The sequence below is a fragment of the Notamacropus eugenii genome, chromosome 1 (genome assembly GCF_028372415.1).
Source record: "Notamacropus eugenii isolate mMacEug1 chromosome 1, mMacEug1.pri_v2, whole genome shotgun sequence".
In the NCBI taxonomy this organism is placed as follows: Eukaryota; Metazoa; Chordata; class Mammalia; order Diprotodontia; family Macropodidae; genus Notamacropus; species Notamacropus eugenii.
Genome location: NC_092872.1, coordinates 706,635,865 through 707,114,023, shown reverse-complemented (window position 1 = coordinate 707,114,023; position 478,159 = coordinate 706,635,865). Strand labels below are relative to the sequence as shown.

At 39.3% G+C, this 478,159-nt stretch overlaps 4 protein-coding genes and 1 long non-coding RNA gene across 19 annotated transcripts; 2 read left to right on the top strand and 3 right to left on the bottom strand.

The window, feature by feature from the left end:
• Positions 1-14,943: 14,943 nt before the first annotated feature.
• LOC140519987 (uncharacterized) lies at positions 14,944-49,018 on the bottom strand. The gene is made up of 3 exons (XM_072633572.1): positions 48,948-49,018; positions 15,686-16,906; positions 14,944-15,455 (listed from the first exon to the last, which is right to left on the bottom strand). Exons 1-2 carry the CDS (start codon positions 49,016-49,018, stop codon positions 15,802-15,804), a joined length of 1,176 nt encoding a protein of 391 aa, XP_072489673.1. The 3' UTR covers positions 14,944-15,455; positions 15,686-15,801.
• ANKRD11 (ankyrin repeat domain containing 11) lies at positions 16,109-392,830 on the top strand. 13 transcript variants are annotated; one of them, XM_072636467.1, is made up of 15 exons: positions 79,482-83,276; positions 83,558-83,607; positions 86,621-86,769; positions 111,767-111,847; positions 264,478-264,622; positions 303,547-303,685; positions 353,884-354,054; positions 354,595-354,798; positions 356,161-356,303; positions 356,646-356,793; positions 357,311-363,996; positions 385,700-385,798; positions 385,902-386,045; positions 387,043-387,135; positions 387,989-392,830. In XM_072636467.1, the coding sequence occupies exons 5-15, from the start codon at positions 264,536-264,538 to the stop codon at positions 388,172-388,174; spliced, it is 8,100 nt and encodes a 2,699-aa protein (XP_072492568.1). In that variant the 5' UTR covers positions 79,482-83,276; positions 83,558-83,607; positions 86,621-86,769; positions 111,767-111,847; positions 264,478-264,535; the 3' UTR covers positions 388,175-392,830. The 13 variants fall into 13 exon arrangements, with proteins under 13 accessions (XP_072492609.1, XP_072492625.1, XP_072492601.1 ...); XM_072636524.1 differs by lacking the exons at positions 79,482-83,276; positions 83,558-83,607; positions 86,621-86,769 and adding exons at positions 16,116-16,230; positions 353,202-353,298; XM_072636500.1 differs by lacking the exons at positions 79,482-83,276; positions 83,558-83,607; positions 86,621-86,769 and adding exons at positions 16,116-16,230; positions 224,604-224,807.
• LOC140521499 (uncharacterized) lies at positions 392,556-410,811 on the bottom strand. Of its 2 annotated transcripts, none has more exons than XR_011972956.1 (3): positions 410,724-410,811; positions 409,851-409,951; positions 392,556-392,707 (listed from the first exon to the last, which is right to left on the bottom strand). It is a non-coding gene; the product is annotated as an uncharacterized lncRNA (long non-coding RNA). The 2 variants fall into 2 exon arrangements; XR_011972954.1 differs by lacking the exon at positions 410,724-410,811 and adding an exon at positions 410,118-410,583.
• On the top strand, positions 410,771-423,808 carry SLC22A31 (solute carrier family 22 member 31). The gene is made up of 9 exons (XM_072636552.1): positions 410,771-411,148; positions 412,244-412,347; positions 412,593-412,747; positions 413,988-414,156; positions 416,746-416,888; positions 419,780-419,888; positions 420,862-421,076; positions 422,065-422,176; positions 422,766-423,808. Exons 1-9 carry the CDS (start codon positions 410,771-410,773, stop codon positions 423,157-423,159), a joined length of 1,779 nt encoding a protein of 592 aa, XP_072492653.1. The 3' UTR covers positions 423,160-423,808.
• Positions 423,368-454,482, bottom strand: CDH15 (cadherin 15). Of its 2 annotated transcripts, none has more exons than XM_072636542.1 (14): positions 454,165-454,482; positions 435,209-435,361; positions 434,044-434,199; positions 433,490-433,634; positions 432,465-432,625; positions 431,084-431,212; positions 430,280-430,465; positions 429,335-429,588; positions 428,917-429,059; positions 428,118-428,354; positions 427,221-427,460; positions 426,786-426,922; positions 425,716-425,883; positions 423,368-425,402 (listed from the first exon to the last, which is right to left on the bottom strand). In XM_072636542.1, the coding sequence occupies exons 1-14, from the start codon at positions 454,471-454,473 to the stop codon at positions 425,322-425,324; spliced, it is 2,499 nt and encodes an 832-aa protein (XP_072492643.1). In that variant the 5' UTR covers positions 454,474-454,482; the 3' UTR covers positions 423,368-425,321. The 2 variants fall into 2 exon arrangements, with proteins under 2 accessions (XP_072492643.1, XP_072492635.1); XM_072636534.1 differs by having other exon boundaries at positions 423,368-424,886.
• Between the last annotated feature and the right edge of the window lie 23,677 nt (positions 454,483-478,159).

Below are 478,159 nucleotides of genomic sequence, written 5' to 3'. Positions count from 1 at the left end.
TCTGGATGTGGATAGTATTTTCACTAGAGTTTATTGAATGGAGGGTGGTGTGTGTGAGGCAAGTTAGGAAGCTTTATTGATCAGCTGAGTGTGGTTTGGCATGGGGAGATACTTGAGGCATGGGGACCAAGGAGAAAACTCTTAAAATAATCCAGGTATGAGGTGAGGAGAGTCTAGACCAGGGTGGTAGCAGTGTTGGAGGTGTGAAGGGATCATATATGGAAAATGTCACTTAAGTAAAATCATAGAAGAGGGTTTGGGGAAGGGGGGAAATAAAATCGAATTTTGCTTATGTTGAGATTAAGATGTCTATCAGATGTACAGTTCTACATACCTCTTAGGCAGTTGAAGGTATATGAGTGGAGATATATGAGTGGAGGTAAGGAGGAAATTGGAGTGGTAAGATTGGGTTCTGTCTTCTCATCCCTTCAGCAACCCTCCATGACTTCGGAGAAGTGATGAGAAAACATGCCACCTACCTCTTGATAAAGATATGATGGACCCAGTGCAAAACGAGGCAGATATTTTTTGGATATGGCAAATAGGAGAATTTGTTTTCTTTGACTATACATATTTGTTACAAGGTTGGTTTTGCTTTTGCTTTTTTTCTAAATTGGGCAGGAAAAGTTATAAGGATAGGAAACCAATATTTGTTAATAAAATAAAACTATTTTTAACTTAAAGAATGGGTTCTATTTCTGTACTCAATCAAATAGATTTTTCTTCTGTTAAGAGGCAATGCCAAAGTGGAAATCCACTTAGTATTTTCAGAAAACTCAGTCTCATTTTGAGCCCTGTGTTTCCAGTATCAGATTCCACCCTCTAATGGGATCTACCCAGCTTATGTTTAGAGGAATCCATTTGCCAAAACTAAAATGGATGAAAGAAGAAGAATCTCCAAATCATTGAATTTTTTAATTGGAAGAGAACCCAGTGGCTATCTAGACCAAATTATACCCTAACAGAACTTTTGCTATAAAATGCTGGATAAATGTTCATTCAGCCTTTGCATAAAGACCTGCAATGAGAAGAAACTCACTACATCTCTAGAGAGCTTGTTTGGATTTTGGGCAGCTAAAATTGTTAGGAAGTTCTTCCTAACACAAAGCATAAATGTTCTCTCTTTGCAACCTTGATCAAAAACAGAGGAAAAAGAACTATAAATTAAAAAATTCTTAGAGAAGCACTTTTGTTACATCAGTAGAAATATGGTGGTGAAGTGGATGGAGGGTCTGGCCTGGAGTCAGGAAGACCTGAGTTCTAATCTAGCATCAGACACTTACTAGTTGTATGACCCTGGGCAAGTCTCTTAACTCTTAACTTGCCTCAGCTCCTCACCTTTTCCTCATGTATAAAAAATGAACTGGAGAAGAAAATGGCAAACCTCTCCAGTGTCTTTGCCAAGAAAACCCTAAATGGGGTCATAAAGAATTGAACATGATGGAAAGGACTCACCAAGTGTTCACATCAAATGGGAAATAATGACTGAACAAATTTTGGTATATGAATCAATGGAATATTAAGAATATTAAGAAATGGTAAAGTAAATGGAATCAAAGAAACCTGAGAAGACATATGAATGGATGCAGAGTGACCTATTCAGTCAAGTCAACAAGCATTTATTAAACACCACGTGTCTTGTAATGTGCTACATGCTGAGAATATAAAGAAAGGCAAAAAAAGAGTCCCTGCCCTCAAGGAAATTTACAAACTAACTGGGAAGGACATCAATTTTTATACTGACTACAACTTTGAAAGACTTAAGATTCAAAGCAATGACTAATCCAGTTGCAACTCCAAAAACCAACAGGTCTGAGGGAACAATCAACTTTTCAAGGGAGAAGTTCCTAGGCTGCAGTAGAAATAGCATTCCACAAGTGGAATCCTTAGCTGATAGAACAGATAGGATTATAAGCCACTTTCAGTTAGGGGGTGCTGACAGACAGAACTCCCCTCCTATCCAGAGAATGAAAGTTGCTTTGTTTCATGCATATAAACTTAAGGATTTGCACTAATGACATGGTATCTGGTAACCTCTGGATATGTAAAACTACCCAACTCAGGAGAAACCAGTGTTATTTCACACAATGCAGGCTGTACCAACCACTAGCCACCATTGTAAGCATAATCTCTATGGGAGGAAAGATGAGAAGAGATCTTGATATTCAATTAAGTTTGAATCTACTCCAAGACTAGAAAGAGAATTACCCAATCATATCCTTGTTTTGTGTTCAATATCTAGATCCTTCTAAGCTAAATAGACCCATTCTTTTTTAACGCCTTGCTTTTGTCGGTTCACTCATTTGTGCCATTTGGATAACCTAGATTTGGGGTGGCCTCCTGAGTTGCTTAGCACAGCATCTCAAACTCAACACATAAAAGGAAACTCATCTTTTCCTGCAAATCCTCCCTTCTTCTGAATTTCACTGTTAACTATCTAGGGCACCACTATCTCCTCAGTCACCCAGGCTTACCACTTCAGTATCATCCTTGACTTCTTACTGTCATTCATTCTTACATATCCAATCCATTGCCAAATCTTGTCATTTCTGCTTCCTCTCCTGTCACGCTGCCTAGTTCTGATACATCCCTGCCCTCTACTCACATACCCTAGCTCAGGCCCTCACCATCCCTCCCTTGGATTATTGCAATACTCTTCTAACTGGTCTCCCACTTCAGTTCTCTCCCTCCTCCAATTTGCCCACTATTCAAGGTGGAGGTGAGTTTTCTAAATTACAGGTCACCTTCCAATTCCAAAAAACTCATGATGGAAAAGGTTATTCACATCTAAAGAAAGAACTATGGAACTCGAATGCAGATTGAAGCATACTGTTTTCTCCCTCTTTTTTTTTCTTTCTCATAGTTTTTCCCTTCTGTTCTGATTCTTCGTTCACACCATGACTAATGTGGAAATATGTTTAACGTGACTGTACATGTATAACCTATGTTAGATTACATGCCATCTTGGGAAGGGGAAGAGAAGGAGAAAAAATCTGGAACTCAAAATCTTGTGAAAGTGAATGCTGAAAACTCTCTTTATATGTAATTGGAAAAAATAAAATACTATTAAATGGGAGAGAAAAATATAGGTCACTTTCCTACTTAACTCCACTCCAGTGGAGTTTCCTACTTAACTCCAGTGGCTCCCTATTACCTTAAGGATCAAAAATGAATTCTTCTGTTGTTTAAAGCCCTTCAAAACTTGGCCTTCTGACTTTTCCAGGCTTTTTACACTTTATTCCTCTCCATCACTCTCTAGTCCTACTACACTGGCTTACTCGGTGCTCCCATTTCTGTATCTCCTTGTATTGGCTGTTCCCCATGCCTGAAAAGATGATGAAGAGGGCATCATTTGTACTTCCCAGCTGTCTTGACATCTTTCCAGACTCAACTCAAATCTTTCCTTCTGTTGGAGGCCTTTCCCAGCTGCTGTTGCCTTCCTTCTGAGATGACCTTCTATCCTCTCTGTATCTGTCCCTTATGAACCTAATTACTTACTCATTTGTCTTCCCCATTAGAATATGAACTTCTTTATATCACCAGCAATTAACACAGTACTCAGAACATAGTAAGCTCTTACTACTTACTTCTCAACTGACTGACTGAGAGTAAGTACACCTAAGTTCTAGTCAGAGTTTTTGATATCAATAATCTGTGTGACCTTGGACCACTCCTTTCAATGGACATCAATTTCTCCTATACTATGAAAGGACAGCTCTAAGGTTTCTTTCAGCTTTGAAATTCTATGTTGATGATGCTCATTCAATGACCAAAAAAGGGTTCTGGTATGTCACCATAAGATATTCTTTCTAGAAGAGGGCTTTTAATGTACTCAGTGAGACTACAGATTTAGCCTGGAATGTACCTTAGAGGTCAGCAAGCTGAACTTCACATTTTACAGATGAAGAAATTGAGTCCTAGAGAGGTTAAGACTTTTATCTGGGTCTAGGATCATACAACTAGTAAGTGCCTGAGGTGGAATTCTAACTCATTTCTTAGTGCCTCCAAGACCAGTATTTTACCCATTTTGCCCCTTTGAAAATTTGTCTGTAGTTTTTTATTGTTGTTTCTAACAACTCCTTATTCCTGACAGTGGAAAGTTATCCTTGATTGCAATAGGTCAGGATTTTCTAATAACAAAAGGTCCCTTTTTTTTTTTTTTGGAAGTTATCATGCATTTTGTGTGGTCCTCAACTACAGGGTATAGGTAGGTGGTGCAATGAATAGAGCACCAGTGCAGGAGTTAGGAGGACCTGAGTTCAAATCTCACCTCAGACACTTGACACTCACTAGCTGTGTGACCTTGGGCAAGTCACTTAGCCCCAGTTGCCTCATCCTGGGTCATCTCCAGTCATCCTGATGAATATCGGGTCACTGGAGTCAGATGGCTCTGGAGGAGAAATGAAGCTCAGCCCTCCCTCACTCAAAACAAAGTCAAGTGCAAGTCATGTCATTATTTTTCTGATGGCATGGTCTTCTTTGGCAATGAAGGATGAACACACACATAAACTCTTTTAATATATCTTAGAATTAAGGAATTTTAGATTTAAAAGTAACCTTTGAATATATCTCTTATGCACCTAATTAGGTTCATAATCAGAAATACAGTCCAAACCTCTCATTCGTACAAATTAGGAAATGGTGGAAGTGACTTGTTTCAGAGTCACACAGGATCACACAGGAAGAGAGAGATGCATAATCCAGCCCTCTGTTCCCAAGGACACAATTTTGGTTCTTAATCAGGTGGGCTCTCTAATATCCTTTGCTTAGGTAAGTTCTGTTAGGGGTAACATATACTTTTACCAAGATTACAAGCAATTAACTAAACAAAAATATATTATCATCGTTGTGGGTTAAATGTTCAATTTTAATTACAATTCTTACTTGCTCACAGATATAATTTTTAAAATTTCCATCCTGATTCTTATCAAGCCCTGGTCCCTGGAGCACATATTCATTTTCTTCACTAATCTAGTCAGTGTGGTATATTTAGCAGATGAGAAAGCTAGAACTGGAGTCAGGGAGACCTAAATCCAAATCCAGCTTCAAATACTCAAATGAATGAATGAAAAATATATTTATGAAGTGTTTTCTATGCACAAAGCACTGTGAATAAAAATAGAACAGTAGAATCTTCCCTGCTTTCAAGGAGCTCACATTCAAATGGGAAAAAGAACACATGTGGAAACATTCCGTTGTGAATCAGATGGAAAGGTGCCATGGTCCTTACGGAGCAGCAACAAAGAAGATGGAAATTCTGCCTCTTTAATGACATTTCCGCTGATAAATCAACTTCTGATGTTGACTCATTTAACAATACCACGAACTTGGATGGCAAGAACTTTCTTTTCTGCATCTTCAGGAGCTGTGGCTGTACAACATTACCTGCAATAGTAGTTGCTAGGTCCACATCTACACAGGCAGGGTTCCCTTCCCAAAATCAATTGAGGGCACTGGTCTGGAGGCATTATTATTCCCAAAGCTCCTGGAGTCAGCATTCTGGGTTGTCTTAATATATGTCCAAGCTGTGTGACCCTGGGTGTAAGTCCCTTCCACCCTGTTTGCCTCAGTTTCCTCATCTGTAAAATGCTCTGGAAAAGGAAACAGCCAATTCTGGTATCTTTGCCAAGAAAGACCCCAAATGGTGTCATTAAAGAGTCAGACATGACTGAAAAATGACTAAATGACAACAAAAATGTTGATAATAAGAGCACCTACTTTCAAAGTATTGTTCTTAAAATTTGTTATTCTTAATAATTGAGAGGCACATGCTTGGTCTAGGGAATACAGATACAGCCTTCCAATTAGGAAGAACTATGTTCATGTATCCTTTGCACTTAGCTCGGTGCCTGGAATATACTAGGTGCTTAATAAATGTTTATTGATTTTACTTGACTTAGAAAGTTGTCCAAATTGGCACAGACCCTCCATGCCCTTAGACTGACTCTCTATCCCAGTTTGTAGGAATCTTGAAGAAGGTAAAAATATGTTAAAGTCCAATTTGGGTTTCACATTCCAAAACACTACTCACTATTCAGGTCCTAACTTGACCACTGTCCTCCCTATGATCACATCAATACCTGGAAATGGGAGAAGAGGTCAGTAGTCTAATCTCTCCAGGGATTAGGAAGGCCACAATCTAAACATGACCAGAGAAGTACTCTTTATTTGATTTGATGCAATCCATTTCCCTAAGAAAGGTCTAGAAGGGCCCATTTTCTTTGACCTAACTTCAGGGGTGGGGAGCCTGTGGTTTTTATTAAGGGGATTTGTTCTGTGAAGGTTGGATTCAGTCAAAGGGCTCCACTGGAGAACTTAGAGGACCACGTATGACCTCAACACCATAGGTTCCCCATCCCTGACTTAACCTACATTCAGCCAGTGAAAGTTAGAAAGAGCTTTTAGACCTGAGAAATATTTTCTTAATTTTCCCAGAAAAATTAAAAGGTAGGGTTTAAAAAATCCTTCCACGTTAAAAATCCTAATGCTCATCATACGATGAAAAAAATCAAGAGATACTTCTTGCACAATGGATGTAGTGCTATCTGTGGCCAGAATACTTACTGTTCTTTGTGTCATGAAAGTTTATGAAATTTATAAAAGGTTCGGTCTCTATCCATCAAGGAAAGACTCAATGCCAAAATAAAAGGGTATAATTTAGCACCTATTTCCCAGGATTGTTGAGAGGGTAAAATGAGGCTGAATTTGTAAGTGCTTTCCAAATCTTTTTTTTTTGTATCTTTTTATTATTATTAAATTATTTTATTTGTTTTCAGTGTTTGACAATCACTTCCATATCAGACTTTTTTCCCATCCCTCCCCCTCATCCCTCATTTTCCCCTCCCTCCCTACTCCCTCCCTGAGACAGCATGTAAATCTTATGTATATACGTTCTACATGCACATTCCTATTAAATACATGTTGCATAGAAGAATTAAAATGAATGAGAGAAACCATAAAACAAAACAAAATATAATACCAAAGAAAATTGTCTGCTTCTACCTGTGATCCAATTCCATAGTTCTTTCTCTGAATGTGGAAGGCGTTTTGCCTCAAGAGTCCATTGGAAATTTTTTAAGTTCTTGCATTGCAATGAAGTGCTTTCCAAATCTTAAAATGTTATATAAATGTTAGGCTATCACTATCATCATCAATTCTTATTAATGACATTAATAATGATAATTTTGAAATCAATAACTAAATTGTCAGGCTTATTAAGTACTGCTAATGAACAAAAATGAATGGATAAAAAGCATTTATTAAGCACTTATTGTATATAAAGCCTTTTTTAAAAAACTAGGACAGACCCTGTTTTCAAAGAACTCACACTCTAATTGGTGGAGACAAAGAAAGTTCAGCTGCAGAACAGAAGGAAAGGTCCAGAAGGTCCTAAGGATACAGTGGAAATTCTTATATACTGTATTTAATTATAGATTTTCCATTTACAAAAATTAAAATTCAGTGATTACTTCAGATATTCTGAATTTCTCATGTATGCAAAAAAGACAAGGAATTTTATATCAGTTAAGATTTACATGAAAATATCCTTTTATAAATTTTAAATAAATATACCATAATTCAAAGAGGTACAATAAAATACTATTTAAACATACATATAATTTATTTTGGTCTAGCCTCGTAATCTCATTGATAAAGAAATTCCCTCCACTCACTCAGCAAACAGATCCTTGTCTTGTCTATCATAGAAGAATTTTAAAAATGTAAATCAATGGCCTTGGTTTTATGCCCTGAAAAAAATAATGATTTCAATTTTCAAACACTGATGTTTTGAAATTAATACCTTTCAAGATACTTTCATGTTCACTAGGTTGGTTGAACTCATAGCAACTCCGTGGGTGTAGGGGTTCAAGCAGAGCTTAGCACTGTACTGTACGTCAGGAAAGACATGAATTCAAACTCTGCCTGTTTTTCACCTCTCTGGGACTCAGTTTACACCTAGTGAAAGAGGAATTTGGAGTACAGGATCTTTAAGGTCCCTTTCCCCTCTAAATCTGGGAGCCTAGAGGCAGCTAGGTAGTGAAGTAGATTGCCCATCCGTCAATAAGTACACATAGACCATTGTATCTGAGTTCAGAAACATATAAACTGTATGACCCTGGGCAAATCACCTTTCTTAGCCATAGCTTCTTCGTATGTAAAATAGGAATAATAACAGCACCTATCTCCCCAGGTTATTATTGTGAGGATCTAATAAGTTAACATATGTAAAGGCTTTGTAAACCTTAAAGCATAATATGAACATTAGGAATTATTATTAAAATTATTGTTTTCATCACTTTATGGGACATTGAGACATTTCAAAATAAATCAGTAATTTATTGTATTTTGTAAATGTAAAATTAATTTTAAAAATTCTATTTTTTAGGGCATGGATGGAATCATTGAGAAGGGAGGATAGATTGAAAGAGATAAAATGGAATGTAATTGTATATCATAAAAGCAAATGAAAGGGAGGAATGACTTCTAATATGACGTAGTTTATCCAAGAGAGTTTTTAATAGAGGATAACTGTTGAAGGAGAGAAGGGAAAAGATAAGAGAGAAAAAAAAGAGACAGATTGAGAGTGAAAACGGCGCTGGATGGAGGGTCTAAGTAGAATTGATTAATAACAACAATTTTGCAAGTGAGCCTGTGATATTGACGTAGGGACCTTCTTGGTGAGGAAACGCCTACTCTGAATATGTCCTACAGTATCTTCTAATTCATTCAGTTTTAAAAAGGTGATCCAGGTGGGGCAGTTTTATGGTCTGTACTAATTATTACTTGAGTTTTTACTCCAAATAAAAGGATTGATTTTAATGTAGGCATAATTTGGCTTGGGCCTTTGTTCACTTGGGCAATTTCTTTCCTCCCTCTTCCCTTCCTCCCATTAAGACGACTGAAATAAATGGGCATACTTTTGTTTTCAGTTATCAAGTTTTTCCTACAGGGAATTCAGGCAATGCATTTTCCTCAAAAGGCCCTTTGTGGAATGCCTAGTCTGCCCTGCTTTGAAAAGGTCTGAGTCTGTTGACCTTCAGGGTATGATGTAAGAGTGAGCTTTTAAACCAGTGTTGGAGGGCTGGGTGATACTTTGGGACTGTTTTATAAAATATATAAAATTTTGTTGTTTGCAGTAATCATGGTAGCTACTGATGCAGGCATGATTTAGATTGATGTTTTAATTCTGTACCTATAATCTGAGACAATCCTGCATAGGGTGCAATTTTAACAATCAGATAAACAATTTAAAAAATCAACCCAGAAGACCATGCTGAAAGTTAAACCTCTGATTTTTATTGGTAACATAGAAAACTGATGTGATTATAGAAAAAAATTGCTTCAGTAGAGATTTTGCTAGTGAAAGCCTGGCTTAGTACAATTATGCTTACTAATTACAGATGAGATGCTAATTATATCAAAGATAATTTTAATGATTTATACTGCAAATGGAAACAAACTATCAATCTCACCAACTAATAGGCATTTATCTATAGTAACATAATATAACTATGGATTTAACATGAAATCCATCCCTATATTTTCTGAAAGTAGATTCTCCAAGTTGTAAAATGATGTCAGGTGGTAGTTATGCTGAGTGGTGAAGTAGAGTCACATGGACTTTCATTCCAATCTGGTCTCAGACTATTATTAGGTATGTGACCCTGGGCAAGTCATTTAACCCTGAGTTTTCTCATCTGTAAAATAAGGTGGAGAAGGAAATAACAAATCATTCTAGTATCGTTGCCAAGAAAACCTCAAATGGGGTCACGACTGAAATGACTAAACAACAAACAACAATTTTCCCTATTTCCCTTGCTCCTCTGATGGTGAAGTTCGCAGCCTCTTTATGATATTGTAGAAAAGTGGTTTTCAAGAGTTTCCATGGCTATGAAATGAGGGTTAACCTCTTTGAGAGCTTAGCTAGGATAGTCCTTAGACCAGAACCCTCTAGTCCATTGCTGGGTCCATGTCAGAAGCTTTTCCAGTTTAATGGGACATGTCAAAGCTCCAGCTCTGTGGAGAGCTTCAGGGTCACCTTCATACAACAATGGAGTAGGTAGGGCTTTAGTGGAAGAATTCACATACACAAATAAACAGCTGCTTATCTTGACTGTGACTTCAGTGGCAACGTGACACTTTGGAACTTCCGGACTCTGATCAGCTGTGTGCATGTTATCAATGAATTTTTTGGAACGGCTAGGAGAACTGTAACCTTGGAGAATATGTGGTTCAATGAGATGGAAGGAACGTGGGTGAAATCCGTAGGAACTTGAGTTTGAAGCCTGCTTCTGACACGGGACAGCTTCTGGGTGGGAGTGGGGGAGACCTTCCCTGTAAGCTGGGAGTAATATTTATACTACTGTCCTACCTCTCTTCCAGGATAGTCATGAGGAAAGTACTCTGGAGACCAACAACTCATAATTTTACTTGTGGCCATTTAATGGCTAATGAACTTTCCTTTTCTGAACAGTTGTTAGAGAGTATAACTGATAATCAGTAGAAACTGATAATAGACTTTATCTGTTTATCTCCAGGTATGACATTAAAAGAGCACATGAAAAACACTTATTTTTGAAATGTTGACAGAATTCAGTATTAAAAGCTCTGAATTAACACTCCTGGAAACTCCCCAGCTCTGGCACCAGCCATGGTGCTGCTGTCCTGACAACAGACTCCATCAGTTTAACCCAATTGGGTTCCCAAGGGATCACTTCTAGGGATGAGAAAAGAGCACACAGTCTCCTCAGCCAATTCATCTTTGGCTTGGTTGCAAATGGGGAATAGGTTTACTTTCAATTAATTGCTTCTGCTCACCTAGGAAAGTTTCCGGTAAACCCAAGCAAATCTTATTTACTTGGAGATAAAGCAGCTATTTCAGGGTTATTATGTTTTGCATCTTGATTTGAAATCTTGACATAAATTAGAGATGCTTATTTTTCATTACTAGTTTTTGTTTAGTTATTTTGCCGGGGAGGGGGAGGAAAGCAATCAGGACTAAGTGACTTGCCCAGGGTCACACTGCTAGAAAGTATTTGAGGCCAGAATTGAACTCAGATTGTCCTGACCCAGGTGCTGCTTCAAGTTCACTACTTTTTAAAGGGTCAATGTCAGATTCTCATAGACAATAGATGGTGAAGAAAAATCTTTTGAAGCTTTTTAAAAAAAGTCTTTTTAGATGAATCGTCAATGTGTGATTTTTTTATGAATTGTTAAAGCAAAGATTAAATACAGAAATGTTCAGTCTCTCTCTAGACTAAAGTAAAAAAAAAAAATTCTACAGTTCAAGTATGAAAAAACTTTCTTATTTCTGAAGGGCACTACCAAATGTCAGCCAAACCCAAAATGTAATGATGACATAGATTGACAACATTTGCAAAGGGTTCCAAATGATATTGAAATCAACCCTACTACTGTTTTTCAGCACTTAGTAGTTTAATAATTGCTAGGTGATTGATCTCTCCTGGCTTTTCCACCCCCATGTAACATGAAGGAGATTGAGAACAAGATCTAGTCTTGTGAGTTTCTAATTTGTTGTACAGCCATAGAGAGCAGACTCGGGTGTTGAACGATGCTAGTTGATTGATTGGTTTCACAGATGGCTTGGAAGGGGGTATAAACTTAAAAATAAAAATGCTCTTACTGTAATATATAGTCCATATTTCATTCAGAGTAGCATTGTAAACAAGTTCAACAAACTTCCCGGTCCATTAAATAAAAAAAAAAAAGTTTTATTGCTGTCTTGTTTTTTTATACCAGGGACATTTCCTCATATTCTTTCCCCACCCCCATCCTTCCCAGTCACAAAGGAAAACATGCAAAAACAAAGCTGTCACTACCCTTGAAATTGTTTAGTGGTTGCTGTTAGACACCCTCCTTCCCCTCTCCCCCAGTCAAAAACAATGCAAGCAAAATGAATCCAATTAGCATTTCTTTCCACTCACTAATCTAAAATTGTTACTTGTTTGGGGCAAGTAGGCAAAAGTATTTATCCTCCTTTTTTTTTTTTAGAGACTACAGAAGGTGGCAGTCACTTTTTCTTGTGGGAGGAGCCTTGAACAGAAGGCAGGCAGGATCCAGGAAGGAGCTGGAACGATATTGTTTTTGGATCCCATGGGTCTAGGACAGTCCCTGGCTGGTGGAATTGAACAGAACAAAGGAGGTGGGGCCTCTTCCCCACTTACCTTCTCTTTCTCTCCTTGGATAAACAGATACACAATCTTCTTGAGTGAACACAAATTTTGACAGGGATTTATGAAGTTGCTTATCGGATTTAGGATTATTTAGTATTTCGTGCTATTTTAATCTAACCGGTAACAAATGTTTTTGAAGTCCATAATTCTTTACTACCCTGTTTTATTATTGTCTATATTCCTTTTAGGGGTACAGATCACTTCATTCTATAGGATACATGTCTGTGTGTTTCTCCATTAATTTTTCTTTTTTTTTTTCCTCCATTAATCTTTCTTAGAGGATTTACCCCATGAAGTGGAGGATTTCCTTAGGTCCATAGACATTCACTAGGGAGGCAGTGAGTTGCTAACAGCTGGATTTTGAGTGAGGGGGCTTTGTGTGACTTTGGGCAAATTGCTTACCCTGAGTTTTAGCTTCCTCATATCCAAAATGAACACGTTGGGCTGCATGACACTGGACCCTGGCTCTAGGATGCCTAAGTACACCTCCCCCTACTCTAAATATGATTCTCTGAATAAAATAAATAAAAACCACATTCTTTGCCTGGCCCCCAGCATGAAGGTTTGTTCTTCTTTTCAAAGCCTTTTGTTTATATTAGATAAGCGAGAAGTTACCTCTTTATTCCAAGACAGCTCAAAAAGGGAGTTTCTCTAGGAGACTTTAGCCTGGTCCTCCCCACTCCTATTTTACTTTCTACTTTCTTGCCAAGTATTTTGCTCGTGTACATTTGCTTTGGATCTTCCACCTTGGAAAGTGAGCTCCTGGAGGGCAGGGACCCTAGTTCTGCCTTATTTTGTAACCTCAGTGCTTAGTACTGGAACATAATAAGTGCTAGTTGACTACTTCAGCTGACATTATAGAATTTGAAATGTATTGCCTGAATAGATAATAAATAACATTTATATAACATTTTTGCAAAACACTTTATGAATATCATTCCTTTTGATTCTCACAACTGTGGGAGGTAGATACTATTATTTTCCCCTATTTTATGGATGAGAAAACTGAGGCTGATAGAGGTTAAGAGACTTGTCCACATAGCTAGTTAAGTATCTGAGGCTAAATTTGAACTCAGGTGTTTCAGAAACCTTGTCTGGGCTCTACTACATCACATAGTGGTTGCCAACATTATTCATATATATATACATATACATAATAAGATGCTTTTGCACACTGAAAGTTTATGAAGAGGTGGCCTGATATGATCTTTCACTGTATGTATTAATGTCAAGGATTAACCTGACACGTGTTGTGTCACCTGTCACAGCAATTTGTGAACGTTATTAATGTGGAAAACCTGAAGCCAAGGTTAGTTATAATAGTCTATTCACTGATATTCACACAAGAAAGGAGATAGTAAATAGAAATACTTTGCTAAAATAGTTTTCTCATCTGCAAAGTGGGGGACGGGTTTAGATTAGATGACCTACAGTCTCTTTTAATACTAAAATCCCATAATCATATTACCTCTGAAGAGGGCTGGCAGACAAGCTGTCCAACCTAGGACACATGATGTTTCTTCTAAATCCTTCTGGTGTGGAAGAGTGGGGGAGAGGAAGGAGGTGGGCAGGAGAAGAACGAACGTCCAGAGTTGGAGGTAGTAGTGTGCCCAGCCCGGAGCTTGGTTTCTTGAGTAAAGGGCATATTGGGGGGCAGAAGAAAGGCTCCCCATGGTCTTCTTCTGTCACCCCAATTACTGCCGTTGCCTCCTCCTCACCCGATGTTCAAAGCTAGTATAATGGAAAGGGCAGGAGCAGTCAGGAGGCCCGTCTGCAGAGAGGTCCAGTTCCAACTCTACCAGTTGGGTGACTTCAAAAGTTTCCCATGGCTTCTAAGGTAAAATACAAACCCTTCAATTTAGTATTTACAGCTCTTCATCCTCTGGCCCCAGCCTACCTGACCAGGTTTATTCCATCTCACTCCCCTGCGGGCACTCCAGGGAAACTGGTCTACTGGTGCTTCTCACCCTCTATTTCCGAGTCTGGGCCCCAGGTCCAGAACGCGTTCGTTCCTTCCTCCCCTGGTTCTCTTGGGATCCCTAGCTCCTTTCAGCCAAGCCCGGGCCATGTCCTGCGGGAAGCTTTCCACGGTCACTGGAGCAGTCACAGCTGTCTTCCTTGTGCGAGGTTCAAAGAACCATACCCAATCTCCTTGCTCCTAGCACTCGCCCAGGTACCAACGCTACATACTGCAACACCTCCCCTCCCCCCCGCCCCGCTCCCACCCCCTTGGTCAGTTTCTTTGCTTCCTTTTTCACTCAGTTTCCCTCCCAAGTACCTATAAATAAAGCAGTCACTTAACGTTTGCAGACTTGGATCGATCCCGCGCCAGTCACTTATGCACAACTGAACCTCAAGTTTTTATTACGATAATATTTGTACTCCCTACCTCATAGGATTGTGGAGAAAACGTTTTCCCGCAGATCTTAAAGTGTTAAAATTTGTTTACATCAATAAACATTTATGTGCACAAGGGGCTCTAGTGGGAGCTGGAGCATGATAAGAAACGTAGTTGGCAGCTCCTTCCTTTTAAGGGGCTTTGCAGTCAGCAAGCATTTATTAAACGCTTACTGTATGTTGAGGACTGCGTTAAGTAGTACAGTGATTTAAAAAAATACTATAAATGAGGATATGAGAATAGGGAAAACATCTAACTTATGAAACCTCCCCAGGGCTTTTTAAAGCAGAGGGTCTTAGGCTTTTGCCTTGGGTAGTCTGGGGAAAGGTTTTAAAACAAAATACACAGAACTGCAAAGGAGACGCAACGTAATGCGTTTAATGGGAGCCGCAGCCCAAACATTAAGACAAGCCCAGAAGCCAGAGCAGGCCAGGCAGAACACTTCGGCAGGAGTGGGGGTGGGGCGGCGGGCGGGCCGCGTCAGGGGCGGCTCCCTCAGCCCCATGTTTACGCGGCGGGATCCAAGGACGCTCCTCCCGCCTGGAAGGGCCTGCCTGGGCTGGGCCGAGTCCGACCGGCCCCGCGCTCTCCAGTTCCCCCGAGGCCGGCCTGGGATAACGCAAGGACAAGGCCCGCCGTGACCCTGTCAGGGTTGGGCGCTGGGCGCTCGGCCCTCGGAGCAGGAGAAAGGCGGGGGTAGAGAGAGGTGGGGGCCTCGCAACTCAGGTCAGACCGTTTAGGGCCAAGGAGACGAGAATCCCAGGGAGTTCCGCTCGAGAGCTCCTCCACTCCACACTGAAGTTCTGCGAGGCTCTCCTGATCATTTCCGGCATTTAGAAAGGACCAATCACCAACGAGAAAGCCTAAAGAACCACCCAATGACCAATCCGGGCCGGCAGCCAATCCACCGACCTCCTCCTCTCGCGCCCACCCTACGTAGATACACACCGTAGAAAACGGTCGTGACCAATCGTGCCTTTTCGTCCCGCCTCCTGTCTGTCCTCTGGGGGAGTCGGGGGGGGGGCATGCCCATTCCATACTCCCGCCCCTTTGCCCCCTATTAGCGCACTTCCTTCCCGACGGCGTGACGTACTCAATCTCTTGTGCTCCGTCCGGCGGGCCAATAGCGTCGGTGGACACGGCGGACCAATGGGAGCGCGCGTCTCATGTGGGTCTGCGGCCGCCGCAGCCGCCGCTGGGTCCTGGAAGTCAGAGGCCGCCTCGGAACTGTGCGCTATGGATCGGGAGCCCCAGGCTAGGAGGCGCCGCCGCGGAGTCTGCGGCCAGACGGCCCCCTAGGAGAGCGGTCCAGCCCTCGTCCCGCCCGCGTCCGCCGCCCCCTCGCCGTGGGCCGTCGTTCGAGGGGCGGGCGCGCCTCCCGCCCCGGCTCTCCCGGCCTCCGGCGCTTGGCTCTTGCCGTCGTCGACTCCAGGAGAGGCCGAGGCCGAGGCCGCCGGCGGCGGCTCGTCTTCCTCGCGGCCGAGCGGGGCCTTCGCGTGCGGCCCTCGCGGGCAGGCGCGGCCCCCACGGCAGACGCGGCCGGGGCTTCATGGGAAGCGGCCGCCGGGCCCGGGCCTGGCGTCGCTGACCCCGCTCGCGCCCAGCGCAGCCCCGGCCGGAGCGAGCGGCCCTTTCGAGGTAGGAAGGGGAGGCCTGGCCCGGGCAAGGCCCAGCGGGCGGTGCAGGAGCCCTTTCCCCGGGGCCCGCGGGTGGGGGCGGGGAACCTAAGTTCAGGCCCGGGGAGGCGGCGGCGGCGGCGGCGGCGGGAGCGAGCAGGCGGGGCGTGGGAGAGGCCGCCGCGGAGCGGGCCCGGGCCCGCGGGATGGGACGGGACGGGACGAGACGAGGCGAGGACCAGGAGGAGGAAGAGGAGGGGGGTGTGGTGAAGGCCGGGCAGCGGCAGCAGCCCCGGAATCCCCGGACCCGGGCGCCGCGCTGGGGAAGCTGCCGAGCTTCTGCGGGGATCCCGGGCCCGCGGGCAGCGCTGCGGGAGCCCAGGAGCTGTGCCCAGAGGAGGCGGCCGGGGCTCCCTAGGGGGTGGGGCCGGAGCGGCGACCCCGAGCAGGGTGGGCTCCGGAGCGGGGGAGGGGAAGCGGGGGGAGGGGGCCCCCGGAAGGAGAGCGGGGGCGTCTGGGGGCAGCGCCGGAGGCGGGGGAGGAATGCGGGGCAGCCAGCGTCGGCCTGGTGTGTGTGAGTGTGTGAGTGTGTGAGAGTGAGAGGGAGGGAGGAGAAAGGGGGAAGGGGGACCCGGAGCAGCGAAGCCGCCGCGGCTGCTCTGGCCGAGCTGGCTTCAAGGAACAATGTGAGACGTTGCCTGAAATGTTAATTTCCGTTCCTCATTTCATCATCCCCCGGCTGGGCGGTTACTGTGTGTGTTTGTGAGTGTTTGTTGTGTGTGTGTCTAGATGTTGTTGAGTGGTCGGTGTGGCCATAAGTCAGTCTGCGAGGAATTGGGTTCTTTTCTTCTTATTGTTTTCTTTTCTTTTTTCCTTTTTTTTTCTGAGAAGCCTAAATTCTTCTCGGTGCTTGAATTTCTTGTGACTGTTATAGTTGCCCCGTCTGTGTTATGTCTTTTACAAAACATATAGTCTTAAAGTGCTAACTTTTATTGAACTTGGAGAATATGATCTGTGATTTTGAGAAAGAATAGTTGGATTAAGAGGACTTGGTGAACTGAAAATCCTGTTGAGTTAAGTCATACTATGAGGTCTTGGTACAGGCCGTGAGTTTACCTATTTTGAAATAGTTTACTTTTTTCTCAAACGAGTGTTGAAAACAGTGATTGAATCGTGTGCTAAACATCTCTTGCCCTTTTCAGTGTATAGAAATGTGCGTAATGGTTGAACTGCAATATTTAGAACCTTCCTTCCTTCCTTCCTTGGTCATCACCTAGGTGAAAGGCTCCATAGGCATAGTTAGATAGGGGGCTGGCCTTGGAGGCAGGAAGACCTAGGTTTATGTCTTTCCTCAGACATAATAGCTGTGTGGTAATGGGCAAGTCATTTAACAGCTCTGGGCCTCAGTAGCTCTCTAGGACTAAGTTACGGAGAATTTCCAGTTGATCATAGATCTGGAGCTGGAACTCTCCTTTGAAGTCCTTGTTTTCAACTTTATTGTACAGATGAGGAAACCGAGGCCCTGGGAGGCTGTGACTTGCTCAAGGTCACAAAGGTAATAAGTGTCAAAATCAGGACATAAAGACAGACAAGTCAGTTCCTGATCTCAGGGAGTTTACATTCTGTTGGTGGTTTGGGCTACACATATGAAAATAAAACATGAAATCCTTACTAGGAGGAGGAAGACAATGAGCAACTTGGGATGGGATGGAATCAAGATAGGTTTTTTCTAGGAGGTGGTCCTTGAGCTGATTTGTGTAAGCTCAGCATCTTATAAGACCAGGCAGAGCTGAGGAGGGAGTAAATTCTAGTCATGTGCAAAGGCACGGAGGAGAAAGAGACCAGTTTGACTGAGCTATAGAGTGTATGAATGTAGTAATATAGAGTAAGGTTGAAAAGGTAGGTTGGAGTCAGGTTTGAAAGCTTTTATATGCCAAATAAAGGAATTTGTAGTTCATCTTAGAAACAATAGGGAGCTACTGAAACTTTTAAAGTAGGATGGACAATGGTCAAGACCATTTCTTTAAGAATATTAATTTGGCAACTGTATAGACATTAGGTTGGAGAGGAGAGACTGGAGACAAGAAGACCAATTGGGATCCAGATAGTAGTAGATGCAGAACTGGAATTTGAAGAGATTCTTGGATTTCAAAACTAATGCTCTTTTCATTATACCAATTTACTTCCCTTATCTGAATGGATAGAGGGAGTTTCCACACACTGTTTCCCGTAGGAATGCTATTCAGCCTGAAGTTCATTTCCTGTCTCCCCCCCCCAATGCTATCTGTGTCTGTAGTGACTTTTGGAAGAGATGCCATTACATAATCTTGGTTTGGGCAAATTCATTTAGTTTGTTACCCAACATAATTTGGATAATTCTTGGTTGGAACCCTGAAACCCTATGTTTGCCTGGTACCTGCATTCTTACTCTTCTTGATCCATTAGATCAGTTTATTGAAGTGGTAGCAGTCTCAGAAGACTTATAGATGTTTTATGAGAGGTGCAGAAGCTCTCTTAGGTTGCTTTCCCAACTTAAAGATGGAAAGTATTTTGCTCACCTTTGATTCTTAAATTTGAATTGGCAGCCATGTGGTGAGGCCTCTTGGCCTCCCTTCCCCCATTCAGCTGTTCTGTTTCTGTATTTTCACGGTTTAGAACAGGAGCTTATTCGACTGTCCATTTTGAAGATAGGGAGGGAAGGGAACAAAGATCAAGTTGCTCTGTTTTTCTTGCTGACTTTGTGTATGTCTAGTGAATATTTAGTGAAAAGCTACTGAGATACATTCTGCAATTTGATCCAGACCTGAAACTTTTCTAAGTTTTAAGTGACATGTCTTCAATTCCTGGTTTGATGTTCTGATCGTGTGGCAGCCTTTTAACTTGGAGTATAACTGTCAGATGTTTTTCTATAGCCTTTCTGTAGACTAGCCATGTTAATCAGACTGCTCCAGCAGTGCCTTTCATCTTACTAAGCCAGATGGGCTGCTTATGACTAGTGGTTGTCATTTTAACTATAATTACCATGTTGACACAGTGACAAATAGAACTTTCTACAAATTTAGTTAGAAAAAGAAACTGATATTTGTATTTGAGAATAATATTTATAAAGCTTTGTATGCCTTGGATTTTAAAGCAGCCTTGACACATTAAGGTTATGGTTCATCAGTTAGAAGAGGATACTTATAGTAATTTTACATGTGGGCAATGAGCCCGTCATCAATTAAATAACATAATTAGAGTGTATCAGAAAAGCTAGTTCAAAGAAGTATCTTCATCAGTTGCCAAAATACAAATGTTTTGATCTGTCCATTACTGCTGATCATTCAAAACTGCCATTTGAGGGCGCGCTTTTTAAATAATAAAGTGTGTTCCAGTTAATAGTTGAGGAGCACGATATGATTGTTTATCTGCCAATTTATCACCATTATTCTCCCAGCTCCCAAATGAGTATTGGTGACCCATTCATACAACTTGAACAAAAAAAATCTGTTGTTGAACTTAAAACAACATTAAAAAAACAATTATTTAAGAAATACTTTTTTTGTTTTATGTATGCACACATTCATGTTCTAATAAAAGACTTGCTGTCTATTTAGAGATTTAAATTGAAGTCTTGTGTACCTTATTCAGTCTCATCTTGAAACTTAGTTGGAAATGTGTTGCTTATAGTAGAGAGGATCCCTCCACAAGAAAATAATGAATATTGGTGACCCTTAGGCAGTACAGCATAATGAAAGATTCTTCAGCAGCAAAGTGGCATGGGTAGGCCTATGTTGGAGGATGAGCATTTGGAAGAGGATGACTGGAGAGGAGAAAGAATACATACAGGGGAACAATTAGGAGACTACTGTGGAAAGTGCTGAGGCTCAGCAGTAAGTTAGTGGCCTTTTGAGTGAAGAGAAGGGATGAGTTGGGAGACAGGTGCTATGCAAGTAGAATCTGCAGTGTTTGTCATCTAAGCAGGGAAGTGGCTGAGGGAAAAGGAAGAGGTGCTGCTGGTAAATAGAAAACTGTAAACTTGGGTGATAGTAGGTATTGTGGCATCACCCACCCAAGGGGAGTTTGGGGGAGGGATAGATTTAAGAGGGGAAGATCCCTGTCTTCTTTGGAGGCAGAGAACTACATTCATGTCATGTCTCTGATGCTTGGTCCCTGGGTTAGTAAGCATTTATTAAGTGTCAGGCAATGAGCCAAGTGCTGAGGATACAACAAAGGCAAAAGACACAGTTGCTTAAAAAACTGCATAGTTACTCAGCTTCCCTGACCCCCAATTTCTTCAGTTCTAAAGTGTAGGTGTTGGCCTGTGGTCTCTAGATTTTGATATTATGATTGTTTATGTATATTTGAGAGTCATCTGCACATAAATAGGGCATTTGAACCCATAATGAGATCACCAAGAGAGGGTGTGGAGAGAGAAGAAAGTACTAAGTCTCTATTTTGTACCCTGGACTGTGCTAGGCATAGGGCATACATATACAGAGAATGAAATACAGCAATCTCTACTCCCATTGAGTTTGCATTCAAATGGGGAAGACAGCAAATACATTAAAATACATATATAACTATAAATAAAGATGAATAAACACAAATACATTCAAGGTAGTTTGGTATGGAGGGCACTGGCAGTGTGTGTGTGGGGGGGGTGGGTAATCAGGAAGTGCTTAATGCAGAAATGCTTGAACTATGTCTTAAAAGGAAGAAGAGGACTCAGGCTGAGGTGAGGAGGAGGGTGTGTGTGCATTGAAGGCCTGGGGGCTGGGTAATGCAGAAGCTGGGGCCTAGAGATGGTGGAAACAAAGCCAGCCAGTTGGGCTGGATCCCAGAGTGTAGAAGGGGGATGATGTCCACTCGGTGGAAGGAGAGTTTGGGGCCAGGCTGTGTAGGGCTTTAAAAGCTACAAAGAAAGAGTTTCTATTTCATTCTAAAGGCAGTAGAATGCTGATGGCCTTGATCAAGTAAGGGAGTCACACTGTTAGATCTGCTGTTAATGAAAATTACTTAAAGGAAATTACTTTGGCAGCTGTGTGGAGCATGGACTGGAGGGAGAGAGACTCTAGGCAGGGAGACCAATTTGGAGGCTCTTGCACTAATCCAAATGAGAGGTCATGAGGGTCTTGAACTAAGGTGGCAGCTGTGAGAAGGGTTCTAATGTGAGAGATATGGAGATAGGGCAGGAGTTGGCAATTCTTTGGATGTGTGGGATGAGGGGAGAGTAAGGAGTTGAGGAAAATGTTGATTGAGATTATGAATCTGAGATGCTGCAATGATAGTCATAAAGGCAGGGGTTTTTAACCTCTTTTTTGAGTCATGGACTCATTGGACCATCTGGTGAAACTGAACCCTTTCTCATAGTTGTCTTTTTAAATGATAAAATTCGTAAGATTAAACAGGATACCAATTTTATTGAAATACAATGTATAAAAATAATAAAAAATAAGTTTGCAGACTCCAGTTTAAGAACTCCTAGCGTTGAGAAAAGATTTGCCATGTTTTGGCTTTGTTTAGTTTAATATATCTCCAGGACAATCAATTTGAAATGTCTGATAGGAAATTGTTGATGTAGAACTGAAATTTAGGAGGAGAGAGTGAGGTTGGATATTTACATCTTGGAGTCATCAGCATAGAAATGAGACTTAAATCCACAGGACTGGATAAAGTTACCAAATGTATAAAAGAAGAGAAGACCTTGGACAGAATTTTGAACTGTGTGTAAGGAAGTAGAGAATGAGCCCAGAGAGAATGGTGTCAAAGAACCCAGAGAGGGGAGGTTGTTCAGTTGTATCAAATGTAGCACTCACCTTGGTCTTGAAGTATTAGAAAATAGAAGAGACTATTAGATTTGGCAATTAAAAGAAAGAGCTTTGGTGACTTTGGAGAGAATAGTTTCAGTTTAGTGAAGAGGTTAAAGTTAGGTTGTGAAGGGTTGAGGAATGAATGAGAAGAAAAGAAAATAAAGGCAATGAATATAGACATCTTTTTCAAGGAGTTTGATTGTAATAGTATGATAACTTGAGGGAATGGCAAGTTCTAGTGACGGGTTTTTAAGCAGCCCAAGACATAAGGTAAGGGACCAGAAATGGAGTCTGGACATGGTGAGAAGAAGGTGAGAAAGAGGACATAGCAGTGTCCTAAAAGCTAAGTGAGGAGAGGATCTTGAAGAAGAGGGGTGCTAGTCAACAGCATCTCTAGAGTTGCTGAGGTGAAGACAGGATGAAGAGTAAGTTAAGTCTGTGGATGAGCAATTAGAGATTGCTGATAACAATTGTAGTTCACTTGATCTCTTCATACAGTTTTAGTAGTGTTCTTTTCAGCAGATATTTAGGATACCTCAAACATTGTAAACTCTGCCTCACTTGATGAAGCATTTTCATGATGTTTCCAGATGTTTCCTTCTTGTGGAACACTGTTGCTCCTCTTTGTTTCACATACAGGAATTCTCCTTTTCATCCATGCACACTTGCCGGTTTCTGCCTTTATGCCATATTCCCTCTTTGTGCCCATGTTTGCTACATTACATCTCTTGTCTCCAGGTCCCCAATGCTAGTATGCTCTTCCTCCTCTCATGGAAGCCTCTGCTTTCTTTCACAGCTCAGCTGAAGTGCTGCCTACTACTAAAACACTGTCTGGACCTCCACAAGTCACCTTGTACATAGTTTCTATTTAACTTTTCTACATGCCTGCTATCTCACCAATAAAATATAAACTTCTTGAGGGGAGATAACTTTGTTGATTATTTGTATCCTTAGATCCTAGCACAGTGTTACTGGTACTTTAATAAACACTTTTTGAATGAATGAGTATATGAACAATTTAGGAAGAAGCAGTTGCCTTCGTTGACTGCCTTTTATTTAAAGGATAAAATACAGACTTCTTAATTTGATATTTAAGGCCATTCATAAATTGTCTCCCACCTACTTTTCCAAATCTTATTCCCTTCAGGAACTTCATAGGCTATAGACTTCCTTAATTCTAGGTGATGCTCACATAGATATCCCTCTCTTCATTCCCACAAACCTTTCCCTCTGCCCACCCCCTTCCCTGGAAAAACATTCCTTTTCCGTCTCTGCTTCTCAGAATTTTTTCCTTCCAGACTCAACTCAGGTCCCACTTTTTCCTTTAAGACTTTACTAATTTCCCAAGTTAATCCTCACTCTTTCCCCAAATTTTCTTGTATTGTTCTTATTTGTGTACCTGGTATATCACTTCAGTGTGACCCTGGGCAAGTCATTGAACTGGTTTACCTCAGTTTCCTCATCTGTAAATGATCTGGAAAAGGAAATGGCAAACCACTTCAGTATCTTTACTAAATAAAACCCCAAGTGGGACCTCAAAGAGTCAGATATGACTGAAACAACTGAACAATATAACATCGCTTCAGTAAAACACCAGAAGCCCCTGAAGGTAGCTGTGTTATTTGAGTTTTTGTAGCTCCAGTTTCCACTAAGGTGCCTTCAGTAGGCTCTTAATAAATGGTTTGTTGAATTTATTTGAAGTGAATTAAGCATTTCCATTTAGTTGTACTAAAAATATGTTCCATGAAATTTGAAAAGGGGTTACAGTTTTAAGAAGCAAATAAATGCCTTTTGTGAAATAGAGGCGTAGGTCCGCTGCTTTTGCCTTTTGTCCCTAATGGAGAAATGCTCAGATATTTTATAATGGTTTGGTTTTTTTCATGTTTTCCATGATAAATTTTGAAAAAAATTAATAGGTTTTATTTTTTTCAATGACAAGAAAAGACTTTTCAACATTCATTTTTTGAAAGATTTTGGGTTCCAAATTTTTCTCCCATTCTTTCCCCTCCCATGATGGCAGACAATTGATATAGGTTATATGTGCATATATATTGTATTACATATATGCACAATAATATAAAACATTCCCACATTAGTCATGTTGTGAAAGAAGAAACAGAACTAAAGAAAAAAAAACCCCACCAACCCTTCACCTTCCTCCCTTTCCCCCCAAGAAGTGAAAGTAGTATGCTTAGATGTGCATTCAGAATCCATCAGTTCTTTCTCTGGATAGCATTTTCCATCCTGAATGTTTTGGAATTGTCTTAGATCATTGTATTGCTGAGAAGTGCTAAGGCAATCATAGTTGGTCACGTGATAAGTTTTTAATAGAAGGGATTTCTCTGGTATTTTACCCTAATTGAAAGTTTGAAGTATGAAAGTTCATTGTTTTACTGTTGTATGATATATTTGGTGTGGTAACAAGTGTCCCAGACCTTAAGCACCTAAATTTTAAGAGGAAAAAACAGTCCAATATACTTTGTAGTCTCTTGAATGTTTTAATCAAAATTTAATCTTAATAATTTGTTAACTATGCAGCTCTTTGGTATACATTAGCAACGTAGGTTTAATTTTGACCATAGCAGTGACTAGTTTTTGGTTTTGGATCGTTTTTAACCTTTTAACAAGAGGGAGGAAGTTTTGTTTCTAAGGTCTTGAATATTTAAGGCTGCTCTTGGGGCAGCTAGATGATGCAGTGGATAGAGCACCAATGCAGGAGTCAGGAGGACCTGAATTCAAATCTCACTTCAGACACTTGACACTTACTAGCTGTGTGACCTTGGGCAAGTCACTTAACCCAAATTGCCTCATCCTGGGTTATCTCCAGTCATCCTGAAGAATATCTGGTCACTGGATTCAGATGACTCTGGAAAAGTGAGGTTGGTGACCTGCACTGCCCTCCCTCTGTCAAAACAAAGTCCAAGTACAAGTCATGTCATTGTTTCTCTGATGGCATGCTCTTCTTTGCCAACGAAGGATGAAGACATTTAAGGCTGCAAACAGGAAATTAAGAAATGAAGCAGTTTTTAAGGTTTTGTTTTCTAAGGAGTTGTCATTTTCATCAGAACTTGACTATCTCTCTGTGCCTGAAATGTGCTTCTCCCCCAATTCTTTCAGTCTCAGATTTCCTTCAAGACTCAAATGTCACCTCCTTTCCTTCAGAAGGTTTTTTTTTATCTCCTCCTGTCCCCCTAAAGTCCTGCATGCCCTTGAAAGGCTACTGTCTATTTATTCTGTGTATTGTATGTTCTTGGTGTTAGCTCTGTCACTAGAACTTGAGATCCCTGAAGGTGGTAGAGATTGTTTTTCCTTTTTTTGGGGGGGGGGGGGGTATCCTCAGGGCTTAGTCTAGTGTGGGGTGGGAAACCTTCAGTTTCTAGGCCATATGTGTTCCTTTTAGGACTTGAGGACCTAGAGGGCCGCACGTGGCCTTGAGACTGAAGGTTCCTCACCCCTGATCTAGTGCATGGTACTTTGTAAGTGCTACAGATGCTTGTTGAATGGCTTATATGGAAATATGTTATATATAATTTTGCGTGTATAATTTTTTTCCTGTATTAGTCATGTTGTGGAAGAAAGCACAGACAAAAAAATATCCCAGTAAGAAAAATAAAGTAATAAAATATGCTTCAATCTGCATTCAGATTTCATCGGTTCTTTCTCTGGACATGGATAGCCTTTTTCATCATAAGTCCTTTAGAATTGTCTTGGATTGTTATATTCCTGAGAAAAGCTAAGTCATTTCAGTTCACCATCATAGAATATTGCTGTTACTGTTTCACATGTATAATTGATATCACAATTCTTGCCTTCTCAAGGGATGGGGAGAGGCAGGAGGGAAGGAAAGAATACAGATTTAGAATTATAAAAAAGAATGCTAGAAATAAGTAACAAATTTATTTTTAAGAAAGAAAATATAAAAAAATAAAATGCTTCTTGATTGGCTGAAATTCTGTTTTCAGGGAAATATTAGGAACCTATATTGTATACTTTTTGTTTTATTCAGGCTAAAAAATATGTGTAGTCTTGAAAGGTTTAAATGTTGGGTCCCAAAAGAGGTTTCCTGTTATATTTTTCCTTCTTGACTTTTTTTTTTTGAAGACCAAGGTTGAATTCATTCTGAGGTTGGTAATGTAAAGCATATCTAAATTACTGTATCCTTACCATCTGGGTAAATATAAGACTTTAGTTTCCAGGATTGCCCATAGCATCTGTGTAGTGAATTATTTATTATTCTGAAAATTAGTAGACAGTCTTTTTTTTTCCACTTGTGAAGAAACCAGTATGTACCTGTTTGGCATTTTAAAAATAAAATCACCTTTTCTTAAGATAAAATGTTCTTGTTTGTAAGTTAGACTAATTCTTTTCCTGTTTGGCATTCATTATTAAGTAAAATTCAGAACTCTATCAGTGCTGTCTTATTTCTAGAAAATATAACCTTTATTGAATGGTTGAAAAGTTGAGATTTCGTTTTTAAAATGCTGTCAGAGTTTGAGTATAGCAGAAACTTCATTTACTGTGAAATGGAGCAATAAAGTGACCTCATTTTCCTCCTTACCTGATTTTTCTCTGGTAGCAAGCAGGCATCCCTGGATCCAGCCTGGATAACTTCCTAATAGTGGTGACTTCCAGACTTTGGACTCACAGTAATGATTGTCCTGGGTTATAGAAATATTTCTTAATGGGAAGAATAGTAGATCTGTTGGTTCATAAATTTGTTATTAAGGATTTGATTGGTTCTTTTCCCTAACGTTGTCATATCTAGAAAAGCTAAAAAAAGAAGTTTCATTTGAATCAGGATGACACTGTAAACTTGAGAACATCATGAATGTGCTATTTGATCATGTCTAAACTAGTGAGAGGGGGAGAAATGAAGGAAAACCTTTTTTATTACTCTTTTAGGAAATTAAATCTTGTTAGTAAGCAACATGCTTCTACATGTGGTTTTACATCCTGTGAAACAGGAAATAAAAAAAAACCCAACCCTCCAAGAAGTATTTTAGAAAGAATTATTTTATTTTTCTTAAAACTAACATGTCTGGCTAATGTACAGAAATTTTAAAATTGTGTCTCTTCCTCAGTTACCTTTCAGGAACATTTTTTTAAACCATAGACTAGGCTATCTGAAAAGTATGAAGGAGACTCTCAGGGTTTTGCTAATGTCCCACAACAAGCCTCTTGATCCTTATGTCTAGGAATCTTTAGTTCTTGAATTCTTTGTTGCTTTGCAAGGGTATGCTTCTTTGACCGTAATGCTATTTCCCTTATCTTGGTTTTGAGACTAGCTTTTTTGAAGATTAATACATTATACCAGAGTGATAACACTGAACATTTGTTTACAGAAACTTTTCTTGCAACACCTGACATATGAAATATTGAGATCTGGCATATAATTTGTAACTTGGGGGAAGAAAAGATAAGTCCTTTTAGTTATGGTTTAAATAATTCTCAGCAGATGTAAGTTTTATGGGATTCATATGAGAAGTTTCCATTTTTCTATGGTGAAGAGATTAGATCTGATTCTTCCAAAATTTGAGTTCTTGTCCTGTTTGACTTAGTAAAAGAAAAAGCTATTTTGAAGGAATAACTTTAATCCATGGAGAGATCTTCCCCTCTGCAATTTACATATTTATTTTAGTTTTCAGTATTCACTTCCACAAGATTTTGAGTCCCCAATTTTCTCTCCATCTCTCCCCTTCCCCCACCCCATGACAGCTTGCATTCAGATAACTCTGAATCTGTTCTCCCTTCTATCGCCGGGTGCCCCCTCTTACCCATCAGTTTTCCTGTAGCATAAGATAGATTTCTATACCCCATTGTCTGTGTATCTTATTTCCCAGTTGCATGTAAAAACAATTTTTAACATTCAGTTTTTAAAACTGGAGTTTTAAATTCTCTCCTTTCTTCCCTCTCCACCCACCGTCATTGAGAGGGCAAGCAATTCCATAAAAGTTATACAAGTGTAGCCATGTAAAACACTTCCATAATGGTCATGTTGTGAAAGACTAACTATATTTCCCTCCATCCTATCCCGCCCCCTTTCTTTCCCCCCCCCCCTTATTCTATTTAATGAGACCTTGTGAATAATGGTGGAAAATCCCTGAATCTAAATTTAACTTCATCTTTCTTAGTAAGTTCTTTAATCTCTATTGCTCTAGTTCTTCAAACTTTATTTCTTCCCCACTCCCATTTTTAGGGAAGAGGACAGGACAGGACAGGATAGGGATAGTATCTGTGACTTCATTGATAGAACCTTCTCTGCCAGTGCAGGTCAGCACTGTTTCTCTGAGTTTACAGCCTTAGAATGGTTGGGGGTATGTGGAGGGGAGAAGGAGGGGAATGGGACACTCGCTAAATTAAAATGACATGTCTGCAGTTACACAGCCAACATGTGTCAGAGGCAGGACTTTTGAGTGGAGGTGGTTCTGGTTCCCATGCCAGTTGTATGTCCATTTGATCACTGCCTCCCAGTAGCAGACTCACTAAACTGAATGGGGTGCTGGATTTGGAGGAGGCAACTTTATAGGGGAGAGGCCAGAATGATGATACAAGGCTTTCTGAGTGGGGGAAAGACAGGAGGCAGCATGGACAAGAATAGGCAAACTATCCCTACCACCTTGACCACCTTCTCATCCCCCATGAAAATAGCCTAGGACCCTGGGCCTTGAGTCCAAAAGCCTTGAGAATAGCTGAATTTCTAGCCCAGAGCCCTCAGACATCATCCTGGGAAGCATCTGGGGAGGGGCAGCCTGGCAGCTGCTCTGGGCTTCAAGACCCAGAGAGAAAGTTCTTGCCACCAGGAAAAGCCCTTGGCACTGTCAAATGGTTCAGCGTCAGAAACTGACATTTTTTTTTTTTTTGCTTCTAATCTATTTATTTTTAAAAGACATTTTTTAAACTTTTGAGTTTTAGCTTCTCTCTCTCCCTCTTACTTCTCCCCCACCCACTGAGGAGGCAAACATTATATCAATTATACATATAAAATTATGCAAAACACTTCCTTATTAGCCATATTGCAAAACATAACACAATAAAATTATACTTCAACTTGCACTTTTAGCATTTGTCTCTTTGGAGGTGGATAATATTTCATTTTTGCATCTTTTGGAATTGTCTTGAATCCCTGTATTGCTCAAGAGTAGCCAATCCTTTCATAGGGGGATCATCATTACAACATTGTTACTGTGCACAATGATTTTCCTGTTCTTCTCACTTCTCTTTGCATCTGTTCCTGTAGGTCTTGCTGTGTTTTTTCTGAAACCACCTTGCATTGTCATTTCCTCTAGCACAGTAGTACTCTTATCATATTTGTATGCTGCAGTTTGTTCAGCCATTTTCTAATTGATGAACTCCTACTCAATTTCTAATTCTTTTTCACTATAGAAAGAGCTGGTATAAATATTTTTGTACATATGTAGTTTTTTTTTTTGCTTTCTTTTATCTCTTTGGGCTACAGACCAGTAGTGGTGTTGGATTAAAGGGTAGGCACAGTTTTAGAGTCCTTTGAGCATGGTTCCAGATTGTTCTCCAGAATGGTTGGACATTGGACTACTCCACTAACAGTTCATTGGTGTATCTATTTTCCCTTATCCCCTCCAGCATTTGTGATTTCTGATAGGTGGGAGGTGGTACCTTTCTCTAATTAATAGTGATTTATGACATTTTATTCACATGACTATAGATAATTTTGATTTCTTCTTCTGAAAACTGCCTGTTCATATCCTTTGACTGTTTATTAGTTGGGGAACAGCTCTTATTTTATTAAATTTGGCTCTGTTCATTATGTACTTAAAACATGAGGCCTTTATCAGAGAAACTTGCTGTGAAATTTTTTATTTATTTTCTGTGGTACCTTTTTTAGCAAAATGTAGTTTTCCTGATTATATCATTCAGTTAGGTCTAGTTTTGCTTTTGCTTTGTCTGAGATCATGATTGCCACCCCTGCCCTCTTCACTTCTGCTGAAGCATAATAGTCCTTGAGCCCTTCATTTCAACTCTTATGTGTCTTTCTGTCCCAGGTGTCTCTTGTAAACAGTGTATTGTTGGATTTTCAATCCATTCTGCTGTTTCTGTTCTGTGAATTAGCTCATCCCATTCACATTCACATTTATAATTGCTCACGGTACATTTCCCTCCATCCCATTTTCCCCTGTTTATCCTTCTCTCTCCTGTTCCTCCTCTAAAGTCTGTTTTACTTCTGACTAGTGCCTTCCTTCTTTCTGCACTCCCTTATCATCTCTCCCTTGTGTCTTTTCCCTTTCCCTCCTATCTCCCCATTGAGCAAGATAGATTTCTATATGGAACCAACTGGGAGAGTGTGTGTGTGTGTGTGTGTGTGTGTGTGTATAAATTTATATATATGTGTGTGTGTGCTTGCACATATATGTATATATTTGTGTAAAATGTAAAATTTTTTTCCTTCCCTCTTTGAATCAATTCCGATGATGTTCTTCCTTGCTTGACTCTTTTATGTGAAAAAATTGCCCCCGTTCTGTGTCTTCCTTGCCCCTTCTCCCAGTGCATTTCTCTTTCTAATCGCAACAATTTTTTTTGGAGATTATTCCAACATAATCAACTCAGATCTATGATGTTTGTCTATGTAGACTTCTTTTAAGTGCCTTAATAATGATATACTTCTTAAGAGTTACATGTATCATCCCATTCTTCTCAAGCCAAATTTTCTGTTCAGCTCTGCTCTTTTCATTAGGAATACTTGGAAATCCTCTATTGACTGTTCTTTTCCCCCCCCTGAAAGATTATACTCAGTTTTGTTCAGTAGGGGATTTATGATTACAGTCCTAACTCCTCTGCCTTCTGGAATATCATTCTAGCGCCTCTGCTCCTTTAATGTGGAAGCTGCAAAATCTTATGTGATCCTGACTGTGGCTCCCTGATATTCCAATGGAATATTGCACTGCTTGCAGTATTTTCTTCTTGACCTGAGAGCTCTGGAATTTGGGTATAATATTCCTGGGAGTTTTCATGTTGGGGTCTCTTTGATGAGGTGATTGATAGATTTGATTTCTATTTTACTCTCTGGATCTAAGATAATTGGGGCAGTTTTCCTTGATTGATAATTTCTTGAAATATGATGTTGAGGCTTTCTTCAAACATGGCTTTCAGGTAGGCAGGTAATTGTTAAATTAACTCTCCTTGATCTATTTTCCACATCAGTTGTTTTTCCAATGAGATCTTTCATATTTTCTTCTATTTCTACTTACTTTTATCTTTTTTTTTATAGTTTGGTTTGTTTTATTAGAGTCATTAGCTTCTACTTGCCCAATTCTAATTTATAAGGAATTCTTTTTTTCAGTGAGCTTTTGTTCCTCTTTTTCTATTTGTCTACTTCTTTTTCAGGAATTATTTTCAGTGAATTTTTGTACTTTTCCATTTAACTTATTCTACTTTTTAAGGAGTTATTTTCTTCAGTGAATTTTTTTGTCCCTTTTACGTCTCTTTTACCATTAAGCCAGTTTTGTTTTTTAGCAGGGCATTTTGTTCAGTATTTTTTTGTGCCTATTTTACCAAGTTGTTAACTTTCTTTTCATAATTTTCTTGGATCACTCTCATTTTTCTGCTTACCAATCTTACCTCTTTAATAACTGGAATTCTTGTTATACATGAGTCCAATTGACATTTTTCTTTTCTGGCTTTGCTTATAGCAATTTTTACATTGCTATCTTCTGAGATTGTCTTAGTCTTTCCTGCTTCTGTATTACTAGCTTTTTATGGTCAAGTTCTTTTTTTGTTATTTGCTCATTTTTCCAGCCTATTTCTTGACTTTTAGTTTTGTTAAAGTTGAACTTTGCTCACCTCGGGTTGGAGAGGCTTTGTGCCAAACTTCAGATTTCCTTGTGCTGCTATATTCATAACTAGTTCTGGGGTTCTGCAAGTTTTCAGTGTTTCCAAAGTGGTGTGATCCTGGGAGGGACATGTAGTTACTGCTCTTATCTTCTCCTACATCATTCCCCTTGGTCCTGGAACTGTGACCTGGTCACCAGTGCTTCTGCAGCCACAAATGTCTGGCTAGTTGTCTGCAGGGGGATGTTGTGAGAGTTCTGCTGGGTCCCTACTCTGCCATTTTGGATCTGTGCCCCCACATCCTTCTTCAAGTGATCTGATTTTTCTCAGTGAAAATGATATGAAAGAAGAGGCATTAAAATTTGTTTTGCTTCTGTCCCTTAAGGATCATGGACCTTTCTATCTAACTTGCCACTGAAACCACCTTCCATATGGGTTGTCTACTCTGTTAGAATGTGGACTCTTTGAGACCAGGGATTGGCTGACTTCATTGTTTTATATTCCTGTGTTTAGCACAGTGCTTTACTCATAGCCAGTTCTTAACAATTCTTTATCATTTCTTCATCCACGGGCAAAGAAACCTTTTGTAATCATAGAATTTGGAGAATTGTTATCTAAGATGGTTTCTCTCCCTATTGTTCCTGTTTGTGTGTAGAAGCCATTATTGCCCAGGGGTAGATATGAACTTATCTTCAGCTCTGCTTTGGATGATTTGATTTGGTTTGATTAAGGACCAGGGGCATTAGCCTGGCTCTTTTTTTGCTGCTGTTTTTCAGCTGTGAAAAGGAAACTGTGACAATGGTTGGGGAATCCAAGAGAAAGTTGAAAATAATAGCTCTGGCCATTATTTACTAGAAAGGAACCATTTTCATTTAAGCCTGATAGTATCTGCCTACTAATTTTCTTGTCTTGGCATAGTTGTTAGACATCTATATAGCTAATTAAGGGACCACAGTTCTTCATGCTTGGTGTATTTTTTAAAAATAATTTTTAATCGATGTTTTCTTTTTTTTAAATCACCAAAGTGTATCCCATGTGTCCTTCTTCCCTTTCTCAAGAGCCATCTCATATGATAAATAGTGTTTTCTTTTAAGAGAGGGAAAAAAAATCAGCAGAATTGGATCTGCATTGAGTAAGTCTGAAAACATGCAGTGTGTACCTCAGTGAACCTCCTATTTCCCAAGGGGGTAAGTTGGGGCTGTCTTCTCATACTTTTCAGTCTTGCTTGATTTTAATAATTCGGTTACATTTACTTTTGATTTTTTGGTGTATCACTCTTTCCATGTACATTGTCATTATTGTATATAACTGTGTATGTTTTCTTGGCTCTACTTACTTAATTCTGCATCAGTTCATACATATATATCTATGGTTCTCTGTATTCATCATACCATCATTTCTTATACCATGGTAGTATTCCATCATATTCATGTACTGTAATTTGTTTAGTCATTTCCCCAGTTAATGGACTTTTAGCTATGTGGTTTCCAATTCTTAGTTATCACAAAAATGCTCTTATAAATATTTTGGAATATGAAGACTTTGTTCTTATATAAGTGATTTCTTTCATGTGTAAACCCCATTTAGATTCTCTGGTTCAAAGGCTATGGCCATTTTTCTTGTTTAATCATTTTAATTGTGTCTGACTCTCTTTGTGATCCCATTTGAGTTTTCTTGGCAAAGATACTAGAGTGGTTTGCTCATCTCCAGCTCATTTTACAGATGAGAAACTGAGGCATATATGGTTAAGTGACTTGCCCAAGGTTACACATTAGTGTCTGGGGCCGAATTTGAACTCAGGTCTTCCTGACTCCATGTTTGGTATTCTACTCTGCCAGCTAACTGCCCTAGACATTTTAGTTACTTTATTTTTGTAATTCCAAGTTGCTTTTCAAAATGGTTTTATGGTTTCATAAACTCCACCAATGGTGTGTTAGTATATCTAGCTTTCCACAGTCCCTCCAACATTGACTCTTGTCAATGTTTAGATCTTTGCTAATTTATAAAGGGGGAAGCGAAACCTCAGATTTATTTTGGTTTGTATTTCTCTGGTTATTAGTGATTCAGAGCACCCTTTCACATGATTGTGAATACTTTGTAGTTTTTTTGAGAATTATTTGTGCCACTTTGACTACTTATCTATTGAGGAATGACTTTGTGTGTATGTATATGTGGATATATATGTGTATATTATATAGTCTCTGTCTCATTTAATTAAGAATACATCTCTTTCCCATAGCCATGTGTGGCATATGATCTGTTTCTCTTCCAATTTTTTTTAATAGTATGAGAATCTTTGATATTATGGTTACATATCCAGTTAGAACATGTTGTGGAGTGTGGTGTAAAATGTTGGTGTAAGCCTAATTTCTGCTGGATTGTTTTCCAGTTTTCCCAGCAGTTTTTATTGAAAAGGGAGTATCCCCCTAAGTAATTTATGTTTTCTACTTTATCAAAACTCTGGGTTATTAAGTTTTATTTTTTCTTAGTCCATTCCTTCAATCTACCTCAGTATTTTTAAGCCAGTACCAGTTAGTTTTGATGGCTGCTGCTTTATAATATAGTTTGAGATTCTGGAAGTATTAGCCTCTCTTTTACTTACTTCTTTTCACTATTTCTCTTGATATTTTGTTTCCCTTGAATTTGGTTATTATTTTATTAAACTTTGTAATGTTTTGTAACATGTCTTTTTGGCAGTTTGATTAGTATAGCATTGACGATGTGAATTAATTTTGGTGGGATTGCAAATTTTGTTATATTGGCATGGCCTACTCATGAGCCCTGCATATTCCTCTTGCTATTTAAGATGATTGTTTAAATCTTTAAGGAGTGCTTTGTGATTGAATCTATACAAATCTTTTTTGTCATTTGGAAGGTTGATTTCCATATATTTTATGCATTTTGTAGTTCTACTTGGAATGGAATTTTCCCTTCTATTACTGCTTTTTGTCTTTTGTTACATAGAAATGTTGATTTTTGAAAATATATTTTTTATCCTGCAACTTTGCTAAAATTGTTAATTGTCTCAGTATCTTTGCTGATTCCCTGGCATTTTTCAAATAAATCATCATATCATTAGCCAACAGGGATTGTTTTATATCCTCTACTTGCCTTTATTTCTTTAATTCCTTTCTCTTTTTTTGTTACTATAGCTAACATTTCCAATACTGTATTAAGTAATAGAAGGGAGACTTGGTATATACATATATTTTAAAAAATAGTATTTTTTATTCAGTTACATGTAAAAACAATTTTTAACTTAGAGTTCCAATTTCTATCCTTCCTCCTTCCCCTTCTGTTAGATATGGTCATGTAAAACATTTCCATATTAGTTATTTTGTGCAAAAAAGCTTGAACAAAACAAATAGAAAGTTAAAAAATAGTATTCAGTCTGTATTCGGATGACATCAATTCTTTCTCTGGATGTTGATATCATTTTTTTTATGAGTTCTTTTGGATTGTCTTGGATTATTGTTTCTGAGAATAGCTAAGTCGTTTACAGTTGATCATTATACAGTATTGCTTTTAGTGTTTACAATGTTCTCCTGGTTCTGTTCACTTAACATTGTTTCAATTCATTGTAAGTCTTTCCAGGCTTTTCTGAAATCATCCTGCTTGCCATTTCATATAGCACAATAATATTCCATTACAATCTTGTACCACAGTGTTCAGCCATTCCCCAACTGATGGGTATCCCCTCTAATTCCAGTTGTTACCCATTACAAAAAATATTTTTGTATAAATAGGTCATTTTCCCCTCTCCCCATTTTAAAAATCTCTTTGGGATACAGGGCTAGCTAGTAGTGGTGTTGCTGGATCATAGGAGGAGCCAAGAATAGAAATTGGGCTCTGTGTTGCACTTGCTGTTGCCTCCCCAGTATCTATCATATCACATAGTAGACATCTGTTTATAGAAGAATAGGTATATGAGCTGTTGTTTGTTCACTTGGAGCCCAAAAACTCATAGGGGAGAGGATGTACAGAAGGAATTGTAATATGAGGTAGAATTGACAAGTGTGCTATAAATAGCATCAGAGTCATAAACTTAGAGCAGGAAGGGACCTTTTGAGCTAATATAATTTAACCCTACAAGAGAGATTAAGTGAATGGCCTAAGCTCACAGCTCTAGTAAATAATAAAGCTTTCTCTTAGTCCACTACACAATTGCTGCCCTGACTTTTGAGAATGAGAACTACTTGATAGAAAATGTTTAAAAATGTCTTGTTACTCTGTATGGTAGTACTTGTGTTATTAGTATTCAGTGATTGAGAATATGTAATGACAAAGCGTCAGTGGTCAATGTCCATATAATTTGTGGACCCCTGGTAGTAATTTGCATACTACCAAGGGTCCTAGTCCACAGGTTGATGAAATGCCAATTTGATACCCATGGCAGCTGCTATGAATATGCATGAGTATTTCTAGGGTAAATTCACAAAATATTATAAATTCTCTTCCTTAAAGGCAAAACCAAAATATTTATTTGAGACATCATTAGAATATTAGGAAGTGAGATTTAATAAGATATCACTAATCCAGGAAGTGCAGACATCTTAAGCCTTTTTTCTGTCAGGCTTCCCCACAAAAACAAGTTCCCCTCGACAAATTCCTCCCTCCGCCCACTCACAGCTTGTTTTTTTCCTCTCTTTCTCTTTGTTCTTCCTGCTCTCACTCTTTGCTCCTGCTCTCTCTCCTCTTTGGACAAGCTCCTCTCAGTCTGAGCTAGATGTGACCCAGCTCCATGTGATCACAGGCTCCATGTGTTAGACCTATTAATTGGTGGGGAAGATCTTCCTATTCTTTTAACATTATAGTTGGGAAGTGCTTCACTCCTATATCACACTGCCTGGAGAGGAGAGAGAAAATCAGTGTTAGTTTGGGAAACTACGAAGGGCTTCATGGCTGACGTGTCATTTGACCTGTACTTCAATGAATGGGGAACACTTTTGATAGGTAAGAGTGAGAAGAGAGGGCAGTCTACTTCTGTATAGAAGAAATGACATGAGCAAAAATGTGAATAATAGAGCATATGTTTGGTAACTTAGTGATTAGCTTAGGTTGGAACATAGAGGTATAATAGCTATCCTAAGCCTGGAAAAATAAGTTGAGGCTTCATAGTCTTGATTGGCAGCAGACTAATAAGTTTTTACTTTATTTGCTAGGCATTGAAATTTTTTTTGAGTAAATAAATGACAGCAGCAGAGTTATACTTTAGGAATGTTGGTGGTAACATCATGCATTGGGTGGATGGTATAGGGTCTGGCTGGAGCAGTGGTGTCAAACTCATGTAGAAATGTGTGGGGTGCATATATTGACCTAGGAAACCACTTATTAACATTGTCTGTGTTTTGTTGTATTTTTATTTACTTTGTTAAATACTTTAATTTGATGCCATACTCAGCACATTTGATTTACCTCTTTGGAGACAAATTAGGAGACTCATCTCCTAGGTAACAGGTAAACATCTGATTTAAGTGATGGCTTTGGAAATGAAAAGAAAAAGACAGATACGTGTTGAATGTGTTTTACAGCATGAGATAATTTTGGGAAGCTTTTGGGAGAAAAGGATAGTTTGGGCTCCTGGATTTCTAGTCTGAGCTCTGTCAATAGTGTACTGTGTGACCTTAGATAAATTACTTAAGTTCTTTTGTCCTCCATTTTCTATTCTGTAGAATGAGTGACCTTGTTGAGGTAGAACTGGTGAGGCTTGGTGACCTGGAATAGGGAAAGGACCCAGATGTGGCTGTGATTGTTGAAAGAAGAGCCAGAGATGACTTTTGTGACCTGATTATGGCACTTTTGCCACATATAATATTTTTCAAAGATCAGTTTAAGTGTTTGTTTTTCGTGAAAGGTTGTTTCAATTAAATGAATAAAGTGTGAACCTAATTAATTATAGTCTAGTCAAAAAACTTTACTCAGAAAAAATATTCATGTAGGGGAAGTAGATGTCAAGAGTAAAGAGGTATAGGTTGGGGTAAGTTAGAGAAGGGAATAGATGGTGGTCCTGGTAATAGATGAGAGCAAGTTGAGATTAGGGAGACGAATGAAAAAAATATTTATGTGGATAAAGCAAACAGATCTGAGACTGACTCCAGACACATTAAAAAAAAACCAAAACACTTGCTTGACTTAGGAACCTAAGTCATGGGCTTAGTTAGTGAACCATTTCTCACCTGTTGCTTCACCTTTTGGTAATAAAGGAGGCAGTTCTTCTTTTCACCTATCTGGCATGAGTCTTGTGAGTAAAGACAACAAAAATTAGTCTCTCCCTCCTCCCTTTAGAACTAGGAGCTTTAGAGTTGTTTTTCTTTGGGTATGGTTTTGGTGAGGAAAGAGTAGTAGTTGTTGCAGTTTCTTATTTAAAATAGTATTTTTCTACCACAGGATTGTTGATTCTTCATAACCGTGCTTTTCAAAAAAGAAACTATTAATTGCTTATCAACTGGTACAGGTCAAAGGACCAATAAAGAAGTGTGCTGGAATTATCAGTGAAACTGAGTTTGGAAGTCCTCCACCTCTTAATGCCTTTTCCATTTCTAACTTTGTGAAAATTGGCATTTGAGAATCACTTAATACCATTTCATGGCAATTGCAGAGCTTTGGAAAAGTTCTTACTAGAATATTGATTTCTTACTGGTTCCACATTATATACTATAAAATGTATAATATAAAATCAGAGTGCATAACACTTTTTTACCTCTTCTATCACTTTTGGGCCTTAGGACAGGGCTCAGAAAAGATTTATACCATCTAATAAATATTAAGAGTGTAGAGGTAGGACCCTTTTAAGGTGTGTTAACTCACACAAAGGAAGGCTTAAGGGAGTGAGTGAGGGAATAGACGAAGGAAATAGACATCCATGTTAGCTTGGATCTCCTCCACAACAGAACTATATTTGTGGTGCAAGTAAAAGCCATGGATTTTTATAAGGAGGAGATGTTCTTCCTATTTCTTTTGTCATAGGTGTAGGTCCGAGGAATTCTCCTTGCTGTAAATGCATTGGACAGGGAAGCAGTAATCCATCAATAAATATTTATTAAGCGCCTACTATATGGTAGACACTGTGCTAAGTGCTGGGGATACAAAAAAAGGCAAATGTGACAATACCATCCCTCAAGGAGTTTACAATCTAACGGAGGACCTGAGTATCTTCCAGAAGTTTCCCCAAAAGGACAGTAAGGAGTGTGTAAGGAAGAAGCAGCTTGAGTAGGAGAGACAAGATCCCCATCATCCACCTCCCCATCCCCGCCCCAACAGAAGAAGAGGGATTTTTGACTACCATTTCTTTTCATTGCATCACCATTAACACTAATTCAGATTTTGTTTTTTGTTGATAGCTAAATCATGAAAACTTTGGATAATTTGCAGAGTTTCTTTATGCATGTAAAAACAAGAATTATAGCAAAAGTTTTATTCTGGGCATTTCTATACTACTTTTAGAGTTGTAAAATTTTTTTTTTTGGATAGAATGCCCTTGTAAAAATTTAAAAAATACTTTCTTTTAGTGAGTTGTTGAGAGGTCTTGTTTATTTCTCTTTTTTTAAGTATTGCTTCTGACTCAGCTTGAAAATTATGGTAGGAATCATACTTGAAACCAGATGGGAAGTTATGGTAGAAATGCTTAGTCACCTAAAACTGTGATCTTAGATTGAGGGTTGAGGATGATCTTTGATTTTATCACAAGTGTGAGAAACACAGTTGTGGGGATCACAGGACTTCCCAGGCAGGGATAGGGAGTTAACCCTGGATGAGCTGCCATTACCCATTGCTTCCCTTTCCAGAGGGTCCTCTGGAAGACTCATATGATAAACCTCCTCTTATTGAAAGAATTGGGAGACAGAGTGGGCCGAGGAAGACATTTATTTTTATGCTTAGAAGTGGGTGCGGTGCTCCCTAGGAACACCCACACTGATACAGAAGCCGGGGTGAGGTAAGTGAGTTCTGTCCTTCCTGGTAGAGTTAGGGTTAGTTCAAATTCCTCAAATCCCTCACTTTATTTCCCTACATTTCCTCCTTATGCAGATCATGTAGAAGGGGTAGTAAGCTAGGGTTGAGCTGCTGTTTCTCCTGCCCCAACCCTTTTAGTTCCCCCCTGAGGCCAAAATATATTTGACCATCATCCTTGAAAAAACAGGTTGTACCTGCTTATCTTTTCACAAGCTCCCGTCAGCCAATGACTTTTACTATTTTTCAAGAACATTTGTGGAAGCAAAACAAACAAAAACAATATCCCTTCTCACACAAGTTGTAGTGATACTTAGTTTATCACCATAACTTGTGATAGAATCTTTCTTTAGCTTTCTGCTCTCTAGTTCTGTACTTCAGATTCTCTCAAGTGTACGACTTGGAGACAAGAAGAGCTGAGTTCAAATGCTGCCTCAGATGTTTACTAGTTTTATGACTTTGGGCAAGTCACTTAACCATTCTGTGCCTCAGTTTCCTTGACTGCAAAATAGGGATAATAGTAGCACCTATGTCCCAGGGTCATTGTGAGAATCACCTGAGATAATTCAGGGTGTTTTTGAGACAACTTGTAGTAAAGTGCTTTTGCAAACCTTAAACATGATGTGACTGTTTGCTGTTATTATTACTGTTATTATCAGCATCACAGTGACCACCACCACCATTATCATGTGCCAAACACTGTGCTTAGCACTTCAAAATTTTAAACTCATTTGATCATCACAATAACCCTGGGAGAGGTAGGTGCTGTTATTCTTATCCTCATTTTACAGATGCTACAAAAGTGAGGCAAATAGAGGTTAAGTGACTTTCTGAGGGTCGTGTAGCAAGTTAAGTTTCTGAGCATGACTTTGAATTCAGGTCTTGCTCACTTAAAGCCCAGTACTCCAGACTGGGGGTGGAACTGCTGCTTTTCCTCTTCCCCTCCCCCCTCAGCCTGACTTCTGACCTCTTTGTATAAGTGAAACTCTCCAAGGTTACCGGTGATCTCTTAGTTGTTACATCTAATGAATTTTTTTTTTCTTCCAGTTTTCATCCTTCTTGACAGCCTTTGTAGTCTTTAACACTGTGACTCACACCCAGATAACTCTTCTCTCCAGGGTTTTAGGACACTACTGCTGGGTCTCTCTATCTGTCTGAACATTACTTCTTGGCCTCCTTTGCTGGCTAGAGTCCAGCTCAGTTGTGTGTGGCCCTGGGCCCTGTCCTCTTTTCCCTCTATATTATTTTACTTGATGGGTTCATTAACTCCCATGGGTTCAATTATCATCTCTGCTGATGTTTCTTAAATTTATTTACCAAGCCATAACCTCTCTATGCACTTCCAGTCTCTTTTCCCTTAATGCTCTTGCCTTGGTCTTCTCTGATTCTGTGCTATCTATATAACTTGTTTGCATGTGATTGCTATCATGTTGTCTTTTCTATTAGACTATGTACTTCTTGAAAGCAGGAACCATCTTTTGTCTTTTTTTGTACTCTATGCTTAGTACAATTCTGGCACATAATAGGCACTTAATAAAATGTTTATTGACCGTCTCATTGAATGGGGAGTATGTGTCAGGCAGTATGACATAATGGGAGAAGGAAAAAAAAGCATTTTCACAGCACCTACTGTGTGCCAGGCATTTTACAGTTTTTATCTTAATAGATCCTTAAAACAACTTTTTGAGGTTTGTGCTGTTATTATCTCCATTATAATTGAGGAAACTCAGGCAAAAAGAGGTTAAGTGACATGTCTGGGGTCACAAAGCTAGTACATATCTGAAGATAGATGTGAGCTCTGGTCTTTCTGATTCCAGACCTACCTCTCTATCCACTGCACCAACCACTACAACTAACATTTATTTATATTTGCAAAGCACATTACAAATACTCCATTTTATGGATCAGTCTTGGCCATGGTTTGTGCTTTAGAAAGACATGATCAGACTTGGGCTTTAGGAAAATCAATTGGGCAACTACAGCAGAATATGTCAAGCAGTGGGGAAAGATTTGACACAGGGAGACCAATGAACAGACTCTTTCCACAGCCCAGGCATGAGGAGATGGTAAGTCCCCACCAGAGTGGTGGTGGCTTCACAGGAGAAAAGGGGGTAGATACAAGAAAGATATTGATGTTTGATGTTGCAAGGGTAGAAATGATAATACTTGGTAACTGAATGGTTAATGGAGCATGAGAGAGTTTGGTCTTGAAGATGACAATTAGGTTTCAAAACCTGGGGCACTGGGAGAATAGTGGCACCTTTGACAGTAATAGGAAAGTTAAGAAGAGAATTTTTTAGGAAAAGATCAATTGAGTTTTGGACATGTCAAATTTAAGATATCTAGGAAATGTACAGCAGGCAGTAGGAAATGAGATACTAGGGATGGAGAGGTTAATATTGGACAATAAATGTGATAGTATTCTGCAGAGTGATGAGAGCTGAATTCATTGAGGCTGGTGAGAGGTCATCAAGTGTAGTAGTATAGATAGAGAACAGAGCCCAAGGTTATGGAGTCAGTAATTAGCCTAGTATATCTGACTCCAGATACTGCACTGACATTGGTCAACCAAACCTTGAGTGTCTAAGTTATACTCTTGACTTAATCCCCTCAAAGTTTGTACCTGAAATTTCCCACTCACTGCTACCATAAGGAATGATTGTGTATTTCTTCTCACCTCACTGTCATATTTATAGAATTCATGAGTAGTGTTACAAGTATAGAAGATTTTTGTGAAGCAACTTGTGTACTTATCTCTGGAGAAGAGAAAATGGAGTGGGGCATAGTTATCAGTGAACACCAGGAAGAAGGTTTTGAGGGAAAAGCTTTTCCTCCATGGGTGGCAGGGGTGGAAATGTAACTCAGGAATGATAATGGCTTGCCTTTTTTGGGGAGTTATGCTTTTTTTTTTTATAGAAGTTCTATAACTTGAGTGTCATCTATTTTATTGTGCTTGCTTTAATTGCTAATGAAAACTTACCAATTCTTTATGTTAAAAAAAACCCCAGGATTTACAACTGGAGTCAGGACTGGATGGCAGCTTACCGAAGTGAGGTCTTCATTGCCATGAAGGGTCCTGGAAAAAATTTCCCTAGGAAAGGAGAAGGAAGGATGTGAGTTCGCAATAAGCCATGTGATCTTGACATATGCTTGCCAGAAAGACTTTTATGGAGAACTCACACAAGGCAAGTGTTCTCATGGTGGTCAGAAGAAGCGTTACAAGGACACTCTCAAGGTCTCAAGAAATTTGGAATCGATAGTGTGACATGAGCGACAATGGCACAGGACTGCCCAGCACGCTGTGCCCATATCAGAGAAGGTGCATGCTCTGTGAACAAAGCAGAATTGAAGTAGCTCAAAAGAAATGTGAGATGTGCAAATTTAGAGAGTACACCCCAAATGTTTACATGGATTTCTCTGTGCCTGACCTGTGGTAAAAGATTCAGAGCTCGTTTTGGTCTGCTCAGCCACAAGTTAGATACATTATAACCAGACTCTAGCATAGTGATGTCATTTTGGTCCTCCTCGAGAATGACAGACAAAAACCAGACCTTGAGGTTATATTGGGTCCTTCCTTTCTGCCCTTTTGGCCCCCAAAATTATTTGTTTTCTTTTGTTCTCCATACTTTTAGTTATTTCTGCTATTAAGATATTTTATATATTTATAGATATGTGTATGTATATATACACTCACACAGAGGAAGATTTGTAAAACAATACTCTCTCCAACTATACTAAACTCCTCTTCCTTTCTGAATATTAGAACACCCACTAGATTTAAAAGCCATATAGCAGTGAAATCTGGCTATATAATGAAAACTATTGAGTAATCTTAATTATCATAGTTGCAGCCATGAATGTAGCAACTAAAATAGCTGATAGGGATGAAAGAAACAGTTACATTAAAATTATCTTAAAGGTAATGGTGTGAGGCAGATCTGTTTAGCTTTTTATTAGATTAGTCTGAAGGGTCTTGTATGAAGCAGACATAAGACTAGCCTTTTCTATCTTTTATTTTATTGTTTTGTACTTTTATATTGTGTTGGGCCTGAGGCTTTTTAAGGGGATATGTACTTAGCAAATCAAATTAAATAGAAATAACTTAAAAGATCAATAGTCTAATCAAGCTTGTTTGGGACTTGTTCATGGCTGGTGGTGAAGTATAATTCAAGTCACTAGTAGGTCTGTGCATGTGAATTTAAGGTAAAAGGAAATGTTTGGCTTGATATACTGTATTACCGCATTAAAAATGTAGCCCAGCAATATATTTAATAAACTTACGATGTGGATTAGATTGTTGCCATTTCCATACCTTTTTCTGGAAATAAGCTTTTCTGTTGTTCAGAAAATAATTTGACGCTGGTGGTATGGTTTCTTAGAGAAATATAAATTAGTATTGAATAAACCTGTTGAATATGCATAGTATTTGGTACCAGAATCATGCTTCTGGACACTTTTTCAATCAGTAAACAAATATTTATAGACTGAATTTGGAAAAGAGATATAAATAGCGTAACTGAATTCTTGCCCTCAAGTGGTTGTTATTGTGATCTAGGGTGAGTTATAACAAGATAACTGTTAGTAAGAAAAGATAGGGTTAAGTGGCTCCTGTGTTCCTCCCTGGTTCATCTCTGACAAGGCCAGGCTTGAAGAAATTGTGTAGGATTGCATAATGGGGTTAGTGTTTTTGTATATGGGGATAAGTATGCTCTTTTGTAAGGGATGGAGGTGAATTTTTGAGGAAAATAAATAGACAAGTTTGAATAAAAAGGAGCAGAAGGAAATAACTGGATAGCAGCTTGAATTCTGGATTCTGGAGGCCCCCCCCCCAATTTATTATTTCAGTTGTCTTCATTTTTCAACAATCATTTCCATAACTTCCAAATTTACTCCCTCTCCCTCCTTCCCCAAGATGGCATGAAGTCTTACATGGATTCTATACATGCATTCCTGTTAAACACATTTTCACATAAGTCATATGAATTAAAAATTAGTCATGAGAATTAAAAAACGAATGGGAGAAACCATGAGAAAAACAAAACACAACAAAGGAGAAAAGAGTCTATTTCATTCTGCATTCCTATTCCATCGTTCTTTCTCTGGATGTGGATGGCAATTTGCATCATGAGTCCTTTGGAAATGCTTTAGGTCCTTGCATAACTGTGAAGGGCTAAGTCTATCAAAATCAGTCCTCACACTGGCTGTTATTGTGTATAATGTTCTCCTGGCTCTGCTCACTTGACTCAGCATCAGTTCATGTAAGTCTTTCCAGGTTTTCCCAAAGTCTACCTGCTCGTTGTTTCTTATAGCACAAATAGTATTGCATTACATTCATATACCACAAGTTGTTCAGCCATTCCCCAACTTATGGGCATCCCCTCAATTTCCAGTTCTTGGCCACCCCGAAAAAAGCTGCTACAGATATTTTTGTACACATGGGTCCTTTTCCCATTTTTATGATCTTTGGGATACAGCCCTAAAAGCAGTATTGCTGCGTCAAAGGGTATGCATGTTTTTATAGCCCTTTGGGCATAGTTCCAAATTACTCTCCAGAATGGTTGGATCAGCTCACCTAAATTAATTGCTCCATTCTCCATAAATCTGACAGATACACTATTCCTTGCTCCCTTAATTTGTTTATAGTTTCAGTCTTTATCCCTATAGCATGTATGCATTTGGACTTTATTCTTGCGTATGGTGTCAGGCATTGATCTATGCCCGGTTTCCACCACACTGTTATCCAGTTTTCCCAGCAATTTTTGTTGAACAATGAGTTCTTATCCCAGAAGCTGGGGTCCTTGGGTTTACCAAACAGTAGACTGCTGTAGTCATTGACTATTATGTCTTGTGTACCCAACTATTTCACTGATCTACTACCCCTCTATTTCTTAGCCAGTACCAAGTGGTTTTGATGATCACTGCTTTGTAATACGATTTAATATCTGGTATGGTTAGGCTACCTTCCCTAGCATTTCTTTTCATTAAATTCCTTGATATTCTGGACCTTTTGTTCTTCCAGATGAATTCTGATACTATTTTTTCTAGCTCTATAAAATAAATTTTTGGTGGTTTGATTAGTATAGCACTGAAAAGTAAATTAATTTAGGTAGAATTGTCATTTTTATTATATTACCTGGGCCTACCCACGAGCAACTGATGTTTTCCCACATTTTTAGATATGACTTAATGTTTTGTAATTGTATTCATATAGTCACTGGGTTTGTTTTGAGGCTTATTTTCTTGAACCAGTAAGGTGAGGATTTTGGATTTTTAAGCTTTAGGGGATGGGGAGTCATTGAAGGTGCTTTGCTCAATGAGGGACGTAATAGCAATACTATTTAAGAATGGCAGAAGGTAAACATCTCTTAAAGGAACAAGTAAATTGAAAGCAAGATACTTAAAAAGCTGAATAAAAACATTAAAAAAACTAATTTAATTCCTTGGTTCATGGACCTTTGGATTCTTTGCACATTTTCCTCCAGGTAAAACCTCAAAAATATTCATGAAAGAAAGCAATATACTAGGAAAAATTTTTCATGTGGGTTCAATTGCTAGAAACCACAGATTTTCTTCAGAAGATGAAAACTTGTTCCCCTCTCTGCCCATCCCATTTTGTGGCAAGTTTCACAGAGATGAGTCTAGTTCACACATTTTTCCTTCTCCTGAAGAAAACAAATACAGTACAATAGTTGTTTACAACATTTTCCCCTTCCCACCTTACAATTGAATGTTATCTTTAAAGTAATAGTTGTATTAGGCATTCTGGTTTTTTTCAAGCCACCAGCTCTTGAACTATTGAGAGAGAAAAGCCTGTTTGATTACACGAGTTTTTCATTGATGGTGAAAAAAGTCATTGTGCTTTACTTGAAAAGCTGGAGAGAAGTACTTACATCAGTTGAAGCTGAAATGCAAATTTAATACAAATATGAATTTTTATTAAAGTTTAAGATCTTAGTAATAAAAATTAGTTAGAAATTAAAAAATTAATTAGGCCATGTTTTAAGAAATTCATACATTTATTACATATTATTCTTTGTTTTTTTAATTCTTATTTCATAAAGTATTCTTTTTTTAAGTATAGAATTGCAAACATTTATTTTGATTCCAGTTTCATCTGATGCTTATTAATTCAAAAGAAAAATAACCACAATGCCCCCCACCCTGAATTTATCACTAACAAAATGTTTTAATAAGAAGCCCTATTCTAAATTTGTATTGGTTAGTCAGCAAAGTGACATGAATTCAGATGAGCAGCAGCACTCTTATGTCCTGAAACACAGCTGGAAAGTCTGCTTGCAAAAAGGAGAACTAGGCAGCATAGGAGAGTGGGAATGGTGTTGGATCTTGAATCGGGTTGTAAGAATATAGGTAGATACCTACTACCCATATGACTTTCAGAGACCTCTTGGAATCCTCAGCTTTATGAAGTATGTTTGAGGCATAAAATGACATTTTTGCTTGATACACATAAATCTGCTTTGCTTTAAGTAATTTCTCTCTCTGTGTGTGAGACCCTTGCCCATTATATGCCAAAGGTTGTGGTGCATTTTAAAACTCTTGAAGCCCTGAATTTGAGACATTGTATACTAGACCTGATATCATCAGGGCAAGGAGCTCCCACTGAGGAGACTTGCTACTGTTGCAGATTGGCAACTAACTTGTGTAATTTAGACTCAACCTAGTGTTGCTTGAGTACCTGGGCCAGCAAATGAAAAGCTTTGTATTGGGGAGTAAGGTTGAACCCCAAGGTCTTCCTGATGCTGAAACTGGCCCCTCTCTCCACACTCCCACATTCTGCACCTGCCCCCACCCTTCCCTGTCTGTGTTACATATAAGCATATATAAAAAGTTAGATTGTTGGGGGGGGGGGGCATTAATTCTTTAGAAAAATGCTTACCGTTATAATGCATTTGGGGCCAATTCAAAAGAAATCTCTAAAAATGTCTTTTTGAAGAGTTATGTGTTTACAAATCAAATTATATTAATTGCATGAAGCAAGGTTAATCTGTATTATCATTCAAGTTGCTATAGTAACAACTCCTTTACTCCAAGCTCTGTGATTCAGCCACTGTACCTATCTGACATACAGCAGAAACTGATAAGGCTGAGGACTGTGTAGGTTCACAACTACTTGCTCAACAGTTCATGTACCTTGAGGGCTGACTGTAATAAATTAAGGAATTAAGTTCAAAATGTTATGGAGTTTTCAGCAGAATCCTACAGAATTCTGTTTAGTTCAACATTTTAAATGAGTAGTAACTTTAATTAAAGTAATTCTTAGTAAATTTTAAGATCATATGAAGCAGGAAGGAAAAGTTTATAACTTGGGTAACAGAATTGAAACCTAAAAAGATCATAGGCACGAACACTGGTTGAATTTGATAACATTTTATTTTTCCTCATTAAATTTTAAGTTCGGAGTTTAGGGATCAAAAACTGCTTCATTAAGTAAAAGCTCAGGAGATGTGACTTTAAATCATTGAGTTTGAAAAACGGTGAAGGGCTTTTTGAAGCCTGTATACTTAATATAAATTTAGCCAAAAAAATTTGAGCCTCTGCCAGTAGAAAGATCAGTGCTCAGAGGAAGGTTGGTGCTCAGTTTCTTAAATTCTTCCCTGCTTGTGCTAGGTCTGCAGTAGTTCGTTCAGTTCTGTGAACCATTTCTTATAGGGCATATTGAGGGAGTCTGGAGGAGGGCAAGCAAACGGGTAGATGACATTGAGCCTGAAATAATGGAGATTAAGGGAAACCTGAAACAGCCTTCAAATAATTGAAGGGTTCATTTGGAAGTTGGATGAGACTTGTTTAGCTTGGCCTCAGGGTAGACCGATTACTGATGGGTAGAAGTCCCAGGGCGACAGCTTTTGGCTAAGTATAAGGAAAACATTCCTAATAAAGCTATCCAAAATGAATTGAACTGCTTCACAAAGTAGCAAACACTGTTCCTGGAGGTTTAAAGCTGAATGGCCACTTGTAATTGTGTAGATGGGATTCATGTGTTGGAGAGATGGAATAGATGAATCTGATTTCCTTTCATCTCTAAATATTTGAGGTTCTGGTACTTCTCATGGTAAAGACTCCCTATTGGGGACAAGTTAATATTAACTCTTTATTTTGCAAAGCAGTCTGGTTAATCTCAGTATCTAGTTTTCAGGCCTGAAAAAAATTATGAAGGGAAGAGAGACTCTGAAAGACTTACCTGTTGGTGTACACCTCACCTGCAGAGAGTCTGAAAGTAAGGGAGGAAAAAAGCCTGTAAGGTATAGACATGGTTACCCCGAATCAAGGAGAACTGTAAAAGTGTGTTCAGTGTGCCCATTTGAGAAGGCAGAGGAATGTGTGTTGTGTTTTAGAATGATTTATAAAATATTCCAGGAAGTTAACATAAAAATTCTTTTGGTCCTTAAGTAGATAAATTGTTACCTGTTTAGAATGACTAATTTTCTAAGGGTTTGGAATACTTTAGGTTTATATATAAATGTTGGATCTTTTGATTATATGAATGATTTTTTTCCCCTTTATGAAGCAAATTATCTATGTCTTTGAGAGAGAACTTTTTAGACAAATAAACCAGAAATGGTGATTATCCCCTGATATACAATATAAGTGTTCCTGACTAGTAATTGACAAACTAAAATAGGGAACATTGCTATCCGAAGGAAGTCTTAGTCTCTTGGTGTATTTCACAGCTGCTAAGTAATGGCAAGAGCATAGATAAAATTGGATTCTAAGTGTTCATTTGTTGTCTTGGTGGCTTCAGGGGAAAGTCTGACTTGAGTTATGCCGTTGGAAAATGTAGTGTGAAATGTGTACATTCCTTAGGAAAATTGTCATGGAAAGAGGTGAATTTCAGGAGAGATTTGAACAAGACAAAGGGAGAACTTAAAGAAGCTAGAGTAGTGGTGTCCCATATATGTTTGTAGTACTATTAAAAACATAAAAATAGATCAGAGGTGAAACAAGGATGCCCATTTTCACCATTTTTGTCCAAGATCGGTACTAGAAATGTGAGCTTTGATAGTGAGTAGGCAATGAAGAAACAAATCTATTACTCTTTGCAGATGATATGATAGTTTACTTAGAGAATCCTAGGGAATTAACTAAAAAACTACTTGAAACAACAACTTTAGCAGAGTCACAGGATATAAAATAATCTAACATAAATATCCACATTTCTGTATATTACCAATAGAACTCAGCAGCAAGAGATAGAGAAATTCCATTTGAAATAACTAGACAATTGAAAATTGAAAATATTTGAGAGTCTACTTGCCAAGACAAGCTCAGGAACTATATGAGCACAAATGTAAAACACTTTTTACGTAAATAAAGTTAGATCTAAACAATTGGGAAGATATCAGTTGCTCATGGATAGGCTGAGCCAGTGTAATAAAAATGGCAATTCTGCCTAAATCAATTTACTTATTCAGTGCCATACCAATCAAACTGCCAAAATTTTTTTGATAGAGTCTAGAAAAAAATAACAGTTCATTTGAAAGAACAAAAGATCAAGAATATCAAGGGAATTAATAAAAAAAAAATGCAAAGGAAGGTAGCCTAGCCATACCAGATCTAAAACTATTATGAAGTGGTAATCATTAAATTTGGTACTGGCTAAGAAATGGTTTGATCAGTGGAAGAGGTTGGGTAGTAAATGACTATAGTAATGTACTGTTTTGATAAACCCAAAGACTTCTGCTCCTGGGATAAGAACTAGCACTATCTGACAAAAACTTCCAGAAAAACTGGAAAATGGCAGAAACTAGGCATAGACCAACCTCTTAGATCTTATACCAAGATAAGGTCGTCAGAAGGGGTATGTCATTTAGACATAAAGGGTGATATTATAGACAGATTAAGAGAGCAAGGAATAATTTACCTGTTAGATCTGTGGAGAAGGGAAGAATTTATGACCAAGCAACAGATAGAGAACATTGTGAAATGCAAAATGGATAATTTTGATTACACTACATTAAAAAGTTTTTGCATAAACAAAACCAGTGTAACCAAGATAATAAGGACGGCAGAATGTTGGGAGGCAATCTTTATAACAGGTGTCTCAGATACGGGCCTTATTTCTCAAATATATAGAAAATTGAGTCAAATTTATAAAAAGACAAGTCATTCCCTATTTGATAAATGGTCAAAGAATATGAACAGGCAATTTTTAGATAGTCATATGAAAAAATGCTCTAAATCACTATTGATCAGAGAAATGCAAATTAAACAACTCTGAGGAAACACCTCAAATGTATCAGATTAGCTAATACGATAGAAAAGGAAAATGATAAATGTTAGAGCAGTTGTGGAAAAATTTGAACACTAATGCATTGTTGATGGAGGTGTGAACTAATTTCAGAAATTGTTTTGGAAGCAATATCATTTCATAAAGCAAGGAATCATTTGAATTTTGTCCCCATACTTTTTCCCATGGGCTATTTCTGACATTTTAATAGTAGCAGATAACATGAGGTCTTCTATTACACAGTTTTTGCAGCTAAATGAGAAGTTTCTCAAGATGCAAGTAAGTACTTTTCCTTTTAGTTTCCAACATCCACTTTTACAGGATTTTGACTTCTAGATTTTTCCCCTTCCTCCTCCTTCTCCCTTTTCAAGACAGCACACTGTCTGATATAGGCTATACATGTACAATCATGTTAAACATTTCCACATTAGTCATGTTGTGATAGAAGAATCAGAACAAAAAGGGAAAAACCGTAAGAAATAAAGTGCAAAGACCAACTGAAAAAAGAGAAAATGGTATGCGTCCATCTGTATTTGGATTCTGTAGTTCTTTTTTTGGTTGTGGACAGCAAAGCTTAGAGAGATGCAGGATTCCTGGCTCAGTAAGAAGGCAGATGAAATTTAGTTTTACGCTGATAATAACAATCTAAAGTACTTTTATGATTCCCTGAAAGCTATTTATGGACCATCAGAACTATTCAGTACTGATGGAGCCACATTGATTAGTGATAAGGATGTGATCCTAGAGAGATGGGCTACACACTTCCATAGTGTTCTGAACAGACCATCATCAATCAATACTGAGGCCATTGACCATTTACCTCAGGTTGAAGTCAGTCCCTCAGTAACTGGACTTCCAACTGAAGAAGAGGTTTTGAGGGCCATTAGGCTCCTTTCATGTGGCAAAGCACCTGATGCTGATTCTATTCCAGCTGAGATTTACAAGGTAGGGGGACCATTGCTCATATGAAAGCTGACTGAAATTTTCCAGGTTATATGGCAAGAGGAAGTTTTCCCCAAGGAGTTCAAGGATGCCTTCATTGTCCATTTCTGTAAAGGCTAAGGGAATAGATTGTCCTGTGGCAATCACAGGGTGAGGGAGCAGGGGGGGGGGGGGGGGGGGAGGGCGGAATCTCTCTCTTAGTCATTGCTGACAAAATTCTTGCTAGAGTCCTCCTTAATTGACTGATCCTTCACCTGCAAGATGGTCATATACCTGAGAATCAGTGTGGCTTCAGAAAGGGCCAAGGAACAGTCAGTATGGTGTTTGCTCCCTGACAACTCCAGGAGAAATGCCAGGAACAGAACAGAGGTCTGTACACAACGTTTGTAGATCTGACCAGGGCCTTTGACACTGTTTGTTGTGAGGGCTTATGGAAAATTATGTCAAAATTTGACTGCCCTTAGAAGTTCATCAGTATTGTACGTCAGTTTCATGATGGCATGTTTGCCTGGGTTCTGGATAGTGGACAATGCTTTTGTGCCTTTCCAGTCACCAGTGGAGTGAAACAAGCCTGTGTGCTTGCTCCTATGCATGATGTTTTCAAGCATGTTGTCAAATGCTTTTGATGAGGATGAACACAGCATCAAGGTCAACTCTCATGCTGATGGTAAGTTCTTCAATTTGAAAAGGCTACAAGCCAAGACCAAAGTAGAGGGAAATTGAATCGCTTCCATTTGAACTGTCTTAGGAAGATTCTGAGGATCACCTGGCAGGATAAGGTACCAGACACTGAAGTCCTTGTTCGAGCTGAACTGCCAAACATTCAAACAGTGCTTCAGAGAGCACAACTCCCATGGGCTGACAATGTTGTTTGAATGCAAAATGTGCTCTTGCCAAAAAGACTGTTTTATGGAGAACTCTCATGGGGCAGGCGATCACATGGTGGTCAGAAGAAGTGATGCAAGGACACTTTCAGGGTCTCTCTCAAGAACTTTGGATTTGACTGTGCAACATGGAAGACATTGGCACAGGAACTCTCAGCATGGCGAGCCCACATCAGAAAGGGTGCTCTGCTCTATGAGCAAAAGCAGAATTGAGACAGCATAAAGTAAACATAGGATGCGCAAATTTGGAGTACCTACCCCAAAAATTCATATGGACTATCTGTGCCTAACCTGTGGTAGAGCGTTCTGAGCTCATATTGGTCTGATCAGCCACAGTCGGACACAATGAAACTTCACTTTATCATGCTGATGTCATTTTGGTCCTCTTCGAAAACGGACAACTACTAATTCTGGTTGTGGACAGCATTTTCCAGCATGAGTCTTTTGGAATTGTCTTAGATCATTGCAATGCTGAGAAAAGCGAAGTCTATCAAATCCGGTCTTTACACAGTGTTGCTGCAAGTAAATATTTTTCCTTGATAGTAACAAATTTCTCAAAACATTGTTTTTCTTTATTTGAAGCTTTTAAAACTTGTTCAAAAAGTTGTCCCTTTGGTTTATGCAGTAAACTGTGTGCTTGGTATTAGGATGTCCTTTTAGTTTGACTGGTTTCATGGTCTCCGAAGCCACAACTTCATTACAAATTATGCAAAGAGGTTTTTCCATACCATCATCATTATTAGAAGAAAATCCATATTGCAAAGATGATTCAGCATATTTTTTCTTTCTGTCAGTTTATGTGTACTGCAATCTGGTGAAGACTGCTGCATTGTCATTGGTATTTTTACCTCTTCTGTCTAAATTTAGCCACTTATCCATAACTGAAAAATATTTTTGTCCTAAAATATAAATAGTGCTAATAATTTCTCAAATACTAGCTTTAGTTTATGAAATTGCATTTTTTTGTGCTTAATTAAAAAACATTTGATGTTCACATACATGTGCAGCAGGGATGGTGGAGAAGTATTATTATTAAAGGGCTTTTGTCTTTACTTGCTACAATTAAACACTTACATTTCTGTAAAAGATGGAGATAACAGAAATTTAAAAAATAACATTCTAACACAATACAGTCTAAAAGATATACTATGTTGATACTTACATGATAAAGAATGATGGTAGAAAAATATTAAAAGTATTTTTCATAATTATGTTTCTGTAACAATAGAAAATTTTGTACAGTAAAAGCACTGTAATTCATAACATACAGTAGTCTTGAATTTGAGCTGAGGTATTTCTGGTAGCGTTGTTGGTGTTGCATGGCTTGACTGCATTCGAAGTATGAAGTGTGTTCAGAACCAAGACTTCTGTGAAGTCATGTTATGCAACTTGGTCAAGTGCTTCCAGAAACACCTCAGATTCATTATGTGTTTGATTTTGAATTAATTTTTGGTTGTTGTGTGTTCAGAAACTTTTTACTGCTGCCCAATTTTTCACGACCCCCACATTCAGTTACAGGACATCATATGGGGTCACAACTCATAGCACTGGTCTAAGGAGTGGGCCTCTGACCAGTTTCTGCTTCCTGACTGCGGCTACCATAATTGGAGAGGCATGTGTGTCTAACCCAATAATGCCCCCTTCCTTTCCATTTTGACACAATTAGGTGGGGCTGTCTCTAGTTGTCTTGTGTATTTGGCCATTGGACCCAGATGGCTCCAGAGGAGAAAGTGAGGCTGGTGACTTGGCACAATCCTCCCTTACTTAATTCACATGCATGTCATGGCATCACTTTCATGATGTCATGGTTCTCTTCAAGAACGAAGGATAAACAACAGCACAACTAGGTAGAGGCTTAAGGAAGGTCATTTAATTGTGGAAAGTAGAGAAGGTAATTGCAAAATGCTTTTTAGCTTTGTCACTTCAATTCTCCATGCTTATTATGTTTCAATGGTTTTGTTTAGGAATTTCCAGTGATTACTTCTAGTTGTTCCATTATATTTTAACATTTGACTTAGTGTGTGCTGACATATGATGTTCTACTTGTTAGAACTTGCATGAGGAATTTTGGAGGAAAATTTCTGATGGTTTTTTATTTTTGCAAGGCAATTAGGGTTAAGTGACTGGCATAAGGTCACATAGCAAACAAGTGTCTGAGGTCACATTTGAACTTAGGTCCTCCTGACTATCTACTGGGCCACTATCTACTAGCTTCCCCTGACTGTTGGTTTTTAAATCCACCTGTATCATCCCTCCTAGTTTGGCTCATAAGTTTAGCTTTCTTTCCTTTTCAGATTGGCGTGGGAATAATTACATGGTTACAAAGCAGTTATTTTATTGTTCTATAAACAGCTGAGAACCAGAAAGATAACAATGTGGAGTTCTTTTAATTTAGTGTTCTGATTCCATTGGTTATGAGGAACTGGAGGCAGAGTTCTTTTAAGACTATATTAGGGTATGAAGTTATTGATGGGTAAGAATTAATTGTAGAAGTGTTAAAAACTAAGAGGATTTTTATTATGTTAATTTTCTTGTTTGTGACAGGGTTGTTAGAACACTTGTCTTGGGTTTATAAATTTATACTTTGGGTTTTTGGCAGCACTATACTTTGGGTTTTTGGCAGCACAGTTTAAAAATAAAGGCAGCCTTCACACAGAATTCATTGCTTTGCTAGCATATTTATTTTTTCTGTGATCAAGCTTTGGTCAGTGCATGTGCCATGTTATATTATACTCTCAGACTGCTCTTTCTGAGATATCTAGGGAATGATCCCTCAAAGACAAGCACAGAGTTTGTACTGGTTTTCTGATTGTCAGTTCTCTTGCTGACTTGCTGTCTGGGCAATGGGTTGTGGATATAATTTTCTTCTTATGAGATGAGGCATATACCTTCCTCATACTTTTGTGGTTGTACTAGCAAAACAGGTTTTCGACCTTTGGTGATAGGAGTCAGAGTATTGGGCTGCTTAGAATCCTGTAGGATTTTTGTGAATGTGCTTTCAGTGTAAGAATAAATAGCCTTAATGTTTTTAGTGTCTTCTGTCTAGCTTGGTTTTGATAAAAATCTTTTTCCTAGCGACAACATTTTATTGTAATAAAGAATAATTTTCATGTAAAACTGGTTTGCTTTATATTTTCTTCTTGGTTGCCATAGAAACTCAGTTCAATGTGGTAGTGACTGCTAATCAAGTGCTAGGTTACATTGCTTTTAGAATGGAGTTCTACGTTAATTACCCTGAAGCTTTCAGTAAAAGCAGCTTGGCACTTAGGGGTTGGGGTTGGGAGGAGGGGCATTAAGTTGTCTTGTGCTGCCGTCTGGTCCCGGGGACCTCTGGAGCTAACTAAATAACTGGAATAGGGTATGAAGTTTACAATTTCAGAATCTGAAATCTCCCAGAATTTCAGGTCTTTCTCTAGATTCTTGTGTATATATAGTGCCTTCTAAGGATCTGAATTCTAAGGTTGTGAAAGTTTCTGTAGTATTATGTAAAATATTTGAATTGTGGAATTGAGTGTTTCTAATTAAAATCGTGGTTTTGCTTCCTGGAACTGAATAGGACCACCTTACTCAACTCTAAAGTCTCCCATCAGCCTTCAAGGTTCTAAGCTTCAGATTATATGAATGGGTGGAAATGGATGGCAAGGTTAGAAGCAAAAAACCCCAGAGACCCAGGTGGCCAATTTGATAATTTTGGGCAGGATGACATCTTGACAATGTATTTTAATTGTGCTTTTATTTGGTTCTTTATGTCATTCATGCAAATGAATTTATAACTAAAGTAATTCTTTTTGGTCAGCTTGTTATTTAGTGAATTATAAATGAATAGTGAGTTTTGCTTAGTTATGAATTGCCTTGAAGTTGATGTTGGTGCCAAGTATGTTACCTTAAAATCAGCAATCTGCTAAATTTATAATAACCTTTGAGAACAGTTATTGTTCAAGTTTAGTTCTAGGTTTGTTAAATAAAGCCTTATCTCTTCCTCTCTAATAACGTTCATATTTTTATATGAAGTAAAGAACAGTTTGCCTTTCTAAGTATCTAATACAGGACTTACTATAGAATAATGATAAAACTGCACATTTATGTAGTGCTCTAAGCATTGCAGAGTACTTTGCAAATCTCTTTCTCTTGTAACAGTCCTAGGAGGTGTAGTAGGTATTGTCATTCCCATTTTTCAGATGAGGAAACTGAGCAGACAGGTTACATGTTTTACTCAGAGTCACATAGCTAGTAAGTGTCTGAGACTGGATTTGAGGTTGGGTGTTCCTGAATTAAAAGCTGGGACCTATGTCTAGTGCTGCATCCATTGTGCCACCTAGCTGTTCCTACTCGCTGTATTCTGGGAGCAGTGTTTTACTTAATTCTTTAAGCCAATGGACAGAACAAGGTGGTAGGAAGAGTCTATGTTCAAACTGTTTGACTAGATTGTAAAAAAAAGCTATTTTCTTTCTCTCAATCCTCTGAGAATTGTTGTGAGGAACAAGTGTGAAAATACTTTCTGCTTTTACGAACTGTAAAAATGAAAGGTGATATAGTTGATCTCTGTCCAGTCCTTCTTGCATTCTGCACATTCCAGAGCAACAGCTAGGGCTTATGCTGTCCTTGGAGTTGCAGAGAGTGAGGCATGGTAGTAAACTGTAGTTTTGGCCACCCTTGAGGTTTGTTGGCCAATGAAGACATCTTCTTGGCTATCTAGTCTTCGGGTTCTGTTGAAGGTGTTGGAACAGAGAGGGGAAGAATGCCAGTGGGTGGAAGAGTGTTTGGTGCTTTACTGTTGCTTGTGGAGAGAGCTAGGGGGAAGAAATTACAATGATGTAATCTATAGTGCCTGTACACCCAGGCCCAGCTCCTTTTCTGTCCATTGACACAGGAGGAATGCAGTCAGTTGCATAACTGGCTACATTCACTGCATTAATTTCTGTTAGACTGACCTGATTTTTCCAGCCTCTCTGCTTCCTCTCCAGGGCTGTTAACACATGCTGATTTTCAAGGAGTTTAAAGAAAATCCTAGAGATAATCATTAGATTCAGACATTACCTTTTTAAACGAACGCTGAATGCACCTAAGGCCAAATTATCCACAAGGCTTAGGCCTTCTGGCTCCAGAAGGAGGACCTTACATAGTTGGATATCCTACAAAGAAAACAGTACGAGGAACAAGAGACCAATGTTTAGTCTGTGAACTTGCCCCTTAGCCTTAGCTAACTTTGCTTTTTTCCTCTCAGTTACTACCATCTTTTGTTGGTGACAAGGATGGACAAGCAGGCAAGCTTTGAAGCTGTTTCAGGAGCATCATCAGTTTGCATGAGATAATATTGGAAGCCTTATGTGGTTGCTGCCTACTCTCTTTTGTACTAACTGCCTGGTTGCTGCCTTCTTTTCCTTTCCCAGGCAGATCAAAACTTTAGTCTGGTAGTGACTGAAGTCACAGAATGTGATTTGAGTGAGACCTTAGAAGATTTTATAGAAGATGATTTTTGGTAAATATGCTTTGTAAAGGTGACTAATAATTTAGAAATACTGATTTGCCTTTATTTTGCTACTTTTTGTCCTGCTAGTGTCTTCCTAAGACAACCTTCCATCTACTACATAACTTGTATATGCTTGTTTTATCTATATATTGTCTCTCTCACTGGAATGCATACTCTTTGAGGGTAGAGAATGTTTTTTACTGCCCTCTGTGCCTGGATCCTCTGTTTAAGGAGGTAGCCTAGGGCAAAACACATCATCATTTCTCACCTTATTGCTTACCTGCACTTCACTTTTATCCCCAGAAGCTCATCTTCTTGCTAATCAAATCAGTCTCTGAATCTCCTACCTCATCAGCATCTCCTGCCTCTCTCTAATTGGAGAGAAAGGCATTTGGAGAGCAGAGAGCTGCTCAGAGGCCCAGGGAAGATAACCTCTTCTTTCCCATCTAGCTGCAGCACATCATTATAGCAGAAACTCTTCTCTCTGTCCTTGATGGACTTGTTTTCCTCCAATAGACTTGTGAGTTACTTCAGGACAGGGATTGTTTTAGGCCTTTCTTTGTATTCCCAACTTCTAGCACTGTACCTAGTACATAGTAAATACTTAGTAAATGTTTAGTGACTGACTACCTTCTGAGAAGGAGTAGCTATGGATAAAAAAAAGGAGGGGTTATGTGTGTGTATGTAATTCATTGATATCTGTTCATTACCAAAATTTCTCTCAGCATTCCTCCTCTTCTTCCAGAGACTTATTCTATATAATGAATAATGTTTTAAAAAAGAAAAAAAAATTAGTGTTGATTAAAAGCATGTTTGAAAGCATGAACAATATATATAACACACACAAAGATCTACAGAGTGTGTGTAGGGTATCTTGTCACCTCTTTTTGGAGCCATGTTTGTACTTCATAATTTTGCAGAATTTTTGATTGTTTTGTGGTTCCTTCTTTTTGCATTGTTGTCATCGTCATGCATATTTCTTGTTATTTCACTCTTTATCAGAGTATACAAATTTTTGCATTACTCCTCTATTCATCATGTCTTTTATTTTTTTTAAAACAACATAGTAATTTTTCATTTATCACATTCCTGTACCACAGTTTGCTTAGTGTTTCCCAAGTCACTGGACATCTTATTTGTTTCCAATTTTTTGTTATCAAAAATGCTACTATAAAATACTTTGATGAATATGGAGATTTTCTTCCTGTGACCTTCTTGGTCCAAATTCTGTCCCTCTCTCCTTTCCCTCCTCCCTTCCTGAGAAGCAATCTGATAAGGTTATACATATGCCATAATGTAAAACATTTCCATATTAGTTATTTTGTATAAGAAGACTTGAGTAAAAGAAAGTGAAAAATAGGATGCTTCAGTCTGTATTCAGACAATGTCAGTTTTTTCTGGAAACTGTGTACTTAAATTAATCATTAGACCTTTAGATTGTCCTGGATCATGTATTGCTGAGAATAGCTAAGTCATTCACAATTCTTCATTGAACAGTATTGCTGTTACTATGTAAAACGTTCTCCTGGTTCTGTTCACTTCAGTTTGCATCAAATCATGCAAGTCTTTCTAAGTTTTTCTGAAATCATCCTAATTGTTGCTTCTTATAGCACAGTATGCAGTCATAATACCACAGTTTATTTAGGTATTCCCCAATTGATGGACATCTTCTCAATTTCCAATTTTTTTTTCATTTTCATTTTTTAACTTTTATTATTATTATTTTTAATGTTTTACAATCACTGCCATAAAATTAAGATTTTGTCCCCCCCACTACCCACCTCCCCCCCACGACCGCATACAATTCTGTATAGGTTCTACATATACTTCTATTGAGTACATTTTCACTATAGTCATGCTATGTAGTCGAACTAAAATAAATGGAAGAAATCATATAACAAATCAAAACATGATACACAAAAACACGCATACACACAAACATGATCTGCTATATTCTGCGAATGACTTCCACATTTCTTTCTCTGAGTGTGGAAGACATTTTGCCTTAGAAATCTACCATTGGGATTTTTTTTTTTTTAAATAAGTCCTTGCATTATTACGAAATTCCAAGTCTACCAGAAAAAACTCTCACACACTGTGGTCATTACTGTGCACAGAGTTCTCCTGGTTCTGCTCCTTTCACTCAGCATCAGATCATATAAGTCCTTCCAGGCCTCTGAAGTCTTCTTGTTCATCATTTCTTATGGCACAATAGTACTCCATTACATTCATATACCATAATTTATTCAGCCATTCCCCAATTGATGGGCATCCCCTTGACTTCCAGTTTTTGGCAACTACAAAGAGTGCTGCTATAAATATTTTTGTACATGTGGGACCCTTTCCCATTTTTATGATGTCTTGGGGATACAGTCCTAGTAGCGATATTGCTGGGTCAAAGGGTATGCACATTTTTGTAGCCCTTTGGTCATAGTTCCAAATTGCTCTCCAGAATGGTTGGATGAGCTCACAGCTCCACCAACAATGAATTAGTGTTCCAACTCTCCCACATCCTCTCCAGCATTTATCATTTTCTTGTTCTGTCATGTTTGCCAATCTTATAGGTGTGATGTGGTACCTCAGAGTTGTTTTGATTTGCATCTCTAATCAAAAGTGATTTAGAGCATTTTTTCATATGATTATAGATATCTTCATATCCTTTGACCATTTATCAATTGGGGATCAATTTCCAATTCTTAGTCACCACAGAAAGAGCTGCTATAAATATTTTTGTACAAATAGGTAAAAGGTATGAACTTTTAAGTCACTTTATTTGCATAATTCTAAATTATTTTCCAAAATGATTATACTGATTCATATCTTCAACCAAAAGGTACTGGGCTGCTTATCTTCCTGCAACTCTTCCAACCTTGAATACTATCTTCAGTGATTCCCCACCCTTCCTTGGCCATTTGCTGGGTGTAAGGAAAATCCTTAGTGTTGTTTTGATGTGTTTTTTCTCTCATTATTAGTGGTTTGGAGCTTCCTCTCATGTGGTTGTTAATAATTTGCAAGTCTTCTTTTGAAACTATTCATATCCTTTGACCACTTAATCTGTTATGGAATGGCTATTTGTATCTGCTTCCATCTCACAAATCTCCACCTCTACATCCACATCTATATATATCCATGTTTATTTGTTAGATTAAATGTGAAAGGTAAAAATGGTCATGACATTCAAGTAATGAGTGCATAGCAGACCTGCTTTTCAGAGTTTTCTTGTTTATCTACAGACCTTGAAAAAAAAGTCCCACTAACAGGTACTGTGGTATAGGTATAATATTTTGGAGAAGGCTTTTCCCTTTACTATGTTTTATATCAGGATATAGAAAAAACATGCAGGATCAATGGTTTACAAAAGAATCTTTTAAAAAAGTCCTCGATATGGGTGCTATAATGACTATTGTATGTTAACGATAGCTTCTGATAATTATGGACTTAAAATGACTGTAACATTTTCCCACATTTAATTAGTATCATTCAAGGAAACTTCTGATAGGAAGAGTAGTCTTATATGTGAAATTCTTTTTTTCCCTTAAAAATGCTTTACAAAATTGGGAGGGGGAAATTATTTCTGCTTTGTAAAAATATATAAAAACAATAGTTGTCCTGAACCTCTTTTTATCATGTGTTAAAGACTTGGGATGGCTTCAGAATTAAGGGCTTCCGGTTAGCCAGTTTTTAAGTTTATGATGTGGAAATCAGCTTCAAATAATTTCCACCCATCAGCTTCAGGAGTGTCTTAAAATATTTTTTCAATTAAAAAATTGACTGAATAAAAATAAGGACTAAATCTCAAAAATTGCAAAACACTCTTAATAGATTATTTGATTATAATTTACATATATTTATTTTATATTAATTAAATATTATTATATTAATATTCGTTCATATAAGGAATATGATGCTACAGACCCACTGTCAGTTAGACATGCTTTGGGGGGCTTTCTAATATTGGTGATGAATTTGTGATGCTCTTTTTGCGTTCTTGGGCCCCTAATTTGCAACTTTGTCCTTGAAATTTTTAAATCAGAGGTTGAAGTCCAAGACTACAAAACAGAATGACACAGTTTCTAGATTGAGTCTGATGAGTAGTTTATTTGACTTTTTTTTTGGACCTTGAACAATCTTCATGTTCAGAAAGATGAAAAGAAGAAATGCCAGGGTGGGATGGATGATTGGAGAGGCAGTGCATGTGCATGTGTGCATGTATGTAATTACTGTATTCAGTTTGAGAAAGAGTTCCACTTGTTGGGGATGGAAGAATATTTCTTTTCTCGCCTAGTAATGTCTAGAGTTTTATCTACACAGCAGCTTCCCTTAGCTTCCTGCTGACTCTCCCACCTGTTGAAACAGCTGTTTTTCAGTGTGAAGGAAGCTGTCACATGTTGGAGTGCTAAGAGTGGGTGCACAGAGGAGCATCCCAGGTTTTGAGAGGAAAGGGAGTGGTGCATTGTTTTCTGCTGCCTCCAAGACAGGAAGATTTTTTTGGATTTTTTTTTCTCCCCTCCTCCTTGTATGGGGATCAATTCTTTGGAAAATTGTCAAGACCCACCAAATGTGAAAGTGATGTTTTGTTTGTAGTACCTAGAACATCATTAATCAATTGTTGTGCAAAAATAGCCTATTGTAAAATCTACAGTAGGCCCCTCTTTTTTTCTCATATTAATCTCCTTTATTGTGCCTTTCATATTTGATGTTATGTGTAAAATAATGTATTTTAAAGGTTCTAAAACAACTTATAGCATTATAATGAGCTGTTGTTAGGTTTTCTTTAACTTTGTTCCTTAAGTACTGATAAAAATAAATTAAATACCGAGCACCTGCTTTTCGGAAAGCACTTTTTTTTTCTGCCCTGCAAACTTTCACCCTCCACCCTCATCCTCCAAATCAGGAAAGTTTGAGAAAATTAAGTAAATAAGTGGAAGCAAAACTCTCGTTGTTTTTTCTCTTTAATGACTTTTCCCAAAACTATTAAGTTCCTTATACATATGTATTGTTCGCTTATGGTCTAATTCTTTCCTTTCTTCTGTAGGACACATGCTAACCTTTCAAACGTAGGCATTAGCTTAAGTAAAGACATGAATAAATGGAAGAAGCTGAAAGGTGGACTATTTCTAATGCTGATCAGGGCTACCTGAAACTGTTAGTAGATGAGATCCATAGTCATTTCTTATTTTGAAAAAATTGCTGTTTTATGATGCTTTAATCATAATAGGTTTTTTTTTAACCAGTCAACATGGATGGATATGCATGAAGCACCTAGTCTAGAAAGTTAGTGCTGTTACACAAAGACTTATTGCATGTGCCTGGGTATGGGGGGTAGGTGGGGAAGCAGTTACTTCTCAAAAAGGAGGGATGGAGAGAAGTCATGCTCTTATTTCAGAGGGATGTTATACCAATAAGAAAGTAACTGTAAAATGATTTGAAATGATAGCAAATAGAGAAGTTAAAAAATGGCACAATCCCTGATTTTTTGTAATCTCAAATGAAAAGTATTTAATTTTAAAGAGTATTTCCTGAAATACTCTTACATATCCACAGGTGTTTCTTGTTAAAATTGGCCATTAATTTTTTTCCTCCATAAGAGGTTGTGTTTGAGTCTTTAGCTTAAAAAAAAAGCCAAAAGTCTACAAGGAAGTATTTTCATTCTTTAGGATATGTTAGTATATTGGTGGTGGTGGTGTTGTTGGGAGCAGTGAGCAACTTTTTACTTTTCATTAGTGAAAATTTTTTTTTGTGACTCATTACTATGTTTGGTATACATTATTGCAACTGTAGTCTCTGGACCTATTCTTCCAGATTCTCCCACAAATTGACTGGAGATCAAACCCAGAGAATGGCTGACTGATGCTTCCCCTGGTGCTGCTACTCATGAACTAGCATCTAATTTGCTACCATTATCATTTAACAAGCTGGCATATCCCCAATATCAACGAACATGAATTAGCTTTTACAAAAGGCTATTTACTGAGACTAGCAAAGAGCAAAGGTGGAACTCCGGTAACATCTCTCTGCCAAATCTGGTTTATATTCCCCCACAAATACTTAGATAATACCTGGTTTGATGGAAGACCTCCTCATCACCCTTTATTGAGTTCTCTTAACATTCCCCCAAGATATAGCCGTTTCCTGACCTCTGAGGATCCTTGCCCTTTGAAGAATTCCAAAGTTAACTCCCTTTGCTGTCTATGGTTTATTCTTTGCTCCTGGTAGAGATGCAGCCACTATATTCTGGAACGCTTTTTTTTTCCTTTAATATTATTTCATTTTTTCCCAATTAAATATAGTTTTCAGCATTCGTTTTTGTAGGATTTTGAGCTTCAAACTTTTCTTCTTTCCCTTCCCCTCCCCAAGACAGCTCTGATATAAATTATACATAAACAATCACATTAAACGTATTTCCACATTAATCATGTTGTGAAAGAAGAATCAGAACAAAAGGGAAAAACCACAGGAGAGGGAAATAAAAAGAGAAAATAGTATACTTTGATCTACATTCATACTCTGTAGTTCTTTCTTTGGATGTGGATAGTTTTTCCATCATGAGTCTTTTGGAATTGTCTTGCACCATTGTTTTGGTCCTCTTTGAGAAGGTCCTCTTTAAGGTCCTCTTTAAGAACGAAAACCAAGCAGCACCATTGCATTGCTGAGAAGTGCTAAGTCAATCCTAGTTCATTGTAGTACAGTGTTGCTGTTACTATGTATAATGCTCATCTATTCAGCTTGTTTTGCTCAGTGTCAGTTCCTGTAAGCCTTTCCAGGTTTTTCTGAGATATGCCTGTTCATCATATCTTTTTTTTTTAAATCTGCTTTTAAAACATAATTAATTTTTAGTTTTCAGCATTCACTTTTAGAAGATTTTGAATTCTAAAATTTTCTCCCTTTTCCTCCCCTCCCTAAGATGGCATGCAGTCTGATATAGGCTATACACGTACAGTCATATTAAGCATATTTCCACATCAGTCATATTGTGAAAGTAGATTAGAACAAAAGGGAAAAGCCATGAGAAAGAAAAAACAAAAAAGAGAAAATGGTATTCTTTGATTTGCATTCAGACTTCATAGATCTTTCTCTGAATGGTGATATCATTTTTCATCATTTGTCTTTTGAAGTTGTCTTACATCATTGTAGTGCTGAGAAGAGATAAGTCTGTCAGAGTTGGTCATCACACAGTTTTGTTGTTATTGTGTATAATGTTTTCCTGGTTCTGCTCACTTCACTTAGCTCGTGTAAGTCTTTCCAGTTTTTTCTGAGAAACACCTGCTCATCATTTCTTGTAGCACAATAGTATTCCATTACATTCATATACTACAGCTTGTTTAGTCATTCCCCAATTTCAATTCTTTGCTACCACAAAAAGAGCTGCTGTAAATATTTTTGTACATGTGGGTCCTTTTCCCTTTTTTATGATCTCTTTGGGATACAGATATTGTACTGGTGTTGGTGGATCAAAGAGTATGCACGGTTTTATAGCCCTTTGGTCATAGTTCCACACTGCTTTTCAGAATGATTGGATCAATTCACAACTCCATCCAAAATGCATTAGTTGTTCCATTTTTCCCACGTCTTCTCCAATATTTATTATTTTCCTTTTCTATCATATTAGTTGATCTGATCTGAGGTAGTACCACAGAGTGGTTTTAATTAGCATTTTTCTGATCAGTAGTGATTTAGTGCATTTTTTCATATGACTTGAGAGCTTTAATTTCTTCATCTGAAAACTGCCTGTTCATATTCCTTAACCATTTCTCAGTTGGAAAATGACTTGTATTCTTATAAATTTGACTCAGTTCTCCATATGTTCGATAAATGAGGCCTTTAGAAACATTGGCTGTAAAAAATTGTTTCTTAGCTTTCTGCTTTCCTTCCAATCTTGATTGCTTTAGTTTTGTTTATGCAAAAGCCTTTTAATTTAACGTAATCAAAGTTATCTATTTTGCATTTTGTAATCTCTATCTATCGATGGGTCATAAAATTCTTCCCTTCTCCATAGATCTGACAGGTAAATTATTCCTTGCTTTTTAAATTTGTTTATGGTATCACTCTGTATGTCTAAGTCATATACCCATTTTGACCTTGTTCTGTTCACCTTCTTGTTTATTTTGTGGTTAGATTCTGAGAGGGGAGGTTGAGGTCCTCCACTAGTATAGTTTCACTGTCTATTTCTTCCTGTAACTTTGTTAACTTCTCCTCTGAGAATTTTGATGCTATTCTGTTTGGGGCATATATGTTTAGTATTGATATTACTTCATTGTCTATGGTACCTTGTAGTAAGATGTAGTTTCCTTCCTGTCTTTTAATTAGGTCTATTTTTGCTTTTGCTTTCTCTGAGATTAGGATTGCTATCTGCTTTTTTTTTTTAACTTCAACTGTATCTCTATTCTGTATCTCTCTGCTTCCAGTATTTTTCTTGTAAACAACATGTTGTTGGATTTTGATTTTTAATGCACTCTGCTACCCATTTCCATTCATACCCACAGTTATGATTACTATGTATGCTTTTTTTCCCCTTTCACCCTGTCCGTCTTTCCCAGTATTTCCTTCTGTCCACCACCTCCCTTGATCTCTCCCTTCTATCAGCCCTGACCCCATTCTGGTCCCTTTTCTTTCCCCTCTTATTTCCTTATTAGGGGGTAAGATAAATTTCTCTACTCAACTGATTTACCCTGTTCTGCTTCCCCTTTCCTCTTCTCCCAGTACAGTCCTTTTTTTTGCCCCTTAATTTTTTCATATTATTACACTAAAGTCAACTTATACCTACACCGTGTATCTATCTGTTCATACTTCTTTTAATTGCCCTAATAGAGACATAATTCTCAAGAGTTATAAATGTTGCCTTCCTATGTAAGGATGTAAATAGCTTGATCTTACTGAATAACAGGCTTTTTCTTTTCCTGTTATCTTTTCGTGCTTCTCTAGTGTCTTGCATTTGAAGATTGAATTTTCTTAGCTCTGGTCATTTCATCAGGAATGTTTGAAGCTTCCCTCTTTAATTCAATGTTCATCTTTTCCCCTGAAAGATTATGCTCAATTTTGCTGGTTAGTTGATTCTTGGTTGTAATCCAAGGCTCCTTTGCCCTCTAGAATATCATATTCCAAGCCCTACAATCCTTTAATGTAGAAGCTACTAAGTCCTGTGTAATCCTGACTGTGGTTCTTGATGTTTGAATTGTTTCTTTCTGACTGCTTACAGCATTTTTTCCTTGGCCTGATAATTCTGGAATTTGGCCACAATATTCCTTGGAGTTTTCATTTTAAGATGTCTTTCAGGAGGTGATCAGTGGATTCTTTCAATGACTCTTTTATCTCCTGGTTCTAGGACATCAGAGCAGTTTTCCTTGATAATTTGTTGGAAGATGCTCTCTAGGCTCTTTTTTTTGATTGCGGCTTTTAGGTAGGCCAATAATTCTTAAATTATCTCTCCTGGATCTATTTTCAGTTGTGAGGTATATTAAATTTTCTATTTTTTCCCAGTTTTTTTGGTTTTGTTTGACTGATTCTTGATGTCTCCAAGCATTATTATCTTCCACTTGCCCAATTCTCATTTTTGTACTTTTGAAGAAGTTGCTTTCTTCAGTGAATTTTTTCCTAGTTTGACGAATTCTATTTTAAGGAGTTGTTTTCTTCAGTCAGTTTTGTTCTTCCTTTTCCAAGCTGTTGACTCCTTTTTTCCCTAATTCTCTTACTTAACTCCCTTGCATAACTCTCATTTCTTTCCCCAACTTTTCTTCTACTACTCTTGATTTTAAAATCCTTTTTAAGCTCTTCCAAGAGGACTTTTTGGACTTGAGATCAATTCATATTCACCTTTGAGACTTCACCTATAGGTATTTTGACATTTTTGTCCTCTCCTGATTTTGTGTTTTGATCTTCCCTGTGACCACAATAACTTTCTGTGATCAGGGCTCTTTTTTTGTTTCTTACTCATTTTTCAGTCTATTCCATGACTTATAGTTGAGTTCTGCTCCTGAGGCATAGAGGGGTACTGTCTCAAACCTTTTGCACTGGAAGGGTCAGTGGCCTGGTGACTGGCTTTCTTTGAGGGGGGTCTCTGGGGCTAGGATGGCCTGGGTGAGTTTGAGCCTGTTGTGCTGGGGTCTGGGGCTGGCAGTTTGCCTTCTGCACTGGGGTTAGAGACCTCATAGCTGGCCTACTGTGCCACTAGCCTGCTGAGCCAGGGCTGAGGGATTGCTGATCTGTGCTGTGGCTAATAGCCTCCTCCTGCCTTGCCTGGACACCATCTGCACTGGACTGAGCTCCCCTTTTTCATAAGTGAGACAGACCTATTCTGAAGTCCTTCTAAATTACCTCAAACTGGAAAATTTTTTATCTTTTTGTGAGTTCTGTTGCTATAGAATCATTTGGAGACTTGATTGAGAGGTGTTTCCTAAGGAAATATGGGGAGAGCTCAAACAACTTTCTATCTTCTCTCCACCATCTTGCTCTGCCTCCCCTGGAGCATTCTTTTTTTTTTTTTTCCCCTGGAGCATTCTTACCATCATTAGTGGTCAAGTCTTCTGAATTTTCTGACCAAAGGTTTTCCTCTGATCTAAGGGATGGGGAAGAGATAGGGACTCTCCTTCCACCTCTTCTATCCCCAGTTCCTAATTGAGAACTTTTGGCTGGAACTGCTCCAAGACCAGCATGGCATGCTGTTAGAATACCAGATTTCAAACTGGCTTGCCATTTAAGTCAAGTTTCACAGACAGTGACTAATTTTCTTCAGGCAGTCCTAATATACTTGCTTTGTGGAAGCATTTTCACTTCCCAATTGATTAAAAGATTTTTTTTTTTTTTGCTATTTGGTTTATGACTTTGACTTGATAAAATTGTCTGAGTCACATTTATTTTACACCTTTAATTAAGAGATGTCACCTGATGAAGTTATTAGGACTTAGAACACCTCGTTGCTTATATTGGTTGGAACAGGGTGCCCGATTCAAAGTCTTTAAACAAATGTGAAACCATTTAAGAATTCAGATTTGAACCAGTTGTTTTTTTAGGGATGGGGAGGAGGTTAGTAAAATGAATTATTTATTACTGTTGGTTTACTGCAAGGTGAAGCTTAAAATGACCAACCAAAATACCATGCTGATATAACTATGTTAAGATCATTTTATAGCCTATTTGGTCCTCTTCAAGAATGGACAGACAACAGTAGCAACGACAAATTGTGTAACTTTCAGACATACGTAGAGTTCAAAAGTTTATACTCTTTGTAGTTTTGTAAGGTATGAGTTAATAATTGATGTTAGAATGGCTTAATAAAAAAACTTATAACCTTAATTTTAAAATATTAAAATGGGGAGATTTCTTTTTGTAGCACTTGCATAGATTAGGGGAAAGTGGAATGAAGAATTTAGACAACCAAGATGAGACGGTATCTATCTGTCTATCTGTCTGTCTGTCTGTCTATCTGTCTACCTATTGTTAATTGCTTCTACCACTGGTCTTTTTTTCCCATGGATAAAAATAAATAGAAATAAAGTTGTTTTTGCAGTGAGAAAACATGGAGGAGTACATCAATGTGAATTTAAATTGTATAAAATGGAAAGAAAGTAGTGAGGGCTTTGATGTAATGTTTCTAGTGGAAAGAAGAAAAGTCATTACCATAGTAAGAAAAACTTTGCTCTTTTAAATACATAAAAAGATTGAAAAGTTGAAATTTGTTTTATTTTGACTATTACACCCCACAAACTTTGATGTAAAGAATCAAATATGTCTAGATGAAGATGGGATTAAAATGTTCAAAGGTAATCATGGTGAAATAATTATTTTATAAATTCAAATAATGTATTCTTTAGCACATATCACGTGTGATCTGTTTACATTGCCTATTATATTTCCCAGTCTATCTCCTTCTTTCAAAGAACCATACCTTATAAAAAATTAAAACTGTTAAAAAAAACCCAAACAAACCAAGGAACATAACATCCAAGTCCAACAAACAGTGTTTTTCAGCATCTTGCCCCTGCCCCATCTTCTGTAAAAGGAGGAGGGTGTTCATTTCCATATATTTTCTTGGGGATAAGTTTGTTCATTATGATTTAACAGCTTTTAGTTTCAGCTGTGGTTCTTCTTTACATTTACATTGTTGTCGTCATACATTTTCTTTTCTTGGTTTTGCTCGTATGCTTTGTTCCTTACAGCACAGTGAAACTCCATGAATTCTTGTGATACACTTGGATTAGCCGCTTCTCAGTGGATGGACATTTACTTTGTTTCCAATTCTTTGTTACTACAAAAAGTGCTGATGTAGATATTTTGGTTTCTGTGAGTCTTTTCTTTTGTACATTTGATCACTTTGGGGCATATGCTTAGCATTGAGATTGCTGGGTCAGAAATTAAGAACATTTTAGTCATTTATAGCTAAGCTTTTTTCTTTTCTTTAAAAATTGTTTATTTAAGATGCTTTAAAAAATTTTTTTTGAATCCACATCTGCATTCCGAATGCAGATTGAAGCATACTGTTTGCTCTTTTTTTGTTTTTGTTTTGTTTCTTTTTCTTATGGTTCATCCCATTGGTTCTAATTCTTTATAACATGACTAATATGAAAACGTTTAATATGAATGTATTATATCAGATTGCATGTCCTCTTGGGGAGGGAGGAGGGAAGAGAGACAGAAAATTTAAAACTCAAAAGCTTGTGGAACTGAATGTTGAAAACTGAAAATAAATAAATCATTAATTTAAAAAAAAAATTGAGTTCCAAATTCTCTCCCTCCCTCCTACCTCTTCCCTATCCATTGAGAAGGCAAGTGATATGAAATCAGTTGTACATATGAAATCATGCAAAACACATTTCCATATTAGCCATGTTAAAAAAAGGCAAAAAACAAAGTGAAAAAGTTACACTTCACTTTGTACGTAGAGCTTCTTACTTTTCTTTTTCTGGAAGTGGAATAGCATTTTTTATTACAGATTCTTTGAAATTTTCTTATGTCATTGTTTTGATTAGAATAGCTAAACCCCTCACAATTGATCACCTTAAAATGTTGCTGTTACTACAGAGAATGTTGTGGTTCTACTTACATCACTTTGCATCAGTTTGTATAAAATTTTGCAGGTTTTTCTGAAACTATCCCCTTTGTCATTTTTACAGCACAATCATATTCCATCACAATCATATATATACCACAACTCATTGAGCCATTTCTCGATGAATTTGGCCTCCCCTAAATTTCCAATTCTGCACTATCAGAAAAAGACCTACTATAATTTTTTTTTTTTTGTACAAATGGGTCTTTTCCTTTTTCCTTGATCTGTTTGAGATATGGACCTGGTAGTGGTGTTGCTGGGTCAAAGGGTTTGCCTGTTTCCCCATATCCTTTCCAGCCTTTGTCATTTTCCTTTTCTGTCAAGGTAGCCAATCTAATAGGTGTGGAATGGTACTTCAAGAGTTTTTATAATTTTCATTTCTGTCATCAGTAGTGATTTAGAGTATTTTTTTTAATGACTATAGGTAGCTTTGATTTCTTTGTCTGAAAACAGCCTATTCATAACATTTGACCATTTGTTAATTGGGGAATAGCTCTTATGAGTAACTTGAAGTAAAAGTTCTTTCCCAGTTTTCCTACTTTCCTTCTATTTTTTGCTGCATTGGTTTTGTTTGTACAAAATCTTTTAAATTTCATATAATCAAAATTACGTGTAAACTTTTAATTAGCTTCACATAGCTGATAATGCAATATAGAGAGAATATGTATTTTCCCTAATTTTCTCAGTAGATCATTTAGAAGAGTTAAAGAAGCCATGTTATCTAATAAAGCCATTTATCATTCATTCTAGAAGACCCTGTTAATGGTAATTTTTTGGATTTTGAAAAGGTGCATTTTCTCTACAGATAATATCTTTTAAAAATAGCACTATAGGCTGTCTACAATGTTTCATGATTGTGTTTAAAAAGTTAACTTGTAAGTCTATTGTTTAGAATTAGAATTACATTTTCCCACAGAAACAATGTGGTTACTTTCCTGAGGCTGACCACAGAAACCTATTTAATGAATAATATAATGAATAGTTAGTATTATAGAGCATAACCACTGTACATTATTTAAGAGGGAAACATTCCAAGTACTCTCCTCCTTCCCTTTCCATGCAGGCATACTGGAACCCTTTTTCAGGGTGAGTTTGATAAATTATCATGGGTTAGGACAGTAAAAACCTCATTCATTCAATATGTAGATTGTTTGTAAATAGTGGCTGGTCACACTGCAAAATGCTGAAGAATGAACTGTTCTGTTTAAATGAATTTTCTAGTTAATTAAAGAATAAAACTGTATTGATGACTTCATACTTCAATTCAGTAGTCAGCTATTAACCACTGAATAAAATACTGTTTTAGGGCCAGGAGACTGAAAGAAGAAAAGCAAGCATATAGCTTATTTTTTACCTGGGATATATAGTTTGCAACTGGACAAGTAAATACAAGTTCTATAACATACATTTAAAATGATTCTTGTCAGCATGGTTTGTTGTTTTTCTACAATTTGGTTCAGTAGCATGTCAAGTTCAGGGGAACTTAGATCTGCAAAAGCTTTACAGAGGATCAGAGGACAACCCAAGACAAACCTTTTGGAGGATTCTCATGGAGCTGTGCAGTTCGAGGGATTGCTTGTGGCAGCTCTCTTTTACCTTACCTTCCCCATTACTCTGGTCATAACAGACAGATTTGTTCACAACACTAGGATGAGCTAGGCTACTACCCCTCGACCTTCTAGACACTTTGGCATTGTCTGCAGTAACTGGTAGCACAGTGGACACAGCACTGGGCCTGGAATGAGAAAGACCAGAGCTCAGATCCAGCCTCAGACACTGACTAGCTGGACAGCCTGAAATGGGGACAATGAGAGCATGTACCAGGGTAGTTATTGTGATCAAACCTTGAAGTGCTGTGTGAAGGCTGACTGTCCTCACTGTTGTTATTGATGCATATTAAGTAACTTGCAGCTGAATCCTTTGAATTACCCTTATTTACAGTAAGAACCATCAGAGAGCAAGGACTGTTCTTTATCCCTTTGCCCTCTTAATTTCCTATGTTTTTGCAGTTTCTGTTGCAAACATAACCTAAATAAATGGGATTTGTTCATCGTTTCATTTATTCTGGGGCAGTAGGCTCTCAGGTCACTCCTGGTAGTTTCAGGAGCACTCATCCTGATTTACTTAGTTCCAACTTCTGAGTATTTCCCTTGGTCCAAAGAATGGTACCTAGAGAAATGACCCAAGCAAAGCAACTTGGCTCGCAGAGTTAATTGTTTTTCATTTTACCCCTCTCTTCCTTTCCCCAACTGTCTTTTTCTTTATCTTCTTTCACGTATAAATCCTGCCATCTTCTAGGAGAGGCCTTTCCTCCAAGAAATTTGAAGTCAGGAGTACTTACTTGAGTTCAGATCTAGTACTCTGTGTTACTTGATACTGGGCAAGTCACACCCTTTTTGTCTCAGTGTCCTTAGCTGTGGAATGGGGATAATAATGGCACTTAACATATTGAATTGTTATGAGGATCAAATGAGGTAAATATAAAGTGCTTAGCTCTTCCTAAAGCCCTTCCTTTCCACCTTAATTTTTAGTACTTTGTGTCCTTACTGAAATTACTTGGTTGTTACTTAGTGTATTTACTTTGTACATATTTCTCTCTATACTCTCAATCCAAGGCAGAGACTGTTATTTTTCTCTCTTTGTAATTCCAGGGTCTAGCACAATGCCTAACAGATAATAGACACAAAATAAATGTTTCAAATAAATTGAATTGGATTATTTAATCTTTTTGTTAAACATTGTATATGCTAGCATTAATCTTATTATCTTTTCCTCTTAGAAAATAAGACCTTATTTTTTACTTCAAATAACTAAATACTTCTGGTTGATTTTTTTTACTTCCAAGTGATTTTAGAAAATTTTTTTTTAGAATGTCATGTTACAGAATTATGTTTGCCTTTCTTGCAACAAAAGTCAGGGATGTGCTGGAGACAGGGTGAACCACAGCTGATGTTAATATTTTTAGGGTAGTATTTACTATCAGAGCTTGATTTATTGTTTTGTCAGTTTTCTAGATTTGAAAAAGTGTTCATAGGGCAGATTAAATGTTTATCTGCCTTTCCCTGTCTCTGGGCTTGGTAGCCATTTACCAGCATATCCTTGAATACAGTGAATCCTATTTCCTGGATTGAGAATCCTTCTCTGTCTAAGAATTGTCATACTGAATAGCAGTCTTTGTATATCTTTGTATAGTGATGTAGGTGTATAAAGTGTAGTCAATTGGATTGAATTTGAAACTGGAATATACCCAGTGTCTATCATCTAATCGTTTTCTTAAGATTTGTCTTTGTGCTGAAAGTGATAATGAAGGTCAATTAGGGTCCCAGTTAATCAAGGTTTCTGTGTATTTAGAGATGAGTGAGGTAACAGACCTAATCAATCCTATTGTTGCTCTACAAATTCATTCACAGCTTCAGCTTTTATAGCTCTTCATAAAATTTCAAGAAATCAAATAGAATTATTGGAAAAGGAATGTAGAATGTGGCAAAAAAAAATTAGGCTGAATATAAAATGAAATGAATGAGTAGAGGGCATTAGAAATAAGGGAAACTTTTTGAGCTGAATTTTGAGGGATGATTATCTCAGAATAACATATTTATGATATAAGATAAGAAATGTGCGTTATTGTTGGGAGTGGTGGGGGCAGCGATTGGAGCCTATATGAGTCATAATAGACCTCATTTAAGAACATAAAGTTCCTTTTCCCAAGTGTAAGTGAAAATTGTTCTTATGACCAAACAATTCAAGACTTGAATGAAACAGTGCCATGAAAATTCACATGCAAGTGAAAGTTGCGTTTATGAGATGATAAATATAACATATTTAGATATACTGGATTATCATCTACCTTTCTGATGGAGTTATAAAATTAAAATGAAAATATAAAATAAATCACTGCTTGTAGGAGATAACCTGGTGTGTATTTTTGAAGAAAAAAACCTATACTTTAAACCGTGTGCTTAAATAAAATGACTTAATTAAATTTTTTTGACTACTGATATAAAATATTTTTTTTGTCTTATTTATGTAGTCCAGTCTGTTTAATACTGTGATTCAAGTCTAAGAGTTTCTCTTATAGAGGAAATGTTAGAATATCCTTTTGAAGCTTAAATGTTATCTACTGTTTTCTTTCTCTTGTACTTCAGTGGATTGTAACATCTTACATTTAGAGGTGGAGAGGATGTTAGAGGTTTTTGAGTCCAGTCACCTCCTTCTACACATTAGGAAATGAAGGCCCAGAGGTTAAAATATTTTGCCACCAGGCACACAGCTATTAAATGACTGAGGAGTGACTATATATACATTGAACCCAGGGTACATCTTCTTGCATTGCATCATCTTCCTCTTTAATCCATCCATGTTTTCTTATCATATGTGATTTTTGCTCCTATCTTTCCAGACACCTTCCCATGAAAGTTTTTAGAGGCCTGTGCTTCTTTTAAAATTTTATATATGAAAGTTTTTGTGCTATCCATTTGGTTAACTTTATTCTCATCACATGAGTGGTCATAACCTAAGTGAGGCATGATGGGGAATTCCATAGAGTGAGAAGCTTGTCTAGGAGGGGAGTGACTTATAACCTCCCAAAGTGGAGGCCTCAGAAAAAAAACAACAGTGGGAGAAGAGTGTGGCATGACTAGAGGATATTCTAGGGTGAGAAGGCCCCAGGCACTGACAGAAATTTCAGGATGAGAAGGCATCTGAGTCATGGTGAAAGAGTCCTAAGAGTCAGAAGCACAGCCAGGAGGAAAATGGTGGTTCTGAGGTAGCAAACTTGGGTGAATAGAAATATTGAGGAATAATGCTGTGGAAATAAGGAAATTTGGCAATTCGATGGGCTTTGGCAGAAGATTGAGTTTTGTTTTTGTATGTGTTGTATTTGAGATGCCTACATAAAACATTTAGCTTCAGAGGTCCAGACAAGGTATTTGGAGAAGTATGACTGGAGTGTAGAAGAATGCTTGGAATGCTGAGAGGTGTGATTTTTGGGAGTTACCTGCAGAGTTGATGAGAGAGCCAAGAGAGATGGGTGTGGAAAGAAAAAAGAGGGCTCAGAATGGAGCCCTGGAGAGTTGGAAGGGCATAGATGATGTTCTAGGAAATGAAACTGAGGAGTGGTCAGACTATAGGAGGAGACCTAGGCAAATGGGTCAGGGAAGCTAAGCTGAGGAAGAAAAGGTCGTCCATTAATAGATGAAGAGTGATCAATAGTGTGAGTTGGAATAGAAGGGTCAGAAACTGGATTTTGATTTAGAAGTAAGAATTATTGGTAGCTTTGGAGAGAGGAGTTTTAATCTAGTGATGAAAACCAAATTTTAAGGAGTTGAGAACCGATCCTTATTGTTAAACAATTTATTCTTGGTAAAAAAATTTCAACTTACTTAAACATTCATGTGTGTCTCCTTGAACCACTTATTGTATTGATTCTTTTGAAATTCATCTGCTATAGGGCATCTGGAGAACATTTGTGTTAATGTGATAAAGATTTATTGGCATCGAGCAGCTTGGGATCACCGAAAGCACTGGATAGCTTCCCTAGTTCCATCTCATTCAGTCTTTTCTTATTCTGGACCACCTCACTGCCCATCTGCAGTGTCTGTCCTATATCTAGAAGTGTTGTGCATTCAGAAGCTTGTTTTACCACAGTGCCCTGCACATAGTACATATTCAATAGAGATTTGTTTGTTGAATTGTGTATAATCTGTAGAGTTTAGCCACAGTTTACAACTCTGTGGCAAGCCTTGTCTGTCCTAGTCAAAATGATTGCGGCTAAAAGCTTATTGATTTCCTTTATTATATCACAGGCAAGTCAGAAAGCATTTATGAAATTACTATTTCCCAGGCACTGTGGTGAGTGCTGTGGATATAAACAAAGGCAAAAAATTGTGCCTGTCCTCATGTAGCTCACTTTCTAATGAGGGGAAACTTCATGGCAACAGTTTTGTAAAAGTGTGTGTGTGTGTGTGTGTGTGTGTGTGTGTGTGTGTGTGTGTGTGTGTGTGTGTGTGTGTGTGTGTGTGTGTGTGTAGAATGAGAGGGAGGCTGCTATCATTGAGTGGGAATGACCAAGGCTTCTCTGAGAAGTTAGTGTTTTAGCTTAGTATTTAAGGAAGTGAAGCAGTGGAGATGAGAAAGAACACATGGAGACACAGTCTGACTGTATCATCCAATGAAATATGGCAGGAAGGCCAGAGTCCCTGGATGGTAGAGTGCTTAAGCCAGGTTGTGGCTTGAAGCCTTGAATCGGTGGGAGCAGAAGATATCACCAAGCAAAATTGTATAGAGGGAAAAGAGAATGACATCCACGACAGAGTTGTTTTTGGGGATAGGGTTTTGAGGTGTGAGCTAGATGAAGCAAAGGAGATTGGGCAAGAGTGGTTAGAGAGGTAGGGGAACTAGGAGAACACAGGAGAGTATCAAGGAAAAGAAGGTGTCAAGTTGCAGAGAGATCAGAGAATGGACCTGAAAAAAATTGTATTTGGCAATTAAGAGGTTATTGAAAACTTTGGAGAGCTGGCAGTTTCACTTAAATGAAAGTAGACTATAAACGGTTGAGAAGAGGAAGTGGAGGCACCCACTTTTGAAAGCTTTCTCTAGTTTAGCCAAGAAAGGAGGGAGAGCTATAGGACAATAGGTAACCCCCCACGTTTGGATCTATTGTGGCTTTAAGGAAGGAGTGTGTGTTTGCCGGCCCCACAGAAGCAGCAAGTAGACAGGAAAAGATTGGAGAGTAATGAGAATGTTGATGACAAGAGGGAGCATTCTACTAGAGAAGATGGGATGTAATGGAATCAAGATTGCATGTTGTATGGAAGTTTGTGTTGGCAAGGACTAAGGCCATCTTTCCCTATGATATAGGTAAAGGAAGAGAGAGAGTTGAGGGATGAAGAGGAAATTCTCTGAGAATGACTTCAATTTTTTCGGTGAAGTTTGAAAGAGTGTGGGAAGTAAGAGTCAATAGGAGTTTTGAGAATAGAAGAAAAGGAAAAGCCACTGTGTGTGGTGTGAGATAGTGAATCTATTAGGGAAGTGTAAAAGGGCCCCTTGCTTCAGTGAGGGCACAGCTGAGATTATGTAACCTAAATGTTCTGTCCTCTGTACTCTTCTCCAAAATCATTGGAGATGTCAATCATGATTATGACAGTCTGTACAAAATATTACGCCCATATTTCCCTTTGCTCCAGCTATCTTATGTGGATTGGGAGGCTGCTATATCCCCAAGCAGATATGTGAGACAAGCAGCTGGGATAACTCTCTGATTTATCTGTTCTCTTCACAAGCTAAATAGTCAGAAGGTGGAATGAACCACCAAGACGAGAATTGGGAGGTTCACTATTTATAGAGAGAGAATGATGAGACAAGACAGGCTCTCACCCATTCTGGGCACGGGTTATTTTCTTGGACTCTGTTAAGTTATATTATTGATTCTACATTTTCAGATGACCTTTTTTACTGCAGATGTGTTCTATGATATTTTATGACATATAACTAGGTAAATATAAAGAAGGAGCCAATATGGTCTATTTTAAGGGTGGGGAGCCAGTGGCACCGAGGCCATACGTGGCCTTCTAGGTCCCCTTGTGCAGCCTTTTGTTTGAGTCCAAGTTTTACAGAACAGATCCTGTTACTAAAGAGATTTGTTCTATGAAGTTTGGATTGATTCAGAGGTCTGCACTTGAGCACCTAGAGGATTGTATTATTAGCAAGCACCCTAGCACACCCAGGATGGCCTGCTAGCACAGGTTTTTTGATCTGCTTTATAAAGGAAAGACAACTTCAAAGGGGCTAACAATCCTTCTTTAATTTAACATATGTAAGTCATTCACAAGTTCAGGGGAAAGGTCAACACCCTGAGCTTGGAGAAAATACAAACAGAGAAAACACAAGCAGAGAAATTAGCACAAAGATCAACAGACAGGGCTTCAACTGTCCGAGCAAAATAATACAAACAACTACATACACCACTGGATGGGGGAACACCAACAGCATCTGAGTGGTGGTGGGGTGGGACTCTTAACAGATGGCTACTCAGAGTCCCATCCAGGGAATCAAAAAGTCCTTGTCATAAGCGAACCCCCAAAGCAAAATACCCACCTCAGAATATATACATGTATGTATATATGTATATGTATATAGGTATATATATATATGTATATATGTATATTTATATATGTATATGTATGTGTGTATATATGTATATGTAAGTGTGTGTGTATACACACACACACACACACATACATACACGTATATATACTTTCAGAGCCAGAAGCCATAACAACCCTCTTGACTGAGTGCCTGATTACCTTAGTAACAAAATGTATGAAGGCCTTCCACAAGCAAGCTCCTTCTTAGGCAAGGTCTTCCTCCAGTGGACTCTATTTGACTCAGGATGTATCACAGCTGGGCTGGAGTTTAAAGCTAGAAGACATTCGTGATTGAACATATGTGGTCACATAGGCCTATTGCTCTTCCTATTCCATCAACATTACAAGGGCCACATGTGGCCTTGAGGCTGAAGGTTCCCACTCCTGATCTAATTGGTCTGAACAGTATCTTCAGAAAACAATTTCAGGCTCGGCATGGTCCTAGGTAGTAGGCCAGCCTAAGTGATCATAGTTTCTGAAAACTTGGTCCTCCTTTTAAAATTTAAAAAAAAAAAGTTCATTCTGAACTTACTTTGCATTAAATAAAATGGGCTATTTAATATACATAATTGAAAAAGATGTCAGTTTCTTCCATTTCAGTTTTGATAATAAGAAATTTTACATGAAGCTGCAATTTGTTGAGTACAGCTTGTTTTTCTTTACATTTATTCCTTTTGCCTGAAGCATCTTTTCTTTTCCTGAATTTTTCTGGAAGTAACCTGAGTTCTTTATTAATAACTCCTACCTTTTCACAATCTGTTGCATCTTCTTTTATTTTTCTTTTCCCCCCTTTCTTCGGAATTATTTGACTTTTATCAGTTTTAGCCAGTTGTTTTTTTAAAAAAATAATTTATTTTGTAATTGATTTCACCTTTTAGAACAAAGACACTGTGGCAGTTAAGGAAAAAAGCACAGAAGATCAGGTTTTTTGTTTTAGTTATAAATTGAGTTGTGTGACATATCATGTGTGTGCTCTGTTTTATTGACAGTCTCATATTTTTATTTTGACCAAAAATTTTTCCTCCTCATTAAGAACCTCATCAAACTGCATGATTTCCTTGAGACTCAGCTTGACAGTACCCTCTGCCCCTCTGTGACTGGAAAGCCACCATTTAAGGAGGGTGTCTATTTCCCACCAGGCTACTCTCCTTTGAACTTTACTAGTTTGTCCCCTCTCTGGGTACCCAACCCTTTTCTCCTTCAGCTTCCTTTTCTGTGTTGTCTCTTCCCCCACCCCCAAATCAAACTTTAAACTCCTTGAGGTCAGGGGGAGAGAGAGAGAGTGAGAGAGAGAGAGAGAGAGAGAGAGATGTATTTGTATCCCTAGCACATAGTAGGTGCTTAATCAATGTTTATTGACTGACATACTGGTCACTTTGTTGTAAGCTTTGTTTTAGCACATGGGCACAACAAATTTGCCTTTTACTGAAGCTTAAAAAGATAAGGCAGTCACCTGAAATACTGTCTCTTGGGAATGGTTCTTCCAGAACTTTATGTATTTTTAAAAATACATTTTTATTGATTTTTTTTTTTTTTTACATCACTGACATTTCCTGTTTTTTTTTTCTCTTTACTGTTCCCCAGAGAGTGATTACTTACGAAAAAAAAGGAAGGAGGAAAACTTCATCCAAACAAAGTTAGTCTTGAGAAAAATCTGTTATTTTATGCGCTATTCTGTACGTGCAAAGGAAGGGGGAAGCAGAAAGCTAGCTGTCTTCTGATAACTCTTCTTTGAGATTGAGTGGTCATTTTAAATTTTACAACTTTGAGAAGCTTCAACAATTTTGCTTGGTGTTTTATTTCTAAATTTGTATTGCTATAGTCATTTTGTATGATTGTTTTCCTGACTCAGCTTACTTGACTTTGCATCAGTTAATAGCTTTTCCTGCTTCTCTGTATTTATCAAGTTCTTTGTTTTTTACAGCATAGTATATTCATTTACATTCCTGTACCACAATTTGTTTAGCCTTTCTCCAACTGATGGAAAGTTATTTGCTCTCTGGTTCTTTGCTGCCACTAAAGGAATTGCTATAAATAAACCCCTTCTCTACAATTGGTGCAGGTTGGAGTTCTTTTAGCCGGTAGGACTGCAGCGCTCTGGCAGCCCCTTTCTATTCTCCCTTCCCTAGGATAGTGATGGGGGCTGAAAAATCACAAATTGGAATTTGCTGCAAAAGATTATGGAACCTAGAAAGCAAAGTACAGCCAGATTGAACTGTAATTGGGATATGATGAACAAAATAAAGTCACAACATAAATAATGTTAATTTGTGGTTTTCTAAGTTAATATTTGGCCAATAGGGATCTATTTCTATTTGATTTTGATATCACTGCTCTACAGTTTGCCATGGGTACATGCTATGACATTCTTCCTTAGTGCTAGTGCTTTCCTTTCCCCCTTTTATTTCCAGTTTATCCTGTATATAACTTGTTTGTACATTGCTATTTGCATATTGTCTCTAATGTTAAACTGAGCTTGACAGCAGGGCTTTTTGCCTTTTTTTCTATTCTTTTTTTTTTTTGGTTGGTATCCCCAGCATTTAGCACAGTGCACAGTGCTTGGTAGATGTTTAATAAATATATATTGATTAACTTGGAGAGGATCATCAGAATGATAGCCTTTTATTCGTTCAATAAATATTTATTAAGCCCTGACTATGCTAAGTGATGAAGATATGAAAGAGTCCCCCACCTCACGGAGCTTTTAAATTAATGAGAGGAGGGAACAATATGCAAGCAAATCTATACAAACTATGTCTCTCTCTCTATTCTCCCTCTGCCTGTCTCTCTCCCTTTTCCTCCCTCTCCCTCCCCCCCCCCCCTCTCTCCCTCTCCCTCTCCCTCTCTCTCTCTCTCCCTCTCCCCATCTCCCTCCCCATCTCCCTCCCTCCCTCCTCGAAATAAGTAAGAGGTAAAACACTGGAATGAAGAGGGATGTAGGGATTTGTGACTTTCAGGTTGTTTCTTTCTGCTGTTACCTGTTGTGCAACTGATTACTGTATCTATTTTTAATAAATTATTCAGTCAGCATAATTAAGTGCCTTGAGTTGAGAGAAATCAACAATGGGAGTTGGGGCACACACAGCTTTTTTAAAAAATTTAAAAATTTTTAAAAAATTTTTAAGTAAGCAGGATTGAATAAGTGATTATTTACCAGGCAGCACTTCTCACAGATAAGTCTATAATTTTTCTTTCCTTGAAGGGAAATTATATCTTGTGATAATTAGTAATTAATGTTTTAGCTTAGTTAAAAGTTCTTTGTAGAATTTTTGAGGAAAAATGAATAAATATGAAAGTACAGATACTATGTAAGAAATTCATATCAACTTTTAATTTGGAAGTTATTTAATGTGAATTTGCAGTATTTACTTTGTACTGTAATTATCCCATTTCTCGCTTTTAAAGTTTCTGTCAGCAACACAATTTGATGACAAAGGAGTAAGTAATTTTTAACCTCAAAGAGAAAAATATCTAAAATGTGCTTAAAGGTGTTGTGTAATTTCCAAAGTACCTAAGAATATAGCATAGGGAAAACAACATTTGTGAAGAATAAAAGGAAATAGTCTTAAAATCATAGTAGGAAAATGGAAACCCTTTATTTCTTTATGTGTTATTGGCAATAAAAATAAACATTACTATCAACCTTGAAGTTCAAGGACCTCCCTCTCCTTTTAATGGCCATTCTCTTGATTTATAAGCAGAGAATTATGCCAGCACAAAAAGGAACATCGTACCTTCTCTTCCTCTTCATCAGGGATAGATCATCCTTCTCACTTGATTGTGAAGTATGGGCTTTAGCAGGTAACATTTATCCTTTGATCTAATGATGACAGGGGAACCAAATCCTCCATTTGTATCTACAGTATATGTTTGCAGTGAGTTTGATCAAACCTCTTAGTGTTTTATTACACCTTAAGCTGTTAAGTTTCAGGGTGCAATAGCACATTTTATCTAGGTTATTGACTTTTAAAATAGAAAACAAAACCTAAAGCATCAGCTAAAGCAGCTGTACGTTACTTAACAGTAGAGAAACTTAAAAATATAGACTTGTTCTTGAAGTAAAGTTTTTGATTGTCTTACAGAACACTCATCATCAAACTTAGGAAAGTAACATCCATGCCAGAGTTCTTAGGTGAGTAGAGCTTGGTGTTTTCACAGTTACCAGTCTTAAAATTCCCTCAGTTTATGTTTTCATTTAAAGGATAGAATGGAAACACTTTTGCTTTTAGTTACTTGCTGATACCAAATTGGGTACAATGAAAGGATCCTAAAAGGTAAGATTAGAGTACAAAGTGATTTCTAGAGAAATGAGCAAAGAGCAATTAGAATTCAAGTGAAATAGGGGCACATGCAGAGGGGAAAGAAAGGGTGATGAGGTGACACATATGATGGTGAGGAAGAAAGAACTGAGAAGAGTTGTAAAGGATCTGGCAGTATTATAACAAAAGGAGTCAGAAAGGTAAGTCAAACAAAAGTCAGTGGAGGAGTCCCATTTTTAATAAAGCGAGCCTCGAACATGTAAACAGAATTGTAGAATGCAGAAAGTAATAATAATCTTTCCATAATGACTTCATTTTAGTCTTTTCTCCAGATGTCCTAGTTCTCAACACAAGTTATAGTAGGTACACAAAAAAGTCAGAAAAGTGATGCATAGAACAATTGTGTGATAGTCCTCAGTTCTGGAGCAAGAAACGGACTATTAATGACCCTTGGAAATTCTGCTGACAAAGCAGAATCCCTCCTCGCATACACACAAGAGCTTTTCAAGCTCCCTGCCACTCCTAGGCAGTAGGATGCCTCTGAGTCCAAACTTCTTTACTCTAGGAAATCAAAGGGCACAGGGTTGGTTTTATAGGAAGTGGATTATGGTCAGTGCAGTTCTTAACCCCCCACTACCCCCCAAATTTCTTGGTTATTTGCTAGTGCTAGAGATCTGGCTGAAAAAGCAGCACATTCTCTCTCCTATATCATGCGTTCTGCATGCAGCAGAGAAAATGACTTACTCTTAATGTCTGTTATCCATCTCAGTGCTCTTGACAGCTCTCTGAGACTAGAAGTGGCAAAGAAAGGGTTGCTCTGCACTGGTAAAAGGAGTCCTCTGTATCTTTAAAATCACAGATTTATCACTAGCCTGTCTTTTTTTTTTTTTTTTTAAAGATTGATATCTTTTGTTTTTACGTCATACGCATTTCTAAATAGCCCCCCTACCTCCTGTCTCTCAGACATTCTTTTTACTTTGAGATGCTGTGACTGAAGAGGGATGGAGTACTCAAAGTTCTTAGGGAATAATAATGAAAAAAAATCCTAGAAATAAAAAGGTAAAAATGAATTGGGATTAGTTTGATGAATCTTTGTGTATTTGAAGGATTATTATATAGAAGATGGTTTCCAACCTTCCCCATCTAGGGCTGAATATAAAATGGGCATTAGAATGGATTTATAATCACATGTGAAAAGCATAAAGAAATCTGTAAATGATATTTTAAAATAGGAACATGAGATATAGAGCTGGAAGAGACTTTTGGCCCTCAATTCCAACTCCCTTTTTTATAGGAAATTTAACATAAATAACAATAAATAGAATAGGTAGAGTTGGGATTTTCATACCATATTGTGTCAAAGGATTTGAGTTTAATGATTTCTCCTAAATCAAGGGTTTTATTTAGTACATGACTTTAAGTAGCAGAAAAATGCATTTATGACCAGGACAACTTGAATTTAAAAAAAGTTTAAACTGATTAATCTTTTTAAATAGTTGCTTTTAAATAAAGTAGAATTATCCATTTGGACAGTTTTAAAAACTAATTTAAGTTAATTCATGTTTCATCATGGCATAATTGTGGTTCAGGGTTGATGAAGCTTGGGCACCGTATGCCAACCTGGAAAGGTACTGATTTAATGGTAGACCATATATCTGTCACAAGAGGACAAAACTTAAATTCTAGGAGAGGTTCTACATCAAGTCTGAGGAAACTTTTTCATCCCTCTTCAAATCTCCCCTGCCTTTTCCTTTCCCTACCTTCTCAGATAAACACTTTCCCTCTGCCTCAAACTTTATTGAAAAGATTGAAGCTATATACAGAGGGCCATCCCTGTCTCCTCATCTAACATCATTGAGCTCTCTGTTCCCATTCTCGAGGTAAAACTGCTTTCATGCACCAGTGATCCTGTTCCATTTTGTCCCCTGTAGCATATTGCCCTTCTATCACCCCTCAGTCTTTTACTGCCAGTAAGTGTCTATTGGCTAGTAAGTGGGAAGATACAGTTGGTCTTTGTAGCATGCTGCATGAGGAAAGTATTGACTAATGAATTTCTCAAAATGTTGCAGAGTGTTTGCATATGGTGACCATCCTTACTTTTTGAGACCATAGTAGTTTATTCACAAGGGTGTAAAAAAGTACAAGTAGTGCTGACAAGGTTAGCCAGACAGGCTTTGTCATCAGGAGGAAACCGGGTCTCAGTGAGAATCATGAAGACAGAAAAGAGTGGGAAAGGAAAAAATTTGAAATTGGTCTATAATTTTCTTTTTTTTTTTTTTTTAACTTTCTGGTTTAGGTATCAGCATCATATTTGTTTCATAAAAGGAGTTTGGTAGGATCTCTACTTTGCCTGTTATTCCAGATAGTTTATTTAATATTGCAATTAGTTGATCTTTAAATGTTTTCTAGAATTCACTTCTAAATCCATTTAGTCCTGGTGCTTTTGTCTTAGGAAATTTGTTAATGTCTTTTTCAGTTTTTTTTTTTTAAAATAGGTCTATTTAGATATCTTACTTCCTCTTTTGGTATTCTTGGCAATTTATATTTTTAATATTTTAAAGTATGTAAATTTTCTAGAAAGGAAAAGATTTGAGATGTCTTTGTTACTTATTGAATGAGTTTTCTGTATTCTGTAGAGCGTAGTGGAAGGGGTAGGTAGCAGTAGGGCGAGGCACAGGGTTGTGTGTCTTGGGGGATGGGAATAATGGAGCTGACCAGTGAGAGATGGAGAATGGGGACTGAGAATCACTGGGTAGGAGTTTATTAATGATTGAGGAATTACTTCTTATGTCTCTAATGATTTGGCCTCAGGGTGGACTCTCAAGGACTCCTTTAGGCAGTTAGAGTAAGAGGACCATTTGTAACTTTTTCTCTCCTTCCCTGCAGGTCAAGTCAGGAGAAAGGTGAAGGGAATGAGATATTATGGACTCTTTCAGTCCCCAGCAGGCAGGAAGAGGCCAATTGTGGAGAACTGCTTCAAGTCTTTCTGACCCCTGCAGGCAGAAAGGGATCCCCCGAAGGCCAGAAGAGGCCAGGCAAGGAGAGCAGAGCTGTGGAGTGACATGTCTGTCTCCTGCAAAGTCAGGAAGAGGCTAGGCTACTGGTCTATTAAATCTGACAATGGAAAAACTTTTTACCACCCTCCTAGGGGATAACTTTAGCAAGTTAATTTCTCCTTTTACAAAAAACTTTCATATAGCCTTTTAGTATGAATCACAATTTTGTACCTCTCTAAGCTAAGTTCTACTGCCTTCACAAAATCATTCTGTATTTACTTATGTGAACCTTTCCCTGGGCTCCTTTGCTGATCGTCCTTAATGCTAGCATCTTCCCTTTGTCAGTCTTCAATTTATCTTAGATGTAACTTGTACATAGTTGTTTCCCCCATGAGACTGAGCTCTTTGAGAGCAGGTGATGGTTTTTTCTTTTCTTTCTACACTCAGTACCTAGCATAGTGCCTGACATTTTAGCAGAAAGCTTGTTGACTTACTCATAATCCTGTATCATATAAGGGAGAAGAGAGACTTAGATGCTAAATTATTGTTATTGGGTACCATCTCATTTATAGCCTTATATTGGTTAAAACTTAGCTCTTTCCCGTATGTTAAATTTCTTGAATATTGACATTGCAATTAAATCCTTGCTGACAGTCAAGACTTCATAAAGAATGTGGTCTTCTATAGGTATTGTGGGTTTTATAAAATAGCCCCTCTTTTCACTTCTTCATTATGGGAATATTGCTACTTGTAGGGTTCAGAAGAGGAAATATACTTGAACTTTGCCCTGTCTCTTTGTCCTTTCTGTACCCCCTTTGTGCTGATTGTTTTTATTAGAGCGTTTTATCATTATAATGATAAACTCATTATGGAGTTCGTGAGCCAATGTTTATTCTATGTAACTATAACTTTTTGGAAACTTTAAATATATATTGCTTTTTTGGGAGTTAAGGGGGTGGTATATTTTTAATTTTTTTATTTCTAAATAATATTTGATTTTTCCCAATTACATATAAAAACAGTTTTTAATATTCATTTAAAAATTTTGAGTTCCAAATCTCTCCCCCCCAATGGTTATAAGCAGTTTGATAAAGGTTAAATATATGCAATAATGTAAAACATTTCCATATCAGTCAGGTTGTGAAAAGAAGAAACAGATTAAAAGGAAACACATATGCACACACACACGAAAGTGAACGGTAATATGCTTTGATCTGCATTCAGACTCCATCAGTTCTTTCTCTCAAAGTGTGTAGCAGTTTTCAACATGAGTCTTTTGGAAATGTCTTAAGTCATTGTATTGCTGAAAATAGCTAAGTCATTCATAGTTGATCATAACACAGTGCTACTTTTACTATGTACAATCTTCTCCTGGTTCTGCTGTCTTCACTCAGTATCAGTTCATATAAGTCTTTCCAGGTTTTTTTGCAGTTGGCCTACTCATCATTTCTTATTCATTCATTCAATTATTTTATTTGTTTTTAGTGTTCTACAATCACTTCCATATATCTTAGATTTTTTTCCCCTTCCTCCTCTTCATTCTCCCCTCCCTCCTCACTCCCTCCCTGAGATGGTGTACAATCTTATATAGGTTCTACGCATACATTCCTATTAAATACATATTACATAGAAGAATTAAAATGAATGGGAGAAACCATAAAACAAAACAAAACAAGACAAAGCATAATACAAAAGAAAATGGTCTGCTTCTATCTGTGATCCAATTCCATAGTTCTTTCTCTGGATGTAGGAGTTTTGCCTGAAGAATTCATTGGGAATTTTTTAAGTCCTTGCATTGCAATGAAGGACTAACTCTACCAGAAAAATTCCTCACTCACTGTAGTTGTTGCTGTATACAAAATTCTCCTGATTGTGCTCCTTTCACTCAGCATCAGTTCATCCAAGTCCTTACAGGCCTCTCTGAAGTCTTCCTGTTCATCATTTCTTACAGCACAGTAGTATTCCATTAGATTCATGTACCACAACTTGTTCAGCCATTCCCCAATTGATGGGCATCCCTTTGATTCCAGTTCTTTGCCAACTGGTATATATTTTAAAAAACATTTAAACCTTCATGAGAAAGATCTTACTTGACACTTCATTCAATTTAGGTTTGCTTTCTGGAATTCTCCTTTTCTAGTATTTAATTAAACTTTATTTCTAGAGTAGAATTTCTTTTTCATTTACGCAGAGTCATGTAAGGCTAAGATTGTAGATGACTTTTGAAAAGCTTTTTTACAAAATAAATGTTAATGTGGGGGAGAGGCAGCTTTTCACAGTAGCTGCTGTTGTCTATAGCTAGTATCACCATGGTAACACTATGACAGGTAGAATGTTGCCTGCTGCTCCTGATTAGTTATACTAGATTTAATTTGGAATCTCATTTGTTTAGTTTGAGTCTTTTTTTGGTAGATTTTAAAAATATCTTTTTAATATTTCTTTTTGGGTGCCAAGGCTTATTGTGTTCTTGCAGTCAAGGATCTTTTTATCTGCATAATAATATCCTCTGGTCCAGGGTTTCTTGTTTCTTTGTAAGCCTCATATGTAAGCCCATTTATCATACTCCAGTGGATTAGGCAAACAAGGTATCTGAGGTATCTAGGTATCTGAGGTCAGATTTGAACTCAGGTCTTCTTGACCTCAGACCCAGTGCTCTATCCACTGGGCTATCTAGCTGCCTCTTTCATTGCTTCTTACAGCTTAGTAATGTTCTATTATACTCATGTACTGTAATTTGTTTAGATATTCATTACTGAATGGAGATGACCCAGGATGCACTGGGAGACCTTGGTCATCTCCAGTCATCTTGATGAATATCTGGTCACTGGATTCAGATGTCTCTGGAGGAGAAGTGAGGCTGGTGACCTGCACAGCCCTCCCTCACTCAAAAGAAAGTCAAGTGCAAGTCATGTCATTATTTCTCTCTGATGGCATGGTCGTCTTTGGCAACGAAGGGCAAACACAAGGCTCACTGTCACTTTCTCTGGGATCAATTGAGCTGGTCTGTTTTATACTTTAGGTAATTTTTACTAGTTTTTAAAATTTCTTATCTTTGTACCCCATTTGTTGCTCTGGCAAGAGATCAAAGGACTTCTCTGGTAGAGATTCAAGGGCCACCAAAGATATTGCTTCTCATGTTTTCTGGTACGCAGCCTGATTTAATTTGGAGATAAGTGTGTTAGAGGAAGCTTAAACCATATAGTATTAGCCATCCTTTATAGAGATTCAACCAGAGAAGGAGACATTATGGACTTGGTCAGATTGTCCAGGGGTCAGAGGCAAACACCTGGTTTATTGCTTGGTGGTCTGTCTGCTGCTTTTGGCTTCGGCCTGCCATTCTCTTTTGGGTTCCCTAGTCCCCTCCTTTCCACTCTTTTGTAAACTTGTTAAAAAAAAAAAAAGAATATGTTAAAATGCTCTGTGCATGCTATAAAAGTATCTTGAGCATTTGAGAGGAAAAGAATAAAAAATTAATCTTCTTTTAGATTGTTTTCCTCTCCTCCTAGCAAATTAAAGAGAGGCTTTTTGGGTGGGGGATGGAGTGTGGAATGGTGCAAAATGCACTAGGTCTTGAATACCCACAAATGTCCTATAGGCTCCATTGAGGGAACAGCACATAGTAGTTGTGCATTTTTCCATATCTGTTTTTAACGCTTTTAAGAAAACACAGATAGTTTTGATGTAATGGATGTGCGCTGGTATATATGTCCCTTGTTCCCCCTGAAATTCAAGAAATTTGGAAATTTAGGCTATGTCTTATTTTATTAGGATACTTAAATTGTAGTGGCAGATTTTTTTTTTTTTTAACTCATTTCACCTGGAGTCCGGTTTATAACTGTTCTCAGAGCTGCTTTTTTAAAAATGAAACCTTTGAATACTGTTAACTTCTTTATTCAATATACAACAAGTAGGGGTTGATTAAAATTCACTTGGTGGACACAAGTATATTCCTTGATTTTGTGTTTTGAGTTGAATATAAATTCTCTTAAGATTCAAAATTCTGCTTGGCATTTTAAAGCTTTTCCTATTCCTCTACTTTTCATTTTTTATTAACTCAACAAATGTCAGTATTTCCATCCACATCAGTGCCAACATTTCTGCATGCAAAGAGCAGAAAGAGGATTGATTGTATATGACCCTGTGAATCGCTCTTTACAAGTTTTAGAGAAAAGTATATATGACATTTAGTGCAGTGGTGCTAACACTGACCTGCTTGTCTCATTCCTTTTGAATGCTTGCTCTCTGTATTTTTAAAATGTATCATTGATATGTTGCGCCCTCCTCCCCCATTGTTCTTCTTTGTTCACTCAACATTTCAGTCAGATAGATGAGGTTTGCATTTTAGAAATCTCTGTTGTGTTTCTCACATGTTTGGAATGTAGTCTTTACCTAATAATAATAGTAAAATCTCTGACTTCCTTCAAATACCCTCCATGTCTCAGCATTTTCTCTGGCTGTTCCCCATTCTCGGAATATTCCCCCTGCCCTGCATCTCTGTGTACTGGCTTCGTTTAAGTCCAGCTAAAGCCCCACATTCTGCAGGAGGCCTTTCCCTAATCTCTCTCAATTCCAGTGCCTTCCTCTTTTAATTATTTATCCTGTGTATTGCTTGTTTTCTCCATTAGATGTTAGCTCCTTGAGGGCAGGGACTATCTTTTGCCTTTTTATGTCTCCAAATGTTGGGGAGGGGGTAGAGGATGGAAATGTAGCCTACATAAAATCACCACCATTTCCTATCTAATCCTTTGTTATTAGTGCCCTTCTTTGTATTACTTTCAGTTGATCAGCCAGTCAGTCGGGAAGCATTTATTAAATTGCTTTTTATTAACTTGCTACTCAAAGAACTGTCTGGTACAATTGCTAAGCTTCTTTCAGTGACAGTTGAAAGACTGAGAACAGAACGAATATCTCAGTAGTGGAGAAAGTCCTTTTCAAAAAATTGAAAGATAATGAAGTCTAGAAGCTAGAGGCTTTTTATTAGCTTAACTTAGATTCTTGGCAAAATTCTGTAGCATATAAATAGAGAGTGAGTTAGTAAATGTCTAGAACATGAAGTGTTAGTCACAAAGAGCCAGCAAGGCTTTATCAAGAACAGGTCCAGCCAAACCAACCTTATTATTTTGTTAAATAGGTTTCTAAATGGGTAAATCAGGGGAATGTTGTAAATTCATGAAGCTGTGTAACAAATATTTGATATACATTGTGTAACTGTACTGTTAATGGAATGATGCAAAATGCAGCATCCAAAAGTGGCCAGAGACAGATATTTTCCTCTTTGTAATCTTTTGCTTTTCCCTCTTTACTTGTAAGTGCCCTGATTCTTTTATTGCTTCAGTCTGTGTTTGGAAACCATTTTCTTGTCATTGTGTCATGAAGTCTGAGTTCTTTTCACACTTCATGTGGATCTTGACATTTGAAACTCTGGCCTACGCGTGGTAGTAGGTGGACTGGTCATCAGTTGTCCGAGAAAGTTCAGTTTGCAGTCTGCTCTTGATCATCTGTACTATAATTGCAGGCTGTAAAATGAGAAGAGGCGAACATGATTTAAAAACCCCAGGCAACTGCCACAATTGGACGATCAGGTCACGTTACTTAATGGATTTTACTACAAATTTGTTGTGTTAGTTCAGCTTCTTCACTTTCATGGTAGGGTGGTCCATTTCATTTTCCTGATTGAAGTTCTATTAGTTCTTACAGTACCTGTTCCTAACCTTCTCTTCTCTTCATATTCTTTCTCTCACAGAGGATATTCCATCCTTACTTTGGATTTTCTTTTTTAGTAATCTTGAACCCTTTTCATTATAAACCCCAAGGCTTCTCTACACCATCTTCTATTTCCTTTTTTCTTTCGCTGCAGTAGTCTGTTGATGGGTCTGCTTGCCTCAAGTCTCACTCCCATCCATCCTCCATTCAGCCACTGAAGTGATTTTCCTAAAGCTCATGTCTAACCATGTTTCCTTCCTACTCAATAAATTACAGTGGTTTTTCCTCCAGGATCAAATACAAAATGCTGTTTGGTATTCAAAGTCCTTCACAGCTTAGCCCCCTCCTGTTTTTCCAGTCTTCTTAGACTTTTACTCCCTAACACATATACTTAGATCTAGTGACCCTGGCCTTCTGACTGTTTCATGGAACAGACACTTGATTTCTCAGCTCTATGCATTTTGTCTGGGCCATCCCTCATGCCTGGAATGCTCTCTCTCCTCAGCTTCCAGTAAGAGTCAACTAAAATCCTGTCTTTTACAGAAGCCTGAAGTCATTTATGGTATTTGTAATTTCATAGTGCAGTGGAGTCAGGAAAACTTGAGTTCAGTTTTGGGTCTCAGGCAATTTTTATGACCCAGGACTAGTCACTTAACCTTTGTCTACCATAGTTTCCTCAACTGTAAAGTGGGAATGATAACATCTAATGCACAGAGTGAATGAAATGAAATAGTATTCAAGGGGGGTCCCTTGAAGCTATAGAGAGCAAGTCTCTTGCAGATGGTGGTGCTTGAGCTACGTTTTGAAGAAATCCAGGAATTTCAGAAAGTTGAGGCGGGAATGTGATGATGCATTCCAAATATAGGAGATCCCCAATTCCCTCATTTTGATGGCTGAAATATAGGTATTTGTAACATCTGTTGATCTGGTCATTAAATGGTGAGTTTATCAATCAGTTTGGTGCACAGTATACATTGAGTTACATCTTTAGATTTTGCTGATGGCTTTGTCATTTTGTCTTGGTGTTCTAGCTTTCCCCATTTGATATAGTTACTTGAGATTACATGATTATGAACAAAAATATATCTTTAGAGATTATTTAGTCAAACTCTTCCATTTCCCGGATGAAGTAATTGAATTTTAGGGAGTGGTTAGGTGGTTTGGCAAGGATTATACAGGTCTTAAGAGCCCTAGTTAAGCTCCAAGGCCTCTGACTACATGGCTAGTGTTTGCTGCCTAGCACTACTCACTGTTACACTTTCTGAGAACTTATTTCTAAATTTTTACCTTCTAGCTGGTCTTTTGTTTATCAGTTTTTTAAAAAAAAGTATGTTGTGGCCACCAAGTCCCCATCATTGTTTCTTCTCAGATTTGTGAGGCAGGTTGCTGGAGTGGGTTTTTTGGAAGAGTGTTGGCAGCATTCCCTACAGTTCTTCTAGTTAATAAACATTTGTTGATCGAGGTGTGTTTCTTTTGGTGGATGCTAGTTTACTGGATTAGGTTTGTGAGTTCAAATACTGTTGATTTCGTGAACTAAAGTAATGCTACTTGTTTTATTTAAATTTTGCTGTGACTTAATGCTTATTTTGAACTATACAGTTTGTCAACTTTATTTAATGAGCTCATTTGCATCTGTAGTGTTTCCATCTGCCTAGCTTATCTGCTTTTGTCTTTCTCTGACTTCATCCAGGAGAATTTACTTGTCTTTTGCCTTTTTCAAAGTGATTGTAGTTATCTCATAGATCCTTTCGTTCTGATTTATCCCCCTCTTCATCCCTAATTACTTTACTAAGGAAATGGGTCCAGTGTTATGAAGTGATTTTTAAAAAGAATCCTTCATTCCTTAAAAAGAGTCCTTGCATTATTTGTAGTTCTTAGTCTTTTTCCCACTAGCCATTTGATCAGGGTCATCTAGTTGGATTATGTACAAAATGGATCCTGTTCATAGCTTTTAACCTTAGTGCTCCTACTCATGCTCTGTCTTCAGTGTGTAGGTTGAGGGGATTAAGCGTACAGGGAAGTTTTCTGCTGCTTATATTTTTGTGTTGTGTGTTATGTGCCACACACTTTTCCAAGTACTAGAAATACAAAAAGAAAGTTGAGGCAGTTCCTGCTCTCAGTGGGTTTTCATTCTGTTGGGGGAGAGAGTATATAAAGGTAATGTTTGTGTTTGTTTTACAGCAGCTGAAAATGACAGATTGTGATTCAGAAGGAGCTTGTGGATCAGTGACGGGTACCAGAGATCAGAGGGGAGCGGGCTCTGGGTTTCCAGCATTCAGCTGATGGTGGGCATTCTTGGCATAATGGAAATGGGGCAGCAAGGCAAGGAGGCTTAGGAGGGCAGGGAACAGAAAAGTCTGGTGTCCTCAGGTGCAGTAGGTGGCACGGCATTGATGGTCTGTTTTTACGTGGCTGGTGAATAAATGGTTTGGGAGGAGATACTCCTCTTGTAAGAAGTTTTCCTTTTGGCCTTGTCTCCATCCTGTCTATTTCTAAAATTCTGTATAATTTTCTAACAAAATAAAAGACCTTGAATCAAAGCTTACTTCCTTGGAAATAAGTGATCAAATGTAATGTTATAGATTAATATAAAAATGAAAGAGAGAAAATAGACATAATGGAATGAATCACTCACTTACCTTAAAGTGGATATTCTCTAAGATTTGTCCTTGGCCTTTTCTTCTGCTACACCTCTGCTGTTCTGGACCCTATTGATTTCTACTTCAGTCCTGGCCAACCTTCTTTGTCAAATAGTTTTGCCTGCTATGAGACTGAGTCCATCAGGAGCTATGGTTTCATTGCTTTGATTGCTGCTGAATCTCCCAAGAGTTTGTTGGCTTCTCGGTGTCAGAAATGCAAAGGGCAGTCTTTGTATTTAGTGACTTTGCTGAGGTTTTACAGGTTTTCTGTGTTATGTAGCTGACCTGCATATTCTGGATGAATTTTCTAGGGTTTGAAATACTTAGCAAAAGTATTTTCATCATATAGAAAAGGAACTTACACTTTCTCCATCTATAATGAATGACAAAATGCTGAGGCATTATATCATTTGAAAATATTTGACCCAAGCATTGAGAATTTATTGTCAGAAAGCTGCTTATAAAAATGTTTAGTAAAAACTATTTTTATAACTGTATGTTTTGGGTGCAACTAGTTCAAATAATTTTAGTTTGAATTTTGTGTACTGCTGTAAGGAGAATTAGGAAGGAACTAAAGTAAGAGAAGGCTCATTCACATCATAAGGGGGCAGCTAAGTCATTCAGTGGATAGAGCACCAGTGTAGGAGTCAGGAGGACCTGAGTTCAAATCTCATCTAAGACACTTGACATTCTCTAGCTGTGTGACCTTGGTCAAGTCACCTAACCCCAGTTGCCTCATCCTGGGTTATCTCCAGTCATCCTGATAAATACCTGGTCACTGGATTCAGATGGGTGAAGTGAGTCTGGTGACCTGCACAGCCCTCCCTCACTCAGAACAAAGAAAAAAAGTTAAGTGCAAGTCATGTCATCATTTCTCTGATGGCACGGTCATCTTCAGCAACGAAAGACAAACACATACCTGTCGCAAAGGTCAGAGTTTTGTCTTATCTCTCCTTAGGAAGCCCTATGAAAGTAGACATTTTTATATTTTTGTATCCCGAACACCTACAGCACAGTGCTAGGCATATAGTAGATACTCAATAAATGTTTGTTAATTGATTGAATCAATGAAAGCAGTGAAAATACCAGCTCCTTTTTTAAGAAAAATAATCATTTTATTTGTTTTCAGTGTTCCATAATCACTTCCATATATCTTAGATTCCTCCCCCCCTTCCTCTCCCTCCTTCCCCCTGTATCCCTACTCACTTTCCCCTCCCTCGCTGAGATGCCTTGCAATCTTATATAGGTTCTACACATAATTCCTATTAAATACAATTTCACCATAGTCATGTTGGATAGAAGAATTAAATTGAAAGAGAAAAAACATGAAACAGAACAAAACATGTAACACAAAAGAAAATGGTCTGCTTCATTCTGCGATCCAATTCCACAGTTCTTTCTCTGGATATATGAAAGGCGTTTTGCCTCAAAAGTTCATTGGGAATTTTTTTAGGTCCCTGCATTGCTATGAAGGACTAAGTCTACCAAGAAAATTCCTTGCACACTGTGGTTGTTGCTGTGTACAAAGTTCTCCTGGTTCTGCTCCTTTCATTCAGTATCAGTTCATAGAAGTCTTTCCAGGCCTTTCTGAAGCCCTCCTATTCATCATTTCTCATAGCACAATAGTATTCCATTACATTCATATACCACGACTTGTTCAGTCATTTCCCAGTTGATGGGCATCCCCTTGATTTCCAGTGCTTGGCCACCACAAAGAGAGCTGCTATAAGTATTTTTGTACATGTGGGACCCTTTCCCATTTTTATGATCTCTTTGGGATTCAGTCCTTGAAGTGGTATTGCTGGGTCAAAGGGAATGCACATTTTTGTAGCCCTTTGGGCATAATTCCAAATTGCTCTCCAGAATGGTTGAATTAGCTCACAGCTCCACCAAAATGAATTAGTGTTCCAGCTTTCCCACATCTTCTCCAGTATTTATCATCTTCCTGTTTTGTCATGTTAGCCAGTCTGATAGGTGTGCTATGGTACCTTAGAGTTTTGATTTGTATCTCTCTAATCAATAGGAAAACACCAACTCTTTCCGAACTAGGCAGTGGCATGGGGTGTAATGCCTGAGCACTAGTTAGAGACTACATTTTAGTCTGTTATGGAATGTTCCCAGGGATGTAGAATTCTGTTCTTGTAGGCTTCAGATTTACTTAGTCACTTAGATTCATGAAATCTTAGATTAAGGAACCGGCCAGATGAGTAGAGGTCCATTTTATACTTGAGGAAACTGAAGCACAGGAAAGTTACATCTTGTCCAGTCTAATATTTGCAATAAGTGGCAGAGGCTGATTCTTTTGATAGTTCATCAGGTATTCACACTGGTCCTCTTTTAGAAGCATTTTTAATGTTTAATTAATAATTTCATAAGACATCTTTAACATGTACAGATTTAAGCCAAACCTATAATTAACTAAATAAAGCTTTTTATAATAGTACAATCAGTTTGACATCTAATATGACTTCAATATTTTTATTAGCTTTTAGATTTTACATCACTCAGCTTTCACATCAATTCCTCCCTTTCGAACGTTGAAATGGAAATTTTTCCTTTCTGGCACTTTTCCTTCCTTTTGCATGCATTAATATATGCCACTACCTTGGGGGGTTGTGAGTGTGTGCAGGGACATGCTACTAGATTTTTTTTTTTTAAGGTTCTTGAACAGAAAATGAAGATGCTTCTTGGTCTTCTCTCATACATGGAAGTTTATGTATTTGGATTTTGAATATGATAATTGTAACAATTGATAGAACCATAGGGGTGTATGTGGGGGGGTGGGGGTGAAGAATCTGAAGCCCAGAGAAGTGCCAGAACAAGGCTGCACAGGACTTGAATCAAGCTAGTAAGCAGTGGTGCCCAAGGCATATCTAGGTCTTCTGAATGCAGCGAGGAAGGGAATACAGACTAGAAGTGGTATCTATTCTTGGGTGGGGGGACATTTGAGCTATTCAGTTTAACCCCTTAGGCAGCCTGTTGGTTCCCTCCTTTTGGGGGCTCACAGTACTGGTTACAAGGTTTAGTCCAGCTCAGAATTTCTGAGCTCACGCAATCATCTAAGCCTTAGCTTTCTCAGTAGCAGGGATAATGAGTGTATGCCACCAGTCCAGACAAATTCTTTTATTTGCAAGGGGGAGATTATGGAGTTGGGTGCTCCATCTTTGATGAAATTTCTTAAACTTATTTGAACTCTGAGGGAAAGACGCTATGCTACTTGGTCATCCATTGCTACAAGTCCCTGCTTGTTTGATTTATGTTCTTGGTTGGCAGCTCTGAGGAATCTTCCTTGGTGAGGAAAGAGGATAAAGGTATTATAGCACCTGCTATCTGCCAGGCACTATGGTAAGCACTTAAAAAAAATTAAATCTCCCATTTTGAGCCTAACAAGAAACATGTGAAATAGATGCTGTTATTACTTTTCCACTTTACAGTGGAGGAAAGACCAGAATATGGTTAATTGACTTGCCAAGGGCCATCCACCGAATAAGTGTCTGAGGCTGGATTTGAATGCACATCTCTGAGAACCCAGTGCTCTGTCCCTAAGCCACTAGCTGTTTCTAAACTTGGGATTAGAATGCCTAGAAATAAGGAAGATTTCACTCCCTGTCTCCAGCTTCTTGGCATCCAGGGATTCAACATCAATACCTTGGTTGTGTAGTTTAGGAAATAGTTATTTTTTCTTAGAAATTATGAATAGATGTCTAAGAATTTTGTGAAGCACTTTGTGTTAATGCTGCTTGTCTCATACAGCATAGTACCCCTAACACATCCCCTACCACTGTGAAGATCTCTCCTAGGTTATTTCTTTAGAAATGTTTGTGGATGGAGGACTGCCAAAAGATTGGGAAAGGATGAATGGGTGTGGATGATATTTGCTTTTTAATTACAGCTCTAGCTTTGTTTACTTTTAAAGATACTTAGATTACACAACTCTTCAGTAATAGGGTTGTCTTCAAAATTATTATTAGCTAGAAATGTCTTGTTGATGACAATTTAAGTCTTTCATGTGGCAGTATACTTCTCTTGTTTAAACAATGAAATTGAATACTTTAACACTTGGATCCAAAGTGAAGAATTCTTATCTATAAATAATTTTCATAGGTGAAATCTTGCATACAATAACTGCCTGTTATTACATAAGCCACGGCTTTTCCTGGAATGTCTCCCACCTGGCTTAGGTAATTCTTTTGTCTTTCCCTACCCACTCTGTGCCAAAAAATATTTGTTGAATTTAAATAACAGGTTTATGTGGCTTGAAAAAAGAATATTTGGCTTTTGTGGTAATTAAGTATTTTTCTTACCAAGTATCATTTGCACTTGGACATGGGGACCTTGGCTTAAACCTTTAAATTATTTTAAGTGCTTTTTTTTCCCCCTTGACATTCATTTTTAAGTAATAGAAATCTTTTAGCCCTGTGTTCTCCTTGTCCTTTAGTTCCTCTAAGGAGTGCTTATTGTTATTTCTTTTACAGGAATTTCATTTTATGGCTTAGCATGGTGTTTTTACTTTTGTTGTCAGATACTATAGGAATCGCCAGTAGAGATGGCCAAAATGTGGCTCTGTGAGTAGCTACAGCCCTTATTTCAGAAGCTCACCCATCTATACCTTGCGTTATTACCAAGTTGTTAAATTGGAGTATTGCAAGGTTAGGTATTGGATGCAGGTGGTCTTGAGTCTTCGTGTTGCATGAGTTGCTTTAAGTTTTGCAAGGTGAGTGTTTAAGAAATAGCACCCATTCCAAAATGTCATGTGTTAAAAAAAGTATGAAAGACTATGGGGGTTTCTGTGCGTAAAGTAGGATGCTTCATTGAGATGCTTTATGCACTTTCCAGATAAAGGATCCCTAGGTGAGCTATCAGAGAGAAAAGTGGATAATTGCAAAAGCAGCAGATTTTTAGTCACCAAGAGCAGTGGAAAAGGGTGCTGAAATAGAGAAGATGCTTAATTCCTCTAGAGAAAAGTTGAATTGAAATTGATGGGTAGTAGTAGGGTTGATTAGCTCTAGGAGTTTTAATCCTAAGGGAAAGTTCCTAGAGTAAAAGTCTAGAGACCTAAATTCTAAGAAGAATGACTGAAAGGCATTATTTAGTTCTCCAGTCAGGTATTTTACTAGATAGGCTAACGTAGAAATATGCAAGTGAAACAGGTCCTTCCCTTAAGTAGAATGTATGCAAGTAAATAGATTTTTCATTTATTACACATTCAGATTGCCACCTTAAGAAGGAGTCGTTTCAACTGTCTCTCTTTTATCTGGGATTAAGTCAAATATCTGGTCTACCCTCCCACAATCATTTTAATTTTATTTACACTTCCAAAATGTGTGGGTCCTCATGGACTTACAAGTATCTTATTATTTACCCTCTTTGTAGTGGTGGGAGCTTAAATGCATGATATTGACACAGTGCTTCAAATTTATTTTTCAGTGAGAAGTGTTGAGCATATTTGCTTCGTTTTTTAAGATTGAATAATTTCTCTTAGCAAGCATGTATTAAGCTCTTAATACAGTCTACACATTGTACTCAGCGCTGGAGACACACAAAAAAGGCAATGGAATGGATCGTATTTCATTTAGGGGGTATGATGTGCAAACAGCAATCCATATGCAAGACACATACAGAGTGTTAACTTTTAAGTGAATAGGAATGGAAATAAAACAGCAAAACTCTGTGTATGTGTGTGTGTGTATGTATATTTCTATGCACACATGTCAAAGTATGGAATTTAGAAATACTGTTTATAGTCCTAATACTTTACTAGTATCCATTCTTTCTCTTCTTCTCCCCCTTTATTCTGCCTTCTCTCTTAGGATTGATATTTGGTTGTAAAAGACATGAAATCAGTATTCTTTACTTTTCACCTAGGACACATTTCTATAAATGTGGTGCTATTTTTAAGATATCTTTGATTTGTTCCACCTGTGTATCAAGCATGGAAGTCCTTTTCCTTCAGGTAATGATAGAAAAAATTCTGTGATTGGGTGAAGTAGGCTTAATTTTTAATTTAGAGACAACTGTATTTGTTATTTGAGTTTTTAATATGCCCCTTTCTATGTATGGAGCCTTTCTAACATAGAGCAAGCAAGCAAAAGATATAAAATGAGAATTAGTTTGGTGAAATGCTTCCTGGAGATTGAGTTTTTAGCATACTTAGGACCAAAAGCCAAGGGAATTTGCTTCCAGACAATTAAAATGTATGAATCCCTGTAGAGCCCATTAGCTGGAAAGTGTCAGATTTCTGTTTTATACTGTAATCAACAAAAAAGGACTCTTTAGTCCTTCTCTCTGAAAACCAGTTCTCTAGCAAATTCACTTTTCTGAACTCTAGTGACTTTTCTTATGGCCAATAGGCTCAAATACAAAATCCTCTGGCATTCATAGTCCTTCCTAACCTGGGGTAGAGTAGGGGGCACCTTTCCAGTGCTACATTTTACTCCATCCCAGTACTCTTCCATCCAGTAATATTGGTCTCCTGGCTGTTCTCCTCCTCTCTATTTCCTGGCTTACTTTAAGTCCTGACTAAAAGTCCCCGTTCTCCAAATAGCCTTTCCTAACTCCTTTTAAGTGTAGTACCTTCCTCTTATTTCCAATTTATCCTATATATTGCTTGTTTGTACATATATTTTCTTGCTATCTCGCCTAAAATATTGTGAACTCCTTGGGTGCTGGGAGGGATTGTTTTTTGCCTCCTTGTACCTTCCCTGGAACGTAGAGAGAGGTTCTGTTGGATCCTAGAAGTGACAAAGAGACATTATAGCTTATTGATCAGCGATATGATATTGTTAGACCTGTGCTTTAGGGGGAATGTTTCAGCATCTGAGTAGGCAATGGATTGGAGTGGGGAGAGATCTGAGAGGATCTGAGATAGGGAGAACAGGCCAGAGGTGATCATGGCTTGAGCTAGGATTAGGTGACTGAGTGAGTTAGAAGGAAATGGATGTGAGAGATGTTGTGGAGGTAGTATCTATAACATTGCCAAGTGATTGGAAATAGGAGCTGAGGATGATTTTGAGGTTGTGAAGTAACTTGTGACTTGAAGGTTTGTGTTATCCTTGACAGAAACAGGGGAAGTCAAAAAGGGCAAGTTTCATGTGGAATAAAATGAGTTTTGTTTTGGACATTTTCAGATGGAGATGCATCTAGGATAATCTTGTTGGACATGTCCATTGGGACATTGGTGATGTTGGATGAGTTTAGAAGAGAGAGTAGGGCTGGGCATAGAGGTTGAGAAGTAATCTTTGTAGAGGCGATTGAATGTGCAAACTGTGATGAGGTTACTGAAAGAGACAAAGACCCCCAGGACCTAGTCTGTGGTCCTCTTAAAGGTCCTCTGTCTGAACTAAAGCCTAAAGAAATTTTTGTGGAGTTGATCAAGTGACAAGAAAAGAAATTATATATCCTTTGGGTATGTAGAAAGCAGGAATTATTCACATAGTTATGCACTAGTATGTCTGTCCTAGTTTTTTCACCCGTTTTTCATCTCTTCCCCCTCCCCAACTTACAGAGAAAATAAAAATTGTTTAAATAAAAATTGTTTAAAATTCATTTTATTAAAAAAATACTCTCCCTGCTATCTCCCCTTCCCCACATTGAGGAAATAAGAAAAAATAAGAAAAAACCCTCTGCTAAAACCATGTATTGTCAGGCAAAAATTTCCATATAGATCATGTCCAGAAAGAGAGGGCTCTTTATTCTGAGTCATCACCTCTCTATCAGGAGATGGGTAGCATGTTTCATCATTAGATCTATGGAACTGTGGTTGGTCATTGTATGGAAGGAACTCCCCATGTATTTCATAGTTGTTTGTCTTTGTATTATTGTTGTTGGATCCAGATCATACTTGCTAACCTTGGGTGTCCTACAGGGTTCTATCCTAGGTCTTCTTCTACCAACTCCTATGGATTCAATAATCATATCTATGCAGTAGATCTCAGATCTGCTTTCCAAATCTAACCTGACCTCTGACCTCTAGTCTCTCATCTTCAATTACCTATTAATTATTTAGAATTGGATGCCCCATAGATATTTTAAAATCAGCATGTCCCAACATAATCAATTATTTTTTTTATTATTATTTTTTAATGTTTAACAATCACTGCCATACAATTGAGATTTTATCCCCCCCACACCTACTCCCCACTACCCCCCTCCCTCCCCACTACTGCATACAATTCTGTATAGATTCTACATATACTTTCCTATTGAGTATATTTTCACTATAGTCATGCTATGTAGTCAGACTAAAATAAATGGAAGAAATCATATAACAAATCAAAACATGATACACAAAAACTTACACATACACAAACATGATCTGCTACATTTTGTGAATGACTTCCATATTTCTTTCTCTGAGTGTGGAAGGCATTTTTCCTTGAGAACCACCTTTGGGATTTTTTTTTTTTTATAAGAAGTTTTTGCGTTATTACAAAATTCCAAGTCTACCGGAAAAAACTCTCACACACTGTGGTCGTTGCTGTGCACAAAGTTCTCCTGGTTCTGCTCCTTTCACTCAGCATCAGGTCATATAAGTCCTTCCAGGCCTCTCTGAAGTCTTTTTTTTTTTTTTTTATATTTTTATTTTGTAATGTTTAACAATCACTGCCATACAATTGCGATTTTATCCCTCCCCACCTACTCCCCACTACCCCCCTCCCTCCCCACGACTGCATACAATTCTGTATAGTTTCTACATATACTTTCCTATTGAGTATATTTTCACTATAGTCATGCTATGTAGTCAGACTAAGATAAATGAAAGAAATCGTATAACAAATCAGAACATGATACACAAACACATACACATACACAAACATGATCTGCTACAATATGTGAGTGACTTCCATATTTCTCTCTCTGAGTGTGGCAGGCATTTTGCCTTGAGATCCTCCATTGGGATTTTTTTTTTTTTTTTTTTGGTAAGAAGTTCTTGTGTTATTACAAAAATCTAAGTCTACCAGAAAAAACTCTCACACACTGTGGTTGTTGCTGTGCATAAAGTTCTCCTGGTTCTGCTCCTTTCACTCAGCATCAGGTCATATAAGTCCTTCCAGGCCTCTCTGAAGTCTTCTTGTTCATCATTTCTTATGGCACAATAGTACTCCATTACATTCATATACCATAATTTATTCAGCCATTCCCCAATTGATGGACATCCCCTTGACTTCCAGTTTTTGGCAACTACATAGAGTGCTGCTATAAATATTTTTGTACTTGTGGGACCCTTTCCCATTTTTATGATCTCTTGGGGATATAGTCCCAGTAGCGATATTGCTGGGTCAAAGGGTATGCACATTTTTGTAGCCCTTTGGGCATAGTTCCAAATTGCTCTCCAGAATGGTTGGATGCGCTCACAGCTCCACCAACAATGAATTAGTGTTCCAACTCTCCCACATCCTCTCCAGCATTTATCATTTTTTTGTTCTGTCATGTTTGCCAATCTTATAGGTGTGATGTGGTACCTCAGAGTTGTTTTGATTTGCATCTCTCTAATCAATAGTGATTTAGAGCATTTTTTCATATGATTATAGATATCTTTAATTTCTTCCTCTGAAAATTGCTGTTCATATCCTTTGACCATTTATCAATTGGGGAATGACTTGTATGATTATACATATGAGTCAGTTCTCTATATATTCTAGAAATGAGGCCTTTATCCCCGAGCTTAGCTGTAAAAATTCTTTCCCAATTTACTACATCCCTCCGGATTTTGGTTGCATTGGGTTTGGTTGTGCAAAAACTTCTCAGTTTAATGTAATCAAAGTTATCCATTTTGCATTTCATAATGCTTTCTATCTCTCCTTTAGTAAAGAATTCTTCCCTTCTCCATAGATTTGATAAATACACTATTCCTTGCTTCTCCAGTTTATTCATGGTATCAGTCTTTATACCTAAATCATGTACCCATTTGGACTTTATTCTTGTGTGCGGTGTCAGGTATGGGTCTATGCCTAGTTTCCGCCACACTGTTATCCAGTTTTCCCAGCAATTTTTGTCAAACAATGAGTTCTTATCCCAGAATCTGGGTTCCTTGGGTTTATCAAACAGAAGGTTGCTATATTCCTTGCCTACTGCATCTTGAGTGCCAAGTCTATTCCACTTGTCTACCTCTCTGTTTCTTAGCCAATACCAAGTGGTTTTGATAATTGCTGCTTTATAGTACAGTTTGAGGTCTGGTAGCGCTAGGCCACCTTCCCAAGCATTTCTTTTCATTAGTCCCTTTGGTATTCTGGACCTTTTGTTTTTCCAAATGAATTTTGATATTATTTTATCCAGCTCTAGAAAATAATTGTCTGATAGTTTAATTGGTATGGCACTAAATAAGTATATTAATTTAGGTAGAATTGTCATTTTTATTATATTAGCATGGCCTACCCATGAGCAACTAATGTTTTTCCACTTACTTAAATCTGACTTTATTTGTGCAAAAAGTGTCTTGTAATTGTGTTCATATAATCCCTGGGTTTGCTTTGGCAGGTAGACTCCTAAGTATTTTATACTGTCTACCCTAGCTTTAAATGGGATTTCTCTTTCTATCTCTTGCTGTTGGACTTTGTTGCTAATATATAGGAACGCAGAAGATTTGTGTGGGTTTATTTTGTAACCTGCAACTTTGCCAAAGTTGTTTATTAATTCAAGTAATTTTTTACTTGAATCTCTGGGATTCTCTAGGTAAATCATCATATCATCTGCAAAGAGTGATAACTTAAGTTTCTTTTTTTTTATTTTTATTTATTTATTTTTTTTATTTTTTAATGTTTAACAATCACTGCCATACAATTGAGATTTTATCCCCCCCCACCCCCCACTACCCCCCTCCCTCCCCACTACTGCATACAATTCTGTATAGATTCTACATATACTTTCCTATTGAGTATATTTTCACTATAGTCATGCTATGTAGTCAGACTAAAATAAATGAAAGAAATCGTATAACAAATCAGAACATGATACACAAACACATACACATACACAAACATGATCTGCTACATTTTGTGAGTGACTTCCATATTTCTTTCTCTGAGTGAACTTAGTTTCTTCTTTGGCTATTCTTATTCCTTGAATATCTTTATCTTGTCTAATTGCTACAGCTAACATTTCTAGTACCATATTGAATAATAGTGGTGATAATGGACAACCTTGTTTCACCCCTGATCTTATTGGGAATGCATCTAGCTTATCCCCATTGCATATAATGCTTGCTGAAGGTTTTAGATAGATATTGCTTATTATTTTATGGAAAGTTCCCTTTATTCCTACGTTCTCCAGTGTTTTTAGTAGGAATGGGTGTTGTATTTTGTCAAAAGCTTTTTCTGCATCTATTGAGATAATCATGTGGTTTTTGTTAGCTTTGTTGTTGATGTGATCAGTAATGCTAATAGTTTTCCTAATATTGAACCAGCCCTGTAATCCTGGTATGAATCCTACCTGATCATAATGTATTAATCTCGTGATAAGATGCTGTATTCGTTTTGCTAAAATCTTATTTAAAATTTTTGCATCTATATTCATTAGGGAAATTGGTCTATAATTTTCTTTCTCTGTTTTGTCTCTTCCTGGTTTGGGTATCAAAACCATATTTGTATCATAGAAAGAATTTGGGAGGACTCCTTCTTCCCCAATTTTCAAAAATAGTCTATATAGTATTGGAATTAACTGTTCTTTAAATGTGTGATAGAATTCACTTGTGAATCCATCTGGCCCTGGAGATTTTTTCCTAGGGAGTTCATTGATGACTTGTTCAATTTCTTTTTCTGAAATGGGGTTGTTTAAGTATTCAACTTCCTCTTCTGTTAATCTGGGCAATTTGTATTTTTTAAAATATTCATCCATCTCGTTTAGATTATCGAGTTTGTGGGCATAAAGTTGGGCAAAGTAGTTTCTAATTATTGTTTTAATTTCCTCCTCATTGGAGGTGAGTTCACCCCTTTCATTTTTAATATTAGTAATTTGATTTTCTTCTTTTTTTTAATCAGATTGACCAAAGGTTTATCAATTTTATTAGTTTTTTCATAAAACCAACTATTGGTTTTATTTATTAATTCAATAGTTTTCTTAATTTCAATTTTATTAATCTCTCCTTTGGTTTTCAGTATTTCTAATTTGGTATTTACTTGGGGATTTTCAATTTGTTCTTTTTCTAGCTTTTTCAACTGCAAGCCTAAGTCATTGATCTCCTCTTTCTCTATTTTATTTATGTAAGCATTCAAAGATATAAAACTTCCCCTAATAACTGCTTTTGCAGTATCCCATAAGTTTTGGTATGTTGTCTCACTATTGTCATTCTCTTGAATGAAATTGTTGATTGTTTCTATGATTTCTTCTTTAACCCACACCTTCTTCAGAATTAAATTATTTAGTTTCATAATCAATTATTTTTGTCCCTAGGTTCTCTTCACTTTTGAACATTTCTGTTAATGTTGATGGTGTCACAATTTTCCCAGTCATTTAGCTCCCAACCTAGGTGTCATCCTCAATTCCTTACTCTCTTTGCAAACCACAGGTGTGGACTGGCACTGATGCCCACCACACCCCCAAGTTGTTTACCAGGGTCTGTCATCTTACATTTGTAACATCTCTTGAATATATTCCCTTCTTAAGATTCTGAGTGTCACCTGGCAGGATAAGGTTACAGACACTGAAGTCCTTGCTTGAGCTGAACTGCCAAGCATTCAAATTATGCTTCAGAGCGCAACTCTGATGAGCTGACCATGTTGTTCAAATGCAAAATGTACACTTGCCAAAAAGACTATTTTATGGAGAACTCACATGGAGCAGGCAGTCACATGGTGGTCAGAAGAAGTGACACAAGGTCACTCTCAAGGGCTCTCTCAAGAACTTTGGATCTGACAGTGCAACATGGGAGACACTGAGTGCACAGGACTGCTCAGTATGGCATGCCAATATCAGAAGGGGTGCTGTGCTCTATGAGCAAAGCAGAACTGAGACAGCACAAAGGAAATGTAGCATGCACAAATTTGGGGTATCTGCCCCAAATATTCACATGGACTACTATCTGTGGCCAGCCTGTGATGGAGCATTCTGAACCCATGTTTGTCTGATCAGCCACAGTCGGACACACTGAAATTTCACTTTATCACAGTGATGTCATTTTGGTCCCCCTTCAAAGACGAAGGACAACAGCCAACCAACTAACTACTCTGGTACAGGCCTATATCTTCTCACTCTTGGACAGTTGCAATAGTTTGGAGATTGGTCAGCCTGCCACAAGTCTTTCCAGTCCTTCCTCCATATAGTTGTCAAACTGATCTTCCTAAAACACAGGTCCAAATTTGTCAACCTCCCCCCGCCCCCCTAACCTCCCCATTCCAATGGCTCTTATTGGCCTTTAGAGTCCTTCATAGTCTAGCCTCCCTTCCTAATCTTATACCCTTTAGATTCTACCATGCAGTGACAGTCTTTCTTAGAGTTCCTAGAACAAGATACTCCATCTCTCACCTCCTGCCACTTTTACTGGCTGTCCTTCATGCCAGGAATGTTCCCCCTTCTCATTTCTGTCTACAGGCTTGCCTGGCTTACTTCAGGTTCCTGCTGAAATCCCACGCTTTACAGGAAACCTTTCCTGATCCCTCTTACTTCTATAACTTTGCTTCTCTTAATTATTTCCTATTTAAATAGTACATTGCTTGTTTGTTCATAGTTGTTTGCTAGTTCCTCCTCTATAAGATTGTAAATTCCTTGAAAGCTGGGGCTGTCTTCTGCCTTTTGTTGTATCTCTAGCACTTTGTATCATATATGTAGTAGGTGTTTAATAAATGTTTATTAACTTATTATTGACGTCTTTTGCTCACTTCACTCCTTCAGATCTTTCTCCAAAGGGCACCACATTGGCAAAACAATAAATTATCTTCTAATGGATACAGAAATGTGAAGGGTCTAAAAGAGTCAAGCTCTCCTTCAGACACAGCAGCAAAATAAATGGCACAAGATAAAAAAGTGACCAAGAAAACCCAAGAGAAATATTATCAAGTTTCTCCATTTAGTCTAGGACATCAGAATAACATTAGCAGAAGTTTTTTGGTGATTGGAAAGAAGGCTCAAAAAGGCAGCCTCATGGGCTTGTATGGAAAAACTTTATTCCACTCTTTCGTGTGTGTGTGTGTGTGTGTGTGTGTGTGTGAGAGAGAGAGAGAGAGAGAGATAGGGATTCATGGACTGATTGATTATATAGATCAGGTATTCATAACTTGCTATCATCCTGTTTTAAAAAATATTTTAATAATTATGTTTCAGTATAATTGTTTTTCATTATAATACTATGTGTTTTATTTTATGTACTCAGAAACGAGTCTGAGAAGTCCATAGAGGTTGGAGGTGGGTTTTAAACAAAGGTTAAAATCCCTGCTATAGGTAAACCTAAGGCCAGTTTTTAGGACTTCCTGACTACCTACTTCTTTGTCCTTCATCAGTTGCTTTTCTGTATTATTGCCAAGCAAAATTATTGAAACACCTCCTAAAGCACTATTGTAAGTCTCAGGGAATTGAGGTTTAGAGTATTCCTTGCATGTTATAGAAGGTGGACAAATGGTGTAATAGATGAAATTTAGATTTTTAAGAGCTGTTAGCATGGAAACATGTTTTCTTACAAGAATCAGAAGCTGAAATTAATTTTAAAACAAGTCACTTAACATTCAATACAGTTAAGCTACCTGATTGTTTCAGTGTCCCTAGATAGCATAGGAAGAGATAATCTTTTTCATATTTCTAATGTTGGAAATTATGTTCTTCTGTTTCATTCTCTTAGTAAATAATTATGAATAGGTTTAAGCTAGATGGAATGGATCTGATCTTTTTTTTTTTTATAGCGGGAACTTTATGGTTTTTGAACAATTTAAACAAATAACATTTTTTAAGTACTTATGTTCAGCTAAGTTTAGGGGATACAAAGAAAGGTAATAGTCCTTTCTTTATGTCTCCAGTGCTGGCACATAGTAGGCACTTAACAAATGATTGTCTATTGGTGAGGAGCCCTAAGGAGGTCAGCCCAGCTGAGTCACAGAAGGCATCATATAATAAACAGTGGAAGGCATAGGGAATCTGCTAGAACTTAGATTGAGTAGGGGCAGGGGAGGAAGGAACATGGTTGAACCTATTCTTTAAAAATTTCACCTTGTCAGCTGAGTGGAAAACAGGTTAGAGTGGGGAGAGACTTCAGGCAGGGAATCCTATTAGAAAAACTGTTAAAATAATCTGGGAGAGAGGGAATGAGGGGCTGAATGAATAATGATGCTGGCTGTGAGAATGTAGTGAAGGTACATAGACATTTTATGAATGCTAGTCAGAAAACGTTAAGCTCCTACTGTGTGCCAGACACTGGGGATTTCAAGGAAGGCCAACATTTATCCTCTCCCCAAAAAATCACCCCAAAACAAAAATAAAAACTAAACTCCTCAAAGCACATAGAGCCTTTGTTCTGAAAGAGCTCACAGTCTGATTTCGGAAGGAAGAAGACATGCAGACAAGTATGCACAAACTAGATAACTAGGACAATTTGGAGACAATTAACAGAAGTGATGCACCGACATTGAGGGTGATTGGGAAAGGCTTCCTTAAAATGACAGGAGCTCAGTAGAATGAATTGAGGAGAGAGAATTACAAGGGATAGGTTTTGAAAATTCCTGGAGTTGGGGGATGCAGTATCTTCTGTGAGGACCATTCAGGAGACTGATGTCCCTGGATTGCAGAGTGTGAGTTATGGGGGAGGGAGGAGGAAAGTTGGGAGGTAGAAGGCTAGTTTATGAAAGGCTTTGATCTTCCAACACAGTGGGTAATAGAGAGCCACTGGAGTTTATTGAATATTGATGTAGCAAGGTTAGACATATGTTTTAGGAAACTTAGAATCTTCCAGAGGTTTGACTGGAATAGTGAGAGATTTTAGTCAGGGAGAGAAACCTGCAAGCTATCACACCTGTTCCAGGCATGAAGTGTTGAGATCTATACCATTGGTGACACGGTCATAGAAGGAGGCATTTATGAGGGGTATTATAGCTGTAAAAGGACAACCTTTGGCAACAGATTGGATAAAGAGTTGGAGGGAAGAATGAGGAGTCAAGGATGAGACCCTGGGATAGATGATATTCTTGACAGCAATAGGAAAGCTACAAAGAGGCTTGAGGGAGGTGGGGAGAAGGGCAAGATTTGGATGTGGTGAGTGCAAGTGAGGATTTGAGTACCATAACAAGTGAGTGCTTTGATAGCATGTTAGATTTCCCCCCCTTTGATTTCAAGAGAAGATTATGATTATTCTAAGCAAAAGTATAATTAAACTTATATTACTTAGTCCATATAAGGTCAGTATAGGCCTCATTGAAGGGCTACTTTGATACTGACCCTCCCCTCTACAGGCCCGTGCGCCGCCCTCCCCCCCAGTCAACAACACTATTCTGTTGTAGAAGATGTGATGTGCTTGTTCCATAGGGTAGTGTGGGACAAAGCAGACTGCATCTTAATTTGTACCAGGCTGAGTGAAGGATCAGGAGGGGTGTGTTTGTAAGTAGAAGTGGATAACCTTGTTGGTAAAGCATGGTATTTTAAGAATGGGTACAGGATTTCCTAGCTTTGAAGTTGTAGCATATTTTACTTTGGATGTTTTGTTCAAATGGGAAGATTTTTCTTTTGAAAGATGGAATTAACAAGTTAATATTTACTTTTACTCTTTTTTTTGTTTGTTTCAGAATTACACACAGCTGCTTTGTGACTTGTGTTGGATTTAATATATACATCCTGATAAAAGACTGCTTTCAGCTATGGAATCGGTAAATATTTTAGTGGTTTACTTCTCATTTTTTCATTTGTTGCATTGTTTTGCGGAGATCTTATGCAAATACTGTATCATTTTACAAGTTCTTTTTTCTTAGGTCTTAATGTCCAATTTTAGTTAAATAAATGCCTTTTTATGTGACTGTACTAGAGATTAAGTAGTTTTTAGCCTGTATCCATGACAAATTATTGTAGCCTTTAGAACTTTTGTATTACTTAGGTGGTAATTAGCATTAGGGTGTCAATGAATAGCTTCTATAGGATCATACCGTATTCTTCTGAGTAAGTAAGTGAGTGGCTACAAGCCTGACGCCTGGTTGTGTTCTCTTCAGTTGTCTGAGTCCTGTTTCAAGAAACACTTAGGAGCAATCACTCTGTCCTTTCTCAGTGGGCACTGACAGTTCAGGATAATAGTAGCTTTTATACTTTTGAGAATTAGTATTATTATTTTTAGAAACCTTATAGGACTGACCATATTTTAATATTATTTTTTGTTAATTTTGTAGTAAAGTTGCTTCTGTTTCATATCTACTTGTTTTTGTCTTTGAATTCTCTAAGCTAAAGGTGGTACAGTTTTGTTGGGTCTGCCCTGATGCTTTGTCTTGACTGATGGAAAATTCTAGTGCATCACATTACATTCTTTTCAAACCAATGATTACTCAAACTGAGCTGACTTCTTCTTTTACTGGAAGCAAGAGTGGGAAAGATAATGTTAATAATTTATTTCAAGTTTAGATTTTCTTAACAAGGTATGTTTAGCAGAAGTGTAGGCAAAGCTAGTTATTTCATGTTACCATTCTTATTTCTTAATACATCTTTTTTTCACCTCTCAGGGATATAAATACCAGTAAAACCTGTTGCATCCTCAAAATTTGCCCTTTATCATAAAATAAATCATGCAGTGGGGCCAATTGAATTTTAAAATAAATTCTTTCCCTTTCTTGCCTTTGCTCAAGGGGATTTCCTTATTTTTTGACTTCAGTGTTAAGTGAAGTAAGCCACTTGGAAGCACGTTGTTGTCTTGCTATAATTGTTATCATTGCTTCCTCCAGCCACTTGCTTTCTACCTTGTACTTAGTGATTGTTGAAATCTGTGCTTCTGATTGCATGCATTCTTATATTTGTTTTCCCTTAGTTTAGGAAATGAGTATTAGTGCAAAAAGAAAGGTAGGTCAGCATGTCTGAGGAAGAGAGAGAGAGAGAGAGTGTGTGTGTGAGTATGAATCTGCTGCAGCTAGCAAGAGAGAACTAATGAGATATTGATGGATCTGTTCATTTTTAGAAACTTATTTGCAATACTGGGTCACATTCATTTAGGTGATTCAGGCGAACGAGGGTCCATTTGGGTTGTGAAAGTATCCATAGGTTCCATTTGTTGGCTGGTTGACTACTTCATTTTGGATGTTTAAGACATTTATTTCCCGTGAAAATTTATTATCTAATTAGAGACAAAACTACACAGGGTAAATGATAGTGAAAGGAATATCTGTCACGTGAGTTTGCAGGCAAATGAAGGCAGACATCTTGGGAATGGAAGAATCATTGGGTGGAATGACCTTGCTGGACAGAGGAGTTGGTTAGTGAGTGTTTGCTGGCTGATTTCTTGACTTGAGCTGAGTCTTTAAGGATGGATAGGTTAAATAGAAGAAACAGTAGGAAACTGAAATAAGAAAGTTCTTTTTAGGTATATTTAGATGGTCACTGGCTGGAGGGCTTTGTGTTGAGGAGTAGCATAAAGGAAATATTAACTTCTGATTTTTGAGATCCTTGATTTGGGATTTTATTTCACTAGGTAGTGGGAATCCATTTAAAGATTTTTTTTTTTTAAATAAAGGACATGGAGAGAGTTGATAGTATTAAAATTAAGTATAGCAACATGTGACTCAATATTTAACAGTTTGAGACCAAGATAAGAAATTTTTGTTTTTCCTTCATCAATATTATTTCAAATAATTAAAAACTAAGGATTTCCTTAACAAAAAGAAAGCAGTGTATCAGTAAGTCTTCCATTGTATTGCCTTGAACTCAAGTTATAAAGAGCTTTCCTGGAAAGGTTATAGTATATATTTTGTTAACAGATTTCTGTCTAGGAACCTTTGATACATTGAAAGTGTCAATTTTTCAATGTAAAATGTTAATCAATTTAGGATGTTTGGTGCCATCTTTCACTAAAATGAAAGTCATTCAGATGATAGTGGCTTCTTTTTAGTTATTTTTGACAGTATTTGAATTGAAATGAGTGCATCTCCTTTTAGGACTGCTGTTTTAAGACATTTTAAATTTGTTTTCCTAATAGAGTTGGGTGTATGGATTTTTTATATAAATCAGTTTCCTCCCCTGTGTTGTCTCTGAGGCCCAGGGTGGCAGCTCCTCCTAGCCTGTCCTCTTTCCCCTTTGTGCACTTGGTGAAAGCAGGGATTGTTTCACTTTTTTCTCATTGTATCCCAGGGACTTAGCACAGTTCTTGACTCTTGCTTGTTGATTTATTGGCCCAGCCACACTTCACTAGGTCTCTCTTGTGTTTAGTGACATTCATGATGTAGAGTGAGGGTATGTGATCCCAGAGCAGTGAGTGGAGTTAGGCAAGCCCATTGACATGGGGATTTAAACTAGGACATTGGGAGAGATCATCCGACTTACCAAGCCTTATGTTTCTGTTTGCTCTTGTCTCTCTACCTTCCTTCATTCATACTGTACCTTGAGAATCAGTGAAAAGAGGAAATATCATTGGGAATAAGCATTTCTTAAGCACCTATTATATTTGAAGCACTGTGCTAAGGCTTCACACATAATCACAATCCCTTGGAGGGAGAAATATTGTTTTTTTCTTAGATTAGTAGCTCAGTGCATTTTACCTACAAGTTTAAGAAAGAATGCCTTATGAGATGTTAATGTGGGCTCTCTCTGGTTTCTTTTGTTATGTCTTTTTCTATAACCATATATACAATAATATTTTGTTTTCTGAAAAAAATAGCATTGAACTATGGTACTATGAGAAATTTAGATGTAAGGAAAACTGTTTTGATGCTTTCAGGATCATTAGCTTCCACAATGAGCATTCTTTAAAAATAACATTTTCTTCAATCTGGCTATTGTGCTTAGGGGTGATTTTCACAAAGGGAGAGGAATAGCCTAGATTCTCTTTCAAGGTTCCTTACTAGCCTCAAGATTTGTTGATCTCATGTGAAATATATTGCATAGTTTTGACCTTTCTTTAGTTTTAGCTCCCTAGTTTAACCTGACAGCTGGTATAATTCTCACTCCTTTAGTATCTTCATTAAAGAAGCAGAGGGAGAGAGGTCAAGTCTTTTTCAGAGAAACAATGAGATTGAAATGACTTTTGAGGGTATTTTTGGGGGGGCACATAGTTTTATTGCGTTTGTAACGAACATGTAGGTGTGAAATTCAAAGAATGAATAACATGGGACTGCTAAACAACATTGCTTTTCAGAATTTACTTACTGAGAAATACATAATTGTAAAGTTTAAATTTATTGTGCAAAGGCAGTTTCAAAGCATTTGTACAGAAAGAAATGGGCTTTTGAAAGCTGCATGTCCCAATGAAGGCAGCATTATTTATACAAATTTCTTTTAGTATTTAAAATTAACATTTCCATTAAAAATAAGTAACTATTTTGACTAATATTTTCCTAATTTGTCTAGGAATAAGACATTGAATGTTGTAGAATATGAGAAGGGTTAAATTTGTAATTTCTTTTAGGATTATGAAATAAGTTGTAAGATTAATGGGCAGTAATCACACAGACTTTGGGAAGAAAAACATGCTCACAACCTGGATTGGCATTGCCTCACCTCAGCCCTTGGTCCTTCAGATCTTGGGCATGTTGAAATAGATCAGTAGGCAGGTATTCTGTTCGTTAATAGATGATGGATTTGGGGGAGCCTGATTTTCAAAAACTCCTTCATTTTATGTGATGTTGAACAAATAAACCAATCAAACCAGCATTTAATAAGAACTTCCTATGTGTTAGACTCTATGGCTACCAATAGAAAGAATAAGATAATCCTGTCTCTTAAGTAACTGCTTATATTCTATTGGGGGCGATGTGTACATATAAACTGTTTAATTTCTTTTTTACCTTATGTAAATAATTTTATTTGATTCTCAGAATATCTATTTGACTTTTCAAGCCCTGTCCAACCTAGTCTCCTTGGACATCATTCCCCCTTTCGGTTTCTCACACAAGTCTCCATCTCTGTTTCATTGCACTGCTACCTTTGTCTTGTAGAGTTCCTCTCTTTGTAATGTAGTTCAGTCAAGAACCATCTTGTAGGAAAGCCTTTCTCCACACTTCCCCTCCCAGTGCTTTTGCCCGCCCTTCTAAAGAATCTTAGACTATTCAGTTTGTATTTATGTGTCCTTGTTGTCACCTCCATTAGCACATAAGCCTCTTGGAAAGTAAGAAATGTTCCATTCTTCGTGTTTCAGTTCCCTGTTCATGACTTTGTCAAATAGCCGACATTTATTACATTATTGATTGATTGATTGATAGACTCTGGGTTAGGGTTGTTTAATACAAGGTAGTTGGGGAGATGAGGAAAGGCTTCATTCAGAAGGTGGTGCTTGAGCAGTGTGTTGAAGAAAGGAATTCTTGGAAGAGGGAGTACAATTCCAGTCATGGGATGTGGTAGTGGGGACAACCAGTATAAAAGGATGGGAGTAAAAGATGGATTTGATGGCTATGTGAGAAGACAAAGGAGGCCAAATGATACAGATAATGTGGAGATAGAAATAGCAAGATTTGGCACCTGCTTGGATAGGTAGGGGTGAGTGAGAAGTTAAGGCTAAGGAGCATTGTGGAAAATGTGGGAACTTTGGGAGAGGGACCCTGGACACCTATCTGGAGGTTTTCCAGTCCTGTGCCTCATCTGCCCCCCCCCCCCCCCCCCCCTTTGACATTTGCCCGAGTCATGATAAAACACTTGTTGGTACCACTGTCATATGCCATTTTCTTGTGATATTTTGATCATATTTGCTGGGTTCCTATAGTATTACTGACATAACAGCAAAATCTTGGTTACTTTGTTACTGTTGTACAAAGTTTTTCACTTTGACTAGTTAAATTATTTTCATTCACTTATTTAAATAGTATTTTATTTTTTCCATATGCGTAAAGACAATTTTTAACATTTACTTTCAAAAAGTTTGAGTTCTGAATTTCTTCCCCTGCCACTTGTGAAAACAGTAAGCAATTTGATATAGGTTATATATATGCAATCATGTAAAACATATTAGTCATATTATGAAAGAAGAAACATACCAAAAGGAAAAAAATAGAAAAAAAATAAAGTATTTTCATTCAGTTTAAAATAATCATTGTAAGGAATTAAAAATAGATGTCCATATTCCTTCATGGTGATTTTTTTCATTACAGAAGAAGAAACAAGCAGTTGAATATGAGGTATCATTTAATGAACTTCAAAACGATAGTTTTATAATAGTATATTATATTATATTATATTATAATTTAGGATACTAAGGTAAAACTGTGCTGTAAATTACCCTAAGTCCACAGGTAACCTAGCGTATGCATATTTTTAGGTGCTAATAGAGAAAAATTGCATGCATTTTTCTAAGTATGGAAATGAACCATTTTGTAATCTTTTCCCAAAAGTGTACTCCTTGCTTTTTAGAAACATAGCAACTATTGTAGAGCAGTAAGAGATATGATCCCTTCTTTCAAGTAGACTGAATTGGCAAGTAGAAAACATGTACAAAAGAATAGAAGAATTGGAAACCAGGTGAATTAAGAAAGGGAAAAGCTGAATTCCATCCACACACCAACTGAAAGCAGTGAGCTGAGCTAGCCAGGAGTAGTGTGACTGCTTTTTCCTTCTCCTGCGTTTTCCCAGCTGGGGTGGAGATGTGGTCTCACTTATTTTGGTGTCTTCTGTTACAAAGGAACTAGAAAAGTAAGGTATATTTCAGATAAGAAATTGTTATTTTGGCTATTTGGAGTAAAGTATTTATTTTTAAAAATATAGCTTTGTTTCTTACTAGTAATTGTGTTGCAGATGCCCATGTTCCCTTCAGACAGAGAGAGACAGAGGCAGAGAGAGAGAGAGAGAGAAGGAAAAAAATTTTTTTTCACACTTTCATAGAAACAGCACTTCTGGAAAAAGTAAATTTGTGGCTTTTTTGTGGACAGGATTTAAGAATCAAGAGGTTTTGAAAGTCATGTTTCAGTACTTTAAAATGTTTCTGATGTTGCTAGTTCCTAAGGTATTTGAGGGGAATCTCCAACCCTCTTAATCACTTAGGTAGATGGTCACTCTCAAAGGTTCTGTGTCTGTTAGTTGGCTTGTCCTTAGATGACAGACATTACAGGGCTTATAGTCATGGCCTTTCCAGCTGGGCAGGACCTGTCAGGACTTGTACTCCATTGGTGCAACCTTCTAAAATCCAGAGGCATTTATTTCCATGATGTAATCCAGAAATTAAAGTAGACTTTACTGGAGATGAAAACTATAACTACATAAAAACAGGAAAAAAATTCTTTTATTTTATTCTCTGTACTTTCATACACCCCAGAACAGCTAGATGGCACAGTAAGTGCTGGCCTGGAGTCAGGAAGACCTGAGTTCAAATGGTACCTGAGACACTAGCTGTGTGACCTTAGGCAAGTCACTTAATCGTGATGACCTCAGTTTCCTCATCCGTAAAATGAACTGGAGAAAGAAATGGTAAACCACTTCAGTATCTTTGCCAAGAGAACCCCAAAAGGGATTACAAAGTCAGACGCTACTAAAAACAACATGTTGATTTGTATAGTCTGAAAGAGTTAGGGCTGTACATTATAGTGACTGTTTTTCTCTTGGTCCCAATTTGCTACAATGTTCACATTGTAGCTGCTATCATCTAGGGTTGTTCCCACCCATGTGTTGTCTGACTCAGGATCCTTGTTTGTTGCCTGGAGCATTCTAATATGAGCTTCCAAATAATATTGGAAGCTGAGAGAAAGGAAGGCAGCAAGGATAGCTTGAAAAGATCCGGTTCCCCTTAGTACTTACACTTATTCACTACCCACACTTATTCACTACCCTCTGCCTCACTGACTTGGTGGCTGGAGACCTGAGCCACAAAGCTTCCAACTGGGTGGAGTGGCATGCCGTTTCCCAAGTGGCTGTAACTCTTGAGTATCTTTAGACTTCTCCTTCGTGGTGCCCCAACCCCTCAGTACACACACACACACACACACACACACACACACACCACTCCTCAGCTTCCCTTGGTGTGCTAGCTCTCTTTCCCTTCTTAGGTTGTAAATGATGGCCGGAACTGTCTTTCTTGTATTTGAATCATCTGTGCTTAGAAATGTGCCTGGCACATAGTAGGCCCTTAATAAAGGTTTATTGACTGTGGGTTTTGGATGACTTTCGAGGCTGAATTCTCTCATTAGACTATAAGCTTCTGCATAACCAACACTGTCTTTTGTCTTGGTATCCCCGGGGCTTAATCCATTGCATTGCTCCAAAATCAGTGTATAAGTAAGTGTTAGTTGACTGACAGGTATAGTAAGTGTGTCAGTATTCCACTCTAGTATTTTCTTGAATGACTTAAGTTCTATTGTTGTATTTTATCTTAATCCCTTCCATATCAGGTAACTGTCACGATAATACTTATTGTGATTAGTGATTTAGGGAATTTTATGTTTGTTCGTTCCAAACATGGTTTAGCTAGCATCCAGGGGTGAGGAACCCATGGCCACATGTGACTTCCTAGGTCTTTCCTTGGCTGCCGCCTTTTGACTGAGTTCAAGTTTGACAGAACAAGTTCTTCTATTAAAGGGATTTGTTTTATGAAATTTGGATTCAGTAAAAGGGCCTCACTTGAGGACCTAGAGGGCCACATGTGGCCTTGAGGCTGCAGGTTTCCTACTCCTGATTTAAACATTTAATGCTTCCTATTTTGTGAACTTTGAATCAGCACTGGAATAATACAGTGAAGTATTTAATTAAAGGGGCTTTCTAAAGTAATTCTCCGTTTTCATGAGTTGTTCCTAGAGAGGATACTTGAACTACATTAGAAAAGAATTGGGTTTCTCTGTGTCTGTCTAGCTCTTGGATCTAGCCAGATGGCTGGGTGTTTTTTGGATTTACGGTGGGCTGATAGTGGGAAGGTATTAGTGAGAATTAGTTAGGAAGTGTCAACATGTGCTGGTCTCCAAGAACAGAAAGGAAGTTTGATACATCCCTGGAAAGTGGGTAAGAACTAAGCGACCCCTTGTTACCTCATTATGTTAGGTGGGTGCTTCAGTAATTAGAATGACCACTTTTTACAGTGATATTAAGAAGAGCAAACTTGTAGTATTCACATTGCAAGTGCTAAGACCTGAGACAGCTTTGGAACATGTTTACTTTTACAGTGAGAGCTGCCAAGTTTCTGGTAGGCTTTGTGACCCAGTATTTGAAAATTTAGCTGGAAATACCCACACATTTTTTCCTTCTCTCATTTAAAAACAAAGAGAATGAGAATGACTGTTTTCTCTGGTATTTTGTAACTTTGGAGATTGTTTCTCATTTGTTAGAAGTTTCTTACCAGAATCTTTCTTTAAATATTGGAACCTAGGTAATCTTGGGGGAAGCAGGCAAACCTTGGGAAAAGTATATTAGTGTTCTAGCTCCTTCAACTGAGGAAGCCCAGTCATTGTCTCACTTTTTCACTAAAAATTTGTTCATTGATTTGCTAGCTCTTTGTTTTATTTCCTGAGCCTGTTCTTTTTATCCAAATCTCATCAATTCTGAGATGTGACTCAATCCATATAGAGATTCCCCCCTCAACTATTAAGGATCATAGTGGATTTTAATAGTAGAAAGTCTTTGTGAATTGCTGTGGTTGAGAAAAATTTACTCCTGATTTACCTTTTTGGAGATGGCCTTTTCTGAGCATAGCTTTTTAGCTTGGCTGGATTTGGTAGAGTTTGTGCTTTGTTGATACAATCCCTGGAAACACAGGGACTCAGCCCTTTCACATCATGCTTACCATTGAGTCAGGATTTGGGTAGAACAATGCTTAAAAATATAAAATTAGAATGGGAAATAAACTTTAGTAGGTACGTATGACCCTCTAAGGCTCTCAAATGTCCTCCCCTGCTCCTATGGAATTTGTTTTGAGAATGGGAGAAGATAAAGTGAAAGAGAAATAAAAAGAGTGAATTCTTTACTTTGCTTTTCTTTTATCTCTATCTCCTAAGACTTTTAACTAATTGTTCTTGACTTAAAAGGGCTTTTGTGTGAAATGGCCATGAAACATTGCTGGTATATGGACTTTACAGATCCCTGCATCATCTCCTCTTGGCCTTTTCCCCCAACTCCCAAAGGTTAATGCCTCCAACAGAAAGTAGTGATCCATATGAATAAAGTGTCCCCAAAACTTAGGATGTAACTTTAGTGTACCAGATTTTATACCAGGCTCAAGAAAGATAAAATAAAAATCAGGATGTAGTTTTTGTCTTAGAATTTAGGAGTTTTGCAGTGGTGGGGGCTGACAGACAGATGTGCAGTAGCATGCAAATTATAGTACAAAGTTGAATAAAAATATAAAAGACATAAATAAAAAGCCAGAGGAAAACCATTTTTGACTGGTGGGAAAGATCAGGAAAATAATTGTAAATTGTACTTATGTTTTAAAATTAAATGAGTTGCCTGCATTTTGGAGCCTCATTCATCTAACTTTAAAATATTCTTTCCTTGTGTGCCCTCTATTCCCTGAGTTTTTTTATAAAAGTATTATGTGAAAAATACATTCTTTTGTAGTCCTATTTAGAAGATACCATAAATCATTTAGTTCTAGTTTCTTCATCCATTTGTTCAGTTCTATGCGGCCCTCCCTTTGCTTTTTTTGTCAGACTTAGCCCAGAACTTGAAAGTGGGCTGTTGAAATTTCTTGTCAGTATTTTTTTTATTAATTTATTTTTATTATTTATTATTATCCATTTATTCTGGAAATTCAGTTAATATTTCGTTTATGCATTTAGGTGCTAAGATATCTGGAGCATGTAAGTTTAATACTGATAATTGGTTTTTATTTTTTATGATTCATTTCAGTATAATAGAATTTATAATAGAGCTGCATTGTTTATTCCTTTTTACTTTTTGAATATTTCTGCTTTGTCAGATAATATGTATACTACTTGTGAATTTTGGATTTATTTTTGATGTACATTTTTCAGTTTTCTTTTGTGTATGTCTTTGTTTTTTAAGCAAGCTTTATTTTTAAGCCAAAGTTTCATTTTAAGCAACAGTTTTCTTTTTTTTTTATTTTTTTTAACTTTCATTTATTTATTTATTTATTTATTTATTTATTTATTTATTTATTTATTTAACTTTTAACATTTATTTTCACAAAGTTTTGGGTTACAAATTTTCTCCCCTTTTATCCCCTCCCGCCCCCCCCACCCCAAACCCAAGCATTCTAATTGCCCCTGTGACCAATCTGCTCTCTCTTCTATCCTCCCTTTCTGCCCTTGTCTCCGTCTTCTCTTTTGTCCTGTAGGGCCAGATAGCTTTCTTTACCCCTTAACCTGTATTTCTTATTTCCTAGTGGTAAGAACATTACAGTTGATCCTAACACTTTGAGTTCCAACTTCTTTAGCTCCCTCCCTCTCCACCCCTTCCCTTTGGAGGACAAGCAATTCAATATAGGCCAAATCTGTGTAGTTTTGCAAATGATTTCCATAATAGTTGTGTTGTATAGGACTAACTATATTTCCCTCCATCCTATCCTGTCCCCCATTACTTCTATTCTCTTATGATCCTTTCCCTCCCCATAAGTGTCGACCTCGGATTGCATTCTCCTCCACATGCCCTCCCCTCTATCCTCCCCCCCCAGCCTGCTTGTGCCCTTGTCCCCCACTCTCCTGTATTGTGAGATAGATTTTCCTATCAAAATGAGTGTGCATTTTGTTCTTTCCTTTAGTGGAATGTGATGAGAGTAGACCTCATGTTTTTCTCTTGCCTCCCCTCTTTATCCCTCCACTAATAAGTCTTTTGCTTGCCTCTTTTATGAGAGATAATTTGCCCCATTCAGTTTCTCCCTTTCTCCTCCCAATATTTCTCTCTCACTGCTTGATTTCATTTTTTTTTTTTAAGATATGATCCCATCCTCTTCAATTCACTCTGTGCACTCAGTCTCTATGTATGTGTGCGTGTGTGTATGTGTGTGTGTGTGTGTACTCCCACCCAGTACCCAGATACTGAAATGTTTCAAGAGTTACAAATATTGTCTTTCCATGTAGGAATGTAAACAGTTCAACTTTAGTAAGTCCCTTATGACTTCTCTTTGCTGTTTACCTTTTCATGGTTCTCTTCATTCTTGTGTTTGAAAGTCAAATTTTCTTTTCAGCTCTGGTCTTTTCATCAAGAAAACCTGAAAATCCTCCATTTCATTGAAAGACCATTTTTTCTCCTGAAGTATTATACTCAGTTTTGCTGGGTAGGTGATTCTTGGTTTTAGTCCTAGTTCCTTTGACTTCTGGAATATCCTATTCCATTTCCTTTGATCCCTTAATGTAGAGGGTGCTAGATCTTGTGTTATCCTGATTGTATTTCCACAATACTTGAATTGTTTCATTCTAGCTGCTTGCAATATTTTCTCTTTCACCTGGGAATTCTGGAATTTGGCCACAATGTTCCTAGGAGTTTCTCTTTTTGGATCTCTTTCATGCGGTGTTCTGTGGATTCCTTGAATATTTATTTTGCCCTCTGGTTCTAGAATCTCAGGGCAGTTTTCCTTGATAATTTCATGAAAGATGATGTGTAGGCTCTTCTTTTGATCATGGTTTTCAGGTAGTCCCAAAATTTTTACATTGTCTCTCCTGAATCTGTTTTCCAGGTCAGTTGTTTTTCCAATAAGATATTTCACATTATCTTCCATTTTTCGAATCTTCCCGCTATGTTCTGTGATATCTGTCTTTCTCATAAAGTCATTAGCCTCCATCTGTGCCATTCTAGTTTTGAAAGAACTATTTTCTTCAGTGAGCTTTTGAATCTCCTTTTCCATTTGGCTAATTCTGCTTTTGAAAGCATTCTTCTCCTCATTGGCTTCTTGAACCTCTTTTGCCAATTGAGTTAGGCTAGTTTTCAAGGTGTTAATTTCTTCAACATTTTTTTGGTTCTCCTTTAGCAGGGAGCTGATCTGTTTTTCATGCTTCTCTTTCATCCCTCTCATTTCTCTTCCCAGTTTTTCCTCCACCTCTCTAACTTGATTTTCAAAATTCTTTTTGAGCTCTTCCATGGCCTGAGCCCATTGGGTGGGCTGGGACACAGAATCCTTGATTTCTGTGTCTTTGTCTGATGGTAAGCATTGTAACAGTTTTATTTTCTTATCCAATTTGTCACTCTTTTTTGTTTTGTTGGATTGTTTAATCTATTCACACTTAAAAGTTTTGGGAGTTATATATTTTCCTTCATTTGTCTCTAATGTTCATTTTTTTCCAAGTTATAATTTTCCCCCTCTAGTCCTGTAAAGACATTACTCCATGTCTTTATTTACTTTAGCTTATCTTCTCTTTAAGATGGCTTTACTCTCACTTCCACCCTCCCCCTGGAGTTTTGCTTATTAGTTCTTTTTTCTTTGCTGCTTTTATCTGGTTATTTAATTCCTCATTTCTTTTTTCCTTTCAGTCAAATAGGAGACCTCTTAAGTCTCCTCCCCTAAAACTTGGCCCTATCATTAGTTTTTAAAATTTCATTTTCTACACACCTTTCCAGAAATATCTCTTCACTATCCATCTTCCCTATCAACACTAGACCCTCATTCTCTGGTTCATGACCTTTCTATTTATCTATTTACCCTCTATTTTCTGTGTTCCTCAGCGAATCAAAAGTCTTGAGATAAACCGGTTCTGGGCTCTTCTAAACAATTTCTGCCACTACTTTGTAGACTTTGCCTCTGTTCTCCCCTCCTCTCTCAACCCCCCTTATTGTGCCTTGTTCCCAGACAAATATCAATTCTTACAGGTGGTAGAGAGATAGAGAGGACACTGCCTGGCATGGCAGTACACCCCTTTCCCCTCATAATTCAGCCCAACACTGACCTTTGCCCTTCTTTTAGATATACTCCTTCCTTATTTGTTTCAGAATCTTCTCTCTGGATCCATGTGCTCCTACTCCCCCAATAGACTGTTAACCTCCAGGAGGGAAGCCCTGCTTCCCAAGAGATGAATGGTCTCTCCAAGTACCAAATCCTTGCAGACAAAACTTTACACAAAGTTTCCCTTCTCTCTTCACAGAACATGCTTTTTTAACCACCCAGAGGACCATTTATTAGTGGCACCCCTTCTCACAATCAATACATCAATTCCTTCCCCTCCTTTTCAGTCCCTTCCTCACCCATTCCCTTGCAACCTTTCTTTTTCTGGAGAGACCACAGGAGTCACCCTTTCATTTCTGGACAAATCTCATGCTTTCTTCTCCTTCAGTCTCCTCTTCTTTGAATCCTCTCATTATAATAATTTATCATAATTTAGTTGCACTAAAACAAACAACCCCCACATTCATTCACCTGGGTGCCTTGAAGTTCCATCCAAGTGTAAATTCCCCTCTTCCGCATCATCTCTATCTCTGCTATCACCTGTATTTGCCTTCTTTCTAAATGTACACAAAGAGATGTGGATGAAGTTTTTTTTTTTCCTACTGGTTTCTCTTCTATCATTGTTGCTGTTGATGTCCTTGGCTGTTGCATTTGTTCAGTCCTCATACATTTCTGTGGTCTGCAATGTTCAAGAAGCAAATAATCTCTTCAGCTTAGTTTTTCTTTATAAGAATGTCTAAATGCCTCTGTTATTGGGAATATGACTTTGCAAACAGTTTATGTGGCATTTGAATTGTTTGAATGTGTGATAGATTTTGCATGTGAATCCATTTGTTCCTGGAATTTTTTCCTTTGGGACTACATGTATGGCTTATTCAATCTTGTCTCCTTGATATTGAGTTTTTAAAAAATGTTTTGTCAAGCTTAGTATTTTATATTTTTGGAAATAGTTACCTATTTCCTCTTAGTTATCAGTTTTATTAGCATGTTGTTGGGCAAAATAATTTTTTTTCTCATTTCCTCTCCCCTCCCCTACTTTCAATTGTAAGGCTTTTTCAATTGAAGTTTGGCTTTCCTCTCACCTTAAATCAAATTGACTGTTTATTAGTTTTTTTCTCCCCAAATCAGACTCCTTGTTTTAATTTTGTCAATTAAATGGACTTTTGCTTTTCGTTTTATTGAAAGCTTTAAGTTTCAGTATTTCTACTTCATTACTTAATTGAAGATTTTTTTGATTGGTTCAACTTTTGAAAAAATTGCATGCCCAATTCATTGATTTCTGTCTTTTTTTAAAAGCATTTATTAAGTATTCATTGTGTTTCAAATGATACATTAGCGATACAAAGAAAGGCTAAAACATAGTCCTTAAGAAGCTCACATTCCTTTTTTTCCTACTACAAATCATTTATCTTCCTTATTCCCTTACCAACTAAACAAAAAAGAGGATTGTATGGGTTGTTTATGGAGGACTAGCACCTCTGGTGTGAGGGCTTGCTGAGCCCTTGTTTGTTTGTTTATTTTTAGTTTTTAACATTCATTTCCACAAGATTTTGAGTTCCAAATTTTCGCCCCATCTCTCCACCCCCTCCCACTCCCCATGGCGTGCATTCTAGTTATCCCTTCCCCCGGTCTGCTGTCCCTTTTATCATTTTACCCCCTTCCCCCTTATCCTTCCCCTTTACTTTTTTGAAGGGCAAGATAGATTTCTATACCCCATGGTCTGTATATCTTATTGTATCTGTTGCATGTAAAAGCAATTTTTTTAACATTTGGGTTTTTTTTAAACATTTGTTTTTAAAACTTTTGAGTTCCAAATTCTCTCTCTTCTTCCCTCCTTACCCACCCCCTTTGAGAAAGCAAGCCATTCAATATAGGTTATATACACGTCTAGTTACACAATACAGTTCTGTAATAATCATGTGAAAGGCTAACTATATTTCCCATCATCCTATCCCGCCCCCCTCCCATTATTCTATTTTCTCCTTTGACCTTGTCCCTTTTCTAAAGTGTTTGCTTCTGACTACCCCCTCCCCTAATCCCCCACACTTCTATTACCTCCCTCTCCCTATCACCTTCCCTGCCACTTTCCTATAGGCTAAGATACTCAATTGAGTGTGTGTTATTTTCATTTTTAAGCCAACTAATAGTAAGGTACACTCATTTCTTCTCACCTTCTCCCTCTTCCCCTCCATTGTGAAACCTTTTTCTTGCCTGTTTTATAAAAGTGAGATACTTTACTCCATTCTCTTTCCCTTTTTCCTTTTCCTAATATAGTCCTCTCTCATCCCTTAGTATTATTTTTTAGATATCATTCCTTCATATTCAGCTCACTCTGTGTCTGTCTGTTTGTCTGTCTGTCTGTCTCTCTCTATCTGTCCTCCTGTAACTACCCTAATACTGAGAAAGGTCTCATGAGTTACATGTCATCTTTCCATGTAGGAATGTAAACAGTTCAACTTTAATAAGTCCCTTATGATTTCTCTTGTTTAACTTTTCATGCTTTTCATTCTTGTATTTGAAAGTCAAATTTTCTATTCAGTTTTGGTCTTTTCATCAAGAATACTTGAAAGTCTGTTTTTCCCCCTGAAGGATTATACTCAGTTTTGCTGGGTAGGTGATTCTTTGTTTTAATCCTAGTCTCTCTGACCTCTGGAATATCATATTCCAAGCCCTTCTATCCATTAATGCAGAAGCTACTAGATCTTGTATTATCCTGATTATATTTCTGTAATCCTCAAATTGTTTCTTTCTGACTGCTTGCAATATTTATCCTTGATCTGGGAACTCTTTAATTTGACTACAATATTCCTAGGAGTTTTCCTTTTAATATCTCTTTCCAGAGGTGATAGCTGGATTCTTTCAATTTCTACTTTACCCTCTGGTTCTAGAATATCGGGGTAGTTTTCCTTGATAATTTCTTTTTTTAAAAATAGTTTTATTTATTTATTTTTAGATTTTTGACATTCATTTCCACAAAATTTAGAGTTCCAATTTTTCTCCCCATCTCTCCCCTCCTCCCACCCCATAACAACTTGCATTCTGATTACCCCTTCCCTCAATGTGCCCTCCCTTCTATCACACCCTACCCTTCCCTTATCCCCATCTTCTCTCTTTTCCTGTAGGGCAAGATAATTTTCTATACCCCATTACCTGTATTTCTTATTTACCAGTTATATGCAATAACAATTCTCAACATTCGTTTCTAATACTTTGAATTCCAACTTCTCTCCCTCCCCACCCATCCCCACTGAGAAGGCAAGCTATTCAATACAGGCTATATATGTGTCATTTTGCAAAAGATTACCATAATAGTCATGTTGTATAAGACTAACTATATTGCCTTCCATACCACCCTGTCCCCCCTATTTTTTCTATTCTCTCACTTGACCTTGTCCCTTCCCAAGAGTATTTACTTCTAGTTACTCCTTTCTCCCATTTGCTCTCCCGTCTATCATACCCCTCACCCCACTTGTCCCCTTCTCTCCTGCTTTCCTGTAGTGTAAAATAGATTTTCATACCAAATTTAGTGAGCATGTTATTCCCTCCTTAAGCCATGTGTGAAGAGATTAAGCTTCTCTTTTCCCCTCTTTTCTCCTCCATTGAAAAAGATTTTTCTTATCTGTCTTATGAGTGATAGTCTGCCCCATTCCATTTCTCCCTTTTTCTTCTCTCACCCCTTAATTTAATTTTTTTATGGATATCATCTCTTCTGATTCAACTCAATCTGTACTCTGTGTGTGTCTGTGTCTGTGTCTGTGATCCCTCCACCTACTCAAATACTGAAAAAAGTCTCGAGTTACAAATATTATCTTTCCATGTAGGAATGTAAACAGTTCAGCTTTAGAAAGTCCTTTATGATTTCTCTTTCCTGTTCACTTTTTCATCTTCTCTTGATTCTTGTGTTTGAAAGTCAAAATTTTTATTCACTTCTGGTTTTTTCATCATGAATGCTTGAAAGTCCTCTATTTCATTGAATGACCCTTTTTTTCCCTTGAAGTATTATACTTAATTTTGCTGGGTAGGTAATTCTTGGTTTTAATCCCAGTTTCCTTGACGTCTGGAATATCCTATTCCAAGTAAAAGCTGCCAGATCCTGTGTTATCCCAATTGTATTTACACAGTACTCGAATTGTTTCTTTCTAGCTGCTTGCAGTATTTTCTCCTTGACCTGGTAACTCTGAAATTTGGCCACAATATTCCTAGGAGTTTCTCTCTTCAGGTCTCCTTTAGGAGGTGATTGGTGGATTCTTTCAATATTTATTTTACCCTCTGATTCTGGAATATCAGGGCAGTTTTCCTTGATAATTTCATGAAAGATAATATCTAGGCTCTTTTTTTTTATTATGGCTTTCAGGTAGTCCCATAATTTTAAAATTGTCTCTCCTGGATCTATTTTCCAGGTCAGTAGTTTTTCCAATGAGATATTTCACTTTGTCTTCTATTTTTTTGTTCTTTTGGTTCTGTCTTATAATTTCTTGATTTCTCATAAGGCCTCTTCTTTTTGTCTTCTGTACTATTTCACTTGGTGATCTCATCATCTTCCATGGATTTAATTATCATCTCTATGCTAATGATTTTGGAAATCTATATATCCAGCCCTGCTGACCTGTAGTCTTACATCTCCAACTGTCTATCAGAGATCTCTGACTGGATATTTGCTAGATATCTTAAGCTAAACGGATTCAAAACTGAACTTGTTAACACCCTATATCTCCAACCAAAACAAAAACTCTCCCCAAACCTTTTCCTTTTCCTAACTTCCCTGTTACTCTGAGGTTAACACTAACTTCTTAGTTTCTTAGACTTGAAACCTGAGTGTGTTATCCTTTGATTCTTCAGTATCTCTCCCTCCCCAGATCCAAGCTGGTCATTTTCACCTTTGTAACATCCCTGGAGTATGCCCTTCTCCTCTGACACTGCCACCAGTCTGGTATTGGCACTCATTACCTACCTCACATCTGGATTATACCTGCCCATTCCTTTGCCTACCACAACTCTCTCCCCATTCCAGCCCATCCTCCACTCAGATGTAAAAGAGATCTTTGGAAAGAGTAGGTCTGACCAGGTCACATCCCTATTCATTCAACTCCAGTAGCTACCTATCACCTTAGGATCAAATTGAACACCTGTTTTGGTGCTCAAAACCCTTCATAATCTCGACTTCAAACCCTCTGTTGTCCCTCTCCACTTTTAGTCTTCTTTCAGTAGACTCTCTTACCCTTAAGTACTCTACCTTCCAGTGACATTGGCCTCCTTGCTCTTGCTTAAACAAAACTCTGCTATCTTCCAATTCCAGGGATTTTCACTGTCTGTCCCCTATGCCTGGAATAATGCCCGCTTTCCTCATCTCTGCCCAGTGGTTTTCCTGGCTTCCTTCAAGACCCAGCTAAAATTCTACCTTCATCTCTCTAGTATCTTTGCCAGGCAAACCCCATATGAGATATTGAAGAGTTGAACACAACAACAACAAATCATTAAAACTATTTAATAATAGTTTAATAAAGAGAGGTCAGTAGATCTTTGGAACAGATGAGTTGTGACTCAGAAAAAACGTTCATTGAAGATTGACAACTTGTCTTTAACATTCATAATCTTAAAGTGTTTGGTTGCACTGAGATGCTAAATGAGTTGCTCATCTTCAGGACAACTATTTTGCGTCAGAAACAGACTCAAAATAAGTAAGTACCTATTTATATAGCATTCTCTTATTGGATAAGGGGCCAACCTTGGAGTCAGGAAGACCTTCGTTCTCATACTACCTTTCACAAATATCATTAATATGCTCGTGACCCTCAGGCAACTTCCCAAGATCATAAATCACATAGGACTCAAACTGTTTTGGTAGGAAGAGTTTCTGTTCCAATGAAAGGACATGTATATGCATATGTAATAAGAATAGTTCTGTTATCTTTCAGTTGTAAGAATAAACTCTTTGACTTAGCCTTCCTTAATTAGCCGAAAAAATGTCAAGTACTTATTGTGTGTATAGCTCTCTGATTATTACTTTTGGCAATATGTTGAAGAACTTGTTCTGTAAATCTTTAATATCATCTAAGGACATTATCATGTATGGATTAATTTTTGTTGTAAGTACTTTAAAGGTATGTTATATAATTCATTCCGTAGTCATTGTTCTTCTTGGCAACTCAGCCTTTTCCCATTTGATGAAGGGGTTTTCCCTGGCCTTCCTCCCTGACATATTGGAGTTTGCTTAAATTCAGTTTTCAAAAATATTTTTTTGAGCCTTATTATTCACTTTATACTTTACTCTGTTACAAATGAGCTAGGTAAATAGAAAATATTCATTGATGATCTGATATATTTTGGACCAAAAAACAAGGTATGGGGAATAAAAAGGAGAATAAGAATCTTATAAATATCTTAAAGTCTAGTTTATAAGACAAATCACAATTCAGTGAAAAATATTAGTGCATTCACATAATTAATACTACCTAATTGGCAGATTTGTAGATAATTATAGGTACCATCAAATCAGTTATTGTTGTTGAGTCATATCAGTGGTATTTAACTCTCTGTGACCTCATTTAAGATTTTCCTGCCAAAGATACTGGAGTGGTTTGCCATTTCCTTCTCCAGATTATTTTGTCGATGAGGAAACTGAAGCAAACAGGGTTAAGTGACTTGTCCAGGGTCACACAACTAGGAAGTGTCTGAGGCTGGATTTGAACTCAGTGAAGATGAGTCTTCCCGATATAAAGTCCAATGCTCTATCCACTGGGCAATCTAGCTGCCCCTATCAAATCATTGGAAAGAAATCTATTCAAGGTCTTGAGGTAATGTTTGAAGAGGAAATAAGATCTTAGATGTGAAAGAGTGTGTATCTTTAATGACCTTATTTGAGGTAACACATAACATTTAAGAAGAGCTGTTCTCCCCCTAAATCAAGGTCTGGGTTGGACTTAAATTTTTACCTGTGTATATATTGCATTATAGTGTTCTAGTTACATGACTTTTCTTAATTCTTCATATTTTCATATTGCCCCTGCTTGAGCAATATCCTTTGCCTGAAACAGTTTCCAATTCTATCAGTCTGGTTTTTCAAGGTTAGATAATTGTCTTATGAACTATATAAATACCTTTTAAAAAAAAAATTTGGAGCCCCAGGAAATCTTGAGACCAAACCATCTTAATTTTCCCAGCATGTAATTGGTATCATGTAAAGATTTTAAAGAATGATCAAGTAGAAACCATATCTGTCAACTGGGAGGTTTAATTTGATGTATCGTTTGCGTGTATGCACGCACATACGTGTGCCCTAGACTCACCAGCAGGGAGTAGACATGGGCCATTAGTTTTATTTATTAGTATATATTTGTATATGTTATGTACCATCAACTCACTTTTGGTACTTATATAACTTAGATTTTTGAGAATTTTGTATTTTGGGGCTTTAATTATTCTTTTCATAATGAGGGAATTATGTTGTTGTAGAACTAGCCTTGGCCTCTAAGGCTTCAAAACTTTTTTGAGTTTTAGTCCTTGAACTGCAACAACTGTGAAAAGTATCAATGCTTTTCCTGCCTTTGTTGTTCATTTGTTGTGGGGACCACACAAGAAACATCATTTTGAAAACTTTAACTGATTCTTGAAATGTAACATTACCACCAGAACCCTCGTCTCATATTCCTATTTTTGAATGGAAGAAACAGTTCGGTACAGTATTATATTTTGTCTTGTTCATTTTCTATAAATTTACATTACTTATAAATTTACATTTCTTATTATTTGAAGATTATCCTGAATTTTAATTGATTTATTAACTAAATGATTTATCAATAATATTTATTAATATGATTTATTCAAAAGTATTATAAAATTATACTTATACTTACATTTTATATTTTATCTTTTAATTTTCAAATTAATTTTATGCACATTATTGCCTAGGCTCATAACTCTTTTGTAATTGAACCAAGCTTTTGGCATTTGAATTCATCTTAGATAGACTCATGGGATAAGAAAATTGCAGAAGACAGAGGATGGGGTGACCTATTCCTGCTTTCTTTTGACTATTTTCTGATTTGTCTTTATATTTTGAAAACTTTTCATGAATAATAATGAAGATAATAATAGCATTTATGTAACATTTCATGGTTTGTAAAGTGCTTTCCAAATATAATCTTTTGTCCTCCTTACTCTTGGAGTTAGCTGCTATTATTATCCCCATTTTACAGATGGAGGGATCTGAGGCAGAAAAGGCTAAAGTGACTTGTCCTCGTTCACATAGTAATTGTCTGAGGTCACATTTGAATTTAGGTCTTTCTGACTCCATGTGCAGGATTCTATCTCTTATGCCATCTTGCCTGAAAGTTTTGAGTAGTTGATATGGCAACATCTATTAAAATATTAAAATTAACGTTTTCGTTCCATACTTAGCATATTGAATTCTTAAGGATATATTGACAGCTAGCTATATTTGTAGTAATAGAATTTGTCACCTGTTACTTTATGGAAGATAGCAGTCTTTTTAGGAATGGTAGATTTTGGGTTCTGTCTTCCTAAGTAGTTGCTAAATTTTTTCAACCTGCAATGGCATATTGATACAGTTTCTATGTTTTTTTGCTTAACCTACTTTAAGTGTGATTCTGCAAACAAAATAATTATAATTGGCATCTTTTATTCTTTTTACCAAAATTTATACCAGTATTTCCCTTCTTCCCATCCCTGAGAGTCATCCTATACAAGTATTTTTTTTTCCCCCTAAAGATAGAGAAGAAGGTGAAAAAATCAGCAGAGCTGATTCACACATAGAAAATGTTTGAAAACAGATTTTTCACCCATGGACATTTCACCCGTGTAAAAGTAGTAGGGTAGGGATATCCTTTCAGATATCCTCCCTGGGGCAATTAGTTTGCATTCTGAGTACATATAAACACATTACCACATAGGTTAGTAAATACACAGGTAGTTAAATACAAAGGTATTAGAGAGAAAGAGCAGTAGCAGCTGTGAGGGTATTGGGAAAGACTTCATGTAGAAGGTGGTGCTTCAGTTGCATCTTCATATCATATCTATTTAAAAATACATCTGTATTTGTGTACTTTAAAAATATATAATTTCCCAGTGGAAATTTGCTTTCTTACCTGCTCACCTTCACCTGCAGTTTAGAACTAAAGAGAAATGAAACCCATTACTGAGATGCAACATAAATTTCTTCACTGGCCATATCTAGAAAAATATTTGTCTCATTCTGTACTTGAATTTCTTCTCTCTTGTCTTAGTAGGTGGGTACCACTTTTCATCATTAGTCTTTCTTTCAGAGTTCCTTATCTTTACTATATTGTTGATACTGTAAATTGTTCTTTTAGTCCTTTTCAGTTCACCCTGCATCAGTTCATAGAATTCTTTCCAGGTTTCCATCTCCTTTATCATTTCTTCTAGCATAATATTATTTATCATATTTATATGCCATAATGTTCAGTCATTCCTTGAGTGATGGGCACCCTTCCAATTCCTATCCTTTGCAACTTCAAAAAAAAACCCCACCAACAAAATAATCCTCTCCCCAAAATTACAAATATTTTTGAGCATCTTTATTTTGCTTAAGTCTAATCCCTTCCTCAATCTACCTTCTTTCCAATTCACCCTTTCCCTTTCTTCCCTTTCCTTCCTATTTTCTTGTTGAATGAAATGTATTTTTGTGCCTAACTCTTTGTGGATGTGTTTATATGTATATTCCTTACTTTATCCAGTTCAGTTAAGATTGAGGTTGGTTGCTGCCTTTCCTCCTCCTTATTTGTGGCAGTATCCCCATGTATCTTCCCTAAAGTTTTTTCTTCTCCTTTAGTATATTCCTCTTCCCTTTTCTTTCCTTTCTTTTCTCAAGATTATCAACATATAACAGAAACACTCCCTGAAATTATCTATTTAGATTTCCCTCTATGACCACTAATGATGATTGGGGTTATTTCTGTGAATAATATAGATCACTCAGAGTGTTGACGTATTGTTGACTGTGTAGAGGATGTCAGTTCATGGAGGATCTTTTGAGTTCATTCTTGAATCTTAGCTGTTTCCAAGTCTGTATGTCTAGATAGTCTACTTTGGTAACTTTGGGTCACGTTCAGCACAGTAGCGTGTAACCTCTTATCAGCCAGTATTATTGTGTGGTGAGGTGATATGTAGGCATTCCCAAAAGATTTCCCTTTAAGTTTTTTTTTTTTTTAAAGCCTGTTTGTCAAGTACTCTAAGAACTCTTATCATTCTTCTTTTCTGGTGTGCTAGCTTTTCCCCATACGGTACATTTCGTCTTCCCCCTAAGGCTTTTGACAAGTACCATTCACGTCTGGAATGTACTCCCTTCTTATCCTTACCTTATAGCATCTCTAGAAACATAAATTCAAAACTTGCATTAAAACTCTTGGATAGGCAATCTCCTTTTCTTTTACCTCTCTTTTCCACTGGTGAATTTTATAGCCTTAATTTTCTATTTTATCCAAAGGAGCTATTGATAGGTGCTTAATAATCAAATTATTGCAGTCTTTTCAAGAGCTGTTCCTCAACTTGAAGTGTTTTGTTTCCTCAGTGAAATTAGTAAGCTTTACTTATAGGGACTTTTTAGAAGTTGTAGCTGGCAGTGCAGTAGTCACAAATTACTTTTAACTTGGCTTTTTGGTGAAATAATGTTCAACATCCATAAATTGTGATGAAAAATTAGGAGTTGCTGCTAGTTACCATTTAAATGGCGCGGGGGGTGGGGGGGGGAACAAAATACAGTGGAAAAAACAACTTTGCTTCTCCTATAACTCTTGAATTTCCCCAAGGGAGTGAAGTCTTGAGATAAAAGGGTGATCATATTCTTCAGTATAATCCATTTTCTGGGTTAGAGTTCTAATTTCTGTTATAATTAATAGCTAGTATCCTACATAGTTGGGGACACAGAATTCCAATTTAGGAATGAAGGAGGATTCTTTTGGCTATGTAAAGGAAAAAAGAACCTGAGGAAGAAGTTAATAAATATAAGGTAATTAAGACTAACACTTTAATTTGTACTGTTTGTTTGCTGAGTTTGTGTGATCCTTTTAGGTTCAGGGGCAAGCTTTTTTCTCCATTTCTCAGCCTGGATTTCTATACTATTCTATCCCTAAACTTTTCATCCCTTACTTTTAAGAGACTTTATGCTTTTGAAAAGTATTTTCATTTGAAATTTAGAAAATTCCTCTTCCATTCATTCCTGTACCAAATGCAGTCCCCTTAAAAATTTGATAGAAGAAGATAATCCAATTTTAAGAAAGTCAAATATAAAACTCTTAGAATTTATCACAACTACCAGGGACTTATTATTAGTTAGTCCATAAATGTTTTTAAGGGCCCTACTATATACCAGGCGCTGTGCTAATTTCTGGAGATAAAACAAAGACAGTCCCTGCTCTCAAAGGACTCACAGTCTTGCAGGGGGAGACAATATGACAACTGAAACAGCAACCTATATACAGAATAAATTTGAAATAATCACCAGAGGGAAGGCTCAGGAATTAAGGGAGATTAAGGGAGATCAACTTCCTGTGACATGGTTGGATTTTAACTGGAACTTGAAGGAAACAAGGGAAGCTTAAATGGGGAGATGCTTTATCCTTTATGAAGCTATTTGCCCAGCGTTCCTTCCGGCAATGCCCTCATATGGAAAATCATTATATTTTTTAAAATTGGACTTAGGAACATCTTTTCATGAATAGATAACATAACATGAGTTAAACCAGTTAATTCAGTTTGGTGTGCTGTATGGGGTTAATTAAATCTCCAGTCATCAGTATCTTTGCCCAATTTCCTGGCTCCCCAACCATGTCCCTCACTCTATTCCAGAACAGTTTGTGTCTCTTTTATTAGGAACATTGTATATAAGTGGTCTGCTTCAAATCCAATTAAAATGTCCATTCCAACTAATAAATAGGTTTTCAAATTCTTGAACTATTTATTTCTCATAACACTGAATCTTAGATTGTGGTTTATTTAGGAGTTTCAAAACTCCTTCTAAGGCCGTGATCATAAATTGACAAAAGAGAACTCAAGTCAGGCAGTACTTCCACAAATGGCTTGAGTACTGCATGTGAGACATGTTGGGAAAAGATTTTAAAAATTAGTTTTATTGTGTGAATTGCTAAAAATAAGTCACTTGATCTTATGAGACAGTAGTGAAAGAGGAGTGGCTAAAAGCACCTGAGTAATAGATGAACAGGGAGAAGAGAGAGTTCATAGGGAGACTCACCATGGTTTTCTGTAAAATGTGAGGCATGGTTCTCATCTGAGAGAGTTATGGAAGTGGAAGCTGTGGGAACCTTTAGCATGGATGAGAAGGTTTGGAAGAGCCACTGTGGAGAGTGGGAGAGTGAGTTGATAAGGGGTATAAGTAGGATTTTCTAGTGACAGTGAGGGCCCAGTTGAGAGCATGTAACGTAAATTAATCTTAGGCCCAATCAGAACAGCATGATCTTCCTTACCTTCATTCAGCATCTCATGTATAGGAGATGCATGGTGGGAATGATTCAAGGCTGAGGTTAGAGTCAGTGTAATAGGTAATGTGATAAGGGGGTTAGGGCTTCAAGAGAGGAGGGCAGTATGGAGTTCAGTTGTTTCACTAAGGAGCCAAGATGGGGAGAGATACAGTGACCAGTGCAGGAGAAACTTAGGGGATCAAAGGATTGAAGATCATGGTGCACATAAAGAGTAAGTTCATAAAAAGGAAGGCAGAGGGAGAGGTGAAAAGCCAGTAGATTACGGTGAGATAAGTGGATTTCAGAATTTTTTCACTTGGAGGGGGTATATTTGTGGTTGATGGGAAAAAACAGTGAATGGTATGACATACCATCTTTGTGTGTGGTTGAGGAGTAGGTTATGGGACACGAGTATGTCGAGGAACTGCATTTTTAGTGTTGGGGAGAGTGTGTGTGTGTGTGTGTGTGTGTGTGTGTGTGTGTATAAATACAGATATAGATGATCCTTCAAATGAGGGCAGAAATTGGGCCAGGTATAGAGCTCATTGGGGAGGGTAAACAGACAATAGTAATTAGGATTTTGATTGGCAGGTAGATAGCAATAGCACCAACCTCAAAAGAGGAAAGAGGAGAATCTGGAAGTGGCTTTGGGGAACAAGGAATTCCAGCCCAGGACAATGAGTGAAGGTACAGCCAGTACTGGACGGAATGACCAGGGAAGCTGTAGTCCAGAGAGCCAATCTTTGGTGAAAACTAGTAGATTGCTGGAGTGGGAGAAGACCAGAATTAAGCTGCATATGGAATAGGCATCCCAGACGGCACAGGTGAAGAGCTGGGTGGGATTAGCAGGAAAATTTGGGGTTGGTGAATTGCAGGGAATAAGAATGAATCACTGAAAAGACATTGAGATGAGAGATGAGTTGTTTTTTTGTTTGAGAAAATGAAAGTAGGCCAGTAAAGCTAGGTCATAGAATTGGTTAGAGGGAGTGAAGTATCACTAGACTAGGAGGAAGAACACCAGGCTATGAAGAGCTTTCCATGTCAGATGGAGCAGAGGGAAAGACAAAGGTGAAGAAATGAAAAGTCCCCATAAAGGGTTGAGCTGGTAGTGCAGGCATCATATTTAGTGCCTCTCATCCTCAGAGTAGCAAGCATTTAGAAAGGGCCTACTATGTTCTAGACACTATGCTAAATACTTAAGAAATATTATTTTACTTGATACAATAATTCTGTGATAGGTGCTAATATTACCCCGTCTCTATAATGGAGGAAATTGAGGAAAACAACAGCTAAGTAACTTTCCCAGGGTCACACAGGTACTAAGTGTTTAAAGCCAGATTTGCACTCTGATCTTCCTGACTTCAGGCCTAGTATTTTACTCACTAAGGTCTAGGCTAAGGACTCCCTAATAGGAGAGTCTGACTTCAGAGCAGAAATTGTAGGATGGAGGGAATAGGTTGGTTAATGCGGGGTGAAGTGAGTCAGGGCCTGTGAGAGAGAAGAGTAGAGGAAAACTCTTTGAGATGGTGAGTTTGGATGACTGGGAGGTTATTGGTGCCCTCTCTCTCAGTGAGGGAGCAGGAATTATGACTTGTTTTGAAAACCTTAAGTTTTTTTCAAGGTAAGTTTTAAACTTTTTAAAAATAATTTATTTTTAGTTTTTAACATTCACTTCTGTAAGATTGAGTTTAAAATTTTTTTCCCCTCCCCAAAATGGCATGCAGTCTGATATAGGATCTATTTATATATTCATGTTAAACATATTTTCACATTAGTCATGATATAAAGGAGAGTTAGAACTAATAGGAGGAACCAAGAGAAAGAAGAAACAAAACAAAATAACAGAAGAAAAAGAGAGCAAATAGTGTGCTTCCATCTGCATTCAGACCCCAAAGTTCCTTATCTGGATGTGGACAGCATTTTCCATCCTGAGTCTTTAGGAATTGCCTTAGGTCCTTGCATTGCTGAGAAGTGCTAAGTCTATCAGTCTCAGTAATGGTACAGTGTGACTGTAACTGCGTACGATGTAGAATATCTTGAATTTGGGGTGCTTATGGGATATCCACTGTCCAAAAGACATCTGATGATTGTGAGAATATATCTTAGGGGGAGGTATTAAGGCTGATTATTATAGCTCTGGGAATCATCTAGGTACAGGTTGAACTAGGTTGCATAACTAGATTGAACCCACAGCAGCTGGCATTTAGTCATATATAGCACTGTGTATCTTACTCCCCATGTCTTTTTGTTTTTTCTTTCCCCACTTGATCATGTCTCTTTGTGTCTTGGTCATGTTTCTCTTGTTAAGTCTCTGTGCCACTGTGTCTACCTTTCTATTTGAAGTCATATTGTCATCTTTGTCAGAAACTAGTTTGAAGAAAATTACCAATCCCATTTTTCATTAAGAAATTTAGGGCATGTCATGTTAAAAGTACTAGATGTAATGAGTGATTTCCATGTGTGTAGTCTAGTCTTCCTTTACGATATAAACATTCTGCTGACCATGGACAGTTGCCACCTTGGACCATATCTAGACATGGCAGGAACCAAAATTTCAACATGGTGGCTGGTCAGGCTGCCAGGGATGCCAGAATCTAGCTTTGCTGCTCCTATACATTCAAGCTTGATACCGTTTATTTGTGTGTATTGTAATTTTTGAGTTTTTAAGTGATTGACATTCACCTCTGTGTTCAAGGATTTCATGCTGCCTTCTCTAGTAGAAGGACATTTTAACAAAAATAGATTTGTATGATGTCAGTTTAGTTTATATGTCATCATTTAGACTAGACAGCCCGAGAGAGTTTGCCTTAGTTTGATAAGTGCTTTGCACATTTCCTTCTTTATATTCAGGTAAGCCAGTAGCTTTTGGGAAACAAAGAAAAGGGGAAGGTAAAGGAGGGATGTGCAAAGCTTGTCTGTGAAAAAGTATGAGTTTAAATCTGGCTTTCCCATTTACTAGCTGCCATTTAACTTTCCATAAAAATATCTGTGGCAAATATATGACAGGATCTTGTGAGAAAAGTGCTCTTTAATTGAGTTATGTTAATTTGCTACTGATCTTCTCTTTTTCTTACAATCCTTTTTCCATGTTACCCCAGTGATCTCAAGTGTAGGGCTCTTTCCTGGAACAGTCCTTCTCATGAGCTTTGAGCATTCTCTGTGATTGTCTTCACAATGTAAGTTTTACTCCCAGGCAGAATGGGCAGAATGGATCCTTGCAGCCCTTGTTCTTGTCTCCCCATATTCTACAGCACACTGGACCGCAGTATCCATAAGTCACCCTCTACCCCTTTTATGCCCTTCACTGTTGTTCTAGTTCTAGTAGGGTTCCGCCAGGTCACCCTTCTCTGCCCTCTTATTCTGTAGCCCAGAGACCCAGGGGCTTGGTGACATCCAAGCATCCCAGTGGGCAGGGGGGAGCTGACTCCTTTGGCTCAAAGTCAGTGTTTCCCCATTGTGCCACACTGTCTCCTCATCTCTGTCTCTCAGAGTAGCTCATCCTTGGTGTCCTGTCTTCAGCGAAACCTCTCCTGATCTCCCCCTTACCTGCTAGTCTTCTTTTCTTCCTCTAATTACTTCACGCATTTTCCTTGCCCAGCTCCAAAGCATTCTGCCAAAAGGCTCTACTAATGGGTGGTTTGTGTGGAAGTCTTTGCCATGAACCAAGATATTTTTCAATCATCTTTCTGCAACCTCCAGCTCTTACTGGATTTAAATGCCATTTCTGTCACTGACTACCTGTGTGCTCTTGGGGGTATCACTCTTTCTGGGCCACTATTTTCCTCATCTGTAAAGTGAGAGGGTTAAGATTAGCTGACCTTCCACCTTTAAACCCATGATCCTACAAGAGTTCCCATGCAGTATAATACAAGCTCCGCAAAGTCAGGGACTAATAATCTTCCTTGCCTTCCTTTACTTCCTGTAGCATAGCAGATGCTTGATAAGTATTTGTTAACTTGACTGATTTTCTTGTTTTAAAACAATTTGCTTATTTTTACTGTTAAGTATTTCCTGGTACCCTTCCCTCCCATTGGAGCTCCTTTTAAAGAACCATCAAAGCATAGTAGGGAATGTACAAAGCTGGTCAGAGTTTGGCCAGAAGGGTTAAATGAGTGACTTTCAAAATGACTTTATAGGTTATGCACACAACACACGCACATGCACGCACAATAAATAGATGCTTTCTTCCACTCCTTGATCAGGATCCTAATGCCACCACTCATGGAATCTCAGCATTAGAGCCAGAAGGGCCCTCAGATACCATTTAATCCAGCCCTTTCTTTTTCACTTGTTATTTATCCATTGCATCCTGGGCTGTCTCCAGTCATCCTGATGAATATCTGGTCACTGGATCCAGGTGGTTCAGGAGGAAAAAGTGAGGCTGGTGACCTTGCACAGCCTTCCCTCCCTCAAAACAAATGGCAAGTCATGTCATCATTTCTCTGATGTCATGATCCTCTTTGAAAATGCAGGATGAATGCAAAACAATTTATCTAGCCAGCTATTTATTTACTTGTTGAATAGTATTTTATTTCTATTTACATGTAAAGGCAAATTTTTAATATTCGTTTAAAAATTTTGAGTTCTAAATTTTCTCCTCTTCCTCACCTTATCCTCCATATCTTTCTCCCTCCCCTAAATGGTAAGCATGAAAACATATTTCCATATTAGTTATATTACAAAATAAAAAACAGACCAAAAGAAAATAAAAACACACATAAAAAAGTGAAAGTAGTACGTTTCCATTTGCGTTCAGACTCTGCTAGTTTTTTCTCTGGATGTGAATAGCAATTTTCCTCATGGTATCTTTGGAATTGTCTTGCATCCTTGGGTTGTTGGGAATAGCTAAATCATTCATAGTTGATTAAAATACAGTGTTGCTATTTTTGTGTACAATGTTCTCCTGGTTCTGCTTGCTTTTCATCAGTTCATTTAAGTCCAGGTTTTTCTGAAATCTGCCTGCTCATCGTTTCTTATAGAACAACAGTATTCTATTTCATTCATATACCACAACTTGTTAAGCCATTCCCCAGTTGATGGGCATCCCCTCAATTTCCAGTTCTTTGCTTCCACAAAAAGAACTGCTATAAATATTTTTCTACAAGTAGGTCCTTTTTCTCCTGCGGGCCCCTGCACCCTTTCATCCCCCTCCCTTTAAAAAAAAAAAAAATCTCTGGAGTACTGACCTAGTAGTGGTATATTTTTGGATTTAAAGGTATGCCCAGTTTGACTGCTCTCTGGTATGCTAATCCCCTCTTCTTAGAGGTCTGTTCATTTGAGCATTTATTAATTTCCTGTAGTTTGCCTTGTGTGAGGCAGCATAGTGTAGTAGTTGGACCAGCCAGACTTTGGATTGGGAAGACTTGCCTTCCAGACCCCCAGATTCTGTGGTGGTGTGCTCCTATGCAAGTCCCTGAATGTTTTAGTGTCCAAGACACCTCTCAAAGGATATAAACGGCAGACCAGCTTATAGGACATAGTATCATAGACCTAGACTTTGAAGGGAACTCAGAGCTCATTAACCTTTTCATTTTACAGATGAAACAACTTGCCCAAGGCCATATGGGCAGTGCATAGCAAAGTCAGGATTTGAACTGAGGTCTGAGTAGGGCAATTTATGTGTTCTTTTCTCTATGCCTTGCTTTTCCTTAGCAAGAGTTTCTTCCCTAATCCAATAAAATCACCAATCTTGTACTCATCTGTATCTTTAAGTGCTACATACCGTACTGGTGGAATGCAAAGACAGAAGAAAATAAGAAATCCTAATGTTTTCTCTAAAGGACTTGATCCTTTATCGGAGACGGGAATCCTATGAACACAAATACTAAATTTAAACAATAAAAGTAATTTGTATGGGGTATGTCTAGGTAGAGCAACTTTGGAGCTCAGACAAAGTCAGTTCCTTGACAAGCCTCATCTGTAATTGGCTGAGCTAGGGTTGCACCTAGGGTTTGTTCTTGGATATTAGACCTAGATCCCTTCCTAATGTGCCATACTTTTGTCTTCTCCCTGCTCTGGGGGGTGGGGTGGGGGTGGGGGAAATCGCGCCCCCCCCCCCCCCCCCCCCACACACACACACACATGCTCCTTCTTTCCTTAGACATTTATTGTTTAGAGAGGGATAAATCCATTCATGTGGAAATAGAAATGATCTCAGAGTCAGACAACCTGGGTTCTCTAGTCTGGCAAATAAATTAACCTCAGCTTTAGACAAATCTTACAGGGTTGTTGAGATTAAATTACATAATTTACAGGAGCCATTTTGCAGTGACATTTCCAAGTGGCATAAAGGAGAAATGATTTCCAGCATTATGTCAGTAATAGAGATTTTCTTTTTTTTTTAAATTTATTTAACTTTTAACATTCATTTTCACAAAATTTTGGGTTCCAAATTTTCTCCCCATTTGTCCCCTCCCCCCACCCCAAAACACTGAGCATTCTGATTGCCCCTGTCACCAATCTGCCCTCTCTTCTATCATCCCTCCCTTCCCCTGTCCCCATCTTCTCTTTAGTCCTGTAGGACCAAATAACTTTCTATACCCCTTTACCTGTATTTCTCATTTCCTAGTAGCAAGAACAGAACTTGACAGTTGTTCCTAAAACTTTGAGTTCCAACTTCTCTTCATCCCTCCCTCCCCTCCCATTCCCTTTGGGAAGGCAAGCAATTCAATATAGGCCATATCTGTGTAGTTTTGCAAATGACTTCCATAATAGTCGTGTTGTGTAAGACTAACTATATTTCCCTCCATCCTATCCTGCCCCCATTGCTTCTATTCCCTCTTTTGATCCTGTCCCTCCCCAAGTGTTGACTTCAGATTGCTCCCTCCTCCCATTGCCCTCCCTTCCATCATCCCCCCCACCCTACTTATCCCCTTCTCCCCCACTTTCCTGTATTGTAAGATAGGTTTTCATACCAAAATGAGTGTGCATTTTATTCCTTCCTTTAGTGGAATGTGATGAGAGTAAACTTCATGTTTTTCTCTCACCTCCCCTCTTTTTCCCCTCTACTAAAAAGTCTTTTGCTTGCCTCTTTTATAAGAGATAATTTGCCCCATTCCATTTCTCCCTTTCTCCTCCCAATATATTTCTCTCTCACCCCTTAATTTCATTTTTTAAAGATATGATCCCATCCTATTCCATTCACTCTGTGCTCTCTGTCTCTATGTGTGTGTGCGTGTGCATGTGTGTGTGTGTGTAATCCCACCCAGTACCCAGATACTGAAAAGTTTCAAGAGTTACAAATATTGTCTTTCCATGAAGGAATGTAAACAGTTCAACTTTAGTAAGTCCCTTATGACTTCTCTTTGCTGTTCACCTTTTCATGCTTCTCTTCATTCTTGTGTTTGAAAGTCAAATTTTCTTTTCAGCTCTGGTCTTTTCATCAAGAATGCTTGAAAGTCCTCCATTTCATTGAAAGACCATTTTCTCCCCTGAAGTATTATACTCAGTTTTGCTGGGTAGGTGAGTCTTGGTTTTAGTCCTAGTTCCTTTGACTTCTGGAACATCATATTCCACACCCTTTGATCCCTTAATGTAGAGGGTGCTAGGTCTTGTGTTATCCTGATTGTATTTCCACAGTACTTGAATTGTTTCTTTCTAGCTGCTTGCAATATTTTCTCCTTGACCTGGGAACTCTGGAATTTGGCCACAATGTTCCTAGGAGTTTCTCTTTTTGGATCTCTTTCAGGAGGTGATCTTGTGGATTCCTTGAATACTTATTTTGCCCTCTGGTTCTAGAATCTCAGGGCAGTTTTCCTTGATAATTTCATGACAGATGATGTCTAGGCTCTTTTCTTCATCATGGCTTTCAGGTAGACCCATAATTTTTAAATTGTCTCTCCTGAATCTTTTTTCCAGGTCAGTTGTTTTTCCAATGAGATATTTCACATTATCTTCCATTTTCTCATTCTTTTGGTTTTGTTTTGTGATTTCTTGGTTTCTCATAAAGTCATTAGCCTCCATCTGTTCCATTCTAATTTTGAAAGAACGATTTTCTTCATTGAACTTTTGGACCTCCTTTTCCATTTGGCTAATTCTGCTTTTGAAAGCATTCTTGTCCTCATTGGCTTTTTGAACCTCTTTTGCCAATTGAGTTAGCCTATTCTTCAAGGTGTTATTTTCTTCAGCATTTTTTGGGGTCTCCTTTAGCAAGGTGTTGACCTGCTTTTCATGCTTTTCTTGCACCTCTTTCATTTCTCTTTCCAGTTTTTCCTCCACCTCTCTAACTTGATTTTCAAAATCTTTTTTGAGCCCTTCCATGGCCTGAGCCCATTGAATATTTATTTTGGATGTTTGGGATACAGCAGCCTTGATTTCGATGTCTTTCCCTGATGGTAAGCCTTGTTGTTCCTCATCCAAAAGGATGGGATGAGACACCTGTTCACCAAGAAAGTAACCTTCTGTGGTCTTATTTTTTTTCCCTTTTCTGGGCATTTTCCCAGCCAGTTACTTGACTTCTGAGTGTCCTTTCCACACCTACCACGCCTCCAGATCCGCCCAGCTAGTGCTTGGGGTCTGAGATTCAAATGCTGCTTCCTAGCCTCAGGGCTATCAGTGGGAGTGGGGCTGCTATTCAGTGTGAGATTAAGTTCAAGTGCTCAGGTGGGGGCAGGGCCTCTAGGGGGGGCTCAGTTCCCTCAGGGGGTTTACGGGTAGACCCTTAACAATGGATCTGAGGTCCTGCCTGCTTTGGGAGTCCCAGTCTGCTGCTGCCTCTGCTGCTGCCTCCCGAGGAGGCCTGAGTTATGGGGACACCCTGCTCCCCTCTTGGCCAGCCAAAGAGTCTCTCTCACTGACCTTTAGCGCTTGTGGGTGGAGGGACCTGCGCTGCTGCTGGACATTCTGTCCCTGAAGCCTGCTCGAATCTAATAATAGAGATTTTCGTAGTCTCTACCTACAGATTTTGAGAATACTACTTAATATACAGATCTTAAAATTCAAAATCTCTTGTCTTTTGGAGGCTAACAGTATTTTTCTGCATATGGTTTATCATTCAAATGCAAACCCAATAAATTGTAAACTTTTGGAAATTGAGGGTTTTGGTGGGAAAGAAAAGTGCCAGCTAAAGTTTATGCCATTTTCATGTTGGGTCTCTCTTTCCTAAAATTGTTTCAGAACAATCTATGCCATTCTGCATAGCTATTCAGACACAGATGGTAGTTATAAATATGAATAATGATTCTCAGTCTTGGTTTTGTAGCACTGTAGGATGTCCTTAAGGTCTCCCCCCGAAATGGATTTCTATTCCCTTTCGTTTTTTTTATGGCAGTGCTTTGCACTATAAATAGGGATCCGTCTTGTTTTCTTATTTTGTTGTCCCCTCTCTAACTGAAGGAATCTTATTATCTCAGTGACTTAGCTTCAGTGACAAGTGAATGGCCCTTCAGTTTTAAGATTAGACTGTTGTTTCTAAGTAAAAATGGACACATCTGGATTGAGCCCCCAGTGAGGGGGGATATTGTGATGATTTTCTACAACGGTTACTTTGTACTTTATACCTGGAATGCTTTTGAGGAAGCAGTATATAAATAGCTAGACATCTCTCTGACTTGCTTTTTCTTGACTACCTTTGTTTATCCCTGCCACACAGGTGGTGGGAATGGATTGGGAGTTGTTTAGTGCAGCACTTATCTGAATGGAAACATCTGAGCATCCTCCCCCGTTCCCAAAGAGGGAGAGCCCTTTGTCAACCCTTTGTGATGCCATCTCATACTTCAGACAGTGCTTCTTGTAGTTAGGTAGCTTTTCTTTGCATCAAGTCCAAATCTGTCTGCAGCTTCAATCCCTGGGTTTCAGTGTTTGCCCTATTGAATGATGGAAAGCAGAGACTGCAAAGCACTTTGAAGACAGCTGTCATGTCACTTCTAAGTCTTCTCCTCCCCAAACTAACCATCCTCAGTTTCTTAAGCTGATCCTAACACATCTTTTAACGACCATAATGTAACCAAAATTCTAGTTAGTACAGGACAGACAAAAACGTAGATCTAAATATAGACGTAATAATCATATCCTGAACAGAATGGATCAAAGAACAAAAGATAGAAGCAACATGAGAAAAGAAATTCTTTTCTTTTGAAATACCTGTCTGTATTAAGAAAAAGAAGCTAGTTGATGTCTGAAGAATCCTTCCTATCCTTGTGACGTCATTTGTTCACATATCCTTCTCCTGTTAGAAGGTATTAGCCCCTTCTAACAGTAGCTCCTGTTAGCTACTTTGGAAGAAGAGATTAGTTCGTTGTAAGGCCATAATCATTGTTTGTTGATGGACAAAGGCTCTTTTTGTTCAAAAAGTCTTGGTGGCTCCTAGTTGCTGCCTCTAGGACAAATTTTTAAAAAAAAGCATTCAAAACCCTTTGCAGTCCAGCTCCATCCTACCTTTTGGGGCTTTGTTATACATAACTTCCCTCAAACATAGCTTGAACATTTTATTTGAAAAAAATTACTTGTGACAAAAACTGAATTTAATGTAGCAGTAGGTATATGAGGTAATACACACGCTATAGAAAAATGTTAATGAAAATCTTATTGGCTCCTCTTTCTTTTTGATCAAAATAAAGCAGTCTGCTTGTGTACTTTCCTGTGCTGAACATGGCATAGAAAGTGACTTTACTAGGTCAAAATCTGCAATTCTTTTTCAACTTGAAGACTTTTCTAAGAAGGTGGCAACTCTTCCTTACTCCTTGTTAAATGAAATGGAAGAATTGCTTTTATTACTTCTGTTTTCTAGGAGAAAGAGCCCATTGAACCAGTATTTAGGAGAATTGAATCGCATTTTGGTTCAAGTTGCAGTTGCCATTCTAGCAAATATCTTTATTCTTGATGTCTGAGGTGCCCATTTGTTTTTATTTAGAAACTGTTTCTTTTCTCCTGCATTCTACTTTCTAAATTAAGACTTTTCTAATATCTTCAAATACTACTTCTCTCACTCAGACTATTACTTAACAAATTTTTATTTATTCTCTTGATATTTTCATTTATTCCCTTCACATTTATTCAGTATGTATTTTGTGCATGTGGTCTTCACCTTGTATATTATAATGTAAACTTCTTGCAGGTACAGTTTATTTTATTCTATGTATTTGTACCTTCAGTGCATACATAGCACAATACATGCCATATTATGGACGTCTAATAAATATATATTGATTGATGCATTGAAGTCATTGTTTATGAGGAAACCAAGGGTCAGAGCCAAGGACAAAGAGTTAATAAATGAAGTGACAGAGCCTAGGACAAAGAGCCTAGATTCATGATGCTTGCTTACTTTAGTTCATTTTCCACAATGTTTTTCCTTCAAACATTGTAAGAATAAAAGATTTTTAACTTAAAATTGGTTTTTGTCTGAAGTTTACATGAAAATGAATACTATCCTTCTGCTTTGGAGCAATGTCTCTAACTAATATCTCTAGGGATGGATTTACTAAGTCAGGAGAATTTTAAACACTGGGCGTTTTACTTTCTTTTTATTATCTCACTTTTCATTGTCAAAAAGTTCATTTTTTATGGTAATACAAATTTTAAAAAAATCACTAAATATTGACCACAAACACTTTCTTGGTTGTTTTTCTTAGCATTTCACACAGTACATTCAAATTCACATATTTTTCTTTGAGATTAACATTGATGAAAAAGTTAACATTTAACTATCTAGTATTTGATAACTATCAATACAGCTGTTTAGACTAGGAAGAAGTAAGTATAGTGTTCAATAAGTGCAGTGAAATGAGCATAATGACAAGGTGTTAAAAAAAAAACAAAAACCAAACACAACAAAAAACTGAGTGCAGCTACCCTAAATCTGTCTGGTTCTACAAGTAATATAGTTTCTATGAGAATTGAAACTGCTCTCTATAAATTTGTTACTTATCTCTCAAAATTTTAGAAGTTTAATTTCCGTTTCCAAATTCTTTCCCCTCTCCACCTCTCCCCATTGATAAATCAGGAAAAGTAAACTCCTCAACAAATATGGTCATGTAGAAACAAATATCTGCATTAGCCATGTTTCTCTCACTATCTCTCTTTCCTTGCCCTCCCCTCTCTCCCCCATCCTCCTAGCAGGAAAAGGAAATAGAGGAAAAAATATGCTTCAGTCTGCACTCTCAGATTGATTAGTTGTAGTTCTTGAATTTCAGTATGAACCCTTTGAAATTTTACTTGGTTGTTGTGTAGATCAGTTGAATCTTTCAGTATTGATTATTTTTATAATATTGCCATTGTGTTGATCAATTAAGTCTTTCAAAATTGATTATCTTTATAATGTTGCTATTACTGCAGAGGTTATATTCCTGGTTCTTCTCGTTTCACTTTGCATCATTTCATACAAGTTTTGGCTTCTTCAACTATTCTCCAATCAATGAGCTTCACTTCAGTTTTCAATTCTTTGCTACCACCGAAAAGCTACTGTACATATTGGGTCACTTTCCTCTTTTAAATCTAGATCTATTTCTTGATGTCCTCTGTGCCCTTTTGGGCATAGTTCCAAATTGTTCTTCAGAATGGTTGGGTCATTTGACAGTTCTACCAATAGTGCATTCGGATGCTTGTTTTCTCACATCCCCTCTATTTGTAATTTTCTTTTTTTTTCTGATTTGTAAGTGTGAGGTGGTACTCAGAGTTGTTTTAATTTAATTTAATTTGCATTTTTCTAATTATTAGTGATTTAGAGCAATTTTTCATATGATTTTTGATAGCTTTGATCTCTTCCTCTAAAATTGTTTATTCATATCTTTTGGTCGTTTGTCAGTTGTGGAATGGCTTTTATTCTTGTAAATTTGATTATATTCCATATGTATTTGAAAAATGAGACTCTTATTAGAGAAACTTGCTACAAAGATCTCTTTTCTCCCCCCATCCCATTTCTTGCTTTCTTTCTAATTTAAAATGCATTGGTTTTATTTGTGTGAGAACTTTAATTTTACGTAATCAAAATTATCCATTTTGCTTCTGCTGAACCTTCTTTGTTCATGAACTTTTCCCCTGTTTTTAGATCTGACACTTTCTTCCATGCTCCTTTAATTTATTAATGTCACTCTTTATGGATAAATATGTACTCATTTGGAATTGATCTTGATATGTGATGTGAGAGAGAAGTTGGTATATACCTAATTTTTGCCAGATTACTTTCCATTTTTCCCAGTAAGTTTTGTCAAAGAGTGAGTTATTGTTCAAATAATTGGGATCCTTAGATTTACCAAATGTCAAGTTACCATGCTTATTTGCTTCTCTCTATTTTGTGCCTATTTTATTCCAGTGATTATCCTCTATGTTTCTTATCCAGTAACAATTTGTTTTGATGGTTTTAGCTTATGGTTTGAGATCTGGTACACAGACTCAGTTGTAATGTGTGTGGCACCCTCTCCTTCCATTGACTTGATATTCTTTGCTTTTGGTTGCTCCAGATGAATTTTGTTTTGTTTTGTTTTTCTAGCTTAATAATCTTTGAAAATTTGATTGATATGGCATTGAATAAGTAAATTAATTGAGGTAGTATTGTAATTTTTATTATATTGGCTCAGCTCTTTCACAGGCAGCTATTTCTCCAGTTATTTAGATGTCTTTATTTGTGCAAAGAGTGCTTTGTGATATTTTATTCATGTAATTCACCTTAATGGTACTGTTGTCTTGGTTCAGTTAGGTAACTCAGCATGCTAAGCCAGGTATTAAGAAGATCTGAATTCAAATATGACCTCAGGAACTTACTAGATGAATGACCCTGGGCAAGTCACTTAACTTCTGTTTGTCATTTTTTAGTTGTGGAAACCTAAATTTCAACTATAAGTGAGGATAATAATGGCTCCTACCTGAGAGGCCTATTCTGAGGATTAAATAAGACATTAATTTGTTGATCACTTAGCAGAGTGCCTGGTACTTACTTGGTATTGTATATAATTGTTTATTCCCTTCCCTTTTCTTACCCTCTTAGTGCCTCATGCCTGTACTATTGTAATAACCTACTGGTTAATCTTCTTCCCTCAAATTTCTCCTCACTCTAGCCCACCTTCTATTCAGTTGCTAGAGTAATCTTCTTAAAGCATAGGTCTGACCATGTCACACCTTTACATCACACCCTGGCAACTTTTTACCTTTTTAGTCCCTTTGCCCAAGTGGGAAGGGCAGGAAAATTGTAGTTTTTGATCTAGGGAAACTGACCTTTTTGATGTGTCTTACCTAATAAACACTCTTTCTTGACACCATGAATTTTGACTGGCTTGTCTCCCTGTAGCTAAGTTTGGTAGATGGCACAGTGAGTACTGGGCCTGGACTCAAGAGGACCTGAGTTCAGATGTGACCATAGACATTTAATAGTATGGCCTTCTGCAAGTAAAGTAACAACTTCTTTCTGCCTGTTTCCTCAATTGCAAAATGACAGTCGTTGGACTGTCTCTCAGGATCATTGTCTGGATAAAATTAAATAATATGATATGCCATGTATGTGCAAAGTGAGAGCTGTCCCAACTGCCCACATCAAAACTTCTGCAAGAAATCCTTTCTCTGTTCCCTACAATCTTGGTGCTTCTCTGAGGTTCTCTCCCAGTTCTCTCGTTCATTTCTGCCTTCTGTACCAAGTTGTCTTCCTGTTTTCTTGCCATTAGACTGTATGCTTCTTGATTTTATTTTCTGTTTCTTTGTATCCCTAGTGCTTAGCACAGGCCCTGGCCGGTAAAAAGTACTTCACTGCTTCTTCACTTGACTTGTCTTGATTCTATCCACAATAATGGAACTAGAGACTACGTTAGAAGGCACTTTAGATGTTATACAGAGATACCGATTTTTAAAAAAATTTATTTATTTATTTGTTTTCAGTGTTCCACAATTACTACCATACAACCTAGATTTTTTCTTTCCCTTTCCCCCTCCCTCCCCCTCCACTTCCCCTTTCCCCCTCCCTCCCCCTCCACTTCCCTTTTCCCCCTCCCTCCTCCTCCACTTCCCCTTTCCCCTCCACCATCCCCCCCATTTCCCCCTTCCCCTCCACCATCCCTCCATCTCTCCCCTCCCTCCCCGAAATGGCATACAATTTTATATAGGTTCTACACATACATTCCTATTAAATACATTTTGACCATAGTCATGTTGTATGGAAGAATCAAAATGAATGGGAGAAATCATATAACAAACCAAAATGTAATACAAAAGAAAATGATCTGCTATAATCTGTGATTGAATTCCATAGTTCTTTCTCTGTATGTGGAAAGCATTTTGCCTTAAAAGACCATTGGGAATTTCTTAAGTCCTTACATTGCAATGAAGTTCTAAGTCTACCAGAAAAAGTCTTTGCACACTGTGGTTGTTACTTGTGTACAAAGTTCTCCTGGTTGTGCTCCTTTCACTCAGCATCAGTTCATATATGTCTTTCCAGGCCTCTCTGAAGTCTTCCTGTTCATAATTTTTAATAGCACAATAGTATTCCATTACATTCATATACCATAATTTATTCAGCCATTCCCCAGTTGATGGGCATCCCCTTCATTTCCAGTTTTTTGGCTACCACAAAGAGTGATGCTGTAAATATTTTTATGCATGTGGGACTCTTTCCTATTCTTATGATCTCTTTGGGACTAAGTCCCAGAAGTGGTATTGCTGGGTCAAAGGGTATGCACATTTTTGTAGCCCTTTGGGCATAGTTCCAAATTGCTTTCCAGAATGGTTGAATCAGCTCATAGTGCCACCATCAACAACTCTCCCACATCTTCTCCAGCATTTATCATCTTCCTGTTCTGTCATGTTAGTCAGTCTGCTAGGTATGATGAGGTACCTCAGAGTTGTTTTGATTTGCATCTCTCTAATCATTAGTGATTTTTAGAGCATTTTTTATGTGATTATAGATAGCTTTAATTTCTTCCTCTGAAAACTGCCTGTTCATATCCTTTGACCATTTATCAATTGGGGAATGACTTGTATTCTTGTACATTCGACTGACTTCTCTATATATTTTAGAAATGAGGCCTTTATTACAGACACTAGTTGCAAAAATTCTTTCCTAGTTTTCTGCTTCCCTCCTAATCTTGGTTGTATTGGATTTGGTTGTGCACAAACTTTTCAGTTTAATATAATCAAAATTACCCATTTTGCACTTCATAATGCTTTCTATCTCTTCTTTAGTCAAAATGCAACACCCATTCCTATTGAAAACACTGGAGAACATAGGAATAAATGGAACTTTCCATAAAATAATAAGCAGTAACTATCTGAAACCTTCAGCAAGCATTATATGCAATAGGGATAAGCTAGATGCATTTCCAGTAAGATCAGAGGTGAAACAAGGATGTCCATTGTCACTACTGTTATTCAATAAGCTACTAGAAATGTTAGCTGTAACAATAAGAGGAGAAAAAGAAATTGAAGAAATTAGAAAAGGCAGAGAAGAAACTAAGTTATCACTCTTTGAAGATGATATGATGATATACTTCAGAGAATCCCAGAGAATCAAATAAAAAACTACTTGAAATAATAAACAACTTTGGAAAAGTGGCAGGTTACAAAATAAACCCACACAAATCTTCTGCATTTCTGTATGTTAACTAACAAAAGCCCAACAGCAAGAGATAGAAAGAGAAATCCCATTTAAAGCTAGGGTAGACACTATAAAATATTTGGTAATCTACCTGTCAAAACAAATCCAGGGACTTTATGAACACAATTACAAGACACTTTTCGCACAAATAAAGTCAGATCTAAGTAAGTGGAAAAACATCTGTTGCTCATGGGTAGGCTGAGCCAATATAATAAAAATGACAGTTCTACCTGAATTAATTTACTTATTTAGTGCCATACCAAACTATCTGATAATTATTTTCTAGAGCTGGAAAAAACAATATCAAAATTCATCTGGAAGAACAAAAGGTCCAGAATATCAAGGGAACTAAAGAAAAGAAATGCTAGGGAAGGTGGCCTAGCCCTACCAAATCTCAGATTGTATTATAAAGCAGCAGTTATCAAAACCACTTGGTACTAAGAAACAGAAGGGTAGACAAGTGGAATAGGCTAGGTACTCAAGACACAGTAGTCAATGAATATAGCAATCTACTGTTTGATAAACCCAAGGAACCCAGCTTCTGGGATAAGAACTCACCGTTTGACAAAAATACTGGGAAAACTGAATAAAAGTCTGGTGGAAACTAGGCATAGACCCATGCCTGACACTGTACACAAGAATAAAGTCCAAATGGGTACATGATCTAGGTATGAAGATTGATACTATGAACAAATTAGTGGAGCAAGGAATAGTGTATCAGATTTATGGAGAAGGGAAGAATTTTTGACTAAAAAAGAGATAGAAAAGCATTATTAAGAGATACTGATTTTTAAAAACAACTAAATTTACTCTTTATTGTGTTCATGATGGTTATGAAATTTGTCATGGGTGAGTTATGATTCGTCTTTGTTGGGCTTTTGTCCTTTATTCTCATTTCTCATCTTTTCACAGCCTTATCCATAACACTTATCAGTGGAAGTATTGAGGATGTTTTTTTCCCGTTTCCACTTAAACACGTCTCTTTCACTCATTGATTAATAGAAAGATAAGTATGGAATATATAAATCCTTGGTATATCCTTACAATATAATACATTTCATAATAAGATATTATAATTCACATCATGCGGTCTAGCCCACTTTTAAATACATTTATTAGAAAGCTAAGTTTTTGAGAAGACTTGAAGGGAAGATCTTAAATGTATCAACTTTTGTTTCATTTTTGGATATGTTAAGAATTATTATTTGCACTATTTCATTTCTAATGTACATTTCATTATTTTTAATTCCTTATGCTCCTCGAGGCAGTAACTGAAAGTCTTTTTCACCAGGAAGTTGGATTTTCCCAGACAACAACAAAGAAATAATTTCCTTTTAGGAGATCACATGGCTACAAGTGCCAGATTGGAGAAGCCGCTTGTAGCCTGTCCCTGGGAGCCTTTCTCTCACCTTCCCAGCTCTGCAACAGATCATCTGACAGCAGTGCCACCACCCACACATGTGCGTGTAGGTGCATGTATGTGTGCATATATGTGTGTGTAGGCATGTATGCACACGTGTGTGTGTGTGTGTGTGTGTGTGTGTGTGGTGCGCGCGTGTGTGTGCATGTGCCTGAGCTCAAAGGAGCTAGCTCATGGTCGAGGGTGGTAGAAAAGGTGGGGAGCAAAGTTGATTGCTGCTCACTTACTGAATGGACTTCTCAAAAGAGGAAGCTTTACTCTTGGGAGGGAATTATTTACAGAGCTTTGGACAGTTGGCCATGCTTTAGAAGATATTTGTGAGGAGAGAGAGAATATTGGCATCTTGAGTGTTGTTATGGAGTACATTTCTCTGGTTTGGGGATTGTATTTTTATCTAATTCAGTATATAGTAGTATGAGTTTTAGTTGGGTGTAAAGCTGAGAAAAAGTAGTTTTATTTAAAAATGTCCCTCTTGTAGAAGATTAGGAAGTTCTTTTCTTAAATTCTTTAGCAGGATATCTAGTGAACTGTAGTTAGAATGTCTTAAATTCTGATGTTTAGGATGTGTATATATGCTTAGTTTTTCATAGCTAAATGCCTCTTTTTAGGGATGAAGAATTTTTACTTTAACTTTGAACTCTTTATGAACCAAATGCTAGTTCCACTGAGTGATTTCACAAAATTTTGGTCATGATTTCAGAAGCATTGGATATTGGAAATTAGCTGAATTAGAAGTCAAGAAATCTGGGTTCTAGTTCCATTTCTGTCTCTCACTAGATTTACAAATTTCTAATAATTAATTTTTAGTCCCTAGATCTTCATTTCCTCATCTGTAAAGGGTTTTGAAATAGATGAGTCCCAGATTCTTATCTATTATTCAGTAAAATACAGGGAAAATTTTTTTGAGAAAATAAGGGATCCAGTTCTGAGTGAACTTAGACACTCAAACTTCAATATAATTTGGTGGACAGCACCTCGCTTCCCACCCCCAAAAATGTATATCCTACTCTAATTTCTCTCCCTTTTGGGAAGGCTAGCATTTTCTGTTTCTAAACTGTTTTTGCTGGAGATGGTGAAATTTTTTCTGTAGTGATAGAGGATTTGGGGAATGCTGACTTTTAAAAATTTCAGTCCCTTTTATATTATTAGGTGATTCAGATTTCACTATTTTTATGTCAGAATAACTTCAAATTCAAATGACTGCCTAGAAGAAGGAGAAAATAAATGCACACTCTCCTCTTTACGCCTGCTCAGGCTGCCTTCCCCCATGTGAACAAACGTGACAGGAGAACAGCCTCATGGTTTCTCAGCTTGGGCTGGTGCTCAAGGTTTGCATCAGTTTGTTGCCATGCTCTGTACGTTGAAGCTTACTCAGACCCTTCTTGAGGTCTGCTTCTAAACCCCATTCATTCACCAGGTGTTCTCAGAGCCTGACTTTCAACTGATGGAATTGCCTAGCAGTCCTAGAAGGACACCCTATTTGGAACCTACGGTTTAACACGCTGATTTTGGTGCCTCTGGTAGGTTTTCAGTCTTCAGTGTGGGGCACATAAATGGTTTTGCTTTCTGTTCTCTTTGGTCTCTGCTCTACTGCTCACTCTTAATTTCTCTTTTTTGCAGTTTCTCTGTTGTCTCCATTCGTGTCTCTTCTCTCCTTCCCAACTAGGGAGGGGTACATGTCATTGTTCCTAGTAACTACTGCATGCTTTTCTGTTTATTAAACCCACCCAATATATGTAAGGTGGGTTCTCTTGGGGTCCTCAGTGTGTTACTGGCTTACTCATCTATTAAACATCTTGTGTCTGCTTTGTGGTAAACTATGTATTTGACTTTAGTGAGTTTTATGAAAAAAAAATCTATGAACACTCCTTCCCATATCTGGTTCTCACTTTTCTCCATGTTTTCCTACCAAAAATTGTAGCTTAGCCGCTAGATAAAGGAGGTGTACAGCAATAACCACATGGCCAAGCAATAAGTGGAATTTCTCTTCTAACTTTGACTCTTGAAACCATCCATTCCACTGTATAGATGTGTCTTTGCTCTAGGACTCCTGGTGTAACAGCTTCACTGTTAGTTTCTGTTCTAAGTGTCCTTTTTGTTTTGTTTTTGCTAGGCAGTCATCTATGTGTCCTACAGATACCTCTTTGTGGCCTTTGGGAACTGGTGACCAGGAGCATATCCAAGTAAAACAAAGAATGACAAGAGAAGGGAACATTTTTGGCACCCTGATGAAGCTTGCATAGGTTCTATATTTGACAAAGGGCTTCCATTCCAGGAATGGTCTTCCCAACATGCATATTGTTCTTTCCTGCTGAGTCCTTTCTGTTTTCCCTACTTGCCATGATATGTTCTATTCAGGTGGGAAGGTCTACTAAGAACCCACAGTGTAGTTATCCCAGTCCTTGATCATACCTTCCTTTGCTACGCACTATGTGTGAGAGAAAAAGGTCATACCTAGGCCCAGAATAGGTCCTCATCTCTGTGTTCAGCAAGAATTTCTTAAATGCCTGCTATATCCCAAGCTTAGTGTGTGGTGAGGAATAGAACGATCAAAAGGTGAATGAAACAACATTCTCATACAGAATATAAAACACATTCACTTAATGGGGGTGAACAGGTAGCAAGTGGCACTTGAATTTAGCTTTGAAGTGAATTTGGCATTTTAGGAAGTAGAAGTGAGAGGAAGAGGGCTGTAGAAGGGTAGCCTGCTCAGAGACTGAAATTGAAGAAACAGAATGCCACAGCTGGGTTTGCTGAACAGAGTTGTGAAAGGGGGTGTCACATGGATTTAACCAGCAAAGAGTGGCTAGAACCAGGTTGAAAAGGTGTTTAAATGCCCAACAGTTTATATTTTATTCTACAGGTCTAGCAAGTCTCCCAGCCATCCTGCATCTCTACCACATCCTCCAGAGCTACCAGTGATTGTGCTTCAGTGCACATGTGAGGATGTCACTCCCCTGCTTCATAACCTCCAGTGTTTTCCTTGTTGCCTCTAGCTTCAAGTATGAATCTTTCTATGAGTATTGAAAGCCTTCCACACTCCAGCTTGAACCTTAGGGTTAGTGTGGGTAGAGCTTCATCACCCTCACATGCACTTTTATATCCAGCTCAGCTGGCCACCTTGCTGTTTTCTTACTCATGAGATTCAGTCCTCAGTCTTTCTTGCTTTTTTTAGGCCACTCCACCTCCTCCTAAAATCTCTCATTTGCTTCAGAGCTCAGTTGCTTTCTCATCTTTACTAATTCCCCTCATGCTGCCTCCCTGAAGTTACCATATATATTGATTTTGTCTGACAATGTGTGTGTCTTTTTTTTCTCTCCTGTTAAGAGTGTAAGCTCCTTGAAGATAGATATCTGCTGCTTTATCTTTCTTTGTATCTCCAGTACCTATGATAGTTCCTGGCACATCGTAGATGCTTAATAAATTCTGGCTGATCATTTCAGTAGTGTGTGGATAGGAACAGGATTGTAGGGCAGTAGAGGGTTGAAATTTTGCTAGGTGCAAGTAGAGATGGAAGAAGGGAGAAAGGAATTTTAGAGTGAAGGACAATCTATACAGAAATGGAGAACTCTTTTTTGTTTTTCAAAAACTGAAAAGTAAGGGAATCTTCTGTTGGTGAATGACTAAACAAACTGGTATATGAATGTAATGGAATATATTTGTGCTGTAAGAAAGAATTAAATCAACAATTTCAGAAGAAACTAAAGAGACCTTTCTGAATTGTTATATAGTGAAGAAAACAGCTAAAATGGCAGTTTATACAATCATATGTTCACCCTTTGTTTTTCAAAGCAGACCATGACATCAGAGAAATGGTGACATGACTTGCACTTGTCTTTGTTTTGAGTGAGGGAGGGCTGTGCAGGGAACCAGCCTCACTTTCTCCTCCAGAGCCATCTGAATCCAGTGACCAGATATTCATCAGGATGACAGGAGATGGCCCAGGATGTAGTGGGAGACCTTGGTCTTTTTAGGGGATGTCTTTTCAATGTACTCACTTGGGGAAGGTAAGGCCCATTGAGTGGATAGACCTCTTTAAGAAGTGGTCAGGGAATGGCTCTTTTAATGAGTGAAATAAAAAAAAATAAATCAAACTGGGAAGGAAACAGAAACAGTTACTAATGATAATCACTCTAAGCCAGCCATTAAGTGGAGTTTGGACAGGGACCTATTGTTGTCAAACGTATGGGGTTCAGAGTGCCCTGGGTTTAAGGTTTTGGGAATGACAGGGAAGGAGTCATAGCATTATAGGGAAGTAAACTATGAAAGACTTTATACTATGAGTCCAAAGGAATGAAGGTGAAACATGATACTGACTTCTGATGGTGAGGTAATGAACTTAAAATGCACACATTTATTTTCATATATGGCTAAAGAGGGCATCTGTTTTGTTGAGCTTTTTTGTGTTCGTCCTTTGTTTTTGAAGAAGACCATGCCACCAGAGAAATGATGACATGACTTGCACTTGACTTTGTTCTGAGTGAGGGAGCGCTGTGCAAAGTCACCAGCCTTACTTCTCTCAGGAGCCATCTGAATCCATCTGAATTGCTTTGTAGCCATATACAATATACATATACATACATATATGTATCTTGAAAGACATAACTCCCCCTCGCTCATAGAAGTACATTTAGTGAAGACAGATTAATTAAAATATTTGCTGTTTGAAAAATGGTTTTAAAAATTAAAAAAAAAAGGTGACAGGCCCTTGTGAAATTGAACAGGTTAGCTGACTTCCTAGAATTCATGTTACTTAAGATGTGGTTGACCTGTTAAGATAGAAGACTCAGGGTAGGACATTGTGCTGTGCTCTTTGGCATGAGGCGCAATGGAGAGAAATTACATAGACGATACTTTGAATCAGGAATCCTTAGCAAAATGAGTTGACCCAAATGAAAAGGCTGGATTTGGTATCCCCCTCATTGGAGGGCTTCCAAACAGACTCTGGTGAACACTTTAGTGTTGTAGTGGAATTTGCAGTGATGTCTGTGGTGATCATAAATCCATCTAATCTGAGTCTGAAAAATTATGACTGTGGGGATCTTTCACTTAGTTGTTCTATGAGTTTGTGAGAAATAATATAGTATGACATTTATTGATCAACAATTTTCTAATTTTATTTACTTGGAGCACCCTAGTATTCATTCATTATTAGTGAATTCAGTGTTCTACCTTAACAGATTTTCCAAATAACTGAGGTTTACCCTTTAAGCATCAAAGCTACTTATTTTAATAATGTAAATCTGTATGCTGCAGAACCAATTTTTTAAATTCCTCCAGTATAGAAGCTAAAGTGTTATTGTTTTTAAATGGCTGCATACAGAGGCCCACACACATATATACTATTGGGTGAAAATGTTTAAAATGTCCAGTTACATAAGTGCAATACTCGCTCAGCTTTGAAAACTGAAGAAGAGCGTTACTTTCCCATGTAACACCTTCCCCGGCTTCAGATAAAACCCTGGCTTGGAAGCATACCAGAGTAGGTTGTCACAGTGCCTTGCTTGGCCCTAGGTCCCAGGATTGGGGGGGAGGGGTATGGGCTACAAACCCTTTGAGCCAGTCTGGCATGTTACCAATAAGTTCTAGACATTGCCTCTGAAACCCACCTTTAGTTGATTATTACTGTCAGTATCATTTTGCCTGGTCTTCAGGTTGCCCTGCTTTCCAAACAGGTCATGTCAGACTTTTTTTTAAACCATAACCCTTTTTAATGGAAGCTGGAAAAATATTCTCCTATTGGAAGTACAATAAAAAGCTACGGCAGCCAGCCTGGTAAATCTGGTCCCTCTCTCACAGTTTATGGAGCTGTCAGGAAACTGCTCATGACTTTTGCAGGGCAGAGCTGCCTTCTTGTCTGTTACATATTCTAGAGCATACTCACTTTGTGGTAATGGGTTAATCTCTGTTTGAATCACGTTAGAATATAGAGTAGCCAGCCATAGATGGTTTCGTCTGAGTTGTCCATAGGGCTACTCTCATTTCAGCTCAGTCACAACCTTCTGTAAAGAGAGCATCCAGATTCTGAGCTGCTGACGTCTTCTCCTTTAAGATTGCCTCACATGTTCCATTCAGGTATTGTGTAAGCTCCAGTTATATAATGCATTACAGTTGAGTTTTGTAGATATATAAAACAGTGGTTGTGTTTTTCTTTTGTGCTAATGAATTCTTCCTACTCTCCTATTCTTTCCATCTTTTGGAAAACATACATTAAAATGCAGTTGCTGTAACATGTCAGGGTTTGCCTTGCCTATATCATCCCATTGTGTTTCTAGGTACCCTCATCTACTACCTACAGCTCCATAAGGATTGTCTTGTCTTTGCCAGGGCTACCTCAATATGTGGCCTTCCCCTAATACATATCAATACTCCCTTAAATATCTGAACTGTGAAGTTCTTCAACTTAACTCGTTTACCATGAGCCAGTCTTCCAGTCTACCTCTGTGACACAAAGGGATGGGCATCCCTTTGAATTTGCCCTTATCCACAAATATTTAATATTTTTCATAAATTCTGAAACTCCTTTATCTGAATGTAATATGTCATCATTCTCCCTTTTCCCTCTGCTTTGAAATTCCAGACTCTGGTCTTCACTTTCACTGTGACGTCTTAGTTCTTTTCCCAGGCCACCTTACATTGACTCCATTCTTCTCTTCTCCCCATCTTGACTTCTTGGTGAACCAGTTCTGCATTGTTCTCGTCTCTCCAGTCCCTTGACTCTTTATCCAGTTGTTTGCTCCTGTAGAAAATTTTGCCCTGCCAAGTCCCTGCCTTGAATTACTGTTCTTATCCTCATCTTAACTCCTATCCATATGCTGCTGAGTAAAGCTGGAGCCCCACACAATTGTACTGACCAAATTTAATATAAGTTTATGTTACATAATCTGGACTGGTCCCTCACTGCATCAGGGTAGTCCTATACCTCCATTATGGATTTGCTGTCTAACTGCGGCAGCTTTTCCAAGCCTTGTCTTCCCTCCTCAACCCTCCTAGAGCTCCCTCTCCTCCTACCCTTTCACCTGAGAATCTTTCCTCATAGTTCAGTGAAAAAATTGAGGCTGTTCACCTAATTCACCTGCTCACATGACTCAGTAGGTAGAGTGCTGGTGTTCTAGACTGAGGAAGAGCTGAGCAAGTCACTTATCCTCTGCCTCAGTTTACTTATCTGGTGACTAATGGTGATAACAATGGAGTTGTAAGGATCAAATGAGATGATATTTGTCAGGTGTTTGGCATGGTGCCTGGCACATAGTAGGCAGTTAATACTTGTTCCCTTCTTTCGTAGAGTGCCCCCTTCTTTCTCATGCCACATCACTCACATGCTTTCTGCCACTATCTCATCCTGTTTTACAGGGAAAGATGACCGTTCTTGGCAAGGCAAACTCTGGTACCATTCCATCCCCCATTCTCCAGCAGCTTTTTTCCTCTTAATTGGCTGCTTCCCTACACAGCTTATAAACATGCCCTGGTCATCTGAATCCTCAAAAAGCACTGAATTGATCCATCTTTGCCCGCTAGCTTTCATCCCTGGTCACTTTTCCCTTTGTGGCTAAATTTCATAAGACCATCTACAATAGGTACTTCTATTTCCTTTCTTACCTCTCTTCTTATCTGCAGTCTGACTTCTGACTTAATCATCTAACTGAAATGACTTTCTTCAAAATCACTAATAGTCTCTTAATTGCCTAATGACCTTCTTTTCTGTCCTCATATCTAACCTCCCTGAAGCTTTTGACACTACTGTTCACCCTCTTCTTCTCATTTATATAAGTCTTCTAAGTTTTTGTAGCACTGCTGTCCTGGTTTTACTCTTTCCAGAGCTGGATCTTCATACAGGCCATGACCACTAACCTATGGAATCTCCTAAGACACTCCTGTGTTCTCTTCTCCCACAATACCATTTTACTTAGTGATCCCCTTGCTGAAACAGTTTTGAGTCCTCATGTTTGTGCAGATGTCTCTCAAATCTTCCTACGGCTCAGGTCTGACCATGTCTTTACCTTTACCTCCAATTCAATAAAAACTTCAGGATCAGAACAAGTTCTGCTTGGCATTCAGAACCTTTTAGAACCTGTTATTTGTTTTGCCAATCGTCTTACTGCTGCCCTGCCCCAGGGGGCACTGATTTCCTCGCTGTTCCTTAAAACAGGCTACTCTAGCTCCTGACTCTTGAGGGTTTTCATTCCATGTCTACAGAGTTTCCCTCCTCATCTCTGCCTGTCATCATTTCATTGATGGCATGGTCTTCTTTGGCAACGAAGGACGAACACAACACAATCTTTTCTGTATTTTGTTGTTTGCATGTTATGTCCCCACTTGGACTGTGAGCTCCTGTGAGCAGGGACTCTTTTTGGCCTTTCTTGTATCCTTAGCCTTTAGCTCAGTGCCTTATAGAAAAGGACACAGGAAATGCTCATTTTCAGCAGTCAGAACCAGCCCAAGGTAACATCTAGCTCTTGAAGCCAAACTGTAGTAGTTGTGTTGTAGTGGAATTTTGAAGCTTAGTAACTTCAAGAAGTATTTTCTTTTTGCATGACCTTTAGTATTGTCTTCTTGGATGTGTTAATTTTTTTTCCCCTCATAGATGCTAAAAACCTACTGTTAGTTTAGGATTAAATCTTTTCAAATAGCATGTAACCAGCACAGGAGACTTTTCTTTCTTGAATGCATCCCCACCATGTTAAACAAAAATTGAAGAAATTTAACCAAGATAAAAGAAAAAAATACTAGTCTGTACATGAGCTGCAGTTGTGTGTGATTAAGTAGGTGGTTATGCCAGTCTGCCTGCCATATGTTTAGATATTACAAGAGCCACTGATACCAAAAACATATATTCTTTTGCCCCTATTTATTTAAATGCTTCTTAAGTCATAAGGATTCCCATGCTTACCCACATGTATGCATGAATATGTGCATAAAGTATCTTGTTAAAATAACCATATATAAATCTTTACCCATTTTCCTGGTCTGCTCAATGAATGATTCACCAGATTGTTCCACCTGTGTTAAAAAAGTATAATGGAGCTCTTATTTCCATGATACAAGGACCTGATTCATAGCTTCAAATTTTATTGATTTTATTCTAAATAATTTTTTCTTACAATCATTGACATTAATAATTTAGAATCATATTTAAAATAGGTGGATTCAAGTTAGTGTGAAGATTTTTAAAAGTAGGAAAATAATTATGATATTTTGATAATTTTTTTGTATGAATTTAGCATGTTCTTTCTAGAAAATAATTTTTATACAATAATGAGTGGGATAGACTTAGTGAAGATTCCTCAGATTGTAATTTTTCTCCCAGGGGTGAGGTAAGGCCTAAAGGCTCAAGGTTACAATATTTTTGGAATACAATAGTTCCATATAAGGATATAAAACTGTGTAGTGTATTAGGGTCTCAATGATTGGACAAAACACATAATTCCTCGATGTCTTCATTTCAAAAGGGATTGGTTAGATTTCGTGTCTAGAATGTAAGACCATATTCTCAGCTAATGAGGATAATGGTCAGTGGGGGGAGGAGGGACTTGCGTTAGGGTCTATATAAATCACTGTCCTTTTCTTTGTCTTCGGCTTTCCTACTCCTACAGGTAAGCCCCGCTTCTCGAGAATCGAATAAATCACTTTTCTGTCATCACTTTGAGAGGCCTCTGAGTAATTGATTTATGTAGGGACCTGAGCCATCCCACACAATAATCATTTTTAGGAAATGACCTTCCTTTCTAGAAACGTAGAATGTTTTAAGTTTTTGTTTTTCATGTTTTACATAGACAACAAAACTAGATCAGTTTTCATGAATTCGTCATGTATTATATGTAGATGTGAAAAAAATATTATGAGATAGTCTGGTTGAATAGTACCCAACCTAATTTGTCTGCAAAATATTTTGGTGCTTGAAAGACATTTATGGAACCCATGAATTCTGAGATTCCAGGAATTCTGGGAATATGGTACACTCCTGGAACAAAAGTGAAATCAAGGATATTTTGAAGTAGAGTAAAAAACAATTCTTTTTTTTTTCTACTTAAATAACAGTGAGAAATGCTACAAGGTGATGCATTAGATAGAGTGCAGGTCCTGGGGTCCAAGCACAGGGCTCGGAGGTAGAAAAACCTGATTTCAAATTTGGCCTCAGACACTGTCTACCTGTATAACCCTGGGCAAGGCAGGCAACCTCTGTTTGCCTTGATTCACTGGAGAAGAAAATGGCAAACCACTCCAATATTTTTGCCAGGAAAACCCCAAATGGGCTCATGAAGAGTCAGAAATGACTGAACATGATCTAATTTAATCCCTAGTAGACTGAGGTCTAGCGAAGTATTACCAAGGTCTTAGAATTGGCTGCTCTGGGAGATTAGAGCTCTGGCGTCTTAGTTCCTTTTCTGCCTATATTGGCTCTGACTGCTTTTCTAGATTTTTGTTAACATTCGGGAGGGATGTATCATTAATATAAATAATTAGTTTGATGAGTTAAAATGATTATATTTTATTAAAAGCATAACCGTATGTACTAAAGTACTTTTTTCCTTCTTCAAATGAGAGATTTTTTTACTCTGCCTAAATGAATTTAGGTATGAAAATACTCATTGGGAAGTACTTCAGGTAGTATTTTTACTGTTAGTTTCTTTATATTCCCTTTATTTATCTTATACTTAAAACATGTTCCTTTTTTCTCCCTCCACGTCCCTCCATTCAAATGTCAGGATTGTGTAGTAAGGATAGGCCTAGAACACAGTGTGGGTCTCTCCTACCACATATAAAGATATCCTAGAACATTTGACAGGAAGAAGGAAAGAAGTGATATATCAGAATAGCATGGGTTAAAAACAAACTATTAGTCCTTTATTGAATTCTTCCCTTGGGTGACCTCAGTACCTGAGAGGATCCAAGAAATAGGGAGGCAAAACTAAGCCAGTTAACTATTCAAGCCTGTATGTTACACATTTTGGTTCCTGTATGTTGGGGAGGCAAAGACAAAAATGAAAGCCACTGTTCTAAAAGAGGCCTCATTCTCTTGGGGTTGGGTGGGTGTGAAACAGTGTTGAACAGATAGATGAAGTATAATTTGAGAAGGAGTTCAGGAAAGGCTTCTTATAGAAGCTTACTCTTGATCTTATCATCAAAGGAAAAGCTACATAATCCATTGTGGAAGTGAAGAAGTAGAGGGTTTAATTCGAAGATCCAGGAGAGCCTGTCCAAAGACTTATGGAAGGGACATGGCAAGCTGCTGAGGTAAAAGCCCTACTCCCAGTATGCCAGTTTAGCTGAAATATAGACTGTGTAAAGGGAGTAGTAACGTAAAATTAACCTGGAAATAAAAGTTAAGTTGGAAGCAAACTTAGAAGGCCATCAGATTTCAGATAGAGGAGTTTGTGTTTTTACCCAGAGGTATTTGGAAGTTAGGGAACATTCTTGAGCAGGGTAGCAATATGGTCAGGCCTACCTGTTATTGTTTTAATAACAATATTTTGGCCAAAAGATAGGAGAGAAGGAAATTGGTTGGTTAGTTGTTGTCCTTCATTCTTGGGGAGGACCAAAATTACATCACTATGATAAAGTCAAGTTTCAGTGTGTCTGACTGGCTGTTCAGACTAATCCAAGCTCCGGATGCTCTACCACAGGCCAGCATAAATAGTCTGTGTGAACATTTGGGATGGATTCTCTAAATTTGCCCATCGTTTGTTTTCTTTGAACTGTTTCAATTCTGCTTTGCTCGTAGACCACAGCACCTTCTCAGAAGTGGGCACACCATGCTGAGTGGTCCTGTGCCAGTGTCTCCCATGTCACACAGTCAATTCCAAAGTTCTTGAGAGAGACCTTGAGAGAAGATAGTAATGGGAATAGGTAGTCTTAATTAGGAGGCTGTAGTTCAGATAAAGTGATGAGGATCTGAACTAGATTGGGAGCTGTGTGAGTTAGAGAAAGAGTTAGACATTAAAGAGGTTATAAAAGTGGAATCAGCAAGACCTGGCAACTAGTTAAATAAGGTAGGTGAGGGGAAAATAGAGGTTTGTGAGGCAGGTTTAGTCTGTTTTGGACATACTGGGTTGGAGATACCCAAGGGCCATGCCAGTGGAGATGCCCATCAGACAATTCTTGGTGAAGGACTGGATTTTTGTTTGTTAAAATGTAATGTGTTTCACTTTTCTTGATATTATTCAGTTTCTCGTATGTTCTATGATTTTCTGATTTTTTGTTAAAATATTCATGGTGTGTAGTCATGAGGATTCTAGGTAGTGTTCAAGCCTTTACCCTTTCTCTTGACTCTTGAATAAGTTTTCCAACATTTATTTTACTTGTCCTTACTTGTATGTAATTACCATTATCTTAAAGTTACAGAATATGTTGATTTAACTTGGAAAATCTCATGAAGTTATTAATGAAAATTTTCTACCTTTTCATCCTCTACAGCAAAATAGATGTTGACACAGGAGTGAAAATTGTTTTTTCAACTGCTTAAAAGCACAAGCACCTCAACCTGAAATGACCAAATGTTCCCTGAAATGATGTTTCTTGTTGCCTTGGACTGATGCTAAAACCAAGAGGCTGTCTTTCCATTTAGCTGTGACATGTTTTTTTCCCCCTTGTTTTGTATGTAGTGATCATGGCAAGAGTGTTAACATTCAGTTCTTGTAATAGTGTAGTAGTAATGTTATTAACTAAGGCTCTAATGTTTAGTGTAAGCAATTGGGATAATATTTTGAGAGAGCCCAATAAATCTATAATTCTTAGCATCCTTCCTCTTTTTTGGGGGGAGGGGTGTTCTGTAATAGTTACCACAGAATTTAAACAAAGATGAGGAGTGTCACAGAGGCCTCAGTTGTATGTTGTTTAATGTGTTCTTATTGCCAAATAAGTCATCACCAAATGAACAGTCTTTTAGTGATTCTTCAGAAAATAAATACTATTGAAAGAACTGAAGCCTTTCTAGCAAGATAGAAACTATTGAAGTTTGTGTTTTACTTTTGTCATGGTTTTCAAGGACCCAGGGTATCTTCACATAGCTGTGTGACATCAGAGTAGGTCTTTGTCAAAGTGTGCCCTTTAGTAAAAGGAAAACTCCCCCAGCCTTGGGCAGGAGTAAACTTGATGGAACTTCATAGTAAAGGCTCTCATGTTGCTTTTTCAGGGTCTGTAGAGTGCTTATTTTTAAGGATTATAAGTTTTGTACTTGATCTAGGTCTTATCTCTATGAAAACAGCCTTGAAAACAAGGAACAGATTTTTAAATGGCAGGAGTTACTCCCTTTTTGTCTCTTGAGGCAAAGAATACAAATGAGCTAAAAACATACTGCATTAAAGGAGCAGCATGAGGTGGTTTCCCCAGTTATGGCATGCATCGCTGAGCATTACAGGCATGGGAAACAAAGCTTTAGTTACACAATTTTATACTCTTATAATAAGAAATTCACTGAAAGTCTGCAGTTTTATGTATAGCATCTGCTACGTTTTTGGCAGTAGGCACATCAGCTAATTCAGCTACTATAAAATGGCTCCATGCCATGTATTTTTTTGGTATTTTGTAGGAGTCAAATGAAAGGCAACATGGAAAGTGCATAGCAGGTTGATCTTGAAGTGAGCAAGAACCAGGTTCAATTTGGGTTGACTTGCTGCTTTGGGTGGGAAGTATTAGTCGAAGGTGACCATTGCTGACATTCAGGTGATGGAGGATGAGGGCATGTACCTTTTTGGTGGTGTTACATCTGGAAAGTGGGGAAGAAGCATGAGGTATATGTATTACATGGAGGTATTGTCTTGATATGATAACTGATATTTTTAAATAAGGTAATTATCCACTATCCTTATGCCTTTAATTTTCTGTCTCATTTCCTACTTGTATTTTCTTCCTCCTTGCAGAAATTCACACTCTGGAATCATTTTAACTAGATGGAACTATAGGTAGCAAAGCACAGAAGAGATATTTGGTTGCTGTTCTAGTCTATAACCTGTTAAGACAGGAATTAGCAAAGGAAAGACCTGTAGAAAAATTGAAAAGAGAAAGTACTTGAGTTTCTTTCTGCCCCTTCTATATCTCTCAAAGAATGAATTTCTTATAAATTAATGGAATAAACAATTGCACTCAGTTATGCTGGTTCTACAAATCATGTAGTTATGAAGAGTATATTTGCTTGGTTTTATTGCTCTCAGAGTAGTCATTTGAGCTTGGTTAAGTTGTTGGTGAGAATTGCACAATGTTTTGAATCCACAGAGTTAAGGGATCCCGACAATAAAAGTCTCATGTTAAAATTTGTCACATGCCACTTATTTCATCTGTTGAGTTTCTGGTATTTGTTTCTAAAATCCAGTTGTGAATGGGATTTATTCTGACATCCTAAGTGCGAAGCAGATCAGTGAGTTACAGTGGCTTTTGGGAATTAGTGCACCTTGTGGTTGGTTATGTATTTATCCTCGACTTTATTTGCAAGCAAATCTTTTGATTTGCAAAAGATCTTTTGCTATGCTATGAAGCTGATTCCTTTTTTTTTCTGAATGTTTAAAGTATATCGTTGATTCTTACCTTCCCCTCTCCTGGGACAACATACAGCTTTGACCTCAGTGAAAGCTATCATCTCAGTTTGCAACTTTGACTGAGAGTGTGAATGCTGATGGAACATGGTGCTGAATATGTTTTATGGGGTCTAAAAATCAAGGCTGAGCTAGTGAGAGGGCCTGGCATTGGTGACTGAGGCAGAGAAACACTGATGGTGGCCTGCAATTTCTAGGCATACTGCCACAGACAGTATTGTTACATAAGGCATCATGTGGAAATCACCTTCTGTCATAGATTCTTCTCTATACAGTGAGTGACACTGAAAGAATTATGTTGTCCAGCCGCACCTCTCTATACCGAGTCATGCCAGCTCATCATGATTTTTTTCTTAGGTACACTTTGCGAGCTGAGGGCTCTGCATATTTTCCTGCTAGATTTGTCTGACTGGTATGATTTTGGTCAAACTCATTTAGCCTCTCCTAATCTCAGTTTCCTCATTTGTAAATGAGTGTCACAGTTCTCAAGGTCTAAATCCCTACTTGCAAGGAGTGTACATTCTAATGGGGAAGATTTTATATGTACATAACATACATAGTGTAATTGTGAAGTGTGTCTGTGTGCTCATGCATGCAAACCTGTGTGTCTGCATCTGTCTAGGTATACATATCTACCTGTCTATCAGTGAAATATAGAAGGAAGGGTACTAAGATTTGGGTCTGTTAGGAAATATTTTCTCTAGAAAGATAGTGCTTGAGCTGGTAAAGAGGAAGGAGTGTATATTAGAGCCAGGGCTGGCCAGCATGTTCAGATACATGAAGACCAGAAATTGGAGTGTAGAAGAACAAGTAGAAAGCCTTTTTGGCCTCATACTGTGGGGAAAGAGGGGAAAGAATGTGAATTTCTTCAGTGCCTGTTTTATGCCAGGCTCTGTACTTGGCAGTTTACAAATATTTCATTTGATCCTCACAGCAGGAATCAAGTGAGATAGATGCTGCTCATTTTGCACATGAGATAATTGAGGCTGAGGTAGTTTAGGTGACTTGCCCAGGGTCACACAGCTAGTAAGTATCTGAGGCTAGACTTGAACTTGGATCTTTCTGGACTCCCCCTCCCCTCACCTCTCTCCTCTGTCCAGTACCTGGGAGGGGGAATAATGGGTTGGGGACTACATCATGTAGGGCTTTAGAAGCTGAAATAGCGGAATTTGTATTTTATCTTAGAAACAGCAGATAGCTCCTGGAATTGGATGAGTAGGAGAGTCCTAGTGAGATGTGGACTTCAAGAAAGTGACTTTGGTTGTTGTGGGTAAGGTTGAAATGGAACAGGGAGAGAAACCTGAGGCAGGGAGATCCAACTAGAAGATAGTCATCCAAGCAAGAGGTGATGGGGAAATATACCAAGGTGGTGCTGTTTGAGCGAAGGGGTCACATGTGAGAGATGTGTGACAGCCAGTGATTGACTCTGTGGAATGGGAAATAGTGAGAATCTCAATGATGTCAAGGTCAGTAACCTAGTAAACAGAAAGAGTAGTGGTGCCTTTTTCAGAGATAGGACATTTTGAAGGAATTGAGCAAGATGTTCATTTTGGGGTATGTTACATTTGAGATGTGTGTGAAACATCCAATTGCAAATGTGTTGGTGATGAAGGTTGGAAACTCAGGGAGAGACTTGAGGGTGGAAATAAAAGATGACTACTCTGTGAGTCATCTCATAGAGATGATTGTTAAAACCTTTGAGATCTGATGAGGTTACCAAGAAATAGAGGGCAGAGAGAGGAGAAAAAGGACCTAGGTTGTAACTTTGTAGAACTCAGTTCTACACAGTTAGGGGACATAATATGAATGAAGAACAGAGAGACTGAGAAGGAACACTCAGTGGGAAGAGGTAACTTGGAAACTTGCTGAGTCTTAGGGAGCACCATCTTAGAATTTAATAATTTACAGATAATTCATGAGACTATAGATATATGAGGTCTAATTATCTAGGATTGACAGTATCATTTTAGCAGTTTGCTCATTATATGTCATTTAGAGGAGATGTACCTACCAAGTGTATGATCTATCTGGCTATCTCGCTCTCTGTCTAGAAAGCACATTGAAAAATCAGGAAGCTCAAGAAAATTTCTAGTGTTTAAGGAATTTATAACAGATTTTTAAAGTATATTTCCTAAAAATAAAATAATACTGGAAGATGACATAGAATTAGGAATAGAGTAGACTTACAGCATGATTCTTTAGCTCTTGTGCGTGCGTGCATGCGTGCGTGTGTGTGATTCTTGGGTGAAAAAATGTTGATTGCATAAAAGGACTGAAAGAAGACTTGATTAAATAGGACTGAATATTCTGCTACTCTTTTGCAACTTTATAAATGTAGTCATTTTTTTGAAGATTTAGATTTTAAATGTATCTGACTCTTCCTGATGTTGTTTTGTTAGGCTGCGATCTTATTTCTGTATTGTACAGTGGTATTTTCATATGAACTCTGGATATATAGCAACGTTCTTTTCTGCTTAGCAGAAGAAAAGGTTTGTGTTCTCTTTAAAATAATTAGAACAAGGTCCATTGTATTTCTTTCTGTCTCTGTAGTCTTTAGTCTCATCATCAAGTATGGTTTGTGAGAAAAGCCCAGCATTTCCTAAACCTCTCTCATAGTCTACTCTCTCTTCTCCAGACCTCAGTTTTTTAAAAAAGAGAGAGAAACCATGAGAAAAACAAAACATAACAGGAAAAAATAGTCACTTCATTCTGCGTTCCGACTCCATAGTTCTTTCTCTGAATGTGTATGGCATTTTGTATCATGAGTCCTTTTAGGTCCTTACATTGCTATGAAGGGCTATTAGAAACTGAAAACCCCTGAAAACTGGTAAAGCCACCAACTCTAAACCATAGTTCTTGTAGCTTGGGGGTGGGGTGTAGTGGGAGGTGGAAGACATCAGACCCAAAGCATAGTTCTTAAGGAAATGTACACGTCATTCCTACTTGTAGGAGACAGTTTGGGTTTGGAGTTTTGCTTTTAAAAAATCAAATTGTACAGCAGTACATGTGTTTAGGAATTTAGATCAGTTGATTAACAAAAGAGTTGGAAACCAGCAAATTGATGAATTTGTGAATAAATCACTCTTAAATCCATTGCTTACATATTGTCTTTAAAAATCTTGAAACACAAAATTTAAACATAGAAATCTTGGCGTAATCTGAGCTGCCTTTGCTACATGATGATTTGAACTGCTTTAAACCCAAGCTTTTGCTTCCTACTTTGAATTAGTGAAAATATTTAAATGCTCCATGGGTTTTTTTTTGGTCTTCATTTGTGTTATCATTAATTGGTTTTTTTCCCCTAACCTTTTTTGAATAGAGTAAGTATTGGCTACACTAAGAATGAGTTTGATTTGCTTTATCTCAACCAGTTCTGTAGGTTGAGGTCTCCTCTGATGTGATGGCTTATGATAACAAAGTATATCTGCTAACGTTTTTAGATGCATGTTTTATATATTAATCTGTTAGGTTTTTGGTGCTCTAGCTCTAGGATAATAGACGTTTTTATTCGTTCCTTATACTACTGTTAAGTACAGGAAAGGGAAGCAATAGGAAGAAAAGGTGGGCTTCTTTTATTCATCTGTTTATCATTTGATTAATTTATTAAGTTATTCATTTATTTTGCTTTTTAAAAAAATTAAATTCAAATAGGATAAACATTGAGAAAACTGAACATGCATCTGTGAATGTGCTCAAGTATACAGTGTTTGTCATGTCATTTTTTTGCCAGGTCTTAAAAAATTTTTTTTTGTAATGTTGTTTTCAAAGCTAACCTTCCCTTGCATTAAAATACTATTTTGGCAATCCTCTTTTCATTAATTTTTTTAATTTTGGTAACTCAATATCTGTTCTCACTTTCCCCTCATTCCTCTTATCACCCCCTTAGAAAATTGGGGGAGGGGCACAAGAAAAGAAAAACAAATATGCATCAATCAAAACAAATCTCTGCATTGTCCATGTTCAAAATTATGTCTTATACTACACCTTGATTTCATGACGTCGCTGTCAGAATATTTCAGTTACCATTTCTATGAATGATGGCTAGTTATCATTGCCTTGATCAACATTTCTAAGTCATTGTTAGCTATTTTTCTTTGCTATGTTGTTATTGTATAATTTTTTTCTGTTTTCTGTTCACTTTGTACATAATTTCATAAAAGGCTCTCTAGGTTTCTGTGACACCATCTTTTTTATTATTTCTTATGGCACAGTGATATTCCATTTCATGGATATATATTCAACTCTTGGTTTTCAGCAGATGATTTGTTTCCCTTTCTTTACTACCACAAAATATGTGAATCCTTCCCCTTTTCTTTGATATCTTTGTCTGGTATCTGCTGAGTCTAAGTATATATATGCAGTTTAGTAATTTTGAGAACATAATTCAAGATTTCTTTCTAGAATCATTGGACTAAGTCATAACAGTGCCTTGGGATGACTGCCTGTTCTATAGAGCTTCCATTTCCCCGTTTTTATGTTTGCCAGTTTGTTTGGTGTCATTTTGTACTTTAAAGTTTTCATTTGAAGTTTTATAATTACTGGAGATTTGGGACGGTCCTCCCCCACTCCCCCCCAATGTGTGTTGATAGCTTGAATTTATTCCTTTGATAACTGCCCATTCATATATCCTTTTTTACCCATTTATCTTTTGGAGAATGACTCTTTACGTTTGAATCAAGTTCTTACTGATATTGAATAGAAGAATTTTAGCAGTGAAAACTTATGCAAAGACTGTTTTTCCCAATTAACTCTTTCTCTTCTAATATAAATTATATTAGTTTGGTGTGAAATTTTTTTTATTTTATATCACCAAAATTATCTTTTATTTTCAGTGATCTTTTGTATCCCCCACTGAAGCATGAACCACTTTCCTTACCCATTGTTATGATAGATATTTCCTTCCTTGTTTCTCTGATTTGTTCTCCCCCCCAATTTATTAATTTATTTTCAGTTTTCAGCATTCTCTGCCATAAATTCCAAATTTTCTTCCACTTCCATGTCCCCCCTCAGTCCCCAAGACTGCATGCAATCTTATATGGGCTCTACACATAACATTCCTATTAAACGCAATCAGTCATGTTGCATAGAAGAATTAATGTGAATGGAAGAAACCATGAGAAAAACAAAACATAACAAAGGAAAAAATAGTCACTTCATTCTGTGTTCTGACTGTGAATGTGGATGGCATTTTGTATCATGAGTCCTTTGGAAATGTTTTAGGTCCTTACATTGCTATGAAGGGCTATTAGAAATACTGAAAACCAAAGGGGAGATTAATAAAATTGAAATTAAGAAAACTATTGAACTAACAAATAAAACTAAGAGCAGGTATTATGAGAAGAAAAAAAAACAAAGTTGATAAACTTTTGGGCAATTTGATTTCAGAAAAGAAGAAAACCAAATTACCATTATAAAAAATGAAAAGGGTGAATTCACCTCCAGTGAAGAGTAAATTAAAATAATAATTAGAAATTATTTTGCCCAACTGTAAGCCCATAAATTTGACAATCTTAGTGAAATGGATGAATATTTACCAAAATGTAAATTTCCCAGATTAACAGAATTGGAAGTAAAATATTTAAATAACTTCATCTCAGAAAAAGAAAGTGAATAAGCCATCAGTGAACTCCCTAGGAAAAAATTTTCAGGACCAGATGGATTTACAAGCAAATTCTGTCAAGTATTTAAAGAACAATTAATTCCAGTGCCATGTAGACTATTTGGGAAAATTGGTGAAGGAGACCTGTCAATTATTTTATGATCCAAATATGGTTCTGACACATAAATGAGGAAGAACCAAAACAGAGAAAGAAAATTATGGACCAATTTCCCTAATGAATTCTAGATGCAAAAATTTTAAATAAGATCTGAGCAAAAAGATGATTACAGCAACTTATCACAAGAATAATACACTTTGACCAGGTAGTATTTATACCAGGAATGCAGGGCTGGTTCAGTATTAGGAATCCTATCAGCATAATTGATCATATCAAAATTAACAAAATTAACAGAAACTATATGATTATTTCAATAGATGTAGAAAAAAGCTTTTGACAAAATACAACACTCATTGTGGAACCTTCCTTAAAATAATAAGTAGTACTTACCTAAAATCATCAAGAAGCATTGTATGTGATGGGGATAGGCAAAATTCATTTTCAGTAAGATCTAGGGTGAAACAAGGATATCCATTATCACCACTATCATTCAGTATGGTACTAGAAATGTTAGCTTTAGCAGCAAAAGAAGAAAAAGAAAGAAAAGGAATAAGAAGAGGCAAAGAAGAAACTAAGTTATCACTCTTTGCTGACGATATGATGATATGCTTAGAGAATCAAGTAAAAAACTACATGAAATAATAAACAACTTTAGCAGAGTTGCAGGATACAAAGTAAATCCACATAAATCATCTGCATTTCTTCTATACATTACTAACAAAGCCCAAAAGCAAGAGGTAGAGAAATCACATTTAATGTACTGTAGACTCTTAAAAATATTTGCAAGTCTACCTGCCAAAATAAACTCAAGGATCATATGAACATAATTACAAAACTCTTTTCTCACAATAAAGTCAGATTTAAATAATTGGAAAAACTTCTGATTTATTTATGACATGAATTTTTATATAATATCTTGGTGAAATATGTATTTGGATTTTAATGTTATTTGTCTATCTTCAACCGAGTTTTTGTGATATTATTCTCCATCACTTTTTTGTCCTTTTCCCAGTATTTGTCATCTTCGGGTTTATTAAATACTGTGGTAATTAACACTGTGGTAGATTATGCAGGTCTCATTCACTTCCTTGTTCTTTAACCAGCACCGTAGAGTTTCAGTGATTACTTCTTTGTGGTATAGTTTGAGCTAGAGTGCTGCTAGACTTCAGTTTTATCTTTTTCTTTTAAAAACTGACTTCCCTTGAGATGTGTCACGTTTTGTTTTTCGAGATGACTATGAAATAATTCTTTGGTAATTTGAATGGTACGATGCTAAATAAATAAACTTACATCATATTATTATTTTTGTTATATTGTCTTGGTATAACCAATTATTCGGGCCTATTCTTATTTCTGTAGTGCTTTGTATTCCAGTACTTTCTGTGTTTTCATGTTAGTGTGACATTCTGTAGCCATATTGAATGGACTTCCTTCCTCCTTTTGTCCCTTCTATTTTGTTGGTTGTAGAGAGAGGCTGATGGTTTGTGTAGATTTATTTTATATTCTGAACACTGTTGAAAAGTAAGACTATCTTAACATCTACAAAAGTGATACTTTTGTTGTTGTTGGCCTGTGCGTATTCCCCTGGTTTCTTTGTCTTTGTGCTATAGTTATACTTTCTGTTACTTTGTTAAATAATAGTAGTGGTAATGACTATCTTTATTTTGTCCTTATCTTATTAATTAAGTCTCAGGTGTATCCATGTCAAGTACAATCCTTGCTCTTTATTTTTGAAGATACTATTTGCCACATTAAGGAAAGATTCATTTATTTCTGTGCTTTGTAGTGATTTTTCTTTGCTTACATTTTAATACCACCTTTTAAAAATGCGTTTTTACTGACATCTCATTTTTTTCCCTAGCCATAGAAAAACAAAGTTTATTAAAACACCAATAGGTAGGCGTGATTCTAAAAACCTGCCTTATTGGCCAAATTCTCAAGAAATCTGATCATTTGTATCACTAACGCAAGTGGGACAGATTGAATATGAGCCATCTTACTTTTTAAAAACATTGCTAATGTTTCCTCCTGTATCCCCAATTTGTAGTTTTTTAAAAGCAGAAAGAGGTGCTATATCTTATCAAAAAGGTTTTTCTGCTTCTATTGATAAAATGTGATTTATTTCCTTTGTTATAAATATTGAAGAGACGTATCAACAAGAAGTTTGCAGCCTCTGTAGTGCTCTCAGTTACACTGGGGTCTGAGAAGGCAGATTGTGAAGATAGGAGAGTGGATATATTGAGGGGGTCATGTAGCTTTAATGGAGATGTGATATATTAATAGGTGTTTGGTTTTTGGAGGAAATAGGACTTGAGGGAGACTCCTTTTAAGGTGGAAAGTAGATTTCTGTGGCCAGTTCTTCAACCTTGCAGAATAAGTTGGTCCCAATATTGCAAATACAATTCTTAACCTGAATATTTCATAGTATGCTTCCACAGAGTGTGTCCTGATTTTTAATGGAAACTCTTGGTTTTGGCCTTTTGGGGTTACAAGCAGGAGAATGATAGTGAAGTCTTCAGGACACAGAAACCGAAGTGAACCAGCTGAGGGTGTTAACAGTGTTAAAGGGAAAAGCAGAGTGAGAATAGATGTATGCACAGTGTTGTATAAAATATGTGAACTTTTGAAGTTCTTAGTGAAACATTCTACTACACTTGTCATGGCTTTATAGTATCTTCATTTATGGTACATTCTATGTGGTCTTGGTTGTTAACAATGTTAACTGAGAGATTTGTGTTTGTGATTCTTTTCCTACTCCTAACAAATAGCACAATCTTATTCCTTTATTTGGAAAGCCCGACTTGTTATTAAAAAAAGTTTGGCCAGATAACAGTTCCATTAACCATATATAGGCCCACACTGCTACTTTAATAATATGGGAAGTGTGAGAGTGTGTGAGTGTGTGAGTGTGTGTGTGTGTGTGTGTGTGTGTGTGTATAAGAATAAACAAAAAGTCAAATTTTATAGTCCTTTCTTTTATATGCTTTACTGTTACTGTGATTATGGAGAGACAGGTAATGTGAGCGACTAATGTACTAAAATTCTTTAGTTATCAAGTATAGTATACTTCTATCTAGACTTTAATGCCTAGTATTTGTGGAAATCTGAATTGGTTAGGTCATTTAAGAGAGCTGCTACCTCTTGTGATTTGTGTTAGTTTCCAATTGTGTATTTTTCTTGTGAGATGACATCATTTCTTATTTTGCATTAGAGAATGAGGTTCTGTGGTGTTTTTTAGATCTCACTCCACTTATGCTTTTAATTACAGGAGAAAACGTGTATTCCAAAAATAGCTGGTTTCTTTTCCTGATGAGTAATTAACATCTACTGGTGTATTAAATGTTTATAGGGGTACTGGCAGGGAATGCAGCCTTCCTATGTCAGAATAATATTTTTTTTAGGGAGATGTTTGTGAAAGACTTCGGGAGGAAAGGGGTTCATTCCCCCAAAAGGATGATGAATAATTAAGCTAAAACATGGACATTGAAAACTTTAATTTGCTTCTTAAATTTCCTTTTATGCCTGGGGGAGAGTGCAGTTTAGGCCTTGTATGTTTGATTTGGTTCTTTGTGCTGTGTGCTATAATCTGCTCAGAGAGTGTTTGTGAAAAAGTACCTAGGCATAACAGCATTGTTAGAGGACATAGAAAGTGCTTCAGTTTCCCCAAAGTGCATTGTTTTGTTCATACTTAACACTGCTCTTTGTACTTATTTAAGTGGCTATCTGTTGACACTGCCTGCTAAAGTCCTTGACAGTTTTTTAAAAGCATTTTCCCCTTTTAGTGTAGATCCTTGATATCTAGCTCAAATTGAAACTGGGTTACTACAGGAGGATCCCTTCAGGCCACATAATTGACTTAGAAAACTACATGTTAAACCCTATCTGTGTTCTATTTTATTGTTATTTATTTCATTAAATATTTCCTAATTACATTTTAATCTAGTTGGAGAAACCTCTGAATGCTATTTGACACCTGGTGTAGACTTCACTGTTTTATCGTTTACACTCCATAGTAACTGATGTGGCCTTTGCTCCCCAACCTCAAAATATTTCATGTGTATATCTAATAGTTATCTTCTTCCTTTTTACATCTTCTCCCTTTCCTTCCCCTTGCATTTAATAGTTAATTTTCAGCAGCCCTTGATGGTCTACATCTATGAAATTTTCTAGTGATTCTTGCTCAAATTACCTACTCTCCCCCAAACACATACTGTTGTTGTTGTTGCATATTGATGGTTTTTTCTCTTATTTTCTCAATTGCATATAAAATTTTTTAACATTTACTTAAAAATTTTTTGAGTTTCAGATTCTTTCACTCTCTCCTTCCGTCCCTCCCTTCTCATCTTTTGCAACAAAAAACAATTTTATGTAGACTGTACATCATGCAAAACATTTCAATATTAGCCATGTTGCAAAAGAAAACAGGGGATCCTCCCCCCAAAAGAAAAGAAGTTAAAAAAAACCCTATGCTTCATTCTGTATTCATATTTCATCAATCCTTTCTTTGGAGGTCAATAGCATTTTTCATCATAAGTCCTTTGGAATTATCTTGGATTATTGTTTTGATCAGAGTATCCAAATCTTTAACAGGTGATCATCCTAACAATATTTCTGTTACTATGTAACTTGTTACTGTGTCCTCCTGGTTCTGCTCATTTCTCTTTGCTTCAGTTCATATAAGCCTTCCCAACTTTTTCTGAGAGCATCCTGCTTGTTATTTCCTGTAGCAATGATAGTACTCCATAGCAATCATATACCAGAGTTTGTTCAACTGTTCCCCAGTTGGTGGACATCTCCTCAATTTTCACTTCTTTTTTTTAAATTTAACTTTTAACATTCATTTTCACAAAATTTTGGGTTCCAAATTTTCTCCCCATTTGTCCCCTCCCCCCACCCCAAAACACTGAGCATTCTGATTGCCCCTGTCACCAATCTGCCCTCTCTTCTATCATCCCTCCCTTCCCCTGTCCCCATCTTCTCTTTAGTCCTGTAGGACCAAATAACTTTCTATACCCCTTTACCTGTATTTCTCATTTCCTAGTAGCAAGAACAGAACTTGACAGTTGTTCCTAAAACTTTGAGTTCCAACTTCTCTTCATCCCTCCCTCCCCTCCCATTCCCTTTGGGAAGGCAAGCAATTCAATATAGGCCATATCTGTGTAGTTTTGCAAATGACTTCCATAATAGTCGTGTTGTGTAAGACTAACTATATTTCCCTCCATCCTATCCTGCCCCCATTGCTTCTATTCCCTCTTTTGATCCTGTCCCTCCCCAAGTGTTGACTTCAGATTGCTCCCTCCTCCCATTGCCCTCCCTTCCATCATCCCCCCCACCCTACTTATCCCCTTCTCCCCCACTTTCCTGTATTGTAAGATAGGTTTTCATACCAAAATGAGTGTGCATTTTATTCCTTCCTTTAGTGGAATGTGATGAGAGTAAACTTCATGTTTTTCTCTCACCTCCCCTCTTTTTCCCCTCTACTAAAAAGTCTTTTGCTTGCCTCTTTTATAAGAGATAATTTGCCCCATTCCATTTCTCCCTTTCTCCTCCCAATATATTTCTCTCTCACCCCTTAATTTCATTTTTTAAAGATATGATCCCATCCTATTCCATTCACTCTGTGCTCTCTGTCTCTATGTGTGTGTGCGTGTGCATGTGTGTGTGTGTGTAATCCCACCCAGTACCCAGATACTGAAAAGTTTCAAGAGTTACAAATATTGTCTTTCCATGAAGGAATGTAAACAGTTCAACTTTAGTAAGTCCCTTATGACTTCTCTTTGCTGTTCACCTTTTCATGCTTCTCTTCATTCTTGTGTTTGAAAGTCAAATTTTCTTTTCAGCTCTGGTCTTTTCATCAAGAATGCTTGAAAGTCCTCCATTTCATTGAAAGACCATTTTCTCCCCTGAAGTATTATACTCAGTTTTGCTGGGTAGGTGAGTCTTGGTTTTAGTCCTAGTTCCTTTGACTTCTGGAACATCATATTCCACACCCTTTGATCCCTTAATGTAGAGGGTGCTAGGTCTTGTGTTATCCTGATTGTATTTCCACAGTACTTGAATTGTTTCTTTCTAGCTGCTTGCAATATTTTCTCCTTGACCTGGGAACTCTGGAATTTGGCCACAATGTTCCTAGGAGTTTCTCTTTTTGGATCTCTTTCAGGAGGTGATCTTGTGGATTCCTTGAATACTTATTTTGCCCTCTGGTTCTAGAATCTCAGGGCAGTTTTCCTTGATAATTTCATGACAGATGATGTCTAGGCTCTTTTCTTCATCATGGCTTTCAGGTAGACCCATAATTTTTAAATTGTCTCTCCTGAATCTTTTTTCCAGGTCAGTTGTTTTTCCAATGAGATATTTCACATTATCTTCCATTTTCTCATTCTTTTGGTTTTGTTTTGTGATTTCTTGGTTTCTCATAAAGTCATTAGCCTCCATCTGTTCCATTCTAATTTTGAAAGAACGATTTTCTTCATTGAACTTTTGGACCTCCTTTTCCATTTGGCTAATTCTGCTTTTGAAAGCATTCTTGTCCTCATTGGCTTTTTGAACCTCTTTTGCCAATTGAGTTAGCCTATTCTTCAAGGTGTTATTTTCTTCAGCATTTTTTGGGGTCTCCTTTAGCAAGGTGTTGACCTGCTTTTCATGCTTTTCTTGCACCTCTTTCATTTCTCTTTCCAGTTTTTCCTCCACCTCTCTAACTTGATTTTCAAAATCTTTTTTGAGCCCTTCCATGGCCTGAGCCCATTGAATATTTATTTTGGATGTTTGGGATACAGCAGCCTTGATTTCGATGTCTTTCCCTGATGGTAAGCCTTGTTGTTCCTCATCCAAAAGGATGGGATGAGACACCTGTTCACCAAGAAAGTAACCTTCTGTGGTCTTATTTTTTTTCCCTTTTCTGGGCATTTTCCCAGCCAGTTACTTGACTTCTGAGTGTCCTTTCCACACCTACCACGCCTCCAGATCCGCCCAGCTAGTGCTTGGGGTCTGAGATTCAAATGCTGCTTCCTAGCCTCAGGGCTATCAGTGGGAGTGGGGCTGCTATTCAGTGTGAGATTAAGTTCAAGTGCTCAGGTGGGGGCAGGGCCTCTAGGGGGGGCTCAGTTCCCTCAGGGGGTTTACGGGTAGACCCTTAACAATGGATCTGAGGTCCTGCCTGCTTTGGGAGTCCCAGTCTGCTGCTGCCTCTGCTGCTGCCTCCCGAGGAGGCCTGAGTTATGGGGACACCCTGCTCCCCTCTTGGCCAGCCAAAGAGTCTCTCTCACTGACCTTTAGCGCTTGTGGGTGGAGGGACCTGCGCTGCTGCTGGACATTCTGTCCCTGAAGCCTGCTCAGATCTGCTCCTCTCGGCTGTGCTTTGGGTCTGGTGTGCAACGGACCTTTCGTGTCAGTTTTTCAGGTCTCTCTGGAACAGAAATCTCCTCCACTCCGTTGTTCTGTGGCTTCTGCTGCTCTAGAATTTGTTGGGAGTCCTTCTTTACAGGTATTTTATGGGCTGTGGGTTTGGAGCTAGCATATGTGTATCTTTCTACTCTGCCATCTTGGTTCCTCCCAATTTTCACTTCTTTGCTACCACAGAAAGAACTGTTAGAAATATTTTTGTCCATGTAAATCCTTTTCCTTTTCCTTTAATCTCTGTGGGATACAGCTCTAGTAATGGTAGTATTTCTGGGTCAAAGATAGTTTGATAGTCCTTTGGGCCTGGTTTCATATGGGTCTCTGGAATGGTTGGGGTCAGTTCACAACTCCACCAACAGTTAATTAGTGTACCCATTTTTTCTCATCTCTCCAGCATTTGTTATTTTCCTTTTCTGTCATATAAGCCAATCTGATAGTTGGGAGATAAGGCAATCTCATAGTTGTGGAATCTATTTACCTATGTTTCTGCCTCTTCTCAGGCACAGAGGGCCTGCCGACAGATTAGGATTTGCTATGACTCTGGCTTCTCAACCTGCCGTAAGATTTGTGGCTGTGAGAATAAGATCCTAATGTGGGAATATGATTTGCTTCTTGATCTACTGGGCCTTTTACTGTCTTCAATCAGTTTAATTTTCATTCCATTTATTTCTTTTCTAGAAAGTTTTCCCAGCAGCATTCTTTAAGTTGCTGTAAGAGGCCAACTTAGCCACCCCTTCTTCTAATTTAGGTCAGTGAGCATCTTCAAAGGTTACTTCCCCAGCTTATCTCATGAAATTTTTTGAGATCTAGCTAGCTGACTTGTGAAAATAAAGTCTTCATATCGAAGAAAATGTTCTCTTCATATAGGCAAAGTGTTTCTCCTGTCATTTTTGTAAAAATGATTGCTATAGCAATCAGATCAAAGTACTGCCATCTTCCCTGTTCACTTTCAGAATAAATCTTGATATGTTCAAGTTGTAAGCTTTTTAATGAACAGTTCTTTTTCATGACATTCATAAATTACATCATTGACATCTTTTGGGACCTCGGATTCCACAAAGCTTTCAGATCGTTGTCTATATTGTTTAAAGGATCATTCCACATCTTTTTCCTGGGCTGCCAAATTTGGCTTTTCAGTGAATAATCTACAGCCACTCATAGTTTCCTACTTTTAATTTCAATCTTAATGGGCAGGATGTACATCATTCAGTTCTCTGGAGGTAGAGACATGGGAATGGTTGATAGTCCATTCATTAGGCAGGCACAAACTTCCTTGGGCTCTCCTATTTTTCTTTTGAGGTTATGGTAAGAGCTATTCTTTATTAGCTAAGGAAGAAACTGAGTAAAAGTAAATTGTGTTATAAGTGCTAAAGACACATATCCAACGTTTGTATGAAGGAACGTTAAAGTTGTAGTCTTCTGGTTTATCCACACTATTTTCTACCTTAATTTTCTTGCTTGATACTCCTTCCAATTTTGGAGATTTCATTCCCTTTATGACTTGACAGACTGCTAAAGTATTGCGCATCAAAAAAGTTAACTTGGTTATGTATGTTTCCAACTTAATTTGTTTGAAATCAGTCCACTTATAGACATAGACTTTGTCTACTCCTTAAAGTGTGTATCAGCTTTGTGGTCATTTTATCTTGTATGTAAAGTGGAGATGATAAAACCACCTACTTCACATAATACAATAATGTATGTAAGGGACTTTTTCAAACCTTACAGTGCTATGTAACTATTATTAATATCTAAAGTAGGCAGGATGACAAATTACTCAACATCTAGGGCAAGTTTTAAAAAATAGTTTAGAAGTATGCTGTTGGGAAAAGAATTTACTGGTACTTTAGACACAAGCATTAACTTATCTCTGTTCATTTAAAGACAGGAAGAGTCAGCAGATAGTAGCTTGTTTAGCTTATCTTAGAGTTACTCACTTCAAGCATATCATAAATTTGGACCAAAAAATAATTATTCAGGAATGTGAAGGGTACATGTAGAAGGGCACATGTAGAAGAATGCCATGAATATATAATCATTTTTATTTAAGGAAGGAAGTTGTGTTTTGAGGAATTCTTTAAATTTCTGTTGTTCAATCATCTCTGAGTCTTAGTGACTCCATATGCGGTTTTCTTGGCAAAGATATGGTAGTCACTTGCCATTTCCTTTTCCAGTTCATTTTACAGATGAAAAAACTGAGGCCAATGGGATTAAGTGACTTGCCCAGGGTCTTATAGTTAATTAATTGGCAGGAACTGTATTTAAATTCCAGTCTTCCCAACTCCAGGCCCAGTGTTCTATCTACTGTGCAACATAGCTGCCCCTGATTCTTTAAATTAAGGGTAGTCAATATGGGGAAAGAAATGAAAAGAAAAAAGTGAAAGAACTAAGAAAGGATATAACAGGAATTTCAAGTATAACTTGAAAGTGCATAACAAGAGGGTGTGTGTGTGTACAGTTGTATGTATTTAATCATTCAAAGTATTATTTGAGTGATTCATTTTATTGAGATGCTTTAGTTTGGATGAATGTGAGCAAATACTGTTACAGTTGTGGTGCTACTGGCAAATTGTGGCTTAAGCTTGCACCAGATTACATGAGTTATAACTTTCATTTAGACCACAGTTTCTTTAACTTTTTCCATTGGTGATCCCTTTACATTTCAGTGGGCATGCTTTGTGTTCAGAACCAAGGCTGCAGTGAAGTTGCTCAATGAAACATGGGCAAGCATTGCCAGAAACATGGGCAAGCATTGCCAGAAACACCTCAGATTCATCATGCGTTTGATTTTTAATTAATATTCTGACTGATGCATGTTCAGAAACTTTTTACTGTTGTCAAATTTGGTCATGACACAGTTTAAGAAGGACTGAGCTAGACTAGTTTTTGAAGGATTCTCTAGAAGCTTAACAATTCTCAAGACTGGACTCAAGGATTTGGGGCCTAGTCTAAACTGTTCAGATTGGTAGTTCAATGGGGGAACAGTCTACGTTGAGGTTGATTTCAGCCAGCCAGGTTGATTTCTTATCTCTGGTTTCTTTGGGTGAATTATTGTACAGGCTAGAGCCCTTCTCTCTACCAGTTTAAGACCCCCAAACCCATAGTAGAACTGATTAATACACAAACATATGTGCATATGTGTACATATACACTCATACAGGAGGGGGAAAGTAGGTTTTTCTTTTTTTAAATCACCATCTTATTATCTCAGTTGTTTTACAAGTTTGCATTAGTATATTTTTTCCCCTGTAGAATAGGAAGTTGATTTTAAGAAGGGGGGAAAAAAGACACCTGAGAAAACTGTACACTGCTTTCTACAGAAAACCAGTTATGTGAAATTTAATCTTTTTTTCCAAGTTGTATTAAAGGATGTTTTTGTTATTGACTTCCTTTAATAGAAAGCATAGTTGAGTTGTGTAAATTTGAAGCTAGAATGAGTACATTATGTATGCTAACCCTAAAATATATTTTCTGTCCTTACTTAAATTATTTTCTCTTGTTCTTGGTATTTGGACAAATGGCAGCACACCAGATTTGGTACTGGAGTCACAGGATCTCATTTTACATAGTTAGTGTCTGACCCTCACTATCATTTTAATATCAAGGAAATCATTAACTTACCTGGATTCTGGTGTCCTCATTTGTCAAATGAGGGCATTGATCTAAGATGTCTTCTGAGGTTCCTCTAGTTCCTCTTCAGTGATGCAATAACAAACCTGACAGTGAATTTACTTCTCTTTTATGTTTTCTCATTAGGAAAAAAATCATAAGAAGAGGTTTCAGGTTTTCAAAAAGTATAGCAACTAATATCTAATATTATTTTGAATTTACATTTTTATGGTATTTTGACCTCTGAGATCTCAGCTTAAGCCCTGAGATTCTCTTGTATGTCCATATTCATAGTTTTTTTGTCCAAAACAGCAAAGGTATTATTTGTAAGTTATTTTAAAAATGGAAATCATAGAATCTAAAGACTAATGAGCTTGTCTAACATTAAGGGGAAATAGAACTTTTTTTTTTTTTGATTAAAATTTTACTGAGAAGACTTTGGCTTTTATTTTATGATTACTTTTGTGACTGGACAGTATAGAACGCTTTTGTTGTTTTCATATGTTTTAATAATTATAATTTACAAAGGAGATTGCTAATTAGTCATGTACTGAAATAAAAATGTCATAAAGGATTCCATGTGTGATATTTTCCAGAGAAGGCATTATTTTAGAAATTTTCTGGAAATCCATTAGTTGGGGACTTTGGTATTGAACTTAGTTGGGCACTTTCTAGGAAAAGTTCAAATTTCAGTAAGTCTTTGGGAAGGAAAAAAGGGTTAGTTGAAGGGGGAAGGAAAATGCTTTTTGTTGTAGGCTTGTCAAGCATAGAGAGTAGGGTGTGAAAAAGCCCTGAATCAGAGGTAGAAGTGTTGGTTGCGCTAGAGGAGTGGTGTCAGTGTGACCAAGGAAGTACCCCTCCAAACATATATGTGATTATGTTCCATATTCATGGGATTGCTTTCCTCATTTTTTCTTCTTGTCAGTTGTAGTTTCCTTGCTCAGCTCTTGTCATTCGTTCTCTTAAATGAACAACACTCGACTTTCTAATTTGTAGCCCTCTTTCTTTAAAATTCAACTAGTAGAGCAAGTACCAATGAAATGTAGATCCAGCCAAATGCTCCCTCGCCATTCTGAGAGAAATGATTTAGAAAAGACTGGAGTTACTGTAGAAGATGGTTGGTATGGATAAGAATCTCCCTTTAGGGTCATTAATCTGTACACCTGGCCATCATACATAAACTTGCTGATGAATTCATGCTTTAGATGGTATCAGATGAAGAGACTTATTTTTGACCAGACATCAGTCTCTATCTTGACACCCAAGATGTGGAAACAAGTAGTACTGCAAAAACAAATGATGCAGAATGGCTTTAATAATGTTAATTTCACAATTGCTTGTTTTTCAAATATTTGTAAGGCATGCTGATTAGGTATATTTATGAAGTTAAACATAATTTGAACCCAAGTTACTGATTTGCTTATTGATAGTGCAATAGTCAACACTGTAACAGCAGTAACTTTTGCAAAATCCTTTTATTTAGCTTATCTCATATTTGTCCCAAGTATCCCTCTTTTTCCCCCTCCCAGAGAGCCATCCCTTATTACAAACAATATTTTTAGAGGGGAAAAAAAAGTCATCACAGCTGATGGATAATATTGAAAAAATATGAACATATGGGTAATATCTGTGGACTGTCCACTTCCACAAAGGGTGAAGAGAGAAGAGTGAAGGTTCAAGGGCTTCCTCTCACATCTCTTCATTTGAGTCCCACTCAGTCTACTCAGTCTTTCTAATTTTGTCCCATTCACTTTGGATTTTGGTGTGTCATTCTGTCCATTGTTGATTCCCTTTTTTAAAACTGTGCAGTGTGTGCAAAGGGTATGTCTCTATGTTGCCCTACCCCAGAGAGATGGTGTAATAGAATGAAAAGAGAGCATGATTATCTAGTTTTCCTGAGCCTAGTTTCCTTACTGGTTTACTTTGTGGAGTTGTTGTAAAGTGAGTGCTTTGTAAACTTTAAAAATGCTATAGAGATGTAGGCTAAAATTATAAATATTTCATGACACCAGATTGTCTCTGCCTTCTTCCCACTCCTCCCCAGCAAGAACATTGAATATGAAGTTAAAAGACCTGGCTTCAAAGTTTGCTACTGCCACTTTCTACCTGTGGGCTTTTGGGCAGGTGTTATTTAACTTTTCTGGACCTTAGTTTCATCATTTGTGAAATTTGAGGTCCCCTCCACCTCTCAATTTGCAGTCCTGTTTGTGTTGAACCTTTGACTTATGTCCAGTATATTTGGATTTATCCTCTTTGCTTAGTGCAGGGAAAGAAAAGGAACAAACATTTATATAGCACCACTGTGTGCACAGCATGGTGTAAGTGCTTTGTGATTGTTCTCTTATTTGGATTTTCATAACAACCCTGGGAGGTTGGTGCTGTTATTATCCCTATTTTACAGATGAGGAAATGGAGCCAGGTGGAGGTGAAGTAATATACCCAGTTAGTCAGGGTCAGAGCCTACTGGATTTGAACTCAGCTCTTTCTAACTGCAGACACAGTGCTCTGTCTACTGCACCACTAAGGCAAAGGTGAAGAGAGGGAACATAATCAACCTGGGAGACCAGCATTGTCAAGGATTGGAATAAATGAAATAGAATGGCTCTTTGAGGAAGGAATGTAGCTGATGACTCGATAGATGATTTGTAGAAGTTGTGGAGGGGTGACTTGTATGAAGTCTGCAAAAGGGAGCAAGAGGGCAGATCATTCATTCCACTTTAGTCTGCACTTTGAACTTCTGCCATGCTGGAGTTCTTCATCTATTCTAGTATGAAAATGCACACTTGGAAACACTTTCCAGTCGGTTGGCCTTTCTCTCTCAGACAGCTACTCCTCCCAGAATTTCTCTTTAAACAAGGAGCACAGGCTGAGGATGTCTCCCTTTCTTTTTCCTTCTTTATGATCTCTTTGGGATACAGTCCCTGCATTGCAGTGAAGTTCTAAGTCTGCCAGAAAAAATCCTCGCACACTGTGATTGTTGCTTGTGTACAAAGTTCTCCTGGTTGTGCTCCTTTAGCTCAGCATCAGATCATTTAAGTCTTTCCAGGCCTCTCTGAAGTCTTCTGTTCATCATTTCTTATAGCACAATAATATTCCATTACATTCATATACCATAATTTATTGAGCCATTCCCCAATTGATGGGCATCCCCTTGATTTCCAGTTTTTGGTGACCAGAAAGAGAGCTGCTATAAGTATTTTTGTACATGTGGGACTTTTTCCCATTTTTATGATCTCTTGGGGATACAGTCCCAGATGCCGTATTGCTGGGTCAAAGGGCATGCACATTTTTGTAGCCCTTTGGGCATAGTTCCACGTTGCTCTCCAGAATGGTTGGATCAGCTCACAGCTCCACCAACAATGAATTAGTGTTCCAACTCTTCCACATCTTCTTCAACATTTATCATCTTCCTGTTTTGTCATGTTAATCAATCTGATAGGTGTGATGTGGTACCTCAGAGTTGTTTTGATTTGCATCTCTCTGATCATTAGTGATTTTTAGAGCATTTTTTCATGTGATTATAGATAGCTTTAATTTCTTACTCTGAAAACTGTCTTCATATCCTTTGCCCATTTGTCAGTTGGAGAATGACTTGTATTCTTGTAAATTTGACTCAGTTCTCTGTATATTTTAGAGATGAGGCCTTTATTACAGACACTAGTTGTAAAAATTCTTTCCCAGTTTTCTGCTTCCCTCCTAATCTTGGTTGCATTGGGTTTGTTTGTGCAAAAACTTTTCAATTTAATGCAATCAGAATTATCATTTTTGTATTTTATAATGTTCTCTATGTCTTATTTGGTCATGAATTTCTCCATTCTCCATAAATCTGACAAATACACTATCCCTTACTCCACTAATTTGTCTATAGAATCAGCGTTCTGTCTCACTTTCGGATTACCTTCTTGGCTGTACTCTGAACTTTATGTCTACTAGACCTGCCCCCTTGTCTTCCCTTTTGTGTGTGTCTTTTCCCCCACTGGAATTCAAGCTCCTTGAGGGCAGGGGTTTTCTTTGTTTTTTGCATGTATTTTTATTTGCTGTACTTTTGCACAGTTTGGCACCTAATCTCACAATAAATGGCATTGGACTAGTTGATTGTTAGCTGAAAACTCTCTGACAGGGGTAGTTGTTTTCATTTTTTCTTTGTATTCCCTGGCAGTCTAGCATAGACCTGGCTATGGGAGGAGTTTAACAAAGGCTTCTTGACTGATTTACTTTATATTTGAAATTGAATAAATAGTACAGAACAACTGATTAAACATGGAGCGAGTAAGAATGAGAAGAGGCTGTTACTGATTACTTAAAAATATCTTTGTGTGGTGCCACCCCCATACTGAATTCTTTTAAGATTGCCTTAGGAATTCAGCTGTCATACAGTCTACTAAAATTGTGTTTTTTCAGTAGGGCTGTATAAACCCCTAAGTAAACCAGTTGTGCTGTTATTGTAACGTCTGTGAGATGTCATAGGGAAAAACCTTGCTCTGTATTTTAGAAACTGCCACAGAATCCTGTGTTGATTATGTTGTTGCCTAAACTTTTTCCTTTTTCAGAAAGGTGCCATATTAACTCTCCAAAGAAACTGGTTGTCTAAAAAGGTGCTTAATGGAATGTAGGTTGACTTTTGCGGAGTAACACAGTATTTTCACTCTAATTCATTCCCAACCATATTTCTGGATCCTTTGTCATTATTTTTATTCAGAAGAAAAGATAGTAGCTATTTTTCCCTTTTGGTTAAGAAGCTATTTATTTGGCCTTTTACTTGCATTGTTACAAGGAGGTAATACAGTAATGGTGGTATTATAAATGCATTTAACCAGGATATAATTGTACAATCTTAGCATCATATGACAATTTGCAAGAAAGATTGATTGAATTTAGGTATATGATAGCTACTGTTAGGTCTTAGGTATCAGTGGGGATATGCTTTTTGAAGGCGTTTGATGCCTGACTCACAGACCTACTACATTGGAGTTCCCAATTCAGCACCCATCTCTTCACTGCCTTAGTTTTATGTAGCGTGAATGTCATAATTTGATATCCCTCCTATCGGTAATTGTGCTCCCAACATCATCTTGAACTCTGAAATTACTCTCTGATCATAACCTTTTATGCTTCCCCCTCTCGCTTTGCCTCACTTCTAAGCTTATTCAACTCACTTTCACTTTTTGTTTCCCCCACCTCTTCTTGTTGTCCCAGTCCAAAACAATTTCTCTAGCCTGGTTTTCTTTCCTTCTTGGTCTTGGTCTAGAGTTGAGTAGTTTAAATCCTTCACTGTCTTTTGCCCTTGAATATCTTACATTTTGCCTTCCCTTCATTGCCATTGCATGGCTTCTCTCTCCTACATTACTCCTTCCTTTAGTCTCTTGCTATGGGGTTAATGAAGGTTGCTGAAGAAAATACACGATAGTGTCAAACTGTTTTCTTTTTGAGTTTCAGTTATCTTTTCAGGTTAGGCAAAATCAACAAGTATTTATGCCAGGCTTGATGTCTGCAAAGAAAACCAAAACCAAAACCAGTCCCTGCTCTCAAGGAGCTCACAGTCTAATTGGGGAAACAGCACGAAAACAATCTCTGCTGGGCTCTCATTATTGCAGGGAAATCTTTTGTTTCTTATCTCCTTAATTATATCATCCTCAATAGGGACTGTTCCAAATCCTCTTCTTTCTTTTCCAGGCCCCCTGTAGCTCCTTTTGTCTTAGCCCTCCAACAGAGGGTCATGCATCTCTCTTTACTGACAAAATAGAGGTCTTGTATTCTTAAAGTTTCCTCATCAATCTTCTCTACTGAAGAACCCCTTTCCATTACTCTCAATTACATATTGACCTCAATGTCAGAGAGGAAGAGGTAGACCTTTATTTGTGCCTGTCCTCTCCAGAATCCTTGGAAAACTTGCCCTTCCCATAATTTTTCCCCATCTCATTCTCAATCTCTATCTACAGTCCCCTTTCTTATTGCCTTACTGACACATCCAAGTCTCCCTCTTCTTTCTTTAAAAGAAAATAAATACAAACCATCGTTTGCTATTGTCATTCACTTTCCTTTTCTCCTCTCTTACCACTGCTAGCTTTGCTAGTTGAGGCTTTCTTCTTTACTTGCCTTGAATATTGTAATAGCACCCTAATTGGTCTTCCTGCCTCAAAGCTTATCTTTCTCCACTTCATCCTACACACAATTGCCAAATTTATCTCCATAAGATATGTTTGACCATATTATTCTCTTGTTAACAAATTTCTATTGCTTGTAGGATAAAATAAAAGTTCCTTTAGTCAGGTGCTGAAAGCCCTCCAAAATCTAGCTTCCTACCCATGTTTCCCAGCTTATTTCATTAACTCTTCTTTATGTTCTCTTTATTACAGCAGAAAAAAGCCTTTCCCTCAACTGAATATTCTATCCCCCTGGTCCCTGCTTTGAAATAAGCTACCTGTCACTCCTGCCCCCAACCCAGTCCCTCCCTGTCTTCCCCTCATTCCTTCTGAGAATCCTTAGCTTGTAGGAAGACTCAGCTTACTTGCCATTTCTGCTGCAGACTTCCCTTACCTCCTTCCATTTCTTGGATTTACTTCTCCTGCTACCCTTTTTGTTTTTAAATCTCTGTGGTAGGATGTAGAATGTCCTCAGCTTCAAGATAGAGACTCCTTATTTTGTCGTATTTGTACAAGGTCTTGGCCATTGCTCCATATTGCACACAGAATAAAGAGTTGTTTGTGGGCAGCATATTTTATGACCTTTGCATGACCTGTTTGAACCTTGTCACATGGAGGGTTAGGACTTTGGGAGAGAGAGGGAGGGAGATAATATGTGTTCATGGTATAAATGAAATGAATTACAAGTCAAATAAGCAAACACTTATTATGTGCCTACTATCTGCCAGGTGCCATGTGCTGGGTAAGGGAAAGGAAGCAAGTACAGGCATTTCCAGAAATGAGAATATATTCTACCTAAAATTTTTCTCAGGGATTTCTAGATCCCCAAAGTTGAAAATTTTGCCCTTTCCATACCATGCTACTTATTTTCAGGCTATTTACTTTCTTTTACCCCTTCCTCCCTTTCCCCCCGCTGGACTAGTGAAAATAAACTCAAGTAAATGTTTTTTTCTTGCCCACAGTCTAGTTTCATATGGATTATAAGCTTCTTAGGGTTAAGAACTGACTTGCTTTTATTTGTATTCCCAGGATTATAGTTACACTGTGCTTAACGCATAGTGAGCATCTCTGTATTGCTTTGTCTCCATATTAGGGATAAAAAACAGTTTTTATTAGTTGACACATTGTCCAATTTAGGAATAAATGTAGAGAAACTTTCAGGTGAGACTCAAAGCACGATAGAGCACAATGGAGTTGGAATTTGAAAAAATAGCAACATATCTGGTGAGAACTATCCGGCATTGTGAGTTTTGTGCATATTCAATAAATGTTAGTAGATGAATTTTAAATAAGAAACATTAATGCTGGTTCTGGCTTTCAATGTTGTTTACATTGCATTTGTAATTGTAATCTTTGGTTTTTGTCCAAAGGGAGCTTTGACCTTTTGTTCAGACCCTCATGAGCTTAGCCCCTGCCAGCTCACCTTGGAAAGCCCCAAGTATTAGGCAAGCTCTATACACTAATGTAAAATATGGGTTTTAAAGTGGACTATGAAATCCTTTGTACAAACACAGTATCTATCACTTCTCAAGGTCTAATGCTATATTTTTGCTAATAGTTTGGAGACTATTTAATCACTAAAATTTAAACTCATCAACTTTTATTCTTGACATTCATATTTTTTTCAGTCAAAAAAAAAATTGACATCCCTCACCTCGGCCCCCCACCAGCGTCCCTGGGCTACCGACTCCCCCAGCTTCCCTGCGTTAGGTCATAAAAGTCATTGTCCTTGGCCTGGTAACACCATTTCTACTTCTTTTTAAATCCTGAAGGAAAATTTTGCAGGCTATTTATTTCAGCAAGTGTATTCCATTATTTGTCTTAGTCTTGAAGCTACCTAACATTCTTTCTCGGTGTCATTGGTTGGTTATGTGACCAATCGTCCATGAACTTCTTCACTCTGACAACCTCCCCTTCCCCCCCAGTTTCTTTATCCATAAGATGATGATAAAGATATTTATAGCATACATGTTACTGGTACAAGTGAGATTGTGTGAAAATTTCTCCCCAGTATTCTTTTTTTTCTTAATAATATATTAAACTCCTCCAATGATTAATTTCAGTGATGAATTCCTCATAAAAAGTTTTTTAAGTTTTGAATTCCAAATTCTATCCCTCTCTCCTTCCCTGAGATGGTAAGCAATCTGATGTAGTTTATACATGTGCAATCATATGAAACCTATTTCCATATTAGTCATTTTGTGGAAGAAAACTTGAACCAAAAAAAAAGAAATGAAAGAAGGAAAGAAAGGGAAAATAGATGCCATTCTCTGAACGTGGATAGCATTTTTTGTTGTGAGTTCTTTGGAATTGTCTTGGATCATCATGTTGCTGAGAATAGCCACGTCATTCACAGCTGTTCATTGTACAATATTGCTGTTAGTTTGTAAGGTGTTCTTCTGGTTCTGCTGACTTTCCTCTCTATCAATTCATGTAAGTATTTCCAAGTTTTTCTGAAAATCATCCTTGTCATTTTTTATAGCACAACAGTATTTCATTACAATCATATACCACAACTTGTTCAACCATTTTTAAATTGATGGACATACCCTCAATTTTCAATTCGTGGCCATGACAAAAAGAGCTGCTATGCATTTTTTTTTCTCGAGTAGACAACTTTCCCCTTTTTTGAAAATTTTTGTCTCTTTCAGACATAGACCTAGTAGTAGTATTGCTGGATCAAAGAGTATGCACAGTTTTATAGCCCTTTGAGCATAGTTCAAATTGTTGTCCAGAAAGGTGGGATCAGTTGTGTGAAATGGTTTTTGCAAACTTCTGCCATCCTTGGAGTTTGAAAGACCTGGATCCCAAACCAGATTTCACACATATTGGCTATGTGACCCTGGTCAAGTCTGATAAGGTCTCAGTTCTTGGAATAGCTCTTAAGAGTAAATAGAAAGAAACAGCAGGGCAATAATATACTTTGAGTAGAAGGAGCTCATTATTGGGCTGAATTAGCACCAGTAGAATCATATTTGGTATTTGATATATAAGTGGCCACTGTTCTTAATGAAAAAAAAACCCCAACTTATTTTGTTATATTATTCTTTGAGTGACTGAAAAAAAGTTGGTTTATTCTTTTTTAGGATATATAATCCCAGTATCTTCTGACATTATGAGGCCAAATTTTCTAATAGTTTTTCCACTTAGAAAAGAATTCATAATGTTAAAATTGTGGGCACAGTGTATTAGATTTATTGGTTTGCTAAAATCATACTGAAGAGGTAGCTAGCTAAACATTTGACTTGAAAGTGAGTCCTGCTGGACTCTGAGACATACTTGTAGTTGTTGTTTGACTTTGGGCCAAGTCTCTTTCCCTCAGAGTACCTTAGGCAAGTTGGCGAGTTGAGTTGCCAGTGGAACAGAAACAAAAACTCTTTCTGGGCTGTGTTTCAGGTTGAATGCACTGCTGGAAGTTCCTGCAAACTCTCTTGTGTTTCTAATGTGTACCAGATCTAAACCCCTGCCTACAAGAGCATATATGCTAAATACATGACACACTGGCCCCTAGGCAACTGAAAATCTGTGTGATGCATAGGTCAGATTCCTTTTTAGTGTACCCTCATATGATGAAAAGATTTTTAAGTTGTAGATAATTTTATGTTGAATATTTCAAATTCCCCTACAGTAAGAAGTGGAGAGATAAAAGGAGATGAATTATGGATATAGATAAATATACCTAGGTTTAATTTTGGGTAGAGTATCTAAGTTGTTTCTCCCCCAGTTCAACCCCAGGAGTTGGGGTGAGCCTTGTACACACCTTGTTTTGACTGGGTTTGTGAGTGTGTGCGTGTGCGTGTGTGCATGTGAGAGTGTGTGTGCGTGCGCGTGCATGCGAGTGTGTGTGTGTGTGTGTGTGTGTGTGTAAGCATTCATCAAGTAGGCAGCCTGAAAGAGCACTCTAACCTCCCTAGTAAACCAGGATTCTAGTGTTAGTTTCCATTGACTTGTGAATATTACTATTTTAATCTCTGAAGGTATAGTTGGCATATTCTAGTTCTGATTACTTTTCAGTAAGAGGGATATATTTCAGGGAGTTTGTAAAAGGAAAGAAGAAGGGTGCTTACTGGAAAATCAGGGGAGGCAGTCTGGTTACAAGAGCAGTATTAGAAATGGAGTGGTTAAGAGCACTTAAGGATGGGTAGGTGCGAGTCAATGAGACCAGAGGTTGAGGGTTTGGAGAAGCAGAGTTTTTACAGTCTGAGGAGCCCTTGTGTTTCACGGTCTTAAAGCTTCCAGTCAGTGCTTTGTTATACCAAAAAGAGAATTTTTGAGTCATTATAGGTTTTTGAAGGAAGGCCTGCATAGTTTAGTGAGTTGAAATAGATGATTTTAGCTGAAATGTGTGAGCTTGATTCTAGTGGAGTAATGAGACAGGAGAAGGAGCTAGCAGCGGAGTTGGAGGGTTTAGAAAACAATTGCTTCCCTCAGTTTGCTTACCACCGAGTTCCACACACAGATGAAATCTAGGCCCAGGAAGCTCCTACAGCAGGGATGTGACTGAGTGATGTGAGAGGAGCCGGAATTGGGAACATACAAGATAGGGAGACTAAGGAGGCGTCCTAACTGTGAGGAAATCGTTAGTAGGCTTAACATGACATGAAGTGCCAGCAGCAAATGAAGCCACGATTCCATCTAAGTCAAAATTAAGCAGGTGGCACCGAGGTAAGGAGGAAAATATATGTGGGGAGTTGACGCAGTGTGCGAGTCACACAGAACTCGAGACTTTCGGCTTTTTCCTTATGTGACTAGTGTGATTGACTACGGTATTTGTCTTATTTAAACCATTACCTCCTATTTCCCATAAGCAGGTACTAATATTAATATGCACATGTTACATTACATGAATCACTAAAAAAACTCCACCAGAAACCCCTTGCCCTCTAGTGTAGAGAGGAAAAGGAAAATATTTCCCCAAGTTGTTTAAGTGTGTATCAGAAATTCTGTCCTGGGTCCATTGCTTTAATGTCACATATAAGAACTCCAAGTCATAACATTGTCATCCCTCTTTTCATGTTGAAATAGTGTTTTATATGAAAAGAAAAATTAAATACTGGAAAACAACAATATTGATTGTAGGTAACTGAGGTAGACTTGGTCTTGTTTTCTCTTAAGTGTTTTAGGAAATAGTGTATTCTTTCCTACTTTTCAATAATGTAAAACTTAAAATACCATTGCTTAAAACAACATATCTGCTATGGGTTTTTAAAAATTGTATTAATGGTTTTTGTATTTGGTGTTTTAGTTTGTAGTTTTTGCTGGGTAATTTGTAGAATGCTGCTCTGTTTCTTATTCTGAATCATTTAGTGATTATAATTTTGTCTAAAATTTCACATCTAATGTTACTGGACTCATATGTGCTAGGATTGCTTAAAAGTGGCTAAGTATTCCATCTCCAGGTTGTAATGTGTGAGGAGGGAGAGAGAGGAACAGCAGCATTAGCGGATGTAGAAGTAGCTGAAATGAGAAGCTTTTGTGCCATTAATAACAGTTCTGGCTGCCAGCCAAGCTCAGAGTGTGGGATTAGCCTGTACAATCAACACTGCAGGATCCAAACAAGGAGGCAGGAACAGCGAGGTCACACTGCTGCCATCTGCGGTGCTGCAGTGGTGGGAGGGAAGTGGGGAGGACCAGGAGAAATGGGCTGGCTGCGGTCACAGATCAGCCCCTTCGGAGATTTCCAGTGTGATAGCTGTATTTAAAGAGGAAAATGGCTTCCACAGGCTTGTGGGTGACTTAGCAAAAAGAACCAAGAAAGTAACATTATTAAAAATTATAATTTAAATGAGAGATACACATTTGCACAGCTCATTAGAATTCTGCTTTTGTCTGGGGGTGGAATTTTATGTTAAAATATACATTAAACAAGATAAGTGATTTTGCTTCTGCTTTTCTTTTTTGTGTTTGTAGAGGTCTTTTGAATAGCATGTTAATAAAAACATCTTGGAATTAATTCCAAGATAGAGGTGATCCTTGTTCAATAAGTAGTTTCATTGTTAATACAGTTGTTTAGAAGGAATTTATTGAATGTGAATATTTTTGATTCTGTATCTGCAAGTGAGGTTTTGGGTGAGATGACCATTTTATTCCCCAGTCTGAGCTGATTTCCAAATAATCAATTGGCTCTTTCTTATACAGTGAGTTGAGATAATGTAATTTTTTTTGGCTAGTGAAATTTTGCATGGAATTAATGTTGGATGGGAAAATAAATTACAATATCAGAAAGCCTATTAGTACTTCATACCTATAGTAGTTAAGTGTAATAATTTCTTATATTTTATTTAAACTTTGGTAGCATTATAATAAAGAAGTTTATGAAAGAAACAGCAAAATGTAGTGATTCTCTCCCTCTCTACACTCTCTCTCTCTCTCTCTCTCTCTCTCTCTCTCTCATATTGAATTAAGCTTTTTATTATGCTACCAGAAGGGTCACCTTCTAGAAATGAAAATAACAATCATGATTCTTGAGCATTCTTAAAAGTGAGGTATTGAAATATATTCAGAGGGAAACAGTGTCCCACTGGTCTCTGAGAAAGTTTTCCAGTATTTGCTAAAAATATCCTTGTCTGCAACAACTCAGGCATCTTTTTGTCCAACTGCTTTTGAATTCCTTAAAGTTTGATGGATGGCAGGAAACCTGTTTTCTCAAAAGTTAAAATTGCAATTATTTTTAAAGGGAACAAACGTGTCCACATTTGTGTTTTGTTTTTGTATTTTTAGATTTTCATTGTTTGGGCCCTCTTTTCCTTTTGACTTTCTTTGGCTGCACTTTGTTCCATTTAGATACATATCTTATTTGTACACGAACCTGGTGGGTCCAATTGAGACCTGTATAGAAAATCACTATTAGAGTACACCTTTAGTCCTACTTCTTCAGAAGTGACCAAATTGTGTTGAGAGTCTTGGTAGAAATGGAGCTTAACATAGTAGTCAGTGTTAATCATGGTGTTTGATGACATCCTGATAGCTCACTGTATGACATTTGGAGCTTTTGGAGATTATATCGGTAACCTGTCAGTTTCTCTTTCAAGAAAATTTGTTTTGGAAAAAAAAAGTATCTAAAACATTTTGCTGTAATGGAGGCAAAGCATGTGAAATTTCCTGTACTTCTTCTCACACCCCCACAGACTCTGACACCCCATTGCTGTGTAAACAGAGCTTCCGATGTCTATTGTTTTGTGATCCTATAAGAGGAAGAAAATGAGGTTGTTGACATTGCACAGCCCTTCCTCACTCAAATCAAAATGAACTTCAAGTTATGTTATCATCTTGATGTCATGGTCCTCTTTGAGAATGAAGGATAAACACAACAAAGAGAAAGGGACATTGGCTTATATGACTCACAAGATCACTTATCAAAGGTTCAGATTAGTGATACTAATAAATCACCTTTGTTCCCCAATACTGCCTTCCTTCCCCTCTCCATTCCAGATTATTATCCCTTATATCTTTTACAGAGAATAAAAAGAATTCAGCCAAACCAACCAACATGTCCGCTAACTCCAATAACATGTGCAGTGTTCTAGTATCTTTTTTGCAAAGATAGGAAGATGTGTTCCCTTCTCTTTTAGTGCAAGCTTGGTCACTGTGATTTTTCAGAATTTGGTTTCACTTTTTGCTATTCATGGTCTTGGTTCATTTTTTGCGTCAGTTAATAGGTCTTCTCATGTGTCTCTGTATTCATCATATTAATTTCTTACAACAAAGTAATATTCCATTATGTCCTTGTAACACAATTTGTTCAGTTGTTCCCCAGTGGAGGGACATATTCCTTGTTTCTATTTCTTTTGTGCTATAAAAAGCACTGTCTTAAACATTTTTGGTATACGTGGATCCTCCTTTTACCCCAATCATTGATTTCCTGGGGCTATATACCTAGCATTGGAATAAAAATATATGAATATTTTAATCATTTTATTAATGTAATTCCACTTTCCTTTCCAGAATGGGTAAAACATAGGTTATTATTTTTAAAATTAGTACTGTGATGAATAAAATAGAGCACGCTGAATTGAACATTTGATGAAAACACAACTGACAGAAAGGGAGGAGGATTGATTTTTCAGTACTAAGTAGTCTGCACATGTTTCCATCTACATGCAGGGTGGTAACCTGACTTATTTTGAGACAAAGGAATCTATACTTGAAACTGAAAGGGAGGTGTTGTGATTAATGAATGAGACAGCAGGAGATACAGGTAGAGTTTTGCTAGAGTTGTGGAGTGAGTAGCCACCCCTGATGTTTTTCTGACTTGGAAAATAATCTTGTTTTCCCCCCATAGAAAGTGTCCAGGAGTCTTACTCTCATTTCAGTTTTGTGATAAAAGTTTGAGTGTGTATAAAAAATCTTGCAAATGAAAGAGTTCTGCATGATGCTCTTTTTGAAGTATTTGGGAATCCTTTCCTTTACTACAGGCTTGACATTATAGTATTGGGGCAAGTCATTCATCCTTTCTCTGCTTCAGATCTCTCATGCTTAGAATGTCCTTTCTCCTCTCTGCATCTCAGAATATCTTATTTACTTGAAAAGTTAGCTTAAGTGCCACCTTCTACATTGATTCCTCAGCTTCTAGAGTGTGCCCCCTGTCCCTCAGTCTCTCTGTTGTTGTATTCCCAGATGCAGTAACAGTGTCTAGCACGTGAGAGGTCCTAATTGGAAGAATGTAACCAATATCTTCAGGAGTGACCTATGTGAGAAGTTAGGTTTTCCCTTAAAAATCCACTAGAAGACCTTGGTTTTATAATGGAAGTAGCTCATGCAGTTATTTCAGCAAAGGTTTTGTAAAAGAAGTCATCTAATTTCCCTGTCTATGAAATGATTTTACCCCAGGGGTTTTTTGGATTTTAATTGCACAAGAAGCTTTGTAATCACCAGTGAATTTTAAACCTAGATTTACCATATTTATAGTTAAATCTTCAAGTTCTTGGGGGTGGGTTATTTCATGACTTGTAGCAGGAGGAACACAGACTCTTTCTCCCCTCCCCCCATCTTTTTGGGGGAATAAATGCAATGAAATATGGAAGCCCTTATCTTCTTTAGCTTTTGCCAAAATACTTTCTCATCTCTTTTCTCCCCACATAAACATAACTGAAAAACTTATCTTTAATTTTTATTCCTTTCAGTACTCCCAGAGTAAAGAGTTGCTAGATTTGGCAGAGCAAATCATTTTCCAGTACTGTCAGTCTTACATATGGATATGCTTCAGTTCACTGAATTGTTCCCTTAAAAATTCTAATATTAAATGGAGCTGTGTCTGTATATGTCTTAACAGAGAAATATACCTGTGATTTCATTGATGTAGGGATCTTTGGATTATCCAAGAAATTTTCTTTCTTAAGAAGTCAAGTCTATTTCACAAGCATTTATTTAGTGCTTCCTTTGTGCTGGCCATTATGCTAAATGCAAGTACAAGCCTAATCCATCTGCACATTGAATTCTGAGGAAAGTGCTTGAGTAGAGTACGGCAGTCCTGACCTGTAGTTGGGTAAAGTCTCTTCCACGTTCCCCACTCACTCTGGTACCTAGGAAGTAACTTCAGGGAGCAGGAGGAGAGGCACATCGAAGGAGAAAAGAAACAAGGCTGAGAGACACCAGGATCTGACACTCTAATAGGGGAGGGGGAGTGGCTGGCCTGGGAGTCTTTGCGGGAGGAAGGGAAGGCTGCTGCAGGGGCCAGGATTCTTCCAGGATGTGGAGGTCCCAAGAAATAGTCATTTCAAACAGACTTCTTTATCTGTCCCAGGGGAGGGACAGAAATGCTTTCTGACCTTCTTGGCTTTCTTTCATTTTAACATAACATAAAGAATAAATTGTTTTTATCCTCACTTTTTGGGGTTGGCTGGGATATAGGAATCTTAACATTTACTATATTTAAGAATAATTATATGGATTTGAGTGAAGTACTGGGGAAATATAATTTAGGACACTGGGTAACCTTAATGGTCAAGGACCTAAAAAGAATCTATGTGGGTTCCTAAAACAGGTTTGTAGGCAAAGGAATATTGTTGAAAATGCAATTCAATACTGGTATAGATATTTTAGACTAAATATTATTCACTACTATGGAATACATCTTTTTGACTGACAAGAGTTGTGTTAGTGGATTTTGAATTGATAGAACCTGCTTATAAGGTAATATTAGATTTAAGATTTAAGTCAGTAGGATTTTATAGGATCTGGGAAAGGAGCAGCTTGGTTTATTGGATGTAATCATTATTTCAGATGCTGTGCTTTCTTTTCTTTTTAGTTTTTAATGTGCTCTGGGAAATGGTCACTCACTCATTCAGAAGGATAAGAATATATATTTAGTAAGCTGAAAAGACAGCTGATTTTATTCTCTACTAGTCAGTACAAGTTTTAGTTTGCACATCCACTATCTCTTCCTTCTTGATTTATTGTGAATTTTAATGGCTTTTATTTTTAACTTAAAGGTATAATGTTGGTAGTAGTATTTTGAAATACAATTCTAGAATTTAGTTATATTTAAAATTTTTCTAATATGCATGTAAAAAAAGGTTCTAAAATTCAGAAACATGTGAAAGTTTCTTTAAATAAGTTGTTGAGAGCACCCAGAGTCCTATGTGAGGGTACCAGCATCTGTTATTGTAGGAGGTTTATTATGGTGGTGCTGCTTTAAGAACAATACAAGGATCTTCAGAAGAGAATACCATTCAACTTTCCGCTTATGGTGTGCCTGTCATTAGGCCTTGGGGAAATATGAAATTGGGTCATGTTAGAGATTTAATACCATTTGTATGTTATGTTTCAGTCTAAATTCATTATGCTCTAGTTTATTAGCACACCCTTGGAAAAAGGGGAATTCCTTTGGTCTGAGAAAAATAGCCTTTGCATCTATATAAGCAGTCTAGCTTAATGGAAGGATACTATTCAAGGTGAAAAATAAAATAAAATAAAATTTGCAGCTGTCAGGGCAGAATAGATTTTTAAAAGGGAAATTAAAGCCTTGAGTTTCTATTGAAATGACTTGAAAGACTTCCTGGTTTCTTTTTCCCTACTCTCTGCACTGCCTATCTCTTCTTTCCAATCTTGAGAGATAAACAGAATGAAATCATTACACATACACAGACACACCCCCACCCCCAGCCCCACACCTACCCCAACCCCATTCACTATTATTGAGCATTGGGTCAGCTAGGTGGTGCTGTGGATGGAGCACCAGTGCAAGAGTCAGGAGGATCTGAGTCAAATCTCACCTCAGACACTTGACACTCACTAGCTGTGTGACCTGGGGCAAGTCACTTAACCCAGTTGCCTCATCCTGAGTCATCTCCAGTCATCCTGATGAATATCTGGTCACTGGATTCAGATGGCTCTGGAGGAGAAGTGAGGGTGGTGACCTGCACAGCCCTCCCTCACTCAAAACCAAGTCAAGTGCAAGTCATGTCATTATTTCTCTGATGGCATGGTTTTCTTCGGCAACAAAGGACGAACACACAAACTTTTAATCCCATAATAACTGAAAGTATTGTTGGTAGAAATATAGCTTATGTCACTCACTGCCCCTCCTTTTCTAACATGTAACTTCTCTAAGTAACTTGTGCTAGATGTACACTCACTTGATGTTCTGAGCAGGCCACGACAGGCCAGGCCGGTGCTGCAGCCTTAGGCTCCTGTGTTTTTATTGTCACACAGATGCCTTAGAGTGGGATGTCTTACCTCGTTGCCTAAAACAGGTAAAAATTTTATGCTGAATGCAGAGAAGGAAAATAAGGTGAAGAAGAGGGGCAAAAGAAACTGGTAGGAAAAATACAAAGGAAGGAAAAGGCTATTGAAGGTGATGAGAGGGGAACGATTCAAAGTGGGGGCCACATCTAATGGACTATAATTTATATAAATAGCCAACATACAAAGAATCCTGAGGGATCTAGACACAATTTACTTTCTAGCTGAATCCTACCTAGTACCTACCATAATAAAGACATAATGCTTGCTCTTTCATTTCATTATTATGATGTAAATGTAAAGTATTTCCAAATTGATTTATCTAAGATTGAGGTTCGTTGAAATCCCACTTATATGTTACCATTTTTAAAACAGTGGGGAAAGCTGATTAGTTTTGATAGAGAAGGGTAAACTTTGTTTTCTTAGAGAGAGCAGCAGTATTATAATTGTACTCATACTGAAATGTTAGAAAGAAAATGCTTGTTTCAAAGATGAGGATGCTTATTTGCATGGGAAACACTCTCATTTTCACACTAAGAGACTATTATAATATATTGTGTTTAAATCTTGAAATCCTTTGCTTTAGTGCACCAAAAATGGCTGGCTGTTGATCCTATTACAGGATATTGTTACATCCTTTGATTAACAAAATCAGGCTTAACTAGCCCTGGTTTTGTTGAAATTGCACTGTTATATAATGTAGATGCAATTCTTACCTACTCTTTTTCTGTTTACTTCCCCTCATGCTTCTCCCCCTCTTCATCTTTTTAAACAAATGCATGAAATATACTTCCCCCAGGATTACAATAAGGATAGTAGGTTTTCTGCAGTCTTTTATTGCAGAGGCTCTGGAGTGTAAAAATCCAATTAAGTCTCTTAAAAATAAGAATCTGGCTGCACAATTGTTGTTTGATTATCAAAGGATGTAAGGAAGTAGGGAGAGGGAAAGGATTTTGTACTACACTCCCTTGGTTTTCTGTAGTCTACCTTAAAGATTCAGCTCTCTATAGACAACAGATTCTATTTAGCTATTTTTTGCTAAAGACAAAACAAAACACTTCCTTGGATGTTTAGGTCAGTGTGATAAGTTAGCTTACCTCCTCTGAAATAAGTAAATAGGATCTGCATTCATAAGATCAGTTTTGGAATTGATTTGTTAATATCTTAAGTGTTAGTATTCCAGCATTGGTATTAATTGACCTTCACACAATGCAGGTAAGGGTTTATGAAAATCTGGGTAATAGAGGTAATAAAATGTATTTATGGAATTCTTGAAGACTGTTTTGAATACTCCCAAGTCAAGAGAGATGTAGTGAAGGTCTTTTGCCCTGTAACTTCCTATAATTGTTGTCAGCCATAAACCTGGCAAAGGAAAGTAAGTACAATTCTGCTGAAATCACGTCACTGTCTTACCATTACTTCACAGCCTCCAGTTTCTGGCTTCCTAAAGACTTTTATCTGAAGCTGGAGACTATTTTGGTGAAAATATTTTAAAATAATTTGTTTCCTTATTACTATCTAGAGTATCCCATCATTCTCCCAATCACTCAGGCTTACAATCTCAGTGTCATCCCATACTTCTTGTGGTCACTCAACCTACATATCCAATCTGTTGAGAAATCTTTTGTCTATCTTAACATCTTTCATGTATATTACCTTTTTTTCACACTGCTACACCTTAGTTGAGGCCCTTTTCCTTGGGGAGATTATTGCAATTGCCTTCTAACTGATTTTCTCTATTTCCATCTTCATTAAGTTGACAAGGTAATTTATTCAATTTTTTTTTGTTTTAAAAAGCTTATCCACCCACCTGCACTCATTTTGGGTTTCTCTGGGAAACTTAACTGTTGACCCCAGGAAACTTAGTGTTGAGAAATCTCATCACTTTGTAGGATCCGTTCAGCCTTGTATCCTGATTCCTCATCTCTGGCCACCTGCCCTTTGGAGAATGGAACCATAAACTCCTTTGTAGGAGAGGCAGCTCCTGAGATATCTCATTAGTCCTACCTGCCGGCTCAGTTTTGGACTTCTTGGGCTTCTCCACCATACCCTTGCCTTCTCCCTTTTCTCAGCTTTTTCTCTTCTTTTTCTCTATTAGATTGCAAGTCCCTTGAGGTCAGAGGTTCTCTTTTTCATATTTCTATCCCCAATGTTTATTGATTGAACTTCAGTGTCTCCCTGTTGTTGCTGTTTGTCCTTTGTTCTCAGAGAGAACCATGACACCAGGAACATGATGCCATGACTTGTAAGTGAATTGAATTTAATTGAGGGAGGGTTGTGCAAAGTCACCAGCCTCACTTCTCTGCTGGAGCCATCTGGGTCCAGTGGCAAGATACAGATCAGGACAACTGGAGATGGCATCTGTTTTCCTGTTACCTCTAGGACAAAATACATTATTTTCCATTTAAAATTTGGATTCCTTTGCCTCCTTCTAACCTTTCTAGGTTGCTTATACTTTACTGTCTTCTATATTCTCTACAGTGTAGCTTTAGTAGCCTTTTCACAATTCCTTCAAACACTCACACCCCTCTTCTGTGCCTACATTCATCTCCTCTTAGTTTCTCTGGCTTTCTTAAAGATTCAGCTTTGAATTTTGTGTACTGCTGTAAAGAGAATTAGGAAGGAACTAAAATAAGGGAAGGCTCGTTCACATGACTAATACCTGTCATAAGGGGGCAGCTAGGTGGTGCAGTGGATAGAGCACCAGTGCAGGAGTCAGGAGGACCTGAGTTCAGAGGACCTCACTTCAGACACTTGACACTCACTAGCTGCCTGACTTTGGGCAAGTCACTTAACCCCAATTGTCTCATCCTGGGTCATCTCCAGTTATCCTGAGGAATATATGGTCCCTGGATTCAGATGGCTCTGGAAGAGAAATGAGACTTAGCCCTTCCTCACTCAAAACCAAGTCAAGTGCAGGTCATGTCATCATTTCTCTGATGGCATGGTGTACTTCTGCAATGAAGGACGAACAAAACAGCTCAAATTCCAGCTTTTATGATGAGACCTTTCCAACTCTAGTCCCTTGGCTGTGCTCTCCTTTCCCTTCCCTGCAGTTTTCCCCTTTCTTAAAGTAAGAATTTTAGAACTGGAAGGGATCTTAAAAGTTGACCCTTACTATAAATTGAACTGAAAATTTCTTTATAAACATCATCTTTGAACACTTGCTTTCCAGCTAGCTGAATTCTTGTGTAGATGCTCCCCTTATATCACTGTAGCTCCATTAGTAAGTGATATGGAATAGATAGACTTATCTTCTTAAACTGAAAATTAAAAAAAAAGGGGGGGGAATGAATCAGCAAAGTCAGTAAATATATATCCTCTCCACCTCCTCCAACGTTATATATACAGTGTTCTACATCCATAGGTACCCCAGAATATCCATGAGAGTTGGGAGGTGGGGTGGGAAGGAAGGAACAGGAAGTTTCTTCTCATTCTGCTTCTTTGAGACCAAACTGGTTCTTTATAATTTTGAAACATTACATTTTGTTTTGTGATTGCTGTTCTTTCCATTTATGTTGATGTCATTTTGTATATTATTGTCTCTGCTTACTTAACTTTGCACCGGTTATTGCTTTTCATTGCTTCTTTGTATATATAACATTCTTCAACAGTATGGAGCTATTACCTAAAGCTGGTGGTATGGTATTGGATGTAAGTATTTATGTATGCTCTCCATTTTATATGCCCTTGTGGTTTTCTTGCATTTGGGGATTTGTGCCATCTGCACCGAAGCATTTTTAAAAGGTAATGTTGTTATTTCTGATATTTTTGTACTGTATCTTGTCCCTTGAGGTACCAGAATAGGAAGGCACCCTCCATTTGCAGTTATTTCTCATTTATGATGGTTTCTTGGAAGGCTAGAATGCAGCCAGATTTTGCCCTGTTTCTTGGGAGTGCTGACTCAAACCATGATATCAGTATTAGAATGGACCTTGAAGTTGCAGAGTATCAGATTGACCTTCCTCAAGCTTCCATGACTCCTAGGAGAATCTAACTGAGAAAGGTCAGCCACAGAGTAGGTAGGAAAGGTGTTTATATTTGAACAAAGAGCAATTAATTACGTGTTACAATTTTAACTTTAAGTTTCTATTAATGTGTATTATATGATATAGGACATCTGTTTTGTCACATATAGAAATCATATTTGTGTCTCACTATGTAATTTGCAAAGTACTCTTGCAATTTCATTTTCATGATGGTACCATAAAATGGGTGTTTCAAATTACTGTTCTCATTTGAGGAGAGAAGATATTGCTCTCGCTCTCGCTCTCGCTCTCGCTCTCTCTCGCTCTCTCTCTCTCTCTCTCTCTCTCTCTCGCTCTCTCTCTCTCTCTCTCTCTCACACACACACACACACACACACACACACACACACGCACACACTAAGGAGGACCTTGGATCATATTTTGGGACTGGAAGAGGCCTTTTATTGTTTCTCAATTGTTTTTCACTCTTTTCTGACTCTTCATGATCCCATTTGGGGTTTTCTTGGCAAAGATACTGGTGTGGTTTGCCATTTCCTTCTCCAGCTCATTTTATAGATGAGGAATTGAGGCAAACTCAGTGGAATGACTCACCCAGGATCACACAGCTAGGAAGTGCCTGAGGTTAAATTTTAACTCACAAAGATGAGTCTCCCTGACTCCAGGCCTGACATTCTATGCACTGTGGTGCCACCTTAGCTTCCCTGGAAGAAGTTTTAGAAGCTATCAAATCCAGCCCTCTCAGTTTATTGATGAGTTAGTTAAGATGAAGGCATTTAGTCATGATCATATGTGAATGCCAAAGCCCAGTATTCAAAGTCAGGACCTCTGACCTCATAGCTATTTTCTCCTGAATCAAGCTACCTTCCCACTGTGGAGGAAATGGAAGAGAGAAATTTAATGCAGTATTTTCCTACATAAGAGCATAAACCTCAAGCTGGAAGAAATTTCAGAAGCCATCTTGTCTGAAGCCCTCATTTTAAAAGTGATGAAAACGAACCCCAGGGTGGGTGTCAGTCATTAAATAAGCACTTATTAAATGCTTGCTCTGTGCCAGGCACTATGCTAAGCATGAGAATATAAAAAATGGTAAAAGATGGCCTTTGCTTTCCTGGAGCTTCTGGCATGATGAGGGAGATAACACGTAAACCGCTGTAAGTATACTTATAAATAAGTAAGGCTTATTTATACAAATACAATGTATACTGGATACAAATTGTAGAAAATTTCAGAGAGAAGGCACTGCAATTAAGTGCAACAAGGAAAGTCTTCTTTTAGAAGGTATGATTTTAGCTGGGACTTGGAAGAAAGCCAGGGAAGCCAGGAGTTGGAGATGGATATCCAGTGAAGATTCCTGGAGACAGGAGATTCAGTGACTTTTTCAAGGAATAGCAAAGAGGGCGGTGTTACTGCTTCAAAAGGGTTCTTTTGGGGGAGAAGGTATAAGATGTAAGATGACAAAATGTGGGGGGATGGTGGCAGGTTATGGAAGCCTTTTGACATCTAATTGGATTTTTTTTTTTTTAGTTTGGTCTTGGAGGTGATAGGGAGCCACTTGTTCATTAGACAGGGGTGGGAATGGTCAGATCTGGGATTATTTTGTCAATTGAGTGGATAGATTGGAGTTGGGAGAGTTTTGGCTGGCAGACCAACTAACAGACAGTTGCACTGAGCCACTCGGGAGGTGATGAGGAGTCTGCACCAGGGGAGTAGCAGTGACAAAGGAGAGAAGTTTTTTCAACAGGATTCAGCACTGCATTAGAGATGAGAGGGTGAAGCATCTAGGAGGGTCAGTCATGAGCCTAGGAAACTGGAGGGAGTGGTGGTGCCCTCAGCAGTCATGGAAAAGTTAGGAAGAGGGGAGGGTTTGTGGGGGGAAATGTGTTCAATTTGGAAGATTTTATTGAGTTTAATCTGTCTGTTGGAAGTTCAGTTTGAGATGTCCAGTTAGGAGTTAGAGATGTGAGACTGGAGGTCAACAGAGAGATTAGGACTGAGGTTATGTACATTTGAAACTCAGTAGTATAGAGATGATAATTCAGGGCTGGTGCTTGGAGGTGAAGAAATGGTATTATTCCTTATCACTGTTCTTAAGGCATAGAGGTATTAAACTTCAGAGACAGGATTTGAACCTAAGTTTTCTTATTGTAGAAGCTAATGCCCTTTCTTCTGGCTTAAGAAGGCCTCTGATGAGACTGGTATTAGTAACCTAGATAATGATAATGATGGCAGTTAAGAACAGAGGAATTATCAGATACACATGTCTACATGTATATATAAATGTATCAGCACGTGTATATTTAAGGTGTATAATGCATATGGGCAACTAGGTCATGCAATGGATAGAACATTGGGCCTGGAGTCAGGAAGACTTATCTTCCCAAGTTCAAATCTGGCTTCAGACACTCACTAGCTATATGGCCCTGGGCAAGTCACTTAACCCTGTTTGTTCCTTATCCCTAAATGACCTGGAGAAAGAAATGGCAAACCACTTCAGTATCTTTGCCAAGAAGACCCCAAATGGAGTCAGGAAGAGTTAGACACAACTGATATGACATCAACAATAACATTACTCACATGTATGTACACATGTATATGTATAGGATATGTATATGTTTATCTCACTTAATATTTTTAAAATAATCCTAATTATCCTGAGAAATACTTAGATAGTTGTTATGTGTCCTTTGTTCTCAAAGAGGACCAGTGATATCAAGAGGGTGATGTCTTGACTTGCAAGTGAATTGGATTTACGTGAAGCATTGCTGTGCAGTCATCACCCTCACTCTCTCCTCCAGAATCATCAGAGCCTAATGGCAAGACATAGGTCAGGACAACTGGCCATGGGCTCATGGCTCTGGATCCAGTGGGAGACCCTGGCCTTTTTAAGCTAAGGTTTTTCACAGGTCTCATTTTGTCTGAGGCAACACCTATTCAGTGCTTAGAGGCTAGGTAAGAATTGAGGCAAAAGATGGCCTAGTTTGAATTGCCAAAAGAATGATTCAGGCTGGGGAAGAATTTCTGAGTTTCTGGTCAGAACAGAAACACTTGCTATTTACATTCACTCTGAGCCATCAAAAACCTAAACATTGAGTAAGTGAGGCTTGTTATTCAGCAGTCAGTGAGAGCTAGAGTAATTTGGGTTTAAAGGCATAGTTAAGTTACTCCATTTGAATCCCAGTGGGCTTTATCAAAGCCTAGTTTACCAGAGCTATATTTGTAGAAGTCATGAATGAAAACTACATGACACAAATGGTGGAGTGCTTAGATGGTAGAAGTGCAACATTTTCCTCTAGTAATTACTCACCCCACCTGTCTAGTCACATGCCAAATCTTATTTCTCCTTCACCTTCTATCTTCTTTCTTTATTGGGCCCTAGTTCAGGTCTTTTAACTCCTTTCTGAATTGTTTATCCTTCTTTAAGTCTATCCTCTTTATATCCTATTATACAACTGTTGCTAAAATGATTTTGCATGAGTTCACTGTCATAGTAAATAGCCATGAATAGAATAGATTTTTTATTTTTGACCATTATGGCTGACCATTTGGGCATTATCTTTTTGTCTCTTCCTTCCAAACCCACCTTTTCCCCCAAATTCCCTTTTTCTGGGGAAGGACATTACCATTCTTCCAGTCACTTAGGTTTACAACTTGCTTTTCCCTTTAACCCACCACATTTTTCATGAATATCCTCTTCTCTACACACCATTAGGGAGGACAGCCACTAATTCAGACGCTACCTCTTCACTGTTATAACAGCTTCCTTATTGATCTTTCTCCTTCTCTACTTCCATCCCCGCTCCAGTGTTGCATTCCTGAAATGAAATCTGAATTTACACTCCCAAAGAATAAGTAAGATCATTTTGCTCTTTTGCTGAATATAAAGCTCAGTGACTCTCCTTTGGATTAACGACTTTCAATCAAGATGCATTAATTAAGAGCCTTCTTTGTAAAACTCTGCCTCTGTGTTGGCCACTGGGCATATAAAGAAAAAGAAATTAGTTCCTACTTTCAAGTGACTTCCATCCTGTTTTATCAATCCATATCACTTTACTTTGAGATGCACTCCTTATCTAGGTAGACTGGTCTACTTATTGGTTCTCAGTGCACCTGGCCTCTGTCATTTGTAAAAATCTGACTTTGGGAAAGTGATTTCAGTTGCCTCAGTTTTTTCCTCTGTAAACGAGAGACATGAAACAAATTTAGTTAGCCTGATGATTCCTTTCAGCTCACAATCTGTGATGTTGTGATTTTATATCTCTTTCCTCCAGCCCTTTGACTTTTGGTGCATAACTGGCATGAACTCCCTCTTCATTTCTGTGTTCTAAGAATCTCTTTCTTCCAAATTCAGCTTTAGTGCTGTATTTTATAGGAAGACTTTTTTGATGAGCTCTGAATGACTCTTCATTACTTCACAGTTGCTTTTATATACTTACCTGTATATGTAACACATCTAGTAAGGCCCTTAAGGCTTCCCTTAATGGACTTGTTTACTCTTATTGTGGCTTGTACTTTGTTTTCCAAAAGGACCATGACCTCAGGAAGATGATACCATGATTTACAAGTGAATTGGATTAAAGCGAGGCAGGGCTGTGCAAAGTCACCAGCCTCACTTTTTCCTGTGGAGCCATCTGGGTCCAGTGACCAGATGTAGATCAGGATGACTGGAGATGGTCCAGGATGCAGTGGGAGACCTGGGCCTAAAAAAGCTAAGGTCTTTCTTAGTTCTTTCTTTCACTGAGGCATTACCCATTCAGTAATTAGGGCTGTTTAAGAAGTGAGCCAAGGGATGGCCCCTTTAATCCAGAAAAAAAGAAATGGAATCTACTTGACTAACCCAGAGGAAAAATGGGGGGAGGGGGTTGAAGAATTATATAATTGGATAAAAGTGTAAGAGAGAAAGGAGCTAATAAGCAAAACCCCAAAGGGGAAAGAGATAACAAACAACAGAAGATCAGGAGTGAGGGGGAATAGGGCCACCTTAAAAATAAGATTTAGGTCAAGTAACTGAAAAAATATACTGCTGTGTTCGCAGCAGAAGTAGAGGAAAAATCATAACTTGAAAGGAAATCCATATTAGAGACAAGTGGAGGAATAATATAAACCCAGTTCATAACTTTAAATGTGAATATATTAAACAATCCAATAAAATGAAAAAGAGACAGCATGGGTAAGAAACAAACCCTACAGTATGTTGTTTACAAGAAATACGTTAAAAAAACACGCTTCCTCTACACACAAACACACACGTTTTATATAGATGAGAAAGTAGGCATAGAAGTCTTTTGGGTGGGGAGGTTTGGGAGGCAATTGGGGTTAAGTATCTTAAAACCTACTTAAATTCATTCTTCTGTGCTTAGCATACCCTCACCCAGTCTTCCCTAGTGATTATGGAATCCTGCTGGCCGCCCTTTGTAATGCCTCTTGCACTTTCCCTCATAATGTGGGGAAGGGAGCAGTCTTCTTCTCCACTCCCCACTCCCCTCTCCAGTGGTCTAAATGTTCTTTGCTCTCCTAGACTCTCCCTCTACAACTGACATTGAGGGTCCCCTCCTCTTTTAAGATTCAGTCCATATTTAACTTTCAATTGGAAATCTGGTAGTTGTTATCAAAGAACACTGAGGACATTTTCTGTCCTTCCTCAAGAGTTCAGTATCTGGCTCATAGGCTTTCTCTACTTTCCAACTGCTGAATCCATGGCCGGGGGACTTCATCAAACACGTGGATACTCCGTCAACCACCCTAATCTCTTCATTTATCAGATTGCTCATTTTCCAGAAGTTATGTCCTTGATCTTGCCACCAAGATCAAGTGTTCTACTTCCATATTCATGAAATTTGAAATTCAAATCTGAACTTAATCTTTTTATCCCTTCATCCTTTTCTTTGCCTAATCCTATTCTTTGGCTTCAGCTTGACCTCAGATCCCTCTACTGTTGTTTTTCCCAGGCTCTTACCTGTTCGGTGGCTCCAGTTTCCTGTTTCCTATATGAATCCCTTGGTAAACCATTTAAGACCTGCTCCATGCTTTACACTGAGTCCCCCCCATCCCTTATTCTATTGATGATTATAACTAGTGAAATAGCAGCCTTGGATTGCTCTCACCCACTGCTTTCTCTTCTCTCCAAGTGATGACTCAGTACCCTGCAGATTTACCTTATATTATCTCCACTAGACTCTCACTGCTGCAAGGCAATTCTTTTACAGCTTCCTCATTAACTGATTACTGTTGCACATAGCCCTGCTGCTTTTCTAGACCACCTCATCACTCAAACCCCAGGCACCTCCTTTTCCTCCCACCCTCTTTATTGAGAACTTTGCTTCATACTTAACTGAAACAATTAAAGCCTCTCCCTAAAAACCTCCTTCTCTCTTGCATCTCACATCATTTACATGTCTTTCTTCACTACTCTTGCTCTCCTGTCTTACGTAAAATGGTAGTTCTCTTTGCTAAGGATAATATCTCTGTATGCACAAGTGATCGCAGTTCTATCCTAACTTCTCCAGCATAATGCCCCCTCTGTCATCCCACCACCACTGACTATCCTCCTGTTTCTCTCTGTCTTTTGCCTGTTTCTCAGCTGCCTGCAAGTAACCCCTCTGTCTCCTCCATCACTGGAAAACTGTATCTTGATCTGTCTCTCCCCTCTGGCTGTTGGGTCGTATTTCTCATCCCTTTTGTTGCTAAATATCTGGAGTGAGTCTCCTGCCCTGGTTTGTCACTTTCATCATCTCCTCCCTAGACTGTTCTGAGACCTTACACATAATTTTCCTACTAGTTTTGACTTTATTCCTTACTTTATTCTTTGACTCCATTTGTTCCTTTTCTCTGGCCATCCATCAGATTTGGAATGCTTGCTCTCAGCTTTGTCTCTTTGTTCCCTTGATTTCTTTCAAATCTTTGCTCAACGAATCCTGCTTTCTGCCAGAGGTCTTTCCTGGTTCCTCTTAATGTCATTTTCTTTGCTCTTGAGATTGCCTCCCATTTACAATATTTATATCCTACATATACGTACTTTGCATATTGCAACTCCATTAGAATGAGAGCTCCTCTAAGGCCAGGGCTTTGTAACATTTTTATTGACTTGTTGAGAATGAGAGGAATCATTGCAGTTTTCACATTGTCATACTGTAAAAGCCTTTGGAGCCTTTATAGCTTGAGGGGAGAGGGCAGGGGCATCATCCTCTAGGTTGACTTTTCCCTTTCAGGGGAACTAAAAGAATAGAATATATCTGATATTTCAGGAGAGCCTTCTCAACATTTTCTGATCAGAGGTTATTAGGTAGAATATTTCAAATCTTGTGGATTATTAGAACTTCGTATTCGGTTCATTTTATGTACCTTTTAAAGGTAAATGAGATGTATTCATATATTCATTCAACACCTTTCATGTGCCATGCATTTTTTAAGGCCAGGGATACAAAGAAAAAACGAGGTTTGGTTTTTTGTTTTTTTTTTAAAATACGGTGCTTATTTACATTTGGGTATAAAATACTTGAACAATCCTTCCTTGCCCAATGAAGACATTTGTATACTATCTCACTCCCACAAAAGTGATTAGAACAGCAGGATTTTCCAGTGTAGTAAAAATTACAATAGTACAGTATCTGGCACATAGTAAGCACTTAATAAATACTTTATCTAGCTATCACTAGTATTAAATTCAGTGAAATTGCTGATGCTAGGGAGTTAGACTTCAGACAGTGTTACCAAATTAAATTTAACTTGCTGTGATATTGATTTGTGCACAATTGTGACTTTTGAGAACCTTTTTTAATATCCATAATACCAGTTCTTAGTATTCTTTTTTTCCTTTTGTGCAAAGGATGGAAAAGAAAGCAGGCCATTAAATACTAAGTGCAGTGTAGCTGCTTTGCAGTGAGAACTGTTGTTTAGCTTAATGCAAAATTTATTTTACCATATGTAAAATTCATTTGAGTAGATGAACACCCTGAAAGACGTGAATGGGAAAGGAGTATTTTCAACTACCAGTGCAATTTATTATTTAAAAGCAGGGAAATTACATTGCTGATAGGGTAGTGGAGAGAGGAGTAGTGATGTAATGGGGAATGGTGTTCTGTGCATTAGCTCCATGCCTGGCCAGGCTGGCTGCTCCTGTCAATTATTTATAGTCTTCTGGCCCACAGCCTGGTAGGGGTCACAGTGTGGAATTGGAACTGAATCTTCATTGTCCCCTGCCTCCTGCCCAGCTGGCGGTCTGTTCGCTATTTTAATACATTTTTGGAGTAGTGTGAAAGAATCCAAAGGTTGTGTCGTATTTTGGTTTATTGTTTTCAAAGAGATTGCTAATTTAGTTTTAAAAAAATATTCTAAGAAACCTTGTAGCCCGTGTTGTGTGTGTTTGTGTGTCTTCGATTTGAGAGAAATACCACCAGCATCTCTAACCACATAGTCTTGAAAGTGGTGCCTTTTCTTTCCTATTTCAATGCCCTTGAGTTCCATGACTGGTAGTACAGTGAAAACAGCATTGAATTTGAGATCTAGGAACCCAGATTTTATAATGCAAGTTATTGCTACATGCCACCTGAGTGACCTTGGTCAAGTCATTCAATCTTTCAGGGCCCTAAGTTTCCTTATCTGTGTCTTAACCTGCCTCCAAAATCCCTTTCACCTCTAAGTCTATTTTCATATGATCCCTAAGGTGGTCTCTGCTTTTTAGCAGGGTGATTTTCTAGTGGTCCTAAGTTAGCAGTTCTTTGCCAGCTTGTTGTTTATTTCTAATGCACTACTTATACTAAATATTGCATTTATTAGCTAATAGATATAGGGTATATATCAAAAGGCAAAATATTTTTTAGCTGTCCACTGAAATAATTTTTTAAATTATATGTTTTATATAGACTCTTTCAATCATAACACATTTTTGCAAGCTTCATTAGATACCATGTGTTGTAAGTTCCAAGTGGGGAAAAGTGATTTTAGTTATTTTCCCTTTACTACAGAATCCCCTTCTCACTCATTGAGACCTGCTCCACATAATTCTAGCAGGGCCTGTTATCCTTTACAACTCATCATTTTTGCTCTGAACTGTACCTCCCTTTCATCAAGCATTCTAAACTTGAGATCTGTGAACCTGTTTTGAAAACAAAAAAAACCTTTTCAATATAATTTGGTTTCTTTTTTACTCCTACTCATTTGATTTTATGCACTGAAACATTATTGGAGAAGAGATAAAATAGATTTTACCAGACTGCTAAAGGTATGGTGCCAAAAAAATTAAAATGAGCTCTAATTAGCTAAGAGTCTGATTGCATTTGCAGACAGAATTTGGGGAACATGGCCTCATGTCAGAAGTGCTTGAGGCAGTGATAGAATGAATTCCGAGGCTAGTTCCTACACTCCCTTTCTTGAACTTGTGATGGGCCCTCATTAGTGAGCATGGCATCTTTACAGATTTGCCAGAATGGCAGCTCCTTGAGAGCAGGCACTGTTTTGATGCTTTGTATTTGTCTCCCCCCTGAGCCTGTACTGTGCCTGACATGCAGTAGATTTTTGATAAATGCTTTTTGTTTGATTGATTGTCCTGGGAAATGAAATCCCTGAGCTTCCACTAACTTCTTCCTTCTGGGCTGCCATTTTTGTGAATTTGTCAAATGAGAAGAATTGACTTCATTGAAAACCCTTTCTCGCTCTGTAAACTATATATGGTTTTGTGGGTTGTAGAAACATATCTTCCTTTAGGAACTCCAAATTGGTTTTAAGAACGTGAAATTTCTAGGTCATTAGGGAACTCCCAGTTGAGGAAAAACCTTCTAAAAGAACAGGTGAGCACCTTCTGTGCAATTTAGTGTCTTAGAGGGTAAATTATTTCAGATCTGAGATTTGAACAACCTAAATCTTTCTGGCTCGGGCTGATTCTGTCCACTATGTGCTCTATAACACTGCCTGTCATATAGAAGGAACTAAAAAAACTGTCTTCCGATGTAGATATAACTATTCCTAAATGTGGTTGAAGGTATAAAATACTTAGAGGTTAAACAGAGCCTTTCTATAGTCAAATTAAGAGTGGATTTTAGGAGAAAACTTACTTTGCATCTGTTAGTAATCAGTATAGAAAAGATGTCCAGGAATGACCACAAGCTTGCTCCTTTTGAACAATGGCTTGGCGGATTGGTATCCTATAAATAGGAATTAATTTTAATAACAGCTGTTTGTTGAAATAATTTTTGAAATAATCTATTGTACTCAGAAATGCACAGCTGACTTTGCAAATATAACAGTGGTGAAAAAAATGCTTGGGCAGAGGTGACAGTGTTATAAACTTGAGTGTTGGAAAAGTTGCTGTTTGTAGAAGATAATGTGAAACTTTTTTTTTTTTTTTGGATTTTTGAATGGGGAAAGGCAAGGCAGTTGGGGTTAAGTGACTTGCCCAAGGTCACAAAGGCACTAAGTGTCAAGTATCTGAGGTCAGATTTGACCTCAGGTCCCCCTGACTCCAGGGCTGTTGCTCTATTCACTTCACCACCTAATTGCCCCATGTGAAACTTTTGAAATCAAAGTGTATGAATATAGAAATATTGACATTATTCTTCAGATTCATATTAAATATACTTCATGCTCTATCATTTGACAGAATTCATAGGGAAGAAGTTCCAGAAAAATATATCCGAGGAGTAGACAGCTTAGCGTATGTGTGACAGGCAGTGTTCTATAGTTAGCACACAGTGGACAGTCAGCCCCTGAGCCAGAAAGAGAAGCAAGATCAATTCTTTCCTTTAATGATTAGTTTATATATGTGACATAGAATGTGTGTATGATAATGGGGTAACAGGAACGAAGGCTAGAGGGATGGTTTTCTGCTAGATTGTGAAGGGATTTAAATGACAGGATGGCAGTATGCTTATCTTATAACAGGGGTTTCTTCTTAGTAGTTCAGGAACCCCTTGGAGATTGGTGACAGTGAATGATCCCAGGGATTCAAGCTTAAAAGTCTTGAATAATGCCTTAAGCAATAAATACTTCTCTAGTTATGTTACAGAGACATTTTTTCCTCTGAGATAATAAGCATATACATATGTTTAAAACAATACAGGTTTATTTCTGCAGTGATTCAACAAACTGTTGACTAATTCTAAGTGTACTTTGTTCTTGCAGCATTCTAAGGTGTACTATGTTTTTGCGGTTTCTCAACTTGGGATCAATTTGTTCCTTTATTACCAAAAGGATTCTACATTTGAGTATGGAAACAGATTCCCAGTGGGTCATTGGACTCATGTGAATATTTTTACTTGTATTCTGTACATTGCTTCAGAGGAACTCCTTGGTTTCCCTCTGTTATCCAGTAATTACAATTCAGCAGCAGCGTAGTCACATGATCAAGAAACTACTGTACCTTATATTTCTATTCTTATAGCACAAATGTCAGACTGTCTGAAAAACCACAGTCACTGGGCATGTTTGACAAATTTAAGCTACCACCGGCCTTCACAGACATTCTGAAGAAATAAACCTTCTATTGCTTCACATTGTGGTATTAAGACTTTTCTTATTTGAACGTTTTCACTTATATTGCTATTCTTCTAGTGGATATAGAACTGGTTGGCAACATTGGGCAGTCATTCACAGTTACTGTGAGAGTGCAGCTGATTGCTGGTGTGTGTGTTCATCCTTTGTTGCCGAAGAAGACCATGCCATCAGAGAAATAATGACATTACTTGCACTTGCCTTTGTTTTGAGTGAGTGAGGGCTGTGCAGGTCACCAGTCTCACTTCTCCTTCAGAGCCATCTAAATCCAGTGACCAGGTATTCATCAGGATGACTGGAGATGACCCAGGATGAGGCAGTTGGGGTTAAGTGACTTGCCCAAGGTCACACAGCTAGTGAGTGTTAAGTGTCTGAGGTGAGATTTGAATTCAAGTTCTCCTGACTCCTGCACTGGTGCTCTATCCACTGCAACTCCTAGGTGCCCAGATTGCTAGTGGTTGAAGAGAGCAAGAGAGATTTTTCCCTTTAAAGATTAATTTGTATATAAATATTGTTAAAAATGAAGGAAAAATGAATTTCTGTCTCTTTTCAGTAAAATCCTTCTACTATTTTTAAGCCACATATTTATATGAGTGAGCAGTTTCAGTTTCTTCCTGTTTTAAATCAAAACAAAAATAAACTCATTATTGAACCTGATTTAACACTGTTAGATGTTGAACCAAATATTGTAAACCTCTATTCAAATGAAAAAGCCCAGCATTGAAATTGTTAATTTATTATTATTGTTATTATTAAAACTCTTTCTTATTGTAACTTATTTTGTAAAAATGTGTTCAGTATAATTTGTAAAGTAAAAAAATTTAACATGAGGTCTTGCATATAGTAATAGTAAGCATATAGGATCTTTCTGCATTACTTATTTCAATTTTAAAGAAATTTCCCATAAATATTCACATTTTATAATTGAAATTTAGAGTTTTATATTTTGAATTTTCATAATTACAGATATATTTTATAATGATAATTATAATGCAAAATTTAATTTGGAGCTTTTGTGGGCAAAAATTTAGCATTATAGTTGCGAGTCTTAACTTCTGACTTCTAGTCTCACACATCAGTTTTTTTATGTCTCTAACTGGATGCTCAACTAACAGTTTTAAAATCAACGTGTCCAATACTGAATTCATTGGCTTTTTCCCTAAATCCTCCCACCTCCAAAACTTCCCTTTAATTTTGAGGGCAGCACGCCATCCTCACACTCCCCTTCCCCTGGGTTGGCAATTTAGGGTAGCATCCTCAATTTGATTAGCTCTCATTCCTCATATCCACTTTGCTGTCAAGTCCTTTTTATTTTGCCTCTGTAGCATTTCTTGAATTTGCCCCTTATTTCCTTAGCACTTCATCACTGATTCAGATCCTCATCACCTCATTTGTGGACAGATATAATAATGGTCTGCTTTTGAGTCTGCCTGCCTCGGTCTTCTCCCCACTCTAGTCAATACTCAATTTAGCCACCAAAGTAAATTTCCTGAAGCACAGTTTACTACTGCCAATAATCTCCATAGTCCCCTGTCACCTCCAAGATCAAATACATGCCCTTTGAACAACCTAACCCTCTGATACCTTTCCAGTCTTCCTATACTTTATTCCCTCCCGTGTACTCTTCAATCCAGGTATATTGGTCTCCTTGCTGTTCCTGGAATAAGACACTCCATCTCTCATCTTGCAGCATTTTCTTTGGATAACCCCCACTCCTGGAATACTCTGCCTGAAGGCATCACTCAAGCCCATCCTCCACAGGAAGCCTTTTCTCCCTTATCTGTTTCCTGTTCATCCTGTGTATCACTCATTTATACATATTGGTTGGTTGTCATCTCTCTTATTAATTAAATTGTGAACTCCCTCTTTCTCTTTTCTTTATATTCTGGCACTTAATATAGTTCCTGGCACATAGTAGGTGTTTAATGTTAATTGATTGATTAAGAAATAGATATTTAAAAATACTACTAGTAATTTTACAATTACTCAGAGATTCATAGCAGGTGTTTTTGTAGTTAAAAGGGATTCATAGGAGGTAAAAAGGTTGGGAAACACTTTCCTAGAGGGAATGAGGAGTCACTAAAGGTTTTCAGTAAGAGCATGGTATAAAGACATTTTTGCTTCAGAATGTATTTTGGCAGTTATGTATAGGTACATACCAAGGCCTAAAATGGGTGGTTTTGTGAGTGGAAAGCATTTACAGATGTTGAAGTGCTTTAATTGACAAGACCTGGCAGCTGAATGTTGACTGTGAATGTAGAATGCATGATGATTCCTGGGTTATGAACTGGGATGAGTGGAAGAATGGTGGTGCCCCTAGAACCTGGGAAATTAAGAGAAAGATGTTATTGTTTGTCTTGGACATGTTGAGTTTGAGATGCCTTGTGGACACTTAAAAAGAGGTTTAGTAGTCAGTTGGACATGTGGGACTGGATTTCAGGAGGGTGATGAGGCTTTAGTCCTTTTGTTTTTAAAGAAAGAAAAGTCTGAGCATGTTTGTAAGTACTAGGGAAGGAGCCAGTGAATAAAAAGCTGAATACTAGAGAGAGGAGAGAACAGCCTGCTGGAGAAAGCAAGTCTGTGGGATCAGGGGGGAGTTTGTAGAATTGGCAAGAAGCAATATCTTATTATTCAGCAGGACTCTAAGGAAGGAGAAGATTCAAGGATGACACTAAGTTATTTGAAGTGTGAGGCTGGGAAGGAAGACTTGTAAGGGAACCCTCATTTTTTTTTTTTTTTCAGTGAAGCATGAGGTAAGGTCCTCTGCTGAGGCTATTGGGTGGTGTAATGGATAACGTGCTAGGCCTGGGGTCAGGAAGACCTGGATGCAAATAGGGCTTCAGATCTAGAAGTAGGCCCCTTGGCAGGGCAGCTAGGTGGTGCAGTGGATAGAGCACCAGAGCAGGAGTCAGGAGGACCTGAGTTCAAATCTCGCCTCAGGCACTTGACAACTCACTAGCTGTGTGACCTTGGGCAAGTCACTTAACCCCAATTATCTCATCCTGGATCATCTCCAGTCATCCTGAGGAATATCAGGTCAGTGGATTCAGATGGCTCTGGAAGAGAAGTGAGGCTGGTGACCTGCACAGCCCTCCCTCACTCAAAACAAAATCAAGTGCAAGTCATGTCATCATTTCTCTGGTAGCATGGTCTCCTTGGGCAACGAAGGATGAACACTTAGCAACTTACTTCCCCTCTGTCTACCTTAGTGTAAGCATTAGTAAAGTGGGGATAATAATAGCACCTGTCTGCTAGGGTTGTTGTGAGAATCAAATGAGATAACAGTTATTAAACACTTAGCACAGTGCCTGGCACATGGTAGACACTGTATCAGTGCTGGTTATTATAGTTATAATAATTTAGAACTTGAACTCTGAGCTAATTATGTTACCATTCTGTATTGTATAGAGCTTTGCAGGCTGATTTTACATTCAAATAACATGCTGTGCATAGAATATTGAGCTTTTACCTCAGGTGAAAATTGTGTACCATAATGAGAAGATACATCAGTAATACCAATAAATGGATTTCTTTTTTTTTGTTTGAAAATGTCATGAAGTTTATTTGACAGTGTAGTGCCACCAGTTGTCCTCTTGCACTTGTGGTGCCTTTTCTTCCTCATCCCTATATGCTAATAAACATATATCTTGAACTTTGTTTATCTGCCTTGTTTTCTCTATAAGCTTCTGAAATTTTAACACTATAAAAGAAAGAAAATGCGATCATCTTCTTGTCATTCATTATTCATTGAAATAGAAGGGAAGAGACAGTTTTCATAAGGTATCACTCAGGTGGTTCTTTTTTAATTTCCCTTTTACCCTCTATTAATCTCCCATTGTCCTTCTCCTCCCCATCTCCCTTCCCATATTCACATGTATCCTCAAGCTTTTGTCTCTCTTAGGGTTTGTTTCCTTTGACAGTGTTCTTGAATCAATTAATTACTGGTTTTTTTTTTTTTATGTGGACTTAATACCTTATTTAGAAGGACTGAAAAGGGATTGAACATATAATAATGTATTTTCCTTTTCTGTTCATTGAGATTTATTATACCCTTCAAACAAAATAGCAGTGTAGTCATTCTAGTCTTTAACAGCAGTTATGAGATTTAAAAAGGGGGTTACAAATAGGGGTTTACAAAAGAATCAGATTAGCAATGTGTAAAGAATTAGGTCTTTTCTGATAGTTTCTTTTTCTTTCCCATGGAGACATTTTTTTTTCTCATTTGGGTTTCAGTAGTGTCTGACTCTCTGACCCCATTTTAGATTTTCTTGGCAAAGGTACCAGAGTGGCTTGACATTTCCTTCTCTAGCCTGTTTTACAGATGAAGAAACTGTGGCAAAAAAGGGTTAAGTGACTTGGCAAGGGTCACACAGCTAGTACATTTCTGATTCTGGATTTGAACTCAGCTACATTGATTCCAGGCTTGGTGCTCTATCCACTGCACCACCTAGCTGAAAACTGGGGCCAAAAACATTCCCAGTATGGCAGGGCTAGGGGAATTAAAGGGAAGGGTGCTGTCAAGGTGGTCACTAGGCTCTCATTTGTTCCAGTCTTCTGATTATGGTTAGAGGAGAGAGAGGTCAGTAAACTTAGTTCCATCAAGCTCTCCATCAGTCCTAGTGAATTAGTAAAAAATTGGCCATGTTGGCAGTCATCATTACTGCAGGGCAGCTTCCCAAGACAAACTGAATGTGGTGAGTTTTTTGGGCAAGGAGTCTGGTTTTCGTACAGCCAGATCCACTTAGTGTTTTCTCTCTCACAATCAGGTAACTATTAGATCGAATTTGGTCATTGGAAGAGACTCAAGTAGAAATAAAGAGGAAATGGAATTCAAGCATGGATTATAAAAGATTCCAGAAAAAGACTCCGAGGGTGTGTGCCCTGTGTCCAATTCAGAGATTCTTATGGATCTGAGGGAATGCACTTTTTACAAATACCATCTCATTTAATTCTCACAACAACCCTGTCAGGTAGGTGCTATTATTATTCCCATCTTCCTCTTGAGGATACTGAGGCAAACAGAAGTTATATGACTAGCCCAGGGTAGTACTGCTGGAAAGTATCTTTTTCTGGTTTTGAATTCATGTCTTCCTGATTCCAGGCCCAGGTGTCTTTTAATTTGCCATATGCTTCAGAGTTTTTGGACTGCAACAGTGATACTGACAGAGGAACCAGAATTCAGGCTTTTCCCCAGATTCTGTTCTGTTTTTCCTGTAATACTTCCCAGGAATCTGAAAGTCAGTGACCATTTTTTAGCTAGAAGCAAATACCTAATTGGTCTCTATTTATAACTGTTCTAAAATACAGATTTTCTTTCCTACACAGTAGATACTAAAAGTGAGTGTTCCTTCAAGAACTGACCACTCATTAACGACTCACCTAATCCCACCTTGAATCACCTAATTAGCATACCTAGTACATGTTTTACCATGGTTTACTATACAAAAGTTTACTATATAAACTTTTAACTATATCTCTCTAAGGTGACAGGTTCCTTAACTTTAGCCTGCTGAAAGGTACCAATATTAACCTTTGCCAGCTTGACTTAAAGAATGCTTGAGTCCATGAATTCTTTCCAGGCAACCCAGCCCTACACTCTGGTCCTTGTGGGGTCCCTGAACCCCTCAAAACCCCATCAATTCTATGTATGTGAAATGATTGGGGTGGCAGGAATGTCGGTAAGTGGCCTATTATTTTGATCAGTGTGATATTACATTTGTTTTAACTGCTTATTACCCTTCCCTTTTGGTGACCAAATCTTAATAATTATATGAAGTCAACAAGTTGGGTACTACTTGTTGGGTACTTGAATTTAGGATTCAGCCTTTTGCCTCCGTTCTTTCCATTCTGAGCTTCAGATGCTTTTTTGTGTTTATGATGATGACCTCATCAGATTTAGTAGTCTGCAATTGCCTTTTCTTCCATGAGCCCACCCTTTTATTGTCTAGTGCTATCATTCACTTGTTGTGGGGCCCTAACTTTTTAGCTTGATTAGTTAACAAGGACAAGTGTCTGACTCTAACTTATATTTGCACATTTAGGTCTAGATGTCTTTTCTGGTCTCTTGGCTACTTCTTGTCTCAGTACACATTTTCATCAGGTTATTTCATCCAGCTGCTTTCTGCTTCACTTTTTATACAGGTATGTAATTATGAAGATTGTTTGGGATGTGGAAGGAATAAGAGCAAGTTTGCATACATTGGATTCCAGTTGGTGTTTGGAACAGTGTGGTTGGAGAGGAGAGGTGGGCGGTCCTTGGCATGAATCCACATTTATTCTGCTATTATCCTTCATTTGCAGCTGCCAGCGATCTTCTGATGTCACCTCACATATGTTTAGAGCTGTTGCTATGGTGATTAGTCTCAGAATCTGCCTCCTTCCCAGTCCTTTTGAAAGGCAGACAGACTGCTTGCTGTAGTTAGTCTCAATTCATTGGCAGTTTGACTTGTAGATTTCTGAGAGCAGATTTTCCAATTTGAGGGTAAATGACTTAACCAGGATAGTTTACCTTGACCATTTAATGCTTTAAAATCCAGTAATATGTCTATGGAAAGATGTCATGCAAGTGCAAATTTGCCTTCCAGTCCTTCTCTCGCCACCTCTTCTGTCTTCTCTTTCTCAACCTCCATTTCTTTTTCTTTTCTTTGTTTTTCTTTTATGGAGGCAGTCAAAGTTAAGTGAGTTGGCTAGGGTCACACAGCTAGCAATTGTCTGAAGCTGGATTTGAGCCTCAGGTCCTTCTGATTCCAGGCCTGGAGCTCTATCCATTGCACCACTGCCTCTCCCACCCCCTATTTCAAACCACTTTACTATGTTCAGCAGCCTTTCACTTATGATTCTCAGTAACAAAAAAATACCTATTTGACTTTAGAGGTGGTGTGACTTTTTGTTTTTGGTCGTTGTTCAGCTCTGTCACATTCTTTGTGACCTTATGGACCACACTTTTCTCCTTCGCTCTTTCTTGAAGAATGTCCAGGTTCATGTTCATTGTTTCCATGACACTGTTCATCCCATCCTCCACTGTCCCCTTCTCCCTTTGCCTTCAATCTTTACCACCCTCAGGGGCTTTTCCAATGAATCTCATCTTCTTATTGTGTGGTTGAAGTATTTAAGTTTCAGCTTCAGTATTTGACTTCCCAGTGAATAACCTGAATTAATTTCTTTAAGTATCTATTGATTTGATCTCCTATCTCAAAAGTCTTTTCCAGCCCCACAATTCAAAAGTGTTGATTTTGCAGCACTCATCTTTCCTTATAGTTTAGTTCTCACAGCTGTACATTGCTACTGGAAAAACCACAGTATGGAGGTGTGTGGAGCTGTGTCAACAAGGTGATATCTCTGCTTTTCAGTATGATGTACACAGGTTTGCCATGGCTTTCCTTCCAAGGAGGAGGCATCTTTTACTTTCATGGCTGTAGTCACTGTCTTCAGTGATCTTTGAGCCTAGACATAAAATCTAACATTGTTTCCATTTCTTCTCCCTCTATTTTTGAGAAAATGATGGGACCAGTTGCTGAGATCTTAGGATTTTGGTTTTGGAATAAAAATTTTTTTTTTGGTCTAGCTTCAAACCAGCTTTTACACTACTCTTTAACTGTCATCAAGAGGCTGCTTAATTTCTTTTCACTTTCTGCCATCAGAGTGGTGTATCATTTTCCTTAAGATATCCCCCGTTCCTAAAATTCTGAACTTTTTTGAATTCCAATCACTGACTTATAAACCAGAAGAAATTTAATTATGTTCTGTTTGACATCCAGTCCTTTAGATCAATGACATCAAACTGGAAAAGAAACAGTGCCATTAAACTTTAAGGATTCATGTAGACTATATATTGACTCAGTTTTAAAATGTAATACTTTCTGTGTTTTATTGTATTTTTATATATTTCCTAATTATATTTTAATCTGATTCTGGCAGGGCTCAGGAGTGTTGTGGGCCATCTCCATATTTGAAACTTCTGCTCTAGATTACACTGTTCCTCTCTTCCCCCACTCTCATGAAGGGAAGGGCTGAACTCTGTATGAGCCAAAACCCAAGAGGAAAATTGGAAATCTCATGATTCAGATGCATTTTTATAGTTTTCTATTATAACTCCTTTCCTTCATGTCTAAATTCCTTGAGAAAACTATCTGCAGTTGGTGCCTTCAACTACTTTTCTCACTCTATTTTAAACCCTGTACAATCTGGCTTCTAATTTTGTTATTCAACTGAAATTCCTTTTTCCAAGTAATCATTGATTTCTTAGTGATCAAATCTAGTGGCCTTTTCTCAGTACTCATCCTTCTTCACCTCCCCGAAATATTCATTGTTTATCACCTTCATTGGACCTAGATCTTGCAGTCTGTGAAATCAAACTGGTACCGATTGTCTGTCTGTCTGTGTCTGTCTCAGACACACACACACCAACTACTTTGTGATTTTTGTTATAATTTGTAACTATGTATTGCAGATGATGCAATTTCTCTGCTGACCACTGGTTTCTCTGAGCAATTCAGCATCCTTGAAATTGAAATCTAAAGGACACAGCATCTGAAAGATTTTGAAAGCCCCTCCATTTCCTTCCATTCCCCACCAGACTACCCCTTTTGCTGAGGCATGGCAGTGGTTACTTCTGTATGGGATAAATCCACTTGCCTGTTGTACTCAAAGTCCCTCTATGCAGACTGTGGTTTCAGAAAGTACATTTCAGTTTCCTCACCTGAAATAGGCAGTTGATCCTTATAGAAAACAAGATTAACTTATGCCATGGAAAATGTAGCGTACTGTAGTATAGGCAGCTCAAACTAGAGATAGGTAACAAATACTCTACTGTTGTTGTACTTGGAACAAACCCTAGTTTAAGTATATTGGAATATATTAATTTCATCCATCTAAGTATATCAATTTAAATATATTTAGTCAAAGATTATTTTCAAGCAGAGGCTTGTTTTCAAATTAATGTACTTTGAATCACTACACTCCCACATTGTTTGAATTATTGTACTATGAATCATCACCCACCATCTTTTGCTTTCAGAAAGGGAAGCAAAAAGGTCACTGTAGTATGCTACTTTTCTTTACCAGTCTTGTTACTAAACTGTCTTTTGGATTCTTTCTTCCTTTCTCCTTTTTCTTATGTGGCCTAAATTCCAAAGATGTTTCCAAGTTTTGAAGTATATAAAATAAGATTTCATAATTGGGCTTTCACTCTAGACTAAACACTTTTGGTAGAAAATCTGAAGGGATGTTTAGTACACAAATTGTTTTATATCTTTTTAAAAAACTGAATATTACAGTGTTGTTAATGTATTTATAACCTCCTTCTCTCTTTGGTGATTGAGAGGCTACTGTTGGCCTCCGCAGTAATGGAGAAATAGGAAGAGAGAAAAATTCTGGGATATATGTGGGAGAGGCTAATGATTTACATTTTGTATGTGTTGAATTTAAGATGACCACAGATATTGTTGAGATACCAATAAGCAGTTGGAAGTCAGGAGACAGATCAGGGCTGGAAAAATGTAACTTGAGAAGCATCTGCATAGAGATGATAAATGTATCTGTGGGAACTGGTCATTGATAGCTTTGGAGAGAGCAGAGAGAGAGGGGGTTTGTGTGTGCGTGTGTGTATGTGTGTGTGTGAGTGAGAAATCCTAATCTCAGCTGTTTGCTTTTCCATTTTTATTGCACGTTTTCAATCCTTTATGACTTTTTAATATGGTACTTCTGTGAGTGAAAACTTGGGGTGCTGCTGAACCTTAGGCAAAGAAACATTCATTTATTCATTAAGTGTTTATTGAGGGCCTCTGCTGCTTCCACTGAAGTTTGAGACATATACTAAGGATATTTTGCTTGTTTTTGCTCCCAGACCACCTTGTTGTGATGATGTCCCTGACTCCTTAGTCAGGTCCTGTATTGGACAGGAATTGAGTAGTTTCATCATGTTTGTTTCTACTTGTTTTTTGTCAAATGTGTAGTTTCCTTAGTATAATGTCTCACTGTATTTGTAAATGATGGTTCCATCTAGAGATGTCAACAAGGAATCTTATAAAAGGAGTTATGCAAGAGGACGTATTGGTTTTTTGTTTTTGTTTTTTAAATTTTAACTAGAAGTTCAGAATAGGAGCAGATAGAACTGCAACTTTTGCCTGTAATCAAGCTTGCCAGATTATTTTTACTAAAACCAGTCCTGATTCTTCTTTGGCTTACTGTCCCATCCCACCCCCATCCCACCCTCACTCCACCATCCCCTGCAGTTTTCTTTTTTTCGGGAGTGGGGAATCATGGTTAACTTTTTAACAAAATGACAATATTTATTTTTCTGAGGGTATATATAGCTTAAAAAACCCAGGACATTCCTCCTCCACTTAAGTAAATGAACTGACAATACTAGGATAAACAACCACTCATTAAAGTTCCTTTCTATTTTTTTTTTAAATAAAAAACAAAGAAACTCCATGTTTTAGGGAGTTGGCAAAGAATATGCTTTGCTGTTTTTTGTAATGGAGAATTGATAATTACTTTTCAGTGGATTAATAAAGTTTGATTTTCATGATAGTGCTTAGGAAGTAGAGTGCTATTTGCCTTAGAATGAAGGGATGAATCATTTAGGATTTCATAGACTATTTAGTACTTTGGAAATTTATTCATGATGAGACTGTTTATTTTTTTTAAATTTATTTTTTAAAATAAGAAAGTTTTCTTTAAGCTGTATATTGTGCTCAGATAAGTGAAAAATTCATGCTTTCTGCAATTTAATTTTTTCTTGAAAATAAGTGTATTTAGTACCACATTGTTTATTTAATTGTTTTCCAATTATTTTGTACACATTATTTCTGTCCATTCATTTTAGTCAGTTGATGTATTTAGGTGCTTTCCAACAAGGGACTTTGCCCCTGGGTATTATGAAGAAATAAGTATGGAACATATCAAGTTTCTTTTGTCTACCCCATGGAGTTATTTATACTATAGATGCTCAATAAATGCTCCTCTCTTCCATACCTTTTGCTACAATTTTGCCACTTCGTTTTGTTCCTGTGGGTCCTTTGTTCTGTTGATGAGTTCTTCCAGGAATTTTCTATTTTGAGCGAAGGATCCAGACCAGCCACAACAGATTGGGAGAGGATATCAGGTCCTCTTTTTTGTGTTGGTTTTTTTACATTAGAATATAAGCCTCTCTGAAGGCAGGGATTGTCTTATTTGTGTGCATGTTTGTCTTGTCTGTATCTCTTCAACCCTTGGGACGGTGCCTGTCATGTAGGAAGCACTCAGTAAATGTTTTTGGTTTGTTATACAGACATGGTATTGATGGGAAAGAAATGTTGAACACTTGTAGATCTTAAATACTGATTATTTTGGTCATGATCTTACCGGCTAATAGAGTGATTTATTTGGTTCCATAGCATAATCTTTGAGAAGAGGGCCAGCTCTAGCACATAACTGCTGGGAGAATCCCAGATGATTTTCCTTCCCTGGAGCTCTTTCTTGTTCTTATTTGTGGAACATGAGCACACTAAGGGTAAGGGCAGGGACCTTTATGAACTTGAACATTCCCTCTCTATTAATTTCCCTTGATCCTTGGCTTTCCTTCGGTACAGATTGAGGGAAGTTTTCATGCTGAGTGACTGTTGTATCTTTCCAGCCCTTTGGCGTGGCAAACCTGGAGGGAAAGGTGACTGAAACTGAAATCCCATTGTCCAGACTGGTCTTCTGAGTCTAGTAATTGTTGTTCTAGTGAAAGGTGCTTGAAACTCCATCTTTAGTTAATCTGTGAAAGTGTTTCTTTTCATTTCTTTCCATTTTTAAGGGGAAGGGCTTGTATCTCTACAGTACGACTTTATCTGCAGACTTCTTTGTTGCTGTGGTTCTTTGTAACAGTAAGTCTAGTTTTCTCTTTCTGTTCCCACCAATTTGACCTCCCCCTTTAATTTGTGTTCTGGTACTAGTTACTTTGGTATACTTTGAAGCAGGCTGTTTTATTCATCGCCTCATGATAGACAGGAGGAAAAACTGAAATTAATTTGTGGAATTGAGTTTATAAAACTTGCTTTGGCTGTGTTGCCAGGATACTGAGCTGGGCTAGGCATGCTGTAACGTCTGTATTTGCACAACTAACATTTGGTAAACCAGTCTGCCATCAAATGTAAATAGGGCAAGTTGGGAAAACCTAATGGAGCACAATCATAGAAATGCAACCAGTGAAGCATGTTTTCTTAAATAAGTGTAAACTGTGCACATGAAATTATTTTGAAAATGTGAAAATTGACTGTTCAATTATATCAATCATTTCAGGCTGTAGCTAGGCCTTTTGAAATAATAATGATGGCCAGAGGCCTGGAATAGATTTGTTTGAATCAGATCTAGTGTCAGTTTGTGGTGAGATCTTTTAGTTTTTAAGAAGATTTGTGAGAATCTCCTTTGGAGATTTGTGACTATGGTGATAGATCTATTTTGGTTTTGAAAACTCAGTGTTTGTTATTCATTGTTGCCTGTTGTACCATAACGTGTATGGCTCTCAGGTGTCATTCTGTAGATCTTTTCTCCTTTTGACCTTTGTCAGTCATTAAGCAATTCTTAAATGCCTAGCATCTTTGGAGATGTTAGAAATATTACCTCATCTCTAAGTGTCAGAATGTTACTGTATCCAGAAAAAGCTTCGATAAAATTAAACACAAAGTTGAAGTACTGTAAACTGGGCCTTGGTATCTTTAAGAAGATTTAAATGTGGTCATTTGACCACCAAGAAGATTGTTGTTGTTCAGTCATGTCTGACTTCGTGAACATCACTATGCAAATCCTCCTTTTATCCATTTCAAAATTTGATTTATTCTGCTGGCATTTTGAACTGCTACAGTATCCTTACTGAATTCTATAGTGCTGCTACAGTGACTTTTCTACTACAGAAATTAGTACTGGGATACTGCAATGACCCTGATTTTCTGCTGGTTCTTAAAGATAAGATAGTATTTCTAAAGTGCTTAGCAAAGTCTCTGTCACATAACTGAGTCTTAATATAAATGCTTATTCCCTTTTTGGATAGTATTTTTATAGTAAAATCATATAAATGCATGAACTCCTTAAAGACAGACTTCTCTGATTTTGTTTTTTTTCTCAGCACCCCCAAGTACTAGCATATTAATGCTTTGCATTTGAAAGTATTTACTCAATATGTATTTGTTGTTGAATTGTTGAACAGAAAATTAAAAATGAATGTCTCTGTCTCCCTGCAATCAGTATCAATATCCTTTCTGAATGGAAAAGTATGATCATTCCTTTTAAAGGGATGGAAGAAGAGCCTTGAGGGCAATGATTTTTTAAATATCATGGTGACCAGATATTAGTTGTTCAGAGTTTAATGTCTTTAATCCAATTTTGAAAGAAGGGCTTTTTGTGGAGGTGGAGGAGGCCAAGTCTGGAAATGTGTTTTAGAATAGAGAAATAATATTTCTTTTTATTTCTAGGGAAATGGAAAAGAAGATTTTAAAAAAATATTTCCACAGTAAAAGTGATCAAATATTCATTAGATGATTGCTGATTCTTTTGATCCTATGAATTTGGTCATCATATATTAGCTCCTAAAATCTCTTTACATGGTGAGGACAAACAGAGTCACAGAACCATAGAACTTGAGTTTTCATTAGTCTAAAAAGCCTATAGTTTCAGAGGGAACGTCCAGATTAAAAAAGAATTTTAAAATCAAACAGATTATGTAAGTGGTTTTTGTTGTTATTGTTGTTTTTTTTAAAAGATACTACTAAGAATATCTTCTTGTTCCAGGTCAAAGATTAAGCACTGAAAACAGACTGGAAATTTTGATTGCATATATAAATAGAAGAATTATTTCTTTTAAGATAGCTTTTAAAAAATTTCTTAGTCCTAACTAGTTGATTTCCTTTTTTCACAATATAATGTAAGTGCACACGTGCCTGCATTTGTCTGTTTGAGATTTTGGGAGGAGGAGATGAGATAGTTTGTATTTATTTTGGAATATTTTAGTTGTTAGTAATAAGACTTGTTTTGTATCCACTTGGCAAATCTTGCACTTTAAGGGGAATTCTGTCATGTTTTACTTCGCTGATTTATCCAACTTTGAGGAAGCAAAATTGACATTTTGTGCTGGTAGGAGTTGGGGTGGGGAGTGGGAGGGGAGAATCTGCCTGTTTGGGAAACTGGGAGATGTACACTAATTTTGGAAGATTTTCAATTATTTTTTATCAAGTGAAGAAGATATTCTTAATGAGAGTAATATCACATACAAAAGGTAAAGAGGTAAAAATAAAAATTAGGAAGGGGTGTGTTTGTATGTGGGCATGCATGTGTATGTGACTGTTTAAATGGAAGTAGTCTCAAAAGGAAGGCACTCTTAAGTCAAAGGAGAATGGAAAAAAGACTTCTTGTATATGTTGAAGAAAGTCAGGGAAGATAGGAGTCTAGGAAGGAGAGATTTCCTGACACGTGGCATAGCTAGTAAAAATACCAAGAGATAGTTTGTTTGCCGTGAACATTGGATTTTGGACAATAATAAGAAATGAATTTGGTAAAATGAGCTCATTTCAGCGGAGTTCTTGGTGATCTTGAAAGACAAATGGAGGTTTGATTTTTCCTGTGATAACTGAAGGCAAGGACTGTCTTTTGCATCCCCAGTACTTAGCCTAGTGCCTGGCATCATAGTGGACACTTAATAAACATTGATTGATTGATTATATCAATACTATTTAGGATGTATTATAATGCTGAGAAATCTAAGGAAGCAAGATAAACTTAGAAGACTGCAGCACCAATATAGGTATGGAATTAATGAGAGCTTTGTCTAGGGTGTTATCATTCAAATGAATAATAAACTATGCCTATAGGTACAGAAGAATAATTGTTAACATTTGGTAGTGGATGGAAAAGGGGAAAAAACAAAGAGAAAGCAATGGAAAATTTATTGTAGTCTGGACTTATATTTGATACATTTACAGTTCCTTGTTGTCTGTAAATTATTAGAGGAAAAAAAGGAATACATGCGATCTTATTCTCTAATATCTATTAATATGCTAATAGAGAGAGATCATTCTTAAAACTGTATACATGACATGATATTTATTATTTTTCTTATTTGGACAAACCCTGTCACATAAGTGCCTTTCCTGTGGTTTTTATGTGCTTGCTTCTCTCTCTCTCTCTCTCTCTCTCTCTCGCTCTCTCTCTCGCTCTCCCCCTCTCGCTCTCCCTCTCCCTCCCTCCCTTCCTCTCTCTCTCTTTCTCCCCCCCCCCCCCCAACCCCTTTTACCCCCTTCCCTCCTTGGTGCATGCTCCCACCACTCCCTCACAAACACAAAACCATATTTTAAGGTTGGAAAGAACTTGAGAGCTCAACCACTACCTGGGCAAAGAATCTCCTCTATAATATTTCCAACTGGTCATTCAGCTTCCTTGGGGTAGGGTAGGTTTGGAGGTGTCTGTTAAATATTTTCCAAGGGATTAATGAACAAAATGCAAAGGAAGGTGACCTAGCTGTACCAGATGTAAAGCTTTTATAATGTGGCAATCATTATATTTGGTACTGACCAAGCAATAGTGGTGGATCAAGTAGAAGAGGTTAGGTACATAAGATGCAGTGGTGAATGCCTATTATAGTCATTTACTATAGATTACTATAATCTACTGTTTGATAAACCCAAAAGCTCCATTTTTTAGTATAAGTATTGACTATTTGGTGAAAACTGGAAGATAGTATGGCAGAAATTAGGCATAGACCAATATCGTATACCAAGATAAGGTTGAAATTAGGTACATGATTTTAACATAAGGGATGATACCATGTGCAGTTTAGAAGAGCAAGACATAGTTTACATGTCAGATCCATGGAGAAGGGAGCAAATTTATGATCAAGAAAGAGACAGAGAACATTATGAAATGCAAAATGGACCATTTTGATTACATTAAATTAAAAGATTTTTGCACAAAGAAAACCAACACAACCAAGACTTGAAGGAAAGCAGAAAGTTGGCGAACAATTTTTATACCCGGTGTGTCAGATAAAGGCCGAATTTCTCAAATATATAGAGAACTGAGTCAAATTTATAAGAATGCAAGTCGTTCCCCAATTGAGAAATGGTCAAAGAATACGGACAGGCAGTTTTCAGACAAAGTGATCAAAGCTATCTATCATCATATGAAAAAAATGCTCTTAGTGACTATTGATTAGAGAAATGAAAATTAAAACAACTCTGTGGTAGCACCTCACATCTATCAGCTTGGCTAATATGACAAAAAGAAAATGATAAATGTTGGAGAAGATGTGGGGAAATTGGGACACAATGATGTCGTTGTGAACTGATTTAACTGCTCTGGAGAGCAATTTGGAACTATGCTCAAAAGGCAATGAAACTGTGCATACCCTTTCATCTAGTAATACCACTTCTCGATCTGTATCCATCTCATAGAGATCATAAAAAAGAGAACACATCTTATATGTGCAAAAATATTTATAAGCAGTTCTTTTTGTGGTGGCAAAGAACTGGAAATTGAGGGCATGCCCATCAATTGGGAAATGGCTGAACAAGTTGTGGTATATGAATGCAAGGGAATACTGTTGTTCTGTAAGAACTGATGAGCAGGCCTACTTGAGAAAAACTTGGAAAGACTTCCATGAACTGATGCTGAGTGAAGTGAGCAGAACCAGGAGCAGAACATTGTAGACAGTAGCAGCAACATTGTGCAGTGATAGACTTAGTTCTTCTCAGCAGTGCACTGATCTAAGGCAATTACAAAAGACTTAAAATGGAAAATGCTATCCATATCCAGAGAAAGAAGTATGGAGTCTGAGTGCAGATCAAAGGAGACTGTTTTCACTCTTTTGGGGGAGGGGGTGTGGGTTTCTTTCTCTTAGTTTTTACCCTTAGTTCTGATTCTTCTTTCGTAATACTTTACTTTTCTCGTGCAGACTGTCATTGCCTCACATCTGTACTACTGAAATAGCTGCTAGTGGGTCTGTCTACATCAAGTCTGCCCCATTCCAGTCCATCTTCCATTCAGCCCCCAAAGTGATTTTCCTAAAGTGCAGGTTGAGTCATGTTAGCCTTCTATTCAACAAACTCCAGTAGTTCCCCATCACCTCTAGAATTAAACGTAGAATACTTCATTTGATGTTCAAAATACTTCATAACCTACCCTCTCCTACCTTTCCAGTCTTATTTACTCCCCAACATGTTTACTCCCCACTCTCCTTGGGTGCTGATTGAGGGTCTTCTCCCCCCCATATGCCTAGAATCTTCTCCATCCTCTGCTCTGACTGCTGACCTCTCAGGCTTCCTTTAAGTGCCAGCTAAAATCCCACCTTCTACACGAACCCCTCTTAATTCCAGTGCTTGCTGTCTGTTAATTATTTCTTATTTATCTTGTATTTATAGCTTGCTTTGTGTGTGTGTATATGTTTACATGCTATCTTCCCCATTAAATTGTAAGGTCTTTGAGGTTAGGGATTATTTTTTGCCTCTTTTTTTACCCCCAGGGAAGGATGAAAGTTATGAGTTAGAGATGATGTCTAGCTTGCTATCCTGGATCACCAGGAAAATGGTGTTTCATTCAGAATTTGGGGAAAGGAGCAAGAAGGAAAGCTTAGGCAGAAGATAACGAATTCAATTCTGGACATGCTGAGTTTAAGATGTCTTTATGACTGAAGTTTGAGATTTCTAATACAAAGAATCAAAACTTTTACTGTGTTGTTCTGTGCAACATTCTCATAGCATTGTCATGTTCTTATAGATCGTGTGGCTCTATGTAATTGACTCAGAACAATCATGTTAGACGGTTTCAGATATTACCTATTGTAAGGTATTCTTACAGAAGCTTCTCTCTCATCTCCCTTGACTTGATTGAACTTTTTACCCTTTGTTGCACCAGTTGAGATGGGGGTCCTATTTGTTTGAAGACAGAGATGTTTGGGAAAGAATAGGTTTACAACAAAGTGGCTGAGTTGGATCTCATTGGAAGCTCTATGGCCTGAATAAGTTGAAGAGGTTTTAAAAGGAGGTCATTTTGAAGAGAATTGGAGATTTTTTTTTTTTAATCTCACAGACCAGGGAAGAAACTTAGATTTCTTGCCTAATTAATTTATTCCCCTAATTTTTTAAGTAAGTAAAATAAAACCTGGTGAGAGGGAGTGGTTGGCCCAGGTTTTGTAGCAATGCTGTGTTCCTGACTAGTGCTGAAATCCCCAGTCTCCAGCAGTTGTTCTCTCCTCATTGCATGCACCTACTGATTTATTTTTTACAACACTTTCTTAACTTAGCTCTCTTTTCCCTGTTAGTGAAATGGACCTTGGACATTTGTCATATTATGTCTATCAGAAAGTTGTGTTTTGGGAGAAGTCGTTATCTTTGCTGACCTGGTCATTCACAATTCTGACTAGAGGTCAGAGTTTATTCCCTAACCTGTTTTTAATTTCTTTTCATAGTGAAACCTTGAAAGCCTTGTGTATCTAAAATGATCCTTATATTATTGGTGTTTGATGTACTTCATGCTTTTTGTTTGCTTCAAAGCGCAACAAACCTATCTTGTATTCTGGGTCTGTGATAAATACCTTCTTTTATTTTTATTTTTAATTTTATTTTTTGTTTTTCATTTTTGACACAGTTCATATCACATAAAACAATTCCAACTTTTGGTCAGGTGATGCTTCTTTTTAAAGCATGTGCAATATAGACCACAAAAGAATTTTTTTTTTAACATTAACCAACTGAGACAAATAATATTTATATACGCTAACCTCACAAGTCCTAGAACTAATTGTCTCCACAGTATTACTAAGAATTAGAGGACCCTAACTTATTGTTGTTGGTCCAAAGTCCTAAGCTTAATAGCTTAATTTTATACTTAACCTCAGATGTTCCCCTACCAACAGTCTATAATTTAATAGATCTGGTATTTAAGCTTAAAAACCTTTTGACTATAGGAAATTGCCACTAAGAGTAGGGACACTGCAAGGAACCAGTATCTCCCCAACTTCATGTCAATTCCAGGCAGGATTAGATTGTCACCTTGCATTCAGTCAGGCTTAAAGTCTGCCAGGTGTCAGTGGGGAAATTGAATCAGGAGAATCCTACCTCAACCCAGGCTGAACAGCCGCTCTCCCACCCTTCTCATGAGATCACCTTTTGCAATTCATACCAGCATCTCACAGGCTTAATGGCATCATGGATTGGAAGCTCAGCCTGCCTTTCTTGCTATCCATACCTGGAGTTAGACTCAGAACAGTCACTTAATAGTCCCATAGCATCTAAAAATGGCAAGTTCCAAGAACCAGGTTTCAGATATGACTATAATTTCACTTTGGCTAAGGAACATCTTTTGAGGCAAGTCTTAAGTGGCTTACATGCCTTTCTATACATGTTCTAGTTCCTGATTAAATAGCAATCATAAAATCAAATTTACCATTAAAATCTTAACTTTTCTGTGAATGCCAAATTTTACCTGAGGTTACCTGCCTCTAGGAAATTTAGACTAAAATTCTTTTCCCCGAACTAAAGATGTCTTTGACTTATTCTCAGTAATTAATTCAGTCAGTTGTTTTAATATTAATTGCTTTTACATCACTTTGTAACATGTCCAATTTTTCTCCCCATCACTCCCCTCCCCCCACTTCCTAATACCTTGCAATCTGATTACCCCTTGCCTCAATGTACCCTCCCTTCTATCACATCCCACCCTTCCCTTATCCCCATCTTCTCTCTTTTCTTGTAGGGCAAGATAAATTTCTATATCCCATTACCTGTGTTTCTTATTTCCAGGTTATATGCAATAAAAATTCTCAACATTCATTTCTAATACTTTGAATTCCAACTTCTCTCCCTCCCTCCCTCCTTCCCTAGCCCCACTGAGAAGGGAAGCAATTCAATACAGACTAAATATGTGTCATTTTGCAAAAGACTTCCATAATAATCAGTTGTGTAATACTAACTATATTTCCCTCTATCCTACTCTGTCCCCCCTTATTTTTTTTTATTTTTTATTCCCTCATTTGACCTTGTCCCTTACCAAAAGTGTTTATTTCTAGTTACTCCCTTTTGCCCTCCCTTTTGTTGTTTCCCTCACCCTACTTGTCGCCTCCTTCCCTGATTTCCTGTAGTGTAAGATAGATTTTCATACCAGATTTAGTGAGCATGTTATTCCCTCCTTCAGCCATATGTGGAGAGAGTAGCTTCACTTTTCCCCTCTTACCTCCTCCCTTTTCTCCTCCATTGAGCAACATTTTTCTTATCTGTTTTATGAGTTATAGCCTTCCTCATTCCATTTCTCCCTTTCTCCTTCCAGTATTTTCCTCCCTCACTCCTTAATTTATGTGTGTGTATGTGTGTGTATCATCTCTTCTGATTCAACACAACCTGTACTGTGTGTGTGTGTGTGTGTGTGTGTGTGTGTGTATGTATGTATGTGTATGTGTATGTACAATCCCTCCACCTACCCAAATACTGAGACAAGATTCAGGAGTTCTAAATATTTTCTTTCCATGTAGGAATGTAAACAGTTCAGCTTTAGAAAGTCTTTTATGATTTGTCTTTCCTGTTTACCTTTTCATGCTTTTCTTGATTCTTGTGTTTGACGGTCAGATTTTCTTTTCAATTCTGGACTTTTCATCATGAATGCTTGAAAGTCCTCTATATCATTGAATCACCATTTATTCCCTTGAAGTATTATTCTCAGTTTTGCTGGGTAGGTGATTCTTGGTTTAAATCTCAGTTCCTTTGACTTCTGGAATATCCTATTCCAAACACTTTGATCCCTTAATGTTGAAGCTGCCAGATCCTGTGTTATCTTGATTGTATTTCCACAATACTTTTTTTCTAGCTGCTTGCAGTATTTTCTCCTTGACCTGGGAGCTTTCAAATTTGGTCACAATATTCCTAGAAATTTCTCTCTTTGGGTCTCTTTCAAGGAGGTGATCAGTGGATTCTTTCGATATTTATTTTGCCCTCTTGTTCTAGAATATCAGGACAGTTTTCCTTGATAATTTCATGGAAGATAATGTCTTGGCTCTTTTCTTGATCATGGCTTTCAGGTAGTCTCATCATTTTCACATTATCTCTCCTAGATCTATTTTCCAGGTTGTTTTTCCAATGAGATGTTTCACATTATCTTCTATTTTTTCAAAGTTTTGGTTTTGTTTTTTAACTGCTTGGTTTATCTCATATAGTCATTCATTTCCCTGAACTCAATTCTCTCTTTCAAAAAACTATTTTGTTCAGTGAGCTTTTGAACCTTCTCCTTCCTTTGGCCAGTTCTGCTCTTTAAAACCTCCTTCTCCTCATTGGCTTTTTGAACCTCTTTTTACAATTGAGTTAGCCTCTTTTTAAAGGTGTTATTTTCCTCAGCATTTTTTTGGTTCTCCTTTAGCAAGCTGCTAATTTGCTTTTCAAGCTCTTCTGTTGCCTGAGCTCAGTTTAAGTTCACTTTGGAGGCCCTGGAGTCAGGGGCCTTGACTTCCTGTGACGGTATGCCTTATTCTTCCTCATCTGAAAGGATGGGAAGAGACACCTGTTCACCAAGAAAGTAACCTTCTGTGGTCTTATTTTTTTCCCCTTTTTTGGGCGTTTTCCCAGCCAGTAACTTGACTTCTGAGTTTCCTCTCCACAACCACCTCTTCTCCAGTTCCCCAAAGCCAGCACTAGGAGCTGAGATTCAGATGAGCTCCTCCAATACCCCAGGGGCTTTAGGCTGGGGCAAGGTTTCTAGTCAGTGTGAGATTAAGATCAGTTGCTCAGGTGGGGGCAGGGCTGCCACACAGGGCTCAGTTCCCTCAGGGGCTTTAAGATGAGGCCTTCAACAATGAATGCAGGCTGCTGCCTGCCTTGGGAGCCCCCTGTCCCCTGCTGCCTCTGCTGCTGCCACCTGAGGAGGCCTGAGGTATGGGGACACCCTGCTCCCTTCTTGGCCAGCCAGAAAACCCCTCTCACTAACCTTTAATGCCTGTGGGTTGAGGGATCTGCGCTGCCGCTGGCGAATCTGTCCCTGAAGCCTGCTCAGTCCTGCTCTTCCAGATGCTGTGCAGCCAAGGGGGGCTGGGCCCTTTTCCAAGTCCGGTGTGACAGACCTTTCCAATGGGTCTTTCAGGTTACTTTGGGCTAGAAATCTCCACTCCGTTGTTTTGTGGCTTGTGCTGCTCTAGAATTTGTTGAGAGTCCTTATTTATAGGTATTTTTTGGGCTGTGGGGAAAGAGCTAGTGTATATGTGTCTTTCTACTCCGCCATCTTGGCTCCGCCCCAATAAATACCTTCTGGGAACATTGGAGAATGAGGGGATGGTAGATGAGCCACTATTCTTACTCTGAACCATATTGCCCCTTAAAAACATACCCTACTTCAATATGAGTAACAGTTCTTGTTTTTTTGGCCTGATGGTTCAGTAGGATCATTCCACATATTTTCTTGTATTAGTTTAGTAGTTTGGACGTAGAGGTAGTTGACTTAACATTACAATGTATCATGGCTTATTTCAAAATAATAATGAATTGTACAATTTGTAGCTTGGTTACATGGTTTTTGGTAAATAGTAAAATGTCAAGAAAAAGAGCATGGAAGAAGGAAAAGAATGAAATTCTACCTTGGGCAGCCCAGCCAGGATTGCTAGAAAATAAAGGCACATAGCTGATAGAGTGCTGGGCCTAGGTTCATTTTCAGTCTCAGACACTTAGCTGATGAACTTCTCTTGGCCTCAGTTTCCTCATCTGTAAAATAGAGATTATAATAGCTCCTAATTCTAGCATTTTCAGGATCAAATGAAGATCAATTTTATAAAATATCATAATATACTATAGAAGTGTAGCTACTCTTACTATTTTGTTCTTTGGAAATTTGCATAGACAAGTGTGTTCTTAGTCATACTGCCCTCTGAACATATGAAAACTTGACATTTTTATTTCAGTTCTTGTTAAAACAGCCCTAGGTATGAATAGCAAAGAAAGCAACGGGAAGGGGACAACCTTGGGGTCATGTCTAGAGCTGATTACAAAGAAGACTTTATCATGGGCATTCTCCCCTCTGCCTCCCTTTTTCCTTTTCTGAGTTTCCTGGCCCTATTTGAAGTGTTCTTAGCTGCACTTTGATTGTAGTTCTGCAGACACCTCCTTTCCATGCAGGCTTGACAGAGAGAATACACATTGATCCACTTTGACTTTTTCAGTATCCACCTCAAGATGGATATTGAAAGTATATCAATCTAGTCTGTTTCGCATGCATGAAAACCAATACTCTTTAATGTCTGAGGTCTCAAAACAACTACTCTGTTTATTATATTCTTTCTGATAAAATCACCTTGAATGTCCAAGACAACTTTGAGAAGTATATATGAAGACTGTATCAGCCTCGTTATTAACAGTTTGTATGTATTGATTGCAAAGCCTTGCTCTTTAAAAAGACCAACATATGTTCTTATCTATCTTCTCTGAGACTATTTGTTGTTTATTTTTTGCAGTAAACTGCCATTTGCAGCTGCTAACTTCAACAGAAAAAAAATTAACCCTGAATGACTATAGTAATGTAAATATAGTAATAATAGTTAAAATTCAGTACTTCCTATTATACATCTGTTTTTTTATTTGTTCCTCACCACAACTCTATGAGGCTATTATTATCCTAATTTTAAAGAAGATGAAACTGAGTCTAGGAGTAACTTGTTCAGGGTCACATAGCTAGTGAGTGTCTAAGGTAGGATTTAAAGTCATGTCTTCTTGACTTATATACCACGCCACCTTGTTGCTCCAGAAAACAACACTATAATGATAATGATCAGTTCGATCTTGAAGAAGAGAATTGAAAATATACTTACCTTAAAGTGGATATTCTCTAAGATTTGTCCTTGGCCTTTTCTTCTGCTACACCTCTGCTGTTCTGGATCCTATTGATTTCTATTTCAGTCCTGGCCAACCTTCTTTGTCAAATAGTTTTGCCTGCTATGAGGCTGAGTCCATCAGGAGCTATAGTTTCATTGCTTTGATTGCTGCTGAATCTCCCAAGAGATTGTTGGCTTCTCGGTGTCAGAAATGCAAAGGACAGTCTTTGTATTTAGTGACTTTGCTGAGACTTTACAGGTTTTCTGTGTTATGTAGCTGACCTGCATATTCTGGATGAATTTTCTAGGGTTTGAAATATTAAGCACAAGTATTTCCATCATATAGAAAAGGAACTTACACTTTCTTCATCTATAATGAATGACAAAATGCTGAGGCATTATATCATTTGAAAATATTTGACTCAAGCATTGAGAATTTATTATCAGAAAGCTGCTATGAATGTTTTGGGTTGAACTAGTTCAAATAATTTTAGTTTGAATTTTGTGTACTGCTATAAGGAGAATTAGGAAGGAACTAAAATAAGAGAAGGCTCATTCACATCATAAGGGGGCAGCTAAGTCATGCAGTGGATAGAGCACCAGTGTAGGAGTCAGGAGGACCTGAGTTCAAATCTCATCTCAGACACTTGACATTCACTAGCTGTGTGACCTTGGTCAAGTCACCTAACCCCAGTTGCCTCATCCTGGGTCATCTCTAGTCATCCTGATAAATATCTGGTCACTGGATTCACATGGCTCTGGAGGAGAAGTGAGGCTAGTGACCTGCATAGCCCTCCCTCCCTCAAAACCAAGTCAAGTGCAAGTCATGTCATTATTTCTCTGATGGCATGGTCTTCAGCAACAAAGGACGAACATACACGCACACACATGCACACACCTGAAAATGTACTTCTTTTCAGATGTGGGGAACTATATGTGAGGAATACTGTTTACACTATAACACTTCTTTAATATGTCATTTTGCTGAACTGCCTTTTTTTCTCTCCCTTTAAAAAATTGTTTAAGTGATAGCTTTTTGAGGAGGATAATCATAATAAAAATATTTGAAAACATGGTACATCTGGACAGATCCGTGTCCTACATGGGCAAAATAGACAAAACACCACTAAACCCAGCACTTCCTTGGGAGGATGTGTTTGTGTGATATAATCTCTGAATACTTTGCATTAAGAATATACGGTAAACATGAATATGGCCTATATTTGGGAGGATTATTGGTGTTCTCATCTTTTGGTCAAATATTTAATGCCTTCTCCTAAGAAAAGTGGGATCCACCTTTACATCCTAGGAAAAACTGGCAGAATTCTTTGCTAGAAATTTGCCCACCATTGTAAAGCATTTGAGCTTATAATTATAGTAATAAGCCTCACCACTACTTCCTAGTTTGCCAGAAAAGCTAAAGTCCCATCCACCCCCCTTGACCTCATCTGTTAGCCATGCATATGCCTGTCTTTTCTCAGTTGATTCACCTGGCACTTTGTCACATTTATTGGGATTGTATTGAAGACTCAGAGCTTTCCACCCCCTCTTTCTGCAGCCCTTTCTCATCTCCAGTGTATCTGCTTCCCAAAGCTTCCCTAGACAGTTTTTAATGGACATTGAATTCTTTATTTTGTTCTCCTGATTTGATTTTTTGCCTTTCTTCAACCTCAACTTTTGCTGAATCAAAGAATGTAGCAGAAAAAAAAAGATGATAGAAAAACAAGAAATCAAGAAAAACTTCCAATTCTCATCGAAATATGCTGCAATTTTTTCATTTTAAGGGGGGAAAAGTTCCTTAGTAAAACATTATTTTCTTTCCTTGTTTTTATCTTTTTCTCCAGGGCTTCTGGCCTCACTGTTTTTCAGTCCAAATGTCTGTTTTCTTGCACTATGGTCATGGCACAGGAAGGAGGAGAAGTAAGGGACAAAGTCCCACCCTAGAGTGGAAATCTGCAGAAGTGTCTTCTTGTAGCTCCTGAAAACCCCAGAGATAAGAGAGACACAAAGAGCTTCTCCCTGACCTGTGTCTGTACCTGTAGTGTATGGGAAGCCATACAACATGAACTTTATCTTTAAGATAATTTAAGTCATTAAGAGGTGAAAAAAACTATAAGAGTATTTACTTCAAAACTATCTGGTTATGCGTCTGTCGACCTATTTATATCAGCCTTTGTTTCTCTTTCTCATCTCTCTGTCTCCCATTTCCATTTTGTGTAGTTTGTTTTCCATTCTTTTTTCTTCTAGTTCTCTCTCCCAGGCCATCCTCCAACCTATACTTTTGCCTTTTGCCTGCTACACTGGGTCCTGTAATCTTTGCCCTGTCTCCAGTAGTCACTTGACCAGGGTCCCCTGAGGCTTGGGCTAGGCTGTAGGTGAAGGTGCTGAATTTGGAAGTTTTGAAGTCCTTTGTGCAAATTTTGATTTATCCCCTCATCTCCGTATCCCCCTTGGTCCACACTTATCCTCTTAGCTTTAGTGAAATGGATGAAAAATGCTTCGTTTATCTTAAATACTGTCAAGTATTGTTAGTGTTAGTGCTGGGCACTGGTGATCCAGTACAAAGAGAGAAAGAATCCCTACTCTCCAGGACCTTATATTTGGTTGGGGATACGGCATGGGTGTATATTCAGAAATATCTCTAGAGTAAATGTTGAATGATGTAATGAATTATGGTTCTGCATTCAAAGGTTCTGCAATTGATTTTTGCTTCTGCCTCTTAGCCCTTATATGACCTTTGTTAAGTGATTCATTATTTCTGGGCCCTGATGAGATTGTTGATAACTTCATTGTGAATTCAGAGACCCTCATAGTCACCAGATATGTGTTTTAGCCAAATATTTTTGTGCAGCAACAGTTTCTGATGTGGAGGATTTGGTTGCAACTTAATTAGTGTTACGTACTAATAAACAGTAGCTCTTCTCACCCTTTATCTATTGGTCTTTCCATTCTGCCATTTTGGGGATGATTTCCACATTTTGTCCCCTCTTTTCTGATAGACTCTAGGGTCTGTGTATTTTGAGGGTTAAAATCATGGTACTTTGACCCCTGACATATACGAATAATTCAAACAATATTAAGCACCTGCCATTGTGCTCAGGATACTTTTTCTCTTAATCTCATGTGAGGTTTAGTGCAAACATGGCTCACAAAATTACATTTCTGAAGTGTTGACCTACATGCAAGTGTTCAGTGGGGACGCTGAACTTGGGATCTCAAGTAAGTAAGAATTTGATGGAGAACAGTGTCATTTCTCAGTATGGCTTATTTCTGTTGTGAATACTTTGCTACTTTGTTCAGAAACTTATCACTTGATGAATTATTATTAGTCTTTTTGATGAATTGTGACCTAAAGATAATTTGCAATTGTTTGGTTAGTCACCAGTACAGTTGTCTAACATCTCTCCGAGTTCTCGGTGAAAGAAAATTGCCATGGAAAGGATTCCCAGCTGTTGTGAAAGCTCTTCTGTCACTTTTAGCAGAAAGGACCATTAGTTTTTCCTTAACTCTAGAAGGTCATTGTTGAAGTGTGCTAGCCAGCCCTTGACTGAAGGATGATGAAATCAAGGGCAGAATGAAACAGACAATTCTGACAGAGCACATGTATGAGTGTGATTTTTGTTGTTGCTGCTGTCGTCGTCATTTCAGTCGTGTCCAGTTCTTTGTGACCCCATTTGAGGTTTTCTTGACTTTTGGTTTTGTTGATTTGCTGTTTCCTTCTTCAGCTCATTTTATAGATGAGGCAAATGGGATTAAGTGACTTGCTGCAGCAAGTAAGTGTCTGAAGCCAGATTTGAACTTGAGAGACTTCTTCCTGAGTTTAGGCCTGGCACTCTCTCCATCATGCTATTTTGCTGACTATGCTTATTTATCACTGGAAAAGGAATGCTTTTTAAAAAACAGTTATTTGTTCAGATGTCACTCTACCCCAATTTCATCCTTTATCTCACCAGACGTCCCTTAGAAACAAGTGTTGTGATTGCCTTGTCTGTTACCAAAGAGCAAATGAGAACATTCTACCTGCTGTGAAATACTTCTTGATGAGTTAAATCCCATTAGATGTTGACATCTAACTATTCCAAGTTTCCTGCAACATTTAAGAACCAAAGATTTCTACACAACAAAAACAGCTCCTGTTCAGCTGTCTCCTATTGATGGGCCAACTGTTAGAGAATGAGTAAGTCCTTCAAGTCAGCAGGGTAATCATTAGTGTTATTATTTATTATTACTGAAACGGTCACTTGCTATCCTGGGAGTTCATCTTTCATACAACAGACACCCTTACAGAGGAGAGACTCAACCCTTTAGTTGTTCTACGTGGATATAAATTTGCAGAGTCAAAGTACGTCCAGTTAAGATCTCCTATCTTTCATAACCTTTGACCTAGCAATATCACTTCTAGGACTGTATCCCAAAGAGATCATAAAAATGGGAAAGGGACCTACATGTGCAAAAATATTCATAGCAGCTCTCTTTGTCGTGCCCAAAAAGTGGAAATTGAGGGGATGCCCATCAGTTGGGGAATGGCTGAACAAGTTGTGGTATACAAATGTAATGGAATACTATTGTGCTATGAGAAACAATGAACAGGAAGACTTCAGAGAGACCTGGAAGGACTTCCTGGTCTCCATTTCCTTTTCATTATTTCCCATGTCCGAACTTTTTAGGTAAGCCATTCCCTATGTAGAAATTGTGGCATGTTCTAGTATTTCTAGGGTGATGGAGGGGAGGAACGATGAGATTGTCCAAATTGATTTGAAGAGGTTGGGAAAAAAATAATTCAGACATTTATTAAGTGCCTACTATGTGTAAGGCTCTGTTGTAAGACAGGAGATACAAAAAGAGGCAAAAAACAGCTCCTGCCCTCAAGGAGCTTATAGTCTAATGGGAGGGGGCAGCACACAGAAACATACACATGTACGTACACTGCAACCTATATCAGGCCACATAGAAAATAATTAGCAGAGGAAAAGTACTGGAATTGAGGGATTGGGAAAGGCCTCCTGAAGGAGGTAGAATTTTAGTTGGAATTTAAAGGACCCTCAGGAGGTCTGTACACAGAGAAGGAAGGGGTGAGGGGAGCAATCAAACTTCTGGGGATAGACAATGATTTGTGTTTTAGATAGATTTAGATAGATTGTGTATTTTAAGTAGATGTCTACTGGACATCCAGTTCTGTGTGTTTGTGTGTGCACGCGCAAGCATGTGCGTTCGCCATCTCCCATTATATGTATATCAACATCTTGAGGACAATGACCAGGCACAACCCCCACCCCCATGTTCCTCAATGCACAGTGTTTAAATCATATTAGACACTTAATGAATGCTACTTCATTCGTATGCATATTATTTACTACTTGCTTGGAACAAAACGGTGGTGGGCCTAATGATCCAGATTGTAAATCCATGTATTGATGGAGACAACCTTTTATATGGGGCCAAAAAGAAGTATTTTCTGGCATCTTAATTTCTTGTGCAGGTCGTGTGGCAGATGGCACCACAAGAGGAAATCACTCCATCTCAGTGGTATCCATGGCCAAGTATCATGCACTTATCATTTCCCCCTTCCCTCCATTTTCACTGTAACAGCTGATCTTGTGCTTTCTTCAGAGAATTCTACAATTCCAAAGGGTCAAATATGATACAACCTGCTTATTATGTGTCTGATAACTATATAAATTAGTGGTTCTTATTGTAAGATCTGGGAATTTAGTGGGGTTTTTTTTTTTAATGGATTGGCAACTTATAATTGTTTTCCTTTTCTAATGTTATGTATTTTTAATGTATTAGGAAATTAAAAAATACTTTTCAGAGAAAAGTATTTATAGGCTTTACCACGTACATGTGTTAATGGAAGATAAAAATTAAGTATTCTTGATAGAGAGTATGTACAATATGAGGCTTATAGGACTTGTAGAGCTTTGAAGCCCATGAACACTTTATATCACAGATATTGCTTTCAAATCAGAGGATGGGTAAAAGATCACAGTAATCATAGCAAACATTTTGCCCCTCCAAAAAGACTCAAAGTGTCAAAATCAAAAATTATGCATTATTAAGGAAAATGTTTTTGTAGTGATGAAGTTTGGACATTTTCTGTTAATAGTCAGAGGAATTCAGAAAATAAAAATCTATGTGGTGTTGCGATTTGCCTGAGGTGATTATTAGTAAACGAAAAAAAGAATTTATTTTCATGATAATGCTTGAGCTGGTTTATAATAATAATAATAGCTATTGATATTGTCATTTCTGACCTCAGTTTGTCAAGTGCTTTATTTTCACTTGATTTACCTTTTTAGTTGAGGAAACTGAGGTTCAGAGATGCTGAGTGATTTTTTTTAATCGTCAGTGTCAGAAGTGGATTTTCATCCTACTCCAACACCAGCAATCTAGTAACATCATGGTACCAAGATAAAGATAAAGGTTTGCTGGTTTATAATTTCTAAATATTTCCTTAAATATTCAATGAAAATATATGGCTACCAATAATTGTCAGTGATGTTCTTTTAAGAGACAGATAATCTTTTCATTTTCATCTGTTTCCTAAGGAACTATTATAAACTGTAGAAGGTCCAAGAATGTCAATTAACATGTGTTACAATTTTACTTTAAAATTTAAAAAAATAATCTTTCTATTTTCCTTGCCTTATGAGATATGCAGTCACTTAATACAAATTGATTCTTTGAAGTATTCTTAAAATCCAGTCCTTGTAGTGTTGTTATTTCTTTGTTTCACTTTCATAAAATCCCTTTCCTTTTATTTCTGAGAAATAGTGAAATTCATTCAGTCTTAATCATACATTTTAACTTTCAGGACTTGGAATGCCTTAGTCATGGTCAAATAGTGGTACTTCTTCAAGCTATACACAACTAAAATATTGTTCCCACCCATTTCTGACATGTCAGTTGCTCACTACCGTGGTGGGGGTTGAAAAACGCTTTTTTGTGGGGCATTGGAAGAGGGGTTGCTTCACCAGCACATTCCCTAATAAACCAGATTTGTTATGGACTTTGGAAGGCGGCTGACAAAAAATCCTTTGTATAGAATATATTTTTCAGTAAATGAGGTAGGAGGTAAATTTGCTCAGGACACAAGGACAGTGATGTTTTTATTGTGACCAGGAGGATTTATATTAGTATCCATGTTGGCTGTGTGAATATATGTGTTTGGGGGTGTGTTGGGTGTCCTGCCCACTTTGTATCTTCTTTTGTTGTTATTGATAAGGCTTGCCAGTTTACATTGAGAAGGAAAAAGATTACCTGTTATTGAGAAGATTATCCTAGTGAACTGAGATATATCTAGAGTGAGACCTGAAGGGAAAATCTGACTTCATAATGGACCATTCATTGAGTTTTTTCTGATGTACTGATGAGATTTGCATTGTGACTGAAAATTGTAGTTCTGGGTCAAGTGATTGTGAACTGTATAGCTTCATGTAGTACATAGAGCCATGAAGCATAGATTGGGCAGTCAAGAGAAGGCCAGTAGTGGTTGTGTTCTATTATTTTCTGTGTTTCCATTTCTCCACCTGTAAGATGGAAAAAATACTTTGTCTCTACCCACAGGAGTGTGAGGAGGATAAAACATGTTACCTATGAAAACAACGGGAAAAGAAAACCATGTTAAAAAATGGGAGATAGTATAGTATTATATTGCAATGCTCTGTATATCATACTGAAAACACTGACAACGATTAGTGTCTGACATATGCAGCCTTATCACAGTTGTACCCTTTAGGCGATGGCGGCAGCTGCGTTGGTGGTGGTAGTGGTAGTAGTAGTAGTAGATGATTATCTAATCATAAGAATGCAAAGTTTTACAATCTTTTGTTTTAGCATTCAGAATATTATACATCAATAGACATTTATTAAATATCTACTATGTGCCAAGCACTACGCTAAACCCTGTGTAGATAAGAATGGCAAAGGCAGACCTTCCCCTCAAGGGATTGTTTTATTCTTCGTATTTGTACCCCCAGTACATGTAGTAAGTGCTTAATAAAATACTTATTGATTGTATGATTAATGTCTGTTTGGGAAGTAAGTACTCCATGATCAATATAATTTCCTTCTTCTTTGCTATCAGTTTAGGACTTGCCCTAGAGCAGAATCACTACTGTGGAATGAATGGTTTAACACATCCTAATTTTCTACTCTGTAAGCCCCTTGAAAATGAGGATTCTTTCATTCTTTGTAGTTGTACTCACAGCACCTGGCACATAGTAGGTCCTTAATAAATCTTTGTCAATTGATTCTGCAAGAATTGAATATACTCTTTTTTGCGAGTCATTCATTCAGAATGAATACTTTGTCTTGTTTTTTTCATTGTTGAATAAGAACGGTGGATATTTGGAAGGAGACTGATGTGTGAAAAGGGGAAGGTCAAAAGACTTCTCATCTTGCCACCCCCAACCCCTGCTGTTTTCACCCTGAATGACAGTCCTATAAACAAGCCAGAATATGTTGAACCTTCAGTGCTAGATTTTGTGTGTGTGTGTGTGTGTGTGTGTGTGTGTGTGTGTATGTGTTTAAATTTTATCCTCGAAGCCATAAAGAATCTTAAATTGAGGGTGAGTGATAAGGATTAAGTCAGGGTGAACAATATAAATGTTTTCCTTTTTAATCCTTTGCATTTTATATATTTAAAAACATCATTATTAGAATGTGCCCTGGATTTCCTCCCTCTGTCCAAGGTGACTGAATTTTAACTGACGAAATTTTTTTGTGGTTATTCCTAATCTTGGAGAGAGCTATTTCAGTTAGATTGTGGTTGTTAATTTAGAAGACTAGGACATTTAGCTATAATAGGGAAAAATGACTTAGAAGGATAGCTTAACTTGTATGTCTTTGTCAATCCATGGCTTAGCATAGTGCCTGGCACATTATAGGTGCTTGATAAATATTTATTGAATGAATCAAAGTTTTTAATTATGGACAGCTCTGCTTCTCATATGGAAGATATACAATCCATTACTGACACTTATATCTGAGACCTTAACCTAGGACCTAGGAGACCAGTAACTGGTTTAGCCTTTAAGAACACAGGGTCGCTATTCTAACTTCCTGGTAAACTTTCCAGGGGATAATCTTTAGAATACTACTCTTAATCTTAGGTCATTTATAGTCTTCCCCTGTTATGGCATGAGTAGAAGGGATAGTAATGATAATAATAAATAACAAAAAAGGTGGAAGGTCAGTAGACATTCTTAAATCAAGGCACAAATATGGCAAAATCCTAAAAAATACTCATGAAATACTTTGGGGAAGATAACCCTTCACCACATAGTTCTAATGTGTGATTACGTACATGTCATTGGATTGGTGGGACACAGCTGAAAGTGGCTATTGTCTGGGTGTAGCTATGAAATAACTAAGACTTGAGAATCATCGAAAGGCTCTTCATTTACTCATCCAAGAATATATTGAGAAATGACTGATACTTTTGTTGTTGTTGTTTTTTGGTGTGGAAATTGAAGGGTTTTTGATGACAGTTCAGTATGAGGTCATAGCTATAGAAAATGTCAAAAGGACTATCCTTAAGAAGCTCGGACTAGTGAAAATTTAGATTATGCAAAGAATGGATGAAAAAAATGTAACGGTGCAGTGAGATGCAAAAATTTGCCTCTTCTGATGGCTGTTTATGACCTTCGCTAGACATGCCCTAGTTAGCCATAATTCTTTAGACCAGAATGATGCATTATTTTTTGAGGGACTAACAAGTGACTCCCACAAATGATGTGCATATCCTAAAAGGCTAAAGCAATGAATTTTCCTGACTCCCAGACCATTAGTATAGACTGAACAGTATCATCAGATCATCACACTGATTCATAAAAACTCAAGAACAATAAATGTTGGCATCTCAACTACTCCTAATCTCTAAGCTACAAAGAACAAAGTTTCCAAGACATGGGGACCTGGCTGTGACAATCCGCATCAGTTATAAAAGCCTTGATGTGACTCGCACATGTTATAGTCTGTAGAATACGGAGTGTGAAGGTGCACCATTTGTGGCATTGTTTTTTACCCCATCAAAAAGGGAAGAAAGTAATAATAAAAACAATGATAGCGGCAGCAGCAACAGTAATAGCAGTGCTTGGATGGGGTGGGATACCAGCTTGAGCAGAGTTTTGGGTTTGGCAGTGCTCATTTCTTTGCACAAATAGGTTCTTTGGTTTGTGAAAGTTCCAATGTGCAGGATTTGAATGGGTAGAACTTCCTTGATCCCATCTTAGGTGTTGTCCCCCACCCTTCCACCCCCTTATTTTAGATTTGCTTTTACTTAGTTGTCCTGTCATTCTTTTATTGGGGTGAGGTGGGAGGAGAGTAGATATAGTGATTATAACTGTTTATGAAGAGATGAGGAATAATCTTGCTGAAAGTGAATATAGATATTCTATATATAACATCAAATGACCATTTGTGCAGGTAGGTTAGAGGTTTTAGTTGGTAAATATTACTGGAACTGTATTTTTAAAAATCTCTTACCTAAATTTCCCCTATCAGGTAGGAATTTTTTGAGTTAAATTTAATATTATAATTATTATTATTGGAGATTCCACCTTTCACTGAGCATTGTTAATGGACTGAAACTGAACTTCCTTCCATATAAAGGTATTGCAACCATCCTTAGAGTTTCTTGCTCTGGGCAGCGTGCCATCATGTGAGAAGCTGGGGCCAACTGAGGTTCTGGTTGTCTTTGATGAATGTTGACATCTCACTAGCACTTAGAACTAACTATGTGTCAGGTTTAGTCTCTGAAATGCTCACTATGTATAATGCCAAGAATTTATAATCATGATAGACATTTATGAACTTTAAAATATTATCTTGGTTTTATTATGACACCCTGTCCAGTTTGAGAGAGACAGACAAGACAGATAATCTTTTTGCACTTATGGTAGAGTTGGAGGGAGAGGGGGATTGTAGCAATGATTAATTTGTTTACATGAATTTTCTCAGATGCAGTTGGTGTGATGTTTCAGAGGGGTTTTTTTTGCGTATTTATATCTGTATCTTAACGGTTTTTTAAAAAAAATAGGTCTTTTAGAAGGTCATTTTACATACATACATATATGCATACACACATGCACAGAATTTGTTACCGACAAGATCCGCCTTCCTTTCCTCTCTCCATAAAGTGAAGAAGAAACTATAACCTAGAAAGATAGCATTGTGTTCACGGAAGCCAGAGAAAACAGGAAGAGGAGACCATCAGAAACTTGAGAATGCTTGTGGATTTTATTGAGTGTTAGTGAGGTGATACCTTGGAAGTGATCCTAGATGCTAGCATAATGAATTTGGGGAGTTCACCTGTTATGTTCAGACCATCTCTTTTCACTAGAACCAAGAATAGGGATTTCACTCTAATTTAAACAGCAAATTACCTCATATTTACAGAAATGAATTCAACTTGAATCTCCACATCTTATGGTAACAAGTTCTAAGTCACCAAGAATAGCTCCTGTCAGGTCTTTTGAAAGACACAAGATAGCCTGTTTAATATTAATTGGGCCATTCTGCATTTCTTTCTATAACATTTTAGATAAGGATTTGATTAAAATATTGAATTAATTTACAACTCAGTTTATGCTATACTTAATGGGGCTACTCTTACGGTCTCTTACGGTCTTTTATTCAAATTCTATATGAATATTTCTCATCGATTGTAAGTTGTAACTGTGAGTTGTAAGTTGTCTATCCATGGTTAGACATTGTGTGATATTATTAGAATTCCTCTTTTCCAAATGAACCATAGCCAGAAGATGCCTGGGGTACCCTAGGATAATCAGTGGACTAATTCTAACCTTCTCAAAGACATCCTAATTTAAGAAGGTGTTGGCAAATATTTAGAATGGGGAAAAGTGATTACAAAGAATTGTGGTGGCTTGAAGAGCAAGTCATAACGGACTAACTTCATTTCCTAGGACTAATCTCATTTCCTCATTGGGCTAACCTCATTACTAAACTAGTAAACAAGAGGAATATTGTGGAGATAGTTTACTTAGATTTTAGCATGACTATTCATAAAGAATTAAACACTCTTAGTACAGAGAAGTTGGAAAGATCCGATTGGACAGTCAGACAGTCAGGGAACATTTACAAAGCCGGGCAATGATTTGGGACTTCTCTGCCATGCCCCTGGAAGCTTGTTGTTGGGAAAACAGCATCCTGCAGGATTTCCTAAGTTGTAGAGCTCCATGTCCTGACTATTCTCTCTTCCTCTAATTGGAGAGTAGAGGCATGGGCTCCAAAACCTTCATCTAAGGAAGGAACTTAGTTAAAACTTTTCATTTCTCATTTGTGACTTCTCCATTATGTCCCTGCCTATTAGGCCCCCCCATCCCCACCCCTTTTTCTAAACTTTCTGTGTGTTGTCTTCTTCCGTTAGACTATAAAGGATTGTCTTCCTTCATATTTATATCCCTAGTGATTAACACATTGCACAGCAGTTAATAAATGTTTGTTGACTATCGACTGAGCTTTGGTAGTACAAAAAGACAGTCCCTGCCCTCAGGGAGCTTACAATCTAATATGATTTTAAAATTATATAGAATATAATATAATCAGGTGGACTCAGTAGTAAGACAATTCAAAGAGTAGTTAACGAGGTGGCATAATGAATAGAGTGCTAGGCATGAAGTCAGGAAGACTCATCTTCCTGAGTTTAAATCTGGCTTCAGACACTTATTAGCTGTTTGACCCTGGGCAAGTCACTTAACCCTGTTCACCTCAGTTTCTGTATGTGTAAAATGAGCTAGAGAAGGAAACGGCAAGCTATTCCAGTATCTTTGCCAAGAAAACCCAAAATGGGGTCATAAAAAGTCAGACAGGACTGAAACAACTCAACGGCAAGTTGTTAATGGTTAAATGTTTTGCTGGCTAGAGGTCTCTGTGTAATTACCTTACAAATCTCAGTTTCTCTCTTTGCTGTTTCACATTTTTATCAGTGAAGTGACTTGGTTAAAACATAAGTGGCATACTTATCAAACATGCAGATATGCAAAGCTGGGCCAACACTCTGGAAAATTTATAATCCAATAGGATCTTGACAGTCTATAAAAAGGTATCAAGGCTAAATCTAGTAGGGTGAAATTTATTAGGGATAAATGTAAAGTCACTTGGGTACAAAAAAATCAGCTATACAAATATCATACAGTGTCTAACCATAGATAGACAGCAATTCTTTTGAAGAAGGTCCGGGTCTTTTAATGTAGCATCAGTTTGGTAGGAGTCATTGTGAAGAGGCAACCAAAAAAACTAATGAGATCTTGGGACTTCCTTAAGAGGTGCAGAGCTTCTAGGAATCAGGAAGATGATAATCTCACCGAATTCTGCCCTGGTGAGTCTGCCTGTGAAGTGATGAGCACTAAATGTAAGAAGCGCAGTGTCTAGCTGCAATGTCTAGAGTTAGGCAGCTTGCATGGTTAAGGGCTTCAAGTTTAGGATTCAGAAGAAACACTTAAAAGAACAGAGTGCTCTCTCTCTCTCTCTCTCTCTCTCTCTCTCTCTCTCTCTCTCTCTCTCTCTCTCTCTCTCTCTCTCTCTCTCTTTTTTAAAGCTTGGTGAAGACTTAGGAGGAACTTGATAGCTTTTTACAGAGAGTTCTGTGGAGGACAGACACATTACACTTATTCTCTTTGGTCCTTGTGGACAGAAGAAGGAACCTTGGGTGGGGTAACCCAGAGGCTAAATTTAGACTTGTTGTCAAGAAGCACTAAAATTAGAGATGTCCTAAAGTAGAGTGTGCCACCTCCAGGGTTAGTGATGGGTGCCTCCCACTTGGAGGTCTTTAGGCGAGTGTGGACAATCACTCTCTAGTACCTTCGTTCTATTAATTTCTTATTTATCCTTTATATAACTTGCTTTTATATATTTGTTTTTAATGTTGTCTGCTATCTTCTCTCTCCCCCATTTGCCTCCTCCTCTCCCCCCAATTAAATTGTAAGCTCCTCTTGGGCAGGGAGAACCATTGTTAAATGGTTCTTAGTTAAATTTAGGCATAAAGGGAATACCATAAATTAGGAGAGCTAGGAATAGTTCACCTGTGAGAGCTGTGGAGAAGGGAAGAATTTATGCCACAGAGAGACCATTAAGACAGCTAGAATGGATAATCTTGATTGTATTAAATTTTAAAAGTTTTTGCAGAAACAAAATCAATGCAAGCAAGATTAGAAGAAAAGCAGAAAGCTGGGAAACAATTTTTACACCCAGTGTGTCTGATAAAAACCTCATTTCTTAAATATATAGAGAACTGGGTCAAATTTATAACAATACAAGTCATTTTGCAGTTGAGAAATGGTTGAAGAACATGAACAGGCTGTTTTCATACAGAGATATCAAGTAGTCATAAGAAGAAATGCTCTAAATCAGTATTGATTAAAGAAATGCAAATTAAAACAGCTCCAAGGTGCTACCTCATACCTGTCAGGTTGGTTAGTATGACAGAAGAAAATGATAAATTTTGGAGGGATTAGGAGAAAATTGGGACACTGATATACTGTTGGTACAATTGTGAACTGATCAGCCATTCTGGAGAGTAATTTGGAACTATGCCCAAAGGGCTTTCAAACTGTGCATGCAAAGAATTGGAAATTGAAGGGGTGTCAATCACCTATAGAATGGCTAAAATAGTTGTGGCATATTATTGTAATGTAAATACTGTTGTGCTGTAAGAAATGATGAGCAGGATGATTTCAGAAAAATCTGGAAAGACATCAATGAACTGATGCAAAGTGAACAGAACCAGGAGAACGCTGTACATAACAGCAATATTACGTGATGATCAACTGTGAATGACTTAGCTATTTTCAACAATTGTGATCCAAGAAAATTCCAAAAGACTCAGGATAAAAAAAATGATGTCCATATCCAGAGAAAGAACTGATGGAGTCTGAATGCAGATTGAAGCATAATATTTTTCAATGTGTGTGTGGGGGGGGGTTGGAGGGGGTCTGCGGCTTTTGTTACAACATGGCTAATATGGAAATGTGTTTTGCATTATTGCACATGTATAATCTCTGACAAATTGCTTACCCTCTCAAGGAGGTGGCTGTGGGGGGGAGGGGGAAGAACGGAAAGAATTTTGAACTCTGAATTTTTAAAAACGAATGTTAAAAATTGCTTCGTGTGGCACTGTGCTGAGCACAGTGAGGATACAAAGGAAGGATGGGCACAGTCTTGCTTGCCCTCAAGGAGTTCACATTCTAAGGTTGGAGTCAGTATGTAAATAACCAACTAGTTTGTGGGGTCAGGAAAGGTTTCCTGCAGAAGGGGAGATGGCGGTGAAGGGGTGAAGGGGACAGAGCATTCGAGGCATTGAGGACTCAGAGGTCATCCTATGGAAGGAAGTGCAGGTAAACCATTGTTAACCATTTCCAAGGTTTACTGTGCTTCCATTGTTAACTAAGACACACAGAGACATATATATGTTAACATATATGTTAACCTATGTTATGTCATTTCAATACTTAACTACAACCCTAGGAAATATTGTTATCTCCATTGTTTAGGGGTTAAATGTGAAGCTGTGGATGGGAGAGTTAGAAGTAACCTGCTCTTGGTCACACTGCTGGGACCTTCCTGAGGTGGAACTGGCCCCTAGGCCTTCTGCACTCCAGTGCAGTCATTTTATCCACATATTACACTACTTCTTTTTCTTATAGATTATAGATATGAGTGAGAGATAATCACATCTGAACCCCATAAAAATATGCAAAAGCAGGCTTTAAAACTGAGGTTTAGTCAAGGGAAGTAACTTGTTGCCAGAGGCAATAAAGAAAAGGGTATTTGTATATGCTGCTCTGTAGTGCAAGAGAGACACAGGAGTGGGATATAGAGATTTGGGCCATAATATGACTTGGATCATTAAGTATGTGAGATTTAATTTAGGATTGAAGATTTAGAGCTAGAGAGGACCTCAGAAGTTGATCTAGTTAAAAAACTGCAGCCCATAGAGTTTAAGTAATTTGCTTAAAGTGCACAGGTAGTAAATGACAGATGGAGGATTTGAACCCAGTTACTAGGATTTCAAAATCAGCACTTTTCCCCCTGCACCATTAGAACCTTAGCTTTTTCAGGTATTTAAATGGTACTATCTTTCTTCCTGCCCCATAGGTTGACTGGGGAGAAAGTACAAATATTAATGGTACCTTCAAATGATATTGATTGTGGCAGTCATTCACTGTATATCTGTATGTATTTAGAAAGGTATTATGTCTAGAAATGTGTGAAATATATATCTTATGATGTAAAATTGTACAGTACTACTTTTTGGTATTATTTTTGACACAGCCCATCACCAAGCAAGAGACACTAAGAGCTTATAAGCTAATTCTAGAATTTGTACAGATTAATTAATGTAGGCTGTGCTGAGTACTCACATTCTCCTTGATAAAATGAGGTTTGAACTACTGACTCTTCAGTGGACTTTAAAAGAACACAACAACAATAAATACATTGTATAAAAGTGAAGTGTTGATGATGTCTGACCTCTGTAGTCTTTTGACACCTCCCTGTAGTTGGAAGGGTGACCCCTGGTTTATTTGGCTTGATGCCAGTGGAGGTCAAGTTGTGTCAAGTCTTAGCAAACTGATGAGTGTTAGTCTGAGGAAAATGTAACAACTTTTTTCACTGCTACAGTGTTACTTAGGAAACTTCTGCAAAGTTGTGACTTACTTTTCTAATCTGTGTCAGTGGAAGGAGGATTATATTGGGGAGTCACTGATGCTTTAAACTTTAAAGTGATGGACCCCTGGCTGACTCTTTTCTTTCTTCTTTTCCATATGAAATTCTTTTGCGCAGTTTTCTTTTGAATTTAAGAAAAAAAATAATGCCTCTGAGAACAGCTGACATTTCAGAAAGGAAATGACTGAGTTTTGCTTATTCATGGGCTATAAAAGTCCAGTATTTGGCTACTTGCCAAAATGTAAATTTTTTCCCCCTCTTGTTACTGTAGTGAAGTATTAAAGATTATGTAATGTTGCTTTTTTACTTCCCATGCTGTAGGGTGAATATCTTTTTTTGGAAACTCAATTAAAAAAAATCTAATTGTGTCTTGATTAAGTAAAATTCAAACTGATGTAAAAAAGAGCTATATGACCAGTATTCTAATAAAGAGTAATTGGAACTAAGTGACATGGAATACTCAGATAATACCGTTTCTGTTCTTAAGAAGTCCTTTTTTCCCCTCTGGACTTCTCTTCAAATACCTACTTAAGCTCAATAGATTTTTCACTTGTAGTTTTAAAGTTAAATAAGAATTGTGAATTGTTAGTATTTATTATGTAGAAGTAACATTCCTTATAAGTTGTTAAACAGACCAGTATTCTCTTTACATGATGAGGTAGAAAGCTTTCCAAGGGTAATAAGTCAGCTAGATGAAGAAGAAGGAGGTAGAATAATCTGGAATCTATCTGCTTGGCACCATTTCGGTGAAACAAGTTTCAGGGCCCTACATGTAAAGCTAGATATCTTAGTAAAGCTAACTAAATAACATTGAGTGGGCAGAATTTTTTGAAGAATAAAATGAAAGAACTTGTGGTCTGAAGTTTCTTCTTTTTTTTTTTTAGACATAATCAAAATCAAATCTTAATTTTTGACTTGAAGTCTGCATTGTTACTACACTATGGAATTTCACCGGGCTCTTTGCTTGTATAGTGAACCCATGGAGTAATTTTTAATCATATCCTGTATTTGGAAAATTTTGTTTTCCTTCTTGACTGACTGAAATTGATTTATAATCATATGAGAGAGCATATATGATTTGGATTTCTGCTTCATGATGGTCTTTGAATGTGTTTAAATGATTCTCTACTGACTTTTACTCCCTTATGGTAAAAGATTGATTATGCATAGCTCCTCATGGGTATTCTATATAATAACTTTAGACATCTGTTCTATTTAGACATATTTTACTCAAAATAGATTATATTTTTCTAATAGTGTAGAATCAAATTGGAAGAAAATGTAGAATATGTTGTTTAAAATGAGCAAACCAAATCAGATTCTGACTTTTGCAGTAAGAAAGGAGTTACAGATCTGTGTAAGCAGAATATACAGCCTTACATCATAATCTGCTGTTTTTGAGGTCACAGTAATCCAGAGACCTTATCAATGTATTCATTCCTCTTCATTCTCTTTACTATTTGAAAAGGGTTCTTTCCTTCTCCTCCACGAAATGACCCTCTCTTCTCTTATCTTTTGATTGTTACTCTAACTATTCCTTATATGCACAGATGACTTTATTTGCTGTATTGTTTCCCATTCCTATCTCTTTTTTTCTACATTCCTAACTCTTTGGTGTTCCCATTTACTCCTATGATTTCATTTATCACTTCTGTGAAGATGCCTAAATCTGAATACTACCCTAACACTAATATTTACATTTGTTTTTGTGCATCTCCAATTTTTGCTAACTCATTAAAAAAAATTTTTTTTTTTTAAAATCCTGGTTCCCCTGTTTGGAATTCCAACTTCTTTTCTCAGATTCCACAGAGTGCCCCTCCTTTGTTCTCCAGATTTCCCAATTCCATGTTTTCCCTAGTATTCTTCTTCCCCCCCTTCATTGAGCTCTCAATCTTGTACTGCTTTGTATTGTTATTTTTATTTTATTAAATGTGTTATTTAATTCTCTACAAAGAGATTATACGCCTCTGAAGGCTGGTATAATTATTTTAGGTATTGAGCTCCATGGGTACATCTTCTGTGGACTTTTCTGTGACTCTGTGAGCATGTGTGTGAGAATCAGCCTGATTTTTCTAATTTGTGTGCAGTTGTGGTACATAGGATTAGAGTAGTTTCTATAAGCTGACAAAAATTTTTACCAGTCTATACTTGTCTTTTTCCAAATTATTTTCAGGTCTTTATAGTAAAGAGTAATGGTGGTGGTGACAGCTATGATGATTGTTTGCCAAACTCTTTACGTATATTATCTCATGTAATCCTCAGAACCACTCTGAGGTAAGTCCTATAGCTGTTATCACCTCCCATTTTACTTGTGAGTAAACAGATTGAGAGAATAAGTAACTCACATGGTCTTCAGACATGCTGGGAGATGGAGGTAGGATTCAAATTCAGATCCAATTTGATATCAGATCCAACATTTGTTCTTCAAGTAGAGCAGAGGCATATCATAGACAGCTGAGAAAACAGTAGGAATGTACATAGAGCTGTAGGGAACCTCAAAGACTGTTATTCAAACCTGAGGAAAACCAGAATCCAGAGTGGAAGAGTGAATAGTGCAGGCTAAATCCGGCAGTGTGAGAAGTGGGTCCTGTGCTTCCAGAGCCAGTGTTTTGGAGGGTTTATTTTTTATAGATTAATAATAATGTTATTTTTTTAAAAATGCAAATGCTTCAAAGCCTTTTGAATAACTTGGGCCCAGTATAGAGCAGCCATATCCACCACAAGCTTGGTTTTGTTTATTCTTTAGTGTTAAGAAATGTATAATATTAGGTTAAAGTAAATCACCATTTGCTCTGTGAAGGAGGGCATCTCCATTTATCTATTTTGCAAATGTACTTTTTCGGGGAGGAGAGGACAGTTGTAATAGGAGATCTTGGGGGCTAGAAGAGTCTTGACTATTTTGTGTGCAAAGATTATTTCTTTGAATAAAGACTATCCCAAGAATATGTGTGACCCAATTTTAAATACAACTACTATTCAAGTGTCCAGGGGAAGGCTTCACGTGTTAGAGCACTTACATGTCATTAACCTGTACATATTAAGGAACAGAGCTGCTCTAGAAATGTCTTGTTTTCACCAAAAATGATTTCTCAAGTGAGTCATGGATTCATTCCATAGTACTTTATTCTGCCTGTGTTTGGTTCCCAGAGTAGTATTGGGGGAGATAGCAACTGTTGAGAAAAGGAGTTGTTAATAGGTTCAAGGTTTACTGTCTAAAAGTTAGCACTTGGTTAGATTTTTGGAATGAAAAAAGGAAGATGCACCACACCTTTGTTTCCTATTATTACAACCCATAACCTCACATGACCCTTCTGTACCATAGATTGTTGGCTAGGCTCCTGGCAATGTTGAATCAAGGTTATTGTACCTTTGAGCTGTAAATACTATGCCTAAAACGTTGCATCCTAAATGTATATGCCCAGATCACTATTAGACTGGATTGTCACCTAGAAATAGAAGCAAAAATTTGACTGGTCTGCAGCTGGGAACACATACCTTAGAATCTATGTGGGGAAATTCCAGCTTTTACAAGTTTCAACTCTGTTTATTAGCATGGTATAAAGAATTTAGTCTTTCTGAATATTGGGACAGGTAGATCAGTCTGAACCTGAAGAGAATTAGGGACAACTCCTTCAATGCCTTTGATAGAAGGAAATACTGAAGAAAACAGAGTTGAGATGTACATAAGGGTCATTGAGGTGATGGAGCTTGTTTTGGAGACCACTCCAAAGAAGAGAAGAAATCATAGAGAATACCCATTATGCCTCAGGACCTGGGGTAAATCATAAGTAAATCCCCCAGGGTTTACCTTCTTCTAATGTTAGACATTTTAGCTTAACCTTCTTAATAACCTGATTTCTAGTAAAATATTCATAACAACTTGGAGCCTTTATGAGGCAAGGGCAGGTAACCATCTTTTTGATGTTCTCTATAAGGCTTAGATTATTCACAGAGATTTCCATCTTGTAGTCTTTGTCTTCCTGTTTTCTGTTTTCTATTTTCAGGTATCTTAGCTTGGTAGACAGCTGGTTATGTTCTTTTTCTAGTTCTGTTGTATAAATTATTTATTGATTGTATTTAGTTCATTGTGAGACTAGCACATTTTGTGATTGTTGGGGTTATAAGTCTGAAAACCATTTCAGAGTTTTCTTTCTTTTTTTAAACAGACGGTTGACGACGAAGCGATGGCAGCATAAATGAAGATCAAGTAAGGAGAACAGAACGATGCCCAAGGGGGGGTGTTCTAAAGCACCACCGTTCGAAGACTTCTCTCTCAGCAACGACATGGTGGAGAAACAAACTGGGAAAAAGGTAATGGCAGGTTTGGGAGGTAGAAGACCAGCTACGCCACATTCTGAGGGGTGGGCTTCACAGTCATTTGGAAACAATAATGTAATCAAAATAGTAAGCAGTGGGGAGCACAGATAAGACCGAGACCCCACTGGAAGACTTAACAGTGAATTCCTAAGTAGTGACTAGATCAAAGAACAAATTATAGAAAGAATTAATAATTCTGTGAATGAAAATAATATTGATGAAATAAGAACATAGCACAATTTCTATATTGCAGCTAACAGTCCTCAAGGGGAAAAAATCTTATTCAAACATACATTAACAAGATACAAAAAAATCAATAAATTGAATCAGCATTTTAAAAAATATTTAGAAAACCAACAAATAAAACTAGAATAAGCACAAAAGAGGAGATACTAAATTTTAGAGGAGAATTTGAAACCCAAAAGACCTATAAAAATGATAAATTAAAAGCCAGTTCTTCATAAAGTCTAATAAAATAGATAAATCTTTAGTCAATACGATTCAAAAGAAGAGTACAGAAAACCAAATGAGCAAGGCGAAATTACAGAAGAAGAAATTATAAAGAATGATCAGAATTTAGCATGTATAGATACATGATAACAAAAATGAGAACACAGGCAAAACTGAAGAACACTTTCAAAAAATGTAAAATACCCCAGCTAACAAAAGACCAAAGAGATCTCAGAAAATCCAGTCTCCAAAAAGGAAGACCAGCTGTTAAAGAATTCCGAAAAGGGCAGTGGGGCGGGGGAGAGATAGTCATCCTAGTAGATTCATAGGAGAATTCTTTCAGAGTTTTTAAAGACCAAGTAGCTACTAATATTGCATAGATTTCTCCAAAATTGAAAGGGGAAGCACCTTGTCAGATTCCTTTAATGAGAAGGATAAAGTTAAAATACCTAAACCTAGGAAGGAAAAGGTACAAAAGGAAAACTACAAACCAATATAATTCTTGAATAATGATTCACATGTTTTATATAAAATCCTATCAGGCTACAGCCATCAAAACCATCTGGTATTATTTAGAGAGTAGAAGGGTAGATCCATGGAATAGACTAGACAATGGAAAATCAGAAATGCTGGAATCCAGTAACCCAGTGTTCAATTGACCTGTAATCATAAATTACTTAGGAAAGAACTCTATTTATTTTTAAATAAAAGCTGAGGGAGAAACTAGAAAGCAGTCTGGCAGAAATAGCCTTCAAAATTTTCCATAATATATTGTGAGTGGATATGTGACCTTAATATTAAAGATTATACTTTTGTTGTTGTTTGTCCTTTGTTGTCAAAGAGGACCATGACATCAGGAAGGTGATGCCATGACATGTGAGTGAACTAGATTTAAGTATGAGAAGGCTGTATACAGTGTTTTTTTTGGTCTGTTTTTTTTTGTCTGTCTGTCTGTCTCTCTCTCTCTCTCTCCCTCCCTCCTCCCCTCTTCCCTCCCTCCCTCTCTAAAATATAAAAGAAGCAGATCACATACCTATCATAGATAAAGGTAGCAGATGTATTTTAACCCAAACAATGGATAGAGGCAAATATGGAATAGAAAATAAATAACTTCAGTTATAAGAAACTGAAAAATTTCTATATAGACAAAATTAATGCACTTAGTATAAAAAGGGAAGTGATTTTTAATGGGGAGGGGGAAATCTGTATCATTCTCTGGTAAGAGTTTGGTATCCAGAATATATATACAATTAACAGAAGTATACATGCATGCATGTATTTATCTATACCTCTATTATGCATATAGAATGAAAAGCCATTTCTCAAAAGATAATTAGTCAAATGATATCACCAAACAGTTCTCAAAAGAATTGAAAGTATTAACAACCATATAAAAAAAAATGCTGTAACTAACAGAGAAATGAAGACTAAAACAATTGAAGTTTTGTATCACACCTTGCAAATTGACAAAGATGTCCAAAGATGGGAGCAGTCACTGTTGGAGGGGTTGTTGGTACATGATAATGATAATAATAGCAGTTGCTATATAAATGTCCAGGCACTGTTCTGAGAGCTTTACGCAAATTATCTTGATCTTCACAAAACCCTGTGATGGAAGTGCTGTTATGCCCACTTTAAAGGTGGGGATACTGAGACCAACAGAGGTTATGTCACTTCACCTTGGTCACACAGACTCAACACTCTGTGGACAGAGATGTGAAGCTTGTAGTCCTGAACAGTCTAGAGTGCTGCACAAATCAGATTAAAATGTATGTGGAAAATATTTTCAAGAATTAATAATACATTAATCATCAATAACATTATATTATAAAACTTGGGTCAACTTGAGGTCAGCAGAGATCTTTATATATGGTTTAGTGGCCCCCATTTCTCCGAGTTTGACACCGTTTCACTAGAACATTTAGCAGTCTCAAAAGGTAGCCACTTTGGTGCATTGTTGGTAGAGCTGTGAATTGGCACAACCATTTTGTAAACTTGGAATTATGCAAATAGAGTGACCCAGAAATTCCATTACTAGACTTATATCCCCAGAAGACATTGATAAGAAAAGTCACCAAAATAGTCATAAAAACAGTTTTTACAATAGAGCATTACTGTATTATAAGAAATGATGTGATGAGTACAGAGGAGCATGGGAAGATCTTTATGAACTGATAATATAATAAAGTGACCAGAACCAAGAAAAGATACTTTGAACTTTTACAAAAGTATAAATGGAAAGAATAACCACAAAAGCAACCAGTAGTTATAATTGTAATGAATAAATATGGCTTAAAGAAAGAAACTTGAGAAGATACTCTTCCATATTTTGGAAGTGGTAACATATTCACAAGTTCTTTATGTTGCACATTTTTAGATTTGCTCCTTTGATCAATTGTACTGATTCCTCCATCCCCCCCCCTCTCTTTTTTTTTGTCTTTAAAATGTTTTTGTTTTTTTTTTTTTAAACGTGAGATAATCCTCTCTGGGAGGGGAAGTGGTAGAGATACTTTTGAGAATATGGTGATTTTTGTTAAAAAGACACCAAAAACTTACTTTTAATAAAATTTGATTAAGTTTCTTACATATCTTGGAAATGCAACACTTGTCAGATAAATTTGCTTCAACAGTTCTTCAAACCCTCTACCCCTTGTTTCCCTTTTAATCTTGGCTGTATTATATTTCTTTCAATTTTATGTAATGAAAATTATCTTTTTAAAGTCTTTTTTGGTTATCTTTTAAAAATCTTTTTTGGTTGTCTCATTTGGTTTGTTTTTGTTTGTTTAATTTATGGTGTGACCTTTTATATCTGTTTGGAGCTTGTCTTGTCTAAAACTGGTGTCTTCCAAATTATAATGCTACAGATTTTTATCAAATAGTGAATATATATCTCAGCCGGGTACTTGGTGTTTCTTGAACATTATGCTTCTAGGTTCCTTTGCATGTTATGTATCTAATCTATTCCAGCGTGTTGTTTTGACATTTACTGCTTTGCCGTATAATTTGTGATGTGACATTTATTGACCCCTTCCCACTTTTCTTTATTCTTTCCCTTGAAATACTTGACCTTTTTGCCTCTATATGAATTTTATTTTATTTTTTTCTTGTCATTTTAATTCAGATAGTATTCTCATTCTTTTTATATTGGCTCAACCTTTCTATGAACAGTTAGTACTTTTCCAGTTATTTAGATTTCTCATATAGGACCTTTTTCTCATTCTTTGTTCTCTTTGGGATATCAGCCTATTTATTAGTGGTATTTGTAGGGACCAAGTGTGTACACAGCTGAGTACCATTTGGGCCACAGTTCTAAATTGTTTTCCAGAATGGATGACTGATTTGCATTCCTTCATCATCAATGCATGAAAGTGTCTGTTTTACTCTACTTTGTCAAACAACTGTCATTTCCTTCTAATTCTTTTTTTTTTTTTTTTGAGGGAAGGGGTTAGTTTTGCCAGTCTGATGAATGTGAGGTGTATTTACACCTCTATTAATTATTTGGAACACTTTTTTTCATATGGTTATAGATAGGTTGGATGTCTTTCCCCTGAGAACTGTTTATAGCCTTTGACCATTTGTTAGTTACGGAATAGCTCATATTCATATAGATTTGAATAGGTGCCTGTACATATTAGAAATAAGACCTTTATGAAAGAAATTTCCTAAAAAGGTTCTCTTTTAATCATTTCCTTTTTAATCATAGCTTCGGTGAATTTGTTCAAAACATTTTCTATCTGGTGTAATCATTATTGTTCATTCTACCTTCTTTGAATGTCTTTATCAGGCCATAATTTTTCAGAGCCTCAGAGTAACCCAGTTTATGTTGTCATTTGTATTTGTTGAATCAAATTCTGTCTTTGGGACAGTAGATTTATTTTTTAAAAAACCCAAGATGGGTGGCTAATAGTGAATAACTATCTGAGTGGGTATGATGTATATATATATATAGCAGTATTTTAAAAAATTTTTTTAGGGATCTGCTTCTTATTTGGTGACCAAAAATCAGTTTTAAATAATAGATGGACACTGGAGAACTTACTCTTGGAAGCAATGTAGATTGGGTTGGTTTTTTTTGTTTGTTTGTTTGTTTTTTACGGTATTCTTTTTTGCCCCTTCCCAGTTGTAATACTTAAAATCTAGAAATGGGTTTCAAATTACCTACGGTTTTAACCATTTGAGTTTTCTCGACTGAAAAATATTACTTTTTTAGTGTATGTACTTCAAGTTTTCCACTTGTTCTAAGTCTGCTGAAGTAAATTTAGTGAAATTGAATATTTACCACAAGCCAAGTGACCTCTTTGTTCAAATTCCTTCCAGATTAATTTCTTGTTTCTAATACCCCTTAATCTTTTCTAAGTCATCAAACATTTATGTAGTGCTTTCTCTGTGCCAACAACTTGCCCACACCAGTAAAATCCTGGGTCCTTGTTGGAATGAAATAAATCTTGCTGGTCTTGAGATTTTCCCACAATGGCTTCCATATCCAGGTCAACAGCTTTTTCTTGTTTGTTTCTTACTTTTCTTTATTACATTTAATCTCAATTACTCCTTACCTTACCATAAAATCATAGAGTATCAGAAAGGAATTAGAAGTCACTTTTGTTGAGTCTGTTCCTGAGCAAGAATCCCCTTGATGGGATTATATTTACATGGAAATTCAGTCTAATAAAACAGCCCTGATCTCCTTTTGGACAGCTTGTACTTCTCAAAATTTTCCTCTAAATTCCAACATATGCTTTCCTGCAATTTCTAACATTGGTTTGGTTTTATTTTATGTGGGACCTGCTAGCCAGAAAGAGTCTATAACTGCTTTAACAAAAAATTTCCCTCCTTTTTGTGTAAACGGAAACTACCATGCAGGGATTGAATATGCATCATTCCCTTGTTAACAAAATACAGCAACTGTGCTAACTGGTACACCTTATAAGAACATAAGCATTAACTAGATCACATATAAAGTCCTCTGTTGGCTTTTAAAGTTCTCCATAATCTGCCCCCTTCCTACCTTTCCAGTTTTGTTTTGTTTTTTTTAAACACCTTACTCCTTTCCACGTATTCATTTCATGGTAGCTACATCTGGGCCTTGTTTTTACAACCAGTCCTTATCCTAGGATACTTGTCCCTCTGTTATATAGAGTTTCAACTTTGGTCCCTCAGGATATTATGACCTGACTAATACTCCTCTCCTCACCATATACCCCTCTCTGCCCTTCTAGTGTTAACTTTTTTTTGTGTCATGGACCCTTTTACCAGTCTGAAGCATATATAAACTACTTCTCAGCAGGTCATTAGATGCATAAGATAAAATGTTATTTGATGTATAAGATAAAATACATAGGATTATAAAGGAAACCAGTTTTTAAATACAGTTATTAAAACATTTTTAAAAGCAAGTTTCTAGAACCCTGATTAAGAACTCCTGTTCTGTGTAGATTGCCTCTTGTCTTTGGTAGGAACCTCCTGTCAAGTCAGTTACCAAATGTTGTCATTTCTGCCATTATAACATCTCTTGCATAAGTCACTCTCTCTTTCCTGATATAACCACCACTTCAGTTTTGGCCTATATCACTTTTCTCCTAAACTATTTCTTCTTAAAAGTCTACCTGTCTCAAGTCTATCCATTCTTCCAACCCATTTTCTACATTGCTACCAAAGTTACTTTCCTAGAGAACAAGTCTGACCATGTTACTCTCCTACAGTGGTTTTGTATTGACTCTGACATAAAATATTTCATCAGTCTTCAAAAAAATGTTTTTTGCTTATTTTTTTATTTTATATATCTGCAGACATAGATATATAAAAATTTTAATCCAGTATTACCAGTTTATAATTTTTAAATAAGTTAATATTCACATAATGGTGGATGACTCAAAAGGTACATGATTTTAAAAGTTTGAAGACCTCTAATCTAGTTGGAAATCTAGGTGAATATCAAAGGCTTCCTTTACATAGAAAGGTGTTTGAAGGAAGTATTTACCCAAAGGTTAGTAGAAACCAACTTATCAAGGAGGTAATAAAAACAGCAGATTCTGGGCATGAGAGGTGATATGAGGAAATGCATAGAGAAAGAAAAATGGATGATGAATAAGCCTGGTATTGGATCACATTATGAAAAAAGAAAATTGACTTGGGTGAAACTGACAGAGCAAATGAACATGGTGATAAAGGGTGAGAAGCAGCACCATCTTTCTCCATGTGTAATTCCAGTTGCTTGATGGATTCTTTAAAGTAAAATTTTTGGATGGTTTCTTGTTTGATCTATAGATTTTCTTAAAAGAGGTTTTGCAGTGTAAGCATAACTGTCATGTATTCTGGAGTTCATTCATTCTTATTCATAGTGTCTACCGATGTGTTTTGAATTCAGCTGCCGTGCAGCATTCAGAGTTCTACAAACTCTTTTTTCCCCCGGGGAAGCAGTGGAGCACTTTGTTTTACCTTCTCTCTCCTTTGTACCACTTTCCTCTTCCTTCATTATTATCTACAAAAATCATAAGGTGCCTTTTAACTAGGTGAAAATTACAGTGATATTACGTACATCCCAAGGGCTTACATGCCTAGATGGACTACAGCAAAGTATGTTAACCTGAAATGGCACAGAGGGCAGGTTCTGCCAGACTTTTTGTTTTAAAATTTGTGAATAGTTTTTTCAAAATCTGTTTGAGCCATTTCCTCATCTGTAGAAGTTATTTAATAGAACTATAAGGTGCTTTGTTGTTGTTCAGTCCCATCTGATTCTTTGTTACCCCATTTGGGGTTTTCTCACCAGAGATACTGGAGTGGTCTGCTGTTTCCTTCTCTGGTTCATTTGACAGATAAATAAATTGAGGCAAACATGGTTAAGTGACATGCCCAGGGTCATACAACTAATAAGTGTCTGAGGCCAGATTTGAACTGAGGAAGATGAGTCTTCCTGTCTTCAGGCCTAGCGTTCTATCCACACGGCCACCTGGCTGCCTCAGCACTGAGATCTTACCTGGATTAATTTAAGGATGTTCATTAAAGCATACTCAAAATAATTTTAAAAATTAAATTCCATTTTATTTTAGATTACTAAATACACCTTCTCTTATTCTCTCCCACCTTACTCCCAATTGAAAAAGAAAGAAAAACAAAACCATGTGACAAACATGTGAAAGTAAGCAAAAAAAATTCCCATGTTAGCCTTGTCCAAACAGAAGTATATCTTACTTTGTACCCTGAGTCTGTCAGCTGTTTGTTGTGGTTGGTCATTATGTTGATCAGAGTACCTCAGTCTTGGAGAAAGGGGTTTGACTTTACAGTGCTATGGTTTCAATTTGTTATATATCAGCTCATATAAATCCTCCCAGGTTTCTTAGAAACCATCTCTTTCATTCTTTTTTTTTTTTTTACAGTACTCTAGTCTTCTACCACATCGATACATATTTTTTGTTAAGCTGATTCTCAACTGATGGGTACTCCTTTAGTTTCTAGTTTTTTCCTGATGCAAAAAGATATACTATAAATATTTTTCTAAATATTGAAGCTTTCCCTCTTTCTTTGATCTCTTTGGGTTATAGACCTAATGATGATATTGCTGGGTCAAAAAGATGTGCATAGTTAAGGTAAAACTGAGTATAAGATTCATAGAATTTTACAGTCAAAAAAATAACCCATACCAACTTTGACCTACACATACTTTGAGGTTAGCTATACCAACCCTCCATTTTTATAACTGAGGGAATGGATTTGCTCCAATCATGCAAAGTTCTCTTTTTTTTCATGAACTTAAGCACAAATAGTTCAATATGCAAACAAGAATAAAATCCAGATTGATTAACCATGAACTTGTTATTCATTGTTAAATTTTACAGATAGTAACAACATTGTCATATATTCTTTGCCTAGACTGTTGTAATAATTTCTTAATTGGTTTCCCTCTCAGTTCTTTCTCCACTCCAGTGTGTCCTGTCCAGTACTGTGGCAAAGTAACTTTCCTCAAGTGAAGATCTGACTAATAATGCTGTATCTACTTAGTGAATTCCAGTTACTCTTTATTACGTGTAGGATCAAGAATAAGATCCTGTAGTTGACCATTTTTGGGGTGATGATAGAAAGTAGATATCTCTAACTTGCCCAGGCTAGAAGCATAACACCAGATTCATCTATCTGATTGCACTGCATGTTGGCAGAGAAGTTTTGACCTGCTTGATTTCTAGCTGTGCTCAGCCCACCCTTCTTTAAATATCCTATAGTGACTACCACATCCTGAGGATTCACCATATTGCTGTCAGATTTAATATGGACACCTAGTTGACATTAGCCTTACTGTAGCTTCAGTAGCTGTGGACCAGTATCCTCATCCTTGTTAACCCTTTACAGCCCAACCCCATCCTATTTTTCCACTTTCTTCATATTAGTTCACTTCTTGACTTCTACAGTGCAGCCAACTGACCTTCCTATTTCTGACAGTGTACTCCATCTCTCATCTCTGTTTGCAGTGTTTTCCCTTCTCAACTGTTCTTCATAGGATTTCTTATTTTCTTTAAACTGAACACTTTGTTGATCCCCCCTTATCCCTGCCTTGCTCTCCCTTTCCTCCCTTTCCTATGTTGTGTTCATTCAAAGAAAATAAATCAATTCTTTTCCTAGAATGCAACATAACTTTGTGTTTCTGTACAACATCCTCTCAGTCTTAAGTCAATAAGTATGCTGTGTCATCTTTCTTAGGAGTTTTGATTGGTCACTACTTTTTTCATAGTTATTTTTCTTTTTAATCTTATAATCATCTTATGAATTTTCTCCTGATTTCTGTAATTTACTCTTCATATATTCCAAAAAGTTTTCCCAAGTTTCTTTTGATTCCTTCATATTTGTTGTCCTTTATGGCAGAATAAATTTTCATTATATTAATATCATTATTTGTTCACCCATTCTGCTATTAAGGTCATTTGCACTACTTCCAGTTCATGGCTACAACAAAAAATACTGTTACACATATTTTTATCCCTTTCCTATCTTTAAACTCTTTGGAATATATGCCTAAGTCTTCCCTTGGTCTTTGTCATAGTACCCTCTTGTGGATTTTTGCCTCGTATTTGAGCCTGATTATCTGAATAATTGTCCTGGAACTTGTCTTGTACATCTTTACCTTCTAGTTTGATGTGATCTCTCCTCATTAGCTCCATCTGCTCACCTTTCCCCAAGCTCACTTTGGACTTGGTTTTCATTAACCAAATGACAAAGTTCCTGGGTAATTGAATGGTTCCCCCCTCTTCCTGCTTATGTTGACTAGTCACTATTAAAATCTTTGAACATCTGGAGTGGAAGATAAATTCTTTATTATTTCTCTGATGACTGGTCAATTCTCTTTTTCCATTTATTGGGTTTAAAAAACAACAACAAAACAAAATAGCCCTGGTTTTGGCTGCTTCTCTCATAGTTCTTGGCTATTTGTTGCTTTTTTCTAGGTTGAAAAAAAATTGTCTTCAGAAGCTGAAGCTGAATGTCTAATATGACATTCAACAGCTGCTGAAGAGAAGGGAGATTTTCCTGTTTCCAGTAAAGAATCTAGAATCGTTTCTTTTAAACTGCAGCTGGGGTGGTCCTTTCTTATGCAGTAAAATCTCAAAAGTTTTTTTCTTCCTGTAGCTGCCAGAATGTGCCTGACATGTTGAATGAAAGGTTTATTTAGGATTTGTTGTCCTGATTCCCTTTAAACTATAACATATTCCCTGAAATATAAAGAGTTAAAATCATTTTAATTGGAAGGAACAGTGCTGTAATGTTCATAAGCATATGCTTTTTGGTTTTGGGAAAGTAAACAAAAGTTGATAAATTAAATAAAATAAATTAAAATTATTTCAGCAGTTTAGCCACTTTCTTAATGGTGAGAAAGTCACAGCTCGTGCCTCAAGGTCTGGCACTACTTAGACATTGTTCCATGGTACCATATTGTTCCCTTTCCTGAAATTTTACCAGTTAACTATAGTTAGGTTATGCTGGTATCAATTCAGATAATCTGTTGGAGGAAGAACAGGGTATCTTTCATTAGTTTGAATTAGCTCAAACAAACATTTTGACTGAAGCATAGGTTTTAATTGGGTGGGGAAGTTGACGATTTTTGAATAGGGGCACATTTTCAGAGGGATTGTAATGGAAAAATAGAGTGTAGGCCTGCCTGGTAAAGAGATCTGAAAGTAGAGGGCTTAGATGAGAACCCTAGGGAGTGAGAAGTGGATGAGGGATGGGAGAAACACCTATTTCAAAATTTTGCGGAGTCATTTTTTGACTTCTTTGAAGTCCTTTCTCTTTCTCTCCTCCATTAGAAATTCTTCATTTTTTATTAATTAAGCTATTAAAATATCTGACTTCCAAATGATATTTTAAAATAGCTGTAGCTAGTTCTTAAGCTACGCACAAAATCTATAGGCCCCCTAGATCAAGCCACACCACCCCTAGGTGAGCAGAATTCAACTCAAATGCAGTCCAAAATCAAGAAATAGACTGATAAATGAGGAGACAGTTAAATAAAGAGCTTCTTTGGTAACAGAGAAGTTCAGAATGCCTGCCCCACACAGTGAGTGCCTTGCCTCCCTTTGTGACCACCCCTACCCCTGAGCCACCCAGGGACTGGGGGATGGGCAAGGCAGATTGGACACAAGCTTAGCAAGAATTTGTAGAAGAATTAAAAAAAAAAGAAAGGAGCTCCTGCCAGTCAAGCCTCTAGGCGCAGTTATTACTTGCATCTTTGGATTATTCTGCTTTTCTTTGCCCTCCCCTTCCTTCATCCATGTTCCTGCCCTTCTCTCCCTCCCTTTTCTTAGACAGATCCTAGAGGAGTCAGGATCAAACCTCTAGTTATTTTGCTGTCATTGTGACTGAAGAGGAGGTTGTTGGAGGAACATACCCAGAACACTCCTTGAAAAGCTCTCTGCTCTGATTGTTGCAGATCATCTTTAGCGCTTTGCCTGAGCACAGAGACATTCCTTCACTTGATCAGTATTCACACAGCTAGTGTGTGTCAGAGAAAGTCCTTGAATTTTGCTGTTCCATGCTCTTGAGCTCTCTGCACTGCTCCGTGTTGTCATTTCTTATGGTACAATAATATTCCATTAGGTTCTTACACCACTGTTAGCTTAGTCAGTCACCATCTGTTGAACACATGGGTTATTTTAAGATTTTTGTTATTCTGCATAATGCTGTTATGAATATTTTTATACAGATAATTTCTCGCGGTCCCCCCCCCCCCCCCCCGTCAGTAGACGGTGGCTTAGGAGATAGAGTGATGGACTTGGAGTCAGAAAGATTTGAGTTTGAATCCTGCCTCGGATTCTTTTTGTCTTTATGATGTCACTTAGTTTTTCTGTATCTTAGTTTTCCCATTTATAAAATAAGGATATTGGACTCAGTGTATCTTAAATCCTTCTGTCTCCACAAGCAATGATTTTTAAAAATTGATAGTTGGGCAGGATCATAAAAGGAAAGGGGATATACTCAAAATTCATAGGAGGTATCCTGCATGCCAGGATTTCACGAAGTACTCACTGTCTAGTCCTTTGTGTTTGATGGTTCAATTCATTCAGTATTCAGTCTTTGTCTTAATTCCTAGGTGAAATCTGGACCCAGTATATCTTTTGATCACAAGATCTATGGTTGATTATAGTACACCATTTAAAGATAGCCATGTATTTTTACATACAGAAGAAGGCCCTGAGTTAATCAGTTACATGTTTATATGGCCAGTGTAATCTTGTTACAGAGAAATAGGAAAAATCCACTATTTTCAGAAGCCAGTCACTGCTGCCAATTATGTATCATTTGATTGTTTAATTTTTTGAGGGAAGTGAAGCAAATTGTGGCTAAATGACCTGCCCAGGGTTGCACACCTAGTAAGTGTCTGTGGTTGAATTTGAACTCAGGTTCTCCAGACTCCAGTCCAGGTGTACTGTTCAGTGCACCACCTAGCTGCCCTGATTGTTAAATTAAAATGACAGTTTAAAGCATTTTTTCATTAGAAACATGCCTGCGTATATAGCTTTAATTAACTGCAAATGAATATAAATTTTCTTTGTGATCATCCCATGGCCATTATTCAGCTTCTGAAAATGAGATCTTATTGGCAGACATGTTCTCAAACTAGATAGGAACCAAACAGAAGAGTTTCTAGGTTTACCTAGGTGACCCCAGGGCATAGAGCACTAGGCCTGCAGGCAGGAAGACCTTGCTTCAGATCCTGCCTCAGGCACTTACTAGCTGTGTGAGCTTGGACACACATCACCTTGTCTCAGTTTCTTTGTTGTTAAAATGGAGATGATAATCATCCCTGTATCCCAAGAGTACTGTGAAGATTTTAATGACATGACCTCTGTAAGGGGTTTGCAAGCCTTAAAGCAGTATGTAAACGCTAGTTACTATTACCACTGTTATCGTTCCCTGTGCCGTCATATCCTTGAATTTTTGCACCTTTTAAAAATCTGTACTCCAGAGCGCCTGTGGTACTTAAGTACCTACAACTACTTTGTCCATCTGATAGGGTGCAGGATTTTAATTGGAGCCTTTCCAGTTTCACAACTGGCACTCTTTCCACTGTGACACTTGGGTGGCTCTAAAAGTGAGCATGTTAGCTATGAACCCCATTTATCTTTGAAACATTAAGGAGAATGGGAGATGGGGGCAATATAATGTGGGAAGAATATTGGACTTGGTCTAAACACTGACTGTTTATTGCTACATGTGCAACCTTGGATAAGTCACTTTGCTGTCTGGGTTTCCGTCACTTCATCTTTAAACTGAGGGGGCTGTCCTAGTTCTAAATCTATGAACCCATTTCTGCAGAGCAGCAAATACTGACTCTTTTTCAAAATTAATCTTATTTTTCAGTGAATAATTAAATAATTTTTTCCAAGTAAAATTATATATTTTCTGTTGGGAGTGGGGGTTGGAATAGAGGTTCGGGAGAAGATTTGTAAAAATGTGCATAGTCAAGGAAAACAAATTTCCCACATTGGCCATATGGCATCTAATGGTTCTGTGGATTGAGTGTTATATCTAGAATCCCGAAGACCTGAGTTCAAAATAGCCCTCAGGGGCTTTGCTTCTCACTATTTCCTCAACTGTAAAATGGTGGTCTTAATAAAATCACCTGCATGGCAGGGATGTTGTGCAGATCAAATAAGACAGTATGTTTAAAAAAGAAAAAAACACTTTGCACATTGTTTGAGCTGGAACATAGTAGACAAACTATATAAATATTTATTCCCTTTTTCCTCTCCTTCTCAATCCAGACACTATGTGTCATTTGTACCTTGAGTCTATTATCTCTCTGTAAGGAGCTGGGTAGCACATCTCATCGGTTCTATGGGATCATTCTTCATCATTGAGTTTTTTTAGAGTCTTTAAGGCTTTTGAAGTGGTTTGTTTTTATAGTGTTATATTGTTACATATAAATTATTTTCCCTTTTCTGTTCAATATACTTTGCATCATTCAGTTCATATAAGTCATCCTAATTTTCACTGAAATCTTCCCTTTCACTGTTTCTTATGGTACGTTAGAAAACCAGATCCTTGTAATAAACATGCCTGATCAGGAATAACAAGTTCTTATACAGATCAGGTGCAAAACATATATTTCTCAGTTTCCACTCTGAATCTATCATTTATTTCTCTGTGAGGAAGTAGGTAGTATCATTGGGCCTCTGAAATTGTGATGTCATTTCATTCATCAGAATTTTTAAGGCTTTCAAAGTTATTTTGCTTTTACAGTGTTGTTTTTGGTATTCTCCTGGCTCTCCTGATTTCAGTCTATATTAATTCATCTGAATCTTCTCAGGTTTGTTTGAAATGGTCTTTTCATTGCTTACAGCACAATAATATCACATTCATGAGCTGTGCTTTGTTTAACTGCTCCTTGTTTATTGGGTATCCTCCTTAGTTTCCAGTGTTATATAAAAAGTGCGACTATAAATATTTGTGTACATAATGGTTTATTTCTTCTTTCTCTGATCTATTTGAGGGATATAGGTCTAGTAGTCATATTGCTTTGTCAAAGTACAGCGTAGTTCCAGACTATTTTGCAGAGAACTAAATGGATCAGTTTCATTGTTCCTCTTTTTCCATAGCCTCTCTTATATTTTGTCATTATCATTTTTGTTTGTGGATCATTGTTGTTCATTTTGGTGCTCTTATGGGTATGAGATAGAATCAGAATTGTTTTCATTTTCATTTTTCTAGTTATTGGTGTCTTGGGACTTTGCTTTTCATGTGACTAATGACAACTTCTCATTTCTTCCTTAGAAACTTGCCTGATCATAAACCTTAATTATATATCAAGAGGTCAGCAGCTTTTATTCTTACAGATTAGAATGTGTTTCTTATATATCTTAGGAACCAAAGTCCTTATTAGCTACAGTTGGGGTGCAAAGAACTTTTCCCCTAGTTACTCTTTTCCATTTTAATTTTAGGTACATTTTTTGGGGTGGGGTGAAAAGCTGTTAAATTTTATATATTAAAAGTGATCCCTTTTACCTTTTGTAATCCTCTCATTTTCAGAAAAAGCAGTGAATGGAATCTAACAAACATTCAGCTTATATTTTTGATAATTCTGGAACATGTCACTAAAAGGATCTTTAGTCAACTTGTCAGTTTTACCTTGAATAGTAGTAATCCAAGGTGTTTTTATGATGCCCTGAAGGCTAGTTATGGGCCAAGGACCTATGGTACATCTCAACTACTCAGTATTGATTGAGACATATTGATGAGTATAAGGACATGATCCTGAAGAATTGGGCTGAACACTTCTATAACTTCTTCAGCAGAACATCATCATCAACTCATGCTGAAGCCATTGACTTTATATCTCAGGTTGAAATCAATCCTTCTCTCACCACACGTCCACCTAAAGGAAAGGTTTTGCATGCTATTAGGCTCCTCCTTTGCAGCAAAGTGTCTGGTGCAAATTCTATTTTAGCTGAGAATTCCAAGTCAGGGGTTCCACTGCTCATATAAAAGCTGGCTGAAATCTTTCATGTTTTATGGTAAAGAAGAGATTATCCCCCCGGAATTCAAGGATGCCTCCATTGTCCATTTCTATAAAGGAAAATGGAAATAGGTTGTCCTGTGACAATTAGCGTGCGTGCATGTATGCATGTGTGCGTGTATATGTGTGTTATTCTCTTAGTCATTACTGGTAAGATTCTTGCCAGTGTCTTCCTTAATAGGTTGATCCTTCACCTAGAAGATATTCATCTTTCCTAGAGACAGTACAGCTTCAGAAAGTGCTGCCCAACAACTCCAGGAGAAATGCCAGGAGCAGAATAGATACTGTTAACTGGGAGAATTTGTGGAAGAGTATGGCAAAATTTGGTTGGCCAGAGCAGTTCATCAACATTGTATGCCAGTTTGCTGATGGCATGCTTGCATGGATTCTGGATAATGGACCATGCTCTTGCACTTCCTCAGTCACCCATGGAGTGAAGCAGGGCTGTGTGCTTTTTAGCATGGTGTTTTCAACTATGTTGTCAGATGCCTTCAACAAGGACAGTAACATCTTCTAATTCACCTACCACATTGATGGTAAATCACTTAACTTGAAAAGGCTACAAACCAAGACTGAAGTAGAAGGAGAATTGTTATGTGACTTTTTTGTTTCCAGATGACTATGCACTTTGAGGCCTAGATGCAGCCTCGTATGCACCTCATGTTTCCTTTGAGCTACTGCAGTTCTGCTTCACTTAGTAGAGCATAGTACCTTCTCCGATGCAGGCCCACCATACTGGCTGGTCCTTTGCCAGTGTCTCCCATCTTTGGGAGCCTTTGAGACTGAGATGCAACAGAATAGGGATTGATTCTCTGTTGCTTGTGCTAATTTTAGCTTGACAATCAACACTAAGAAAACAAAGGTTCTCCACCACACATGGAACCATTGGTTACAGCAAATAGAAAAAAATTTTATGCTGCACAAATTCATTTACCTTAGCAATATACTTTCTAGGGGATGTTTACATAGATGATAAGGTTCCCATACAAATTACCAGAGTTATCTCACTGTTTGGGGGGCTCTGAAGGAAAGTAGGGGAAAAAAGAGGTAGATTGCCCACCAAACTGAAGGTCTACAGAGCCATGGTGTTGACCTCATTGTAGCATGCCCATGAAACCTGGACAGTCTACCAGCTCCATGCAAGGAAATTGAATCACTTCCATTTGAGTTGTCTTAGAAAGATTCTGAAGATCACCTGGCAAGATAAGGATTGGACACTGAAGTCCTTTCTTGAGCTGAATTTCTAAGCATTCAAGCTGTACTGCAGAGAGGTCATGTTGTTTGAATGCCAAATGTACATATACCTAAAAGACTATTTTATGGAGAACTTAACATACAGCAAGCCCTCATCTGGAGGTCTGAAGAAGCAATACAAGGACACTCTCAGATTTCTTGAAAACTTAGGAATCAGTTCAGAACCTTGGGAGATACTGGCACAGGACCACCCAGCATGGTGTGCCCACACCAAAGAAGGCACTGTGGTCTATGAGTGAAGAATCACAGCAACTCAAAGAATACATGAGGTGCACAAATTTAATGACCTCCTTTTCAAATGTTTACGTAGACTCTCTGCACCCTTCCCGTAATAGAGCATTCCAAGCTCATATTGATCTGATCAGTCAGTCACACACACTATATGTACCATGACTCCAACATAGTGATGTCATTTTGGTCTTCTTTGAGAACAAAGGACAACAACCAGTCTACATGTCCAAAAGGAAGCATTAATTACAAAGATCCGTTATCCCTTCATCATTAACAGGTCTTATAGTATTTCTCAAAATAATGGCTCAGTGGATAATAGATCATTAATCTGAAATGGTGATATTTTAATGTCAGAGTCATAGGGACAATTTAAATGTATTCCTTACTTAGCTACCACATGATTTCCTCTTTTGGTCATACTGACTTGGTTTAATCTTAGTGGTTATTCCTGTCTTCCTTGCAGATTTGGTGGGGCAATACCCAGTAGGTGGAAAGTGAACTGAGTGAAGGTCTTTCTCATTTTGTCTTACTTGGTCTGAGTTTGATTAGTCACCTTATGTGACTATAGCAAGTTTTCCTCTATAAAGCCGAAATGATCCTCATCTTTTTCGTCTTCTTTCCAGCAAATTAAAAAATACTTTGGAGTGATAGTAATATTTTCCTTTCACTAAAACTGTTATCTTTATGAACCAAGCAATTTCAGCACACGATACTGACCCCAAACCTTTTCATTAAACAAAAGTTCATTTTTTTAGTAATAGTGTTTTAGCATTGTGTGTGTGTGTGTGTGTGTGTGTGTGTGTGTGTAAAAGTCATCTACAGTTTCTTAATAATTACAATTGATTCATTTAGAGGACACTGGGAGAGGCACATGGGTGGCTGTTATTAATAGTCTATAACATAAAACTAGTGAACCATTAATTGGCACTGAAATAAAACATGCCATCAAAGATGGACAAAAGATGGAGTGGTAATGTCACCAGAGTGAAGTGTAATGTGGATTTACCTATGTGTTCTACTGGTCTCAACTTTATGTTAGAGAGAAGTGAGAAAGACCTTCAGTGCAAAGTGAGAAAGACTGGATCTCCTGTGGAAAACTTAGCAGTGCAACTGGACAAATATCACAATGTGAGTGGACATGAATTAGCTGTGATCTACAGCACTGGAGGCAGCATACATGATAATTGAATATTTGACCATATGCCTAATTTGTGTGAGCTACTGTGTTAGGTGCAAAAGATAAGACGAAATTAAAATTTTCCTATAAATATTACTTCAGAAATATCCAGATCTGTAAGGCAGAAATGTAGGTTCAGATTTGTTTTTGGTTTTTTGGGGAGGGAGGTTGAGGGTAAAGGGAGCATATCTATGTAATAGAGACATAGAAGGAGAATGAGGCAGACATAGGTACAAATCCTTGGATTTTGAAATTCTCGAGCCACAGATCCTTTCTAAGTAAAAGTTTTGAGTATTAGATCTGGGTTTAGATGTAGTTGTCACCAGTTACTATTGCTTCACTGTTATTAAATGATGTATGGTATGATGAAAGTGGGATAAATTAGTCAGCAAGCTTTATGTTAGCTAAGTGTTCCAGGCACTATGCTGAGCTTTCATCATACAGGCAAAAAGCAGCTGCTGCCCTCAAAGGAGCTATATTCTAAAGGAGTGGGGAACAACATCAAAGATCTTACTACATACAAGATATGTGCTCAGTAGATGAAGGTAATCCAAAAGAGGAAGAAATTAGCAGTGAGAATATTGGGGCCACCAGGAAAGGCCTCTGACCGAATACAAATTGAACTGAATCTTGATGGGCATCAGAGACCCTTTTTTGAGAGAAGCAAGGGTCTGAGAAGTTCAAACAAGGAGTCTAGTCTGTACAAAGACACAGGAATTGGAATCAGGAATGTTTTCAGGCGCTCATGCCATTGAATTGCAGATAGCAAGGAGGCTGGAAACGTGCCAGTGGGCAGGTTATGAAGTCCTTTAAATGCCAAACTGTAGTTTATATTTGATTCTGGAGGTAATGGCCCCTGGAGCACACTGTGTAGGAAAGGACATGATAAGTACTGTGCTTTAGTCAATCTGCGTGAAGGATGCATTGGACTGGGAAGAAATGAGAGAGCAGCAGAGACCACCTGACAGGCCTTGAGAACTTGGGCTAGGATTAGGGTTGTGTGAATGTGAAGAGGCATGTGAAGATCAAGGTAAAAACAAGATATCATTTATTGGAGGTGTGGGGTATGTGAGTGAGGAATTGAGAATAATTCAACATTATGAGCTCAGGAAGCAGAGAGGCTGCAGACCCCACATGATCTCATCCTTCAAAGCTCAGCAGAAGTGAAGGGTGTTTTTAAATAATAAGGGAAACGGGAGCATGTTTGTAGGTGCCAGGGGTTGGAGCCAGTAGACAGGGAATAAGTATAAATAACAGAAAAGTTGTTTGAAATGGTGGGGGCAGTTTGCTGGTGAAATTTGGAGATGATGGGGAAATGGCTTCATTTAGAGGGACTTGAATTAGGAAGGAAGAGAGCCAGTTCTTCCTCTGGGACTGGAAAGAAGGAAGAGATAGAGGACAACGATTTCTGATTACTGTCAAATACTGAGGACTGAAAGGGAGGAAAAAAGGGAACTCCACATGGTCTCCATTTTTTCTTGTTGAAATATGAATCAAGTTCCTTGACTAAGAGTTTGAAGACATACCGTCTCAAGCTCGAGAGAGATTTGGAGAGTGGGGCAGTGAATGAGTGACGGAGAAATAGAATGTTTGTCTGTGCTACGGATTGTTGTGTTCTATTCAAGTTCACAAGTGTACCTCATGGATGAGGTGTGGCTAGATATCTGAAACAAAGATCTCAGGTTTAAGTATACTGCAAACCTGTGTCAACAGCATGACACAGTAGCCCCCAAAGCTCATGTAGTAGGTACAAGGCATAGTGGTGTCGTGGTCTGTGAAGGTTGTACTGTACTTAAACATGATCAGATTATGTCTGGAGGCTTGTGTTCAGTGCTTGCCACTCTTGTCATTTTTTATTATTTTATATTAGACACCAAGTAAAATGAGCATTTTGGTGCACAATATGAAATAAAAGGAAGGCCTTGTACCTGCCATTGAATCCCTGTTACTTAGAGCTTGCTTTTCTTCTTTTAGTACCTATAATAAATTCATTTTCAGCGCTGACCTGTTGTTATTCATTTGTTTCAGTTGGGTCTAACACTTTGTGACTATCTTCTTGGCAAAGATACTGGAGTTGTTTGCACATTCCCACTTTATTTTATAGATGAGAAGACTGAGTCAGAGTTAAGTGACTTGTCCAGGGTCAAACAGTGAGTAAGTCACTGAGGCTGTATTTGAACTGAGGAAGATGAGTCTTTCTGCCTCCAAGCCCAGTGTTCTATCCATTTCACCATCTAGCTACCCTTAGAGACAAAGCTGTCCTGTTTGTCTGTAATTCACCTTGGTCTTCTTTCTGTTCTTTTTATCCTTTTTTTCACATCTGAAAACACAACTTAATAACAACTGCCCCAAATGCTTTTTAGGCAGAGATCAACCTGCCATTTGGCGGATATGTTGTTGTTGAGCAGAATTTTAGATATGGATTGTATTAAATAGCCTCTGAGGTTGCTCCTCCAATATGTCATTCACCTATGTTAATTTCTATAAAATGCCACTATTCTCATTTTCTTACCACTCATTATCTGTCCCTTTGGATTCCCTTCTTTCTATTCCATTTTCCTAAACTTCTATTCTTAACACTCGTCACTCAATACTCACTCCTTTGAAGATGTCATCTATTCTTGTTACTTTAATAAGAATAGTATTAACTCACATTAAATAGCATTTGTATGCGATTACAAAATGCTTTCCCTATAACAGTTTTATTCATTAAAAAAAAGAAATCTTTTTTTTCTTTTTTTACGGCGATTGTACATTCTTAGAGATGTTAATTCACAGGCCCAGGGTCGTACAAGTAGTTTAGTGTCTGAGAAGCTACTTAAAATACACCATCATCTCTCTGAAGCTCTGTTTCCAGATACCTGTTTCTTTTTCCTTCTGTTTGGTCCTCAGTGTGCCTAAATCTTCTCCCTTTGCCCCTTTGATTTCTCCAAAATAGCCTGCTTTCCTAACTTCACTATTTCTCTTTTATCATTTTTTCAGTAACCCAGTCTCTAAGGCTTTAGCTTGTTCTTGATCATTCAGTTTTCTTCTTTTGTATAAGAAGCATAGCATCTTAAAGGTGAAAAGCAGAGCAGCTAGATGGTGCAGTGGATAGAGTTCCCAGCCTGGAGTCAGGAAGACCTGAGTTCAAATCCAACCTCAGACCATTTACCAGCTTTATGACTCTGGGCAATTCACTTTACCTTTTTTGCCTCATTTCCTTATGTAAAATGAGCTGGAGAAGGAAATGGCAAACTGCTCCCATATCTTTGCAAAGAAAATATTAAATGAGGTTCATGCAGAATCAGATACAACTAAAAATCACTGAACAGTTTTGAGCCTGAACAGCATCAAAATGCTCATTTTACTTGATGTTTAATATAAAACAATAATAAACTTTTCCCTTCTCCCTTGCTAAAATCTGCCTTTCTGTGCATCTTTCCATTTTGTCTTGTTCTACACTTTGGGACCAAGCAGAACAGATTTAATTTTCACTATAACTGTCCATCCTTGGGTGGTTTGGTGTCCAATTCCTCTCTACATTTTGGCAGTCCTCATCCAGATGTATTCCAGTCTGTTAGTGTATTTCCTAAATTAGTGCAGGATTTGAATATATTACCTCAGATGTGGTTTGAAAAAATCTAGCAAACACCCCCCCACCCCCACCCCATCCTCCCACCCCACCCCCCAATCTAGTTTTGGCAAATCTCTTTGTGTCTTCAAGGTGCTTGGTCTTTTCAGCTCTTCCTGTGCTTTTTTTTTTTTTTTGTCTTTATTTTTCCCCCCAGCTCCCTTCCCTTGGGGGAAGGGAATAGGTTACCTTTTTTCACCTAATCTTTCATTCCCAGGATCTTTCCTATGCCACACAACGTGATCTTGGAAAGTTACCTTGATTACTTTACTGGACTGAATCCGCATCTACTGACTTATGATGTCAAGAATGGGAAACCATTCAGACACACTTGACTTGTACCTCCTTTCTCTAAAATATTTGGACTTTGCCTGTGTCATCAAGCTGCCTTTGTGTGGAGATTTCTGTAGGAAACAGGAGTGATAAGAATTTGCTGTGACTAGTTCATCCTAAACATGACCTCTAAAAGAATGGTTAATCTTCCTTCTTTCTCCTGCTGTAGTGATTTAGCCCTAGTAATTTCTTTTCCTTTCTAGTGAGTGAGACCCATATCTGGCTTTTTTTCTTCTCATCTCCCATGTTAAGTCCCTAGAAAAACTTTTCCTGGGTTTGTAGGGCTTCCTTCTCTCCTCAACTTGCTTTGACGTTTTAGGTCTCCTGATATTCTTATAGGACAGTGCAGCTGTTTGGTGTCCACCCTTACTTAGTAACCCACTGTTTTAACAATAAGCTTTCTACTTTTCATTTTCACAGCTGCCAGTTTTGTCCAGGCCCTCACTGACTCATGTTTGGATTGCTTTATTAGAGACTAATGAAAGATACATGAGAAAATCAGTATAGGTGATTAATGCATTAAAAAAGTCCAAAAATACATGCAGTCTTCAACAGTTATGGACTTCCCACCTTCTGTAAAAACATCAGTTATGAGTGTGTTTTTGTAAATTTTCTTTTGAGCCATGCATATTCTTTATAATTTTGCAACATTCATTTTCGATATTTTTAAAAATCAGTGTGATTGTTCTTTCTCTTTGCGTTGTTGAAATAGTTGTGTTTTTTTACTTGACTCTACTTACTTTACTCTGTATTAGTTAATTTAGATTTTTCCATTCTTTTGTTTTTATCACATTTATCATTTCTAACAGCATAATAATAACAGCACAATAATTATTTCAATTTATTCATGAATTGTAATTTGTTTGGCTATTTCCCTGTTGATATACATCTACTTTATGAAATCTTTGCTATCACAAAAAATGATCCATCATAATTTTCTTGGTATGTATAGGGACTTTTTTTTTTTTATCAATGCCTTCCTTAGATATAAGTTCAGTAATTGGATCTCTGGGTCAAAGTGTATAGACATTTTATTACTTTATTTTCATAATTCTACTTTCCAATATGATTTAACCAATTTACAGCTTCTCCAACAATGCATCTCTGTACCTATATTTCTGTCACTTCTACCATTGACTATTTTTGTCTTTTGTCATCTTTGTCAGTTTTTAGTGTATGAGAAGAAACCTCATGTTGTTTTGATTTTCATTTCTCTTACTGGGTGATTCTAAATCTAAATCTCTGATCATATCATTTTTATGTACTAAAATGTCTAAAAGTTTCCTGCTGTTAAGAAATTAAGTCCAAGCTTCTTAGCCTTATTGGCATCCTATTTTCACAGTATTTCTTTTTAAACCATGTTAGGCAGCGTTATTCAGTTTTCCCTTGAATATACCTCATGTTTTCCTACATCTCTGTGTCTTTGCAAAGTATTTGTTAGAATCTCTCTTGCTGTTGTTTAAAACATAGAGAAATTTTGATGCCTTGAACAAAAGGAGCAGTTTTTTTCTATGCCAGTTTGGAAGACTGTCTGGTGGAATGCCCCTGGGATCTGTGCCTGGGACCTTTTGCTGCCTAACATTTTTATCGGTACTTGGCATAAAGCTACAGATTTGAATATGATACAGAGATGAAGACCACTAATGTATTGTACAACAAGAGCCAAATATCTCCACAGGTTAGATCATTGGGCCAGCTATGAAATTTAGTAGGATAAATGTGAAGTGTCACAATTAGAATTTAAAAAACAACTTCACAAACACAAATTAGGAGATACATGTTGCCAGACAGCATTTTTTCTGCAAAAGATTAGGGGATTTGGGGGGGGGGGGGGGGTGACATGCAAACTTGGTCAACAAGATGGTGATAGGTCAACAAGAAAGCTAACGCAAGAGAATTCTCCTGAGTAAGCTATGTTGAAAGGGATACAATTTAGCTGTTGAAGGACTTTGAATCAGCATTTTATTGGAATCATTTGAAAGTATTTATGATGTTTAGCAGAGAGAAGACATAGTAACTGTAATTATCTTCCTCATCTTTGTAGAGGAGGAAATGTAACCTTCTCTTCTTACCTCCAGAAAGCAGGCTATGATTAAAAAGCAGAATTTTTTAAAAAGTCAAATTTACTCTGCATATAAGCACAACCCACTAAACTATCCCCAAATGCCATAATCTTTCTCAGGAGTTTGTAAGTTCTTTCTCTCCGGAGGCCTTTCTTCAATTAAAGGCTTGGGGACACTTACTTACTGAGTATGTTGCAGTCTATTTTTTGTTTAAGTATGTTAGCCGGTTATTATCCTCTGAAGTACTTTTATGTATAAGATTCTTTGGTCCTGTGATTCCCATTGTTCCCTCTGGAAAACATTGCCTCCTTAGGTCTCCTGCAATTGAGATTTAATTTGTCTGGAATCTCATTGCTTCACAAAAGTTTTCTGACCAGCATGATATGCTGTTGCCTTTTTTCAGTTACATAGCACTTACATGACAGTTTTACCTTTTATTACAGTATTTTTATGCATGCCTGCCTGCTTTATTTTCCCACTGCAGTGTAAGTTATTTGGGGTCAGGGAACTGGTTTTATTTATCTTCTTATCCTCTATAGTGCCTGGGACCATGCCTTTATAGCAAGTAGATCCTTGATAAGTATCTCTGTGTGAGATGAATGGCTTCCAAATCTCATGAAGCCATACTTTGACTGCTTGCTTATTGAAGAATGAAATTATAAATGTGTGTCAGTTCTTTGTACATGTTGGATATGAAACTTTTATTGGTATGTGATGCGTATATTTTTTCTCACTTTGCTAGTTAGTCACTGAACATTTATTAAGTGCTTACTGTGTGCCAGTCTGCACTAAATGCAGGGACTACAAATAGAAGCAAAAAGAAAAATAGTCCTTTCCTTTAGGTGCTCACACTCTAATTGGGTAAGAGGACACATCAAAGGAGAACATGGTGGGAATGAAGAGATTACCAGCCTATGTCCTCCTTCAGTGGAGGTCTTCTGCACCTTCCAATCAGGGGAAAGGGCCCTGGAGGCAAAGGGGACTGACTAATAAGGGAGGAGTTTCTGGGCTGAATCCTTTAGGAATTATTGGAGTTTATTGTTGATTTATTGATTGTTTGATAATTTTCCCAGCAGGAATCCTACCAAGAGAGCCTTACTATTAACTAATGTTCTTGAGTTTATAAGACATTAGATTACTAATATTAACAATTTTCAGAAGAAAAATTGCAGAGCACAAGTGACTACATGAAACTGCACCAAATAAATAATAAGAGATGCGAATGAAAAACAACTGTGAGGTTTCCCCTTACACCACACAGTTTAGCAAAGATGACCGAAAATGATAATTTTGGAGGAACAATAGGAAACCAGGGGCATTGATACTCCAGTCATAGAACAGAAAAGTTGTTCAATAATTCTGGATTTTGGTTTGAAATTATGAAAGTCAGCAAACATTTACTGTGTGCCAGGGGCTAGGCTAAGCTAAGTTGTGAGGACACAAATATAAGCAAAAGGAAGAGAATCTCTTCCCTCAAGCTTACAGAATTCTGATACAGTAAGACAATAGATAAAAGGGAGCCCGAAAAGTCATGAAGATGGTAGTGAATGCTGCAGAATTCAGAAATAGTGCCAGGTGAAGAAAGAAGGAACACTATCCTAAGCCCTTCCTCATAATAGAGGTTCTGGGGAGAACTCACAATGGGAGGATAGAGGCCTGGGGCAAAGACATGCCAAGGAAGTTGATGAGAAGGTAGCTTAGGCATTGATGGAGAAATCTGGAGATTGAGAATCAGAACCAGGAGAGGAAAGTAACTAAACTGTCCAGCCCTTTGACCTAGCAATCCGTCTTTTCAACATACACCCAAGGACATCAGAAAAAGAAGACAAAGTCTGTTATATATGAAAATATTCAAAACAGCAACTTCTTGTTGGTAGGAAAAGCATTGGAAATAATGTGGGTGCCCATCAAGGGGAAATGGCTGGAAACCTTGGATATGTAAATATGATGGAGCATTCTTATACGGTAAAAAAGTAACAGAATGAGAAATTGAGGTTGAAATGTGGAAAAATTTTTTAATTGATGCAGAGCAAAGTAAGAAGAAGAGAATTTTATATTTATACACACGCACACACACTCACACTGACCACAACTATGTAGATATGAGCACCAAAAGTATATTGAACTCAGAGAAATGGAAAAACCTGTGAATGTCCCAGGAAACCGATAATGTAGCATACCTCTTCCCTTACTACTAAGACAGAATATTATCTACATTAATATACGTAGTCTCTATTTCAGATGATTTTCCTCAGTTGTTTTTCTTTGTCATAAGGAGGAAGCATCTAATCTAGAGGGAGTGTTGAGAAATGAATGTCATCTAAATACAAAGGGCCTAAAAACTTTTTAAAGGAATCTAGTTGTCACAGTTTTTGAATTTGTGAAATTCATAGTCTGGAAAAGATCAGATACACTAGTAAGAACATGTGGCTTTAAATTTTTTAAAAGACATATACAGAGGCATTTTATATATATATATATATATATATATATATATATATATATATATATATATCATTAGCATAGATGATTGGTACTTTTTGGATTTAGAAATTTTAAGACTGTTGAGTATGGAGTAAGAGGATAGGAAAGGAAAACTTTATTCAAATACCTGTACAGTATGCGTCCTGTTAGAAAAAACAGCAAGAAAAAGAAGCAGTGAAGTGCTTATCTTGATAAAACTTACTGATGATAGGGACTTTTCGCCTATCCTGGTAGGCTTTATATACTGGAAGAGGAAGGTATTTCAATAAGGAATGGAATATTCATAGCTCATATTTATAGTACTTGAAGGTTTACAATTTGCTTTACATACATTATTTAATTTGAGACTCAAATCTCTGTTTTACAGATTCGGAAACTTTTTCACAAAGAAGTTAAATGATATGTCTAACTCCTGTGTGTGTAAGGCAAGGAATTTTTAACCCATAACTTTTTTTTTTAAAGAATGATTTGATAACTCTTTTGATAATGATTTATTTCTTTTAAAAATTCTTTGGACTTTATTTTATGCATTTAAAAGCATTACGTTGAAATAGGGTTACATAGGCTTCACAAGACTTCCAAAAGGGGTCAGACATAAAACTGTTTAAGAACCCCCAAGTGTGGATTTGGAACATTTATCTTTCTGGATTCCATACTAGCCTTTTTATGTAGTATTTCATGCTGCTTCTCATGGAAATTATTCCAGGGCCTAAAGATTTGGCTCAGTTGCAGATTCAGAAGAGCTAGTAAGTAGCTCATAGGGAGGACAATGTTCATAATAGACTGACTGGATTAGAGTGTGTTTTGTTAAGAAGTTAGATTTAGCAAGATATATTTCATATTATCCTAATGTTAATAGAATTATTTCCCAAAAGATCTTCCTGTGATGCCCCACTGTGGCATGGAAATGACCCTGGAGTTCTTGAAGGCTGTTTCACCTTACTAGGACATTTTCATTATCTACCAAATGGGAATGGATTCCAGCATGACCTTAGTGATAATACTCCATTGCTATTTTCCCAAAGACTGGCATAACTAAATTTTTATTGTGGGGAATTTTTGCCTTTGAAACACAAGACATTTTTCAGTCATAGCAACTCTGAAAAACCAACTGTTCAATTGGGGGTGGGGGAGATATGTGGTGTGACTACCCATACCAAGCAAATTTCAAATTCTTGAAGCACCAAAATAAAATGCCAAAGAATGTTAATGTTTTATAATGACTTACAATATTAATATTCTCCTCATCTCTAACTTGGCGGCACTATTTTGAGACTTCCCTGACTTTCTGTCCTGCTTCCACATTGTTTGCCTTCTCTCCTCTGCCCCCACTTTTAATTTTCTTTTTCTTTTTTTCCCCATTAGATCATAAGGTCATTGAGGATAAGGATCTCCTTTTTTGTTTTTCGTATTTGTGTCCCCAGCACTTAGGGTAGGGTAGATGCTTAACAAATGTTTATTGAATTGTATTGTAATTACTAATAGTAATGTTTAGAGTTCAGCTATCTCTTCACTCTTTTAGCCCTTTAAATTTTAAAATGAATGAGCAGATGAGAAACTTTTTGAAAATAGTATTTCTCTTACTGTCCTATACGTATGAACTAAGGGGAAAAATACTTCACCGACTGAAATTTCTATTTAACCAAATCAACAATATATTGTTTAAAATATTTTTAAAATAATTTTCAGTTGTCAAGCTTTCAATTTTTCTCTTGTCTTCCCCCCCCATCCACATGAAAAACTAAAACTGTCAAATGAGTATAATCCAACAGAAAAAATTCCCACATCAGCCATATCTAAAAATGTATTTCTCATAGTTCTTCACATGTCTGTCATAGAGTGGAAATCATCCTTTATCAGTATTCAGAAATCCTGGTTGATCGTTCTGTGGATCAAACTTCTTTCATAATTGTTCATTTATTATAATGTTGAAATCACACATTCTCCTAGTTCTACATCAAATAATGCAAATATTTCTAGGTTTCTCTGAATTTATCCCTTAACATAGCTCAGTAGTATTCATTGCATTTATATGATTTGTTTAGCTGTTCCCCAATCAATAGAAATTATCCTTTAGCTTTCATTATCTTTCCCACTATAAAAAAAAATTGATAGAACCATTTTTGTAAATATTGGATCTTTCCCCTTTGATTTCTTTTAGTTATAGAACTTGTACTGAAATAGTTGGGTTAAAGGTTGAGTTATTCAGTTCAGTAACTAGAAAAATTCCAAATTGCTTTCCAGAATGGCTTTACTAATTCATAGCTCCAAAAACAGGGCATTAATAAGCCTGTTTTTCTGAAGCCTCTCCAATATTTGTGGTCTTCTATGTCAACCTTATGAGTTTGAGGTGTAAATTCAGCATTGCTTTAATTTGCATTTTTATAATTATGGTTTATTTGGAATACTTTTTTCATTTTGCTGTCAAAAGCTTGTATTTCTTTCCTTGAGAACTGACTTTATCAGCTTCGAGCATTTGTCAAATAGAGAGTGTCCTTATTCTTATAATTTTGAATCCATTTATTTTATGTGTTGGAAACCATCTTTTTCAGAGAAAATTCCTCTGAAATATAAAATATTAAAAATAAAGATATTTTTCTAGTTAAAAATTTCTCTCTTAATCTTGAAGGAATCTATAGATTCAAAAAAGTGAAGATGAGAAGGGGAGAGCATTGCAGCTTTAGAGACAGTTTGTACCAACGCCTGTAGGTGAAAAATGGAATGACATGCATGAGGAACAAGAAATAGACCAATTTGGCACACACTGCAGAAGATAACTTTTCTTTCCAGCTCATGCTGTTATATGGAGATTTCCACATATATAGATACTTTCTCCAGACAATATAGGCTCATAGTTTCTTAAATTTACTCATTTCAGATGACCCGCTCCTCCGCACTACCTTATCTACATCCAATTGTAGTACCCTGGATCTTGCCATCCCTCATATTGTGCCACTTTCATGTTGCTGAACTCTGAAAATATCACTTCTCTCCTCAGTCTTTTGTCATTCTGCCTCTCCTATTGTCTTCAGATCTCAAACCATTTTTTCCTCATTTGTGAAGAACTCCTTCTTTTTCCTTACTCTTCACCTCGCACCACTTAGATGCATTCTGCCATTATTGCTTCCTTTACACATCACACATAGAGGTGGCTCTTCTCTTTGCCTAGGCAAAGCTCCCTAAGGATACACAAATGATCCCATTTGATCCTATCTCTTCCAGTAGATTGCCCACTCCATCATCCCCACTGTCTCACTTCTCTTTAATCTTTGTGTCTGTTGACTTCTTTTGTACTGCCTAAAACATGCCCATGTCTCCCCCATCATGAAAAAATTCTCACTTGATCCACTCATCTCTTCTAGCTCCTGTATAGCTCTCCTTCTTTTTGAGAGTGAACTCCTTGAGAAGGCATCTACAATCAATGCTTTGACGTCCTTTTCTCTCACGTTCTTCATTTGGGGTTTTGACCTCAACATTTTGCTGAAACTGCTCCCCTCAAAGGTTCCTCTAATCTCAGAGTTGCTAAATATATTGATCTTTTTTCAGTCCTCAATCTTTTTGGTTTCTCTGAAGCCTGGCACTATGAATCATGCAGTTTTTTTTCATTCTCATTCTCTCTTCTCTGTAGGCTTTTGTGTCACTGATCTTTGATGTCCCTCTTGCTAGTTGTCTGCTCCTTCTCTGTCTCAATATTCATCTAACTCATTCCTGCTGACCTCCATATTCTGTCCCAGGCCCTTACTCTCATTTCTTCTCCCTCTATACTATTTCATTTGGTGAGTTCATCAGATCTCATCGATCGATTTATTTTCCCTATAGTAGTGATTCTCAGATCCTTTATTTAGACCTAATCTCTTTCCCAATCAACATATTTATGTCTCCAATTCACTTTTTATTTGTCATCTAAAACTGGAAATTTCATGGAACATGTCAAAAACTAAACATTATATTTTCCCCTAATCTGTCTCCCTCTCCTGCACATACCATACCCTCTATTGGCTCCTATCACCTCCAGGATCAGTATAAAATCCTCTGTTTTGCATACAAAGTCCTTCACAAACTTCCCTGCTCCTCTGTCTTTGCCTCTCCCTACCCATGTATTCTGGAATCCAGTAACACTGACTCCCTTGCTATTCCTTGCACAGGAATTTTTTTCTCTCCTCTCTCTCCATTCCCTTATCCTTTTAAATGCCTACTATACCTTCCCTCTGTTTATCACACCAATTTATCCTGCATTCTTCTATCTTAGATAGTGCTTTGTTGCCTTCCCTATTAGACTGTGACCTCCCTTGACAGTGGGAACTGGTTTTTTACTTTTTCTGTGCCTGACACCAACTAGGCATTTATTGATTATGGTTGTAAATGAAGGCTAGTGCCAGATGTTAAGAACTTTAATCACCAAAGTACTTTTTAGTTTATTCTCCTAGTATTAAGTAATCTCTGAAGCTGAGAACTAACATGACCAGACCTGTGCTTTAAGAATTTTAGTTTGGGAGCCCCCTGGAAGGGTCATGGACTGGGGCCAGGACTTGGGGGAGTCTCAGCAGCAGGCTGTCTCATTAATACACAGGGCACAAGTTACATGGGTCTAAACTAGGGTGGTTGTCATGTGAATGAATGGAGAGTGTGCCCAGTGGGAGTGGAACTGAGGAGACTTGGCAACTTGTTGGGTTTTAAGAATGTGGGTAAGTGAAGAGTTAAGAATGACATCAATATTGTGAATCTAGATATCTGGAGGAATGGTGGTACCCTTAATGGAATTAGGGAAGTTTGGGGAAAGAGTGGGCTTAAGAGGTAAAATACTGAATTATTTTTTAGACATTTCAGTTTGAGATGTCTTTGGAACATTCAGTTGTAATTATCCATTAATCAATTGGTATTTTGGGACTACACTATAGAAGAAAACTAAATATGTAAATGTCAGAGTCATCTGAATATTGATAATACTAATAATAGCTAATATTTACATAGAACTTTAAAGGTTACAGGGCATTTTACTTATGTTAACATATTTGTGATTCTCACACCAACCCTGTCAAGTAGGTTCTATGATTAGTCCCATTTAACAGATGAAAAAACTAGCCAAGAACCTGTGACTTGTTCAGGGCCACACAGCCAGTAGGTGTCTGAGGCAAGACTGGAGCTTGGATCCAAGTCCAGAGGTCCTTCCACTAGGACACTTAGCGACTTTCAGCTCTCAGTCATATTTAAGGCCATGAGATCTGATGAGAATACTGAAAAAGAGAGTATTGAGAAGTCAGGTGCCCAGTACAGAATACATCCACAGGAAAGGAGACTGAGAAAAAGAACTGCAACTATGCCATGAAGAAGTGGGCAGTGTCATAAAAATTCCAAGAGGATTGAATATTCTATGTCCATCTTTCAAGACATTGTAGAATTTATTAATCAGGCTCTGTCATGCTTTTAATGCCACCAAGGGCAATACCATCCTTCTGGTCCCTCTGACTCACAACCTAGGATGCCCCCTCCCCACTTCCCCCCAGCCACATGTCTGTTTGTCTGGGTGACACACACACACACACACACACATACACACACACAGTTTCCCACATCTGTCAATGTAGTATATCTCACATAAGCTCCCTGTTCTTCTTTGTCCCTATACTTCCTCTACCCTGTTACAGACCCTCTCACCTCATGCCTGGACTGTTACAATAGCCTGCTGGTGGGTCTGCCTAAACCAAGTCTCTCGCCACTCCATTCAGCCACTAAAGAGATTTTCCTAAAACACGGGTTTGATCTTGTCAATAAACTACTCAATAAACTCCAGTGGCTCCCTATTGCCTTTAGGTACAAATACAAAATCCTCTGCTTGGCCTTAAAGCCCTTCATGACCTAGCCCTTTCCATCTTTCCAGTCTTACAATTTACTGCCCAGCCTGCACCCTTTGATCCAGTGACAAGGCAGCCTCCTGGTGGTTCTACTAATGAGTCATTCTGTCTCTCAGCTTTCACCACGTGAAAGCTCTCCCTCCTCCACTCCAAATACTGACCTCACTAGCTTTTTTTAAGCCCTAATTAAAATCCCTTTTACTGGAAGACTTCCTCCACTCCTCTTAATTCTTGTGCTAATAACTTCCTGTTGGTCCTGTTTATATATATTTGTCTTCACAATGTCTCTTCCCTTTAGATTTTCAGCTCCTTGAGGGTAGTGACTCTTTTGCCTGTTTTGTATCCCCAGCACTTAGCAAGGTGTGTGACACTCAGTAGGTACTTAATACAAGTTTGAGTTATTGATTGCTACCCAGCAAAGCAGAAGTAGTACCTGTCCTCAGGGAGCATGCACTGTATTTCGGTAGACAACATGGTCTAGGTATACCAAGTATCAGTCAGTATACACAAGAGTAAACAGTACTGAGTAAATCAGGCGTTCCTAACATAGATCATTTTGGCAGTCTGTTGAATTCCATGTACCTCTTCTCTGAAGTTTTTAAATGCATAATTAAGTTCACAGTAGAAATAAATTATATTAACATAGTTATATATTAAAAAACCAAGTTAATAGACTCTAGAATAGATGAATATAGTCTGAGAGAGGAAGAGACAGATGTAGCTGGTAGGAATCTGAATTTTCATATCTGGAGAAAGTTCGGTTAGAGCAGAGTCTTAAATGAAGTATTCTGGGAAACCACAAACAAGTATGGTACAAGGAGATAGAGCATTCAATCCAAGAGTAAAGGAAATAGAGGGTATAGTATTTGAAGGACTAAGCATAAGACAATATAGAGTTCATGGATGAGAGTATATTGTAAGAAATCTGGAAAATTAGGAATTGGCCAGGCTGAGAAGCACTTGTGTGCTAAACAGCAATGTTTCTGTTGCTCCCAGAGGTAGTAAGGAAGCACTGAAGCTCATGGAGCAGATGGAATGACATGATCAGATCTGCACTTTGCAGAAATTGTCTTAACAGCAGAGTGAACAATTTCAGGGTTAATATTAGAGGGTCTGGACTGGGCTTGTGGCTCTACAGAATGGAGAGAAGATCAAAGGAATATTGCATAGGTAAGAGTAAAAACAAAAGAAAGGTTGGTGGTGCAGTGGATACAGCTCCAGGCCTGAAGTCGGGAAGAGCTGAGTTCAAATATGGCCTTAAACATTGACTCCCTGTGTGACCCTGGGCAAGTCACTTCACCTCTGTTTGCCTTAATTCACTGGAGGAAGAAATGACAAACCTCCAGTAGCTTTGTCAAGAAAACCCTATGGTTTTGTTGGCATGTTATGCCTACATTGGCATAATGCCATTGGCCATTGGCATGTTATGGTCCACAGGGACACAACGAGTCAAACACAATTGAACAAGAACAGAGAGTTAAAAAAAAAAAATTCAGAATGTTAGCAGCATGTAAGCTCAGTATGAGTAAGGAGTCATGGATGACACTGACATTGCAAATCTGGGTTATATGGAGGATGGTAGTCCCCTTTAACAATAATGAAGGAGTCTGAGATGCCATGGGTCATCTATTCAGAATGTCTCGTAGGCAAGTGTTGATACCAGACTGTTGCCAACAAGAGAGAGTTGAGCTAGATATATTTGCCAAATTTGGTGGATATCACTTTTTAATTCCAGTTATACAGTAGTTCACAGGTAGTACGTAGAATTCACTTTACTACTTCTAGGTTTTATGACTAAAAAACCATAATCTTTTGCATTTGATTTTATATTCATTTCCATGGCAGCTGGTACCACTGTCATATTCTAGTGTTAGACTCCTAACTAGTGAGATTCAAATACCCACTAACGATAACAGTTCTGTATAAAAATTTCCTTTATTTATTCAGCCTTTAAGCTTGAAAGTTTCTCTTTTCTTTGCCTCTTTAATACTGTGGCTAAGATTTAATTAGAAGAAAAGGGAAGAGTAGAAGTTAATCACATTTGTTCTACATCTGAGATGATTTGGGAGGAGAATACTTGGTCAATTCCACATACTGTACATATGTTAATGAAAAGGAAAAAAAAGTAGTAATAATAAGCCAGACTTTCAGAAACTCAACTGACCCTGTGATTTCACTCATTAAGATATTCCCATCAGTGATATAAATTTCAGTCCACCCATGCCTGCCTGTCTTCTGTACTCTTTTACATGTCCTCTTATATGTTTATTGCAGAGGATCTGCTCACGAAGTTAGTGACTTTCCCCACTTTCACTTAATATCTTTCTCCTGTGTGACTAGTTCATCTTTTTTATAAGAAAGTTATTTTCCTTGTTCTTTATTCCCATTCTTTGACATCTTTTATATTGCAACTTGCCTACATGTATCTTAGCATCTCCATTTTTCTTCTGTGTGTTTCTACCACTCTGTTTTCCACAAACTAGTACGTTTTGTGTTCTTCAGTTACATATCTACATCCTAAAATACTGACATGTTAAGAAGAACCTGTAATTCTGGGAGATAATTGGATTGTTAAAGAAACTTCATGCAACTTTTAGTTTTAGCACCAGCTCATTTCCATTTGCCTTTTTTTTAAATTTACGTAAAAATAATTGATACACAATTGGGAGTGGTTAAAATAATGTGCATGTATGTATTTGTGTAAATCCTCTAGTTAGTCCCAACAAACAGTTTTGCCAAAATAAAATAGAGTTTTTTGGTTGTTTAATTTTTTTAAAAACCTTTTTTTTTCTGAGGGTTTTGCCCTTATTTTTATTTTAGGTTTTCTTTTTTTGGTTGAAGTGAGAAAGCCTAGTAGGTATTTTGTGATACATTAAAAGCTTTCTTGCTTCCCAGGCTCTTTTCTAATATTTAAAAGCACAGATTTGAACATATCAGACATTTAGTATTACTGTAATGGTAGTATTTTGATAAATAGATCCAAATGAATGTTGTCCATTCAAAGACAGCCATCTTTCAGTGCCATAACTAGCAATTCCATTGCCAGGAGCAAATACCTTAAAAAATGTTGGTACATGGAGGAGAGAGACACAGGAGTCTTCCTCTGCTTGCCAGATAGATCACTGCAGCAGGAGAAATGAGTGAGGGAGCAGATGACTTCAAGTGTTGCAAGATATTAGGATCCCTGGTCTTGGAAAAATAAGCGCTAGCCTTCACTTTCATGAATTCCTGCTTGGCTTTCCTTGTTGATGCTGCACTCACACACTCCATGTAGAGTACAGAGTATAGTTGTGACAAGTTGGAGAATCTTGTGACAATGTAGCTTCAGATGATGACCAATAACATCCCTTTTTCTAACCCCAGAGGAAGACGCTGAGGGTGGAGATGAGAGGACATACTGGATTGTTTCTCTCAACTTTATGCCACGGAGAGGAGGGAAAGGGAAATAGTCTCACCTTGAATATAGAGGTTAGCCAGCCATTGGAGTTAGGGGGCCAGAGTATTCTTTGAGGATTTGGGTGTACTTATTTTGAGTTCTATTTGCCCCACCATAGGTTCTGAACCTAGGTTGGATATTTATCTCAGTAATGTTGTCCATTGTTTCCTCTTGGAGAGTTTTTTCCTACACCTATAGCAAGTTCTTTGAATATCCTAGATAGTGGAAAATCTCATCAAATCTTTACTCTTACTCTAATTCTAATAATTTGAAATAGCTACAAGTAATTTAGAGCCATAGTGATGAACATGATGGATCAGCTAGGTGGTGCAGTGGATAGAGTGCTAGTCCTAGAGTAAGGAAGTATCTTCATAAGTTCAAATCTGTCCCCAGATACTTCCTATCTGTGTGATCCTGGACAAGTCACTTCACCTTGTTTGCATTAGTATTCTCAAGTGTAAATCGAACTGGAGAAGGAAATAACAAACAACTTAAGTATCTTTGCCAGGAAAACCCCAAATGGGGTCTTGAAGAGTTAGATACAACTCAAAAACAATTGAAGAATAACAAAAGGCCTCTTCCAGTTAATGGGCTCCTTCTGGCTGCCTCTTAGATTTCTTTCACCTCCAGGAGCTTCTTTATCTTCTCAAGTTGGTCAATCCTCTCAGACCCCAGCACAACATTCTTTATGTATTCTCTCATTGAATTATACCATAAGCTCCTTGTTTATATCCCTAGCAATTACCACAGTTCATGGCATGAAGTAAAGCAGTGAAAACTAATTCTCTCTCTCTCCAACTCCTTTTCCTCTAAGATACTTTCAAGGGGTTCTTGTCAACTAGCTGCCTTTCATAATCATACCAAGCCATTACTTGACTTTTTCATTCTCTCACATGTGTAAAGTTTTCCAAAACCTACATGATCTGTAAATTAAACATTTAGCTGCAAACATGAAGACAGCGTCTCATCTGCAGAATTGTACTTTGACCTGACCAAAGGTTGAATTTACAGACATATGGACTTGCTGTTGCTTAAATTTCTCTGGTATCAGCACTGGCTTAGCTTACCATCGAAAATCTTTTATTTAAATACTTGGCAACAAGCATAAGTGGTGCAGAAATATTAAGTGTTGAATGTCTTTTTTGATTCTCAAGGATTATCCTCGAGCAACTGGGTTGCCATTTGTAGTGCTCACTCAAAAGACAATTTGCAATTTCCATTTGCAGAATTGTAAAACAATGCAACTCTTCTCAGTAAATTTTTTGTTTTGGGAAATAGTTATTTTTTATGAAAAATGTTACTTAAAATTAATATTGTATAAATATATCACTTTTAATTTCTAATATGATAAATATCAAAAGATATAGCCTTTGGAATCCTCAATTTTTAAGCATATGTATGTATCCTAAGAAAACAAATTTTGAAACCCTCTACCTCTTCAACTCAGAGATGGTATTTTAAACTGGAAGTAGGAGACATACAGCCTTTCTACACAAGACTGCATCCCTGGTAACTGAGTTCTGCTATTTAAAGGCCTGTCACATACATGTAAGAAGGTTTACACTTGTTTTGTTGGCCTCCAGAGACCACAACTCGGAATTTCAAAGAGGAAATTTTAGGTACTGTGTTCTGAATCTCCTAAAAGCAGTGTTCATTAGTGAAATGAGCCTCCTCAGGAACTCGTGGACTCCCTGTCATTGGGCTTTCAAGTAGAAACTGGTGACTACTCAGAACAAAAACCATAGTAGCATTGCTATTCGGTGTTTTTTGTTTGGTTTAGAGCAGGAGTTTAACCTGAAACTCATCAACCCAGAGGGGTCAGTACAGATACTTCCATTAACTCAGATGGGGAAAAACCAGTTACATCTTTATTTTTACTAACCTTTGGTTTCCTTTTGGCGCTATATGTTTGATCCATTTCAAAACTTAATTCTGACAAGGTGCTTGTAGGCCTCATTAGACTTCCAGAGGGCTCCAGGACACAAGAAGCCTTAAAAGAAGCCCTTGTACTCTCTCCTCATGCCACACATACCACACTTTTCTAATAGGACTGACTGCCTTTTTAACCAGTCTGCAGGAATGCTTTTCCTCAGGCGTAGAGACACTTGCCCTCTCTCCTCCAGTGTGCTTTCCTGTTGGTCCATCCTTACTTTTGTTATTTCCATATCATTTTTTCACTTGGCTGCAAGCTCTATCAAGACCTCTCTACCATATCTAACCAAAATGTAAATGTAATACTTCATAGTATTTTTTCTTTTCCTTAATTTTCTAGATTAGGAACTGAGGCCCCAAAGAGGTTAGGTGACTTACCCAAGTAAGTTACGATTGTCAGTCAAGTAAAATTAAGCACCTTTTAAGTGCTGGGCATTGTGCTAAGCACTAGGGATACAAAGCCACTCTGTCCTTAGCGTCTTTTCCTCACCTTCCCCCCCCCCCCCCCCCCCCCCCAAAAGTGCCTGTTCTGAAGGAATTTACTGACATGGCTAATCAGTGGGAGAATTGGGATTTGAAGGTGCCTTCCTGACTTCCTGTTTACTTTCCTCAGTACTATGCTACCACCCTCTGAAAGAAGCAAAAGATATTTGTAAAAGTATATCCTTATAAGGAAAATATATGAATTGTTAAGTTATGTAGCTATCTCTTTAAGATATTATCTCTGTGCTAAGAATTCAGAGGCAATTAGGTGATAGAACACTGTGCCTGAAATCAGAAAGACCTGAATTCAAATCCATCCTCAAACATTTCCTAGCTGTTTGACCCTGGGTGAGTTACTTAATCCTGTTTGCCCCAGTTTCCTCAACTGTAAAGTGGGAATAATAGCACTTACCTCCAGGGTTATTGTGAGAATCAGATGAGATAATTGTAAAGGGCTTGGTGCAGTGCCATGCACATAGTAGGCCCTTAATAAATATTTATTCCTTTTCCCTTTGTGTACTGAGTTAACTTACTATTTACAAGCAACAATAGAAGACTTTCTTGCTACATTTTTGCCTTTTAAAGCATATCTAAAGTTTTTACTTTCCTTTCTAGGATAAAGATAAAGTTTCTCTAACCAAGACTCCAAAATTGGACCGGAGTGATGGAGGGAAAGAAGTAAAAGAGCGAGCTACAAAACGGAAGTTGCCCTTCACTGTTGGAACAAATGGAGATCAAAAAGACTCAGATACAGGTAAACAATCAACATGATTTTAATTGATACTTATCAGCACAAAAGGCAGATCTTAAGTTTCTGCAAGTCATTTTTTATTAATTACATGTCTCCTGAATGATTTAAATGTTAGTAAGGCTGCCTTTCTCTATATTAATTGAAAGCCAGAGACCAAATCAGTTGCAAAAACTGTTGTTTTAATGTTAAGATTAATTGGAAAATAATAAGTTCATAGTGAGTCATTTCTTCCTTTGGCTGTCCAATGTCTTATTGTCTTCAATCCAGTCAAGCTAATTTCCTTGTATCCCCCTCCGTTCCTTTCTCCTCTTCCCTCCTCTGACTTCTTCCAGGTCATCCTTTGTCCCTGGAACAACCTTCCATCTCATATCTACCAGACTACCTCCTCTCTACATTCAAAAGTCTCCTTAAATCCCAATTCCTCCAGGAAGTGTTCTCATATTAAACAAGGGATGGGGAGAGATTTACCCACCCAACCCAAGTTCTACCTTCAGTCACCCACCCTCGGACTTTGTCCTGCAAGGATGAAATGGTGATAAGGTGAGGGTAGCTACCTTCTCAGAGCTTATGGTACCATCCCCAGGGCCCTTCCCAAGATACCCATTCAAAATATTCAATATTATAAATGAGTCAAGAAAAGTAAATATTTGAGCCAAATCTTGAGGAGGGTGGGAAAGATATGATGTAATTTTCTCCAAAGGATGAAAGAATACAAAAAGATATTCATGAGAGAGGCCCCTAAAGCTTGTTGTTACTTTTGGAACTTTCTAGGACTAGAGATAGGCAAGATTAATCTTTGGACTCTTAGGAACATCCTCAAATGTTGAAAGGGTGGGTAGAATTGAGGCATCTGAGGGTGGGAACTCTGTTAGGTTTTCTGTTTCTCTGCACATTTAAAGAGCCTCAGAGATAAGAACAGAGGTTAGGCCTCCCACCACCCATCTGCCCTCGGTGAGGAGACATGGAAGTGACCTGCATGGTGGTCCTAGCGAGAGACCCTCTTGTTCTGGTCTTGGCCTTTTCAACCAGAACATTGGATCATTTGGAATTCATCAGACATTAACTTATAAGTATTCTTTGTCTTATAATCTTCTGTGCTACATACACTCTTTTATCAGTCTAGATTCTCTAGAAGGAATTACATTGACAGCAAACTTGGGATCCTTGATCAGAAACTGCCTAAAAAATGCAACTCAGGTTTTATATGATCATCCATTTGTATGTATTTTAGCATGTGAAGAGAGCCTTGTATTTATAGCTCTGAGGGAAGGTATATTGTTTTTATTCTCATGGATATGTGTTGATGCAGATCACAAAATCCTAAATGATTTAGTAGGTGATTTTATGTGTTCTTGTGGCCAAAAAAATTCACCACTTGGTTGTGAAACCTATATAAACCAGTTAAATTACAGGTGTAAATATATTCCATATGGTAACTCCTTTTCCTTATCATCTTCACCTCCTAGCTTTCTTCAACTATCAGCTTAAATCCTCACCTATGAGAAGTTTTTCCTGATCCTCCTTAATTCTGGTACCTTACTTCTATTGATTATTTCCAATTTATCTTACATATAGCTTGTTTGCATGTTGTCTCCCTTATCATTCTGAACTCCTTTGACATTAGGGACTGTCTTCTGACCTTCTTTGCATCCCCAGCATTTAGCACAATTCCTGGAACATAGTAGGTGCTTTAATAAATGATTATTGACTGACTCCATCCAGAGGGAAGTTGCTTTCTGTTCCATTTAGCAAATCTAATGGCATGTATCCATTTCCAGCATTTACTGTTGCTTGTTGAATCACTTGTTTGAAAAGTGTTCCTGTAGTTTTTTGACCTGTTTGTCATTTTGATGAGACATCTTTCTGTTCATTAATATGTTTTTTGTGAGGATGCTTTCTGAATCTGTTAAGGTCTACTTTAGAGTTCTGATATTATACATTAAGGTTGTTTTTACATAAGATTAAGTTATTTTTGTGTTCTCATTAAGCTTTGATTTTGGGATGTCTCTTAATATTGATGTACAAGTTTTTCCTTGATAAGTTTGTGGCCTTCATCAAGTTATTTGAATGGCCTTCATCTACTGGTTCAATTTTGATTTCCCAGAGTCAAGCTTGAAGGCTTCAGTTTTCTTTTTTCTTTAAGTTTTTATTTATATTTTCTGTTTTTAACTTTGCCATAGTTATCTCAAGTATGCCTCCCTCTTCTTCCAGAGGTCCATTTCTTTTGACAAACTGTGTCTTTCACAGAGGAAAACAAGTCAGCACAGCTGATTAATGCATTGGAAAAGTATAAAAACCTGTGCAGTGTCTAACATCTGCAGGTTGTTCACCTCCACAAAAGGGGTCCTCTTACCCCTCTTGGTTTGAATGCCACTTGATCTTTCTAATTTTGTTACATTTACTTTGATTTGGTAATGTGTCATTCTTTCCATTTACATTGTTGTAGTTACCGTGTACAGTTGTCCCTCAGTATTTGTTGGGGGGGGGGGTTAGGGGCATAGGGATCCCTACAAATATGAAAGACTGCAAATAACTCTAGGCCCCCCCAAACCTTTATTTTTAATAATTCTGATCGTATTTAGCAACCCGAATAAGTAAAACAACCCACTGCACCCACGAAAAAGTTGCAGTTGCTGCATGAGATTAGTTATCTTGAACACTGTGCAGTCTTCCAGGTGTAGCTGCAGCAGCTGCTTCGTGGATTTTCATCTGTCAAAAGTGCAAGATGCCGAGATCACTGTGAGAGAAAAATCACTTGACTGAGTCTAGATGGCAGAGAGGCCAAGAGGAGGCATTCCCAATGGCAGTGCAGAGCCTATAATTCTTTAGCATGTTGAGACTTTTAAATAAAATTTAACTATTTATAATAAATTTGTCTGCATACTTATGATAGCAAGTGATAGATTAATAATATGCAATTTTATGCACTTGTGATGTAAAAAGTTTTTTAAACTTGTCTTTACATATACACATCATCTGTGATTTCCCACAGTACACCAAAAATTCCCATTTATTTGTTGATGGCCAACCCGCAGATAGGCAAAACCACAAATGTAAAACCCATGAGTGTCGAGGGGTGACTGCATGTTGTTATCTTGTCTCTGCTGACTTCACCCTGTATCAGTTCATATAGATCTTCCCAGACTTTTCTGTATTCATTACGCATGTCATTTCTTTTAAACATAGTAGTATTTCATTACATTCACGTACCATAATTTGTTTAGCCATTCTCCACTTGATGCGCACCTATTTTGTTTCCAATTCTTAGCTTTCACAAAAGGTGCTGCTATAACTGAAACCTACTGTTTCTACCTTTTCTTGGTGTACATGAGCAAGTTTATACTAATTGAGTATTATTATTTTTATTATCATCTTTATTAAGTTATGATTGTCTGTCTTTCTCCTTTTCAGTAGATGGTGCCAGTTTTTATTACTTATTTGAATGATCCTCTTTTTCACTTAATGTAAGAATAGATGAATATTTCATAATTGTTTTCTATCAGTGTACTTATGTTGGTTACTTCTTTTCTATGATGAGGTTCTGTCTTGTGATTATGCTAGGGCATAGATACACATGTGTATGAGGGCTTCTGGTTACATGGAATGTTGCTGTACAGACTCACAGAGTGGAGGAGCTGCCTGTGGCACCTTCACTCATTCATTTGCTTTTAACACTTTGCAGTGTGTTGTACTGCAGAGTGTTAAACCAACATTTTTAAAAGTGGTAATAAATATTCAGTCACATTTCTCTCACTCAAAATGACATTGGTTTTAATAAGAGCAAAAAATTTTGAAACATTAATAAATTATTTTCAAATGATTTACTTTATCCATTTAATTTCTTTTCTATAATATTCACACTTTATTAGTACAGTAAATTGTATGATTTTTAAGTAAATTTTTATTTTTTAAGTAAATTTGATTTTAAGTAAATATATTAAAGGAGTATGCTTAATATTTTTATTGATAGGGATATGAATCAAAAAATTTTAGAGGCCATTTATAGATCATTCCAACCCTTCTGTCATCTCATATATAAGTAGTAGAAAATTGACAAGATTTAGTTAATATTATTAAGAAAAGAGTTTTGACCTTTTATATCCTTTGAAAAAAAGGTCTAGGGGATTCCCAGTGTCTCTAGACTACACTTTGAGAACCACTAACATAGGGAAATGTTCATGTTTGTTGATGTTTGTTCAGATCATAATAAAAAGAAAAATTCTGTCATAGAGAATTAGGCTTATTGCAGTGACCATGCTGGAACACTGGCTCTGGATATGCTTATAAAAATCTCTTCCTGCGGTTTTGTCTTGTTTTCTTTCTCTCTCTTCACCCATCAGTAAGTTTTCAGATAATCTCAGTTTTCAGATCCTTTTCTTTTTTCTAGGAAGTGATGCTGTCTAGTGCTCTTGTAGCTCTGCCTCTATAACAGTTGTGGATATACTTAGTGATTGCTAAGATTCCAAGGTCTTTTCTTCAGTCATAGAGATCTTTTCTGGAACATTTCTCTTGAACCACCTTTCTCTTCTTATACTTGAGGTACCGAGATGTCTGTTTAGAGACTGTTAATCTTCTTTTATAGGAGAGTTTTCACATACTATCATGTTTAGTTATTCATCTAGATGGAGAAGTGATATTTGTGGCTTGAGTTCACCTTTACTTGTGGGCACTGGTTGACTGGTAGAGACTACTGGTAGAGACTGGTAGAGACTACCACAGCTGCGCCTAAGGACTGTCTTTTCTGCCTTCCTAATCTCTTGGCATCTTTCATCAAATGTCCCTCCTGCCTCATATCTCTTCCCAGTCTAATCAATTCTCCATTTAGCCTCTGAAGTGATTTTCCCAATGAAGGCCCTCTTGTGTCCCTCTGCGTACTCAGTAAAATTCTGTGGCTCCCTATTGCCTTTTGGATCAAATACAAAAGGATCTGTTTTAAAACCCTTCATAAGCTTGTCCCCTCCTTATCTCTCCATTCATCTTACACTTCCAGCTGGAACTGGCCTCCTGGCTGTTGCACGAACAAGACACTTCATGTCTCTGTACTTTGTGACTCAAAAGGTTCTAGATCCAGTCTCAGACCTGACTCCAGCTATTCTGCTCCCTTATTTACCCTGATTTCGTCTCTGTTGCCCAGGTCTTGGTGGGAGGTGGGAAGGGCCAGCTGCCCCATTGCTACTTCTAGCACTCAGATAGAACAGCTCCTGATACTGATGGGAGGACTTTTGTTGTCTTCCGACACCTCATTAATTATTCTCTATGTGCACTGGGTTTTACAGCCTCAGCTTTGGAGATCACTGGTCAGTAGAAGTAGTGTATCAGGTGCTGAACCTTGGGAATAGTTTCTTTTTGAGAGTCTGGAAAACAGAAGTAGCCTCTCTATTGATGCAAGTACTAGGAGGTCATAACAAGAACTCCTAGTAAGCTTTGGAAGTCTTCACAGAGATTTTTTATTCGTTGTTCGCATCAATAGAAAATATTCTTAAGTCATATTCTCTTCATTTGTAAACTTCTTGGAGGTAAGTCCTTTGGACATCTCTCTGTTCTAAAGTCATAGGATATTCTTAGTGCACTGAGAGTGTTTCTAATTTTACTTCTATTTCTTGAAGTCTGTTTTTGTTTCTCTTTCCCTTTTCCCTTTCTTCAGGTTGGGAATGCAGGAACATCATAGTGATGAGCTAGAAGTATTGTAGAAAGGAACAGTTAAATATAAGTTTAAAGACAGAAGAACTACTTTACAAAATGTAAATGTGGAAGGAGAACAGAATATTTCTGGCTTTGTGATTGTGATCGCACAAGTAACAGGTCTAGGTATGCAATGATCACATAAATATTTTCCTTATTCCTTTTTGCCCCTAATTTTGGTAACATTTAAAAATTCAACTACCCTGTACATCTGCCTTTAATCTAATTTTTTCAAGTACTGTAGTTTTGGTGGTAGAAAATGCAGAACATTTGTGAGGTTTAGGATCTAATTTTCCCCCTAAAAGTTACTTGACCTATATTTTGAAATTCTATTTTTCATCCAGCTGAGTGACTATCTGTTTCAAGCAGTCAGGATGAACTGGATTTGCAGTCACAGCACCCAGCTTCATGTGCTGGCTATGCTCCTTACTCTGTGTTAATTTGGTCAAGTTCATTTTCTTCTCTGGACCTCAGTCTCTTTTTCTGTAAAATGTTGATGAATGGACCTGCTCTGAATCCTATATCTGCTCCTTTTGCTTAGTTTACTGTTATTTGCCTACATTTTCTTGAAATCAAATGAACTGTTATGCTGGGAGCCATGTAATATTATATGAGTGCACATGTGTGAGCTTCTATAGCAAATAAGCTTGAGTGTCTCTTCCAGGCTTTTTTGGCTCTACCAGACTGAAGACAGAAAAGACTTTCTAAATGAACTATAAAATTTCTGTCCCTAGTCCTTTTCATAAGTGATTTTAGTCTATATATACTTAGCTTATGTCGTCTCTAGCTCAGATTCTGTTCTATTACCCCTCTGTGTTGAGTGTCAAAAGAAAATACATTAAAAAATAAAAATACTCATTTCCATATGCTAATCTGATCTCCTGGGTGAAGAGTAAAGCTCCTCCCATAATCTAGTGGGAAAATATTTCCTAAACTTTAGTGATCCTGTGACTTCAAAAACAAGTTTACTTGCTTGTCTATCAAAAGAACACCACAAGTAATGCAGTTCATGTCTAATTTGCACTACAAATACTATAATTCCTATCTAATTTACTTTTTCAAATTGTGAATGCCACAGGCCTCACAGATACTGTAGTAGTGAGAGTCCTTTTGCTTTCTTGGTGCCTATAGTGTTGTTTTTAATGGATTTCTTTTTGTTCCTGCTCTAGGTCTCCTTCCTAATGAAGAGATGGCTAAATTACACTTAGTTACCTTTGTCAGCTATTTCTGCAGGAAGAATAAGAGCGATATTTAGATACTGAACAATGGTTCCATTTGGCCAAACTCAGATTACTTTGGTTAGGATCTTAGTTTGATTGTGTTCCCTGTGGCTGCTTAACAGTATAATGTCTATATTGTCACAGAATATTTCTGGCTTTGTGATTGTGATCTCTTATGTGCCTGTAGATAGACGGTCTAGTGCTATGAGTGCTTGCAAGTCATTGTTCATAGTGATTTGTAATTCGTAATTTCATAATGAGTTGTAATAGATACTATTTTAATCTCAAGTTTCTCAAGTGGTAGGCTCCGCCTACAAATCTTTTTTGCCCTAAACCTATAGATTTAAATTCTGATCAATTCACATCTCCTCTAAGAGACAAAATACTTTTGGTATTTTACAGCTGTATTGGGGGTCTTTTTCAGTTCTCTAGGCTTATTCCCACGCAGTTTATTGCCTCTTGATAATTCCACATTTTGAGTTATCATCTAAATATAGGTAACATGTCACTTTAGTGTCCACCCTGGAGTACTCTCCCTCAGGCCACTTTCAAACTTAGCTTCATCATTATAAAATTTCAAATCCATTCTGATCTCTTCACTCTCATTTCCTTAACAAAAAATTAATGAAAGTATATCAAAGCTTTCCCTCTTTTCATTTTGAAGTCATTTTCATAACTGGCTGTAACTCAGAGGTTCCCAAACTTATTTGACTTACCACCCTCTTTTCAAAAAGAAAAAAAAATTACTCAGAGCCCACCTGGAAATCTACTTCCTTTAACCCTTTAATGGTTTTTTAAAATTGTATCATTTCAAAAAATAAATAATTTTTTTTTAAAATGACGTCTTAAATTAATAATTTATTGTAAATTTGTGGGGATGGGGGAGGTTCCTGCATTGAAATTCTAATGACATAATATTGCATCATGTAACCATATAGTAATATTATAAACAAGTCATTATATGCACATATTCCTGCCGATGCATTCTGGACTTCCTGACCACGAGATTCCCCTGCCAACACTTGCTTGTTAAGACCTGTTGGTGGACTTGACTGCTGATCAGTTATAACTTGCATTTTGTGTGTTTATTTGAAAAAATAATGTAACTACTGTGACTTTAACTCATTTAACAGATGAAACATGTATGATTCAAATTTTCAAATTTTCTTCTCTTCTTATGCTTCCACTGCCCCCTTAATTTTTATTCAATACCCAATTGCACCAGAGGCTACTACTGCCCCCTGAATCATCCCAGAGCCCCGCAGGGAGCTGTCTCTCCCACTTTGGGAAGCTGCCCTATTCCCCTAAGTTGTTATTGTGTCTAACACCAGAGTGACCTTTCTGGCTTGCCTCTTTGATCTTATAGGTATCCTTAATCCACAAGCATTAATTAACTAGACACTATGCACCTGCATTATACTAGATACTGGGGACACAGGCACAAAGAATGAAACAATTTGTACTCAAAAGGAGCTCAACAAAGTACCTATAAAATGCAGCATAAATATGTAGTAAATACATACCTTTAAAGTAATCAGGAAGGAGGGTACTAGTGGAGCACTGGGAACCTTGAAAAGTTTCCTACAGAAGATGGTGTTTGGGCTGTGTCTTAAAAGAATGAAGGCTCTCTTGTAAGGTAGAGGTAAGGAGCCATTGTATTCAAAGCATGTGGCATTACCAGCACAAACACACATGGAGATGGCAGATGGAGGGTCTGAGGAACAGAGGGAAAGCCAGTTTGTGTGAAGATTGCAGAGTGTGCAAAGAGGAGTGATGTCCATTGAGGCTGTCAGTTGACCAATATTTATCAAACGCTTAACGTGCTAGGCACTGTGCTAATTGCTGAAGATACAAAAAAATAAAGGGTGATCTCTGTCCCCACATTCTAGTGGTGCAGGGGATTGAATAGATATAAATAAGTACATACAAGAGTATATAGAGTAGATGGAAGCTAATCTCTGAGGGTAAGAAAATTAGATAATTTTTTATTTTCTCTCAGAGTAGTAGGGAGCTGCAGATTTTGATTGACTACAGTGGGAGTGTGAATTGATCAGATTTGTGCTTTACAGAGATAAGTTTGACTGCTGAATGGAAGATGGTCTAGTGTGGAGAGAGATATAAGGAAGGGAGACCAACCAGTATCCTATGGCAATAGTCCAGGCGTGAGGTATTGAAAGCATGGACAATCATGGTGGCAGTGGAGAGAAAGGAACATATATGAGAAATTTTTACAAAGGTTGCAATGATAAGATTTAATAAAATATTGGCAATGGAGGGTAACAGAGTGGGGAATCAAGGATGACACTTAAGTTGCAAGCCTGGGTTTCTGGGAAGCTGGTGCTAACCTCAGTAATAATTGTGAAGTTAAGAAGAGGGGAGGACTTGGAGAGAATGACAGGGAGTTCAGTTTTGAATATGTTGAGTTTTAAGATGTCTGCGAGACAGCCAATTCCAGCTAGACAGTTGGAGATAGGAGATAGGAGAGTAGAGGTCAAGAGAGAAGTTAGGAGTAGAGAAACAGATCTGAGAATCATCTGCATTAAGAATTGAATCCATGCATCTGAGTGCATCAAGTGAAGTAGGATAGAGAAAAAGAGGGACCAGCACAGAGTTGTGGGAGATATACCAAACTAAGCGGGAGTGACCTGTATGAAGATTCAACAAAGTTGACAGAGAAGCAACAACCAGACAAATAGAGATAGCAGTATCATAAAAATCTAGGGTGAAGCAAGAGGAAAACTGGGTGATGCACAGTGTTAGAATTAGGATTGATAAGTGGCCGTTAGATTTGGCAGCCATGAGATCAGTGGTAACTTTGGAGAGAGCAGTTACAGAGAAATGATGAGATCAAAACCCCAAATGAAAAAAGTGAGAGGAAAGGATGTCAAAGCATTGATTGTAGGTATCTTCAGAGAGTCATGGTACAGTGGCTAGGGATGGGTGGATTAAGTGAGGGTTTTTTCATGGTGGGAGAGACATGTTTTAGGCAGTCAATAGAGAAGAAGCCAATAGAGAGCGATTAAAGAGAAGTGAGACAATGTGGATGATGGAGGGGGCAATCTGTTGGAGAAGATGGAATCAAATGGGGTCCCTTCTGTATATAGAGAGCTTTACCTAGGCCAAGAGAAGAGCTGCCTCTTTATGTGTGATGGATAAAGGAAGGGATAATGGCAGAATGCATTTGAGTGATGTGAGCTGAGGAAGAGGGTAAAAGAGGAAATTCTTCGCAAATGGCCTTAATATTTTTAATGAAGTACAAGGCAAGGTTCTCAGATGAGATAGTGAGGAGATGGGGAGTTTTGGGAGGTTTGAGAAGTGCTAAAAAAAGTTTTGAAAAAACAAATGTGCTGAGTATGAGAGTGAGTTAATTAACAAGATATAAAAGGGTTGCTTTACTATAATGGGAACCCAGCTGGGATTATGTAATATTAATTTGTGGTGAACCCTGTAATCATAATTTTGTTGCTTTTCCCAGCTTCATTCAGAATCATGTGAGTAAGAGCAGGGGCAGTAGGTGGTGAGAGTATTACAAGGCTAAGCCTAATCCTTGGCAGGGTAAGATAGATGATAGAATAAGGGGTAAGGGTACTCGAGGGAAAAGAAAAATGTAAAGTTGAACTGCTTCATTAACAGATTAAGATGGAGGAGGAAGAGAGTGTAGCTGGTTCATTGGTGATGGCCTGGGAAGGAACTGAGAGCTGGAGGGATTAATGGGCATGATGAGTATGAAGATCAGGTTTTTGGATTGCAAGGCAGAAGGAGATGTAGAATGACAATACATTCTAAGCAAGTAAAAGAATTTCAGAATTCATTAACATGGAACATTGCTTGCAGGTGATGATGGTAAGACCAGGAGCATGACCTTTGTGTTGAGTTGAGGTGGAATTGAGGTCCTGGTGTGAGAAATAATTCATTCAGGCTCTGGAGGGGTACAAATAAAAGAAAAGTTTATTAACGCGATTTCAGTGGTGAGTACCTCATAAAATAGACACATGCTCTAGAAACAAAAGTAATCCTTAAAAACCTATGCTGTGTCCCTCCCCTGTGTCCCCATTGGCTGAGTAATACAGGGTATACAACTTTCCGTATCGGAAAAGTTCCTCCTCACATGTTCTCCTGCTATGTACATTGTATGACCATTGAAATAAAGCTTTAGCTGTCCCAGAGGAGGAGAAGTTTATATTCATAAGCTTATTATATGAACTTTCCAAGCAAGACTTAATGTTTAGTCTAGTTAGCTGACTTCTAACCCCAAAACAAGATAAAAGCCTATTGGATCCTTGCTTTACCTGTTATCTTTTGTGTGAGACAATTGCTGTAGACTTGTAGGAGACTGGAGAGGGTGCCTGGAATGGAATTGGATAATGGCTTGGTGTGAGGCCAGGCAACAGGCATAGGGCAAGATAACTGTTGTGGATGGAGTTGTATATAAATATTTATAAAATTAAATGCAAAGTGGTTATAGACACAAGGTAGGGAGATAAAGCATTTATTAAGTGCCTATTATGTATCAGATACTATGCTTGACAACATGGCTGAAAACATCATTCTGAGAAAGCATGGGAGCAAGCACACAGCCCTATTTCACTCCATTGATGACTGGGAAGGCACGAGAGCATTGCCCACAATCCAGAAGCCAGGCAAACATGCCATCATGAAATTGACGTACAATACTGAAGAACTTCTCCAGGCAACCAAATTTTGACATAATTTTCCATAAGCTCTCATGACAAACAGTGTCAAAGGCCTTGGTCAGATCTACAAATGTTGTGTACAGACCTCTATTCTGCTCCCGGCATTTCTCCTGAAGTTGTGGGACAGCAAACACCATATCAATTGTACCTCAGCCCTTTCTGAAGCCACGTTGGCTCTCAGGTAGATGACCATCTTCCAAGTGAAGGATCAGCCTGTTAAGGAGGGCTTTAGCAAGAATTTTGCCAGCAATGACTAAGAGAGAGACCCCCCTGTGATTGTCACAGGACAGTCTATTCCCTTTACCTCTATACAGATGGACAGTGGAGGCATCCTTCAACTCCTGGGGGAAAACCTCCTCTAAGTCCTAGAGATACAAATATAAGAAAACAAGACATCCCAACTCTTAATCTAACATTCTAACAGGGAAAGAAAGACATAAAAGGAAACTGAGGGCTGGGCAAAGCTGCAGTTTTGAGAGCAGCATGGTGGGGGGCACTAACAGTTAGGAAAGGTTTAGTATAGAAGGTGGTTCTTGAGCTGTATCTTGAAGGAACAAAGAAGAGTTTTGCAAGGTGGAAGTGAGGCTCAAGCCCCTCAGGAGCCTACAGCTTCTCACAATGACTATCCCACTATATATCCAACCCACTTGGGTATGTAAACTTTGATATGCTTAATTTGTAAACATTAGAATATTTGTAAAGCACTTAGCCTTACACATGATGCTTAGGTGCTAAATTAGCACTTGTTCTCTTCACTTATTTCCCCTCTCCTTCACTTTAAAGTTCCTATATACTTTTCCTATGGTGAAAGTATATTTTCTTTTTATTCCACAAGTTCTTGAATCTTTTTAGAGCCTAAGCAATTCATAAGTCTAATCTCATATGCCACATAATAGATATATTTCAGTGTTCAGTTGCAAAGATTTGGAGCTGAAGAAAAAATAAGACTAGCTTTCAATAATTTAATATTGGTTGATTTGGTTTGTGGTTGACTTGGGGTATCTGGTAAAATAACATCTAGTCTTTGGGGGGCAGAGTAGTCAATAGCATAGCCCTTCTTTTGCTAGGTACCCCAAACCCGTCTTGGGATTTTTCAAATGGGTTTGAGTTGCTTTAAAATCACATCCGTTATACTTTGATTCTTATCACACAACGTTTGCATGTTTGAAACTGCAATATATTCCTCCTTAATGTGCTGATAGCTGTAGATTTTATTTTAGATTTTATTTTCTACCTCACTTTATTTGAAGAAATGTTATTCTGTAATATATTTCTAAATTAATGTGTGAATGATTGTTAAAAATTATAATCCAATTTGTAAATTAAGCAAATTGTGTGGTTTGCCCATAATCAAAGCTTATTGTGTCTAAAACCTGAAAATCATGTAAGGCTTCATTTAAATATCTAAGACTGAATAGTATTTTAAACTCTTAAAGACTGAGTACTTCAACAGGAGTTTAAAGATGGCTAAAATAAGAGTGTTCAATCATTACCATATTGATGATAATGAGGTAAAATTGCTTAATATCCAGGGAATCTTTCATTTACTGTATGATCTACTTGCTTTTTTGTTTTCTGACATTGAGTTCCAAATTGTCTCCCATTCTTCCCCTACTCATAGGGAAGGCAAGCAATATATCAGTTATACATGTGAAATCATGCAAAACATATTTCCATATTAGCCATGTTGAGAAAAAAACAAAAGCAAGAAATATAAAGAAAGTGAAAAAACACTATGCTTCAGTCTGCCCTCATACAGCATCAGTTCTCTTTCTGGAAGTGGATAGCATTTTTCTTCATGGACCCTTTGGAATTGTCTTGATCAGAGTAGTTAAGTCTTTAACAGTTGACTCTCCTTACAATATTGCTATTACTGTGTACAATATTCTCCTGGTTCTTCTCATTTCATTTTGCATCAATTCATTATTCATTTTGCATTGGTTCATATAAGTCTTAGTTTTTTTTCTGAAACTGTTCTGCTCATCATTTCTATAGTGCAGTAATATTCCATCAAAATCATATATCACAGCTTGTTCAGCCATTCCCCAATTGATGGGCATCCCTTCAGTTTCTAATTCTTTGTCACCACAAAAAGAGCTGTTATAAATATTTTTGTACATATTTTTATAAATATGACTTAGTTACCTACATATTTGAAAAATGAGGCCTTTCTCAGACAAACTATAAAACCTTCATCCCAGTTTCCTGCTTTCTTGCTAATTTTAACTACATTGATTGTGTTTGTGCAAAACCTTTTAAATTTCATGTAATAATCAAAATTGTCCATTTTACTTCTTGTGATCCTTTTTGTCCCTGTCATAAACTCTTCCTTTATGCATAGATCTGACAAGTGAAATTTTCCTTTCTCCCTTAATTTGCTTACGATATTAATAATGTCTGATGTCTAAGTCTAATAATAATATAATGTAATGTAAGATAAGTCTAAGATAATGTCTAAGTCATATAACCATTTTGACTTTATCTTGGTAGACAGTGTGAGATGTTGGTCTCCACCTAGTTTTTGGCAAATTTTTTCCCTGAAGTTTTTGTCAAATAGGAGTTCTTGTTCCCAAAGCTTAGATCTTTGGGTTTATCAAACACTAAATTGCTAGATTTACTCTTATATATACCTAATCTACTCCGCTAATCCATGATCCTGTTTCTTAACCAGTAACAGCTTGTTTTGATGATGACCACTTTGTAATATAGTTTGAAATTGTTTGGTATTGCTATGCCACTTTCCTTCACTTTTTAAAATCAATTTCCTTGGTATTCTTGGCCTTTTGTTCTTTCAGATGAATTTTGTTCTTATTTTTTCTAGCCCTATAAAATAATTCTTTGGTAGTTTGAATAAGGAAATTAACTTAGATACAATTATCATTTTTATTATAAGGGCTCTGCCTACCCATAAGCAATTAATATTTCTCCATTTGTTTAGATCTGCCTTTATTTGTATGAAGAGTGTTTTGTAATTTTGTTTGTCCCTGGATTTGTATCGGCAGATATTTTACAATGTCTGCAGTTATAGTCTATGGAATTTCTCTTTCTGTCTCTTCCTGCTGAATTTTGTTGGTAACATAATAGAAATGCTAACGATTTATATGGGTTTATTTTACATCCTGCAACTTTGCTCAATTAGTTAATTTTAACATTTTTTAGCTTAGCTCTCTAAATATGCTATCTGCAGACAGTGATATTTTTGTTTCCTTGTTGCCTATTTTTATTCCTTTTTTTTGTCTTATAACTATAGCTAGCTTTTCTAATACCATATAAATAATAGTGGTTATAAAGGACTTTCTCACTTCATCCGTGATCTAACTGGGAAGACTTCTGGCTTATCTCCATTATAAATAATGCTTATTCTTAGTTTCTAATAGGTACTATTTACCATTACCACTTTAAGAAAGGCTCCATATTTTCCCCGTGCTTTCAGTTTTTTTTATTAGGAATGGATATTGTATTGTTTTTGTTCTTCTATGAAAACTTTCTTTCACATTTATCTGATAAATTCTTTGAGATGAAAGAGAAATTCATCAGTCTTTTCCTTATTTCTTACTTAGACTTTGTAGTAATTTTAGGAAACATTTCTCTAATTACCAAATATTACAATTAAAGGTTTTTTTAAATGAATGCTCTAATTACCAAATATTACAATTAAAGTTTTTTTTAAATGAATGAATAAAGCATTTACTAAGTGCTTATGTGCACAGCACTGTAGATACAAATAGCAAAATAAGCCAGTCCCTGGTCTTAAGTAGCTCTCCTTCTAATGGGGGAAACAATACATAAAAAAGGTTTCACCCATAAATCAGATGTAAAGGTACCCCCAGTCCAAAGCAGATGTTAATGCCTTGTCTTTTATGTTATTTTCACTAATAAAACCTTTGTCATGTTGAACCATTTGACAGTGCCAAGGGCTTTTTTTGGTGGCAAGAACTTTCTCCCTGGGTCTTATAGCCCTTTCAAGAGCAGCTTCCAAGCTGCCTTTCCCCAGATGCTTCCCAGGATGGCTGAAGGCCCTGGGCTTGGAAACCCTATTATTCCCAAGGCTTATTGACTCAGGGTCCTGGACCATCTCTTATCGTCTGGGGAGATCATCAGCAAAGCAGTGATGTAATAGACTTGGCACATGCTCTCCTTCATGGTGCCCTGCTTGCTTGCTGCTTCAGTGAGGCTGGCTGGCTTGCCATATGTGGTTTGGTTGGCTGTTGGTGGGGATGGTGGGCATCTTCTCCATGGATGATGGCTGTGAGGGTGGGACTGGAATCAGGACTGACGGATGTGGAAGTTCTGGAGATGAGGAAAGTGGGTCCCCTCTCCACAACAATTTCTTGCCTCATTGATGTCTCTGGGGACTGAGGTGAGAAGCAGGTCTAGTTCCGAGGGATGTGGAGCCCTGCTGTTCCTTTGGATCATGGTTTTAGACTATGTCCATTGAGATCTGGTTGGAGCGGGGGGAGGTTATAGTGGTTAATGTGCTTGGGATGGTTTGACTGACTAGCACATGCTTCCAAGTCTCTTTCCCTCAGGTATCTTGCTACTTCAGGTAGGCTGACTTGCCTGCTTGTTCCTTTGAAACTTAGATGAACCTTGTAAAGTTACAAGATTTTGTGTTAACCTGTTACTTAGAGAACTGTTAAAACAGTTATTTATAGAACATATGTTCAGAAAAGTACAGTTGAGGCAACTGAGGCACCTAACATTTCAGTGACAGCCTGATCACATAGTAGATGAAGCATTGGGCCTGGAATCTGGAAGACCTGGCCTCAGACACTTTTTAGCTCTGTGACTGTGGACAAGTCACTTAACCTCTGTCTCAGTTTCTGTAATTGTGAAATGGGCATAATAATAGCACCTGCCTCCCTAGGTGGTTGTGAAGACCAAAAGAGGTGATAAGCTCTTAGCATAGAGTAGTGCTGTCTAAATGTTAGCTCATAGTGGTGGTCATGGTGATAGTGGTGGCAGTAACAGCAGTAGTAGTTCATTTTTAAAATGTATTATGAAAGCAGTCATTAGGATAGAAGTTTTGTACTCTATTAAATTTTCTTTAAAATTGGCAAATTGTGTGTTCTTCAAGTAAATGCTGATGTTCACTTGCTGTCTAAGCCATTCACAGTCACTTCTACCTAAAACCCTGTATTGCCTCCTATTGCCAGACGAATAAATGGAAATCCTTTGTATCTGATGTTTAAGATGTTTTCTTGGCAAATACTCATCTCCCCTGTTAGTCTTCCTATACTGTGTCCTACAGATACCCTCCATAGACTCTCTTTGCTTCTCCTATTCACATGCCATGTGTTTCTGCCTTGTACAGACTGTGCTGTACACCGACAATGCTTTACCCTCATTTCTTTCCCCCAGTGAATTCCTACTCACCCAGGAGAGCTAAACTTAAATACCATTGCTGATACGAAGTGTTCCCTAATTTCCCTAGTCAGCAGTGACCTTCTTCTCCGTCTTTCACAGAGTACTTTTTTATCTCTTATGCACATAAAATGGATTGTTTTTTATTATTATCACTTGTCTCTGTTGTCTCATTAATGACTATAAAATTGTTGAGTGTAATGACCATTTTGAATTTTGACTGTCTCACCCAGCCCTCTACCACAGTCCTGTACATATAATTGGCACTTAATAAATGGTTGTTGTTGGTTTTTGGTTTTGGTTGAATTTAGTTCCATTTTAATTTTAATTGGAAGATTTCATAATGGAAGCAAAGGTGCAAGTGGTGTTTTCCTACTTGCTCTACTTATTCATTCGGCTACCAACTTACATTTTCTTGAGAAAGTAATGAATTTGGCCTGACATCCTATTGGTTATATAACAAACACATTAACTGTGAGCAAGCACATGTGTAAAATACATTTATTTCATCTTTTGATCTAAGTATTTTTGAATGTTTTTCATTCTGATCTGAATTTTGTTTTTCTCTTATATTTACAGTAAAAACAGACAATACTTTATTTCTTCTTAATGTCCTCCTTTGTATACTGCCATTGCCTTAGGTTCAGGCAAGGTTCATTGTTAGGGTTTGTAATGTAGTCTTATGTCCATTCTAGTCAGTGTTGCAATTGAAATTAAGGTAAACTTACATCAAAGCTCTGAGCGTATTTAATGTATTGGTAAGGCTAGCAGTTACCACAGGGCTCTTTAGCTCCTCAGCAAGCCAAAAGACCTCAAATAAAAGCAGACAGATCATTTTTACAGAGAAAAAGGAATCATCTGAAAACTCGAAGGCAGTTACCGAGTCTGAAGTAACAAACTGTGAGGAAAATGTGATTGACTGGAAATTGGGAATTGCCAACTGGCAGCAAAACCCTCCAAGAAATTCTGATTAATTTATTTCACCTGTGAGAATAACTAATGGTATATAGATCACAAATTTCTTCTAATTGTACAGGGGCAGCTAGTGATACAGAGATAATGGGCTTTCTCTTAATTCAAGTGATTTGTAGGGAAACTGAATTTTTCAACTTAACCAAGAGATAAAAACTGAACTTCTGGACTTAACTCAGAGACAGACTTGATTTAGGCAGCAGTGTGAAATGCTGGCAGTTGTACAGATTAGAATCAGTTTTATTTTCTCAGTAGCGTTGTATAAATACACTATTCTTCCAGTCATACTGTTACTTTGGCCTTTCTCTATGTCTCTGTTTCTTTTGATCTCTTATGAATACCCTTCCCTGAGTCTCTGATTTTGTGAGTGTGATTGTTATATAAAAAAACAAAACAAAACAAGTGTCTCCCCTGTGTTCTGCTTTTGTAGCATTTAAACTCCAAGTTGAATCGAGGTAAAATACTTTACTTGTCTTGTTCGTATGACTGTGAGAATTTCAATTCCCTCTGTACTGCAATATCTGTTCTCCATGAGTCATTTGATGGTTGCTAGCTTCTGAATAAAGAATGGTATAACACAGTCTCCATTGTTGGCTGGACTTCTTTAACTCACTCCTGTTGATCCTGGTCTTTGTTGCCAGTACAGGGAATGTACTGAGAGAACCTAGTATTTATATGTGTTTAAATAGTGAACACTTTCCCAACCAGTGTTGAAAAATTCAAGCTATGTATTCCATTTTGAATAATGGCATTTTTACTCAGGGTCCTACCTTGTGTGCGTATAGCATCATGTTGGGCTGTTAAAACACTTGGAGTGTATACAAGGAGGTGATAAGTTTGTAGAAAATGCTATTTAACATAGCAGTGATTCTCAGATTGTAAAACTTGGGATAATTGTTTCCTCAGACATGACTTTATTTGTATAATCTAATGAAATGTTACTCTCCTTTCTGTGATCTACCTGTTTTTACTTTTTATATCTTTTATATAGCCTTGTCAGTGAAACAACAAGCATTTACTAAGAACTTAAGGTTTGACAGCACTGCCACTTCTGGGGCTATCAAAAAAAAAAGAAACAAATAATCTCAGCCTACAAGGAGTTTGCCCTCTCATGGGGAAAAAGAGTTGATGTTAGGACTGGATAAGACCTGAGAATCACCTGCACAGACATGCTTATTGAGCCCATAGGAGCTGATGAGATCACCCAGGGAAAAAGAAAAAGAGAGAAAGAGGCCTAGGGCAGAGCCTTGTGAGCCTTCCCAGAAGTATGATATGTATCTTATGCAGAGGATCCTGAAAGGGAACAGTCAGACAAATTAGGGGAGAACCTTGAGAGAATCGTGTCTGAGAAATCTAGAGAGAAAAAAGGATCAGGATTGATCAAAGGTCAGGAAGTTTGGTACTTAACAAATCATTAGTAACTTTGAAGAAAGTAATTTTAATTTTCTGAAGTTAAAAGCCAAGTTGCAAAAAGTTCGGAAGAGAGTAAGAAAAGAGGAAGTGGATATAGCAAGTTAGAAAATTTTTTCATGTAAGTTTAGCTGAGAAAAGGAGAAGAGATATAGGATGATACAGCTTGCAGGGACAGAAGGATCTTGTGAGGGTTTTTAAAGGATGATGAGGGAGATATGGATGTGTTTGTAGTCAACAGAGAAGGAACCCATCAGTATGGAGAGATTGAAGATTGGAGATGATAGTGGGGGAGTAATCTACTGATGACAGTTTGAGGGTGCGCATAGAGATTAGTCCAGACAGAAATATTTTCATCAGAGGTTGTGGAAAAGGAGACTTAATGGGGAATGATATCAGGGGCAGGAAATGAGAGGAGAGAGAGGGAGCACAGCAAATGGCCTCAGTTGTTTTTTTTTTCAGTGAAGTAGGGTGTGAGGTCCTCAGCTGAAAGGGTTGTGGGGAAAGATGGGATGTCATGGGAGACTTGAAGAGAGAAGAGAGAGTTCAAAGCAGCTGCTTTGGTGAGAGAATTAATTAGGTGGGAGTAGAAGTGCATACAGTTGGCACTTAATCTAATTCTCAGCTGAGTTCAAACTCAGATGAGTTGAAGTAAATCACCTCATCATTTCAAACCTACTTTGTTTGAAAACTTCATTTTGATATGCTTTCAGAAAACATTTAAGTGTTTATGTCCAAAGAACTGGTGTATGTCTTCTTGGAGCTTATACTCTAGTGGGACAGAGAAAATGTATACGTACAAAGCGAACTTAATTGAAAAGATGAATACAAATTTCACATTTAACTGAATAGATCCAATGAGACTTTGTGGATTGGTATCACCCATCAGTGGAAGGTAAGTGGGTGAACGTGGAAAGGAAGATATCCCAAGTAGCAGAAATTGCCTGAACCAAGGGATGGGGGTGGGGAAAGAACAAAACCTATACCTGCCTAGAATGCATCTCCCCTCTGCTGCATTGGAGCATTCCTTGTTTCCTTTTAAAACTGCTCAATTTCAAAGTCCTTCCCCCTGTCCCCCATGTTGTTGTCCAGAAATTTACTTTCTATGCATTTTATATACACATGTGGTCTAGTTAGAGTATTAGCTGCCAGAGTGTGAGGAGAATCCCCATTGCCTAGCACAGTGCCTTTTACCATAGTAGGCCCTTAATATGTGTTGCTGATTAATTGGAAGGTAGTTGAGTGCATGTAAAATACTGGGAGGACATATCTGACAAAGTTAGTTGAGGCCAGGTTGGAGAGGGCCTTACGTACTGGGCTGAGTAGTTTTGTAGGTAGTGGGAGCCTTTGATGGCTCTGTTGTAGAGCACAAACTGACAAGAAATGTGCAGGATGAATCAGAGGAGTAAGAGGTGGCAAGCCCATGAAGAGGATAATGCATGATTCTGGATCCGAGGCCATAAAGGAGTTTGAATTTATGTGATAACCTGGAGAACGAAAAGGAGAAAATGATAGAAGTGCGTAGAGAAATTGTTGCATAATACTTGATCGTGATGCCGAGGTCTCTAAGCCAGAGTGTCAAGGATAGAAATCCCTCATGTTCATATGACAGAGGAGGACAGGGAAAGATGAGAGTGGTGTGATGGAAATGTTAGATTACAGTGCGGTTGAGGAGGCTTCAGAAATAAGTGTTTGTGCTCAACATTACTGCAACTTGTATCCTGTCTTCTTCAAACACTAAAACCTTCCCAGGGCAAATTTTAATTTTTCCTAAAATTCTACCTATGTGCTTTCCAATCCAAGTACTACACAGTTCATCTAGGTTGAGGCTAAAATGAAAGATGTTATTAATATATGAGTATTTATATGCTTATACAGTATACATAAAACATGGAATGAAGGGTATTTTTTTTAAAGGAATCAACTACTAGCAAAAGAAATTATTCTTATGCTTCTAAATGCAAAAGGCCGTGTAGTTCTGCTGAGCCAGAAGTGGAAGGCCTTCAGAAGAAGAATGAAAAGTATGCACTAGCTAACAAGAGGTAATGGAATGGAGTCTTTTCATTGGCTTGTGGAGGACACGTGGATGATTAAGATCATCTCATCTGCCACTGACATGCTCTCTACAAGCAAGTAAAGGGTTTGGGGCAAAATCTTTTAAGTTAAATCTCTGTAACTTATTTCGCCATCTGTAAAACCTGGATAATCATATTGTGTCTGTCTGTATCACAGAGAGTTATAAAGATAAACGAGATCACCGTAGGTAGAAATGCTTTGAGCTTTCCAGAAGAAAGTAACTATAGAAATAGAATGCTAGAACTATCTATCGTTAGTCATAAAATTTGCTAATTCCTTTAGAAGACAAAAATGTAGTAAAATTGAAGCAGATTTAAAAGATTCTGAATTTTTGCTTTGAAAACACTAAAAATGGGAGGGAGGGGAAGCAGCAGCACTGTAATTAGTTGCTTCTTTGAGGTCATGAAAGGGCTTCCTTCCTTTTAGAAGATGTACCATACTCTCTCTGAGGGTTTGGTGCTCTTTTATAAATGCTTTCAGCTTCCTTTCATCACTTCTGTTCTTTCTGATTCTTCCTTGGCAGGCACTAGTCCAAGAATAATTTAGAGGAAAGTAGGGTCTTATGAGGGGCCCCATCATATCCAGAATTTAGGGGCTGGGTTTGCCTTCCAGAAAAGAAGCTGAGGAATATGAGCCAGGAGCCACTGGCAAAGCAGTCCAGAACCAGGAGAGGTAATTGTGGAAAGAACTGGAGAGTAGTTTGATCAAGAGAGTTTTAGAGAGCAGGAAATTAAGAGGTAAACCAAAAGGTAAACCAAAGGAGGATCACTTAAAGTGTGATTAAGGACTAGTGCTCTCCAGTGTGGGTCACTGATGGCCATTCCTACCATTTTAGTTGTCCATAGGATGTTCTTAAGCTGCACCGAAACTGCTTCCTCCACAATCCATTACCCTTAGCAGAGCAGGGGGAACTGGATAGTTTTAGACCTGTGTTGCCAGCAAAAAGAATTTGATTCTCTGAAATCAAGAGCCTGAACATAAAAGCTTGGTTTTGGATTTACCCATGTTTTTTCTTCCTACTTAAGATAGATGTTAGAGACAGGGTATCACATACACATACATATTCTGCTTTCTTCCCATTTGTCTTTGCCATCTTCTTTTGTTTCCCCCTTATTGATGTAGAATGAACTGAAAAACTTAATTTCTTGAGCTTTCCAACTTTCCATTTTGAAATTTGGCAATTTAATTTGGAATTTAAGTAAATTTCAGTTTATTTCTGTTTGGGATAAAAGAAAAAAGTTTACCAAAATTTCTGAAGAATGTGCCATATTTCCTGAAGAGTTACTCTTTCCTTCTTTCATTTGCCTCTTTCTTGGACATCTCTTTCTTCATCTTCCTTCCCACACATGAATAAACAGGTATGCACTCAACCACATATCCGCATGTAAATCTGCAACCTTAAAATAGAGTTTGTCTTCATATGAGACCTTCCTCAGGGAGAAGATGGAACGTTGGGTTGCATTACTTTGGAATCTCTTATGAGTATTCATTTCTACATATATTTCTTTTGTTTCTCTCACAGCCTGCATGGGAAGGTAGGCACTGAGACTGCTAGCTAAGCCTGAAATATTATGAAGAGAGCTGAGTGATCGTACCAAGAGGTTTAATGACAGGAGAAGTTGGAGTTTTCCATTTTAAGCTTCAACTTACCCCTTGCAGATGCAAATTTATTACTGTGGAAAAGAAGTCATCATTAATTTCCTTTTAAAAATTTCAAAATATATTATTTATTTAATTTAATATCTCTCAATTGATTTAGAATTTTTTTTAACATTCATTTTAAAAAATTTTGGGCTCCAGATTTTCTTCCTCCCATTTTGTTCCTCCTCCACCCTTTAAGAAAGCTAGCAGTATTATATCTGTTATACATGTGAAGTTACTCAGAGCATTTCTATATTAGCTATGTCAGCATTAATATCTTACCAGTGTTGTAGGGAATAAGCATTTGTGCAATATCATTTGTACAAATGAACATTTTTCTTAATTTCCAAAAATTTTTAAAAACTGTATGATTCCTCTTTTGTAGTTTTGTTTTGTTTTGTTTGTTTGTTAAAGGCATTGGAACTCATGAAACTGACTTATGAGTCTGATTTCTTGTTTTCTACTGTACAGGTATGCTCTAGGAATCTAAAAAAAGTGAACCATTGTGTCACATTTTATCTTCACTAACACACTGCAGCCTGTTCCCTTCCTTATTTATTAATACGTATGCTGACCCAGCCAGCCAGATAAAGCCTGATAAGCCACTTAGCTGTATTTGCCTCCCCCCAGAGAATCAAGGATGTATTTACAAGCAAATTGATAAGCATGTTTATTGGAAGGTCATTGGAGAAGATGAAGCTTTGAACTAAGTGGTGGTCTCAGTCAGACCTCCCATTCCTCCCTGTGCTTGCAGTAAGAGTGGCTTCCATATTCTGAAGATGCAAGCCACCAGATTTCTATTGTCTTCAGCAAGTATTTAGGTAGCATTCAAGACATCCAAGTGACTTTACTTGACGTTATGATTATTTCTAATGGATCTTGGCATATGTAAAGACAGAGTCATTAAACCATATGCAGTACTATGCTATTTTGTTTGGCATGCTGTTGTAGACTATATTTTATGTGGAGCATAGCCCTCTGGATAGTCATCTATCCTTTACGAAGTTCAGCTACATATGAAAAGTTGTAAATTCTGCATTAGCATATTGGGAAATGCTATAGATCTTTGTTCTGTGATAGTTTCTAAGTCTGCTATGCACTGTTTCTGTATGTGTTGGATTTGGGATGTTTTAGTTTGATTACTCTGTTTAGCCATGGAAAAAAGCAATGCCTTCTAAAAATCTGATTTCCTCTTAAACCTTTCATCTGTGTTAAGATAAAGAAAATATTTCTATATATTTACTTAGTAATCTTATGTCTTAACTGTATGGGAGTTACTGGCTTAATTTAGTGGATTTAGGGTTACCTATATATTTCCTTGAGACTTACTTAAGAGTTTTACAGAATGTCCTTGGCCTATGGAAGGAAAGAAAAATAAGTCAGTGTCTACATTTAAAATTCAGTGGAACTAAAGCAGAAAGTAGGGCACAGTTGTCAGTTATTTTCATAGAGTACTGGGGGTATTGTTACATTAAAAATATATATATATATATATATATATATATATATATATATGTTGTGTGCATGGAATCTCTCTGACCTTCTGTCATAGGACTTCAGTCCTTTAGTGGTGGGTGGGGGAAAGATGGGGCACCCAAAGCATTCAGTCCATTATTCCCCAGTCTTAGGGAGGAAGTCTTAGGGAAATCTTGTCTAGATCCATTTCACACTCTTACATTTCTTGGAAGGGATGATTGGGGGAAAGGAAGAAGCTTTGAAAAGTTTACATTAAATTTGTAGGCATAACAAATGAACTTTTGTGATGGCCTTGGAAGTTTTCTCAGGACCTTTCTATATCTCCTTCTCCCAACTTAGGGTGTCTGTTGTAGGCATTTCTCTCCTTCCCTTTACAGATGATTATGATCGCAAGTATAAGGATTTAAGGATGGAATAAGTGTTGTCTTGTCCATATCCTTATCTGTTAGTCTCCTTTAGAGTGCACACATGACAGCCTGTGTTGGCTTATATAAATTTATAAAAACAGAAGAAATTTACATTTTAACTAATGGAACTCTGCTTGTGTAACTGTACCACACCACATGATAAAAAAATATTTTTAAGAGCTTAATTAAAAGTGAAACTCATAGGAGGAAACTACTGACTACAAAATGATGATTTAAGTAAGCATGGTTAGAGAAAAATAAGAAAATGTTCATAGTGTTTGCTATGAATTGCTGGTAATAATGAAATCACTTAGAAAAATGGAGTGTTTAAAATATTGGTAATTACTTTACTTAGAGCAAGTGTGCCTAAGGATCATGGAATCTAGAGTTCACTGGGGGTTTTAGGATCATTTATTATAAATTCTGCTTTGGAGAAGTTATAGCTATAATTCTAATTCCTTAGTTTGGAGGAATCCCTCTAGTGGAAAGAAAGGAAGAGGGGGAAAAATGATTGGACCCAGGAAAATCAACTTAAGATTCTTCTCCCATAATAGAAAGAAGGTAAGTTTTTGGGAGAACTCTGAAAAAGGATATCAATTTGAAGAATTGAATATTTGAACAGTACAGTAATCGTGTAAATTATAATATGGGGTAGCTAAGTGGCTCAGTAGATAGAGTGCTAGGCCTGGAGTAAAGAAAACTCATCTTCTGAGTTCAAATATGCCTCACACACTAGTTGTGTGACCCTAGGCAAGTTCCTTAACCATGTTTGTTTCCATTTCCTCATTGGTGAAATGAGCTGGAGAAGGAAATGCAAACCACTCCAGTATCTTTGCCAGGAAAACCCCAAATGGAATCATAAGGAGTCAGATACAACTGAAAGGACCAAATAACAACAGTTACCATTATATATTTTGTAAGATGGAAATTTCTAGAATTTGAGCATGTTCATGTTTTATATTAGAACCTGATTGGTGACTAGGAAAAGATTTTTCTATGGCACAATTTTTATAACTAATTCTGAAATATTCAGCATTGCCAACTTCCAAATGTCATACTCTAATACATAAAGAATTCTCTTTGACAGAAAGATTTTCATCCCCATCCACTGACCCACTTACTTCAAGCAGTATTCTTGTCCCTGAAATTCTGACACAGCTAGAGAATTCAGGCACCTTTTTTATTGTGAAAAGATTTGACCATTGCTGATGGTATAATAACTCATTTCAGCATTTTTTCTCTACGAGACACTCAAGATTTTTCAGGAAAGCTATGTTTTAATGTAATTATAATTACATTGTTATTACCAGAATGTGTCTCATTTTAAAGCAGATAAACATGGTGCACATTTTATAAATGATTGCTATATATTTTATAAAAGTAAACTTTAAAAACGTAGAATATGAGAATCCTTTCAGATACAGTAGATATTTTAATTGTCAGAAGTGACCTATAAAAATATTATTTAAGGCTTTGTGTTGTGTTGCACTCTGGTGCAGTGGATAGAGCAGCAGACCTGAAGACAAGAAGACTTCATCTCTGCTAAGACACTTACTGCACAAGTCACTTTCCTCATTTGTGAGATGAACTGGAGAAGAAAATGGCAAATTGCTCCATTATCCTTGGGGTCGCACAGAAGAGTCGGATGCAATTGAAAATGGACTGAAAATGTTATTTCTCTCTCAGTATGGAGTCATCTCCATCCTAATCTCAAAGATTTAGCGTTTATTTAGCTGGGAGGAAATGATATTGCATATAAGGAAAATACAAAGTAGCTCATGTTAAGAGTCAGATAAATAATCTTGTCAGTAAATGTTTTGAAACTTAAGAGACAGTGTTCAGGAAAGGTTTCACAGAAGTTTGTATTCTTGATTTGTATGCATGTTAATTTCTCCTTTCCTTCCTCCAGCAGAACTCAAGTTTCTTGAAGGCTAGAGTTACCTCCTTTTTGTCTTGTATCTCAGGGCCTGATCCACTAGAACCTTGCATTTGTAGACACGTAATAATTGTTTGTTGGAGTGAAAGGAGGGAGGCCTTGTAGGAAGACCTTAGTGGAGGGGAATGAGGGTGTCTTAGGCAGGGCAACAACTGGGAGGCCTTAATTTCTGTGACAAGGATCAGACTGAGATTTTCAGGAAAATCAAAGGTTTGTATTAGGGCACCTTGGAATAGGTTACAAATAGGATCTTGCATAGAGCCACCCATCCTAACTGTAGAAATGATGTAAGCTGAAGAAAAGTCTCCTGTTTGTAGTGTTTAACATAATTCTCTGCCCCGCGAGTGAGCACAAGCGCACACATTTTTTTCACCACTCCCTTTCATTCACTCATTTGTGTATTCCCTTAGTCCCAGGACACACTTCTATTTTCCTCTCTAGGAATGTTATTTTTAAATGTCTGTTCTTTAGAGTTGAAAATCCTTTGTGGGGTTCTTTTAAGTTGTCACATTTCTATATGAGCCATATGGAGGTCCTACTAGATGTAGTTGCCTCCAGACCCTTAGAGAGCTTCAGACATGTTGTTCCTTGACCTGTCTGTATGATAGTATGATCAAAGATTTAGCCCAGGACAGAAACTTAGAGGCCATCTAGTTCAGTGCTTTCATTTTGCAGGTGAGTAAATTTAACCCCATTTAAGTGAAGTGACTTTCTCAAGGTCATCTGGGTTTTAAGTGCCAGAGGTGGAATCTGAACCCAATACCTCTGAGTCCCAAACTATTTCCACTGTACTGTGTTGACTCTCTTTATGAGGCAGGGAGGGGAAAGTTTTTATTTCATTTCAACACTGATATCAGATGTAAATATAGCCTAGGTCATATATCCAAGGATCACAGCTCCAGGATCTTATAAAGAAAGAAACTCTGAATTGGCTCTTAGGACATATACACCACCCAGATAGGGCATTTTAAAAGTCTTAGTGCTGTTCTCAGCATTAAGGTAAAGGTTCTCAAGTCCATACCATACAGAGTAGGGCCATGATACCTTCTGCAAGAAAGATTGTCACATGTAATGAAGATGGGACTTATTGTGTTAGGCCCCAGGGGGTAGAATGAGAAACCATGGATGGTAGGTCTATTAGGCAAATTTAGTCTTTGTAAGGAGGGAAAAACTCCTAGTAAAAAGAGCTTTTTAAAAATGGAATGAGCCTCCTGGAGTTGTGGCATGTTCTCCTTTACTGTGCTTGATAAAAAGACTGAATGATCACTTGTGTTTAAAAAGAGATGCTCTTTCAGGTATGAATTGGAATAAATGACCACTCAAATTCCTTTCAACTGAAAATCTTTGATTCCAGGATTCTGTCAGGGCCAGGAAGTTATGGGTTCAAATCTTGCCTGTGGTGTAGGTTTGGTTCTCAGAGGTTTGATGATCAGAACATGGGGGTGGGTATAGGAGTCATGAAATTCTCATGTGACCTACAGAGAACACATGTAGAGGATTGTCTTCATTTGTGGGCATCACATTTAGATATGGCAGTCAGAAAACTTGGATCTCAGACTTCATTAAAAAGTAGGGAGATGGATGGTAGACACACACACACACACACACACACATACACAGTAAAACTATCTCTAGAATATTATGTTTGGTTCTGGGAAATTCATTGATTATCTGGGGGATATCTATAGGAGAGTCGAACCAGAATTGTGCAGGGCCTCCAGGTCATGCCATGTGAGAATCAAAGATGTGGAACATGATACCAATTATGAAGTATTGAAGAGCCATCGTGTGAAACAGTGATTAGACTTGTTCTCCCAGGGGCAGAACTGGGAGCAGTTTGGTAAAAAGTTGCAGAAGCAGATTGAGGAGCACACGTAAGCTTCCTAGCCATGTGTTCCCACAGCTGAGGGGCTTGTCCCTGGGGGTTTTTGTTTACATAAAAGTGATCTGGGCCTAGGAGGCAACTCAGACAGATCCTGGAGAGCCACATGCGAACTTAGAAAACCACTCATTGAAACATCTGTGTTGTATCGTTTTCGACAAGTTTGACATCTCTGCTCTCTACTTCTGTGATCCATTCTGATTCTGAAATTCTATTGTTTTAGGAAGGATGTGGATAAAAACTGGAGAACATCTAGAGGATGGCACATGATTCACGGGATGGTGAAAGGCTTTAATATCATGCTCTTTGAGAACCATCTTGAAGAAATATGTTGTAGAGCCTGCCAGTCTCTTCCCTTCCGCTTAGAACACTTTTTTCTTTAGGGTCGTTACTCAGGTGTCACCTCCTTTCCTTCATGAATGTTCTGTCTTTCCTTGTGTGCTCTACATCCCCCAGTAGGATCGAAACCTCTTTAGGTCAGGGAGTGTGTGTTTGTATCCATAGAGTCCTACATAGAGCAAAATGGCAGTTATCAGGTGCTCGGGACTGTGGTCAGCTCTGGGAATGCAAATGAAGGCTAAAAAAAAAAGTTGAATCAACATGATAGCTATCCTGTGAGAGAGAGAGAGAGAGACAGAGAGAGAGAGACAGAGACAGAGACAGAGACACAGAGAGACACAGAGAGATCGGATTTGTTACCTGGTCCCCAGAGGGCAGAACCAGGAGCACTTGGGAGAAGTTAGAGAAAGATTTTGACTCTGGATTGGGAAAAATCCCTTAGTAATCAACTAGAAACTTAAGTTATTGCTGTTACTCTGCTATAAAAAAAAAGTAAATGCTTTTGTATTTAAATAGAAATATTAGTAATAAGTGTCTTCTTTAAGTTCATTGAATCCATGCTATAAGACTTCATTCTGTTTCTTTATTGTTTTTTGTTTATTCTGCTGGATCTCTGTATTTTGAAAACTTCCCCTCCCTTACAGCTTTTAGATTCTGAGTGTTTGGCTGGAACAATATCTATTTAAAATATCCTGAAATTTCTTTACATCCACATTATGTCTGGGTGATTGTTGTTCCACAGTTTTATCTCTGATAATCCAATCTAATAAACGTTTGTTAAACTTCAGTTGAGTTCCAGACCCTGTACTAAGGACAGTTAATAAGAAGACAGTCCCTGCCCTGAGGGAGTTTACAATCTAATGGAAGGGAGACAGTGCTGGAAGGATGCCACCAGCTTGCTCCCTGGAGCTGAAACTTCAGAAAGCCGAAGATGCAAAGAGTGAGCTGAGAGTCCAGGTCCTACCCTCCATAAAAGAAGACACTGGGAGGAGTTTGGAGCCCTGCAGTCAGAAGGAAGTAGGAGGCTGAGGGAGGGGCTATCCAGTAACAAGCCTAATTTAGGACAGCAGCATCTTGTTCCATGTAGTTACTGCCCTGAAAACCAGGAGAGCAGATGCAGAGTGGAGTAATAATGCTCAGTTTCCAGTACAATTTACTTATATTCTAAAAAAAAGATTTTAAAGTTTGTTTATAATGTAAGAATTTGTCAAGTGACAGTCCATAGAAGAGAATAAGCTTTGAATTTGCAACTTGTAGTGAGAAGTTGCACAGCGTGTACTATTTCTTTTCATGGTCTGCATTGATCAATAAGTCCCGCCTATTTAAGGATAACCTTTCTATAATTAAAGTGGGACAATGACCTGGTTAGGAATCACTATCTTAAACTCCTTATTTCTGTAAATAAATCCACATGACTTAGCTACTTGTTCAACATTTCTTTGTCAGTACATTGTTAGCGAGTTCATGTTGAGTTCCTTGGCTTTTTTATTTGCTATTTTTTAAATATATTTATTTAATATTTTATTTTTCCTCAAAATTAATATTTAACATTTGTTTTTTAAAATATTGTGTTCCAAATTCTTTCCCGACTTCCCTCCTCCCCCTCTTTGAAAAGACAAGCAATTTTATATAAGTTATACATGTGCAGTCTTGCAAAATATTTCCACATTAGTCATGTTATGAAAGGAAATACAGACCAAAAAAAAAAAACTCCCAAGAAAAAATGAAGTTAAAATCTGCATTTAGAGTCCCATCAGTTTTTTCTGTGGAGGTAAATCTCATTTTTTCATCATAAATCCTTCAGAATTGTCTTGGATCATTGTATTGATCAAAGTGGATAAGTCTTTTACAGTTGATCATCTTTACAATATTGTTGTTACTGTGTACAGTGTTCTCCTGGTTCTGCTCACTTTACTTTGCATGAGTTCACATTAGTCTTCCCAGGTTTTTATGAGAATATCCTGCTCATCATTTCTTATAGCACACTAGTATTCCCTCACAATCATATGCCACAACTTGTTCTGCTATTCCCCAAGTGATGGGCATCTCCTCAATTTCCAATTCTTTGCCACTCCTGAAAGAGCTACTATGAATATTTTTGTACGCATAGGTTATTTTCCATTTTTGTTTTTATCTCTTTGGCATATAGACCTAATAGTAGTATTGCTGAGTCAAAGGGTATGCATGTTTTTCTAGTCCTTTGGGCATAATGCCAGATTGCACTCCAAAATGCTGAAATCTCTTCACAACTTCACCAACAGTGTATTAGTGTCTCAATTTTCCCATATCCCCTCCAACATTTGTCATTTTCCTTTAGGGTCATGTTATCTGATTGGATAGTTTGGGAGTACTTCGGAGTTGTTTTAATTTGCATATTTCTCTATAGTAATGATTTAGAAATTTTTTTATATGACTAGAGATAGCTTTGATTACGTCATCTGAAAACTGTTCATCTCCTTTGACTTTATCCTTTGGGGAGTGGCTCTTATTTTTATAAATTTGACTCAATTCCCTATATATTTGACAAATCAGGCCTTGATCAGAGAAACTTGTAACTTTTTTCGCCACAGTTATGATTACTAATTGTGCATTTTTCTCCATCCTGTTTTCCCACCTATTTAAACTACTGTCTTCTTTCACCCTATCCGGCCTCAAAAGTGTTTTGCTTCTGACTCTGCTTCCCTCAGTCTGCCTACTCTTTCTATCAGTTCCCACACCTTGTTTTATCCCCTTCTCCTCCTACTTTCCTATAGGCTAAGATAGATTTCTATACCCAATTGAGAGTGTGTATTATTCCCTCTTTGAGCTAATTCTGATAAGAGTAAGGTGCAAGCACTTCCTTATCTTCCCTTCCCCATAGTAAAAACTCTCCCATATTTCTTTTATGTGAGATAATTTCCCCCATCCTACCTCTCTCTTTCTCCCTTTCTCCCAATGCATTCTGCTTTCTTGCCCCTTAATTTTATATTTTTAGGTAACACCTCATATTCAGTTCACACCCGTGCCCTCTGTGTATATATGTATATATACATGTACTAACTACCCTAATGATGATAAGGTTCTTAGGAGTTACAGGTATCATCGCACCATGTTTCTCTTTGCTGTTTACTTGTTTATGCTTCTTTTGATTCTTGTATTTGGAAGTCAGAATTTCTATTTAGCTGGTGTCTTTTTCCCCATCAGGAATGTTTGAAAGATCTCGATTTCATTAAATTTCCATTGTTTTCACAGAAGGATTATATTCAGTTTTGCTAGGCAGGTGATTCCTGGTTGTGATCCTAGCTCTTTTGCCCTCCAGAGTATTATTCCAAACCCTCTGATTCTTTCATGTAGAAGCTGCTAAATTTTGTGTTCTTCTGACTGTGCATACTCCATAATATTTGAATGATTGTTTTCTGGTTGCTTGAAGTATTTTCTCTTTGATCTAGGAGCTCTAGAATTTGGATAAAGTATTCCTAAGAGTGTTCATTTTGAGAACTCTTTCAGGAGGTGATTGGTAGATTTCTTCCCATTTTTTTTTTGGTCTGTTTCTAAGGTAACAGGGCAGTTTTTCTTGATATTTTCTTGAACTCTTCTTTTGATCATAGCTTTAAGGTAGTTCAATAATTCATAAATTATCCCTCTTCTATTTTTCAGGTCAGTGTAATGAGATATTTCACATTTCTGGGTTTTTTGTACTTTTTTTATTGATTGTTCCTTAACTTCCACTTACTCAGTTCTAATTTTAAAGGAATGATTTTCTTCATTATGCTTTTGTACCTCCTTTTCCCTTTGGCCAGTTCTACTTTTTAAGGAATTCTTCTCTTCAGTGAATTTTTGTACATCTTTTTCTATGTGACCAATTCTTTTTAAGATGTTTTTCTTTTTAGTGAATTTTTGTGCTTTTAGCATTTGGCCTATTCTGTTTTGTTTTTTTTTAAGGTGTTATTTCCTTCAGTATTTTTTTGTTGTTGTTCCTTTTTTACCAGACTGCTTACTCTTTTTTCATGGTTTTCTTGCCTCTCATTTCTTTTCCTAATTTTTCCTCTACCTTTCTTACTTGATATTTAAAATTCTCTTTGAGCTCTACCATGGATTCTTCTGGGGCTTGGGGCCAATTCACATTTTTTTGAGGCTTTGGATATAGCAGTTATGATTTTGTTGTCTTCTTCTGAGTTTGTTTTGATCTTCCCTATCACTATAGTAACTTTCTGTGATCATATTCTTCTTTTGCTCATTTTTTTCCAGCCTATTTTATGACTCTTATCTTTAAATTACAGTTGGGCTCTGCTCCTCAGATGGTGGGAGCACTGTTCCAACCTTCAGTGATTTTCTTGTGCTGCTGATTTCAGAGCTGGTTCAGAGGGTCTGTAAGTTTTCAGTTCTTCTAAGATAGTATAATCTAAGGACTGGTCAGTGACCTTTTGGTCTGTGCTCTGGTCTGTAAGGTAATAGAAACACTCTTGTCCTCCCTGGAAGTGTGACCAAGGTTCCCTGTCCATTGTGGCCACAGTGTCTGCTGTGCTAATGCTCCTTCTCGCTCTGGAGCTGCAACCTGGATCTGAGCATAGGCAGCATAAGAGTCCTCCACTCAGTGCCAACAAAGTATCCCCTGTAATCTTCTTACTAGTTGTCCCTCCCCTTTACTGTCTGTCAGCTGAGAGATCCAGAAGACACAGCTGCTGCTGTTGACTCAGCCAGTGCCGGCTCAGCCTGTGCTGGCCTTCAATCCACTATCACCCAGTTACAACAGACCTTTCCTGCTGATCTACATTGTCTTGGATTGAAAAATTGTTTCACCCCATTCTTTTGTGGGTCCTGCCATTCCAGAATTTGTTTTGAGGTATTATTAAAGTTGTTAAGGGACTTTGGGAGTGCTCCAGCAAATCTGTCTTTCTCCTCCATCTTGTTTCCTATTTTTATGGCATCTAAGGTCCTTTCCAATTCTCAACTGTCTCCTTTAATCCTTGTATGGAAAATACAAATGTGCCATGTTGCAGGCTATATTTGAAATTGGGTCTGTAAAATCCAGGAAGTCATTCAGATATCTGCCTCTTCATTGCCTTTCACAGGGAATGATATGATACCAGGTCAGCTCTTGCAAGTAGGGTAATAATGAAGTCCTGATTTTTATTATAGATTTATTTTTATGTTATATATTGGTCATATATGTATTTTTGTATTGCATGTTTATTATATTTTTAGCTTCTTGAGAGAGAACAGATTTATGAAAATCAAAATTTATCAAAAAATTTTTTTGAGTTGATAAGTTTTTATACCCATTAACAAGCTTTGTACATGGTACCAGAATTGGAGCCAGCAAGTGAAACTGAAACTAATAAATGCTGGCACTTGAGGATAATTTAGTCAAGTGCTATTAACAAAGTAAATAGCAGTAATGACCAGGAAAATCAAAGATAGACCTTTGTTCTGTTCTACTGTAGTCAACTCTTTTGTGTAGTGTTTATTTGGAAAGAAACCAGGAACTTGTATAAAAATCTTAAGATGTGGTGGTCAGGTTCAGTTTGTCTGTAATATAATTAATGGAACCAGGAAAGAAAAAAGGTTGTTTATCCATTTTGTAACAGGAAATATCAGGCTCACAAAAAGCACAAGGATGACCACAACTTTCTCTAAAAATAGGCTAAAGAATGAAGGAAATCTTTCATCGCACCAAGGGTATATAGCAGAGAGTCTTCTTTCAGAAGTCATTTTCCATTTCAGTCTCATCAGAAGCCCATAGAATGTTATGTCTCTTCATAGAATCCAGACCATTTTAAAATATATATCTACACAGGAAATTCCTCTGAGAGAATCACATTAGCCGAAAATGATGCATAACACATTAAGTGAAAAACACTTGGAAAAAGCTATCTTGAGACCGTAATGTAAATGACCTTCCTGGATTCTGGACTAGTTGTGCAAAATGGCTCAATCTTAAGTAGACATTAGTATTGTGCCTGTACTTTTTCTTTTATGAGTTAATCAGAAGGTTAACATTTTAAATGTTTAATGACATGTCCATTAACTTAGTCAATAAACATTTTAAAAGATCCTCCTCTGTAGCAGGCACTGTGCTAAACAACAGGGATATAGAGAAGCGTAAAAGACAGTGCCTTCTCTCAAGGAGCTCACAGTCTAATGAAAGAGACAACATATAAACAGAACTCTACAAGCAAACTGCAGACAGATAAATTAGAGATAATAAGTGAGGTCCATCATTTTACACACACACACACACACACACACACTCCACAAGTGTAGCTCTGCATTGTGAGTGTATGTGTATAGATGCCTTGTAGACATAAGTAGGCTGCATTCTATTACTAATTATGCGTGAAGAGTGATGTAAAATATATCTTTGAGGAAATGTGTGATTAGAAAAGCTAGGTGACAAGAATATGACATGAAATATGAATCACCTGATTGCTACATCGGGTGGCCATACTGCTACTCATGAAACATTTAAAGACCTGAAAGGAAACCTCTCCCTCAGTGGGTTGGATAGACCCTTGCTGGAGTTTTTTGTAGGAGGACACGGAAAAGAATTGCACAGAATGAGCCATGGATGGGTGCGGTTTTTGCTATTGGAAGGCAGTATCTCAACTAACTGGAAATAATTCCATTGTTTCAAGATAAAAAAATGGCACCCTTCATCCCATCTTTGCAAAGGGTGAGGGACGTGGAGGTAGAACACTGCCATATACTTTTAGGCTTGACTAATATACATAGATAAGTTTGAATTTTTTCCTCCTCTCTTTTTCTTTAACAAAAGCATGACTTCTGTGTGGAGACAGGGGAGGAGAGAGGGAGACATATAAAAGTAAAAAGACTTCTCCCCCCTCCCCCAAATCCCTATTCTAATGTCCTTTGAGATTTAAGTTTCTAAATGGGTAAACAGAATCCTTTTATCATAATGTCTGTACTCTTCATGGTCAAAGTTAGAGCTGTTTTGAATGAACAATTTTAGCTCTGCAAAAATTTCTTGGAAATAAAATCTTTTCCATGCTTTTTGGTATGGAAAGTTAAGTTGGAATATATACTCAGGTAGGGTAGTGATGCCCAAAAAATCACTTAGGGAGGAGGGAATGGTTTTTTTACCACTGCAAAACACAGAAATGCTTTTTTCCACTTAAGGTTATATAAGACATAGGCTGTGCTTTTTTTGCCAGCTTGAATGAATCTATATTGGAATGCTTAAGCCTAAATTGTGGCAGAGCCAAAAAGTTTTCTCTGATCATAGCTAAGGCAGCAGCTCAATACTGCTCTCTGATGGCTATGTGCTGTCTTATCTCTTTTCTTTCAATTTGGGCCAGTCAAAGGTTCAGAGTCAAAGTCTTGCACAAGACCTGCCTTACAACTGTCATTCAGCTGGGATATTTTAGTCTGTGACATCTTGGAAATGAATCTAGGGTGAATGTTAAGGCATTCTCTTGGGGTCTGAGTAGGAAGGATGCCTTCTTTGGGCCCCTGGAGACTGCAGTGGCTTATGTACTGCCTCAGCAACCAGCTGCTGCTGGGAGCAAGTGGGGATTCTGGAAGGACCCTGAGAGAGAAGGAGGTGAGAAAACAGTGTAGGATAAAAAAAGGAGGATGTTAGCTCCCACAGAGAAATGAGAATGTCCTTTGATAAAGCTGAAATATTAGTGGCCCTGGAATTCTAGGGAATTAGAAACAAACTAGATTAGAAGTGTAAGTCTAATTGTTTGCCTCATAAGCTGAGTACACAGAAGACGCTTTTTCTAAGCAGAAGGGACTTTTTTTTTCCTTTTTCACATATGAAATACTTTTCAAGCTTTAAAAGGGGGAGTCAGAGGAAGCAAGCTTATGTTTGTATCTAACAAAACTCACCTGTTGAAAAGCCAACTTTTTGTACTTTTCTAATGAAAGTTCTGAAAGAAAACCAGACTCATCTTGATCTCTGTGAGACAGTCTGCCTAAGAGTGGCTGAGCTGACATATTAGTTCTAGCCATCTCTATTAAGAATAAAGCAGAATTCATTTATAAACTTTATATATTGGGGTCTTCCCCACCCTTGTGCCCTTGAGAATGTTTAATTTTTTTTTCCCCATTAAGCAGTGAGAATTTTAAAAAGTAAAGTGGCTTTACTGATTATGGTGGCAGCAAATCTCTTTATTCTTAAGTAACAATTAACAGTGAGTGTTGGTGCACATGTTACAGTGTTAGTTAATAGGCAACATATTTAGAAATGATCATCTGAAGGAAGAGTCTAAAACAACAATATTGATATAGTTATAACTAAATATGTACATGCATAGAGGCTGGTAATTTCAGCATTTCTGTTCTTTTGTCACTGACATTTAGGTTCTTCATATTGATTACTTTCCTATCTAAAGTAGGGTCAGGATTGGAGTGCCTGGAACTCAGTTCCCTTTAATTAGGAAAGGCAGCTTGGATAACACAAGGGTGTTAAAGGGCAAGAGGGAGAAAGAAAGAACATTCAGCTAAGCTTAGCACCTGGAATAGCACAAGAGAAATAGTAAGAACACATTGACTCTGGTCCTCTTAAGAGCTTGTCTAGGCAGATCCTAGACAAGAAGAGAGGAGGTATGGCATTTATGAAGGAGCCTTGGAGATTAAGATTGGGCATATTTAGTAAATTTTTCTGTCCTCTTTGTTGTATTTCCCTTTCACTTCCAAAAATCAAGACAGCAACAATTTGGCATGCCACCTTTATTCTCAATCAGAATGAAAACATTAAAGGTGAGGAGTTTTTGTATGTAAATACTTTAATTATTTAAAAGATCTGTGATTTCCTTTTTGTGGGCACTTCCTCCACCAGTATAAATATCAGCTTTTCATGCCTTAGTCCAGGGTTTCATGAGCTCCTCTGGCTATAAAATTCTTTTTCCCCTTGACTGACCTTTTGTCAGGGAGCCTCTCTGTACTAGACCTCGGGCAAGAGTCAGTCACTAAAGCCCAAAACTCACAATTTTACCAATATTGTAGAACGTACCAGGCCTTGTGCTTTGTTATTGCCCCCGAGAACCAAATGTCAAACCTTTATGCTATAGATGTATCATAGTGAGAATGTCCCTTAACAGATTCACAATAAAGGAAGAGGAGCTTCTCTTGTGTTAGACTTCTCTTCTTGCTGGACCTACAGGAAACTCATCTCTCAAAGCCCAGAGAGAGAGAGAAGTTGCTTTAACCTGCACTGTGAAGTCTGGTATTGTTCCACCTCACCCCACCCTACCCCCAATTACAAACACTCATTTGTTTTAAGAATAATAGTCATAAATATCAATATTTTGCCCATGCCATGCAGTGAGTAAGGAGAACATTAGCGCCAGAGGTCCAAAGAGGGAAGCATGTTTTGAATCGTTGACTTCCCTTCACACTAGGCAATCAGTTGTCACAACTATAGAAATGGAGATTTGTGAATTTTCCTCAGAACTGATTATGGTGGGAATGAAAGGGACCAGCAGGCAGAGAAGTTGAGAAAAAAGTTAAATGAGGAAAATGCAGTGTCAGAATTGTGGTGGACAATTCAAGAAAGGTCTTGGTGGTTAGCAGTGTCATGCTAAGTCAGGAAAAGTTTCAATGCAATGGCAAGGGCATAAATAAGCATAAAGAATTTGTGGAGTTGAGTGGATATGAGACAGTGAGTCTAGACTTTAACAAGTTTGGCAGCCAAGGAAAGAAAAAGAATAATGGCTGTAAGACAGATAAACATAGCACACAGGATGACTGCTAGTACAGATTCACTCTTGAACTGGTCAGACAGGAAAGACACTAAAAAAGGGTTAATAATCAGCTTTATTCTAGTCTAGTTTTCTCAGAAAAGGATTGCCTATGGGAGCACAACTCCTCCAGCATTCCCTAATCACCCTTCTTGCCAGCAAGAAGGGAGAGCAACTATCCCTGTGTCTCCATGGGGTCAGTTGAGACAGGCACAACTTGTGCTTTCCCTAAATCCCCTCAAGCCTCAATGAAGGCCAGTTGAGGCAAACAGATTCCCCCCAAGCCTTGATGGGGGCCGATCAGCTCACGCACAACGTTGGTGCATTCAGCCCTAAGGTTGCCCATCCGCTGACCAGGGACGGGCTTTATAGACCAACAGACAAAGAAGGTTACCAACTCATCTCTGTATGTCACTGCACAGCCGCAGTAGATGTTTATGTTATTTAATCATTACATAATACTGCGCAAGTGTGGTGGAGATTGTTTTGAACCATAATTGTGGGAACTCATATCTGATACCTGGGAACCAGAGATTGTTATGGCTATGGATCCTGGGAAACTGAACTCTAAGAAATAATAACAAAAATCCACTTTACACTAAAATTCATCTTACATACAGTGGTAAAATGCACACGGTGGCTTAAGGTAGCAGGCAAGGAGAAACTTTTTCAGCAGTGTGCAGATTGGAGCATATCCTATGTAGAAGTATAACATGTAACAGTCAAAAGGAAAGGAAAGTTGGGTTCAGCTACATTAAAGGTCAGGTAGACTTTTTTGTAGGGTCAACTGGAAAGTCATCTTAATTATTATAATAATAACATACACTAATCTGCAGCAGTTCTGTGAGGTGGGTACCTACTTAATCAGTATCCCCATTTTACAGATTAGAACATTCAGGTGGAGAGCTGTTAAGGTTCTTTTTTTAAATTTATTTATTTGTTTTCAGTTTTCTACAATCACTTCCATAAATCTTAGATTTTCTCCCCCTCCCTCCTCTCACACACCCCCCTCTCTCCTTAAAACTGCGTGCAGTCTTACATGGTTCTACACATACATTATTACTAAATACATTTTCACCTTAGTCATGTTTCATGGAAGAATTAAAATGAATGGGAGAAACCATGAGAAGAAACAAAACACACGAGAAAAATAGTCTGCTTCATTCTGTGATCCAATTCCATAGTTCTTTCTCTGGATGTGGAAGGCATTTTGCCTCAAGAATCCACTGGAAATTTTTTAAGTCCTTGCATTGCTATGAAGGATTGAGGCTACCAGAAAAATTCCTCACGAAATGTGGCTTGTACTGTGTACAAAGTTCTCCTGGTTCTGTTTCTTTCACTCAGCATCAGTTCATATAAGTCCTTCCAGGCCTCTGTGAAGTCTTCCTGTTCATTATTTCTTATAGTACAATAGTATTCCATTACATTCATATACCACAACTTGTTCAGCCATTCCCCAATTGATGGTCATCCCCTCGATTTCCAGTTCTTGGCTACCACAAAGAGAGCTGCTGTAAATATTTTTATACATGTGGGACCCTTTCCCATTTTTATGACCTCTTGGGGATACAGTCCTAGAAGTGGTATTGCTGGGTCAAAGGATATGCACATTTTTGTAGCCCTTTGGGTATAGTTCCAAATTGCTCTTAAGAATGGTTGGATCAGTTCACAGCTCCACCAACAATGAATTAGTGCTCCAACTCTCCCACATCTTCTCCAACATTTATCATCTTTCTGTTTTGTCATGTTAGCCAATCTGATAGGTGTGATGTGGTACCTCAGAGTTGTTTTGATTTGCATCTCTCTAATCAGTAGTGACTTAGAGCTCATGTGACTATAGATAGCTTTAATTTCTTCCTCTGAAAACTGCCCGTTCATATCCTTTGACCATTTATCAATTGGGGAATGACTTGTGTTCTTGGGCTGTTAAGGTTCTTGTCCATGGTCATAGGTAGCTAATGTCAGAGGCAAGATTTGAACCAGGTACAGAGCTCTACCCTTTATGCATCAATTGACTGTAGGAAACTTTTAACATAGTAGCTTTTAAAATGAACCATAAGAATTTTTTTCTGAAAAGATTTTAGACTTTCACTTTCAACTCCATTTCACAGATGAGGTTAACTTGGTCAAAGAGGCTCAAGTGGCAGAGGCAAGGCTCAACCCCAGGTTTCTTGATGTTTGTTTCAGTGATTTACATTCTACCTGCAGGTGTAGAAAATGGGAAGGGAAAAGGATTCCACGTTGTCCTTTACCTTAGAGAAATTTGTAATGCCAACCAAGAACTAGATCATAGCAGATAACGCAACAGTTAGGAAACATTTTTTTTTTTTAAGCCAAAAAAAACAAAGTTTATTAAGGATTCTCCTAATTGGGTTGCCTCTTAAGGAGCCTAAGCATTTGTAACGCTTGCATTCACAAGTAGGCCAGACACAATCCCAGCTAGACAGAGTATGAGCTGGATTGCATCTGAGCGCCTTCATGGAGGCAAGGTGGGACTTAAATACAGAAAAGAGTATAGGAGGGATCTGGGGGGGGTCTGGTAGTCCAGGGTGATGGGAGGGGTTTAGGTGGTCTGGTAGTCCAGGGTTTAGGAGGGGTCTTAAGGAGAAGTCCAAGGAGGGAATCCAAGGAGGGTCAAAGGCTGGAAACAGCTGGAGGCTATCAGGAGATATCAGACAATGGAGGGTTTGGGTGGGAAGCAGGTGAGGCAATCAAGAGATAACAGACAATGGGGAAACATTTTTTCTACTTGATGACGTCACTTTTTGCCCAGACAGGCTAATATTCTTTTACTCATCATAAGCAAATAAATGACCTATATCTGTGACCTGAAAAATTCCTAACATTTCTGAACAAGACAGTTTGTTTTTTTTCTCTTCATTTTCCTAGCTTGTTTAATTGTTTTAAGGGGTTTAAAAGGCAACTGGTTCTGTGACTTAAGCTAAGATCTAGTTCCCCAGTTAAGTGAGTATAGGATTTTCTAGCCATTTGTTGATAAAGCCCATAACAGAGAAATAACGTAGGCACAGTCTCCCAGGTGACAGAGTTGGAATTTGAATCCAAGTGCTTTGCCTCCAAATTCAGTGCTTTTACTGGCAAGCCATTATCTGGAAATTTTGTTTTTAAGGCCATTAATAATTCATGATACATAGACAGCAAGGAGATTGAGTCTTTAAGACAGAACATGAGGTAGGGAATATAGAGACACAGGCAAGAGTGAGAAAATTTCTAGAACTGAAAAATCTCTGGATATCTGAGGCAGAAGCATAAGCCAGCCATGGAGAAAGATAGAGAGATAGATCTCCAGAGATGGAGATGCATGAGGAGACCAGAGCAAAAGGCATGTATAATGTTAAACTCAGAATATAAAATCTAGAGGAAAACTTACTGTTTTAAACCATTTTTGTGCTGTGGACTCCTAGAAGCCTAGGAAAGTCCATGGGAACTGTTCTGGTTTAATGTTTTCAAATATATAAAATAAAATACATAAGATTACATGTATCATATTTACATTACATATCAAATTATTTTAAAAGCAAGTTCATTGACCTCCAGATTAAGACCCCCTGAGCTAATCCAGCCCCTTCATCAGGAAATTGATTCACTGAGAGGTAAATGCCTTCTGTACAGGCATATAACATGTTGACTTCTGAACAAGGAGTAAAGCTCAGATTTCCTGACTTCCCAGCCTAGTGCTTTTGATCAAATTTATCTCTATGGGTATTAATTGGTCCTGAACTTACTGTCTACCAAGAAAAAAAATAGCTTTATCAAGTTGAGTTAGGTGGAAATGACTATAACCGTGTATGTAGAAACAACAGTCAGAAAATTGAATGTTATGTATTTTGTAATAACCAACTTTGGTCCCAAAGAAGAGATGAGAAAATTTAACATCCCTCCTTCTTTGCACATGTGGGGAACTTTGGGTGTGGAGCCATGCATCAACTGTTAGGCTATTGGTTTGTTAGTTTTTCTGAACATCTCTTCTCTTCTCTCCTCTTCCCCTCCTTTTCCTTCATATAAGGAGTGATTTGAAACTAGGGCATCAGAGGAGTTTATATTTATGAAGGTGATGAAAAAAATAAAAGATCAAAGAAAAATTTTTAGCTATGTGGTCAGATAAATTATACATTAATAAACAGATAACTCTTTTTTATCTATATGTTAAGGAAGATTCAAAGTATTAGATAACATGCTTCTTCCCCTTTGGGAATTTGTAAAAATGTAGAGAAGAATAAGGTATAAGAAGTCTGAAAAAGTTGAAAGCTACATAGGCCAAATGGATTTTTAATATATTTGATCCTGGAGTTGATAGAGAGCCACTAGAGTTGACTAAAAAGAGGAGTGCCCTGGTCAGAGCCAACATTTTAGGAAGATCACTTTGACAATTCAACGGAGGATGGATTGCAGTGGGCAGAGACTTGAGGCAGGCAGATCCACTAGTGACTATTGCAGTAGACCAAATGAGGTAATCAGGGCATGGGCCAGGATGCTGGTGACTGTCAGAGGAGTAAGAAGGTGGGAAGGTGTAAATAACAGACCTTGGTGGCTAATCAGACAGAAGGGCTGTGAACAGTGAGTGAGGAGTGGATGATAGTACTTGGGTTGTGAACCTCTGTGAGACGCTACACTGAAGTAAGGAGAAACAGAGACTGCAGGAACAGGAAGGGAAGCTAGCTTCTAGGCACAGTGACAAAACTATGGAAATGATGAGTGCTGAGGAGGACCCCAAGATCTCAGAAGTCATGTGACTGGTCATCTCCAGTTTTAATCTTTGCTGCTTCTGGTGTATATGGCCCTTACTATAAATACATGGTCCTGTGCTTCAGAGATTAAATTCCTTCTTATTCTAAATTTTAGAATGCTTGAACTTTGAAGGGATTAGAGATCCTCTTGGGGAATCATGTTCTTTACACTGGAAAGAGCACAGACCTCAGAGTCCGGAAACCTGCATTCTAGCCCCTCCTCTGCCACTCACAGCTTTCTTTGGCTTGGACAAATCATTTAAACTCCTTGAATCTCATTTTCCTCAACTAGAGTGAGATATTAGACTAGATTAGCTTCTAATAGACAGTGACTTTCTAAACCCATTAAGTACTTCAAGAATCTGTGGGGTGGTTGTTTGTTTGTTTTTTAGTGTAGATATTCCCTTTAAGTTGTATGGATTTCAACCCCTCCACAACTTGATAAGTGGTCTTTGAGAGCTTCTTTAGCCAAAATAATTTATCACTTTTCAGCTAACTTGGTGATAAGTCTGATCAAAACTAGTTAAACAAATGCTCAAATAATAGGCATGTAGTCTGCTCCTGTATCCATACTGAAATTCTTTCCATCTTGGTAAACGTGTGTGGGATTGTGAACTCTTCAGATCAAAGGCCTCTCCCATATCCTGGCCCCCTTCCCATCTCCGGGGCTTAGCATGATGCCTGGCAAATAGTAGGAGCTTAATAAATGCTTCTTGATTTGACTTGACTTGCCAGAGCCTGTATTTTACTAATATGATCTTTTACAACCCAGGAGATAGCAGTGACACTGCCATGGTGAAATATACATTTTTTCCTAGTAGTACAATTCAAGAGGTGAATGTTATGTAATGATGCACGTCAGAATAGAACCACTTTGCAGTTGTATTCAGAGAATTTGGTAATGTATATACATACATATACATGACTACTAAATTTGACTATAAGAGGAAGGATCATGCTATATGATAAATAGGAGTAATAAGTAAATATAATATAGGTTGTAAGAGGCCCCAGGTGTCATGGAATTGAGGACTTAAAAATAACTGAAAGCTTCTCTCTGGTTGCAGATGAAAGAGTTTTGGGGAAAAGTCCGGAGGGACCTTCATTTTTGAAAAATATATTGTGGTCATTTGACTTTCTTTAAACTTGAGTTTTCCCATATTTTATTGTACTATGGCTTAATTACCATTTTAAAAAATAGATTAGTTTTAACATGTCCTTACACTTAACACATATAAAATCTAACTGTTAAAAAAAACTCTGAAAATCATTTGGGGAATAATTTAACATTTGAAGCATTCAGTCACTGAATGTGAGAGGCAGAGGAAGAAATGGAAGGCTTCCATTTTCACTGTCATTCCTAGTGTGCTGGGCATCAGAGAAGAGAAACTATGGCAACTACTCATGCATGCACTAGAAGGGAGGGAGACAACATTCTTCAGAGATGATACCTTCAAGTAATTCTTCAGAGTTCTAGCCTATGCAAATAGGGTACTAAAGGGAAGAGAATCTTGCCAGGGGTGCAGACTAGAAGAGAAGATGAGCCTGAAAGAAACAAAATAGTAAATAAGTGGTAGTGTATTGTTGGCTGATAGCTTTGCTATAGAACCTTCTGCTTTAATTACTTCTGTGAATATAATGCTAAACAAAAAATGTGTACTTAGTTTGTTAGAATAGTTAGAAAAATAATAACTCATTCAGTAAGAACTTCAGTTAAAATCCTGACCAAAGCACTGTTTGAAAATAGGATCTCATTAGGTACAGACAGAAGGAAGGGGAAAAGAAGATGAGGTTAATGGGCTACATGTTACAGGATGGCTGCAGTGGGTACTTTCCTATTGATCTGGAATAGATTTAGTGGCAAGAATTCTCTCAGGTTGCTTTTGACCGCCTTTCATGACCTTTTTCTTCATTAGCTGTAATGTGAAGGTGGAGGGAAGGATGATGGAGAAGTAATGTGTCTGTCCCCAAATAAGAGGTCAGAGGACATACTTCCAGCAGAACCCTCAGCACAGGTTCATCCTGCTTCTTAGTATTCTTAGTAGAGAAGTTCTGAATTCAGTCTAGAGGGGAAGAAAGAAATAAATATTTATTAAGTGCCTGTTTGTCTAGTACTGTATTAATCCTTTTGCAAATAATTTTTTCATTTGATAAATATTACCCCATTTGATCTCACAGTTATGCTGGAAAGGAACAAAATTTAGTTAACCTGGGAACCCTCTCTTTAAAAGGAGGCTCTGGGAAGAGCCATCCAGTTACAGGGAGAGGCTGAGAATATTTTCATTGTGTGTCTTCCACGATGTCATACTTTTGTTACATTATTTTTAGATGGAATCAACTTTTTAGTGATTTTAACAGACATTTCAGGTTCCAAATTACTCTGGAATCATAATCATGATAGTTACGTTCATAGTGGGTCAAAGCACTTTCCATCCAAAGGTTATAATTGCTAGAGAACTTCATAACATGTTGACACATCCCAGAAACGAAATTTCCCCCCTGCCCAACTTTCGAGCCTTAAAGGATAGTCCAATCTCAAAGCTATTGATGCGTGTACTAATGCCCATTGACATGGAAACCCTCTGCCCATGACACTGGGCCTGAAGGTCCCCAGGCATTCTCAACTGCCATCTGCTTATCAAGAGAAACTTCTCCATGGCGAATTCAGGGCTGCCTGCTCTTGCTCATCCTTACCCCATCCCCTGAGCTTTCTCTGCATCTGGAGGCCAACATCACTGGAATAAAGAGTGCTTGGTGTGAAGGTATAAGAAGACAGAAAAGGTAGGAGGTGGCTGGCTAGTTTATAAAGGACTTTGAAAATAAAATTTGTGGAGAGCTTTGCAAACTTTAAAGCTCTTTAAAGCCCCATCAACTATCATTATTTCAGGAAACACCAGGTATATACCATCTTGGTGATCTCCCTAACTTCACTGTTACGATCAAAGGTACTACCTTCTTCCTAAGTCACCCAGGGTCACAGCATGTTGCTATTTTTGACTACTCAAGCTTTTTCTCAACCTCCTGCCATTTCTGCCTTTGTAGCACTCTCTCCATACCCTTTTCTCAATGCAGATGCTTGCCACTTCCCCGCAGACTATTGCAGTGGCCTCCTGGTTGGTCTCCCTGTCTCAGATCTCTCCCCATTCCAGTCCATCCTCCATCTTCCTGAAGTACAGTCTGGCCATGTCACCCTCTTCTCCCTTCACTCAATCAATTCCAGTTGCTCCCCATTAATTCTAGAATCAGATACAAAATGCTGTGTTATCTAGTGCCACTGGTGTCCTTGTGCTCCCACAAAATGCTCAATCTCTCTCCTTCTTACCAGTTTCAGTGGCTGTTTCCCATGCCTGAGATTTCTTCCTTCACATCTCTATGTCCTGGTTCCTGATTTCCTTCAAGTCTCACTTCTTCTGGAAGCTTTTCCTAATCCCTCTTAATGCTGGCACCTTTTACGATTATCTCCAATTTCTCTTCTTTGTCCATAGTTGTTTACTTGTTATCTCCTCCCTTCAATTGTGAGTTCCTTGAGAGCTGGATGTCTTTTTGCATAGTAGTACAACCCCTTGAATGATGCTTGATGACTGACTGTTGGCCATGCTATTCCAGCCAGTTCTTGAACATTTTCCAGGCTTTAGGTCGGAGGTTGGGATCCTGGAGTTCAAATCCCAATTAGATGTAGGCTGATTTTCAGAGTGACATGGACCAGTTACTCTCAACAACATGCATTCATTCATTCCTTTGTTTTGCAAGGATCTGCACATGTAGACTACATCACTTAGAGGCACAATAACTTTGAAAAATTGTCAAATCCTATTTTAGTCAGTTTCATCCTGGACTTATCCTGGACTGAACATGCTCCATTCTCTAGTTATAACCCATGGTCTGTTTCAGCTCCTAATTAGTAAGTACGTAGTGGTTTGGGGTCAGATTTTGTTTGACATCAGGAAATATTCTGCCAGATCTTCCTGCAGCAAAATTAGTTCAGGTAGTATTTTACAGAAGGTTAATAAGCATGTAAGGTATGGCAGGGTACAGTTACATTGTTTCATGTAGGGTGCCATCCACAGTGGATTTCTACAACAATCTTACCCTTCCTCAAAACTTTCCAGAATGAACATTAGGGAGATGGGAAGACATAGAGTAAGCATGTATGAGAAACATATACTCTTTAGATTGCCAGGATTAAAATAGATGTCCATACATCTTGAGATTTTGTACAGCCATATAGAAATAAATTCACAGTTTATAAAATTTTGGGAAATGATCCTTTTGTTATCATCTCAATTTGATATTATCTGAAATTTGAACTGCTTGGTATTTTTGCCTTTGGAGAGAAAAAGGAGGTGTCTTGCAGTGTTGTCCTTTATTCTGAATCCAGTCTGGGACAAATCAGATTAAAATGCCTTTAGGAAATATTTAGCAAAATAAATAAAAGTAGAGTATAGTATATATAGTATAGTAGTGTTAATATGTGATTTTCTGTACGGTTTAGTGGCACCCATTTCTTTTTGAGTTTGATACCATTGTCTTAGGTTAGCTAAAATATGGAAGTTGTTTTTCCATGCCACTTTTCATATGTTTTTATAACATTCTAAATATCCCTGAGTGAATTGATAGGAACAGCTACTGAAAGTCTGTTACTCTAAGCATGGGGCTTCTTTAGCTTTTAGAACTAAAAAAGATAGTCTATTATATAGTCTTTCTAGGCTTTAGAGTAAAAATGATACAAAATAACTGGCTTTGCTAGTGTGGCATTTTTGAGTCTGCTTGTCTGTCTCCAGAATAATGGAAATTAAACTATACGATATTATAGAATGAGAAGTTTTCTCAGTGAGCCTCCTTTCTGGAATTTATTTCCTCTTTTGACCTCATGAAATATAGCGTAGTTGATTTTAGGGACTTTCCATCTTTCCCCCCAGCTTTTCTTGGCCCTAAGTATTTAGAAAGACTTGCCAGGTATTTATAAAACAAGTTAGCTTTACATATGTGTGTTTATGGGCCTATCCAAGCATATAATCTAGTTAATAAACATTCCCAGCAAAGTAAGAGATTCAGTTTAACAGACAAAATGTTGTCTCAATATACTTTTCAAGAAATCAGCCTTTTAGATGGGATAACTTCTTTGAGAGCTAGAATGTTGTAGACATAATCTGTGTAAATCATAGAGGAAAATTCTATAAATAGGAATTTATTAAAGTAGCCCCCCCACCACCACCCCAACCTACCTTTCCTTGCAGCCATTACAAATGGTTTGGCTTTTTTGGATTTAGATGAGCACGTCACATTTCAGCAGTAAATCAAACTGTTAGTAACAGAACAGGCCACGATATAACCCTTCTCCTGAACATTTTTTTTTCTGAGAAACTACTAACTCTTAAGAGTTGGTCTCTGGTGTTTGTTTCAAAAATACCTGAAGGGTCCTTGGAATTATGGAAACTATGACTATGTTGATTTCAAGTTGTATTCCAAAAATTTAAAGATCTCTGTGGCAGAGAAATAGCTTTAGGAGAAACCTCCCAGTTCTGGCAACTTGACCTACAAGGAGTCCAAAAAAGGCCTGCCACAAGACTGCTTTTGACAAACCATTACCACCAGGTTGTGTCTTCCCCCTGCCCCCGCCATGTCTGTATTCAACCAAGAGGGCCTAAATTTCTGCTGAGATGCCAGGTACCTGCGGCCAGGCTGGAGCTAACCAGGAAGCGCTTTAGATTCTGGCTTTGCCAGAATTCTTCCCAGTTGTCCGAGGGAAGAAAACATCCATAAAATTGAAGGTATTACACCCTCCTTTCCCTCCTTCCCCTACTCTGTCCCCACCCCTTTGAAAAAAAAGAAGGAAGAAAAGCACAATGTGTTTTTGCTACCAATTGACAGGATATTTTGTAACGGTTCAGACAATAAGTCGAGGATTTGCTTTATTATGAAGAGAATGAGATGGAAACATTTCAGAGCTGTTACATTGTATCTTGTTAGTGCTTTGTGTTGATGCTTTTAGATGCCTCCAGTTCAGTCCATGTTGTGGTACTACAAGGCTGGTACTCTCCTCGAAGCATCATGGCATGAAATGGAGGTTCCTAGAAGCAAGAAGAAAGGTACAGTACTGACCAGTTGGCCTTGACTTGTTTATTTTTAACTATTTTCCCCTTTTATCTCTGCATTATTTTTGGGGGGGAGGGTGGAAGAGAAACATTGCTAGCTACTTCTCCTTAATGGCTAAAACTTGCTTTATTTGCAAGCAAGCTGACCCAGACCAGAAAATAATGGTTTTAAGCAAGGCTCCCCATGTATGTTAATATTTTTCTGGTCCCAAATGTTACTGAGATGCTCAGAACAGTAAATGAGGTTGTACCTTGTGTGTTTTACTGCCAGGGCACAGTGGGGTGAAGGTTTGATAGATGAAGTCTTAGCATTGAATTTGTTGGCTGATTTGTAAGGCATTTAAATTGCTCTACATTTCAGAAATAATGCCAGGAGAGTCATTCTTGGGTAGCATCAGTGCTTCTGACTTTTTTTTTTAACACTCAATGACCTTTCTTTTTGTTCTTTAAGCTATCAGATTGAATGAAAGTGCTGCTATTAGTTCTTCCCTTAAAAATTAATCAGTATTTCAGTTGTGAAAGTTTCCACCAGATGAATTCTTCCCCTCCCTTTTCTTTTTCCTTTCACATACCTCACAGAAAAGCAGGGTCCTGAGCGGAAGAGGATTAAAAAGGAGCCCGCCACCAGGAAACCTGGTTTACTATTTGGAATGGGGCTGTCTGGGATTCGAGCAGGTTATCCACTGTCAGAGCGCCAGCAGGTCGCCCTTCTCATGCAGATGACAGCAGAGGAGTCTGCCAATAGCCCAGGTGAGCTTTCTAGTGATTGTTTTGTGGGCAACATTAGACCACTGCATTCCATTGCAAACAGGCCTCTTTGTCTTGGGGCTGCTGTTCTGGGTGGAGCAACACTGATTAGAAGCAGAGCCCTTCTGACCCAGGGCTTCATTCAGTAACGTAACCTTGCTTCAGCAGATATATGTCTCTATTACACTCAGGAGAGTAGATTGCATTATATTGCTTGTGGTGTTCCTGATGGAATTTTTCCTTCTCCTCATACAATTAAAAACAAAAAAGAAGAAAAACCCTGTTTGGCCTTAGATCTCCATAAAAGAAATGTTCCTTGTTCCCATAGAAGTGCTAAGTAATTCAACTCATACTTAAAGTTTGAGACTCCTACAGCATAGAGCACACGTTATGTTTACATTACAAAGTCATGCCAGGCTTTGTAGCTACTGGGAGAGAGGTTGGGGTGTGTGATGGCTATTTGAGTTTGAAATGCTGCAACAGCTCCCTCTGTGGGTTTCATTTCTGGTAAAACTTTTCCCTTATGATCTCCCTGTTGAGCAGTAGACACAACACCAAAGCATCCCTCTCAGTCTACAGTTTGTCAGAAGGGAACTCCTAACTCTGCCTCCAAAACCAAAGATAAAGTAAATAAGAGAAATGAGCGTGGAGAAACTCGACTGCATCGAGCTGCCATCAGAGGAGATGCCCGGCGCATCAAGGAGCTCATCAACGAGGGAGCTGATGTCAATGTGAAAGACTTTGCAGGTAACCCTTCAAAGTAGCCTTGTATTTTTTCCTGGGACCAGTAGCGGGCTTCCCACCCCTAGGAAAAATGGGAATCGACTTAGCCCTGAGGCAGCCGGTGGTGTGGTGAGCCAAGTCCTAGGCTAGAGCTGAGGCACTTGGGGTTCAGTCCTGATTGCATGATGTCTGGTGAGTTATTTAACCTCCCAGTGCTTTGGTTCCTCCCTTATTCAGTTCAGTTCAGCAAGTGGCTGTGTTGTAGGCAGTGTGCTGGGGGCGTAGAGACTCAGTCTCTCTTCGTGGAGCTTATATTCTGGGGTTGGATAAGGTGTCTCTAAGGTTTCTTCTAGCCTCAAAGCCATTCTCCCATGAAAGTGGATTACGTCTTACTAAATCCAGCAAAGTTCCCTTTTGCAGACAAGCAAATGTGCTTAGAGAAGGTACATCAGCTGAGCTCTGACTCTTCAGGTTTTTATGCTTTGCTGTCTCAGTTTCATGTACATACCTGGAATGTATGAAGTGACAGTATTTGCATTTTTAGTAGGAAAAATTGAATGCAAGAAAGACTCCCTTAAATAGAATGCGTTTATTAAAGAATTTGCATCCATCTTTTGTCTGCATTAATATCTTTATGTAGCAAGAGGAAAAGCAGAGGAAGATGATCAAAATAATAAAAAGTGAAGATGTTGGATAATGATGCTTTCTTCCAAGGGCCCTTCCATTGCTGACATTTTATGACTGTTAAAGATTCCATAAATGTTTTTTGTTTGGAGGAGCTAACTTCTCTTTTTAGGGCTTGAAAAAGGGTGTTTCTTTTCTTGTATGAATATAGAGTTGTTACTGTTACACATATTAACATATATCTATACAATTTGACTTTTCTGAGACTCATTACAATCATTGTTTCATGAGAAATATAGAGATGAAATTCATTTCTAAACAAAATTGCATTCCTTTTTATTCCCAAAATATTCCCGAGAATAGAATTTTAAAGTGTTAATCTGTTTATGTTATTTGAAGATGTGGATCTGTTTTAGGGTAAGTCTGCATATCTGAACTTCTGAATTTAAATTATCTGGCTCTTTGTGAATCAAAAGGAATTTCCCCTACTCCACTGACAAAGGTTATTGATCCTGTCCAGGTTGTTTGGAGAATTGTTCCATTCAGTTCAGATTTCTACCCGTATTGTTTACCCAGATTATCCAGAGGTTATCCAAGTGTTTAACACAAGTCCCTTCTCAGAGAAAGTCTTCAAGAATTAGAGTTTTTTCTTTAAAACTGAGAAGGAAGACGTCTTTGGGACACAGTCTAAAAGACCCCATTCTCCTGCCTGTTTTTCAACTGTCATTCCATTAGTATTAAATATCACATGTCCATTTCCAGGCTGGACAGCATTGCATGAGGCATGTAACCGAGGTTACTATGATGTTGCAAAGCAGTTGCTTGCTGCAGGTGCTGAAGTCAACACAAAGGGGTTGGATGATGACACCCCGCTGCATGATGCAGCCAATAATGGTCACTACAAGGTGAGTAACCTTATTTCCTGAGTTGTGCCTTGTCTTAAAGGCTCTGCCATAGTTCTGCATTTTCTTTTCGACAGCTATCCTTCAGACAGCTTCTAGAAATAAAAGAATGAATTATTAAATAGCTGCCATGTCCTATTTCTTTGCTTTTAAACATGAATGTTTGGCTTTCTTGTATTCTCATTACCATCCCTCACTCTTCTGTGTCTGGGTGCTTCCTTTCTTAAAGAGAAAAATATGACAACATCTCAAGTGTATCACCTTTACAGCTCTATACCGGTATGACAAAGTTAGCTACACTTCCCAGAAAACATTCTCTAACGAGATTATTGTTTGTTTTGTTAGGTGGTGAAGTTATTGTTACGATATGGAGGGAATCCTCATCAGAGTAACAGGAAGGGAGAGACACCTTTGAAAGTAGCCAATTCTCCAACTATGGTGAATCTCCTACTGGGGAAGGGTACCTATACCTCCAGTGAAGAGAGCTCAACAGGTAAGAAGGTGGCTTCATGTACTTATGAATGTGGACATTAAACTGTATCATATATACACAGAAATTATGGCTACTTACTGTGGTGATAATTAGAAAACTGTTAGGGCTTCCAAAGTAATCTTGCCTTTCAAGACAGTCAATTGGATGGTCCTCATTAAAGAACTGAAGTTTATAGAACTTTGGGGCTATCAAATCTTGGGAAGTCATTCTTCCTGTACCTGCAGGCCTCACCCACAGTAGGCTATAACTGTCTCCAAGGAGATATTTCTTAGTTTTCCTACTACCAGTGGTATGTTTAAGAATGTAGTGACATCATGTCTGAGCTCTACTGAATGAAGATCATGATCTCTCCTGAGAATATGCATAGGTTACCTGAGGGAGGGAGAGAGAAGGTTGTTATAGTGATATGAGTATTTCAAAAAGGTATGCTTTCCCTTCCTTTTGTGAACAGAATGAGAGTTCTGTCTTCCAAAGCCTCTATTCCAATGTTTTTCTTTTTCCTCTTTATTTCTAACAGAGAGTTCAGAAGAAGAAGATGCCCCATCATTTGCACCTTCCAGCTCAGTTGATGGCAATAACACGGACTCTGAATTTGAAAAAGGCCTGAAGCATAAGGCCAAGAATCAGGAGCCACCAAAAACAGTTACCCCTGTGAAGGATGAATATGAATTTGATGAGGATGATGAACAAGACCGAGTTCCTCCAGTTGACGATAAGCATTTACTGAAAAAAGACTACAGAAAAGAAACGAAATCAAATAGTTTTATATCTATTCCCAAAATGGAAGTTAAAACATATACTAAAAATAACACAATTGCACCAAAGAAAGCTGCCCATCGCATCCTATCAGACACCTCAGATGAAGAGGATACAAGTGTCACTGTGGGCTCTGGAGAGAAGCTTAGACTTTCAGCTCATTCTGTATTGCCCAGTAACAAGACACGAGAGTCATCTAACATCAAGCAACAGAAAGAGAAAAATAAAGTTAAAAAGAAAAGGAAGAAAGAGACAAAAGGCAAGGAAGTTCGATTTGGCAAAAAAAATGACAAGTTCTGCTCTTCAGAATCAGAGAGTGAGAATTTGGAGAGTGATGAGGATGATAGAGACTCTGTTGAAAGTTCTAATTGTATCAAGGACTCCACTATTGTGCTAAAGGAACCCTCTCTTTTCAGCTCACTTTCTGCCTCATCCACTTCTTCTCATGGAAGTCTAGCATCCCAGAAACATAATTCGAATCTTGCAGAACAGCACTCCAAGCATTGGAGAACAGATAATTGGAAAACCATTTCTTCTCCAGCTTGGTCAGATGTCAGTTCCTTATCAGACTCTACAAGGACAAGACTGACAAGTGAGTCTGATTATACATCTGAAGACTCCAGCTTGGCATCATTAAAACCAGTTAGAAAGAAACAGGAACACAAAAAGAAAAATACTCCACATAACACCATATCTGAAAAGAAGAACTCATTCCATTCCAATGTGGATGGAGCAATTCCAAAACTAGATAAAGAGGGAAAAGTTGTTAAAAAGCATAAAACAAAACATAAACACAAAAACAAAGAGAAAGGACAGTGTTCAAACAACCAAGATATTAAAATGAAAAGCTTTCCTTATGATTATGAGGACTCTAAGCAAAAGTCAGATAAGGCCTTAATTGTTGATAGTGAAAATCCAATTGAAAATAAATTAAAAGTACTAAAGCATGATAGAGAACATTTCAAGAAAGAAGAGAAAATAATCAAAACGAAGTCTGAGGAAAAGGAATGGTTGTTTAAAGATGACATAATAAAGGTCTCCAAAGAAGAGAAATCACTAAAAAGAATCAAAGAGGGGAACAAGGAACTCAGTAAAGCTTTCAGAGAGGAGAAAGATCGATCAGGTAAAACTGAAAAGGAGAAATCGACAAAGGAGAAGTCTCCAAAAGAGGAGAAACTTAGAATTCACAAGGAAGAACGAAAGAAAAAATCAAAAGATAAGCAATCAAAGTCAGAAAAGAAAAATGACATAAAAGAGGAGAAAATTTCCAAATCTGAGAAAGAGAAGAGTTTTAAAGAAGATAAAGAAAAATTTAAAAAAGAAAAAGTTTATAGGGAAGAATCTGGTTTTGATGAATTTTGTAATAAAAGTCAGTTTTTAGAGAATGAAGATACCAAATTCAGCCTTTCTGACGATCAGCAAGAGCGATGGTTTTCTGATTTATCTGATTCATCATTTGATTTCAAAGGAGAAGATAGTTGGGATTCTCCTGTGACAGACTATAGGGAGATAAAAAATGACTCAGTAGCAAAACTAATCTTGGAAACAGTGAAGGAGGAAACAAAGGAAAAGAAGAGGGATAACAAAAATAAAGAAAAGAGAGAATATAGTGAAAAACGTAATGAAAAAGATTCTTTCTTTAAAAAGAAAGACAGAGACTATTTGGACAAAACCTCTGAAAAAAAGAAAGACCCAACTGAGAAACACAAAAGTATTCCCAGTTACTTGTCAGAAAAGGAGAAAAGGAGGAAAGATTCTGCAGATGGTGTTAAAGACCGGAAAGAAAAAGATGTTGGTGATAACTGCAAAGAGAGAAAAGACTCATTTGATAGTTCCAAAGACAGAAAAGATGCCAAGGTTAAACAAGAGGAAACCTACAGAGATGACCTTAAAGAGTATGGTTGTGAAAATTTTTTTAAGGACAAATTAGATTCAGAATTTGGTAAAAATCTAGAGACTTGGGAAAGACATCATTCAGGGAAAGAAAAGGATAAAAAAGATACTGCTGATAAAGACAAAAAAGAAAAACTGAAATCAGATAAGTATAAAGAAAAATCTAAAGAAATAGACAAAGAAAAAAGTGAAAAATCCATCCTTGAAAAAAATCAGAAAGACAAAGAATTGGATAAATGTTTTAAAGAGAAAAAAGAGACAAAGGAAAAATACAAGGACTTGCACAACAAAGACAAAGAAAGGAAGTCTTCCCTTGATCAAATTAAAGAAAAGAAAGACAAAAGTTTCTCAGGAACTATCTCAGAAGACTTTGCTGAAAAAAGAGATGAAAAAAAGACTAAAGATAAAAGCTGGTACATTGCAGATATTTTCACAGATGAAAGTGAAGATGAGAAAGAGGAGTATAGTACAGGTGGATTCAAAATTGGGGATACTGTTGGCAATGAGGTGCCAAGAGTGGAAAATGTACAAGAAAAAGATGAAGATAAAGAACCTTACCCCTCAGAAAAACACCGGAAATATTCTTCAGAGAAGCAGCACTCTGGAGAAAAGCAGAAAGATAAAGAGTCCAAGGAGAAGAAAAAGGAAAAGGGATTAACAGAAGGAGGAAAAGATAAAAAAGAAAAAAACTTTGAAAAGCACAAAGAGAAGAAAGATAAAGATTCCGTTGAAAAATATAAGGATAGAAAAGATAGAACTTCTGTTGACTCTATCCAAGAAAAGAAAAGTAAACAAAAAATTCCTGAGAAAGTCGAAAGGAAACACTCCACTGATGACAAAGTTAAAAATAAACATAAAGAAAAGCCAGATAAAGAACATTCCAAAGAGAGGAAATCTTCAAAGGGAGGCGATATGGAGAAAAGCTTGTTGGAGAAGTTGGAAGAAGAAGCCCTCAATGAATATAGAGATGACTCCAATGATAAGATAAGTGAACTCTCATCTGACAGCTTTACAGACCGAGGGCAAGATCCAGGAATGAGTAGTCTCCTCGAATCATCATTCACAGAACCTGCTGAGGACAAGTTTAAGGATTCTATTCCCTTTCCTTCCCTACAAGACAAACTGAAAGAAAAGGAGCGACACAGGCATTCCTCATCTTCATCAAAGAAAAGTCACGAAAGGGAAAAAGCCAAGAAAGATAAGTCTGAGAAAAAAGAAAAAAGTGATGACTTTAAGGACAGTAGAAAAGACTCATCCCAGTATGAAAAAGACTTCTCTTTGGATGGTGATGCTTTTGGCATGTCATATAACATGAAAGCAGATGTAGAAGATGAATTAGACAAAACTATTGAATTTTTCTCAACTGAAAAGAAGGACAAAAATGATTCTGAGAGGGAACTTTCCAAGAAATCAGAAAAGGAAAAAGTTTATGCTTCAAATTCCATCAGTACAACTAAAGAGAAGAAGAAAAGAGATAAACATAGAGAAAAATGGAAAGATGAAAAAGAAAAACACAGAGAAAAACACACAGATGGATTTTTTAAGCATCATAAGGATGAACAGAAATCTGTGACTAAAGAGAAGGACAATCCTCAAGTGAATACTTTGAAAGATAAATCAAAAGATGAAAGTATCAAGCTTAGTGAAAGCAGATTAAAAGAGAAGGAAAAGTCTGACTCATTGAAGATTAGTAATGGAAATGATAAAATTCCACCATCCAAAGACACAGGAAAGAAGGATACCAGACCGAGAGAAAAACTCTTAGGAGATGGTGACCTGATGATGACAAGTTTTGAGAGAATGCTGTGCCAAAAAGACCTGGAGATAGAGGAGCGTCACAAAAGGCACAAAGAACGCATGAAGCAGATGGAGAAGATGAGGCACAGATCTGGGGACCCCAAACTGAAAGATAAAGTGAAATCCTCAGAGGAGGTGAGGAAGAGGAGTCTAGATCTGCCTTCCAAAAAACCGCTGGGTCTGGACTCTCAGCTTAAAGAGAAAAAGATGAAGGAGTTAGGCCCGCTGACTCCTGTGCTGTCAGCGGAGAGCAAGCCCCACCCTGCTGTGGGCACTGACTCTAAAGACTGGCTGGCTGGTCCTCACATGAAAGAAATCCTACCTGCTTCCCCACGACCAGATCAGAGTCGTCCCACAGGGGTTCCAGCTCCAGCTTCTGTGGTTTCTTGCCCTAGTTACGAGGAAGTGATGCAGACTCCCAGAACACCATCGTGCAGCAATGAAGATTACACTGATTTGATATTTGATTGTGCTGATTCCCAACACTCTATCCCTGTCTCCACCATGTCCATGAATGCATGCTCACCATCTTTTTTTGACAGATACACAAATACTTCTGGTGGGCTTCCTGAAAACCCAAGTCAAACTCCCACAAGGACTCTCCCTGCAAACCTTTATCGTTCAATCTCTGTTGATATCAGGAGAACCCCTGAAGAGGAGTTCACTGTTGGGGATAAGTTTTTCAGACAGCAAAGTGTACCTGCTACATCAAATTATGATTCTCCAGTGCAGCATTTAATGGAAGAAAAGGTTCCTTTACCATCTGTTCCTGCAGAAAAGTTTCCATGTTTGTCTCCTGGGTACTATTCTCCAGATTATGGGATTCCTTCACCTAAAGTTGAAACGTTACATTGTACACCAGGGGCTATTGGAAATGTTGCCCCATCTCCTGAAAGTGTCTTTTCTGGTTTACAAGCAAAATCTTCTCCTTCTCATAGAGATGAGCTTTTAGCCCCATCTATAGAAAGTGCTCTTCCTCCTGATTTGGGCATCCCACTGGATGCCACAGAAGACCAACAAGCAACTGCTGCTATTATTCCACCAGAGCCTAGCTATCTGCAACCAATTGAAGAGGGCCCCTTTAATGCTGTTATTTCAGAAGAGGATAATACTGATTGGGCAAACCCTCCCAGAAACTCGGAGCAGCCCATTACTCAGACTTTAATTGGAACTTCCTCTGAAACACCTGTAAACTGGACAGTAGGATCTGAACTTCTGATTAAATCCCCACAGAGATTTCCAGAGTCTCCCAAACCTTTCTGTTCTTCAGATCCCATTCATCCAGCTCCTGTGCCATTTATACCTTCTGATTCTCCTTATCCAGTTTCTCCTATTTCATACCCCTTGTCCGTGTCTGAACCAGGTCTTAGTGATGTAAAGGAAGTTGCTGAAGAAGCAATTCCAGGAGAAATAACAACGACAGAGGAACAAACTTCTTACATGCCTCCTTCTAGATTAGATTCATTCTTTACTAACTGTAAGCCTCTTCCAGAAGAAACACCTGAGATTGTTCAAGAATCCACATGCATACCAGCAGTAACTCAGGTTGAAACTCTAGGCTCCCTGGAAAACAACTTTTTAGAAAATAACATTTCTGTCATAAATCAAGAAGAACCAGTAACATGGCCTGATCCTTTCACAAACACAGAAGATGACTTAGATCTGGGTCCTTTTTCTTTACCAGAACTTCCACTTCAAACTAAAGATGTCCCAGATGCTGAAATGACTGAAGCAGAACCCATGGGAGAAAGTCCTGTTGTTGCCTCAGAAAGTACAAATCCTGGAGACCCAGGAGTCTTCAATGGGAACCTTTCTTTATTACCTACAGATGAGCAAGAGGAGCTACCCCCTAACCAGGCAGCTGCCCTCCTCCCTGTGGCGTCTGGGCCAGAACCCGAGGAACCAAAGCCAGAAGCCATTTCTGTGGAAGCTGCTGTGGAAGCAGGAAGCTTGCCTGAGGAGAAGATTTCTGAACAAGTAGATTCCCACTCTTTTCAGTCCATGGCATCTACTGAACTTCCTCCTCAGTCAGGTGACCGAGAAAAGGAAACAACTCCTGAGGACTCCTTTGTGTCAAACTGTACGTTGGAGAATTGTACTGAGAATAATTTGACCCAAGCAAATGTGGATGGTGCTGGCACTCAGGAAGATGTTGTAAGCACTGTCAGTCAAACAGCCTCTTCCCAGGTGGAACCACCCCAAGGCAATGCCCACCCAGAAGCTATAGAGTCTGTACCCAAACCAACGCCTGAGGTTCCAAAACCTCCCAAAGTAGAAGAAATTCCTCAGCGAATCACCAGAAACCGTGCTCAAATGCTAGCCAATCAAAACAAACAGAACACTTCCCCCTCAGAAAAAGAATTTCCACCAGTTTCTACTCCTTCCACAAGAGCAAAGGCGCGAGTCACTGAAGAAGAAGATTCTCAAGCCCAGCACCCCCGAAAACGTCGTTTCCAACGCTCCAACCAGCAGCTGCAGCAGCAAATTAATACATCTACCCAGCAGACAAGGGAAATGATACAGCAAACATTGGCAGCCATTGTAGATGCTATAAAACTGGATGACATTGAACCCTATCATAGTGATAGGTCAAACCCATATTTTGAATACCTTCAGATCAGGAAAAAGATTGAGGAAAAGCGGAAAATTCTCTGCTACATTACTCCCCAGGCACCCCAGTGTTATGCTGAATATGTCACTTACACAGGTTCTTACCTGTTGGATGGCAAACCTCTCAGCAAGCTTCACATTCCAGTGGTAAGTTGCTCCCTGATGAAGCGGTAGTAGCGGCAGCAATTATCACATTAATAACAATAAATTAGCATTTTTTTATTGTACTTTAAGGTTTACAAAACTCTTTGCCTGTGTAATCTCATTTGATCCTATCAACCCTGTGAGGTAGGTGCTGTTGATATCCCCATTTTACTGGTTAGAAATTAAAGCTAAGAAAAGAGGTTAAATGGTGGGCCTGGGATTCCACAATTAGGAAGTGTCTCAGGCAGAATTCTAAGTCTTGTCTTCCTGACAGATGTTTCATCCTCTTGTCCCTTAGCTATGGTCAGTACTCAAGGGCTATTGAATCTCTTGAGAATTAGGAAGTAGGAATGCCAATCCGGATGGAGATGTGAAAAGTAGGGTGGATGCTGCAGTCACCTAACCTGTATGAAGTAAAAGTTGACTTCATTATTCTGATTTGGATATTCACTGGGTGATCCTTGCAGAGTGAGGTGCTATTTGCTCCTGCATGTATTTCCCTCCCTGCAAACGTAGTATTATTTTTATTGTATTAGACCATCTCCCCAGTAGCAAGATCCTGCATGTATTTTTTCGAAGGATGCATATGTTCCTCCATTGTTTAGTTCCCTTCTGTGCCCCTCCCTTTTTGCAAATATGGACATTAAAACCAAAGGACCACCTTCTATTTGGATTGCATGCACCTACTAAAATTTCCTTTTCTCTCTTTGGCACATTATGTACCTTCTGTTTAGGAGAGGGAAGATAGGCAGGCTGGGATTGGGAGTTTTTCAAAACCACAAAATCAGTCCAGATTCAGTCAAGACTCTTTATCACTTGTATATCCTGGATACATATTTACATTGATAATTTTATAATACACCTGGATCTTAAGGGTCTTTGTACCATCAAAGAAAGATTGCATTATATTTGGTATGGTTTTTTTTGTTGTTGTATATTTGATCACATTCTTAGTCTTTGAAAATTTGTGATTAAATATTCACCATGGTGACAAATCTCAGTTAACCAGGAAATTTCATTTTAAGACTTCCCTAAGCAATCTGAGCAGGTACCAGTTGGTTGCATTTATAGTTTACATTAAAGGTCACAGTTTTTTGCTTTGTTTTGTTTTTGAGAAGATTAATTTAAGTCTGTTAGTTTTAGGATAACCAACTTTGGGACTTTCTTCCCATCACAGAGATTTCCAGGGTTTTTGGCTCCCCATAAATAAACTTTTCTAAATTACCTTGGAAGTAGGGTTATAATCTACACATCCCAGAAAAATCATCATATAAGCATCATAACCCCATATCTATTAATCTTTCTCTTTCACCATTCTCCTTCTCCCAAAGGATTTCAAAGCTCAAAAAGACTTTAGTTAAGTGTGTTGGAACCCAGATAAAAACAGATTCCTGCTGGGCCACATATTAACTTAGAAAACCACAAATTAACATCATCTACATTGCATTTTTATTTATTTTGTTTAATATTCACAATTATATTTTCATCTGGTTATAGTCTTGCTCAGGGAATTTGACACATGACCTATTCTAAACTTTTGTTATTGCAAATGAGAGACCTGGGGCACAAAGATATTAAGTAACTTGTTTACTTGTTCAGTAATAACAGTTTAAATGCACACCCAGTTTTTCTGGCTCTACAATAAATGCTCTTTCTATTCTTCTTGGGTCTTACGGATCTTTAATTACAGAAGCCTAGATTTTTTTCCTTAACTACTTCCATTAGTCAGTAAACATTTATTTAGTGCCTAAGCCCTGGGGATAGAAAGAAAGGCAAAAGACAGTTCCTACCTTCAAGGAGCTTACAGTTTAATGGGGGAGACAATATACCAACAAACTGTATGTCGAATAAATAAGAAATAATTAACAGAAGGAAGGCACTGAAATTAAGACAAGTTGGAGGTTTCCTGTAGAAGGTGAGATTTTAGTTGGGACTTGAAGGAAGCCAGGGAAGCCAGTAGGCAGAGATGAGGAGGAGAGAGTTCCAGGGATGGAGGACAGCTAGAGAAAATTCCAAGAGATGAAGAATCTTGTTTGTGAATAGCCAGAAGTCCAGGATCACTGCATCAGAGAGGATATGGTAGGGAGTAAAAATAAACCACTGGAAAAGTGGTGGGGAAGGATAAGTAATAAAGGGCTTTGAACACCAAACAGCATTTGTATTCAATCCTGGAAGCAATAGGTTTCTACTGGAGTTTATTAAATAAGGGTATGACATGAATGGACCTACACTTTAGGAATATCACTTCGGTGGCAGAGTGGAGGATGGATTGGAGTGGGGACAGACTTGAGGCAGAGAGACTAATCAGTAACTATTGCAGTAGTTGAGGCATGAGGGGATGAGGGCATGTACTAGAGTGCAGGCAGTGTCGGAGAGAGAAAGGAAAAGATCTGAGGTGAAATGGACAGGCCTAAGCTACAGATGGAGCATGAGATATAATGAAGGAGAAGTCAAGAAGGCTTGTTTATCTTAATATCACATCTAGATTGCAATCCTGGGAGCCTCGGAGGATGGTGTTGCCCTTGACAGTAATAGGGAATTAAAAGGGAATTAAGGAGATGGTATTTAGAGGAAAAGGCCAGAGGAGTTTAGTTTTTAACATGTTGCATTTAAGACACCTGAAAGGCATTTGGAGATGCAAAGCTGGAGTTCAGCAGAGAGGTTAAGGCTGGATAGATAGATGAGACTCATCCACATAGAGATGGTAATTAAATCTATGAGAGCTGATGATATAACTAGGTGAAGTATAGAGTGAGAACAAAAGATGGCTCAGGACAGGACCCTAGTGAGATACTTCTACAGTTAGAAGGTATGACCTGAATGAGAATCCAGCAAAGGAGACTGAGGAGTAGTCATGTAGGTTGGAGGAGAACCAGGAGAGCGAAGTGTCCTGAAAACCTACAGAGAACATGAGTATTGAGGAAAAGAGGGGGATTGATAGTGTCAGGCTGTAGATGATGCCAAAGAGTTCAAGATAGTTAAGTATTGAAAAGACTAGCCATTGGCTTTGGCAATTAGAAAACCTTTGTAATTTTGGAGAGCAATTTTGATGAAATAAACAGATCAAAATCCAGATTATAAGGATTAAAAAGAAAGGAAGTGGAGGTGTCTATTGTAAATGACTTTTTCAAAAGGTTTTGCTGCAAAGGGAGTGATAGTGGGAATGGAAGGATCTATTGAGGATTTTTTGAGAATTGAAGAGAGTTTGGCATATTTATAAGCAGCAGGGAAGGCAACAGTAGATTTATTATTTTTTAGTCATTTTCTGTTAAGTCTAACTCTTCTTTACCCTATTTGGGATTTTCTTGGCAAAGATACTTGAGCAGTTTGCCTTTTCATTCTCCAGCTCATTTTACCAATGAAGAAACAGAGGCAAACAAAGTTAAGTGACTTGCCCAGTATCACACAGTTTGCGGCTGGATTTGAACACAGGTCTTCCTGACTCCAGGCTTGTCACTGTATCCACTGTTCTTCTTAGCTGTCCTGAGCCTGTATATAGGGAGAAACTGATGAAAAATGAGAGAGTAAGGATGACAGGGTAGGTGGCACACAGGCATTCACTTTGAGGAGACAAGGTAGAATGGGGGCATTTGTGCTTGTAGAGAGGTTCTTCTTGACAGGGGCCACCTTATTATTGAGACAGGGGTAAAGGATATTGTGGCACAAAGTATCTAGGTGATATTTGAGAAGGAAGGGAGAGTGAGCTTCAAATATGTCAGATATGATGCAAGATTCTCAGCTGAGAGATTGGAGAGACAGGAGGTTTGAGAATAGAGGAAAAGGGTCTCTGTGGAGAGTGGGATAGTGAGTTGGCAAGGGATGTATAGAAGGATTGCCCAGATACATCAAGCGCCTAGTTGAGGTTTTGTAGCATAAATTTGTAGTGGACCCAGTTAGAATGATTACACGATCTTCTCCACTTTATTGAGCCTCATGTTTATAGAGGCAAAGTCAGCAATGGTGGGAGTGTGATCCAAGGCTGAGGCTTGGTAGGGTGCAATTGGCAATATATCGAGGGGCCCAGGAGCTACAAAAAAGATGGTAGAGTTGAGCCAGAGGGTCAAGATGGGGAAAAGAAGAGAGAGTATCTACTGCAGGGTTAGCTTGGGAGAGAAACAAGGGGTTGAGGGGTTGGAGGTCATCAGTGTGGATGAAGAATAGGATTTGGTATGGAAAGAAAGAAGGAGAGAGAAAAAGCCACTGGTCAGAAAAGGAGATTTCAAAGTTCTTGAACATGGAAGTGGTAAATGTCAGTGCATGTCAGCGATGGCAAGATCGAAGGGGATGAGCTTTGTTATGTGGCTTAGGTGAGGTGAAGGAAGTAGATCATGGGAACTGAGTTGTTAGGTTGAGGAATTGGGGGTGTTTGAGGGAGAGTGAACATGTATATTGAAGTCCCCTAGTAAGAAGGTAGGAGTTGAGGAGGAGAAAAAAGTTGTGAGCCATGTACTAAACTCATTAAAGAAGGAAGGCAAGATCTGTAGACAACAAATGCCAGGCTTTTGATTAGATGGAAAATGTGGATTGTACGCACCTCAAAGAAGGAAAGGTTACTGAATAACTGAGGAAAGGGGAACCTACTTGAGGGTGAATTTTGGTGGTTCCCAAGTACTTGAAAGTCCTTGGCAAGTCTCAGAGAGAGCAGAGGAGGATTTGGCTCTAGAGATAGTTCTGTGGGACACTCAATACACACTGTCTTCTCTAACATGGGGGTAATCACCCACCTGCACCAGGTATCCCCCCATCTGCTCTGAAGATTCAGTGAGGTATCACATTGCTTCAAGCACTGAGCTAAGGTCACTGCAGAGGTGTACACTGCCAGAGCTCACTCAGTGACCCAGAACAAGGTGATTGAGTCATGAACAAGACCATTTTAAAACTTTCTTGTAGCTTTTTTTAAAGAGATCAGTACTTAGTCATTACTTATTAAATATATAGAACCAGGTTTTTGGGAAGTCGATCTGCCTTTGAAAATCTTGATTGCAGCTTGATCATTGTCAATCAGAAGGTAAAATGTTTGTCAGGTTTTCAAAGCTTTAGATAATAAAGTTTTTTGGAGGTTTTTTTTTTAAATTAAATTTATTTATTTAACTTTTAACATTCATTTTCACAAAATTTTGGGTTCCAAATTTTCTCCCGATTTCTCCCCTCCCCCACCCCAAAACACTGAGCATTCTAATTGCCCCTATCACCAATCTGCCCTCTCTTCTAACATCCCTCCCTTCCCTTGTCTCCATCTTCTCTTTTGACCTGTAGGGCCAGATAACTTTCTGTAGCCCATTACCTGTATTTCTTATTTCCTAGTAGTAAGAACAATACTCGACAGTTGTTCCTAAAACTTTGACTTGCATCTTCTCTTCATCCACCCCTCCCCACCCATTCCCTTTGGGAAGTAAGCAATTCAATATAGGTCATATCTGTGTAGTTTTGCAAATGACTTCCATAATAGTTGTGTTGTGTAAGACTAACTATATTTCCCTCCATCCTATCCTGCCTCCCATTGCTTCTATTCTCTCTTTGGATCCTGTCCCTCCCCAAGAGTGTTGACTTCAAATTGCTCCCTCCTCCCACAGCCCTCCCTTCCATCATCCCCCCCACCCTGCTTATCCCCTTCTCCCCCACTTTCCTGTATTGTAAGATAGGTTTTCATACCAAAATGAGTGTGCATTTTATTCCTTCCTTTAGTGGAATGTGATGAGAGTAAGCTTCATGTTTTTCTCTCACCTCCCTTGTTTTTCCCTCCACTGAAAAGTCTTTTGCTTGCCTCTTTTATGAGAGATAATTTGCCCCATTCCATTTCTCCCTTTCTCCTCCCAATATATTTCTCTCTCACTGCTTAATTTCATTTTTTTAAAGATATGATCCCATCCTATCCTATGTGCTGTGTATGTGTGTGTGTGTGTGTGTGTGTGTGTGTGTGTGTGTGTGTAAGTGTGTGTAATCCCACCCAGTACCCAGATACTGAAAAGTTTCAAGAGTTACAAATATTGTCTTTCCATGTAGGAATGTAAACAGTTCAACTTTAGTAAGTCCCTTATGATTTCTCTTTGCTGTTTACCTTTTCATGCTCCTCTTCATTCTTGTGTTTGAAAGTCAGATTTTCTTTTCAGCTCTGGTCTTTTCATCAAGAATGCTTAAAAGTCCTCCATTTCATTGAAAGACCATTTTCTCCCCTGAAGTATTATGCTCAGTTTTGCTGGATAGATGATTCTTGGTTTTAGTCCTAGTTCCTTTGACTTCTGGAATATCATATTCCATGCCCTTCTATCCCTTAATGTAGAAGCTGCTAGATCTTGTGTTATCCTGATTGTATTTCCACAATACTTGAATTGTTTCTTTCTAGCTGCTTGCAATATTTTCTCCTTGACCTGGGAACTCTGAAATTTGGCCACAATGTTCCTAGGAGTTTCTCTTTTTGGATCTCTTTCAGGAGGGGGTTGGTGGATTCTTTCAATATTTATTTTGCCCTCTGGTTCTAGAATCTCAGGGCAGTTTTCCTTGATAATTTCATGAAAGGTGATGTCTAGGCTCTTTTTTTAATCATGGCTTTCAGGTAATCCCATAATTTTAAAATTGTCTCTCCTGGATCTATCTTCCAGGTCAGTTGTTTTTCCAGTGAGATATTTCACATTATCTTCCATTTTTTCATTCTTTTGGTTTTGTTTTGTGATTTCTTGGTTTCTCATAAAGTCATTAGCCTCCATCTGTTCCATTCTAATTTTGAAAGAACTATTTTCTTCAGTGAGCTTTTGGACCTTCTTTTCCATTTGGCTAATTCTGCTTTTGAAAGCATTCTTGTCCTCATTGGCTTTTTGAACCTCTTTTGCCAATTGAGTTAGCCTATTTTTCAAGGTGTTATTTTCTTCAGCATTTTTTGGGGTCTCCTTTAGCAAGGTGTTGACCTGCTTTTCATGCTTTTCTTGCATCTCTTTCATTTCTCTTCCCAGTTTTTCCTCCATCTCTCTAACTTGATTTTCAAAATCCTTTTTGAGCTCTTCCATGGCCTGTGCCCATTGAATATTTATTTTGGATGTTTGGTATACAGAAGCCTTGACTTCTATGTCTTTCCCTGATGGCAAGCATTGTTCTTCCTCATCTGAAAGGATGGGAGGAGATATCTGTTCACCACGAAAGTAACCTTCTATGGTCTTATTTTTTTTCCCCTTTTTGGGCATTTTCCCAACCAGTTACTTGACTTTTGGGTCCTTTGTCAAGAATAGGGTATACTCTGGGAATCTGTGAGATCTCAGTTCCTCCAAGGTGGCACAATCAAGCGTGCACTGGTCTGGACGCAGAGAGGGATTTTTATGCCCCGAATCTTAGCAGATACCTCTCCACAGCCACTTGGCCTCCAGTTCCCAAGTCAGCACTGGGGGCTGATTTTCAGATAAGCTGGATGGGCAGGGCCGCCATTCAGTGAGAGACAAAGACCAGCTTGGCCAGGACCTCCACCCAGGGCAGAGGCAAGACTCAGCTCTTCAATGCCCCCAGGGGTTTTTACGCTCCAACAATGGAGCTTCCACATGGGCTGCTGTGCAGGCTCTGTGGCCGCTGCCTGCTGCTAGAGCTATGGGAAAGCCCTTCTCCCTTCCTAGCCTGCTGATTAAACCCTGTCACTGACCTTTGGCACCTGTGGGCCAGGGAATCTGAGGCTCTGCTACTGTGACTGGAGATTATGCCCCTGAGGTATCCTCCTCCCAGAGTCTGGTTGCACGGCGCCACTAGGCCAAGGCTGGGCTGGGCTCTGCGCTCAGCTCCGCAACCGACATTTCCATGGGCCTTTCAGGTCACCATGGGCTGGAAATCTCCTCCACTGTGTTGTTCTCCATTTGTGCTGCTCCAGAATTTGTTGAGAGTCCCTCTCTACAGGTATTTTATGGGCTGTGGGGAGGACCTTGCATAAGTGTATCTTTCTAGTCTGCCATCTTGGCTCCATCCCCTTGGAGTTTTTTTTTTAATCTAATATGCTGTCAGCCACAGTGAAGCTGAAAAAAAAAAAAGAAAATCTGTCATCATCTGTAGAGCTCAAAAATTTTTCATTAGCAGTCAGGTCCCAGTAGACTACTCAGTTTGTCTTTATCTATGATTTTTGGCAAAACTTTCTTTACACTTGGTGCTTGTAAACCACACTGTCATTTGTTATGAAGAAGGAACTCATCAAAAGTCAGCTTATCATGCTCTGCCCTTTCAAGCAACTTGAGGGCAGGTTGAGGATCCTCATGGAATCCCTACCTTGTGGGTAGAGGTATCTCCTCCCTGAATATTGATATTCTCAATGGAAAAGGGTGGGCAGGCATGCACTATCCTTTTGCATGTGTACAAAATTCCTCTTAGTGGTAAGAGTGTAGTTTGCCAGTTTTAGCATTATACTTCATCATCTTATCATGGACTCTTGGAGTTTAGAAGAGCCTTCCAGAGCCATCTGTTATAACACAGAACTAAAACCTAAATCCTTTTTACACATCTGCTTAAAGATTGCTAGTGAGTAGGAACTCAAAATCTCATGAGCCACCCCATCCTATTTCTGGATAGCTATCATTGTTAGGTTTTGTAGTTTTTGAACCAAAGTTTGCCTCCATTAATGAAACTTTATGTCCCTTGGTCCTAGTTCTGTCTGTCCTATAGGCAGGTAAGCCTCTAGATATTTGAAGGTGGTGATCATGTCCCCATGCTTTACAACAAATGTGTTAATTTTCCTGCTATGCATGTACAGTTCTGGGCTGGGGACATAAAGCTGAGAGAAGGTAAGGTCGTTTTCCTAATGGACTCTCTTTCTGTTGATTCCACATATCCCGCTCTTGTTAGCTGATTTTCAGATGATCTGTTTTTGTTCCCCATCACTTGTCTTGGTCACCTTTTTCTGTCAGTGCACCATCCTGTCAGTATCTTCCCTGAAAATACCTCCCAGAACTTAATACCACAATGCAGATGTAGCATGGCCAAAGCAGTGTAGACTTTCTGTTTCTCCTAAGAAAGCTGCACTGGTTTCTCATTTGTTATATAGCACTTCACATACTCATGCTGAGCTTACAGGACACTAAAACCATGAAGCTGGGTTTTTTTTTCCTATGAACTACTTTCTGGCCATATCACCCCCATTCTGTGCTTTACATAGTTGATTTTTAAAAGTAGAAACACATGACTTGAAATTTAATAGGAATAAATTTAACTGTCACAACTTTCTTTCAGTATTCCAACAAGTATTTGTTGGAATGACCCAGTAATTTGGAATTCATTAAGCACCAAATGTTCTCTTTCACTCTTAGTACTGGCACATGGCAGGTAGGCAGGCACTCAAATGTCTCATAATTGATTTTGAGTTTCATTCATTCTCCTTGGTAGAGAAAATAGAAGTGGCATGGAGGTGAAATAAGTTTGTTTGTTTTCTCTTATCCATTATCACTGTCCTGCCCATCTAATGCAACATCCCAGTCCCTTCTTGCTCTTGCCCTAATATAACTAAAAAAGACCCTTTAGTCCTTAGCAAATCAGTTCATTCTCAGCTTTAACCTTTCAAACATGATTGTTACAAGACCAAGTTACATTTTTACATTTGTCCTCTGTTTCTTGCCCTTAATTCCATCTTTTCAGAGTCACAGCTTTTTATATATGTCCTTTTAGAAATCTGAGCTGCATTATCACCTGGTTTTTTGGTTTTGGTTTTGGTTTTTTCAGTTTCCCTCTTACCTTCCTGAACAGAATCACTTGGAATTGTGTCATCGGACTCCATTTTAAATGCCTGCTGTTCCTCAAGGGACCTTCCTTTTTAGAATGCGTGTGTGTGTGTGTGTGTGTCTGTGTGTGTCTGTGTGTGTGTGTGTGTATTTATTTATTTTCAGTTCTTAACATTCACTTCCACAAGAATTTGAATTCAGAATTTTCTCCCCATCTCTCCCCACCTCCACCCCAAGAGAGCATGCACCCCATCTACCCCTTCCTCCTGTCTGTCTATTACCCACCCTTCTTCCATCCCCCTTCCCCTCTATTTTCCTGAAGGGTCGAACAGATTTCTATATTCCATTGCCTATATAGCTTAATTTCCAGTTGCATGCTAAAACAATTTTTTTGACATTGATTCTTAAAGCTTTGACTTCCATATTCTCTCCCTCCCTCTCCACTCACCCTCATTGAGAAAACAAGCAATTCAATATGTCATACACGTGTAACAATGCAAAGCACTTCCATAATAGTTATGTTGTAAAAGACTAACCACATTTCCCTCTGTCCTATCCTGTCCTTCATTTATTCCATTCTCCCCCTTGACTTGTCCTCCCACAATAGTGTTTGCTTCTGATTATCCCTTTGCCCAATTTGCTGTCACTTCTGTTATCTTCCCTCTCCTATCCCTTTGCCCCTTGCCTTCCTGCAGGGTAAAATAGATTTCCATATCCAATTGAATATGTGTTATTCCCTCTTTAAGCCAAATCCCATGAAAGAAGGGCTCAATTATTTCCTTTAATCTCCCCACTCTTCGCCTCCATTGTAAAAATTCTTTCTTCCCTCTTTTATGTGAGGTGATTTGCTACATTCTTTCTCTCCCTCTCTCTTACTCCTAGTACATTCTATTCAACACTAAATTTTATTTTTTTTAGGTGTTCTGCCTTCATATTCAGCTCACCCCATGCCCTCTGTGTGTGTATACAGTACACACGTACACCCATGTACATATACATACATGATACACACACATAATATACACACACATACGTATATATGTAAGAGTATGTATGTATATGTATGCATATATAGCCTCTTAACTACCCTAATACTGAAAAAGGTCTCATGAGCTACAAATAACATCTTTCCATGTAGGAATGTAAACAGTTCAATTTTGATGAATTTCTTAAGGCTTCTCTTTCCTGTTTACCTTTTCATGTTTCTCTTGATTCTTGTATTTGAAAGTCAGATTTTTTTATTCAGCTCTGGTCTTTTCAACAAGAATGCTTGGAAGTCATCTATTTCATTGAAATTTCATTTTTTCCTCAAAATATTATACTCAGTTTTGCTGGATAGGTGATTCTTGGTTTCAGTTTTATCTTCTTTGACCTCTGGAATATCATATTATAAACTTTTTGATCCTTTAGTGTAGAAGCTGCTAAATCCTGTGTTATCCTGATTGTATTTCCACCATACTTGAATTATTTCTTTCTGGCTGCTCACAATGTTTTCTCCTGGACCTGGGAACTCTGGAATTATCTCTCCTGGATCTATTTCCCAGGTCACTTGTTTTTCCAATGAGATATTTCACATTGTCTTCTATTTTTTCATTCTTTTGGTTTTGTTTTGTAATTTCTTGGTTTCTTATAAAGTCATTAGCTTCCATCTGCTCCATTCTGATTTTTAAAGAACTATTTTCTTCAGTGAGCTTTTGAACCTCCTTTTCCTCTTGACCCATTCTGCTTTTTAAAGTATTCTCCTCACTGGCTGTTTGGACCTCTTTTGCCATTTGGGTTAGTCTGTTTTTAAAGGTGTTATTTTCTTCAACATTTTTGGAGGTCCTTTAGCAAGCTATTGATTCACTCTTCATGATTTTCTTGTATTGCTCTCATTTCTCTTCCCAGTTTTTCCTCCACCTCTCTTACTTGATTTTCAAAATCCTTTTTGAGTGCTTCCATGGCCTGAGACCATTGCATATTTATTTTGGAGGCTTTGGATGCAGACGCCTTGAATTTTAAGTCTGCCTCTGATGGTATGCTTTGTTCTTCCTCATTTGAAAGGATGGGAGAGGATACCTTTTCACCAAGAAAATAACCTTCTATATTCTTATTTTTTTTCCCCTTAATGGGACATTTTCCCAACCAGTTACTTGACTTTTGAGTCTTTTGTCAAGTGGAGGGTATACTCTAGGGACCTGTAAGTTCTCAATTCCTCCAAGGTGGCACAATCAAGGGAGAGGAGTTTAATCCTCTCTTGACCTGCACTCTTGTCTGTGAGCAACCACAAGCACTCTGTTCTGCTCAGGATCTGTGAGTAGGGTTTCCTCTCTACTGTCACCACCAGCTCCACCAAGCCAGGACTGCCACTCAGGGCTGAGATCCACATCAGCTGCTTGATTCCCCCAGGGTCTTTAGGCCTAGGGCTCCAAAAGGGGAGACTGCTGCAGTGACTTCTGCCGCCCTGGTTCTGGGACTTGGGTCAGATTCATGGTGAAAGAGCTTTCTTACTGACCTTTGAAGCTACCTTTGGTGTTTGTGGGTTGAAAAATCTGGGGTGAGAAATCTGGAAACTGCAGCTGCTTCCCCTGATTCTGTGCTCTGAGACTTGCTCCATTCCTGTCTGAGCCTGCCATGTGATGGCCAAAGATGGGCTACATTCTGCTCCGAGCCTGGTGTCATAGACCTTTCCTGTCTTCCTTTTGGTGTTCCACGCTAGAAATCTCTTTCACTCTGTCATTTTGTGGCTTCTGTTGCTCTGGAATTTGTTTAGAGTCATTTTTTACAGGCATTTTACGGGCTATGGGGATAGAGCTAGAGTTAAGTCCATCCTTCTACTCAGCCATCTTGGCTCCGCCCCTCTGGAATGCTTTTGAAAACTTTGTGTTCTTGAGGGTATCACTTTAATATTTGATTATCCTAATAGCAACGTATGTTTATGTAGCGTATCATTGAGGTCAAAGCCCCTTTAAAAAGTAGCTTAGAAGTGATCTAAGTTTTTCTAGGAATGTTTGAGTACTGTCTCAGTGTGAGACAACCGGGAAATTCGGTACCAATTTTGACCCATTCATTTCCATGATAATTCAAGATAAACATGAAGGGTAATAGGGATATTTCCATCTAAGGGTGTTAACTGGTTCCATAAAACCTTAAACTATTTTCTTATGCGTTTTTGAAAGTGGACTTCATTTCCCTTCTTTGAATATCAAGAAAATATTATTTGTCGTTCTTCAGCCCTACTATAAACCTTCAATATTGTGCAGTCAGCAAGCATTTATGAAGCACTGTGTGATAGAAACTGTACTAAGTGATGGGATATAAATACATTTTACAGTGGTCTTTGCCCTCAGAGAGCAACAACATGAATATAACTAGGAAGGTGGATAATCTATGGAGTAGAGAAAGGGTGGGAATTGATCGTCATCTGGAAGGGAGCTAGGAAAACTCAGAAGTGGAGGTGAGAGGGCAGAACATTGTAAGCAGAAGAGTCCTTCAAAGAGACTAGATGGCCTTGAGTTTAAGGAATTATGAGTATCTGGATCATAGTGATTGTAAGGTGTGAGATGCATGGAAATCTAGGCGGGGATCTTGCTAAGAAGAACTTTCCATTGCTAAGCAGAGAATTTTCTGTCTGCTTCTGGAGTTGTTGATAGGGAGCTACAATCATGTGAGCACATCTGTGCTTTAGGAAAATCACTTCAGCAGTCAAGTAGATGGTGGGTTGGAGTTAGAACATGCTTGAGACAAGCAAACCAAGTAGCTAGAAAATTACTGCTCTGTTCAAGTGAAAGTTGATAAAGACTTCAGCTAGAGTTGTGTGAGTGGAGGAAAGGAAGGAAAAATTTGTTAAAACAGCTGCAGTTTGCTATGCCCTTTGCAGATATTATCTCATTTGATACAATGACCTTGGGAGGTAAATGCTATTATTATCCCCTTTTCAGATGAGGAAACTGAGGCACACAGAGGTTATGTGACTTACCACGGTTCACCCAGCTAGCAAACATTTGAGGCTGGATTTGAGCTTAGGTCTTCTTGACTTAAGGGTCAGCACTAGAGCCCTGCTACACTACCCAAATGCCTCTAATAAGAATATAGAAGTGCTTAGCGTGATGCCAGTCACTTAATAGGTGCTGAATCAACACCTGCTTCCTTCCTAAAAGGAGAGGGGTTAGTAGCCTTAAAGTGGGATGTTGGGAAGGTTGAGTTGAAGGGAATGGGAATAAAGAAGCAGTCAAATACAAAAGATGTAAAGATAGAAATGACACATTTTGAAACTGTGGAGTGAAAGTAAAAAGTCAAAGTTGACACTGAGGTTGTGACCCTTGGTGCTTGAAAGGATAGCATTGCACTTTGATAATGATAGAAAGTTGGAAAGAGGGAAGGATTTGTTGGTGAAGAGAAATTTTGTTTTGGGCATGTTGAATTTGAGATGCCTCTGTGTTTACACAGTTTTAAGATGTCCAGCAGGCAGTTTGTGGTGTGAAACTGGAACTCAGGAAACAGACGAGGGCCAAACATAGAAATATGGTATCATTTGCATGGAGATAATTGAACACCTCACAGTTGATGAGCTAACCAAATGAAATAATATCAAGTTGAAGAGAGCCCAGGGCAGTATCTTGAACACTGATAATTAGTGGCTATGACATGGATGAAAAATCTACAAAGAAAACTGGAAAAGCAAGTAGTCAGGAGAAGGTGGTAAAGGGTCAGATACTGCAAAGATATTAAGAAGGATGATACCATGTGATTTGTCAATTAAGAGGTTATTGGTGACTTTGGAGATGGAAGTTTCAGTTGAATGATGAGGATGAGGTCAGAAGCTAGTTGGCAAAGGTTTTAGACTTTAGTTAGAAGAGAAGTGGAGATGCTGAGTGTGGGTGGCTTTCCAGGAAGATAAGACATGAAGGAATGGAGAGACAGAGGATTAAGACCTAATCTATATGAATTCATTCTTCAGTGGTTAACATCCCTTTCATCATACTCTTCCTATCCCAGTGATTCTGAATCTCCAGCTGCCATGGTTCAAACCCTTTTCTCAGTCACCCTCTGATTACTCCCTTCTTCCTGTATCTCTCAACTCAATCCCCCGAGCATCTCATTCTGAAGTTACCCACCCCTTTCCAGAAGGGAATATGGATTTATTAAGAACCTATTATGGGTCAGACAGTATGCTAGGTATTTTACAAATATTTCATTTGATCCTCACAACAACCAAAATTCTAGTGGCTATTCTCTACTGACAGCTGATTGTGGGGGTCCTCTAGGTCTCTATCTTGTACCTTCTTGCCCCTCTATACAGTTTATTTGGTGATCTCGTCAGCTCTCACGGTTTCAACTATTACCTCTATTCAGGTAATTCTCCTATCTCTCCAGCTCTGACCTCTCTCCTGACTTCCAGTCTCCCTTAGACCTCTTAAACTCAACAGGTCCAGAACTGAACTCATTATCTTCTTCTCCCCTGGCCCCCAAACCTTATCTGCTTTCTAGCTTCCCTTCTACTGTCTAGGATACTGCCATCTTCCCAGGATCCCAAGCTAAGACTCCACTCTGTCTCCCCTATACCCAGTCAACTGCCATTTTACCTTCTTCTCATCTCATATGTGCTTCCTTCTCTCCTTTGACATTGCCACCACCCTGCTGTAGATGCTCCTGTTATCATCTCATGCCTGGGATCTCCCCTCCAGTCCATCCTCCACTCACCTGTCAAATGAATGTTTCTAAAATGCAAGTTTTACAGGTTTGTTCTTTCTCATATTTGCACATATGTGAGCATGTATACACACACACACACACAATAAAATCCTGATGTTAAAGGAATTTATAATCTGATCCTTTTCCCTTCTTAAACCCTACTCCCTTCTGTATGTTCTGCAGTCCCTTTGCATTCACCTCCTTTGTGTTCCTCACACAGTACATCTCTTGACTCCAGCCATTCTCACTAGCCATCCCCCATGCTTAGACCTTTCTCCTCCCTTTTTGCTACCTTCTGGCTTCCTTCAAGATGCAAGTAAAGTGCTGTCTTCTACAAGAAGCTTTTCCCAGCCCTCCTTAATCTTAATCACTCTGGGATTTTCTCCATTTCACCTTTCATATATCATTTGTATATCCAATTATCCTTGCCATGTTGCAGCTTTCCCCATCACTGTTTCAGTACATCACAGGTTGGCATAAGAAATTAAATGGAAATTTGGGGGAAGTTTTATAAAAGCTGCAGGCAACATTCCAAGGCCAGCAGACAATGCAGAAAAAGTTTAGAAACTGAGAAATACGTTAAGTATGTGTATTGTATAATATCAACCGAAATTTTACAATAAGGTACCATAAACATCCCATGAAAGAAAAAAAAATTGAGACTTCTCTGGTACAAAGGGAGAGCCAAAAAATTTCATGTGAATTTTTCAGGTCACAAAGGCACTGTGCCCCTAACTCCCATGATGTGGAAAACTGTCATTGATTGCATGTGGTGGCCCCCTCCCCTTTTAGTCTCTGAGCTCCTCCAGAACAGAGACTTTTCTTCCTTTCTTTGTACCACCAACATTTAGCATAGTGCCTGGCATTCTGGGTGCTTAATATACCTGCTTGCTGCCATGATGATCACTCTAGTGATATTGGGCTCTAGTGAGGGATTTTTTTAAGGGTGGAGGAAGACTTGGACATGTTTTTAGGTAGCAGGAAAGAAGCCAGGAGATAGAGATGAAATCTAAGTGTATAGGGGTGTAAGAGGAGGTGATTTGCAAAAGAGATGGCAGGAGATGATGGTATCAAGGGTGCATGTCAAAGGAAAACCACCTTTTCATATGAGACTGGAGTGAAGGAGGAAATAGTGAGGGGAAAGAATAAAGAGAGAAAGGGGAGATATCATCAAATGGCCTATTTTTTTTTTTCTGAGATCTTCAGTTAAGAGAATAAGGAAAGGGAGCATGGAAGAAAGATGAGAATGTTTGGCACAGCTGCTGTGGGGAGTAGACTTAAAGGAGAAATAAAATGTTTGCCTTGCTGCAGTAAGGGATCAGTTGAGGTGAGATGACAAATGTGTAGTGCCCCTGGGCAGCACTTTCGTAGGACAGGTGGTGAGAGTAATCCAGGGTTGAGGCAATCATGACTAGGCCAGGGGATCTGAAAGCAGAGATAGGTTAAGTTATTTTACCAATAGGTTGAGATAGAGAAGAGAGGAGAATGTAGCCAGTGCAGGAAGATAAAAGAATAAGAGGGTGGACCGAAGGTAGTCATGATGAGGACAAAGAACAGGGTTAGTTAGGGGTCATTGGAAAAGATGGAACAATAAACGATTATTATCCAGTAAAGGCAATTCAGGGTTCATTAAGTAGAGCAGTTATGAGTAATAATATAGTGAATGGTTTGACTATTGTGTGTATAGCTGAGGTGGATGGAGGAATAGGTCATAGGAATTGTAGGTTGAGGGAGTGGGAGGCATTTAGGGTATTTGAAGAAGCTTCAAATGTGTTCAGTTTCTCAGAGATCACCAACAGTGGTTCAGTAATTAGATCTGCCTGTTTTGTCATCATCTTAGTTAAGATATTGTTTACCTGAGCCTAATGATTTGAACTCCACAAGAACAACTAGGTATCCTATTCCTATTTGGAACTAGGTCTTTGTGGAGCAATTTTTTTTTGACCTTTTCTAGTACAAAGTTCACTGTTTGGGAGAAGGAATAAAAGTAAAATAAGAAGTTGAAAATTTCTCTCTACCTTCTCATACTCTCAGCAGCCATCTTCTTTCTTCTTTGATCTTCCTCTTTTATCCAGTATTTTAAAATATGATTTTGTTTCATCAAATATTTCCCAATTACATGTTTAAAAAGTTTAATGTTCATTTTTTAAAACTTTGATTTACAAATTATCTCCCTTTTGCTCTTTTCTACCTCTTGAGAAGGCAAGCAATATATCAGTTTATTCATGTGAAGTCATACAATATGTATTTCCTTATTAACCATGTCACAGAAGAAAACAGATACAAGAAAAATAAATGGAAATAAAAAACAGTATGCTTCAATGTGAACTAAAAGCTCATCAGTTCTCTTTCTGGAGATGGATAACCTTTTTCATCTTGGGTCCTTTGAAGTTGTCTTGGATCATTATATTGATCTGAGTAGCTAAATCTTTTGCAGTTGATCATCCTTACTTACATATTGCTCTTGCTGTGTACAGTGGTTTTTCTGGTTCTGCTCACTTGGCTTTGCAGCAGTTCATATGTCCTCCAAGGTTTTTCTGAAACCAACCTGCTTGTCATTTCTTACACAACACAGTAGTATGCCATCACAATCGTATACCACAACTTATTCAGTTATTTCCCAATTGATGAACATCCCCTCAATTTCCAATTCGTTGCCAACTACAAGAAGAGCTGCTATAAATATTCTTGTATGTGTGTGTATGTATGTATATATATATATATATATATATATATATATATATATATATATATATATATATATACACACACATATAGTCCTTTTCCCTTTTCTTTGATCTCTTTGGGATACATCAGGAATGGTATTGCTGGATCAAAGGGCATGCACAGTTTTAGTGCCCTTTGGGCATAGTTCCAAATTATCCTTGAGAATGTTTGGAGCAATTCACAACTCCACCAACAGTTCATTAGTGTAGCTATTTTTCCACATCCCCTCCAGCATGCCATTTTCCTTTTCTGTCATGTTAAGCACTCTGATAGGAATGAGATGGTACCTCAGAGTTTTTTCAATTTGCATTTCCCTAATCAATAGTGATTTAGAGCATTTTTTTTCTTGTGACTTTAATTTCTTCTTATGAAAACTGCCTATTCATATTCTTTGACCATTTGTCAATTGGGAACTGGCTCCTATTTTTATAAATTTGACTCATTTCCCTATATATTTGAGAAATGAAGAAAACCTTTTTCTTTTCATATAATCAAAATGATCTGTTGTATTTCAAATAATCTTTTCCATCTCTTGTTCGGTCATAAAGTCTTCCCTTATCCGTAGATCTAACAGGCATGTTTTTCCACACTCTCCTAATTTACTTATGATATCACCCTTTATGTCTATAAATTTTTTATCCCTTTTGACCTGATCTTGTTTTAAGTGTGAGATACTGGTGTATTCCTAGATTCTGCCAAACTACTCTCCTGTTTTCCCAGTAACATTTGTAAAATAGTTCTTCCTCAAAAGCTTGGATCTTTGGGATTATCGAACATTAGATTACTGTAGTCATTCACTACTGTGTAATGTGTAGCTAATGCCAATATATTTTTAAGTACCCTTTTTTGTTAACCTATCTTTCCTCTCTAGCCTTTGCTAGATCTGACTGATCATACTTTTGTTCTTGTTGTCTATTACCTGGCCTTCCTTCCATTTTTTAAAGTTGGCTCGTGGATTTCCTGTGTATCCATGTCAGTTTCTTTAGAAAATTCTCTTGAGAGAATTCTCCTTAGAAAATTTAGAGAATTCTCTTCTTTTTCCAATTAGAATTGCTTCTCTTTGTATATTCAGAATTTCAGTTTTAAGCATTTCCCCATCCCTCCTTGGATGACTTTAGTCCATGGCATCCTGTCAGTCCTTCCTCTGAACTCTTTCAGATCCATTCTTCTGAAATCTAGGTTGTACATCATTCTGTTCCTGGCCTGAAGTGGTTGCTTCCTCCTGATGCTAACATTTTCATGGTAGATACCATTTTGAAGGCTGACATTTTCATTAAGGCAAACCAAGAAATTGTTACCTGATCCATCTTAAATTGAGAGAGAACTTCAGGAGATATTCAGATAAATGAAATCACTGTTGTGCACTGACAGTGTCAAGCTTGCTTCCTTTCCCCTCTTTCTCCAGGTCTTTAATGTACTCTAATGAGAGTCGACAGGTGGACACCAAAAGTAGATGAGCAGCGCTCACACCAGAGGTGCACCTGTGCCAGGACAAGCGGAGCCCTTTTCAGGGCTGTTCGTCTGCCTTTTGTGTCTGTTACCCAGCCATCATTTGTGGCTCCCACAAGATATAGCATAGACAGAGGCCACACCTCAGTAAAACCATCTTTGTAGACGGGCTCATCCAAGTTGAGGGCAACTGAAAGTCCTCAAACCCAGGGGTGAGTTAGGAGGACATCCACCCTAAGTGTCACGAAGGCTGCTGAAGCAGGTGCTGTGGAGTGCTTAGAGCTTGGTCAGACATTGAGGACACCAAGGTCACCACTGCATCCGGAGCCATTGCCAGTAGTCTTTGCACGGCTCTGCCTCGCTTCAGCCCAGTCCATCACCTGGTGATGAAGACAAAGGACAAGCAGCAGCTCCACAGTCTTGGTGTTAGTACTGCTCCTGTTCTTCTCCTTGTTGGTCTGCTCCAAATGCCCCCTCCTGTGCTTCCTGATCCAGTGTCACTCACTGCCCTGTCACCTCTTCTGTTTCCATTGACCATGGTATACTTGTCCAAAACCATATTCTTATCGTGGTTCTTATTCCACCAATGCTTAGTAATGCTTATGGTGTCAGGTTTGCCTTGTTTATCTTGCTTGTTACACATACTTTGTGCATTTGGATGAAGACATAGTGTTATAGCTTTAGTGTCAGAGGAACCTCAGATACTTTAACCCAATCCATCATTTTGCCAGTGACAAAACTGAGTCCCAAGGATATTAAAAATGACTTGACAGAGCTTCATCAGTAATAAGTAGGATTTGAAGTTTGGTCCTTTGATTCTGGAGTCAGTGCCTTTCTGAGGCTTTGTACTTTTTCAATGGTTTCTGGTTTAGATTTTCTTTTCCTGTGACCTTCCAAGTACTTCTGCTGCTACACTGATTCCTCCATTTTAGCTCCTATTCATATTCTAGCTTGGTGGATTTGCTTCAGTAGTTTTTTCCCTTCTACTTTTCCTTTTAAATAACCTGAATTTTATTTGTAATATTCCAGGTAAATAGGTGATTTTTTCTGGCCCTTGTTAGATATGTTCATCTTCAGAATCTATATCCTTCTTCTCTTTGGCTCTTGGTTCCCTGTGTTTGGTTGCCCTTCTTTCTTCTCTGTTGCACTATCTTTAAATTCTTTTTCTTTGTTTTCACATTAAAGTCCTTCCTTGTTTTTTAAAAAAGAAACTCGATTCTCCTCAATAATTGAGATGTTCTTACAGCCCATTTAACCTCTCATAGGAGGGAAAGCAACATGCATTATTATGGGTAGCAGCCACTTGACCATGGCAAAAATACAAAAATTGTACATGGTGTCAGTCACTGCAAAATTCTCCTTGTTCTCCATACTTAGGGAAAAATAAATCTTCAACCCTTATTTTACTTGTTTCCAAGAGTACTGCTAATTGAGAGGTAGGAGCTTAGGTAGATCCTGTTTTTCCTGAAGAATTGGAAAGAGCCTAGGGTTTCAGAGCAGAAACAGGACTAGGAACCATATAAGGCTGCCCAGAGGCTGAGGGAACTTTGTCGACCTGATTGGTACTGGGCACAAAGAATCAACTGTCTTTAGTGCTGAATTGAGTGGAGAATCTTGATGATATTGGGCATGCAAGCATGTTGATTCCTTTAAATACAGGGGAAGGGAAGGGGACAAGCATTTCTTAATTACCTACCATGTGCCAGTCATTGTTAGGTGTTTTACAGATATCGCAGTTATCTGATTTGATCTCTTGACCCCAGGAGATATGTACTCTTATTATCCTCCTGATAATAACTGATAACTGAGGCAGGCAGAGGTTAAGGGACTTGCCCAAAGTCACACAGATAGTAAGTGTCTAAAAGTGGGATGTGGACTTAGGTTTTTCTGAGTACAGATCCAGTACTCTACTTTATCCACTTCCCCACCTAGCTGCTTGTGGAGTCTAGAAACACAGATAATACGAGAAACAATACTAGAACAAAAAGTGGTGCTACACCTGTGAAGTGGGGAACTGATTGGCTTTTGGAAATAAATAAGAATCTTGACTAAAGAGACTAGTCCAGTTTGGGAGAACAGGTAAAGGAAACTTCCTGTTACCACCATTTGTCATTAACAATAGCCATAGACTCTGTCAGCCAAATATTCTGATAATTGGTGTATGTTTCCCTTTGGGTCTGCAGATTGCCCCGCCTCCATCTCTGGCAGAACCGCTGAAGGAATTATTTAAACAGCAGGAAACTGTAAGGGGAAAACTCCGCCTTCAGCACAGCATAGAGCGGGTAAGAAAATATCAGAATATCAGAGTGGGAGAACTTATTATTTGGATCTCATCCTCTGCTTAGAGGCATGTGCCATTGAAAATTACTTCTCTCTTGTTCCCAGGAGAAATTGATTGTTTCATGCGAACAGGAGATTTTGCGGGTTCACTGTCGAGCAGCACGGACGATAGCTAACCAGGCTGTGCCATTCAGTGCCTGTACAATGCTACTGGACTCCGAAGTCTACAACATGCCCCTGGAAAGTCAGGTCAGTGGTTTTCTCCATGTGTGAGGAACTCTCCAGCCTAAAGGTTATTGCTGTCCTTAGAGGATGTTTGTCCTTCTCACTGATATCATGTCTCGTTTTCTAGGAGAAAAAACAATTTGACTAAAGTGGCCTAAAATGGAGGCCAATTAATTCATCCTTCCTGGTTGAGATCCTAACCTATCATTTAATTCAAAGTAATATTTACCTCTTAAGTACGGAACAATCCCACATCTCTTTTGGTCATGCTGTACCCAAATTTTTATTCCAAATTGTATAAACAAATGAAAAACTAGCCTGAACTATTCTGTCTCTCATCTTTCATACCAGGTCCCAACAGTGGTGCATCGGTGTCTATTTTAAGATGTGTAGCATGCTTCTGCCCTTAGCCTGTCTCCTCAAATAGAGCCTCCAAAGTCAAGGAGACGTTAGAAATGTGCCTTCCTGCACTCAGCAAGGTGCCTGGCACATAGTAGATGTTAATTAATGAATATTGACTTAAAAAGCATCAGCAGCACTGGGGCTTTCCGCTTTTCCGAAGTCCACAGTGGCCCTTGGTGCAGGCCAGACCAACTTTTGGGAGACATTGCCGATGTGGCATTTCCTGACTGTCGTATGCAGAACACTCGAGCAACATGAATGATGTCACTGGAGACCTGGGCCCCACTGGAGTTGCACCTGGTAACCCATTTTCATCCACCTCTTCCTCTGCTCAGTTCCTATGAGCTCAGCAATGCCTTTTAACCAGGAAAGGTGGACATGGTACTGCCTATGGCTAAAAAGCTTTGGCCTTCTCCAGGGAAACACTTCAGAAGGTCTGAGATAAAAATGGGAAAGGGTCTGTTTGACTTAATGTGTCGCTGCTGTCACTCGATGTGAGGCAGTATGGAATCTCTGATGTCAGTTTTCATTCTTTTCCCCAGAAGATGGGATAGGACCTTTCTATCTATTGTACTTGTTCCCTGTACCAAATATTCTCTTTCCTTGGTTGGTTCCACAGGGGGATGAAAATAAGTCAGTGAGAGATCGTTTCAATGCTCGACAGTTCATTTCCTGGTTACAGGATGTAGATGACAAATACGACCGGATGAAGGTTAGAACCCTTTCCTTCTCTATAATTTTGGGGTATTTTTAGGGCCCTAAAGGGACACTCATGGAGTCTGTCACTGTCCCAACGAATATCGTTAAAGGAGACTTTACTTCTGTCTATGAAAGCTACAATATCCAACGTTGTTGTTAGTCAAGCATAGTGAGACAGGAGGCTTTCCCTTTCCTTAGGGTCCTACTCTTAGCATAGCAATAACGTCTTTATGACTTGACCCCAAGCAAATCCACGGAATAAGATCATCCTGAGTGTGCCACACAAAAGGATGTCTGGAGAGGTTGTCTTCACCATTTGGGCACTGTCAGAGACAATCACAGTGCTCATTCAGTCACTGACCATCATAGCCTGGTCCTCCTGTCACACAAGGGTCAGAAACATTTTCTTGGTTGGGGGAGTAGAAGGGATGGTGATTTTATCTTTGCTTTGAAGTCAGTGAAAAGCAGAGCTTTGGTCAAGTGCAAGTCCCTTAACTGTAGCTCATGGTCAGCCCTTTTCTATGAGCCAAACCCTATGTTATCCAACAGGTTGACATGTGTAGTTTAGTGGCTCTGCCATGAGATTCAGCATGATGGTCCTGATATAAGGCAGGAGCCCCGCAAGGGGAGAGCCTCATAAAGGACCATGTGACTGTGTGCTTCTACGTATGTTATTGGTGATAAGACAAATCACTTGTGGAAGTTAGAAACCTTGTTTCCAAGCTCCTAGGCTGTTGCCAGGTGTGCTCGTGACCCTGCTGGTGAGTCAGGTACAGCCTCTGGCCCTGTGGTTGAGGGTTGGGAAGGTGTCCCTTGTGTGCTTGCCTGCTCCCCCTCCTCACTGCTCGATTTTGTCTTCTGCACAGACGTGTCTGTTGATGCGACAGCAACATGAAGCAGCAGCTCTCAATGCGGTGCAAAGGATGGAGTGGCAGCTGAAGGTCCAGGAGCTGGACCCCGCAGGGCACAAATCTCTCTGTGTGAATGAGGTGCCGTCCTTCTATGTGCCAATGGTTGATGTCAACGATGACTTTGTGCTCTTGCCAGCATGACAAGACCAGATCCCAAGACAGTCTCACAGGAAACTGGCAAAGGCAGGAGCCCTCCTGGACGAATGGCTGAGCTCCTGTTCATCCCGAATACTTGTTGATGAATCCCTGGATGGAAGGAAGAAGCATCTCTCAGGGGGGTGGGGGAGAGGGAGCGAGAGAACAGCTGCACTTTCTTCACAATGTATCCGTCACTTCTGGACTGATGGCAGGCACCCAGCCGCAGAAGTGGGAAATGCATCTCTTGTATGAACCAGGTGCTTCCGCAGAGGGTGAAAAGCTTGCATACTACACAAGTATGACTAGACAGCAACACCATGGAGGGCCTGGATGGGCTCGAGGCTGCCCTGCCACCATCTGGGGAGCCAGAGCTTCTGAGCAGGGGCCAGGAGTCACGGTGGTTTCCATCTTTGTGGAAATGGCAATTTTCAGATCTGTGTTTTCCATTCAGCTGCAGATTCATTTCAGAGAAGTTGCAGAAGAGAATTCATTTTTTAAGTTTCTCGTTCCATCTGGATCTAGTAGAAAAAATATAGCAAAAGGCACCCAATCCCACCTTTCATGGACAAAAGTAAAATGGGGTGGAGCCAATAGACTTCCAAGTCTAAGGATGCTTTCGAGCTAAAATCACAGGGCAGCCACTGGTCCCCGTTTTTCAGACAGCAGGGCTGTGGACGCTTGTGTTGAGCGAGGGCCCAGGTGGTGCCATCTAACCCCTCCAAAAGTTGGGGGGCAAGTGGTGACCCAGAGCTAGGACTCTGCCAATTGTGTTTTTAATGGAGTCAAATCCATGTGGTTTATATATTTTTTCCTTTAATCTTGGGCATTTTGTTTCTCTTTCTGAGAACATAACTTGAAAACACTACAGAGCCAATACTCATATAAAAATGTATCCCATAAATGCTGTACAGTTTTTATATACATTAACAATGTACTTTTGCTGCCTTCTAGATAATTTATTTTGCAACACATTACTGCACAGTTGTAAATAACTTATGTACTGTAACATCACTTTCAGTTATGTGTAAAGAAATAAATAAATTAATTAAAATTATCTTTGTATATGTATAGTTCACATTAGGCAGCACTTTCCCTTTCAAGGAAACAGAAGGGCCAAAATGGCGTGCAACATTCAGTATTCTGAAGCCTGTCTTCTAACCAAAAGAAAGACAAGATTTTAACTCCACTCGGAATTTGCATTCTTTACTTTCTCAAAATGTTAGCCCTTTTTTTTTTTTCTTCTTCCCTGTCCTTTAAATTAGGACAAGTAGCAAAACTCCCTGCTCATATGGTCCAGCTGGTACTCTGTGTCACTGGGCCTGTGCTGGGGTCTTTCTCCTCTCTGTGTAAGGCTGGGGGTGGTTGGGAGACAATGAAAGAGAAGTCTGTCATCACTGTTGTTTTAAGATCAGCTTCCTGCCCTAGCTCAAGGAGGATTCATTCAGACTCTCCTGTGCAGCCAACGAGCTAAGCTTCCTTAGACCCTTAGGAAATGGTCTTATTTTTTGGTGGAAAAGGTAATTTATCACAGGAGGATATCTTGGCAGTTTGTGGAAGAAATGACCTCAAGTCCATGATGGGGGGGAAATTTGGAGGCCTGTGGCAGTCTAGGACAATCCATTCCCAACTTTGTGCCACTTGGGGGGTGTCTCCCATCCTTTCTGTAGTTCCTCCCATGTTCCACAGAGATAAACAAGACCATATTTGGAAGAAGCTTGTCTAGTTAATTGGGCTCAATTCAGAAGCAGTGTGTAGAAAGGAGAAGTGGTGTGGTCAACATTTCTACCTTTTTGTCACATTTCTCCTTTAGGGCCACTCAAGTGTTAAGGGAAGTATGAAGGGGAAAGGGACCACAGCAGGGAGGGTTCATCATCATTGACGAGAACAGTAATGTCAGAGAGGCTGAGTCACTGCCTGCTAAACCATTCATCCAGCTGTTTGATGTCACTTCAGATGCTCCTTGCATTTGCCTAAAAGTTAGACACAGGGCATGAAGGTTCCAGAAGTTGGCTTGGGGTGAAGGGGAAAGGTAGAGAAATCCATGTGGACAAAGAAAGTGTCTTCTTGCTTTTGTGTTTCTTTGAACGGGGTCATAGCCCATTACCAACTAGAACTTACTTGGAGTGGAACCTTGTTGGTTCCCGTGGTGGTGTGAGGACCGCTGGGGAAAGCTAAGCAGTGGACTTCAGATGATGAAAGCGAGGGAAGGATTTGGCAGATGGGTCAGAAATGAAAGCTTTCCTCTACGACTCCTGCTTTGTTGGAGGACCGAGCGTGTGCCTTGAGTTTCTTTCTGAGAGAGTAAGTCCTATCACAGAAAAAATGTGAAAAGCCCCCAAGAAAGAGCAGTGAAATGGAACCTGACTGAGTAGCTAGCTAGGCCCACCTATTATGCAGAGATGGGTAGGTTGTGGTTTGACTCGTCAGGATTATATTACTCTAATGAAGGTGCCCATCCTCAGAGTAGCAGTGGGGTGAGGTAAAATTCCAAGCAAAGATGAATAGTGGAAACAGATTTTAAGTACTTCTCCCAAATGGTCTGTTGATTTTGTTTTAATGAATCCAGGCACCCTTCCCCTGTGCACCCTATTTATTATTTATAAATCAGCTTCAGTTTAGGAAATTCCTAAGATGAAATATCTGCTCCCCACCCCGTCTTCCCTCCCACCCAAAACAAGCTAGTTGCATGACAGTTGAGACATTGGGCCTCCAGAAATGTGCCCAGAAATGTGTGCAAAGAGACATTTGGTGCTGTATAAATGGTGACTTGAAATTATTGTTATGCTGTATGCTCTTGACATGTTGAAAAGAAGTCCAACTTTATCAGCATTTTAAAGTGTTTTAAATTGTTTTATTTGTCTGGTGTCTTCTATTCCTGTGCTGATGTCCCTGAATGCTACAGAGGAGGAAGTCTGGTTTTGGCCATGTGAGAAACAAACGGACTCCCTTCTCTTCCTAGTCACCTCTCCCTTCCTCCCTTCCACCCACACCCTAGAGATCAATCATCAGATTCCCAGGGTTCTAGGAATTACAATTGTGTTTGGGAAAGCAAAGAGAACAAAGAGATGGAGGAAGGTCTTGGTACAGCCATGGACAAGAGGCAGCCTAGATTGATTGAGACCAGCTCTTCTTTAAGGATGAATCAGAACTGACTCACTCTTTTGGAAGAGTTAGCCTCAACTGCAAGGCACTGTAGGAACAGCACTGTAGAATTATGGGTAGGTTCTTTGGTGGGAGAAGGTTTAAAAACTTTAGGATAATTTTTGTAGTCTATTTGAGGGGGTTGGGGGGTGGGGTAGGAAGAAGAATCTGGCAAATGAAAAGAGACTTCCTCCCAGTCTTCCTCTGTTCACTTATCATGGTTCGCCCAACCACACAAACTCTTTCAACCAATTGTCTGCCTCCTTTCTTCTCCCACCCCTCCAAACCCTGCTTAGAGATAATAGAATTCCTGGCTTTGGACGGGACAGCTTCTAGATCTGCACGTTTGGGGGGGGTGGGGGGGAACAGAGCATTGCTTCCAAGAATACCACCAGCCTCCTCTACATGGGGTACAGCCAGCAGACTTGTCTGCTTTTGTGTATGGCGAGCAGTTTGCTCTGAATCTTCTCCGACTTTACTTTCCCTTCTGAACATCTAGTTATCCTGACAGGAATGTTTTTGTTTGTGGGTGCTACGCACAGCCCCCTTCCCAGTATGCCTCCAGCCTTGTTCAAGTGGACAGTGCACAGTGAGGCTGCAATTCTGTATGCGCTGTAACGTCACTTTGCTCGTAGTGGAATGTAACAATGCCCCCTTACTCCAGCATTTTGGAGCTTCGTGGATGTATTACAACTGGTTTCCTTCCCATCTTGATTCTTTAGGTCCTTATCCTTCCAGCATTACCCTTCCCCTCCTCCTCCCACCCCCCTTTTGTTTTAAAATCTAAATTAACCAGTTCAGAGGCTGGTTTTCCTCGCAGTCAAAGGGCCAGCACAGATTTATTTCCAGGGGTGGAGGAAGGAGTAGGGAGAAGAAATATCCAACATATATTCAGAAGGAGAGAACTAGGTTTTGTTTTTCTCCTCCCTTCCGCCGCCTCCTTCTCTAAGGGACATACAAATTATGGTCAAATATCTTTCAAGCCCTGCTTTTTTTTTCCTTTTTGGTTAAATAACCATAAATTAATCTGTATAAGCATGGAGAGTCCTTTTAATCAACAATTTCAAGCAACAGTAGCAAAGTAATGTATTACCTTTGACCCATGTGCTTTGTGGATTCCCCCCACCCTGGACCGTGTAAATTTCCCTCCTTGTAATGCTTCTGAGATGGTGTACATAGATGTAAATAACTCACAGGTCAATTCACACCCTTCTCTTTGTACTAGGTCCATTTGCGTAGAATGTGGGGTTCAAACAGCAGCGACAGTGCATTGTCTGTAATGTAACAATGTAATTTTTTTTTTACAATGTAGTTTGTGTACATATTGTTTGGCGGTGCTGGTGCTGCCTTGGCTGCAGCTCTGCGCTACAGTACTGTCATTAGCTGTACAACTTCCTGCAGAAAGAGACAAAGTGAATACAAATGTTATTTTCTACAGTTGCATGTACAGAGATGAGCGCCAGAGACATGCTGTTGTCCCTCAGAGATAATGTTCGTAAATAAATTTTAAAAAAACAACCACCACCACTTCGTCTGTCCTTTTTAAGTCTCCCAGGGTTACTGGGCTGGGGGGGTGAGTATTTGTATTAATCATCAGACAGGAGAAATGTAATTTAGATAGCTAGACCCTATGTCTAATTCAGCACGGAGCTCAAACATCAACAGGGTCAAATCCTGCCTCTACCACTCATTACTTGTGTGTGACACTGGGCAAGTAACATCTTCATAAAATGAGAGTTGAGCAGGATGACCTCCCAGGAGTCTTCAAACCTGACCCCTAGGGCCCTGCTAAAGTGTCTCCATTCAAACACGTGTTCTCACTTGGCTTTTTCTGGAGCCCTTCCACCTAAACCATTAAGGGGTTGGCCCCTATTCAGTAAAGCAGAGGATATAAAGGCTTCTAGGGACAAGACAGGTATTCCTTGATGTCACTGCTTCTGAACCCCCATTTATTCTGAATCCGGTACATCCAGGCCACCTCATTCCTACCCTTGCCTGTTAGAAGTCCAACAGTTGATGTCACTTTTGTACGGCTGTTCTGATTACCTACCTTTCTTAGCCAAGTGGCACTTAGAAACTGACTAGAAATCTTCCTCTGCCAGTCCCTGGATGTTCCCTCTTAGAAGTGAGAGTTTTGCTTTTACTTTTTGAATTTGTTGCAAATATTTCCCTCCTCCCTTCTTACTTAGAAAGGCTTCCCTTGACTAAAAGCAAAATATAATGCAAAACTGAATCTGGCACCATATTAATCGTCCCATACCTATTGTCCCCGACCTCTTCCATAAAAGGAGCATATTCTCTCATTTGGGGCCAAGTTTGATCAATAAACAATACTCACTTTTTGCTTTCTTGTTTTCATTTACCTACATAGTAGTTTCTGTGTATATTATTTTCCTAGTTCTGCTTAACTGGCCCAGTATCATTTCATGTCTTCTTGAAATCATCATTATATGTTAGCAATAATATTTCATTGTATTCATGTACCATAATTTGTTTAATTTCGTCCAGCATAATGCCTAATATAGTGTTGATTTTAGTCCTGTCTGATTCTTTGTGATTCCATGAACCGTTGTCCATGGGGTTTTCTTGGCAGAGATAACGGAGTGGTTTGCCATTTCCTTCTCCAGTGGTTTAAGGCAAAGGAGGTTAAGTGACTTGCCCAGGGTCACCTAAGTAGTGAGTGTCTGAGGTAGGATAGGAATTCAGGTCTGCCTGACTCCAAGCCCACTGCTTTATTCTCTGAGCCACCTAACTGCCTCCAAATAGTAGGTACTTAATAAAGGCTCGCTGACTAGCACTAAGTTTTTTAATCATCTGCATAAGTGATGCCCAGAGAGTCCTTTGCTGGCTTGCCTCTGCTGTCTTTGTCCCAAGGAGTATTTGGAGCAATGGTGTGGGTGACTGTGTGGAAATAGACAAGTTTTTTGCTTAGCTGGCAATTCATACTGAATTATATCTTCATACTTTCTTAAAAAAAGGTCCATCTCTTAATGGATGGAAATGAAGTTTCAGGTAATCAGATGAAGACAGATGTCACTAGTTATAGGAAGCTCAAAAGATGGAAGTATTTGGGAATAGAATGGATGCAGGAAAACCAGCTCTCATTTTCATTTTTTTTTCCCACCAAGAATACTTTTTGGAATGAGAACAAAAATACTTCACTGGGAAATTAAAATTCTAGTGAGGAATTGAGATCATCTAGGTGCCCTGAATGAGTTCCAAATTACCCAGACTAGATAAAGGGTGTAATTAGAGGGTGCTTCTGAGCCACAGTTAGTCACATATGGGAGGGAAATGTGGAGAGTAAGGGAGAGCCCTTGTTTTTTTCTTTCCTTTGTATCCATAGTGCTTGGCACATAGCTTAATTAAATGCTCACCTACTGATGGAAATGTTCTCACAGCAAGAAAAGTTGTACTGGGTAAATGACTTCCTGATGAAAGGTATCTAGGTGACCATGTATCAACTAGACACAGTGACAGTAAGGGAATATATTGCGTTTCCAGAACATGCATCCAAGATGCAACAGGGAACCTCTCCAAGGCCTGTCAAACCCAGCAACCAATATCAGCTCCTCATGATTTCTGTGGGAGTGAATTATACTTCTGGAAGTAACCCAGAAAGTATTGCTGGGACTGTGGAAGCCATGGTCAGAAAGCTAACCTTAGGGAAATATGTGATAATTTTATTGCCACTGATGTTGGAAGGTGGATTCAGAAAGAAAAAGATGAATTTGTGAAGTGAACAGCTGGTTAAGAAGATATCACCTGAGAATGGGGGTTTGGACTTCTTAACCACACCTTAAGGTCAAATATGTATGCATTAAGCTGTGCTAAATCCTGGGGACAAAAGTGAGGTGATCCCTGTCTTGCAGATTACATTCTAATGCCTTGGGTAATGTGTGCCTGTGTATTTGTGTGTGTGTTTGTGTGTGTGTGTGTGTGTGTGTGTACAATACATTTATATATACACTTGTGTGTACATACACCCATGTGTGCATACATTTATACATGTGTGTATATGTACATATGTAGTATTATGCAGATGTAAGATGACCTTGGAGAGGAGGACCCTAGCAGCTACAGGTTCAGAGAAAGCCTCCTTCAGAAAATGATTTATCACCTAAGTCTTAAAGAAAACCAGGGATTCCAAGAGGCAAAAGATGAGTATTCTAGACCAAGGAGAGGAGATATGACACATCTGTCCTGGGTGGCCTTAGAGTATATGGAAGGGAACAGTGCTTAAGAAGGGTAGCAATGTAGGAAGGGGCCAAATTATTGGAGAGTGTTAAGTGTCAGAGCAGTTTTTAGTTGACCCTATTGCCTAAAGGTGATATGAGCCACTGGGGTTTACTGAATTGGGGGAAGGGGTGACATGGGCAGACCTGTGCCTTGGGAAAGTGACTTTGGTGGCTGTATGGAGGGCTCTGAGTCAAAGAGGAGTGCATACTTCTAATGGGGACTGGTAAAAATAGCTTCACCTGAAGATTTGTGGATCTGATCATGAGGACATTAAGCTGAAGATAGAAGGGAGAGGAAAAACTAGGTCCACAAGTTTGCTGAGTCATAGCAGGCGTGGCATATGACAGCTCCAGTAATTCACTGGAGATGATATGCCAGAAGAGCACACACAAAACTGCCGACACCCTAATCAGTGGCGTAGATTATAGGTTATAAATAAGATGGACTACTTAACCTTTTTAAAAATTTTGTTTCATTTTTTTAATCACAGTTTAGCAAGTACCAACTAAAATGGGCATTTTTGTGTACATTATGGAACAGGAAAGGATTGTCCATGAAATTGTGAATCTCTGTCATGTACAGTTTGCTTTCCTTTCAAAGTATGTAATAAATTCAGCATCTAACTGTCAAAGCTATCCTGCTTATCTGTGATTCCTTTTGTTTCCTTCTTATTTGGGGCATTGGGGTGGGAGGAGGAAAATCCCACCCTAACTTCCTCCTCTTTCTTCTATCCCCAAAATGGAGGGGGAAAAACCACTTGTAACAAATAACATATAAGCAAAAGAAATTCTTGAATGGGCCATGTTGAAAAATCCATGTTTCAATCTAAATCTTGAGCTCTGTCAGGAGGTGGGTATACACGATTTATCTTTGGTCCTCTGGATTCATGATTGGCTGACTGGACTGACCAGAGTACTTAAGTCTTCCAAAGGTGCTCGCCTTTACAATCTTGTTTTCTACTGTATAAACCATTCTCCTGGTTTTGCTCACTTTGCATCAGTTTATACAAGTCTTTCCAGGTTTTTCTGAAACTATCCCCTCCATCGTTTTTTTGAATATGGTTCAAGACTGGATTATGGAAGGAGAAAAGCGATTCAAAGGAATGCCAGTAGATGAAGGTGGTAATGAAGTAGAATTTTAAATTAAGAACATATACTCATATAAGGAAATCCATTAGCTAAAATGTAAAAAAAAAAAAAAAAAAAGCATTGGATGGAAAGTAGTAAGAGAGAGAGTGATAGAAGTAATGTTATGATAGGAAGTCCACTGAGCCAGAATAGTGAAATGGAGGAGGAGTTTTGGAAACATTTCCCAATCTTGTCATGGAGTCATGATATAGTAGTGCTAGGAGACTTCAACTATCCACAGAGCTGCTGAAACTCTCCACTACTCTTTCCACTAAAGACAGAACCATTAATTACATCTTGAGTTACTCTAATGAAATTTAAAGGTAAAGGAAACAACAAAATGGGATGCTCTTCTAGTCTTGATTCTAAACAGTATCAAGAACTAGTAAATCAGTAGGGTAGGAACATCAAGGAGACACAGCGATGCCATCTTAGAATTTGTGAAGGAAAGAAAGAGGCAAAAGCCAGGCAGCATTTGATGCATAGGTTTCAGATTTCAGTTGGGATAAATTAAAGACTGTGCCTGAAATTCCGTAGGGGATAGTCAGCCACAAAGGGATGGAAGATACTCCAGAACAGAATTCTAGGACCCCAAACATTAATGATTCTAATGAGGAAGGAAAGTGGAAGATATTTAAGGAGACTGATTCTCTGTCTTGGGTTGCATGAGATGATGCTAACAGATAATTGTAAGGAGCCAGAATTAACCCAACTCTTATTTTTCTTCTGTTCTTGAAGTGGGAAGGATTGAATGAAATGGTTAATAAAGAGGTGAAACCCAAGATAAGTGAGGAGAACTGGTCAGATTTCATCTAGTTGCCCTCAAAAAAATTTAAGTCACAGGGCCTGTATGAACTACATCTCCAGGTATTAAAAGAACTGAGGGATAAAATCGTTGAGTTGTTAGTGTACATAAAAACAAATATAATAGATGTTCCACCCACCACCCACCCCCGCAAAAGAACAAAAGGAGGTGTATTCTCCTATTTTTTCTTTGGGGTCTTGCTTTTTTTCTTAGTCATTTTCCAACATTCATTCAGGGAGGATGGAGGGAGGGGGAGCTTTGGCCTGGGCCTTTAAGACCAGCTAGGATTTAGGGACGGGATGCCTCATTCCATACAGGGAACTAAAGGAACATGCAAGCTATGGTAAGGGGAAATGACTATATTCAGGGTCTTAGGTACCAATCTCCCAGAAACAGTTTTTAAAATTAATTTTTCATTATTCTAAATTAAGAAATTGATCTACTTGAGATGTCTGAGCTGATATCTCATCTTCTTGGACATGTCTCTAATATAAGACATTTAGAATGAACATTTATAGAAATCTTGAACAAGAAGAATTTTACAACATGGGAGTTTAATGTTAATGTTCTGATTAATAAGAAGATAGTCCCTTAATCTTTTGGAAATGCCCTCTGGAGAATCATTCTCCTAAAATCACTCAATTCCTTCTTGATTACTCCTTTCAAAATCAGTCATTCAAAAAGCATTTATTAAAAGCCTACTATGTGCCAGGCACTGGGAATACACACACACACACGCACACAAAATCAGAGAGTCCCTGCTCTTGAGGAACTCACAATCTAATAGAGTAACGGAAAGAGCATTTATATAGTACTGTCTGCTTTAGAAGTCCCTATTATTATCACCCCTGGTTTACAGATGAGGAAAATGAGGCTGAAGTGAAGTGTCTAAGGTACAATTCAAACTCAAGTTTTCCTTATTCCAAGTCTGATGTTGTATCTATTGAGTCACCTGGCTGGATTTTCTAAGTTTGACTAACGTCATTCATCCATTTTAGTGGGCCATAGCTGCTGTTCTTTTTACAACATATTGTCTAAGTTTTCCTTCTAAATGTGGAGAAAATCTTGGACTGGAGAAATGTTTATTTCTTCCTCTTTTCAGTTGAACTAAAAAGGGTTTTAAATATGTTTCCACTGTCTTTTCAGGGAGAGTGGAGCAAAAATGGGTAAATAGGAGGTGTGTGGCCAAGAAACCCTCAATAATAGACAGAGCCATTATTGTCAGACTAATCAACCAGAAAAGCCTGGACCTGACAGCTTCTTTGTTCTCTGAATATGTCAACAACATGGGGCTGACTTAAGAGCATTCTTTCTATTTATGGCCATTTAGGATGAGACCCTTAACCTGAGACACTATCTTGAATAATGGGACCTTTTCTTAATATTTTATGGACATATACTATGTTGTGGCATGTTAATGGTAAAGAAAACACAGATATCCTGGATTGTAATCTCAACTGACGCTTTGTCAACTCACTTATCTTATTGTATTTACCATCCATTCAATTAAGATATCACCTAGCCTATCTACCTCTTTAACCAAACTTTCAGCGCAACACCAGAAAGACTGTACATCAACTAAGGACATTTCTTTAAAGGAATTTATATCATATCATTCTATAAAGAAAATGAGGAATATGACAGGAGTGTGGACTCACGTGGGGTGGGGTTTAGTGGACCCTGGAATGCTAGCCAATGGGAAGCAGGTGGGAAATTTGAATCGAAAGCAGGGCGTATGTAAACCTTGCATTTGTCTAAAGCAAGCATAGTACAGTAGTCCATTAGGAACTACCCATTTATTCATTCTGGAATGAATGTAAAAATTAACAAAACCTTTACAGTGAGTATGTTCCTCACATCATGTCTCTGAGCCAAGGTGGAAGGTATTAACTTACCCCTCTCCAGTATCTAAGCAGGGAGCCCTTTCTTTTGCAGTGGCTGTCGTATTTCCAGTCTCTTTGCTGGGTGCCCTCCAAGTGTGTTGCTGTCTTCCCCTTTTCTGCTCTCTCATCTTTCCTGATACATAAAGTTAATTTAGCACACTAACCTGGTCTAGGTGATTATTTGGGGAGCACTGGCAGTGGAGATATTGAGTTGATTCACCTAACATCTAGTGTGAGGCTAGAAAATGAAGAAGCAATTGTGCAGTGGGGCCAGCTCTGGGCTATTTCCTCCAATATCAGCAAATTAGCGTTTAGCCAGCAGAGAGAAATGCTTATTAATAACCAGGGATTTGGGGAGACCCAGAGTTCTCCCTTTTTCTAAAGTCCTCCATTCAAAGCTCAGTCTTTGAAGGTTAAATTAACTTTCTCCCCACCCAATCTTACAAGGAATTTCATCTAAAGTAGGGAAGCCTATGGTGTGCTACGCTAGTTCAGGTGGGGATAAATTCTTTAATTAGGTGGCCCAAGGCTGGGCATTTTAGAAGTGAATGACATCATCAAAGCTGCAGCCCCCAGCCCCTCATTAGAACAGGTCAACCTCTCATTGTAATATTCTCTCTCATTAACTGTTAACCAATCAAAGTTGATTGTCACCCTTAGGAGCACTGACTCTTCTAACAGCATATAAACTGTGAGACCACTGCCTTGATTAGTTTTTGGCATTCGAGAGTGTCACTGACCCTTTTATTAATAAAATGCTAGCATAAGGAGAAATAAGAGGAACGAGAAGAATTTTGAGCTGAACTTTAGTCTGAATTTTAACCTTTAGTTCCGTACACAAAATATATATATACATGCATGCATGTCTATGTGTGTCTATGTGTATGTGTATGCACACACATTTCTATTTCAGTGAGCCAAGAAGTCAAGGACAAAAAGGGAGAGAGAGGAGATGGATGACATCACATGGGCTTGCCTACGTTCCTCAATCCTCCTGGTGCTTGGCCCTGTGCTATACATGAGGACTTTGCCCACTTCCCCAGAGGTTTCTACAGATTGCTTCATGGAGTTCGGTGGGTTATAAAATGAAAGGTTTGCCAAGTGGGTGCAGAGGAGGATTTTCTCAAACTTTCAAAGAATTTATAATCCTTATATAAATTGTTTCCAATCATAGAAAAAGATGGAATGTTGTTCTTACTAATTCATTTTCAGACAAATATAATTTCAGACAAAATATAATCTTGATTCAAATAAATCACTAAAGAAAATTATACATTTATCTAGTTAATAATGGTTGCTATTTATACCTTCTTTATATATACATGTATATGTGTGTATGTGCGTGTATATATATGTATATGTGTATATGTGCATATGTATGTGTACACACTCTTTCTTCCTTATAAGAAGTGAGTGAATACAGAAGCTCTGTGATTTCAATCCTGTAGAGAAGATCCTCCTTACACTTAGTAAATAACTCCTAAGCAAGTTGCCTGAGGCACATGGAGGTCGAATCACTGGCATAGCATCACAGGAGTAAATGTCCAAGGCAGGATTAGAATCCGGATGGTCCTAACTCCAAGCCTGTCACTCTGTCTAAGCTGTCACTTGTCACATCGTACAAGATAGACACATTTGTTAGTCATCAGTGTAGAGATAATTGAACTCTTAGGAATTGATCAGACCAAGGAGGATAATATAAAGAGAAACCTAAAGACCCAGAACAGAGCCTTGTGGGGCATTCACACTTAGGAAGCCTGAGGTAGACTCTGAACAAAGAAGATGGAGAAGGTGTATGTGAACATTTTTGCTCACACACTACAATAGTGAGCCAAAGCTAAGGTGAACATTAATATAGATAAATGCAGCATTTGATTTGAGGTAAAAAAAAAAATCAACTTCCCAACAATGAGGCATGGGCTGGATGACAATCTCTGTGAAAAATGTTAGGGTGTTGAGGTTGATTGCAAAATGAGCCAGCAGTATGGTCTGGCATTCAAAAGAGCTGGTGTGAGGCTAAAGTGTCCAGGACTAGTTAAGTGATTGTTCCACTATGTTTTGCTTAGGCCAGACTTTATCTGGAATATTGTGTTCAGTGGTAGGGGGAATATTTTAGAATGGACATTGAAAATCTAGACAATGTCCAGAGTGGAGCCACCAGGATAAAAGATCTTTTGAAGACTGAAAGTGTTTACCACGGAGATGACTTGAGTGGGACATGACTTTAATACTTGAATGGCTATCACATAGAAAGATTAGATTTTACTATTGTGCCATAAGAAATGATGAACAGGAAGACTTCAGAGAGCCCTGGAAAGACTTATTTGATCTGATGCTGAGCGAAAGGAGCAGAACCAGGAGAACTTTGTACACAGTAGCAACCACAGTGTGCGAAGATTTTTTCTGGTAGACTTAGGACTTCATTGCAATGCAAAGACTTAAAAAATTCTCAGTGGTCTTTTAAGGCAAAATGCCTTCCACATCCAGAGAAAGAACTATGGAAGTCAATAGCAGAATGTAGCAGATCATTTTCTTTTGTATTACATTTTGGTTTGTTATATGATTTCTCCCATTCATTTTAATTCTTCTATGCAGCATGACTATGGTGAAAATGTATTTAATAGGAATGTATGTGTAGAACTTTTATAAAATTGCATGACGTCTTGGGGAAGGAGGGCAAAAAAACCCTAGGTTATATGGTAGTGATTGTGGAACACTGAAAATAAATAAATAAAAAAGAAAGATTAGATTTATTATTCTGCTTGACCCTAAAGGACAGAACATGGATGAATGAATAGAAGAATAAATAAAAAAAATAAAAAAACCTTACTGTATGCCAGGCACTGCACTAAGTCCTGGAGGTACAAAAATAAAAGTTGGTCCTTGACCTCAAGGCAAGACATGGCATTCTAATGGAGGAGACAACACATATAGGAGAATGGTAGCACTTTGGTCCTAAAAGACAGAAATGGTGAGTGTGAACATAAGGAAATAGATAGACCAGGTCTGGGCAAAATGGCAGAGTTGATTTGATTGTGTTTCATGGGTTTTGAACTGGTGTGCATGTGTGTGTGGTGGTCTAAAAGAGTCAGTCACCAATCAGGAGAGTATGAGTTGCAGAAAGGTAGATTTGGGTTCCAAGTAATTCTAGAATCTCCTTTCCCCATCCTTCTCCAAGGGAAACTTTGATTTCTGTCAGAATGGGAGCGGGAAACTGGGGTCAGAGGCCAGACACTCTGCTCTCCTCAAATTTCAAGAACTTATCGCAGGAAATGGCCCTGATATCCTAGAATCAGAGAGTAAAATTGAAATGGAAAGAATCCACAGATCATCTCCTGAAAGAAATCACAAAATGAAAACTCCTAAGAATATTATAGCCAAACTCCAGAGCTCCTAGGTCAAAGAGAAAATATTTCAAGCAATCAGAAAGCAACTATTCAAATATCATGGAACCATAGTCAGAATAACACAAGATTTATCATTAAAGGATCAGAGGACTTAGAATGTGATATTCTGGAGGGCAAAGGAAGTAGGATTACAACCAAGAATTACCTGCCCAGCAAAACTGAGCACAATCCTTCAGTGGTAAAAATGGACATTTAATGAAATTGACATCTTTCAAGCATTCCTGATGAAAAGACCAGAGATGAATAGAAAATTTTACTTTCAAATACAAGATTCAAGAGAAGCAATAAAAGGATAATAGGAAAGAGAAATCATAAAGGATTCAACAAGGTTAAACTGTTTGCATTCCGATGGAGGGGGAGAGAGATGATACTTGTAACTCCTAAGGACTTTCTCATTATTAGGGCAGTTAGAAGGAGTATACACACAGATAGAGGACAAAGGTATGAGTTGACTATGATGAGGTGATATCCAAAAAAATAAAATTAAGGGGTAAGAAAAAGGGATGCATCATGAGAAGGGGGAAGAGAGAGGTAGATTGGGATAAATGATTTTGCATAAGAATATGGCAGGTGCTGGTGGCAGGCAACATTTGAACTCTCATTGAAACTGGCTCAAAGAGGGAATAACATGCACACTCAATTGGGTACGGAAGTCTATCTTACCCTACACGGAAGTAGGAAGGGAAGGGGATAAGGAAGAAAGAGGGCAGATTGGAGAAAAATTAGAGGTAAAACACTTTTGAGGAGGGACAAGGTAATAGGAGAGAGAAAATGATAACCAGCCATTTACTTGACTTTTGAGCTCTTTGTCAAGGTAATTCTCTGCTTCCAGTGGGGGTGGGGGTGTGTGTACTGTCAGCTGCTCGATCCCCCCCCCCCCCCACAATCTGTAGACCCAGAGCTCCAGAAACAGCTGCTGAGTCTGTCTCTGCTGCTGCTCCAGGGTCCTCCCCGCCCCCCCCCCCCCACCTCCATTGCTATGGGCCTGGAGCCGGATCACTCTTCTCTCTTACTCAGGTCCAGCAGGTTTGTTTTTCCACTGACCTTCCAATTTGTCCTGGTGTTTTGCAGTTGTGAAGTCTGGAAACCGCCACAGGTGCCAGAGATTTAGTCCTCTCCAGGCCTGCTCAGGTCCCGGTGATGCCAGTGAGACCCAAGCTAGACTGTGCTTTGCTCCCAGTGCTGCACAACAGACGCTTCCCATCAACCTTCCAGGCTATGTTGCTTCACTCTGTCATTCTGTAGGTTCTGCAGCTCCAGAATTTGTTTAGAGTCATTTTTTACAGGTGTTTGGCTGGGTTTGGGGTGAGAACTCTAGCAAGTCTCTGCTTCTACTCCGCCATCTTGGCTCTCTCCCCCTCCCCATGGGTGTTGTTTTGATACCAGGGGAAACTCTAGATTGATTATAGGTAGTTCAATCATTATGAATACTTACAAACCAGGGCAATCTAGGGTGGCTGCCACATAGTTCAGTGGATCCCCCAAATATCCCCATGGTAATTATAAGAAACAAAGGGAAGAGGAGCTAAAGAGTACATCACTACTGATTGGTGGATATTTTTGGTTTTCTCCTTAATGAATTTGGAAGTTAAGCCAATGTTATGCTCAAACATAAGTGTGCATATGGATCACGTCCTGGTCACATATAGGTCACAATATTATTGTTTTGGCTTTCATGGGTCATACGTAGTATCTTACATTTTGACTCAATGACTAAAATATGATTCAGTATCTAAGTTATGACTGTTAATAGGTCATCATGTTCCAGCTTCCACTTTTCACAGAGTTTAAGTTTTTATGACTTTTCATCTATTACTGTATTTTATGGCTTTTTCCCAAAAGGAAGACTACAGATCCTCTAAATGCTATCACCATCAGCTGTCAAATGAGGAATCTATGGAGACAAAAAAAGCCTGGGAGTGGTTCTGTTACTTCGTGTTGATCTTGAGAGACGAATGAAAAGGAAGGGGAAGAGGAATACACTGGGGGACAGACAGGAAAGGAAGGTTTGGGAAAATGATCTCACACAATTTAGGAAGACAAATAGACATCTATACAAATAAGGGGGGGGGGGTAGCAGCTGACACTTGAACCTCACATATGAACTGACAAAAGAAGGAAGAAGATGAACAGAACTGAGTACAAAAATACATCTCATTCAACAGGGAGACAGAAGGGGAAAGAGGAAAGGGAGAAGGGAGAATTAGAGGGAGTGTAGTTTAAGAGAGGGACTAGTCCCAAACAAAACAAATTCTAAAGATGTACAAAAATTAGAAGAGATGATTTCAGAGAAATCTGAGAAGACATCTGATCTCATCTGATGATCTGATACAGAGTGAAGTAAACAGAATTAGGACAACTAACATCAACAACAATATAGTACAGACAATGGAAATAATTAGGAATTCTAGTGTAATCACCAACTACAATTCCAGACTAATGATGAAACATGTTGCCTATCTCCTGACAGAGAAGTGAAGCACTCAAAGTACAGAATAAGACATACAATTTTTTGGACGTGGCCTATGAGGAAATTTGTTATCTTCCATTATACATGTTTAGAACAGCAGTTTTGTTTTTCTTTCATTCTCAATTGGTGGTAGGAAGTTGAAGTGGGAGGGAGAGAAGGCAGATTTTGCTGATTAAAACATTTTTTAAAGGTAGGAAGGACAGGAACAGATAATTTATTAAAACGGGAAGCATATATAATTATATAACAATAACATATTCTTACATGTGCAGTGGTGCAAAATACAAATCAGAATTTCAGAGCTTAATAGAAACTTAGATATCATGTCGTCCAAGTGATCTCTGACTAAGAATCCCTTCTACAATAATAATTAGCAAAAGACAGTCCCTGCCTTCAGGAAGATGTCAATCTAATGGAAATGACAACTAGCAAAAAAAATTCCAACACCTATTTCCTAACGAGTTATAGACAGGATAAATTTGAAATAATCAACAGAGGGAAGGCACTAAAATTAAAGGAAATTATGAAAAGCTTCCTGTAGAAGGTAAGATTTTTAGCTGGTACTTGAAGAAAGTCAAGGAAACCCAGAGGAGAGAGAGCATTTCAGGCATGAGGAACAAAAGGAATGATGAACACACCAAAGAGAGAGTTTTTATATTTGATCCTGGAGGTAATCGGGAGCCATTAGAGCTTACTGAATGGAGGAAGGGTGACATAGATTTGTGCTTTAGGGAGATCACTTTTGATAGCTGAGTGGAGGTGGATTGGATTAGGGAGAGATCTGAGGCAGTGAGACCGACCATCTGATAGTGCTCAGGTATGAGGGGATAAAGGGCTGTACCAGGGTGGTAAGCAGTGTTAGAGGAAAGAAGGGGGCATGTGGGAGAGATGTTACAAAGATAAAATGGACAGGCCTTGCCAATAAATTGGACATAGAGGGTGAGAGAGGATGAGGAATTGAGATCGACACTTAGGTTATGTTTGGGATGCACTGGACAGTAATGGGAAAGGTTTGATGGGGTGGGGGAGGATAATGAGACATGTTGAGTTTAAGATGTCCATGAGATACCTAATTCCCAGTGTCCAATAGGTAATCAGAGATGCAAGACTGGAGGTCAGGAGAGAAGTTAGTGCTGATTTTCAATAAGTAGATTTAAGAACCATTAAAAAGCTATGATAATTCAATCCTCAGGAACTGAGGAGAACACCAAGTGAAAATGTATCAAAGGAAAAGAGGTCCCAAGAGAGCCCTGTGGGACATCCATGGCTATCAGATTTGACCTGGATGAAGAACCAGGAGACTAAGAAGGAGCAGTCCAGTAGGTAGGAGGAAAACAGGAGAGAGGATTCCTGAAAACATATAATAAAAATACTATCAAGGAAAAGAGGGTAATCAACGGTATCCCAGGCAGAAGAATAAGGATTGAGAAAAGATCATGAGATGTGTCAATCAAGAGACCCTTAGTAACTTTGGAGAGAGCAGATTTGTTTTTTTTTGTTGGAGTCAATTAGTTATGTGACTTGCTCAGGGTCACACAGCTAGTATCTGAAGCTGGATTTGAACTTAGGTCCTAAGCCTCCACAGCTGGTGCTCTATCCACTATACCATCTAGTTAGAATAATTTTACATATATATACATATATACACACACATATATACATACATGCATATGTACACACCTATTTGCATCTGATGGGAACCATCTCCAGACTGGAGGGGGCAGGTTGGGAGAGAAGAAAAAAAGGAGAAAAAAGACATTTACAAGATAATTTTGTTGTATATTTGAAAGGAACAGCAACTTGCGCGTAGCAGATTTTCAGGTTAATGTCCTACTTTCTTTTTTACTGTACTATATTCTGGAAATGCTTATTTTCTTAAAATAAAAAAACCCAAACCCTTCCCATAACACCTAGGACAGCTGGGCAGTCTGGTGCATTGGACTTGGAGTCAGGAGGACCTGAGCTCAAATCTGACTCCAGACACTTAGCTTGCCACTGTGGGCATGTGGCTTCCTCATTTATGAAACAGGGATAAAAACTGCATCTATCTCCCAGGGATGGTGTGAGGATAAAAGAGACATTTGTAAAGTGTTTTGCAAATGTTAAAGTGGACATGTAAATGCTGGCTATTATGTAAAAGACGGTTGATGATAATAGTTGGAATAACTAATCAGTTATTAATTCAATAAACACTAAGTGCCTACTATGTGCCAAGCACCATGCTACATGCTAAGGATACAAAAAGGGGCAAAACACAGTCCCTGCCCTCAAGGACCTTACCATGTAGTAATCCAAAGGAAGCTATACACAGACACACACAAACACATACACACATATACATATGTATACATACATATACAATGTAATAATGCAAAGCAAGCTCTATGTATGTATGTATATATCATATATATATGTATATATAACAGAGGGCAGGCATTGGAATCAGGAGGGGTTGGGAAAGGCTTCCAATAGAAGGTGGGAATTGAATTGGGATTTAGAGGAAGCCAGGAGGTCAGCAGTCAGAGTATGGAGGGAGAACATTCCAGGAATGGGGGACAGCCAGAAAGAACGGCCAGAGCTGAGATGGAGGTTCTTACTTCTGAAATAGCCAAGAGGTAGGTGTCACTGGATCAAAACGTATCCATCAGGGAGTAAGGTGTATTGTAACAAGACTGGAAAGATAGAAGGGAGTTAGGTTATGAAGGGCATTGAATGTCAAACAGCATTTTGTATTTGTGTCTGGAGACAATCAAAAGCCACTAGTTTATTGAGTAGGAGGGTGATACGGTCAGATCTGAATTTAGGAAAATCACTGGTGGCTGGATGAAGGATGGAAGGGAGTGGGGAGAGACTTGAGGCAGGCAGCCCCTCCAGCATTACTGCAATAGCCCAGGTGTAAGGTGATGAGGGTTTGCACGAGAATGACAAAGCGTTTCATAATTTTTTTGTTCAGTAGTTTGCAGGTTCGTCCAAATCTTCATGACCCCATTTGGGGTGTTCTTGGCAAAGATCCTGGAGTGGTTAGATCATTTCACAATTCCACCAACAATGAATTAGTGCTCCCAATTTTTCCAGATCCTCTTCAACATTTACCCTGAGCACGTGAATTCATTTTCCCAGCTTCAGCCGCAATGATTCACAAACACTTTTTGTCCACTTCTTACTGACTAGCCTACTGTTTAGTGATGGAGTAATGGAGAGACCAACCTGGGACGGGTTACTCTTTAATATCCTAGTTGACCACTAGGTGGCAACAGCACACCACAGACCACACAGTAAGGCAGGTCAAAACTCCATATCCAGATTTTCTGAAATCCATTTCCGGGTATATCCATCTCATCAGATTGGGCGAGAATCATGAATCTCAAAGAAAGAGACTTTAACTTCAGGACCAAATCAGGGAAAAACTGAGAAACAAACACAGTTTGTCTTTGCTGCCCATTTACTTTTTCAGAAATCGCTGACATGTAAATGGTACTTTCATATAGGATCATATCATCTCATGCTTAGAGTGAGAAAAGCACCTTACAGGGCATCACTTTACAGAGGAGGAAACTGGGGCACAGTCGATTAACATGTCAACAAACATTTATTACTTAGTATTTACCATGTGCCAGATATAGACTTGTTTTACAAATAGTAAATGTCTGAGACAAGATTTAAACCAGGGTTTTTCTACCTCTGAGTCCAATGGCTCACTCACTACACCACACTTGATCGATGGACACACTCTGCCCCAAGAGGCTAGGGGAACTGGTCTGAGGTAACACAACAAGTTTCTGGCAGAGCTGGGGCTACAATCCAGGTTTCTTCTCCCAAAGGTCAAAGAGGAGTGACTTGCCCCAGGTCAAAGCCAGTGGCAGTGTCAGAACTCAGGTGTCCTGACCCCCAGCTCTGCCCCTGAGCTGCTGCAAGATCCAGATCTTCAGCCCACCAGAGTTTGAAATAGCCTGCCTGTCTCCCAGGAAGGGGGTCTTGAGGATAAAGGGGCTAGGTAGGGTGGGTAGAGATGACATGTCACAGCATCTTTCTGTTGACTCTTGAGACCCTTATAGTTCCGTTTGTCCTACCCTCCTCACTTTCCTGATAAGAAAAGTGTAGCTGATACATGAACTAACTTTCCCAAGGTTACACACACAGGTAGTAAGTGGGAGAATCCACATTTGAACCTGGTCCTCTGATTTCAAATCTGGTGCTTTTTCCTTTACCTACACTGATCACGGGAGCTCTGAGCTGGAAAGGACCCTGGCGAAAGGATATCCGCGGTAATCCATGCAGGAATAAAAATCCCTTCTACAATTTACCTGACCAGTGGTTTGCAGTTAGTTTTTGCTGGAATCTCCAACTCTCCTGAGGCTTTATCCTCTGCGCCCCAGTCCCAGCAACCTGAGCTTAGCCTTGGACAGCCTTGATCTAGGGAGCTAGTGCACTGGCTGGAGTACTGGACCCCGAGTCAGGAAGATCTGTGTTCAGATCTAGCTTCAGAGGCTGACCCTATGAAGCGACCTGGAAAGAAGCCCCGGGCATAGGGTTTGCTTCAGTTTCCTCAACCATGAAATGGATTTAAGGATAGCATCTGGGGGAACCTCAAATAAGATAATACTTACAGAGTGCCTAGCACAGTGCCCGGCACCTCGTCGGTGCCTAATACGTGCTTCTTTTCTTCTCTGGACAGGTCATTTCGCTGCCTTTGGGCACAGGCTTCTCCCTTAATGAGGGGAGGGAAACGATCGAAAAGGTCAAAGAAACTGAGTTGGACGGAACCCGAGCTGAGTTGGTGCATCCCTCTGCAGCATCCCAGAGCTGCGCCTCTCCTCACCCACCCTCTGCCCTTCGGGAAGGAACCCTCTTCAGGGCCTTTTCCTGGCTTTCACCTCTGGGTTCTATGGAACCAGAGGACCTTCTTTCACGGACTGATCAGGCAAATCGCTGACTTTTGCGGGTCCTCAGTTTCTTCTACAAGATACAGGGTTGGCTGAGAGGATTCCTGAGGTTCCTTCCAGCTCAAATTCCCAAGATTCACAGCAAGCTCCCCCCAGGAGGGTTCTGTGGCCTCCTCTCCCAGGGCTCCAGGACCCACTTCTAGGGGCGTGGGCGCCACCCTGGGGAGCTGCTTCTAGGACCTCTGAGGGAGTCAGGGAGGAGAAACAAGGACCAACGTCCCGTCTTGGGGCTTTCCTGGGTGGCTAAAGGTTGGTTCTTGAAATGGGGGCAGGGGAAGCCGACGGGACGTCCCAGCAGTTAGTTCCAGTATTTGGCGCGCGCCTTTTAAACTCTGGCTTGGGACAGGGGATGGATGTTGGCACCTAGCCCTCCCCCTGCCCCTCCCCTCCCTCTGCCCTGCCCCACACCTCCCCGCCCCTCCCCTCCCTCTGCCTCTCCCCTCCCTCCCTCTGCCCTCCCTTCCCTCGGCCCCGCCCCGCCCCGCCCCTCCTCTACCCCTCCCCTCCCTCTGCCCCGCCCCGCCCCGCCCTGCGCACCTGGGGCCACTCGCCCAGTTCTTCCCAACAGCTGCTCAGCCAGTGCCATGAACTTGGACGCGCGCGGGGTGTTCGCGCTGCGCCCCTGGGGCCGCCAGCTCCCGCTCGTGGCCGCCGCCTCCTGGCTGCCCAACGTGGCCCTGGCGCTGGCGCTGAGCTCCGAGGTGCTGCTGTTCCCTGAGCCGCCCGCTCACCACTGTCGGCCCGACCCCACGCTGCTGCCCCAGGAGCTGCGCGCCCTGACGGGCCTGGCACTGCTCAACGCCAGCCTCCCGCGCCTGCCGCCGCCCGCGCGCGACTGGAGCCCCTGCCTGCTGTTCCGCTACCCGGGCCCCGGCCCCGAGCCCAATGGCACCGGGCCCTGCACCCGCGGCTGGAGCTTCGCGCTGCCCACCGCCGGCCTGCTGCACACCCCCATCACCCAGGTGCGGAGCCCCGAGGGGAAACTGAGGCGTCCTTTGGGCCTGGCACTTCATTTATCAGAGAAGGAAGGGACTTGCTCAAGATCATGGATTCGAGCCCAGCTTCTTAGAACTCAGATACTCAGCTTGGATGCATACAGGCTCAAAACTAGGGGATCTGCTCTAAGAGACCAGGTCCCAATATTGTGTTGAGGCAGGGGGCAAGCGACCCCTAGGTCTGTTGGAGAGATCAGGACTTTATGGCCTTAGTGGTAGTGTTTAGTATGCGGTAGTAGCCTTCAAGTATTTGAAGTGCCGTGGGGTGCTGTTTGATATCAGGAAAAAAGCTTCCTAAGAGCTGATAGTAAATACTTCCAGAAGTGGAAATATTTAGTGGGTTGGGGCTCCTCCTCACTGGGAGTTTTCAAATGGACCCTGGGATGACTAGTTGTTGGGCTATTGTAGATAGATTCCTTGTTCTGAGTAAACTAGATGGATGACCTCTCTCAGGACCCTCCAGCTCTGATTCAGTGATGGGAGGAGGCTGTCTTCTCCCTCTTCTTTTCCCTCTCTCTCTCATTCCCCATCCTCTTCATCTTTTTCTTCCTCTCCTCCACTTACTTTCAGCTTCAGACTCCCACCTGAGGCTACAGCTCTGGGTTTCCCATTGGTTCGAGGTCTGCCTGGGATACCACCTGTGGGTTCCTGAATGAGAGGGGGAGGGGGAAAGGGCTGAGTAGGTTTGGAAAAGCCACCTGGTCCTACCTTGACTCTAGCATGATAGACAGAACATTTGGGGTGGGTGGGGGAGCTGTATTGATGTATAAATGGAGAAGGTATTAGACTATGAGTCAGAAGATTTGAGTTCTAATCTCAGCCATGCCATCACTGTGACCATAAATGTAACTTCAGCTCTGTAAAAAGTAGATGAACAAAATGGTTTTTTAAAATCCTATCCAGCTCCTAGGCTTTGTGATTATTCTTCTCCTGGATAAAATGTGGATGAGATAATGTGCAGCCCTGTATTGCCTCTGGGTCTGGGGGATGGGGGTGGGTAGGAAATGGAACACATGGTCACCCTGTGGCCATTAAAGGTGAGTTCTCTGTGTTCTTCTACAGTGGAATCTCGTGTGTGAGGATCGATGGAAGGTGCCTCTGGAGCGAATGAGTTACCTTCTGGGCTGGTTATTGGGCTGTGTCACCCTAGGCTCAGCCTGTGACCGGTAAGGTCCCTGCCCTTCCCCCTCTCCTCTCCTTCCTCAACCTGGAAGGAGATAGGTCCCTTCTAGGAGCCACCATCCCTGTGTGGCACTTCTCATTCTCTGACCACGCATGACACTGAACTCTGTTGAACATGAGGATTTCCACCAGGGCATGTATGCCCTCTGCCGGCTTAGCTGGCACCCCCCAAAGGTTGGACCTCCCTCTTTTTCCTTGACCTTCTCTCACCAACTCTTTGTGCCTGCAGATTTGGCAGGAGAGCCATCTTTGTGACCTCTCTGGCTCTGGCTACGGTGCTGGGAAGTGGGGTGGCCCTGGCAATCAGCTACCCCATGCTGCTGTCCCTGAGGCTGCTCTATGGGGCCACCCTGGCTGGTGCTTTCCTGTCCCTCTACGTGGCCCGTGAGTATCAGGGGAATAGAAGTTCCAGAGAGTCCGTCCCACCGGCTCCATGGTTTGGAAGACAGAATAGTGGGAGGGCAAGGCCCCAGGCCTGCCGTCTGGACACAGAGGTTCAAGTGTCATCCCGGATCTTTACTAACTGTGAGACCTTGTACAAACAATGCAAGTTTGGAACCTGCTTCCCTTATCTATAAAATGAAGACAGTCCTTCTTTACCTATTCATAAGGTCAGAGATTCAGAGCCAGAAGGGCCTTGGACAATCAGCGCCAACCCCCTCATTTTATAGATGAGGAAAGGCTTGCCCACTCATGTACACAATTCACGTGTCTGAGGCAGGATTTAAACCTGAGTCTCTCGACTCCTATCCTACTACACTCTGTCTGTTCCTAAGCACCTGCTGTTCTGGGCTCTGAGGATACAGAGCCAACAAAGAAGTGGTCCCTGCCTTCAAGGCTTTTGTGTTCTACTGGGGAAGAGGGGAGGGGGTATACCTCCCAGCTTCACTGTAAGGAAAGCGCTTTGTAAACCTATGTACTCTAGAAAGACATATAGGTGACCTAGAACCTTCAGGCATCCCCCCCAGCCCCAAGTACTTAATCCTTGGGCTAAGATCAGGGAATCAGGGGTGCCTGGACCCATGTTCCCTCTTTTCCTTTATGGAACTTTAGCCCATCCTACTTTGAGGACATGTTAGGACCTTATTTTTGGTAGGTAAAATTGAGGGAGATCTCAGAAAAGGAAGGTGACTGGGTGGGTGGGGGGGTAGGATTGGTTCGAGGGCCCTGCTGGAGGGAATGCCGCAGTGAGAATGGGAGAAGGGAGGGCCAGTGACTGGAAAAATGCCAGAAGGCAGAGGGGAAAAGCTTATGTATAATGTGGGGCCTGGGGGGAGATTGGGGCTCTCAAGGGGTGAGCAGAGGATGGGAGCGCCTCTCCTGTTTGCCCAGTGAGCTCGAGTGTTTACTCACAGAAGGAGTGAGTGTTCCTGGCAATGATGTTGCAAGACCCCTCCGGGAATGGAGATCTCAGCACATCCATTTAAGGGCCCCCTTTTGTCCCGGAAGATGAGAATGTTGGGGGCTAAGTGGGACCCAAGTTGGAGAAGTTGCTACTTGATTTGGGAAGCTCAGGAGGGAAAGGGAAATGCCAAAGTGGATTCCCCGAGACCAACCTGTCCCTGACCCCTGGGTGCCCTCCTTGGTGTTTTCTCCTCATCCACCCATTCACTCATTCTGGCAGGGCTGGAGCTTTGTGACCCTGACCATCGCCTCCCCTTCTCCATGGTGGCTGGCATCTTCTTTGTTGCTGGGATGATGCTGCTTCCTGGGCTGGCTGCCATATGTCAAGACTGGAGATTCCTCCAGGGGCTGGTGACCCTCATCCTGGGCCTGGTGCTCTTTTTTTGGGGGTGAGTTCCTTCAGGGCTGCTGGGGCACCTGGGCTCTGTGGAAAGGGGCAGAGAGCTAGGTCTTCAGGCTTCTGGGCTAGAGCCAGGAGAGGCTGCTGAACTAGGAGTCTAGTGCCCTTGGCTCAGTCCCAGGGTTGCTAATTTCTCTCTTTGGGTTTTCCCTCATTTCCTCATTTATAATCATCATAATTCTCATTTCTATGGTGTTTTAAGGTTTATAAGGCACTTTCCTCCCAACAGCCCTGTGAGGAAAGTGGTATGAGTAGCAGTGTGCCCATTTCACAGATGAGGAAGCTAAGTGTCAGAAGGGCTAATCCATAGCTCCCTCCTTCCAGTCTGGTGTTCTTCCCACTACTCTCCATCCTTTGTGGCCCATCTGGTGCCACCTTTCCCATGAAGACTTCCCCGATTCCCCCAGAAGGATATGACCTTTTGATGGGCAATTGCGTGGGAAAAGTGGATCATTTTGGACTTGGAATCGGGAAGATGTAAATTCAACCCCTACCTCAGACACTTTCTAGCTGTGTGACCCTGGGCAAGTCACTCAATCTGTCTGCCTCAGTTTCCCCCTCTGTAAAAATGGGGATAATATTAGTGCCTCCCAGAATTGTTATTGTGAGGAGGATGAAAGGAGACATTTATGAAGTGCTTTGCAAGCTAAAAAGCATGATATAAAAGCTCACGGTTCTTATTGTCACTAAATCAATTAACTTCTATCTCTAATCTGTAAAATGAGGATAATGACAGCGCCCCAGTCCCAAGATTGTTGTGAGGATCAAAGGAGAAAACATCTGGAAAGTGTTTGCAAAGCAAACCTTCGAGTGCTATGGAAATGCTGGCTCTTTGAATTAGTCCAAGGGTGCTGGCTCTCCCCATCACTCAGGAGGGTTCTATTTCTCTCATTAAACACTGTTGGCATACAGGTCTGTCTGACTGTGACCTCCCGTCATTCGGTGCCTTCCCACACCTCAGCACGCTTACGCCCACTCTTTGTCCCTCTGTGTGATGCTGCTCAAAGGAGCATCGTGAATGAAGTCCCAGAGCCATACTCTGGCTGTACATGTACTCATAACAGCCAACTTCAACTGGGACCTCATCTGGGCAAGACAGTCTTCTTTCGACTCTAATTCATTGCTGACCATCTCTCTCTTCACGAGTTTCTCCAGATCGTTCCTTCTCTTCTCAAACCTCCCACATCTCTTTCTTCTCTCTCTCATTTACTTGACTAAGAAAATGGAAGGGCATTTAATCACATCTTTCTCTTCTCCCTTTCTCTTTATCTCAAAACCCTCTGATGTCATCTCCCACACTTTTCTCCTTCTCCCCAGTGCCTGTTAGTGAGGTGGCCCTTTGCATTGCCAAGGTCAGCCCTTCTGCCTGTGTCCATTCTTTCTCTAGCAGACTGCACCCCCTTTGTGTCTTATTTCCAAGCTCTCCCTATCTGTGGGGTCCGTCCCTACATTTCCAAATCTCATCCTTAAAAAGCTTTCTACCAAAAGAAAAAAAACTCTACCATCTCTTCAAGATATTGTCCTATATGTCTCTTCTCTTCTGCCAAACTCCTAGAAGAAAGCTGTTCCCATTTTCTCTCCTCTCACAGTCTAAGAAGGCGTCCTTTGTAATCTGATTCCTGATTTTATCATTTGATTGAATATGCCCACTCTAAAGTTACCAGTGATCTCTTGGTTGCCAAACTTGATGGGTTTTTCCAGGCTTCGTGCTTTCTCAACCTATGTGCTGCATCTGACACTGCTCATCTCTCTTTCCAGATGCTCTTACTTTTGTGGGTTTTAATGACATTATTCTCTCCTGGTTTTCCTACTGCATGTCTGTCAACTCCTTCCCATTCTCCTTTACTGGCTCATCATCCACATTAGGTCCTCTTCATGTGGATGTTTCCCAAGGCCCTGTACCAGATTTCCTTTTCTCTTCTTTTCTCCTCTTGTCTTGTTTCATCTCTACCTCTGTTTCTCATCAGTTCTCAGAAGTTTAATGACCATTTCGACGGTCACTGATAGATCCAGTCCCACATCATCAGTTGCCAAAGGGGATGTCCTGGAGACATCTCCAGTGCAAAATGTCCCAAACAGAACTCATTCTCCTCCCCCCAAACCCAGCTCTCTTCCAGACTAACTCATCTCTGTCAAAGGCACCGCCATCTTTGCTGCCTCTCAGATGCATGACTTCCATATTCTCAGCATTCACTCTCCCTCACCTCACATAGCCAAGCAGTTGCTAAATCTGACTATTTCTACCTCCACAGCATGTCACATGTAATCACTTCTCTCCTCTCCTTGCTTCAGGTCTTCCTCACCTCTCACCCAGATCAGCTTTTCCTGAGCCCCCAATTCCCTAACTACTGTCTATTTCACTTCCTTGTACTTATTTTTTATTCTTCTTTATTCTGCATATATCTGTATACATCCTTATTCTCCCCCTCATTCAAAAGAGTTCCTTGTGAGTAGCGATTGTTTCATTCTCTGTCTTTCTGGAGCTCAGCCTAATGGGGTGAGGTGGACAGAGCTCCGGGAGCCCAGAGGCTGGAAGGAGTTTGAACAAAACCCTGTCCTTTGTGTTATGTACTTGCAGATTTCCTTCCCTGTTCCCAGAGTCCCCCCGATGGCTGGTGGCCACTCAGCAGCTGGGCAGAGCCAAGGAGATCCTGTGGCGCTTGGCAAGGGCCAACCTCAAACCTGAGGACTCCATCTCTGAGGGTACAACTCTGGCTGCAGGTGAGACCTTTCTCCCTAAGTTGTTCCCTCTGTCATCTCTCATCTCCATGCCTTTGCATTGGTTGGTCCCCATACCAGGAAAGCACTTCCTCCTCACGTCTGAGAATTTCTAGTTTCTTTCTAAACTCATTTCAGTTATTACCTATACAATGTCTCCTTTGATTCTTCTCTATCACTTTGCACATCATATGCACATCCATGTATATATTCATAATACACATACTATACAATGCATATACTATATACACACACATATATATTCATGTATACAATGCATATGCTATATACACACACAAATATATACAAATATGCATATACTATACACACATATACATGCCTATGTACACATACATACACACATATGTGTATATGTACTTTATTCCCTATCCACCCCTCCCCCTATATTCCAAGATAATGCGTGAAGGTTATTTTTATTCTGTTTCTATCCCCAACACCTAGTATAGAACCTGGCCCTTAATAACAGTAATTAGTAATACCCAACATTTGTATATTGCTTTGCAAAGGAATTTAGCATGTGTTGTGTTGTCTTAGCTTCACCATAATCATCCCATCATTGGCATTAGTATTTTTTGGGTGGGTAGATGGGTGGATGGGAGGGTAGATGGGTGGATGGGAGGGTAGATGGGTGGATGGGAGGGTAGGTGGGTGGATGGGTGGTTGGATGGGTAGATGGGTGAGTGGATGAATGGATGAGTTCCAGGGAGAAGAGCCTCTCTAGGCATTCAGGCAAGAGGATCAGGAGGAAAGGACCCAGGTTAAGCAAGTGCAGGGTCTGTGGGGGCGGCTCTTACTTCAGATAATTCCTAAGTACTAGGAATGGCCAGAGATGAATAGTCCGGTCCTCTAAGGAGTAAACACAGAGTCAGACTCCAGGATCCAGAAGACTCGGATGCTTTGTTGGGAGGCAGGGGGCAGAGAAAGCTGCTATTCTCTTCTGGCTCCAGTGTCCCTGTTTTACAAATGGGGATGATAGTACCTGTAACGCTTACTCTGCAGGGCTGTTACAAAGCTGCATGTTATTATTAGCTGATACACACACATTATCTTCTATGATTTTCGTGGAAGCCAGGGAAGGAATGCAGACCAAGAATCAGGAATCCCATTTGGTTGTTGAGACATGAGGTGGTCCAGCAGATGGCAAAGCTAGGCCTCGAACCCAGCTCTTCCCCCTTCCAGCCAATCTATCCTTGCACCGTTCTGCCTAGAGTTAGTCAAGAATAACCATATGAAGAAAGAGCTTCTAGAGTCTACAAGGACTAGTGTGCAAGATAAAAGCCCCCAAAATGAAGGCCATTGGGCAACTAAAAAACCGGTCATTGCCCTGTCTCTTTTCTTTCTTGGAGAGGTAGGAGACAGGGGGATAGAATGGTGTATACACCACCAGGAAAGGTTCCGGTGTTAGGTGGTTTTGACTTTGCTGATTTTTTTTTTGTTGTTACAAGAGAAGACTCCCTGTGTGTGTGGGGAGGGAGGAGGGCAGAGTCTGGTATCTGCAAAGGATTTAGATATAGACACAAAAACCCCCAAGAAAACTTGGAGCTTTTTAAGCTCTGAGCTAGCCACAACCTTAGGAGAACCAAGCTTGGTGTTTTCCTTTGTCCTTTACCAGTCATAAAATCCTGGGCAGGTTAGCGTCTCTTAGCTTCTCTGGAGATGTTAATGCTTGCACTATGTACCTCATACTACCCCCATGAGATCATTTATGTCGAATGTTATAAAGACCTTGAGACAGAATAAAGATCTTGTTTTTGGCCAATCATTTCAGACTCTTTGTGACCCCATTTGGGGTTTTCTTGTCAAAGGTACTGGAGTGGTCTGTCATTTCCTTCTCCAACTCATTTTACAGATGAGGAAACTGAGGTAAATAGGGTGAAGTGATTTGCCCAGGGTCACACAGCTAGGAAGTAAGATTTGAACTCAGGTCTTCCTGATTCCAGTACTCTATCCACTGTGCCACCTAGTTACCCCCAAAATAAAAATGTTAGCTATTAATAATGACTAGCATTTAGAGAATGCTTTTAGCTTTGCAAAGCTCTTACAAGTATCTCATTTGCTCCTCATAACCACCCTGGGAACTCAGTGCTATTAGAACCCCCATTTTATGGCAGACAAAATCAAATGACTTGCCCAGGGTCACACATCTCGTAAATGTCTGAGGCTGGATTTGAACTCAGCTCTTTCTAACCCCGGGCCTAGCATTCCATCCATTGTACTTTCTAGTTGCCTTTATTATTGTTAAAGCTTTAAGTGATATAGACTTTAGATTACAATATGGTGATACTCCTGGAGATAGGACTTGAAGGACATTTTGGGCAGGTAAAGGTGTAGGAAGATGATTTAGGTGTTCAACTTCCCAACATTTACTAAACACCTACTATGTTGGTGAAGCTGCCAGGACCTGGGGATTTAAAGGCTGGCTCTGGCTGTGGAAGCAGGAATGTTCATGGGGGTATTTTGAGAGAAGTCAGGCAGACAAAGGCAATGAGTATTTATGGGAAAGTTCTATTGATTTGGGGGCATTGAATGCCAAGCAGAATTAGGGCAGAAACCTATCAGTCATGAGAAGCCATGATAGACTGGTTGTATGTGTTTATGTGTACATGTGCTAGGGATATATATATATATCCTCACGCTCTTGTCCTGAAGGCAGATGTTAGGGTGACGGGGAGAGAATATGTACTGAGTTCCCCCAGAGGACTACCTGGGTGTTTCATTGAGACACGAGGGTATCTGTTCCTCAGGGGTCCACTATGACCCCTCCTTGGTGGGATCAGGTGTGGAGGCTGGGGTTGTGCTCTCTCAGCCTTTCCATTGTCTTCCCCTGAGCTGGGCCAGACTCAGTTAACTCTTTCTTTTCCTTATACCCATAGAGTTAGATGAGCTGTCTGAGAGGAATGTCTTGCCCCGGTACCACTTCATCTTTGAGATCTTCCACACTCAACTCATCTGGAGTAACATCCTCATTCTGGCCTTCACCACGTAAGGAGCTTCCATGCCAAAGCAGGGAGTTGGGGAGGCAGAAGGGGCCAAGGCCCATGGTGTGAGTGGCTGGGCTGTGGGCAGGAGGACATTGAGATGTGTGGCACAGAGGCAGGTGTGACCAGTCAGAAGAGCCACCACCCCCTAGGCCTCAGCTAACTCTTCTATAAAATGGTGTTGATAATCCTCTGACCTTCTCTTCAAAAGGGCCTCAGACACTTACCAGATGTATGATCCTGGGCAAGTCACTTAATTTTGTCCACCTTGGTTTACTCAAGATAATCTCCTGAAGGTAGCACTTAATGAATTGTAAATTATTATGTAATTGGGAGTTATCTCTACCCTTCTTGATCACTTCTACCCTGCTGGGACCCTTCCTTGACCCTTCCGAGGAAAAGATGCAGAGACACCAATGTAAGCTCATCGTAAAGAAAAAACTTTCTTACAATTAGGTTGGTCCTGAAGTGGGATGGGATGGCCTTGGGAGGTAGTGAACCCCCTCCACGGGGACTATCCCTTGGAAATGTCATCTATTTACCTATGGGGCTGTGTGTCCTAGGAACACCGACTCTAAGTGATCTCTGAATTCAGACAAGGGAGAGGTCAGTGAGAGCTGGAGTCATGAAGGAGACTGGGAGTGGGACCTCAGGAAGGGCTTTGAGAGAGGTCAGATCATGGTGACAGAGAGCCAAGTCCATGTGCCAGTCTGGTGGAGCATGGACATCCTTTCTCAGATGCACAAAATAAAATACTCAGGGAAGCCAAAGATTCGTGAAAATAAACATGCCCTGTTTTTCCTATCCAGGTTCACGGACCCCCTGAATCCCTCCATGAGCCCAGGTTAAGAACCACAGGACCAGGATGACTTCTGAGTCCCTTCCCTCACTCCCCTTAGGCAGCAGTCTCAGCATCCTCCTAGGCCCGGGGTCATTTTGCCCCATCCCAGACTCACCCTGCCTCCTTCCCTTCACAGGTTGCTCGGAAATGGCATTCAGTACAGCTTCACACAGAACCTGGCCCCCTATCTGCCCCACTTCTACCTGCCCTGTTTTTTGCTGGCTGGGCTGGAAGCAGCTGCCAGCCTGCTCCTGATTCTGATGGCCCAGTGCTGTGGCCGCCGGGCTGGTCTGCTCTTGTGGACCGTCCTCACCAGCTTGACTTCCCTGCTCCTTCTCTCCTTTGGCCAGTGTAAGAGAAAAGCAGGGCCTTGGGAGCACAAGCAGGATCTAGGGTGGGGAGGAAGGGGTGGGGAGCAGGTAATGGAATCCCCAGGCTGGAAGAAATCTATCCCCCCACCCCTCTTTTATAGATGTAGAATTTGACCCCAGAGAGGGGAATTTGTCTAAGGTTACACAGCCAGCCTGGGCTGTGTTCAGCATTCTTTCCACTGGCTCCTTTCCCTATGGGGTTTTTGGTATAGCTGAGGAATTCAGAGAACACAGATGAAAGCACAGAACAACGTGATGTCCTACAGAGTGTGCTGGATTGAGGATCAGAGTAGGGGGGTTCACATTCCAGATCTGTCACTGTTCTCTGTGTAACCTTGAAGTGGGGGTGCCGTGGGTAGTGCTGAACCAGGAGTCAGGAAGACCTGAGTCCGAATCCAGCCTCTGACATGTACTAGCTCTTTGGTCCTGGGCAAGTCTCTCTGCTTCAGTTTCTGCATCTGTAAAATGGAGATAATAATTGCACCTCTCTTCTGAAGTTACCATGAGAATCAAATGAGATGGTGTATGTAAGACCCTGTGTACACCTCACAGCACAGTACAAATGCCAGCTGTTATTCATTGTAATTAGTATTGTTATTAGACAAATCACTTTAATTTCTCTAGGCTTTCTTATCATAAAATGATCCCCTCTTATGTCCCTTTCAGCCCCAAATCTGTGCTCCTTTGACACTGACTCTGAGTGGTCCCCAGATTCATACAGGGGAGAGGTCAGCGCTAGCTGGCATAATTGGGGAAGGCTTCCTAGAGGAGATGGCACTTAGGCTGAGTCGAACCTGTTATCCCTAAGCAGGGATCAGATTGTGCCAGTCATGCTAGGGAAGGGGCAGGGGCTGGGGAAGGGACCTCCTTCCCTGGGGTTTCAGTATCTAGCAGATGCAGATGGTCAGCCAGGCCTAGGAGAGGTCAAGAGAAGAGGGATGCTGAGTGCTTCTCTCATTTCCTCCCAGACCTGCCAATCTGGACAGTGGTGTTTCTCTCCACACTGGGGCTCCTGGCCTCCCAGGCTATGTCTGTGCTGAGTATCTTCTTTGCCAGTGAGATCCTTCCCACCATAATCAGGTAAGCCCTGCCCCTAACCTGGGGTGGAGGACAGCTGGGAACAGGGTGCTGCCCACAGCAAGTCCCATACTTCTGAACAGAGCCATTCCTCCTTCCTGCCTGGCCATGCCACCCCCAAAACATCTGCCCAGTATTCTGCTGCTGCCACCTGACATCCTAGCTTGGCTCTCTCCCTGGGAGTCTTGTTCTAAAACCCCTGGGATGGGAAGATGCTAAGACTCTGAACTTGTGAATGAGTTTCCCTGGGGGTGCTGAGGGGTAGGGATGGGTCTGGTGTATCCTGAATACTCTTGACATCTGGGCCTGGAACTGCCAGGGCAGGAGTAGAGGAGGGTAAGGAGACTGGGGAGAAGGAGAAAGGGAGAAACATAAATTACTTTCCCAAAGTTTTTCAGGTTTTTCCCCCAGGCCTTCACATTTCTAGGTGAAGGCAGGAAAGACAAATTTGGTTCCGAGACTACCCCTCATCCCAGCCTTGTGTTCAGTGTTTTTGTCAGGGGGTGTGGGGGATGCGACCGAGCATGACTTTCAGGCTTCTCCACTAACTTCTCTGTATTTCTGACCTCGGCCCCTGCCCCACATCCCTCAGAGGATCTGGGCTGGGCCTCATCCTGGCAGCTGGTTTCCTGGGCCAGGCAGCCACACCCATCATGAGCATCTCCAACAACCGGGGCTTCTTCCTCCACCACGTGGTGTTTGCCTCCTTTGCTGTGCTTTCCATGCTCTGCATTCTGTTACTACCTGAGAGTGAGGGCCAGAACCTCCCTGAATCCTTGGAGGATGCTGAGGGCTGCCAGTCCTACCCACTGCTCCTGTCCTGCTGGCACCACCCCCAGGATCACCATGTGCCCCTACTCCTGCCCTCTTATAAGCAGACCTACCATGGATGGCAGCAGTATTCTTGCCCAGTGGTCTCCTCCCAAAGGACCAGTGGCCAGGGGCCTCTACCTACCAGGGCTCACCTAGAGTTCCAGGTCGCATAGGAGCCAAGATATGCCTGAACTACAGGAGACCACCCACAGAAACTGCCTTTATCGATGCCATTACTGTAGCCCTGGGAAGAGAGGGCTTGGACGACAGACTGGTGCTTTGTTCCTGTCACCGTTATGGCTATGAGAGTGATGACTGACTCTTCTCCGAATCACCAGTTCACCTGTTTTCTGAATGGGGAGGAAGGGAAGGACTCTGCCGGGCAGTCCCCTGGAAATTGCTGAGCTCCCTAGGATGAGGCAGAGATTCCCAACTTGCCTGGAACTCAAATTCTGGACCAATGAAGCCTTCTCTACATAAGAGGCAGACACGCTACTCTGGCTGTGCTCCCATCAGCCTGCGAATTGCTTCTGAAGCCCTTAGCCTCAAGTAATAGTTTTCTTTCTGGGGCAGAATGTCCAGCCGTCTGACTGGGTTTGAGGCGGCCCTGGCTTCTCTCTCCCCTCCTTCTTTAAAAGCACTGTGACAACCACTCCATCTGCCCTTGGTTTCCATGGGGGAGGGACTCTCTGCACCCTCTTTGAGGATTTTTCTCTGAGCCTTCCAGGATTCCGCCCCTTCCTCCTCTTGTTCCCATGGTGTGGCAGGGGGTGCCCAGAAAGACAATCTTGTTCCAAAAGATCCAGGATCTTATATAGAAAATGTCTCTAAGGTGTTTTTTTAATTCAAACTGCATCATGCAGCTAATTCCACTTATAAAAACACATTGCAACAGAGCTGGGCAAACACTGGGTGGGTGGGTGGGAGTTGTTGGGGGAATTTCACAGAAAGGTCTGAGCCACACCTGGGAACTAGGAAGGAGCTGGTATAAGGAGGGTGTGACAGAACCTCCTGGTATCTGGGCAGCTGGGCGGGATCCCTCTCGAAGGCCTGGCCTGACTCAGTTCGGCTTGGCATTCCCCCATCCAGGGGATATAGCTTAGTCCTGGGATTTTCATAGTTTTTCTTGGCTTTTGGATACTTCTCCTATTGCTCCTAGAAGGTTTAACCCAATAGCACCATGGAGCTTTTGCTTCCTCAGGAACACATAGGTACCATACAGCACCCCTGATTTTGTAAGAATAAGGCAAGTCCAATCCAATGCTTGAATATGGTTGGAGCTTGGAATGGACTATGACTTTCTCTTAAAGGAGCTGACTGGACCCCTGGCCCCTCCCTGACCCCCTGAGGGTCTTCTTTGAAACCTCGGGTTGAGGCTGTGGGAGGCAAAGGGGTTTGCCCTAGAGAGCTGGCCCTTTGGCATTGTCTGAGGAGGCCGAGGGGTGACCTATAGCTTGCTTTTCCTCCCTGCTCTGGGCCCTATGTAGGGCATCCTACCTAGGTCTAAGCAGGGAGGGTGCAGGGTGAAGGAGAAGGCTCCCCTGATTCTCAGTGAGCCCCCCAGGATGGATGGTGGAGAGGACCCGCCAGCCACAGGAATGTCTTATTGAACCTCACAGCTGCATCCTTCCCCTTCCCCTTGGAAAAGGCAGAGTCCAGCTTGCTTTCCCCTGGTCCACCCCCAAGGCCTCCCTGGCCCTCAGTGCTGCCCGTACATGTCTGCCAGTCGAGTGAATCTGGGCCCCCAGTCTCTGAGGTAGTCATAGTTCTGGTCCTCATCTCCCAGGCTTGAGAGGATGGAGCTGAGCGTTCCTGCCAAGGAGCCTTCTCCCTCGTAGTCATAGATAAGTGCTGTGTCGTAGGGTGGGACGCTGGGGTCATTGTCAGCAGCTTCTAGACCCTGAGGACATGGGCAAGACTGGGTTAAGTGTCAGCGATCTCTTTGGTGAATGCACCAGGGCCAGGGGCCGAGGGATTGAAGATCCATCAAAAAATCGGCTTAAGGAAAATAATTTGGGAGGCAGAGATACAGGCAAGAGGAATCATCGGAAGCGTGGCAATTCTCATGTTTTTGGTCTCAGGATCCCTTTAGGTTCTTAAAAATTACTGAGCTTTTATTTTATGTGGGTTAATCTACTGGTACTCATTGTATTAGAAATGAAAATATCTTATTGTTATGAAAATAGCTTTGACCTTGCAGGCCCCCTGGAAGAGTCCTGGCAACCCCAAGAGGACAACTCTTTGAGAACTCCTGAGATAGTGTATCTGAAAGACAAAATTTAGTGATTTCTGCACGATATGCTGCTTGGTTTTTATTGATGCTGTTGCATCCCCTTTACTTGAGATCACAGGCGTCCACCAGCTGGATTGGGACAGTTAGGAGGTCCTGGGGAAACTGAGGCAGTAGCCACAGGATCTATGAGGATTATCCATAAGAGAAGGCATGAAACACCATTAATGAGCTCTGTGAAAACACACATTAGGGGAAGCACACTAGAGGGACAATTTCTTGCTTTGGGGATAAGGGGGGGGGTCATGGGAAACTGGCCCCAGGGGTTTTTACAAGGCTGTGTCCAGTCACTGCCTAAGAAGAAAGGGAGATTTTCCTGTCAATCACCTTTCCTTTGAGTGTAGAACAGGAGTCAGGATAGTTGAGACATAATAGGAGGTAAGAATCCCAGAAAGACCAGGAGGGTTCGCATCCCATCCCTCACCCTGGGAACACTTACATCACTGATGAAGTCAGCAATGTCCGAGGGGCTGGTGGGCAGTGCGCGGGAGGGCTGTGGAGGTACCCGGTGATAGGGGGTGTCCTTTCGCAGAGGTGGTCTGCCCCGCAAGGAGGTCTGAGGCACTAGCTCTGCAGGATGCCGAAGCTGGTTGATGTCATAGGCGTCCTGTAGCATCGGACAAATGACCACTACTTAAGCAGCCTCTCTTTCCCTTTTCCTGGTCTTACCAGAGCAGCTCACAGAGGGGCAGAGACCAACCCACTGTGGTTTCCATTACTTGCCAGCCTTTTGGGAAAGGGGGAGACAGACCTTGGTGACCTACACATGGGATCACCAGACCTTGAAAAATTATATGGTACCAGTATGGGACTCTTAGCTTTGGTCTCTGTAGGTGCCCATTTTCTCATCTGTAATGTGAGTAAGGCATGTGTAAAGTCCCTTCTAGTTCTAAATCCTAGAAAGTAATGGTGTATTTCCCATTATAGAGTGGACATTTGGGTACTGATATGGCAGCAGGACCTGAGTCCTTGGATGCCTGACCAGTGCTCCATCCTCTGCACCCTTCCCAACCCTGCACCCTTCTTCTTTGTAGCAATATCCAAAGTCTTCGTATGTTCCCTTGGCGAGGTAGGGTGAAGGTGCAGCCCTGGCTGGGGTAACTTGATCAGCGGTTGGGGGTATCCACCACTCAGGCTAGCCCTTGGATTCTTGCTGAGAATTCTCTAGATTTTTGACCTCAGGTTAGAGGTGGTGTTCCCCACATGAGATAATATGTACAGTGTTTTGCAAACCTTAAAATGCTATTTAAATGCCAGCTATTATTTATTATTATTGTGGGACTTGGAATCTTCAGTCATCATACCTCTCCTCAGACCAACAGGTTGGGTTCTTGGGAGAAAGCCCCAAACTGTCTTGTAGGTCTTCCATCTTTGTCCTTGCATTCCTGTCCCTCCCTAAACCCAAAGAGAGGTCCCTTCCCTATTTATACCTGTCTCCAGGTCCTCCTTCTCCCTGGCATTCACCTGCTCCCCCCCTCTCCTTCCCTCCCCCTCCTTCCCTTTTCTTACCTGGTCCTCCTCTCCACCTCCCTGCTCATCATAGTTGAGGATATTGTCCCGAACATCATCCTGCAGCCCATCCAGCAGGCCCTTCTCCTGGACTTGCTGGCGAAAACGCTCAAAGACAGCCACTAACAAGATGAGCACTGCCCCGGAGAAGAAGCTTCAGTGGGTATGGAGGGGGAAAGCAAAGGGGGCCCTCAATGCGGGAGTACAGGGGGCCTTTGGGTAACACATGATGGTGTGCTCTAGAAGTATGCAAGGTGGGTGGGAGGAATGAAGGGGGGTCTTAAATGGGGTAGATGGGGGTCTCTGGGTGATGTAGGATTCCCTAGGAGGAGGTGGGTGAGGATTCTAGTGAGACCCTCAACGAGGAGCCTGGAGGCATCAGACAAGGTTCTGCAGGAGGACACGATTGGGTAGGGGTGGGGAAGGATGACTTACAGAGTAGGAGGATGACGCTGGCAAGGGCGATGACCAAGGCCGCCAGGCTGATGCCTGCGCCTCCGGCCAGAAGGGCAGCTGCCCCAGGGATGCAGACCCCGGCCTCCCCACAGTGACACACGGTCACATTGAGCAGTTGTTCCAGCTGCTGAGAGGGCTTCCCTGAGTCTTGGAGCAGGAGGGTCAGACTGTACAGCCCCTCCTGAGCTTCTGTCCGCAAGCGTAATCGGGCATGAGTCACTGGGAGGAAAGGAGTTATGGAGGAGGGAGAGAGAGAGAGAATAACCTCTCCCTTGCCCCCCCCCTTCCCATCTCTGCTTCTTTCCATCTTACACTCCTCATCCCCACCCCTCTAAGCTCCTTGTCTGATTCTATCCCCTATCTTACCCTCCTTTCAGTCACTATATAGCACTGGTCAAGAGACATGGGTTCTGATCCCAGCTCTCCAAGCTGTTGGCTGTATTACCTTGAGTGAATAGCTTGACTTTTTCAGTCTATTGAGAATGGCTGATCACCATCAGTCTACAAATTCTTATTGAGCACCTACTGGGCGATGTTCATTATAATAGTTGACATATAGCATCTGGGGGTTGGCATAGTGATTTCTGCCCATTGCTTGTTTGACCCTCACAGCAAGTCCATGAATCAGGTGTCATTATTAGTTCCATTTTATAGGTGATGTCACTGAGGCTCAGGGAGGTAAAGAGATCTACCTAAGTCACACAGCTCATAAATGACTGAGGTGGGATTCAAACCCGGGTCTTACTGATCCCAAGCCCAAGTCCTGGTATATAGCCACTTCATCTCTAATTTCTCCTCCTTTTCCCCCCCAAGTCCTCAAATCTGAAGTATCCTGAACTCCTTAGCTTAACTTTAGGAAAAGGGTTGGGTTCTCACCATTGAGTTGGCTGATGCTCCAGTTTCTTGCTAGTTCAGGAGAACTGGGGCTCAGTTGGAAGTGAAAGGGGGCCCCATGTGGAGGCAAGTCCTCATCTGTAGCACTGAGGATGAGGCCAGACCCCTGGCCAGGGTCACTGCACAGGGTACCGGTTGGTGTGGTCAGGAGTGGTGCATGGTCATTGACCTCCAGAATCTCTATGGACAGAGTCCCCGTGGCTGTGCGAGGTGGGGAGGCTGGTGATACAAGAAGGGGGAGGCTACATGTCATTTCTGGACCTGTTGACCCTGCCCTGATGCAGACCTCTGTCCGTGGTCCCAGGATACAGTTGTGAGCTATAGTGAACTTGGTGTTTGGGAAAAGGGTTGGGAGAATCTGCTTTTCCTATGGGCAATGGCTGTCAGACACCCATTACTCATCCAGGCTGGTGGAGAGGGCATTTCTATTTAGGAAGGGATCAGAATAGATGGGAGATACTATGGTCTCACAGTATACCATGTCATGGAGAAGTTCAATTAGATGATCCTGAAAAGTCCCTTCTAGCCATGACATTCCAGGATACCCCCAAATGGGGATCAGTGAATCCATATCCATCTCCCTTGGGATCTGGCACCATTAGACCCTGAGACATTCTGTACTCTCACCTCACATCCAGACTTCTGTACTTAGGAACATGTATGTAACATGAAATTCATGGCTATGGCCAGCAAGGGTAGTCTCTGTCCATTGTCCCCTATGGTATTCCATGGGATAAGGGAAGCATCATGGTTTCACCTCCTCCCCCTACCATTCCCTCACCATCATCACTGGCCAGGATGATGGCCCTGTACCAGCCATCTTTGAGGAAGGGTGAGGCTGGGTTGATAGCACGCTTAGTCTGGATCCGACCAGTGGCACGGTCCACGCGAAGCCAGTCCTCAGGGTCGTAGTCTTTGAAGTAACTGAGGTAAGATAAAGGAAGGGTCAGATGTGGGTGGACCTGGGATTACACTTAGTATACTCAATCATACACATCAACAGAAACTTAGGTGCATTTCCATGCATACACATCAGGACACATGCTTTGTGGGACCATCCTGTAGTTGCATTATAGATTTTACCAATCAGGTCACTGGACAGAAGCCTCCTGCCTCTTTCCCAGACTACAGAAGGCCTCTGCAATTTTGGAACCCTGAGAAGGTTTGGTGGCAAGACTGGAGGCTTCCCTGGCTCTCACCTGATAAGCTGATGTTGCTGGGTGTCTGGGTCTCTCGCAAAGAAGGTGATGATGTCAGTCCCAGGAGCAGCCCCCTCAGCCACACTGGCTCGAAGAGGGTTGGTGTGGAAGACAGGTGGCTCGTTCACATCCTGCACCTCCACAGTCACTCTGGCTAAGCCTCGAGCAGCCTTTGGGGCAGTTGCTTGCAGGGGAGCCTCATTCTGTACTGCTACCTGAAGCTGGTACTGCTCTCTGCTCTCATGGTCCAAGGGCTAGGGGAACCAAAGGAGCTGCTCTGGTGACATCCAAAGCCTCTATCTCCTTCCCTCGCAACTCCCCTCCCCCAAACATACAAGCTTCTGGGCACACATTTGTGAGCCTCAGTTTTATCTGGGGCCATGACAGCTTTTCCTTACAAAACACTAATGGGTGTGGATGAACAAAAACAGAAATAGAAACAAGAGCCCTGGACTTCTAATGGGACAAAAGCCCAGCCCAGGAATAGGCTTTATTCTGTGAAGTTTAGATTCAATCAAAGGGCCACACTTGAGGACCAAGGACCTAGAAGGACACATGTGGCCTCAAGGCTGCAGGGCTAGAGGTTCTGGGATGAAGATAGATAGGTTCCCCCTTTCTCCTCCCATTCCCTCAGTCCATCTTCCCCTGGTATAAACTCCTTGAGGATAATCTTCCTATCCCCAGTGCCTGGCACACAGTAGGTACTTAATAAATGCACACTGATTAATCGGTATGCATGATAGTCTGCTGAAATGAAGAGCAGGTTTCCTAGGGATATTGGTGATGAGATAGTTCTGAGCCAAGGATCCAGGAGTCCAGGTTCTAAAACTGGCTGTGAAATTAGGCAAAGTCCATTCCCCATCCACCAGCTGGGGAGGGTCAGTGAACTCAGACGTCTTTGCACCTACCTGACCATGGCATAGTCTACATCCTGGCCTTGCTCACCTTCACCACGGACAGGATACCGTCGTTGGTCTTGGGGTCTGTACGAATGGCAAACTGCCCACCAGGGTCTCCCTCCAGAATGGTGAACTTGGCCACCCAGTTGGGAGAGCCAGGAAGGTCCTTGTCCTGAACTTCAAGCCTCCCCACATCTATTCCACCAACAGCCTCATCGGCTCTCATGGAGAACTAGGAGAGACACCACAGTGCCCAGTTACTACCCAGGAAAACAGGGTTTGGTGTGTGAGGGGGGTCTGGTTGATGGATGTGATCTCTCTGGGGACTGGATTTTGCCTTATAGCTTGTGTGACCTCGGGAAAATCACCCTCTTGGGGCTTCAATTTCCTCACTTAAAAAAAAAAAAAGCATTATAGTAACTGCACTGTATGCCTCACGGAGTTGTTCTGAGGGAAGTACTTTGTGAATTTAAAGCTCTGTGTGAACGAATGTGAGCTGCTCTCATCGTTCCTGGCTCCAAACAGGGCTGCCATCTCTAGGCAGATGGGACACTCATCTCTGTATCTAACCCTAGTGAGCTCCTTTCCTGGGCGACAGTCCTGTGCCACCAGCTGCTGTCCCCACCTCTTAGCACAGTGCATGCACATAGTAGGTGCTTAATTAAGCTTATTGATTGCCTGATCCACCCTAGTTGCTCTCAACCAGGAGGCACATCCCACCCAAGAGCAACAGGAGTTTTCTCTAAACTAAATAGTTTAGAGACTTCTGGAATAGAAGGGGCTGGTACTAAGACCAGGACTGACAGGAATGGTGGACTCTTTGGGGTAGGTGTGGGGATGGGGCCAATACCTCCTCCCTGGTGAACTCTGGGGCATTGTCATTGATGTCGTCCACGTAGATGACGGCTGTGGCCGTGTTGGTGAGCCCATCCCCAGACATGTCCGCCACCTGCAGCGTCAGATTATACACTCCGACCACCTGAGGGAGAGGGAAAGGAGGCCAGGGAAAAGAAGCCGAGTGAGACTGTAGATAAAGGCACATCGTTAGGGAGCTGGGAAAGGTCAGCAGCCATCTGGAGAGCTGCTCACTCTTCCACTCGACTGCATCATTGAGGATGAGGAGGGGGATGAAGGATTCTGAAAACACTTCTTGGAACTTTAGCACCAGGGGCTGTCGCCTGGACTAGGGGCCCTTCTGGGGGTGGGGCGATCCCCACGGATGAGATGCTGGACGGAGGGGTAGAAGGAAGCATCAGAGGTCCAAGTTTATCATCACTCGCTCCACCAAGATGGGGCTTGAGGGCAGCAGGCTGGCTCAGGTGTCCAGTACCTCAGAAGGAGGACTGGCTTGTGGGGGGATTGCTGCTAGTGGGGAGAAGTCACGAACAAATGAAAAAGTCCCCCCCGCCCCCAGCTTTTCCCATCTGCCGACAGAGTCACTACCTGACGCAAGAGGAGAGCACCAGAGAGTGCGGCGCCCCCTTCACGACCTGTGTGTGCACAGCTTCTCAAGCAGGTAATGGACATAATGATGAACTAATTTTCAGGAAGACCTGAGTTCAAATACAGCCTCAAACACTTAGAGCTGTGTAACCCTGGGCTAGTCACTTAATCTCCCTCACCCTCTATTTCCTCATCTATAAAATGGGGATAATAATGGCACCTCCCCCCAGGGTGTCACAAGAATTAGATAACACATGTAAAACTCCTAATAAAACTTACGGCACAATATAAGTGCTATTATAATCATTATTTGGAAAAGCTCCCAGGAAATCAACAGTGCTTGGAATAGTACTTTTGCTCAGTTGTGTACAACTCTTTGTGACTAACCCCACTGGGGGTTTTCTGGGCAAGGACACTGGAGGGGTTTGCCATTTCCTTCTCCAGCTCATTTTACAGATGAGGAAAAAGAGGCAAAGTTAAATGACTTGCCCAGGGTCACACAGCTAATAAGAGTCTGAGGCTGGATTTGAACTCAGGTCTTCCTGATTCTAAGCCCAGCGGTCTGTGCACTATGGTTGCCCCTTGGTTTAGTACTCAGACAGTTAGGCCACTGCCATTTCTCTTCTTAGAGTAGGGCAAACCTCTTTCCATGCCCCTTCTGGGGAGCCTCCGGGCAGGATTATAGTAAGACACAGGTAATGCCCATGCCCTGGGTGTGTGCCCTCAGTGAGGACAGCATCCACACACGCACCCCTCACTGCACCTTCACGCTTCTTGGGGGCCCTCACCTCTCTATCCAGCCCCACTTGCACAGTTCGGATCTCCCCGGTGAGATCATCGATGCTGAAATGCTCTGTGTCACCCTGGTCCAGAATCGAGTACCTCAGTGCTGCATTGTCTGTGTCTGGGTCATCAGCATCAGTAGCTTCGGCCTTTGTCACATAGGTCCCTGGGGGAGGACGGACATACTGACTTCCAACGACCTCCCTCCCCTATGGGTAGAACGAGGGACCCAAACACTCACAGCTGAGAACTCACTCCCTCAGCATCCCCAATAACCAAGGTGCACATAGATCTACTAAACAGATTGGAAAGAATTGGTATGTGATGTGTGTGTGTATGTGTGTGTGGGGTGACTGGAGTATATTCCAGGCAAAATGAAGAGGGGATGTCCCAATGTCAACCAAGGGGATCACCAAGGTGAAACAACCCAGGCTGGTGATTCTCCAGTATTTGAACAAACGTGGATTAGTTCAATGTTTTCCAGCCTTTTAAAACCTGTGACTTTCCTGGAGTGGATGTCACAGATAGATGAGGGAGGGGGAATTCAATTTCAATAAATAAATGGTTCAATATCCAACATAAACAGTTCTTAGTGATGAGATTAGCTCCGGTCTGGGAATCAAACAACTGATCTTGTTATATTTACATATGTCCTCACTGCCCCGTGCATTTTGATAAGGTTGGGGCTGGAAAGGTCATCATCCTCTTTATTGCTAAGACTTCAGCCCCTTTGCTATAAACAGGTTGTAGGTAGTTTATTTTCCAAAGCTTGAATACAGTTTTATTTTTTCATGCATTCTTTCTTTGTGTCTTTGGAAACATTTTTGAATTTTGGAAACCCCTGATGAAATATGGCTATTTACCCCTAGATGGTCTCTGGCCTACTTTTAATGACCACATTTACTTACACAGAGTTTTTCAAAGGAACTTCTAAGTTTTTGGGAAACCAGGTGCATCCCAGCATCCCCAGGCCCTATTCCCCAATATCATGAGGCATATGCTTGGGGAGGGGAGGGCTGACCAGCCTCACCTGGGATGGCTCCCTCTAGAACGTGGCCGGTGAATACCTCCTGTTGGAAGACTGGCCGGTTGTCATTCTGATCCACTACCACAATCTCCAGGTCAGTCGGGTCCTCCAGCGTGGACCCTCTCAGATCCAGGGCAAAGGCCTTGAGCTAAGTGAGAAAGAGAGCTGGGACTGGCACCGTGGGCACTTTGTCTGAACAGCCACATGGATGGTACAATGAGTTTGGGACAGAGATCCAGAGACTTGGCCTCTGGTGTTAGCTACTCCATCATTTACTAGGTGACTTTGGGAAGGTTACTTGAATCACATTAGGTTGTGGGGTTCTCATCTGTTTAAAGGGAGAAAATCGACACATCTGTATATGGATGGGCTCTGGGTAGGGCTGACTTTGGGTGGCCATTCTCTGCTTCTCTTCTCTAAGTGTCCCAGATGTGACTTTCCTGTTGAGCCCAAAAACAGTTCAAGAGCACTGGGAACGACCCTGATGGGGGTGGAGGAGGGGGCTTCCAGTGGTCTGGGTTAAGCTAGAACAGACTCCTCCTACCAGCAGCCCTTACCCTAAAGTGATCAGTCTTCTCTCGGTCCAGCATGGCATTGAGGAACACCTTTCCGGTGAACTTATCGATGGAGAAGACCCCCAAAGGCTCTTCATCTACCCCTGGGCCCTTGATGCTGTAGATGACTCCACCCAGCTGTTGTTTATCAGACTTGATCTGCCCCAGGACAGAAAACGGACATGTAAGAGAGGCAATGCTATAGTACGGCAGAATGGCGTTGAATCTGGAGTCGGGGGAGCTGAGTTCTTCCTATGTGACCTTGGACAAGTCACTTAAATGTTGCTGAATCCTCAGTCTCTTCATCTATAAAATAATGGCACTGGACAAGATTTTAAATCTTATTCTTCTAAATCTAAGCCTTTCTAACTCTAAATCTGAGTTTAGGGATGTGAGGATTAACCCCTGGGGGCTCCATCTTCCCCTGTGATCCCTCTTAGTGAAAGATAATCTATATGTATTCTCTTACCCCTATCCTAAGATACTTGTCCTTTGGAGATTATTTCCTAGTGAATAGGGACTATTACCTACCAAGGGAAGAAAAGTGCTTCCTCTTCACCTGGTGGTATCTTTCTCAGACTTCAAGCTTCAAATCAGGAGTTGCCTCCTCCATGCAGCCTTCCCTGCCACCCCTCCTCCCTGTCTAAAGTATTCTGGCTTGAACATCTTGGATTTTCCTTTGTCCCTATGGCATTCTACTTGGTATTTATTATACCTATTTATTAGCATGCCACTTCTATCCCTCCCTGAATCCTTCCCCATTAGACCATGATGACCTTGAGAGTAGGTCCATGTTATTGATTTCATTTCTATATCCCCAGAACCTAGCATGACATCTTATACGTAGCAGGCTCTTCAATGTTTCCTGATAAGGAACAGGGTGACTGGCACCCCCTTACCAGCCCTGTCCTCCCCTATCTTCTCCAGCCTGACCCCCATGCCTCAGGAATTCTGAGTAGGCCTGGGAGAAGTTTCTGCCTTCAGTTGGGAAAGTCACAGATGTAGGCGTTGTGGGGGACACAGGGGTGTAGGTGGGATTCGCCCTTGGGCTTTGGTAGTAATGTCAAGTTCTGGGTAGGACTGTGTCCTCCTCTTCTGCACATGTGGAGGATAATTACAAAGCTCATCCTGAGGTCCCCTTGTTTCCCTGCCCCAAGCCCTTGCCAACCTGCACCAGGGTATAGGGAATCCGCTTGTGGTTCTCAGACACGCTGATGGGTGGGATGACCCAGGCTCTCCTAACTCGATTCAGCCCCTTTGGATGTCGCCAGAGATAAAGGGGGCTAGGAGGCCCAATTATCTCCATGGAGAGGCTGAGACCCTAGAAGCAGGAAATGGAAAACATTGGTGCCATGATCAGATTCCCACTCCCCAGCATGGCTGGTTTCACCATTAACTCAGTGCATTCCCTTAATGGGAAATTAGCCAGAGAGAGCCTCCTAGACTCAGAGGAGACCCCAGAGTAGAGAATGGGCAGTGAATGAAGCCTTTGCCAGCTGCACAGGAGGCGAGTTTGATGGGAAATTAAGATCTGAATGGGATGCCAAGTTCTGAGTCAGCTGGAAGCATCTCCAAGAAATGTTACCCCTGAGCTGTGTACCCAGGAGTTGTGTGGACCACAGCTATGGTGTAATGGAAAGAACACAGGATTTAGTATTAAAAAAAAAAAAACCTTTGTTCAAACACAGATTCTGCCAGCTACTAGAGAGGCAAGGTGGGGGCAACAAAAAGAGAAACTGGAGAGGAAGGGATAGGAGGGAGGGAAAGGGAAAGAGAGAGAGACAGAGAGAGAGAAGGGGGTGGGGGAGCAGTATTAAGCAGGGCTTTGTGCTAAGAGCTGGGGCTACAAATACCAACGAGACAATCTCTGCCTTATTCGCTAATGGGGGAAGACACCTGAAGGGCTGTTAATGAGTTGATGAAGCAACAAGAGAGGCCTCAGTTTGACACTGAGCTGTGATGTTTTTAGCTGTGTGACTAGGACCAAGTCACCTACCCTTTCTGATTCTCAGTCTGGTCAGGGCTTTTCTAAGGATCACATGAGATAGTTTGTCCTATAACCAAATTCCTTCTCATCTTTTCCAGCAGATTGCGCCCTTTGCTATCCCCATTCTCTCACTAATCTTCAGTTTCTCACACTACAAACATGTCTACGTCACCTCATCCTTAAAAATCCCTGCTAATTTTCTATCTCTCTCCTCCTTTTCATGCCTAACCCTTTTTTTAAATTTAAATTTTATCTTTTCTCAATTACAAGAAAACAAAAATTTTTAACATTCTTTTTTAAGTTTTGAATTCCAAATTCTTTCCCTTTTTTTCTCTCTTCCTTTGAGAAGGCAAGCAATTTGATATGGATTATACATGTACAGTTAAACAAAACATTTCCATACTAGCCATGTTGCAAAAGAAAATGCAGATTCCCCCTCCCACACAAATAATAAAGTAAAAAAAAGTATGCTTCAATCTGCATTCAAAGTCCATCAATTCTTTCTCTGGATGAGGAAAGCATTTTTTAAACTCGTAAATCCTTTGGAATTGTCCTGGATCATTGTATTACTTAGAAGAGCTAAGTCATTCACAGCTGATCATCATACAATGTTGCTGTTACCATGTACACTGTTCTCCTCATTCTGTTCAATTCATTTTGCATCAGTTCATGTCAGTCTTCCCAGGTTTTTCTGAAGTCATCCTGCTTATCATTTCTTATAGCATAATAGTATTCTGTCATAATTATATACTACAATTTGTTCAGCCACCCCCCAACGGATGGGCATCCTCTCAAATTCTAATTCTTTTCCATTACAAAAAAGCCGCCACAAATATTTTTGTACATATAGGTCCCTTTCATTTTTGTTTTTGATCTCTTTGGGATACAGACCTAGCAGTGGTATTGCTGGGTCAAAGTGTATGCACAGTTTTATAGCCCTTTGGGAATAGTTCAAAATTGCTTTTCCAAATGGTTGGATCAGTTCACAATTCCACCAACAGTGCACTAGTGCATGACTAATCTTGAAAAAGCCATCTAAATTGATATTTCCACTTCCTCTCCTTTCACTCTCTTCTAAATTTTTGCAATCTGGCTTCTGACCTTATCATTTAACTGAAACTGTCCTCATAAAAGTTAACAGTATTCTTTTAATTGCCAAATCCAGTGACATTTTCTTAATCTTGACTTTCCTCAGTAGGTTTTCATGAGCTATTCCCTCCTGGTTCTCCGACATCTGTCTGCTTTTTCTCAGTTTCTCTTTCCAGATCTTCATCCAGGTCACTCCCGCTACCTATGGCTGTCCCCTGTCCCTGTGGGTTTGTCCTTGGGCCTTGTCTCTTCTCTCAAACTGTCTTACTTAGTGATGTCAACAGCTCCCATAGGTTCAATGATCACCATCGTGCTGATGATTCTCAGATCCATTTACCCAGCTCTAACCTCTCTCTTGACCTCCAGGCTCCCATCTCCAACTGCCTATTGGACATCTCAAACTAGATGTCTCATAGACATACTCAGTGTGTCCAAAACTGAACTGACTCATCATTCCCTCCCTCCTACTACCCCTAACTCCAACTTCTCTATTACTTTTGAGGTACGACCACCTTCCTGGGCACCCAGGCTCCCAACCAAAGTGTCATCCCGGGCTCCTCCCTCTTTCTCACCCCCTCCCATGTCCAATCTAACACCAAGACCTGTTGATTATACCTCTGAAATGTCTTTCATGAGCACCCCGTTCTCTTCTCTCACACTCTCTCCACCTTGTGCATACAGGTCCTCATCATCTCATGCCTAGACTATTGCCAAAGCCCTCTGGTTGATGATCTCTCTACTTCAAGTCTGTCCCCACTTCATGTCATCCTCCACTCAGCTGGCAAATGGACCTACCTCAAGAATATCTGCCCCTGTCACTCCCCACTCCCCCCCTTCAATAAATTTCAGTGACTCCTCATCCTTTGATCCTTCAGGATCAAATATAACATACAAAATTGCAAGCTCATAATGTCCAGTACACAGTAGGTGCTTAATATATGCTTGCTGATAATATACTTTGTAAACCTAAAAGTGCTACATAAATGTAATAATATAAATACTTAGTGTTTATATGGTGCCTACTATGTGTCAGGCACCGTGCTACATGTTTATTATCTCAATGATCCTTACAACAACTGGGTGATATAAATCATGATACCAGTGATTGCTAGCATCTATGTGATGACTGTCACTGGGTTAAGCACTTTTCAAATGTCTCATTTGATCCTCATGACAATCCTGGGAAGCAGGTGATGTTATTATTCCCATTTTACAGATGAGGAAACTGAGGCAGGCAAAGTTAAGTGACTTGCTAGTAAATGTCTGAGGCTGGATTTGAACTCAGGTCTTCCAGTGCTCTATCCACTGTGCCACCTAGTTACCAAATGTGAGTTATTATTTTTATTTTTTTCCTCCCTAGACTACCCTTAAGGGAGCAGTAGTAAGATGAAAAATTCCTTGCCAGGCTTTGGGCTCATGCTCCATTGGCTCCTGGGAAACGCCACCATGAACGACTCTCCCTGAAACTCTCCACCTAAAGCATGCATCTCCTGTTTGCTGTGCCCCAGCCTTCACCATACAGAAACTACAGCTCCCCCATACTCTTTGGGGCTCTGCCTGTGTGAAGAGCCTCCAATTCCCCTAAGCAACAACCCTGGTACAGAGGGAAGAGGGTTGTCCTTGGAACCACAGGACCCAAGTTTAAATTCATCCATTTACTAAGTGGGCAACCTTGAGCAAGTCACTCTCTGGACCTCAGTTTCCTCATCTGTAAAATGATGGGGTTGGACTAGGTGGACCCTGAGGTCTGTTCCAGCTTTAGACATGTGGTCCCATGAGGGGAGAGGTGTGAGAGGGGGTGTGGAGAAGAGCAGATCTCTCCACACGTGCTCATGTTTCTTGTTTCCCAGCAGAGGGCCCCTTCTCCTCCCTCCTCCCTTCCCATGGGGGTGAGGGAGTGATTTCTTCTGTTTCAAAATAACCCTACCAGCCTGGCTCCTTCTCCCTGCCCTCAGCTTAGGGGTGAGCTAGTCTGTATGGAGGGGGGCAAGGGGGGCACCTGATGAGCCAGCACAGCTGCAGAGAAAAACAGCTGGACTCAAGAACATGGGGATTAACCCCAGGGAGGCCCATCTTCCCCTGTGATCCCTCCTGGTGAACCATGGATTTGGAAGAATTCATATGTATTCCAAGAACTAGGGGTGGGGTGGGATGGTGGTTAGTGGAACTGGCAGGAGAATTGGGTGGGAGGGGTGTGTTACAAGATGGTTTTGTGGCTGCTCAAGGCTGTGAACATAATGGCTGCATGCGCGTTCCTTAGTCTAAGCCAGGGTTCTACCATTGGAAGACATTGTTCTGGCTTGAAGCTGGCTCTGTTGCTGAAGTGCAATTCCCAGGGGAGAGGTCACCCCTTAAGCCTCCTCATCACTGGGTACCTCAGTGTGATATGGCAGAGGGAAGAGACTTGGATGGGGCCGGGGGAGGGAGGACAGGGGACACTTGAAAGGGGCAAGGATGGAGAAAGGGAAGAAATGAGAAAGCCAGAAAAGACTCCCCAGGTTTGCCAGCCATCCCAGCCTTGGAAACATCACCACCTGACTGTCCTGGTGAAGGCGGGTGGGGAGTTCCCTCTGTCATTCTATTTTGGGAGGCTGGGATATTCTAGGACCTGCTCCACAATGGGAGGGCCCTGACAAGGTGGGATCTGCCCCTGTGGACCTTGGTGCACAAGTTCTGGGTGGGGCCAGGTGTGAGTGGGGCTCCCTCCCTTAGGAGGAAAGGCGAGGACTTAACAGGAGGTGGGAGAGGGCCCCAGTTTTGCTCTCATCTCTCTCTCTCTTGGAAAGGGAAAGAGGCCCAGAGCAGATGGCACAACTGTGCACTGAGCCAAGCTGGCCTGGGAGGAGCCAAGCCACAGTCTGGACTGGGAAAAGGGCATACCAGTGAGCCTGGAGGCTCCAGGAAGAGGCGGTGCTTGGCAAAACTGAAATGCCCACTTTGCTTGGCCCATCCAGTTGAGTCTTCACTGAATGCCTACCACTCCAGACACCCTATGCCATGCAAGGAAACACACATAAGAGAAAATTTTTCCTGTTTTAGCCCCCTTGCTCCTCAGAGGCTTTGGGGCCCTGTTAGTGACTTAATGGGTCACCTCTTCCATGGGGATTCCTGTTAAAAATGATGTTGTGAGGAGAAGGCAGTACTTAACCTAAATGAATGACACTCTAATTGTGGAATTTTAGGCACTGTGACAGCCCAGCTCTAGACCAATGTGTCTTCTGTGTGGGAGAGTAACTTTGACTCAGAGAGACCCAACTTGCCCTCCCCCTCTGCACAGCTGCCAGTCTTCCCTCCCTGACCTGGACCTCAGTTACATCCTCCCCATCCCATGGGGGAGGGAACAGCTAAAGACATTTGGAGGGGGGAGAAAAACTGGAATGGGGCCCCCACCCCTGCCTTACCCTGACCACACTCCTGACATAGAGGGGATGGTGGAATGACTGGGAAAATTGAGGCAAGGCATGCAAAAGGCCGGATGGTTAACATTGCCAGCAGCTGGGAGTCAACATGGCAAGCAAATGCTCCATCCTGACTCATCCATTTTCCAACAGGTGAATGAGCATCCTTTCCACATCCCTTCCTCATATCCCCCTCTTTAAAAACATCTTTTTCTTCTTCCCCATCCCAATTTTGAAAGAAAACCACCATTCAGGTCAGGCAGGGGCCTCCATCAGGCCTGGCCTTAGCCAGGCGGCCCTGAGTGAGCCCATGGGGAGAAAGGTCAGCATCCCACACCATACGGCCCAGTCCTGCATGAACTCAAGCCAAGATGGGACTTACTGGTCAAAGCCCAAAGACTGTTTTATCAATATTTTAGAAGAGACATCATAGCATCATGGGTAGTGAACTGTCTTTGGAGTCAGAAAGGCCTGGGTGCAAGTTCTGACATTGGTACCTAACAGGCATGTGACCCTGACAAAATCATGTAACTTCTCACTGTCCCAGGCAACTTTCCAAGCTAAAAAGTTAGATGTGAGTTGTTGACCTGTATTCATAGATGGAATTCCTAACTCTGAGGAAATCACATGTCTAAACCATAAACTTCCTTCCTTCCTTCCTTCTTTCTTTCTTTCTTTCTTTCTTTCTTTCTTTCTTTCTTTCTTTCTTTCTTTCTTTCTTTCTTTCTTTCTTTCTTTCTTTCTTTCTTTCTTTCTTTCTTTCTTTCTTTCTTTCTTTCTTTCTTTCTTTCTTTCTTTCTTTCTTTCTTTCTTAAAAACACAGGATTATAGGCTCATAGCTGAAAAGGACCTTAGTTGAATGTCTATTCCAACTCTCTCATATGAGAAAACCAAGGCCAGAGGAATTAAGTGTTCATCCGAGGCCACACAGGTGGTATGCAGAAAAACTCACATAGTGAGGGATCCATCTGGCATGGGACCCACAGTGGTCTATGCATTTTCTAAAACAACTGATCCTGTTTTGACAGCAAAGCACTCAATGTCACAGAAGCCAAGCCAGGTTTCCTTTCATCCTGGCCCTGGTGCTGAACTTGTTTCTAACTGGCATCAGGAAACCACTGGCAGGCCAGTAAGAGCTTCCCTCCCAGCAACACCGACTGAGTGGCTGGCACAGTGCCCCTTGGTTCCCACCTCCAAGCTGGGCAGTTGCTACTTCAAGCAGCCCATGTGAGGGGGTTGATGCCTGCTTGCAGGCTGTTTGGTCCTCCTCCCAGATCCCCATCTCAGCCCCTCTGTCTCCTGGGCTCTTCAGTTAAGACTTTGCTTCCCAGCCTCTGAGGGGCTGGCCAGGGGGTGGGGGACGTGGAGAGGGGCCAAGGAGATCCCAACTCATTCCCCAGAGCCCTGGGGGCCTGGAAGCCCTGCAGACGCCATCTAATCCTTTCACAAAGCATCCTCTATTTGGTCTCTAAAAGTCTCAGGCTGTTAGCAGACTATATTCTGAAGCATAATATGAAAAACTAAAAAGAAATAGAACTAGGCAGGCTAACAGCCTCCCAGGGTCATCTCACTGGGGTCATCTCACTCAGCCTCATGGAGCGAATGGATCAATAGGTTGGGAGTTAGAAGGATCTGGCTCTCCTGTGCCTAAGCTGTGTGATCTTGTTCAAGTCACTTAACTTCTCTTTGCATTAGTTTTCTCATCTGTAAAATGGGGATAAAGATAGAACCTACCTCCCAGAGTCAAATGAGATATTTGTAATGTTTAACAGAATGTCTGACAGGTGGTCAGTTCTTAATAAATCCTTCCTTCCTCCCTCCCTTCCTTCTTTCCTTCCCTCCTCCCCTCCCTCTGTCCCTCCTTTCTTCTTTCCCTCTTTCTTTCCTTCCCTCTCTCCCTCTTTCCCTCTTTTCCTTCTTTCTTTGCTCCTTCCTTACCCCTTCCTTCCTTGCTTGCTTGCTTCCTTCCTTCCCTTCTTTCCTCTCTCCCTCCTTTTCCCTGCCTTCTATATTGGCCACACCCCAAGCAGACGAGGGTACACCCTGTGTTTAGATCCCCTCTTCTCCAAGGAGGAATTCCTAGCCATCCCCTTGGCTACCTTCTCTACTACCTGTCAGAACGTCCTTCTTTAGTTCTAACCTACATCCCTTGTATTCCAGTTTCTTAATATTTCTTCCTCTTCTGTTTGAGACTGAGAAGAATTGTACTTTCCTGGCCTTGACCTCCTGCTTCCCTCCAGCTGTGCTGACCCATGAAAAAACAGTGCTCACCATATTCTGGCCCTACCAGTGCACAAAGAGGAGAAGGTCTGGCAGCTCTGGGCCTGAGCAGTAGGTGCTGCTTGGATGGTTTGTACAGGGTGAGAGGAGACATCTGTGGCCAAGGGACCTAAGCCTCAGACCAGGGCTGCTTTTGTGTGTCAAGGACCCCTTGGTCAGTCAGAAGCCTATGGATCCTTCTTGGAATCCTATTTTTAAATGGACAAGATTACAGAGAAAGCTAAAGATAAGGAAAAGTAAAGATGTAATTCCCCCCACCCCCCCCACATCCAAGTTCACAGATTCCCTTAAATCTATACGTAGACATGTTGAGGAAGGGATGAACACAGGTTAAAAACCTTTGCCTTACATGGAGTTTGGCCTGTTAATGAGGATGATGATGATCGTTTTCATAGTATGAAGGTCATAAAGCACTTTCCTTACAATGGTCCCACGAAGAAGGTAATACTAGTATAATTATGCCCATTTTTCAGATGATCCCAGAACTAGCAAGCCTCAGAGCCAAGCTTTACCCAAGTGACCTCACCCCATCTCCAGTATTCTTTTTACTATACCATGCTGCCTCTCTGTTGTAGGAGCCAAGAAACTAACCCTGCCTTTAGACTGATGAAAGATTATGGTCCAGATACTTAACCTTTCTGATCTCAGTCTCCTCATCTGTGAAGTGGGACTGATTCTATATTCACTCTTAGTGCATCACAGAGACGTAAGAATAAAATCAGGCCCCTGAGAAAGGGAGATTCCATCTTATGACCACATGGCCATCCTTAACAGCATCCTTCTGGCTTGCAAATGAAAATAGTCTTGGTCACAAGGAGGAAGGAAAAGCCACAGAGTGGCTGTTTCCAGGTAACTTCCTCTGTGGGAAAGTTATGTTAAATAGTTCTCATTTATAGAGTACTTCAAGGTTTGTAAAATGCTTTACCAATATTAAATCCTTTTGACAACCCTGGGAGGAAGGTGCTATTGTTATCCGAATTTTGCTGATGAGGAAACTGAGGCTGGGAATGGTTGAGTCACTTTCTTAGAGTCACATAATTAGTAAGTATTGTTATCTAAGGCAGCATTTGAACTCAGATCCTCCTGACTCCAAATACATCCTATCCATTGGGAGGTTTCCTCCCCCATTGAATTGTGAGCTCCTCAAGATGAAGTTCTGGTTTTTTGCCTTTCTTTCCACATCCAGTGCTTAGCACAGTACCTGATAACTGACAGGCGCTTAGTACACATTTCTTGTTTGTTTTTTAAAGGCAATTAGGGGTAAGTGACTTGCCCGGGGTCACACAGCTAGCGTCCAAGGTCGGATTTGAACTCAGATCCTTCTAACTCCAGAACTGGTGGCGCTCTATCCATTGTGTCACCTAGCTGCCCCCTTTGACTTGACTCTAATTCAAAGTATGTATCCTATTGATGGTTGCCCCATGACGCCATCTTTGTTTATAGGTTATAGTCTACAATTGGAAACCTGAGTGCCTACAGATTAAATAGGTAGGCCTTATTTAAGGTAAATAATCAGGACTGTTTAGAACCAATTTACATTCTTTCAATGTGCCTAGAACAAAGCAAATCGAGTGTCTTTGGACTTGGCCTAAGCAGAGTGGATAAAACAATGGACAGGAACTTTTGAGTAGCCTAGAAGGTTCTCTGTCACATACTGAGGGTCTAAGAGTCTGCCTTCATTGGTTTAGAGCAGAAATGTTCTCTCAGTTAAGTAGCTCTCTACTCTCCCTTCCTAGGCCACTCTCTTTGTGTCTCCTCCATTGACCATCATGGTCTGCACCCTAGCTGAACCTGGCCTCCTGGTCATTGTCATCCCGACTGCCTCTCTCCCTTCCATTCCCCTCCCTGGCAGCTGCAGGAGGCTGGGATTCCAGGAAGTCCACTAAGCTGGCAAGGAGCCAGGCTCCCCTATTCTGTCGAGCCTGGGAATCTCAGCCCCCGCCTGTCCATAGCTTGAGTTCATGAGGTCAAAAAGAAGCCACAGTCCTTTGGCCCCGGGCCTTTGCTCCCAAATCAGAGGCTGTGGTGGGTAGGGAAGGGAAGGGCCCATTCTGAAATGCCCAGTTTTCAATGAGCATTTGTTACACTCACTCTTTATCCTCCCACTGCCCCTTTCCAAGAAGACATGGTCAGTCCCAGGGAAGAAAAAGCCTGGGAATTAAATCTTGAAACTAGGAACAATCTACTCTCTAAACAAGGCTACATCGATAGCACACACACACACACACATACACATACATACACACAAAGACACACATAAACACACACATACACACTTACACACACATATACACATACACGTATACACACATACACATATACACACACACACATTACAGACAAGCCCATGTAGCTAGCACACAGACATACAGGAAGAAACACCTAAGGACAAATAGATACCAAGGCACCCCCTCTTTCCCTTTCCACCAAATATCCTAAACCCTGCAGAAGCTTGTTGAAGGCATTTCCAAAGCATCCAAAGTGTTTCCAGGGACAGAATCAAGAATTAGAAATCAGAAGATGTAAATGGAGCTTGAGTTTTTTCATCTGTAAAATGGGGACAATACTGCTCAGCCTTACCTACTTCACAGGGTTGTTACTTCAATCATTCAAGAATCAATGATTTTGTGGCTGTGGGGCAATCCTTCCTCATATAGCATGTAGCCATCTCTGCGTCTTTCTGAGTTTCTGTGGCCAAAAATTCGTCATTGAGAGGGAGCATAGTAGAGCAAATACACTGGAAAACCTGGGTTTGAATTCTGCCTTAAATACTTTGCTGTGGAACCCTGAGTAAGCCACTTGCTCTCAGGACTCAGTTTCTTTGGTTTTTTTTTTATCACCTTTTGGTCATCACTGGGCTCACACACAAAGCCTGCTCATCTTTGAAGAACCTCCCAGAACTTGGGAGCACAGGTCATCACAACTTTCGGGAAGATAGGGGTCACCTCCAAGCAAGGGAGAGACATGGAGGTGTGGGTGGTGTTCAGAGAGGACTGGCCCCTCTGGTGTGAGGGTTGCTCATCTACCTTTGGTGTCTACCTGATTCACTCAACTCTCATGTGTGGTTCCATGAAACTGTAATGTGCACAGTGGCCACACCCCAGACTGACTAAACCAAGTTCAGGGTAACTGACAGGTCTCAAACCCATCGGTGAGTCAGGGGGTTGCTATCCCAAGCATGTGTAGACTTTCCCCATTGGAATGGACAGATGAAAGGACAGGAAGATGGCTGAAGCAGGAGCTGTGGAGCTATTGGAGTTTGGTCAGGCATCAAAGATGTCAAGGTCATCCATTGCATCCTGAGTCATTGATGGTTATCTTGACTTTTGTCCTACTGCTAGACGTCAGGAAGAGAAAGTGAGGCTGACAATTTCATGCAACTATACCTCCCTTAAATCACCCCGTGTTGTCACTGGTCCTTTTTGAAAACAAAGGACACACAACCACAACAAGGAAGAGAGAATGGAGAAGGAATCTGGGGGAAGAGCTCAGCCATATTAGAAAGAATAAGGAACATAATGGCGGTGACAGTGCTCTGTATATTACAAAGCATATATAAATGGCAGGGGCTGTGTTGGTTATTAGGAGCTCTGGGGAGCCACAGATGCCTGAGCCCCAAATCCCACTACCAGCCCATGCCCATGCTCCTGCCTAGGCAGACATCAAGGACACACCTGTACAACAGATAAATGACACTTCTCGAGTGGCTCCTTCCTCTCTCTCCATAAGCTTCAATACCATCCAAGAGAGCCAAGAGCGCCAAATTTGGTCATTGACTAAGGGTAGCACAGCACGTTAATGTTTGTAAAGCACTTTAAATATATCCTGTCATTTGATACCTCAAACCACCTTGGGAGATAAGTGCTATTGTTGTGCTTGTCCAGTTGTTTCAGTCATGTCTGACTCCTGGTAATTCCATTTGGGGTTTTCTTGGCAAAGATAGAAAGTGGTTCGCCATTTCCTTCTCTAGCTCATTTTACAGATGAGGAAACTGAGGCAAACAGGGTGAAATGACTTGCCCAGGATCACGTAGCTTATAAGTATCTGAAGTGGGATTCACACCCAAGTCTTCCTGCCCTTCTCTACTTGGCCACACTGCCTCTCAAATATGTGTGTAGTTGGTTTTCTAAAGTCTTAGCTTCAGGAGCTAACAATTACTGTTAGGTCACTGCTCTCAGGCCAGGTAATAGTTATTTGGGTTTCTATTATATTCCCCATCCACCCCCCCCATTAGCTAACAAGTGTTACTGAGCTCTGGTCCAAAAATTGGGAGTCATTATTGTCTTCATTGAGTCTTATAATATTAGAAAGAAGAGATGTAGAGTTGAAAAGAAGAGACCATTGAAGCCACCCTCTCCTTTTACAAATGAGGAAACCCCAGCCCAGAGAAGTTAACTTGACTTGGGATGGGTCAGACAACCAATGAGAACCAATGACAAGATTTGAACTCAAGTTTTCTGACTCGAGGTCCAGGACATATATGACATTATTATGAAACAATGCTCCACAGAATATGGTTGAGCCAGGAGACCATGTGGGGCAAAGGAAGGAGCCAGGAAATCTCAGTCCTAGTCTCCAGGCCAGGACCATTTAGTAGCTGTATGACCTTGAGAAAGTTACCTCATTTCTTTGAGTCTCAGTTTCCTCCTCTGCAGAATGTACAGGAAGATTTCTAAGATTCTTTCTAGCCTTAATAATTTATGGTTAGAAATGCTATGTTTCTTGGGGAGGCTGGGAGGTCTGTAGAATGTCAGAGGAGGCAGCTTCATATGGACCAGAGTCGCTATGGAGGACATGGAGTTTGATCAAGTGAAAGGCTGCAAAGGGTAGAAAGAGGGGAACATGCCTTTCTCTTTCTTATCTATGGCTGAAACATTCTGGGTCACCCAACCGATGTTTCAGAAAGGTTCTTCAGTAGAGAGGCTCTGTCCCATGAAAGGGCTACAGGAGGGGTATTGGAACCTGGGCCTCTGTCCCTTCTTGGCCCTTATGACTCCAACCTATCCATTCTCTTAGGTGGAGTGGGAGGCAGGAGGAATTCCTGGAATGGATTCAGCTGTCAGGTCTACCCTCCTGAGGAAGGGGCCCTCAAGCTGATGAGTTTGGGAGGGGGATGCTCCTTCCAGCTGCCCCATTCCTCAGAGACTATGGAAAGAGATTTTCTCTTTCTCTTTAGGGTAGCATAAATCTTTCTCACCTTTAGGTAGTTTCAGCTCTGACTCCCCAAACCACCTCCAAATTCACCTCTGCACCCATCCCCCTTATGGACCCAGGCTGATTTCCCTTTGGGGCTCTATGAGGTGGATTTTGTCTCTAATAATCAGACTTTCTACACAGAGGACTTGGGTTCATATCAGCCTTCTGATGCTACCTGTGTGACCTTGGGGAAATCACGTAACTTCTCTGGACTTATCTTTCCTCATCTGTAAAATGGGCTCTGAGATTCTTTACAAGTTAAGTTCTCTGATCCTAGGATCCCACCATACATCAGATTCATTTATTAAGTGCCTACTGTGTACCTGGCACACGGATGCTGGGGATGCAAAGACACAATGTCCTCTACTTTTGAGGAGCTCGTAGTATATGGAGGAGGGGTGAGGAATGACCACATGTAGCAATATAAATAAATACAAATGACAAAATAATGATTATATATCTGTAAATACAAAATGCATACAGCATCATTTGGGGAGTTGGGGGGCAGTACACACTGGACGTACACGAGAGGAGAGGGCCCTTGCAGGAGGTATAGCCCTTGAGATGAACTTAGAAAGAAGTCATGGATTCTAAGGTAGGAAGAGCTGCATTCCAGGCATTCCTGGACAAAAGCAGGGTGACTGGAGATGGAATTTCCCCAATCAGTGGGATGGGTTTGCATGGAGCGCTACACGCTCTACTGTCTGGTCTCTCTCGTAATGGAAAGTCCTTTGTCCATTGACACACAGAAGCCATGCAGCCATGGGCTCATCATGTAACATATGTGGGCTCCAGGTTTCCTTATCCTAATGACCTCTGAAGTTCCTCTCAGCTCAAAATCTCTGATCCCACGGACTGCCTTGGGATATCTCTTGTACTCTGGCTTTCACTAGTAATTATTAATTTATTGTCCCAACTAGACTGGAGGCTCTTTGAAGTCAGGTACAGAATGTCTTACGTAGCACAACGCTGTACACTTTATACATGTATATTATTATAGATTAGATTATAATCATAAACTTTATAATAATAAGTATGTTAACTATATCATTATATTAATCAGTGTATATTATTATATTATACAATCTATTAAAATATTCATCATTAATCTAGACAAATGAATGATTGATTACATGATTAAACTGATTAAATTAAATGATTGAATGACAGATGCACTTGATTTGGGCACACCAACCTTTAGGCCAGGGCTGGGGAACCTGATTTAGGCAGATGGGACAGAGATTATAGTTCCATTTTCAAAGGAGGAGAAAGTGAGCCCCAGAGCCATTCAGCAGTTCAAGGTTGAGGTTGAGGTTACACAAGAAGTTATTGGTGGAAAGAGGACCAGAACCCAAGTCGCTGGGGCCCCAGCTGAATGAGGGGCCCTCTTCTGTCCGCTCCTAGGGAAGACCCCCCGGGGGCTGAAGAGGAAAGGTCAGGGGCCCCCAGGCAGCAGACTGTGTTTCCAGATGGGAGGGGGTGGGGAGGAGGACAAAAGGCTGAAAGCTGAGCCGGGTTGGGGGGGAGGAGGCTCCCTAGGTCGTGACACTGGCATCTTTCTGCCTTTTAGGAAGAGATGCGCTCCTCCTCCTCCCTCTAGAGCTAATTTGAGCTTGGGTGGCTCCTGGAAATTACCCTCCCATTGGCTGATGTCCTGAGTCATCAGCCCCTGGGCCTGAGCTCTCCTCTTGTCTTCCTGAGGGAGGGTGTGGAAGGATGGCCCACCTTGTACCTAGGACCAGGCCAGAAACCATTCCCACAACCCCCTCTGCCGCTTTCAGCCAGGGAGGGGGAATAAAAATGCAGAAGAGGGAAACAGAGGAAGGAAAAGAAGGCAGGGGGCTTTGGAGATTTCGTTTGTTCATTTCTGAGAGAGATCCCTTCTGGGGCTCCAGAGACAGTCCTGAGGGGCATACAGACAGCCTGACCTTTGTCCCACTAGGCTAGGTCTTCAAGCTTAAGGGACATATAGAAGGGGCTAGAGGGTCAGCCCCCTAAGAGCCTCACACTCCTCTATGATTAGGGATGTGAGGTTAACCCTGGGAGAGCTGAGCCAGCAGGATGTGGTCAGTCCAGAGGGGGCAACTGTCTGTGATTCTTCTGAGGGACACAAAAGTTGTGGTGGGTGGAAGCTGGAGGCAGCCTGGCCTGGGCTTCCAAAGAAATTCTGCTCTTTTCAAGGGGGTAGGATGGAGTTACAGTGGCTCTGTGTCCTCCAGAGACCCAGCTGTTAAAAGGACTGGCTGGAGCCTGGGGGCCTGGGCCAGAGCCAGGGGATTAAACCCAAGCCTAGGGATAGGAGCTGGCAAGAGACAGCAAGGCGCTCACTATCTCTGCCTTGGGTCGCCCTGCTTTTCCTAGGTTTTCCAGTCCCCTTTGTCCCTGACACGCAGCACTACGGACCACACAGAGAGGAAGCAGTAGAATTAGAACTCAGATCCAGTCCCTTGGCCCATTCCACTCCACTACAATCACCCCTCTGGAGCAGTAGGGTCCAGCAGCTATCACCTGATACAGATTTACACCTTTCTAGGCTATAGAAACCACCAAGGAACCAGGTTGCCAACCTTTGGAGGTAGTGTTTTCATATGCTGCAGGCATCTAATTCAATTCATGCAGCAGGTTACTTATTAAATGCCTAGTTTGTGTGTTTGTGGCAGTGTGACATGCTGGATCAAGTGTAGCCCTGGCCTGTTCAAAGCCTATCTTTTACCTATTGGCTGCATGATCCTCAATAAGTCACTTTAATTTCTCATTACTCTATTACCACCTCTAAGACCATGATTTTCAGAGAGAGTACCAACCTGTATCTGTGGAGGTTGCTTCTGCATTTTGAAATTCCCTATGTTGATAAAATCACAGATAAAAGGGTGGGGTAGCAGGGTGTCTGCCTCAGGGCTTGGACTGGCAGAGACCTTGTGTCTTTGCCTTGCCTGCTTAGGCAGAGGATGGATCAATTCCCACAGCGGGGGAGGGGTTCCCTTACAAAGCCTTGTGTCCAGGGGGAAGGGCCTCTAGGGCTTGGCACCTGGTTTCAGGAAGGCATGTCATGAACATGATTTCTAGAATGAGTTCTTAGAAGACAAGAAGCCAAAAAGTGGGCTCTTCCACTTTCTCATCTCAATCTTAAAGGCTCTCTCCTTTTCCCTGAGGTTCGGAGAGGCCACCCCAGGTCATCTGTGATTCTGTAGAGAACCTCAGTGTCCTAGGTGAAATCAGTACCCTTGAAAAACTGTGGTTCAAAGGGCCCTGACCCATCTTGTCTACAGGAGGGAGTGGATGATCTGTCTATACAGTGGGACACACCTGGGCTTTGATCTCCCAGCTAGGCCAGAGGCCTGCTGGGAGCCAGTTTTCAACCTCCCATGATGGGGCAGTCATTCATGGACTGAAAGTAGCTGACTGAGAATATGTAGAAAGTCATCTGTGGGTGATAGACTCATGCTGGCTGGCTCCAGCCAGGATCCCATGGGCATGAGCCTTAGTCCTAGACTTGGCACTGTTGGCCAAGTCTAGGGAAGTGATAAGACCTGGGGCTGGACAAGTGAGCACCCATGAACACCATGTGTACCATTTGTACCCCAGCCCAGGGAGGGAGCAAAGTGGCAATGGTGAGGGTGGGCAGGGTCTGAGCTCAGGGACCATTCCAGGAGGGGGGAAATGGGGGCACATTGTGGCTGGGCAGCACAGGACTAGCAAGAGGGGCTGCCAAGGGGCTGAGAAGCCAATCTCCCCAAGCTTTCAGCCTGAACTGGCCCCAGCTGCTGTGGTGCTCTAAGGCAGAGACACATTGCAAAGAGCCAGCTGTCCTGCTTCACTCCAGAGCCAGCTGCTTTGGGCTGGGTGGGGGCAAAGAAAGACATTCTTTCACCATTGTGTGTGTGTGTGCATGTGTGTTCATGTGTGTCTGTGCACACACACATTCACACACAGAGAATATCAACACAAGAAATACTCAGGACCACTTCAGACAGAGGCCACAGGATCCAGACAATCACTAGGACATACTGAATATTTGTGTGACCTTGGACTTCTCTGGACCCAGGTCATCCATTTGTAAAATGAAGGTGTAGAACTAGGTGGTTCCAAAGGCCATCCCAGTTCAGACCCTCTGTGTTTTAAAGTCTCTTCCAGCTGTAACATTCCACTCTCTGGTCTAACACTTCACGTGTTAGAACACTTCATGTTCTAAGGTCCTCCAAGGTCCCTTCCAGCTCTCTGATTCCTAAAGAGCTTTTCAGGGAGAGGACATTCTTGACATAATGAACATGATTTCTAGAACAAGCGTTCCTAGAAGACAAGAGACTGTTTACGGCACAACTGAAGGGGGCACCTAAATGCCACCAGGGGAGGTCAATAGCTGGCATCTTGGGTCACTGAGTGGCAGAAAGTAGAACTCCAGTGAATGAAGAAAACAAGCCCCTATTATGTGTCAGGCCCTGTACTGTGTTTTGCAAATACTGTTTGACCTTCACAACAACCCTGAGTGATAAGTGTTAGGTGGCACAGGGGATACAGCACCGTGCTGGGAATCAGGGAGGCTCATCTTGGTGAGTATTCACAAATCCAGCCTCAGACACTTACTAGCTAGACAAGTGACTAACCCTGTTTGCCTCAATGTGTAAAATGGGCTGGAGAAGGAAATGGCAAACCACTCCAGTGTCTTTGCCAAGAAAACCCCAAATGGGGTCACAAAGAATCAAATACAACTGAACAACAACAAATGATTATCTCAGTTTACAGCTGAGGAAACTGAGGCAGAGGTTAGACAGCTTGCTTGGTATAACTGTGACTAGGATGTGCTTGAGCCTGGTCTTAAGCCCAGCACTGAGCTACCCTAGCTGGCCATCTCTAGGCAACTTGGCTCTACCGCTCCTTGGAAATTCCCCACTACCTGTAGAATTGGGGAAATCTAGGTAAATTAGGCTGTCTAAGGCTGGGCGTTGACTCCTGGAAGTAGGAGTGTCGTTGGGAGGCCCTAATCAAAGATCTTAACCCAGGGGCTACCGACTCCTAGACTTCAGGGGGTCAGTGAACTGGGATGGGAAAAGAATTTTATCTTTATTTTCACTAATCTTTGCTTTCTTTTGTTACCTCCTGCATTTAGAAAGATGATTCTGAGGGGGCCACAGTCCTCTCCAGACTGTCAGAGGGGCCCAGGCATACAAAAAGGTTAACCCCAGACTAGGAGGCCCCTTTGTACTTTCATAGGATCAAAGATTTAGGGCTTAAAGGGACCTTAGAGATAAAATCTGTGTGTAACACGTATATCTCTTGAGAGAAGAGGAAGAGGGAGGGAGGGAGTGAGAAAGGGGCAGGGGGGCTGAGGGAGGGAGGGAAAAGGAGGAAGAGAGAGAGGGGGAGGGGGCTGAGGGAGAAAGGGAGCTGGAAGGAAGCCAATTAGTTCAAATCTGTCACTTTACAGATGAGGAAACTGAGACCCAGAGAGGCAAAATAACTTGTCCACATCTCAGGTATCAGAATTCGACTTTCCACCCAGATTCTGACCCCAAATCTGGTCGTCTTGTCATTATATCTTTCTCAGGGGGTGAGGATCTGTCTCCCCACTTAACGTTAAATGTTTAATTAAAGCTAATTCTCTCATTCACTCTGATCTTTCCTTTCTGTTCCCCAAAACACAAAGACGAAGGCTTTGGTATGCACACTCACAAACAGGTTCAGAAACACACACACAGGTGGTCTCCTACCCTCGCATGAAGTCGGGAGGAACCTTAGAACACAGAACATTAGACCCTCGCACACAGCTCTGCAAACAGGACATCCCTCCGAACACAGGCTGTCAGGGCGGCACACGGAGAGTCGGAGCGTCTCCAGAGTTCCCCGAAGGGATCCAGGCCTCCCCACTCTGCCCCACTCCCAGTGTCCTAGCTCTTTCCCTCCGCGCGCCCTTCCCAACTTTGGTGGGGGAGTCTCCTCCCCTTTCAGGCACCCCGGTAAGGAAGGCTTCCCTTCCTCCCGTCACCACGGGCTGGGTTTGACTCTCCCGAAACAGGAGAAAAGAGGAGGTAGCCCCAGCCCCGCGGGCAGTCCCAGCCCCACCTGGCTCCTTGGCCCCTCCGCCCTTCCTCATCCCCCACTTCGCCCAAGGGCCGAGGGCTCGCTCCGGGAGCCCCGACAGCCCGGCAAAGTTGCAGCAGAATGAGCGTCTCTTACCTGGGCCAGGAGGCAGAGGAAGAAAAGGTGGGCTGCGCCCATCCTAGCGAGAGCCCGAAGTGGCCAAAGGCCAGGAGGATGCTGCTGAGGTCTGTGAGTGGGAGCTCCAAGCTCGGGGCCAGAGTGCCCGGCTCTCTCTGGGTGAGCGCCTGAGCTCCGAGCTAAAATAAGCCGGTGGCCTGGCTGAGTGACAGCCCATGTGCGGTGCGGGCTGGGGCGGGCTGGCGCTTGGGGAAGGGGGACGGGGCAGACGGGCAGCTGCGTTACTAACGCGCGGAGGGGGGAGAGTGGGAGCGCAGCTGTCCCCATTACACAGCTCTGGGCCCGGGCTGCCCAAGGTCAGGTGGCACCCCCTCCCCCCATGGGGGAGGCGAAGCTTAACCCTTTACCAGCAGCATGCTAGGAGCTGGGGCTACTGCCTGAGGAGGGGTTCAGGGGAGTCTGCCTCCAGCCAATGTGTGTGGGGGGAACTCAAGAGCCTTTGGGTAAATACAGTAGAAAGAAGCAAAGGGAGGGATTCCAAGAAAATGGGGAGAGAAAGAAGGGGATTGGGTGGGATGGCCCAGTGGTGAGCATTGGAAGTGGGTGTGAGCTGTGAAGAGTTCCCATGGCCCTTTGAGGATTACCCAAGAGAGGAGTCTTATCCCAGAAACACCTGAGTTTCAGATGGTTTATGGAAACATGGACAAGAGATAGGGTTTGAGCCCAGATGCAAAACTTGTGGCCCAGATGAAGGCTACCTGGCGGTCCAAAGAGGATGTCGGCACACTTATCTCAGAATCATAGCCTGTCTGGGTTGGAAGTTACCTCATCCTCCTTCCTCCTTTTACATCTGAGAACTCACAAAACCTCAATGTTGGGACAGATCTCATAGGTCAGCACCTAACTGGGCCTTCTACAATCTTCCCGATGAGTCCTCATGGAGCAGCCCATGGGACTTCTGGATGGCTCAAATTATTAGGAAGTTTTCCTGACACCAATCCCCACATTGTCTCTCTCCAGCTTCCACCCATCACCTTTGAACAAGTCTAGTCACAGAATCTCAGAGTTGGAGGAGACTCAAAGGCCTTATTTTCCCAACCCATCCCTGAACAAGAATCCACCCTAGGACAGGTGGAGATTTCTTTGTCCAGGAGGAATCCACTGTCTTCCAAGGAGGAAGGTTCCTTTTGTTAAAGCCTAACATTTTTATTTTTTTAGGATTGATAGGTAGCTAGGTCAGGAAGACATGAGTTCAAATCCAGCCTCAGGCACTTACTTGTGTGACCCTGGGCAAGTCCCTTAACATTGTTTCAGTTTCCTCATCTGTTGAATGATCTGGAGAAGGAAATGGCAAACCACTCCAGTATCTTTGCCAAGAAAAGTCCAAATGGGGTCATGAAGAGACAGACAAGACTGAACAACCCCACAGACTGGGATAGATGGTAGTATCTGCAGTTGAAACTGCTCAGTGTTCTCATCCATATCATACCATTAATGGTTCCATGTCAGTGTGGCAGAAGGTCAGCAGTGAAATATCCTAGGAATGTGCAGTTGGTCCCCAGCCTTTCTACACTGGAATAGAGGCATAGATGGCATGTTTTTCTGATTTTAGATGGGAGGGAGAGCCAGCACTTTGAGTGATGGAGTTAACAGTCAGGAATATCTGAATGGGCTAGAAGATTGGGCTGAACCTCCTAAGAAGGAATTTAATAGGGTTAAATGTAAAGCTTCACAGAGGTGCAAATATTCAACTTCACAAATATAAACTGGGGGAGACATGAGGAAGCAGCAATTTTCTGAAGAAAAGATCCAAATGCTTTTGTGAACCACAAGCTCAATTTGAGTCAACATGATGAGGTGGCAGCCAAGAAAGCTGAAGAAATCTGAATCTGAATAAGAAAACTTATCTAATAATGAGAGTTCTCCAGAGATGGGATAGGCTGCTTTGGAAGGTAGTAGTGGGTTCCCCTCCTCCCCCCTCCCAGATCTTCAGACTGAAACTAGATGACCATTTCTTAGGTATGTTATAAAAAAGATTCCTGTTCAAGTCTCCAGACCCCATACCTTTGCACTGGCTGTACTCTCTACCTGGAATGCTCTACCTTATCATCTCTGACTCAGCTTTTCTGGCTTCCTTCAAGTCCCAACTAAAAACCTACTTTCTATAGGAAGCCTTTCCCAATAGCTCTTAATTCTACTGCCCTCCCTCTGTTGGTTTTCTCCAATTTTTCCTATTTGTTTACATGTTATCTCCCCCTTTAGATGGTGAGCTTCTGGAAAGAAAGGACTGGTTTTTGCCCTTTTTTGTATCTCCAAGCACCTAGCAAAGTGCCTTGCATAAGTAGTTGCAATAAATGCAGTTGAAATAAAGGGCAGTTAGGTGGTACATTGGATAGAGTTCAGGGCCTGGAGTGAGGAGGACCTGAGTTCAAATCCAGCCTCATACACTTTCAAGCTGTGTGACCCTGGGCAAGTAACTTAACCCTGTTTTCCTCAGTTTCCTCACCTTTAAAATTAAGAAAATGGCAAATCACTCTAGTATCCTTGCCAAGAAAAAATTAAAAAGGAGTCACGAAGAGTCAGACATGACTGAACTACAAAAATGAATGCTGGTTGACTTGACTTGACTTCAAGTATGGATTAGATTTGATGGACTTGGAGGTCCAGTCCTGTGTTTCTGTAAAATTTGCTTCTGCAAATTCTATCCACCACTCCCAGTTCTGCCCTCTGGGACCATGCAGATCAAATGACTGAAGGCAGCTATTATGACTCTTTTCTCATCTTCCTCCCCAAATGGGGCTAAAGGTCATTAGTTCTTTTAGTCAATTTGTGTAATGACACAATTATGAGGCTTTCCTCCATCCTGGTCATCCTCTTCAGGATGCTCTCCAGCTTATCTGCATGCTTCCTAAAATCTGGCACCTAGAACTGAATCTCATATTAGATGTGCTCTGACTAGAGCAAATTACAGTAATGCCAGCCCTTGCCTCATCCTGGATAATGGATAATTCTTAATTAGGTTCAGGTAACACTAGTTGTCTGGGCTGCTGCATCAGATTAGTGAGTGACTGATTTAACTAGGGGTCAACTAAACCACCCAGATCTTTTAAACATAAACTATTTGATTAGACAGATTTCTCCCATCTTGGTCTCATGAATTATACTTTTTTTTGAACCCAAGTATAAGACTATATACATTTATATCCATTAACTTTATTCTTTTTCTATATGACAATCCTCCAATTACTTAAAGATTGTCATTTTGTCTTAGAAAATCGAGGGACCAATCAGTCAACTGGTATTTATGCTAAGTCCCTTTTCAGGGCTCTTTTCCAACTCTGGTGTCCACCTAATTCGTCCAACTCTCACCTGTGGCTCCAAGAAGCTGTAGAATGTGCAGAGGCCACAACCCAGTAAAACTATCTTGGCAGATGGGCTAAACCAGGTTAGGGCCTCAGACCCATCAGTGAGTTAGTGGGGTGTCTTCTGCAAGCATGTGAAAACTTTGGCAGAATGGGTGAATGAGAGTAATTTGTCTCAACAGCAGCTGAAGCAGGAGCTGTGGAGCGCTTAGACTGATTAGACATGGAAGATGTCAAGGTCATCTACTGCGTCCCAGGTCATCGCCAGTCACTCCGACTTTTGTTCTTGCCATTGGACTTCAATGACTCTAGAAGAGAGAATGACATTAACAACTTCACCCAATTTTGCCTCACCTAAATTCAATTTATGTGTGAGTCAAAAGACATCATCTATAACCATTTTAACATTTTTCTTTACCTGAAAGTCCTGTGATGATGGGCAAGTGCTGAAGTATCAAGTGTGTGGATACACTGGGAGCTATAGTCATAATCCTGCAAACGGGCATTCTAGGTCATAGGATTGTCTTCTCACTGGACTGAAGCAGCAGTGGGATGCAGCAGTCCTCTGGGTTGAACTGCCTTTTTCAAGGACCATACTGCTCACCTCCTAGTGTGGGGAACGGGTTAGAAAAAGGGCCATAAAAATTCTCTGCTCTACCCGACCTAACCTTGGCCTACTCACTGTGGCAGGTAGGAATCCTACCCTGTGGTCAAAACACACAAAAAAATTAACAAAAACTTTTGCAAAGATGATTCCACTCACCATTGGCACATGGAATATGTGCATGCTTATGGACAACACAAAATCCAGTAGACCTGAAAGACTTGTTGTGAGAGGACTCAGTAGAAATAGCATCCAAATAGCAGCCCAGAGTGACAAGGCTGATAAACGAAGGCCAATTTACTAAAGTCGGAGCTGGATCCACATTTTTCTGGAGTGGTGGCAGTGATGGGGAACCCCATGAAGTGGGCATAAGTTTCTCAATTAAAACTAATCTAGTCAACAAGCTTGTATGCCTACCAAAAGAAGTGAACAACAGGGTCATGATGATGTATTGTTCCTTTCAGGAAAGCACCATGCCACCATCGTTGAGGCATATGCTCTCACCATGATGAACCCTGGTGAGGGGTTAAATGTCAGCAAACATTGGCATTTAATAGACCCTGTCATTGTAAGGAGAAGAGAAAGACAGGATGTAAGATTAACAAACATGACATATGGTACAGAGTGCTGGACTGATCATAGACTTATCCTCTCCAAGCCAAACATTTGCATTCAATAAAAGCACCAACCCCAAGGCAAGACAACTACCAGAAGTCAGTGTCAATAGATTAGAGTCTCTCTAGGTTTGTATGAATAGTTTGTTGCTAACTCGGAGGGAAGGCTGAACCAACACAACATACAGCTGGCAACAGTGAAGCAGAAAAGGAATGGGCAGCTTTCAGAAATTTGGTATATAGCATCACATTTACTTATTTACAACATCAAGACTGGTTTGAAGAAAATGATGGGGAAATTCAGAAGCTGCTAAATCAAAAAGGAGAACTCTATAGGTTTTACCAGCAGGATAATTCATCCATCTCTAAGAAAGCAGCATTGAATTCCATCAAAAGCAAGTAAAAGTGAAGCTTAGAGAGAATGAGGATTCTTGGCTCAGTAAGAAGGTAGTTGAAATTCAGTTTTGCACTAGTAATAACAACCCAAAATACTTTTATGATGTCCTGAAAGCTATTTATAGGTCAAAGACCTGTGGTATATTTTAACTACTCAGTGCTGATTGAGTAGTAATATGGACATGATCCTGGAAAGATGGGATGAACACTGCCATAGTGTTTTCCACAGACCATCATGAACCAATGCTAAAACCACTGACCATTTACTTCAGGTTGAAGTCAATCTCTCTCAAGTTGAATTTCCAACTGAAGAAGAGGTTTTGAATGCCATGAGGCTCCCCTGTGGCAAAGTGCTAGTGCTGATTCTTTTCCAGTTGAGATTTAGGCAGGGGGTTCACTGCTCATACAAAAACTTACTGAAATCTTCCAGGTTATTTGGTAAGAGGAGGTTATCCCCCAGGAATTCACAGATGTCTCCATTGTCTGTCTCTATAAATGAGAGGGAAGTACATTGTCCTGGGACAATCACAAGTGTAAGTGTGTGTGTGTGTGTGTGTGTGTGTGTGTTTGTGTGTGTGTGTGTGTGTGTCTTAGTAATTTCCAGAAAGAGTCTTGCTAGGATCCTCCTTAACAGGCTGATCCATTACCTAAAAGATGGTCATCTACCTAAGAACTAGTGTGGCTTCAGAAAAGGCCAAGGAATTGTCATTACGGTGTTTGCTGCCTGACAACTGCAGGAGAAATGTCAGGAGCAGAACAGAGGTCTGTACGCAATGTTTGTTGATCTGATCAATTGTGAGGGCTTGTGGTGAATGATGGCAAAATTTGGACAAACAAAAAAAAGGGCAAAATTTGATTACCCAGGAAATTCATCAGTATTGTATACCAGTTTCATGATGGCATGCTTGCCCAGGTCCTGCATAATGGCTGATGCTCTCAAGCTTTCCCAGTCACCAGTGGAATAAAGCAGGACTGTGTACTTTCTCTCAGGCTTTTTAGCATGAGGTTTTCAGCAATGTTGTCAAATACCTTCAACCAGTACAAAAACGGCATCAAGGTCAGCGACCACACCAATGGTAAATTATTTAACTTGAAAAGACCACAAGTCAAGGCTAAAGTAAAGGGGGAGCTGGTGTGTGACTTTTTGTTTGCAGATGATTATTCATTCAACGCAGACTCTGAGGCTGCGATGCCACAGAGTATGGATTGATTCTCTGTTGCTAGTGCTAATTTTGGCCTAATAATCCACACCAAGAAAACAGAGGTTCTCCACCAGTCACTTCTACACCATCCCTGTGTGATACCATTAATTACAGGAAATGGAGAAATTTTGGATGCTGTGGACAAGTTCACTTACCTTGTCAATGTATTTTCCAGGGATGTCCACATAGATGATGAGGCTGGTGCATGCGTTGCCAGAGCTAGCTCAGTATTTAGGAGGCTCAGAGAAACTATGGGGAAGAAAGTGTGGGAGAGGAGAAGTGTTAGGCTGCCCACCGAACTCTTACAGAGCCAGTGTGCTGCCCACATTGTTGTATGAGTGTGAAACCTGGACAGTATCCCAGCGCCATTCCAGGAAACTGAATCACTTCTATTGAAATTATCATAGGGAGATCCTGAAGATCATCTGGCAGCATAAGGTACTGGACACTGAGGTAGGTCCCTTCTCAAGCTACACTGCCAAGCGCTCAGACTCTACTGCAGGGAGCACAGGTCAGATGGGCTGGCCATATTGTTTGAATGCCAAATGTACATTTGCCTAAAAGATTATTTAAGGAGAACTTACACAAGGCAAGTGCCCACATAGAAGGCAGAAGAAGAGAAGTGATACAAGGGCACTTTTGGGTCTCTCTGAAGAACTTTGGAATTGATGGTGAGACATGGGAGACACTGGCACAGGACTGACCAGCATGGTGTGCCCACATCAGCGCTGTGCTCTGAGTGAAGCAGAATTGCAATACTTCAAAAGAAAAGGGAAATGTACAAATTTAGAGACATCTTCGCTCCAAATTTTTGTGCTCAACCTGTGGTAGAACCTTCCAAGCTCATACAGATCTGATCAGCTACAGTCAGACACGTTGTACCTTGACCCTGACGTAGTAATGTCATTTTGGTCCTGTCTGAGCACAAAGGACAACAACCAACCAATTATGTGCCAGGCACTTGGCTGAGAGCTGGGAATATAAAAAGAGACCCTGAACCTCGAGGGGCTTAAAGTCTGATAGTGCTTCCATAGAGCTAATTGTAAGCTGCAATGGATTGTTAGATGTTTCATATTATTCTGTGACCCTGTTCCTCCTCTGATCAAGGAGTTTCAGTGGTTCCCTATTACCCTGAGGATAAAATACAAACTCATCAGTCTGACATTTAAGATCCTTCACACCTGGCTCCAACGAATCATCTTTCTAAATTGACTCATTCAGTCCCCCTTCACACTCTCTGTGTTCTAGTCAAACTGGCCTCTTTGCTGTTCCCTGTAGAGAATATTTGATCTCCTGCCTGTTTATTGTGCCCAGGCTATGCCCACCCCCTCTCTGGCATGCTTTCTCCTCAATTCTACTTTGAAGAATTCTTAGCCTCCTAAGAACAGTTCTGGGGGTCCCTCCTACCTAGGAGGTCTTCGTAGATTTCTGTCCTCCAGGCTGCTGGTGCTTTCCTCGCGCCCTGAAATTACGTTGTGATTTTTATATACGCACACACACAAACACACATAGGCAGCTAGGTGGCACAGTGGACAGAGTGCCAAGCCTGGAGTCAGGAAGACTCATCCTCCCGAGTTCAAATCTGGCTCAGACATTTAATAGCGGTGTGACCATGGGCAAGTCACTTAACCCTCTTTGTCTGTTTCCTCATCTATGAAATGTGCTAGAGAGGAAATGGTAAACCACTTTACTATCTTTGCCAAGAAAACCCCAAATAGCATTACAAAGAGTCAGACATGACTGAAAGGACTGAACAAGAAATATGTGTATATGTATAACATATGTGTGTATACAATCATCCCTATATATCTCTATCTAATTTATCTGCATACATGTTGCTTCCCTCCAGTAGGATCTGGAGTGCCTCTTGAGTGCAAGGACTGTTTTGTTTTTATCTTTGTACCCTAGCACATAGTAGGTGCTTAATTGTTGACTTGTAGGTTAGTCTGGTTTCCTCAACACAACCATAAGCTCCCCAGAAGTTGTCATAGACTTCTCTTATAACCCTCACAGGACTTAGAACAGAGCTGGGCACATCAGATGTATTCAGTAAATATAAGGACTATGTGGAAAAAAACAGCTGGTAGGGGGCTTGGTAAGATATTCTTTATGGGCAGTTAGATGGTGCAGTAGATAGAGCCTTGGGTTTGGAGTCAGGAAGACCTGAATTTAAAATCTGGCTTAGACATTTACTAGCTGTGTGTCTCTGAGCAAGTCAATAAAACCCGCTGTCTGCCTCAGTTTCCTTATCTGTAAAATAGGGATAAAAATGCACCTATCTTCCAGGGTTGTTGTGAGGATCAATTGAGATAACACATACTTTACTAGCTTTATAGCACTGTTAGCTGTCATCGTCATCATAATCTTTTTTGAGATAATAAATGTTTTCCTCATAACATTTGTGAGATATATAGTATATTATTGTGTTCATTTTATAAATGTGGAAACTGAAGCTCATAGAGTTCCAGTGATTTTTCCAGGCTCATACAGCTGGTAAATATCAGAGCTAGTGTTTGAACAGAGATCTCTCCTGACCTCTGGGTCCAGGACTTGTTCTACCATATCACACTGCCTATCTAACTGAATTATCTGACTTCCTCAGACACATTGTCTCCCACTTCTACCCCCTGTTCTGACTCCCAGATCTCATGTACTGAGAGGCCCAAGACTCGCTCTTGCCTGACACTGGATAGTCTAAGTCTCCTAGACCATCACTCTGATGAATTGGGTCTGTCTAATACATTTTGCCACTCTTTAAATGTGACTTTCAGTGTTGGCAGGAATGAGGGAAAATAGGCATAATACTTCACGACAGTTGAAGCTATGGATTGGGTCCATGCATTTTGCAAAATGTTTTGGTATTATGCAAGAAAAATCATAAAATTCTTCATACACTTTGACTTAGTGATTGATCCCACAATTGACTTACTAACCAAAGGAGGTTGATAATTCAATAAAAGATCTATCTGTATGAAAAAAATCATATCAGTACTATTTGTGGAACCCAAAAGTTGGAAAACAGTGTGTCTATCAATTATCAAGTACCAATTGTGGTATGTAATTATAATAGAGTATTACTGCCCACGAAGAAAGTGGATATGAAAAATTCTAAGGATTATGGGAAGACTTCTATAAAGTGATACCGACTAAACAAAGCAGAGCCAGAAGAACAGTTACTGCAACCTTGCAAACTTTGTCATTTTCCTTTTTCTGCCATATTTGCCACTTGGATGGGTGTGAGGTGGTACGTTGGAGATGCTTTAACTGGCATTTCTCTGCTCAATAATGATTTAGAGCATTTCCATATGACTATATATAGTTTGATTTCTTTGTCTGAAAACTGCCTGTTCATATCTTTTGACCACGTATTTTGTTTTTTACTTCCATTTTCAAATAGATCTTTCTCCTCTACCCAGTGAACCATCTCTTGGAACAAAACAATTAAAACAGCGAGAAAAACAGTTGAGCAAAACCAACCAACACAGCACATGCTTAGTGCCCACGTCTGCCCAGTAGAGAGGGATGTACATTTTATCATTTCTTCTCCAGGGCTAAGCTTGGTCATTATCGTGAACACGATGTTCAGTTTAGATTTTTTGTTGTTGTTTCATTTTACATTGTTGTAGATAGTTTTCTTATTTCAGCTTATTTTATAACTGCATAATTCATAGATCTTCTCCTGCCGGTATATCTAATGAGGCTGATCGATGAGCCCAGTCCTTATTAACCTGAACAAAGTGTATCAGCTTCCTGAACTGATACAATTCCCCATGTGGAAAAGACTAGGGATTCTTCTTCTGGGAGAGTTGTGATGACAGGCAATGGAAGCGTTTTGGGAAAACTCTGGAGTATGTATAGACATTGGTACCTGGTTCTTGTTGTAACCATGTGGTCAGTGGCTGCCTCTTTGATTGGTTGCTGCTGCAGAACCAGAGCTGGGTGTGGGGCTGGGGGGCGGGGGGAGTACCTTCAAAATGCCTTAGTTGCCCTCAGCTTTGTCCTCTCTTTCTTGATTGGATCTCTGCTCTTGGTTTGACTTCTTTACTGGAGGCATCAGGTAAGCAACAATACTGTAAGGAGAGTCTTGAGCCTTCTATCTCTAAAACCAATATGTGGCTCCATGACTATAGACTGGGTTCTTTACCTGTCATGGCTTCTGTTCTTTCATATTAAGTAAAGGGGTTCACCCTGAAATTTTGTTAATTTCAAAAGGTAAAGAGAATTATATTTCTGGGAATCTGGCCATCTGGGACTCAAGTCCATGGGTTTTGCTGCAAGTTAACATCAATGCCTTGAGGATTAAGGAGTAACCTTTGGAACCTGACTCTGATTCATCTGGCAGTGATGCCAAATTTGCATGTGAATTTGATGGGACCAATCCTATATAAAAACTATATTAAGTCTGAGTCCACACTCCCCAGAAACCAATGGAGCACAGGGGAGAAATTTGGAAGAGGAATGGATTTTGGAGGATATTTTAAAGAGCTCTATTTTGGGTATATTGAGTTTGTGATGTTCCTGAGACATCTATGTTTCTATGTGTTAGTGCTGGCTGCTCCCCATGTCTGTCATGCTAATTTCCCTTAACTTTAGCTTCCTAGAATCCCATTTCCTTCAAAGTTTAGCCCAGGTGATACCTTCACATATGAAACCTTTCATAATCTCCCAATTGCTATAGGTTTCCCCACCAAAATTATCTTATATTTATTTAATATATATTTATATATGTCCTTGTCTCCCTCATTAAAATGTGAGCTCCATTCGAGTAGGGATGGTTTCATTTTTTGCATTTTTATCCTTAGCACATAGCACAGTGCCTGGAATATAGTAGATGCTTAAGAAATATTTGTTGATTCATTGATGGAAATAGAAGATGTGTCACATTTAAAAAAGGAGCAGTGAACATTGGACACCATATATAGATGATCGCTTTGACTAAGCCCTAGAAGACAGCAAGGGTGATAATATGTTCAAAATCTAAAAAATAGATTGGGGTCAGGTTGTGATATATAGATTTGGGAGTCGTCTGTATGGAGATGATGTTTGAACTTGTGGGAGCTGAAGAGGTCACCAAGTGAGAGAATCTAGTCAGGACAGAGTCTTTGGGTACACTGACTCATAGGAAATGAGATATGAGTAATGGTCCAGGAAAGGAGAGTAAGAAGGAGCAGTCAGTCAGATGAAGAGAGAATAGGGGAGTATAACATCAGGAAAACCTAGAAAGGAGGGAGTATCCAAGGATGAGAGGGTGGTCAAAAGTGTCAAATGTTGTAAAGAGGGTACACAAGATGAGGATGGAGAAAAAGACATAAGATTTGACCAGAGGCCATTGGTGACTTTGGAGAGGGCACTTTCAATTGAATGGGGAAGTTGGAAGCCAAATTGTAAAGGGTTGAGGAGTGAATGAGAAGAGAGAAAGTGGAGGAAGACTTTTTTTTAGGAATTTGAATATGAAAGGGAGAGGAAATATCAGGACATGAACTTGAAAGGATGGTAGTGCACAGTGAGAATTTTTTTTAAAGGATGAGGAGGACATGGGCATGATTATAGGCAATGGGGGAAAGAACTAGTAGATGTGAAGAGATTGCGGATTTGGGGTAGAGAAAGCAGGCATCTGACTATGTCACCTCCCTATCCAATAAACTCTACTGGCTCCCTATCACAAGGTATTTCAAAAGTCAGTGCAGTTTTAAGCTTCAGTAATCTTTTGAAGCTTATTAAAAGTCCTCAGTGGTGTGGGAGAGATCATTTGGAATAGCCACTGTGGCAAGTGAGATAGAGATTCAATTAAGGAGGAATGAAAGGAATAACTTTCAAGCAGAGAGGACTCTTGACTTTAGACACCATACATTTATAGTAGATTTGCATGGTTGTATGACTATTAGCTTTTGTTCATCAGGTATACAGACAATGGAGACTACCATCACTAACATCTGTCTGTCAGAGTTGTCAGATGAGATCTGGGGCTTGTATGAAGAGGAAGAGATATTTGACCTTTCCAATGTTATGCCTGGATCTCATTTTTTTAAAAAAAATCTTATTGATATCTCTTGATTTTAGATCATTTAAATTTCCTTATTTATCCCTCTCCTTCCCTCCTTTAAATGATGAATTTTTTAAAAAGTTGAAAAGAAAAAGAGAAGACAAGATTCAGCAAAGTCTATCAATATATCAAAAAATATTGAAGTTAAATGCAGTGTTCTGCAACTTTGGACCCCTCCCTTCCAAACCTCTACAAAGAAATTGGGAAATGGGGAATGAGGTGCTTTCTCATATTTCTCGTCTGGGGCCAACCTTTTTCTTTATAATTTACAATATTTATTTTTGATTGTTTTGTTATTGTTATTTCCTTTTACATCATTGCAGTGATTATGTAAGGTGTTTTCCTGACTGCTTACTTGACTCTGAATCAGTTGATATGTCTTCCCATGCTTCTCTGTATTCATCATGTTCACTGGGCTTATTTTCTTTTCTGATGTCTCTCAGCATCCTAAAAACAGTTGTTTTCTACTTGCATATTTGAGAGCCAGGCATGGTATTGTAGGATCATGAGATTTAACTCAATTCAATATACATTTATTAAGCTTTCTATTTGGTACCAGCCACTATGCCAGAGTCCAGAGCTTCTTAAACAAAACAGTCAACCCATGAGATATGGGTTCAGAACCAAGGCTGTAGTGAAGTTGTCCAGTGCAACGTGGACAAATGCTGCCAGAAACCCCTCAGATTCATTACACATTTGATTTTGTATTTTGGTTGTTACACATTCAGAAACCTTTTACTGTTGCCAATGTCAACTGGGTCCTCTCTGCTAAAAGGAATTCCTTTCACTCCTCCTTAATTGAATCTCTATTTCACTTGCCACAGTGGCTGTTCCAAATAATCCCTTCTCTTCTCAAGCCTCCCACACCACTGAGGACTTTTAACAAACTTCAAAAGATTATTAAAGCTCAAAACTGCACTAAGACTTTTGGAATACCTTGTGTTTAATCCTATAGGTGATAGGAAGCTAGTAGAATTTATTGGATAGGGAGGTGACATAGTCAGATGTTTGCTTTCTTCTCCCCAAATCCCCAATCTCTTCACATCTAGTAGTTCCTTCCTCATTGCCTATAATCATGCCCATGTCTTCCTCATCCTTTTTTTTTTTAAAGCCAAAGAAAACAAAGTTTATTAAAGATTCGCCAAATTGGGTTGCCTCTTAAGGAGCCTAAGCATTTGTAACGCTTGTATTCACAAGCGGGCCAGATAGAATCCCAGCTAGACAGAGTATGAGCTGGATTGAATCTGAGCCCTTCCTCATCCTTAAAAAAAATTCTCATTATGCACTACTACCCTTTCAAGTTTTTGTCCTGATATTTCCTCTCCCTTTCACATTCAAATTCCTAAAAAAAATCTTCCTTCACTTTCTCTCTTCTCATTCACTCCTCAACCCCTTACAATTTGGCTTCCAACTTCCCCATTCAATTGAAAGGGCCCTCTCCAAAATCACCAATGATCACTTGTCAAATCTTATGTCCTTTTCTCCATCCTCATCTTGTGCACCCTCTTTACAGTATTTGACACTTTTGACCACCCTCTCATCTTTGGATGCTCCCTTCTTTCTAGGTTTTCCTGACGTTATACTCCCCTATTTTTTTCTCTCTATCTGACTGACTGCTCCTTCTTACTCTCCTTTCCTGGACCATTACCCATATGGGATATTGTGAAAAACTGGCAACAGTAAAAGTTTTCTGAACTTGCAATGACCAAAAATTAACTCAAAATCAAATGTGTAATAAATCTGAGATGTTTCTGGCAGCGCTTGCTCGTGTTGCATTGTGCAACTTCACTGCAGCCTTGGTTCTGAACACAAAGCATGCGCACTTTGTACTGTGCATGACTTCAGGACAAGCAATGCCAAGGAAAACTGCTAGTGGAAAAAGTTGAAGAAGCCCTTTACTAGTCCATGCGGATATGAAAACAAAGAATCTATGCCCTCAAAGAACTTCTGTTCTATCAGGAGAAACAATATGTACAGGTATAACTAAATACAAAATGAGTACAAAACAAATTTTTTTTTGGGTGGAGAGAGAGGAAGGTCTGGTGGAATCAGGAAATATCTCTTCTAGGAGGTGGGACTTGAGTTGAGCCTTAAAGGAAACTAAGGATTATGGTAGAGGTGAGGAGGTGTTCTCCTCTGGTAGAGGTGCTTCAGGCAGAGGGGACAGCCCTTTGTGAAGGAATAGAAAATGGGAATGGAATGTCCTATATGGGGGAAAGCAAGTACCCAGTTTGGATAGGTTGAGTTTCTCAGGTATTATAGATTCATAACTGGCAAGTATCTTAGATGTATTCTTTCTTAGTTTTCAATATTCTTTAAGAAAAAAAAATTTGAGTTCCAAAGTCTCTCTCTCCAGACCCTCCCCTACCCATTGAGAAGACAAGCAATATAATATCCATTATACATGTGAAATCATGCAAAACATTTCCATATTACACATACTGCAAAAAAGCAAGATAAACAAAGAAAGTAGAAAAAGTATGCTTTGATCTACCCCTGAGAGTTCACCAGCTCTTTCTCTGGAGATGGATAGCACTTTTTTCATCAGGAGTCCTTTGGAATTGTTTTGGATCATTGTATCGATTAGAGTAGCTAAGTCTTTCGCAGTTGATCATCATTACAATGTCTCTGTTAATGTGGACAATGTTCTCCTCGTTCTGCTCACTTCACTTTGCATCAATTCATATAAGTCTTCCCAGGTTTTTCTGGAATCTGTCTGCTCGTCATTTCTTATAGTACAATAGTATTCCATCACAATCTCAAGGTCTCTCTCAAGAACTTTGAATTTGTCAAATGGGAGACAGTGGCACAGGACCGCGCAGCACATCATGTGCTCTTTGAGCAAAGCAGAATTGAGACACCACAAAGTAAACACAGGATGTGCAAATTTGGGATATCCACCCCAAATCTTCACACAGACTGTCTGTGCCCAGCCTATAGTAGAGCATTCCGAGTTTGTATTGATCTGATCAGCCACAGTCAAACACATTGAAATTTCACTTTATCATGGTGATGTCATTTTGGTCCTCTTTGTGAAGACAAAGGACAACAACCAATCAAAATCATATACCACAACTTGTTCAGGCATTCCCCAGTTGATGGGCATTCCCTCAATTTCCAATTCTTTCCCACCACAAAGAGAACTGTTATAAACATTTTTGTACATTTAGGTTCTTTTCCTCTTTCTTGGATCTCTTTGGGATACATACCTAATAGTGGTATTGGTCAGTATCTTAGAGGAAATCAATTCAAAGCTTTATTTTATAATGAGTAAACTGAGGCCCAGAGAGATTAAGTAAGTTGTCCAAAGTCACTCAGGAAATAGAAGAGTTGGGAAAGGGCAAATGATGGATATGCCCACTGTTGCCACTTGCATCTGTCCTTCTGGATTGGTGCCAGGAGCATGACACCACTTTCTAGAGCACTTTTCCTGTGCTGGGATATCTCTTCTGAGCAAGCCAGGTACTTTTGCAGTAGGGCCACTCCATTCCAACTCCTGCTAGAATTAGAAGGGATTTGGATGTTCCAGAAGGGAGACTAGAGAAGAAGCTGGAATTCCTAGGGGGAGGGGGTCTTGCTCCATAGCCTATGCAAACTCATAAGGGGTGAGCGCCCTCTGCTGGGGAGAAGAGAGAATCTCAGCTAAGATTGTAATATAATAGAAAGAGGTAGAGATTTGGAGCCAAATAACTGAAGTTCAAACCCTCCTTCTTCCACTTAAAGCCCATGTGATCTTAGACCAATTATTTAACCTTTCTAGGCCTCAGCTTCCTCTTCTGTAAAATGAGGGGAGGGTTCAATTAGGTGGTCTCTGAGGTCCTTGCCAGTTCTAAATCTAGGACTCTATGTTCAAGTGATTTTATGTAAAAAACAGATGTCAGGATTGGGCAGCCTAGAGCAATCAAAGCCCTGGGAAAAAATCAGAAATTCTCTGGTGTCATCTTTCCACTCACATCCTATAGCAAAGTCATAGAATAGCAATCCAATCCAACATTTATTGGGTATCTATCTAATAAAGGCATTGAGGATTTAAGGATACTTCCCCAAAGTACCCTGTCTTCAAGGGGCTTATACTCTATTGTTAGAAGTGGAAGAGACTTTAGTGATTGGGGGAGCCGAATCCTTTCAGTGTGTCTTGTATGGACATAGCTATTTATAAGTTGTCTCTCCCCTTAGAAAGTAAGTTCCATGAGGCAGGGATTATCTTTTGCTTTTATTTGTATTTCCAAAATTTAGCACAGTATCTGGAAGGTAGTAAGTGCTTCATGAAGTGCTTCTAGAATGACTGATGCTCTATGCCTCAGTTTCCCCATCTGTAGAATGGAGACAATACTTGTATGGCTTACCTCACAGGAGTACACTTTGTAAACTACAGAAATGTCCATTTTACTTAATACCATTAACTCCCCCAGTGCCACCTGAGGGCCTAGAGGTAACCATGAGATCTCAAAGACTGCACTGGGGTGGGGAAAGGCGTGAACTCTGGCATGTTAAAGATTTCCAGTGTGACTTATATCAAGAGGCTTCATGTGAAGCTCACCCTGATGTGAACGATACATCTCTTCGATCATTCAAGTCAGTCTGGGTTTGGACTGGCCCCTCATCAGCTTGGCCAGAGGCCAGTGATCCTTGTCCGGAGAGAGGGTGCCCGCTCTGACAAAATCAGAGTTCTGTTAAGGATTATTTTGCAGAAGGAATAAAAGATCCAGAGAAATTACCCAAAGTTACCCAGCTCTTGTGGCACTGAGCCATGCTTAGGCCCCAAGACTATTGACTTCCATTTGAGTGTGCTTTCTAGCAATCAGTCAGTCAATTAGCATTGGATAAGCACTTACTATGTGTCAGGCACTTTGCTAAGTGTTGTAGATACAAAGAAGGTGTGTCAGTAACATACACCACTTTTCTGGTCAATGATGAACATACAGTAGGTACATAATAGATGCTTGTTGGATGGCCCTGGTGGACTTGCTATGTTCAAAAAACTTACTGATTTCTGTTAAGGTAGGACTCTGGGGACCAACTTAGCTCCCATCCTACTCATTCCTCATCCCTTGTTTCCTGTCTCCCTCCCAGGGTAGGAATTGTGTTTGGGAGCCAAGCTTTCCTTGGATATGGGAGAAAATACAACGGCCCTGTGCTCACTCTCTCTCCAGATTGCTGAGATACTGTGCAGGTGCTGAGACCATCTGTCCCCTCAGTGGAGCTTGGAAAGAGGCCAGCCTGCCTAAAGGAGGCCTCAGGGCTGTGATGCCATCAGCACTAGCTTCCCAGAGGCCTCAAGGAGGGAGATGGCAAGCCCCAGAGAAGAGATGCCTCATGTTCTGGCCCCTTGGGCCCTCCCTTAACACTGACCCCAGGAATCAGGACTCCCTGAGCTGTCTGGAGGCTGTGCAGAGATATCTCTCCAGAACAGGGGTGCATCTGCTTTATGGTCTGGCTGGTAGAGAAGAGGGGGCAAGACCCTAGATCTTAGGAGTCACGCCAAGTGTCTCGGCATCTCACCAACTTGCTCAATACCAGGTGTCCCTAAGGGCTGGCCTGGCCTACTTCCTCACCTTTTCTCTAGCACCTGTCCTGTTTCCATCACTCTAAGTAGCATACTATAATTGGGATGGATTTAGAGTCAGAGAATGTGAGCTCAAATCCCAGTTCTGCTCTCTACTACCTATGAAGCCTTGGGCAAGCGACCTTTATCTCTCTGGGCCTCAGTTTACACATTAGTGAAGGGAGGGCATTGGAGCTGATGAATTTTGTGGTCCCTTTTCTTTCTATCTGTGAGCCTAAAGAAGGAGAATGGGAGAAGGACATGGCAAACCTCTCCAGTGTCTTTGCCAAGAAAACCCCAAATGGGATCATGGAGAGTTCAACACAATTGAAACCACTGAACCATGACAAATGAGCCTAGAGACAGTCAGGTGGCTCAGTGGGTAGAGCACTAGACCTGTAGTTATGAAGTCCTAAGTTCAAACACTGCTGTGTGACCCTGGGAAAAATCACTTGACTTCTATCTACCTCAGTTTCCCCATCTGTAAAATGGAGATAGTCACAGCGCCCACCTCCCAGGGTCGTTGTGAGATTCAAATAGGAGAATATGTCTGAAGTCTTGTATAATTGCTAGTGCTGCTGCTGCCCCAGAAATGAGTGATGGAGTCCAAAGGGAGAGGAGAAGCCACAAAGCTTGTAGATTTGTTTTATTCATCAGAGGGATAGAAGATTCTGGGAGCAGGAGGACGGGTCAGAAGACTTTGGCTGAGGCTTGGTTGGGTAGAGTTGAGGTTGTTGCTAGGGTAGGGCTTGGGGGGATCCCACATCTCCCTTACAAACAAGATGGTGTTGGAGTATGGGACTGGGGAGAATATAGGAGTCAACAGCCTCTGGCACTCCTTGCCCAGCCGCCCATTCCTCTCCATCCCACTGAGATGTCTGCAAGGCTGAGAGTTTTTGTTGTTGTTGACTCTTTGTGACTCCATTTGGGGTTTTCTTGGCAAAGATTCTAGACTGGCTTGCCATTTCCTTCTCCAGTTCATTTTACAGATGAGGAAACTGAGTCAAACAAGGTAAAATGACTTGCCCAGGGTCACACAGCCAATAATTATCTGAGGCTGTATTTGAACTCCTGAACCAGGGCTCGGTAGTCTATCCACTGTGCCACCTACCTGTCCAGCCCTGAACTTCTGAAACAATGAAACTATGTGAAACTTCAGAGCACTCCCTCTCTGAGAATGACTTTGTTTTCCCTCCTAACCTCCATCCAGCACTCTCACTCTCCTACCTGTACCACAGGCCTTTATAAGGTGGCTCAGCAGACAGAGTCTTGGCCCAGAGTCAGGAATATCTGAGTTCAAAACCAGCCTTAGATACTTCCTAGCTGTATGAACCCGGGCATACTTAATCTCTGCCTCAGTTTCTTCATCTGTAAAATAGGGACAATAGTGGCACCTCTCTCATAGGGTTTTTGTGAGGATCAAATGTTCTAGACAATGTATAAAGCACTGTGCAAACTTTAAAGCATTATACAATCTATTTTCCCCCAATTTCATATAAAATCAATTTTACCGCTTTTTTTCAAATTTTGAGTCCCAAATTCTCTACCTCTCTTCCCTCACGCCTTCCCCTCTCTCCCCCATTGAGGAGGCAAACAATTTGTTATAGCTTATACATGTACAGTCCTGCCAAACCTCTTTCCACTTAAAGCATTATAGAAATGCTAGTTATGACAGATGCTTCACACACATAGCTCTCAGGCTCGGAGATCTCTCTGCTTTTCTACTGTTTTCAGCAATCCAGGCAAACCCATTCCATTCACAGTGGAGCCCCAGGCCCTCAGATGCCAAACATCTGGTAAAGTTTGTCTCTGGCTCTCTCCCGGGAGCTGGAGCAGGGGAGCCGTTTATGTGCTAGTGGGAACATGATCGGTAAAAGTGATGGTGAGGACAGAGGGAACCTGGGACTTGGAGATGGGGCCCGATATACTGGCATTGTGGGCAGGTTGTCCCCTTCGTTTATGAGTCTAGACCAGCACTGTCCTGTAGTAATGCTAGCTGACATCTACATAGTATGAAAAGAACTTTGTGTAGCTTATCTCATGTGAGCCCCACAGTCATCTTCTGAGCTAAGTATCCCTATTTTAATAGATGAGGAAACTGAGACTAGACAGACTATGTGGCACCCCTATTTTGCAGATGGGGAAACTGAGGCAAGACCAATCAAATGGCATCCCTATTTTATAGATGTGGAAATTGAGGCTAGATAGATTGAATGACACCTCCTTTTAACAGACTGGGAAATAGGTTAGATGATTGAATGGCATCCCCATTTTATAGATGGGGAAGCTGAGGTTATCATGCATTAAAAATCTTATCTTCAGCTGCATGGTTAGTAAGCATCATGGGCAGGATTTGAACACCAGTCTTTCTGTCTCTAAATCCAACACTCTATCTGTTATATCATGCTTCTACCTTCTCAGGAAACCCTTAAGGCTCAATGCTGAGAATGGGGTGGGCTCTGGGAGCCATGAGGTGCAATGGGATGGTATTTGAAGGGTCCAGAAGTGGCTTGTGAGATAATCCTTTGGGTTTGGAGTGATTGCTTTCAGCTACCTCCAATGGTTTGTGCTGGCAGTGTGAACCTGTGTGTTAGGCCAGCCCCTTGCTCCCACCCCTATGTGAGGCCAGGCTGCCTGGAGGTAATGGGATTTTGCTCCTTTTTTCCTAGTTTTGATCATTCCCACCCCTTACCACCTATGAACCCAAATCTAATAGAATTCCTCTTTCAGCAGGGTTGAGGAGGCAGTGTGGTACCATGTTGACCACACTATCTCTGCAGTCAGAAGAGGTCAGTTCAAATCCTGCCACCGATTTTTGACTTGTGTGACAATAATTAAGGCCTTATCCTTGCTGTTAAGCTTTGAGTCATGAAGGGGTGACTGTTAAGAGTCCCAGGTAGTCAAAATCACACAGGTGGCCTTTTACACTTCCACACGGATTTAAGGGCACCCTTAAGCTAGGACATGAACCCAGAGCCTCTTAGTCCCAAGTACAGCCCCACTTCCCCTATACCACAAAATCAGTTCTCCTTACCTGTCTTTCACCTCTTAAAGCCTAGATAATAACAGGAGCTAGAATTTGAACAGCACTTTTAATACATTATGGCATTTCTTCCTCACAACGATTCTCGGAGGCTTGCATTCCTACTTTACAGATGAAGACACTGACTCTAGACAAGTTAAGTGACTTGCTTAGAGTCCCTCGGTGTCAAAGGCTAAATTCAATCCCAGATCTATCCCTAGTCCAAGTCCAGTATAGTTTTCCACCATCCCATGCTGCTCATTAGGTAGGTGAGATCTGAGCACCTCCTTCAGCCACACAGCCTAGCTGGGGGTGGTGGGGAGTGGTAGGAAGAGAGCAGCTCCAGGCTGTTACAGGACTCCTGGTTCTTATGTTGGAGTACCCAGGTTGCAGAGGCTAAAATTGGGCCATAAAAGCTCCTATTGTTTCAAGAGAGCAGATAGGAGACACTGCCTTCTGAGGCCTGCTCAGCCTGGTTCCCTCCTTAACCTCAGCTTAAAGCAATGGCACCTTGACAGGAGAAGGTGGTATAGGTTCCAGGTGCTGCAGAAAAGCCCAGACATTCTGGGTTTCCCAACTCTGGTGAGTCCCCATTTCCCACCCACTTGGGCATTGAATAAATAGTTTTTTTCCTTCTCAGCCAGCCAAGTCTGTCGATGATGGATGCCCATGCATGGTCCCTTTGGGCTCCCTTCACAGCTGCTACGGCCATAAATAGCTTGCTGATGCTGTTGACCCTAATGCTGTGTGTGGCTGATTACCCAGAAGGTCAGAAGAAATGTGGTGGGGCTGGCCAATCAGGAGTTGGTCCTGTCCTGGGCCAGCAGGTGGCAGTGGGACTCCAAGGAAGGTTGATGAGGACCTGACTGGGAGAGGGGAGAAAGAGGGGGAAGGTGAGGATGCAGAGACCTATTTCCTGGGAGTTGCCCATTGCTGGAGTTTATTCACAATCCTGCTTGCTGCAGCAAAGCACATGTCTTCCTAGACCCCGAATTTTGACCCATCCCCAACATACACTAAGAAAGAGTTCACCCTTTTTGCTCACTGAGAATTCAAGCACATCCTTTTCTTTGCCTCTGCCTCAGTATCCCCCCTGCACAAGATTCAGGTCTGCTGACAGAGAGAGGTTTTGGAATCCCAGATCTGACCCCTCATGCCCAGTTCCTGGGGGTAGGGGTAGGGCATCCTTCTAACTTGGCTGCAGGGAGTCAGACCAGACAAGTCAGGGGCAGAATGACTTGCTAAACTTAGCTCCTGGCCACATTTCCTTTTCCATATACCCTTTCTTCCCTCCTCTGATGCTGATACTCCCTACTGTAGTGTCCAGCTGTGCCACCCGGACTCATCCCAGCACCTAGCATAACCCCTGGATCATAGTAGGGACTTAATAAATGCTGCTGATTGGTTGATTGATTTCTAAGGTCCTGCTCTGATAGGAGATGCAACTGTAGGTTCTCAAAAGACATTTCAGTGAATTGGAAAACTCTTTTTGGTCTTACCAAGCTTAAAAAGTCTTTGAGTCTGGTGAGAGAATGGATATTCATTATCTAAGATTTGGTTCAGAGAGGTTTAAAGTTAGGTCGGCCAAACAGTTATCTAATTTTTTCCCACTACAACACAGCTCAATTTCCAACTGTTCACTAGCTTAAGGGTTATAGTAATGTCACTGAAGAAAGTAACCACTCTAAGGAAATCCCCAATCTTTGAAGTTCTCCCCATTGAAGAGTAGTTTTTGTCATCATCCATAGGTGAGGGCCATCTTTCTCCAGGGCCATCATCTCATCTCCAAGATAGGGTTGGATTTCCCTGGTTTTTCCAAGTCTAAGACAGACTTACTCCCCATCCTCCTTAAGTCTTTCTCTTGGGAACTGAGTAGCCCTGACCACATTTATTCAATTCAACTCCACAAACATTTGTTGAGCTGAGTAAGACACTGCTCTTAAGTCCTTGCAAATAACTTAGCAGTTCAGCAAATGCCATTCCCCAGCCCTCAAATACCCAACCCTTGGACCATTTACTTATCATCTAATAGGGAATATAAAACCTACATATAACTATAGTCAAAGGAAGAAGGGGACAGATGGAAGGAGCGTAAATCAGAGGCAGGAGACAGCCCTTGGGTTCACAGGACCAAAAGAAGCCTTTGATGTCAAATACTTGAATGGTCTTATGTTATAAAAATGATATAATGATGATAACAATAATTAACATTTATATAGAGCCTACTATGTGCTGGATATTGTGCTAAGTGCTTTACAATTATTATCTCATCTGATCTTCACAGTAGTCTTGGGAGATGGGTAGAGCACAAAATAGGGCTTAATATATAGTAACCACTTAATAAATGTTTTTGGATTGAGTTGTATGAAATAGTGGAATTTCTCTTTTAGAATTATGATTTGAGCCTCAGTTCTGATCGTTGCTAGCTGAGGGACCAAATGACCTAAAGTGTCTAACTGTCAGAGAAGTAGTCAATATCTTTATCTTTAAAATGGGGGGGAGACACTTGAATCCACCTACTTCCCAGGGCTGTAATGAGGGAAATACTTCACAGATCCCAAATGTGGGCTTTCCTCATGACAAAACTGTGGCCAGAGAAGAGGAAGCGGATGGGTGCATGGGGATCTTTCAGGAAATGAGAAAATATCAGTTGGATTTTGATAGACTGCATGTGACAGCTGAGCATCAGGACCTTCAGGAAGAAGCCTTTGTCTCTTCCTCTCCCCTAGTTAAAGAATCAGTGGGGGAAAGATTGGGGGGGGGTCCCATTTCCCAGGCTACTCCCCCTCTCTTCTGGACAGAGACTGTGGAGAGATGACACTAAAGCAGCCAGCTGGGAGGAGACTGATACCCAGAGAACTTGGGAGAGAGACAGGGTACAAAGGTCTCAAAGAGTTGGAATAGAGCCCACAGGATGGGTTCTGCTTGAGCAGCTCAGAGGTAGGAGTCTGGGGAATGTTCCGTGGGTTAGCCATTGCCCAGCCCCATTGAGTAGAGCCTCAGGGCAACCTCAGGGTGACATCGCTTCTCTTCCAGGATCAGCCATCTCTCTGCCTGCTCTCCCTCTCCTTCTCTCTCCCCCAACCCCATCTCTGCCCTTGACAAGCATCAAGCGGGTGGCAGATCATCTTGGCAGGAGATGGAATTGTTTCCGCTTCCCTGCCCGCCTCCCTCCCTTGCTGCCGGCCTGTAGTCAGCTTGAGTTCTTCCCCATGGGCTGTGCCC

Bases quoted from the DNA above. Each gene is read 5' to 3' on its own strand.
- CDH15 (XM_072636534.1), bottom strand. From the start codon at position 454,473: ATGGGGACAGCTGCGCTCCCACTCTCCCCCCTCCGCGCGTTAGTAACG. The intron at 435,362-454,164 runs GTAAGAGACGCT...TCCTGCTTCTAG, and splicing joins TCCTCTGCCTCCTGGCCCAG to GGTCTCAGCCTCTCCATGGA. The intron at 429,060-429,334 runs GTGAGAGCCAGG...ATCTTACCTCAG, and splicing joins CAGCAACATCAGCTTATCAG to TTACTTCAAAGACTACGACC.
- SLC22A31 (XM_072636552.1), top strand. From the start codon at position 410,771: ATGAACTTGGACGCGCGCGGGGTGTTCGCGCTGCGCCCCTGGGGCCGC. The intron at 412,348-412,592 runs GTAAGGTCCCTG...TTGTGCCTGCAG, and splicing joins CTAGGCTCAGCCTGTGACCG to ATTTGGCAGGAGAGCCATCT. The intron at 422,177-422,765 runs GTAAGCCCTGCC...CACATCCCTCAG, and splicing joins ATCCTTCCCACCATAATCAG to AGGATCTGGGCTGGGCCTCA.
- ANKRD11 (XM_072636508.1), top strand. From the start codon at position 264,536: ATGCCCAAGGGGGGGTGTTCTAAAGCACCACCGTTCGAAGACTTCTCT. The intron at 264,623-303,546 runs GTAATGGCAGGT...TTTCCTTTCTAG, and splicing joins AGAAACAAACTGGGAAAAAG to GATAAAGATAAAGTTTCTCT. The intron at 385,799-385,901 runs GTAAGAAAATAT...TCTTGTTCCCAG, and splicing joins TTCAGCACAGCATAGAGCGG to GAGAAATTGATTGTTTCATG.
- LOC140519987 (XM_072633572.1), bottom strand. From the start codon at position 49,018: ATGTCTATACCTTACAGGCTTTTTTCCTCCCTTACTTTCAGACTCTCT. The intron at 16,907-48,947 runs GTAAGTCTTTCA...TTAACATTTCAG, and splicing joins GGTGAGGTGTACACCAACAG to GCAACGTCTCACATTGTTCC.